Source organism: Pan paniscus, chromosome 6, assembly GCF_029289425.2.
Source record: "Pan paniscus chromosome 6, NHGRI_mPanPan1-v2.0_pri, whole genome shotgun sequence".
Taxonomy (NCBI): domain Eukaryota; kingdom Metazoa; phylum Chordata; class Mammalia; order Primates; family Hominidae; genus Pan; species Pan paniscus.
This window is the reverse complement of record NC_073255.2, coordinates 32,540,104-33,116,819: the sequence shown is the minus strand read 5'-3', so window position 1 is coordinate 33,116,819 and position 576,716 is coordinate 32,540,104. Positions and strand designations below refer to the sequence as shown.

General features: G+C 40.3%; 2 protein-coding genes, 1 non-coding gene and 1 pseudogene across 16 annotated transcripts; 3 read left to right on the top strand and 1 right to left on the bottom strand.

The window, feature by feature from the left end:
* Nucleotides 1-3,668: 3,668 nt before the first annotated feature.
* LOC100969681 (peptidyl-prolyl cis-trans isomerase A-like) lies at nt 3,669-4,579 on the top strand (annotated as a pseudogene).
* Nucleotides 4,580-102,686: 98,107 nt separating this feature from the next.
* JAZF1 (JAZF zinc finger 1) lies at nt 102,687-452,515 on the top strand. Its single transcript, XM_034963845.2, has 5 exons — nt 102,687-103,233; nt 290,295-290,367; nt 386,923-387,119; nt 442,189-442,358; nt 450,110-452,515. Exons 1-5 carry the CDS (start codon nt 103,119-103,121, stop codon nt 450,284-450,286), a joined length of 732 nt encoding a protein of 243 aa, XP_034819736.1. The 5' UTR covers nt 102,687-103,118; the 3' UTR covers nt 450,287-452,515.
* LOC112440648 (U6 spliceosomal RNA) lies at nt 165,557-165,663 on the top strand. Its single transcript, XR_003028657.1, has one exon. It is a non-coding gene; the product is annotated as a U6 spliceosomal RNA (small nuclear RNA).
* On the bottom strand, nt 452,501-550,374 carry TAX1BP1 (Tax1 binding protein 1). 14 transcript variants are annotated; one of them, XM_008960016.5, is made up of 18 exons: nt 550,221-550,374; nt 542,138-542,306; nt 532,693-532,795; nt 517,082-517,269; nt 513,286-513,444; nt 497,814-497,962; nt 497,636-497,726; nt 495,517-495,702; nt 490,901-491,125; nt 489,920-490,066; nt 488,686-488,809; nt 486,917-487,020; nt 483,037-483,162; nt 479,944-480,015; nt 466,581-466,752; nt 466,066-466,214; nt 455,289-455,371; nt 452,501-454,482 (listed from the first exon to the last, which is right to left on the bottom strand). In XM_008960016.5, exons 2-18 carry the CDS (start codon nt 542,297-542,299, stop codon nt 454,281-454,283), a joined length of 2,442 nt encoding a protein of 813 aa, XP_008958264.2. In that variant the 5' UTR covers nt 542,300-542,306; nt 550,221-550,374; the 3' UTR covers nt 452,501-454,280. The 14 variants fall into 14 exon arrangements, with proteins under 14 accessions (XP_008958264.2, XP_008958267.2, XP_008958266.2 ...); XM_008960019.5 differs by having other exon boundaries at nt 466,707-466,752; XM_008960018.5 differs by having other exon boundaries at nt 466,611-466,752; nt 550,221-550,368.
* Nucleotides 550,375-576,716: the final 26,342 nt, after the last annotated feature.

Below are 576,716 nucleotides of genomic sequence, written 5' to 3'. Positions count from 1 at the left end.
TCAACCATTGTGGAAGACAGTGTGGCAATTCCTCAAGGATCTAGAACCAGAAATACCATTTGACCCAGCAATTCCATTCCTGGGTATATACCCAAAGGGTTATAAATCATTCTACTATAAAGATACATGCACACGTATGTTTATTGCAGCACTGTTCACAATAGCAAAGACTTGGAACCAACACAAATGCCCATCAATGATAGACTGGATTAAGAAAATGTGGCACATATACACTATGGAATACTATGCAGCCAAAAAAAGGATGAGTTCATGTCCTTTGCAGGGACATGTATGAAGTTGGAAACCATCATTCTCAGCAAACTAACACAAGAACAGAAAACCAAACACCGTGTGTTCTCACTCATAAGCAGGAGTTGAACAATGAGAACACATGAACACAGGGAGGGGAATATCACACACTGGGGCTTGTCAGGGGGTGGGGGGCTAGGGGAGGGATAGCATTAGGAGAAATACCTAATGTAGATGATGGGTTGATGGGTGCAACAAACCACCATGGCACATATATACCCATGTAACAAGCCTGCACGTTCTGTACATGTATCCCAGAACTTAAAGTATAATTAAAAAAAAAATAGTAAACGGCAATGACAATGATGTCTTAGAAGGAAGCAATGGCAGAAGACGTGGAGAGAAGTGGAATTACTTAAGATATATTTGGAGATCATACCAACAGCTACTGGTGGTTCAAGCCCAGAAGAGGGCCTGGTGGTCCTAAACTCACAACACTGTATTTTTTCCTAATTAAAATAATAAATATAATAAGATAAAAATAGCATTTCAATGTTGTGCTCATTTTGCATTGCTTTGATTACTAGCCCTTGAACATTGTTTATTTATGAGCAATTTGCATTTTTTTGTGCACTACCTATGATTGGGTTTTTTGCCCCCTTTGCTACTAGATCATTCTTTTTCTTGTTGCTTATGTGTCAGTTTCCTATGGCTGCTGTAACAAAATACCACAAACTAGGTGGCTTAAAACAGCAGAAATATATTCTCTCACTGTTCTAGAGACAGCAAGTGCAAAATCAAAGCATTGGCAGTGCCATACTCCTGCTGAGGTCTCTAGGGAGGATCCTTCCTTGCCTCTTCCAGCTTCTGGCAGCCCCAGGTGTTCCACAGCCTGTGGCTGTTATCAGTCGAATCTCTGCTTCCATCCACACACGAGGTTCTCCTTGTATGTCCATGTCTCCTCCTCTTATGACACCAGTCATATTGGATTAAGAGCCCTCCCTACTCCGCAGCTTAACTAATTATTTCTGCAATGACTCTATTTCCAAATAAGGTCCCATTCTGAGGTACTGGGGGTTAGGACTGTAACATATCTTTTGACAGACCCAACTCAAACCATAACAACTCATAAGAGATCTTAATACACTGCAAATATCTTTCTCAGTTTCTCATTTGCCTTTGTATCCTGTTTATGTTGTTTGGTATGGATAAAAGGTTTTAATTTTGTGAATTTAATCTATCAGTTTTTCTTTTATCCAGTATTTGTTGAGTGCCTACTCTGTGTGTGTGTGTATCTGTGCGTGTGTGTGTGTGTGTGTGTGTGTGTGTGTGTGTGTACCAGATGCTGTTCTAGGTGCCCTTGATCCAAAGATGAATGAGAGTTGGCTGTCTTATCCCTACATGCTCAGAGTCTAGGAGGCAGACAAGTAAACAAATAAATATCATTCAGATGATGACTACAACAATAAAACATTTGAACTAGGGAAAGGGGGCAAAAATAAAGAATGCTCAGCGAAGTTTGGGCAGTTGTAGAGAGGAGATCAGTCATGCCAGACCCCTCTCAACTCCAATAGGGAATGCACCAGCTTCAAGAGCCCGAACAAGAGACCCAGAGCCAGCAAAGCAGACATGGGGTTTGTTGAGAGAAACTTACTTACATACAGGGATGGTCCAGTGACAGTGGGCTACACAGAACTGCTCTGCCCAGTGGCAGCAGACAGGGCAGGAGAGCCGCTTGTAAGAAGCATGCAGTCGAAACAGCGTTTTCACTTAGCACCGTCCTCCTAACAACCTCCAACTGGTAACCTTCATTTAACCTAAAACACAGGGCTTTGATCTCCTGTACAGCCTGTGTTCCTTGGGATGGGCGAGGGGCTCAGATATTCCTCATAGATAAGGAATGAATCTCCAGGTTGGCAACTTCTGGATTCCTTAGCTCGGAACTCCAAATACACGTTTGTGTGCATCTGCCATGCAGGGTCATTCTCAGGGTATGCTGAAGTCAGGTTATCACTGTCAGGTGCGTCTACCAAACACAGGTGTGTCTACCATTCAAGGCCCTTGGGCAGTCGTTAAGGAATATGAAGTTTCAGTAATTATGCCTCAAACCGAAAGTTTCCTGGCTGACTGTCCATCAAGTAGGGTCTCCTCAAAGTGCAGTCCAGCGGACCACAGCGTCAGCCTCACCTGAAACCTTGTTAGAATGCAGAATCTCAGGCCCTGCCTCAGACCTAGGGAATTAAAACCTGCATTTACATGACATCCCTGGATGATGTGTATACACATGAAAGTCTGAGAAGCACTGCCCTATGCTTTAGAAGTCATTTTTTCAGATTTACAGTCACAGGCTTTTGTCTGTGATTACAAGGACATAATTAGAAAGTACCCTAGAAGCCTTGCAGTGCAAAAGCAAACTTTAAAACTCTTCCCATGTGTTATGTCAAGATACTGATTAGTACATCAAATGGGCAGCCTTCACCAAATAGCTTCATAATCCATGGGAAAAGAGACCCAGTGTGCACATTTCAGGGTAAGCTCAGTGGAAGCCAAGGGGACAATTTGCTCTAGGGATGACCCTGGCATGACCCTGTGATTCAGACCGAAGATAAGCCTCCAAATCCATTCCCTGGATCAGCTGTTCAAAGGGGATTTGTCTCCTGGGTTATAATTGGTCTCCCGCTTGTATTTTGAGCAGGTGGTTCAGGGGAAAGGGAAACTTTGTTTTATTTATTTAAGCAGTTGAATAAAGGAAGCATCTCTTTGGGAAAAGAGATAGACAGGAATTGTTTCTGGCGTGGTAATTGGGTAGAGTAAGCTGGAAGAGGTGGGGGTACAAGAGAAAGTGATGGAGAGAGAAATGGAAAACAAGACTTGGGTGGAGAAGAAAACTCTCACCAAAGTAGAACAGCTGCTGGATCACTCAAAAACCCGTATTGTTTTACTTCAAAGCCAAGTTCAATTCTGCATGCTGAAAGCAAGGAATGCAAGGTACACACAAGGTAGATAGCTAGGGACAAAAATGTGAGACACCGTAGCCTCTAGATGTAAGATATTCCTTAGGAAACATTGCAACATGGATGAAGCCCTGCAGAGTGTGCACTACAAGCCGGCAGTCTCATCCTTGGTTCACTCAGTTGTGGGTTTTACTAGAACAAGGCTAGGGTCCATTTTAATGTATGCTAAAAGCTATAAGAGAGGCATTCAATGCAAATATTAACCTGGACTAGTGTTTAATGCCTGTCTCCAATGCATTCTTCCCACCAAAAATCTGGCGGTGGTTTTAGAGGGAACTTACTGGAATCATTTTAACTCAGCAAATAAATAAAAAGACTTGCTGCCTGCAGTTTATTGTGACGGTCCGGGCTTCCCCGTACAGTGAGACAGACGTGCACTGTTCAACCCTAGGCACTCTTCAGAGCTGTGTGCTACACAATCCATAAAAGCAAACACGGCTGCCCTGGGGACAGAAAAAAATAAAAACAAAGGGGATTAAGACAAGGTACCTACAGTCAAGAATTTACCACTTAATATAAAAATAAGTAGCTAAAACATACATCTAGCAGAAACTCTCAAATTTCTATGACCGGCTTTGCAGAGGCTACTGCCGCCAGGAGTCCCGGTACTATCAGCCATGGTCAACCACACCATGTTCTTCGACGTTGCTGTCGACAGTGAGCCCTTGGACCACGTCTCCTTTGAGTTGTTTGCAGAAAAGTTTCCAAAGACAGCAGAAAACGTTCGTGCTCTGAGCACTGAAGAGAAAGGATTTGGTTATAAGGGTCCCTGCTTTCACAGAATTATACCAGCATTTATGTGTCAGGGTGGTGACTTCACACACCATAATGGCACTGGTGGCAAGTCCATCTACGGGGAGAAATTTGAAGATGAGAAATTTATCCTAAAGCGTACAGGTCCTGGCATCTTGTCCATGGCAAATTCTGGACCCAACACAAACTGTTCCGTTTTTCATCTGCACTGCCAAGACGGGGTGGTTGGATGGCAAGCATGTAGTCTTTGGCAAGGTGAAAGAAGGCATGAATATTTTGGAGGCCGTAGAGCAATTTGGGTCCAGGAATGGCAAGACCAGCAAGAAGACCACCATTGCTGACTGTGGACAGCTCTGGTAAGTTTGACTTGTGTTTTGTCTTAACCACTGGACCATTCCTTCTGTAGCTCAGGAGAGCACCCCTTTTGCTTGCAGTATCCTAGAATCTTTGTGCTTCCACTGCAATTCCCTTTGGGTTCCATGTTTTCTTCGTTCCCTTCCATGCCTAGCTGGATTGCAGAGTTAAGTTTATGATTATGAAATAAAAACTAAATAACAATTGTCTGTCCTTGTTTGAGTTAGGGCTTTGATGTAGGCCTTACTTGAAGCAGAAACAGGTTACTTCTGAAACATCACTTACATGCTTGCTTAATTCTACACAGTACTCAGTTTTTTTTTTTTTTTACTTTCCAGACCCAGGAAGTCTCAATGTTATTTGTTGAGTGGAATATTGAAAATGTAGGCAGGGGCTGGCCGTGGTGGCTCACTGCCTGTAATCCCAATGCTTTGGGAACCTGAGGCAGAAGATCACTTGAGATCAGGAGTCAACATCAGCCTGGGCAACATAGTGAAACCCTGTCTCTACAAAAAATAATTAGCCCGGCCTGGTGGTGCATGCCTATAGGCCTAGCTAATCAGGAGGCTGACCTGGGAGGATTGCTTGAGCCCAGGAGTTAAGGCTGCAGTGAGCTATGATCATGCCACTGCACTCCAGCCTGGGTGGCAGAGTGAGACTCTGTCTCTTAAAGGTAGGCGGGGGCAGGAAAAGCAAGGAGCCAGAAATTAGAGGTTGGACCAGTGCTCAATGAGTTCATGCATTTAGAGGTGTTCTTCAAGGTGACTAGTGTCACAAACTGAGAAATCTGTTATGGCTCATTTTCTGTAACAAAGCTAAACTTGAACACTGCTGGTATTCCTTGAGGGAAGGCTATTGGGCTTTAGGCTCTATGGGGAAGGGTCTTGGGCCCTTTGAGTAATTCGAGTTGGAGGACGTAGGTCAAGTTTATATATTATATATCTTTTAATTATGGTGGAATTCCTATGTAGAGACTGAAAAGCCAGGTACCTGGTGCTGTAGTCAGTCTCCCTGTAGAGGGTTAAGGCCCAGACCACATGCAGTGACTAGTTACTGCTTCTAGCATATAGAGCCTCTCCCTAGCTTTGATTATGGAAACTTTGAGGTCTTGCCAGCCTGATGAATCTGAGCCATAAGATCTGGTCAAAGTGATTCCCTTCCCTTAATTGAGGACTTGGTTTCTCATGAAATTAAATGTACAGTGCTGGCAATTAGATGTATAGGCTGAAATATACATATCAGAGGACAATCTAAGCTGAGAAAACCCCACCACTGCCCACCTTAACTGACCTCTAAGGTTCTTAACCCAGCAATCAAGTTTGCCTATCCTGAAGATGTGAGAGTTGATCACTTGGTGTGTTCTGCAAATTTTTGTTTTACTGTCTGCCTGGTTCCTTCTGCATGAATTACCGATGCAACCCCCTCTACAACCACCACCACTTGTTCATCTCAGTCTTGTGTGTTGTCTGGTTACATATCCCTGGGTGACATCATTCAATGTCTTAATGTACTTTAGCTCAGGCCTGAGCACAACATGGAAATAAATATCCTTTCATTATCAAAAACTTTTTTAATGTCTATGACCTCTGAAAATGAAAACCAGAAACGTTAAAATCCATTTATCTTCATATAACATGCATAAAAGTTATTTGGGGATTCCTGGACCATTTTCAAATATGATTTTAGTTGGATATTTCACAATCCTGTTATTTTTGAATTGCCTGTTGGCTTAAAATTTATCACCTAGATCTTTATGACTGTTTTAGCTTTCTTGTGAATAAATGAGATTGGCTGTTGGGAGGAGCAAAAAACCACATGCATATACATAGTTAATGGAACAATACACAGGTAGCAGCCATCTGACAATTACATTATTTGATCTTTTTAAAAAGGAAAAAGCTTACTTTGTTTTTGTATATCTTTTTCTAATTCAGTCTAATGATGACCAGTTTAAATTTCTAGGCTACAGGCATACAAATTTTGAAACAACAAATATTAGGACTTTGAAAGCTGTCAGTTCATTATGATCATAAACTTATTTTTAAAACTTTTTATTCTTAAAAACATTTTATTCTGAAATATTTTTTCTTAAATATCTTTATTCTTAAAATATCATATGTCCCTACCTCATACCATATGCAAAGATTAACACAACATGGATCATAGATCTACATATAAGAATTAAAACTATACAACTTTCCTAGAAAAAAACATAGGCATAAATCTTTATAACCCTGGATTAGCAATAGTTTCTTAGATGTGATCCCAAAAGCACAAACAACAAAAGAAAAAAATTAATTAGACTTTATTAAAATTAAAACATTTGTGCTTCAAAAAACATCATCAAGAAAATAAAAAGACAACTCACAGAATGGGAGAAAATATTTTGAATCATATGTTTGATAAGGTACTTGTCTCCAGAATATATTAAGAATTCTTAAAATTCAACAATGAAAGGACAAATAACTCAACTAAAAAACGGGCAAAGAATTTGAATAGACATTCCTCCACAGAAGATACACAATTTGGCCAATAAGCACATGAAAAGATGCTCAACATCATTAGTCATTAGGGAAATGCAAATCAAAACTATGGTGAAATTTCATATACATTAGGATGGCTATAATCAAAAAGGTGGACAATAACAAATCTCAGTAAAGATATGAAAAACTGGAATGCTCATGCATTGCTAGTGAGATTGTGAAATAGTACACTGCTTGGGAAAACAGGCTGGCAGTTTCTCAGAAAAGTTCCTCAAAAGATTAAACGTAGTTCCCAAATGACCCATTCCAGTCCTAGGTATATTCCCAAGAGAATTGAAAACATATTTCCACACAAAAAAACTTGTATGCAAATGTCCACAGCAGCATTATTTATGATGGCTAAGACGTGAAAACAATGTGCATGTCTACCAACTGATGAATGGATAAACAAAATGTAACATACCCATATAAAAGAATATTAATTGAAGTTTTGATACATGCTACAACGTGGATGAAACTTGTAGACATTGTGTTAAACGTAAGAAATCAGACACAAAGAGCTACATATTACATGATTCCATTTCCATAAGATGTCCAGAATAGGCAAATCTATGGAGACGCAAAACAGAATGAGTGACTGCCAGAGACTACAGAGATGTGAGAAGGAAAAATCACTGCTGACAGGTACCTTTTTGAGGTGATGAAAATTTTCTGTAATTAAGTAGTGATGACTAGTCAACGTGTGAACATATTTTTTAAAACCCACTGAATTATGTACTTTAAAAGAATGAATTTTATGTTAGAGGAGTAATATTTTAATAAAGCGGTTATTTTTTAAAACTATGTGTATGTTTCAGAAAAAGAAAAACCAGAATGGGAAAAATTTACTCCAATTCTAACACTACAAAATCCCTGCAAAATTTATTTTCTAAAAGAAATAGTTTTCTTTTATAAAAATGAAACAACTGAAGAGACTGTGTAATTTGTCAATTTATAGTATAAAAATGATCCGATAACTCCACAAACCACTCAAGTGAACTGTACATGGAAATGTTGCATCCAGCAGACCCTGAGGGTCCTTGCCCCAGACTTCAGTACACATTAAAATGAAGCTTCCTAGCCCAGGTGCAGTGGCTCACGCCTGTAATCCAGCACTTTCGGAGGCTGAGGCGGGCGGATCACAAAGTCAAGAGATCGAGACCATCCTGGCCAACATGATGAAACCCCGTCTCTACTAAAAATACAAAAATTAGCTGGGCTTGGTGGCACACACCTGTAGTCCCAGCTACTGGGGAGGCTGAGGCAGGAGAATCGCTTAAACTCGGGAGGTGGAGGCTGCAGTGAGCCGAGATCACGTCACTGCATTCCAGTCTGGTGACAGAGCGAGATTCCATCTCAAAAAAAAAAAAAAAAAGAAGCTTCCCCAAAAATGCACTTACACACTGGAAGATCAAGGAGTAAAGAGTCATGATGTCTACAATTTATTCTCATATTCTTCAGCAATAACAACAATATTAATAAATATCAGTATTTATATAGAGAGAAAATAAATATAGCAGTAGTAACTAGTGAATCTGGGTTGTGGATATACAGCAATTTATTACATTATTCCTGCAGACTTTCTCTAAATTTGAGTTTTGCTTTTAAGATAAGAAGTGCAAAAAGTAATAAGGTGATTATATACAGTGACTTTCATTTGGGGGAGCCTAAAGCAGGGTCTCTCGAATTTACTATATGTATCCACCTGTTACCTGAGAAATTAAGTGGGGAGGTGGCAAGGGGCAGTAAAAGGAGCGTCCACACCAATATCATCTTCCCATTCCTGGTTTCTGATGTGAGTTTCTTGGTGATCAGTGGTATTTGAAGAAGAAAACGTATCCTACCCTAACTAGTAACTTAGAAGGGGCCCAGTCCTCACTCTCCATCAATTAAGGCACCAATCTGGAGTGCTGTCATATGCGCTCACATTCTAGTTTCTGCTCTTGTTCCTTTATTCCAAAATTATGTTTTAAACAGTTAATCTAAGTTATAAAAAATTTATTCCTATATACATAAGAGAATAACTGAAAGGATACCCACTAAACTGGCAGGGGAGGAGGGGTGAAGAGAGGTGAAAAAGGGATTTCTACTTTTTACTTCAAGTATTTACACATTCTGTGTTGTTTTTATGTGCTTCAATACTCATCATGAACATGGACTAGTTTTATAATATTTTTGAATCTGATTCTCTGGCAAATTGTTTTATAATTTTTTTTAAAAAATGACTGCTTCAAGTGGGATGGAATTGTACAATCTCTATTAATTTACTTTCAAATATTTCAACAAAGGGAAATATTAACTAAATGTGGCCAAATCTTGGTAATTATTGAATCTGGATGATGGACATATGGCCATATTGTACTCTCTATGTATATTTTAACTTTTTATAATGAATATTATTTAAAGGACCATTGTAAAAAAAATGTTTAAAAGCAGGAGAATTAAGGGAATAAAAGTTGAATTCATCCACAAAATTATATGAGCAATAATTTTGGGTTTTTTTGTTGAGACAGGGTCTTTCTCTGTTGCCCAGGCTGGAGTGCAGTGGCACAATGACAGCTCACTGCAGGCTCAACTTCCTAGGCTCAAGGGATCCTCCCACTTCAGCCTCCCAAGTAGCTGGGACTATAGGTGTGCACCATCACACCTGGCTAATTTTTAAATTTTTGGTAGAAATGGGGTCTCACTATGTTGCCCAGGCTGGTCTCAAACTCCTGGGCTCAAGCAATCCTCCTGTCTTGGCCTCCCAAAGGGCTGGGATTATGGCATGAGTCACCATGCCCAGCATGGCTGTCTATTTTTGAAAAGCATTTAAGGGTATTAGAAAATGCTTATTCTGTACCAAGGGTTGCCAAACTTTCTGTAAAGGGCCAGACAGTAAATATTTTAGGCTTTATAGTGTTATAGTGATATGGTCTGGCTGTGTCCCCACCCAAATCTCTTCTTCAATTGTAATCCAAATTGTAATCCCCACATGTTGGGGGAGGGACTTCATGGGAGGTGACTGAATCATGGGGGTGGTTCCCCCATGCTGTTCTCCTGATAGTGAGTTCTCACAAGATCTGATGGTTTTGTGAGGGGCTTTGCTCTTTACCCACTTTGCTTCATTCTTCTGTCTCCTGCCACCTTGTGAAGAAGAACATGTTTGCCCCCCCTTCCACCATGATTGTAAGTTTCCTGAAGCCTCCCAGCCCTGTGGAACTGTGAGTCAATTAAACTTCTTTCCTTTATAAATTACTCAGTCTCAGGTATGTCCTTATAGCAGTGTGAGAATGGACTAATACATATAGTCTCTGCCACAACTACTTAATTCTACCACGGTGCTGCAAAAACAGCCACAGAAATATATATAAATGAATATACATGTGTTCCAATAAAACTTTATTGACAGGAACTGAAATTTGAATTTTATGTAATTTTCACATGTCAGGAAATGTTATTCTTTTTTTTCAACCATTTAAAAATGTGAAACCATTCTTAGCTTACAGGCAATACAGGCCCACAGAATGTGGACTGGATTTGGTCCACAAGCCATATTTTGCCAGCCTCTGCTCCCATCTGAAAACATGTATCATATATACAGTGCAAAACTGTATATTTCATTTTTCTCTGTCAAAAAATATGAAGAGGAGTTAAACCCTTAAATAGTAACTATCTCTGGGTGATGGGGTTATAGATGACTTTTATTGTCTACATTATATTTTTCAACATTTTCCAAATATCTTAAAATAAATATATTTCTGATAAATAATGTTTTTTAAAAGAATCCTTTCACTATCTTCAAAAAGAGACAGGAAGACAAAACATGGAGATTAGGAGATTGCCCATCTGTCTTGAATGTCTTCTGGAGTCCAGATTGGATTAAATAACTTCTGAGGATTTCCTTCCTGTTCTGTGATTCTGTCTCCTCACACAATCAAATGCCTGTAACATAATTCTCTTTAATTTGGAAAGCAATCCTCTCTCTCGCTTCTCTCTGAAAGTAAATTTCCGAAATTAAGTCCGTAGGCTGAGGGACCCCCTTTGCCATCTGGGCAAATGTAATTAGCAACCCGTCTGGTGTTCAGGGAACCAGGCAGCCGCGCTCTTCTCAAACCAGCCTGGAAATGCAAAACGCAGTAGCATTAAACACACACTCCCCCAGAGGAAGGAGGAAGGCCACAAGGGGGCAGAGAATCTGCAACCCAAAGGAAAAGCAGGTTTCGCCCCAAATAGAACATACTCTTTTGTAAATTGCCCAATTATCTAAATGTCTTTCAGAAACCAAATTAAGAATGCTATAAAGACTTCAATTTGTTCACATAAAATGGTGATTCACAAAATTGAGCATGCCTTTTTCTTGGAGCCTAGATAACTAGGGTCTTTCAAAAAGGTCAAAGCAAATTGTGTTTTTTGTTTTTTGTTTTTCTCTATGGTAAAGGATCAGGAAAATTTATACATTTTTCTTTTCAGATGGAGTTTTTTTTTTTTCTAGCTCACAAGCAATCATTGCTTTACAAACATAGTCTGTTTTATTTTTTCCTATATAGCAAAACACAACCAAATCAAATTTGAAGGGGGAAATTCCTGTTTATTATAATTCCCTCATAAAAGATCCAGGAATCAAATAGAAAAGTATAAGGGATATGGACAAAGGAATCTCCACTAAATCTGTTTAATCATATAAGTCACTCTAATAAAATAGCTAACATTGTCTCCTAATTCACACATTTAAAAGTAATGTAAAAGATTTAACTTTTGCCTTTTCCAAGTAACAGATAATGAAGAAAAACAAATAATAATTGTACCTACCACTTATTCAGCACTAACTGCTCAAGAAAATACTTTTCATGCACTTTTTAATAATCACCACTACCCCAGGTGTAGATAATATTATTACTCCATTTATTTAAATGCAAAAATTCATCGGCCCATCTCTCACCTGGACATTCCTAACTCAGACCTATTCATATGCACACCCTGCTCTCTTCAATTTTCCCACTAAAAAAGAAGGAATCTATGCAAGCATTCTTAGATTAATAAACATAATTCTTCATAAATACGAACAGACAACCTAGGATCACAAGAACAAAACACTCTTGGCCTTATTTCTACCTCTATTTTTCACCTTTCCTTCACAGAAAAACTCCTCAGAAGATTCTATACTTTCTGTCTCCAGTTTCTGTTTCTCATTTCTTTAACTTTTTAAATTTCGAATTATGATAAATACACATAACATAAAACGTACCATCTTTTTAGTGTACAATTCAGTAGTGTCAAGTATACTCACATTATTTTGCAGCCAATCTCCAGAGCTTTTTCTTCTTGCAAAACTGAAACTCTTACACCCATTAAACAACTCCTCATTCCAACATTCTACTTTCCATCTCTATGAATTTGACTGCTCGAGGTACCTCATATGAGTGGAATCTTACCATATTTATAATTTTGTGACTGGCTTATTTTACTTAGGATAATGTCCTCAAGTTCTATCTATGTTGTAGAATGTGTCAGAATTTCCTTCCTTTTTAAGGCTGAATAGTGTTTCATTGTAGGTATATACCACATTTTGCATAGCCATTCACTCATTGATAGACATTCACATTCTTTCTAGTTTTTGACTATTATGAATAATGCTGCCAGAAACATGGGTGTACCTCATTCTGTCTTGAATCCACTCTGATCAGGTTTTCATCCCCATGACTCCTCTAAGACTACTCTTACCAAGGTCCCAAATATCCTTGATGTCACTAAATCCATTGAATGTTTCTTAGTCTTCATATTGTCACAGAATCTTTAGGGTGTTGCTTTTCTGGCCAGAAACCTCTGTGGCCAGTGACACCTTTGCCCGAGTTTTGCTCAGGCCCGCTGGACTCATTCTGCCCACTCAGCCTGGCAGGTTTCCTTTGACTCATGGTACAAGCCTGGATCCCATGCCTGCCAAGGGAGACTGCGTGGAGTGGTAGGGGGCGTGTAAGCGAGTATGGGGTCTGGCCACCGCACAGTCATACGTGCCAGCTGCTGCAGCGGAGCGGGCAGCTCCAGGTGCCAGCACAGGCACCAGCTCTCTGCAAGGCTGTGGCTGGACCAGGTGCACCGCAAGCAGCTTCCACAGTTGGCACCAGGGAACACGGTGGCACCCTGAAGCTTGGAGATGCCAGGAACCTCAGGGACCCAAATACCACTGCTATCAATATTACTTGGCCTGTCATCAGCATTTGACATTCCTTGATTCACTTGCCTCACTGGGATTGTAGGACACCACAGTTGTCTGGTTTTTTCCCCTACTTTCCTGGTTGGTCTTTCTTGGTCCTTTTTCTGGTTCCTTCTCATTTTCTTGATTTCTAAGCTTTAGAGAGTTCCTGGGCTTAGACTTTAGACCTCTTCTCTTTTATATTTTCTCCTTAGTAATCTCATCCAATCTTATTGCTTTAAGTACCATTTCTATGCCAACACTCCCAAGTTTATATCTCTATTCTAGATCTCTACCAGAACTCCAGACTCATATATGAAACCACCTACTGGCCATCCCCAAACGGGTGACTGATCGCATCAAAAATTAACATGTCTAAAACTGAGCTCTTGACTTCCTCTTTTCATTTCACAAACCTCTCTGCCCATAAGCCTCCTTCATCTCAGTTCCTGGCAATTCCATCCTTCCAGTTGCTCAGGCCCATTTGGGGTTATTCTGAACTTTTCCCTTTCTCTCACACTCCCCATCTAATCCTAAAAATCCTGTTGGTTCCACCTTAAAATTTAAAACTATAGATGTAGAAAAATGTGATAACTTCTCACCATCTCCATTGCCACTACCATGCTTCAAGCCAATTCATGTCCTCTCTGCATTACTGAAATAGGTTCCAAGATGGTGCACTGATTCTACATGTACCTCCTTGTCATCTATTCTCAACACAGAAGCCAAAATGAGTCTGTTAAAACATGAGCTAAAGTGGTCATTCCTCTGGACAAAATACTCCAGTGGCTCCCCAACTCATTCAGAATGAAAGCCAAAGTCCTTATTTTGACCTACAAGACTCTATATAATCTGGTCCTCCATGCTTCTCTGGTCTCATCTCCTAGTCTGTCCCCCATTGCTCACCAATGTAGACACTCTGCCCCTCACTGTCACCTGGAAGTCAAGAGCCCTTAGGGTCTTCTCACCTACTATTTTCTCCATGTAATGTTCTCCCAAATATCTGCCTGTCTAGATTCTTCACTTGAGACGCCTACTCAAAATTCATCTAAATGAAGCCTTCTTGGCCATCCTATCCAACTTTTCAAACAAACAAAAAACCCATAACCTAACACTTCATACTTTATATCCCACTTATTTAATTTATCTTTAAAATTTGTCATCATATAACATATTATATCTTTGACATACTTATCTTGTTTATTCTCTCTCTCTCTCCTTCTCCCTCATGTAAACTCCATGAAGGGGATTTTATCTACTTTGTTTACTTCTGTATGCCCGACATACAAACAAAGGCTAGAGAGAGTATGCATTCAATATCTATTCACTGAATGAATAGAATAATTGACTAGATAAAATATGAATTAATAAACAAAGATCAACAAACATGCGAGAAAGCAAGACACTATGAGTGAGAGTTCACAGAAACCACAAAAAAAGCATATTTAGAACCCCTTCTCCAAAAGACCTCAGATATTGAAGTTATCCGCACAAAATATAACCATATGGAAATGTTTCTTAAATTAAAAAATGAAGTATTTACAAATAAGCAAGGAAAAAATATCAAAATGGCCAGTCAGATTCATAAAATAATCAGATTAGATTTTTAGTAAAAACATAATAATTGTTAAAATGTTAAAACTGTGAATCGGTTAAACAGAAATTAGACATAGCTGAAGAGAATATTAGTGACTTATTTTATACCATATACAAAAATTAACTCAAAATCAATCAAAGACCTAAACATAAGAGCTAAAACTAAAAATTTCTTAGAAGAAAACATAGGAGCAAATCTTTATAACAATGGATTTCACAGTGATTACTTGGATATGATACTGAAAGCATAGTCCACAAAAGAAAAAAGTAGATAAATTGGACTACATAAAAATGTTAAAACTTCTGTGCATCAAAAAACACAGAGAACAGAACAAAAAGGCAGGGAGAAAATATTTGCAATTCATATTTCTGATAAGGGTTAATTATATCCAGGATACATAAAGAACTCCTACAACTCAACAACAAAAACCCTGATTTTGAAAATGGGCAAAGAGGCCGAGCATAATGGCTCATGCCTGTAATCCCAGCACTTTGGGAGGCCGAGGCAGGCAGATCACAAAGTCAAAAGATTGAGACCATCCTGGCCAACATGATGAAACCCTGTCTCTAGCAAAAATACAAAAAGTTAGCTGGGTGTGGTGGCACGCACCTGTAGTCCCAGCTACTTGGGAGGCTGAAGCAGGAGGATCAATCGCTTGAACCCAGGAGGTGGAGGTTGCAGTGAGCCAAGATTGTGCCACTGCACTGCAGCCTGACGACAGAGCGAGACTTGTCTCAAACAATAAATAAATAAAAATAAAATAAAAATGGGCAAAGGACTTGAATAGATATTTCTCCAAAGAAGATCTACAAATGGCCAATAAGCACATGAAAAGATGTTCAACATTACTAATCATCAGAGAAATGCAAATCAAAACCCCATACTCATTAGGACTGCTGCTATCTAAAAAATCAGAAAATAACAAATGTTGGCAAAGATGGGAGAAACTGGACCCTTTGTATACTGTTGGTGAGAATGCAAAATGGTACAGCCATGTGGCAAACAATATGGCAATTTCTCAAAAAATTAAAAACAGAATTACCAAATGATCTGGCAATTCAACTTCTGGTTATATAACCAAAAGAACTGAAAGCAGGGTCTCAAAGAGATATTTCTACACTCATGTTTATAGAAGCATTATTCACAACAGCCAAAACAAGGAGGCAACTCAAGTGTTCATTAATGAATCAATGGATAAACAAAATGTGGTGTATACTATACACACAATGGAATACTATTGACCTTTAAAAAGGAGAGAAATTGGCCAGGCTCAGTGGCTCACGCCTGTAATCCCAGCACTTTGGGAGGCCGAGGTGGGTGGATCACCTGAGGTCAGGAGTTCGAGACCAGCCTGGCCAACATGGTGAAACCCTGTCTCTACTAAAAATAAAAAAATTAGCCAGGTGTGGTGGCAGGCGCCTGTAATCCCAGCTACTCGGGAGGCTGAGGCAGGAGAATCACTTGAACCCGGGAGGCGGAAGTTGCAGTGAGCCGAGATCGCGTCACTGCACTCCAGCCTGGTGACAGAACACGACTCCATCTCAAAAAAAAAAAGAAGAGAAATTTTGGCATGCTGTAACATAATGAACCTGGAGGACATTATGCTCAGTGAAATAAGCCATTCACAATATTACAAATACAATATGATTCTACTCATATGAGATACCTAGAGTAGTCAAATTCATAGAGACAAAGTAGAATGGTGATTCCCAGAAGCTGAGGGGAGGAGGAATGGGAAGTTTTAGTTTAATGAGTATAAAAGTTTTGGTTTTGCAAGATTAAAAAAGCTCCAGAGATTGGTTGCACAATATGAATGTACTTAATACCACTGAACTGTACACTTAAAAATGGTTAAAGTGGTAAATTTTATGTTATGTGTATTTTACCACAATTTAAAAAGAAAAACTCAGTGTGGGAAAATATTGTCTATTGTGGTTTTTCAGTGTCCCTGACTATATAAAATACCTTGCAGAGGTTATTTGTCCCTTGAGGACAGATGATGGTCAAATCAAATGAATTTCTAGTTGGTGAAATTTCGTACAGTAAAGCAGACAGTGAAAAAATTCAGTCAGAAAATACCAGTCAGGTTTCATTTTACATATGCTCATAGCACTTTGTACCTTGTTTTCCTAGTACTTGCTCTAGCTGTTATTTTATTTAATTTGACTGTGTTAAATTAAACTAAATTTGGCCTGAGGCTGTCTCTGCACCGAGTCCCTAAATAACAAATGCAATCCAATTCAGTACCTAAATAAACCAAAAGCCTAATTTAAGAGTATATTTTATAACAAATAGCTGCACTTCAGCCAATCATAGCAGCTGAGCTTCAGCCAATTACAGGCTGCCAACTGATCAGACCACATCCAAATAAGGCAAACGCTGAGCTGTAATCAATCAAGCTGTTTCTGTACCTCATTTCTGTTTTCTGTCTATAAATGCTGCCTGCCTACATTGCAGAGCAGAGTTCTCTGAACTTCTTCTGGTTCTGACAGCTGTCTGATTTGTGAATTGTTCATTGCTCAGATAAACTCTGTTAAGTTTAATTTGTCAAAAGTCTTTCTTTTAACAACTGATTATTTTATCAATATCAAACAGTAAAGTCCATGAGGACAGGGAGCAAGCCTGGCTTTCATTCACTTTTATATTCCTAGTGCCTAGATACATCTCAGTAATACTTCAGTAGATATTGAAAACAGAGGAGCCGCAATGTAACAGTATCAGTAAAAGCTACCATTCATTAGACATCTAAGCGCTTTACATGTAATTCCTTATTTGATCCTCATCACAATTCTAGCAAGTAGTTTCTGTTGTTTTCTGTGTGGTTTCCACAGGTAAATAATAGAATTCATCTATCTTTAACAATTCATTAGTCTCTTTTCCAATATTTTGACCTCAAAGACTCTTTTTCTTTTTCTTTTTCCTTTTTTCCCAAGACGGAGTTTCGCTCTTGTTGCCCAGGCTGGAGTGCAATGGCACTATCTTGGCTCACTACAACCTCCACCTCCCAGGTTCAAGCGATTCTCCTGCCTCAGCCTCCTAAGTAGCTGGGATTATAGGTACCCGCCACCACACCCGGCTAATTTTTGTATTTTTAGTAGAGACAGGGTTTCACCATGTTGGCCAGGCTGGTCTCAAACTCCTGACCTCAGATGATCTGCCCACTTCAGCCTCCTAAAGTGCTGGGATTACAGGCGCAAGCCAGGCTGGCCGACCTCAAAGACTCTTAATCAATGGTTCTTAATATGGGAGCCCTAGATCAGCAGCATCAACATCACCTGGGAACTTGGTAAAAATGCAAATTTTGGGGCCCCACCTGAGACCCACTGAGTCAGAATCTCTGGGGTGGGATTACCAATCTGTGTTTAAACAAGCCCTGAGGGTGATTCTGAGGCAGGCTACACTTTGAGGACTACTGCTCTAAAGTCTCCAGTTGGATTTTTTTTTTTCTTTTTTAGACTTTTCTTCCAAAAATCACTCTCCCGAGTTATTTTATAATACTGGTTATAAAAGTTTGAGGGCTCAGAACAAGGTTAGCTGTTTGGTTTGTAATTCGTAAGTCAGGTGTTTGCAAATTGGTAACTATACACACAATATGAATATTTCAGCTAAAAGCAGAAGAAAAATGCGTTGGGCTTATATTTTGCTACAAGGCCAAAAGTTATTGTTTAATTCATTTTACTGAATATTTATGCTTTGGATTGCCTCTGTAAAAGGTTAGTTCTTATAAGAAATTCTCTCCATAAAAGTTTATATTTCACCAAGTTCTTTTCCTTATGTTCTGCCCCCTACCCAAAATAAATTTAAAAGTTGTTTAGCAACAATACTAATGTCAACAATAATAGCTTCTTTTGTTTTATAATTAAAGGAAGTTTTTGAAGATTTGTTTAGAATTTTAATATATCTACTGCAGAGATCCACTTTTGTAGAGATAACTTTGTTATGTTAATATCTGGTGCTGTGAGAAAGACAAATATGTATGCATGAGAAGAATCAACTTGATATCAGGCAAAAGTGAATCTGAGAATTTCTTCCAAAGAAGCTTAAATTTTTGCAAAAGTGAGTTACCCACTCATGGCAAATTCTGCCAAATTATGTTAAATTGTGATTTTCTGAAATGTGGTTTGGAAAATGTATGCATCAGGGAAATAAATTAATTGAAAAAGAAAGGATTGTATTCACAATGTGAAAGGATGCAAAATGGACTAGCTCCCTCTACTCAGAAGTTATATGTAAAGAGTACTGATAGAGAGAAGAAAAAGACAGCAAAATTCCTCCAACAACATGTTGATAAGCCCCAGCAAAAGTTTTCTGGTCTCTCAAGTTGAAACAAGTCAAAATAATCCAGTAAGTTGGCTTTAACTGATGTGTGATATTATTAAGTGCTGAAGTGAAGTAACTGGTGACTTGGCTTCCATGATCTGATCAAAATTAAAACCCCCCTCACTCCCAACTCCTTTTTGTAAAAAAAATTATATATTTTTCTATTACTTTTCAATTACTTTGCTTTTTAAATCCAGTTCTCAGCTTTGTGTTATGTTTACTGAATACTAATAGCTCACTTGATTGGGCCATTGTTCTGGGCCAAGTATACACTAAGGACTCTCCTTACATTATTTAATTCAACTCCCACAACACCCTTGTGAAATAGAAGTGTTACTAGTGGAGGGTGTCCAGGTTCTTGGCATCTTGAACAAAGAATTGGATAAAACGCACAAACACAGCAAGGAAAGAATGAAGCAACAAAAGCAGAAATTTATTGAACATGAAAGAACACTCCACAGTGTGGGAGCGGCCCTAAGCACAGGGACTCAAAGTCCGCATTACAGAATTGTTGGGGTTTTAAGTGTCCTCTAGAGGTTTCCATTGGTTACTTGGTGTACGCCCAATGTGAATGAAGAGGATAAAGTAAAGTTACAAAGTCATTTACTTGGCGTATGCCCTATGGAGAGGATATTTCCTGTCACAGCTGAAGTGTGAATCCGCCATAAGTTCCCTGCCTCCAGACCCTATATTCCTGCCTCAGAAGATGATACCCTCTTTGGAGATGAGAGAACCAAAGATAGATTAGAAAACTTGCCCAAGATGACACTGTGGTAACTGGTGTAACCACTACCAGGAAGCAAAAAGTGATGTGTCTTATGCAAAGTTAATGTTCCTCACCAAATTAAAAAGCAAAACAAAACACAAGACAAACAAAACACCAATGCTCTAGACCAGAGATGAGCGGTCTGGGAAGTACTTGCAGAGACAAAGTAAAGTAGTAATGGAGATTTTAATTCAATTAAAGAGATCAAGTTGTTTATAAAGAATTCTATAGTTCCCAAGAAACCACAGGAAGGCTGTGTTCCTCACAGAAAAAGAAAAGAGGAGGATTTTTCCTCTATACAATTACCATGACCTCCTCAATCCTGTAAAGCAGTGAGTGGTTCTCAAAGTGTGGTATGAGGGCCAGCAGCATGGGTAGCACCTGATGGCTTGCTGGAAAAGAAAGTTCTAAGTTCCCTTTAGAGCTACAGAAATACAAACTCTGGAGTGAGGCCCAACAGCCTGCGTCTTAAGTCCTACAGATAATTCTGAAGCACATTCAAATTTTAGAATTACTGCGCTAGAGTCTCTTTTGTTGAAGTACTGGGAAAACTGATCAGTACGACATATTACAAACAACATTTGCATGTTTAAGTCTTGGACCTGCTTACAGTGAAATTAATATTAACTCATTAAAGAATATTTATCCAATTCAACTAAATGTTTTACCAAAAATACCTAAGCTAATGCTTTGATCCCCTAGGTTTAAAATCACAATAGCAAACACTTTTCAAACATTGACCATCACCAGAGACTGTTCTAAGAGTTTTACATTGATTAACTCATTTAGTCTTCATGAAAACCTATGAGATATGTACTATTTTTACCCTCTTTTTACAAATAAAACACTGAGGCTGAGACAGATTAAGTAACCTGCCCAGGTCCCAGAGTGGGTAAATGACAGTTGAGATTTCCACCCTGGCCACACGAGTCTAGAGTCCCTGTTCCTAACTGCTAGACTATCTTGGGGCAAAAACTTTGTAAAATAAATCGATTTAAGGGATATTTCTAGGAGAAGGAAGGAAGGGAGGGAGGGAAGGAAGGAAGGAAAGAAGGAGGAGGGAGGGAGGGAAGGAAGGAAGGGAGACAGAGAGAGAAAGAGAGAGAGGGAGGGAAGGAGGGAGGGAGGGCGAGAAAAAAGAAACCTACCTATGAAATTTGAATTTTGAAGAATTTTAACCATACTTGTCAAACCAGTCAACATATTAGAGGCAAAAATTAGAGTCTTTCTAAATATATTTTCATGATGCTGAAAGAGTCTTCTGAAACGTATGTTAGTTCCTCGGGACATTTGGAAGAAATATTAAGCTTAGGTGACTTTGTGGCTCTACTGATTTTAAGATTCTATGAAGGTATTTCAGAAGCAATTTCTTTCTCTTCTTCTGTTTCCAAATTATATGATCATCTTTATACTGTGGCAGTATATTTATACTCAAGTATAACCAAGAACCACTCCAGAAAGCAAATTGCACTGACAGATGAAATATCCACTCAGTTCATCAGGTTTTGACCTAGACGAGGACCATAATAAGTAGAGAGGAAGATTTTACTATGTGTCCCACGACTCCTATTCTCAATGTTTAATTACTGCTTTCTCAGACTCTTTCTGAATATCTGGCTTATTGGTTCTGTACCAATATTAATTTTTGCTGTACTACTATATATTTAGTTAACCAGAAAACTTGAAGTAAGAGTGTTGTGAATTCAAAAAGTTTGAAGAGCTCTGCTCCTGGTCCCTGCCTACTCCATGGAATTTCTGAGGCTCTGTTTACTTTGAGGGTCAAAGCTGGATATCCTCTACCCGCTGAAACTTGGAAAGTTTTCATCACTGCTGCTTTGCAAAAGAAGTCAGTTTCCTGGTGACTGAGGAGGAGAAGAAAGGCTGGTATAGAGGGTGGGTGCCAGGAAAGATGGTGCCCAGGCAATCCCAGGGCAGCAGCCTCTCCACATCACAAAGAATGTACTAGGATTTGGTTCAGTGCTGAAAGGAAAGACATATCAAGAATAAATTTACTTAAAACAGTGACTTTGCTTTTTACATGACAGGAGTATTGCCCTTGCAAAATTCCCACCACCACCATCACTTCATCTGGGACTTCTTGAGACATGGATAACAAAGGTATATGTGGCCACTTGGGAATGAGAGGGATGAGAATGCATGTCATTCTTTGGGACTAGAAAATAAAGAGGCCTCTGAAGTCACATGTCTCATCCTGTTTCCTCTACCTGATCTTCCATCCTGTGTCCTACCTAAGTGGGGAGCTTTCCCAGATCTTTTGTGAGATCTTTGGAATCTTCCTATTTCAAACATAAGATGCTGGTCTCTTCCCACATATTGGTAACTGTCAGTGGTTTGCTCTGGTTCCACCTGAAATATGCTCTGAACATATCATTGTAATACCCAAAGAATTACCCATAAATCCACCTCCCAATGCATAACCAAAGTTGGAGATCTTGCTGAAGAGTTCCAGGAAAAGAAAAAAGAAATTTTATGCCACAACCTTGACTAAGGTAGGTTAATGGAAGATCCCTTTTAAATGATAATATTCTGAGACCTAAACATTGAGAAGGACTCAGGACAATCCAGAGTATGAGCATTCCAGGCAGAAGAAATGGTAAGTGCAAAACCCGGAGACAGAAACCAGCCTGGCATGTTTGAGAAACAGAAAGGTGAGTGTGGCAGGGCAGGGCTGTTCAGAGCGTTGCCTGCAACAGGTTGTCCACAACAAGGGAAGGGAATTGTGCCAGCATATAAATCAAAGTACTGCTCTTTCGGCAAGAAAATCTCGCCAAAAAAAGAAAAAAAAGAAAAAAAAGCTGAACTAAACAGTATACTTAGTGATGTAATTGATTCTTTTAAGGTACTTTTTTTGACATTTTGAAAATACATGAAGAATCAGTTTGGTTTAAGATTACAAATATTTGACAAAATTTCTGTGGTTTTGCAATTTAAAGATACCTTAATATCTTTTACTGTTAAAATAATGATTAAACAATAAGCTGGGCACAGTGGCTGATGCCTGTAATCCCAGCACTTTGGAGACCAAGGAGGTGGATCACTTGAGGTCAGGAGTTCGAGACTAGCCTGGCCAACATGGTGAAACCCCGTCTCTACTAAAAATACAAAAATTAGCCGGGCATGGTGGCAGGTGCCTGAGATCCCAGCTGTTTGGGAGGCTGAGACATGAGAATCCCTTGAACCCCGGAGGCAGAGATTGCAGTTAGCCAAGATCACATCACTGCACCCCAGCCTGGGCAACAGAGCGACACTCTGTCTCAAAAAAAGAAACAGATAAAAAAGAATTTAATATTTCAAAAATCTTCTACAATTTGATCACCACCACACTTTTTAGTAACATTTCGTTCTTTGCTCATATAAATAAATATCCTTATATAGTTTCAATCATATGAGACACACATTTTTGCATGTTCAGTTAATATCAAATCACAGGCATTTTATGTATCTATAAATAGAAATAATAAGAGTCACTTTAAAACTATAATCACCCCTTGCATTTTTAACAATTGATTTAAGCATCTATCTTTCATGAGAAATTTATCTCCTTTCTTTTCTGTTACAAACAGCCTTGCTATGAAAATATAGGTACACACTCCTTTTCCTTCTTTTGGATTATATCCTTTAAAGAATTCCCAGAAGTTGAATTACTGAGTCAAAGAATATGAACCCACATTTGCTATATATTGCCTTGTTGCTTTCTAAAAGTGTTATAGATATTTGATAATTTAGAATTTTATCTGCAGAATTTTTAATGCAATGCAAGACATTTGGTAGCTGTTAAACTGTTTTCTTTAGAGTTCTCAGTTCTGTGACAGCTGGCATCCACAAGTGAACTTATGCAAAAGATTGTATTATTTATATGCATATGTATATTTCTACAATTCAGTTAATAAAATAATTAATAAAATTGCTTATTGCAACAATTTCTGAGAAACATTAGTCATTAACAGCTAAAATTGTAAGCACAGTACTCAAAAAGCAGACATAATCCCTTAATAGCTACTGGCCCTTCTGGAGATTTTCTGTAACCCTGCCATTTAAACCTAACCACACGGGCCAGTAACCAGTGATACAGGAGCTAAAAAAAAAAAACAAAAATTATTTAGGTATTTAGTAAGGGTAAGAGAGTTCTCAGTGGAATTATCTTTTAACAAAAAGCAGCCCCCAAATCATTTCTTTTCTAACAAAGACCAGCTTGTAAAATTGAGCTACAGACATAGATAAGCAAGCTGGAAGCTTGCATAGGTAAATGCCAGCAGCTGTGCCAATAGGAAAAGACTACCTGGGGGCCAGGTGTATTCAACATGGAGGTTCCCTCTTCCCTTTTCTTTGTTGCCACGTGTGTGCAGTAAAAAAGCGGGCAACATGCCGCCAGCCAGGTAGAGACTCCATCTGCATAATAAAAAATTAGGGTGGAATATGTCCAGCTTCTTTGCAGGCTATGTATATGATACACCTGGTCCAACCAATCTTTGGGCCCTATATAAATCAGAGACCACCTCCCTAAGCTCATCTATAAAACACACCGCATCTCACTGAGAACCCAGACACCTGTTCAGGACTCCTTCCTTTGAACAAGAAAGCTCTCTTCTTTCTTTCGCCTATTAAACTTCTGCCCTTAAACCCACTCCTTGGGTGTCCACATCCTCGATTTCCTTGGCACGAGACAACTAACCTCGGGTATTACCCCAGACAAATGAAGCCGCTTCACCAGGATGACTTCGGGTTGTGACTCAAGTTCACTCTGCTACAAAGGAGATAGTCTTGTACCTGCAGAACTGGGAAGAATCTAATTCATTACACACAGAAATCGGGAAATTAGTCAATAGAGGAATTCACCTAGATACACCCAGGAATGAATCAACCAACTAAATTGAGAAAGAGGAAGCATTTAGTTAATCTTATTTAGGTTTTTAAATAGTAACATTTAATTTTGATGTATTAACTAAATTTTACTAATTCACAGAGCTAGGCATGAAGAGTATTCTATTTAGTTTTTCAAGGATATTAAGATCCTAGCCATTCTTGCATTGCTAACAATATCATGGAGTTTCAAAGTACATCTTTTCTTTTCATCCTTTTCATAACTTCCGTGTCCTGAACAGTTGTGGCAGGCTCACACAGGCAGAAGTAAAAGGTATCAATTACCCTGTGTATGGTCCTTGTCTCTGTGACTTTAAAAAGAAGACAGAGTTTAAAGATAGCCAAGCCCAAAGCCAAAGTGGGATTCTATTAGGTTCCCCTCAGTGTCAGCATTCCAGCCCATTTTGGCTTTTATCAGTCCTGAAAAGACTGATAATTTACTGTGTTCAGCAGTTTTTGTAAATATCATGCTGGGCATTCCATAACATCACTCCTTTTGTTCTGTGTATGACTTTGACCTAACCCCTCATTAAATCCATTATGTAGAGGACAGAAAATATCACTTATCTGTTGAAATGTTTACTTGTGGGATTCTGCAGTGTTGGGTGCTGCTTGACACCTGCTAAGGTTGTCATTTCAAACTGTAAGTCACACTGTATTTTGAAGAACCTTCCCCAGAAAGGCTGACTTCGGGCACAGGTTCAGCAGTGCTGAATGGAGTTGCTGTTTGTGGACAAAGTTTTCAGGCCAATAGTGGGAAAAAAAGGTAGCACCATGAACTGCAAAAGGCCTTAGCTAGCTGCCTCTTCCACAGTAGTAACTAATCAAAGGGCTGGCTCCCTACGTGCACAAAGTGAAAGAGCCTTTTCATTTCCATGAGGTCTCTTCAGGCATTCATATGCAGGCACACATGCCCCATAAATCTTAATAACCATCTTCAAAGATGAGGGAAAAATTAAGGTGCACCTGCTATGTCAACTCAACTTGCCATGGGCAAACTGCAGGCAGATAACGCCAGTTGTAGAAGCTTTCTCGGAGCCTATATCAAAATAAATCTTATTACAAAATACCACACTTGAGGGTTTTGTTTTTAAATGCATTCATTGAGTAAACAGGAATTTTAAGAAAAAGGAAATTACTAAAACAATATTCCTATTGAAATTTTAAAAATAAAGCAAGTCTGTCTTAAACATGTTTTGAGATCTATATTTTCAACTCAGTAACATCAAGTGTTTTTATATTTAGAAGCAAAATTTTCTCTGCATTGGAAATATCCTACCTGGTAGTTTTCATGCTACTAAGAAAATTGACTAATGGGTAGATCGATTTATCCTGTGGCATACAGCCTGGTTAAAAAAATAAGAATCAGGCTGGGCGTGGTGGCTCACGCCTGTAATCCCAGCATTTTGGGGGGCCAAGGCAGGCGGATCACGAGGTCAAGAGATCGAGACCATCTTGGCCAACATGGTGAAACCCTGTCTCTACTAAAAATACAAAAATTAGCTGGGCATGGTGCTGTGTGCCTGTAGTCCCAGGTACTTGGGAGGCTGAGGCAGGAGAATCACTTGAACCCGGGAGGCAGAGGTTGCAGTGAGCCGAGATCGCGTCACTGCACTCCAGCCTGGCGACAGAGCAAGACTGCGTCTCAAAAACTAAATAAATAAAGGTCAAAAAATAAGTGAGGGAAAACAGCCACATTCTCTCATTTAAAAAGACAAACACTACATGATCTCATTTATATGTGAAATTGGCAAACTCCTAGAAGCAGAGAGTAGAATGGAAGCTGGGGATTCAGTGGGGAGGTAGCTGGTGAAAGAGATGAGAAAAGGGGAGATGGTCAAAGGATACAAAGTATCAGTTAGGAGGAATAAGTTTTAGAGATGTACTGCATAGCATGGTGAGCACAGTCAATAACAATGCATTGTATATTTCAAAACTGCTGAAAGAGTAGATTTTTTAAATTCTCACCACAAAAAATGGCAAGTAGGTGAGGTGATAAATATGTTAATTAGCTTGATTTAATCTCCTATGATATACACATATATCAAAACAATACATTGTACCCCATAAATGTTTCAATTATTGTTTGTCAATTAAAATTTTTTTAAATAAATAAAATTTTTAAAACCCCAAAACTAAAACAAAAAAAAGTTCAGATGAAGTAGTTGAGATATATCTTATATAACTTTCAATAGAGTATTTTAGAATGGTGATATATTATTGTTAAAAAATAATTTGAGGGGGTGGGGGTGAGAAGAGGGAACTTAGAGGATGGGTCAATAGGTGAAGTGAACCACCATGAAACATGTATACCTATGTAACAAACCTGCACGTTCTGCACATGTATCTTGTTTTTTTAGAAGAAATTTTTTAAAAGTATCATAAAAAATAATTTGCTTGACCTCATACAAATAAAAAATAATTTGCTTGACCTCATACCATATGAAAAGGTTAACTCGTAATGAATCATAGATCTAAAACAAGAGCTAAGACTAAAAAATATCTAGAAGAAAATCTTTATGAACTTGGGTAGGCAAAGAATTCTTAGATATGACACACAAAGCATGATCCTTAAAATAAAAATATTAACAAATTAGATTTTATCAAATTAGAAAACTCTACTCTTTAAATAACATGATTAAGAAAATGAAAAGGCAAATGACAGACTAGGACAAAATATTTGCACACCACTATCTCATGAAGAACTTTTATTTACAACAAATAAAGAATTTTTACAATTCAGTAATTCAATAAGAACACAAAAATCTGATTTTTAAAAAAATGCTTTAAGTTGCCAAGTCAATCCTAAGCCAAAAGAACAAAGCTGGAGGCATCATGCTACCTGACTTCAAACTATACTACAAGGCTACAGTAACCAAAACAGCATGGTACTGGTACCAAAACAGAGATACAGACCAATGGAACAGAACAGAGCCCTCAGAAATAATGCCACGTATCTACAACTATCTGATCTTTGACAAACCTGACAAAAACAAGAAATAGGGAAAGGATTCCCTATTTAATAAATGGTGCTGGGAAAACTGGCTAGCCATATGTAGAAAGCTGAAATTGGATCCCTTCCTTACACCTTATACAAAAATTAATTCAAGATGGATTAAAGACTTAAATGTTAGACCTAAAACCATAAAAACCCTAGAAGAAAACCTAGGCAATACCATTCAGGACATAGGCATGGGCAAGGACTTCATGTCTAAAACACCAAAAGCAATGGCAACAAAGGCCAAAATTGACAAATGACATCTAATTAAACTAAAGAGCTTCTGCACAGCAAAAGAAACTACCATCAGAGTGAATGGGCAACCTACAGAATGGGAGAAAATTTTTGCAATCTACTCATCTGACAAAGGGCTAATATCCAGAATCTACAAAGAACTTAAACAAATATACAAGAAAAAAATCAAACAACCCCATCAAAAAGTTGGCAAAGGATATGAACAGACACTTCTCAAAAGAAGACATTTATGCAGCCAACAGACACATGAAAAAATGCTCATCATCACTGGCCATCAGAGAAATGCAAATCAAAATCACAATGAGATACCATCTCACACCAGTTAGAATAGCAATCATTAAAAAGTCAGAAAACAACAGGTGCTGGAGAGGATGTGGAGAAATAGGAACACTTTTACACCGTTGGTGGGACTGTAAACTAGTTCAACCATTGTGGAAGTCAGTGCAGCAATTCCTCAGGGATCTAGAACTAGAAATACCATTTGACTCAGCCATCCCATTACTGGGTATATACCCAAAGGTTTATAAATCATGCTGCTATAAAGACACATGCACACGTATGTTTATTGCGGCATTATTCACAATAGCAAAGACTTGGAACCAACCCAAATGTCCATCAATGATAGACTGGATTAAGAAAATGTGGCACCTATACACCATGGAATACTATGCAGCCATAAAAAATGATGAGTTCATGTCCTTTGTAGGGACATGGATGAAGCTGGAAACCATCATTCTCAGCAAACTATCGCAAGGACAAAAAACCAAACACCGCATGTTCTCACTCATCGGTGGGACTTGAACAGTGAGAACACATGGACACAGGAAGGGGAACATCACACACCGGGGCCTGTTGTGGGGTGGCGGGAGGGAGGAGGGATAGCATTAGGAGATATACCTAATGTTAAATGATGAGTTAATGGGTGCAGCACACCAACATGGCACATGTATACATATGTAACAAACCTGCACGTTGTGCACATGTACCCTAAAACTTAAAGTATAATTTAAAAAATGCTTTATGAAAGAAGAGATGCAAATGGCAAATAAACACATGAAAAGATGCTCAATGTCATTAATCCTAAGGGAGATACAAATTGAAACCACAATGAGATACCAGCACATACCCATTTGAATGTTTTTTTAAAAAAAAAAACAACGATAATACCAAGTGCCAGTGAATGCAGAGATATGTAAATCTCTTATATTGCCGATGGGAATCACCAAAAACTGAAAACACCCCAAATATCCTTCAGTGAATGATGGATCAAATTGTGCTACAACCATATAATGAAGTACTATTCAGCAATAAAAAAGGAATGAACAGACTACTGATTCATACAATGTGGATGAATCTCAAATGCATTTTACAAAGTGAAAGAAGACTCAAAATGCCATATATGTATGAATCTGACATTTATAAGACCTTATAGAAAAGGTAAAACTATAGAGACAAAAATAGAGCAGTGGTTTCCAGGGATTGAGGCAGGGGAAGAAGTTGATTACAAAGGAGGCTGGGGGACTTTATGAGGTGAGGAAATGGTTCTATATCTTGATGATAGTGGTGGTTACCCACCTGCATTTGTCAAAACTCATAGAACTATAAAAGGTGAATCTTACCAGATGTAAATCACACCTCAATAAGAAAAATTAAATCCGATTCCTATTTCATACCAGATTAAAAATCAGTTTTAGGTACATTAAAGATTAAAACATAAAAGACAAAAAATATTTAATACCCAACACAGGAAAATGTGACTTAAGATCTTAGAGTAAGGAAGAATTCCTTAAATAAGACACAATATAGGAAAAGGTAGATATATTTGATTACTTCTGTTCATCTGTACATCAAAAGAGTCACAAAGAAAGTGAAAAGTCAAGCCCCAAGTGATAAGAAGATATTTCCAACACTTGTAATTATAAAAAAAATCAATATCAAGAATATACAATTAACTACTACAAAAGAATAAAACAAATAATCAAATAGAAAAAACTGGGCAAATATCAAAGTCAATTGACTTTAGTTATGCACTTTAGAGTGCACACATCTAAATGTTGTGTTGATGCCCTGGGATGTTGAGTGAAAAATACAATTAAGTCACAGAAGAATACCTAAAGTATAATCCCATTGGCATAAAGTTCCAAAACAGACAAAATTAACAATGTTTTACTTAATAGTACATATATCAGTGATTAAACAATAACGAAAAGTGAGGGAATAATAGCACAAATTTCAGGACGATGGTTAATTTTGAATTGATGGGGGAAAGGAGGGAGTTACAGGTTATTTTCTATTTCTTAACCCAGGTGGCAGGTTCACACATCTATTTTTTAATTATATAAAGTGTGCATATGTGTTTTATACACTCTTATGTTTATGGAGTTGTGTTTGCTCAGGTCCTCTAAGAAACAGATGCCAAAATGGGGTTAAACATGCAAGAGACTTATTAGGGAAATGCCTGGAAGGGACCACGGTGCAGGTCTGATACCTCTGAAGGAGAAGGAGAAGGAAGCAGGATTAGATAGTCAGAGCTTTGGACTGCAGCACAGTTCTAAGAAAGTTTCAACCAGATCCATAAGGAGTCAAAGTCACCCATCAAGGAGTCCCCATTTTTCAGGGACAGTGTTCTTGTCATACCCAGCCACCAGTTAGGACCAGCCTTGGAAATCATGGTCTTGGTATGAATTCAGAGGTGCTTTCAGAAGGCAGTAGCTGCGATGTCAGTCACATTACCCACAGTGGGAGATTTGAAAAGTGCATTTTTGTGGCTGCCACAATAGTATATTTCAAACTTTTTAAAAACTAAAGGGTAATGAAAATGGGCAAAGGATATCAACAAACTGTTCCAGAAAAGAAAAGCAAATGGCCCTTAAATAAATAAAATAATGTTCAACATCACTCAAACCGGGACCGTTAATTTTCAGATTAAATTGCATTGAGAGGCTCCTTGAGGATCCAGGTGATTCCAAGCCTAGGGCAGGGAAAGTACAAAGGCAAGGCTAGCTTTTTGTTTGTTACAGAACAATGTCATCTAGTACATGTAGAAGCAATACTGGAATTAGAAAAAAAAATCATCCTTTTCTAGTCCCCAAGGTAATAACTGGTTTGGCAAAGATAGCCAATGGATGCTAAAACACGGTGCAAAATCTCACCCCATCAATTACTGACCACATACAAAGACAAACTGTACATTCCCAATGGAGAGATTCAGCGGTCACCAGCCTTAACCAAGTAATCAAACCTGAGGATGGATTCAGTGGGAAAACCTGAGTGTGTGTGTGCCAGCTCACCTCACACTTACCGGGCCTGGAGCTCAAGAACACACAGAAGCCCAATGCTATTGTCGAGACATTTAAAACTTGTGAATTGCACTACCAACCTTTGTAAAGTACATTTCATTCTCATATCTTGACAAATATACCTTTATAATGTGTATTAAATGCATGTAAGATACATGTAAAGCTATGGTTTTCAAACCAGGATTTTTAGATAACTGAAAGCTGGAAAAATATCAAAGACTACTGAATTTTATGATTAATTTTATTTTTATTTATTTATTTTTTGAGATAGCATCTTGTTCTGTCACCCAAGCTGGAGTGGCAGTAACATGATTATGGCTTACTGCAGCCTCAACTTCCTGGGCTCAAGGGATCCTCCAGTCTCAGCCTCCTGGGACTATAGGCATGTGCCACCATGCCTGGCTAATTTCTGTATTTTTTGTAGAGACAGGGTTTCACCATGTTGCCCAGGCTGGTCTCAAACTCCTGAGCTCAAGCAATTCGCCTGCCTTGGCCTCCCAGAGTGCTAGATTACAGGTGTGAGCCATTGTGTTTGGCCTTATTATTGTACACATGTGAATGTTGTATTGCTATGCTGTGATATTGTAATAAAATAGACACACATAGTTTTGTAAGTTATATATTTATTTGGACAAAATTAATATATGTTGCCCTCAGTTTAATCTCTAACTAGGTTGTTATAATTAATAATTTCACATGAATTGTGGCCTGTAGAAAGTAATAATCTAAAAGATTAAAAATATAAAATGTAATGGTATTAAAATATCCAATATTTGAATATTTTATCAAAAAAATAAGTTAAATAAATATAAACATAAAAAATTTAAATTTACTTTTATATATGCTTTCCAAAAATATTTTATTCTAAATATTAAAAATAATCTATTAAAAGGCAAATGCAATTTATTATTAACAAAAATCAAAGTTTTATATAGGGTTAAATGAAAAGTATTTAATAAAGCTGAAAGCATATTTCATTTTTTTTTGAAAACTTAGTAAAAGCTTATTACATACTTTTATAGAAATAAGGGGTTTTTTTGCAATTCAAGTGTTTAATAGTCATCCATTGCCCATATAAATATTAGATATCACACTTCACGCATTTATATGAATTGTTTGATACTAAAACATGCAACTGTTACAAACACCACACAAAGTTATGAGGATTTCTGGAAACTCAATTTCCAAGGTTAAGAAAAGCAAGAAAATGGATGCTTGGTGGTACTGGAGGCAATCCTTCATTATGCAAGATTTTTTTTGCATTCATGCTGAGGATGATTTGGCGAGTTAATTTGTCTTGTCTTCTAAGTACTTCTACCCCTCACCTCCTCCTTGCATGCTGAAGCAGTTTCCCTCCATCATTGGCAGTAGGCACAAATCTAACTTTTCAGGGCACTGAAAATGGATGCTATTAAGGTAGTGATATAAAACGATCTCTATTACAAAGTGAAAAAAAAAAGCAAGGCACTGAAATTATTATAGTATGCTCCTACTTGATTACAAGAGGAGAAATATTTATGCATAAATTCTTTTTTGGCAGGATGCATAGGAAGTTAATCACTATGGTGTCCGAAAAGAGGAGAATTAGGTAGCTGGGATGAGAGGGATACTTTTCCCTGATGACCCTTTCATACTTTTTGAATTTTAAACATGTGAATGAATCACTTACTCAAAGCAATTTAAAAGCTATCCACAAAATGAAAGGGCAGATATCATGAATGTCAGACAAAGGTTTAACGACTATAATATATAAAGAATGTATAGACCATTAAGAAAAGAAAAGAGAGGACTGGGTGGAGTATTTTATCATTGACATTGTTTAGAAAGCTGGTGTAGGTTGACCTTTAACAGGTTTCATTACTGGTTTTAAATTGTCTACAGGCAATATACCCCCATATGGCCTGTACCCAGGGTAGGCTGATGCCATTGTCCTGCCCTTAGTGTGTGTCTGTCCCAACAGAACACTGAGCAAATGTCATGGGCAGGCAATTGACACACAGAAAAAAAATGAAGAGATGGGGGTCGGGGGGTGAGTAGGGGAAGAGAAAAAGAAAAGCCATGTCGAAATACATTCAACTTCATCACTAATCTTTGAAATTCAAATTAAAATATCTACGGAATAGCATTTTTCATGTGAAAAAAAAAGGTTTTTAAGATAGTAACATGCCATAGTGGCAAGTAATTGAAGAAGTGAGAATCCAGATTTTTAAATATTTTTAAATGTTCATAACCACTGACCTCAAAATTCCATTTCTGGAAAATTATCTAAAGAATGTAATCAGAGGTGGGAACAAAAGTGTATTATTTACAATAGAAAAAAATTGAAAAAGTAAATGCCCATAATAAGAAATTAAGTAAATTATATCTACATTATGAGAAACTATATAAGCAATCATTAAAAATAATGCTACAGGCTGGGCGCGGTGGCTCACACCTGTAATCCCAGCACTTTGGGAGGCCAAGGTGGACGCATCACTTGAGGTCGGGAGTTCGAGACCAGCCTGACCAACATGGAGAAACCCCGTCTCTACTAAAAATACAAAATTAGCCGGGCGTGGTGGCGCATGCCTGTAGTCCCAGCTACTCAGGAGGCTGAGGCAGGAGAATCGCTTGAACCCATGAGGCAGAGGTTGCATTGAGCTGAGATTGTGCCATGGCACTCCAGCCTGAGCAACAAGAGCAAAACTCCGCCTCGAAAAAAAATAAAAAATAAAAAATAATTAAATAATTTAAATAATGCTACAAAATAACGTTTATTGACATGGAAATGTTAACAAGGCAATTAAAACCATATGTAGCAAAGGAAACCATTTTTATCATGATAAAATTAACATAAAATGTACCACTTTAACCACTTCTATGTGTACAGTTCAGTGGCACTAGGTACATTCACATTGTTATGCCCCTTTTACCACTACCCATCTCCAGAATTTATCTCATCTTGTAAAACTGAAACTTCGTATCCACTAAACAATAACTTCCCATTTCTCCCTCCCCTCAACCCCTAGGAACCACAGTTCTACTTTCTGTGTCTATGAATTTAACTATTCTAGGTACTTTATATATAAGGGAACTCTTATTTGTCCTTTTGTGACTGGTTTATTTCATTTTGCATGATGTCCTCAAGGTTCATCCATGTTGTAACATGCATCAGAATTTCCTTCTTTTTTAAGGCTGAAAAATATTTCCTTGTTTGGATATACCATATTTTGTTTATCCATTTGTCTGTCAGTGAACACTTGGGTTGCTTCTACCTTTTGGCTATTGTGAATAATGTTGTTATGAACATTAATGTACAAACATCTGTTCAAGTCTTTGCTTTCAGTTCTTCTAGGTGTACACACAGAAGTGGAATCGCCGGATCACATGGTAATTCTAGTTTTAATTTTGTGAGGAACTGCCATACTGTTTTCTGTAGCAACTGCACCCTTTTTCATTCTCACCAATAGTGCACAAGAGTTCCAGTCTCTCCAAATCCTCACCAACACTTGTTGTTTTCTGTTTTTTTGAAAATAGCCATCCTAATGGGTGTGAAGTGGTATTTCATTGTGGTTTTGATTTGTACTTCCCTAATATTAGTGATGTTGAGCATCTTTTCATGTGCTTATTAGAAAGAACCGATTTTCATAACAGAAAAAAGTTTTTATACAAATATTATATGGGGAAAAAAGAAAAGACTAGACATCAAAATCTTTACAGGGTACTGATATACTGTTTAGCAAATACTGGCTCCCTTCCCCCAGTATCACCATGAGAGGAGTATGCTTCCCCGCCCATTCAAGTTGGACTTCTCCATGTGCCTTGTTTTGGACAATGGAGTATGGCAGGTCTGATTGCAGGCCTTAAGAAATATCACATTTCCACTAATCCTCTGAGTAGACATGTTCCAAGTAATTACTGAGTTTAAGAAATAAAGTGACATCTGTGAAACAAACCTAAAATTGGCCTGTAGCATGAAACAGAGCTGCCCAAGCCTACCCATAGAACTATAAGCAAGAAATAATTGCTCATTGTTTTATGCCACTGAGCTCTTTGAGGCCATTTGTTACACTGAAAAAGCTAACTAATACATAGAGATTATCTCTGGATAGTGAAATTAAGTGATTTTTAAAATTATTTGTGCTTCTAAGTATTTTTCCCAATTTTCCACTATAAATATTTATTGTTTCTAATATGATTTAAAAACCTGAAATATTTCATGCCAAAATATAACAGTGGTTTTTTTTCTGCTACAAATCACATATTTTAAAAGTATTTTTCTTTAAATTTTGAACTTGTTTCACAATAAGCATGTCTTACTTTTATAACCAGGAAAAAAGTAATAAAGGTTTTGTTTCCTTTATTTTTTTCCTGGAATGATGGTCATTCATGAATCCCAAAAGGGACTTTGAGGATTTAGTAGTGAAGCCAAGTAGACTAAGGATAAATCATCCTTCTTTATTGGTTGCCTGGGGCTGGGGTGGGACTGGAAAGTGATTAAAATGGCACTGGGTTTCTATTTAGGGTGTTAGAAATGTTCTAAATTTGAATTGTGATCATGGTTATAGAACTCTGTAAATTTGCTAAGAATTATTGAATTACATATTCAAAATGGGCGAATTTTGTGGTATGTGAATTACCTCTCAACAGTTTTTTTTTTTTATTTCCTTTACATGACAATTTAAAGGAATAGACTTCAGTTTCAAGAACTGGAACTACAAATAACTCTTTGTCCTAATGAAAACACAAACAACAATAACAGTAAAAACAAAAAATAACTATACAGACTCTCATTGAAAAGGTAGACTAAGAGTCTTTGTTGGGGGTTTGGGAGGGGGAAGCCACAACCCTGAATTTAACAGGAACACCTTCCTTTCACTGAGAAAATTATGATTTGCAATCACATTCACCCTAACAGTCCCAGGTAGTCCCAGATAGTGTGTAAGAGTCAGGCTTCTGGACAGAGGTTTAGTAATGGGATGGATTCGTGTTTTTGGAAGCCAGTAAAACTTGAGGACGAGTTAGGAGACATGTGAAGCAAAAGCACAACCGCACCCAGCTTGCTAACAACGGCAAGATGCAGACACCGTCCACTGCCCCCACATCTACGGGCTAACTAGTTAGCTGCTAGTTGAAACTTATAGAATATTAATGAATGAATTGAGTAGTTCCTTGTAGGGACTTGGAATGTAACCGAACACTGTATGGTTGGTTCAGAGGTTAGCTTACTTGAACCAAAACAATTTGCAAATTATGTAAACTAATTCAGAGTACAGTAAAAGCCCTGTGTCCCCATCCAAAACTCCTAAATCAGCCCCTCTGTCTGGAAGTCATCTGTTTGTCAAACCTCTGGGCTGACATCTAACTCTTGCAATTTGAAAGTTGCCATAACAACCACGGGGAAAGTTTTGCTCAACAGAATATAATCCAAAAGCAATTAAAAAAAAAAAAAAAAAACCTTTTGAGCAGCTTCTAGAAGCCAAAGGGAATGTGAATGATGCACGCCCAACAAGTAAAATTTCTCACAGGTATAAAATCTGGGGATCACAAGGCAAGAAACAGAAAACTAGAAGGTATTGTCAAATTAACAAAGCTGGAAACATGGCTGGCTCAGCCACCTCTCTTTATCCTGGGCACCTTACACATAAGGTGTCCAAGAAATGTTTGTTGACTTGATCTGATTGGGAGCAGTTCAAATCCTTATTTCATTTCCCAAAGAAGAATGAGCCTATCTCATTTGAGCTGGGACCCAAATGCACTAAATGGATGTGAATTTCGGAAATCCCAGTACTTGAAATGATTGGGCTTTTATCATTGCGCTCCCTCAACCACCCTTGAGTTAGTATTTGATTTGACATCAGTTCAAAAAAAACTGCTTTTGCAAAAATTAAATTCAATTAAGACAAAATAGAAAATAAGACATTTTAAAACAACTTGTTTTTGAAGTGTATCTTAGGGGAAATTCTTTCTCTGTGTGCAATGCGAATTTTCTTATTTTTCTGTGCATCATTTATTCTGTCTTGTCTGATGAGGACCCTTAATTTTTTTTTTTTTTTTCATCTCCTATTTTTAGCTTTGTGTTTCAGGGAACCTCTCCACGTTTCAAGGGAAGGTTGTGACTAGGTCTGGCCAATCAGAAATTTTACACTGCCCTTGCCACAATGATTGGTTCAGGGTTATACACATGACCCAATCAGAACTAGTAGAGTCAATGCTGGCCGATTGGCTGAAGGAACTGAAAGAGTTCACACAATCTCATCAGGTTTATCCCTTGGATTGTGAGGGACTGTGGCATGCTGCAAATAACACTGCACCAACAGATAAAAGGACTTGAGTTTTAAACTTGGCCTTGCTTCCTACAAGCTGTGTGGCCTTGGACAAGTCACTTGACCTCCTGGGATCTCATTCTCCTCATCTGCAAAATTCCTTGGAAGTTTCTGGGAGGATTTTATAAAGGATGCATATGTGAAGCCACTTTATATGTTATAATGCTTTACTGAAACGTCAGGCCTTGCCTTTTGTCTTCACAGCAGCCCAAACTGAAATTAGCAGGTAGGGCTGTTTGGGTTCAGTGCCCTAAAAACCAAAAACACTGCCCAAGAAGAAGAGAATCTGAAGCCACAGAATGTCACAGCCAAAAGGGAGCTTGGAGGATATCTGGTCCAACCCCCTTCATTTCTCAGATGAGGAAACTTGCTCTATCTACACTTGAAAGGGAGGAAATGACATAAGGACAACTATTGCAACCATTCATGCGGGTTCCCCACTTAACTTAAAGCAATCAGATAACAAACTATGGCCTTTTAAGACAAAGACCATGCATGTGTTTCCCTAATGTGCTTATCTTTTTCTGTGGTAAACAGCGTCACCTGCAGATAAGTGACAGCTACAGAAAAAATAAATAAATAAATAAATAAATAAATAAATAAATAAATAAATAAATAAATGGATTTACCGGACAGTTCAATTCCTCCGCACAGCTCAGCCATCTGAGTTCAAAGATGGAAGGAAAAGAGATTTGCAGTTGAAAAAATTGCTGAGCCATGTGTCTGAAATGCGTTAAATAATTGCAATAGAGATTTTATTTGTGTTTTTTCGTTTTCCCTGTTGGTGAGAGCCACTCCTGCCAACAAATTATTTGCCAAATGGTGACTTCACTTATGATGCCGGTAATGTGATGTTTAACAGCTGACATGTGACCAGTACTTCAAAAAAACTGTGTCCCTTAGCTTACACGGCAACTGAAGTGTTGCAAAAATTCAGAGATCCACATGTAAAATTCAAGAATTTAATATGAGTAAGAGTTATTGAAAGTCACATCTGGTCAATTTTTCCTCATTTATTTATGTATTATTTTATTATTATTACTTTTTTAGAGACAAGGTCTTGCTCTGTTGCCCAGGCTGGAGTGCAGTGGTATGATCATAGCTCACTGTATACCTCAAATTCCTAGGCTCAAGAGATCCTCCTGCCTCAGCCTGCTGAGTAACTAGGACTATGGGTCTGCACCACTGTGCCCAGCTAAATTATTTTTAAAGATTATACTAATAAAAACCTCTAGTACTCATTACGTACAAAAAGCAGTTTATGTATATTAAATAATTTAATCCTCCCCTTTCTGGAAAACTGGGACTAACTCTATGAGGTAGGGGCTGTTTTTATCATCCACAGGTTTGAAGTGAGGCCCAGAAAAGTTGAGTAACTTTCCCAAATTCTCATAGCAGGAAAATAGTAGAGCTGGGATTTGAACCTAGGAACTTGGCTCTATGGTCAGACTGCTTAACCACTCTATTATATTGATCTTTTTGTGATAATCTTGCACATAGAATACCTTGTATTTTCTTTAAAAAATAACTTGTATATGAAATTAAAATGAATTAAAATAACTGTTCAAATTTATCTTTCTAGAACACTTTTTTAATGACAGCATCAAGAAAAAGCAGAGTAAGAATGCAAAATTTGGAGCCAGGTCACTTGAGTTGAGGCAACTGACTAGTAGCTGTTATGACCCTGGGATAAGTTCCTGAAACTCCTTATGCCTCAGTTTCTTTGTCTGTAAAATAGGGATAAGAGTGGTACCTAAATCCTAGAGTGTTTGCTGGAGAGTTAGTGAGATAGAAAGGGAAATAGTTTATGTAAAGTGCATAGCCAAGTGTCTGGCACATAAAATATGCTCAATAAATATCACCCAGTGTCAGTATCCCTATTATCAATACCATTATTACCTTGTGTATTAGACACCACTTCAGTTCTGCTTTTGCTCCTCCCAGCTTTACCTGTCTCCCCTCCCCACCTCTCAATCCCTGCAGTCCACTTCCGCATAGGCTCCAATCTGCTTCTCACATCTGCCACCCAGCTGTGCTCCTGTCATCTCCTGCCCTGGGACATCTCTGTTGACCTCAATGCATGAGACTCCAGGGGAAATTTCCTCATACCCAAGCACATGCAACCCAGAGTGCTAGGCAACGAGCCCTCTAAGAGTCAAAACTTGAAGTCTTTCTTTTTCCCTGTCAAAGAACGTATGAGTTGGCTAGAGTTGCTATAACAAAGCACGATAGACTGGTGACTTAAACAACAGAAATTAATTTTATCGTACTTCTGGAGGCTGGGAGTCCAAGATCAAGGTGTCAGCAGGTTGGTTTCTTCTGAGGTCTCTCTTCTTGGCTTGCAGATGACCACCTTCCTGCTATGGCCTCACCTGGCCTTTCCTCTGTGAACATGCATCCTTGATGTCTCTGTGTGTGTACAAATTTTCTGTTCCTAAAAGGACACTAGTCAGATTAAAACAGGGCCCATTCTATCAGGCTCACTTATCTTAATCACTTCTTTACAGGCCCTATCTCCAAATGCTGTCACATTCTCAGATACTGAGGGTTAGGAATTCACCATATGAATCCTGGAGAAACACAATTCAACCCATGACAGAGGGTCCCAGGCTACAATTCATTAGGCTCCTCACAAGGTCCTGATGGGCAGAACAACCAGTTGACTGTAGTGGCCGACTTACCCGTCTTTCCTGGTTTACAACCCTACTCCTCTTTGGGATCATACTCACCAATAAAGACTTCATACATAGGCTTGCTCTTCTTTCTGAGGAATTGGGACTAAGGCATCTAATGGAAATTCTGGATGATGTCCTACTGCAGGGTCAACCAGACCTGTCAAATGTGGCCCCAGCCGTCCTTTCTGCTCTCACTGCCCCATCTGCACAGGGCTTGGCCTGTGCTCACCACACCAGACTCTGCATGTTCCCTTGCCCTCCTGGGACACAGAGTCCTCACCTGTAAATGACAGGGCTGGGTCCCTTCCTCCCTTCCAATTGTATAAGAAAGACATGCTCCACCTTCCTATGAGTGACCTTGTTCACTCTCCTGGAGATGAGTTATGATCTCCATAGAATTCTAAATAAGAAAATATTCCAGGCAAATTGGAAAAGAAAAAAAAAGATGTCCTAGATTTACACAAAAAGGAGGCAGACAAACCACACAGTAGTTCAAAAGCTCTCTAAATTAGTGCTCCAGCACTATATGGGAAAGTTAACAGATATGGAGCTGGCCAATCCCAGATTTTAATTAAAACCCATCTTTTAGGCCAGGTATCGAGGCTCACACCTGTAATCCCAGCACTTTGGGAGGCCAAGGCGGGCAGATCACCTGAGGTCAGGAGTTGGAGATCAGCCTGGCCAATATGGTGAAACTCCATCTCTACTAAAAATACAAAAATCAGTTGGGCATTGTGGTGCATGCCTGTAATCCCAGCTACTCAGGAGGCTGAGGCATGAGAATTGCTTGAACCTAGGAGGCATAGGTTGCAGTGAGCCAAGTTCACTCCACTGCACTCCAGCCTGGGTGACAGAGGGAGGCTCGGTCTCAAAAAAAAAAAAAAAAAAAAAATTAATTTTAAATTTTTTTAAAAAAATCTTTTATTAGTCAAAATATGACTAGTATGGCCACCCAGCCAAAAGAGAGAACTAGCTTAATACAAATGTGCTCTCACACACAAACACACAAACATGTACTTCTTAGCATTCTGTTATTTTATTCTATGTGGAAGCAGCAGTATGTGGATGCAAATGGATTTTTCAAGTATTTCTCTTGGCATTATGGCCATATTTAATGTAACATCCAGTAAAGCAGAAATTTTAATTAAGTTTATGGCCTGACTATCTGTATTTGTTTGGAATTTCTGTCTCTTCAAAGCAAAATGTGAACCTGGCTTTAGACCTGGAAATATCTCAGGCTGCAACCAAAAACATTATCAACAAACGGCAAATGTGTGGTCTGAAATATAAAATAAGTTTAGAAGAAGTTGAAGCCTATTATCCAAATATCACAAAATACCTGGATATTAATTATGTAGTCACTAACTTATTTGGATATGCTTCAGGGAAGATGAAAAGAAAATTTTATATGTTTTCAAGGGGAGAAAAAAACTATCTCAGCATCAATAAACTACCAAAGAGCCATTTAAATGCATTTTATTTGTGTCTCTGGGTTTTGATGTGGTTTTCCTTTTAATCTTAATTTCTTTGCATTTTATAAATGAATAAAGCCTATGTACAATTCATATTTAAATGTTTTAGTTAATCTGGAGGTTTATTTTCTTTAAGAGAGTACAAAGTCACTAATGAGTACCAAATAAGAATAGTGAATGTGACCAATATAAATTAGTAAGAAGCATTTGTGTGAACTTGGAAGCAATGACAAAACACTTAAAATAATCTCTACTGTGTAATATAGGCATAACTTGGACCTGCCATCTCTTGTTTGCCTTTGGGGGGATGAATTGAGCTGCCCATAATTCAACTTTATATTCTCTGTGAAGTATTTGTTACGCGAATTATAGGTGCAAATAGATGTCCAATTTGAAACAGAAAATCTGGATGGAAACCCTGAAACAGCATTGCTAAACTCCCTACTTAAATTCATATGAAGGCAAAAATTCACAATGCTAAAAACAAGTACAGTCAACTCACTGCCAGAATCTGGTAGGCCTTCTCAATTCTTGTCTCCAGAAAAAGAAACTGTCTACCCAGGTAGAAATGCCTTTATCTTTTCACCAACACTGTCTTGCTGCATGAAGTCAAGTTGAAAGACCAGTACAAGTCCTAGACCGGGCAGAAAAATAGAAACTGTCCTCTTATAGTACTGCTGCTTTTTGAGGTAGTCAGGGCCCTGTCTCTCCCACTAAACTCTCCCGTTTCCAAACTAATTATCTTCTCCCAAACTTGTCCATTATATATACTCATAAATTTACTCATGCCACTGAGTGCCATGCCAGGCACTGTTCTAGAAGCTAGGAATACAGCAATAAACAACAACAGCAACAACAATATAGACTGCTCTGGTGAAGCTTATCCTCAGGCAGGGCACAAAGCAGTAGATTTTCCGTTCAGAGACTCACGCTCTGAGAAAATAGCTCTGCACAAGGTAAGAGTGAGATGGGAATAGAATATTGCACGTGGGGAGATGTGGTATCCACAAGAAAGTGCTGTAGTGGGAACAGGAAAATCCCATTTTCGTGTGTTCCACCCATGCTGAGTGATAAAGCCCAGGAACTGGGACTTACTTAATACAGTCCAGCAAAGCAGAACTGGATAAAAGCCTGCTAGACAACAGGGAGATAAACCTGTTCTGTGTCAGGTAGGAAAAACCACAGCAGAGTGAGAGGGACAGGGAATGCAGGGGTAAGGGGTGGGAGTGAGGACAGGGTAGTTGGGGAAGGCCTTCTTGAGGAGGTGACGTGTGAGCAGAGCCCTGAAGTAGGTAAGGAAGTGAGCCACGTGGACATGTGGAGAAGAGCTGCCCAAGCCTGTGCAAGGGCGTCAGCCTTCACCCAGTTGTCTCTGCTCCTGTAGGAACTCTTGGTTTGTTTAGTCAAGGCCAGTTGTTTCTGCCAACAGCACCTCCACAACACATCTTCCTGCTTCTGTACTCCAAAACCTTCTTTAATACAAATGTCCCCAATCCCTGGGCAATAGACTTCACGGCTCACCTTCACGGTAGAAGGGCTGCAAGAGAAAGGGGGAAAAAAAACTGGATTACACAGAAAGTAAGTATAGTTGAGGGGTTTACAAAAGAAGTATCCACAATATATATATTCTAGAAAAATTATTAAACTAAAAATTAAAATACGAAGAACAAAAGTTTCTACAAAAGGATGCAAATCAGGCTTTGCTCAGTCTTGACATCTATAATAGTAAGTTTCAGAAGACAATAAAGACTTTAGGGAAAGGGTCATGACACCAGAATGCATGCATATGTATGTGTGTGTGTGTATGCACACACACACATATATGAAGACAATAGTAAGTCGTTCTCAAGTTTGTGACATCTCAGAAAGTGAATCATCACAGTATCTTGAGGAAATTTCTAGAAAATATATGCAGACGACCAAGACATAGATGACAAGTAAGACCTCCAGAAGAGAAAGTTGTAGCTAACAGGCCAGAGGAATCCTCGTGTACTCAGGCTGGGACCTAGAATCAAGAGCTCCAGCCGAATGTCCACGTCGGGGGCCACGCATGGCCCTGCAGTGCTTCCTTCACCACTGCCTCTTCTGCAGCTCTCTCTCCACTTTCCAGTGCCAGGAAATGGGCTTGTTGCACCATATCCTTCAACTCTCAGTTCGGAGGAAATCTTCTGCATGTTTAGTGCCCACTTAAAGCTGTAATTAATAGTGTGCTCTTCCAGTGCTTGCTAACAATGGCTATGTGGGTCACACTGTTAAGAAACTGAACCAGGAGAATTACTTTCAAAAGGTATTTTCCCTGCACAAAAGTAGAATGACATAGTGCAACATAATCGTCCTTTTTTTTCTGCCATGGAACATGAGTGATGGTTTTCTGCACCTTTAAAAGTCATACTGAGAGTCCTGAGTCATTGAGGTTTAATTGGGAAAGACTACTAAACCACCAATAACAGATATGATCTGCAACTGAGCCTCTTGAAACTCTTTCTTACAAGATCTGTGCACATTAACAAAACTTTAATCCAGCATAAACACAACTATGTGTTTAAAAAAAAAGGAATTATAAGAAAATGCACCCAGATGTTAAAGGAAGGAAGGGATAGTTTCTCTGGGAGGTAGACTTTTTATTTATTTATTTATTTATTTATTTATTTATTTATTTATTTATTTGAGACAGAGTCTCTCTCTGTTGGCCAGGCTGGAGTGCAGTGGCACGATCTTGACTCACTGCAACCTCTGCCTCCCCGGCTCAAGCAATTCTCCTGCCTCAGCCTCCCGAGTAGCTGGGATTATAGGGGTGTGCCACCACGCCTGGCTAATTTTTTTATTTTTAGTAGAGACGGGGTTTCACCATGTTGGCCAGGCTGGTCTTGAACTCCTGACCTCAGGTAATCCACCCACCTCGGCCTCCCAAATTGCTGGGATTATAGGTGTGAGCCACCGTGCCCGGCCTCTGGGAGGTAGACTTCTAAGTGATATTTTTCCTGCTTTATATAGTTAGCAGATATTTTAAAAACAGATTTTTAAGAAACCAGCCTATGCAATTGCACATATACCATGAAATTGCAACTGTTTAAAAATTAATACAGATGCTTCTCAATTTACGATGGGGCTACGTCCCAATAAACTCATTCTTAAGTTGAAAATATCATAAGGTGAAGATGCATTTAATACACCTAACCTCCAGAACATCATAGTTTAAACTTGTCTCCCTTAAACATGTCCAGAATATTTACGTTAGCCTACAGTTGGGCAAAATCATCTAACACAAAGCCTATTTTATAATAAAGTGTAGAATATCTCATGTAATATATTAAATACTGTACTGAGAATTGTTGGGTGGATACTTGGAGTATGGTTTCTACTAAATGCATTTCATTTTTGTACCAATGTACAAAAAGTGAAAAATTGTAGGTCAAACCTTCATAAAGTGGCAACTGTTTGTATGTCAGAAGAAGAAAATAAATCACAATGTATATGTAAGTGAAACTATTGATAATCTTTTTTTCCTTCTCTTCATTTTTATTTTCTAAATTTTCAATAGGAGAATACATTACATCTGTAATTGAAAGAAATTTTTCTTAAAGTAAGATGGTGAGTGATTTGAGCATGCTTCAAGAGAGCAAACAGGCTGCTATTTGGATGCCAAACAAGTGATTGCTAATTACAAACAATTCTCATTTTCATCAAGTCAATCAGGCAGTTTTTACTTATACTTCAAGTAGAAGCCAATGTTTTTAGTTGCAAAGAACTGAATTGCTTCTGTGATAGAGTTCAAACTGCATATGCCCATTCTTTGAAGACATTAGTAAAGCTCTATAAATCTTTAATCCAAATTTAAAAGGATTTTCTATAGGAGAGAAGGATAACAGACCATCAGTGGTAACCTCAAGGTGGATTGAGTAGTCAGATCTGTGTCGTTCCAGGCAAACTCCGCCAGGTCTACAGCAGGAGTGCGGACCCTTTGTGTAGCTCACCTCATACAACCCAGTCCAATTTTGGATGCCAGCTCATTCCTTAATTCCCTTCAGACCTCAGGATCTAAAGTTAGAAAGCCCATAAAGATAGGACACTTGTCTGCCATGCTAACTTCAGTATCCTAGAATATGGGAGGTGCTCTTCAATTTGTGGAACTGAAAAATCTGTTCAAGTGCCCAACTTTACTGAAGGATTGGAAATAACAAAAAAGAATAAAAGATCAAAGAATAACAAAGACCTTCACACTGGATGTGACTGCCAGCAGAATCATAAGAGGGGCCCTTCCAGAGGAAAGTGGCCTACTAGCACTTTCTCCTTCATCCCTGGCCTGCGCCCACCACTTTGCAGTGGCCAGCGCCTTCCCCAGCAAGAGCCCCTAGACCAGTTGTCTTCTCCCAGAGCCCAGGCCCCAACCAATGTTTGAAGGAAAACTTCACTGCTCACAAACTTCTGCCTTCCAGGATGGCCAACCATCCAGGAAGCCCTGACATTCAGGAAGGCCCCACCTCCTATTGCCAAAAGGACAAGGCATCCAAATTCAAGCTGACAGTAGCATCTTTTTCACATTTTGAAACATCCGGTATAAAAAAACACCAAGAGGGAACTGCGCACAGAACTGAAGGTGCTGGGCTCTGGAACTACCAGGCCCACCTCTGTGTTCCGTTCACATCAGCAAAGAGAAACTAGACTCCTTCATCCTTTGTTCATGCCCACCTCAGCTCCAGCTCTCCTGGCGTAATGATTTGGTTCTTTGGGAACCAAAAGAATGTCCAGATTCGTAGTAGCCCAAATCTGTATTAAGAACAAGAAGCATTTCCTTAAAGAAACACATTGCCAAGATTTCACTTCATAATGAAAACGGCCTTTGCTTTACTTTGCCAATCAATTTAGTTGTTCATTGTCTTAAATCCTTCCACTTTGGCAAGGAGTTTTGCTTTCCATTTACATTACCAAATACCACATTAAAGAGACTCTCAAACACTGTGTTCTCAAAGTGGAAATCAAGGCACACTCTCTCCAGCCCTGTTTCTCCAAGTTTGCCCACAGCTGCCCTGCCTCGGAATGACCTATGGAACTTTTTAAAAATGCAGATTCCCAAAGATCTTCTGAATCAGAATTTCATAGGAATGGGCCCCAGAATGTGCATTTAAAAACAAATTTCCTGAGGAAAAAGCTACCTGGCTTACGTGTTTCCTGTTCATTGTGATAAGTAAATGAACATTTAAAGGTGGGGAGGAGTTTCTTGAGTAATTCTAATGCAAACTAAAGACCCCACTGTTTTGCTCTAGAAAAACAAACTGAAGTTTTAAAAAAAGTCTGCTTTTGCCGGCCCGGTGGCTCACATCTATAATCCCAGCACTTTGGGAGGCCGAGGCGGGTGGATCACTTGAGCTCATGAGTTTGAGACCAGCCTGGTCAACATGGTGAAACCCCATCTCTACAAAAAATACAAAAATTAGCCGGGGTGGTGGTGCATTCCTGTAGTCCCAGACACTCGGGAGGCTGAAGCATAAGAATCAGTTGAGCCTGGGAAACGGAGGTTGCAGTGAGCCAAAAGGGCACCACTGCACTCCAGCCTGGGTGACAGAGGGAGATCCTGTCTCAAAAACAAAAACAAAAACAAAAACAAAACAAAGTCTGCTTTTCCCACTCTCCCTTCCATGATTTTCCATCGGTATTCCAAATTATTGGGGTTCAGACTCAGCTGAAAATCCTGTTGTACCTCATTTTACAGATAGGAAAATGCATTCAGGAAGTGCGCATATGCAGAATTTGCAAGCACTTTTGTGGTCTGACTTCATGATGGCATAAGGACAGCTCATGTGGTCCATGTACTTTACATACATTATCATATTTAATCCCATAAATAGAAAAAATCTTATAGATGTCATTGTTCCCACTTTGTAGTTGGAGAAACTGAGGCTCAGGAATAATTTGAACCCAGATATGTTCTTTCATCCAGAGTTTGGCCTTTCCCTACTACACCCAGATGCCTGTCATCCACCCACCAATGTTTAACTAGTTTTCTCTTATTTTTGTTCTAGAGTTATTTTATATCTGGACTTTTCTCCTGCCCAGATATATTCTATATGCTAATTAATACCTTAAATTACATATGTAGGGCTATCCCTTTGATTTAAAGATTTGTTTTCTGCTAAATTCACCCTTTTGACTTTCGCTAAAATTCACGTTTTATTATTCTTTGGATATTAATACTTGATCAGTTCCTGAAAACCTTTTAATAAGGAAAGGATGGCACAAGTATGAGATGCTGGATGCAGAGGGTGGGAAGGAGATATCTCGTCACTCCAGGGAGAGGCAACAATGATCAGCGACCGTTACCTTCACAGTTTTACCCATGACCAGCTTGCCCTGGGAGCCTATATGGATCTTTTAGGATCCATGGTCACTGACAACAGTCCTGTTATGCCCTTAGCTGAGTTTTTCAGAGGATCTTTATGTATAAAATGGCAAGGGAAAATATTAATTGCCTGGAGAGAGACTAAGAATACAATTAACATCCATTAAAGTAAGTATGTTTGTTATTCACACCACATCTTCGTTTTATGCCATAAAAATGAGATGCATTTGGGTTGTGAGTCAATCTGGCAAATCAATTTTATGAGCTTTTCCTTATAAGTTAGGCCAGTAGCAGGCCCTTCATTGTTCAAAAAGGAAATGACACAAAGAGTTTGTTTAACAGCTGAGAAGGCAATGGAAGACCAGAAGAGCAAATAGAGGTCTGGGCATTTGCCTCTTTCTTTCCTTATTTCCATTGGAGTATGGTTTTTAATTGCAAGCTCTATGAGGCTAGGGATGGTGTCTGTCTGGTTCACTGCATTATCTCTGGTGCCTAGCACTACAACTAGACCAGAGAAGGTGATTAGTCAACATTTGTGACAAATGTTGAATTAAAGCCTTTCAGAAATCCCATGTTGGCTTTGTTACACTGATTTTGTATTTTCTAATTTCTCGCGTGCAATAGAATTGAATGCAGTACGAATGTCTTAAGTTACTAAATACCTGAGCACATATGCAAGATTTCAAACATTTTTTTTGTCATTAAAGATATGACTAGGAAAAAAAGTAATCAAATAGAAATATGATAGTTTAGAACAGTGTTGAAGGATCAAATCAATCCAAATTCAAAAATATCACAACGTTTGTTACTATTTTTCTCTTTCCTTTTGTTCTGGAATAATATTGCTTTGCTCCAGAAACAATGAATCATTTGTCATCTGCATTATGCTCTCTTCCAAATAAAATAGCTATGTAGAATGGATTTATAGACAAAAGCCTTCTTGAGTCTGAAGACATGAGGATAATATATTTAAGACTGGTGATTAATAGCAGTTATAGAAATGCCTTAAGTTTTAAAGTCTAAAGAACTCAATTTTTAGAGTGCTGCAAGTTTGTTTTGTTTATATGAATTATAAATATGGAAAAACATTATTTCTTTGGGTAGAGATATTAAAGTAAAGTAGCTTTGTTTTGTTTTCTAAGTATGTACTATTCAGGGCTATTGGATACGGAGTCATAAGCAATCTATTTACTTATTGTGGTTCATGCTAGTCTTACAGGAATCATTGATACTTCTGCATTGGAATGAGAGAATTATAGAATAATAAAGTTAAAGGCCGGGCATGGTGGCTCATGCCTGTAATCCCAGCACTTTAGGAGGCTGAGGTGGGCAGATTGAGCCCAGAAGTTAAAGACCACCTTGGGCAACATTGTGAGATCCCTATCTCTACAAAAAAGACAAGAAATTAGCCAGGCATGGTGGCGTGCACCTGTAGTCCCAGCTACTCATAAGGGCGAGGTGGGAGGATCACTTGAGCCTGGCAGGTGGAGGCTGCAGTGAGCTGTGTTCGCCCCACTGCACTCCAGCCTGAGTGAGAGAATGAGACCTTGTCTGAAAAAAAGGAAAGAAAGGAAGAAAGAGAGAGAGAGAAAGGAAAAGAAAGAAAAGAGGAAGGAAGGAAGGAAGGAAGGAAGGAAGGAAGGAAGGAAGGAAAGAAGGGAGGGAGGGAGGGAAGGAGGGAAGGAGGGAAGGAATGGAGGAAGGAAGAAAGGAAGGAAGGAAGGAAGGCAGGCTAGAAAAGACTTCGAAAGATCATAAGTTATGGGCTTTGTTGATACACATATTCTAGGCTAGGCAATCTGTTCGAAAGTCTTAGAAATAGGCATGCCCTCTGACCCAGTAATTCTACTTCAAGGAATTTATCAGAGGTATAAAGATATATATACAAATATGTACATCATGGCCCTATTTGTAATAGCATGAAATTGAAAACAGACCTAGGTGTGCAACAGTGGAAGATTAGAAAATACTCTATGGTATATCTAATACTTTGCAACCACTAAAGTAGCATTTGTTTACATGGAAAATGTTCACCATTTATTGTTAAGTAAACATAAAAAGCTGAGAAGGAGACAAAGTATAGTTGGTATGATGCCATTTTAGTAAGTTTAAAACTGTGTGTTTTTATATGTGTGCATGCACATGTCCATGAAAACTGCCAAAACATTAATAGTGCTTGGATTAGACATCTCTGGGGCCTTACATCCCCTCAGCCGTCCATTTTACTTCAGTCATTGCTGTGGAAAGCAGCTACACAGGTGTAAACTGACAGCCTATTGCCTCGGCTGGGAGGAGGTCCTCTCCGCCCCGTGGGTTGTCTGCAGAAACCCTCTCAGCCTTCTGATGTCTGTGCAAATTTAGAAGAACAAGGGAGTTCATGCCCTGTGGGGTAACCCTTGACTAAAAGAAGATGGGAGCCAGTGGATCAATATTTCAAGTGATATGCCAATAAACTTTAACAACCAGCTGTCTAACAAAAATAGCCCTGATTTGTGGCTTTCACCAATTTCCACGGTGTAAACACTCCCACTGTGGTCAATTTCAAGCTACCAACCTGATGTCACTGAGCACAAAGTTGGCACGACACATGCACAACAGGCCATGCCAAGCTGGGCAAGCAGGTTCCAACACACCATTGAATATATTCACCTCTTCCATCTCTCTCTTATCTCTCTCTCTCCCTCTCTTTCTCTCTTTCTCTCTCTCTCTCTCTCTTTTTAGAGACAGGATCTCACTCTGTCACCCAGGCTGGAGTGCATGGCATGATCACAGCTCACTGCAGCCTCGACCTTCCATCTCTTCAATGGACAATCTGAAGCTCATTCTACAGTGAGACTAAGCCTTAGTTACCCAGAGTGGTGAACGATTTGATAATACACTTTTGAATGGCCTTTCCCTCCTTCCCTGCTTCCCTTTCTCTAGCCCTCCACTCCCATTCCCTGGGATCACTTCCCAAAAGACAATCTGCACATGAACCCTTGTCCCAGGGTCTTTCTGGGGAAACCGAAGTAAGACAGAGGTTATTTTGGGATATGACAACTCTGGATAATTTAGATTTTTTTTAATGTGTGCTTTTAAAATATTGTCCATTTCTGGTCTGGGCTCAGTGACTCATGCCTGTAATCCCAGCACTTTGGGAGGCCGAGGCAGGCGGATCATGAGGTCAGGAGATCAAGACCATCCTGGCTAACACAGTGAAACCCCATCTCTACTAAAAATACAAAAAAAAAAAAGAAAAAATTAGCCGGGCGTGGTTGTGAGCACCTATAATCCCAGCTACTCAGGAGGCTGAGGCAGGAGAAGGGCGTGAACCCGGGAGGCAGAGCTTGCAGTGAGCGGAGATTGCGCCACTGCACTCCAGCCTGGGTGAGACAGCCAGACTCCGTCTCCAAAAAAAAAAAAAAAATTGTCCATTTCTTCTATCAGGCATGCCACTTATACAGTACTGATATAAAGGAAAAATGCATGTTATTTATAATTGTGGCAGAATTTTATATATCATAACAGGTATCCTGGTAAGTTGGAAAATATTATACAATTTAGAAAGATTTAGCCATCCCTAGAGTACACGTTTGTTGTTCTCCACACATGCTGTTCCTGTTTTCCTAATATTGCAGATATGAGACTGATCCATAGGAGGGGAATAGAAAGAAGGGTGGGACCAGAAAAGCAAGGATTAAAGACAAAGACAGTTTTCCTTATTTTTTTTGTTGGCTTATTTTTCCCTTCATCCCACCAAGGATCCATTAAAGATAATGAAAATAACAGCTACTGATGAAAAAACTGATTCACAAAGTTTAATGAGCAGAAACAGTGTTTTGGCATACTATTCATATGTAGAGATAAATGCTATAGATAACTGAGTCTTAAAAACATGCTCATCAACAAGGAGGAAATAATGTTATTATATTCAAGACATATTTCATTCCAAGGAAACCTTCACAAAGAAAAAAAAATTATTATTAAAAGAGAATTTAGTTAAGCAGCCAGAGGCAAAAAAAAAAAAGGTATAAAAATCTATAGATATTAGAAATGGCCAGAGAAAAATATAGTAGAACAAACATTTTTGTTCACAATATAAAAAATAACACATATAGTAGTATTAAACTCCACAAGAAATAGGTGGTGTTTATATGTGGAAAATTACAAAATTATACTGAGAACTATGAGTCTTAGAGAAACCGAGGGACAGCCACATGAAGGGACTTGGAGTCCTTAATTCCCTTTCCACCCATGGATAAGACCAAAGAGACCCTATTAAACCCCCTGCGGTTACACTGCAGGGCCTCGAAGAATCTTTTCATCTTACCTCTTTTCAATTTGCTTTGTCTGTAGATAGTCTCTTTCTCTTTTTCTTTCTCACTACATATATGGATATAGCTGTATATAAATATAGATAGATATACACACATACATATACACATACACATACTCACACTTATATGTATACACACACACATAAAACCCTAACTATGGAAAGAAATACACCCAAAGCCTTGAAAAATTCTACATACTGTACTTTTTTTTTTTTTTTTTTTTGAGACAGAGTCTCTCTGTCACCCAGGCTGGAGTGCAGCATCGCAATCTTGGCTCACTGCAACCTCCGCCTCCCAGATTCAAATGATTCTCCTGCCTCAGCCTCCCAAGTAGCTGGGATTACAGGTGCCTGCCACCACGCCCAGCCAATTTTTGTATTTTTAGTAGAGACAGGGTTTCACCATGTTGGCCAGGCAGGTCATGAACTTCTGGCCTCAAGTGATCTGCCTACCTCTGCCTCCCAAAGTGCTGGGATTACAGACATGAGCCACAGTGCCTGGCCTTATACACTATAGATTTACAGTGATATTTTTCTTCCTTAAAATTTCCATTTTCTACAAGAAGACTATTATATATTACTTTTTTAATTGAAAAAAATATTTAAAATCAATTGAATTTTATGTGTTTTTCTTAATCACAATAGGAAAAGTTTTTAATCAAGTTCATCTGAGATACACTTTCAGACTCTCAGGTATTTACACATAAATTCTCTCATCAAGGCTGTATTTCTACCCTCCTCATGGCGGTCATCAAAATTCAGCCATCTAGCGTGAAGCACTCGTGGGGCCAGGCGTTATGAAACCAGCCGATGTCAGTGGCAGCACTTGTCACAACAGCGAAGCTTGAAAGCTCCGCAGTAGAGGTCAAAGTGTAACTTAGCAATATCTTGGCATTCAGGGACAGACACGGACTCACTGACAAAGAGTGCTGTTCTTCCCTTAGGTAACTGGTTTTTGTCTTGCATACGCTATGGATCAGGTGCTGTTTTTTATGTCCTGCCTTCCTCTGGCCTTGAGGAAGTTCAGAGTCCAATTGTGTCACATCTTTTCCAACTCCATATGACCCTAGGTACACATTTTGGGGACAACTTTACTTTGTTGTTTATACTTCCTCTTTGACTTGATTTTTTTTGTTTGTTTTAATTTTGATGTTATTCCACTGTATTTGATGTCCTTATATAACCTGCCTAAAATCGTTTTGGAAGAAAAAGAACACAAAAATTAACAAATTAAGCAGAGTCAGGAACACACTGCATTCCCTCAGGGCCTTTGCAAGTTCTGTTGAGCTCCCTGAGAAGCGCAGCTTGTGCAGTGCAAAGAAAATTCAATGGAAAGGGGCAAGATGAGACTTCCAAACACACCCTTCTCACAAGCAGGGCCTGAGTCAAGCTACTGACACTCTTGGACCTTAGTCTCTGAAAGATTTGCTTTCTTCCCTAAGATTCTTTGGAACTTTCTCTTATCCTAGTTTCTCTGACTTGTAAGAGCCGTAAATATTACCTGCCATAAAGTATTAGGTTGATGCAAAAGTAATTGCGGTTTTTGCCATTACTTTTCAATTTAATATATTTGATGAGGTCCATTCATGTAACAAATATTTAATGATGGCCTACTATATATAGGGAAGGGTGTTACATTAAAATTCTCACACTCCTGATGCCCAGAACACAATTTCTCTGAGCTAATTCTACAGAATTTCTTTCAAGACCTGCTATCAAGATATTTACAGCCATTTCATTTATAATGGCAAAAGGATTTGATACAACATAAATATTCCACTATATGGAACCAGGATAAGAAGTTTCTTAATTTGAAAATTATAAATATTAAGATGGTATAGAAACATAGAAAAGAATATAGATAGAAACATAAGTATATTTCTATTTTATTAAGTACAGATATATTTTATTATGTCAAAAGTAGATATAATCATATTAATAATTATTTAATATAAATATATTTTAGTAAATTATGGCTATATCCGTGTATAAAACCAGAAAGGTGTGCACAAGAATTTAAATGGCTGAGTTTGAAGTAGAGTTTTTGTTTTGTTTTGTTTTTGTTTTTGAGACAGAGTTTTGCTCTTGTTTCCCAGGTTGGAGTGCAATGGTGCGATCTTGGCTCATTGCAACCTCCAATTCCTGGGTTCAAGCAATTCTCCTGCCTCACCCTCCCAAGTAGCAGAGATTACAGGCGCTCTCCACCATGCCTGGCTAATTCTTCTGTATTTTTAGTAGAGAAGGGGTTTCACAATGTTGGCCAGGCTGGTCTCGAACTCCTGACTTCAGGTGATCCACCCGCCTCAGCCTCCCAAAGTGCTGGGATTACAGGCATGAGCCACCATGCCCAGCCTGAAGTAGAGTTTTAACTGTACTTTTTGAGTATGTATGACAGGTCAGAAACAATTAAATGATTATTACTAATATCAATCATTAGTTGCTTTGAACCTTTAGGTTCAAAATTTTGGAAGGACTTTAACTTGTAAAGGTATTAGTGCCCATAAATATGTTCAAACCATAAATTCTTCCACAACTGATCTAATAATTATTTGAGAAAAATTCATGATAACTTATTGCCTCATGAAAAACTTTGGACAACTTTGCTTCCAGTTTTAATAGTGTTAGTCTTCTTTTAGTGTCAGCAAGACTGAGTTATTTTCCAAGAGTTCATTGGCTTCTGCTGCTTATTCTTTACTGTAGGTCATAATTCTGTGTTTGTGGCAAAATAATCATTTCCATGGCAACCAACTGGGATGTCTCAAGGAGAGGATTAAGACTTCAGGAAAGGACTAATCAAGAGGAGCAGATGAATAATGAAAATAATCACGATCCTTATTCTCAATCAGAACAGAAGGAATATTAGGATGAGAATGTACGCTATAGGTCTTTCAGAATTTCTTCAGCCTTCAAAACAACTACTTCAGTTCCGTTTTCTAGGAGACCTCACCTACCCTAAGATGCAGCTACTCCTATACTGTAGACGTTGTATAAACAAAAGGGGCAAGGGGAAGCCTAATCAAAGCTCCATAACATTCCAATCAGGTACATGCCAATTGTACGGAAATACTCTCCAATAGCATCTTGGAAAGAGATTTAGAGGTGTATGTGAGTTTTTATGTGTAGCACACTACAGGGCCAGAGTTAAACTATTTTATTGTGTTAATTTACTTTTTTTGTAGCAAAAGGGGTGTATAGGGTGTAGCTTAGAAAAGTGTAAGTTGGCAGGGCGCGGTGGCTCACGCCTGTAATCCCAGCACTTTGGGAGGCCTAGGCGGGCAGATCACCTGAAGTTGGGAGTTTGAGACCAGCCTGACCAATATGGAGAAGCCCCATCTCTACTAAAAATGCAAAATTAGCTGGGCATGGTGGCGCACACCTGTAATCCCAGCTATTCGGGAGGCTGAGGCAGGAGAATCGCTTGAACCCGGGAGGTGGAGGTTGCGGTTAGCCCAGCCACGCCATTGCACTCCAGCCTGGGCAACAAGAGCAAAACTCTGTCTCAAAAAAAAAAAAGAAAGAAAAAAAGAAAGAAGGAAGGAAGGGGAAAGAGAAAGAAGGAAGGAAGGAAGGAAGGAAGGGAGGGAGGGAGGAAGGGAGGCCGGGCGCAGTGGCTCAAGCCTGTAATCCCCGCACTTTGGGAGGCTGAGGCGGGCGGATCACGAGGTCAGGAGATCCAGACCATCCTGGCTAACATGGTGAAACCCCGTCTCTACTAAAAATACAAAAAAATTAGCCAGGCATGGTGGTGGGTGCCTGTAGTCCCAGCTACTCGGGAGGCTGAGGCAGGAGAATGGCGTGAACCCAGGAGGCGGAGCTTGCAGTGAGCTGAGATCGCGCCACTGCACTCCAGCCTGGGCAACAGAGAGAGACTCTGTCTCAAAAAAAAAAAAAAAGAAAGAAAGAAAGGAAGGAAAGGAAAGGAAAAGAAAAGAAGGAAAGAAAAGAAAGAAAGAAAGAAGAAAGAAAGAAGAAAGAAAGAAAGAAAGAAAGAAAGAAAGAAAGAAAGAGGAAAAGAAAAGAAAAGAAAGAGAAAGAGGTAAGCCATTTGAAGAATGGATTTAAATGAAGCACAGATTAAATATGGTCCACACTTTTCCTATTAAAAAAACACTCTGGGCCAGGCGCGATGGCTCACGCCTGTAATCCCAGCACTTTGGGAGGCCGAGGTGGGTGGATCAAGCGATCAGGAGATCGAGACCATCCTGGCTAACACGGTGAAACCCCGTCTCTACTGAAAAAAAAAAAAAAAAAAAACTAGCCGGGAGTGGTGGTGGGCGCCTATAGTCCCAGCTACTCGGGAGGCTCAGGAGAATGGCGTGAACCCGGGAGGTGAAGCTTGCAGTGAACCGAGATCACGCCACTGCACTCCAGCCTGGATGACAGAGTGAGACTCCGTCCAAAAAAAAAAAAAAAACCACACACACACACACACACACACTGAATAAATAAAAAGTTCAAAAGAATATTGATGGAATTTGCTTGTGTTGCCTGTATTTCAGAGCAAGTATTACATAATAAAGTGATTAATAACATCACATGTGGGCAACCCTAAATGTTTAGCTCTTCGACTTAAAGCAATTTGCATGTTACACAATCTGCAGTTTTGGCTTTATGCTAGATATACCTATGCTGTTAGTTACCTCAGACACCAAACCAACATGCAGTCAGCCGAGGAAAGCTAGCTCAAAAAAAGGCCAGGAAATGTTTTTTAAATTGTTTTCATTGTGTTATAATTTACATGGGGCTAAAGGCACATATCTGAAGTGCACAATTCTAGTAGTTTTGACAAACGTGTAGATCCTGTCATCAACACCCAAATCAAGATAGCATTTCTACCTAGCTAAAAGGTCCCCTCATGCTTTAATCTTCTCCTCTTACCCCCACTGAGGCAACCACTATTCAGATTGTTTCTTTGTAGATGAGTTTTGTCCATTTAAGAACATGTGAATGGAGTCATACAGTGTATATTCCTTTGTGTCTGGCTTCTTTTGCTCAACAAGTTTTTAAGATGCATCCACATGGTTGTATAAATCGGTAATTCCTTGTTATTGCTGAGGAGTATCTCATTGTGTGAATAGGCCATTTTAATTCATGCATGCTAATTGATCATCTGTGGCTAGTCTGTATAATACAAATTGTAAATCACAAGCCAGCCTGCCTATATAACCCACACCCTCTCTCTTATCTATCACTATTTTGCACTTCTAAGCATTAAAATGAAGTTACAACCTCATCATTTGGACTGATAGAAAAAGCCAAAATGGGATCATTTTTGTTAAAGCAATGAGTTTCATTACTTTCATATTTATACCCAAACTACTGTCTAGACAACCTAAGTGCAAAGCAGGGATTTTCTCAGGATTGCTTTAATGAATCTACAGGGATTTTAATTAGCACATCAATTACTTCAGGGCTACCACAGGGCAAATGTTGTGGAGCAGATAAACTTTGATTTGGAAGGTCTTCCACTCCTGCCCCTCTCATTGCTCCCTCCCCTTTCCAGGGCCCTCCCCAGGACAGCTATCCTGATGCCAGTCTCACACGGCCTTGATCGCAGCTGGCTATGACAGATGGAAATGGTTCTAATAAGTTAATTCTAGGGGTTAGATAATGAGGGCTTAAGGGTTTTTCCCTGCCAGAGGGAATTTACATTTTAAAAGGGGACTCTTGGAAAGTGATGCCCAGCATGTGGAAGGTAATCAATAAATGCTATCTCCATTCCTTTGAAGAACCAAAGCAAACTTAGAAGGTAAGAAAGATATTTTCAGATCCAGAGGAACATCAAAGCATCCTCTGAACTCGACTGAACTCTACTGATAATGTTGTTGTGGAACTGCCAGTGTCCATCCTGTTGCTAAATAAAGACAAGCAGGAGAGTAGACTAAGACACAAAGAAGGAGCAGCCTGCAGAGTCCTCCAAACCCTGTGTCCAGACAACTCACTCATAGCTACATGCAGTCCTTCGCAAATGGGGAAGAATGGGGATTTGAAATATTGACTTAGGCTTATTCTTTCCCCAGTATTCCAGGCCTACCCTCAACCTTCCTCCAATTCAGGCAGCAGAGATGTCAGGTGTATGTGTGTGTGTGTGTCTGTGTGTGCATGTGGGTGTGCGCCTGCCCTCACAGTAGGGTTGCTATGGCAGAAATGCAGAGATAGAAAAGAGAAATAACTTTGTCTTAGTCCATTTGTGCTGCTATAACAAAATACCACAGACTAAGTAATTTAATTGAAGTTTATTTCTCACTGTTCTGGAGTCTGGAAATTCCAAGATCAAGATGCCATCATTCAGTGTCTGGTTAGGTCCTTCTTGCTGTGTCCTCACATGGCAGAAGGGTAGAAGAGCAGAAAGGGACCTAAGCTAATTTCCTCCTGCCCTTTTATAAGGCACTAATCCTTAATCACTCCCCAAAGGACCACACCTATTCATACCACCACAGTGGGGATCAGGTTTCACAGTGGGGATGAAGGGGAATTTTGAGAGACATTCAGGCCATAGTAGAGTTTTGAAATAGACTTTTAAAACTAGAGACAATAAACTCAAAAAGTTTAACTCAAAAAAGGTTTTTGAATTTCAAAAGCCTGGATTATGAGAATCAAAACCAAGGTACTTAAGGACTAGAGGCATGAAGTTTATACTATTAGCCACAGATTTGGAAACAGTGCTTCCCAAAGGACATACAGACCCTCCATACTGAGGGAGGAGGAGGAGGAAAGCTATTGAAACACTGGTGGGTGTCCCAAAGAAGGAGTCACTCCTGCCCCTGGCCGAGTCTGGCTAGATAGAGCCCCCTAGTAAGTTTGGGAATCTGAGCACGATCAAGGGCTATGTCTCACTCCTTAGTTGGGGTTCACAGAAGAGCCAAATCTTCTTGCCCTCTCCCACAGCAGTGTGGTAGAGCAGCAGCAGTAGATAGTGATGATAGCACAGCCTGTCTGGGCAGAGTCACCCTGAGGCAGTCTCAATCCCATCTACCCCCAGTGTCATGAGGGAAATTACCTTGATGCCATGATAGCCTCTATGCTACCAGTACACTGTTGCACAAGCTACCCCAGAGATGCAGGACTAAAAAGGATCAGAGACCAAATTAAAATACTCAAAGCACACAATTTATTAAATCAATTTATCCACACATCAATAAAAAGGAGAAAAGAAATGGGGTCGGGTAATGTACTTAGGAAAGGGTGCAGGAAAGGTAGAAGGACCACACTACATAAAACCTGGGTTATGAAAGACCCATAGACATTGCTCTCCCCACACCATCAGTCTTCCCTCTTGATGGTGAGGCTATAAGGACCAAAGATGAGCAAAGAGGCCCAAGACACAGAATATGCCTGGGACCAGCACAGACATTGTTTTCTAGGAGAAACACATGTATTTATTATATCTGGCTTCAGCTATTCCTCACCAGTTAGCCTGTTGAGCAGCTGTGGATTTTATTTGGCAGAGGACATTTGGAGTCTGAATGGGTGTCACCAATGGGTTATCAATTTCAGATGTCATAAATATAAAGGGTTTCATATGCCTCTAGTATATTTAGTGTATCATGAAAATTAGATGCCTCTGGTACCCCATGTATATTTAGCACTTCGTGAAAATTAGGTGTCTCTTAGTTCTTCCATCTCTCCCTATCTATGTTCAGTATGCATAAGCCCTACTTATTTTATCTACATTTAACACATCTCACAAGTTACTAACTTCCTTATCTATATTTAACACATCTTAAGAGTATCACCATCCATTTCTATTTTCTATAGCAGAATTGAATATTCTCAAATTTAGAGCAAATGCATATTTATCTAGCACTCACACACACACTCACATACCCCATAAGGTCACAAATAAAAACACCTGTAGTGTACATTCTCATCCTAAAAAAACTTATGGGATGGCCAGCAAACCAGAAGTTACAGTCACCTGAGAGACCAATGACCAGAGACCAATAAGAACTCAGACTGCTCAGCAGATGACAGTTAGAGGATTGAGAACCAGAAACTCTCAAGGAGCCTTGTAAGACTTAGATGCAACCTAGGGATAAAGAGAGGAGGGACGTCCCCTAAAATAACAGAAATCCTTGTTTTGATTGAGTTTACCCTGCACTGATTATGTTTTCCACCACTGGGAGGAATGGGGGCTCTGGATCTGTCCTGTCCAAGAAACTAGATGGCTTCTCTATTTGATACTGCAGACAGCAAATGCTTCCATCATCTCAGAAGTTTCTACAGGACGCACACTGCTCTAGATATAAACTGAATTGTAGAAAAATAAAGTTACATCTTTGGAATATCTATGCTTATAGACTGAGATTATTACTTGCTGTACGTATACACATTCCTCATTAATAGGGTATCATAAATTCTACTCTTCTTTTAACCTTTTGTTTGTTTTTAGCAGATTAAAATACACTGATTCAGCCACTTCCTTTCACTGAATTTTCTGTGTTCAGTGGCCTATATGTTCAAGATGGCTAGCTGCAGGAAAAGGATTTATCAAGAACAGAGTGAAACCAACACTGATTAGGGAAAGAAAACCATGGTATTGTTTGCTAGATAAGGCCACAGCTCCAGGGAATATGTAAGGACTTTAGCTTTTTCTCTGAGTAAGATGGGAGTCATGGGTGACTTAAGCAGGGAAGTGGCAAGATCTGGTGCATATTTTAAGACACTCACTCTGGCTGCTATGTGGAGAATTAATTGAGAAGGTACTAAGGTGGATGTAGGGAGACCATTTATTGCAATACTCTAGGCTGAAATGATGGCTGCTTGACTCAGGGTTGTGACAGTGGAGATGTTGAGAAGTGGTCATCTTCTGAATATACCTGATGGGAGAGCTGCAGTATGACTGATGGATCACACCTAAGGAATGAGAGGAACAGAGGGACAAAGAATGAGTCCATGTTGACCTAGGCAGCTGGAAAAAGGACATTTCCACATATTGAGCTAGGAAAGCTTGCAAAAGAATAAGAGTTTGCAGAGGGAGTGTTTTGGAGCATGCCACATTCGAAATGGGTACTTAAACACCCAAGTGGAGACATGACATAGACAGCTGGAGGTGTAAGTTCAGAGGTAAGGGCTGGAGATAAAATGTTGGTTGTTACCAGCATATAGACAGTATTTAAAGTCGTGAGACTTACATAAGATCATTTGGGGAATGAGTAGGTGAGTGAAGCTAGAGAGGAAAGGAGATCTTCAGACTGATCCCTAAGACTCAGCAAGGTTCAGAGACGCAAGCAACACAGAAGATTAAAAAGAAGCCATCGAGAAAACCTGAAAACCAAGGTAGTAGGGTCCTGGAAGCCAAGTGAAGATATAGTCAATGAATAAATGGTCAGCTGGGGTTGGTAGGTTGAATAAGATGTACACCAAGAAATGAGCTTTGAGACTGGAAGCACAAAGATTATTTGGGCCTTGAAGGGACAGGTTTTGGAGAAATGATGAGGCTGAAGGCCTGAGTGAAATGTGGCCTAGGCTTCCTGGGATGCTCATCTCCATGAAGTATAATAGCACAAAGAATTTAGCACCTGAAGGAACCTGTGGATGCTATTGACTTGGGTGGACCCAGTGAAACAAATCTCTTGAGAGAGATGTTACACACCTGAGACAGGACAAGAGCAACTCAAATTAGACAGAAAAATAACTAGAACATCATGAGTCTTCAGGTACTAACTCACACCGAAAACATACCAGCTATAGGGCTTTAGAAACACCCAAGATTATTTGTGTTACTGTGAGATGACTTTTTTCTCAGATTAAATTTAATTCTCTGGCGTTACCTCTTAAAACTCTTGGTTTTTCAGATTTACTCATAAACTGTAGCTGATGTCTTAAGGGGGATCAGATTAGTGAGACTAATAGTATAATCTATCTAGAGAGTTAAGTGGTTTTTTTTTAAATAAACATTCTATTTTTGCACTTTTTTAAACGTGCAGAAAGGCAGATAATTAAAAGCTCTACCCTGACCACCTCATCAGAGGAAACCTACCCATTTCTGGGTTTAGTTCTTCTTTACATAATAAGTTTATATATTTTTTCAAAAATCTATTTGTCAATTTAAGAGATTACTGTTCAAAAGATTCAAGAATATTCAAGAGATTGCCAGAAAGGCAAAAACATCATTCATTTTCATTATTCTTTTTCTCCCCTCCTCCAAAATGTTAATGACTATCACTCTAGTTCCTTTATAGGTTACTTTCATTATATGCTTACATAGACTTCTAGTTCTTTTTCGTCAGTTTTGGCCATTACCTCCTGATTCATCACTTTAATAGTTAAGTATATTAAGACCCTTTTAGAAGTTTTCCAGCTATAGCTAATAATTCCACATCTGTCTCTTTATCCTTACTTGAAGCCACCAGTGTTCAGTGTCACCAGTGTTCACTGTCATTTCACCGGTGTTCACTGAAGTAACATCCTAAATGCTTTCCTTCAGTCCTTTCATATTTTCTAATCTAGAGACTCAAATTTGAGTGTGCATTAGAATCCCCTGGTAGGCTTGTTCAATCACAGATTGTTGCTCGCACCCCCAGTGTTCCCGACTGAGCAGATGAAGAGTAAGGCCTGAGGAGCTGCATTTCTAACAAGTTCCCAGGTGAGGCGGATGCTGCTGGTCCAGGAACACACTTTGAGAACCACTGCTCTAATCCATTCTCTGCACTGACACGAATCTCCTAAGCATTGGCATACAGACTCCTTTCTACTCTGGCACACATTGTCTTTTTAAAACAGTTTTACTGAGATAGAATACATATCATCCAATTCACCATGTAAGTGTACAATTCAATGATTTGTAGTATATTTATAGAGTTGTATATACATCACCACAATCAATTTTAGAATTCTGAAAGAAACCCTGCATCCCTTAGTCATCACCCTTAATATTTATTTTGATAATATCGAGTTCCTATTGTGTCTTATTGGTCTTTGCATCCCTAGCACTTAACACAATACCTACAGTAGGCATCAATTAGTGTTTGTCGAGTGAATGCAAAAAATGCAATCAATTCAGTTAATAAGCTGTAGCTAAGATTTTACCATATAATTAAAAAGCATAGAATATATTACAACAAAGACTGTTAGTTACCTCCTGGTAACAAGACTCCTCTTCTTAGTAACAGAACCTCAATTCACATTTGGGTACACTGCTCTCCAGCTAAAAGATCACACTTTCCATTCTTCCTTGTAGCTAGGTTGGCCATGTGACTAAGTTCTAACCAAGGAGATGGAAGTTAAAGTATTATGTGAAACATTTGAGAAGTCTTCCAAAGGGAAGGGGCAATGCCCCTTTTCAGCCTTTCCCTTCTCCTGCTGCCTGGAACTAGGATGTGATATCTGGAGCTCTAGCAGCCATATTGGACAATGAGGATAAGGAAACAGAAAGCTGGAAGAGCCTTTGACCCTGAAGACCAAGGAATTACATGCCACCTTTTACAGGAAAATACTTTTAAATCTTAAGCCTCTATTTTTGGAATTTTAACTGATTGGAGACTAATGTGATCCTCACTGATTTATCAAAGCCTATGCTGTTTCTACCACGCTACAGGATTCAAGGCACAAAAATGCCCTCTGTTATTACTGTTGAATTGAACACACTTTTTGTTGTCACCTGTTAGTGCTCCTTTGGGCATCCCTTGAACTTGGGGTCAATATCAAAGTGTTTCAGTTTGTTGGAGTAGCATTGATTCATTGAAAGAGAATGGGTAGACAGTCTTAGAGTCAATCTTGGTTCTGTCTCTTAATAAACCTTGCTGAGCCTCAACTTCTTCCACCAAAGAGTTGTAACAAGACCCTACCTGTAGGCTTGTCAGGAAGATGAAAGAAGAAAGGCATGTGACACATCCAAAGGAGTGGCTGACACATAGCACAGAATGCTTCTTCCTGCTCATGCGGGGTCTGTCTAGGGAGCTCAGGTCAGAAACGAGTTAATTTGAGACATCTTGATCATTTCACAGCATCCACAAGAAACATTAGACAATTCTGATTTAGAGGAATCTGAGCCAGATTATAAACTACACGAGGGCAGGGACTGTCTTGTTTAATGCTATATCCCTATTGTGTAGAAACAGCAGCATTCAAGGAACGTTGGCCGAATTAGTGGATAAAAGCATCTTAAGTTCTGTGACTTCAATGCCTCAGAATCAATATTTCCCTGCATGTAACAGAGACTAAGTATAGACCAGTGTTCCTTGTAAAGTGACCAATCAAACCTCTATCAGAATCTTCTGAGGCCATTGCTAGACCAGGGTCCAAAACACCCCCTACAGCTCTTTCAGGGTCCTTGAACTCTGCACCCAAAAGATGGGACATTATGCGCAACCATCATTTATAAGCATCAGGCAATGGGATGCACGTGAAAGTCACAACATGGCAAAATAGAAGCAACCATATTAAATCAACCTTAATCCCGAGCGCTTGGGAACATTCACATTCCTTTTTTTTTTTTTTTCATTTTTTTCTCCTCTTGGGAAGAGCATTGGCGGGGTGATAAATTCTGTACCCAGACCCTGACTCACCTACTCTGTTAGGAAAAAGAACTCTTCTCACCTCCAGAGCTCTTATGAGCTAACTGCTGAAAACTTTTATGAGCTTTTTTACAAAATGCAATATCCCTACAATGATTCTAGTAGCTGCCTCAGGAGAGAAGCAGCATTTTTTCCTTTTTCTTTTTTTTTTTTTTTTTTTGACACAGAGTCTCGCTCTGTCGCCCAGGCTGGAGTGCAGTGGTGCAATCTCGGCTCACTGCAAGCTCTGCCTGCCGGGTTCACGCCATTCTCCTGCCTCAGCCTCCCGAGTAGCTGGGACTACAGGCATGCGCCACCATGCCTGGCTAATTTTTTGTATTTTCAGTAGAGATGGGGTTTCAAAGGTTTAACTGAAGTGCCGTGCAATCCCCTTGGAAATTCCCTCTTCAAGTCTGTAAAATAAGCAGGAAACAAATACAAGCGTCTCAAACTTCAGATACTCATTTTGAGAAACAGGTGCAAGCCTTGTGGCCCTCATATCCAAGAAAAGCATCAGTGTTGATCCACCAGCAATTTTCAGGAAGCAGATTTTGCAAAGGAGATCAACTCTGTGTGTGTAAAAAGATTTGGAGCCCAAACCATAAGAAGTTATGGAAGAAAGGAAAGAATATGGCATTTCTCTCCCAGGCAGGGCATTTCCTATCCTAGTCAAGCTCAAGGATCCGCAGGGCACCAACTCACCACCCTGCCCTTCTTTACTTTCTTACCTTCCTGGGCTTCTGTCCATCTTTAAAACTTTAAAGGAGTAAAGTACTAATAGATGCTATAACATGAAAGCCTTGAAAACACTACACTGAGTGAAAGAAACCAGGCACAAAGGGCCACATACTGTATGATTCCATTTACATCAAATATCTAGAATAGGCAAATCTATAAAGACAGAAGATGGATTAGTTGCTCCTTAGGAGTGGAGTGGAGGGATAGAGGAATAGGGGATCATAGCTAAAACGAATGAATTTTCTTTTTTGAGGCGATGAGAATGTTCTAAGATTTACCATGGGGATGCTTGCACAACTCTGTGAAGATACGAAAAACCATGCAATTGTACACTTTGAATGGGTGAATTGTATGTTATATGAATTATATCCCAATAAAGCTCTTACCAAGAAAAATCCTTTTATGACTAGTTTTAAAGCACATTATGCTTTATGTAAAATTTTACCTAACTGTTATTGCAAGGCCATTCCAGAAAGGACACTGTGGATGAGCGGGGCAAGTGAATGTATTTAAGTGACGTCATTCAGAGCTTCCCAAGAAGTACTCCAAAGGACAGCATGTTTTCAGCTGTTAATAGGTGAAATAATTGTTTTAAAAGGCTCCACAGTCAAGGAAATTTAAGAACAACAAAGTTAAATTTCAACAGGATCTCTACTGCTGGAGCACTCAGAGATTTAATAGGCAGACATGCATTGTGCATCTCCAAGAAGAGGATTTACCAAACCGGTTTAATCTTGAAGCCTTTTGTCACAGAGCATGGTGCAGAGTCAGTCTTCCATGACATGTATGCTGGTAAATGCATTTACTTTAATCTCAACAGGAACCCCTGGAAACAAACGTTATGCAAAAATTAACATAGGTCCTCATACAATGGTAACATTTTCATTTACATGTCTGCATCTGATTTTAAAAGTTCACTTATAAACATTGTTTTTGCTTTCTAAATTCTTTTCATTCTATATTTAATATATGTAAACATAAGGAGTGTGATTTAGAGTAGAAATTCTCTTTTTTGCTAAGTAATAAGAGATTTTCTGGTATAACTTGGCTTGCTTCTATGAAGTGGAGTTTGCTTTATGTTTGTTTTATTTTTCTCCTGAAATAGAAAGGCATTCTAAGAACATATAAAAATCCTCAGTAATCCTTCTGTCCCTGGCCCACAGATCAAATCATTCTCTCAGAATTCCACTCAACTGCATTTCTCAGCAAAGATGTATTGGCAAGCTAAATGGAGAGGTTTCAAATTACTCTGGCTTTATTAATTTTACAAAATATGCTTTGAAGTATTATAATAAATAATTAAAAGTAAATAGCACATTTGAGATTAGTGAGCAGATGCTTGCAGGCATTACTGTTTCTTTCCTACCCTGTTCTCCACTTGCAGTGTCACAGAAAAGACAATCCATTGCTGCATCTTCTTCCCATCACTGCATCACGGCTTGAGTTCCATTGCCCAGACGTATTGAGAAATAACAATTCAAGAAGGGAGGGAAGGAGACTAACAACTACTGAGCATAAAAACTGGATAGATAGAATGACAAGAAAAAGTACTCTCAGCCGGGGAAGGCGCCAGGTTGAGAAACTTCAGGTACTCATCTAAAGTGTGACAACTATCAGTAACTCTGTTTGGCAACTAATATTAAGAATTGTTTGCAGTGGGCTTTGCACTTTACAAAGCACCATCAGATGCAATATCTTAACCTTCATAACAATTGTGAGAGGTAGCTCCTTTTTCCCTGTTTTACAGATGGAGAAATTGGGGCCCAGAGAAATTAACAAACAGGCCTAAGATTCTCAGATAGAATACTGTGGAACAGCAATTTGACTCTGAGGCTTCTGAATTCAGAATGTACTCTCTTTCCACCTTCACTCAGCTGGGAGAAGTTAGAAAGGCAGGCTGGGAAGAGATTGCAAAGGTCTTTGAATAACAGAGAAATTTATCCTTTACCTTGCAGGCACTATAATTATTATCTAAAGGCATACAGCTACAACATAGATTAGCCATTTCTGATTATCTTAAGAAAATTTCCCAGTGTATTTAACCTGTAAACGAGTTCAAACAATCATTTTTGAAAAGCATCAAATGTTTACTTGCTTGTTGTTGTTTGTTTTGCCATTTTTGTGGGTTTTGTTTGTTTGTTTGTTTTTGGTTTTGTTGTTTTTGAGACAGGATCTCACTCTGTCACCCAGGCTGGAGTGCGTTGGCACAATCTCAGTTCACTGCAGCCTCAACCTCCTGGGCTCAAGTGATCTTCTCGTCTCAGTCCCCCGAGTAGCTGGGACCATAAGTGTGCCACCACGCTGGCTAATTTTTGTAAATATTTTTTGTAGAGACAGGGTTTTGCCATGTTTCTCAGGCTGGTCTCGAACTCCTAAGTTCAAGCCATCTGCCTTCCTCAGCTTCCCAAAATGCTGGGATTACAGGCATGAGCCACTGCACCTAGCCTACTTTCTGCTTTCACTCCATCTTACAAATGTTCATTGTGTACATAGTCCGGGATCCTTTTAAAAGAGGTCCATATCTATCAGTTATTCATTAAGGATCCAAATAAACTAATTTCCTAACCCTATGTCTGTCCTTCCAAGCTTTACACTGGAACAGGAAGCAATATAAAGAAAGTTCTAAGTCCAATATTACGTATTAATTATTCAACGCACATTAATTGAGCATTTACTATGTGTTAGGTAGGCATCTATGTCAGGGACTGTGCATTCAAAAAATGAAGACCACATGTCCCTACCATTATAGAGCTTACAGCTAAATATAGCAAAGCATCCAGGCAAACAGAGCACAGTGTGATAAAGAATAAAACAGAAGGCCGGATGCGGTGGCTCACACCTGTAATCCTAGCACTTTGGGAGGTCAAGCCAGGTGGATTGCCTGAGCTCAGGAGACCAGCCTGGGCAACATGGTAAAACCCTGTCTCTACTAAAATACAAAAAATTAGCAGGGCATGGTGTCATACGCCTGTAGTCCCAGCTACTTGGGAGGCTGAGGCAGGAGAATTGCTTGAACCTGGGAGGCGAAGGTTGCAGTGAGCTGAGATCGTGCTCCTGCACTCCAGCCTGGGCTACAGAGCGAGACTCCATCTCCAAAGAGAATAAGACAGAAAGCACAGAGAGACATAGGAGCACATCACTAGACTTAGGGGTTGGTGAGGTTTCCTTGAGGAAGTGACATGCAGGCTGAAGGACCAGTGGGAGTACAATGGTGTCAGGGCTAGAAGCAGGGATTCCAAGACTGACTTTTGCATTAGATTCACCTGGAGAGTTTTAAAAACTACTGCTGTCTAGACCCCACCCAGGCCAATTCCATCTGAATCTCCAAGAACAAGGTTCATTCAGGCAGTAATTTTTATAAATCTCCACAAGTGATTCTAATGTGCAGCCCTATTCTAGAATCAGTGACTTCAATCTTTACTAAAAAGTGTTTCAGAGTGGAAACGATGTGAACCATCTCTAAATTCAGATTTCAGTTCCATGTAAAGACAAAGTAAATAATTTTCAGATGATTTTCTTGGTATCTATAATGTGACCTTTATCTTAATTATCTTGGGTTTCAAGAATGTTTATGGCAAAGGGGACATGATAAAATTTTTTTACAAAAAAAAAAAAAGATGACTCTGAATAGTCTCAATATTGCTAGCTTTTCCTAACAGTTGGGAGAAAACAGCTTTTGTGGTAACTATCCCTGTGCTTACCAGCATTTTCTGTTCTGCTACTATGGGCAGTGGGAAGACTATTCTTCCTTGCCCCTTTAAAATTATGAGTGGTCACCTGACTCTTTAGCCAATAAATAGTGAGCAGAATTGATGTGTGTCTCTTCCATGAGGAAGTATGTAAGAGCTGGTCACATGTTCTCTTCCCCCACCTCAGTGATCCCTGAAGGCTTGGATGGCAATGGTAACATCTTAAGACAGAGGGATGATGAGGTCAAAGCACACTGGAGCACTGAGCACCCCACAGAGAGCACTTACCTTGCAGAGCCACTCATGACATGCATTGTTTTAAACCACTAAGATTTTAGGGTCTTTATTACCTAAAATGCAGTTTATTACTGCAGCACAACCTAGTCTCACCTAGTAACTACCTTCTCAACCAGGCAGATCCCTAATTTTGTATTTTCTTTCCCTAATTCATGAATTTTCTACTCACATGCTTTTCCATGATCAATATTAACAATTAATATCCATCCTTCCTTCTTTACTTTTATTCTCTCTTCTTTTCCTCCTCCTTTTCTCACTCCTTTTTTCTTTCCTTTCTACTTAATCACTCATTTTAAAAATCACTGGAGATGCCCAAGAAGAAGGAAAGTTAGAAAGTAGTTGAGTGGGTGGTGGCCCAGCAGGCTGGAGGATTTGTTGCATACAGGGGGACTGAACAAATAAATACAGTCGGCCCTCCCTAGCTATAGATTCCACATCTGTGAATTCAACCAACTGTACATCAAAAATATTTTTTAAACGACATCTGCACTGAACATGTGCAGACTTTTTTCCTTGTCATTATTCCCCAAATAATATAGTAAAACAAGTATTTACATAGCATTTACATTGTATTTAGTATTATGAGTAATCTTGAGATGATTTAAAGTATTCAGACAGGCTGGTCATGATGGCTCATGTCTGTAATCCCAGCACTTTGGGAGGCTGAGAGGGGAGGATTGCTTGAGGCCAGGAGTTTGAGACCAGCCTGGGCAACATAGTGAGATGCCATCTCTATAAAAAATTTAGACAATTAACTGTGTATGGTGGCACATGCCTGTAGTCCTAGCTACTCAGCAGGCTGAAGTGGGAGGACTGCTTGAGTTCCAGAGGTTGAGATGGCAGTGAGGCATGCTTGCACCACTGCAATCCAGCCTGAGCAACAGAGAGAGACCGTGTCTCCAAAATAATTTTTTAAGTATTCAGGAGGATATGATTAGGTTATATGCAAATACTATGCCATTTTAGATCAGGGACTTTAGCATCTGCAGATTGTGGTATCCTTGGGACGGCCTAAAACCAATCTCCCCATGGATATGAAGGGATAACTGTATATTGAGGATTATGCAGCCGGGTTCCTTTGCTGCCTGATAAGAGAATTTTAAATATGAAAAGGTGAAAGGATTGTGTTTGAATTGAAGTGGAGGAACTGCTATAAACTTATATATATATATAAAATTAGATAGATATAAAAATGAATCTAGATGTTTCAATGTTCTGTCCTTGTTCTGTCCACTGAGAGATCCTGGAAGCAGCAATAGGCCAATAGCAGTAAGCCTACATAGCTTACAGATTTCTAGAAACCATTTTCCACTAACAGAAGAGATCTTAGAAAAAAAAGAAAGACAGATTTCAGGGCTGGTACAGCAAAAGCACAATTTGCTTCTGCTTTTTTTGAGTCTGAAAAATAACATATTATTATTATTATTATTATTATTATTATTATTGAGACAGGGTCTGGCTCTCTGTTGCCCAGGCTGGAGTGCAGTGGTGCAATCTCAGCTCACTGCAACCTCTGTCTCCCAGGCTCAAGCCATCCTCCCACCTCAGCCTCCCGAGTAGCTGGGACTACAGGCGGGCACCACCACATCCAGTTAATTTTTATATTTTTTGTGTGTGTGTGTGGAGATGGGGTCTCGCCATGTTGCTCAGGCTGGTCTCAAACTCCCGAACTCAAACAATCTGCCCACCTGGGCCTCCCAAAGTGCTAGGATTACCGGCGTGAGCCACTGCGTCCAGTCTAAACAATAACTTTTAATGTCAGGAAGTAATGACGTACTCAAAAATGATGGGGGCATGTCAAAAGGACATAGAAGCCAGTTTGAAGCCAGTTGAACCATTAACACACTGAATAAAGTATCATTGAGTCCAATCATATTTAAACAAACTAATAAATAAATGGAAAAAAGAGAAAGTTCCTCTTTTTAGCAGATGCTAGCTATTAAATGTAGAAGAAATAACAGAAAATCACCATTTGGCAATGATCATAGTAATAACTGATTCAGGCAAGAAACATCAATGAATGCTAACATTTGTGGGCAAGAGTTAGAAGACAAATGAAATATTTACATAGTCTCAAAGTATGTTTCCACAAAAGACATATTCATTATAAAGGAAAAAGAATAACTTTCTAGTAAAGTAACCTGGCAGAAACCACCTTACTCAAGTATAACATCAAATGTAACATCACCAGATTGAAATCATGTGCCAACTGACAGGATGTAAGAACTTGGGATTGCTTTTGTAATATTCCCTCAAAAATGCATGCATAACCTGGCTCTAATAATGAGGAAACATTGAAGTCCCCTAAATTGAGGAACATTCTACTAAAATAACTTGCCCATGATTTTAAAATTTTACAGTCATGAAAGCCAGGGAAGGACTATGGAATTGTTCTGGATTGAAAGAGACTGAAGAGGCATGACAACCAAAGGCCACACATGACACTGTATTAGATCATTTCCCTAAGGACATTATTGAGACAATTAGTGAAATGAATGGGATCTCTGAGTGATGTACATATAGGAGTTCTTTGAACTGTTCCTGCAACTTTTCTGTGATTTTGAAACTATTTCAAAATAAAACATATTGTTTTTGCAATTTGTAATAATTTTATAGACTTCCAATTCAGGTTTATGTTATAATCTGAAAAAATATTGGAAGTTTGAGAGTAATCTCAAATTATTTGGAATTAGCTATGGTGTGTTTTCTTTATTTTTAGTAAAGTTATTGAAGTTTGATAATAATATGGTTTGGTTGTGTCCCCACACAAATATTATCTTGAATTGTGGTTCCTATAATTCCACATGTCATGGGCAGGACCTGGTGGGAGGTAATTGAATCATGAGGGCATTTCCCCCATGCTATTCTCATGATAGTGAGTTCTCATGAGATGTGATGGTTTTATAACGGGCTTTCCCCCGCCTTCACTCTGCACTTCTCTTTGCTGCTGCCATGTGAAGAAGGATGTGTTTGCCTCCCCTTCTGCCATGGTTGTAAGTTTCCTGAAGCCTCCCCAGCTCTGCAGAACTGTGAGTCAGTTAAACCTCTTTTCTTTATAAATTACCCAGTCTTGAGTATATCTTTATTAGCAGCATGAAAACTAATACAAATATCTTAATTTTTTTAAGATTGTTATTATTCAAGTTTGTCTTTTATATTTAAGTTTGTACAATCACTTAATGGTTTCAGAACAGTGATATGCTCTAGGGAAATATGGGTATGACAATTAGGCATGTGTACCAAGAAATTATTTTCACCCAGGTCTTCAGTAATTTGAATGGATATCTATAGTACATGCCAACAGAATATGACTCAGAAAGCCATTAAATTCAAAATATAGAAAGAGAAAGACCCCCAAGCACTGAGCTTTTTCCCCATGCTTAACAAAAGTAAATTCCTTTGGCCAGAAGAATATGAAATGAAGATTTTTAAAAATTGTCTTCAAAAAAAGGCAAAATATTTTCTTAAAAGCAGTCTGTAAAATAAAAGAGAAGTTTATTAAGCAAAGATTTTATTTTTCCATATTCATAAACATATGTCAACAGTTTGCAAATTGTGCCCAAAGGGGCTGCCCTTCAACTCACTAGTAAACAGGTATTCTGTGGACCATCCCAGCATGCACCTCCTGACACTGCCTTCTGGGCCAAATTCCACCCTCATCTACTGAAAGAGACACAGTGAGAAGTTCAAAATCTTAGCTTAACAGGTGTAGGAGCTGGTCGCTAAGTAATCCTTTAGAGAAAGGATTCAGGTCCCAGATCACCTCCCTCAACAGAAGCATGTGTAATCCATCCCACTCAAATGGCCAGTCGTACAGTGTGGGGTTTGTATTGAATGTGTACCTGTGCTAGGGACCAAGGGTCAACCTGGATTCTGCTTTCCATGATGAGGGAGCACAGTGCCCAGAGAAGTATTAAGTCCTGCCCTGTCTATCTTAAAATGATACTCAAAAAGTTCTAGTTGTCATGTGTCCATCATGTCATTTAATATCATACTACTTTCATAAAACGCAAGGATAATGAAATATCACAGTTCTGAAAGTTTCAAAAAAATTTTTTTCATTCATCTCAAAATTATTTGGTTGGTGCAAAAGTAATTGTGGTTTTTGGTTTTGCTTTCAATGTCAAAAACATAATTCTTTTTGCACCAACCTATAAATCACTCTATGGACTCCTTAAGAACTGTATTAAAATAAGTAGAGAAGAGGCAGGCAAGTAAATTATGAAATAAGTTTCTACTCACCATATTTTCTTTAACTCAGAGTTTTAGGCAGTTTAACATCAGATAGGATGAACAATTCCTCAGCCATGCTTAACTGTTTTTGTTTGCCAGGGGTGCCATAACAAATACCCCAGACTGTGGGGGTTAAACAACAGAAATTTATCTGGAGGCTGGAAGTCCAAGATCATGGTAGCAGTAGGGTCGATTTATTGTGAAGCCTCTCCCCTTGGTTTGCAGATGGCTGTCTTCTCCCTGTGTCTTCACATGGTCTTCCCTCTGTGTGTATCTATGTCCTAATCTTCTCTTAGAAGGACAGCAGTCACATTGGATTAGGCCCCATTCCAGAAACCTCATTTAACCTGAATTACCTCTTTAAAGACTATCTCTGAACACAGTCACTTTCTGAGATATTGGGGATTAGGCTCATGCCTGTAATCCCAACACTTTGGTAGGCTGAGGCAGGCAGATCACCTGAGGTCAGGAGATCGAGACCAGCCTGGCCAACATGGCAAAACCCCGTCTCTACTAAAAATATAAAAATTAGCCAGGTGTGGTGGTGGGTGCCTATAATTCCAGCTACTCAGGAGGCTGAGACAGGAGAATTGCTTGAACCTGGGAGGTGGAAGTTGCAGTGAGCCGAGATCTCGCCACTGCATTTCAGCCTGGAGGACAAGAGCAAAATTCTGTCTCAAAATTAAAAAAAAAAAGAAAGAAAGAAAGAAAAAGAATCTGGGGGTGATATAATTCAGCCCCTACAGTAGGTATTGATTAAGAATTGTTCCTTTTGCCTGGATTAGAGCCTTTATCAATAATAATATCCACACATTTTAAAAATAGACAAAGCTTATTCCATGATTAAAATTTCTAGAAAACTTTCAGAGCTATGTGGACAACTTCATTCTTGGAGAAGTAGTTCCCTAGCCCACTAATTCAGAGGCCATTCAGGTCTCTCTGCACTGTATCTTTGAGAGACCAGCATTGGTATTAAATTCCAACTTGGTCAATATCCTTCATGGGCTTACTATTTTTTTTTTAAGTCCAGATACTATGGGGCTTGAGGATATGATTGAGCCCTCAATTAATACTCATCTTATGGTAGGTTTTGAAAGCAGCTGTGGTCCTACCCAGGAAGGTCCCCACCTTGATCACAATCTCATGGCCACAATTTCTAGACAAGCCAAGATGGCATGCATTTGAGAACATAGCTTTAAGAACTATCTGCCTTCCCCCAAATTCCAGGCTGTGGTGAAGCTCTCCTACATTGCTAGTATGTTGGAGTGTAGCTTGTTAATAGCTCTCAAAAGTAAAAAACAAAAGAAAAATGTATAATAAAATCTGATCCTGAAATCTACTTCTCAACACTTACCATACAGAAAGATGTGTGTGTGTCTGTGTGTGTGTGTGTGTGTGTGTAATATATATGTGATGCATACATGGTGGATGAAGAATTTTCGCTGCACTATTATTTATAATACAAAACATAAAAACAACATAAATATCCATCATAGGAGAGTGGTTAAATAACACTGGTATATGCATACCATAGAAAATTATGCAGCTGTTAAAAAATTGTGCTGCTATTTTTGGTAATGGCAAGCTAGATTATTCATACCAACCCTCCCACTGAAAGCAATTTAAAATGCTGGCTAAAATATTTTTAAATTAGCCCTTAAGACAAGGGAGATCCAACAAATAACAAAAGATATCTGAACAAAAGTGAGAACCCAGAGAGATAAGTGATCACAGCAGCCATCTTTATCCTGAGATCATTTGTCAGTCCCAGCAACTTCAAAATTCTACTTGTTGGGGTGAAGGGAAATAAATCAAAGCACTCAAGGTACCCCAAGACCAGAAATATAACCAACACCAACACCATCTCCAGGGGAATGCAAAGGAAGTTGCCTTTATGCTGAGCTGAACAAGAGGGAAATCCCCATCCTGAGATTTTTTTTTTTTTTTTAACTACAAAGTAGCTCTCACAAAAATTTTTACCTAAAATTTACATCATCTGGGTGGTCCAAAAGAACCTCAAGCCATGAATTTAAAGTGATCCCAGGCTAAATAGTACAGTTTTTATGCGGCAACTACAAAAACAAATTCTCTACAGAGGAGGCACCTTTATCCTTGACCTCAAAGAACCCCCACATACAACTTTTCTAAGGTGATGAGAAGCACACAGCCAAAAATAACCAACCACAGGAAATGAGGCATCATGAGCAAGAACAGGAACAATAGAAAGTAGAAACAGACCCACAAATAATTGAAGTATTGGAATTATTAGACACAAGCTTGAAAAAATTTCTGCAGATATAGAAAATATAAAAGGTGATTTAGCATAGTTGAAAAAGAACTAAATGTTTAGAAATTTCTAGAATGTCTAGGAATGAAAACAATAACTCAAATTAAAAACTCAATAGATGGGCTTAACAGTAGCATTAGATACAGAAAAATGTATTCATGGGTTCAGTGTAATCACAGCATTTTGGGAAGCCAAGGCGGGAGAATCACTTGAGCTCAGGGGTTCAAGACCAGCCTAGGCAACATAGCAAGACCTAGTCTGTACTAAAAAAAAAAAATTAGCTTAGTGTGGTGGCACATGCCTATAGTCCAGCTATTTGGGAGGCTGAAGTGGGAGGATTACTGAAGCCAGGAAGATCGAGGTTGCAGTGAGCCGTGATCATGCCAATGCACTCTAGAATGGGCAACAGAGACCCTCTCTGAAAAAAAAATGTATCCAGAATACACTAAGAGGCGAAAAAAAAGATGGGAAAAAATGGAAGACAGCTTAAGATGCCTGGACTGTAAAGTGATAAGGTCTAAAATACATTGAACAGAAATGATATTTTCATTATTCTGAAAGATAATAGCTACCAATGCAGAGTTGTATATATTTCTCAGTGATAATAACTTTCAGTAATGAAGGCAATAAAGACATTTGTAAAGGAAAAACACAACTTAGTACTAGATGTCCCTTATTCAAAGAAATTCTAAAGGTACAGCAGCCAGAATGTAAGTGAACTCAGGTGGAAGGTTTGAGATATGAGAAGGAAGTAAACACAGAAAAAGAGAGAGGATGTAAGAATGGCAAGCAGAGGGGGGTGGGACAATGGCACACGAGGGCAAAGGCAGAGGTTGGACAAAATGTTGGAGTGAACCAGCCCACACCTACAGCATCTTTCCCCCATCCCACATAACTTTTGCGGTAGGAGTTTCAAGTACCTAAAGGTAGAATTAGTCGACAAAACAAAAACCACCAGTTAGAAACTGAGATAAAGGGGACCATGAGGTTAACTTGTAGGCGTAGGGGGAGAGAGGGGTCAAGCATCCTGAATGGGCAATATGACAAAGGAAATAAAAATGAAATGACCACCAACAATTCTATGTAAAAGTGGTTGTGAATCTTGACAATGAATATGTAAAAAACTGCAGTTCTTCTATGGAGGCAAGAGAGTAAAGAGATAAAGGAGACCTCTATGAAGGTAGCCAGTCAGGTAGCTGGGCCTTGATGTAGTCACTGCCTCTTAGGGGCTTGTCTTTAATTCTGTAGGTCCCAATCCTCAATTTGTCGGTGGACTCAGAAGGGGAATAGTCTTTTAGAGCTTGACTCTGGGCTGCATGTTTCTTAAAGCATAGCCTCTGTAGTGATCAGAATGCTTGCAGCCACCTTTAAGGTCTCTAATGCCAGAAACAAGGTAAAAATAAGAATATATATTGGTATTTTCTTGCATGTGGCTAAAGAATTCTTGGAAGGATGTTTCTGTGTGTAGGGAGCTGGCTGGCTAGATGACAGGAGTGGAGGAAGGCTTTTTTGGTGCATGTATTCACATGGTCCAATAATATTTAGGTCATCTGAATTATCTATAAAATTTAATTAAAGCAATTGTTTCCCTTTTTCCCCTCCTCTGAAAACTCTCAAAAACATGAAGTGTTTGAGCAACTTGGTGCACTTATGAAGGTGGGTAGTGATGGATCCTTTCCTCTGTTCTTAGAACGTTGCCATAAATCGAATCATGTATGCCTTACTGCCTTAAGTTGCACACTCCTTGCCTCATGGGGCTCAGACACATCACAACCTGAATGCTTCACTGTCGCCTCTTCTGGGCCTCCAAGGAATTGACCTCTCCTGAGCTAGGAATAAGCCTACAATTAAATTAAGCCTTCAGGAGTTAGAGATGACAGCCACTAGGGCGACCAACTCATCCCAGTTTCCCCAAAACTTTCCCCAGTTTTAGCAATGAAAATCTCATCTCCAGGGAAACCTCTCAGTCCCAGGCTAAAGGGGACAATGGGCCATCCTGGCTGCTACCAGCTTGGCTGATGTCCCATCCTCTTAGAGTCCAAATGACTTCAAATTTATGAAAAAACAAACCTGGTTGAATAGAACCCGAGTAATACTAATAATGATATCAAACAATACATATGAAACAATTACCATGTGCTAGACAGTGTTGCAAGTAGTCTATTCATGCAGACTCATTTAACCAGTCATAATAACTCTAACTCCCTGTCATGGATGAGAAAACTGAGGCCAAGGGAAGTTAAATAACTTGCCCAAGATTACAGAGCTAGTATGTAGTAGAGCTGGGATTGAAAGTCAGGTAGTCTGGCTTCAGAGAGCAACAACTTAACAATTTCACTGTACTGCCTTTTGCTGTATTATGTTCCCCACATAATTTTTATTCTTCAAATGTTGCACCCTCTTCTCCCATTTCTTCTCTCCGTTGTCCCTGCTGCTCATATCTCGGCTCCAATTCCCTTATAAATCTCTTCTTACTTCTATTCTATTCTTCGTTCATTCAACAAACACTGCTGTTGTGCCTACTGTGTGCCAGGCTGCTCTCAGCAGTTCTCAGTCTAGAGGAGGTACCAGACATATAAATAGCCAATAGCATAGTGAAGAAGTACCCAAGTGTTCTCAGTTCATGGTGCCTCTAGCATCTCCATAATATTTCACAGTGCCCCGAGGTCAAAAGAAATACCTAACGGTTTTATTTTTTAGTTTAATTCCAAACAACTGAATAGTAGTAGTAAATGTGGTTCCTGAAAGATGGGTCTGTGTTTCTCTCAAAAGGTAAAAGATCCTGCAGGACTTTCCTCCCTGTGGCCCTCTAGGGCACCCTGGTTTGGGAACTGTGGACATAGCAGTTCAGTGGTCAGCTCCTAGAGTGAGTTGCTTGGGTTCAAATCTTGGCCCACCCTTTACAGTGTGAGTTTAGAGGTGTAATGAGGCCTCCCGTTGTCCCAGCACCATTTGTTGATAAGACTATTATTTCCACCAGTTTTCCTCATGGGTAATGGGTATTATAATAGTAGCGATATCATAACAATGTGGCATGAATTTAAATAAAAAACATGTCACGCTCCTGGAAAAAAGGTTGGCATCAAGCGATTAGAATGTAAGTTCCACAAGGGCAGGAATTTGGCTCTGTTTTGTTTATTGTTGTATTATCCAGTGCCTTGGACAGTGCCTGGCACTGTTCTTTTACCTTCTTTTTTTCTCTATTTAAAACAAACTGCAAAAGAGGGCAGTCCTGATTCTGATGTAATTGGCAAGGGGCAAACCTAAAAGGAAGTAGATTTCTACAATGGGTAAAAACTAGGAGTAAGTTGTGGGTTCGGTTCCTGGACGGAAACCTCATCTTCATTATGGGAATAAGGGAGGCACATAATCCTTGCACCATTGCTCCTGGCGCTTGGTGTATCATACTTTGCAAGCAAGTCTTTTTCTGGGCCTTTCCCTGTGGGTTTTATCAGTGGCTCCCTCCTGTGAGATCTTAAAGTTTCATCAGACTAACTTATAGACCAGACAACATGGGAGGTGTTGGAGAGGGTGGGACCTTCAGCAGTGCCATTTCCTGTGATATACTTGGTGCAGCTGGTATGATAAGGTGAAAAGGCATTTTCACCAACCCTTACTAAGAGGTGCTAGGTTATCATCATCCCCAGCTTCAATTCTCCATAAGACCCTCTCTGATGAAGTTTTTATAGAAATCCTGTTTTTCTGTCAAGGGTTGGCTTTTTTTATTTTTTTGCATTCCAATTGCTCTGTCATTTTTCTAGTTTATTTTTTAAATGTACAATTTAGTGGTTTCTAGTATATTCACAATATTGTGCAACCATCACCACTAACTATTTCCATAACATTTGTATCATTCCGAAAAGAAACCCCATATCCACTAGCAGTCATTCTTCATTACCCCATCACCCCAGTCCCTGACAACCATTAATCTACTTTCTGTCTCTATAGATTTGCCAATTCTGGGCAGTTCATTCAATGAAATTGTACAAAATGTGGTTGTTTGTATGTGACTTATTTCATTTAGCATGTTTCCAAGGTTCATCCTTGATGTGGCATGTATCAGCCCTGCATTCCTTTTTATTGTTGAATAAAATTCCGTTGTATGGGTATACCAGTATAGCACATTGCATTTATCCATTCATCAGCTGATGGACATTTGTGTTGTTTCCACTTGTGTCTATTACGAAGAATGCTACTATGAACATTTGTTTGTAGAAACGTGTTTCAAACTCTCATTCATATTTCTCATATTTCATTCTCATATTTTAATTCAATACCTAGAAATAGGACTGTGGGATCATTATAACTCTATGTTTAACATTTTGGGGAACTGCTAAACTGTTTTCCAAAGTGGCTGCATCATTTTACATCCCCACCAGCAATGTATGAGGACCCCAATTTCTCCACATCCTTGCCAACATTTGTTATTGCCAGATTTTTTGTTTTTGTTTTTGTTTTTTTAATTACGGCCATCCTAGTGGGTGTGAAGTGGTATCTTATTGTGGTTTTGATTTGCATTTTCCTGATAGCTAATGATGTTGAACGTCTTTTCATGTGCTTTTTGGCCATTTGTATACCTTCTTTGGAGAAATATCTATTTAAATTCTTTGTCTCTTTTAAAACTGGATTATCTTTCAATTGTTAAGTTGTAAGTGATCTCTGTGTATTCTGGATACAAGTCCTTTGTCAAATATATGATTTGCAAACATTTTACATCATTTTGTGGATTGTCTTTATTTTCTTGATGGTGTCCTTTGAAGTATAAAATTTTTAATTTAAATGATGTCCAATGTATTTGCTTTTGTTTGTTTTGTTGCTTGTGCTTTTGGGGTCAAATCTAATAAACCATTGCCTAATCCTATATCATGACTATTTACTTCTATGTTATCTTTTACAAGTTTCATACTTTTGGTTCTTACATTTAGGTCTTTAATACATTTTAAGTTAAATTTGTATATGGTGTGAAGTAGGGGTCCAACTTAATTCTTTTGCATGTAGGTATCCCGCTGTTCCAGCAACATTTGTTGATAAGACTATTATTTCCGTCGTTGACTCTCTTGGCACCCTTGTTGAAAAGTCATTTGGCCATAAATACAAGAAGACTCTCAATTCTTCTTCCTTTTTTTTGAGATGAAGTTTCGCTCTTGTTACACAGGCTGGAGTGCAATGATGCGATCTGAGCTCACCACAACCTCCGCCTCCCAGGTTCAAGCGATCCTCCCTCCTCAGCCTCCCAAGTAGCTGGGATTACAGGCATGTGCCATCACGCCCAGCTTATTTTGTATTTTTAATAGAGACAGGGTTTCTCCTGGTTGGTCAGGCTGGTCTTGAACTACCGACCTCAAGTGATCCACCCACCTTGTCCTCCCAAAGTGCTGGGATTATAGGCCTGAGCCACTGCACCCGGCCGAGGACTCTCAATTCTATTCCATTGACTACTGTCTGTCCATTTTTGTACCCGTACCATCCTGGCTTGATTATTGTCAGCTTACATTTTAAAATGGAAAAGTTTAAGTTCTCCAAGTTTGTTCTTCTGTTTCAAGATTTTTTTCAACTATTCTGGGTTCTTTGAATTTCTATATGAATTTTAGGATCAGTTTATCAATTCCTGCCAAAAAAAAAATAGCAGCTGGGATTTCTCTAAGGATTATGCTGTGAAATTTGGGGAGTATTGCCGTACATCAGTTTGGGGAGTTTTACCATTTTACGATATTAAATCTTCTAATGAAATGTCTTTCCATTTAGTTAGGTCTTCTTTAATTTCTTTCAATAATGTTTCACTTTATAGCTTTCCATGTCCAAGTTTTGTACTTCTTTTGTTAAATTTATTCTAAGCATTTTGTTCCCTGTGATGCTATTGTAAATGGCATTGTTTTCTTAATTTTATGTTCAATTATTCATTGGAATTGTTTTCTTAATTTCATGTTCAATTATTCAAATCAATTGTAGAAATACAATTGATTTTTGTTTATTGATCTTGTATCCTGTAATCTTGTTGAACTTGTGTATTAGTTCTAATAATTGTGTGAGTGTGTGTGTGTGTGTGTGTGTGTGTGTGTACTTTGGGATTTTCTACATATAAGATCATGTCATCTGTTAAGAACTAATTGGCTTTTGGATGTTGAATTCACCAGTCAGAAGTCCTGTCTGCACTGGAGTGGCAGTAGTCTTGCCTGTGAGCAGCAAGATGAGCAGATGGGCATCTTGCTATTTAGGAGAAAAGGAGGGTTTTCATCTGAGAGTATTTACTGGAATGTTGGATTAAGCACCAGTTCTTGAATAGAGATTTTGCTCCAGGGGACATGTGGCATTACCTGAAGACAATTTTGGTTGTCACAACTTGGGGGGCAGGAGCAGGGCAATAGCCAGAGATGCTGCTGAATATCCTGTAACACACAGGAAACCCCCCAGAAAAATAATTATCTTGCCCAAAATATCGGTAGCACTGAGGTTGAGAAACCCTGGATTAAAGGAATAGCTTCTAAACATGGCCTCTTCTCTCACTGACTTGAGCCACTCTTCTCAAAGCTGCAGGATTCTAAAGAAGAAATATGGAACGAAGTTTAGGGAATGAGTTCTCAGCCCACAGGGGCTGCCTGATGAAAGTAGAGATGGTGTCCCAGGCCCTGGGTCAGCAACTCCATGAACAATTGGACCAAGTAGGGCACAATCTTCTGCACAGCAGAGATCAACACTTGGCACAGAACACACACCCCCCTGCCCCCACCACCCTGACATTGCAGCTGCCAGTGGCCAAATGTGATAATTACTATGGCACCAACAGAGGATATGAGGTTTTGTGGTGCTTGATGCTAATACGTCTGATGGGGGAACTCTTTAAGAAAAAGAATACAGCATTAGACACAGGGTCTTGTAGGACTTGTGCAAGTGAGGTGCCTGAAAACTGCCTCAGAGCGGAAGTACAGACTGTAGTGGGACCCCCTGTAAATTGATTCATCTTGCCTGTTTTTCTGAAGAACTCTAGCTAATTTGCATTAAGGAAAATATAAGCAGCATGGTGTGTTTTACTTCCTTACTCTTTTTTTTTTCAACATCTTCTCTGTTGAAAACAATCTAAAGTTCTGTAGTTTGGCTTTAAGATCGAAGTTGACAGTTGCAGGGAGATAAACAACAGCCCTAGACACTCAAAAGCAGGTGCTAAGTGGTTAGTCAGTACAACAAATGGCTTTTATAATATATATTTCCAAATGTTGCATGATGAATTTAGTACCTAAGAGGTAGGCTTTGTAGGTACAAATGAGTCAGGTAACCCATATTACAATAAAAGCAACGATATATGCATTTTATAGTGCAAAGCATTATTTCACAGTTATATAGCGCTTTGTATCTGTTAAATGTTTTCTAACTTTTAATTGTTTCTGTTAATGATCTAGTGAGACCAATCCTGGTGGGTACCAGCATCACTTGAAAGGTGAGAGAAAAAGGCAGAGGCTACAAAAAATGATCTAAAGGGCAGAAAGACACAAATGCCATAGGAAGACAGACTCCAAGCAGTGGGAATATTGGAGAAATCCAAAGGCAAATATAACTGAAATGAATGCAATTGTAACCAGCATAGAAACCTGAATTTCTAGGCTGTAGCGAGGGGGTATCTTTCAGAGATTGAGACGTCATAATCAATGAAAGGACATATTACTTATCTCACTTAGAAATAAGCACATGGGGCTGGGCATAGCGGCTCACACCTGTAATCCCAGCACTTTGGGAGGCTGAGGGGGGCAGATCACAAGGTCAGGAGATGGAGACCATCCTGGCCAACATGGTGAAACCCTGTCTCTACTAAAAATACAAAAATTAGCTGGGCATGGTGGTGCGTGCCTGTAATCCCAGCTACTTGGGAGGCTGAGGCAGGAGAATAACTTGAACCAAGGAGTCAGAGGTTGCAGTGAGCTGAGATCACGGCACCGCACTCGAGCCGGGCGACAGAGAGAGACTCTGTCTCAAAAAAAAAAAAAAAAGAAAAAAAGAAAAGAAAAGAAAAGAAAAAAAGAAGCACATAGAACATGAGGAGGTAGTATTTGGCCAAATTTACAAATGACCGGGCCATAACTAACTACTATGAGAGTGCAGAATTCCCTCTCAGTGAATATCAGAGAGGAAACTGGAAACTCAGGCCTTCTGCTTGCAAATTTCTTTAGTGTCACTGTCCCTCAAGGAGTCTAGGGAGGGCAGCTTGGACCTGAGTCAAGACAACCACACATACATCACACCTATCTCACTGACTGCTCAGAGCCTAGAGTACTTCCACAAACTACCAACTCCTCTATGGTCAGTTCAGAACCAGTTGAAACATTTAGACTCACTCTGAGCTGCTCAAATTCCAGCACTGTAGTTATTCATGTTTAGAAAATAATAAGGGCTGGCACTTAGTAATAAGGGCTGGCACTTAGTAATAAGTGCCAGGCCCCATCCTAAGTACTTACAGACATTAACTCTTTTAATCTTCATAACAACTTTGTAAGATAAGAGCCAAGTTGACAGATGAGAAAAGTGAGGCCCAGAAGAGTTAAGTAACATGCCCAGGGTCACATAGCTGGTAAACAGCAGAATCTAGATTTGAACCCTGTGCAGTCCCTTTCCAGAATCTGTGCTGTAATTGCTTCTCTATAATGCCTTATTAAGAGCCTTATTTAAGGCCGGGCGCAGTGGCTCAAGCCTGTAATCCTAGCACTTTGGGAGGCTGAGGCGGGCAGATCACAAGGTCAGGAGTTCAAGACCAGCCTGGCCAACGTAGTGAAACCCCGTCTCTACTAAAAATACAAACAATTAGCTGGGAGGCAGAAGAATCGCTTGAACTCGGGAGGCGGAGGTTGCAGTGAGTGGAGATTGCACCACTGCACTCCAGCCTGGGCAACAGTGAGAGACTGTCTCAAAAAAAAAAAAAGCCTTTAAATCTTATTCATTGTATTATTTACATATCAAATGTCAATGAATATTTCAATATTTCAAAAGCATCAGAACAACGGACAATGACCAAGCTATTTTTAAAGATCAGAAAAGAATTTATATATTCTTGCCTCCAGGATTACTCACACAATATATGTACTTCTTTTGTGCTTCTAAGTTCTTTTGGAACTTATCGTACTTGTTATTTTCTTGGTTATAGTTGGTTGGTGTTCCTGGGGCAAGTCCAGAAAACATTTCTGTTTTCCTCCATTGATATGTGATGTACCTGAGACAGGATCCTTTAAAAAAAAGTCCTTGTATCCCTGGAGTATCTAGGAGATGCAATGCTTCATACAATGTAGGCATTTAATAAATGTTAATTGAATTAGTGGTGTTTTAGTCTATTCAGGCTGCAATAACAGAATATCAAAGACCGAGTAGCTTGTAAACAACCGTTTATATTTATTTCTCACAGTACTAGAGGCTGGGAAGTCCAAGATCAAGACATCAGCAGAATGTGAAGACCCACTTCTTTGTTTGTAGATGGCTCCTTCTCACTGTGCCCTCACATAGAGATAGGAAGGGGTGAGGGTGCTCTCCGGGGTCTCTTTTATAAGGTCAGTAATCCCATTCATGAGGGTCTGCCCTCATAACCTAATCATCTCCCAAAGGCCTTACCTTCTAATACTACTACCTGGGGGATCAAGTTTCAAAACATGAATTTTAGGGGACATAAACATTCACTCTATAGGAATGAGTTAAATGCAGTCCAGGCAACAGATTGGTCCTAATTTGATAGTGGATTAAAAGATCACGTTGTACCAACACTGTACAATGGAATTTTTTTGCAATGAAGGAACTGTTCTATATCTGTATTTTCTAATGTGGCAGTCACTAGCCACATGTAGCTACTGGGCACTTGAAATGTGGCTAGTGTGACTGAGAAACTAAATATTTAATTTTATTTAATTTTGAATTACCTAAATTTAAATTAAAGTAGCCACAGCTTTAGAGTATTGGGTTTTTAACCAAATAAATTATTTCAGTTCCATGAATATAAAACCACTTCCTGAGACTCAGAGTCTTTGTTAAAGTCAAGGATCCAATCCTAGCAATCACAGATAAGAGAGTAAATTATATTACCTTCTAAATGGTTTAGTGATATTGTGCATTCAGAGTTCCTCAAGCAAAATGAAGGATAGTCACTGAAGCACTGCTTGTCATAAAAGATGATCTAAAAGCTCATATGTAGGAAACAGATAAAATAAACCAGGATACTGTGGTAGGCAGAATAGTGTCCCCTGCAAAGATGTCCGCATCCTAATCCCGGGAATCTGTGAATACCTTCCATGGCAAAAGAGACATTTCAGCTGGATCTTGATTAAGCATCTGGACATGGGGAGACTATTATCCTGGTTGATCCAGGAGGGCCCAATGTAATCACAAGGGAGGAGTGTAAGAGCCAGAGAGAATGAGATGTGATGACAGACACAAAAGTCACAACGATAGGATTGGTGAATGGGGGCCATGAGCCAAGGAATGGGGGCAGCCTCTAGACATTGGAAAAGGCAAGAAAATGGATTTTGCCCTAGAGCCTCCAGAAAGAATGCATTCCTGAGGACACCTCGATTTCCACCCAGTGAGACCAATTTTGGACTTCTCACTTCCAGAACCATAAGATAATAAATATGTATTGTTTTAAGCCACAATATTCGCGATGGTTTGTTATGGAAACAATAGGAAACTAACACAAGTACTTCCACATATAATGGAATACAACGCAGCCATTTAACAGAATGAAGAGCACCTACACATTTTCATACGGGAAGATCCCCATGACGTATTATTAAATGAAACACATTAAAGTCTCAGACAATGTGAATATCATGCTACCCCTTGGTTACAAGGGACATACACATGGGCCTGTACGTATCTGGAAGGCAAAACAAAAAGTAAGTAATAGTGACTGCCTCTGGGAAGGGGCACACTGGGGACGGAGTGGTCAGAATTGGAAGCGGGACTTACTTTTCATGATGTACTTTTCAGAACTGTAATACATTTTGAGAACTGTCACTAGATAGAAAATCCGTTTCCACATCAAATTCTTTGGAGAAGAAGATAAAGAAACCATACTAAGCCCTATTGGCATTTTGCAGGCATGTTACTCTAAACTTCAGGGGAGAGTAGATAAATAACATTCTCTGACACGAGCAATTAGCTGCTGGGTGTGAGAACTGCTAATCTCTGGTCCAGAGCAGCCAGACTTGAAGTTCAGATGGAAGCTGAGAGAGAATAAAAAAAAAAACCCAAAGTCATTGTGGAAAAAGTAGGCACTAACTCCACGTTCAGGATCAAACCATTCAGAAAAAGAGATAGTGCTTCTTTCCCAGAAGTATGTGAAGAAGAAATGTTAGAAGGAGATTTTCGTTTTGTGCGCTAGAAACCTAGAACAGGAAATTTAAGAAGGTGGTGAGGTTATAGCTAATTATGAAGTGTGAACTGGAGAAGAAATGAAACAGTCTGCAGCCACTCCTGCAAACTGGAGCAGTTATCACCCAAGGCAGCCAACTGTCCCTGCAGGGCTGCAGGCCTCACTCTCAGCAGGGACTACACCCCTCTCTCTGCAGTGAGGCATCTCCCCCAACCAGGATTTCACCAGGAACCCTGGCTAATGTGGCCCCAGGAGGGAGGAGGCGCCTAATTGTGGGTGAAGGGTAGGAGTTAGCACTGGGACAAGGTGAAGGAACGTATTTTCAGTTTAGGTTTGAGGTATAGGGAAACAACTTGTGAAATCCAATATCAATTTGGGAAGTATGGGTGATGACCCCAGACCCATGAGATCTAGGGCTTCTCAAAGCAAAGGAGAAAAGGAGAAAACCCCCCAGGTGCTCAAAAGCACAGTTGCTTAACATTTGAATCATTTAACCCTTCTAAACCTCAGTTCGTTTATCTGTGAGATGGGAATAAATGGTACCTGCCTCTGTGGGAGGGTAAATAAAGCTTTCTGTGCTTGGCAAACACTCTGGCACTTGCTGGCTTACTTAGTGCTTGCATGGGCTTGGCGTTCACTATCTCTCATGCTGTGGGCTTCTCCAAGTGTTTTAATACCATTAGCTCCCTTTCCCTCCATGACAGCCCTGTAACGTAGGCTCCTTCTTTTCCTCATTTTACAAATGGAGAAACTGAGGCACAGAGCACTCAAACAGCTTGCTGTGGTTATCTCGGAATTCAGTAGCAGAAGTGTGGCTTGACCCTTGGGAATTTGGCATTACAGGTTGTATGTTTAACCACTAAGACATACACGTCTTGTAGTAAATGGGAAAAAAATGGTAGTTGTGGCTGTGGTGATAAAGACTGCAAAGTAAAGGTACCATTATTTATCCCCATCATGCAGATAAATAAAATGAGGTTTAGAAGGATTGATTCAATTGTTAAGTAACTGTGCTTTTGTGACCTAACTTGTGGGGCTCAGGTCCCCATCAGAGGAATCCAGACAAATGTCACTAGGCCTGCTCCAGTGACAGTTCCTGTGTGGCTGGTGGGAGCAAGAAAAAATGGGCCCCCCGAGCACATTTGGAGATGACAGATCTAGGGGCAGCCTGACGTGCCCTGTGCTGCTGGGACTCCTCACTCACATTCCCAGGGTAGAGGAGGCCTCAGTGGGCTTGGTGTGACTCTGGAACAGGGCTCTGAGTGGAGCAGCATTATGATAACACATGCAGGACCCTGCAAGAACCCCTGGATTCTCCAGGTGGGGCTGCCAGGGACAGACATTGACACTTGCAGGAATGGAAGCCATTATAGGGCCCCCAGCAATTCCCTGTCTTGTTTGGACCAGAAGGAGGAGATTTAGCCTGAGCAACATAGTGAGACCCTATGTTTACAAAAAATTAGCTGGGTATGGTGGCTTGTGCCTGTAGTCCCAGCTACTCAGGTGGCTGAGGTGGGAGGATCACTTGATTCGAGGAGATCGAGGTTGCAGTGAGCCATGATTGCCCCTGTCCACTCCAGACAGGGTGACAGAACAAGACCCTGTCTCAAAAAAATAAAAATAAAACAGAAAATGAAGGAGGAGATTGTGGGAGTCAGGACACAGAAAATGAGCTTCATTCCTCATTACCACTTTGAGTATACACCTAGCATGGTGGTCCAGGGAAACACCTGCTCTAGTTTCCATTGATGCCTATAACACACTAAAACAGCGCTTTGAGTTAAATGTAGTTTGAAAAGCTGGCTCCAGCTCAGCTTAAGAAACCACAGGAGAGTGAAAAGTTTATAAGCTATACCATTACTAAAATGACTCTGGTATTAAGGGATATAGCTCAGATAATTAATTTAATAACTGGCAGAGCAAAAAAAAGTTCTTGATTTTGGAAATGGTCTGATTCATTTACCAAGCAGGTAGATCAGACCTGCTTAAGTTTAAACTCATTTCTTCCTTCTTTTTTTTTTTTTTCCCCCTGCTTTAATCTTCAGTTTGCTTTAGTTTTCTGTATCTATAAATTGCTTTTGGGAAATTGTACTCACAAAATGTTTCAGTATGCAGTTGACCTGTTTTAGTTCCTACAAACATTTTCTATTGGTAAATGCTTTTTTTATTAATAAAATGATGAGGCTGGGCGCAGTGGCTCATGCCTGTAATCCCAGCACTTTGGGAGGCCTAGGCGGGTGGATCACCTGAGGTCAGCAGTTCAAGACCAGGCTGGCCAACATGGTGAAACCTGGTCTCTACTAAAAATACAAAAATTAGCCAAGTGTGGTGGCGCACTCCTGTAATCCCAGCTACTCCAGGAGGCTGAGGCATGAGTATCACTTGAACCCAGGAGGTGGAGGCTGCAGTAAGCTGAGATCACACCACTGCACTCCAGCCTGGGCCAGAGCAGGACTCCATCTCAAATAAAATAACATAACATAAAATAATGATTTGGGGAACAAAATTTTAAAAAGGGGAAATGGAGTGGGAGATAGAAAGGGAATGGGAGTGAGAGCTGCCACAGTGAGCATTTTTGCTGCTCCTTTCACAAGTGCAGTGATCTTTCCAATGGTGGTGGTGTTGGGGTGGGGGAAAGAGGGTGGAGAATCATCCTTAGTCTGAGGCCAGGTGGAAAAAGGCAGATGCAGTGAGAAAGTGCCTATGGGCTGATGACAGAATCCTTTACAGCTTCCAAAAGCTCTCGACATTTAGATTCAGGGGGCTTGATTAACTCAACAGGCAGGCCTGCAAGTCTCTAGGGTAAAAGCAGGGGGAAGTTTCGTATTTGTTGCAACACATTGTCATGGATCTCTCCTTCCTGCTATGACAACAGGCAGGGAGCTCTGCTATGATGACCCTCAGACCTCAACTTTTGATTCCACCCTGTGGACTTCCCGACGCTACCTTGGAGTAGAAGGACCTGCCCTGCCACTCAGCCCCTTGTTCTATAGTGGATAATTTGGCTTGGCAGAGCCTTTAAAGCTTAGTCTTTCATGACCCAGGTCAGGGAGCCTGAGTGAGTTGTATGCATTTCTGTTGTATAGACTTCTGTTCCAAGTCAATTGTAAAATGTTGAACAAATCAAATGGGGGATTACATTGAATGAATATCTAGAATACCAGAATTGCATTCGACTATGAGTAATAGAAATCTGAGAAGCAGTGGTTTAAATAAATAGGAATTTATTTTTCTCACACACAATGAGAATTCCAGAAGTAGGCAGTGCTGGGCTGATAGGGCAGTTGCAGTTCATCAATCTAGTATGATCCACATTCTCACATTCATAAGATAGCTACTGTCTGTCCGGCTGTCATGTTGTGCTCTTGGAAACAGAAGGGAAGATGGGCCAAGTGAAAACAATGCCCAGTAGTTGAGTCAGTATGTTTTTTATTCTCATCCTGTTACTAAGGAGCAAGGTGAGAATAGATATTGGATAGGCACCTAGAAGTCTCTGCCACAAGATGTCTATGAATGCACGAAAATGTGAATTCTTGAAAGTGCCAACTGTAACATGGCAGGAACAAGTTCATAGAAAAATTCAGAAACTCCTGAGCTCTGTTCATTAGCTCCCAAAGGCTGGCAGGTAACACTAACTGATAATAATCCCACTAATCTAGCATATATGACAAGCCTACCTATAGACAGTGAAAGACATTGCCACTGGAAACATGGACTCCAATTCATGAGGCTGCCACCCCCTACTCCAAGGATAGAACCCATGAAAGGCAACATAGGAATATGTTAGGTAGTACCTGAGTGAACATGCATAGTTTTGTCAGTTTGCATGTTTTGCTTTTTAGGAGATATACATTTAAATGAAAATATTAAGTCAATTAAATTTATATCAACTCTCTCCTCCATCTTCAAGTAAATCTTTCATGCTTAACAAGCTGGTGCCACTAGTCAACTAAGTCCAATGAAATAAGTTTTTTGGATAACTGAGGCATTATTTTAAGTAAAAATTAATATAAAATTAACCAGCAATAGTATAAATAATACCAAATCTTACTGCTTGCTTCATCAACATATATTGAATAATTTAATATAATGGAATGTTGTTTTCTTTTGAACTGAAACATAATTGTACATATCAATGGGGTACAGTGTGATGTTTTGATACATGTAAATATTGTGTAAAAATCAAATCAAGGTATTTAGCATATCCATCACCTCATGGATTTATCATTTCTTTGTGGTGAGAACATTCAAAATCCTTTCTTCTGGCTATTTTGTGATATACAATATAATATTGTTAGCCAGAATCACTGTGTAACAGAATGCCAGAACTTATTCCTCCTATCTAACTATAATTTTGTACCCATTGACCAATCTCTCCCCATCTCACCCTCCCCTTTTTCCTCCCCAGCCTCTGCAGCTGTGAGATCAACTTCTTTAAGTTGCACCTGAGTGAGAACATGCAATATTTGTCTTTCTGTGCCTGGCTTATTTCACTTAGCATAATGTCTTCTGGGTTCATCCATGTTGCTGCAAATGACAGGATTTCATTCTTTCTTTATAGCTGAATAGTATTCCACTGTTTATGGATAACACATTCTCTCTCTCTCTTCTGCTCTCTTTCTTTCTTTCCTCAGGCTATCGCAGTGAAAATACCATATTTTCTTTATTCCTTCATTCCTCGATGATATTTATGAAAAATGCTCAACATCAGTAATCATCAGGGAAATGCAAATCAGACCACAATGAGATATAACTTTACCCCAACTAGAATGGCTACTAGCAAAAAGGAAAAATAACAAATGGTGGCAGGCAGGTGAAGGGGAACTCTTATCGCTATTGATGGAAATGCAAATTAGTACAGCCATTATGGAAAACAGTGTGGAGGTTCCTCAAAAAATTCAAAATAGAACTACCATATGATCTAGCAATCTCACTACTGGATATATATTCAAAGGAAATGAAATCAGCATGTCAAAGAGATATGAGCACTCTCATGTTTATTGCAGCACTATTTGCAATAGCCAAGACATGGAATCAACCTAAGTGTAATAAAATGTTTTTGACTGGCTGTTATTTGTGCAGAAAACAACCTTCCCTACCATTACCCACCCCTTCATCATTTGCCCCCCACACACTCCTTCCCCTTCTCTCTCCCCACATGACTGCCATATCAGGAAGGAAAATTTTGATGGGGGTGCTGAGATATTCCTATTTCATGGAGAATAGGTTACAGCCAGCAGGTACTCAGGCACTTTTGTTACACTTGCATTTAAAAAAAACTTAAGAGAATTGAAATGTATTTAGCCTATAGACAATGTAAATGTAAAAGGCTCTGGGAACTCTGAACCAGTGATGGTGAGTATGTAAATTGCTAAGCTGGCTCGGAAAATGGTTTGGCAGAATCTATGAAAACTGAACATAGGCGTATTTACGGACTATACTCACGGCCATCAACTTAGTGACACAGCTTTATCCACAGCCTCACCCCAATGCCAGGACCCAGTTCAGCCTTCCTGCCTCTGTGATAGCTCAGGTCTCCCTCCTGCAGTGTTCTCTCCATCAGCTGATCATAGGTGGTCCCACCTTAGCCCATCAGAGGCAGGTTCACTGCTGTGAACCTCATTAAAAAAGATTAAGAGACGGGCAGCTTCCTCCAGTAAGCTCCCTGAACACTATGTAAACTTTCCCACCCCTTCTCCAGAAACCTTCAAACTCTGTATCATTTAGGATAATGACTTCGCCGTCACTATCTAGTACTCTAAAGCCCAACACAAACTGGCTTATACAATAAAGATGAATCATTGGATCATGTAACAGCGTAAGACCAATGTGGGCTTCGGGCACAGTTCTATCAGAATTCCAGTTCAGTTTCTCTGAGATCTCTTAATTCTGCATTCTGCCAAGTTGGCTTTGTCCTCAGGCAGAAGTCCCTCATGGTCTTAAGATGTCTGCCAGCATCAACTGGGCTACGTGCTTCCTTCTCAAATGATGAGAAGAGAGCAGGCAGAGGCTTATCTGGATAGAAATGCAGATAACCGCTGGATAAAAGCACTGAACTTAACTCTGATGGGACTTTCTGGCCACATGCCCACCTCCCGAACCAATCATTTTGGCAGCAAGATTCCAGCTGCCTGCAGAGCTGAAGCCTCAAGCCCTAGTCAAGCAAACCAAAACCAAAACTAAAACAATACCTGTTGCACTCCCCCCAGAATAATAAGTGTCTTACTATGTCTACATCACTCAAAAGGGTCCACTCAAATGGCTCATCTCAAAATAAAGCAGGTATGCTACAAAGTGATTTCACATCTTCATGATGTCTCTGAAATAGCAATGGTTGACAACTTAAAGTTTCCTTCCTATAACTTAAAGCTCTACCTTATAGCTGCACCAGCCTGTAACATCCACACCCTTCTCCAAAAAATCAAAGAAAATTTGGTTAGATGACCACATGCCATAGCATTTGTAGCACTGGATTCAGAGATAATAATGATAATACCTCATCTTTGATTAGCATTTTATAGTTTCCAGGGTGTTTTCACATGCAGCATTTCATTTCATCCCCAGAAGCTGGGTAGGATCTGTACTGTTAAATCCAGTGTGTAGGTAAGAAGTCTCAGAGGAGTGACTTCCCCAAGGTTAATGATCTGTAAGTCAAAAAATAGAGTTGGCATTAGGATCTAGGTCTTTTCAATGTTGAACTTTTGTGAAGACCTTTCCTCTGATCAGTCTTTTGGATCAGGGTATAGAATAAGGAAGATAAGATGCAAATTTGATTGTGGTTCATATGAATAAGAGACCGAGTAGGGATTATCTGAAGAGAGGATTCCTCTGCTGCAGGACTTTGGTGCACAGGAGAGAGAAGACAGAAAAGATCCTCTCAACCTTTGCTTCTGCCCCTTTTTAGTTTTCTTTCCCAATTTCCTTTTTCTTGTTTCTTTCTTGAATTCTCGTCTCTGGTGCAACTTTCTCAAACACAATACCGAACACTCTCCATGCCTAGGCCCCATTCAAGAATCAATCTTGAAAAGGCACCATATTTTCAGGGGGTCGGGGATGGCAGGGAAAGGCAGCAGGGGAGGGATATTGGATTGGGAAGGGGAGAGTGAGAATGGGAATGGCGGAAGAGAGAGAAAGAAATTGGAGTCATGAGTTGGCTCTAACCCTGAAGACCGTTATCTAAAATGTTTGATTACTATACACATTTTTAAAGAGAATACCTTGCAAGTAATGTGACTTTGAGCTGCCGACACAGGAGAGGGAATACTCAAAGACTGGGCAGTCCAAACCTACCAACTGAAGGGTTTTGTTAATTATTTTATAGATGAAGACTGGTCAGGTACTATACAACATTATCTTTTACTGCACTCGCTTTAGATAAATTTGTAGTACTTACATAGTCAGCTTGTTGAAAAATTGCTTATGACTTTGATCTGCACTGGGTAATATAGAAAGATGTTGAGAACCAAGAAGTGTTAGAACCAGGAAGGCAGTCCTTATCAACTATTTATTCCCTCTGATACGACCGTTTACCTGGGCAGCTCAGATATTATCTTCAAGATGTGTTTAAGGTGCAAATGACCCTTCTTGAATTGTTAACAACAAGAATTAGATTACATCTAATCTCACAGTGATGAGAAATAATTAATCCAGATATTTTTGGGCTGTTGTGGCCATAACAGTAATCTAAGTTGGGCACCGTGGCATGGAAGGAAAAACAGAGGGTGCAAACTGGAAGGTTCATGGGCCAACTGTGGGTTGCAGGTGGAATGTGTTTTCTTTCCAGTGTTTTAAAAGAACAGTTCTCTCCAGGTCACCATTGCCCCACCATTCACACAATACAAAGGTGCATTCACACACCTCTTCTCTCATTGCATCCTGTGTCTGACCCTAAGGCTTCTGAGTTTGAGGCCTTATAAATAAGAAAAGGCATTACGTATATAAGGTAATACAGAGAAGAAAGAATCATTTATCTTGGCAAACACATAATGGGATGAAAATTACAGAAAGGCAAATTGAGTTATAAAACCCAGGGGAAAAGTCATTTCCTAGAGAAATGACTGGAATCTGGGTCCATTTTCTGAAAGGCAAAAGTAGCCTCCACATTGATCCAGATCTGGAAAAGAAAGGATTGAGCTGCAGAGCCCATTGAGATGACGTTTAATGGGACTGTTTGTTCTGTGACTCTGGGAACAAAAATTGCAACAGAAAATATAATTATGCCAAACAATTAGCTGAAAGGCAACATGAGTTAAGTCCTTACAAAACAGGAGACAAAGATAAAGAGCATGACAAAAGCAAAAGGGTCACCTTTCCTCATGAGAGGTGATGCCTGTTTTCCCTACTCCACCCCAAAATCACCAGCAGGAAGGCGCAGAGTGGAGGTTGTCAGGAACAGGGTGAAGAGCAACCCAAGGGTATCTTTTAAAAGTCTGACGTCTCTATAAAGTTTAGTTTTAAAATAAGGTATTTAAGACCAGAAACAAGCTTGGTAACAGCAATGAGAGGACCTCCCAATAGAGAAACAGAGGGCAAAAGCCAAGCCAAGCGCTTCAGTTCCTGCTGGAGGCCTCATGACATCTCCATCATCAATTCCCCATCCTGATTCTCAGTATCCTCACCTAAGTGCATTTGGCAAACTAGGATGCTGTTGCCCCTCTAGCCCAGTTTCTGTGATTTATGTGAGCATGGGCCTGCCCCCAGATTCAAGGGGAGAGAACAAAAGTGTTCTATAATCCACAAATTCAAGTACGGGTAGAATGTTAAGTGCCAGGACTCTGGAGTCACACAGAGCTGAGTTCAAATCCTAGTTCCAGCACTTATTAGCTTTAAGGACCTCAGCAAGTTACCTTAATTCCCAGGGTCTTGTTTTTCTCATCCATAGTTTGGGCATAACACCATTTGTCTACCTCATGGGATTTAAGAACTGCTCTGTGTTAAGGCATCAAGTCCAATAGTAGGCACTCAATGAATGTGGTAATAGTTATTTAAAATAATCACCATAATGAATTTGAACATCTGTGTAAAGGGAAAGGTATCGTAGTCAGTCTACGAAAGGAGAGCTAGTGTCAGATCTCATGTCATGGCTGAATGGCTCCCTGCTTATCTCTGTCCAGTTGAATGGCTTTGCATCAGCAGAGACTAGTAAACTAGCACCATCAAAACAAATGAGACAAGCATTTTCTAAGTGCCTGTTATTGGCACAGCACAGTCCCTGTGCTAGACCTTAGAAAGAGGTCTCGTCAAAAGTGTGTCCACAACCACGGGAAGGAATGACTTGTAATCTATCCAAGCTAAGAGATTGAAGACTATCTTTCCTCGATGCTACATAAGAGAGGAACAGTAACAAATTGTTAGAAATTGCTTTAACATTGAAAACTGAAGTCTTAGCACACTGCCTTATCACAGTGCTGAACTATACTCCCATGCAACTTTTATTGAGCAGTGCAGGCCTAAAGATAGTTTCTCTTTGGGAGGCCAAGGTGGACGGATCATGAAGTCAGGAGATTGAGACCATCCTGGCTAACATGGCAAAACCCCGTCTCTACTAAAAATACAAAAAATTAGCCAGGTGTGGTAGTGGGCGCCTGTAGTCTCAGCTACTCGGGAGGCTGAGGCAGAATTGCTTGAACCTAGGAGGCGGAGGTTGCAGTGAGCCGAGATCGTGCCACTGCACTCCAGCCTGGGCGACAGAGCGAGACTCCGGCTAAAAAAAAAATAAATAAAAGTTTCTTTTCTCAAGGAGGCTACCATCAAGTGCAGAGGCCTCCAAGGAGGAATGCATTCACCCCAGGATGTGGGCCAGGCAATACTCTGCGGTATGGTATGAAGATACTAGGCCTTCTATTCCTGTTTTAAAAAGAATTTGATTTATTTCATAACACACATACTACATTTGGTTTTGGTTTAGAGATAGAATCTCACTCTGTAGCCCAGGCTGGAGTGTAGTGGTGTGATCATAGCTCAGTGTAACCTTGAACTTCTGGGTTCAAGTTATTCCCCCCTGCCTCAGCCTCCTGAATAGCCAGGATTACAGGGGTGTACCACCACACCCAGCTAATTTTTTAATTTTTTGCAGACATAGGGTCCTGCTATATTGACCAGGCTAGTCTCGAACCCCTGGCTTCAAATGTCCTCCCACCTCAGCCTCCCAAAGTACTGGGATTACAGGCGTGACTCACTGTGCCCAGCCTATAATATACATACTATATGTGAAAAGTAGCACCTGTATATAATTTATAAATAAATATAAATATTAATGAGATCAAGCTTCAAGTGGATTCTTGAGCAAAAGGTTTGAGAACTACTGGTACACAGGAGATGGAAGACCAGTAAGCCAGCAGTTAGAATCTGATGCAGAGGGAATTTGGCTAGAACACAGATGACAGGCATCCAGCTCAGCAGGGAAGGAAGAGGAGGGAGTTACAGGGAAGGCTTCCTGGAGGAGATGACATGCTGAGTTGCTGCAGTGTATTTGGGGGAGGGAATAGGGAAGAGGGAAAAAAAATGTTCCAGACAGGCTACACAATATTTGCAAAGAAAGGCAAGGTGGTTTTTGTTGAACAAGTGAGCGCATTTTGAAAACTAAATGACAGCATGCAATGGCTCACACCTGTAATCCCAGCACTTTGGGAGGCCAAGGTGGTTGAGCCCAGGACTTCGAGTCCAGCCTGGGCAAGTGGCAAAACTCCATCTCTATAAAAAAATACAAAAAATTAGCTGGGCATGGTGGCGTGCACCTGTAATCCCAGCTACCCAGGAAGCTGAAATGGGAGGATCGCTTGACTCCAGGAGGTCGAGGCTGCAGTGAGCCGTGATCGTGCCACTGTACTCCAGCCTGGGCAACAGAGTGAGATCTTATCTTAAAAAAAAGAAGAAGAAGAAAGAAAACTAAAATGATTTGGTACATCTTGAACTGTCAATACATGTGTGGAAACTGTAGGAGGTAAGGCTGGGATCAATTTTGGTCACTGAAAAGCAGGAAGCCTATTCTGGTAGTGAAAGTTACCACTAAGACATTCTAGCAGGGGAGATGAGATCATGGAATATTCCCAATTTGATCTTCTAGTCCAATCTCCAGTGATACTTGTCTGAGTCCACAGGAAACGGACTGCAATAGTGTGAGCTGGTAAAACCTCAAAAAGCTAGAACAAAAAAGGTGCTAGTAGCCTTTGAAGTTATAGAAATCCTCAAGACTGTGCATTGCTGGGTGAGAATCAGTGACGCCTAAAAACACATCTTTGGGCAAAAAAGGCTGTGCGGTCTTTTACAAGCATTAGTGGCCTTAGTGGCTCCATTACAGTCAACAGCAACTGAAGTTATCATCTGAGTGAGCCAAAGCTGGAAAGAAGGGAAATAATAGATACCAGAGCAGCCAAGAGGGTAGTACACGGAGTCCAACCAAGCCACCCCTAGCAGGCCCTTAGAATAGATTGAGGAGGACTTTGCAAAGCACCTAGTGCTCTCCCATGTGAGGAGAGACTGGGCTTGTCTTATTCAAATTGTATCCCTCATATCTTGCACAGTGGAACAGGACTGCAAGGCTGCACAGATCCCAGGGTCACTGTTCATGCAGTTGCCTATATAAATAGAGCCTTCTGGAGTTGTGTAACAGGAGCTTTGCATAGATGTTCAATCAAGATAGGTTAAAGGCAAAAATGAAACAGTAATTGCTTAGCTGATTCTGTTAACATTATTCTAAATCTCAGGTTGGGGTGGCCTGAGCAGCAGTGGCTCCCATCGGATTTGGGTTTGGAGTTATCATCTGGGTAGTAGTGTGGCACATAACGTAGGGGAATGGACCCAGGATGCTCAATTAGAACTGCAGTGATTGGGTGGGTGTTTTACTACTTTAGTTCTGGAAAAGTCCTTCAAGGAACTGGAAATAAATGCCAAAACTATGTATACAGTCAGTAGGCAGGAGCAGCCAGGTGGAGAGCTAGGGGCTAACACTCATGAGGTCACTGGTGGCAACTAATAAGAATACCCCCATTACTCATTCTAAGGCTATCTCTTAATCCTAGGCAAAATGAGACTGAGGGACAAAATGAGAATTAATCACCAGAGAGCAGATAAAGCTGATTCATTTCTGAGCTGGAATAAAATAAATACAGAAAAATAAATATTAAACAATAAAACCTGGAATAGAAATCATCCTCCTTAGAAGAAGATGGAGCCTAAAAAGAAGGCATCCCTTTGAGGCCAAGGTTGCTGTTGGTGGAAGTGGCAGCCTTAGCATTCAAGAGCCAGGGAACATCAGACATTATAAGCGTCCACAGACTTGCATGAGCTGAAGAAGACCGAGGTTCATGATCTGCTCCTTCGACACAGTGGTGACAATAGAAGAAATATCTAGTAAACCTGAAAAGCACTTCAAGAGGGACCTGGAAAACAATCTAAAAAGCCAGAGAAAGCTACAGTTGAAGGCACTATAGAGTTAGATTCAAGATAGAATCTAATGTTCATATAGATCCTCTTGCATCATTAACAGATGTCCACACAGGACACAGGAAGTGCACGGTTTTGATTATCAGTGTATGCCAAAATAAACCAATTCCTGTATGTGGAGGACAGACAGCTGTATGAAGCAGGATCCTCAGTGTCTTCAGTTGGCTCCATTAGACCAGTGGATTCACACCTTCCGGCAGCTGCCCCATCTCGAGGGCACTGGACATGCTGGATTTGGGGAGACTGTTATGCGATCTCAAACCATTTGTAATGCTAAGTACCATATTATGGGGCCACTGCACATCCATACTTTGTGCCTATACATTGGGAGGCACTGGGCTCTGGGGAGAGACAGATGGTTTTCAAGAAAAGGCTCTTAAACCCAGAGAATGCTTCTTGTCTACAGCCACTGTCATATCATTCTGACTTCTCAGTTCCCTCACTTTCCCTCTCCTTTCAAATATTTTTACTTTCCAAATCAGACAGATGTTTTTTGCCAGTACAGAGGTATATCAGTCATCACCTTCTCTCTCGGATGTAATAAGTTGAATTGTTTGTTTTATATATTTTTGTAGCTTAGATGTTGACTTTATCTAAAGGGATATCCTGGAAACAAACATTTTAAAAATATAAGTACAGAAAGGTAAGCATGCTATTGGCAATTTTTAAAAAACTTTGCCTGTGGTTACTATCTATATATAATTTGTCCTTCTATTGCCTATCAATGCCTTCTAAATGCACCATGAATACAGAGAAAAAAACTGTCTGCGTGCACCTGGGAGAACTTGCTTGATGCCCCTGGCCTCAGTTTACCACATCTCCAAAACCAGTGGTTCTGACAGCCAGAGTATCTTCCAGATCTAAGAAATCATAATCATGTATCTTATATAAAGACCGGAAATGCCTAGAGTGTACAGATTTTTAAAAAGTAGTATGAGCAGAACGTCACATAAACAAAGCTTCAGTCACATATGAAGAAGTAGTAGGGTGGATTATTTTCAGGCAAAATGAACTGATTCCTTACAAAACAGTAATAATTATCCAAGGTAGAGAAAATAATTTTGTCTTAAAAACCAAAATCTTGATTTACTTTGGAAGTTATTTTAGCTCACTTCATTTTTTAAAAAATCTATTTTTTTCAATTTGGTCTAGCAAGGTTTTATTTTAGGAATAGTGAAACTGACAGGAGGTAGTAGAAAGCCATGCATTAGTGAAACCCAGGCCCCTTACTTCCTTCATCTTTCACCTGCACATTTCTGGCACTTCCCATCTCGGAACTCTCTTGCCTGAACCACCTCTCCACACTCTTGGGAGTTAATAACTCCACGTAGACAATTTTTCCTCTGGAGGACAGAACTGCTACTTCTTCGAAGCTTTTGGGGCTCCCAGATGCTGCATAGTGGGGGTGCCTAACACTCATCTCTAAGGGTGGCTGTTTTGGCATCATTTTTGGCTGAAGTTTTGTATTGCATTTCCATGTCATTTGGTGTGGTGTGTGCCTGCCAGATATTCTGCCTGCTCTCAGCTGAAGGCCTTCCCCGATTGGGCAGCTGAATGTACTGCACAGCTGCCAAAATTCTAATTCAAGATCTAGAATTCTAACTTCTGCTCTTTAGACCCTTGTCTGGCCTTGGCCTCAGTCCCCTGCCAACTGGGTCCCTGGCTCATTATCAGGCCCACCAGGGCCCTGCCCCCACCCTCATTGGGCCCACGAAACCATTCTTGGCACCAAACTGAACTTCAAGACACAGCTGCCCCAGCCCCACCCAAGCCGAATCTCATCTCAGCAAGTTTGTCACCTTGTGAGCTGCAAGACAGAAGAGATGAGAAGAGAAAATGCCACCGGTGATGGTCAGATCATAAAACTTCCTGTAGCAACAGACATATTACATGTGCCTTTACTCTAAGCACTTACATGAAAAGCAAACAATCCCATTATTAGAAATAACACTAGATAGAGATGCATAGAGTTTATGGAGGGAGGAATACTATTTCTCCATGCATCTGCACCAGAGGGTAAGTGAAATTTGCCATAAGGAAAAAAGCTAAATTCAGTATGCATATATTAATATTAATAAAAAAATGTACTGTTGGGTCACAAACTGCTGATAATGTGTAATATTTCTTAGACACCTGGAAAAGTGCTACTGGAAAATACACACTTTACAGCAGAAATATGACTGCAACTGGAGGAGGGGGTGGGGACAAGAAAGTAATTGATTCTCAGCAAAATGCTGGTTTTCAGGGAAGCTACTAAATTCAACTTAAGTGGTTACCTGGTCAACATTATGCTTTAAATGCTCACAGGATGAAATCGCTTCCTTTTTAAATGAAGAGTCACTATGTCCCTTGCCGTTGTTTCCGCTCCTTCTAGCCTTAACCAGTGCACTGTCCTTTCTGCAGTGGCTGAAACGAGGATGGGTTAATTACCAGACCTGAGATGGTGGAGTGGGTGCAGTAGGGTGCTGTAATTTCGGGTGATGAAATTATTTTAGTTTTTGTTTTCCTAGAAGGAGCAGGGAGTATAAAAAACGTGGCACATATGTAAAACACAGGCAAATGCACTTGACAACCAAGCACTCTATTTTGAAATTTAAATAAAGCTAAGATTTTCTTCTGGCCTAGAGGGAAAGCTTCATTAAAATCAATTAGTTAGTACAAACCTCCGGAGAATGTGGACTTTTTCTAAAGAAGGTTTAAAGAAGAAGGTGCACACAATTACCTTTCCTGGGTCCCCTGTGAATGTGTCACACCTAGACAGGTGGCTGAGTACAAAAAAATGTCCCCGAGAGGGGCCAGGGTAACTCCCTGAGTTCTCCTCGCAGGGAGGTAGGTGTAATTAATCGATGTGGGTGTATTAAGAACGTCATATACATAACCAAGGAGGCTCCAAACAGATGGCACGGATGGCAAGCCGTAAAGGGCAGGCCTAGCGAGATAAAGTTGGTGGCAGGGCTCGCAGGTGAGGCCTGGGTCCGCGCGCTGAGGTTGGGGCCGCACAGCTGTAGCCGCGCGCCCTGGTCCCTCCTCCCAGCTGCGGCGGCCTCCCCCCGCCCCCGCCCCCGCCCTCCCCCCGCCGCTCCCGACGCCGCCGCCGCAGCCGCCGCCTCCCCTCTGCCTCCCGGTGGCTCCTCGCTCTCCTTCCATCTCTCTCGCCCCCTCTCCCTCCGTCCCGTCCTCGCCGCTCCCCTCACCCCGCCTCTCTCCCCCTCCCCCAGCCCCTCCTCTCCTCACCCCACCCGGCCTCCCTCCCTCCCTCGCCCGCCCGGCGCTCGCAGAGCCGACACCAGGGGGGCTCTCGATGTAGCACCATGACAGGCATCGCCGCCGCCTCCTTCTTCTCCAATACCTGCCGATTCGGGGGCTGCGGACTCCACTTCCCCACCCTGGCCGACCTCATCGAGCACATCGAGGACAACCACATCGGTAAATGGCCCGGGGGTGGGCGGGGGTGCCAGGCGCGCGGAAACTCCTGCCCGGGCGGGGAGCCCCGGAATGGCCAGGGGTGGCCGGCGGGGAGGGAGGCGGCAGGGCGGGGAGGGCGCGTGCGAGCCCCGAGGTGGGGGTGGCGGGATGCGGGGGCGCGAGGTGCCGGGGGGCGGGGAGCGGGCTCGGGTGGGGGAGGGGGCGGGCGCCCCGAGGTGCCGCGGGCGGGCGGGCGGGCGGCTGGGGGACTCTGGGGCGTGCACGCGGGCTGCGAAGTGGTGGGAGCGGGGAGCGCCGCGGCGGGGCGGCGGGGCCGAGTGCCGGCGCGCGGGGCGCGGGGCGGAGGGCGCGGCGGGTGGCGGGCGGCGGGCGCTGAGCGCTGGGCAGGGTCGCGGAGTTAGTTGGCCCGGGTGGTCGGAGTAGCCCGAGGCGCTGAGGGCAGCGGGGGGCGGGCGCTGCACGCCGCCGGGCGCTTCCGCCCCGGCTCGAGCTGTCAGGGCTCGGCGGCGGCTGCAGCCGCGGGGAGGTGGAGCGGGGGGGCGGGGGTGGCTCCACCGCGGCAGCCATTCCGCTTCCTCCTCCCGCCGCCGCCGCCGCCACTGCGTCCTGTCAGCGCCGGTTGCTAGGTGTGGTGCGTCGGGAGGGGGCCGGGGCCGGCGGCCGCGGGCGGGGGCCGGGGAGCTTGCCCTCTCCCTGGGAGGCGGCCGAGCGGCCCGGGCGGGGCCGGGGACGCGGGCCCGGGGGCTCTGGGTGCCCTCCCCTGCCCCGGCCTGGCGCGGACGCCCGGGCGCTGCGGGCTGAGGTCTTGGGTGCGCCCGCGGGCCGCGCCCAGCGCCCCGGGGTCGACGCGCCCTGGAGGCCCCTGCGGCGGCTTCCGCTGGAGAGACACCCCCAGGGCCCATGGCCGGGCATTTAAATGCACCCCGGCTCTGCGATTTGCCTTTCTAATGGTGCTAGGCCCGAGGTGCGCTGGCTGCGCCCTGGGATCGGCGGCGGCCTGCGCAGCGCCCCGGGCCCGGGAGACGCCGGGGAGGGGGCGCCCCGCAGGGTGGCTGCTTTCCCTTCACGCCTGGACCCCTGGACCTTTCAACAAGTCCTCTGATTTGCAGAAGTCATTGCACACATTTTCACACTTCTATTCGGAACCCCTGCTAAGGGAGGTGGGCCGGGTGCATCTGGCTTAGGCGGTCCAACCACCTGCGGAAGGTGTGACCGACGCCAGCGAGTTGTCCTGCGTGGGCTAGAAGGTGAAGGGTCCGAGCGATGTCCCAATGGGGCTGTCTAATCCAGAGAACCTGTAAATTGCCCCCAGGAAGTCCAAATGAATGCCATGGATTCAGCCATGTGGATGCAGCTCACGTTTCTACAAAGTTGAGAGAATAAATCACGACTGCTGTGTATTTATGCAGGAATAAAATGAGGCAGAACCCTATGCTCCTTTGCTTAGTATAGTGCTGTTTCTGCACACAGTGGCTGCTTAATAAGTGTTGAATGCCTGTTTAGAATGTGATTTGATGGGCCATCCGGAATAGGAGATAATCATGGGAAACGTCTACAAAATGTCTTTCAGAGGAAAATGCTGTTGAGTAATTGTCCAGGTTTTGAAACTTTTCAAGTTTTCAGGCGTCCTTGTAATAGCTTCTTCCATTTCCTCTGCTAAAGGTATGACAGAAGAGCTGGGCAAGTTTTGGTAGTCTTAAAAGCAGTTTAATGGAGCAACAAATTTGCTGATTCATATCATGATTGAATAGTCATAACTGAAAGTGCTTGAAAGTATTAAATCAGATTTTTCATGATGGCTAGTTTAAAATAAAGCGAAAACACCGGTACTGTGAAGTTCTGGTAGAAATGTTACTAGTTCAAGTTCTTCCCCTTACTCCCAATAATAAGTAAAAAATAAATATAAATAATGCTATAAATTAATATGTATGATATAAGTAATATAAATAAATAATTTCTCTTGACTTACAGAAGGCTGTCATTGCATATCCCATCCATTCTCGCTAACAGTTATTTCAGAATAAACCATAATTTATATAAGCTGAGTAATAATTTTACCCCATTGCCTACCTACTTAGACAAGCTGGTTAAAAGACAGTATAAATTATATGTATTAAAATGTGTTAAAGACAGTTATCCTTCTTGAGGATTTAGTTTGAGATGGTTTAAAACTTGGTGAATCATGAGGTTTTTTTTTTTAAGTGTAGAAATTGTCTTAATATTTTGCACACATTTTTAAATAAGGTTAAGAGTTTGATACGTTTTCTAAAACTCAGCTTTGAAGTAATGCTACCTCATTCCCAGAAGGCTAGTGTTGTCCTTTTAATAGTGAAAATGTGGAAAAATTCAGTTTACAGCAATAGCAGTGACCTAGGTGAACTGTGTCGCAGGGCTAACACAGTTGAAAACAGTTTGAACCAGCAAACTTTATGAAAAGCAAATGTTAAAATGAACAAACACTTGCAATTCCCAGGATGAAGAGGCTCAAACTATTATACACCTCTGCTGGGGAGAGGCCCTTTACTATCAAAGGCAGCCCTATATGCAGAAAGAAGTAAGAACTGTTCTTAAGAAGAATAAAAATATCCCAATTAGTAGATAGTGTCATATAAATACACTTCTGATGAAAAGACATGGGTGAAAATATAAAGCATTTAGTCAAAGTTCTAGACAGGTATTGTAATGTGGTATTTATCGTTTTTGATTCAATCTATAAGTATTTGGAGACCGTTAATGATTGACTTACTGATTTCATGTCTTTTGGTGAGTGGTTACATTAAAAAGATTCATGAAAAGAATAAGAGGTGTGTTATTTTGCTTTTAATTTGTTCAACAGTCTTGTTATTTAGCAACCGTGAGTATTAGAGATATGCTTAGGCGAGCATTCCATTTTGGGGGCCTATCTGGGTTATTACCTTTAGCCACTAGTAAAAACCCTTAAACAGTGATAAAATGAATATTTATGGGAATATGGTGTGTTTCTTGCTTGGCAGATTTTTCAAGGCCTGTGTTTTTCATTATAAAAGTATTATGTTTAGTTTGGATTAATTAAGTGCATTAAGTTGAGAATCACTCTCTGTTATCTTATACGTGTATGCTTAACTTTTGTTTTTAACTGTTTTCCTCTCCCCATAATGAACAAGGATTTGGGGGCTTTGGAACCAAGGGAAGTGTGATTTTCACCACCCACTGTTTTAGCTCTTTTCCCTCCTGGAAGAGTGCTGTACCGGTGTTCCTGTTTTCTTTCTTGCATTTCACTGCTGGTTCAGTACTGGAGTACCTGTCTCAGTGTATACACTGAATATCCTAGCTAAAACTCTCCCCCATCCCCACTTAAATTTAAATTGCGGAGAAATCCCATAGCCCTGCAACTGTGAAGTGCTTCTCCATCAATTTTGTTATCAATTCATTCGTAGGTCTGAGTCTGTTACATGGAGATGGGAAAAGCAGGTCCAGGTTTGCTTGTTTCTTATTTTGAGTAGATATTTGAGTTTGTAGAAACATTCTTGGTATGAACATCCTAGATAGATGAAGTTAAACTGGTAACTGGGAATCTTAGAAACACCAGGAGCACTAAATTTAGCACTGAAGGTCATGTCCCAGGCTCATGAAATGCCTGCTACAACCCTGCATCCCAGTGCTATGAAATCGTATGGCTTTTTGTCTCAGAAACACAACTGTTGAATCATTCTTATTTGATTATTTGGTGCATTTTTAAAAGTACCTCTGCATTTTGAATTTATTTATGTAATAATATATATTGAGTCCCTAGTTTATGCCAGGCAAAGTTATGAGCACTTGATATTTTTTGGTTAACAAAATGAAAATATCACTCTTTAGGAAGTTTATATTCTAGGATAGGGGGCCAGACAATAAACAATTGAAGTATGTGATACACAGTATGTTGGGATGTGGTTAGTGATACAGAAAAGAGAAAAACTAGATCAGGGTCCGGAGGGTTGGGAGGAGAAAGTATGAGAATTTTAAATAGATTGGTCAGGGTGGGCCTTGCTGAGAGGCTGATATGGGAGACAAAACCTCGAAGGAGGTGTGAGAGTTAGTCATGAGGACATTCTGGGCGCAGGCAGTACACAGGCCCCAAGGCAGGCCTGCACCACTTGAATAGAAACACAGGAATCTGACCCAATTCAGTTATTCATGTGATCGTACCAGACTAGCAGGTCATTTAGAACTTTCCTCAGATGTTAGGATCCTCAGCTTTGCTATTGAAACATTTCCCTGCAAGGGCCCAGTTAAGGGGCAGAGTCTCATTGACCAAGAATGGCTTGCATTAGCTATGACTTGGTTCTTGACCCCGAATATCAACAGGTTTCTTGTTGTGAGTCTCTACTTGTTAGTTTCCTCATCTCCAAAACCCAGGTAATAAACCTATAGTGCTTCATTTCATAGTATAGATTTATAAACCATCTAATTAATAAAGGTCAAAGTTTCTGGAAAAAAAATCAGGGCACTTACTATCAAAACTATAGAATTTAGCTCCTAAGATGATTTAGTAAATATTTGCATTATCTTCTCAAAGGAGCATCACAGTGTACTACATAGATAAGCTGTGCAATATGTCATAGGCCCTTATTACTCCCACTTTTAGGTGAGCAAACTAAGGTACAGTTTATAATTGCCTAAGCTTTCGTGGCTGATGTGTATGATTTGAGATTTGAATTCCAGACAGGTATGCAAAGCTAAGCCTATGCCAGTTGCCAATTAGGTGAAGAACGTGACAGTCCCCTCCTCACCTCCCCTCACACGATTGACTGTGTTTCCTCCTTTAGAAAGTAACTGAACTTGAGATGAAGGTCATCTGAGCAGTGGCATAGCGAATCCAGCCTGCTTGGAGTTGAACACACATGTCTGCCACTTGTCAGCCTTATGACCAGGGGCAAATTAACCGTACTATGCCTCCTCTGTAAAATGAGGATAGTAGCAGCATCCATCTCACGGAGTGGTTAGTGAGGATTAAGCGAGATAATATATGTGAAGTGTTTATCTACAATAATAAGTTGTCCACATCATCTAGTTTCTTGCCATTTGTGTATCTGCTAAATAAATATGTAATCCTACTGTCAGAGTCTACCTTCGAGATTAACATGGGTTGTATCCACCTATTAGTGGTGCTGTTTTGGGCATTTTATAACTATGACATCATCAGGCTCTTCCTGGGAAGGACTGAGAATGGAAAATAGGAGACTCCTCAGCAGTCTAGTGCTGGTGTTGCAGCCTCTGGCCACGTTCTCTTTTGTGTGGCCAGAGGCACTTTACACCCTGGCAGAGGCATTTGCCACAGTGGACTGGGAAAGTGGTGTCAAAGCCAGCGGCTTCCAACATGGCCTTTCCTTGTGGCCTGAATTTATTTGAAAAAATCCAAGACTAGAAAGAGGCACTGTGCCTTGGGCCTGTGGGTGCATTCCATTGAGGACACTTCCTGTGGGGAGAAGGAATGACTGAATGAATAAATGAATGAATGAAAGGCTTGTTGCTGCCTGCCCTGCTCTCTGCCTGTGCCCTGTGGCTTGGCGGCAAGATCTCCCTGTTACTCCCAGGGTTCCCGAGAAGCCCCCAGGTGTAATGCTAGGAGAAGTTTTAAATACATGTGCATACACACACACACACACACACACACCCACACACCCCATAGGCAGGATCAGGGAACCCGAAATCTGAAACTTTACGGCAGTCTCCAAAACTCTCTCTTCACTGGTTTTTCCATTAGCCTCTTCTCACCTGTAAACAGTCAGATCATCCTTTATAAAACATCACTGTTGAACATCCTGTCTCATAAGTTTCACAAGCTTCTAATTGTTTTCATTTAGTGTACACATTTTCTGACATGTGACCGAAATGTACAGACACCAAAACTCTGCCTGTAACTGACTGGGTTGACAAAAACCTACATATTCTTCAGAAAATGGTTTCCTTTAGAGTTCATATATTTCGGAGATATCTCCTACGTTGACAGTTCTAGAAATACAAACTGACAGCTGTTTTGAGAAAACCCAATTCTTCCCGTAGATGACAGTGAGGATACCTTAAGGCTGGCACAGGCTGGTGACACTTGATGAGGGGCTTCCCTGGGACTGTTTGGAAGCCAGAGGCCTGGTGTTGTAGACTGAGTCTGAGAGACAGGAGGCAATGTTCTGAATTCCTTAAAAATCCTCCTTTTCTAGTTTTAGCTTCTAGGGCAACAATCATACATACCCCACATTCCCTTATATTTCTCTACCCGATTCTTACCCCTGCCTTCAGATCTTGACAGTACAGACGTGTCCTGTGTACAAAGAAATACTTGCTGGATTGTAGATACTCATTTTGTTTCATGGTGAGGTAATAGATTTATTCCATGTTGACCTGGCTAACGTATTAAGTTGAAAAATGTTATTTATTTAGAATCTGAAGATAGGAAACCATAGATGTCAGAAATTTATTATGTGTGTATTTTTTAAAAGTGCCTTCCATTTAATATATTTAATTGGTGTAAAGAAAATTGTATTTTCCCCTCGTTGTAAGCACTGGAATGTTGCAGTAGTTTTCACCTACTTTTTTTTTTTTTAAAGCTAGCTGCAAGCAGGGACCAGATTAGTGGATATCCTCTTTAAGGGAGAAGTCTTTCCAATTGCTGTCAACTTTGGCAGGAGTCAGAGGGACTCTTCTTGGGTCACTAACAATAGACTGTCTGCCCAGCACCAGAGAGCACTGATAGTCCCCTGACGGCCATTGTCCCTTGCCCAGCTCACCCACTGGCCTCCCAAGGAAGCACTGTTTATTGTCTGCCAGACTACAATGGTGACTTTCTCCTGAGATAGACCTCCTTGAAGGGACATGATCTGGATACCAGGTTAATAACACTGAAAAATTCACCATTTCTTTGGTATTATAGATATAATTGATATATAGAAATAAATATATATTTTAGGCACAAAGGCATGTAGGATATGTAACACATATATAAATAATACATGTATATGTCTAATACACATACCACATATTTGTGTGTACGTATATCCATATGTGTGTATATATTTATGTGTGTGTATGTATACATTTGTATTACACATTTTTTCCCTCTCTCTCTTTCAAGATCACCATGGATAGTGAGGACAGCCACACATTTTTGAGTATTTCCTATGTTAGTGCTTAAGACAGTACTTCCTATCTCTAAGGATTTGAAATTTATTTGGAGAGACCAGACATGTACAGACTGAGATAAATGATGAATAATAATAGGGACCACAGAGGCAGATTTATTGTGAAGCTAATGAAGCTCCAGCCCCAGGGCCCCTGACTTGTACAACGCATTCCTTGCCGTTTTTGAATATATTGCCAGGGCCCACCCAGCACTTTCCAGGGCCCTGGAGGAGCCCTAGCAGTATACGTAGCTGGGCCTTCATGGGATCATAACTGGTAAAATTGGAAGAAGATTTTAAGCAATCCCTTAATGTTTTTCTTTCTCATTCTGACTTCCCTGCTGTCACATTTCTGTTTGGGTTTGATGACATTGGACTTGAAAGTGCTTTTGAGATATAGCTAGGGGGAAGTCGAATTCACATTTTGTTTGGGTTTAGTGGGATGTATTTATGCAGTTCACAGTCATCTCTGTGTCAAGTTATCCCTAGCCATCCTAGTGTAGAAGTTGCTTCATAGGATCGCCACCCACCGTGCCAGCTTGCCTGGGGTCCTTACGCAAAGGGGAGGGTCAGAGAGAGAATTGCAGTGTTAACGGGTACCATGACATCTGCTGTGGGATGGTTTATGGTGCATGGAGCCAGGTCTGTGGAGAATTCTTTCACTTGTTAGATGTGTAAAATTCTACGTGGAGGATTCAGTTCTTATCTAAGTGTAGTCAGTATGAAAATTCTCTTCTTTTAGGAATATACTCAATAATACAAATATACTATTAGAAATGCACCATTTTTAATGGGAATTCCGTGTTTAAGATTCTTGTTCATTTGACATGAATATGCCTGATACCAAAAATACTGACAACAAACTGGTTAATGAGTATCATTGATAAAAAGAATATTTAAAGTTAGTCATTGCACGAGAAAACTTGAAATGTCCTGGATTTTTATGGCTCATATGTGAAAGAAAATTAAGAGATGTGATTACAGGTTTGACAACAATCCTAAAAATGTATATGTCATTGCCAATAAAGAACTATAAGGCTAAAAGTAACTTTTCTGAATTGTCAATAATTAGGAATAAATTTTGATCACCCATGCTTGAGGGGAGATTGATTCATCTTTCTGCCCTGTGGAAAATGATATGAATATAAGTCATTGTGATATGAGGATTCATCAGAGTATACAGCCCAAAAGAAGTATTTATAGCAGTGTGTCAGGAAGTTAATTAATACACATACTGGGTTCTTTTCCTGGATTCTGATTTTAGGATGTTTTGGTATTGCGGCTTGTAAAATTTTGTGATTTGTTGTGATTTCTTAATCTCAATAGATAATCACTTTTGTAAACATTTTATAACATTCAATTTTTTTTCATAAGAAAAGTCTGAATCTGCAGGCCCACAAAACTTGGGTCTATTCCTTGAGCTCCCAATTCGGGAATCATTACTATATGTGCCACAGACAGTGCTAAATAATTTTTGTATAGTATTTCATTGGCCCTCACAGCAAGCCTGTGAAGTAGACATTACCCCCATCCTGTAAGTACTGCCTTCCACTTTGGAGTTAAATATGCTACCATATTAGTTAAATAACACACTTAGTGAAATATGAACTAGAGTGTTTGTTTATATTGGTATAAAACAGAAATATTTTTCTTCAGGACAGAAAGCCTCTTTTACCTCAATAAATATCATTATTTTAATGAGTCTTCCCCTCTCTGTCCTGTAGCCCCTGCCCACAGCTGCACCAGCGGGGGTGTGCTCTGAACTGTGTGGTCACCTCCTGTGCACTGTTTCCTCCCCCAGAAACTCAGGGTCTTGTCATCATCCTATTCTCCTCCCCAAGACGTGTTTTCAGAAATGGTATGAAAATAAAAATTGAGAAGTACTTTGGGCTGTGAAAAAAATAAATTACAAAGGTAGCTTTGGACAGTGAAAAACATCTTTGAAATTAATTTCTGTAGGTTTGCATCAATGAGGGCTGTATATTTATATGTTTATGTGTTTATGGCATTCACACAAATATCCATTGTGCAATTAGTCCAGTATAGTTTATATTAAGGGAATCTGAAAGAGACTCTTTTTAAAGCTGATTTAAAAAGGAAATTGATTTTCCTTGTTAAATTGCCAGGGGTATTTGGTACACAGGAGAGAGAGGCCTGGGTGGTGAGAAGCATGGACTGTGAAGCTATACAGAATTGCATTTTGAATCCTCCTGATCTCACTAACTTGAGCTTTTCAAACTTGGGCAGCTCTTACAGTCTTATTTGTATGAGATAGTAATACTATTATTTATTATTTGGGGGGATCCCGAGATTGATTTTCCTTTCACAGTACCTACTGGCTAGTTGCTTTAATATGCATTATGCAGTGTTAGTCCCATGTGACGCAGGAGGAAGCCAGGACACAGAGCAAAGAACAGCCAGGAAAATGCCCGGGGTAGCCAGGGCCGGCTTTGCTGCCAGGTGTGCCCATATACTCAGTGCTTGCTCTTTACAGCCTAAGTTGTGATCTTTTACAAGATGTTTGCATTTTCATTGAAGGCTCTTCCGCACCTGAAAGTCTTGCAGAAATAAATACAGAAAGGCTGGATTTCCACCAAGAGCAGTGTGGATGGGAGCAGTATGGATGGTTGATGACATATTTTGATGCCGGTTGTCTGGTTGAGGTAGAAATGTTTCTGAATGTGTCAAGGCTTCTGAAGAAAACACTTAGGTAGGACAGGAGGGTGCATGAGCATCCCATCACAGTAACAACAATGAAAACAATAATTTGGCAGTTCTAAAATGGTTGTAATTACTGAATTGTCCAAAGACGCTAACTGGTTTTCTCTCTCTCACTGATGATCATTTAGGGATAGGTTCTCCTGACAAACACAATACCTAACCCTCTACACACACACACACACACACACACACACACACACACACACACACACACACACATCAACTTCTCTTTTACTTCAGATTTCCAAAATTAAAATCATGTAATTATGTTCAGGTACTTTATTTTATTATTATTTTTCAGACAGGGTCTTGGTATGTTGCCCAGGCTGATCTTGAACTTTTGGGCTCCAGCGATCCTCCTGCCTCAGCCTTCTGGTAGCTGGGATTGCATGCACATGGCCCAGTACTCAGCTCATGTACTTTATTTTAAAGATTTTTTTTTTTGACCAGCGGTACATATGGGGCCCAACTGTAAACACTGTGAATTAAGCACTGAAAACCCTCAGTGCTTGTGGCCTATGTGTAGAGCCCTCACTGCTGGATGCTTCCCTGGTGCCATCCACAGAGAAGGCACACATCAAGTCCTGTCACTCCAGCACCAGACCTTAAATCGCTTCTGCAGGAGCACATCTGGGCTTAAAATTGAAGCACTCGTTTTCTTACCTAATTCATTTAGCGAGAGCCTCTCAAATGCTAATTTAGCTGCCTGATTTTCCATATATGGCATAATTATGAAAGTAATGGCAAAAGCAGGGGAATCTGTAGAGACATACTTGTACAGTTTTCTGTTAAGTAAATTGAACACCATGGTAATAGGCATAAATAAGCAGAAATTATGCCCAGGCTTCCTCAGGTATCAAACATCACATGAAGGAAATGGGGTTTTTGAAGTTTCTTTGTAAACCCACGCTAAGTACTTCTTATGGAAAGCTGTGGCCTCAACAGTTCGCAGTTAACTTTTTCTAGGCCTCTCTTTTCCTCATTGAGCTCATCTCAGTTTACTTGGGAATCTCACCGGCTGGTAGACTGTGGAGTATGACTCATCTTCAGGACTGATAGCAAGTGTCACACAGGTGTTTTGCAGCTCTCGTGTAACTTAGAGATAGTTTAGATTTTAGAGAGATGCCAAGTACATCTTTTAATAAGATCTTTCTGACACTAGACATCTGGAGTTTGGCATCAACTCAAAGTGGTTGATGATGTGTGATTTAAACTAATGTGTCTCAATATTCTGCCCAGATTGGAAACTCCCTTTTATATATTGGCTCCACTTCAGCACTTTCAGGGGCCCACACCAAAATATTTGCTGTTAAAATATGCAAACATCACACAGAAAAATCAAGAGATTAACGTATAACGTTAAGTTATACATGCGCTTCACTTCAGATGTTAGAATAAAGGAATCGTCTTTTGTCAATCCCTGGAACTATCATGGCACCTTCAGTGTAGTATATCTAACATAACTTGTAATGAGAATGATTCTCATCTGTGGCTTGTGGAAAATCAGCCTTATTGATTTATAAGTCACACTGTGTATGTCAGTGTTTACACCAGTACTTTAACACATGGGTTGCCATTCACAATCACTTGGGTGAAGCTGGGGGAAAAAAGGTTTCCCGGGTTCTGAGTCAGAGCCTATGTGTTCTTAGCCCTTCAGAGTTTATTCTAATGTGTTGCCAAGGTTGGGAACTCATTGGGTTACACTAAAGAAATATCGAGCATTGGGAGGATTGTGTTGTTTCAAAAAGGAATCAAACTTTTAAAGGTGTGTGTCCATTTTGGGTTTCAGTTCTGTGGGTGTAGTTTTTAGTTTTACTGGAGGCAGGCCTTTAATATACAGCAAGTTTGATGCTGTGTTACTGTCTCAGCTATGTAGTTAGAGTAGAAATGCTCAAACCAGGGCACCTGTGGTGGTGAAAGGGTCTCAAACTCACATGCCTCAGGACACAGTGTATGAGGGAAGTAACCAAGTTCAATGCAGTGGGGCGTGGTGGAGACTGGCAAACTGAAGAGTCTTTGCTTTGCTTAAAAAGGCAGCCGATACCCAGTGTTGCCATGTTGGAGTACAGGCCCTTTGTTGGCAGATGCTTTTATTTATTATTATTATTTGAGAGAGAGAAGCTAGGAATTAAGATTTTTACGTGAAACTCATCTTTTTTTTTTTTTTTTTGAGACGGAGTCTCGCTCTGTCGCCCAGGCTGGAGTGCAATGGCGCATCTCAGCTCACTGCAAGCTCCACCGCCTGGGTTCACACCATTTTCCTGTCTCAGCCTCCCGAGTAGCTGGGACTACAGGCGCCTGCTGCCACGCCCGGCTAATTTTTTGTATTTTTAGTGGAGATGGAGTTTCACCATGTTAGCCAGGATGGTCTCGATCTCCTGACCTCATGATCCACCCGCCTCGGCCTCCCAAAGTGCTGGGATTACAGGCGTGAGCCACTGCGCCCAGCCGAAACTCATCTTTAAATGCTGGCAACTAATACAGATGGGTTTAAAAACATTGTGCAAGACAACTGCTCCACTCACCCAATCACTGTGTTTAATAAGAGCCATTGATGACAGGCCATGTGCTTTAATGAAGCACATATGAATGGCGGGGTGCAAAGTAAACCTTGTATACCATTGCTTCCTGCAAAGAAGCTATCTGAACTACAGAAAATGAAAAGAATAGTAGCTTATAGTGGTTTTTATTCAAAATTTCCATTGTTCTTTATGAAGCAGTTAACTATTTTTTAACATGAAAACATTGTAATTAAAACTTTTTCTTTTATACCAAATTCTAAAATGATAAGCCTTAATCCTAAAAGTGTATTAAGATTATTATCAGTACCATTTCCTTCCCCTGGGAAAAAAAGCAGGACTACTGAAAAACTCTCTCCAGGGTGTTTTTATTGTGGCAAAAACCCTTTTGCAGGTGAATTGAGCATCCTATCATTTAAAAACGGAAAGGAAACTTACAGATGATCTAGGCCAACTAGCTAATTCTGTCGATGAAAATTTTAAGTCTTGAGTGAGTGCAGGTGCTTGGACGAGAAAAGTTGAGAGAATAGCAGTAAGCTGTGGTTCAGTGTGAGGTTCCTGCAGCTCGCTTGCCTCACTTGTGATCCTGGCTTTGCTCCTGTCAAGTTATAGAACCTCCCTGTGCCTCATTTTCTTCCTCTCTAAGATGGGGTGATAGTATGCACATATCACAGTGTTTTGTGAGACACCACCTATATTCAGTGTGCTAGCTGGTGAATTCTGAAGAAAAGAAAGCTGTCTGGTCATTTCCCTTCCTTGTCTTTTGCAGGAGGCTGGGGTGGAGGTTTTACTGTGAAGCGGTTATGCATGCCACTGGAATCCCACAGGCTACGTGACCTTGGCCAACTTATTTAATTCCTGTAGCCCTCAGCTTCTGTGCAATGAGGATGGGAATAGTATTTATCTCCCAGTGTTGTTTTGAGGATTAAGTAGAAACATGACTATGAAGGGCCTGGAGATCAGGAAGCCCCCACACATTTTATAACACTGATAGGATTTACCTTTTTTTTGCATCCATGGTGATGCTCCCTATGCCACATACTCCTCAAAGTCTCCTGTCCTCTTCATATTTCCATAATATGATGGGAGAAAAACAATCAAAATAACCATATACATTTCTGCTTTTTGTTAAATATTTTAACTTGGAGATATTAGGTGAAATTTGATTTCCCTGGTAGAGTTTTGGTTTGTGTTTGTTTAAGTCATACTGAGTGGTCGTAGGAATTCATGAGCTGTTAAAACATTCCACACACAAATTCTTGCTGTTTGAAAATATAGCAGCCTTAATTTAGTATTGTTTATCCGGATTTAAGTTTTTGAGACATTAGATCATGTGATTAGAAAAATACTTCCATGTTTGATAAATATAATTTTCTATTTTGGAAAGAAGGCATTTCAAGAGTCTAGAGAGGTTTGTTAATCTATATAAGCAGAAAACATAATTATTACATGTTGCAACAACCAAGCAATGGAAAAAACAAGAGATGATTTTATATGTGTGGTTTGTAAAGGTTTGTGGTGAATCATTCGAAAGATTTGTAGGGCTTTTATGAAGAAATCCAAGAACATGACTATAGGACTCACAAAATGCCATGCCTTCCTCTTTAAGGGGCTGTGCATCTCTTTAATAATAGTCCTTGAAATGTTACAGACTTAAACACTGGAAGCTTCTCAGGAAAACCCCAGGCTGGGCCTTGTTTTAGAAGCTTGCACAGCAATAGATGAGTTGTTTACTTATTGCAGAGAATATTTAAAATACTTTATTCCTAAACAGTCTTTGTCAACATCACTTGAAACTATTTTTAGTCTTATAGAATATATTGCCCTGATACAGTTAAGCAGCTGGTCCAGGCTTATTTGACTTAGCAGTAGTTGAGTAAGAAAATGGTTTCCAACTTTTTTTTATATGTATATATGTAACCAAGGGCCTCTTTTGTTAATTTTCCTTCTCCCTTCTCATGGGCTCTATTTCTTGAAAGATTTTGTCTAACAAAACAGGCTGATTTAATAAGTAATTAAATGCTTTTTTTTTATTTTTCATGCAGCAACATCTCAAACACCCAATTTATGTGTTTAGTAACTATTGAGTGCCAACTATGCAGGCACTGTCTAGGAGCTGGGGATATAGTAGTGAACTACACAGTTAAAGCCTCATGCTCATGGAAGAAGCAGACAAAACACAATACATGAGCTAATTTCAAACAGTCATAACCTTGTGAAGAAAAATACAGCGAGTCAGGAGAGAGAGGTTGAAAGGCCTGTTTGAGATAAAGTGGTCTGGGACGGCCTCTTTGAGAGGGAAACATTTCAGAAGGGGTCTGAATGAGGTTCAGTGAAGCTCGATGAAGGGGAGTGAATGAGCCATTGGGGCATCTAGGGGAAGAATGTTCCAGGCAGAGGCTGCAAGGGCCTGAGATCGGAGTATCTGGTGTGTTTGAGGGGGTGGGATAGGAGAGGGAGCTGGGACCTGCATGTGTAGCCATGTGTCAGCCAATGTTACCACACGGAGGGAACCTAATTCCAGCCCCAAAGGATGATGTGGAATGTTGTGTGACTTCGTTATGGTTAGTTTCCATTCTGCTTTTTTATAACATTCAAATAGCTCAAAGCCCCATTACCACCTTCAAAGCCCCTAGGGACCTGAGAAGCCCTAACTGGCACTCTAGTTCTCTTTAAATCTAGTTTGCTTGTTTTTTAATTCTAAAAGCTCTATTTACTTTTTGTGTTCTGTATTGAAATAAAAATTTTTGGCTAATGTAACTCACTTGACTAATGTAATTTATTTAGTGTTTGCTATTTGGAAGTGGGAATGAAAAATAAGGTTGTTGTTTTTGTTTTGTTTTTGTTTTTTTCTTTTGATACAGAGTGTCACTCTGTCACCCAGGCTGGAGTGCAGTGGCACCATCTTGGCTCACTGCAGCCTCCGCCTCTCAGGCTCAAGCAATCCTCCCACCTCAGCCTCCTGAGTATCTGGGACTACAGGTGCGCACCACCACACCTGACTGATTTTTATATTTTTTGTAGAGATGGGGTCTCCCTGTGTTGCCCAGGCTGGTCTCAAACTCCTGGGCTAAAGTGATCCTTCCGCCTAGGCCTCCCAAAGTGCTGGGATTACAGATGTGAGCCACATGCCGGGCCAAGTGTGTTGTATTTAAAATAATGTTTGGTACATTTTTCAAACTGAGAGCCCATAGATTTCTTTTAAAAAATTTCTTCATTAGCTTTGTGAAATCTGCATACATTTTAGTGGTTGTGAGACTGCCAGAAATGGGGGCAGGGGAGGAGAATGGTCTTGAAAGCAGTAACGTAACATGTATTTTATTTGAGAAAAAGTACTGAGGGAGATTGTATAGATTCCACCTCTGAAGATACTATTTCACCATCACAGTGCCATTTCTTTAATTCTGAAAGGTAGTATTTTATGAATTCCATGAACAGTTTTTTTCTTTCACATCTGCATGTTATGGAGAGATGTTAGTGGAAACACTTTACTGTCAGAATAAGCCATTTGTTTTACCGAGGACATCTGGACCTGTTATCTGTATTTTAACCTGTCAGCATCTTTGTTCAAGTAATTGAAAGTAGTGTGCTTTGAGTGACAGGATGCCCATGCAGTCAATGAAGTTCAAGAGAAAAATCAGAGTGTGAGATATGCCAAGATACATATATTCGTACCTGTAATTTAGCCTTTCCTAAATTAAAATGATGATCAGCTGCTGCTACAATAATGCAGCATCACAAACTATCCCAAAACTCAGTAGCTTTAGACAATAAGCATTAATGCTATCTGGTCTGCAGGGGGACTGTGGTTTGGCTGATTGAGGCTGGGTTCAGCTGGGTGGCTCTGTGTTAGGCTGCTGGTCAGCTAATCTGCTGTGGGTTGGGCTCACATCTGGTCACAGATGTTCCTTCTGGGAACCAGGTTGAAGGGGCAGCAGCTAGTAGGGACATGGTTTTCTCATGGTGGACTACTAGAGCTCAAGTGCCAAGCCAAACCACAGAAGCTTATTTAAGGCCTCTATTCACATGATGCACATAACATTCCTTTTGCCAAATTAAGTCATATGGCCAAGGCCAGAATTATTAGGTCAAGGAAGTATGTTTCTTTTGAGGAGGAAGAGCTGTGAGTGAACAGTAATCCAATCTATTATGGATGCATTTTATCAGAAATAGGAAGAGTCCAAAAGGATTTTGATGTTTAGTACAGAGATAAAAATTTTCTCCTAAAGTGACCACGGTACTCTTTAAACGGGAGGTTGCTGTCCCTACGACATCCCAGAGGGCTTGGGACGCATATGTTGTAACTCCCCATGGAGGAGTTAATAAGCATTTCAGGCAGGGAAGTTGGGACTTGAAGGGGAGAAAAAGCAATTAAATGATTTCTCCTTGGCCACAAAGAATAGGGGAACCTGCTTGTTTGGTTAGGGATGACCCCTTTTCATTACAAGGTTCCTTAAGAACCTAAAGGCTTTAATTTGGGTTGCCCAGTCTTCTGTACTTGTATTCTCAATTCCTGAGCTGCTTGGCCAGGTTGAGAAGGTTAAGGGATGCTTCCTGTGATGCCCTCCCCTAGCATAGAGAGCTTTAAGAATTTTGGGGTGCTTTGCCACTTGTTCCTGTGCCCCTTCTCTTCCCCAGTTCCAAGTCGATGTCATGGAGATGGAAAAGGACAGCCCAGCCAGTTGGGAACCTCTTTTTCCCTTTCTCCCACTGTATGTCACACCTTCTTGTGGCTGAGAGAGCTGTCTCTGATGTCAGTTGTCCCAGGTTCTGGTTGGACTGCTGTGTGACCTTGGGCAACTTACTAAGGTATGATTTTTCCATGTGCAAACTGAGGAATAGGATATTTGCCATATAAGGCTGATGTGTGAGGGGCACATGTTAAACATTTAATGACTATGAGCTGATAATGCTTTTGTTATTATCTGGTATAACAAGCACAACAGGCAGCATTCTATTATTGTTATTCCAGTATCTTCCTGTTTCTCCTCACTAAATTGTGGGCCTCCAGAAGACATGATCCATGGCTCTGCATCTCATCTGCAATGGCACTAAGTTTATAACGCAGGAACTTAAACTGATAGCCACTGAATCGTATTCAGATGTTTCCTCTACCGTGAAGTCTTAAGCTCCAAGGACCAGATTAGATTATTCCTAAAAACAGATTTAGTCCTCCTTTTTTCACTTGCATATTTTGCCTGAAATAAAGACTCTTGAAGCCATAGGAATGTAAAGGCTTTGAGTTAGTTTCATGCTTTACCTTTCATCAGACGTTTTATACACCCAAGGAAGCCCCTGGTGTCTTTATGTTATATCAGAAGAGTTGCAAAAAGCATGGAGACTAATTTTCATGGTGTGTCTGCAAGACTTAAAGGGTATTTAAAGAATATATCCTTCTAATATTCTTCTAACACCTGTCCTTTTACTTGTCTGTCAGGTTGTGGCCATGATCTTACCATTTAGCTTGTTGACAGGTATTGTAAATGTTTCAGCTTAAGTCACTGATCCCAAGGAGCGGTCACTCTAGGACAAAAAGTTCAGCTGTTGTAACAAATAGGCCCAACCTTACGTGAACTAAAGGCTCAAGAAGTTTGTCTCTCTTTCACGTAAGGTAGAAGCTGGATTCTCTGGGGCCTGAGGATGAAACTTTGTGTTCCTCTAGAGGGAAAGGAAAAGAGTATGGAGGAGTACACATACAATGTGTATGGCCTAGGCTATTAGTGATAACTTCTTATTTCCACTTTTATTGCATTAGTGAGAACTTAATTGCATGGCTACATGGAACTGCAAAGGCACTGGTGCATGTATCCTCAGCATGGCCTAGCTATAATTCTATTACTGTAGAGGAAAGGAAGGCCTGATTTGGGTAGACAGTTAGCAAGTTCCTGCCTTGGACCAAATAAGTGAGCCTGCTGTTGAGAACTTTGCCTTTCCTTTGAATAGGTAACATATAGCCTAATGGTTTAATGGAGAGAGTAGATGGTTATAATGACAATTAATAGCAATTACAATTTATTGTGCTGCAACTAAGTACTAGGGACTACAAAACACAATTGAATGCATTTTCTCATTTGACCCTCTCGGAAAGGCTGCAAAGGAGGTACTATATATTATTTGGATTTTGTAGGCGAAGACACTGAGCCTTAAGGAGAGTAAGTAACCCCCTCAAGATCACACAGTCAGGCCTGCTTGACTCCAAAGCCTTCACCATACTGCCATGCGAATGGTGAGATTCTTGGGGGATAAAGGATAATCATATACTGCTTCTAAGTCTGGTTTTTATAGCTAGTTAGCAGCAAAGGCTGTCAGGGAAAGCAGTGGGTTCATTGGAAATATTCAAGCAGAGGCTGTATAACCATCTGCCAGGGAAGCCCCAGAGGGACTCACTGCTTTTCACTTTGCCATGGGGACCTCCATGATTCTCTGTGAAGATCACATGCAGTTTCTGAAAGTCACTCCTGACACTCATTCCTGTGACAGCAACAAAGCCCCCATTAGCACATGTTCTGTACTTCCTTAATAACGAGGAGGCATCTGGTAACGTAGAGTGCAAGAGGGCCAGTAGTTGAAACTGGAGTTCTCTGTGACCTTGACTAGTCACTTCAACCTGTAGCCTCCATTTCTTGGGGAATAAAATGTGTGCATTGGGCTTAATCACTGGTTTTCTAGGAGTGTTCTTGGGGCTCTAGGGTTTCTGTAGGACTTCCTAGTAGTTTTCATCCTCTACCTACAGGGCTTTTGAGTAGACTTTTTTTTTTTTTTTTTTTTTTAGATTAAAGGATTTTTCAAGTTAAAAAAAGTAAAAACCAAAAGGCTGGTTATAATGATAATGGCCAATATTTGTTGAATGCCTGAATTGTGCTACATATTATTATTGTTTCGACAGCCTTACATGAATTAATTCATCTATGGGGTGCATCTATTATTATTCCCAATTTACAAACGAGGAAGCTGAGCTACAGAGTGCTTAAATAATCTGTTCATTGTCACTTACTAGAACATAACCAGAGTTCAGACTTAGACGTTGAGATCCACAGCTACATTCTAATGCAGGAATGGATGATTTCTGAGGTTTCTTTCAGATCAAAAAATGCTGTGGTTCTATACCTGATAGCTCAAGAACTTTTCTCTCCAACCAAACCAAAAACAAACTTCCAAATGATTTACTACCTCCTTCTTGACAATTAGAAGCTGAATGCAAGCCATAAAGGTCCATATCTTGCTGATAATTTTAGAAAGCCTGTAATCTTTTCATGATCACCTGATGCAGCATGAGGTACTGTCATGCTGAAGTTTCTGACTATGGAGCTGTTTCGATAAATATATCGTGACCTTCCTAAAACACAGCTGGTGGAGATCATAAGTGGGGCCACCTTCTGATGAGATGGTTTTGGTATGCAAGGAATGGCCTCCTGGGATGGAACTAAAGCGATGTTTTGTGGCTGACAATGCTGCGAGGGCATCTGAGAATCTTAGAGTTTTGCAGCAGAAGGAACCTTTGAGGACATCTCACCCAACAGCCTCCCTTCACAAAACAAGCCTCGCCTACCGTGTGCCAGGCCCTTCTGTAAGTGCTGGGGGTGCAGCCACAAGCAAAGCCCTTGCCCTCATGGAGCCTACATTCTAGATGGGGGACACAGGTAGACAACAAAGAAACAAAAGTATGTCATATTAGGTAGTGGTAAGGGCTGGAAAGAAAGGTAGAACAGGGTGAGGGGAGAGAGTGACAGCGGAGTTCTGCCTGGGTTATGCTATATTTGGGGTGTTTATGCAAATTCACGTTTCTCAACTCTTTTTTCACTATGTACCCCCATATCCTGGAGCCTTTTTTGACATTTTTTTCCTATTCCCATCCCTCCTCATGAGATTTTAATACCACAGATAAACTGTGCATCTGTTGATGTCCTATATGTAATCTGTGCTTTACACTTAGAGTGAGATTCCGTACCCCACCCAGAACCGATTTTCACCACCTGGAGGGCAGTATCACCCCATCATTCTGTTAAGTTCTGCTTTTTTGCTATTATAAGCAAAACCAAACTCATGAAATAGCCATTTTTTAAACTATCACAATCTAACCTAAAACAACTTTTTAATTCAAAGCACTTTATTTCGTAATTATGGTTTCGTTTATAAGGGGTATCAGGGCTTGGGTGAATATTTTAAAAAATTGTTCAGGCACCAGGAGTGAAGTATGAGAATCTAGACTCCCCGTTTTTATGCAGTCTACAGTATAATAGGCTATGTGTACACCAGGAAGAATAAACTTTACTAGGTAAAACTGATTCTTCCTGCAGTTGGTAAGGAGGCTGAAGACTGCGACTGAAGCCCCATCTCCCAGTGCTGCAGCCTCCTCCTGGGCCTCCCTGCCTCTACTTCCTCCACCACCCTAGAGCTTGTCCTCCACAGCGGCAAGAGTGATCCTTCAAAATGTCAATCATGTCAAGCCACTGTGCTGACAAGGCTCTCCATTCCAACAAAAGAAAACCCAGACACCTTCTCAAGGCTTACGGTCTCAACACCTCCTGCCCACGCCCCCTCGAAGGTCCCACCTCCCGCCTTCCTCTCTGCTCCTGTGCTGCACCTACTCACGGTCCTCCTCTCCTGAGTTGGCCAGTGTTGTTCATGTCTCAAGATCTTTGCTCTTGTTTCTTCTGCTTGGGTTTCTCTTTAGATTTTAAAAAATTTGTTATATTAAAAATGAATTTAATTTTTAGAATAATTTTAGACTTACTGAAAAGTTGCAAAAGTAGTACAGGGAGTTCCCATCAACCCCACTCCCAGTTACTTCCCTGGGTTTTCCTATGAATATCCCCTCAGCATCTAAGTCTCATCTATTCGGAGGCTTTCTCTCTCCATGTCAGCTGAGTTAGGAGCCCAACTTCCTGCTTATTTTGCTATTGCATTACCCTGTTATGTCTTTTCATAAAACTTTCCTCTATCGAAATTGTCTTTATGTATTTGTTTGTTCAGCGTCTCTCTCCCCTCATCAGCTTGTGAGCTCCTTAAGGGCAGGGACTCAAAGCCAAGTGCACTGCAGTTCCCAGGGCCCAGGACAGTGGCTGGCACATAGGATGTTCTGACCTACTGACTGGCTTTCAGTCAGGGAAGGCTGGTCCAAGGCCTAAAGCCATGAGTGGAGAGCCAAAATGAGCAGCTCATTTTCTTGACATTCATTCAAATGCTCGACATCATTAAGCCCAGTCTATGTCCATATCAGATTGAATTCTCAATGGCAATCAAAGATAGGACTGCTTCTACAGAGGACCAGTCAGAAGTTATTTGGGTAAACTGATGGTGAGAGGACTTAGGCAAAAAAACTGGCTTTCCCAGAGTCACCCTATGAGACCTGCATCTTAGCCCCATGTATTGTTGCTCCTTTATATCTGAGAATTATCTCCATCTCAGAGCTGTGCATTGCGTTGATGTGGGTGCTACCTTTATTCAGTTGTGGAAATAGGATCTAATTTGGGGCTTATGTGAATTGGAATTGCATTGGCTACTAGTAACAGACACCTGACACAGCAGCTTAAGTCAAGAATTCTGGAATTCACCTGTTGCTGTCTTCAGTGGTCCAGGATGTTTGTGCCAGCTGGAGTCTCTGCCGTTCTCTTCCCCTTTCGTTAGCACTCCTGATTTCTAGGCTTCCAGAAGGAAGGGCAGGAAGGCCAAAAGGGCTAACTGGAAAGCCCCACCAATAACTACTGCCTCCATTACGTTGGCTACCCCTCCTTGCCTTTTTATCTCCTGTCAGTCCCCTATGGACCATGGGTTTTGGGTGAGGCCCAGGCAGCATTAGGAAGTATCTCTCTCTCTCTCTCTCTCTCTCTCTCTCTCTCTCTCTCTCTCTGTCTCTCTGTGTGTGTGTGTGTGTGTGTGTGTGCGCGCTGTTTTCAATGTGGTCTCCTTTCTCCCTAGGCCCAGAGTGCCTGCTCTCAACCAAGTTTTGAGAGGTCGAGAAGTATAATTCCCCCTGCAGGGCACATTGTCCAGGGTTCTGTTATGCAGAGATAAAGAGAGAATAGACATTGGGCAATCCCTGCTGCAGGAACCAACATGAGTGTTTATTCCTATCAGTTCTGCTACTTGAGAAACTTAGGAGGAGACCATGGGGAATTTAAGCTTACATCAGGGATTAAAAAAAAATAAAGGGGACTCTTCCATTCCTTAATTTTTTGTTCATTTTGAACAGTACTAAATTCAAACCGTGTCACACCAAAATGTGATTTTGTGTATGTAGGTGCATGAGTTAGCATTACATGCTAAGCTTCATTAACAGGGACCCTGAAATCAATTGTTTAAAAGAAGATAAAAGCTGTCTCTGTCACGAATGGAAGTAGACTGTGGTTCAGGGTGGGTAGTATGTCTCCTCCACGAAGCTGTCTAAGGATGGGTTCCTTCTGTCTTGTGTCATCTTCCCATCGGGCAGGGGTTGGCAAATTGCTGCCCTTGGGACAGATTTGGCCTGTCTCCTGTTTTTGTACAGCCCGCATACTAAGAATAGCTTTTACATTTTTAAATGGTTGGAAAAAATGTGAAAATTATTTGCAACTCAGATTTCACGTCCATAAATAAAGTTTTATTGGAACACAGTCATACTCCTTATTTTCATACCGTCTGTGACTGCTTTTTTGCTGCAATGGCAGAGTTGAATAATTGTGATAGAGCTGATAGGGCCCATAAAGCCAAAAATATTCACTGTCTGGCTCTTTACAAAAGAACTTTGCCACCTTCTACTCTAGGCTGTGGTCCTGACTCAGTGCTTGAGGCCAGCCTCCTCTCACTTTGTCTGCTTATCAGCCTGTGGGAAGAGGGACTTAGTGGGCACACCTAGCTGTGGGGGTGCTGAGGAGATCAGTCTGCAGCTGGGCAGCCATTTGCCCAGCAGACATTCTGGAGGTTCTGCTATTAAAAGGAAGGAGAGAGTGGAGATTGAGTTACATTGAGCAGACCACCACAGGGGAGGTGTGCATGCACATGTATGTATGCTTTCAGAATCCACTGTGGTTGGTTGAAGGATATCGAAGGTCATCTTAATGGATATTGAAGACTGTCTTTATTTATACGTAGTATGAGGTCCGGTATAAACAAATATGGGAAATGTAGCATATGATGGAAGAGGAGGTATTTATCTGCCCTTTGATTCATGCATTCATTCAATGACTGTCTCATAAGAATGATTTCCCCCCTTGCTTGGTAGTGTTCTAGTTCTAGGATCTGAATTTAAATTTCTTAGTTAGTGACGTACTCTTGCTTATAGAGCAGTGGTCTCCAAGAGTGGTCTCTGGACAAGCAGCAGCAGTATTTTCTGGATTATTGTATTAGATGTGCAGATTCTCAACACTGTGTCCTCTTGCCCCACACCTACGAAATCAGAAACTATAGGGCTGAGACCCAGCAATTTGTGTTTCAACAAATTCCCAGGCAATTTCAATACACTCTTGGGAACCTCTGCTGTAGAAGATGTAGCGTTAATTCATAACTATAATGAGCGAATGGTCTTCTCTCTTCACTGAATGAACATTTTGTGCTTTCTGGGGAATCAACAAACATTTTCTCCACTTACCTAAACTTCTTATCAATAGTCTCTTGTACTCAGAAAATGTACACAAGTCAAAATAGACAAATCATATTTTGGCTCCACATTTATTCTAGCAGACAGTGGCAGACTCTGCCAAAGCCACGAAGTGACTCCCCATGCAATTGGCCAGGTGACCACCACCACCACACAGAGCAATCTCAGTCCTTGACTGATTCCTCTGTGTGAAAAGGGGCCTCTACAGCCTTGACCCAGTGACTTTCAGATTCTGAGGAAAACAGACGCTTGATGCCTGTCCAAAGTAAACAGAGCCAAGAGAACCTTTCACAAGCCTGGTTAAGGATCGATGGTTCCACCCAAATGATTTAGATGATTTGGTGTTTAAGTATGTTGTTGCATAACTCTTGGCAGCCAGAGATACCAGTGTGCTGGAGTGAGTGGCAATTTGGATTGAATGAATAAGGTATCTATCAAGGGTGTATGTATATGTACATACCAGCTACTGTGATTTGGACATTACCTACATTAGCTTATGTAACCTCATAGACACCTTATCAGGTAGGTACCCTTATACCCTTAAGATAATTTTCCAGATCAAAAAGCAGAGGCATTGTGAGGTTAATTTGCACAAGATCATCTTCCCAGGAAGAAGCAGGGTTAGAATTTGGACCCAGGTATTTGGTTCCTATACTTCCCATGTGCGCATGCAAACACACACAGACACACACATACATTCTGTGCTGTCACAGCCTAGATGTGGTTGTTTCTCTTGGTCTCTTCTGCATGGGTCATTTCTTGTATGATAATTCTGAATTTAGGTGGAGGTTGTAGTTGCTGAATGGGCATGGGTGGCCAGGCCCTCCATACTGTGTTCAGTACCTTTGATGATTAACTCTGAAAGGGAAGAAAGGATTACTTAGTGCAGGCCAGAGAGCTGTAAAAGGTTCCTAAATTACTCATTTCCCCTCTGAATTTCTCCTCTTGCCTCGAAAACTAAAACACACTTTATAGGGGAAGAATGAAGACCGTACAATTCTGTGGCAGCACAGTTTGGTAATTAATGGACTTGTGCCTCTATCAGAAGAGTGATGTATTATTCCAGAGCCCTGCAGAATGAGTTAAACTGAGAGTGAATTATTTGGTTTGACTGATGTGTACAGTAACTGAAGATAGTTTATTAGTGGGCCAGGTTTTAATCTTCTCTCAAAATGAGTTCTCCTCATATTCTGCACAACTGCCCAGTCTCTTTCATGCCCTGAAATTGAGTAAAAGGAGAAGGTGCTAAAATGGTTGAAACAAGAAGTGAAACCTTCTGTTTCATCATATGTTCCAGAAAATATACAGTGTATTTTTACTGCAGCCTCCTTTCCATCCCCCCTCCCAATCATTTTCATTAGTGATTGATGTGATTGCAGAGTGGTTTGGTGGGGAAAAGTACTTGCAACCAAATTTAGTAAACCGCAAGCCAATTTTATTTTTAGTTTTAGTGAGCAAGGGCAGATAGCAATTGCAAATATCTTACTGTATCTACTTCTAAGCTTTTACTTTTCTTTTTTTTTAATATTTTGCCTTTTTCTCTCCCTAGTATGTTTTGTCTATTTTGAATATAATTGTTTTTAGGAGAAAAGGCCATTTTTTCCTTCTATCATTGAGACCCCCCTTTTTTTTTCAATATTGTAGGCATCATCTTAGTAGGAAATAGAATATATTTATAATCATTGATGTTACAGAAATTTTGAAACAGAAATTAAGTACCATAATTAATAAAAGGTAGGAATAGGGAATCATAAATAATTATTTAATATTAATTGTCAGCAGCAGCCTAAGGTTGCTCAGTGATAGATTAATAAGATCAAGCAGAAAAATAAAGGATCCCATTGGCCAGAGAATGTGAGTGGAATTCCTTTTTCACCTGTATGGCACAATGGTTGGCATTCAAGAGACATTCAGTAAATGTGGTTTGGTTAGTTGGTTGATTGTTGAATAAATGTTTGAGTCCTGCACTCACTCCAGAACATCAGACTATTGGATATGAGGTTAAGTTTGACCAGAGGATCTTGAAGAGGCTGTATAATGATCATATCTTAAGTACTAGAAGAGTCATTAGTGGTCTCAAACCCATCTGCTCTCCCCATTGGAGACTTCTGTAGGGACCCTGACAGTGGCCCTCTGCCATGCTTGAACATTGTAATTACTAAGGGCTTATTTCACATCAGCTTATTTCAGGTCTATTCTGTTGCTGGACAGCTCAGATTGTGGGATCAACTTGTGGGATTGTAGCAAAAGCTCATCTGTGCTTTGCAGATTCTTTCTTAAATAGTCATATAAGCCAGTTACCCTCATGGGTTGGGATGGGAGGGGGTCAGTCAAGGAGGACAGCAGTCCCCAAAACTTCGGGGAGGCTTTGTTAGGGGCCATCTTCATGTGTACCTCTTCATCCCATTATGAAAGTACCCAGGGACTGAGAATTCTTGGCATTTCCCAGTGTTCTCCCTGGATTTTTCATAGTGAAGTTTTGATAGGGACTTCTCTTAGAGTCTCATGATAATTGTTCCAGGGGGAGGGGGTAGAGGGGCAGGTAGGTGGAGGGCAGGAGAGGATACATGTTTTGCAAACAGTTCTGAGCTGCAGACATCCCAAAGCACCCCTAATAGAGGTATGGATTTCTGGGTATGGTGAGTGGTAACCCCACCATGGTCATTGCCAGACCACATCAATTCTGATTGTCATATTCAATGAAATAAGTCTCTGTAGAAAGCCTATCAAGAAATGAAGGCTCTGGAAGCCATGAATGAGGAAGAGAAGAGGGACTGGTAATGCTTAGCTTGGTGAAGAGAACATAGTTCCAGATATGAGGAGGGCTGTCAAGAAAGAGGGAATAGGTTTGTTCAGTATGGCTGCAGAGAGTGAGACAGTTAGAATGGAGATGGCTGTGGGATAGGTTTGCCTCAGGTAGAATTTCCTGGTATCGTCATCTAGAACTGAACAATCCTTTTTTTGTTTTGTTTTGTTTTGGTCTTTGCCTTTTTATTATAGTTGGGAAAAAGCTGCAATCTGGTTATTAATGAAAATTTCCCCAATAGAAGTTACTCACTTTTTTGAATAATCATATTCTAAATACAGACTTTAGGAAAATAAATTTATAAAATACATTGTTGCTAATTTTTTTTTTTTAGTGGAAATGTGATGCTTTTTATCATTCGCAAAGAGCCAGATGCTTACATTTCATTAGTTTTATTTCAGCAAACATTATCTGAGAGCCCACTTCCTGGTTGACAGTGTTAAGAACTGTATGCTCCAAGATGAGCAAACCAAGTAGTGTACCCTTGGAGAGTACTAGTGGCCCCACACTGCTCATAGGGCCATAGTGGAGGTGCTGATTCGAGGGAGAAATTATAGTGAACTGGACATTGGTCTCTGGAAGTTGGAAATTACCTAGACTGCTCAACAAACCTTTTACATGATTTATAAATTTTAAAAATTCTCCCTAGAAACTAAGAAACTATATAATACGGCTTTGTGAAAATGCAACAACAATTTACACTGTTTTCAAAAACATTTAATCATAATAGTTATGAAAAAGTTGTAAAATTCAAATGTATTTCTGTGTATGTGTATTGGGTTATCTCTGTATCTTTCTTGTACTTTTTCCACTGCCATTTTTCGCAGTGTCCCCTTTTCAAACCTCCTACCTTCTTCCTTTTCCTGTCCTGTATCAATAGACCTAGCTGAATTTCGCCTCTGCATAACTCATTCTTCAGTCACTACTTTCTTATCTGTAATTCTTCATTAACTTGCCGTATTTACTTACTATTCTTGTATTTCCTGAGTCGAATTTTTAATTTTTATCTTTTTCTTTTACAAAGGAATAGTAAGTCAGGATTCATTTGTTATTACTTATATGGCCTTTGATTTTTCTTTTCCCTTTTCTGAGTCAATGGGAGATAGAAAAAACTAATCCAATGCCTGGCATAGATGAAGCATTGAGTATTAGAAGAAATGCAGTAGAGTTTGGGAGAGGAAAAGGTGTGCTCAGTAGCATAGTGGGGTAACTGGGAGATGGAGTGGGTCAGAGGGCCAGCTTACTTATACCCTGGCCAGGGAATTAGATTCAGGGTTTCATGAGTAGTAAGTCAAGCCTTTTGATTTATTCCAAATATAGGACTTTTAGGTATTCAGATGAATATTTGTGAAGTTGTTGAAGAGATGTAGCCAAATATGGGAAAATCGTATAGAGCAAAGTTTTAGCAACCCTGTCATGAAACCATGAAACCCGATTCATTTCCTTTAAAAACCATCTATAGCATTAGCTGACCTGTAGTAGTAGTTGTTGTTGTTGTTTTATATAAGAGAACATCTGATTCATCAACAGACCTAGCTAAATTTCCTCTGCATAGTGACATAATTAAGTCAAATCGAAACTCTCACATCATCATGTGAGGACGAAACTACGTAAAGACATGAAGCTGCTGGTTTGATTTGGGAAATCTATAAATAAAATGCTAATGAGATAGATATACTAAAGTAGAAAGAAAAATAATTATTAAGTATATGTCAACATGAGCCACAATTCTTTTTTATTTTTTCACTAGTAGAGTGAATTGTGGCAATTTATGACAATTGCATAATGCAGGTTTTTAAAAAACATTAGTTTTGACTCAAACTTTTAAAAATTAAAAGATTTTATCCTCTGTGTTTTTTTTTTTTGAGATGGAATTTCACTCTTTTTGTCCAGGCTGGAGTGCAATGGCATGATCTCGGCTCACTGCAACCTCCGCCTCCCGGGTTCAAGCCTCAGCCTCCCAAGTAGCTGGGATTACAGGCATGCGCCACCATGCCCGGCTAACTTTGTATTTTTTTAGTAGAGACAGGGTTTCACCATGTTGGTCAGGCTGGTCTCAAACTCCTGACCTCAAGTGATCCATCTGCCTTGGCCTCCCAAAGTGCTGGGATTACAGGCATGAGCCACCGTGCCTGGCCTCATCCTTTGTTTTTGAAAGTATTGTAGAAAATATAGAAAATAAAGGAAAACATGAAAATAAATTATAGTACATTTATAAGACATAGAAAAGCATTTTTAAAATTCCCCCTCCAAGCCAGGTATGGTGGCTTATGCCTGTAATCCCAGCACTTTGGGAGGCCAAGGCAGGCAGATCACTTGTGGTCAGGAGCTTAAGACCAGCCTGGGCAACATGGTGAAACCTTTTCTGTACTAAAAATACAAAAAATTAGCCGAGTGTGGTGGCATGTGCCTGTAATCCCAGCTACTTGGGAGGCTGGGGCAGGAGAATCACTTGAACCCGGGAGGTGGAGGTTGCAGTGAGCTGAGATCGCACCACTGCACTCCAGCCTGGGCAACAGAATGAAACTCTGTCTCAAAAAAAAAAAAAAAAAAAAAAAAAAAAAAAATATATATATATATATATATATATATATATATATATATATATATATATATATATATATATATCGAAAATCCCCCCTCCCAAGAGCTACTGCTGTTAACATTTGGATGCATTTCCTTTCAGTCTTTATTTACATTATTAATTATTATGTATAATTTGTATTGTGCTTTTCCATTTGCCTTATAACTTAAAACTTTTTCACTTCTAGTTACAAATTCTTCATGCATGAAATTTTTAATGGCTTTACCTATCGAATGAACACATTTTTATCTAAAATACTTGATGACTATACTTCACATGCTGCCTGCAGACACTTAAATGACTGGTGGAGTTTTGGACCTCAAGAGCCAGTCTCCTTCAGTTGTCAGGCCATCAGCATGGGCCTGGAGGCGAAGTGGCCTGTAGCATGAGAAGCAGGTGGACACACAGGCTTCCCTTCAGACCCCACCTGAGTGCTTCCTAATGTCTCCCCCATGTGAGGCTTGGGCAAGTTGTGTGGCCTCTTAGGAGAGGAAAGCCCCTTCCTGTGCCCTGTAGTCATCATGCCCAAATGTGCAGACCAGGGCTGGCCCCATGACAGTGTTCCCACCGGTCCTCATGCAATGAGAAAAAAACATAGACACGCTGTCATGACTGTTTCCTCAAGTTAGATATGGGGGCATTTGTGGCCTTTATTCGAAGGTGATGCCTTTTGATGAATGTGTGCACTAAACTGTTGTTTCTTTTACAAAATGAAGATAATGATAGTCAATATCTTTGTTTTCTGGACTCTTCCATGGGCATTACTTTTCTTTCATGGCCTGCTTTGTGAAATCCAAAAGTCTGGAAGCAACTCTTTTGCAGGCCATCTGTGCCAAATTATTGGCAATTCCCTGAGTCTTCCCAGCACATCTTTGCTCACCCTGTTTGTACTTCCTTGAATGCCCACCTATGACAAGATGACAAATTCTGTCAAAATTCCCTGAAGCAGTACCCTGCCCCCCGAAGCTTTCTGGACCTGCCTCCCCACCGGGCAAGATGATCCTGTCCTCCTTATAGTAACACTCATTTCAGTTACTCAGTCCTCTGACTGCCTCCCCTAGAAAGTTCCTGAAGGAAATGGAATCCTCTTCAGAAAACCTATCTTCAAAGAAGCCAGGTAATGTTTGTCAGGGTGCTCCTGGCAAGGGAATAGAGGAAGGTAAAACCTTCTTGCAGATTACATGGGCGCTGTGTTTGCTCTAGTGGTCACTGCTGGGGCTCCTGCCAGAAGGGACTTTCCAATCAGCATTGTGAGACTTTGTTTTATTTCATCAGTGTGTTTATTTCCTCAGGGGAAGAAAATGTGGGGAAGACAATGGAGTAAGAAAATGGACAATGGGAAGAAAATGAGATGACTGCTAAGTGAATTAATCAGTAATTATTTAGCCCATTGCTATATCCCATGTTTCAGCAGATACATTCGTTTTAGACAACTCTCACATTTAAAGATAAGTGACCTTTCCCCCCACTGATTCAAATTGAAGATCAATGTGTGCTTGTGTGGGAATCTAGTTGAACCTGTGGGTTCAGGCTTTCCCATTGCCTCTTTATTTCTGTGCTTTTACCAACTGGATGCACCTCCCTATTTCTGACACTGAGAAGTTCACTGGTGAGGGAGGCATGCCAAGGAGGACTTGCAATAGCCCAAAAAGACAGGGCCTCATAGAGCAGAGAGACTGGGGGTGGGGTGGGGACCTTTGAGTTTGACCCAGGCCTTTCTGCTTGCCTGCCTTTGCCTGCCTGTTTACATTTTGATCTTCAGAGGGAAAAAAATAGGTGAACTGTTGCCCTTTCTTTCTCCATGGACGTCTTTCTTGACACTGGCGACATACTTCTTTGGCACTTTTTCCAGTCTGATAGGCATTAAGAAAAAAAGAGGCTTTTCATGCATTTGTTGACAGAGCAAGAAAGGGGATATAGTTGTCTGGTTCAATTGCTAAGATATGAGAAATTGGGCTGCTTGAGGAGAGGAGGCTGTTTACAGGCTCTGCAGCCCAGCCTATGTGTGAATGCTCCCTGGTAGCACAGGAAAGGTGGCCCACCATCCTGATTCCTTCACCAAAAATGATGGGGACAGCACGTAATGCCAGGAGACAAAGAGTTATTTTTGCTCTACTTGACTTTGGATTGGGGGAAAGATTTGAGTACCATCTCTTCGTTAATATGAGAGCAGTAAAATAGATAAGTAAAGCCAACGTAAGTAGAAACCTCGCCTATCCTTAAGGACTCCTCAGCTGCCCATTTCTGACTGCGTAAACCGCAAGGAGGTTTTCTTCCTCCAGACCCTGAGTTGCATGTGTCATTCACTCAGCAGTGAATCAGTGAATCCTGCCTCGTTCCTTTGTTGCTGTCTGATTGTTTCAAGTGCAGTGAGTTTGTCTTCACAGCTAGTTCATGAGCTTATTGAGTGCAGCAACCATGCATTTTAATTTATTTCGTTAAAAAAGATCTCTAACCTTAAGAAGGAACTTGGTAAATGTGTTTCAAATAAATGAATAGATGGATGGATAAATGAATGAATGAATGCAACAGTTTCTTAGGCCTCACTCTGATGATAACAAGTCAAGTCAAGAAATACTCAGATATGCCTTCTCAGTAGATTAAAAGTCCAAAGACTAAACCGTATGCTTAAAGATATTCTCTGGAGTCTATTTACAATAGCAAATAATTGGAAATATCCTAAGTGAGTAATGATGAGAGAGGATTGGTTCAATAATGGGTACATTCACTTGCTCTGCTATGCGGCCTCTAAAAAATTATGGTGTGTAGCAATCTAAAGAAACATGTGGGCCAGGCGCGGTGGCTCACGCCTGTAATCCCAGCACTTTGGGAGGCCGAGGTGGATGGATCACCTGAGGTCAGGAGATGGAGACCAGCCTGGCCAACATGGTGAAACCCTGTCTCTACTAAAAATACAAAAATTAACTGGGTGTAGTGGTGCGTGCCTATAATCCCAGCTACTCGGGAAGCTGAGGCTGGAGAATTGTTTGAACTCAGGAGGCGGAGGTTGCAGTGAGCTGAGATCGTGCCACTGCACTCCAGCCTGGGCAACAAGGTGAGACTCTGTCTGAAAAAAAAAAAAAGTAAGAAACGTGATAAAGTGACATACCACATTATATATATAACGCACAAAGATCTGGGAAACCCAGTTGCATGGGGATAAAGGAAAGAAAGAAATTTACCGAAATGTAAAGAGTGGTTGTGCTACGTTAAGAGTGATTTCTTTTTCTTTTCTTTTCCTTTTTTTTGAGACAGGGTCTCACTTTGTCACTCAGGCTGGGGTGTAGTGGTGCAATCAGTGCTCACTGCAGCCTCAATCTCCCGATGTTCAGGTGATCCTTCCACCTCAGCCTCCCTGACCGCCCTCCCCCCAGCCCACTCCCAGGTAGCTGACACTACAGGTATGTGTCAACACACCTGGCTAATTTTTGTGTGTGTGTATATATATATGTATATATACTTTTTTTTTTTTGGTAGAGATGGGGTTTTGCCATGTTGCCCAGGCTGGTCTTGAGCTCCTGGGCTTAAGCTATCCACCCGCCTTGGCCTCCCAAAGTGCTGGGATTACAGGCATGGCCCACTGTACCCAGCCAAGAGTGATTTCTTTTCTCTATTTTCCAGATGTCTTGGAAGGTAGCTAAACTTTCATAATGTAAAAAGAAAAAAAATTGTTTTTACTAGTAGAGGAAAAGTGATCTGAAAGAAGTATGTTAAGTGTGTACAGTTGCTGAATCAGAAGGTGAGTACTTGGATACTTATTCTTTGGGCTTTTCTGTATGAAGGAAATATTTTATAATTTTTTTATATAAAAAGAGAAAATAGTACAGGTTGAGCATCCCAGATTGGAAAATCTGAAATCCAAAATACTCTAAAATTGGATATTTTTGGGTTGCTGATGGGATGCTCAAAGGAAATGCTCATTGGGACATTTTGGATTTTGGGTTTTCAGTTTAGGGATGCTCAACCAGTAAGTATAATGCAAATATCCCAAACGCCAAAAAAAATCAGAATTCTGGGCCAGGTGCACTGGCTCATGCCTGTAATCCCAGCACTTTGGGAGGCCGAGGTATGAGGTCAGGAGTTTGAACCAGCCTGACAAACATGGTGAAACCCCGTCTCTACTAAAAATGCAAAAAATTAGCCAAGCGTAGCGGCGGGCGCCTTTAATCCCAGCTACCTAGGAGGCTGAGGCAGAAGAATTGATTGAACCCAGGAGGCAGAGGTTGCAGTGAGCTGAGATCACGCCATTGCACTCTAGCCTGGGTGACAGAACGAGACTCTGTCTCAAAAAAAAAAAAAAAAAAAACCAAAACGAAACAAAAAAGCAAAAAACCAGAATTCCAAAGTGCTCAGGTTTCAAGCATTTTAGACAAAGGAAACTCAACCTGTAGTAGATTAAAAGCAAGAACATAGCAACAGTATGACTAGTGATAGTTAACATTATAGGAAGAAGATCAGAACTTCTATTTTTAAATGACAATACTCTGGGACCATTTGGAATAGGGAGACAATTGTCTGCCATCCCTGAGGACAACTCTATTTAAGGGCTTATCATGCAGTCGGACCGTTTATAATGATCATTCCGCGTCATCAAGTAAACACTTGATTATATTCAGTAGACTCTGTTTAAGAAGGCATAGAATTAGCACCTTTTAATACTTAATTAGTACTTACAGTACTTAATAAGATAAATTTCAGTTATCTGAAGATTCACTCCTGTGTTACACCAGAACACCCTGAATCTTCAAGTGCCATGGGATAGCTCATGTCACCCTCACAGTGGGACAAGTTACAGATCATCTGGTATATCACTGTTCCCTAAATGGAAATATGTACTGATCAATCGATCAATGGGGAAACGGTTTTCCTTAATTTAATGTTGTTCTAATCTTTTACAGTCAAGAGGTTTCTTCAAGATGGTGGCCTGTCATCTGCTGGCTTCTGCTCCTTAGTATGGCTAGGCATTTCCAACTCTTTGTTTAAATTCTTGTTGGCTTGCCTAGCTTGACCCTCCTGACAGGTGCTATTTTTGTACCTGGCCAAGTGGCCACAGCTGTGTTGACATTTCTGCCAAAGACAAAATCAAGGAAAGTCAATAAATAGTATTTAGAATAGTAGCATGGAGCTTATCTTAAGGCTTCTAGGAAGAGTAGAAAATTGACATGGAGAAATGGAATACTACTCAGCAATAAAAAGGAATAAACTCCTCATCCACATAGCAACATGCATGACTCTCAAACCCATCATAATGAGTGAAAGAAGTCACACACAAAGGCTACGTACAGTTTGATTTTACTTTATGAAATTCTAGAAAAGGCAAGACTATAGGGACAGAAAACAGCAAAGTGGTTGCCAGGGTCCTGGAATGGGGGAAGGAGATTGTACGAAGAAGCACAAGGGAACGTTATGGGAGTGCTGCAAATGTTCTGTTTTTTTTTTTTATTGTGGTGGTGGTTACCCAGGTGTATGCATTTGCCAGAACCCATCAAACTACACACATAAAAATGGATGACTCTGATTTTATATAAATTGTTTCTCAGTAGCTGTTAAGTGATATGAGAAAGCTTCCAGTCACTTTCTGGGCTCTTTGAGGATGAATTGTTACCAAACCCTTCTCCCTCTTGTTATTATTTGTTGGATGCCTACAAGAAACTATGGTGCTAAATATTTAAAAATGCTTCATGTGACGTTACTTAGGGGTAAGATTAAGTGGTTGATGATTAAGCTGCAGAGTCAGCATATAATTTATTCTTATCTTTGGATTTTCCTGGTCTCCATTTCAGTATGTGCTTAGGCGTGTTTTCATATTTACCTCCAGTATTTTGGGAGGCATGACCTCTTAGTATCATACCCTCAGTACCCGGAAAAGCAAAGATTATACATGTGAACCTTGACTCACAGACTTTTTACTGCCGTGGACATTTTAGTTACCTTTTCCTTTGTCCTTCTACTTGCTGGAAATGTGGATCCGGTTTAGAAGGGATCAAGGATGGGAGCTCTCTTGGTTTATTTTTTTAATTTTTCTATCAGCCTAAATCATGCTTTGATCTCTTGGTTTCTTTATTCCTTGTTCAGTGATGCAAACTCACTATGACCTCTATCATTAGATCTAGCAGTATTGAACGTGTTTGGATAGTTCTGTGGAAAATGATTTTTAAAACAGAAGAGGAGAGTGATCTCATCTCCTAACTGTAAGTAAAAAGTAAATTGAAAAAGTCCAACCAAAATTAATTTTAAGTTTCATCAAAATTTACATTTTACTTTCCCTTCTCGGAATATGAGTAATAATACTGGAAGCCAAGTGCCATTTTCCAGCAGATTTACCTTTGATTTAACAAGGCTGAAATCGGAAAATTAGGAGTCTTTATCCATCTGTCCATTTTCCTTTTTTAAAAATTTAATTTGGAGTCTCATGTATAATATAAATGAGCATATTTGCTGCTAGATGATTATACTGTGATTAAACTGTGATTAAATATATTTATTTTTGATGTCAGCCTATTGTGTGTTTGATTTAATTATTTTTAAGTTAGGTTTTATTTCCTTTTCTCTTTCCTCTCCAGCTGCTCTGTAAAGAGCCTGTACAGACCCCTGGCAGTGAGCGAGCCCCAGCCTCCTGGTGACAGAGTGGTGTCACTGCTGATTGGCAGGCAGGGCCTGAGACTCTGGAGCGAGACTGCTGCTCCCATTGTTTCCTGCAAATGTCTGCCTCTCAGGGCCTTGGAAATTGATGACTGAATAATGCAGTGTATACACACTGAGAACTTACAATTCCAGACAGAACTGTCTGTTTCTCTTTCGATGCAGTGTGCTGAGAATATGTGCAAAGCTTTGTGGGTCTCATGCCTTCAACTCTTATTTTCTCTAATATGTCAACCTTTTGGAGATCAGCAGTATCTTTAATCTTATTCCTATTACTGGCTAGGGGCTAAGCATTGAACTTGAAGCTGATTTGCTGTGTGACCTTGGGTTTGAATTCCCTTATCTTAAGATTGGGAGGATAGCACTGCCTGCAATGGAGAGAATGTGGCTTAGAAAAGCTAATTAGTGATTATAAAGCAATTTGTAAACATGCTACAAATGCAGAACCTGTTCCTAGTTCTTTCCCTCCTCTTAACACCCCCACCCAGCAACTTTCATTTTCATGGGCTTATTTGTTCATTTATTCCATCATTCAACAACGTTTTACAGAGCACCTTCTAGGCTCCAGGTACTGTTTTAGGTGGTGAGGATTCAGCACTAAATGAAAATTGACTTTGATCTGCTAGAGCTTACATTTTATGAGGAAAGACAGATAATAAAATAATAAACATGACCTGGCTTACGGTATATAAGGAGGAGCTTATATGTAAGGAGAAAATGATATTATCCATAAAAGGACCCTCTTTAAGACCTGCAGTCTGGATGCATTGATGAAAAGAATATACCATAAATTCCTTTTATGGATAGTATCATTTTCTCTTCTACTTAAAGGATCTGTCTATAGCCCCAAAGACTGGGCGTAGGTCCATCCGTCTCTTTGATCAGAGGGACACTGTAGTAACTGCTAGAGGGTAGAAGAAACAGTTTTCCCATTTATTAATTCCTTCCGTGAATACTGAGCCTTCTAAACCTGGGACTGTATAGTCAATGGAACATCATCTCCAAAGGTTGTGTACCTGCATGGAATGGGAAGACAGGCACACCGGCCAGGAGCTAAAATACAGTGTGATGCTTTGTCTAAGGAGGGTGTATATGTTCAAGGTGTAGTGGTTGGAAGCAGTACTTGAGGGAGTCAGAGAAGGCTTCACCAGAGACAAAGGGCCATAGAAATTACTATTTCTATTCCAGCCTTTTAAAATCAAAGTTAAATTTGCTGGAACTTAAACTTGAAGGACATGGATGAGTTCTGAAGACGCACAAGTATCAGGAAGGGCTTCCTGAGCAGGGAACAGCACTACAAGGCTAGAGGCATCACAGAGAAAGTCTGATGACTTTTGGAAGTAGAAGTGTTTGAGTCAATCTGCAGTATAGAGAAGGAGATGAGAGTTGTGGAAGGTGAGACTAGACCCAGAGGGTTGGACCTAGGCTTAAACAAAACTCTTCATTCTCTCTCTCAGAGACTGCAGAGCAGTGTGGCCCAGTGACGACCTCAGTAGCTGGTTGGAGGCAGGGTAGAGACTGAAAGCTCTCCTGACTCCCAGTACAATGCTCTTTCTGCTCCAACACAATGCCCATACTTTCTATCCCCAGAACACAGAAGAAGCTCTAGGCAGGGTTGACAGTGAATTGGATTGCATCTGGTGTGGTTGTGCACGTTGTCACTGTGCATGAATGCCTTTGTTGGGGAAAGGGTGCTGAAATCCAGCCTGCTCTCTGCTGGCCATACCCTGCATCTCATGCTGGGTTGTTGTCCTACCCAGAAGTAGTGGTACCTCTTTTGACGAAAGGGCCGCATGGGCTAGCAGGGCAGGGCCCTGGGTGGCCTGCTGAGACATACTCTGGCTCCAAGGGAAAGATAAAGTGAGCAACATAAGTTCAACAGCAAGGCCTCCTATACTTGATGTCTTACTGAAGCGTCCTTTGTGCTGGGAGCTAAAAATGGCAGGACAAAGGAAAGGTGCGCACGGTAGAAGGGCCTTGAGTATTTGGGAAGTACTCATGGAGTCACCTCCTCCATTGCCTTTAGAACTTATTTCTGACTCCTGGTGGTCAGTGCTCCCTAAGTCTTTATTTTAAAATGGAGACTCCTCAGTGAGCCTCAGGGAATATGTTACTGCTCACCTGGCTCTGAAAGACTGAGTGTCACTGAGGCTTTAGAAATGGTTCTCGAAGTGTGGTCCTCAGAGTACCTTTGTTGGAATTCTTGCGTGTGCATATGTGTCTGTGGGTGGGGGGTGGTACATACCAAAAATACTGGATTCTGAACATCCCATCAGAGTCTCTGAGGATGAGGTCCAGGAATTTCACTGAGCTCCCCAGATGATGTTTATGGGCAGTAGCATTTACGAAATTCTGTTTTCATGTCCTGTTTACAAAGAAGAGGGAAAAAATGCTTGAACATCATTAAGAAGGTAATCCTAATATTTTAAAATTAATTTTATTTCATTTAATCATATACCTTGAAAATCATTCCATGTGAGTAGAAGTAGAACTGCCTCATTGTTTCTAATGACCGCCACATATTTTGCTCTGCAGATGTAGTATAATTTAGCTAACTGGTATTTTTCTGACTGTAGTCTTTTTTCTGACTGTAAACCCAATAAGAGGTTATATATTAATATTGACCAGTAACAAGTATTATTTTTGTAATGAAAGAAATTAGAAAAGAGTGTTTTGTGAAACTTCTTCATTTTAAACATGTAGGTATACTGATGAAGATACTAGAAATTATTTCTTATTGTCATCTGTGGTCAAAACTCTGGAAGTCATAGGTTAAGAGAACTATACGTAAAGTATCTGTCAAGCACCTAACATCAGAAACTTGCATTTTCTTTCTCAGGGAGCAGTCACAGTAACTGCTGAACTTACTGTATATGAACATTTGTACTAAAAACCAGGATTTCTTTTTCTTTTTTAGTTTAGTCTATGCCTGATACTAATGAAGGCTTCCTGTTCTTAAGGGATGTGTTATTGAAAACATCTAATTTGATCTTAGGGCCATAATACAATCCTGTAAAAGTTGAATTGACAGTCTTATTGGAATTAACTCAACATATTCTAACTGCACCTTTTTAACCAAGAAAACTGGCCTGGCTTGAGTAGCATTGGCCTCTTACCAACACCTTACAGGAATTTTCTGGCATTCCATGACTGTGTACCTAAAGAACTTAGGGCAAGTTCTCGGAATCCACCTCTATAGCTTAAAAAGCCGAGTCTTTGAAAAATCCTTTCCTTAAACCTTCTGTTCTGATTGTCAGGCTTTCCATGTAGGAGGTGCTTGTTCATTTTGTTTGTTAACTTCAACCTTCTAGAAGTCACATGTCTCTGAGTTGTGTCTGTCTCGATTTTCTATTTCACATTTGGCTTGGGATTTCACTGTAACAGGATACAGGGCTGTGGCTGCATCTTTTGAGTCTATGAAATTTTGTTCTACTCCAAATTAAAAGCTGGGATAGCATAACATAACCAAGAGCTTACGAAACTATATGCTGTGAATGAGTTTCACATTGCCACCAGATACTCACAGCTGTAAAGTTCTTTCTGCGTTAAAACATTGAACATTTCCTACAACCATTCAAAACATTATAACAGTTCAAATTATATTTGAGCATCACTTATATGGCTCCTTACGGAACTTATGTAAAGTTCTTGAAGTCAGTGATTTTAAGAAATTGTGCTTGGAATATTTATAAAAATTCTTGCTAAGATCTTTCCTAGTATTTTATTTCTCTTACCGTAACAATGTGATATAAAGAATAAAAATAGATTCTTCTCACCGGTTGCTGCATAAATGTTGTGAGGTTATCTCTACTTTAATTCAATGTGTTGTACACATATTATTATTGACTCTATGTGCTATGATGTGAAAATGTTGGGAAGCACCAACAGAATCCACGGGGGACTGGACAGTAAAATCTCCTGTAGAATTTTTTAAGGGCGTACATGTTCTCTTCCCACCCCGGATCTACTGAGTCAGAATCTCGGTGGGGTTTGGGGTGAGGGGTGGCAGGTGTTATGTTTCCTAGACTGCAGTAAAAATACTGTAGTGAGTATTTCTGTCTGTTAGCCTTCCTCATATTTTGACACCTTGGTCATTTTATTCTCTGCCTGTTTTCTGGGCTACTTAGATTTGTGACTTTTGGCTGGGCATGGTGGCTCATGCCTGTAATCCCAGCACTTTGGGAGGCCAAGGCAGGTGGATTACCTGAGATCGGGACTTCGAGACCAGCCTGGCCAACATGGTAAAACCCCATCTCTACTAAAAATACAAAAATTAGCTGGGTGTGGTAGTGGGCGCCTGTAATCCCAGCTACTCAGGAGGCTGAGGCAGGAGAATTGCTGGAACCGGGGAGCTGAAGGTTGTAGTGATCCAAGATCACGCCACTGCACTCCAGCCTGGGTGACAGAGTGAAACTCCGTCTCAAAAAAAAAAAAAAAAAAAAAGATTTGTGACTTTCAACTTTTATAGGAGCTGGAGACCTTGAAGAACTTACTTTGTCAGAGTAAGTACTTCTTTCTGCAACCTTTTCTAGTCTCCCTCCCCAACCTCCTTCTCTTTCCAGAAAGAACCATGCCTTCTTCCCTGTTCCCCAAATACGTATACTCTAAACATACCTCCACACCACTTTATCATGTTTGTCCATAGGGCTGTTACCTCCTACCCTGCTCTAAGTTCTTTAAGGGCAGGATATAGATGTCTTCTTCAACCTTGTGTCCAAGGCCTAGTCGTTTAGTGGATCCTCAGTAAATATGATTAAATGAACGAATTATTGAGTGTAAGGAAACAGGAAAAGCAAATCCTAAATATATGGTTTCCTGGGACTACAATAACTGTACCATAAACTGAGTGGCTGATACAGTAGGAATTTATTGTCTCCCACTTCTGGGGACTAGAATTGTTGGCATCAAGGTGTTGGCAGGGTTGTGCTCCCTCTAAAGGTGCTAGGGAAGGGTCGATACCAGGTCCTTTTCCCAGCTTCTGGTAGTTTCTTGTCAGCATAACTCCAGTCTTCATAGGAAGTTCTCCTTGTGTGCATGTCTGTCTGTGTGTCCACACGTTTCCTTTTTATAGGGACACCAATCACACTGGATTAGAGGTCCATCCTAATGACTCATCTTAACTAATTATATCTGCAATGACCCTTTTTCCAAATGAAATACATTTTGATGTACCAGGGGTTAGAACTTCAGTGGATCAGCTCTGGGGGACACAGTTCACCTCATGGCACTAACTGTTCCTTGGGCCTCTGGCTGATGCACAGAAGAAGGAATATGCCCTTGCAAAGAGTTTTCTTTGGTGTTTCCATGAAAAACTTGGCAGCTTCATAGATGGAGTGGGTTGATGGCCGTTGAGGTCTTCAGGCACTGACAGGAGGATACAAAATCAGTGTTTTGTGACAAAATCTAAACCAAGGTCACTACAGGCAGCTGGGAAATTTGTCTCTGACGGTGAAGCAAAACAACTAGTACCAGGCCCCTGATCTTCAGTGCTGGGCAGTGGGGCAGTGACTCAGCCCCTCCACTTCAGGTCTACCTTGACCTAATTAATTAGCCAGTTCACCAAGTCATTCACATTTATGTGTTGGTACAGTTTCCAAACAACTGTCATGTATGTTATCTCATTTGAGCCTCCAGCCGCTCTGGGAGGTAGTCTGGGAGGTGCCTCTATTTTATAAATATGTAAACTGAGGGCAAATCCATACTCACAAGTGGTAAGTCTGGGGCCCGAGCCCAGGTCTTTGGACTCCTAATTTAGTGCTCCAGCACTCGACGTCTACAGTTTCCTTCCAGGACTGTCAGTCTTTGCAAGTGTAACACTCAGCATAACAAGGAAATCCAAAACCCTTTGGAGAAGAAGAAGGGTGGCAAATATTCTTCACAGAGCGAGTTAGGATGAGAAGCCTACTAGGATTTAGAAATCAGATTTCCTTTTTCTCTTTGAAAAGTGTCTTTAGTCTAATCTTAAAAGCCTGTCATGCCTGTCAAAAGAAGCTGGCAACAGGTGAACAGCGAAGCATTCTGAGAATGAGAATAAAGGGTTTTTTATTAGGGAAGGAAGGCATAGCAACTTAATAATTACTGTTGAAATAGTCATAGCAATGCTGAAGCTTCTGCATAATTTAATCTAACTTAATACTAACTGCCTCCTCCCTAGTGGCAATACATAAATTAATTAATAGTAGGTTGGATTTGAAGCTATGTCTTTATATTTAGGCCATTATTAACTTGTTCTCTGTGCCTGTCTTACCTGGGTGGGTCTGTTCGTAGCTTGTGGCTCCTGCTTCCACTGTGACTTCTACCAGCATCAGGCTTTTGAAAATATGTGCTTTTTAGATCTGTGTTTATTCCCTTCTGGTAATAAATACATAAGCCCTGCAGAGAGTTTATACCTGCTTGTTTCATAGCAGGTAGTAGGTATGGTTCTGGAACATGGATCTCTTTTCTTTAGTTTTTCTTGTGAGAAGCATTGAACAGAGGATAGTAATTAAGACCAAGGGCTCTGAGTGAGATTATCTGGAATTGAATCCTGGCTCTGCCACTTACTTACCTACTGTGTGACTTGGGGCAAGGCACTTAACCTGCCTGTCCCTCAGTCTCCCCATCAGGAAAATGGGTAATAATTAATTGTATCTACCCATAGGATTGTCATGACAATTGAATGAATACACGGAAAGTTCTTGGAAGAGTGTCAGATACCTTCTAAGTACCACTCACGTTGGTTCACACTAATAATGGAATTCCTCTGGGCTCTCAGTTGCCAGATGGTGTCAAAGGATTGAAGTTGGCCATCCTGAGTTTCTGGCTGCACGGCAGACACCATTCCTGTGGTGACTATTAAGAAACGGCATCTGTGGAGAGGGGGAGGCATCATTCAGAAACCACTGCCATGTATATCCCAGGGATACGTAGAGGAATTATGCACAGTTCATCCAAGAGCGCACCCTGTGGAGGCAGAAAAGGACTTGCAAGGCCTCTTGAGGCCTGTGATAAATGCTGTTAAGGAGACCTGGGTGGGGGACTGGAAAAGGGCATTCTGATTTGCTATGGATTGCTTGTTCCAAATAGATTCCTTCCTTGTTTTGGAATGCCGCAGGGTTGTGAAGGGTGACTAGCAGCAGGAGAGGGAGCTATCAGCATGAGAAGTTTGACCACAAGGAAGATGCTGTTGCTGAGCAGTTGACTGGTCTCCATGCCTCTGGTCCACCCCTGCCCCTTACTTTTCACAGCTGTGAGAGTGATATTCTAAGACACAGATTGAATCGTGTTACTTCTCTACCTAGACCCTTTGTGTGTTGCTCCTTCCTGCCCTCAGATGCTTACTGAGCCTCAGAGGCCAAACAGCACCGCAGTTCTCTGCAGGCTTTGGAGTGAGAGGTTCTGAGTCTCAGTCCCTACCCTACCATGGTAACTGTTGAGCAACTTCACACGAGTCACTGCTTTCCAGTGCCCCAGCTGCCTCGGTAAGGTGGTGTCAGGATGCCTAGCTTGTTGGGCTGTTAGGCAGGAAAGTGCACTTGCACAGGGTCTGGCATGGCATAAGCATTCAGCATTGTCCATTGCTATTTTCTGGCCCTGCAGCCTCCTCCTGCGAGCCTCCCGTGTGAACACTCATCCACCCTGCGGCCTGCAGGCTTGTCCACCCATTGCACTCTGTGGGCTCCCTCAGTCCTTCTCCTTCAGGAAGCCTTCCTGGAAGTCCCTCGTCTTCCTCACCATAGGCTGGGTCTAGACATACCTTTGTCCCTGAACAATTAGTACTTAGGTCAGAATTGGGTCTCTTCATGCAGTATTTTAATTCCTCCTCCTCCTGTCTCTCTCCCTAACTAGACCACAAACTCCGTAAGGACAAAGACTCTGTTATTCATCTCTGAAATTGTGGTGTGTGTAGAAATGGTGAGTGTATAGTGGGTGCTCACTAAAAAATAGATGGGTTTGAGCTGTCTAATCATACCACACATTCAACTCAGTGCCGAAGGCAGCCCTGCACAGACCCTCTTCCACCAATGTGTTATTTCACTCTAGATTCTGAGCACACTGCTGTTTCTAGACTCATCCTTGTTGGAGTGGTGCAGCCCAGATCCCTATATGTGTCCAGGGATTTCTGTCTTTTCCTTCTTGAGGGAGGTTGAATTTTCCATTTATGAAATCAGCAGGGCAGGAACTGGTTCAGTATGGGAGATAAGGGTATTGGGTTAGAGTTAGAAAAACTGGTTTGGAATCCCAGGCCTACCACTCATTCTTAGCTGAACTACCTTAATCAAGTAACTTAAACTCTGTGTCCCAGCTTCTTCACCTGTAAAATAGGGAGAATAGAGTGTGAGGGTTATTTGAGATAATAAATACCCAACATTCAGCAGGGTGCCTGACACAGTGAGCATTCAGTAATTACTCCCTGCTGCGATCATGCTAGTTGTTGTTGTTGTATTTTGGGCTTCCATAGCAGCGTTGTAGATTGGCAGTGCTATCCATACATTTCAGAAGAATGAAATTATTTCCTGAAGTGAAACATGGAGAATGGAAAAAGGTATTTGTACAGTTGGCAATCCTTGCAGCTTGCAGAAACTTCATTACACAGAGTTGCTTAAAATAAGAGTGCCAGTACAATAGTACAAGACTCTAATACAGGAAGAGGACCAGAGATGAATTGGTTGATAATCTCCATCCACCTAGTTACATAGATACAAACAGAATTTTATGTTTATACCACCTACTTAGCCAGAATACCACCAGCTTGTTTATAAGTATTTTCTTCTTGGTGTTGCTGTAAATGTCACTGCACCTCACCCTGAAATGAGTTTTTAAGAGGTATTTTATAGTTCATGCTCTTCACTATTGATCAGACTTAAAAAGTAATTGCCTCTTTTGAAGCTTTCTTTTGCCCTTGAAAACATCTCCTCCGTGTTCTTTCAAAACAGTGTTTCAAAATGCCGTCCCCAGATGTCCATGTGTGGGGGGCAGTTATCAGATAAGATTTTGGCAGAAAGTCCTAAGTAAAGTTATTTTGCTGTAAATCCAGTCCAGTTCTTATTAAAATAGCCAAAGAACATGTGGCTGTGAGCATGTGGCAGGGTGCTGTTTGTTCTTATAAGCAATTAACTGACATAAGAACAATTGTAAAACTCGTAACATGTAGCAACCCTTACATATTAAACAATATATTTAGTGCTACGTGGTGAAAGCTCTGTCTCATATCTGCCTTTTAGTTAATGTTTGTGGTAGCAACACAGCCTGCTTGTTAGGTATCAAGCCGGTTGAGGAGAGAGGGCTCCTTAGTTTTGGGGAACACAAACTTTGGGAATAGAAATGTCCATGTTTACATGTTCACATTTAATTTTCACTCAAACCTGTGTCTGTGTGTATGCAATGTAACCTGTGCATGTTTGTATTTCAAATAGTCTATATTTCTCAATTGTCATTTAGGCTGCTACTGTATAAGGAAAATATAGCTTCCCTACAATCACCCAGTTATCACTTAGGGAAATTGCTACTGCAAACAGGATAGGTCATAGTTTGAGTCATTTTAAGTAATAGTGCAAGTATAATTTGTGCATTCATTTGGGGTCTGTTGAGCACGTGTATATATAAAGCACAATTCTAGGCATTCAGGAGGTAGCAGGAATCAGATGTGGATTCCACTCCTCAAGGAGCTTATAGTCCAAGCGAGAGAATATGTGTATGCATAAAACCTTAATACAAAATAGAAGATTATAAATGATAGTGTAAAACAGTATACTGTAGGAGTCACACACCTATATACACATATTTTTCAATTCTCTCTTCTTATATCATTTGGGTGTAAAAAAAAAAATAAATATATCACTTAGACTGGGTTCTAATTGATGGCCTGCAGGAACCAGGATCCTGTTGTATTTCTTCAGTAAAAGACAAATATTGGCAAATTTAAAGCAATGATAGAGGCTGGGCACAGTGGCTTGCGCCTGTAATCCCAGCACTTTGGGAGGCTGAAGAGGGAGGATCGTTTGAAGCCAAGAATTCAAAACCAACCTGGGCAACAAAATGAGATCCAGTCTCTATGAAAAATTAAAAAAAAAAAAAAAGCTAGGCATGCTGGCGTGCATACCTATAATCCTAGCTACTCTGGAGGCTGAGTTGGGAGGATCACTTGGGCCCTGGAGATGGAGGCTGCAGTGAGCTGTGTTTGTGCCACTGCACTCCAGCCTGGGTGACAGAGCAAGACCCTGTCTCTCTCAATCAGTCATCAAAGAAACAAATATATGTGGAGACCCAACTTGGGCTATTAGAACTATAAATATTTAGTTGGAGATGATTATTGGCTATGCCTTTGAAACTATTCATAATAGAGAAATTCCCAAATTAAAAAAAGAAGTGTCCCATATAGTTACTGAAAATCTTTTTTGAATAGCCAACATGCATGGAGTGCTCAGTACCCACCAGGCGCTGTTCAATGCACAGGGTTGACAGCAGCCATCAAGAGATGACACCCCTGCCTACAGGAAGTTTGGGTTGTAGTATGGAAGACAGATGCTAAGTGAATAAATAAATAAACAAGATAATGTTTCTTATAGGCCTAAGTGCTAAGAAGGAAATAAGCATGTAGTAAGACTGATAGAGACAAGTCGTTATGTATGAGTTTTGTGGAGTGGCAGTGGGACAACATTGGTTAGGGTCAGGGAAGGCCCATCTGGAGAGGTGAAATTTATTGAGACCAGAGTGATGTGAAGGACTCTCTGGAAGAAGACTGTTTCTCAGAGGAAGCAGCAAAGGCCTAAGGCAGGAGCAAGTTGACCTGTTACAGGAACAGAAGGAAAACCTGTATGGCTAGAACACTGAGTAAGGACCGTGGTGAGGTTGGTGGGGGAGCTGGTGTCCTGGGAGGCCATGATAAGGAATTATGACAGTGGACAGGTTCCTAGACTAGTGCACAAAAGACCATTTATCTCAAGTGGAAGCCCGGTTCTAGGTTTTTTTCCTTTTTAGTGAGACTAAGTTGAATTCTGGGGCCTGGAAGCAAGTTGCTGCTAGGGAAAGAAGGAAGAAGAGAAAAGAACATTTGTTTTCTTTCCTGGATTCTCCTGGCAGATCTTAAAAAGCACAATTTATGTCATCATCTCTTTTCATCTAGAGACCTTTATCTAAGCAGCTGATAGGCTTATGATTCTTGGATTTTCTTTCCCTGTTGTGATACTCCTTCCTTGTCATATCCCTGTAGCACTCTGTTTTCTGAATTTAATTTTACCTTTCTTCCTCTTTTAATCATTCTCAGTCAAAACTCTCATTCCTTCAGGGCAGCTGATGGTAGCTGGTAGTAGGAAAGTAAATCTGATTCATAATGTGCATAATGGATGTGGTCTGGTCCACTTATCAAGTCATTTGCATTTTACAAAGGGTGTTTGTTAAGCCGAATGAATCTTCTGTTTTAGTGAACAAGATGGTAAAATAAAGATGAGTAATCCATGTCAGAGGTTTGGAGGGTGAACTTTTTTGGGAAGAGGTGAGCCAGCCTTGTTTGCTTGCCAGAGGTGGTTTGCTTCTGTGCTTAAAGCACATCTGCTTTTATGGCTTCTTCCTTTCTTCCATGCACAAATTCTCTTGAAAGTTCCATTTTTATCCATAAAGGTATTTGTGTTGCTACTGCAGCAGCAGCATGGAGTTCCATAGTCAGGAGTACACAGTGTGAAGGCTCAGAGATGGGTAGGGGTGGGGGGCATTGGTGACAATGTATTTATCAATTGTTTGTAAATTGAATATTTATACATTGAGAGCTAACTGTATTTTGTTTGAAAAGTTTCACCTGCAGTTGGAGGATCTGAAAGATGTGATTATGGTTGACCTTTCTTCCATGTCTATGTTTAATTTCCACTCTATGTGTATGCATGTGGATGCAGGGTAATTCTGAATAATGCTAATGATGAAGGGTCATCATTACACAGAAGATCATTCTATGCTCCTAATTAAAATTATGGCTGGAAATTGCTTCCTTATGTGTAGCTCCAATTGCCGTCGCAATAATTTCACTTTATAACTTCTATTTAATCCTCTCCTTACCACCCTTAAGAATCTTTCCATGTCCTTGAAGTTGACTCCTTTGAAATCTTTGCGGGCAGCCCTGGTTTCCCCTAAGCTATGGGTATCCTGATACTTTGTTCCCACAAGTCTTTAAGCTTCTAAGTAAAACAGTCTTTGCTCCCTTTTCTCCCACTGCATTTTTAATGAGTTCTGGTTCTGGAACATGACTTAATTTCATGTTGTGGTCAATATTATAAATTAGCTGAGCCTTGCTGATCCTCGTTCTCCCTAATGAATTCATTGCTAACTGTCTTTTGGGCCAAGACCGCCATGTACTGCTTACCCTAATTAGTATTCTCTGATGGAAACCAAGTGACCAATAGCTCACATGTTTTCAAAATGAGCACTTATTGCATTCCATGTCATCAGTTATAGTAGGAAAATTACATGTAATGATATTCTCCATGGAATTCCAAGTAGGAAATGTTTTACCCAAGAAGCATCTGATCATGAGGGTAGTAGGATCAAAGAGTATTTTTTTTTCAAATCAATATTTTATGTGGTCAGTCTTTGCCCCATGTATTCCAGAGAGATTGTTTAGTACAATAAATTTGAAGATTTGTGCATTGCATTTTCCATTCCATTAAATTTCAAGAATCACTTCTAAATAATACATCAAGTGAAGTGTTTTGTCAATTTTCCCATAGCAGAAGAAACTTTTGAGAACAAATGCCCATGGCAAAGTAACAGCCCAGTTTTCCAACCTAGAGCTTAGAAAAATTAGGCAATATTTGACTCTCCGAGAATGGTAGCAAAACTCTATGCAAACTGTAGGATACTGCTCTGGGATAAGCCCTGAAGATTTGTGGTTAGTGTTGAGAAGTGCTTATTTTGGTCATTTGTTGGATGAATGAAAGAATGTTGAACAGAGCTTAGTCCATATATTCAAAGGCAGGGTTGTATCGACCATGGACCAAATGTCTGTTCATTTTGTGAAATGCTTATAGGAAAAAGAGATAATACCTACAATTTTAAGGATTTTTTAAAGATTCTAGTCATCCAGTGCATATTGTGGTTTTATTTATGTAAGGAGAGAAGGCTCTGGTGAAATAAAAAGTGCTTTGGAAAGGGATTGAGAATCTTCTGTTATTTTCCCTAACATGGGGCAATAGGGAGAAAGTTTATTGTGTACAGTCAGGTATATTCATTTAGATTTTTTTTTAAGTGATAGAGAACACTGATTTTAAGGGTCATCTGTCTTTGTGAATATATAAATCACTGACATGCAATTCAATCATATTGCATTGAGGGTTCTCAGTCTTACTGAAACAAATGAACAATCTTTTGTCAAGGATAATTTGGCATAGAAACTACTAAGGGAAGTTAGGGCATCTTAAAATTTTGTATGTGATTAAGTTAAAAGCTCTGGAATCTCTGATGTGAGGCCTGAGAATCCTTTGTTTCTGAAAAGCTTACCAGGTAATGGTGATGATAAGCTCAGTTTGGGACCATGCCCGATAATTCTCAGAGAATTATTATTCACAAAGATTTTCCCAGAATATGTAACTTTTCATGATAGTAGTGAGGGATCCATGGGTCTGATTCCATTGTAAAGCAGTCGTCAGGCCAAATATTGAAAGATTAAATTAATCTCTGTTCTTTGGCCCAACACACATGCATTTGGTATTCTATCCAATCTCTTGTGTTCAGGAAGTTGCGGAATATTGTGTTTGGGCAATAGACTAAGGAATGGTGAGTGAGCACCCTTTCGAGAGAGAGAGAAATACCAGTTAGACTCCTGATCACATTGGAGTACCAGTCGACAGTCTACATAGAGCTTCATGTTTTATCCCATGTGGCCTTCAGAAAACCCTGAGTAAATTAGCACAGATGCTGTTTAGTAGCGTCCATGTTTTCCGGATGAGGAAACTGAAACATAGAAGCATTAAGTGGCTTGCCTACATTCATGTGACTACTGTGTTGAAGCTTTTACAAGCTTTCTGATACCAAGCAGGCCTTGCAAGGGAGCGTGAATGTGGGTTGTTACATAAACTCACATTCTTTGTGTCTCATTTATAAACATGCAAGAATTTAGCTCTCAGTTTATGATGAGTGCATTCTGTGAAATATATTTATTTTTCAACCACTCCCTAGTTGAACAGAATTAGTTTATAGACTCTCAGGGCAGGTTAAAAAAACATTTTTGTAGGGGGGGAGGGTCCTCAGTTTTTTGTTTTTTTTTTTTCCAGTAGAGTCTTTTGGCTCCCTTTGGATTTCATGAGAAAAACCTTTGTCTAATACATTTCATTAAAGTGGATACTTGTTGTATGAATATATTGTAGATGTATCCAGAGGCCTCCAGTAATGTGCATGCTTTCACTAAAATGAGCTAATGAGCTAGTAAAGATTACTAATAAACTCTGCCTCAATACAAAATCAGTTTAATAAAAACAGATTTTTAGCATACTTGTACAAGTGACATAAATATTTGTATTTATGTGCTGGTTACATAGAATTTTAATTCCTTGATTTGAAAAAAAATCAATAGTTCATGTTTAGGCATTCTTTCACTTTATATCTTAAAGAATTGAGGAGTGGTGGAAAGATATCGATAGTGTTATTAGATGTAAAAAACACATAACACAGTAACTGCATATACTCTGATCCCACTATTAAAAAAAAATGTATTTGGAAACAGCCAGCACGTTATCTGGGAAAATGTAATGTACCAACTTATCTCTGGATGATGTGATTGTGGGTATTTTATACTTTCTCCCTTTTGTTTTTCTTTCTTTTCTTTTTTAAATTTTTTATAATGAACATGTATAACTTTTATTAAAAGAAAAAATTACTTATTAAAAACTTACTTTAATGAGAGACATACAGACTTTTTCTCAACTGCTTTAGTAAACACCCCAGGGAAAAGGAACTTGTAGTTCTTTTGGTATAGCATTGCTTTGTTTCCCTAAGTTAAAAAGCCCTCTCTCATTATGCCATATTAATACCCCTTGAAAACTGGAAAAGTTACCATGTAGATAAGTTAAACACAAATCCCTGTATGAAAATCACCTGGGCAGATTCTTGGACCCAAAAAAGGCAGATTCTTGGGCCCCAGTTCACACCAAATGAATCAAAAATGTTCGGGCCCCAGAAATCTCCATTCTTATTAGGCATCACAAGTGATTCTGATGTGCAGTTACATTTGAGATTCATCCTTCTGCTTGTAGATTTCTCCATGTGTAGCTGTCTTATAATGTTAAAGTATCTTCTAGGCTCTTTTTTCATCTTCAGAGTTTTTAAGTAACGATACACCTGCATAATATCCATTTTGTTGTCAGGAACACTAAGAGATTATATGATTCTCTCTAAAATATGAGAGGTAGAGGGAGTTTGGGGGGTATTCACACAGGGTCTTCTTGTATGACTAAGACCCTCTGTCCAATGCTAGGGAGCTCCTGCTGTTTAGGATGGAGACCTGACAGCTGGCCATGAAGGGTCAAGGAAAAGAGTCTTGCATAAAAACAGAGAACCCAGTGATTCTCAGAGCTACTCTCAGAAGGCTACCCCAAACTTAAGTTTCCTAAAGAATAACTCACTTTTTTCTTTTTACTTCTCTCCCAGTCAGAACAATGGGTTATCTTAAGAAATCACTAAATCAGCATCTTGTGTTCTGAGTAGTACATTCTTTTGAAGAAGTCATTATGTGAAAGAATTCACACCATGAATGTGCTTATTTTGAATGTGTGCCATCATGCAGGAGGTACAGTGCAGCTATCCTTGGTTTCCTGTTGATTGAAATAATTTGCAGCAAGTCAGTGCTAAGTATAAACTCAGCAAATATAAAGTCAGTGCTAAGTATAAACTCAGCAAGACACACCTTCTTGCTGAATTGGCCTGGAATGTTAGTTCTGAAATATACTGTGCATCAGAAGCTTCTGGAGGGCTTATTAATTAATGCACAGGTTGCTGGGGCCACTGCCAGATTTCTAATTCATTAAGTCTGGGGCCGGGCCTGTGAATATGCATTTCTTTATTTATTATTTATTTTTTTTTTAGACGGACTCTGTTGCCCAGGCTGGAGTGCAGTGGCACGACCTCAGCTCACTGCAACCTCCCAGGTTCATGCGATTCTTTTCCCTCAGCCTCCCAAGTAGCTGGGACTACCTGTGCGTGCCACCACACCTGGCTAATTTTTGTATTTTTAGTAGAGACAGGGTTTCACCATATTGGCCAGGCTGGTCTCAAACTCCTGACCTCGTGATCCACCTGCCTCGGCCTTCCAAAGTGCTGGGATTACAGGCATGAAGCACTGCGCCCAGTCGAATATGCATTTCTAGTAAGTTCTCAGGTGTTGCATCAGCTGCTACTCTAGGGACCCGACTTTGGGAACCACTGACCTAGAAGATACATCTCAGTAACCAGGACTATGATCACATCTACAACCTGATTCTTAACTCACAATTTAATATGGCCTCCTGGAACTCTGAGTAGATGCTACTAAGAGAGGATATCTCTTTTTTGTAATTGAGTGGTAGGCCACTGAAATGGTTTGGCTGCGTCCCCACCCAAATCTCATCTTGAATTATAGTTCCCATAATCCCCATGTGTTGTGGGAAGGGCCCGGTGGGAGGTGATTGAATCATGAGGGCACTTCTCATGAATCATGAGAACACCCACCATACTGCTGTTCTCATGATAGTGAGCAAGTTCTCATGAAATCTGATGGTTTTATAAGAGGCTTTTCCCCCTTTTGCTCGACACTTCTCCTTGCTATTGCCATGTGAAGAAGGATGCATTTGCTTTCCCTTCTGCCATGATTGTAAGTTTCCTGAGGCATCCCCAGCCATGCTGAACTGTGAATCAATTAAACCTCTTTCCTTTATAAATTACCCAGTCTTGGGGATGTCTTTATTAGCAGTGTGAGAATGGACTAATACAGCCACATTTTCCCTTTTTTTGACATTTATCTCTGCTTTTCATGAAATAAAACTTTTTGGCACTTTTTTTTTCTTTTAGACCTCCCTGGTGAAATGAGGTGCCAGTGGTGTTTCTCTCTAAGGGTTAACATGAATTAAGGCAAGACTGGTGAAGGTTTGTGTTTTCCAGTCAGGCATCACAACTCCCCTTGCATACCTTGACATTGTCACCATTCCCAATGCAGGTCCATGCTAGGCCACTTGATAGACGAGGTTCCATCCCACTTCCACAGCTTCCTCTGGCATCTGTATCCCCACCCTGACATGGGTTATACCTAAAGTTACACATGTTTCTCTAAAGGGCATTCACATTTAATAGTAACCCTTAAATACTTCAAAGATTGAAGGCATGACTTCTAAGGCTAGAGTGAGATGCTCTGCAGGAAGGGTCTGTCCATTTTCCCTTGCCCCAGTACTCTTAAGGTTAGCCTTAGGATCCTTCGCCTAGTATGCAGCTGTCAGGAGACTGTCAATTCTAATGAAAAGCAAGCTTCAGAACTTTCTGGAATATATGTCCTGTTGACCACTGCCTGGGATATCCCAGAGCCTTGATTGAGTGTCTGGAACAAACTGTTCATTGAGAGACAGGGGGCTTTGGCCAGAAAAGCCATTCACTGTTTTCTAGAGGAGATCAGTTTAAGAATATACTTTCCACTGGCATGGAAGCTTTTTGGGGGTGGGATAGGGTTGGAAAGGGACTGGGCCTTGACCTGGAAAGGAGATGACCTTTAGGGTTCCGTGGACTCACTCTCTCTTCTCTTCCTCTCTCCTCCCTTCTTGTTTTCACTCCTCCCCTCCCCTTCCTTTCCCTCTCCTCTTCCTCACATGGCAGACTTTTGCTCCTGCTCTGTACCCTGAGGTGGCTCTAGAGACACTTGTGTCCCTGAAACACTGTAAGGTGGGGAATGGGGAGTACAGTCTTGTTGGAAGATGGTTTAGGAGCTTATCTCAAAGTTGCTCCTCTTGCATCATCACCGCTCCCCTTCCTGTTCTGCGTCACACTCAGAGCCTCTGGTCTCTGTGCTGTTCCAAGGTCATTCCTGCCTCTGAGTGAGACCCGCTTCCCTCCACCTTGCCTGGCTTGCTCCTTTTCCTTTAGGTCTGTGCAGAAGGTATCCTCCCTCCAAAAGACCTTATCCAAAGTGGTCCCCCAGCCATGCCCATCCCCCTCTCCTCATTAAGCTACTTTTTTCTTCCTAGCTCTTATCACTACCCGAAATTATTGTTTCTAAGTTTATTTATGTATTTGTCTCTCCCCTGAACTACTAGGGGTGAGAGTAGGAACTTTTTCTAAATCACTTCTGTGTCTCCAGCTCCCTAAGATCATTGCCTGGCAAATAGTAACTGTGCAATAAATATTTGTTGCATGAGAGTGAAAGTGAGGCAAGCACATTGCTTTTGTCTGGAGTAGTGTGTTACTAGGGTAGCTTTGGGGGATGATGGAGATTATGAAGGGGCTACATCCTTCCCACCCCTAACCCCTTCCTGGTGCCTCCATTTACTGGAATATGCTACACTTGAACCATAGGATAAGGCCAGGGTATAGCTGAGGAAGGCTGCCTTATTTGGCAGTCTTGTAGGGAATTTGTTTGCTTGGATCCCATTCCGGTGGAGTCACCCAAAGGTCTTGTTCCATCTGAAAAACTACACTTGAGACCAACCTTGGTCTTGGGTTGGCAAGGCCCTTGCATCAGCTGATGGAATTCTAAGCTGAAAACATCATCTGTCTCTATCATTTAGCACTGATGAGAAACCAGTGTTTGAGAAATCACAAGGCCCAGCAATCTCATTTTTTAGTCATCTGTCATGCTTGCACTGAGTGAGGGTGGTGGTGAGGTGGGACAGGGAGGACAGGTACAGGAAAATGCCAGACAAGATGGGCAACCCTGGCAGCTTGCAGTCCTTCCAAGGGAATATCCTCAACTCTAGTGCTTTGAACACCAGAATGATGTTAATCAGGGGATTTTTTGTATCAGCATTGTCAACATTTACATTCACTTTACACATTGGATTTGCATCTGAAAAGACCAGCTATAATCAACATTTAAGGGATAACACTCAAATTTGCATCTGATTGAACAGACATGTTAAGTAATTTTAGCCCCGCTGTTGCTAGGAAACCAATTAATAATGCTCCACATTTCATTAAAAACCGGTTTCTATCTTTGCTTTCATTTAACTTCACAATTCAGCTGCTTGTGCTGCACTTTTTCCCCCTCGGTAAATTATGACAGATAAATTATCGTTTTACTACATTTATTTCTGTGATTACAATTGTTAGTCATATCTGTCAATACAATTTCAAAGCTTTTAAAAAATGCTTTGGGGGGAAAACTGAATTTTAACTGTTAATCATTTTTTTCCCTTTATAGCTTATTGGGTCTTAGATAATATTTTTGTGAAGGCCTTCCAAATTGTGGGTTAACAAAAAAAAAAAAAGCAATCTTCCCTGTTCCATAATTGCACCTTCTCAGTGTGGTGACTAATAATTAGAATATTAGGCACTATTCAGAAAGTGACAGACAGCTGATTAAGCATTCAGCTGCATTTTATTTTTCTCTGCTTTCCGTGGTTTGTAGGCTAGATCAGGTTCTGTCCTTTATGCAGTGCAATTAAAATTTTTATGACTTTATTTTACATAATAGACCCTGCTTTTATAAAGAGAAAGTACATTTTTTAGCTACTGTAATGCCCCTTTGAGCCAGTCAACTGGGTAGTTGCATTTAAACAGTAATGGCATTGTACAGTTTAGCATTTTGTAGTATTGATCTGATCAAAATGCTCATTAAAAAGCAAAATTAGTTCCTATTCACATCTGTTCCACAGCATTTCAGTCACTTTATTTAAATGAGTCTGGTTCTTCAACTTAGTTAGAATGGTGATCTCCCCCCTTTTCTAAGGGCTAAGAAAAGCAAAATGGAATCTGCTTTCATATTTTATACTTCACTTTGGTCTTTTGAACTGAAGGTAAAGTGCAAAGGACATGGACTTTGGAAGCACATGGCCCTGCAGTCAAGTTCTGGCTCAGCCCCCTCTGTGGCTTTGAGCCTCAGTGTCCTTATTGGTCAAATGAAGATGAAAGGACGGCACTGGGGAGAAGATGACACCCAGGATGGTGAAGAGTGGGTTGGGCAGCAGATACTTGGAACCTCTTCCTTCCCTTTCTCTCGAGAACCGCTTGGGCTGCCACAGCACACAGTATCACAGGCCAGTTGGCGTTAAGGGTAGAAATGTATTTTTTTCACAGCTTTGGACACTATAAGTCCAGGAGCAAGGTGCTGACAGGGTTGGTCTCCTCTGAGGCCTCTCTGCGTGGCTTGCAGATGGCCACCCCCTCGCTGTGTCCTCACAGGGTCTTTCCTCTGTGCATGCACACTCCTGGGGTCTCTCTGTGTGTCCTGCTCTCCTCTTATTAATCAGATTGGATTAGGGCCCACCTTAATGGCCTCATTTTAACTTAATTTCCTTTTTAAAGGCCCTATCTCCAAGTAGTTACTTTCCGAGGCACTGGGGGTTAAGACTTTAATATTTGAATTTTGGAAGGACACAAGTGAGCCCCAAACAGGGACTGACCGAGATGCTGCACGTGGCACGTTGCGTCTCCTGTTCACTCAGTTTTGTTCTTTCTCAGCAGTCAAAACAGCTGAAACATCAACAGAAGAGCCAGGAAATGGGGTTTCTTGGTTGTGACATTTCTGGTTAGGTTAGAATTGATCAGAAACAGTAATATTACCTGCCCCCTTGATTTTTGGTTAGTATTTCTACCTTTTTGGATCTGTTCTATGGCCATTTTTTCCTGACCTTAGTAAGAGTCATCAATCCCAGGATTTTAAGACCCTTATTTCCACCTTCCATCATTGCTATAGATGTGTATGTACAAGGTACAGGTGATAGGGATACATGTCCATTTCTATTTTTAAATGAATTCTGGGAAATTGTTTGCCTCTTGACGTGGCTGGCAGGGGCCAGGCTTTGTGGCCAGCACACAATGGGCGTTTAGAATATAATGACACAGACACTATAGAGAAGGTCATTCGTTCATTCAGCTAATCTTTCCTGAGTGCCTACTATGTGCTACTGTGCTGGTCACTGGGGTTGCAATGATAGACAAAAATAGTCATGGTCCCTACTCTTACGGAGCTTACAGTCTAGTGGGGAAATAGACTTTAATCAGGTCATATCACAGTTCTACCAGTACAGCTCTGATAAGTGCAGGAAAGGAAAGGCATGGGCTGCTGTGAGAGTGAATAATGTTGAGGGGTTAAGGAAGGCTTTGCTGGTTGAACTGAGATCTGAAGAAGATGAGACTTACTTCGATGAAGGGGTGAGTGGTAGGGATTGAGGTGCTGGGGGTGGTCATGATTCGGAGTACAGGGAGGAACATTTCTCAAGAGCAAACTGCATGTGCACAGGCCCTGAGACAGAAAGCAACTTAACATGGAAGCAATGAAGAAAAGGGCAGAGTGGCTAGAGGAGAGAGGGAGGGTGGGGCATGCAGGGTGACGTAGCTGGAAAGTCTCCTGGGAAGGCTGGGGGAGTTGGAAAAAACTTCCCAGGGAGGTGACATCTTTGTCTTTAAGGATAAATAGAACTGATTGCTGCTGGTAGAGAAGAGGGAGAGGCATCTTTAGATAGGATATCAGCATCTTGGTGTGTTCAGGAAATAATGAGAATTTCATCGAGGCTGAAATGTCACTTATGTGAAGGAACCATCATTCCAGTTAATGGAATTTTATACTTCTCTGCGTTCTAGCTAACTAGAGGCTCACTAGATTTTCCAAATTGGGATGTATCTCCCTATAACTATGGAGGGGCTCATTACATAGAGAATGAATGAATGAACACATGAGTGCTGCGTCCCTGCTTGAGTGGTGTTGGTTGGTGTTCCGGGATTGCCCTAACCTTACAAGCAATGATACGTTAATATTTCGTCTGTTCAGGTCTGGTGGATTGATGGAAGGCAGGCCGCATTGACATCTCAGGCCCAGCTGGTTCCTCAGCCACTGTTTTCTCCTCCTTCACAGATCTGGGCCTGGAGAAGCCCTTAAATCCTGCTTGGTGCCCCAGCCTCACCCTAGTTGCTTGAACCAATTTCAACTCAAGCCAGGAGGTGCCCAAAAGAGCTCCAGCCCTGTGGTCTGGGTCAGCAGTTACTGTTAGGCTGACCTGGGTCATGGTGGCTGGGTTCTGGAAAACAAGGTTCAGATGTTCACATAAGCTGAGCTACAGAGCATGTTCCAGACATGGTAGGAGCCTGGACTGGGTGGAAGATGCCCGTCCTATTTGCAGGGGAGGAAGGGGAGGAAAAACTGAAACATGAGTTTGGGAACGCATTAGAGAAGACTCTCTGGCAGCTGTTATCACTGATGGCAGGACTTGTATGTATTTGGTTTTGGCTCAGACATGAATTCTTACTTCTTTCCCCCAAGAAACTAAAATCAGATAGAAGATTTAAAATTGGAGCTTAGAATGGTATGTTTCTCCTGCTTTTAACAGTTCATTTAAACAGAAATAAACAAGGCCACTTGCTGGCTGCTGCTAGGTAGAAAGTCTCTATACTTCAAAGATTTTCATAAATGCAAGGAATATTCTTTGATCTTGAAAACTTTTCTTTTTATGTGAACATTGGCACCAAACTATCCTCTAGGTGTGATGGCAGCTTGGGAGAGAACTTTTGTCAGCTTCCAAGATTATGGGATTCGGCTAAACCAAAAGACTGGGACATTGAAGGATGATTATAAACTGCGGGTGCAGATTTATTGTGAATAATGGGAAAGCTGTGTAAAACAACACCTGAAGGGTGTCTAACTTGGTCAACATGGACTTCATAATCTATGCCCAATTAAGTGCTATCACTTTTTCTAGGCCCCACAGAGAAATGTACAAACATATGAGATATTCTTATCTACATTGGTCACGTGTATGCAACTACGCCTCTGTTAAATTTGACTTTCACTATTAGGGGATCCAGGAAACAGTATTGACCACCAATTGTCATTTCAGTGAGCACAGGGGTGGGATGAAAATAGGATCACACATTTCCCCCTTGAGTGTCATACGAATAGTGGAGAGGAAATCACATGGATACAGAAATGGAGCTCATGTTAAAAATCTTATAGCAGGATATACCATGCTGCATCTCACAGCTTTATAGATGATTCCTGGACTCTACCAGCCTGTTTCAAATTGAATGTCTCATATGATTATTCTTACTTTGCGCTTGTAGATCCTTTTAATTGTAGTCCCATTCTACCTCTAGCTGAGGGTAACAGCTCTCTCCCTTAGAGAGCTCTCTAGCTTCCAGCAGGGGCAGCTCACTGGCCAGAGGGGAGGGTAAAGCATTGATATGGCACAATAAGGGAACCTCCGGATTTTTTTTTCCTTTTCTTTTTCTTTTTTTTTTTTTTTTTTTCGAGACAGTCTCCTTCTGTTGTGCGGTAGTGCGATCTCGGCTCACTGCAATTTCTGCCTCCCAGATTCAAAGGGTTCTTCAGCCTCAGCCTCCTGAGTAGCTGAGATTACAGGCATGTGCCACCATGCTTGGCTAATATTTGTATTTTTAATGGAGATGGGGTTTAGCCATGTTGGCCAGGCTGGTCTTGAACTCCTGACCTCAAGTGATCCACCCGCCTTGGCCTCCCAAAGTGCTGGGATTACAGGTGTGAGCCACCATGCCCAGTGGAACCCCTGGATTTCAAGGCGTGGGGGTAATATCTGGGCCTAGGGTTTAGTTCTGGTAAGTATCTGGGCTTAGGGTTTAGTTTATTAGCATTGTCTAGGTCCCAAGCAAATGCACGGAGTGGAGGATTGAAAAGAGAGTAGCAGGGCAGAGCTGAGCAAATCTCCCACTTGGGGTGGCTTCCCAGCTTAGTTAGGCCTCATCTGGGGAGAAGCTCCAAATAATTCATCAGACAGCTTGAGAGTCCCTGCATGAATTCCAGAGTTAAATGAAAATCCCAGCTACTCGGGAGGCTGAGGCAGGAGAATCACTTGAACCCGGGAGGCGGAGGTTGTGGTGAGCCAAGATCGCGCCATTGCACTCCAGCCTGGCAACAGAGCGAGACTCTGTCTCAAAAAAAAAAAAAAAAAAAAAGAACTGTGTGTGGCTAGTGGTTCAGACATCTTCCTTCCTCTACCCCTAGGGACAAAGGGAAGGATGCTTGCTAGACTTCCTTCATATTTCTATTCACTTCTTTTTAGCATTTGATATTACAATTTAGCTTCTCTGTGTCTCAGATTCCTCAAGCAATAATATGGGTTTGATGAACAAGGGTCAGAAGTTTCCTTTGGCTGTAGTGTTCAGTGATCATGGCGTTCTAGGGAGTGCAAAGAAGAGAATAAGCATCCAATCCTCTAAGACCTTTACTCTAATTAGGGAGTTTCATTAAACCTCTGAAAAGCTTAATAAAAAAAAACCACCAAACAAATGAAAACCATAAGTACTTTTACAAGATAAGATAAGCGCTGTTGCAAGACAGGAATTAATGGCCCCTGATGTGGGCTTGGGTACCTACGAGAGTCTTTGTGGAGGTTGGAGGGGTTGGATTGCATATTTTAGGATGGCAGGGTTAGAGGGAACAGAAAAGACTACATCTGTCTTGCTGACTGCTGGATCTAACACATGGTAGGGGCTTGTTAGGCATCATTGAATGTATCAGTACAGTAGAATATAACTGTTGATACAGATATATGTATAGGTAATGTTTACAGTTCTGTAGGGGACTAGTGGGGTAAGGTGCAGGAGAAAACAGGTTAAGACAAGATTAAGCAAGAGTTTTTATCAGTTAATTGATATGTCCCAAATGCCCAGAATAGCATCTGGCACGTAGTGGGTATTCAGTAAATATCTGTTGAGTTAATGAAATGATTAATGGCATAATTTGGGGCTGTCATGTAAGTAGTAGGGGGAAGCATGGAAGGTTTTTGAGAAAGTACCATTTCGGAAAGGTCCATGGCAGCCATGTGGACAGCCGATTGTAAATGGAGGAATAAAGAAGCAAATTAAGAGATTATGTCATAAAGTGGGCACAGGGTCATGAGGAGGGTCTGAAATAGATGAGTGGCATTGGAAACAAAAAGGACGGGCAGAATGGAGACATCACAAAAACAGACTTCCTGAATGGTTATAGTAGGTGTCAAGGGAAGGTTGAGTCAGAAGATGCCTGCAGTCTGAGGTGCTAAGGAGTCCAGATAAGTTGGAAAATGATCATATGATTGGCATAGAGGAAACAAAGTAGGGTTTTGTTGGAGAGGAGGGGCAGCGGGTATTAATGGTTAGTTTTAGATACTTAGATATGATATAAGGGCAAATCATCTCCATTAGGCACTTACTTGCAAGCTGAAAAAAGGTTGAAATTCAGGAGTGTCCTCTCAGGGCTGGAGATCAGGTTTGTGAGTGATGGTCTGCAGGTTGCCATGGGAAGCAGGAGCTTCTTGAGGGTGGGAGTGGGTAGGGAGACCGGGGGCTGCCTGGGGAGCAGCATGGCCACTGCCTCTTGGTTCACAGAGCTGTTGGCTTCCAGTTCAACTGTTTCTTTTAACAGCACAGAGGTCTTAGGAGCCATACTTTGTTCATGTCTAGGGAGCTTTCATTCCAAGGGATTCTCCCTGCTCTCTTCCCCAGCATTGCCTTTATTTATTATGTAGGGGCATTTTGTTGTCATAGCTATTTATCTGGTAAGATATCTGCTGTATGAAAGTTTTATAATTTGTGTCTAATGAATGAGCATCCTCTGCATAAACAGATCCCTCTGCTGTTTTTGGAGGATATGCTGCTCATGACTCTGTGTGTGTGTGTGTGTGTGTGTTGTGTGTGTGTGTGTGTGTGTGTAAAACTCTCTTAGAAATAGATCTCCAACAACTAATCTTACAACCTCAAATGACAGAGTAATGTGTACATTATGGATTGAATAAAAACTTGAAGAATGTTAATCTGGAAAATTAGAATTAGTAATGAAATACAAAGTCATTTGCCATAGAATACTGTAGCTTTCACATTTTTACTTTAAAAATTCCAGTTTAAGAGAAATTTTCAAATAGAAATAATTGGGAACGTTAGATCCTTGTTAAAAAATACTCTTTTTTTCTTTTGAGACAAGAGTCTCACTTTGTCTTCCTGGTGCAATCTTGGCCCACTGCAACCTCTGCCTCTCGGGTTCAAGTGATTCTCCTGCCTCAGCCTCCTGAGTAGCTGGGACTACAGGCGCCCACCACCACGCCCGGCTAATTTTTGTATTTTTAGTAGAGGCAGGGCTTCACCATATTGGCCAGGCTGGTCTTGAACTCCTGACCTTGTGATCCACCCGCCTCGGCCTCCCAAAGTGCTGGCATTTACAGGTGTGAGCCACCACACCTGGCCAGAAACATTCTTTTTGTGCTCCTCTTGGCAGCACATATGCAAAAATAGGAAAGATACAGAGAAGATTAGCATGGCCCTTATGCAAGGATGACACACACATTTATGAAGCATTTTATATTTTTATCCTTATGAAACACTCAAAGAAACGTCATTTACCACTTTTCCAGCTGCGGTGGACCAGACATTTTCAGATTTGCCTGTTTTCCCTGTGCTATTTTTGTTGTAATTTTTTTTTAATACCACACGTACTGGTGTTCATATAAAATAAACTTGAGTAAACCAGAATTCTGTGAGTTTTGCCAGACTTTAATTGTGTTGTATTGCTTGCTTTTTAAACAAATTAATAGTGAAAAATAATTTAGCAACCTCCCAGTTGTAAACTTCTAAATGGCAGTTTGTGTCTGTATATCTCTTCAAGTCAAGCATCTGCTCAAAAGATATTGTTGATGATGTGATAAATGCATTTTCATGAAACTTGGCAGTTCCCATAAATAATTGAATAACATAGGTTGTATTTACCTCTGTAGTGTCTAGACTAGAGAATTAGAACCATGAGTTTATAAAAATCTAGGTTGCTGTCTACACACAATAGAATAGTATTTAAAATTGTGTTTTCCATGGGATAATGATGAAATTTTTATTGGGCCAAGTGGGTAGCTATCTGGAGAAAGGTGAGGTTGGTTTCATATCTCATACCATTCAGATAAACTCCAGCCTGATCAATTAATTTTATATGATGACCAGTGTCATATTCAACAGAGTTATGACAAAGAAAGAAAGGAAGGAAAAATCAGAAAGGCAATTCAGCAAATGTCTAGTCTACCTCAGTTGGAAAAAAGTGAAAAATGATATTTTTAAGAAGGATTTCAATATACAAATATATATTTGTATCTGCATAAAATGCTGAGAAACTGGAAGACATTCCTTTATAACCTTGAAGTAAGAAGGACTTTTTAACCATGACTCAGAATCCAGCAGCCATTAAAAAAAATGATAACTTTGACTAAATTCAAATAAAGTATTTTTACCTGATTAAAAAAATGCCATAAGCAAATTCAAATGACAATCAGAGAAGAAACTATTTGCAGTGGACAGTTAACCTCCATATAAAGAGTTTCTACAAATGAATAAGAAAATGACTTTCTTATTCATTGAAGGCCAAGGCGGGTGGATCATCTGAGGTCAGGAGTTCAAGACCAGTCTGGACAACATGGTGAAACCCTGTCTCTACTAAAAATGCAAAAATTAGCTGGGTGTGGTGGTGCATGTCTGTAATCCCAGCTACTTGGGAGGCTGAGGCAGGAGAATCGCTTGAACCTGGGAGGCGGAGGTTGCAGTGAGCTGAGATCGCGCCACTGCATTCCAGCTTGGGCAACAGAGCGAGACTCTGTCTCAAAAGAAAAAAGAAAAAGAAAATGACTTGGAATACCAATAGCCTAGGCAAAGGATATGAACAGATTATCCTCAGAATAAGAAAAACATTGTCTTGGCCGGGTGCGGTGTTTCACGCCTGTAATCCCAGCACTTTGGGAGGCTGAGGCAGGTGGATCACGAGGTCAGGAGTTTGAGTTTGAGACCAGCCTGGCCAACATGGTGAAACCCCGTCTCTGCTAAAGATACAAAAAATTAGCCGGGCATAGTGGCACGTGCCTGTATCCCAGCTACTCAGAGGCTGAGGCAGGAGAATTGCTTGAACTGGGGAGGTGGAGGTTGCAGTGAGCCAAGATCGCACCATTGCACTCCAGCCTGGGTGACAGGGCGAGACTCTGTCTCAAAAAAAAAGAGAGAGAGAAAGAAATACATTGTTTTCAAACCTACCAAAAGATCTTCAGCCTTACACATAATAAGAGAATCACAAACTTAAACTGTACTGAAGTAGCACTTTTAACTTTATCAGATTGGCAAAAATTCTACAGTGTGACACTTAGAAATTGTTGACCAGTTGTGGAAACATCAGCAGTGTACTTCTGAGAGTACAGAATGGCATAACCCTCATGAAGGCCAGTTTGGCCAGTTTTCATCTATCGAGATTACAAATACAATTACCCTTTGACCCAGCAGTCTGGCTCTGGCAATTACTCCTGCAGATACATCTGAATACATATGCGGAGACCTATAGAGTAGGTGTCTCATTAGACCATTGTTTATAATAGAAAAGACTGGAAGCAATTCAAGTATCCACTGGTGAAAGACTGGTTAAATAAACTATGATCCATCTTTACAATGGAATATTGTGCAGCATTTTAAAGAGAGCATGGAAACTCTTCATACGTTGATATGGAAAGACCTCCAAGATGTGTTATTAAATGGAAAAAAAAAACCCACCAAAGTATAGAACCATATATAGTATGCTCCCTTTGATGTAGAAAGGAGACAAAATATGAGTCTGTAGTCATATCTGCTTGAATCCACATGAAGAAACATTGAAAGGATAAACAAACGAAAGGAGTTCAATAAAAGTGGTTACTTTTAGTGGGTAGGTGGGGGATAGCATGGATAAGGTTGTGGTGAGCAGGAAGAGGCAGGGGGCAATACTCTTCATTGTGTACTCTGTTGTATTATTTTTATATTTGAAGCCTGTAAAGTATTACCTATTCAAAACAAAAAATAAGTTACATGTCTTTACAGTTGTATTTCAGTGCCAATTCAACATATGTCCAAGGGCCAGAAATACCTTCCCAGAGCTTTTATCATTTCTTGTTGGTACTGTTGACTACAGCCTCCTAAGTGGGTCTTGTATTAGCTGTAGTGGTTTATCTACAGTTGTGCTGTCCGTTATGGTAGTCACTGGCCACATCTGGCTTTTGAGCACTTGAAATGTGGCTAGTCTAAATTGAGATGTGCTGCACTGTGCCTGATTTAGAAGACTTAGTATGAAAAAAAGAATGTAAGCTATCTCATTTATAATTTTAAAACTCTTGATTACATGGTGAAAGATAGTAGTTTGTGTTTGAGGGGTTAAACCATATTATTAAATTAATTTCACTTGTCTTTTCTTACCTTAAATGTGGCTGCTAGGAAATTTAAAATTACATATGTGGCTTGGCCCTGTGGTTGGCATTTTACTTCTTTTGTGCAGCCCTGATGTAGCCTCCTATCCACAGTCAGCATGTCTGCCAGAATTACTTAAAAACAACAACAGAACCTACATGTCTCATTTCACTGCTTTAAAACCTCTTGCCTCCTACATGCCTACAGAGACCCTTTGTAAATAGTCTCTGAGATCCTTCCTTTACCCATTCCCCTTCCCTGCACATACAAACGCTGCTTCTCTTTACTCCCTGGACTGCAGGCCTCTTGATAAATTTGAGTCTCTGAACACACTGTTCTTTCTGTTTGGAATGTCCTTTCACCCCCATTTTGTTGCCCAGAAAATTCCTACTCATCTATAAGCCCCGTTCACGTGGCCCCTTTTTTGATGAGGCATCCCTAGTTCCCCTGTCCCATTTTCTTATAGCATCTAGTAGACCTCTATGTTCTCACACTCATCCTCAGTACCACGGTTGTCCCCTGAAAGGTGTTGTCTCCCTCACCAGACTGGGAGCACCTCAAGGGCAGAACCCATGTCATGTTCCTTTTTGTATTTCCAGACCTGAAACTGCCAGTAAATAAACCCTAAAAGTAGAAAGAAAAAAAAAACCTAAAAAGAAGTTGGTTGTATTTGGTTGAGAGTACACCATGCCCGGTTTGCCTTGATGATGCTTCTGTTTGTCTAATCTATATATTGAGGAAAGCAGGCTCCAACCTGTCAGCCTTCCTTGATTAAGAATAGGCCTCTTTGGAGTGTTCTAGCTTTGAACAAGCCAGCCTCCCTGCAAGCAGAAGATTACAAACTGCAGAGATGTCAGTAGCACCAAACCCGCAGTGAGTTCTAGTTTTCAGGGCTGTGTTCAGACTGGAAGATGGGAATTATCTGTGTTCTGTTCAGAGAGCAGAATTCTCCAGGCTGGCCAGGTGCCTGCGTTTGCAGAAGGTAAAGGTAGCAGGTGGTTGCCAGAAGGTGAAAGCATCAGTGGAGCATGGCCAGCTCCAAGGAGGCGGTGAGCTGGAATAATGAAGTTCTCCACAGTCTGGTCTGTGGGATCTTACTTCGGTTACCAACTCCGTGGAAAGTTATTCTTGCTTGTTAATATTCCCATTGTCCTTCTCTTCTGTTCCATTAAGCTTTTGTTCTAAAGAGAAATGAAGAATAATAAACAATACCCAAAGTATGTGGAGTAAAGATTTTTGGAAGGAAAAATTAGAATTTTGCAAGAAACTTCTCTCTTTAGCAAAGTAAACTGAAAGGGCTTGTGTTTACCCTCCAAGATTTTAGAAGCATTATTGCCATTGTTCAGAATCTACTTATTTCATATATAGAGATCCAGATATTTTCATCAGGTAAAGCTTCCTGTGCAGCTCTCATAATCAGCTGAATGAGGAGCTCTTTCTTTAGTAAAATTTTGAGAGCTAGTAGTGTAGTAGAAAGTACAGTACCTTCAGTGGCTAGAAAAACCAGTCTGAACCTAGGACTGTCACTACCTAGTGGTGTGGACTTCGCAAGCTACTTCACATCTTTAAGCCCTCATTATTGAGTAAAATGAGGCTTAAACACATCCTAAGTTATAGGCATTACAAGAGGTGAATGAATGCAGGGGCCTAGCACTGTGCCTGGTCCATAGTAGGTTTTGGTAAATAGGAGTTATAGGTCCGATATGAATACAGATTTTCTTCTGCAGGTATCTGGTGTTGAATAACCAGGTGAGGACGCCCAAGGTCAGAGAGGAGTATGTCCTTTCATAGTGGGCAGACTGTGGTGAGGGAGTGCTCCTCAGCAGCAGTGTTAGTAACTGTTCTTCAGAGCCTCACCACCAGCCCAGGGAGAGAGGACAGGAGCAGCTGGGTAAAGGAGTCAGGACACGTGGGTTGGAGAACTGGCTTTGCCATTAGTTAGTCCCATGAGGATTCACTCTGCCTCCTTGGTCCTGTTTGTAAAACGAGGCTGGTGATCACTTCCATCTCTAAATACTATAGTCTGTCACCATAAAGCAACAGAATTGGGCCCCCAGAAGTTACACTGCCTTGTTTGTAGGATACCGATTCACCAGGCCGGACTCTGAGAACGAACCTGGATGTTGCACAACAAGGCTGCGTCATCTCCGAATGCCCTGAACTGGAGGCGGGTTCCCATTTCCCCTTCGAGATTATGTCCAGAGGCGCAGGTCATCTTTCCAGGCTCCATTCCCCTTGTTCTGCTTTCATATTCTCCTGAGCTTGACCTGGTTCAGTTTCTCCCTGGAGAGGCTCACAATTTTTTCTGGGGTTGAGATCTGATCCTCGTCATTCTTTTGACAAGAGATACAGAATCATCATTTTTAAGAGGAAGTTTATCAGCAGGCTGTTTTTAAAAGTGAGTTTTGTGCTTGATACAAATTTTTATGACGTTTGCTTTCTCTTAAGCACTCGAGGTCTGTACGGTCAGCCTTCTTTGCCTCATTTGCTCCCCTTCCTCCCCTGCCTCCCATCTTATTTGACTGCTAACCTGGGCAGGCCCACCATTCATTCTTGTTTGAGATAGAGGAACACAGTACTTTGTATGCCTTATGACCAGATAATTCAAGCTGACAGTAATCAAGTTTGGGGCTAATTATCATTAAAAGGTAATTTCATTGCTGCCCGTAATTGATCTTATCTTAAACCAATTGTAGCATTTCTTTTGTCACATGATTTAAAAATTTAAAAAAAAAATGCTTTTGGCAATAAACTTTTGAAAACAGATTTTCTACACTCAGTTCTTTTTAAAACCAACTTTACAAACTTTAAGTGTGCTCTTATTAATGTGGTGATTTGTCTGCATTGTAATATTGCATATTCAAAATAAAAAGAAAATGGAGACAGTTCATCACTGAAATGGATGTTACAAAATCAGCATCTGGTTTGAATAATGAGTCTTCTGGTCCAAGTTTTACTTCAGTGAATGAAACTAATGAAACTGGCCTCCATTGTTATGTCAATGACTTCACCTCCACTAACTTTTGGTTTCTTTCTGTTGCCAATTTGGAGGCCACTAAGGTTTCTTTAGAAAGTTCTTTCCTAGTGGTATTTGTTCTAAGTAACTCTGGGACAGCCAAGTATCTGTCACCAGCAGGGGAGAGGCGAAGACACCTCATGATCATAAAATCATAGGTTTGGGACGTTTCAAGTATCCTTTGCCACCAGTCAAGCTCTGGAAACAAGAGCAAAGTGAAAAAACAGCTCTAGAGTTGGAACGATTAAAAATTAGATGTTGGTATAGCACCATAATACTACACAATTCTAGGTCAGGCATATAGACAGCTGTCCCAAGTCTTGTTTCTTCCTTGAACTCTGATGCTTGCAGAAATACGGTTGTACCTGGGAAATGATCACCCTGGCTGCAAGGCACAGAGCCACCCTACTTCTCCTGCTGGTAACACACACACACATGCACATGCATGCATGCTGCATGCACACACACACCCCTGGGAAGTCTCCTGAAGGTAAATACACCGTTGTTGTTATTAGGTTTTCTGATCCATAGGTATCTATGCTAATAATAAGTAACAATATCCTCTAATACTTACAGAGCACTTTTTGATTCATCATTTGATTTGGCCTTCAGAAAACCACTTTAAGATGAATAGCATAGATTTTATTATCCGCCTTTTACTGAGGAACCTCCTCAAAGAAGCATTGTGACTTATTCAAAGACATAGCTATCATGTGATAGAAAGCGATGATATTGTATAAAGGCCTAGTTTTATATTTTACCATAAAACTGAAGGAAAATCCTTTATTGCATGTTCTTCCTCAATAAAAAGCTCACCAAATGAATTAATAAACAAACACATAAATAAAATGTAACACAACCTTAATAAATAAAACAGAACCCTAAAGAGAAATGTCTTCAGTGGTCAGAAAGTAGAAACATGGAAGCAAATGAATATTTTCTGTTTGTTACTTCTGTGCCTATAACCAGATGTGGCAAGGATGCAGGCAAGCCTACGGTAGATTTGCAATAAGTATTTATTGAACTTAACTGGATTAGCATTACTTTGCTAAGTAGGAAAACAACAGACTATCCCTTTATCTATGAATACTTTGATACTCGGGTTGTATCAAGCATAAAATAGACCAAGATTTTCTATGAATTCCTTACTTTTCTTCAGCCAGATCTAGTTGTCTACTGTAGCAGAGTCCTCAGGAAACTCTAAGCCAGAAAATCAGGGTCGTTTGTCCATCTTGTTGACCAGATTGCAAGCATTTTCCCCCACCCTAGTTTTTAATTTTAAATGTATTACCAGTGGTAGTTTTTACTGCTATCTTTACAAAAATAAGAGGCGAACAAAACTTTTGGATGGAATTAGAAGTCCCTCCCAGGCAAGGCTCCCGGGTTGCAAGTGTGATTTTAGGTGACTGAGATATCATGCTACCCTGTGGCCAGCCATGTGGGCACATCACCACGTCTTAGTCTTCAGGACACTGAGGCAGAAAGCACCGTCCCATTCACACCTTGGTAACTGAACTCTAACATCTCAGCCTGAGAATCCTGGATTTTTTGCTTATTTGTTTTTAAACTAACTTTTCTTTTCTTTTCTTTTCTTTTCTTTTCTTTTCTTTTCTTTTCTTTCTTTCTCTCTCTCTCTTTTTTCTTTTTTTGATGGAGTCTCACTCTGTCGCCCAGGCTGGAGTGCAATGGCGTGATCTCGGCTCACTACAACCTCTGCCTCCCAGGTTCAAGTGATTCTCCTCCCGCAGCCTCCCAAGTAACTGAGATTACAGGCACACACCACCACACCCAGCTAATTTTTGTATTTTTATCAGAAATGGGGTTTCACTGTGTTGGCCAGGCTGGTCTCGAACTCCTGACCTCAGGTGATCTGCCCACCTTGGCCTCCCAAAGTGCTGGGATTACAGGTGTGAGCCATCATGCCCGGCCTAAATTTTCTAATTATAATTCTTTTCAGTTGATTCTTTTCCTCTTGACCAGTCTTTTAAAATTTTAACTCTTCAGGAATCAAATGAATGTTTTCCTTTTTATTGATAAATGTGTGTGATGTGCAACTGTTCCTTAAAAAAATATCTAGTGTAGTTTGTAATGTGACCTTTGCAGCTTCATTCTGAGTTCTTTTCTGACAACTTCTCGTTGGATACTACTACTCTTTTAAATTCACTTAGGCTGTTTAGGATTCAAGTCTTCATATGCCCATCTCTTTTGGCTTGGCTGATTCTCTCTTCAGTTGTTGGCCCTGTTTGGCCTTCAGGAGATGAGGCAAGGTGAGTGCCCTCCATCCCCACAGTCTCTCACGGCTAATACTGAACAGGGGTTGGCAGAGTGGGTGATGGAAGGACCATTATTTAGCAGCCTATTGACAGAGTGAGTCCCAGTTCAGCCATTCACTAGCTCTATTATCTAGGACTAATTAATTTGTACAAACCTTAGTTTCCTTGTGTGTAAAATGAGTTAAGTAATAGCCATTTCACAGTGTTGAGGATGGATTGAGATGGTATAATTGGAAGTGCTTTACAGTATCCAGTGCTATTGTTATTACAGATGTTTTTTTCCTGGGCAGGTGGTTGATATACCTTGAGAGAGCGTTTATGGGTTATCAGATGAAATATGTAGGCATGTGGCGTATCAGTTACCTGAATAAGAAAAAGGATAGGCAGGTTTTTAAATTATTATTTTTTTAAATTTCAATTTTATTTTTCCCCGCTTTATTGAGGTATCACTGATGAATTAAAAGTGAATATATTTACCATATACAATGTGATGTTTTGATATATGTCGACATTGTGGAATGATTACCAGAAACCAGCTAATTAACTGACCCATCACCTCACATAGTTATCTTTGTGTGTGTGGTGAAAACATTGAAGACCAGCCCTCTCACCAGCTTTCAGGTATATAAAACAGTATTGTTAACGATAGTTACTGTGCTATTAATTACATCCCCAGAATTATTCATCTTATAACTGGAAGTTTATATCCTTTAGCTAATGGCTTCCTATTCCTCCTCCAGCCATCCACCCCCAGCCCCTGGCAACCACCATTCTAATTCTACCCTCTCTTTCTATGAGTTCGACTTTCTTAGTTCCCACATATAAGTGAGATCATACAGTACTTGTCTTTCTGTGTCTGACTTTTTCATTTAGAATAATGCCCTCAAGGTTCATTCGTGTTATTGCAAATGGCAAAGTTTCCTTTTTTTATGACTGAATAATTTCCATTGTGTATGAATACCACAATTTAAAAAATCTGTTTATCCATCGATGGACACTTAGGTTGTTTCCATGGCTTAGCTATTGAGAATAATGCGTCAGTGAACACGGGAGTGCAGGTATCTCTTTGAGATACTGATTTTTTGTTCTTTGGGCATCTATCCAGAAGGGGGTTGCTGGATCACACAGTAGTTCTGTTTTTAATATTTTGAGGCACCTTCGTACTGTTTTTCCCATAGTGGCTATACCAGTTGACGTTCCTGCCAACAGTGCACAAGGGTTTCATTTTCTCCACAGAGGACAGGCCCTCCTTGATCAGGCTGCCTCATGGGATGATCAGATCCATAAGAAACTGAGCAAGTGAATGTTAGAGGAGCAGAGAGAACTGGCAGGGAAGAGTAAAGACAACATGAGTTGTTTTGGTTATAGAGAGATGAGCTTGGAAACCAAGGGCAGGGGCTATCCTGCCACCAAAATGTAATAATAGGAGCACCATGATGAGGCTCCTCATTTGAAACTAGGATGCCAGTGACCTTGGGGACTGAATGAATTTGGCATTGCTGGAAAGGTAAGCATGAAGAGAGGTTGGAAGGTTAATCCAATTGGGGCATTAACTGGGCCTGGATATGACTGTCTCGACTAGGAAAAAGTAATGCCAAGTCCAGTGCCTGGCAGAGCAAGGGCTGAGGAAATACTTGTTGAGTGAATCAGTGGGTACAATAAAGATAGTGCAGAGAACCAGTTGCAGAATTGAGGTTGTATTGTCACACTGCCATCTGGAAAAGCCTGTCCTCTGAAGAAGAGAGTTACTGCATCCCACCCCCCAGGTCTGATCAGTGGGCCTCTGGGACCTGGGAGCTCATTGTTTTAGCCCTCATGGAGCAAATGCCTTCTGAGCTCAGGGAAGTGAGGCGTGCCTGGGTGTGGTGCTGGATCCTAAGCCTTTACGCTTATGTCTCTAGTTTCATTTGTAGGCCACCATTTATTTTAGTTTTAATAAGTCATCTCTGTGAAAATGCTTTAGGTCCATCGTAGGGTCTGTAAAGTGGAACTCCGTATGCATTCTCTGGCAGTAAACTACATTAGATATGTGTGTCTAACAACGGAAATGGTGTCTCTGTATTCTTTCCTTTGAACCACTATTGAATGGCATTTTGTTCTGATAATGTTGTAACCTGTGAGGTCCTCATGTCCTCATTTTGTGTATGTGCCTTGGGTTGACTACGTTCACTTAATTTTGCCTTGTTTTTGTTGGTCTGCCATGGTGGCCTCTGGCTTAGATAGCTACAGTGTAATTTTTGGCTTGAGAAGTTGAAGCCCATGGAGACACTAGATTCCTATATTCCTGGCTGTTTCATGCTGTATGTCATGAAACACATCTCCAGTTTAGGTTTCATCAATTTGGAGGGAGAAGCACAGTGAGTACAGGTACTGAGAACATTCTCAGCGCCCCAAAGCACTTTAGTAAAGTACATCTGATACCAAGGTGTTCCTGGTTGTATTCTCCACAGGTGACTTGCCTCAGCTACTATATGGGCTCACATTTCTGTAGTAGGTCATGGTTTTTGAAATACACAAAAGTGCTTCAAGAGACTGGTTGTAAAACTCTGCCCATGATGAGAAATACCTTCAAGATACTTCACTCACTAAGTGCTGGAAACGTACTCTAGTGGGATGTTTGTGGATTGGTTGGTGTTTGAGGGACAAATATAAAGCACACCTGTAAAACTGGGAGAATCAGGTGGCAGATTAATTCGATGTTGGCAGCTTGAGTCATCAAAGTTTAGATGCTTCTCCTGCAATTAGGAATTTGTAGTCACTTTGTTCCCTCTTCCAGAAATAAAGAACCGAGGTATAATTTACATAATTTTCCTGAACTCAAAATCTGTGAGGAACCAAGGCAGTCCTGTAACTAACTCTCAGATTCCTCCAGTTCCAGCCTTGTGCTAGCCCACTAGACCATGGGGCCTGCATGGAAGATGAAAGTGTAAAAGTCTGACCCTGTGTTTCCTAAGTCAGTGGAATGCTGTGTCTCTTGCTTATATATATAGTACAGTATTTCATATCGGGGTGCATGGTGCTCACAGCTGAAAGGAGTATTTATACGCAGCCTTCAGAGGTATGCTTGGTATGAAAACCGTAAGTGATCTGCCTCACTGGTTTGTTTAAAATTCTCAAGCATATTGCTATCCTAACATAGCTTTTATTCACTGCATCTCCTTTGCAGTGGAGGGAAATGACCATATGGTGAATGAAAAATATACTGGACTTGATCCCCATAGCAAGAAAGGCCTATAATGTTTATGTTAGAAGGTGATCCTGTGTTTCTTCTGCTTGGCAGAAGGCTTGGATGTATAATGAGGTATTAACATGTGTCAGATCCTGTGTCTCCCTAGAACTCGGTGTTGTCTTGTAACACTTGAGTTCTATTTATTGAAATGATGACATGTGGTAATTGGGACGTTGCTGCTCAGCAAGCCAGGTGCATGTCTGCGTCAGAGGTTGTTGGGAGAGTGGCTATTGGAACATTAACTCCAGATTTCCTGACTTTTGTGTGATGAAAATATCAACCCCAATGTGGAGTTAAACCAATACCAAAAGCAAGTGAAAAGAAAAACCGTTGCTCTTCGGAAGGAAAAATGCCACATCAACAATACTAGGGGATTTATTTGTAATCCTTTGGTCTGATATGGATTCATTTATTTTCTCTAGTTTTACTATCATAAATAAAGCATTTTAAACGCTGAAATAACCTGTAAGACAGCATTCACAGTGAAGGTTATTCTTGTTACCTACTGAAAACCTCCACATGTGCTTGGATTGGATCCTAGCAGAACCGATCGTGAGCTTGCCAGTGTGTCATCCTTAAAACAGTTTCCCATGCTACCTCATTTTTCTTGGGAATATGTTGTTACTCCAGGAAGAGAGTCCAAATGCAAAATAGCTTTTTGTTTGTTTGGTTTACTTTTAATGAAGAAAGAAGCCACGGTTGATGAGGATGAGATGCTGTGTGCTCATCGAGTCACTTTGATAAAGTGAGAAATGAAAGCTTTTTCTGTAGCCGCTTGTATAATTCTTTCTGGTAGACTCTTCCTCTTGCGTCTGTGGTAACACAGACTCAATGCAATGAGGTGAGAGGAGCAAGTCAAGCTTGGTATGTTGCTGACAGGCAAAATCTTACAATTAAGCTGATTAAGTCTTAAATCGGTCAGTTTCCCACTTTGATATTAGGGTATTTAACAGGATATAATTTTATAAGTTGCTTCTTTCTAAAGGAGCCTTAGGGTGTGACGAAGGAAATCCTTTTGTCAAACTAAAAGGTGAACTCAGTGCAGCTGCCTTCCTATCAACTCTGCGCATTCCTGAAATAGGGCAGGCATTGCTGCTGGGCTCAGGTGTCCCAAGGTGCAGTTTTATCCACTCGAAAACCGTTATGTGTTCAGCTCAATTAGATTAATTACCTTCCTCACCAGGAGTCACAATGCTTTGCAGTTTATCTGCGGTAACTAAATGTTAGTTTTGTAAGTAAAAGGTACTGTTATTGACCTCGAAAGGGCTATAGTTCCTTTGAACTTACAGAGAAGAGTTCCAAACAACTATTTCTAACCAAGATGGAATATGGGTCAGCAAAATTGTCTTCAGATAGAGTTTTCTACTTGCCAAGAGACTTTGGCATTTAGAGGAGAGTTCTTGTTTGTTTTTTTAACTCTGTATCATTTCTGTTTGGTGTCTCTAAAAAAAAATCCGGGCATGTCATAACCTAACATGCAGTTTTCTGTATCTCCTAGAGTTACTAGCATATTTTAAATACTCTTGGTTTCCAGATGAAGATCTCTGAGCTGAACCCAAGCTATTGTCTATTGAGAGGTCACACAGAAATCCACCTCGGGTGAGACGTGGTTGTTTCATGAGGGCTAAGCAAAAGTCAAGGGCAGAGTCTTCTACCCTGAGCTGCCTTAGGTTAAGTGGTATACTATTTCTGATGCACAGTAAAGAAAGAATAGGCACTGTTTGCACTCTTCGGTGATGACGTTTAATCTTTTAATCTCCCCTTATTCTTCCCCATGGGAAGACAAAAATGGGAAGATTCAGATAATTATTTATAGGGTTGGACATTGAGTGGGTCTGCGAACCTAATACGTTCCAGAATCCTAGTGTTGTAGGAATTCTCAGTTACCAACCTTGGTACTGAAATAAATAAAAGTAGGAGGGAGGTGGGGAATCACAGGTCAAGCATGAATAAGGCCACATCTGGCAGAACTGGGACATATCTTCAATACAACAGTGATAAGAGTAACACTATCCACATGTTTATCTAAGTGACAAATTATTAAGTAATTACATTTACATTCCTTATTTTGTGGGCTTCTTATGTAACTCAGACATGTAAGGGCAGGTTGTTAAATCCTATTTGTTTATTCAGTAAACATTTATTAAGTGCCTAGTATTTGCCAGGCCCTGTCCTAGGTACAAAGGATACAATTGGGAACAAAACAATAAAGAAATCCTGTTTTTGTGGAATTTATGTGTTAGCTGTAGGGAGACAGACCACAAATAAATGAAGTGAGTGAAACAAAAGTTATGTTGGGAAATGAAACTGCCATGGAGAAAAGTAAGATAAGGAAAATGGAGAGGGGGAGTGTGGGGTTGTCACAGTACTACCTAGGGTGGCTGGGGAGTAGCCCCAGGGAGAAGACATTTGAGTAATGACCTGCAGGAAGTGGGAAGGTGGCCAGCTGGGAGAACAGCATTCCAAGTAGAGGGAACAGCTCGGACTGGGGCCCTGAGGTGGGAGCCTGCCCGGTGTGCTGGAGGAACTGCAGGGAGGCCAGTGGGGCTGGAGTGAGTGAGAAAGAGGGCAGAGGGAGATAAGGTCGTGGTGGGCACCCACGTAGGCCAGTTTGCGCTTGAGGCATTTACTCTCTGGGAGATGGGGAGCCTATGGCCCTTGAGAAGAGGAGGGCAGGATGGATGAATGGGTACTTTAATAGTGTGACTCTGGCTGCAGTGTCTCGAGTAGACTGGAGGGAACAAGGGTGGAAGCAGGGAGACTGATTAAGAGGGGATTGCAATAGTCCAGTAACAAGATAACCAGTGGTCCTGGTCCAGGTGGTAGTTGTGAAGGTGGTGGGAAGTGGTAGAGTTCTGGGTAGATTTTAGAGATAAGGTCAACAGGTTTGGTTTAGGTATGAGAGAAAGAAAGAAACCAAGGATGACTCCAGAGTGGCTGACCTGAACAACTGGAAGGATTTGGTTGGCATTCGCTAAGATGAGGGTGACTGGCTGGAGGAAGTTTTGGAGGAAGATGGAAATCAGGATCTCTGTTTTGGCCAGGTTAAGTTTGCGATGCCTATTGGATGCCAAATGATAATCTTCAGTGGGCAATTAAACAAATATATTCTAGAGATGGATCTCGCTCTGCTTCCCATGCTGGAGTGCAGTGGCTTTTCAGAGGCGCGATCATAGTACACTACAGCCTCAAACCCCTGGCCTCAAGCGATCCTCCCACCTCAGCCACCTAAGTAGCCGGAGCTATAGGTAAATACCACCATGCCCAGCATCCAGTGGGCAATTTTTGATATTCACTTCTGGAGTTCAGGAGAGAGGTCAGGACTGAAGATAGGCATTTGGGAATGGTGGGCATTAAAACAATAGACTGGATGAGATCCGGGAACCAGTAAAGGAGACCAAGAAGGAGGGACCACTGAGGTGGAAGGAAAAGCCAGGAGGGAGTGACCTGGAAGCCAAGGCAGAGTGTTCCAAGGAGAAGGGACTGGTCATCCCTAGCAAGTGTTGCCACTGGGGCAAAAATGGTTACATCAATCGGTCGTAAGCTGAGGCCCAAGATGAGTGACTCACCGAGGGCTGTGGCTGGGGAAAAGCTGGGTTAGGGCTCAAGGTCAAGTTCACTTTCTCTCTGCCATGAGAGTCCTCTGGCTGTGCTTGACCTTTGAGTGCTGTTTTACGTCATCGTGTACTTTTGCATTGGAGGTGGTATTGTGTTTGTACTAGTTCTGATATTTTAGCAGCAGTATCTTATGATTTTGTTTTTCAGTATGTATGAAAATTTTGATTTCTCATATTTTTATGTAACTATGGAGTGTATGCTCACTATAGAAAAATTAGAAAAACAGAGAAGCAAAAGGAAAGACAAAGCTGTTGATTGTAGTTAAACCACTCAGAACCTACCATGTTTACAAATCAGTATATGTCCTTTCAGACTTTTTTTCAACCACATATGCAGACATTTTTTTTTCAAAAAATGAATTTGTGCTAAATATTATATATCCCTTTTCACCAACTATGTATAATAAGTATACATTGTTGTATTTTTTTCTCAAATAGTGCCTGGATATTTATGATATGGTTTGCAAGGTCATGGTGATAAGAAATAACCTAGGGATTGCCAATGAAAACAAGCCCAGAAATCAGAGAGTGATACTTATGGGAATTGTTTCTATTCACTGAGCTTTAAGCATGCGCTGGGCGCTATCGCCAGGCATTTTATTCACAATATGTCTTTTAATTCTCACAATAGTCCTGTGAGGTGTAGCTGTTACTGTTTCCACTTTTGTAGCAAATGCCCTAAGAGATAAAGACATTTGCTTGTGGTTACCTTGCAGCAAATGTTGGAGCAGGGATGGATTTGGTCCATCTCTTATCTCTTTTCTGTGTTTCAGATTTGAGCCCAGGCTAAGCTGTCCCTCCAGCTGCCTGCCTCTGCATTGTCCCTCGGGGGTGCTGGTCAATCAGGGTGGTGGCACAGGCTGGGAGGGGTTGTTGGTGCCCTGCCTCCCACCCAGGGTGGCACCACTCCCCAGTTCTGCCACTGAGACATGTCTGATGAGGCACCATTTATTCCTCTGTGGTTCATAAGACAACGTGTAGAAAATTAGCATTTTATCCCTCTAGCTGTATTCTGTTAAAAATACATCTAAAAGCATCCCATGCCATATTGATCCCTTTTGAGCTAAGAAAAAAAATGGCATTTCCCTCAAGCAGTTAAATTGTATTTGTTTTTTTGTTTGTTTGTTTTTGTTTTTGTTTTTTTTACAGATTCTCAAGTACACCAAGCACACACTTAAAATGGGCTTACATTTTATTTTATTTTATTTTTGAAACTGAGTTTTGCTCTATCACCCAGACTGGAGTGCAGCGGCAGGATCACAGCTCACTGCAGCCTCAACCTCCTGGGCTCAAGCAATCCTCCCTCCACAGCCTCCCAAGTAGCTGGGACTACAGGCTTGCATTACCATGCCAGGCTTTTTTTTTTTTTTTTTTTTTTAATGTAGAAATGAGTCTCATTATGCTGTCCAGTCTGGTCTCAAACTTCTGGCCTCAAGCAGTCCTCCTACCTCAACCTCTCAAAGTGCTAGAATTACAGGCATGAGCCACCATGACTGGCCAAAACTGTAAATGTGTCAGAATCTTCTGTGATTCCCTTTCAGCCCTTCTTGGGCACCCTAGTCTTCTTAGATATTCTTACAGTAGAATCAATATATAACATAATATATGTAATAATATATAACACATTGTATAACTGTGTGTCTGTGATAGAGGTGCGTTTAATATGTGGTATACAGCAAGAGCTAAAACATTGAAAAGCTGTAGTGGCAGAAATATCAGATTAATTGTGTTTGAAGTCACAGTTGTGGTATTATTTACAAAATTAATGTGGCACGATGAGGATAAAAAAAGGGTTCCACCTGTATTTCCAATGCCTCTATTGTTATCTGGAATGCTGAAGGAATGCTTATGTCATTAAGTCACTAAATATGCTTCAAAGCAATTCTGAAAATGTAAACTTCATAAAAATCACTATGATATTTTTATCTTTTTAGGTGCTTATAAGACATGATCTATAAATAATTCCTATCACCAGCTCACTGTTAGATGGAGAATTTATTCTTTATCCAGAGTGGATGAGTGCTGCCTAAAGTTTTGTTTTGTTTTTTCCAGTTTTTAACCCAATACAAAATACAGTGTAGATGCACAGATGCCTCAAACCTATTTCTTGGTGGCCCCATGACCACCTACCACAGACTTGGTCCAGCTATTCTTTGGATTCTTCTTTTCCAGACACACCTTTGCTTCTCAGAATTTCAGCACATTTTTAAAGCAGTGCATATGGATGGTGGTCTTGTGATTCTGTTTTCTTTTCCTTTCTTATACTTCTTTAAGTTTGAGTCTAGAGTGATCAGAATGTGAAGGCACTTCTGTGATGGGTTAAGTTAAACTAAGCCATTTTGTAGGACACTAATCATGTTGCTCATAGAGCCTTAACTTACAGGACTGTAAATTAAACTTGCAGAATCACGCTTAGCATTGAGAAGTTGTCTGAGATATAATTCCATCCATCTGAAAGTACCTCTTCCTGCTGGTAAATGGAGACCTCCTCATTTAATAGGGATTATATCTTGTTATTATTATATATATATATATGTATATATATATGCTCTACCCGAACAATCAGTAGTTTGAAAAATAAAACTTTTTTGATTTGGATTTGCAGTGATTTACTTTATACAAGTTTTAGGCGAGCTCAGAGAGATGCTAATCTAAAACCCAGAGTTCATGTAAGGATTGTGGTTTATAAAAATGGTCTTATGTATTGGTTTAGTAATCCTGGTTTATAGTTTATTTTGAATTTGATTTATGAACAGAAGTATTACCCTCATTTATTAAGGCTGATGGGTTTCTCTCCCCACCCTCTCTTCAGAACTTTCTGCTTTGTCCTTTCTAATAAATTTGGGAGTGTGGAACACGCTGTCCATGATTCTTCCTTTAGATTTTAGACTAATTAAGAGAAGAAAGCAAGCATCTTTCAAAAACTTGACTTTAAGTACTTGGGTATATATAATCAGGACCATTAAAAAGAACACGATGTTTAGTGCATCTCTCTTCTCTTAGTGAGCACAGAAACTTCTCTTGGCTGTTTCCAGTGTTGAGGCAGGCCAAGTATAGCTCCAAGCACTGAAATCTTGGAGACTAAAAGGCCGTATCTTTTTGTAGGAAAGTGAGGACCCCTTCTTGTTCATCAGTTCTGTTTTTGTCACTGGTTAGCTTTTAAAAATATGTTTAAAAGGCCAGGCGCGGTGGCTCGTGCCTGTAATCCCAGCACTTTGGGAGGCCGAGGCAGGCAGATCACCTGAGGTCGGGAGTTTGAGACCAGCCTGACCAACATGGAGAAACCCCGTCTGTATTAAAAATGTAAAATTAGCGAGGCATGGTGGTGCACGCCTGTAATCCCAGCTACTTGGGAGGCCGAGGCAGGAGAAATGCTTGAACCTGGGAGGTGGAGGTTGCGGTGAGTCGAGATCGCTCCATTGCACTCCAGCCTGGGCAACAAGAGCGAAACTCCATTTCAAAAGAAAAAAAGAGTTAAAAGGCTGTTCCATCTTGCATACTCCTCTCCCCCATGTTGGTGAGATTCCAAAGTGTAGAAGTTTTAACTTTTCTAAGCTGGAATTTATTAGCTGTAAAAAAAAGAGAAAAAAGCTTTTTAGTCTTGCTGGAAGTTGTGAATAGACAATGAAAATTTCATAGAATTTTTTTTAGTCAGACTGAATACATATTTAAGAAATAAGTATCAAATGCTAAAGAGCATTGGAATTTGGGGATGGAGATGTGGCCGACATTCATCATAAGAGACAAGATACTGGACATTTGAACAAAGTACACTATCCTCTTTGAAAAGAAGAGGAAGGTTTCCATTCCATACTACAAATAATCCCCACATTATTCTAAGTCACATTGGCTAACATGCCAGCAATAATAGAAAGTCCCAAGAAAGTGGTGCTGGCATCCCTCAGTCCTAGTGCTAACTTTGCCCTGCTGCTTATTAGGAAAAGGTAGAGTAGCCCATGGATGCCTATCATGGCCCGAGAGAGAGAACATTTAATTCAGAACATTTTGCTTTGTTTTATGAATAATCCCAGACTAGGAGTTGGGCATGACTAGCGGACCTCCCTTTATGGACTTTCTTGTTGCACTGGAGGATGGTCACAGTTCTGTCCTCAGAGTGTTTTCCTGATGGTCAGATGAAGTGTTGTGCATGATATGCTTAGCACAGTGCCAAACATGTTGTCAGTACACAGTCAGTGTTAGCGGTTACCATTACCATCGTAATTACCAATCATTTCTTACCATCAAATGCTTAGTTGTGAGTCTAGCATTCATTTCTCCTCAGTGGGACACATTGTGAGGCATCCCAGAGTTCAAAGGAGCTAGAATCTAGTTGCACTTTAGATAAAGGAGACTCTGAAATAAAAAGTGAATAATGTTCCATTCTGAACCAGAATTTACATTTTACTGGGGAGATTATGATTGAGTGCTATTTGTTTAGTAATGCCTCTTGGTGGTCACTGTATACCTCCTATGTGCCAGGCACTTGGCTAAGTGCTAAAGGCATAAAGATGAAGAAGACGTACTTGGTCTTTGCACTCAGGAAGTGTCTTAGGTTGAGCTGCTACAACAAAATACTGCAGACTGTTTGGCTTACACACAAATATTTATTTCCCACAGTTCTGGAGGCTGGGGAATCTGAGATCAAGGTGCTGGCCGATTCACTTCCTGCTGAGGGCCTGCTACCTGGTTTGTGGATAGCTGTCTTCTCGCTACGTCCACATATGTCAGGGAGAGAGGGAGAGGGAGAGGGAGAAGAAAAACTCTCTGGTTTCTCTTCTTATGAGGGCACTAATCCCATCCAGAGACCCTCATGACCTGATCATCTCCCAAAGGCTTCACTCCAAATATCATCACATTGCGGATTATAGATTCAACATAGGAATTTAAGGGGACACAGACATTCAGTCCATAGTAGCAAGCTTAAGGTTTCTGGGGTCTAGAGACAAAATGTTCCGTTTTGTGTGCTTCAGTTTCATCATGAGATTTAATAATAATAGCTACGTTATGGAATGGTTTGAGAATTTAATGAGTAGCCTGGAGCTGGGCACCCCTGTGCAGAAGTGCGTAGTGTTCTGGGTTTGGTTAAAGCAGATTGCTGTGTGGCTGCTGGGAGTCATGGCATTTCCAAGATTTACCTCTTTCCTGTCACCCTCCCATTTCTACATGCAAAATGACCTCCCAGACTCTAGCAGGCCTGTGGCTGCCACCTTTCTTTTTAGCTCCCCGAACCTTCCCCTTCATTCAGCTACCTGAAATCCCACCTCCTCCCAAAGGACTTGCTGACTGATTCGTAGACAGCTGTGATTTCTTCTTGCCCCACCCTTTATATATCCAGCTCCTTCAACTCTCCCATTTCTTGCTTCAGAACACAATGTAGGTCCATTCACTTAAGTTAATGTACCTGTGTTGTTCTATTGTATCAATGTGTGTGACTTCATCTATTTTAGGAAACAAGCTCTGAGGCAGGAATTTGGCTTAACTAATTTATACAGGGCTTAGTAAAAGGCTCTGTGGAATTAGAGACACCTAATAAATGCTTCAGACTTTTGAATTGATGCTGTAATCATTTTAATGGAGGCTGATGTTGTATGTGTTTAAACAAATGGCATGTTTTCCAGCAACATTCTGGCAAATTAGCAGCATCTAAATTTAAAAAAAAGTCTGTACTTAGAAAATGAATTTTGTAAACTGTGGTAACATGCAGTTATTTATTGCTGAGCTGATTTAAGCAGAGGCCCAAATGCAGTGGTGGGAGCCAAGATTTCATTTTTTGCAATATTTGTTTTCTGAAAAGTTGGTTAGTGTGGCAGAGGTTGGGTGGGAAAGTGGGGGTGGGGGGTGATTTAAAGGCATTATTGTTAACTTAATGCATATTTTAAAGAGTTAGTTAAAAACCCTTTATATTAGGTTAGCAGGTGTGATTTGGCACCATTTCTTTCTACACATGTGCCCTTTTCATTAGGAATGTGTGCCTGATGTGGTGCAGATGGCATTTAAGCCACTTGGTAATATTTTCCACAACCTGTTCTTAGTAATTAGGCTTGAATTTGCTGTTTCAAAATACTGAACGTCTTTTGGCAACTTTGTAAAAACGAAGGAACTTGAAATGTGGTCAGTATACCAGCAGAGGGCAGTGTAAGCCAGTGTTTCATTTGCAGTCAGCTTCCCACGGCCATGGCTGCTTTTCCACACCCCAGAGCTAGAATGTTCCCGTTACTTTATTTGAGATATAGATGCAATTTGAGAATTTAAAAAAAAATTGCAAATGAAAAAGTTAAAAAATAGTCTCTTGTTGGCCATCTTGTAGTAAGAAGATAAATTGTTCAGAACAGATTTGAGCTGCAGTTCTGTTTTATGAATTTTTCCTTGAATCGTCTATCAACATGCATGAATGATTATGTGAAAAGTGTAGTTCTTATGTAAATCATTTTGCTAATGCACTTAAAAGACAAAATATTTAATTTGATTATAGATGTTTTTCCTTGCTCAATAGTGGATAGTAAGATTTTCATTATGTCTGTAAGGGTTTCAGTTATTTTTATGACAAGGGAAATGTCATTTCCGACGTATATGGTCCAGTCAAGTTAACCTTCAGAGAATTAAGAGCAAAGGACTGCTTCTTGTCATAGCTTATTGTGCTTTATAACCAAAAGTGTTGCCTTTTACTCATAGTTTTTTCCTCACCACAGAACTTCTCGGACAACCCTAACCACTGGCCCTCTTGTTCCCTTCATTCTTGTTTTCTCCAACTCCAAGAGCAGACAGAGGCCCTGTCTCCCACTTCTCTCTTCAGTGGCCTCCCTCTCAGTTCTGCTTATCCCTCTCCCTTTTAGTGTCTTCTGTCTCACGCCATCCTTGATGCTATGGAATGTTTGTGCCCCCCCCCCAAATTTCATATGTTGAAGCCCTAACCCCCAGGATATTTGGAGATGGAGCCTTTGAGGGGATGATGAAGGTTACATGAGTCATATGGTTGGGGCCCAATAAAGGCTAGTGCTAGTATAAGAAGAGGAGGAGCACCAGAGCTCCCCGTCTCAGCTGTGTGAGGACACAGCAAGAGGGCCAGCCTATGAGCCAGGAAGCAAGGCCTCAGCAGAACAGTCCTGATGGTGCCTTGATCTGGGACTTCTGCCCTCCAGAATTGCTTCTGTTGTTCAGGCCACTCTGGCTGTGGTATTCTGTTATGGCAGCCTAAGCTGACTGATGCCCTCTTAGGATCTCACAGGGATTTGACGTTCAGCGGAGGGGACCATGATTACCTGTTGGAAGGCAGCAGAGGCTCTGCTAGAAGGACAGGTGGACTAAAGATGAGCAGAAAGCCAGAGAACTCCTTGAGGTAGGGACTTGATATGGTTAGGGTTTGTGTACCCACCCAAATCTCATCTTGAATTATACTCCCCATAATCCCCACGTGTCAAAGGAGAGACCAGCTGTAGGTAATTGAATCATGGGGGTGGTTTCCCCCATGCTGTTCTCATGATAGTGAGTTAGTTCTCACAAGATCTGATGGCTTTGTAAGGGGCTCCTCCCCCTTCACTTGGTACTTCTCCTTCCTCCCTGCTTGTGAAGATCATGTTTTGCTTCCCCTTCACCATCCGCCATGATCGTAAGTTTCCTGAGGCCTCCCCGATAATGCTGAACTGTGAGACAATTAAACCTCTTTCCTTTATAAATAACCCAGTCTTGTGCAGTTCTTCATAGCAGTATAAAAATGGACTAATACAGGGCTTGCCTAGGAGGCCCAACAGAGTGAACAAATATGTAGAATGATTGTGGTGCTCTTGATGGAGAATGAAGAGAGGGACTGGCATGAAACTGAAGACTTGTGGGAATAAGATGGGAGAGGTTGCGTGGAGCCTTGAAAGTGGTTTGGCTTTGGTGCTGTGGGAGCTTCTCAAATTCGGAGATGGCACACCCTTGGGGTACATGTGGGTATCAGGTAAGCCAAAGCACAGAGTAGAGACTGTGCCCTTCTCTGGGGTGCCAGTTTTTCTGGATGGGGCTTCTTTCTTGTTGGGACTCCAGATGTATTTCTGTGTGTTTCCTCCTTGCCGTCTTACTAAGGGAGCTTTGGTAGGACGATTGAGGGCAGTGGAGGAAAGAGGGCATTGTTAAAACATCATGAGCAGGCGCAGCTCGGCCCTTGGTCCCCTCTGGCCACAGGGTGGGGCTGAGCTGGCAAAAAAAATAAAAAATAATAATTTTTAAAAAGCACCATAAGCAAAACATGAATAAGTGGAGGTGAAGCAGGTGTTCTTGCCTGGAAGGAGAAGCTTCGGGTCTGCTTGCCCATGTTCCTTCTGCCAGAAAATTTCAAGTGCTGGGTGCCTACTGGGTTCCTTCTTCCCCCGTGGCATTCCTGCAAGATAAATGGCTGCTTTTCAGCAGATGACAGTTTGGAGACAGAAGTTATTAATGTGTATAGGGTCACAAACAAGTTAGCTGATGTGTCAGAACAGAAACCCAGGCCAGGCCAAGCCTCTCCAGGCTTTTCGTGCTACGGAGCGGATAGGCAGAAGCGAGCAGCCCTGGAGAGACGGTGCTGGGGCTGGAAAGGAGACTGCTGATGTTTGGCGAGTCAGCCCTTTGGTTTCTGTCCTGTTCCTTGCCAGCCGTGGGACCTTCAGGCTGGCAATGTAGCCTCTGTTCTGAGTGAACATTAGGGATCTGTATTGATGGGAAAAGGGAAGAAGGGATATCGGGGAGGCAGACAACGATTTACTTTTAGATCCTCTCTTGATCCGAAAAAGAAATACAAATGTCTGTTGCCTCCGAGCAGATCGAATGTTGACTTCTACTTCAGAGGGTTACATTGCTGATTTATGCATATTACCATGTCTCATAGCCTTACCCTATTTTGAACCTCTGAGTGGTGGGGACATTTATCACTGTCTGAAATAATTTTATTTATGTGCTTTCATAGTTAATGTCTGTCTCTTGCTTTGGCCACACAAGAATCTAAGTTCCAAGATTTGCGAATGAATATATGGAATACTGAAGAGGGAGGGTCAAGTTGTCCTGAGCACTGAATGCATTCTTCCCTCCCTGGCTCCTGCCCACCCACACCCTTACTTTTGTCTGCACCTCATTCTAAAAGGCATTCTTGTTATTGGCTTGTTTGCAGGCATTGCCACAGGGGGGCGCTACAGCATTTGAAAAGAGACAGTGGACAAGCATCCGCAGGCAGGCACCTGTCTTTTGGGTTTGCCCAAAGCTCGGTGAGAAGTGAACTATCACTGTGGCACTCTCTTCATTTCCCCCTGAATGGGCAAAACAACCCAGTGAACGCGCCGCCTGAGAGAGCTGACTGGATTTTAGCAATGTGAAATGGTCATATACCAGGAGAAATTTTTAGTAAATTGAAAGGAACATATGTAAGTGGTAATTGATGAAGAATCAAGTTTTTCAGATAAGTTTGAAGTTATCCAATCAGTAATTTTTTTGTCTGCAACATTGTAGTAGTCTGTTTTCACGCTGCTGATAACGCTGCTGATAAAGACATCCCAAGACTGGGTAATTTATAAAGAAAGAGTTTCAATGGACTCACAGTTCCATGTAGCTGGGGAGGCCTCACAATCATGGTGGAAGGCAGAAGGCATGTCTTACATGGCAGCAGACAAGAGAGAATGCGTCGAGTGAGGGAAACCCCTTATAAAACCATCAGATCTCGCAAGACTTACTGCCACGAGAACAGTATGGGGGAAACCGCCCCCAGGATTCAGTTATCTCCCACCTGGTCCCTCCCACAACATGTGGGAATTACGGAGCTACAATTCAGTATGAGATTTGGGTGGGGATACAGCCAAACCATACCAAACACCAAATTCACAGATGCTAATTAATGGTGGGAAGTAAGGGGTGATAAGTCACACTGAAGTATTAAAACATCAAAATTTTAAAATGCTTTTAAAAAGATTGTGCCCTTCCATGTTCTTCCAGTGCACATGGCAACTAGAACACTTTGTAGAAACCCTTTCAGGGATATGTTTTAGGAAAGATATTTAAGTTACATGCAATAATGTTTTGATTATTTGTCTATGAATGGAAATTTCTAGATAAAAATTTCCTTTTTTTCTTTTCTTTCTTTCTTTTTTTTTTCGAAACGGGGCCTCACTCTACTGCCCAGGCTGGAGTGCAGTTGTGTAATTACGGCTCACTGCAGCCTCGATCTTCCCAGGCCCAGGTGATCCTCCCACCTCAGCCTCCTGAGTGGCTGGGACTGCAGGCACAAGTCACTACACTCAGCTAATTTTTTTGGTTTTTTTCTTTTTGTATTTTTGTAGAGATGGGTTTTTACTATGTTGCCCAGGCTGGACTTGAACTCCTGGGCTCAAGCACTCTGCCTGCCTCAGCCTCCCAAAGTGCTGGGATTATAAGTGTGAGCCACCGCATCCAGCCAGAAATTTCTAAAAGCAGTTCTATGAAGTAGTTTAAGCAGTTTCTTTTCCTTTTCTTCCCTACTTTTAATTTTTTATATACTTTTAATATTGCTTATCCCTTTCTGAACAGGCAATATAACATCAAAGCTCAGTCCAACCGTGTATTTTAACTAAATAGAAGCCAAAATAAGGAGCTGTCATTTCTAAAAATGAGATCTTTTTATTTCCTTCTTCCTCTACTTTGACATTAGTTGTTTTTTGTTTTTTTTTTTTTTTCCTTTTGTCCCTGAAATGGGATGTTAGAGTTTAGATTATTGCTGTCAGGTTAAAAAAAAAATTGTAACTAATTAGAAGTTGATAGTTTAAACATTGACTCCTACCCATTGAGTGCCCTTTATATATGTAATTACAGTGTCTACATATATACACAAATACAACATTGTGTTTACATATATATGTGAAGTCATATGTAATACCCCAAATATACCCTCAATGAGAGGAAAAAGAAAATATTGAAAAGTTTCCCCAAATCTAAACCTTTTCTCACTAGAAGTTGAATGTTGCCATGTACTTGTGTAATTAAGCCATCGTAGCAAATTTTCTGCTACGGTAACATACTTGGACTGCATGAAATGTTATTGCCAAGTTGATTTTACAAGGTTTTGACCTATTGACATGCTAAGGTAGAAGGTGTGAGTCTTTTAAGTTCCATTACACAGGATTCAAGGACCCATCATCATTTAAAACAAGAGAATATTTTCCAGTTGGGCCATACACACACCGACTATTCTAACAGCAATATGAATGTTGAAGTGTATTTCTGAATTTTAAAACCCCAAAGTAATAAAGTTTACATTAAACAGATTTTCCTTTGATCTCTCTCTCTCTCTCTCTGCATGTGCATATATATGTGTGTGTGTGTGTGTGTATATATATATGTTATATATATATAATATATATGTATATTTAACTTACATTGAAATCTTCATTCAGGACTTTGTTTATTCAGGTTAGTATTAAGTTGATTTTAAGAGCATAAAAGAAAGTAAAACTGTATTCTCTTTTCTCCAAAAGTGGATTTAATGGGAAATACCTAAATAAAAAAAAATCTAAACTATTTTAAGCATGTTCTTAGTGGTGAAAATTGTTATGGTAGCATATTGGGAGCAAGGGAAAATGCCTCATAAATACCTAGTTTAACAACTGTGGTTTTAAATAGTCGTGAAAAATAACATGACTGTTAGGAGGAAACATTAAATATTCATGAAAATATGGACTTCTAGTTGAGACATAATAAAAAATTGAAGTTCAGGTTGACAGAAGAAAGTGCATCTCTTAAAAGTATGTAAAAATATGAATAACATTATTTCCCCGATATAATTAGAAAAAATAGTAATAATTTTAATTAACTTTTAAGTTAAAAAACTAAAAAAATGTCTGTGGAATAGAAAAAAAAAATAAGAGCTTGAATAGGAAAAGAGGAAGACAGAGAATGAGGAGGCGTGGTTAAAAGTCGGGTGAGCTGGCTTTGATTCAGGTTCCACTAATTACTAGCCTATGGCCTTGGGTAGATTAAGCAGTGAAGCCGCCTCACTTTTCTTCTCTATTATGTGGTAGTACTAGTACCTGTGTTGGAGGATATTGTGATGCTCAAATGAGATATTTTAAATAAAGAGTGAGTTTTTACTTTTCATGTAGATAGAATAGGATAATGCTAAGAATGCACTGTAACACTAAAATAATTTCCTTTTGGCATGTAGTTGGCCTAGAATTTATACTAGAGTCTTATGCTTTGATTTAATAATGTTTAAAGTTATGAAAAATAAGATGAATGGGCAAGTTAGGCAGTTATTGAAGAAACTGGGGAAACCCAGTATTAAGATTGCAGTTTGACTGGATATTAGCATCTTCGTTAAGCAGAGAGATTTGTTGTTCATGGTGAAGAAGGTGATGATGATGATAATGGCAGTTAATGTTCATTGAGTTCATAAGGTATGTTAGGCACTATAAGAGCTATACAGGCAATCTTATCCAATCTTCACTATAGTCCGATGAGGTAGGTTCAATCATTAAACTGATTTTTAAGTTGAGGAAAGTGTGGTTTAAAGAGGTTGAGTAACTTGTTAGTATCTACAGTGGATATTGGGATTGAAGCCCTGGCAGGCAACCTTGATTCTTGACTGACAATGGCACCATACTGGATTTGATGGTACCTGTGGTTAACTTCTTGGGGACCCAAATCTTACATGGACTTTTGAATCTAAATGATGTAATCTCACCACGGAGTTTCTTGTTTCCCTCACATCTCAATTTCTCTCATCTTGTATTTTACTATATGTAGTCAGGAAGAACCAAGCTCCTCTTTCAACACTTAGAAATTTCCTCAGCTAAATAGCCAATTTTATCACTTGCCAATTCTACCTTCTACAAAATACTAGTACACGAACACAGTTCAATCAAGTTCTTTGCCACTTTATAACAAGAATTTACTTTTCTTAATTATTCAATAACATGTTCCTCATTTGTCTGAGCCTTCATTGGTACCATCCCTATTTCTACGACATTCTGAACAGGATTACTTATGTGTTTTCCCAGAAGATGAAAACTTTCTATGTATCTCTCCTCTTTTCTTTCTGAGCCCTCACCAGAATCACCTTCCAAAGTCCCTTCACAGCAATATCAACATTTTCTAGCATGTACCTTCCAGCCTCTCTATGTGTTAACCAGTTCCAAAGCCACTCCCACATATTTAAGTATTTGTTAAGGCAGCACTCCACTTCCCAGTACCAATTTCTGTTTTAGCTTGGGCTATTATAATAGAATACTGGTATTTATTTCTCATGGTTCTAAATGCTGGGAAGTCCAAGATCAAGGTGCTAGCATAATTGGGTCTGGTAAGGTCCTCTTCCTGGTTTGCAGATGGCTGTGGTTTTGCTGTCTTCAAATAGTGCAGAGAGAGAGGAAGCAAGTTCTCTCAAGTCCCCTCTTATAAGAGCATTAATCCCATCATAGGCAAGGACTCCACTCTTATGATCTAATTACCTCCCAAAGGCCTCATCGCCACAGACCATCACATTGGGGATTAGATTTTTAAGTTTCCTTAAATATTCAATACATTATTGTTTTGCCTTCTGTTTCTGTTTTATTATTTTCCTCCTGTATTGCTCATTGGAATGCACTGTGATGACCAAGTGTATCCAAATGGGAGATTATGTCTTGGGAGCATTTTTATTCTTGTTGGAAATTGGTGATGATTGGAAATATGATGAGTATGTGCAGTGCTGATGATTTGTCCAGTGTCCCCCTAGTTTGGAGATGTTGGTAAAATAAAATTAATTGAAGGGAGGAATTAACATGAGAATCAAGCCCATTATTAGTTTAAGAATGAATTTATCCTGAGAGAGATTATATAAACTCACAGAAACATCCATCCCTGCTTAAAACAATAAAAGAAACACAAGGGACAACAGAATGCAAATAGTGATTTAATGGCATAGTGGTGGTTTGGCAGGTGAAAATAACAGAGTTCTAACAGAGGAGAATCAGAGGACCAGTCCTTGGGAATGGAGACAGGCCCCCTTTTCTTTGGGAGATATCAGGACAAGGGTTGGAAGTAGAAGGAAAAGGAGACACTCCTTAAACAAACCTAGCTACACTTCATCACACACATCTCTGACTTTGATCCCTGTGGCAGGAAGCACTATTATTAAAATTGGGACTTACTGAGGTTTTCTCATGTAATTAGGAAAAGGAAAGGTGTGTTTGACAGTGGAGCCTTTAGATCTAATTACCTGCAACCTAGTTGTGGCTCAGTGGTCAGAAGGGAGCCACCAATAGCACTTATTAATGTATTGCCTAATTTCCTTATAAGGCACAGGGAGCCAGTAAGAAAGCTAGCTCCTAGTAGCAAAATATCTGAGAATCCAGAAAGGATTTAGCAATGCGGAAGAGAGATTTGCAGAAAAATGTAGAAGTTGCAGTTTTAAAAGTGATGAAACTTTCGGAACATGATACCAGTTGAAACTGCTGTCAGCTACCATGTCCCTGCACCACTGTCTCTTGCAGCAGATTGTAGCCCCGTGGTGTTAACCCTGAGTGACTGTTAAGCTCCGTGAAGGGATGTGTTTTCAGACCCCCTGGTTTTCAGGCTGTTTCTGTTAATGTAGGGCATCTAATCTGTATGAGGGGGGCAAGGATGTAGTTCAAAGCTGGCAGGGAGACATCCACTGGGAAGCAGGACTTGTCTTGGTAATTGCTTAAAAGAAATAAAGGCCCTTTGTCAAAGCCTTCTCTTTATCTCCTGTATTCCCACTAGGAAAAAAAAGTGGAGAGGAGAAAGAAAATATACAAGAATACTGATTTTGACTATTTTTTTCCTTTTTAAAATGGACATTTTCATTGATTAAGGAAAACAAAAGGAAGGAAACAAAGATAAATCTAGATTTTGGTGCTCCTTCTTTGATATAGACAAATGGCCTCCTCCTTGCATTCTTCCTGATTAGGAATTTTGAAAAACCTTATGTCGAATGATGACATTCTAAAGCTCACTATCCTAAGAAAATGAGTCCTTGATAAATTTTTCTTTGCTTAGAAGCAAGAGATGATTAACTGTATGCAAAGAGTCTTCATTTTATGTGTCCTTTTTCCCCTCAGAAAATGGAGAGGTTGGTTGTTAATACAGACCAACAGTACATATCTGAATGATGTTATTTTCTGAATTAATGCTGCACTACTCTATTTTTTTTAAATCCTATTTTGGTAAATGTAAACTTTTTATCAAAAATGAAGCAAACAAAAAGGAAAATCCCCCAAACCACCTAGACAAAAATTAGGGATCACTTTTGAGGACTTTTCTCATTCAGAGGCAGTCACGTCTATTTTGCCCTCTGAAATTAAATGGAATATGATTTTTTTTTTTTTACTTCTAAAGGGGCCCTTCCAAGATTAATTCCTAGAATAGCTCTGGCTGATGTATTCTTGAAATCAAGTGAGACCCTGTCTTACTGTCATCAGCATGAATCCACCTTTTAAGGATGGTGTTGGTCCTTGGATTAGCAGCTGCTACATAATTACTTTTGTCTGTCTGATCATTAATGTGTAGAGTATCCATATAACTTGTTGAAAGCTAAACAAAAACCTACTTAGGTCAGTCATTTGATGTCATAAAACTGATTGTTTATAACATTAAAAAATTTTTAACTGAATTAAATTAAATTGATTAGTATGAGTTACAGAGTAAAGAGAAGAAAGACACATAGTAAGTTAAATAAAGGGCTCTGTGTTTTCTGAATGGCAGGAAAATTTCCCAGGGTACATCACCCTTATAATACTACTGTGGGGAAGTTGTTAACTATTTTTAAAATTCTACTTCTAAGGATATTTGTCATCATCAGTGGTAACCTTTTCTCTTGCTTCAGATGTGTTAAGTCTTTACACTTATTAATTCTTTTATGTAGTGTTTGTAGTTTGTAGAAGGAAATTGATTTTCTTGTAATGGGAAAATCATCGCTCCTATTATGACATAAAACTTTAATTTGATGTCTCCTCCACTGACCCAAACTAATTACGGCAAAAACATGTTAACAAAGTGAGTAAAGTTCTTTCTTTCATGCATCAATTTTACTACTCAGGGCTGCCCCAGAAAGTCTTAAATGAAGGTGCTGCTCTGTTACCCTGGGACTGTGTGTGTGCACATGTATGTGTGTGTCTGGAGTAACCACTGTGACAGGCAGTGAAATATAGATGCTTGTGGTGAAACTTGAACTCCTCAGATCATCAGCTTCTAAGGAGCAAAGAAATATTAAAGGGGTTTATCAGTAATGGTAAGAACACACAACAGCTGAAAACATGGGCAGAGCTTCCTCTTTAATTTGGGCAGATTGGAATGCACCTCCCCAAATGAAACGGAAACAGTAAAATTTAAAAACTTTTATGAGTACCCAGCTCAGCTGCACCTGGCTGCTCTAATTGCCTTCAACCTAGTCATTACTGGGGAGGCAAGATGTTTAGCCACCAACATCCCTTATTAATGTATAATAGGAATTTACTTGTAAAACAGAATTATTGGGATGGCATGATGTCATAAAGACAGAGTGCTGACATTTCAGATTGTTTTATATAGGGATGTTGAATTATAATTTAGGAGTGGAATATTCTTTTGGTAATTAATCACAATTTGGTACAACCCCAGTGTGGGTTAGGCGTATGGATACATAGAATTCATGATTGCAGTGCTCTTCTAATAAAGGCTGTGTTTGTGCAAATGCATGTAATTCTCATGAATTATCTATGGGAAAGAAAAATCTTCTCTAGTACTTTGCAGATGTGCAAAAACTGACCACAGCAGGTGTAAATAAATGAAATGTTTCAACAAGTCTGCCTCCGGATTTCTGTAAAAATGTAAAAGCCTCACAATTATAAAGCTGCCTGCAAATTTTCTTCTTGGTATCAATGATATAAGAAATGGGATACATTAATTTTGCTGGACCTCAAACTTAGAATCTGTCAATATGGCTCTGTGATTAATGGCTACAGATTTTACCTGCCTCATAAATATAATGGGCCTTGATTACTGAGCTCAGTTTGCAAAGCAATAGTTAACATGATGTCAACACTTCCATTGTAAACCCCATTTTTGGAGGGGTTTATAACGTGGTCATAAAAAATCACGGGGGGATGACACTTTGAATATGAGGTCTTAGTCTGGGGAAACAAAGATATTTTCAGGAAAAGATTTAAGTGTTCCCTTTACCTATTTGTAGGTTTATGAAGACCTAAGCTGCATATAAAAATTTCAAGTTTTATGTACTTTAAAGAGAAAAATTTTAAATAAATAGAATTTCTTATTGCTCATCTTGTTCAGTTTTTCTAAGGAAATACTGTATAGTTAGAGCATACATTTTAAACTGGAAGGGAACATTTTAAACATGGTATGGTACATATCAGAAGATATTTAAAAAATCATTCTATATTAATGTCTTTGGGATTTTATGCCTGTTAGCCACATAAAAATCATATGTTTCAGATCTTCTCAACAAGAATACTAGGGCAAAGCTTAGTTTTTGCAAGCCTTGGAAAATATAGTATGAACTGAGCCACCTTGGCAAGACAATGTTGCACACAACAGAATACATGATACTGGGTAATTTATAAAGAAAAGAATTTATTTCTTCCAGTTACGGAGGCTGAGAAGTCCAAGGCTGAGGCCTTCCTCCAAGTGGGAACTCTGCAGAGTCCTGAGGTGTGCAAACATGCCAGCCCAGGTCTCTCTGCCTCATCTTCTAAAGCCACCAGCCCCAATCCCATATTAACCTATTAATCCATAAATGTTAATCCATTCACGTCTTAAAGGCCCCACCTCTCAATACTGCCATATTGGGGATTAAATTGCAACACGAACTTTGGAGAGGATAAACATTCAAACCACAGCAGACAACAAACATCGTTTCTGACCTAGAACATAAATTGCCTCTTGTGTGAAGAGAGAGGGAGCCTGCCCAGAGCTGCTCCAAGGCCATCTCCATGTCTCCCTCCTGGGCATGGCGATGGCATGATGCTGCTTGCCCCCTGTGGGGTGGGGTCACCCTTAGAAGCTCAGGATTTGTTTTGTGCCCTTACTGACCATGGCACAGAAAGACTAAAAGAACCCATACACTTTTTAGTAGCCAGTACTTCTACAAGTTTGTGAGAGCAAACTTCCTGACGGGAAGCCAGGATTAACTCTCTTGGAATTTGAGGGAGGTTGGATTGGAGGCCGTGGTCAGAACCCAAACTTTTGAAGTGGGAGTTCAGCTCCCACAATGTACTTGACTTGGTGAATAGCTTAAGAGTTTTCATTTAAAGAGTCATCTCATAGTACTTTGTAATTGGTTCCAAAGCCACTAGTTGGCCTGATGGAAAGGGTTTTTGTTGTTGCTGTTAGTTTGTTTTTGTTTTGGGGATATGGGGAGACTAGATTGTGCCATAAAATCAGTAAAGCAAAATTGTTAAACCCACAATGATACTGGGCAAGTGTTAGGTTTTTCTCTTCTCTTTCTGAGAAACTCCCTCTCTTCCTTCCACCCTCCCTTGCAAGGGGGCTTTTCCACAGTCTTCAGAAGGCAGCAGAAAATGTTGCAGTGTGATGGTTACAAGACTGGCATATATTTCAGTATTGTTTGTAATGCCTGAAATATTTATCAAAATATACCCATGACATCTTCTGCCCTCATTCGATAATCCTGGAAAGAAACAAGCTATTTCACTATTTGCTTTATATTGTTAGACTTGTCATAAAATGTAAAATGTAAAAGCAATACCAATAATTCTTAGGCTGGCAGAAATTATTGGATGTTCCAGCCTGCTTGAGTAATAGCACTGGGCCCTGGCATTGGGTAAGACAATGTTGCAACAATGTTACAATGTTGTAAGCAACATTTCTTACCCAATGTCAGGGCCCAATGTTTTTACTGGCTGGGTCAGCGGACAAGGCTTTTCCTTGAATAATGCTCACATAAAGAACTTTAAAAATGTATCTGATGGCCTGTGGGTTAAGGCAGCAGTAGCATTAATTGATGTAGTGATAAAGAAGTTTGTAGCACTGCATTTTGAAAAATATAAAATAATACAGCACTCTTGGCACTTCATATGCTGTGTGTATTTTAGTCTTCACGGCAACCCTATGAAGTAAGTGGTTGGTCGTGCTCTTACAGCTTTGCAAACAGCCTTAAAAAGTTTCCATACATTTTCTGAGATCACATAGCATGTGAGCTGTGGAGCTGGGATGGGAAACAAGGTCTGTGTTATTCTGCAACCCATGGTACTCCCATTATGTATCAATAACTCATAGGTCAGGTACTAAAATATTCATAATCATGAGTTTATTCAGTAAATATCCGTTGAGTGGCTGTCATGTGGTAGGCCTTGTGCAGATTCTGGGGTTGTGATATGAGTGAGACAGCCTTAGGGTATATGCACGAGTGGGGCAGGGATACTGAGACGTTACAGGAACTTACACTTGAGGCACAAGGGCTAAACTGAGAGATGTGAACCCCAAGAGAGCATGTGGAAGGGGCGCTTGATCTAGGATTGAGGGGGTTCAGGCAAAACTTACCAGAAGCCAAAAAGCTGGAAGGCAATGGCCCCAGCCAGGTAGAGGGGATTTGGATGAGGGAAAACATTTTAATCCACGAGTACAGCAGAAGCAAAGGAGGTGAGAAAATGTGTTTCCAGGAGGGACAGGCCAGAGCACTCAGTGGTGGTCAGCTCTGGAAGGGCTTTGCAATCCCAGTTGGAGGAGTTTTGACTTTCTCACAGACTGAAGGAAGGCACTGGTGGGTTCTGAGCTGGGACTGAGGTGTCCAGGTCAGCATTTGAGAAGCTGGCCCTGGCTACCTTGTGGAGCAGGGAATAGTAATGGTGGCACCGAGGCAAAGGCCCCCTTTGCAGTCACTGGGAGTGGAGTTGGAAGTGGACTTTGGTGATGTTCAGCAGTTGGATGCACAGTCCTTGGGGATTTATGGGATGTGAGGGGTAAGGTTCCAGAGAGGGGCCAAGGATGGCTCATGGGTGGCTGGTGGGACATGTGCCTTTCACCCAGAAGAGGCTGCGAGGAGGGAGACCAGGGCAGGGGAGCTTCAAACATACTGCAGCCTGGGGAGCTACTGGTTATACATGTCCAATAGGCAGCTGGAGCTGGAGGAAGAGATTTGAGAGCCATCAGCATACAGATATTAACTAAAATCACAGGAGAGGAAAGACCGTGTGGCATGAGAAGAGAACCTAAGAAGATCCCCAAGGTCAAAGACTCACCAAGGGTGGACAGAGAAAAGGGAGCCTGCACAGGAGTAGAGTGAACGGGCAGAGGCGGGAGAGCAACGGGAAGCCCAGGAAGGAGAGTTCAATGAGGAACACTTGTCAGCCCAGTGAAATGTTGCAGAGAAAGCCAAATAGACAAGGGCTGCAAGGGTGAGTGACATCCTCGCCTCCCCACGCCCCCATGCATTGTCTTGAAGGAGGTGATGCTTTGGCATGATTTGTCTGAGAAATTCTACCAGGTCTTACTTCATTTTGTCAGAGGGACCTGTCTAAAGGATGCTTTAGCAGGCTAAAGTTTCAAGTCTCCAGATACTTTCTCATAATCATCAAACATACTCTACTCTAAAATAGCCTAAGGACTTTTAAATAATAAACTTATTGTTATCGCAGAATGTAGCATTTTTAGGTTGAAAGTAATTTTAGAGATCAACTTATTTAGCCCCTTAATATTACTGTCAGTCATTGATTTATTCTGTAAATGGTTATTAAACTCTAGTATCATCCAGGTATATAGATTAATAGTTTTACTATAGTGATCTTTTTAAGAAAGCATAAGAGTGCAGCATTTTGTGGTAATGAAAGTGGCATAATATGTGAATTAATAGAAATAGAGAAAATTCAGTCCATGTTAATTTTTTTCTCTCTCTGGAAAGATGGAAACACATACAAATGCAGATTGACCCATCCTCCACAAAGTTTTGAGTATCACAAACTCCCTGGCCTTGATGTTTTATTAAATTCTTCCGTGGGGTCTTGTCCCACTTCGCTCTCTGGTGGTGTCGAGGCTTCTGGACAAGGGGAAAGGGTGGAGCAGAGGCCGCTACAATACCCCAGGCTCACCAGCTTGTCCAAGTGCGTGGACACTGTCTTCTGTAGCCCCAGGTAACTTCAAGTCCCCAAAACCCCAGCTAAGCAGCGTGAAGAAGTAGAATAGCTGGGGGAATGGCGCAGCTTGCTGTTTTTTGGTGCTGGTTATGACCAAACCTTAGAAAAAGCATCTGGTGCCCCGAAGTGCTGGATGCTCTCCCTCTTGCTCCCCTCTGCAGGCACAGCCCCCCAGGCACTCCCGCACTCCTTCCCCCTTGTTGGTGTTGGTTCCTCCGAGCTGGTCGTCCTGTCTTCATTTACTGTTTATCTGCATGTGACTTCCTCATCGTTATGTGATTTCCTTGGGGAGGGGGTGGCTCCATTCCAGGCTTACTGAAGAGTAACAACACTGGGCTTAGCCTTAACCTGACTGGGTTACATCCCAGAGATGTCCCCCGCTGCCCTGAGGTCAAAGAATGCAAGGCCTGCTTTATCTCTGCCAGCTGCCTTTCCTGTGCTGGTCCCCATGAGGTTTTCTTGACTTTTCCTCTAATTTACCAGCTTACTACTCTGTATCTTCTGAGGAACTTTGATGCCCTCCCTTCCCCCCTACAGGCACACCTTGCTTTACCACACTTGGCAGACAGTGCATTTTTTTTTACAAATTGTAGGTTTATGGCCATTTTCCCAATGGCATGTGCTTGCTTTATGTCTCTGTGTCACATTTTGGTAATTCTTGCAATATTTTAAATTTCATTGTTATTGTATCTGTCATTGTGATCTGTGATCGGTCATCTTTGACTTTACTATTGTAATTGGTGGTGCCATGAACTGCACCCATATAAGATGGTGAACTTAATCAATAAATGTTTTATGTGTTGACTGCTCTATCAACAGGTCCTTCCTCTGTCTCTCTTCCTCTCCCTGGGCCTGCCTATTCCTGGAGACATGGCAGTGTTGAAATTAGGCCAATTAATAACCTTATGATGACCTGTAAGTGTTCAAGTGAAAGGAAGAGTAACACGTCTCTCACTTTCAATCAAAAGCTAGCAAGGATTAAGCTTAGTGAGGAAGGCATGTTGAAAGCCAACACAGGCTGAAAACTCGGCTTCTTGCACCAAACAGTTAGCCAAGTTGTGAATGCAAGGAAAAAGTTCTTGAGGGAAATTAAAAGTGTTACTCCAGTGAACACATGAATGATAAGAAAGCAGAACAGCTTTATTGCTGATAGGGAGAAAGTCTGAGTGTTCTGGATGGAAGACCAACACAGCCGTAACATTCCCGTAAGCCAAAGCCTGATCCAGAGCAAGGCCCCAAGTCTCTTCAATTCTATGAAGGCTGGGTGAGGTGAGGAAGCTGCAGAAGAAAAGTTGAAAGCTAGCAGAAGTTGGGTTCATGAAGTTTAGGAAACTAAGCCATCTCCGTAAGGTGAAAGTGCAAAGTGAGGCAGCAAGTGCTGATGGAGAAGCTGCAACAATTTATCCAGAAGATCTAGCTTGGATGACTATAAGCATTTTTACAAAGTATTTTTTAGCAGTAAAATGTTTTAAAATTAAGATATATACTTTTTAAAGACATGTTATTGCACACTTTATAGACTACAGTATAGTGTAAATATAACTTTATGTGCACTGGGAAATCAAAAAATTAGTGTGACTTGCTTTATTGTGATATTTGCTATTGCAATGGTCTGGAACCAGACCAGCAGTATCTCTGAGTTATGCATCTAGATTACTCCCTGATCCATGGTGCTAGCTGAACAATCAGCAGGGTTCGTAAACCGATGCTGCAGTCAATAAAGGTTATTAACAGCATATTGGATGTTGCGATGAGATTAGAAGAAAGCATTTGAAACATGGCCTACTACATAGTGAGTATAATTAAATGTTTCTTAATTAAAAATTTTAGAGAGGCGCCAAGTTCTTAAGTTCCTACTCAGTTCATCAGCAAGCATGTATTGATTTGCTTGTGGTTGTCATCCTTATCATTATTTTAATATTTGCTAACCTATGGGTAAACTCTCAGGTCATTTTTGTTCAGGAGACTTGTCAGTTTTATGATTTCTCATAATGAATTCTCTTAAGTGATATTTATATTTTATTTTGCTCCTCGTGGCTTAGTTTTCCAGTATTTCTTATTCTATATCAGTGTCTGTCAGAGAAAAATGGGATTGAAGATGTATTTTGAGTTAAGAAGTGATAAAAACAGAAGTGGGAGGCAGCTCCAAGTGAAGGTGGTTGCTGTGATGGAATTTGGTGATCAGAGTCCAAGTGAGGTACATCTTTTAAATTATGCGCATGGCCGGGTGTGGTTGGCTCACACCTGTAATCCTAACACTTTGGGAGGCCCAAGCAGGCGGATCACCTGAGGTCAGGAGTTCAAGAGCAGCCTGCCCAACTTGGTGAAACCCTGTCTCTACTAAAAATATTTTAAAAATTAGCCAGGCATGGTGGTGGGCACCTGTAATCCCAGCTACTTGGGAGGCTGAGACGGGAGAATTGCTTGAACCTGAGAAGTGGAGGTTGCAGTGAGCAGAGATCACGCCACTTGCACTCCAGCCTGGGCAACAGAGCAAACTCTGTCTCAAAAAAAAAAGAAGAAAAAAATTATGGGCATTTTAGATTTTCCATCTGTAAAGAAAGGAGGAGGAACAATGTGGCATCTCAGGTCCCTACCAGTTCTAAAAGTCAGTTATTCTAGTTCTAGAGTACAAGCAAAACTATGGATGGCTTTTTGTTCCTGCAATTTTTATGAACATTTTCACTGGCTTTAATATCCATGTCCAAAGTAACAGGGAAGGTGGGACTTTTCACCAATACTCAACTGATCTCCTGCTTCTCTTCTTGTCCAGTGTTTTCCACTTTTCAAAAATTTTTATCATGGACTAGTAGTGCAAGAAAAGGGGCCAGAGTATAGTGTCTGGATTCACTGTTCATAAATGGCATTACAAAAAAAACCCAAGTAGATCCTTTGAATTGTATATTTCATGTCAAGTGGCCCTCTCTCTATTCGCCTGGCAATTAAGAGTTGGTTACATGAAATTAATCTGGTAGTAATACAATCACAAAATAATTTTCTTTGCCTTTGAGTAGCAATGCAGCCTGGCTACCACAAGAGGGCAGTGTAGGTGATTGCATGAAGGAGATGGCTTCTGCAAAAAGAAATGACGTTTATGACACTAGTTTCCAGCTTAGAGAGCATTTTCACATGCACATATGATGGTCTCAGCAGTTCTCTGTGATGGGTGAAGCATGCATAATCGCTCCCATTTTATAGATGGAGAAACTAATGCTAGAAAGGCTTAAAGATAATTTGCATAGAGTTGCACAGCTGATAAATGCCATGCAGTGCTTGAATCCAAGTCTCTTGCCACTATACCATCCTGCCCGTAAGTGGTACATTATCATCATACGAGTGACTTCCTAATGTACAGTTGAGAGGCTGTACAAACCTAGGAAACATCTGTTCTATGGGAAAAATTCTCAATTTTTTTCATCTAACACAGCATCTTGTGAAAACTTTCAAGACTTATGTTTTCTTCTGTTCCATAAAGATGGGAAAGGCCAGGAATTATTTGTCTCATAAGTGCCACCATGCACAGCCATCATTGCAGTCTCAGTTATTTTGAGGTAGATTACATAGTGGGTCTTAAATAGTAGATGGGGAGGAGAAAGAGGTCAAAGTGAAGGAGAAATCAGGACCCGGATGTACATAATCCAAATTACCACTTCCTCAGTTTCCATGGTGAATGTGGAAATTCCCCATGGACTCCCAGAGCTCCAGCTCTTTAAGTAGTTTCAAAGGAGAGAGCAGAATACAGTAAAGGCAGAAGCAAGGCTAAATCAGAACCAAAACAAAGCACCCTGTTTTTGTACACCCAGATGAAGATTTTTCTAAGCTCCCAAATTCTAAGACCTAACACTGGGTGGCCTGCAAGCAGTCAGACAAGTGGTCACTTTGCTGGAGGACTTACATACCAAATTTATTCTACTGGGATTTTGCCACTTTTTTTTTGTAGTTAAGGTGGTTCTATCAGGTAATTAATTTTAAGTGCTTTTATTTATTTGTTGTAGAAAAAAAAAAGGCTCCAGCAGCCTTTTTTTGTGGTTATACCAGTTACCTGATGATTCATGAATTCAGATCTAAAACCCGAGTCAGTATAATCAATATGTGAAAAATAGGTGCTGCCTAATTGCCTTTCTAAATCAGTAAAATAATTAAAGCCTTTATAGTCTGGTGGGTTAATGTATTGCACATCTGTATGGTCAGCTTAATAGGGAAAATGCTTGAGAAAGATAAAATCACAAGACCAAAAGCAACTAATAGCTGAAAAAAATTTCTATGTAGTTGATTAATTGTCCTCCTCTTTTTTTCTTAAGAGACTAAACATTGAGTAAATCCTCCCAGTTTGTATAGTTTCGATTTAGTCAGCATTCCCATTGTAAAGTGCCGGTGTTATAATTTTTCATTCATCATTTTCTTAGATTCCAATGTAAGTGTCGTTGTTGTGTTTAGTGAAAGAATACAAATATTTATTTTAACATTCTTTAAACAGATTCTTAGTGGAGGGTAGAGCTTTCTAATGCTCTGCAGCTGGGTTTCGGGCTTTAAAATTGGTTGTCGTCTACACACTAAGATCTCTGCAAGTACTCAGCCGCAGAGAGCAAAATCCCACTTGACAAGCAGTCTCTAGATATGGATTTATGCAATAGGATGTCATGTTTACTTTGGACCTGCTATGATCTACCTGGAAAAATTTCCCTATTATACATTTATTAAAAAATTCTAAATATATATTTGCACAATGTTTTCTTATGGAAACATCTGTAAGGAATTATTAACTTACTCATTTCCACACGGGATTTTTTTTTTTTTTTTTTTTGAGAGAGAGAAAGACAGCAATTGTGTAAGCAAACCGGAGAAAAACTATGAACATAATACATTTAGCATTCACTCTGAATTCCACTTGGATTTTCTTTCGTTCTCATGTTGGTGCAGATAGATAACATAATTGTTATCCTAACTGGAATTCAGAATTCGCATCTCATTCTGATTTCCTTAAACATTTTTAGAATTTCATCAGTCTTTTTTAGCAAAGCCAGTCATGGGAGGAGTTGAGTATTGACCTTTTTTCTTCTTTTTCTTTCTGGTTAGCCTGCATTGAACCTTTGGCCTTACCCCAAGTGTATGGGTGGTATATGTTTTTAAATTGATATATCAATGTTGAATTTTTATTGTCACAGTTTCTGTTCATGCTCCCTTCAAACCTTTCATTTATTTGTTTCTGAACCTTGGATATCTCATAAAAATGTCACCATTGTGGTTGAACATTAAGCACCTTCCCATTTTGCTCTGGGCCGTTGAAATAAATTTGGACCAGGTGCTCTGCTCATAATGGAGCCCCTTGAAGTGCTCTGATAATGAGCCGGGAGCGGAAGCTGTCAGCCTTCAGCTGGCTTGAAGAATGCAATTAGAGCAGTTTTAATACTGCAGAGGGACCCCATCCAATCAAGGCCATTTGAGTTAAACCAAGTCTAGAATCCTAAACATGTACTTTTAAGCTTGTCAGCTTTGTCTCTGCACTGAGAATGGGGAGAAGGCATTCCTGTACAATGGATTCATTTTATGTCCAAAAGAAAAAAAATGCTCTGAATACCTGTAGAAGTTCTCTATCTCTTGTCTCTCCCATTATGATGTCATTATGACCATATTTATGATCTGATGTCACTGTGGTCAAGATAACCAGTGTCAAATTAAGTTTCAAATGAATCAAGGACTTAGCAAGCCCATTTCTAGAAATCCACCCTAAAAATAGTGCACAGCCTTTTTTTTAATAGCAAAAAATGGGGTTCACCTAAATATCCATTAATATGGGGAGTGCTTAAGTAAAGTATATTCACTATAGGAAACACTATGCAGCCATTAAAAAGAATAATACTGTCTGTTTTATGTTGTTGAGTAAAGTAAGTCACTTATAGAACAGTTTATAGAGCATGATGTGGTTTTTGGGGAAAACCAACCAATTACAATATACATTTATAGGTAGACAGAGAAGGTTTGGAAGAAAGCATACTAAATTGTTTATGGTAAAAATCAGGAAAAGTGGAGATGGAGGGAGGTAAAGTTTTTTTACTCTCTGTATGTGTGTATTTTAAAATTATTTTCTCATATTTACTTAATAAATACTTTTTATATTCTAGGGATAGTTTAGCTCACTATCAGGTAAATGCCCTGTTGTAAGTAAATAAATGAGCTTCTGTGGTCCAGGAGGAGTGGGGAGAAGCTTCTGGTATTAAGGGATGCTGGGGCATAGTAATGATGAGAGGGGTTATCGCTGAGGGAGAACTTTACATTCTTCATTTTGGAAAATGCTGCCAACAGCCCTGTGGGGTAGATGCTGTTACACGTACTTTATACCCGAGGATGCACAGGTTTGGAGAGATGTGTTGATTTGCCGGGTCATAAATTTGCAGTGAGTGTAGTAAGGCTTTGAACCCAGGTCAGCTTGGCTCTAGCGACATGCCCATAACCTCTTCCCTTTTGCCTGCTTGGTTTCTGAGGACAGTTCTTTAAAAGCAGATTTGATTTCCTGGGACGTGTGTCCTTTACCTCTTCATTTCTTTCAAGAAAATGAGGACACAATTCAGGAGTCGTTGTTATTGTCGTTAATGGTTGACATTTTTTATAAATGCTTAGACTAGTCATTAAGAAGTCTCATTCTGTGCTCATGGGATTCACAGTGGATTCTCCAGTGAGTGGAAGTCTTTGTCCTAAAATGAGGCAGTGTATAATAATGTCAGTTAATTTCATTTGAAATACAATTTAAAAATAAATAATTTCACACATCAGACAAGCCAGGGTTGTCTTCATTAATGAGAAATATTATGCAAAATTTAAAGATCAGAATAATTATAAAAGTATTTTTATAAACTCCTTTATAAACTTACTCCTGCTAAGTAGCAGCTTACTCAAATAGCTCATTTCTTCTAACATATTTATTAAGCCACAAATCTTTTTTGATTTCATAAAAATAAGCTTATTTCATCAACAAAAACTAGGACTCTATATGTATGTGTGTATGTACACATAAGTACATACATATGTGTATTTCTGTTTCTGATTTTTAAAAGCTCTCCACAACGTTTTGTTTGTTTCCCATATCTTCTTTAGCTTGGATTTCTGCTTCATATGGGATACTGCTTTCCTGTTGGCTTTTTAAGGTGTTGTGCATAATATTAAAATCTCATTTCAGGTTTCCTCTCTATTCCATGACTCAAACTTTGGAATTATTCCTATGAAAGAAATAATTACTAAATTTAGCCACAAGTTAGCCTCTTCCAGTGACCTCAACGAACATTTCATGGCCCTTCTTCTGACATTGTGACACTGACTTTTTAACTTATTTGGGGCAAATTAATTACTTAGGACAAATAATGTAAACATCCTTGCCCAGAGGCCTGGAAAAGTAGGAACACATAGGTAGACATGAGGCACTTAGAAAATGTTGCAATGACCCTGTACAGTACTGTTAGCTAATTTTATAATAAAGCATAAGAAAGCAATAGAATACGTTGAAGGGAAAAAGCCTCACCTCTGATTTTTTTTTTTTTAACTAAGTAAACTTTTTTTTCAAGCATCTACTCTTAAATAATTGAATTTACTTGGCATTTAGGTTCTTTTTTCTTATGCAATTTCTTTCTAATTACGATTATTTTATTTTATGTTTTGCTTCTTATCAACCCCTTTGACCATGTAATCATGAGACTATCACTGGACCTTCTTTCCCTTTGTTGCAAAGAAAATTCACACATCCAGGGACTTCTGCATGTAGGTGAGTTTCTTTGAAAATGGCCACAACAGAGTGGTTTTTCCTCCTGGGGTTGCCAGCCAGCACTGCCCCGGGCAGGGGCAATAATGCATATGTAACGTAAATAAGCACGTTCCCTGTGATGAGACGTGAGGGCTCCTTATTCTTCCAAAGAGACTGTGCCTCAGTGGTTCTAAGTATACCTTGTGAAATTGTCTCCCGGGAGAATACTTTAGGCCAAATTATTAAGAGACAGCCTAACAAACTACTTTGATTTAAAGTGAAAATAAAGCAAAATGCAAAGATTCGGGTCCAGAGAGTCAGGATGGGAGTCATGTGGTGCTGGCTTTGATTTTCAGTCCTTGGGTGCACCCTTGCCTGAGAGAAAGGGAGGGGAGGCAGCCTGAAGTGATCACACTCCAGGGCAAATCTGAGGACCGACCTTCCCTCTCAGTATAAAAGAGCCCTACAAACAACAGCATGGATGGGTGTGTGGGCTTCATGGCAAGCCCAGAGACCAGGTCTCCAGCCACGCTCCGGCACGACGAGCTCTGCTAACTCAAGTACCCTGTAACCTATCTAGATAGTAGTTGCTTATTTTAAAACATAGGGGATTGGAGAGGGTCATCTCCAACTCGGATGAAGGAAATTTAGAAGACAATAGTGTTGTGTTTTGTGGGAAAGGAAGATTGTGGGTCACACATTGCCCACTGCTAACACCTACCGATAGTGCTATTTTAAAAAGTCATGTATTTTCATACTGAGGCAAGGCTGGAGTTTCCTTTTCTGAGGTTTGGGAGGAGGGGAACAAGGTGAGAGAGGTTGTCTTTGTACTTTTCTTAAATATATAATTTTTTTTTGGTTATTCACATAATGTCATCACCATTTTGGTTTTTAAAAAATATGTATCCAGAGGAAAATCTGAAAGGTGTATGCAAGTTCATATAAACTATTTTCTAAAAATTAAAAATACATGCACATGACTTGAAAAATTTAAATGATACAAAGAAAGGTAAACTCATCCTTCCCTGATCCTCTAACCCCATCCCAACTTTTGAAACAACTGTTAAGTGTTTGTATCTTTCCTTCTAAAATGTTAATTATACATGTTTTGGTGGGGGGGGGGGTGGAAGGGAGCTGAATTATGGATGGTTTCTGTTTTTTTCTTTAGTTTATCTTTTCTAATTTTTATAATTACTTCTAGTCTTTTTAAGTTTTATCCAAGAATTTGTATGTCTGGAGATACTTATCTCAAAAGTGAAGCAATGCCAATTTACATTAAAGACCTGACTTTGGGAATTGTTATATGCTATTTAAGCATAGAGTTGCATATAGCCATATCCATAAGTAAATATGGTAACAATTATTTGAAGTGAACTTTATTCTTCAGCCTGAACAGATTATATTCTATAGTAGGCTCATGCCGTTTTGTTAATTGCATTAATTATTTATTACATACTGCCATTTCACACAGTTCAGTGGGTTGTGGGAAGTTGATTATAGAAGTTTGTTTCAAGTCAGTTTTACACCCTGGTTGACAAAATCATCACACTTTCTCACTGAAATGAAAGAGCTGGAATAATGCTTGGGGCAATTATAACAGATGCAAGGTTAAGGTGCAAACTGTGTGTGAAGCCCAGCCACCATATTTTTAATGAGATCCAATTTATGCAAGCAATATATACAGTGTTTCCTTTATTCGTCTTCTCAGAAGTTCTTCATTTTGATGGATTTTAGAACAGAAGACGTGTTTGATTCAGACACGTCTCCCAGACTTCATACTACGATGTTAAACTTACAACATCATGAATTTCTTCTTTAACATTTTCTGTCTTCTAACAAGAAAACAAAAGTTAAAATCAGCTCTTTTGTATTGTTACTAGTTCCATTACATATTTTTGGAATAAGAAATGCCGAGAACTTGTTAAATATGGAATCACTTGAAACAGCAGGATCTCTCCTGAACCCGAGCAGTAATAATGCAAATCGAAAGCAGCTTCCTCCTCTGCAAATTTGCACTTTTTCTGATCACAGATGTGTCCTTCCATGTTGCCTGTCTTTGTAAACCAAGCATATTTTTGTCATCACCTCCAAACCCTTTAATCAGCTGTAAGTGCCGTCACTGGATAGAAGGTCTGTCCTTGGGTCTGTATGTGGGTGGCAAATGGTAAGTGAAAGGTTTCACTGAAATCTTGGCAGATTAGGAGCTGGTTAAAAATACTTTTATGGGACATACTAACTTTTGTGTATTAATATATTTATTGAAAAACCAAAATCTTTCCAAATGGTTCTATGAGGAAGGAAAGAAACGAGAGTTGAATTATAAAAGTTTGAAAGGAGGATTAAAGATTTTTCAGGGCAGTTGAGGCAGGGTTTTCAGAATTTGCATTTAGCCACTAAACTGTAGACGCCTGCTGGTGTTGGAGTTGACAGAGGTGTATCTGCTGAGGGTATTAGGTCTTTGTCCTGGTACATAAAAGTGGAAGAGTATGCTGTGATGAGCTCTTTTCATAACGTTATGAACGCAGGTCTTGCCTGTGACTTAGAACAGTCTCTTATGGTGTCAAACCTCCCTGTGCACTGGCTTCCGGCTGCACCTAGTTGGATCTTTGTATCACACCGCATTGCTTGCTGACCTGTAGTATTTCGCTACACACAGGGATTCTGGCTCTCCAGAGCCGATTCTGTTTTAGGCAGCTGCCTTCCCCATGTAGGAATACTCTGTTTATCTTGCCTTCACCTGGTAACCAGTTCTAGGTAAGATGCCTGCTGGTCATGGCCCTGTTCCCACGAAGGTATTCACAGTTTTCATTTCAGTCAATCAAATTTATTGAGTGTCTGCTCTGTGTGTGCAGTATGCAAGTGCTGGGGATAGAAAGATGAATAAAACCACAGTCTGTGCCCTCGAGGAGCTCACGCTTTAATAGGGGATTTTGGATGACCTTAATGCTTCAGGACTTAGTAAGAAATAAGCCCGAGTACTTGTGAAATGTTAGGCTTTGTTGATGAATGTCATGAAGAGAATATGTACCTTTCTGTTGCCTTCACACTCTACCTCTGGCCCTCTGTGCTGTTCAAATGCCCATCTTCCTGCTACCTCCTCTACCTTGAAACATTGCAGGGCTTGAAGGGAGCTTGTTCTAAAGTCTAAGAAGAGCTAGATGATTTGTAAAACTTTCTTCAGACCAGCTGCCACTGACAGCCTGCCCGGAGCCGGACATGGGGCAGGATCGTGCCGGGATTGCTGTGACTGGATGGTGGAAAATTTTGCAGAAACATCTGTTCTGTTTGGAGGGTCCAAATAGTTTTAAAAACATGTGCTTAGCCAAAGCTCATATTTCACAAAACCTTTGCAAATATCTAGAAGCTTTTCTTCTTTTCCATGTGGACGTGGAAGCAAAGGAGAGGAAAATGTGGCCACATGTATGTTTTCAACTTCTTATTTCCAAGTATTTGGCTTTTTCAGGGATGAGAACCAATCAGATCACTTTCGTGAGGTATGCAGTGCCTCTAGACTGTTCTCTCTCTTTTGGATAGATACATGAAGTCTTGAAGAAAGAAAAATTTCTCTAAACACAATGGGAGAGATTACAGTAATGCTATCAAGCTGTAGTTTTAATTGCTTGAAAATAAACGAAGAAAAAGGTTCACAGCTGTTTGAGAGTGAGGACCAATCAAGGGCAGAGCAACAAAAAAGCTCCCCTTTCCTGGGATGACTGCCAGGACTCAGCTCTCCACATCTGAAGACGTTTTACAAAGTGCAGTGTGCCGTGAGCAGGGAGAGAAAGGCATCCAGAGAAGGCGCGGGAGGACCTGAGTGAGGAGCCAGGTCCTGGCTTCATCCCAGTCTGTGGGCCTCAAGGTCAGGGGAGTAACGAGCTCATGGCCGACAGACCGGGATGACAGGGACTTCTTAGGGGACAAGTATGAGTTTGTTCAAACTTGGGGGCATGAGTTTTTGAGAACACGGCTCAACGCTCAGCGTGGTGAATGCTGCAGACCTAGCATGGAGCCGTACCTGGCACCTCCAGGAGAAAAAAGCGCCCCAAACTCTAAAGCTGAAGGCCTCTGCACATGATTGCCTGTGAATCAGAGGGTTGGAGATTAGTTTTCTCCCCCCTTAGGTCATTATGTATGTTCCAAGTTGGGCATGGAGAGCAGCTCTTCTGCCCTTTGAACCTGGTACAGACCCAGGAAACCTGGGCCTCTCCCTCGGTACCTCTCATTACAGGTGCATGGCTCAGGCTCATGGAACAAATCAGCTGACTTTTCCTTTGTTTCTTAATGCTAGGGAGCAGGCAGGGAGCTAAAGGCTGAAGGAAGTTGAGGCAGTTGTCCTTAAGACTATCTTTAGTGAAGTGAAAGGTGCAGAATCTGCCATTTGTCATGTCACCTTAGAACAAGGCAAAATCCCCAGGGTACAGACATCCAATTGATGTACCATACTTGATCTCCAGGTTAAAATATAATACAGCTATGATGCATGAGTCTCATTGTGAAAACAGCTGATTGGTGAAGAAGGTCAGTTCTCACTAAATTGGAGAGATGAGGCCGTGAGATCAAGAGGAAGCAGCGCTGAGCTGGGAGTCCAGATAGCTGGCTCTGCTCTCTGCTCTGCCACCAGCTGTGGTGCTGGTTAAGTTACTGGGCTCTTCCATCCCCTCTCTGCCTTGTCAGTAGGCAGATTGGATGATGTGTAAGTTCCTCCTGTGCTGAAGATCCTTGAACTGAGGACCTGATTTCCAGAGCCCAGGGAACATCTTAGAAATGGAGTAAATTACATGAGATTTTCCCAGGGGAGGCCTTGATCACATTTTATACAACATTCAGTCATGTATGGTTGCTATGATACCAGGCAGCATTTTGAAACCATACACAGGGATGAGTCTTTCAGTCAGTGGCCTAAACCATCTCCCTTTGCTGCAGAGCCAGCTTTTCTGCAATTCCAGGGGAAAGTATGGGCAATTGTTAATACCCCAAAGATTTTATATGATTTTAAAGCAAAGTGGCCAACAGTGTCAACATTGTTTACCAGTGACTCGTGTCTTTTTTTTCCCTTTGTCCTCCTCCTTTTTTAAAAAATAACATTTCCTTGGCCTGTTAATTTCTCTGTTCTATGTTGCTTGTATGGAAAAGTATCTCAAAACCTATAATGTAAACCTCTCAATTTGCTTTACTTTTCCTGCTCTTGAGATTTTCATGTGGCCCTGATTAAAATTTTAATTTGTCAGTAGAGTCAAATCTTATTAGTGCCATTCCAGCAATTGGGCACTGGGATCATTTGCAAGGTCTTCAGGGAAGTTTGCCTTTGCACAGTTTAGGAAAGATTCTGTTAATTAGGTGAATGGTATAATTGATACGACAAGAGGATTGTTTAACTTAAGGGAAGCAATTTATTATGCATGCATGAGAAGCTTCTAGGTATTTACTGACCAATTGCATGCCCATTACATATCCTTTTTGTATTTTAGAGATAATAATCATCTTATATTGTTTACCTCCTAGCCCAGTTTTTGGCACACTTGAAAGTACTACAAATTGTCTTTATAAAAAATAAAAAAAAAAAAAAACTAGGCTGAGCACGGTGGCTTACGCCTGTAATCCCAGCACTTTGGGAGGCCGAGGTGGGCAGATCATCTGACGTCAGGAGTTCGAGACCAGCCTGGCTAACATGGTGAAACCCTGTTTCTACTAAAAATACAAAAAATTAGCTGGGCGTGTTGGTGTGCACCTGTAATCCCAGCTACTCCGGAGGCTGAGGCGGGAAAATCACTTGAACCCGGGAGGTGGAGGTTTCAGTGAGCCGAGATCGCACCATTGCACTCCAGCTTGGGCAACAAGAGCGAAACTCTGTCTCAAAAACAAACAAACGAAAAAAACTACTTAGAAGCAGAAGGAGACGGGAAAGGACACTAGGCTGAGAGACTGAGGCTGAAGTCTAGGTTCTGTTCCTCGCCTCAGCACTGATTAGCAAGTGAGCAAAAGTCATTTATCCCATCTGTACAGTTTGAAGATTGGTTTGAGCACCTGCCGAAGTCCCCTTCCAACCTATTTTGACACTGAGATTTAACAAATTCAAACGAAATTGCCCTACTTGGTTCAAATATGTTTTTCTAAGTGGCCCAAATCTACCTTCCTCGTTTTTTCATTTTATTAGACTGGGCAGAAAACAAGAGAAAGTTTGCCCAACACTTGCTCCATCATTGGTTCTCCAGAGCTTTGCAGCAGAAGTCAGATTACCTAAAGCCTGGTGTAGCCTGGGCAGCACTGATGAGGCTCTGGCTGAAGCCTTGGCATGGATTCTCACAGGGCTTTGGCTGTGCTGTGTGGTCACCTCTTTAGTTGCTGGATTGTAGGGGGACCTGAGGTAGCCCCAAGGAGAGGGCAGGAGCAGCAAGGGATTCCTTTGGGGATATGGGCACAACAGCATTTGTCAATGGAGAGATAAAGATTCCACTGGTTTAACAACCAGAACAACAGAACTCATCCCTGTTGATGTCTGAGTCATCTCTGGGATCTTACCCCCTCACAACACTGATGGAGCAAGGAAACATGTTCACTGAGGATAATATTTACCTTAATTCAGGTTTTTCAGACCCAGCCTTTCCTATCTCCATGTGCTGTGGACCTAGTAAATGACAAAGTTTCACTTAGTTATCTGGAGTGGACACAGACTCCAGCATTTTCTCCTAGAGTTTTTGTCCAGGTGGTCTCACAGCCATGGAGGGATGGCAGCAGCTTGTCAAAGATCCTCATTTTCAAGGGTAGGCAGGTACAAAGGAGTTAACTTGTGGAAGCTTAATCTGGAATGGGGACCAGCCCTGTGCCAAGATGCTGGAGGTACCTGCTAGTTCTTGGCTCTGGATGAGCAGAAGCTGTCTTTGGATGCATTTTGTAGGGTTTTTTGGGTAGCTTTTCTTAAAAAGACCATTCATCTTTTCAGGAGTCATAAAATGGAATTACAAACTGATTTTCCAATTAGAGTTTTAAAACAGCGGTAACAATCAAATCAACAGCAGCAGCCACCCTCTGGAAGGTGCCATTAAGTGGTAACCGTGAGCTTGAGGCAAGCACAGACACTTCTTTTCCAAGCAGGGACCTTGCAGTACTCTGGTTGAGGATCATCATCTGGTTTGATGGTTCCCAACTTTTGTTGTTAATGCTTTCTCTTTTTTTTTTTTTTTTGAGATGGAGTCTTGCTCTGTCGCCCAGGCTGGAGTGCAGTGGTGCGATCTCGGCTCACTGCAACCTCTGCCTCCTGGATTCAAGCAATTCTCCTGCCTCAGCCTCCCAAGTAGCTGGGATAACAGGCATGCGCCACCATATCTGGCTAATTTTTTGTATTTTTAGTAGAGATGGGGTTTTACCATGCTGGCACAGGCTGGTCTCGAACACCTGACCTTGTGATCCGCCTGCCTCAGCCTCCCAAAGTGCTGGGATTACAGGTGTGAGCCACCGTGCCCAGCCTTGTTGTTGATGCTTTCTTTGCCACTTCCAGCCCTGACCTGGCCTGTACCGGAGCCTTTCCAGTGTTCTTTTAACAAAGCATCCAGCAGTTCTTAGAAATACCTCTGGTGAAGTTCCGTAACCTTAGAGATTTGTTTCTGTAATTGTTAGAATTCAGTGCATCTAAGGTGTGTGTTAACACTTCTGTAATGAGCTTAGCAAAGACTAAATCTGCCTGGGGGTGATTTCCTTAGCATTCCTAAATTCTTGGTTCTAGGTGGAATGAAAACAAAAAACTATCATAGCACTAGTGAGTTCCTTGCTTACATTAGTAGTCCTCTCGTGAACATTTAACTGTGCTCTTGGCAAGTTTTGCGATCCATCTGGTCCAGTATTTTGGTCACAAGTAAAAATTTTCTTCATGGAGTTCAACATCCCACCCCCTGCTTGGTGTCAGGTCTAAAATGCGCACTGTTTGGGAAAGGAAAAATAGCCCCGGGCTGTAATCGCTAACACACAAATAAAACGTGTTGCAGTTTTGGGAATTTCAGAGTGCCTCTGAAATTGTACCCTGTTTATTCCATCTGCCGGTAAGGTCATTAGCAGAGCAGTTTTTAGAGGAAAACAAAAAACAAAAAAACAAAAACAAAAAAACTTCTTTGGTTCTCAAGTTCCTAATCTGTGAAAGAAGACTGAGTTAGATGATAATAAGATCTCTTTATGCTTTATCCCACATTCCTGATATTTTGTTTGGCAAACATGAAGTATGAGGAAGTTCTGTTTGACTACTTGAGTGTTGTTGAAAGTTTGCTTCCTCAACTGTCATTATATTGATATTAGTTTAAACATTTATAGAATTTTTTTGTAGCTACATTTCAGAATGCATTGCTTAGTTTTTCAATTTAAAAACTAGTTCTTTGTTGAATGGGTGATAAATAGGACCACATTTCTTTTTGTTCTTTTCTATTTAATAATCAGTTTCCAGAAATCTTGCTTTCTGCTCTCATGTTGGAATAAAAATTGAAAAAGCATTTGCTTATATAAGATTTTTACATAGTTTCCTTCTTTTAAATTTTATGTTGGTTTCCTGCTGGCTGGCTAAAGTAGAAAATGATGAGGTTTGAAATATGTTTCTATTTTGGGGGGAAATTAAAATTAAAAGACAAAAATAAGTAAATATATAGCCAGATGTTCTGGTCATTGAGGGGTGTTAATTCCATATCTTTGGTTTCCTTGATTTTGCCTACCTCAGACATATATATATATATTTTTTAAATTATAATTTACAGGATGTCCAATTTTTTTTAACTCTTGGCAGTTACCTATCACTGTTAGACTGGTGTGACCTTTTAGAATATTTTGGGAAGAGAAAAAATGGAGCATTTATTGCAGTCATGTTGAAACTCTGCTTCAATATGATATGCAACTCATTACATTTAAAATTCCATTTTGGTAACTTTCACACTGTGGCATTTCTTGAGCCCTCTCTCACATGTCAAAGAGATGCATATAGATTGGAAACTATTTATTCAGGCAACCTCAAATGGTACTATAAATATGGTTGTAAAATGTCAAGTTATTTGCATGCTGGTGAATTAGATGTCCTAAAAATTTTTGTAATCCCAGATATTTGCTTGTTTCTATTACCAAGGAACACGGGAATATACTACAAATAATACATATCATTCTTTTCTTTCTGTTCTATTTTAGTATAGTTTTGTTTTAGATTTTGATTTAATTTAGCTTTTACAATTAAGAGCCCACGTTCAAATAGATGTGATATGAAACTATTCTTAAAGATATTTGATTCTTTTTTCCACTGAATTATATGGGTTATACACTTAAGAAGTGTTTAATAATGTTGGTCATTATTACAAGAGTGATTTTTTTGGAGGAAATTTTTTGTTATATCTTGCTATGAAGTCTCCCTGCCTTTCCTTCTCTTTTTTCACCTATATTCTGGTTCTATTGCAGTTTGCAGAAGTGAGGATGCCTCATTCATCTTTTTATATCACAGTTCCTAGTCTACAGTCTGTCCAATACTGGGTACTAAAGGAAAGATGAATAAATGATCTATATTTTTAAACGCACTTTTTAATACCTTAGTTTCAAATGTTATTCTGGAAGTAATTAGGATCTGCAAATTCTTGTTAAAATGTTTTAGAATAAGGCATTGGGAAATTATTTGTTATTTTTAAATTATAAACAAAAGTCCAGCCCTTTTCTGTGGAAGAGAGAAAGAACAGAGTGTGAAAAGAGGAAGAAATAATTAATTTGACTTTAAATCCTTGGGTAGGCAAGGTGCTGAGCTTGGAATTTTTTCATATGATATAAGCAAAGAATAAAATAAGCTTAGAAGATGTTTTCTTGCATCATTCAAAGTTTTTCAAAACATGTAGTTGGCCAACATTTCAGCTGACATATACATGAAAAGATGGCGTATTTTTAATGGAGAGAGTAAGTGGTGTATGATGAGGAAAGAGTAGATGACTATATGAATTCAGAAATGAGAATTAAACACTGTGTCAGTCTGGGTCAAACGAGGAGACAAAAACCACAAAGGAATTTAAACAGGAAGTTTAGTGTAAGGAATTACTAAACTAAGATAGGAGAGTAACTATAAAGATGTAAAGAGAACTCAATAAGTGCCCTAAGGCTGAAGAAAAATACGCAAGGAAGGACCCACTCGGAAGCCACTCCCCAAGGCTGGGTTCAGACTGCTTTGGAGAGGATGTGGATGTCGCTCCCTGTGATGTCACAGAAGTTTGCTGGCTTTGGGGCACAGGCAACCTGAGGTTGGTGGGGAGTTGGAGTATCACGGTGGGCACTTGGAGTATCACGGTGGGCACAAGGCCTGCATGCAGCATGCAGGGTCTGTGTGGGAGGCCTGTGGAAAGGTGGTTACTCAGCCTCAGGACAGGGCTGTGTAGTCACTAAGGGACTGCATGCTCTGCACACAAGACTGGAGCAGAGATGTCCCTATATACATGCACCGCTGAAGGACAGTGAAGCAGCAGCAAGAAAACGTCAAAACACAGTACTCTGGAGCCATTACAGTGTCCCTGCAGCGCCCTCTACTGACAAGGCCTAACACTGAGCTCACTCTAACTAACTAATATTGAGCTCACTCAATGTTAGGCTTTGAGTAAGGAAGAAATGCTTCGAGTCCAGTCCATTATCACAGAGCAGCTATTAAGGGGTGTATTTGGAGTTGAGCAGTGATCACCTGACGGTTGGCACAACCCCAAATCCCAGATCCCAGTTTAGCCAGGGGCATTTTGTTTTGTTGTGATAATTTATAAACAAATCAATAGGAGCTCATTTCTCTTGCAGGGTTCACGCTCTACCTTGTAACTGAAGTACTCAGTAAAAAATTGTGTGGTTTGGCTGGGTTTCCCCACTCCGTCCTTCACCGTTAGGCCAGATCCTTTGTGTCCAATCACATTTCTGTATGGCTGTTCATTCATCAAACCTAAATATAAAAATAAAGATTTTCATGGCTGGGCAAAATGTGTTCATGATAATAAGATTGATTTTGATACTTTAAAAATGTTCACATATTAAAATCAAGAAGTACCCACTTGTCTTACTAAAGCCAGCTCTTTCAGATTGTATGCATGGTGTATGTCTTTTCACATTATTTGTAATATACTGGGTTTTCACCATTATAAATACAGCCACTCTGGGCCTGAAAACTCTCCTGGCTCTTATTTGTGTAGCTCTATCTCATAAGGCTTAGTAAGAGCAAGGGATAATCACGTTTAACAAAGCCATTTCTTTTTGCTATTAACATGCTCACCTTTACACTTGATGGCAACAGCTGAATCCCTCCATTAGGCATCATTAAAATTATTCTTTGGGTTATTTTGATTAATGCTTTTTACTTTCATTGTACTCCCTCTTGGTCCTAAATGGTAAGAGCAGTTAAATAGGAGTGTTCAGCGGAGTGTGTCTGCCATTCATTGTTATGCATATATTTATGTGTTTTGTGTACTTTCTTAAACAGAAGTTTCATAAAAATGAGTGCACTGGCAGAAATGTTTATATAAAATTACATTTTGCAGAGCTTGATTTTATAACATGATCATACAAGAGAGAATGTTAAGGAGTAGAAAGCAGCATCTGCATTGTAAGGTCTCATCATGGTACCACAATCTAATAGTAATAGTAATAATAATGCCTTGTTTTCTTTTGAATGCTGACTATGGCCAGCCGTGTTCTAAGTGCTTTACTGCATTAACTCATTTGATCCTTACAAAAACCCATGTATGAGGCAAGTACTATTCTTATTCCCATTTTAGAAGTAGGAATATTAAAGCAGAGTTTAAATAACTTCCCAAGGCTGCCTGGCTAATCAGTGCTGTGCAGAAACTTGAACCCAGGCACTAGTTTCAAAGCTCTCATTCTGAACCATTGTAAATCATACTGCCTGCAGGATCAGTGGAAGAGATTTTTTCAATTGTACTGCCAATCTGACAAGACAGGAAGAAATGCTCAGATGCTAAATACCAAGTGAAATTTGGAAACCCAGAGAGAGCTCTGGAGGCTCTGGACTTTCACCCTGAACTTGCTCTTAGGTTTTTACAACCTCCAGAGCCACAGAAGGAAAACTCTAGGCCCACCCAAGTTGAACTGTATAATTAGCAAAGGCTCCTCCCACCATGGAACTGGTACCTCTAAGCTATATTCTCTTGGTAATGGCAAGCTAGAAAAAAACCTGAGACTCCTCCAAGGAAAATTTTCTGTCTTGAACCTTAGAGCTATGTGGAGGAGCAAAAAGTAAATCTCCTCAGAAAATCTGTAACCACAGAACAGCTTGTGGATTTACAGCTGAAATTCACACTAGCTGAATGGTCAGAAAAACATTCAGCTTAGAATCTAATTAAAATGGTACCAGGTTGGTAGTTGCTCTTGTCAGCTAGCAGAAGCAAATGCAGATTCTTTGTGAAGGAATTCTTTATTTGACCATAAAGAATCCTTACAGAATTCCTAAAATACATTAGCTCCCATTCAAAAATCTCAAAACACACACAAAAAATAAATCATTATGAACAGGAGTCAGCAGAATCAACCTGCAAAGACTTCAGGTACTGAATTTATCAGACATAATACATAAAATAAGTAAGTTTACTATGTTTACAAAAATGGAAGAGAAGATTGAAAATATGTCTAAGGAGCAAGAGTATTGAAATAACAAAGAAAATTTGAAAAGCAGATACAACTTATTAACTAAAATATAGAAATTTAAATTAAAAGCTTGATAGGCAATCAATGACAGATTAGATAGAATCAAATAAAGAATTAATAAGCTAGGAGATAAAATTGAATAAAGTATTTAGAATGTAGTAGACACAAAAGATGAAAAATATAGAAGGGGGCTAAAAGACAAGGAGAAGAGTGAATTTTCCAGAAGTGATTAAAGATACCAACACATTAAACAAGACTAAATGTTTAAAAGAGATCCGTATGCCTAGATATGGCATAGTAAAATAGCAGAGCACCATGACAAAGAGAAAACTCTTAAGCAGTCACAGAGAAAAGACATGTAGCTTTCAAAGGAGCGGTTCAACTAACTATAGTGATGGCAGGGCAGAAAATAGTGGGACAATGTCTTCAGAATACAGAGAGAAAATTAGCCTGTAATTGTTTGCTCAGCCAAATCTGTCTTTCAAAAATGAGGATAAATAAAGCAATTTTCAGACCAGGGAAAGAGGAGCAACATATTTTCATGAAAGGAGGTTCTAAAATATGTGCTTTGAGAAGAAGGTAAGAGATCATGAATAAAAAGATCAGAGTTAAAAGAAGGGACAAAAAATAAAGTGGTAAATATGTGGGTAAATTTGAATCAACAGTGACTTTCTTGTGAGCTTAAAAAACCAAAATATGTGTTGTTTATAGCATGTCAGTCAGGAGGTGATTACATATAACATATTACTTAGGAAGAAGGTAAAGAAATTAGTAATGTTTAGGTTTTGATACATTATATATAATTTCAGTCTTTTCAGAATAACCACTAAATTATATTAAATACAACTGGACAAATTATTCCAGTTAAGAGACAAAGATTATCAATCTGGATTTTAAAAAATGTTGGCAATGTGCTGCTTCCAAGAATCATCTTCACAACACACAAAGAAAAGTTGAAATGAAAAGTATGTAAAATTATATGCCAGGCCGAGTCCTACCAAAAGAAACCTGGTAAATTAATAATGGAATTTAAGGCAAAAATATTATTAATTATAAAGAAGGTCCTAGCAGGTTCCATTTACCAGAAACATCAAACAATTCTAAATGTTTATGTACTTATTATGTTACTACTATCACCCCAAAATATATAAAGTCAAAATTATTGAAATCACAAGGAAAAATAAAACAGTCTTGTTATAATGGGGCAGATTTTAATTTCTTTGTCACTCTGTCTAATTGGTTTATCAAGCAGGCAAAAAAACAGTAACACAGTTAGTGTTAAGCTTGATGTGAAAGACATATAAAGAAGGCTGCATCCAACATTTGAAGTGGCAGAGCATTTTAAGGGCATGTAAAATACTTAAGAAAATTGACTGCAATGAAAATATTTAAGAAAATTGCACTATAAAATCAGTAACAAAAACTAGAAGAAAACGCATATGTTTGGAAATTATGAAGCATGCATGCACGTAAGTCACAGGACAAAGCAGAGATTATGGGAAATGTAAAATATTTAGAAATAAATAGTAATGAAAATACATAGAATCTATGTTAAAACTTATGGGATATAGCTGAATAGTACTTAGAAATGTATTGAAGAAAGGCTGAACATTAATGAGATGAAAGCATCTATGCTATACTGTTCCCTGATCAAGTTGGTTAAACTAGGAACTGTGTTTCCCAGAATCTCCTTCCTTGTACAGGAAGGCCAAAAGATGAACTTGTAGGAGACTGGGGGGTAGAATCAGTGAAGCAGTGGCCTTGGTTCTCCAGAATGCTTCAGGGTGAGATGGGATGATGAACAGAAATAGAGGCAGGTGCAGGCAGGTTCTGGCTTGTCCTCATTTTCATCCTCTCTGCATCTAGCTCTTCTTCCTCTGGCTGGCCACCCCAGGTTCTGTGTTGTGGACTCATAAAAAGTGAGCTTTCCTTAGACCTCTCTGTGCATCCCCCACTTTGTAGGTTCACTTTGGTGTATATGAGCCTGGCTTCTGAGTTCCTTGCATACAAACTCTGACTGGTCCTTCTGCTCCAGGGCTTCAGAAGGAGTGATTGGTGTCCCCACCAGGATCAGTACCACCGCCTTCACTTCCCCAGCCCCTCACACACTGGCAAAGTCTAATTGCTGTAAGCATTCCTCCTGTCACGTCACTGGTAATGGTTCTGCATCCCTGACTGGTACAGCATCCAGCCTCAGTTAGAAAAAATAACCACCTAAAAACCCCTCAGAAAATGGAAGGATATAATGAAACAAGAACTGGAATTAAGTGGAAAAAACTTTTTTACATTAGACAGGATCAAGAAAGCCAAAAGTTTGTTCTTTGAAAAGATGAATAGAGTTGACAAACCTCTGCCAAGATTGATCAAGGAAAACAAAAAGAGAAAAGCCATAAACAAATGATGTTAGTAACTGCAGTTAGGGCAGAGATTTAAATGTAATAAAAGAATATTTTGAACAAAATTTGGGGCCAATACATTTTAAATCTTAGACACAATGGGAAAATTCCTAACTTATTAAAATTGACTCAAAAGCTACAAAGACCTAAGTAGCTTATAACCATTAAAAATAGGAGTAAAAAATCTCTTAAGTTGGGTGATGGGTCATGAAGATTCATTATAACATTCTCTTTACTTTCGTGTATGTTTGAAAAATCTCTGTAATAAAAAGTTAAAAATTAAAATCTTTTCATAGAGTAAACACCAGGCCCAGATGTTTTTATCACATAAGATGATTGAGGATTAAATGAGATAATACATATAAAGTACTTACAGAGTACTCGGCACAATATTAAGTGGTCAGTAGATCTTAGCTATTATCACTCTTAACATTCCTTGGGCTTGTTTGCAGGGTCTCTCTTCAACCTATACTGAGGTACAAAAGTAGAGTTTAAAATAGATAATCTCTGAAAACCTCATACAGGTAGAGGTTAAGGTCATAAAAGCATTTTTTATGTGCTTTTACAATAGTCAGGCTGAAATCTTCCTTATATTACCAATTCATTTATTTAGCAAATTGTTTACTAAGGCGTGGGTTAAAGGTAAGATTCAGCCTAGCCCCTATCAGGTAAACCCTCTTTAATGTGCAGTAATTTCTGAACTTCAGTGATGAGGGTCACAGCATGATGGATAGCTAGGAACTTGCTTTAATCTTACTTTCTATTATGGAGAAATTCAGAAAAATAGCCAAAATTGTGTCATTGTTCAGGTGTTCCAGAATGAATGTATAGAATTAACATTTTAGCATGCTCTAGAATAGCAGCTCAAAATCTTATCCCCTAAAGACACAAAACATTCTGATATATATGTATTCATAAAGGAGAGTACAGGCAGCCCTCAGTTTAAGAGATGCATGGGTTCTGGAATATCGTTGTACCTTACTTAGTTCTTGAGTCATGGAGGTGAGGAGCTACAGACTTAGGAAAGGGTTTCAGGAGCAGGGGACAGGAGTGTGCATCAGGAATTGTTAGGATGAAGAAGACAAAGAGAAGGGTGGTATGCAGCCACACTGGAGATTGTAGAAGCAGCCTGAGCCCCAGCTGAGCATAAAGCCAGATAGCTCTCCTGATTTCATGAGCTGTGTTTGCTTTTAGTTTAATCCACTAGTTTAGCACTTGTGACATGGTGGACATGATTCTTAAGGAGGAAAAGGTTTATAATGATTTCTTCTGTGAAATTTCATGCTCACACTCAGATAATACGTTCAGTCCAGCCTCAAGAATTTCTTTCTTATTTTGTGTGTGTGTGTGTGTGTGTGTGTGTGTGTGTGTGTAGTTGTTGAAATAGTTCAAGGAATGAAGCTGCCACGTGATGTTGCCCTTTGAGTCTTGTAGTTAATTTTTATATGGTAAAGACTTGCGCTCCCAGGAGTCCCATCTGACATGAGGCTGTTCTCTCCTGTCATGTACATGTGGTATGAACTGCCTCCTTTTACTAATTAACTTGCTTCCTTTTATTAATTAGTGCTCATTTATGCTTTAGTTTATTGCATGCTCCAGGTTTTTTTTTTTTAGAGATACTCCCTAAATCATATTCCCCCACCCCTTTATTATCTACTCTTCAGTCACTCACTAGATATTTATGGAGCCCCTGCACTGTGAAGACCTGAGCTGGGTGCTTCAGAGGATACTGTGATGGGTAAGACACTGTCTCTGTTCACAAAGAATGGAAAGCAGAAAGAGAGAACAGGCTACTGTGTAGCTGTAGTATCAGGCAGAAGATAAGCACCATAGTACAATGTTTTCTGAGAATTCAAAGGAAGAGGAGGTTGAATCCTGACTATCCTGAGCTGTGAGGCCTTAAACAAGTTACTTAACATCATCAAGCTTCAATTTCCCCATCTGGAATGTGGGGCTTATATTATACGTATTGCTTTGGTGTTTTCAGGAATAGAAATGATCTGTATTAAAGCACAGTGTGTGGGAAACAGGCTCTCCTTCAGGAAAGCTATTATCATCAAATCAGCAAATAATCGTTGTGCACCTACTATGTGCCAGCCGCTCTTCCAAGCCCAAGAGATACATTGGTGAATATAACAAAGAGCCTTGTCTTCGTGAAGCTTACATTGTATGTAGTAAATGATATTAAAACATTATTAATTATCAAATCCATAATAAACAAAGATCTCTTGCTGTTACTATTAGAGTATTCATTTGGAGGAAGCTGGAAAGGTATACATACATATGTTTAACAGTCCAAGATGGAAATTTGGGGAGGGGTGGAGGTAGAGGAGAGGAAATCACACGCACCAAAGTGTGGGCTGGGAGATCTTCATAGGACGGGCTTAGGGAAGGCTGTTGAGGGGTGTTTTGGGCCAGGGCATGTGGCTAACCCTGGAGTGGGGAATGAGTGCCAGGCCAGGGAGTTTATAGACAGTGATAAACCATGGAGAGCCATCAGGGATTTTTACCCTGGAATATGACTTGATCAGAGTGGAACTTCAGGAATTTTAATGTGTTAGTGATGCAAAAAGGGGATGGGAGGGAGAGAGACTAGACTAGAAGTTGGAGACATCAGGTCATTGCAAAATTTGTTTTTTAAAAAAAAAAAAAAAACACCTGAAAGGAATGAATTGGAGCCATCCTCTGTCATTTAGTAAGTCTATATTGGGAACTTTTAAAATTTAATTTCTCAAAGTCTTATTAACATGTAGTACATGAATTCTAAGTGTACTTGACTGATCTTTAACCATTGCATAGTTCATCTATAGCCCTGGTAAACACCATCCAGATCGAGATAGAGCACATTGCCAGCACCTATATTGAGAACTTTTACCTCAAAATGCAATGTGAGCGCCATGCACTGTAGCTTGTTTTAGGGAGGGATGGTGTGGGTAAGTCTATGAGGTAAATCCTACCTAGCGCCAGCCGTCTTTTCAGCTCTCCGGTCCATCTCCCTCCCCTTCCTTCCTGAGCAGCCAGTTGCTACATTAACCAGACAGCAGGAAGAAAGGCAGACTGTGTCTACCAGCGTCTGCACCTCTTCCTGCGTTAACTTTTTAAGTGGGATACACGAGGCACATTTACCCTAATGGCCTCGAGCATGAGAGAATCACATATTATACCAGGCCCTGGGTTTCCTAAAGGGAAATGGCAGAAATATTTACAAGTAGCTTTAGTGTGGCCAGAACATACCCAAACAGACCGCAAATAGAGATCCTGTCAGCAAGTGTACAAGGGGAGGCTTCACTGGGTCTAGGGGCATGACTAGGGAGCAAGGGCCCTAGGGTCAGTGTTTTTTGCCATTCTCCCTCTCAAAAGTAATTGTACAGTGTTCTCTTCGTATATAGGAAAGGACCCATTTTCGTTCCAGTGCTGGTGACTGCCTTGCCATACACTAGTTGAATATCCATGCATCAGTTGTTATAAAGGACAACTGGGATTGGTTAAATTTAAAAGGGTAGATTCTTTTTAAGTTGTATCTCTTCAACTTCTATAACTACTATGGGGTCAGTTTTATGCTAGAGCAAATAAGAGAGCCATCCTATTAATAGATAAATGGTATTGATTGAGCAAGAATGATGACTGAAAGTAGTGCTTTGTATATTTAAGTAGATATAGGATTATATGCTCTGTGGAAAATAGAATTTGAAGGTTTTGTTCTACTTCACTAATTGGTTCGAGGCACATTTACTTTTCAGAATGAAGATGGGAAGTTTATACTTGGGGAGGTATATATGCAAAGTGAGAAATAGACAAGGATTCCTACCCTAATTGAAGAAATTGAATTTTAATCCTGGAAGGAGCATAAAGACTAATGGCTTTCCTTTTTTCCTTTTCTTTTTGCTTTATTCAACAGTTTTTTAAAAAGATTGATGCAGAGCTGCTCGGGGTGTGAGGTGGGGTGGGAAAGGTGAGGATGGAAGGGTCCTGTGAGGCCCTCTAGCATCTTCTCAGTATGAGTGGATTCAGCCTGTGTCTTCTTAGCCCCCTCCAGTTCTTTCCATACCTTTCCACTCCTTTGCTCAAAAGCCAAGTGCCAGTGTTATGAAATTTAAGAAAAGCTATTTCATTTCAAACTCTTATTGGTTGAAATCTGTCATTGGGATCACAACATATTTTGGTTCTTTGGGATACTTTTTGCCATTAATAGGAGGTATGAAAATACTGTTTTATCTATTGTTTTCTTTTGCTATATAGTAGAATCAATTTCTTCAATTATTTCCTGAATACACTCCTGTAAAAGATTTCTTCCTCCTATCTGTGTAATTGTCATAGAATTGGCAAGGATGCAGAAAAATTGGAAAGCTTATGCATTGTTTATGGGAATTAAAAACAGTACAGCCATTATGGAAAACAGTTCCACAAAACATTATAGAAAACATGTTCCTCAAAAAACTGAAAATAGAATTACTGTGTGATTCACCAAACCCACTTCTGGGTATATATCCAAAATAATTCAAAGCAGGGTCTCAAAGAGATATTTGCACGCCGAAATTATTTACGCTATTATTTACAATAGCCAAGGAGTACAAGCAACCCAAGTATCCATCAGCAGATGAGTGGATTAAGAAAGTGTGGTGTGTAATTACAGTGGAATATCATGCAGATGTAATGAAGGAAATCCTATCACATGTTACAGTATGGCTAACCCTCAAGGACATTATGCTAGGCAAAATAAGTCAGTCTCAAAAGGACATGTACTATGAGTCAAAGCATATGATGTATCTAAAGTGGTCAAAATCATAGCAACAAAGTAGAAAAGCAGTTGTCAAAGGCTGGGGGGGGTGGAAATTAATATTTAATTGTATAGAGTTTCCATTTTGCAAGATGGAAAATTCTAGAGATCTGTTGTACAACAATATGAACATACATAACACTGCTGAACTACATACTTAAAAGTGGTTAAGATGGTAAAATTTAATACTATATTTTTTACCACAATCAGAAAAAAAAAAGCCAGTATCCATACTTGTCGCTGTTTCTTTGGGTGAAAATGATTCCTTATCTTTGTGGATGTCCTATATTCTAAAACTAGGATTCTTAGCTTGATTTTTGCAAGTTTTATTTTTACATCCTAGTTGATCAGCATATCAGGTAATCACAAGTAACACAAAGATACAAGTTGCTTTGCTCTGCTTAAGAAACTGAAGTGATTGGAGGTGTTATTTGTTTCTTTGTTTTAATTTGTTGAATACTTCTGCAATTCCTGTTGTGCCAGATGGCTTCATCTTTTTTATACATTGCTGGAGAAGCCACTTGTAGGTGAGGTCTTGAGTGTAGATTATCTGCTTTGCACTGAAGTAAAATGATGGGGTCAATAGGGATTGCTTTCTTCCAAAAGTTTTTATAGTAGATTTTTACACCTGCATATCAATTATCAAATTAGCAAACTGACTCCAGAAACTCAAATAAAATGCAAGTGAAGGAGAGACAAAAAGCTATGTAATTTCCTTGGTACTATTCAACTTCTTAAGAGCAGAAGCACCCATTTTTTAATATGAGTAGTTTACAGCTACTCGTGGTTAAATGGTTTATAGGATTCTTTGTAACAAAAGGTGGTCTAATTACCAAGGAGGAGAGAATAATATACCCAGGTTATTTACAATGTGTGACTTACTTAAATTATGATCCTGTTAACTATACAAAAATGACAGAAAACAGAAACATCAGAGCAAATTAAACATTTTGGCTTTTCATTAATGATCTTGAGTATAGGAGGTGTGCACAAGGTTAATTTTTTTTTCCTTTAAACATCACATGAGGCCTGCCCTCAGAGTGAACCTGCAGTTTCAGATTTTATGCATTGGCTTCTAAACAGAAAAAAATGACAGTATTTTTTCTTTTCCACTAGGCCACACTAGAATGTTTAGTTTGTCAGTAAATCACTTTGTAAGGTTTCTAAAGCCCGTCTAAATCAATTTTAGGTGTGATTTCTTTCCTTGTGATTTCTGTTCTCTGAGTTACTACTTGATTTTAATTGTTCTTATTTGCAGGCTTTAAATATTGATGGACTGTGTTATTTATAGCACTGTTTGGTGGCACTGACCTTTGTAGGGAGTTTGCATATGAACCCCAGGACATTTTTTTAGTGGGGAAGTGTGATGGGTGAGGCTTGTTGGGGAGACGCCTTGGTTATAAGTGAAACAGATGAGGGGTATGCAGAAGGAGCTGGAAAAATTAGGTTTCAGGAGCCAGTTTGCAGGAGACAATGCAGAACTTTACTAGATTAGAGCTGTTATTTATTGTAAGAATATTATACTCACAGCCGGATGCGGTGGCTCAAGCCTGTAATCTTAGCACTTTGGGAGCCTGAGTGGGCAGGTCAAGAGATTTGAGACCATCCTGGCCAACATGGTGAAACCCCGTCACTACTAAAAATACAAAAAAATTAGCCAGGCGTGGTGGTGTGCACCTGTAATCCCAGCTACTTGGGAGGCTAAGACAGATCATGTGAACCCAGGAGGTGGAGGAAGCAGAGCTGAGATCGCACCACTGCACTCCACCCTGGCAACAGAGCAAGACTCCGTCTCAAAAAATAAAAATAAAAATAAAAAATTATACTCACTTAAAATACAGCAATAGTTTCTTTAAAAAAAACAGTTATAGTAGTAGACTTTTTTTTTTTTTTTTTTTTGAGATGGAGTCTTGCACTATCGCCTGGGCTGGAGTGCAGTGGCGCGATCTTGGCTGACTGCAACCTCCACCTCCCAGGTTCACGCGATTCTCCTGTCTCAGCCTCCCAGGTAGCTGGGATTACAGGTGCACACCACCACGCCTGGCTAATTTTTTGTATTTTTAGTAGTGACAGGATTTCATTATTTGGCCAGGCTGGTCTTGAACTCCTGACCTTGTGATCCGCCCACCTCGGCCTCCCAAAGTGCTGGGATTACAGGCATGAGCCACCACACCCGGCCATTGTAGTAGGCTTTAATATGCCTTTAGCAGAAATTGACCGAATCAGTAACAAAAGAAAGCATATGTAAAATATTAATAACTCGATCAACAAGCATGACTTAATGAGAGTATTTGGAATTCTTGTTTTTAATCCAACAATAAGAGAATGCATATTCTTTTGAAGTACTTAGTGACACTTACAAAAACTGACAGAGACTAAGCCACAAAGAAAATCTCTGTACACTTCAAAAATTGGACACCATGCATAGTCTAAATTCTCCAAACGAGATACAGTGATAGTAGATGTTAGCCTTCCCAAATCTAACAACATGGACGTTTAAAAATACTATTCTTTATAACTGTTGTTGTTGTGGAATACAATTCATATAAGATAAAATAGACCCTACTAAAGTGTACAATTCAGGGGTTTTCTATTCACAGAGTTGTGCAGCCATCAACACTGTCTAAAATCAGGACATTTTCATCACCCCCAAAAGAAACTGTGTGCCCATCAGCAGTCGCTTCCCATTCACTTCTTTCTCCAACCCCTGGTAACCACTAGCCTACTTTCTGTCTCTATGGATTTGCCTTGCGACATAATAAAAATATAAATATATTGGTTTCTGCCCCTGATGCCTGGCACAGAGCTCCTAAAATCCTTGTAATTTTCTGAGCAATAGGGGTGCTAAATATATCTTTAATTCTAATATTTGGTCTTTGACCCCAGTTCCTGACACAGAGCTCCTCCATCTCATGGAATTTCCTGAGTGACAGGACTATCTGTTGTTCTAATGAGGCAACTCTTGGTGGGCTTCTGAATGGGGCTGGCCACCAGAAAGACCAAGCCATGGTTAGAAGGTTGGAGCTTTCAGCCGCACCTGCCAGCCTTAGGGAGGGGAGAGGAGCTGGAGATTAAATTCATAATCAATCATGCCGATGTGATGAAGCCTCCATAAAAATTCCTAAAGCATGGGGCTCTGAGAGCTTCTGGGGTGGTGAACATAGAAAGGTGCTGGGATGGTGGTGTGCTCAGAGAGGGCATGGAAGTTCTGTGCCTCTTTCCCATGGCTCGTCCAATGCCTCGCTTCCATTTGGCTGTTCCTGAGTTGTATCCTTTATAGTAAATGGGTAAATTTAAGTAAAGTGTTTCCCCTAATTCTGTGAACCATCCTAGCAAATAATTGAACCTGAAGAGCGCTTCCTATTTACCAGAACTTCCTGTTTACAGCCAGTTGTTCAGAAGCATAAGCAGCTACCTGGGCTTTCAATTGGCATCTGAAATAGGGACATTCTTGCAGGACTGAGCCCTTTACCTGTGGGAACTGACACTAACTATGATTAGTGTCATAATTGAATTGAATATATTGTAGGACACCAGTTGGTTTTTGCCAAGGATTAGAGAATTGCTTGGTGTAAGGGAAAAAACCCCACACATCTGGTGTCGGAAGTGAAGTATTGGAAGTAGGAGAATAGAAAGAAAGGGTTTCTGGCTGGGTGCAGTGGCTCACGCCTGTAATCCTAGCACTTTGGGAGGCTGAGGCAGATGGATTACCTGAGGTTGGGAGTTCAAGACCAGCCTGGGCAGTATGGTGAAACCCTGTCTCTACTAAAAATACAAAAAATTAGCCAGTCGTGGTGGCGGGCACCTGTAATCCCAGCTACTCTGGAGACTGAGGCAGGAGAATCACTTGAACCCAGGAAGCGGAGGTTGTGGTGAGCCGACATCACACCACTGCACTCCAGCCTGGGCTACAGAGAAAGAATCCGTCAAAGAAAGAAAGAAAGAGAGAGAGAGAGAGGAAGGGAGGGAGGGGAGGGGAGGGGAGGAAGGGAGGGAGGGAGGGAAGGAAGGGAGGGAAGGGGAGGGGAGGGGAAGGGAGGGAGGGAGGGAGGAAGGAAGGGAAGGAAGGAAGGGAAGGAAGGGAAGGGAGAAGGAAAAGGTTTCCTCATGCCTCTTCTGGACATTTCGTATAAATAGAAACATGGAGTATGGGGCCTTTGGTGTCTGGCTTCTTTTCCTTAGCATGTTTTCAGGAGTCATCAATGCTGTAACGTGTCAGTACTGGCTTCCTTTTTATGGCTCAGTAATATTCCATTGTATGGTTATACTACATTTTGTTTATCCATTCATCCATTGATGGACATTTGGGATGATTCTACCTTTTGGCTATTATGAATAATGCTGCTATGAACATTCATTTACAGGGTTTTGTGTGAGCATTTTTTATAACTCTTCAGTGAAAGAAGAAATCATAATGAAAATGACAAACTATTTAGAAGTTAATAAGAATGAGAGTACTTCATATAGGAACCCAGAAGTCTGGCCAAAGCAGTTCTCAGAGAACAAATTATAGTCTTAAAGACATTTATAAGAAAATTGGACAAGCTTTTTGCCAGCATTCCTGGCCTAAAAAATAGAAGAAACTTAGAAGTGCTGAAAATAAATGGACTAAGTATTCAAATCAATATTTGAGAAAAAGAGCAACTATTATAATAAAGCAAAAAGTCAACTAATTAAGTAATAGCTGTAAGTCCAGAAGTTATAGAAAACAAGATTAAAGGCAAAAACCTAATGGATTTGATAAAATAAAACTAATCTCTTTGAAAACGCTGATAAAATAGGAACACCTGGCAAGCTTACTTGAGGTTAAGAGGGAGATAGAACCAAAGGTTTGTAAAATTTTTCTATGTATCCATCTTTTAGAAATGAATTTGAAAATTACCAAAAATGACTCAAAAAGGAACATATGAATAGAAAGGAACCACAGAAGAAAGTTGGTCTTTCATCTGTCTATCCATCCATGCACCGTTCATTCTAACCAACAATCTAATTCTTTCTGAAAAGTAGCCAAATCTCCTTCCTCCTCAACGATACTAGGGACAGATTTTGTTATTTTACTGGTAATTTGTACACCTCCAAAGCATAGAGAAAGAAGACATCGAGGCTTATTCTACAGACTGGTTTAACTCTTGTTATCTAAACCAGACAAGAATATGATCAAGAAAACACGATACCATCTAATTTATCAATATAAGTGTAAACCAAGTACAGCAAAATACCAGAAAAATAATACTCCGTGGTATTGTAAACTTAGCCTGGGAAAGCAAGGATAGTCCAATATTAGGAAATCAGTGTAATTTGCTTAGTTAATGGCATAAAAGGCCAAAATCCATATGAACATCTCCATATATGATAAATATCAGAAGCAATGGATTAGGAGAAATAAAGCTTCAGTAAAGTTGAAGAAAATGAATATTTTTTTCATCTCATATCAGTAACCATATATATAGTGTTATGGGAGGAAAGGGATACCTTTCACAATTGCATCACAATCTATAAAAATGTAAAAGTAAAATTAACAAAAAACGTCTATGAGATAAATGATAGAAATTTACTGAAGTATCTGGAAAGTGATATTGATAAATGGACATACATTTCACTCCTGGCTAGGAGCTCAGTATTATAAATTCTCTTCAAATTAATGTAACATTCCTGTGCAATTTCAATGAAATTCTAATAGAATTTCTTTTTACAACTTTAAAGTTTGTTTCTAAAGTTCATACAGGAGAATAAGTAAGCAAAAATATCAAAGAACTATTTTTAAGAAGAGAAATAATTAGAAGGAATATGCCCCACCAGATTTTAAAATATCCTATGGAGAATCCATAAAGAGATCCATGTGTACATGAGAATTTAATATATGATAAAGGTAACTTTCAACTCAGAATAGATGGGATATTTAATATATAGTGTTGAGTCAACTGGCAATCTCTTTGGGAAAATAGATATTTAGATCCCTAATTCATAACATAACTACATTTCAAATTCTAGAAGAAAATATATTTTTATAGTCATGGAGAAGTCCTTTAAAAGCATGACAAGAAGCCCTGAAGTCTTAAAATGTTTAACAAATTCAGTTTCATGAAATTATGGTGAAAGAGACCATAAACAACATTAAAATATGGAGGGCCAACTGGGAGAAAAATATGTGAAACATATGTAACAGAAAAAGCGTTAATATTCAAAATTTATACAGAGCTCCCACAAATCAGTAAGGAAAAGACAATGAAATAGATCAATGTTGGAAGGATGTGAACAACCACAGAAGAAATATAAATGACTATTTAACATATCAAAATACTTTCAGCTTCAGTTACAATCAGGGAAAACAAATATTGAAATCAGTTTTCATGTATCAGATTGCCAAAAATGAAAATGATTGGCAATGTCCAGCACTTGGGAAGTTGTGTCAAAAAGGACGCTCTTGGAACATTCTTTCTAGAAATGTAGATTTACATAGGCTATTTAGGAGGGTAACACCTATCCAAACTTAAACCATATTATTTTTGACCTAACAGTTCTGCTATACTGCAGACATTCATCATAATAATATTTATAATAGAGGAAAGTTTGGGACAGCCTAAATGTCCCTCAGTAAGGTAACAGATTAAATAAAATTTGGAGTATTCATTATATGTAATGCCATGCAGCCATCTGAAAAGAAGAAGCTAGTTTTCCATGGTTTGACACGGACAGATGCCATATGTCAGCATAAGGGCTAACAAGCCAGGTCTGGAACTAGGTTTGTCATCTACCAGCTGGTTGACCTTGAGCAAGTTGCTTAACTTCTCTGCGCCTCAGTTTGCCCATCAGTAAAAATGGGGCTTTTTGTAGTACTTGGCTCCTAAAGATTTTGTAGAAACTAAAGAAATAATTCCTGTGTCATGCTGGACACAGCTGGAAGCACTGAATAAGAAACAGATACAAATATAACAAAAGCATTTACATATTTGCTCATACATTAAAAACATTAGAGAAGGAAACCTATCACAGTTCTTGTAGTAATTAACCTAGGAAGGTGTATTGGGAGATTAAGGATACTCACTTTTTAACTTTACACTTCTATATGGCTTTCTTAAATTGTTTAATGGTTTTCCACTTTTAAAAAATTTGCAAATGCTATTTTGTAATTTTTAAGGCCAGTAAAATGCTTTTAAACAAGGAATAAAAACATGCCAGGCACAGTGGCTCATTCCTGTAATCCCAGCACTTTGGGAGGCCAAGTTAGGAGGATCACTTGAGGCCAGGAGTTCAAGACCAGCCTGGGCAACACAGTGAGACCGTGTCTCTACAAAAAGTAAAATTAGCGGGACATGGTATAGCATGCCTGTAGTCTTTATTACTTGGGAGTCTGAGGTAGGCAGATCGCTTGAGCCCAGGAGTTCAAGGCTTTAGTGAGCTATGAGCATGTCACTATACTCCAAACTTGGCGACAGAGTGAGACCCTGTCTCTAAAAAACAAAAACAAAATTCTGCTGTGAAGTTCTTCTAATCCACACACTCATTGCGCTTTTAACAATTCTGTCTATCCTCTCTAGCCCACTAAACCAATAGATGTTTCTTACTCTGAATATAATCACTCCCCTTTGCCCTGGGTTTTGAATATAGCAGAAAATAAGCATAGTGGTGGAGAAATAGTTTAATCTCAGTTCAGCAGACCTTTTTCTCAAGTGTCCTTAGAAACTCTTCCCATTCCTGGCAGCTTCCCCTTCTTTTGCTATTCAGGTTGGGTTGAATTGGGTGAAGAAGAAAGTAGCCCAGATACTGTCCGAAGAAAGCATATTTTGGATTTTGGGAAAATGGGCTTCAGGGCACTTAGCCATATTCAGCAGCATTTCTGTAGACATACTCCTACCACTCATCCCCATCCCCACCCCCACCTCCTGCCCATCACCTTCTTTGAAGAAGCAAAGCAAAAGAATTTCTTTTATGCCTCCCTAATTTTCACCTTCCTCCTGGCTTCCTCCCAGCCTTTTTCCTTCCTTCCTGCCTGCCCCTTAGGCTAGGCACTGGTCTCACCTCATTCAGAGTTTAAGAGGATGGTGACCCCTGGTGTCAAAATTTCATCTCTTTTAGGGTTGAACTCCTTCTCATTTGCTTTTCTGGTTGCTGGCAGCATTAAAGGAAAAGCTGAGAATAAAGTCCCAAGAGTACCATATTCCAAATGGGTTGGTGGTTAGTCTTTTGCTCCAGAGTGATTACAATGTCTCTCAATCTGTATCCTCCCCGCATCCCAGCAATTAGGTGGTGTGTAGACACCTAGGAATTCTCTGATGATTATAACCTTTTTCATTGTAACTGTCACACTGTTAGTATCACCAGTAAATGACATCGTTTTTCATTACTATAGCTGCCTCCAGCCATAGAATCAGAAAGGTCATTTTTAATTAAAAACTAAAGAAAAATACATTTTGTGGGATTTTTTATTCCTTACAAGAATAGGTTATTAGCTTTCTTTGTAACTCCCACTGTCTTGCTGAACTTTCAAAGAAGGTGGGCAGACTCTTAAAATTTTTGGCATATCGCCTCATCAGCTAGGACAGTGCAGACAGTTGGGAGGAAGGGGATCACTCATCCCTGTACCTGCTGTCTACTATGGGATGTCCAGTCCATAGGAACTGCAGCATCCCAGCAAATTATCTGTCAGATGCTAGAGCAGAGAAAATTGTATGATCATCGTCTTCATGCAGTTCCCATTTTGCAGGTGAAGACTTTGTTTGCTTGCCTTTGTTCAAGGTTCATAGCAAGCTGGGAATGGAGAAAGGAATGAGGAAGAGAGGAATGTTGAGAGGAAGGAAGGAAGGACAGATGGACACTTACTAGCTAAGAAGAGATGAGATATATTTTATGGTCTTCAGTGAGATGAGATATATTTGATGCATTTTTTTTTAGTAGAGGTGAAGTTCACATAGCGTACTATTCACCATTTAAACATTTTAAAGGGTACAATTTAATGGTTTTTAGTACATTTACAATAATGTACAACCATCAGCACTGTATAACTTCAGAACATTTTCATCACCCCAAAAGAAACCTCAAACCCATTAAGCAGTCTCTTCCTACTCCTCCCTCCCCCTCGCTCCTGGTAACCAGTAACCTGCTTTCTGCCTCTATGGATCTGCTTTTTCTGGATTTTTCCTCTAAGTTGAATCATACTATATCTGGCCTCTTGTGTCTTGTTTCTTTCGCTTAACATAATGTTTTCAAGGTTCATCCATATTGTAGCATGCATCAGTACATCTTTTTTTTTTATGGCTGAATAATATACCACTGTAAGAATATACTACATTTTGTTTACCCATTCATCAGTCAATGGACACTTGGGTTGTTTCCATTCTGGCTACTATGGATAATGCTGCTTTGAACATTTATGTTCAAGTCTTTGAACAATTGTATCCACTCCCTTGGGTATTTACCTAAGAGTGGAATTGCCCGTCATATGGTAATTCTACGTTTAACTTTGTGAGGATCTGCCAGTTTTCTACAACGGCTGTGTAATAATTTTAGAGCAACGTTTAACTCACAGTGTTTCTGAAAACAAACACCAACTCATGTATCCAGCCCTTGTCTAGGCCAGGAGAGCACAAATATGAATAAAAAGTAGCCCCCAAGAAAATGTTGGGGCCGTAAGGTGGGTGGAACATGCCGAGCTTAGGGGAGGGTAGTTCACGCTCTGGCTCTCAGAAGAGGCAACACTTGAGCCGAAAGATGGAGGTGATAGGTCACAGAAAAAAACAGACTCACAACAGTTGGCATTCTTGCAACCAAAGAGCTCATGTTCTTGGAGAAAGAGAGCTAGTGGTCCACCATTAACAAGCAGCCATCTTTTGTATAAGGCCATTGGCTCGCCAGTTTATTGGCTTCCTAGTACTCTACCTTGCCTCCTTATGTCACAGTTCATTGTTACAGACTTAGCTTCACCTGTTAATGTGAATCCTCATTCAGTATTCCCATATACTCCCTAGTGATGCTCAGATCATATGCATCTTTTGCAGCAGTTTCAAATCTATCTTACATTTTTGCAGGATCATAGTACCGCAGGAGACTGTCAGGTAGGCAAAGCACACGTACTTAGTGGAATACAGTCATACATCACTTAACAATGGGAATACTTTCTGAGAAACTATGTTCTGAGAAATGCATTGTTAGGTGATTTCGTCATTACCTGAACATCATAAGAGTGTACTTACAAAAACCTATATGGTAGAGCCTGCTACACACCTAGGCTATATGCTATAGCCTATTGCTTCTAGGCTACAAACCCATATAGTATGTTACTGTACTGAATACTGTAGGTGATTATAACACAATGGTATTTGTGTATCTAAACATAGAAAAGGTACAGTAAAAATACAGCATTACAATCTTATGGGACCACCATCACATAAGTGTTCCATCATTGACCAAAATGTTGTTCTGCAGTACATGTCTATATGTTATAGTGCATAGGAGACAACCAAGACAACAATGTTTTGAAAACAATCCCTCCTGCCAAGCAGTTGGTTAAAGGACAATTGTTACTTTGGTTTTTAACATAAATTAATTTGCTTTCTGCTTTGGCTTTAGTCTTCACATCTCCCCAGCCTTAACCCATCCATTCTTCAGCTGCTGCCATTTCCAGTGATCTTTCTAAAACTTGATCATGTCAGGAACCCAACTCCCCCCAGCTCCCCCTCAGACTCAGAATTCTTCTGTGCTTCTCCATTTCCTTCAGGGCAATTGTCCCACTCTAGCAGGAACTCTAAGGTCTTTCTGAATGGAGCTGGCAGTAGTCTCCCCTTCCCTCCCCACACCCTGCACTGTAATCAGATGGGGCTACTTGTTCCACACATCACACTCCACCTTGCCTCTTTCTGTCACAGTTGACTCCATCTCTTTGAAATATTGTCACCATCTCTCAGCCCTCTTAACGAACTCCTATTGATCCTTCAAAACCTATCCTGTGTGCTTTCAGCACATTCTTCCTCTTGGTTGTCACTGTTTACTTCTGTGCTTCCCCAAGAGGACTGCCTCTTTTAGGCACCCAGGGCTTTATTTTCCTTGGGTGACCCCACCGTCTGTGACTGTACAGAGAATGTGTTTGAGGGCAGCACTTCATAGGGTGATCTAGATCCTTGGTGCCCAGTTCGACTTGATCTCCTCCTACAGGAGTAGAAAGGAGCCATTCTTTGAAAGTCAAGCAGTTGTGGAAATGACTCCCTGCCAGTTTCTTAGAGAATTTAGTCATGAGTAGCATTTGTGGGTATGAGAAATACTGTTTCTGAGATACTCAAGATGAGTATCTCAGACAGCCGCATACAGGGGAATTCTCTGAAGATTTATTAATAAAAAGTAAGGTGGCCCTTTCCCAAATGTAGTCAAGGAGACTTGGAATCAAGATTGTTAACTCTGGTATGTATTATAGTCATAACCCATCAATGCAAATCATCTGAAGTATGTAGGTCTTGCCCTTAGGCTGATGAGGCTCAGACACAAACATGTCTTGGAAAGTAAAGAGGCACAAGAAGCGGTGATATCTCACTGGCTTCTGGAAGGCTGTGTCTTGGGAAGTAGATGTGGCCATGGAATTCTGTGCTGCCTCAGAAATTTGCATAGCAAGATGTCTAGTTTCATTTTTCCCATACCTTTTAAAAAATGTCACCTTTTTAAAAATAGCTTATTCCAAATTATAAACTATTTATCCATCTAAAATCAAGCTCAAAGCATCCCAAGCAAGGAGGTATAATCATTTGGGCAATCTGACTTGGAAAGAGGGTGAACTTCCCTCCCTCCACCGTCAGCAATATCAAATCATACACACTCGTGCACTCACACCCATGCAGACACGCACAGAACTGGGCTCAAACACACATTCTCCAGGTAAACAATAGTTATTTGTGTTGTGAACCACCCCTAGAAAGCCTTTTGCTCTTACGTTCTCCAAATACTCTCTCTGATTACACACATTTTAATTTTAAAAAATATTTGCCACATATATCTAGGGCACCCATTTATATGCATTTCTGAAAGAATTTGTGTCTTTGAGAGCACACTGTGTTATCTATGTAATAGAAATAATCTCTGTGGTTTCTAGATGGGTCTTCTTCCTTTCCTTAATAGAACATTAAGGAACATAGTGTCTACTATGTTGAATATGGGCCATATTAAATTAAATATTAGCCGATTAAATGGAATATCTAAAGTGATTCATGGGATAAAGCTTGTTAGAGAATTGTGGTCTTCTACCTTATGTCGCTGCAGTCACTGGCATCCATCTCTGAATTCCATTCCCAATTCTTCTCTTAACTCTGGGCAATCATGGAATTGCTGTACATTAGTGTTTTATCATACCATTCTTTTAAGTGGGTATCTAAAACTCCATATGTCCAAAATACAACTCTTGATCCCACCAAACACACTTCTACACCCCCACACCCTCATCTGCCGGGTGGCCTAGACTCTATGGCTGCCTTCCTCCTCCTCAAACCTGTCTGGCTCATTCCCACCTCCCCACTGTGGCACCGTGTATCCCTCTCTCTGAGATGTTTACCCCCAGACTTTGTGTAGCCAACTGCTGATCATTTAGGACTTGATATAAGTTCTTCCTCTTCACAGAGGCCTTCCCAGTCACTCTTGATTACATTACTCTTTAATTTTCTTTATTGTACTCATCTCTCTTCGATATTTTCTTACATATTTGTTGTTTGTTATTTTCCCATCTAGACTGTAAACTGCACAAGAACAGGACCTTGCTTGCCCCACTTGGAGCAGTATCTGCCTGGCACATAGTTGGCACTCAACAGATTCTTAAATGAGTGGGTGAATGAATGAATAAAAAAATGAAACTGGCTTTAGATTTTTTTAATGTGTTTAAAGGGCTCAAACATTATGTAAAATTGAAGACTTCTGACAGTTTAATTCATTTTTAATAAAAGTAAGGTTTTTCTTTCATGTGTAAAGAATACCCTTTAATAATACTTTAGGTTTGCATTATCTGGACTCTCAGCATTTTTTAATGTGTAGGAGTCTTCAGTTTGAGGACTTTGTGAAAGGCTAACTTTAATAACATCAGACCTGCCATTTCCACAGGGCTTAGAATAGATTCCAAAATGCCAGAGAAAATTAAATGCAAAAAAGCTCCAGTTAATTAATGTTTCAGAATAAATTAATGCTTTAGGCCTGACTTTAACTGACAAGTATAGTGAATTTCAAAGTTAAAACTGCCACCCTTTCCCCACGTCTGTATTTTGTGCTGTATTCAGTCATTCCAGTTATTTATATCCTTGGGGTGGGGGGAAGGAGACATATACACATTGAACTTTAAATTAAAGTAAGAAACACAATTGCACTGATTATTCTTAGGGGAATAGGTTTTAGCATTCCTCATAACTCTCTTTAGTTATGCGATAATTCCAAAATTTTCAGAGTTGAGAATGGGTCCTAAATATCTTTACTAGTCCCCAAGATGCTGTAACATACTGAAAAGAAAGGAAGCTAACATTTGTGTGTGTAGTGTGTTCCAGGGACTATCTTAGCTTCATATATCTCAGTAAGTCAGTTATAATATTGGTATTTGCATGGGGCAGGGGAGGCACGTTTTCATCTTGTTTGATTAATTTCTTACTTATTCTTGGATCTTAGACCATAGAAAAGAATTGGCAAAAACTTGTTACACTTCTTTCTGACTTTTTCTTCTTCCTTGTCTTCCCTCTGTCACTTCCTGAACCTCAGTTTCCCCGGTTGCAAGATAAATACATCTATCTCATAAGACTGAAATAATAAGGTGTGTGTGTTTGTATGCACGTGCGCATGTGCGTGTGTTCCCAATATGGTAGCTAATACCAAAGCATTTTTTAAAACATTAGAATGTTCTTGGAGGAGCCCTGCACCAAGGAGGGCTAAGTAAGTCTCCAAGGTCTCTTTAAACCTTAAGATGCTATGAGCTTACGTTCCATATGCAGAGCAATCATGAATCTTTTTAAATTTAGCATGCTTTGCCTCTAATTTGCCACTCTTTATTAATTTGTTAACACAAATATTTTAGTATGCAGGTCTAATCAATGTGCTAAGCATTAAAGTTGTAGAGATAAAAGATAATACCTACTTACATTCTGCTTTGTTCCGCAAAAGAATTTGAGGTAGAGATAAAAGGAACAGTTCATACCTCATCATGAGCATGGTTTTTTGTACAATACTTTATACCAAGCGTGGACAGTGAAGCTGAATATGTACTAAACTACCGATATGTTCAGCAAATCTTTTGCTTTAAATAAATTTGTATCTTTTTTGTAGTTTCCTACTTTCTTATAAAAGTCATATGGAAAGGACAAGCTTCAGCTCGTCTGGAATTCTGTTTGGTTGGGTTTTGACTTTCAGTTAATCAAGGATTTGCTGGAGTTATGGGGTGTGTGCATGCTTCTTTTTTTGGAATTTTAGTTATGTGATATTTGCAAGTAATTCTTGGGAACAAGAGTTTCAAACCTGAATGTTCACAAGAAATAACAATATTATAAAAAGCAGATGTTAAACAGTTATGTTTAAATAAAAAGGAAGATTATCTCTAATATTTGTAAATGCTTGAAAGAGAACAACAAATTCCGTAGTAGAATTTTTATCTTGTCTTCCTTTCTTTAGTTCAGTTATGTAAACAAAATTGTATGAATCATGTACTTAACAAGTTCAAGTCTACTTTGGATTTATAGTGTCAGAATCATAAAACCCTAAAAAATGAGCTTATATCTACTAGTTATGCTAATACAAGCACAGTGAGAAGCTATTTGCCACAATCATTCCCCCATCCCAAAGTTTATAGGCTGTATGTTTTCTTTCACCTGAATTACTCTAATATAATATGTTAATGTTTCATTTACCTTGCCAAAAATAGGTTACCCACTTCATGGAAATTCCCATTCTCCTCTGTTCTTTGTATTGTGTTGCATTAGCCCATCGGTTCTGGTATTTTCTTCCTTTGTTTGGTACCATTTATAAGAATTATCAACTGAGTTTCATGCATTCTCTGCTGGAAGGAAAAAAGCTTTTTATTTTTCCTATTTGAAATTGTGATGTTGGCAATGAAAATTCCAAAATCTCTCTGCCCATTTCTAGTAAAGCAATTTATGCATACACGTGACTAGAGTAGAGAAAAGTGAGTTTGACGTAGAAATTATGAGGAGACATATTATCTGGAGACATCTGTGATAATTCATGCTGTCCAAAAATGGCATGAACCAACTCAGCGAAAGATTCCTTGTTGCTGGGGGTGTCCTGGGTGTCTGGAATTCATTAATAAGATTTGAATAAGGAACCTTTCCATCCACACATCTCTGGATATGGAACAATCCTGTGAATTGGCATTTAGAAAGAGGGTTCATTTTGACCAAGTGTGCTCAACCTGAGCCCAGTTTTTAATAAAATGGAGATGAAATAGACACATACAAATAAAACTGTAAAAATTCCTTCCCTTTCTTTCACACGAGGAAAAAGAGGCTCTGAGAAGTGAAGGGACCCGTTCAAAGCCGCACAGCTAGTTACTGATCTGGGGAATAAGAACTCAGATCTCATGACTCACCTCTTCCACTTTTATCTCACTATGTCCCCTCTTTTTCCCTGAGTCATTTTCAGAATGTTTTACATGAGTCATAAAACTCAACCAAGGTTAAAATGGGGCCTGCTAAACTCTTATAATACTACACAGATGAATCATGTCAGCATTGCTTGAGAATTTTATTAAGACAGGTTTAATTGGTCCTGCCTGGAAAACTGAAAAATAAAACAAAGTCACTGATTTCTCTGACTGTGCAGATCTCTTGGATGTGCTCTTTAAATTCCTCTGCTTCTGTATCTCATTGCTGAGGACATTTGCAAGAAAACATAATATTTATTGTGTTTGAGTACATCTAGTCTTGCTGCTTTTTCTTTTCCTACATCATAATTGTCTCTTTTCAGGCAGAGGTGGACAGTTAAGCAAGTTCTGCATGTACCCAAATAAACTCTGAACAGATTGATTCCCTCTGCACCCCAGTAAGGGTGTGCTCCACTGTGTTCCCTTGTCCCCAGGCCCAGATTCTTCCTAAAGTAAACTGCGCCACTGAACTGTGCCCATTAGTGAGCCAAAAGATTGGCATCTGCTGTACCTAGAGGGAGTTTGTTCTGTAGATGCCAATGGGCTGCCGTGAGGGTTGCTGGTTATTCACTTTCTCTGGTCTTGCTATGTGCATTCTTTGCAGATGTTTCTCCCCATCCCTGACCATACTTTCCTACCTTCTCCAGGAGCACAGCCTCACCCCCAACATCCCATACCCCTGAGTGCCCAGGCAGTGTTAGGAACCTCTAGGTGTCTAATAAAGGGAGGTAAAAGCCACTAACCCACGTTAAGAAGGTAGCTTTCCCTCCTTTCCTCTGTTTGGCACAAGGCATCATGGCATTTGGGGCAGGCCCCAGAATAATCTGTGTGCCATGAGGAAGCCCAAATGTCCTCCAGAGATGACCCTACCTCCTCCAGTGCGAGCCTTTTTCAAGATGCTCTGTGTCCAAAGCTGCCTGCAGAGTGAGGTTGCGTTACTCTACCACTTCTATTTGCATCCTCATTGTTCCCCCCAAAAATGAGTGAAGACTATGGCACCAGATGAAGAATAAACAAGGAAAACAACTTCAGGTTACTAATATTTTCAAATAATATGCATGCCCCCAATAACTGTACAAAACATAAGAAAAAAATCACTATAGAAGTCAGATAGGTTTTAGTTTGTTACTATGTCAGTAGTTTGTTAATCAGTGTTTATCAGACTGACTCTAACCTGAAGTTTATTCTAGGCAGGGCTGCTATCCTGGTGGACTTGAATGTATAATGGAATCATAATTATTGCAGAGTGCTGCATGTTAAAATGACTGGTTGGGGGAAGATGTTATTTACTTGTATTTTCCCCCACAGTTGTTACATATTAGTGCATCAAGACAAAGAAATGATTATAATTTACTGAGTAAAGTTGCAAAGGTCCTTGGCAATCATCTCACATACATGTACTTATAGAGAGGCTAGAGCTACTCCATTGGACTTTATGTATGTTACATTGTTAGAAAAAGAGATAAGGTCTTCCTGCTGAATTTTCACAAATATATTTTCTTCCACTTAAAGATATTATTTGACAATTGCATTTAATTTTTCTCCTTTATTTTCATGTATTTATTGTCATACATGTCTATGGTCTGTTCTCAGGGTTTCAGGTTGCTGTTGCTTTAGAATTGAAATTGAGAATTGTTCAGGACAATGGTTGAAAGCTTTGCTGGGTTTTGAAAACCCAGAAGAAAAATTAATCGGGTATATATTTTCTGATTTACATCTTGTCACTCTGTGTACTCACTAATGAGTACATGTTAACAATTTCTATGCATGCCATAATTTCTCTGCACTTTATCCTCCAGCTTACTCCTCTCGTCCAGCCCTTCCCAAAAGTAAAGCAAGGAACCACAATCATCTCTCCTGCAGTCATCCATTAGGAGAAAGGGCTCTACACCGAAATTGAGTGGATTATTTGCTTTTAAGAGTTTGTTAAACATGTTTTGAAAAAATATTTTCTGAAAAATTTATTTTTGATGATACTCTCTATCTCTTTAGATTTCTTAAGTTTCTCATTCTTTTCCTGTTTTTTTACTTACTTGAGATTAATGCCACACTGATGTTTTTCAACACTATAACAGATAAATTGGGCCTGTTTCTTTCTTTCTTTCTTTTTTTTTTTTTTTTTTTTGAGATGGAGTCTCACTCTGTCACCCAGGCTGGAGTGCAGAGGTGCGATTTCAGCTCACCACAACCTCCACCTCCTGGGTTCAAGCAGTTCTGCCTCAGCCTCCCAAGTAGCTGGGATTACAGGCGCCCACCACCACGGCAGGCTAATTTTCGTATTTTTAGTAGAGATGAGGTTTCACCATGTCGGCCAGGCTGGTCTCGAACTCCTGACCTCAGGTGATCCACTTGCCTCGGACTCCCAAAGTGCTGGGATTATAGGCTTGAGCCACTGCACCCAGCCTATTTCTTTTATATATATAAAAGATTGCAATTTGAGGACGGTAACGGCTCAGCCTTCATGTCATAGCTTCACGTTGTAAGTTCTCATCTTGCTGGCTGTGACGATATTTCATTAATATACAGGATAGTAAAAAATCACACTTTGTTTGCAGAGGCCATGGCATGTTTACCTTTTACTCAATAGCAAATTCCTTTCTGAGTGAACAGGGAAGCAGGATTTGTCTTTTGATATTTCATCCAGATCTCTGTTTCTGTTAAGAGGATGATGGTGTCATTTCTGTACTTTCTAGAAGGATTATGGCATTTTAATTCAAAAGACTTGTGTTCAGATTCCAACTTGGCCATACACCTGGGTATGTGAGTATACGGAAGTCACTTACACAGTTTGGCCTCTGTTTTCTCATTTGTGAGTTAAAGACAGAGCTGTCTCTTTTGTAAATGCTTTTGGAATGAAGCAGGATTGGGAAAAATAAGAATATTTTCCATACAAGAATGTGAATATTAAATGCTCCATTATAAAAATTATAAATCAGTGTGTGTGTGTGTGTATTAGTTTTCTTTCATATTTTTATTATAACTGGCCACCCTCAAAGACTGCCTCAAAATAACAAAAGAAACTGAAAGGATTTGTTTGTGCTTCCAATTGTTCTTCTCCCTGTTGTTTGTCTTAAAAGCAGTGGGGCCCCCAGTAGGCAAAGCCTTCTAGGATTTGGCCAAAGGGAACAAAAACCCACCCTAACCTTTCAGATTCTCATGTTCCTTTGACTCAAATTGCTTAAGTAAGGTTCTACTTAAACTTCATGTGTGTGTGTGCATGTGTGTGTTTTGCCTGGGATCAGTAGAACACAGAACAGTTTGAAATTCATATTGTGATGTTTTATTTTAGAAAGTCATAAAAGAGAATTTTTTTTTTTAGAGAGGTATTGGTATTTCTTATGCATCAGGACTAACTGATTTGAGAAAGAATTAAGAGTTCCAGCTGGGTGCGATGATTCATGCCTGTAATCCCAGCAGTTTGGGAGGCCGAGGCAGGTGGATCACCTGAAGTCAGGAGTTCAAGACCAGCTTGGCCAACGTGGTGAAACCCCATCTCTACAAAAAAACACAAAAATTAGCCGGGCATGGTGGCGGTGCCTGTAATCCAGTTACTCAGGAGGCTGAGGCAGGGAGAATTGCTTGAACCTAGGAAGTGGAGATTGTCGTGAGCCGAGATCGTGTCTCTGCGTTCCAGCCTGGGTGACAGAGGGAGACTCCTCCCACTGCCCCCCCAAAAAAGAGTTCCCATAGAGTACCATAATTACAAGTTTAGCAATCAGGGCTGTTTGAAAATCAGGAAGGAAAGAGGTGCATGTCATTTGAAAGAAAGGGGAGTTGCTGTCAAGCACAAAGGATAGTATTTACACAGGTAGCTGGTGAGTTCTTGCTTTCCTCAGCTGGGGTGTGCCCTGTGGTCACATTACAGTAATTCCCCAAATCTGCTCCACACCCTCAATTCTCATTAGCGGTATGTCCTCTCTCTTCCAGGGGTTTTACTCCCCAAATAACTTTGGAGCCTTCACAGGCTTACATGTGCAGCTCGAGCGTACCCTAGGCCTAGCCAGTTTTGGGTCCTGGAGTGTCTCATTTCTAATCAGAGCCACAGTCTGCTGCCATTCCAGCCCTCGTGCCATTGTCCTCTGCCACCTTGCCAGCCTCAAGTCTTTATCCACATTACACACTAGGCTCCAAATCTGTGGTCTTCCTCTTTAACTCCTTGGAAATGTTTTTATTTTTGTGGACTTTTGATCGCATAATCGATGTTCCATCCCAGTGGCCGTGCCGTCTCCTTATTTTCACTTGAGTCAGCATTATGTCAACTAAGTACCAAGCACTTTGCTTTGTTCTAGGGGTAAATATGGAAAAGATAGACTCCCCATCTAGTTTGCTTAAGTAACATAGTCCATACTTACATAGGTCCTTTGTTAAATTCAATTTGCAAGGTGCTGTAGTAATATCTTTAGAGAGTAAAGATGAAGGGGTCAAGGACTGAGAGGAGATGCTTGGGCACACACGTTTGTGTTGGGTTGCTTTCGCCTCCTTGTGGGGAGCTGAGGGGAGGTGCTGGAGCTGCAGTGGGAGGACCAAGAGGTATAAAGGGAGATGGTAGAGCATGTGGATGCGGCACAGGTTAGGGTCAAAGACTGGGCCCATTGTGCTAATGTTACTTCCTTAGGTGGTAATGACACTGGCCTGGTCCTGGGGTCTCTTCCTGGCTAGAATTATCCAAACTCAGGTGTTTAAAGCTTTCAGTCTTTTTGTGTTGATTCTTAGACCTAGCTGGAAATGCATGAAGCACAGAGGCAGTTAGGTTGCTTCAGGGATAACCCTGCCTCATATTCTAAATATATTGGGCAAATTCTCATTAAAGTGAAGATAAGGTTTCACTTCTCACAAACAGAAGAGGCTATCTGATCTAGCAAATGAGGGAGTGGGCTTGACACTCTTAAGCTGTCACTCCTGCTAGCAAAGTGAAACATGCTGTTTACAAACATGCCAGGGCAGAGAAAGCTTTCAGCAAGGCACAGCAGAGCCATTTTTTTTCTCTTTAATTCCAAAACTATAAGATGTATTTATCCTCTGTGAGTCTTACAAAGAAAGCCAGTAACTTTTTCTTATTATTAATTTCCAAATTGCAGATCTATTTATTTAGTTCTGAACTAGTATTTTCAGAGTCCATATTTTCTGTCCTTGGTTTGTATCCAAAATGTGCAGTGCCAGTGTTGATTCTTATGCAGATTTCACAGTTCCCTTTTGCAGGTTAAAGAAGAGAGAAGGAGAAGGTAAACATGAAAGGAAGAAATCATGTTTTATTCATATGATTTGTACATATACAAGATGAACTTCTATAAACATAGATCTTACCACTTTTAGAACTTTCAGATTTGTTGTGAAGCTTAGGAAGAGAACCAGCCCCAGTCTTCACTTAATGGTTGCGTGAGACACTCCAAAGTGTTCTTGGAAAAGCAAAGCCTCCCACACGCAGAAAGAAGAAAATCCTCATGTCTACCATTGCAGGTTCCCATGTGACAAAGTGTAGATCCTGTCTCTTCCCAGAGAGTCTTTATCAGAGAAAAGAAGCCCATTTTCTTTTCTTTGTTTTAAAGTTCTGGGGTACATATGCAGGATATGCAGGTTTGTTACACAGGTAAACATGTCACATGGTGGTTTGCTGCACCTATCAACCCATCATTCAGGTGTTAAGCCCAGCATGCATTAGCTATTTTTCCTGATGCTTTCCCTTCCCCCAACCCCCATGACTGGCCCCAGTGTGTGTTGTTCCCCTCTCTGTATCCATGTGTTCAGCTCCCACTTATAAGTGAGAACATTTGGTGTTTGGTTTTCTGTTCCTGCTTTAGGTTGCTGAGAATAATGGAAGAAGCCCATTTTCTAAGTGAAAAAGTTATGCATACACAAACGTACATGTACAAATGGTACGCTCTGCAGGATGGTGCTAGTAACCAGCATAAGGTCTCACTGCATCGCCAGCTACTTTCCTCCTGCTCTCTGCTTCCTAGTCTCAGAAGCAATCTGGGGCTGAGGGGTGGGATATTGGGAGGGAGGGTCTTCCCACAAACACTTTCTCTTCTCCCCATCGTCCACTCAACATCTGTCATCCCCCACCATCACCATGCCGGTGTTTGTTCTATATGAACGTTCACTGTGTTAGACACACAGGCAGAAATGGCCATCAGAAAGATGATACTTCCTGGCCCCTTCTTCCCCATATCAACTTCTAAAGACTCTTCTCTTTCCTAAGGTCTAGAAAGACCTAAGGGTGACTTCTTTTTAAGGATCTAATGTATGAAGGTGCCATCGATAGAGAAAGGATGCAAAGGAGAGCTGAACCTGAGATATAGATGTCTTTTTAGCTTTAGAGGACTCAACAGCTAGACCATATACTAAGTAGATGTAAATATGCTTCGTGTATAGCAACCAAGCTTTGCCAAGAAAAGGTAGTTAGGTAATTGATGAGATGCCTGGGAACTGTGGTTACTTTTAATGACAACTGTGCCTTTGTTGGTATGAATAATGACACAAGGATGAAAATGATGAATGTATTTATCTGAATATATCATAAGAAGGTTTATCTTTATCATGGGGGCAGTTAGGTAGAGCTTGACAACCTTCTTAGTAAATGTTTATGAAATACTTTTGGGCAAGACCAAAATAGAAATCAAAACTTTCATTTTTCTCTCTCCCTAAACCAAAAGAGAGAGAGACATTATTTAAAGTTTAAGTTTTAAACCAACACAAAGATAAATAAAAACTATTTTAAAGTCAAGATGGTAACTGACGACCTGTACTTCACATTATAAATAGTATAATGGTTCATAGTAACTCATGTACTTTTTTTTAGTGGTACAAGTCTCAATCTGACAAATAGATAAAGCAAAATTTACAAGATCTTTGCAACTGTCTTCCAAAAGGAATGAAGCCAGGCCTTCAAAGGACGAACAGCCCTTACTTATGCAGAGTTATCCATAACAAGTCACATTTACCATGGAGGTTTACCTGGTCAAGGCATCGTTGCTTTTCTCAAGAAGGTAGTGCTGTATCCTGTGTGGTTTCATAAAGCGCTATAATTGGAATAGCCAGACCAAAATTTTCCAAGTCTCCTCTTTTGGCAGTAAACGTGGGCTGCAGAAACATTTTAGTTGTACAAGACATTTAAAACTGTTTATCTCTTACTCCTGTCCGCATTGATTTGTTTGTATTCCATGCCTGCCTTCCACAAGCCTATAAAACTTCCCTAAACTACAGTCAGAACTGAGGCTGTGTTCTGTATCTGTATATTTAAACTGAACACTCCTTTTCAATTCTTTAGAAACATTCTCCATCCTGCGCCAGCCCCTACAGGGCTCTTGCTCCTTCTGGTTTGCTCAGGTCTGCATCTAGAGGGGCACCGCCTGCAGAGTCCTTGTCTTTATTTTCTGAATCTCATCAGCTCACCTGCTCTGACACTCTGATATAATGATGCCAAGTTGTATTATTAACTCTTGCTATTTTTCAGATTTTGAAAGTAAGGATGCTTTAGCCCAGGTATACCTGAGGCCAGTGCTCCATTCACCTCAACCCCTTGACTTTCAAGAAATGTGTAGCACTTTACTGAGTCTGAACTTACCACTAATTCCTATGATTTGTTTTCCACCTAGTGATGCGCTGTAGCCAGCACCTGAGTACTGACTGTATAGTTCTTCACCTTGTCAGCAAACTTGGCTCTGATCATTGCAAAGGTGCCATTGCTTTCTTTTTCAAGCTTTTAAATAATTAGCTTATATGCTGTAAGAAAAGATCTAAACATTTAGGTTAAAAAATTTAATATCTCTGTTGCCTCAATACTTAAAATGGTTCCCATTTTATCGAAAACATTATTTCCTAAGAATTCTATAGATTTTCCCATGTAGCCTTTCATTCTCTACATAGGTATTACCAAGTTCTGTAGCCATTTTTATCTGTGATACATCTGTTTAGGATAAAGAAAGCAGTTGCCTTTGTAGTAACTTCCCATGGTCTGTTCTGTTGCCTGTGCTTGATTGTGGATTATTTGAGAGGGGATTTTTAGAGGACGTTCTTTTCATCTGTTAGCAATTGCTTACAACAAAGTGTGATGTGTCAGATATCTTGATTCCATTGTTTCGTCCTCATTCTTTCTCCTTCATTCTTAAGATATTTCATAAGCTTCTGCCTAAGTTTTCTGACTACAATTTTGCCATATTATTTAGTGATCCAGCATAAAAGTGAATTGTTGGTTTTGTAGGAAGTAAATTTGACTTGGCAGAACATCACAAGAATGAGTCCTGTGCTGGGAATCCTTTTCCTCCCCGGGGCCATCCTCTAAGAAGCATTCGGCGCAGTCCCTTGAATCACTGCAGCCCTTAGAAGTGAAAAACTTCAAGGAAGATGTCAGGAATGTGGATATTAACAAAAGATGTCTGCATGATTTTGCTTTAAGTTAGGTATATTATGTTAAATCATCTGCAAAATAATTTTTTCTCCTAGGATGAAGCAATAAATTTGAGAAACTCATGAGTTTCCATGTACCATGAAAACCATCTAAAAGTGAAATTATTATTTTTAAATTATAACTTTAATGAGTAAAGTTTTTACTGTATAATATCAAGTTTTCTCTCCACTACAGGGAGAAGTCCATAATGGCAAGGATTTTTGTCTTTATACTTAATTCACTTTTGCATCCCCATCATCCTGAGCAATGGCTGGCATTTAATAGACAATTAGTACATATTGGTTGAATGAATAGTTGCGTAATGTTATTCACCAACGCTTAATAGAGTTGTTAAGGCAAAGGAGACATTCCAAATGAGATGCCAAATCCTATCCTTATTCGTGACAATTGACTCTTGCATCTTTATTTGTACATATTAATGAGCAGATGCATTGTTGTTACATTCCTGGGGTGGATGGTTTTGCTTTGTGTCTAAAAGTGGGAATGGAGCAGAATGGAAAGGTGGTAGAGAAGAATGTTGCAACATCTCTACATATTGCCTTCAGCAGATTCAATGGACACAAGAAGTTTGATTTAGTATTTAGTGCTACATGACCCTTAAGAATACAGCCATAGTGTGGTTTGTGCCTTTTTGGAAATAGCAACAGCATGGTTAAGTTAAATCTGCAGGTAATATTCAAGTGAGCTCCTTGGTCTTTGATATTGTTCAAAATCCTCCCCCTTAAACTCTGGTTTTAATGAACAGTTATTCAAGCCTACCTGAACTCTTGGAAATGGCAACAAGCAATGAAATACCCAGAGGTCAAGAAAGGGAGGGTAATGACTGCTTGGGTGCTTCAGATTTGGCTGAAGACTATTGCTTTGCAGAAGATAGGTTGCTTGTTTCATATTGAACTTGGGCTTGTTTTGATTCAGTCATTTCCAGAGCCTTGCAGAGCAGTTCCTGAGACCAAACTTTCAAATAAACCAATTAGAAAATACAGAGAATAAACAAACTTCCATTATAATGTCTTCATGATCCATCTGGGTTTTAGAATGTAATAGGCTCTATTCAGAAATGGGTCCCTTCATAACTCTGATTAATTCAAAAGTTCTGTTTTGCTGTTCAGTGAAGCTGATAGCCCTGTTTCCCCACTGCATACCCCGTGCATCAGGGAAAGAAACAGGCATCGGGGCTGAATCCCAGCCTTCCACAGCTACTTGTTGATGGTAGATAGCTGCACATTTAATTCCTTAGCTATAAAATGGAAAATGTAGTGTCTGTTTTGCAGGGTAATTGTGAGGATTAACTGAGATAATATAAGTACCCAGCCTGGCCTGGACTAGGTGATGAAGGTAGCTTTGTTGCCATCCCCCTTAGTTATTTAATGTTTATGTTGCAGCCAGCAGATTGGAGTTCTGAGATGAGAGTGCTCTCCCCACTCTCCCGACCCACGTTCCCATTTCTCTGCTCTTCAGAAGCCCTGGCATGGAGTCTAAGGAAGTATTTCCCAGATTTTTGCATTTCATGGGGCAGTAAAATTTTATCAAAAAACTTTATCAATATGCCAATGGTAACTCTTTATTTTGCCAATGAAAGACATTTTAAAATGTCACCTACTGTCCCACATTATTTCACAAAAGAAAGGGTATTTTAATAACCAAACAAGAACATAACCCACAAATAAAGGACTGTCCTTATCAGTGTTTCATCCCTTGTGAGAGATCAGAAACAGGCCAGGGCCAGCATTAGGAACCACTTTTTCCTACTCTCCAGGCACAAATCAGGATTTTCTTCTTCACCATGGAAGCAACAACCCTTATCCCCAAGTGAGCCACTTTTGGGGCAGCCCCTGAGACCGGCATGGGGCTGGGGTCAGTACGTCTGTTCATTCAGGCTGTTTTCTCCAGGGACGGGAGAAGGGGCCTCACCCCTCCTGACAAGCCAGCTCAGCTGTTACCATTTAGGGGCCTGAGTCTGTGGTGAGCCCAGAGCTTGGAGACTTTCACCAGCCCTAAATGCCCATAAATTAAAGAGTCTGTTTTTAAACACGGGTAATGGAAAAAGACACACTGGCGAATAGGAGGGAAGGTGTGAAGCCCACTTGGGGCAGCAAATCAAATAAGTTTCTGACCTGATGCAGTGGAAAACTGAGGTAAGGGGTGCACTAAGTTTTGTGGCATAAGCCATTCTGCGGACATCTCCTGACCACTCACCAGTAAGGAGGTGCTGGCTCCCTTCTTCAGTGCTGGTGGCTTCAGGAATACTTAACTAGGTCCTATTCAGTTGAGAGAACATTTAGTAAATGACTACTGGGTATAGAGTTCTGTGTGAGGGGCAAGAAATTGGGTCTATTTTTATAACATGAAAATATAGCCTTTGCATGGTACCTTAGTTACACAAATGATACCTGCACCATTGGTTAGATTCCCCTACACCAAGGAATTCTTATGAGTAGCACATTCTAGGGGGAATGCATTTTCAACATTCATTTTGTACATACGTTAGAAGCATTGCAGTCACCCAGAGGAACCTGAGCCTTGAGGGGGAAAGCAGCTGGAACAGGTTCAAAATCAGGGCTATTACTGGGCCACAAGTGCCAGGGACTGTCAGTTTGGTGCACAAAAGGCTCAGAGCTCTTGTGTCTGCACTACATTCTCTTATTCTTTTAGTCCTCTTTTGAGAAGGATATTGTAGTAAGAAAAACAGACTTCCTCCACGGCAGCCTACCCTGCTCCAAGGTTTAGGGTAGATGGTTTGGGCTAACTTTGGGCTTTAGAGAAGAATACTTTTGTAGCTTTTATTCCTGTGGAGCATTTTTCCTTAGATTCATCTTTAGAAGTCACTTGTTGCTATTAGCAGCAGGATGAGGGTGTGAGCCTGGGCAACCAGACCCAGTGGGGCCTCTAGACTTCCTGTAACCTAGGCCTTAAGCTAGAAAGTAAAGGGGCTCCTTATGACCAGGGTGACCATAAGTGTTGGTTTGCCATGGCCAGACCTGGATTACACATTTGTCCTGTTGTCATTATTAATAACACTCCCTTTCACTGTGTCCCAATGGTTTGGACAATGAATTATATGATCCTCTACTTACAATTAATTGACATATAACCTACCCTGATTTATCAGCACCTTGGCAAAGTTTGGTGCCAAGGCTCTGAATAATAACAGTGTGCATTTGGCTAGAGTAACCCCAGCTCCGCCCTAGCTCTCATGAACCTGTATTCACTATGGAAAGCTGGTCTAGAATTTAGGGTTTCAGAAACCTGGCCAAAAATCTTTCCATCTCACATCAGTCCAACATCTGCTGCTGCAAGGGCCATATTGACAAGACTAAATACACCACTAAACCATAAATGAAGGTTTAAGAGTTGAGGATATAATTTCAAAGTCGGATTTTAAACCCCTGATTGGTTTCTTGACCAATCTTCTGTAGCAAACACGTTAACTGCCAACTTGAGAAAGATAGTATGTTTTTAAATGACGTATTTTACTTCTGAAAAATTAAATAATATAGTAGAATGAGGCTGGCCTTGGAGTCAGAACTGGGTTTGAAGACTGCTTATGCTCTTATTTAGCCATGTGGACCAAAGCAAGTCAATTTACCTTTTCCCGTGTTTTCATGTTTTGTGAGGACAAGCACATCTTTTTCTCATGGTGGTGGTTGTAAGGATTTAGATATGATGTTGCTGTATGGAGAGCGTATTACCTACACTGAAAATTTTAGTTTAATTTCTCTTTCTTACTCATAGCTTTGAAGAAAGTAGAATAAAGGGTTGACTGGGTTGTTGTTAAGTATGAGGACAAATGTTCTTTAACACTATCATTGGTAAGTGGCATTTCTCCAGCAGGGAGGTGACAAAGTAGCTAAACCCCAAGAGGGGAAGAGTGTGACTAAGCCAGGAACAGCCCTGGACACTCAACGGACATTGTTGGTGGGTCACCAGGTTAGGATTGGGGATTATAGAAAGGTGTTAGGGAACAGAACCATTGTCCTGAGTTTGTCAGACCCAGAGAAGAGCTTGGGCTGTAGCTGTGGTCACTGTTTCCCTGTGGTCAGGGCTTTCTCTTCCTGCAAGAAGCTTGGCTGTCTTTCAAAGAAGGAACCTCAGTCTATGATTCTGCTGGTCATGGTGCTTTAGAAAGTAGTTGGTCGGTCTATGGAATCCTTGTCAAGCAATACAGAGAGCACCCAGTGTCCCAATATGCTTGTTGCCCCTGGTAGATTATAAACTCCTTGAAGGAATAGGTTCTGTCTACGTTTCATGATCTCTCAAGTTGCAGGCTCAGGGCATGGCATGTCAGATGACAGAAAGTGAGCCCTTTAATCTCTCTGGGAAGCTTAATAAAGATTTTATCATCACTTCCTATCTTCCAAAGCATTCTCTACACTGCATCATTGGTATTTTGCCAGAGATGCAAAATTCATCATGTCCCTCTTCCATTCAGGGTCCTTTGGCTACTTATTGTTTATCACCAACTAGTGTTCTCATACCTGTTTCCTCATCTTCAAAGTGATGATAATTATGGGAGGATTGTTTTGAGGTCTAAATGAGTATGTGTGTATACACACATGCCCACACCTGGTTATGTATGTGCATACCTCTAGCTCACCAAAATCCTCCTTTCTCCACCCTCGGACCCAGCCATTCTGAATATCTTTTTTCCACTCTTTCACCATGTTTTTTTCTCTCCCTTAGAACTTTTAATATGCTGTTCTCTCTTCTTAAACATCTCTCTCTCTCTCTCTTTTTTTTTCTTTTTGTGACAGAGTCTTGTTCTGTCACCCAAACTGGAATGTGGTGGCGTGATTACATCTCACTGCAGCCTCAACCTCGTGGGCTTAAGCAGTCCTTCTGCCTCAACCTCCTGAGTAGCTGGGACTACAGGTGGTGCCACCATATTCATTTTTAAATTTTTTATTTAAATTTTTTTTTTAGAGATGGGGTCTTGCTATGCTGCCCAGGTTGGTCTTGAAGTCCTGACCTCAAGCAATCCTCCCACCTTGGCCTCCCAAAGTGCTAGCATGTCAGGCATGAGCCACTGTGCCTAGCCCTAGATATTTCTTTTACTGCCGCTCCTGACTTTCTGCTCTTCTTCCTTAAACTTAAATGTTATCTATTCTAAGAAGCTTTCCTAATTTTCCAAGTGTAGGTTAATATAGTGTTTTTTCTAGGTGCTCATTTCTTAATGAAGCATTTATATCTATAGCATCTATAAGTCCTTAAGGTAGCTTAATTTACCAAGCATTTATTACATTGGGTTGTCATTGTCTGTCTACCTGTCAGCCTCTCTCTTACTAAAACTGTCCACTCCATGAGGGCAGGAACCTGTCCATATGGTTCACTTTGCCTTAGCGCCTAGCCCAGTGCTGGACTCATTAACACACATTCTAAAATACTTAACAGTATTTCCTGAATGGATGAGTGGATGAATACAGGTTAAGCAGGAAGGTCTGTCCTAGGAATTAAGCTTGGTTGTTAAGTGGTTCCAAGTTTCAATATCATGTGTGGAGTAGATTCTTGCTAATTCTTGTATTATGTGTTATTTAGACACCAGGAATCTGGAATTTCAGAATTCACTTCTAATTCTTCAGATAACCTTTTTTATTTTCTCTTAAAACCTTAGTTTTCCTCATGAATGCAAACATAATTGGAAAATCGTTTCGAATTACTTACATCCTCATTTATGATATTTGAAAAACAGCTTTTGTGGGAGCTCAGCTTTGTCCATAAGAGCAAAGGCTTAGCAAGGGAAATTACTTCAGTGAATCTGTCCTTCGGTATATTGGAGAAAGGGAGGTAAATTAGTCATTATCACTTCAAAATTTTCTATAGAACTACAATGCTTCACGGCTGGACTCGTTTCTGTCTTCCTTCATGGAGTCCTTGCAAGGCCTTTCTAGGCCATGGTAATCTCATCTAGGTGTGAACCTCACAGACGTTGTTTGTACTACCCCTGTCTTAAGTCATTCTTGTATACCATCATTATTGTATACCATTATTTGTTTTTCCTGTGTGTTTGTCTTGTATCCTCATGAAGCACCGACCTCTAGAGAATAAAGACTTCACCTCACATCTCTTTCAATACTGCCTGACATCCAGCACAGCTTTATGTAATTTGGTAATTTTTTACAAAGTGAAATATGGTGGCACGTGCCTGTAATCCCAGCTACTCAGGAGGCTGAGGCACGAGAATCACTTGAACCTGGGCAGCGGAGGTTGCAGTGAGCCAAGATCATGCTGTTGCACTCCAGCCTGGACAACAGAGACTCCGTCTCAAAACAAACAAACAACAACAAAAACAACAACAACAAAGTGAAATATTAAAGAAAATCTTCAGGTATAATAAGTGAAAAGATAAGACTGACTCCATTTTAAAAATATATATGCAAAGAAGACTAAGAGGTTAGTAAAGGATATAGTAAAATGCACAGCCTGAACTATGTTTGGATAGTTGATTATGGGTAACTTGTTTTTTATAATTTTCTAGATTTTCCACTTTTTCTGTAGTCATCTGTTATTTTTGATCAACAAAAAAAGTATAAATGTTATTATTTTTTAAAGGAAGAGATTTTCTTCCCCTATTTAGTGTCAGAAGCCACAGCTGAACTTTGTTGGCAGATAGGAGCAGATGTTGTCCTAAACTGTCTCATTGCAGCAAAGTTTATCCATTTGTTAGGACGGTCAGGAAAAGGTGGTGCCAACTGCATTCTTTTGGTGGAAATTTGAAAAGATTTTGTCTGGAAAAGCAGTTAAGAGCAGTGCTGCCATGGTGTGTTTTTGAAAGCTATGCTTAAGAAGTGGGAAAGTTACATAATATGGAGAAATTCAGATGAAAACCCAATTTTCTTAACAAATCTCTTAGAAAATATTGTCGTGACGATATTGTTCAACGCTGTCTGATTTATCTGAGCATATCCTTAGGTCTTTGAGACTGGGTTTCATAGAAAACAGTCTTCAGTGCTTTCTGTGAAGTTGGCAGCTAGGACTCTAGCAGGTGCCGCTCTCATAGCAGTTATCTTTTATTGAGCCTTTCCCCAGTCATTTGTCCATTCACTTGCATTTTCTCATTTAATCTTCACAGCAACCAAAAGAGGCAAGTATTGTTTCTTTGTTTGAATTTTACTGAAGAGAAACCTGCCTTCTAACAGAGGTTAGTTAATTTGCTGAAAGTGACCCAGCACAGGCAGGGGCCGGGCCAAATGTTCAGTGAATGTCTGCTCTGCACCTGGGCCTTCTGCTGGACCCATGGTGATGAACTGTGGGCCCTTGTCTCCAGAAAGCCAAAATAACATCCCTGGGGAGAGAGGATATAAACAGGCAAAAAGAAACCAAGTGAAGAGTCAGGTGACGCATTGGGAGAGCAGAGAGGAGCAAGAGCTGGTCAGGAGGCCCTGCCTGGTGTCCAGTGCCTCTGTCCTCCAACCCTGCCCCACCACCATGTCTTTGTTTGTCCTACGTCCACACTGTCTTCACCTGCCCCTGACTTCCACAGGCGGTGGCGGCCTTTCCTGCCCGTCACTGCACTCCTGCTGCTCCTCCAGCTCTTAGCAACTGGTGTGTGTCCTTAGTGTATGCCGAGTTATCAGTTCTACACATTATTTTACTCATTCCTCACAACTCCATCATTAAGTCAGAATTTTCATCCCTGCTTTTCAGAGGAAGAAAACAAGGTTTTGAGAACTCACAGATCATGTTCAGATGGACAGTTAGGAAGTGATGGGCCTGGGCGTAAATCCTGTTTTGTCTGATTCCTAAGGCCTGTGACTTTAACCACCTGCTATAAATGCCTTCATGCACAACTTTATTTGCCCCACACTGCTCATCCTAAAAGAAAAAATGCTGCTCTCCCATGGGAGTCTTTCCTGGTGTCTCCTGCCAGAACTCTCTCGGCCCGTGTCTGCCCCTTGCCACTCTTCCTTTACTTCACCGTGATGGGGTCCTGCCCATCTCTTGTTGGACCGTGGGCCCTCTGAGGTGCACTAGTATCCCCCAGGTGCTTTGAATGCAGCAGGCACTCAGGACCATCTGGGATTCTGCAAGATGGAGGGTTTCTGGCGCACCTCCATTACTGAGTAGCTCTGGGGTATGGTTGTGAAAAGAAATTTCATTTTGAAATTCCAAAGAACCAGGTTACTTTTCTATTTCCTGACTTCCTCCCTTAGACTTCATGAGGGAGTGGTTCGGTTGGTATTTGAAAGCTCTGAGCAGCTGCAGTTTTCATTTCACTTTTAAAACAACCAGTGAGTTTTGGTAATTCTCCTAAAGAAGCCTTGGGTGCTGGAGAAGAGATGCTCAGCCAAGGCTGCAGAGGCTTCAGCCACTAGCATGGATGCAGTTGGGAGAGACAAATGCCAGTGTCACATTCATCAGCAGTTCCTTCGCTCACTTCTACCTCTACTGAGAACAGGGAGCTTGGGGTTGAGAAAACGTTTGATGCTTTTGAAATGCTGTGAAATGAAGACATGGTGGTTGTTCGAATATGCATGTCCATGCCTGCCGTAGGACAACGTAAGTGTCATGACACTTGTAACCACAAGATGTCAGTATGGGATCAGTCCTAGGGGTCATAGGCTTCAACTCCTGCTTCCAGGAGGAGAAGGCACCGTGGAGGTGCTGGCTCTCCTCGTTTGTTTCCTTCTGCAGCAGTGTTACCCCACAGGCTGCATTTCCGATTCATTTTCCCTGTGCCGTTTTCCATGGGCTCACACCTCATCAGAAGGCTTCTCTTCGCTTTTCTCTCTAAGCTTAAATACTTTCCTCACTCCTACTTATGTCCCAAGTCACCTTAGGAATTCCCCCATTTTGGTGTTATCGCAGCACTCTACTTTAAAAATTTGCAAAAGGATATAAGTTACAGCATAGTTTTATCTCTTATCTAAGGAGGGTTTCAGCATGAGGAAAAAATGGTATCTCTGGTAAGAACAGCACTATTAGGATGTTTTTTCTTTTTTGGTAAAAGCTTAACCTATAGGGAAAATAGCTGAGCAGAGCAATCAAAAGAGGGAGAAGTGGTGTTCAGGGCAGAACATGTGTCTGTTGAGGCATTTCTGTGCAACATAGGTAGGCTTTTGTAGCCCTCAGAAAGAGGTAGGTATATTGCACCCATTATTCTGATGAAGAAAGATGAATTATAATACCTTTCCTACAACTAGTTAACTACTAGCTGGTAAACTAGTGGCATAGCCTGGAAACTAGTGGCATAGCCTGGATTTGGAGTCCGGTCTGTTTGTCGCAGAGCCTGTGACCCCCAAAAGCCTGGGAATGTTACTCTTGTCTCTATCATAAAGCAAGGAGGAGTCTTAAGAATCCATTCAGGAGTTTCAGCAAATATCTCCCCAGAGACCTGGCTACATGGAAGATGCCATGTTGTGAATAATACACAGACCTATTAAATATATTATTTGCCCTCAAGAAGCTAAATAAAGTCAAGGAGGGGGGTAGGAAAAGACATGTAAATTCAGCTCAGTATAAATCAATCAGAGGATGGTAACATTTCCATGAAGTGGTTGGAGGGGCAGCAAAGCAGAGGGGAAGGGCCACGGTCCAGGGTGAGTTCTGTCCCATCTATGAGCAATTTGTAGGATCTGCCTTCAATAAATCTACCAAATGAAAAGAGTGTTGCTAAGGTCGCGTTTACCCCAACATTCTGAGATTCTAAGGTGGAATATGAGAAGGGGCATAATCCAAGCCGGCAGAGGTTGCCACCCTACGTGCCTTTGTCCCCCAGACACGGTAAGATTATGCTTAATCCTCTCTTTAGGTGGTCTGGTCCAAGGAGGACAGGTGGAAGCAAGGCAGGAGGTACAGTGTGGCTTGTCAGCGCCGGTTCCAGTGTCCTGGCCCATGGCTTAGATGCAGAGGAGAATGGCTTTGAGGCTTTTGGAAAGTTTTGGTAGGGAAAATAGCAGAGGGCTGCTGGAGTATAACTTTAGAAGTACTGTGTCAGTGTGAAGAACTTGGCAAGGATAAACAGAGGAGCCACAAGGATGACTGAACATTTGAAAAATAAGACCTGAGAGGAGAGGTTAGAGAAACAGGGCTTATGTAACCTGGAGCTGCTCAGAGGTGACTTTGGCAGGCTTCTTCAAGAACAGGACTCTCAGGATCTCTGCACAGACAGCAATGACTGGCCCTTTTTGTCCATATCAAGTGAGGACAGACTCCAACTGAACCACGAAAATTTTAGATTTCATCTGTGGAAAACTTTTCCCCTCGCAGCAGCTGTAAAATGCGGAATACATCATGGAGCGAAGTTTATAGAATTTTCTCTTCCTCCTGTCTTTCAAAAAAACCACCAGAACACAGTAGAACCTTTTTATAATTGCGATGCTGGAGGACAGGCTTAATTTCCCACCATAGAATATGTTGTATTCAGCCTCTGCTGTATTTGGGGGGATGTGACTGGTACAGAGCATATCAGGTTTCTCAGAACAGTGAATCATGTTAGTTGTAATAATGGGTTCTGGGTAGGATGACTGTATAATTTTTCCCTTAATCTGCAACACTTTGGAGAGTGAAATGGGGTGCTGTTAATAATGATGCTAGGACAACAGGTATAAAGTGGCACTGTCCCTGGCAAAGTGTGACATGTAGTCACCCTGATTCTGGGGCCGTCTTTTCAGAGGGATCCTCTTAAAATAGAAATCTTGTGTTCTCTCCTGCTAAGACTGTCCTGTGTCTTTCCATTGCACTAGAATGAAACCCACACTCCCAACGGTGGCCCACAAGGGCCTGTGAAAGCTGGCTCCTGCCTTCCCCAGCCTCATCCCCACACTAACTGGATTCTGTGACCATGCACCCAGCACATTTCCGCCTCCAGGCCTGTGCCCTGGCCAACTCCTCCTCCAGGAGCTGTTTCTCAGTATCCTTGCCCACCCCATCCTGCCCTTGGCCTCGCTGGCTCATTCTACCCCTTCCTGTCTTGGCTGGAACATCATCTCCATGGAAAGCTTTTCCTATCCTCCGTGTTGCTTTTCTCCTTTTCATCTCCCTGCCCGTTTCCTTCATAGAGGTAATTGCTTATCCACTTTGGGAGGCTGAGGCGGGCGGATCACCCGAGATCAGTTCGAGACCAGACTGACCAACATGGTGAAACCCTGTCTCTACTAAAATTACAAAAAATTAGCCAGACGTGGTGGCAGGCACCTGTAATCCCAGCTACCTGGAAGGCTGAGACACAAGAATCGCTTGAACCCCGGAGGTGGAGGTTGCAGTGAACCGAGATCGTGCCACTGCACTCCAGCCTGGGCAACAGAACGAGACTCTGTCTCGAACAAACAAACAAACAAACAACAACAACAAAAACAAAGAAGTAATCACTTATCATTTGCTGGTCTTTTTCACCAAAATGTACACATCACGAGGGCAGGATTTCACTGGTGAGCCCACAAGTATCTGGCCAGTGCTGCACTCATGTGCCTAGGACATGGCTGCTGGAAAATAGGTGTGGAATGGATGACTCACTGCCTGCAGTTCCACATGGATTAATTCATCTCCTGACTTCCCTTTGCACCCAGAAGGTCTGTGTTTCTAAAATATGAATCAGCTGTATAAGTTTTTTTGTTCAACAGAATTGGTTGAACGGCGACAGTATGTACAATCCTATGCTGGAAGAAGCCGAAAACAGCCCTTATTGTTTGAGAACATAGAGGATCTAGCTGAAGAGGAAACGAAACATTAACTAAGTTAAATAATGGCTTTTTTTTTTTTTTTTTTTTTCTGAAACAGAGTCTCACTGTCGCCTAGGCTGGAGTACAGTGGTGTGATCTCAGCTCACTGTGACCTCTGCCTCCCAGGTTCAAGCAATTCTCCTGCCTTAGCCTCCTGAGTAGTTGGGATTACAGGCGCCCAACCACCATGCCCGGCTAATTTTTGTATTTTTAGTAGAGATGGGGTTTCACCATATTGGTCAGGCTGGTCTCAAACTCCTGACCTTGGGTGATCCACCTGCCTCAGCCTCCCAAAGTGCTGGAATTATAGGTGTGAGCCATTGGGCCCGGCCAGATAATGGCATATTTAACCTAAGTGCCAGTGAAGAGAGCAGGATGGCTGTCACTTTCATCCCTTCCCCTGTTCTGTTTCTCTTCCTGGAAGTTACCATCTGACATAGTACACATAACAATGTATATTTAGTGATGTCCTTATTGACCCTTGTCCTTCCCAGAATGTAAATCCTCTTTTTTTGTCATTCACTGCCGTATTTCTAGTGCCTAGAACAGTACCTGGCACATAGTAGGTCTTCGATAAATATTGATTGAATGAAAGAATGAATGATACAAAAGAAAGCAGAGAACGATCCCCTGGGCTGCCTTTTGGACTTCAACAGGCTCTTTAGGGAGGGATTGTGTTTGACTCCACTGAGGAGTGGAGGGAGAGTAGTCAAAAATGACATAATGGCATGGGTAAGGGCAGGGGGAGCCAGCAGGTACATGAGGGTGATGTATTTGGTCTAGAAAACAAACCAGTAAGCTTTCAGTGTTGTTTCTTGAACTCACAAACAATGCCCCCTTGGCCCCTGTCCCCTCATCCTCACTCATTTGGTCTGGGTGAGACCCAAGGCAAAGGTGTCAGGGGAAGGCTGGCTGCCACACACATTCCTTGGTGTTGGCATTAAAACAGCAGAGTGAAAATAGCCAGCCTCAGAAACATGTGGGCAGCCGTGAATGTCCCACTATTCTAGGGATTAAAATTCAGTTTATGGGTTGTTCAGGCCTCTTAGCTCTCTTTCCTCTGAATCCCCATTCTGTTGGTTTCACCACCTGTTTTTAACTCCTTCAGAGGTTGGAAAAGAAAGAGGTAAGTAAGTGACTTTATGCATCATCAAGAGCTCCAGGCTGACCTCAGAGGCATTGCTCCATCAGAAGCCACTGGGGCGAGGGGCATGGGTTTTACCTCTGACCAAGGGCAGTCCAGTCTGCAGCAAAGAAAGGCAGAGGGAAATGGCCAACTGGCTTGGTCTGAAGGCACCGGCAGCTTTCAGCATGCAGTTCACTCCTGCGGGGCTCAGAGGCTCTATAGTGCCCTCATTAAAATGCCGTCACTGTCTGGAGGAGGAGCAGCTACTGTTAGAGGAGGCCTAGCTGAGATGAGGGCCCTGTGGGGTTATAAGCATGATGAGATGCCCAGGCCTGTGGTGGGTGTGAGGGGAGAGGCAGGGACCTGGAGCCTGGGGAGCAGGGGCGACCTAGAGCATCTCCATCGCAGCAGTTATTTTTCAGGGACGATCCTGAGCATGGGCAGGTCCCCTTCGTGGTGCCAGAGCTGACAATACAAAGAGGGCTTGCACAAAAAGGATCCACAGCCTCTGCTGGGACGAGGGTGTGTTTCAGGACTGCTGTAAGCACAGTATCCTTATCTAAACACATGCCAGTCCTTTTCCGGAGAAAAGACAAAACAGTGTCTGAGTATGTATAGTTTTTACAGTTTCAAAGTATTGTATAATTTATTATAAAATATTTCATAAATATTTTAAACATACAGAAAATAATGCCATAGGCACCCATTGTGTATTTAGCATCTTGCTTTAACATGTATCTCAGAGCATCTGTTCCCTAATTGTTTTAAACAAACTTTTTATTTTAGAAAAAATCGCAAAGATAGTACAGTTCTTATATATTCCCATGCCGAGTTTTCCCTATTATTAATGTCTTACATTAGTATAGTCTATTTGTTACAATTAATGAACCAAATTGATGCATTGTCGGCTATTCTTTATTCAGATTTCTTCGTTTTCCCCTAATGTCATTTTTCTGTTCCAGGATCCTGTATTAACATTTAGCCACTATGCCTCCTTAAGCTTATCTTGGTTGTCTCAGTTCAGTTCCCTAATGTTTAAAATGGAATGATACCATCTATCCCACGTGGTTGTTGGACTTGCCCAAGAAAAGCTATGCCGAGGTGCTTTGAGGACTCTGAAGCTCTGTCAGTAGCTCTCAAACTTGAACTGCGTCAGAATTTTTAGCATGGGACTTGTTAAAATGTAGGTTGCACTGCCCCCTATCCCTACACACACACACACACACACATACACACTTTCTGCTTTTGCTGGGTCTGGGGAGTGGCAGGAGCTGAGAATTTGGCAGGATCCTGGGGGCTGCTGCTCCAGGACCGCACTTTAAACCACTGCTCTCTGCAAATGTAAGGGTTGATCCTTGTTGAGTGGGTGAGCCCACCATCTTTATGCCACTCCCTTCCCAATAACAGACTGTGTTTTCAGAGAACATAGTTTCCTGTTTACTTCTGTTCTAGAAACTCCTTGAAGACTGTCTCACAACCCCAGAGTAGAGAGACATTCCGTTGTCTAACACCCAGGTTTATTACTGCTGTCTAGGACCTATATACTAGTCTGTTTCCGTGCTGCTGTTAAAGACATACTGAAGACTGGGCAATTTACCAAAGAAAGAGGTTTAATGAACTTACAGTTTCACGTGACTGGGGAAGTCTCACAATCATGGTGGAAGGCAAGGAGCAGCAAGTCATGTCTTACATGGATGGCAGCAGGCAAAGAGAGAGAGCTTGTGCAGGGAAACTCCCCTTTTTAAAACTATCAGATCTTTTGAGACTTATTCACTGTCACAACAACAGCATGGGAAAGACTTGCCCCCATGATTCAATTACCTCCCACCAGGTCCCTCCCACAACACATGGGAATTCAAGATGAGATTTGGGTGGGGACACAGCCAAACCATATCAACCCATAAGATGGTTCATCAGAAATGGAGAGAGAACCCCTGCTTGTGTTACTGTCACAATGCCATTTGTGTCACTGTTCAATGGCTTGGGTGATGGGAGGGTTACTGGGAACCAGTAGCCAGTGCTGTCTTAGGAAAACCAAATGCAATTGGCATTTTCCTATTCCTTTCCTTTATCTGTTAAGAAAGAAATCTCTTAACTGGCAGTAAAGAGAGCATGCATTCCCCACCCCCACCCCCACCATGTAATTTTAGCATCTATTTGGATGGCTGTTGGAAGCTTGGATTTTAAACCACTGTATTTTTACAGCTGTAGAATCCACTGCCTCAGTTGATTTAACTAGCAGCCATGGGTTTGTTTTCTGGCCTAGTTCTGCCACTGGTTGCTTTTGGAAAATTTTTTCTTGGGCCTATTTCTAAGAAAGTGTTACTGTAATTTTTATTTAGATATTGATGGCAGTCTGTTCTTCTTGCCAGCCACACCCTAATTCTGAATAGTAGTGGACGTGTGCTGGATAATTCATATACTTAAGCCATGAAGATTAAAGGTAGCTGAGTGAATTGGAATCACAGTCTAAAAGGGAGATTTCCTCAGCCCTGGTCTCTGTGTGGCCAGCAATCAGATAGGATTAAAGACCTGTGCAGCCCCTCCTTGTGATGTCCCTCATAGAATTACTATCCTTGACCACCTCATCAGATCCTGCAGCCCGTTACTATGTGTCATCTAATCTAAGATTACTAAACTGCTTTGGTCATTTCAGTGCCGTGGTTCTAGAAGCGTGGTTCTGAGATCAGTCAGCAGCATCATCGTCACCTGGGAGCTTGTAAAAAATGGAAATTCTCAGGGCCCACCCTAGAGCTACTAAATCAGGAACACTGGGGATGCCCACCCTACCCCCCCAACCCCCGCTATCCTGAGCTGTAACAGGCCTCCAGGTGATTCTGATGCACACTCAAGTTTGAGAGGCCATCCTGAATGGCCCTCCTATTTTTTCCTCCCACTGTCTTCTTTAATCACTGAACAACATTCTTTTATGTATTCCATTAGTATTTAGCAAGCAGGCCCTATGCTAGGTCTGGTTCCTATTTAGCAAGCAGGCCCTGCGCTAGGTCTGGTTCAAAGGTGAACAGCCCTGGGGCTTGTCCCCGGGGAGCTTAGCACAGCAGTGGTTATCAGCCCTGACTGCACATGAGAGTCACCTGGGGTGCACTCAGGTGTCTCAGTGGGTGTTTCATGCCAGATCAAATTAAACTGGAAGCACTGGGGCTATAGCAAGGAGCCGCTACTTGATAAACCTACCCAGGTTGAGAAACATGGAGCTAGTGGGAGAGAATGCCCATCAGGAGGTTTCAAACCATGGGGTAAGTGTGAAGATGGGGCAACTAAAAGGAGCAGATGGGAGGGTCACTTTACCCAGGCTTAGGTTGTGGTGGGAAAAAGGAGGGAGAAGTATCTGCAAAACTTTCTTCAAATTGTATTTAAAGGTAAACTAAAAGAAAGATAAAAACGTGGTTTAAATACAGATCCACAAGTGACTTCAAAATGACTCATGGAGGAGAAGAGTCTCAAGAGATGTTGCTTCCTTCTGCAATTCATGTCCATCAACCTCTGTCCACATCTCAACCCTCAGTAGTGGTGGGTTGCAAAGGGCCAGCTGAGGCCACACCCAAAGTGGCTGACATACCCTTTGACCTTGTAGTCCTCCCTCCACTGGAAATGCCAGTTCTGGCTTTGTCTTAAGGACCACCTGGACACCGAGAAACTCCCTCTTCTCTCCTATCTGTCTTTAAGAGGAGGCAGCCCAGGGGTGCAGCCCACACCCTTCAGTGGCCTTTATTGGCTGACCTATCAACAACAAATTTGTATCCCAAGAATTTCAGTCGTTTCTTTTCTATCCTTTAAGAGGGGTTTTTTGGTTTTGTTTTTTAAAGAAAAAAAGAGTGTTTACTTAATTTCTTCTTCATGAGTCCCTCCATTTTTGATTCAGAAGGTCAGGTAGGGAGATTTAATGTGAAATATTAGCTGTCTTTGCCAATTGCTGTGCCCTGTTACCATGCTGTAAGCCAGAAATAGAAGCGACCTGTTTTCAATGACAGATCAAAATTTAGTGCTGTGTTGATGGTTCAGAATGAAGATTTTTTGACATGGTGAATGAAATACATACCAGTGCATTTCTGGTTGTGATTTAGCTGACCAAGTAGTTCAGTTATAATTATATTATTTTTACTCCTGGAGATCATTACTCTAAATGAAAAATGCTTCAGCATCCAGACTGTTAAGATGTGGATGGTGAACATTATTTACAATAAAAAAAATTTTTTTCCCTGGACTGTGAGACAGCTTTACGGGCATGTCGAGCCTGGAATATGGTTGTTAGCATTTAAAGTTAAATGAAAACATGGAAGTTTTTTTGGTTTTAAAAAATAAACTCAACTGTCAGTTATTGTTTGCTGCCTTCTGTGACCCATCTCCCATCCCTTAAGTCCCTTTTAATGGAATGGGGAGACACATCTAGGCAATATATGGTCGACATAAATCTGAGGACATGAATATTATAAAAGGGCATTGAGAAGAAGGGCTGGAGAGAGAGGCCGGAGGGGTTTGTTTATCATTTTTTATGAGGGCCCATGCTGTTTGGGATTGAAGTATCTTTTAATAGTAGGTGTAGGTTTGATTTGATCTCTGGGTCACTATGTTGTTTTTTGGGCAGATATTTCCCTGCGCTCTGATTACCAAGGTGTTAGAAGAATTTAAAATGTCCTCTCACCCTCAGTTAAAAAGCCGTGTGTTTATAAGGGTCAAAGATGACGTAAATGTTTACCAAGCCCAATGGTGTTCTCATCATGACACCTTTCTTCCTCCTCACTTGTAATATAAGAAAACAGAAGCTGACATTTGTCATGTTCAGAAATCCTTGCGTGAAGTGTTTTAAACCAACCAAATATGAGATTAATGTCTCCTTGTTATCGCTACCTTTTTGTGTAGTATAATGATTAAATAACAGTTGTGCAATGCATTCTAAAACTCAAAAGTTTAAACCTAGACTTCATTAGAAGTCATTGGACTAAATCTGAAATGTAAACTTTCAAGAGACTATAATTGAATAGATTTAACCTATACTTATGAAAAGGAGAAATCTCTAGGTGATTATCTTTTTTTCCTTCTCTCTAAGGACCTTTTTCCTAAACGCTGCAGGTCTCTTGTCTGTTGACTTGATTAATGAATATTTTGCCCACTAAAATTGGCCATTAATTATTTTCTTGGGTTGCGGCAATAATTACATCTTTCAAGTAAAATCTCATTAGCATCATAAGCAGAAACACCCTGCCAGGTGATGTGGGATTGTGGGGAGCCCGCTAGTTACCACCAGAGATACTGGGTTCACCACACAGTAAGCAGCAGTTGTCTCTAGCTGGATCCCAGCAGCTACATGTAGAGAAAATTGACTAGATCACCCCAGAATGGGAATTCAGACAAAGCAGCTCTATAGACACTCTTGTTAGAAAATACGACCTACTGGCATGCAGTTGTGATGTCGTTTAATAATTGAGAATCCTCTTACCTTTCATTCATTTATTCTTTCAGTGATCATGATTATTTGCCAGCCCTTGTGCTAAATGCTAGGGACAGGAAAGAAACAAGTTGCTGGCTTTTGGAGAAGCTGAGTCTGTTGGGAACAAAGCACTTTAAAATGTAATCTATCTTTTTAATATACCTGACTATTAAGGCAGATTCTACCATGTAGCTTCATGGAATGTTTTGTAGAGGAGGTGACTTTTATAGTGGACTTTGGATGATGGGTTTGAGGATGACCACAGAAAAGCAGGTGAGGACGAGGTGTTCTGGGTAGCATGTGTTACAAAGGCATATCATTCTAGGCCCCCAAAGAATAGAAGGGAATTAAATATGGGGGCTATTTATAGGGGTGTGGCAGGGTAAGAAATGTTGAGGCACCCGGGACCTAGCAACAGCAGAAGGCTGAAGGGGAAGGGGAGGTGATGCTGTGAACAGAACCTGGAGAGTGGCAGCCTTGCAAGGGGGACGACTGCCCTCCCAGAGCTGTGGCCCTAGGTGGAGCATAGCAGCTGCTTCCAAAACCATGCCTAGCTAGGAGGGAGTAGGAGAACAAATACTGGACCACCCTCTCCTTTCACCCCCTGATTTTCTCTGAACCTAACCAAAGGCAAGAGAGACTGTGTAAAACAGTGCTTGGCACAGGGAACAGGACACAGAAAAGCAAACAGGATAATCAGAACCAAAGGTATAGAGTGTAGATGAGGTATGTGCAGAGGACGGGAAGAAGTTAGGAGTTGCTGGAGTGTAGGGGGCATGTAGAGAACTAGAGATGAGTTTGAATAATTTGATTGATGGAGCCAAATTGCAAATGATCTTCTATGTTTTACCTAAATCTCTTATCATGTAAGCAATAAAGAGCCATGTGTGGGAGTGGACTTAACACATGACATTATTGATTTGTAATTCAGCAAGATTTGAATTTTTTTGAAGTCACCATTTAGGACTCATTAGTCAGTGACAACATCAATTTAATGGGTTGTCATAACATTTTTAAAAAACGCAATGGTGACCGGGTGTGGGTGTGGTGGCTCACGCCTGTGATCCCAGCACTTTGGGAGGCTGAGGCAGGCAGATCACGAGGTCAGGAGATCGAGACCAGCCTGGCTAACACGGTGAAACCCCGTCTCTACTAAAAATACAAAAACTTAGCTGGGCGTGGTGACATGCGCCTGTAGTCCCAGCTACTCGGGAGGCTGAGGCAGGAGAATTGCTTGAACCTGGGAGGCCGAGGTTGCAGTGAGCCGAGATCGTGCCACTGCACTCCAGCCTGGGCGACAGAGCGAGACTCTGTCTCAAAAAAAAAAAAAAAAAAAAAAGCAATGGTATTATCAGGGTACATCACATATGGTGAAGTTTAGTAATGTTTTGTGAAACTTTCATATGTTTGTGTCTGGAGGGGTGTACTGGTTATGATTTAAAATGTATGTCTTACTGTGAGTTGCATCAAAAATACTGTAAAAACACTGAACTGATTGGCTAAAGTAGGAAGGTGTGGGCTGAAGGGAGGAGAGATTGACAGGCAGAGTAGTTGTAGATACTCAGCAACTACCTTTTTTTTTTTTTTAAAGTATGTTATCTCTGCATTCCTTTTAAAACCAAGCCATAGAAATGAAGACGCAGTATCTTTATTATATTGAATCCATGTCTAGAGCATTAAACCTCATCTTAAGTAAGCCTAGAAAATCCATCAGAGTCTCTGCCTTCCATTTGTTGAAACTCAGCTGATAGTAACGTTTACCAAATCCCAGAGGTCTCCAGAGCTTCTCTGAGGAATCTGATGTCTTGTGATTACCTTGATAATGTCTGTTTTACTTAACCATGATAGAAAGTTTTGCATTTGACTTGAATGTGTGATAAAATCATTTAAATGTATCTTGGTTTTATAAATTGAAAGGCTTTCCTTTATAAAACAAGTTAGTTGATCACACAGTTTGTAGTGAATCAGAATGGCTTTTAATAAACTCAGCTTAAAGCTAGCCAAAAGGTTTTCTATCTCTACTGAAAAGTCATATGCCTCTTTGGAAAAACTTTTGAAGAACTTTTCTGATGCAAGTCCCTACTCTTGCAAGAGAAAAATCATAATCTGAGTGCATGTGTGCACTCAAGTTCCAAGGATAGCAAAGTAAAATGAAATCTAAGTTCTTTATACAAATAATTCAGGTTTCTTTTATAGTGTATAGTTTAAGCCTTCTCTTCCCAGAGATTATTTGCCAGAGAGACTAATGAGTTAAGACATGGCTGCACTGGGTTATTCCTGCTGGAGAGACAATGACTCTCAGACCACCTTATCTTGGAACCTGGGGTAGGACCTTAGAATTTATACTGGAATTGCTCAGTTAAAATGTATGATTCACACAGTGGCTCACGCCTATAATCCCAGCACTTTGGGAGGCCAAGGTGGGAGGATTCTTTTTTTAATTCACTGAGCATAGTGGTGCACGCCTGTAGTCCCAGCCACTCAGAAAGCTGAGGTGGGAGGATCTCTTGAGCAGGAGATTGACGTTGCGGTGAGCCATGTTTGTGCCACTGTACTGCAGCCTGGGCAACAGACACTATCTCTAAAAAAAAAAAAAATTAATTTTAAAAATAAATAATTAAAATGTATGGTTCTCACTTAAAGCTTGTGAGGGAGTTGGTGCATATATCATTATCTTTTCACAGGTAAAGAAACTGACTTGATGAAAGCTCTAAGCTAGAAATAGTTAGAACCTGGACTAGAAACTCTGGTGTTTTTTAAGATCAGTCACCCAAAGGAGAAATTTAATAAAAGATGCAGGTGCAGTAACAGTGTTGCAGCTTCTGTCGTGGGTTCTGATTTCCATCAGAATTTGTCTAAATATTTCATCCCAGTGCTTCCAAAGCATTCCAGCATTCTATGAAGCACTTTTTAGCGAGGAAAAAAAAGAACTCTAGTGGGGAATGCTAGTAATGGGAGAGGCCGTGCATGGGGTGGGAGCAGAAGTATATGGGATATCTCTGTACCTTCCTCTCCATTTTGCTGTGAACCTAAAACTGCTCTTTTAAAAAGTCTAATTTTTAAGTCTTTTTAAAAAAGGGAAAGAGGCATGGCTCAGACCTGTATGCTTTCCCATCCAGCCGGTCACCTGGTCAATTTGTATTGATTCCTGCCACCATGGCAATGAGGCCAAAACCAACCACTTAATTCAGAGAGTTGCCTGCCAGCCCCAAGAGCAACCTTAGTGTCCAGAAATAATTTTTTTTTTTTTTTGAGATGGAGTCTCACTCTGTTGCCCAGGCTGGAGTGCAGCGGCATGATCTCGGCTCACTGCAACCTCCGCCTCCTGGGTTCAAGCGATTCTCCTGCCTCAGCCTCCCCAGTAGCTGGGATTACAGGCACGCACCACCACACCCGGCTAATTTTTGTATTTTTAGTAGAGACAGGGTTTCACCATGTTGGTCGGACTGATCTCGAACTTCCTACCTCAGGTGATCCTCCCACCTCACCACACCCGGCTAATTTTTTTTTATTTTCAGTAGAGATGGGGTTTCATCATGTTGGCCAGACTGGTCTCGAACACCTAACCTCAGGTGATCTGCCCACCTCAGCCTCCCAAAGTACTGGACATGAGAAATATTTGGGTCCAGAAATAATTCTATGCCTAGAGTCAGACATGGGCAATCAGAAACATAAACTTTATTGGAAAGATCAGGAATAGCATACTTTTACCTGCTCCTAAGTTATGGGGCTGTTGACATCCCATTGCAGTAGCTGGATAGCACTTAAAGAGTGGGAATTAGGCAAGGTGGGGTGCCTGGAAAGTGTTCCATGTGCTTCTGGGGCCATGTGAGATGATGTTGGGTCATACAAGAACAAAAATGTTTTATGCTAATAGTTACGTAATGCTTATTTTAATTTTGTCATAGAAAATCCATGTTCATTTATGGAAGAGATATAATAAAATCACCTTAAAAGTTAAAATACAAAGGAAAGGCCACCTGGCAATTTAATTAGAGAGCATTGTTACTGAACAGTGTTTCAGGGCTCCATACTATGAAACAAGTTATTTCTACTCAGAGGAAGCAGCAAATGTGGTCAAATAGCACATACTTTGAAGTCAGACAAACCCAGATTTAAGGCTTTATCTCCTGGTCCTGTGATTTGGGCCTTTTCTGAGCTTTATATTTTCCTCTGGGAAGCGGGGTGGGTCAGGAGATATCTCCCTTACAGGATTTTCATGAGGACTGCACACAGAAAGCAATTCATTTTGTATTGACCCACAGTAGACACGCAGTGATAGTAATATCTTTATTATCAGTTATTATTGCTACTTGAGAACTATTGATTGTTCACAAATGTAGTCCCACAACGCAAGCACTAAATGCTTTCAGACCTTACTACCTAAAATAATAATGGTACCTAGTGGGTAAGTTTTTGGTGTTTGGGGTTTTTGTTTTTTGTTTTTTTTGAGACACAGTCTTGCTCTGTTGCCTAGGCTGGAGTGCAGTGGTGCCGTCTTGGCTCACTGTGACCTCCGCTTCCCAGGTTTAACTAATTCTCCTGACTCAGCCTCCTGAGTAGCTGGGACTACAGGAGCACACCACCATGCCTGGCTGATTTTTGTATTTTAGTAGAGATGGGGTTTCACCAAGTTGGGGTGATCCAGCTGCCTCTGCCTCCCAAAGTGCTGGTATTACAGGCATGAGCCACTGAGCCTGGCCCCTAGTGGGTAAGATTTATTAAGTATTTATCGTGTACCAGCCACTGTGCTCTGTGCTGTCTATGGCTTATCTCTTTTAATCCTCTTAATAACCTCTTCATGTGTAGGAGCCATGAGTCACTGTCATCTTTATCTGCTGAGAAACTTGCTCAAGTCACACAGAAAGTAGCAGACTGTCAGTAACTACCATCTTACATTGTCTAAAGAAATTTAAGCCTTTTTTTTTTTTTTAAGCAACAGAAAGTCCAGAGTTAATTCCCAGAAGTCCTTCCACAGAAGCCAAGATTGTCAGGAGCCATCTGCCAAGTGCCAGATAACTGAGAAGGTCCAGGGACTTCCCAGACACCCAAATTCACACCATCAGCGAGATCAATCTGAGTTACAGCTCAGCATGCTCCCCTACTCATTTGCAAGTAGAATGAATACACAACCTGCACAGAATCAGGAGCGATAAATCCCCAGCTAGCACATAACCTCTGTGGCCCACGAACCTGAACACTGTGTTCCTGGCTGCCACCTGGATGTGGAGTCGGCATGCATAATGCTCTAGCCAGCCTGGCAGAGCCTCTTGGACCAGAATTTGACCTGAATAAGCTGTGACCTATGTGCACTTACATTTGATAACTCTTAGGCAGGGCCATCCAGTCAGTCTGTGTCCAGATGTTCAGCTCTTTCTCCTTTGACTTTTTTTTTTTTTTTTTTTTTTTTTTTAAGCAATGATTCGGCTTCCCTGGGAGATAGGAAGTAACGAAGGCAATTCCTTTTGTCAAATCCTTGACAAAACTGGCTTCCGAAATACAAAACTAATATACTTGGATACGGCCTGATTTGTTACCGAGGTGAATAATAACAGCACAGGAAAACCACACTGGTTCTGGCCAATCTGACTTACAGAAAATTCTGAACCACAGAACAACTAAAGTGATGTGGTTTTATTAATTGTAGGCACATACTGTGAAGAAAAATAAATGGTTCCCAGTCAAAGGTCTTGTCAGAACACCCTTACTGAATGGATGAAAACCATATCACAATTCAAAGATTGTGATATGGTTTTCGAAATACATGAAAACACTAACTTGTCTACATAATTACTAAGCTTAATACTTTCTGTATAGAAAGTGAAAGGGGGGGAAATAAACCTGAGTCCCAAGTGAAGTCAAAATTTAATGATTTCAGGTAGGTCTTGTGGTTCACGCCGTAATCCCAGCACTTTGGGAGGCTGAGGTGGGCAAATCACTTGAAGTCAGGAGTTCGAGACCAGCCTGGCCAATATGGCAAAACCCCATCTCTACTAAAAATACAAAAATTAGCTAGGTGTGATGGTGCACACCTGTAATCCCAGCTACTTGGGAGACTGAGGCACGAGAATCACTTGAACCCAAGAGGCGGAGGTTGCAGTAAGCTGACATCATGCCACTGCATTCCAGCCTGAGAGACAGAGCAAGACTTCATCTCAGAAAAGAAAAAAAAAAATTATTTCACTGGATGTCGGACTTATACAACTTTTAAATCACTTCCAGTAGTTTCTTTCCAGTTTCACAATTGCCTTTTTAGTTTTGAAGGGTGGGAGAGATGCAAATTGGTGTAAATAACTTTCCCAACCAGTTCTCTATCCCTTTTCCAGTTTCTGAGCCTTCTCAGAGTCTGTAATAGTAATTGCCAACCCTGATTGCATATTAGAATCTTTGGGGATGGGTCCTTGGCATCAGACTTTTTTTTTTTTTTTTAAGTTTCCCAGGTGATAATAATGGGCAGTTCTGGCTAGAAACCATTGGCCCTCTAGGCTCTTGTTGATTTAGAAATGGCTGAAACCACAGGAGACAAACTCACAGATGGAATCATAGGCGTCAGGTATTAGGCCTGTAGCATGGGTGTTTCTTCTTAGCTTGGGAACACCTACTCCAACTGGCTCATCAGGTACCCCCCTTTTCTGGTTATCCCTGCCATTTCTCTAAAGTCCAGGTACTTAAATCACAAAACATGCAAATAGTGATTCTTACACTTTATTAGAAAAGCTGATACTTCTACACTAGATTATTCTTAGATCAATATAAGTCACATCCTCTATAGTCCAGTCTGCTTGAGAGCTGAGACCTTTTTGTATGTGTGTTGGCAGGCATGGGTAGGGGCAGGCAGGGGGACCTTCAATGCCTAGCACCCAATACTTGACGTATATATTTGGCCATCTGTAAATATCCATTATTGATTATTTTCATCTTATTTTGTGTTTTCCTGATTGGGCTTACTTCTTTATCGACTTCTTTTCCTTCTAGAATCCAAGCTTGTCCTAAATTTATATTTGAGTCAAGGGAAAGGGAGGAAAATTTCTTTCAGTGCAGATAGGAGAGATGTCACGGTGCATGTAGGTTTCAGGTAAATGTGATGCATGATGTCAGAGCTGCCCTTTATAGAAAAAAAATTTTTGGCAGGTGGAGGTGGGATGTGTTATAGGAAAAGGAGAGGAACAAATGGGAACAGATCTGCATTAATAAATATTCAGACTGAGCCCCACTCCTATGTCAGTGTTTGTAGGTGGTGTTATTACATGTAGTATTGGGTGATGGAAGTTGTGCACACTCTCATTTTTCACTTTAATTGCCTGCCTGAAAAGATCCTGACAGCTTCAAAGGTTACTGCTGGTTGTATTGTTCACAACTCAGAAGTAATATGCATGTGCAATTTGCTTCATTATTGACCACTAATAACTAATTCTGGAGAAAGTCTTAAAACGACCAAAAGAGCCATAATTTGACATGATGATTTTTTCCTCCTCTTTCTCCCAGTCTTTAACCATCCCTGTTTAGAGTTAGCTACAGAGGCTGTGGTGATTCAGGTGTGATTTTACTCTGATTTTCTTTCCATGCACTTAGTATGATACATTTTTAAAGAGGTTTTTTTTTCTTTTAAATCCAAGAAAATAAAATGAAACATGAAATATTTCATGTTTCAGATGAGAGTTTTAGGTCCAACAAAATAAACCAGAATTCCGGTTGTTTTGTATTTCAGTCAAGTTTTGGTTTGGCTTCATGTAATTGAAAAACCTTCAAATATATGGCTTAATTGGAAGATAAGTTTATTTCTTTCACTTTAAAGAAGGCTGGAGGTGCTCAGTTCGAGTAGTATGGAGCTTCACCCAATCAGGGATCCAGACTCCTACTGTGTTGCTTCACCATGTATGACTTCCATTCACAAGATTATCTCATACCCAGAATTTCTTTCAGGCAGCCTGAAAGAAATCTACCATATTAAGGAGGCTTCCTGAAGCCTTATCCTGTTGGCCAAGACTTAGTCACATGAATGCACCTGGCTCAAGGAATGCTGGGAAGTGTGGTTTTTATACCAGGAAGCCATGTTTCTAAGCATTATGGAGGGAAAGGGGGGAAAATAGCTCTTGGGCAGCAGCCAGCAGTCCCAGCCACACTTAAGTGAGTGATGAATTCTTAGATTTTCTATGTATCATTATGCCACATAAAATGGAAATAATCCAGAACAATGCAAATTTTAGTTTCAAAACGCCTTATGGACTAAAGAACTGAGCAGTAGTTACACTTAACATGCTTGCTAATTTAATCCACATTTCAACCCTAGGGTGAAAGGACTATCCTTATCAACTTCTTGTGGATGAAAAAAACTGAGGCTTAAAGAAATTAGACAGCTAGGATTGAATCGAGGCAGTTTGACTTGTATGCAACAACAAATGTGCCAATGAGAGGTCGATTGTCATAGTAAGCCTTGGAGACTCAGGTACCAGATCAAAACTGAACTCAGGGCCAGTTTTTATTCTATTCTTTTTTCCCCCCAGTCTTTCATAGTCATCTTTTGGGAAATTTACCATTCAGTTGGTTTCAAATGCAGCACAACCTCTGGCTTTTAAAAAATCCCTGCTGGAATTCCACTGGGCCTAGTAGGTTCTCAGCCAGTATTTGGCCAAGTTATATGATAAGCAAGTTTTTAATCAGGGTAGTTGGGGTTTTATGGAATATGATTGTTTTGTTTTGAGAGACATGCTTTGGTTCAGTTGTCTGTTGGAATGTGTGGTGTTATGATGGGATTCTTCAGCACTTCACTTCCTATCTATACCATGAGTCTTTTATCTCCCCTTTGAGTTCCAGACTTCTTGGTTCTGCAGAATATCTTACCACATGTCAGAAGCAGACCTCATATTCTTGTCTATCAAACTCCTTTTCACCTTCTAGTTACTTCTTTGTTTTTGTAATGAAATACTCAGATCTATAACATAAGAAAAGTCTTCTATTTCCAGTTCTTTTTCACCAAATCTTATATTTCTACATCCCAGTTTCCCGCCCCCGCCCAGTCCTCCCTGCCACCACTGGTTATTTTTCTAAAACATGGGCCATACCAGTTTATACCTTCAGTGCTCTGCATCGTCTGCAGAACTAAGTTTGAACTGTTGGAAAGCATTGCAAGCCTTTTGTGATGTGACCCAATCTGCATTTCAGGTCTCTTGCCAAGTTCCAGCCCCACTGACTTCTTGCCACCCCCTGCTCCTTTCTATTAAATACTTCTGTTTATCTGCTCAAACTGTCTTCTATTCACACTCATCATTTTCTCATCTTTTCTGAATGTAGATTTAGTTCAAGGCTTATGTAAATTTTTCTTTCAAGAAGTTCCTCTCAGTTGCACAGAGAATCATGTTTTGTTTCTAGAGTAGTAAGTATATTCCTCTATATTGACAAACATTGTAGTCTGTCTTAGATTATTGGATTTTTTTGTTTAGGTTTTTTGTTTTGTTTTGTTTTTTTTGAGACAGGGTCTCACTCTGTCACCCAGGCTGGAGTGCAGTGGCGCGTTCTCGGCTAACTGCAACCTCTATCTCCCGTGTTCAAGCGATTCTCATGTCTCAGCCTCACATGTAGCTGGGATTACAGGCACGCCACCATGCCTGGCTAATTTTTGTATTTTTATTAGAAGTAGAGTATTGTCAGGTTGCCCAGGCTGGTCTCGAACTCCTGACTTCAAGTGATTTGCCTGCCTTGGCCTCCCAAAGTGCTGGGATTACAGACATGAGCCATTGCGCCCGGCCAGATTATTGTTAACTGTGAATTCTGTTCATCTTTTTCGCTCAGTTGTGAACCTACTGACTTAAAGTTTCCCCTAAGCAACTAAACATGGCAAGAATTCAATGTCTTTTTTAAATGACTTCAATTTATTTGTCTCCATTAAGAAAATAAGAACTGGCTAGGCGCTGTGGCTCATGCCTGTAATCCCAGCACTTTGGGAGGCCAAGGCCAGTGGATTGCTTGAGCCCAGGAGTTCGAGAACACTCTGGCCAACATGGTGAAACCCCATCTCTACTAAAAACACAAAAATTAGTCGGGTGTGGTGGCGGATGCCTGTAATCCCAGCTACTCAGGAGGCTGAGGCATGAGAATCGATTGAACGTGGGAGGCAGAGGTTGCAGTGAGCTGAGATCCCACTACTCCATCCTGGGTGATAGAGTGAGACTCTGTCTCAAAAAAAAAAAAAAAAAAGAAAGAAAGAAAAAGAAAGTAGGAGCACTTATCTAGGTCCAAACAGCCTCTGTGTTATTCTTCTCTTGTTGTCTCCTCACCAGCCTTCTGGCTTCTTGATTTAGACTGCAGAAAACAACAAATTATCACCTAGAAGCAATCTAGGAGCAATAGCTCTGTTTCTCATAATATTTGTGTAGTTTTAAAGCAGGGTTTCTCAACTTTGACATTATTGACATTTTAGACCAGATGATTCTTTGTTGTAGGCGCTACTCTGCGTGCGTATGTAGGGTGTTCAGCAGCATCCCTGCCGTCTACCCCCTAGATACTATACTGGAACCCTCCCTCCAATTGTTAGCAGACTTTGCCAAATATCCCAGGGCGGGGATGGGGAGTCGGGGGGGTGCTGCAAAATTGCCTGCAGTTCAGAACCACTCTTCTGAAGTATCTCTAAAAAGTGTCTCTATAGATATTCTACAACTAATACTAATACTACAACTAATACTCTTCAACTCCACTGCTTTTCTACAGTATCCACAGACTTCTCCCCTATGCTGTTCTTAGGTTTCCCGCCCTCACCTGTGAATGATTCGCTACGCTCACTCCCTTCAAAACCTGGCTCAGTTCCCATTCATCAGTAAAGCCTTCCCAGATTAGCCCTATCTGCCCTCTGTCCCTTATTATTGTGAATTGTACATCATTTTATAGCCCTCTGAACATCTGTGCTTGGTGGGATGTATTTTGATGGAAGTATATATCCTGGTAAAGTCATTTACCATGGGCCTGTTTTCCCCTCCTGTTTGCCTGACTCTCCAAGGCAGAGCTGTCTGAGCTGAATGCTTTTGTATCCTCTGTGGTACTGCATGTCCAGGGCATTCATTCATGTATTCATCATATATCATCATGGGCACTGATTATTTACAGAACACTGGGCTTAGGATTTGTGGCCTCTAAGATCTGGTTCCTTAAGGAGCTTCCATTTTAATGGGCTGATAAGACATATTTGCAAATATATATGGTACAATGCATGCTGAAAGTACTATATGGGCCAAAGCCTTGGAAGATGGGTAGGATTTCCTTGGGCAAACAATGTTAGGCAGAAGGAGGGAAAGGTTTCCTTTCCATAAACAGGTTTTTGCCTTCCAGCCTTCAGAGATGAATTCGAGAGCCTCATGTTCCTGCCTTTTCTTTTGTCACTAAGCCTCACTCACAAGCAGCTGTCTTCTCTTCCAGATACCTTCTCATAGGCTCTTCTCATGAGCAGGGGAGATATACCAGCTTCTTTATGATCTTTTGCGTTGCATGCTGCTTGGATCTGTCATCAGGTTCATTTCTGGAGAAAGCAGGCATGTGTATTTATTTGTGTGTGCACACAAATTAACTTGGTCCCAGGATTAAATGGGACCAAGTTTTGGCCTTACTCCAGTTTGAAAGAATTTTATTGTTGTTTAATCTCAGCACCCCAGTTTCCAGGGCTGCTGTATACAGATATGCAGGCTGTATACTTCACAAGCATATCTTGCAGCCATTATGGTTTCTGGCAGGCTCTTTTCTCACAAGTAACAAGGCGAGAGCTTGGGTGGACAAAGCACACCCCATCACCACTGAAGAGTGTGAACTGGTAGTGTCATTTTCATAGAATGACTATACATCTTATACTTGGGGAAAAATTCAAGCAGTCATTGATGATTCTACAAGCTGGATAGATTGGTAAAGTTGGGAAGTATCCTAGTCAGAATTATTTTTGATCATTTTAACCCTCTGGTCTGCCAGGAATAGGGAAGGTTGCAGCAGCCGGCTGATCTAGGCTATGGAACATTGTCCAAACAGTTCTTGGTTGAATAATGTTTATTCATTCACTTGTGGCAGGAAAACTCAGGCTACAAATGTGAACATGAATGCTTGTTTTAATAGATGGTGTTATTGTGCTGCAGTGTCCCTGACTTTTAGATATTTAACTCATAAAGTTTACAGCAACACTTAACCGCATCTGGATTTCACATTGAATTTGGGAAACCAAGAATCTCACTGAAATTTGCACTGACTTCCCTGTAATGGAAATTATGGCTTGGGAAAAGTTTCAAATGACATGTCTATAAACTAAGGAAAAGTTGATCCATTCAAAGGCTGGTTATGTGCAATTGTACAATTTTTTTTTTAAAGGGCCATTGCCAACAAGCATTATTTGTTTCAGCAGCTGAAGTAAACTAGCCATGAATTAAAAGTTGGTCTTTGTAAATTGTTGATGCAACAAATTCAGTCTTCAAAGTGGGATAAAAGTTGCAGCCAACAGAACTATGGGGCTTTTAAGAAAGTATAAAAAAGATTATCTATACAGAGTCCAGTGTTAGAACTGGATAGTAGCAAAGTATCTTTAGAGGATAAGCAGCATTTTTAATAGTCCAAATGCTGGCCCAATAAGACTCAGGACGCAGGGCTTCTGGTCCTAGCCCTGCCAGTACTGGGTTTGTGTAAGTAAACATGTCACTTAACTTCCCAGGCCTTGATGTGTTTGTTCCTTTGCTCGTGCCTGCCTGCCTGCCTGCCTGCCTGCCTGCCTTCCTTCCTTCCTTCCTTCCTTCCTTCCTTCCTTCCTTCCTTCCTTCTTCCCCCCATTCCTCTCTTCCTCCCTTCCTTTTTTCTGTCCTGCCCTCCCCATTTGTTTGTTCTGGTTTCTCTCATTCACGTTTAAGACTTTTCCTCCAATGTCTAGAGACAATTTCTTGACTGTTCTTGGTTCATATTTAAAGCTAAGGCAGGCTGAGCTTAGTGGCTCACAACTGTAATCCCAGCACTTTGGGAGGCCGAGGCAAGAGGATTGCTTGAGGCCAGGAGTTCAAGACCAGCCTAGGCAACATAGCAAGACCCCAACTCTAAAAAAAAAAAAGTAGAAATATTTCTCAGCTATGGTGGTGCACACCTGCAGTCCTATCTGCTCAGGAGGATGAGGCAGGAGGATCTCTTGAGCCCAGAGTTTGAGGCTGCAGTGAGCTATGGTCTGATTCCACCATTGCACTCCAGCTGAGCAATAGAGCAAGACTTTGACTCTTAAGAAAATATATCACAGCAATAAAAAGCTGCTAGGAGGCTCTGGATGGAAGCATGGATGGAGCTTGTTGACCATGCACTTAACTGTAGGGAGATTGTTTAATTAGGGAATCACCAGATGTTGGCATTGGCAGTCTTTTCTCCACACCCACTTAACTGAATCAGAGAAGAATCCTCCTGACTGGTTACCATTGTTATTGGGAGCAGTGGAGTTGGCATATTTCCATTTTAACTCCCCTATTTTCTCAGCCCTGCGCTCTCCCCTCTCCTCCCTCCACTATTGTTGGTGTCTTGCTTTAGTGTCCCTGGATAATCAACCTTTTAAACAACCCCCCTATTTTCAGGCCTGAACCTTCCCCCACTTGCCTTTTGCCATACCTGACACCTCTAAGTCTGGGGCCTATCAGGGTTTCTGCAGGGGCTTCAGATCCTGGCTGTGGGTCTCCCCCACTGCAGGTACTTGAGACTGTATCTACTCTAGGTCTTTGTCTACTCCTGTATGGGTTTTCCATTTTCCAAAACACTGGTTCAAATAACTTATTTCCTGATGCCTCTGCTGCCATTCTTCTATCCTTGGTTAGTTTTTTATTCATTCATTTCTATTTTAGTGGGGCTTTGGATGGTGAAGGAAACAAATGCCCTTGATGAAGCTGCTACCTGTAAGCAAAAGCCTTCAATTTTCTCATTATAAAAATAATGGATCAGTGTATTCATTTAGCAATTACTTTGCATCTCTTACATGCAGGGCACTGAGCTGAGTGCCAGAGAAATGAAAGAAGTTGAGACAAGTTCTTCACCTCTGAAAAGTGTGGAAAGAAGAGAGGATATGCCTGGATAACATCCCTCCAGGGGCATAATTGCAGTGCTAGCACTAGGAACACAGTGGTGCAGAGTGAGGAAGAGGAGGATGCAGCAAACTCCACACGGAATGTTGTGGAAGGCTGTGCTGAACAAAGTCTACAACTCTGTGGCTTCACAAGTTCTATAGCTGGGGGAAGGCCAAGAACGGACAGCACCCATTAGTTGTTGCTGATTCCCAAGAAAAGTGTCGTATCCAGCCCAGATCTTCAAAATTACTCATCTGGCTGGGTGGGCATTTGCCTTCCCAGGGTCTTCCAACACTGCAAATCCCCCACTACCTTCCCACCCACATCCTCTCAGGCCTCCCACTGTTGCTGTACACAGTTAAAAAAGAACCTGGTGTTTGGAGGATATCGAATTTGAACAAGTTCTCAAACGGCGTGATATCACATCTTCCCCACACTGCTACCTCCCAGCCTGCGAATAGCACATTGCCCTTAGAGGCCTCCCTAGTTTTGTTGAGACATTGTGTGGCTGGTTTCTGACTTTTTTACATTATAAGTAATCCAGGTTATAAAATGTAGACCAGCCAAAGCCCAAGAGCTCATTAATTAGCCTCACTTGACCAGGCAAATAACCCTGATAGAGTTTTCGTTTAGACTTGACAAGAGCACTGCAAAAGGCTATTCTTCAGAACCGTGGCAATCCTGATGCTTGATGGCCATTGGTTCCAGTGCTGGAGACAACAAAGCCGATCAACGTGGGCTTCACAGAGACAATAAGGTGGTCTGTGGTGTTTGCCTTTCCTTGGTCACGTTGCAGTTCCAGTTCCTACTGAGAAAGGTCTGAATGCTGTCCTTTCCTTATTTCTGCTATCTGCCTTGCTGTTTCCTTGCCACTTGAGAAGCAATGGGAGCTAGTGCTGTGACCCCCAGCCCTTAGCAACGTAATTGAGTCTGTAAAACCATAAGTTACTAGGACCACAGGAGCTACAGAAAGCTTTCAATTTGTACCTGTGTCTAGTGTTACATAGCCAAGTCCTTACAATAGAGCTGTGCATTCAGAATCTCATCCCCTGAAATAAAGATAGACACATTGCCATCTAATGTCAAGAATGCTATGTTTTAGAAACTTTGAAGTAAGCTAGTGTAGGTGTTTATCACTTGGGTATTTTAAAATATATTTTAATATGTGAATTATTTTATCCTCCAGTCAACCTGAAATCTGTGAGTATGCAAGGGACTGCGCAAGGAGTAGTCTAGGGCGGAAAACAGTGTCATAATCTCTGTCGGTGCTGTGTTTGGCCCTACCCTGCCCTGCTAAAAAAAAGTTGAAGTTTTGAGTTTATCTTCCTGTCACTTCTTAGTGATATGAAAGTGGTCGAATGTTGTTATGTGGCTGTTGACAGCAATGTTATAGAAATGCTTACTCTCTTGCCAAATTGCAAGCTTAAGGAGCCTCATGTGGCTATGAAAAAACCAAGTGCTTTTATTCCATAGACCATTTGCTGAGGTGGATTATATCTCTGGGCAATTGTAGCCAATGTTCTAGTTCCAGATTTTTATCGGCACCATAAATGTGTGCCATGGCCATCTCATTTCATATTATATTCCTTAGTGTAGCGATTTATCATGTTCAAAAAATATCTGAACAATGTGGCATGGTATAAGGAAGTTCTTCCTGTTGGATTTAGTAATGTCTAATGAATAGTGTTACTCTTTCCAGTTTGTTCTGATTGTATCCTTTCTGCCCTCATATAATCCTCATGAGGAGTATGTCATTGTGCAGGATGTGGGGATCTGTCCTGCTCTGAAAATCATACTCTCTTGTCTCTCTCCTATCCTGTGGAGAGTTTTTAGCATCAGACAGTTACATTTCTGTCAGGGAGGGAGAAATAGTGAAGGCAGCTATTACACTTTTACTGAATGTGAAGTGCTCAACAGCATAATTAAATCCATAAAATGGTGAGTCATAATCCCCACACACCAGCCAGCCAGGAAGCAAGTGACAGAACCGACATTTATTTGTGACCAGCAGCTGATTTCACTCCTCCGGTAGCACTGGTGCAGGCCTCTCCTGATTTGTGGGCACCAAGTGCCTAATTTCATTTTAAGATTTCAGCGCTTTAATGGATATTCTAAAGGTTGCCCAAGGAAACATTGGTTTGAAAAGGAGATTTGGGGACCTGGTGGATGTCTGTCCAGAAGTTCTGCTGTCTTGTTGGTTACCAGAGTACATTCTAGAAAAAGTAGAATCCTACCTGAGGTGCTTCCAAATGGTTTTGTGTGTGTGTGTGTGTGTGTTTTTGTGTGTGTATGATGGAGAGGGTGGTGTTTGGAAGCTTCCAGAAGTCTGTTTCCCACTTAGAATTTGAGGATATGTGAGCCTAAGTCTAGAATAGGTTATGAAAGATGATGAAGCAAATTAAGAAAACAAAACTTTAAAACCTTGCTTTGCAAATAAAGTGCTAAACATTCTTGATTTTTTGTAAATCAAGATTACAAGATGCAGTTTGTGTGATCAGCAGGAGCTGACGCCATTTATTTGAGCAACAAAATTGTAGACATTTATATAAGATACTTCCTTCCCATTTCCCAAAGAGATTCTAGAGCTTGAAGAAGGAAAAGGATAATATAAATATATCTTTGTACACATACACACGGGAAAAAATAAAAATCAAGGTAGTCTGGAGAGGTAATATTTAGAACATTTTAGAAATTATATAATTTGGGAACAAAGGAAATCTTTAGAAGATGGTTTGTGGGAATATTGTTACGTTGGGGAATGTCAGTTACAGGAATGAAGACAAGCAAATGATTATAAAAATGTTTATGGGCCTCTTTTCCCCTTTATACACAAATTTTAGACTCCTAACGGTGCCCTTTTCTTTCAAAATAATACACCTTATTAAATCATGCACCAGATATCTCTTTGAGTCTCAAAAGCAAAGCCCTTTGATCGTCAGTACCTAAACTTGAGGTGAAACCATTTTGTGAGCACTTGAGAAATTTTCTACATTGCCCTGTTCTTTCTTACCTTCCTCCTTTCTTTTCATTTTCATGATTTTTATCTCTAATTTCTTGTTTCTTACCTCGTTAAGCACCTAGAAAGACCCTGTAGGATTAGCATGTCAGTCACCATTTGCACAAATTGCCCACCCAGCATACCAATGTGCCATTTCTTTGGACAAAACACCTTTCCTTGTTGAACATTGTTCTACTGTCTCCTCCAGCAAGTATCTTCCTGTCAGAAGCATGGATATATGTTGGGATTACAGCAAATTTAAATGAGTGTGAGTAAGAGTTACGTTTGAAAACTGCGTTTCCCTGTGAAGAGTGGTTTTTTTGTTATTTAGAGAACCACTCCTTTTATCCCTAGGCCAGAGATCGAGGAATAGCCTCAGTTGCATGTGTACCGAGGAAGCGCAGAGCTACTGATCTGTTCTCATTTGCAGTGCCAAAACCTTCAGACCCGACTTGATGGAGCCATTCAGAGAATCTTTGTCTCTTGTTTCAGAATTTGGCTTTCAAGGACCTGCAGTGGCAAAGACCCAGGAGGCAGGATTTCTGAATAGTGTGTCCCTGAAATTCTTGGCATAGAAAAAACAATAAAGTGAACATGAGATTCTTAATTTTAACACCACGAATAAAACTGGTACTACTGTCCAGTTTTAGTCTGGGAGTTAAAAGCATTGTAAATTGATTTTTATGCTGTCATTGTTGCCACCCGTGTTCTCTGCCACTGTATCTGCTTCCCTCCCCCCATCACCTGTTAATGCACTTTGGAGTTAGTGGACATAGCTTACATCTACCATGTGCAGTAAACACTTCCTGTGCAAAGGTGCTGGAAACAACATCTGTCTTTACATCAAAGAAGGGGTTACTGCCAAGTGCACCTGGAAGGTTTCTAATAATGAGATAGTTTTAAGTGAGTTTATAATGAAAAGAAATCTGTGTGAAATCTATGAAACTTTTTCTAAGAAAATTAAAATTGTGTGCTCATTTTCTTCCTTGTATGTCCTTATTACATAAACATTGTTTATACATGTATTTATACAGTCATTTCTCTATGTGAGAAGTTTGAGAATACATTTCTGGCTATGAAAAAAGTACCTTTTTGGTGCTGTGTTGGAGAAGCACCATTATAAAGCGTTGCTATGGTGTTGAATTCTGTCTCTTTGAGGGGAAAAGTCCTCTGGTGAATGTAGTGTTTGTTGACTCTGAACCAGTATGAGAATTTCTGATTGAGAGTCTAGAAAAGTTATAATAAACTCATTATACATTTTAAAAAGAGAAGAACTGCCCTTCAAAATATGAATCCAAATGCAGAAAAGTGTTCCGTGAACAAGAACAATACTCAGTAGGTTTTCAAATTGATGGAGCTTTCCAATGGAAACTAATTTGTTCCAGCATTGAAGTGAGCATAATTAACAGAGACTTTCTTTCTTAGGCCAATGAACCACCAAAAACCATGCCAACATTGTAACTGTAAGCAGTGAAAACCAATATTTATAAGGGGGATTGTGCAAGAGTTTGTGTGACAGATGGACATTTTATCACTGTTGATGTTTGGAATTCCCTTGAAAAGTAATGCAATATCTTGTTATTTATGAATGAATGAACAAATGATTGTGCTTTGCCGACTCAGTTTTCTTTAAAAAGTGGTGTACTAAATTAATCTTTTTCTCTGCTTAGCCTCTGTTACTTTGTGTTAGGTAGCCTCATATATTCTGATGCAAAATCTAAAAAAAATCGTAATTGTGTTTTTATTACAGATACAGATCCACGGGTTTTAGAAAAACAAGAATTACAGCAGCCAACCTATGTTGCCCTGAGTTACATAAATAGGTAAGCCATTTCCAGAATTTATTATAACAACCTTATATCTGCTGCTTATTGACTTTTTAAACACATCTGTTTTAACAGAGTGGAAAAATGTTTTCAGTCTTAAAATATTTGCATGAAACTATTTAAAAGCAACCTGTATATGGAATGCTCTTGTTTCTTTGTTAGGGAGAAGTCGAATTGTAATGCTCTGTGCATATGCTGCAAACATGACTGATTTATAAGCTCATTTTGGAAGTACTTTATATGCAGAGTTAGAATATGCTCTTTTGACTTCATAGGGCAGTTTGGGAGATTAATGGATTTATGTTCGAGTGAACCTTTTAAATCCTGAGGTGAAGAAGTACTTTATGAATTCAAAACATTGTTGTAATATCAGAATATAATAAATTGAAATAATTTAATATCAGAAAGTTATTTAGTAGCAGCTCATCTTTTAGTAAAAACATTCTCAACAACTGACCCCAACTGTAGAGTAACTTGAGTTTTTACTTAAACTGAACATGTGAGCCCAACTTCAGAGCACCATTTCAAACTTGATATATCAGGTCTAAAAGAGGACTTAGTGTTTCAGCCAACTCAAATAATTAAGGAGACAGTAATATTTGGAGAGAAACTGAAATCAGCTTAGGTTAAGAAAACACACAGTCCCAAAGCAAAAAAGACAAAGTAAAAGCAAAACTAGTTTTTAATGAGAATGAGAAACTCTCTGCTCATAATTCAGGGAATGAATTTCTACTGATAGGTCTTTTTATAGAAGGTGAGGAGTGTTTTTAGTCTCTTGGTACCAGAGTTGAGGTTCAGGGTCTGAAGTGGAAAGCTGGGAATGAATTATCTGTACTGTTTCATTTGAGTGCCTTTTTAGAAAACTTAATTGATTCTTGCCCAGATAGTGCTGTGAATTAGAGACACCTGTTGTTCAGTTTCAGGTTCTTCTATGAAACATGTTTTTAAAAGGATTTATTGACATAAACATCTATTTCCATACCTCCCTTGGATTTCTTGCTTATCAGCCTTCCCAAGAAGTGAGATGGAATATCTCCAGTTTTTCATTACCAATAATATTTGACATGTGTTAAATAGAACACCTTCAAAATTACATCAAATGAAAATAAAGACATACACTTTTCTGGGTTTCTTACAGAGCCAGTATTGTTTTCTGTAATTAGCAAGGGTTTTGAAATTCTTTAATTATATATTGAAGTTATATGAATTAATATAACTAATAATATTGGCCTACTAATATTGGAGAATAGGATGAACAGGCATATAGATTAATTATGGTATTGAATAGGACTTCTAATAGTGTGGCTGTCACTTTGGGTAAAATATGTCACCTATGTATATACAAATTTGTGTAATACTAAGCCATATTCTAATAAGAATCTATGAAATTTTCACCTTCATTATTTGTATTTATATTGTCAGCCATGTTGGACAGCAGGTACCTACTAATTATATAGGAGTTCTTTTTTTTTTTATACTTTAAGTTCTAGGGTACATGTGCACAACGTGCAGGTTTGTTACATATGTATACATGTGCCATGTTGGTGTGCTGCACCCGTTAACTGGTCATTTACATTAGGTATATCTCCTAATGCTATCCCTCCCACCTCCCTCCACCTCGTGACAGGCCCTGGTGTGTGATGTTCCCCACCCTGTGTCCAAGTGTTCTCATTGTTCAATTCCCACCTATGAGTGAGAATATGCGGTGTTTGGTTTTCTGTCCTTGCAATAGTTTGCTCAGAATGATGGTTTCCAGCTTCATCCATGTCTCTACAAAGGACATGAACTCATCATTTTTTATGGCTGCATAGTATTCCATGGTGTATATGTGCCACATTTTCTTAATCCAGTCTATCACTGATGGACATTTGGGTTGGTTCCAAGTCTTTGCTATTGTGAATCGTGCCACAATAAACATACATGTGCATGTGTCTTTATAGCAGCATGATTTATAAGCCTTTGGGTATATGCCCAGTAATAGGATGGCTGGGTCAAATGGTATTTCTAGTTCTAGATCCTTGAGGAATCGCCACACTGTCTTCCACAATGGTTGAACTAGTTTACAGTCCCACCAACAGTGTAAAAGTGTTCCTATTTCTCCACATCCTCTCCAGCACCTGTTGTTTCCTGACTTTTTGATGATTGCCATTCTAACTGGTGTGAGATGGTACCTCATTGTGGTTTTGATTTGCATTTCTCTGATGGCCAGTGACGATGAGCATTTTTTCATGTGTCTGTTGGCTGCATAAATGTCTTCTTTTGAGAAGCGTCTGTTCATACCCTTTGCCCACTTTTTGATAGGGTTGTTTGATTTTTTTCTTGTAAATTTGTTTAAGTTCTTTGTAGATTCTGGATATTAGCCCTTTGTCAGATGGGTAGATTGTAAAAATTTTCTCCCATTCTGTAGGTTGCCTGTTCACTCTGATGGTAGTTTCTTTTGCTGTGCAGAAGCTCTTTAGTTTAATTAGATCCCATTTTTGTCTTTTGTTGCCATTGCTTTTGGTGTTTTAGTCATGAAGTCCTTGTCCATGCCTATGGCCTGAATGCTATTGCCCAGGTTTCTTTCTAGGGTTTTTATGGTTTTAGGTCTAACATTTAAGTCTTTAATCCATCTTGAATTAATTTTTGTATAAGGTATAAGGAAGGGATCCAATTTCAGCTTTCTACATATGGCTAGCCAGTTTTCCCAGCACCATTTATTAAATAGGGAATCCTTTCCCCATTTCTTGTATTTGTCAGGTTTGTCAAAGATCAGATGGTTGTAGATGTGTGGTATTATTTCTGAGGGCTCTGTTCTGTTCCGTTGGTCTATATCTCTGTTTTGGTACCAGTACCATGCTGTTTTGGTTACTGTAGCCTTGTAGTATAGTTTGAAGTCAGGAAGCATGATGCCTCCAGCTTTGTGGTTTTGGCTTAGGATTGACTTGGCAATGCAGGCTCTTTTTTGGTTCCATATGAACTTTTTTTTTTTTTTTTTTTACAGAGATTCTTTTTAATTTAAAAAATTTACAACATAAAAGAATTATATTACAATCCCATCATACAACTACTGACATTTTTCTATTGTTCTTTCCACACTTGAAACACACGTGTTCCATGCATTTTTAGAAAGTTGTAAAAATAGTATGTATGCAATTTTACATTCTACCAGAAATAAAACAGTATAATGAAAATAACAATAGATTCAAACAATGATATGCTATTTTTTTACCTATGACATTGGCAAGGTCTTTTAAAAAAATCACAATAACCAATGCTGGAGAGATCATGGGGAAATAGCCACTCAAGTGTTACTCATGAGAGTGTACATATGTGTAACTTCACTTGGAGGGCAATTTGGTGATACATTTAAAAGTTTTGGCCAGGTTTGGTGGTGTACACCTGTATCCCCAGCTACACGAGGAGGCTAAAGCGGGAGCATGGTTTGAGCCCAGGAGTTTGAGGCTGCAGTGAGCTACGATCGCACCACTGCACTTCAGCCTGGGTAATGGGGGGAGACACTGTCTCAAAAAAAAAAAAAATTTACAATTTAACCTAAGGGGAAAAAATGTAGAGATGTGGGTACAGATTTGTATAAAGGCTGGTTGTCAAAGCCTTACTTATGCTAAAAAATAGACCTAACCTAAATATCCAACAGGGATTGTTTAAATGAATTATGATTCAACCATCCACAGAGATTAGAATCATGCTCTTTTTTTTTTTTTTTCAGTATTTATTGATCATTCTTGGGTGTTTCTCGGAGAGGGGGATTTGGCAGGGTCATAGGACAATAGTGGAGGGAAGGTCAGCAGATAAACATGTGAACAAGGGTCTCTGGTTTTCCTAGGCAGAGGACCCTGCAGCCTTCTGCAGTGTTTGTGTCCCTGGGTACTTGAGATTAGGGAGTGGTGATGACTCTTAACGAGCATGCTGCCTTCAAGCCTCTGTTTAACAAAGCACATCTTGCACCACCCTTAATCCATTTAACCCTGAGTTGACACAGCACATGTTTCAGAGAGCATGGGGTTGGGGGTAAGGTTATAGATTAACAGCATCCCAAGGCAGAAGAATTTTTCTTAGTATAGAACAAAATAGAGTCTCCTATGTCTACTTCTTTCTACACAGACACAGTAACAATCTGATCTCTCTTTCTTTTCCCATTTCTCCCTTTTCTATTTGACAAAACTGCCATCGTCATCATGGCCCATTCTCAATGAGCTGTTGGGTACACCTCCCAGACGGGGTGGCGGCCGGGCAGAGGGGCTCCTCACTTCCCAGATGGGGCAGCCGGGCAGAGGCGCCCCCCACCTCCCAAATGGGGTGGCTGGCCGGGCGGGGGCTGCCCCCCACCTCCCTCCCGGACGGGGCGGCTGGCCGGGCGGGGGCTGCCCCCCACCTCCCTCCCGGATGGGGCGGCTGGCCGGGTGGGGGCTGCCCCCCACCTCCCCCCCGGACGGGGTGGCTGGCCGGGCGGGGGCTGCCCCCCACCTCCCTCCCGGACGGGGTGGCTGGCCGGGCGGGGGCTGCCCCCCACCTCCCGGACTGGGTGGCTGGCCGGGCGGGGGCTGCCCCCAACCTCCTGGACGGGGCGGCTGCCAGGCGGAGATGCTCCTCACTTCCCAGATGGGGCAGCTGCTGGGCAGAGGCGCTCCTCACTTCCCAGACGGGGTGGCTGCCCAGGCAGAGGGGCTCCTCACTTCTCAGATGGGGCGGCCGGGCAGAGACGCTCCTCACCTCCCAGATGGGGTGGCGGTCAGGCAGAGACACTCCTCAGATCCCAGACGGGGTCGCGGCCGGGCAGAGGCGCTCCTCACATCCCAGACGGGGCGTCGGGGCAGAGGCGCTCCCCACATCTCAGACGATGGGCGGCCGGGCAGAGACGCTCCTCACTTCCTAGATGGGATGGCAGCCGGGAAGAGGTGCTCCTCACTTTCCAGACTGGGCGGCCAGGCAGAGGGGCTCCTCACATCCCAGACGATGGGTGGCCAGGCAGAGACACTCCTCACTTCCCAGATGGGGTGGCGGCTGGGCAGAGGCTGCAATCTCGGCACTTTGGGAGGCCAAGGCAGGCGGCTGGGAGGTGGAGGTTGTAGCGAGCCGAGATCACGCCACTGCACTCCAGCCTGGGCACCATTGAGCACTGAGTGAGCGAGACTCTGTCTGCAATCCTGGCACCTCGGGAGGCCCAGGCGGGCAGATCACTCACAGTCAGGAGCTGGAGACCAGCCCGGCCAACACGGCGAAACCCCGTCTCCACCAAAAAATACAAAAACCAATCAGGCATGGCGGCGCGCACCTGCAATCCCAGGCACTGGGCAGGCTGAGGCAGGAGAATCAGGCAGGGAGGTTGCAGTGAGCCGAGATGGCGGCAGTACAGTCCAGCCTCAGCTCGGCATCAGAGGGAGACTGTGGAAAGTGGGAGATGGAGAGGGAGGGGGAGGGGAAGGGGGAGGGAGAGCGAGAGCCCATATGAACTTTAGTTTTTTCCAATTCTTTGAAGAAAGTCATTGGTAGCTTGATGAGGATGGCATTGAATCTATAAATTACCTTTGGCAGTATGGCCATTTTCACAATATTGATTCTTCCTATCCATGAGCATGGAATGTTCTTCCATTTGTTTGTGTCCTCTTTTATTTCATTGAGCAGTGGTTTGTAGTTCTCCTTGAAGAGGTCCTTCACATCCCTTGTAAGTTGTATTCCTAGGTATTTTATTCTCCTTGAAGCAATTGTGAATGGGAGTTCACTCATGATTTGGCTCTCTGTCTGTCTGTTATTGGTGTATAGGAATGCTTGTGATTTTTGCACATTGATTTTGTATCCTGAGACTTTGCTGAAGTTGCTTATCAGCTTAAGGAGATTTTGGGCTGAGACGATGGGGTTTTCTAAATATACAATCATGTCATCTGCAAACAGGGACAATTTGACATCCTCTTTTCCTAATTGAATACCCTTTATTTCTTTCTCTTGCCTGATTGCCCTGGCCAGAACTTCGAACACTATGTTGAATAGGAGTGGTGAGAGAGAGCATCCCTGTCTTGTGCCAGTTTTCAAAGGGAATGCTTCCAGTTTTTGCCCATTCAGTATGATATTGGCTGTGGGTTTGTCATAAATAGCTCTTATTATTTTGAGATATGTCAGATATGTCCCATCAATACCTAGTTTATTGAGAGTTTTTAGCATGAAGCGTTGTTGAATTTTGTCAAAGGCCTTTTCTGCATCTATTGAGATAATCATGTGGTTTTTGTCTTTGGTTCTGTTTATATGATGGATTACGTTTATTGATTTGCGTATGTTGAACCAGCCTTGCATCCCAGGGATGAAGCCAACTTGATGGTGGTGGATAAGCTTTTTGATGTGCTGCTGGATTTGGTTTGCCAGTATTTTATTGAGGATTTTTGCATCGATGTTCATCAGGGATATTGGTCTAAAATTCTCTTTTTTTGTTGTGTCTCTGCCAGGCTTTGATATCAGGATGATGCTGGCCTCATAAAATGAATTAGGGAGGATTCCCTCTTTTTCTATTGATTGGAATAGTTTCAGAAGGAATGGTACCAGCTCCTCTTTGTACCTCTGGTAGAATTCAGCTGTGAATCTGTCTGGTCCTGGAGTTTTTTTGGTTGGTAGACTATTTATTATTGCCTCAATTTCAGAACCTGTTATTGGTCTATTCACAGATTCAACTTCTTCCTGGTTTAGTCTTGGGAGGGTGTATATGTCCAGGAATTTATCCATTTCTTCTAGGTTTTCTAGTTTATTTGCGTAGAGGTGTTTATAGTATTCTCTGATGGTAGTTTGTATTTCTGTGGGATCGGTGGTGATATTCCCTTTATCATTATTTATTGCATCTATTTGATTCTTCTCTCTTTTCTTCTTTATTAGTCTTGCTAGCAGTCTATCAATTTTGTTGATCTTTTCAAAAAACCAGCTCCTGGATTCATTGATTTTTTTGAAGGGTTTTTGTGTCTCTATCTTCTTCAGTTCTGCTCTGATCTTAGTTATTTCTTGTCTTCTGCTAGCTTTTGAATGTGTTTGCTCTTGCTTCTCTAGTTCTTTTAATTGTGATGTTAGGGTGTCAATTTTAGATCTTTCCTGCTTTCTCTTGTGGGCATTTAGTGCTATAAATTTCCCTCTAAACACTGCTTTAAATGTATCCCAGAGATTCTGGTATGTTGTGTCTTTGTTCTCATTGGTTTCAAAGAACATCTTTATTTCTGCCTTCGTTTTGTTGTGTACCCAGTAGTCATTTAGGAGCAGATTGTTCAGTTTCCATGTAGTTGAGTGGTTTTGAGTGAGTTTCTTAATGCTGAGTTCTAGTTTGATTGCACTGTGGTCTGAGAGACAGTTTGTTATAATTTCTGTTCTTTTACGTTTGCTGAGGATTGCTTTACTTCCAACTATGTGGTCAATTTTGGAATAAGTGCGATGTAATGCTGAGAAGAATGTATATTCTGCTGATTTGGGGTGGAGAGTTCTGTAGATGTCTATTAGGTCCACTTGGTGCAGAGCTGAGTTCAATTCCTGGATATCCTTGTTAACTTTCTGTATAGTTGATCTGTCTAATGTTGACAGTGGGGTGTTAAAGTCTCCCATTATTATTGTGTGGGAGTCTAAGTCTCTTTGTAGGTCTCTAAGGACTTGCTTTATGAATCTGGTGATCCTGTATTGGGTGCATATATATTTAGGATAGTTAGCTCTTCTTGTTGAATTGATCCCTTTACCATTATGTAATGGCCTTCTTTGTCTCTTTTGATCTTTGTTGGTTTAAAGTCTATTTTATCAGAGACTAGGATTGCAACCCCTGCTTTTTTTTTTTCTTTTCCATTTGCTTGGTAGATCTTCCTCCATCCCTTTATTTTGAGCCTATGTGTGTCTCTGCACGTGAGATGGGTCTCCTGAATACAACACACTGATGGGTCTTGACTTTTAATCCAATTTACCAGTCTGTGTCTTTTAATTGGAGCATTTAGCCCATTTACAGTTAAGGTTAATACTGTTATGTGTGAATTTGATCCTGTCGTTATGATGTTAGCTGGTTATTTTGCTTGTTAGTTGATGCAGTTTCTTCCTGGCCTTGATGGTCTTTACAATTTGGCATGTTTTTGCAGTGGCTGGTACTGGTTGTTCCTTTCCATGTTTAGTGCTTCCTTCAGGAGCTCTTGTAAGGCAGGCCTGGTGGTGACAAAATCTCTCAGCATTTGCTTGTCTGTAAAGGATTTTATTTCTCCTTCACTTATGAAGCTTACTTTGGCTGGCTATGAAATTCTGGGTTGAAAATCCTTTTCTTTAAGAATGTTAAATATTGGCCCCCACTCTCTTCTGGCTTGCAGAGTTTCTGCTGAGAGATCAGCTGTTAGTCTGATGGGCTTCCCGTTGTGGGTAACCCGACCTTTCTCTCTGGCTGCCCTTACTATTTTTTCCTTTATTTCAACTTTTGTGAATCTGACAATTATGTGTCTTGGAGTTGCTTTTCTCGAGGAGTATCTTTGTGGCGTTCTCTGTATTTCCTGAATTTGAATGTTGGCCTGCCTTGGTAGTTGGGGAAGTTCTCCTGGATAATATCCTGCAGAGTATTTTCCAATTTGGTTCTATTCTCCCTGTCACTTTCAGGTACACCAATCAGACGTAGATTTGGTCTTTTCACATAGTCCCATATTTTTTGGAGGCTTTGGTTCGTTTCTTTTTACTCTTTTTTCTCTAAACTTCTCTTCTCGCTTCATTTCATTCATTTGATCTTCAATCACTGATACCCTTTCTTCCAGTTGATCGAATCAGCTACTGAAGCTTGTGCATTCATCACGTAGTTCTCGTACCATGGTTTTCAGCTCCATCAGGTCATTTAAGCCTTTCTCTACACTGTTTATTCTAGTTAGCCATTGGTCTAATCTTTTTTTCAAGGGTTTTAGCTTCTTTGCAATGGGTTCGAACATCTTCCTTTAGCTCGGAGAAGTTTGTTATTACGGGTCATCTGAAGCCTTCTTCTCTCAACTCGTCAAAGTCATTCTCCATCCAGCTTTGTTCCATTGCTGGCAAGGAGCTGCGTTCCTTTGAAGGAGAAGAGGAGCTCTGATTTTTAGAATTTTCAGCTTTTCTGCTCTGGTTTCTCCCCATCTTTGTGGTTTTATCTATCTTTGGTCTTTGACGATGGTGACGTACAGATGGGGTTTTGGTGTGGATGTCCTTTCTGTTTGTTAGTTTTCCTTCTAACAGTCAGGACCCTCAGCTGCAGGTCTGTTGGAGTTTGCTGGAGGTCCACTCCAGACCCTGTTTGCCTAGGTATCACCAGCGGACGCTGCAGAACAGCAAATATTGCAGGACGGCAGATGTTGCTGCCTGATCCTTCCTCTGGAAGCTTCATCTCAGAGGTGTATGAGGTGTCACTTGGCCCCTACTGGGAGGTGTCTCCCAGTTAGGATACTCGGGGGTCAGGGACCCATTTGAGGAGGGAGTCTGTCCATTCTCAGATCTTAAACTCCGTGCCGGGAGAACCGCTACTCTCTTCAAAGCTGTCAGACAGGGATGTTTAAGTCTGCAGAAGTTTTTGCTGCCTTTTATTCAGCTGTGCCCTGTCCCCAGAGTTGTAGTCTACAGAGGCAGGCGGGCCTCCTTGAGCTGTGGTGGCCTCCACCGAGTTCGAGCTTCCTAGCCATTTTGTTTACCTACTCAAGCCTCAGCAGTGGTGGACGCCCCTCCCCCAGCCTCGCTGCCGCCTTGCTGTTCGATCTCAGACGGCTGTGCTAGCAGTGAGTGAGGCTCCATGGGTGTGGGACCCTCTGAGCCAGGTGCGGGATATAATCTCCTGGTGTGCTGTGTTGCTAAGGCTGTTGGAAAAGTGCAGTATTAGGATGGGAGTGTCCCAATTTTCCAGGTACCATCTGTCATGGCTTCCCTTTGCTAGGAAAGGGAATTCCCCAACCCCTTGCGCTTCCCGGGTGTGGTGATGCCCCGCCCTGCTCCGTGGGCTGCACCCACTGTCTGGCAAGCCCCAGTAAGATGAACCCAGTACCTCAGTTGGAAATGCAGAAACCACCCATGTTCTGCATCGCTCACACTGGGAGCTGCAGACTGGAGCAGTTCCTATTCGGCCATCTTGGAACCTCCTCTATATAGGAGTTATACTCACTAAAGTAACAAATATTTTGCCAAGCATGGTTTGGGGCTACAAAAGAAGTCAAAGAATAGGGATGGGGCCACATACAAAAACCACCAGAGAACTTGAATCAAGTGCAGTGGTTTGGCATAAACTGTCAGTAGGATGTGCTGGAATTCTAGAGTCAGGGCATGATCAGTGGGTGTGAAATTTCTTGGATAAGTCATCTTGGAGAAAGTGAGTAATTTTTAAAATAACATTTTATTACAGCCGTCTATAGGCATTATAGAAAATTAGAAAATATAGTCTGACAAAAATGTAAAAACAAATTAAAACATCACATTCCCACCACCCAGGTATCACTGCTACTAAAACTTTAACTCATATTTTTCAGATCATTTTATAAAAATACATATATAATTTTTTAATCGAGAGCTGTACATACTACTTCATAATCTACTCTTTAGTCATTCATCTCTACTTTTCCATTTTGCTAAATTTAAATCTTATCTAATACCCAGATTTCTAATCTAATATCAGATTTCTCCAGGTGGTCTAAACATGTTCTTTATAGCTGGTCGGTCTAGTCTAGCATCCCAATTCAGGGAATCACAGTCCCTTTTATTGACAATAACTTGTTGAAGAGATAGGCTTGTTGTCCCACAGAATGTTTCTACCTTCTGGATTTTCTCTTGGTTGTTTCCTCTAGATGTCATTTGATGGGTTCCTCTGTCTTCTGTATTTACTATAAATTAGAAGTTAGATCTGGAGAAGATGGGTCTTGAACTGGGCATCTCATTATAATTACAAACCTGAGAAAATATGGAATTTGACAGATCAAATCCTAGCTGGGAGAGAAGTAGACATGTATAGTGGATCAGTAAGTTTACCAATGATTTTTAAGTGAAGAGAAAGATTGAGTGGAAGGTTGCCTAAGTTACTAATACCTCCACTCATACAGGATTTCTAGTGCCACTTTCAGAGGATAAAGTTACCACACAGTAGGAACTTTGGATATGTATTTGTAGGAACATAGTAAATGAAAGAGAGGGCCAAGCAACAGACAACTACTAGCCTGGCCATAGTGGAAAGATAACTAAAAGGAGTCTTGGGGACCTTTGGTAAGAGAAAGGAAGCATGCAGTATCAAAATTCAGATGAAGCCAGTATGCATTCAAGATGATAGTAATAAGGGTTAAGTCATGTGAAAGAAAATCGGCTTGACAACAGTAGGCTAAATATGACAGAAGATGGTGCTTTTAAAAAAAATGATGTTTATACAAATAAGAGATTTTTATTTCCCCTCAGGGGAAATAAACTCTAATTTTCCTGAGCAGTGAAGACCGGAAAAGAATGACGATTTCTCTGCTCAAATATCTGTTTAAACAACCTTGATAGACATTTGGGCATCTCAAAATTGAAATGAAACTTTCTTTGGCAATAACATTGACTAATCAATCAACAGAGGGTTAGGTTCCTTAAAATGGAGCTAGCTTTTTGGATTATTAAAAAAAAGAAGAAAACACTTAAGTAAAAATTGTTGCCTTTATATACCTATTTAAAATTACTCTACACTCTTGAACATAATATGTTGAACATAATAGATATTTACAGGTAGGACAAAAAACCTATGATTTTCTTAAAAGTGGGCTTTTTAATGACTTAATGGACATCAGCTAGATTTTGGATTTTGCGTCCAATCTGCTGCAATGCTATGTGTCGTACAGCCTCTGGAAAACCCCACAGTATACCTGTGAAAAAATGAGAATGAAAAAGGCAAATGATAGTACACAGTGGGGCATTGGGTTCAAACCTACACAGTTAGGCTCTAGGCTCTAGCCACTGTGTAGCTTGACCTGTTGGGATATCAGAGTTAAAACTTAAGTATTAGAGGATAGAAAAGTAAGAGGAGAATTTGAAAAAGTATCTAATATTGGAAAAATAGGGTAGGACACCTGGGCAGAGGGAACAGACATAAAAATAAGAATAATTGCCATGTCCTAGATAATTAGAGGTTAGCAACCCAATAAGATGAAACAGTAGGAGACTGAAGAAGCTGGAAACTCTATGAGAGAGGTAACCAGTAATTCCTATATGATAGATGGCTACCACTGAATTAGGTTGACTGTGCAAGGCAAACCCTAGCATAACAGGCCTCAGCTGTAATGGATAAGGACACCTTAGCATCTCCAGTCGATAGGAAAGAAAGGGCATAGCACCCAGGAAATTATCCTCCATCGTGACTCACCAATGAGGCAGGGGATAGGGGAGAGGCAGGGGATTGGGGGAGCTGCAGGGCAAAGGCAGGTGAGTCTCCATAAAAAGGTTACTGAGAAGCATGGGACTGTCCCTGGGTGTTTCCTTCAGATTATTGTCAGAGTAGTTCAGATAGCTTAGTAATAACTTGTGGCTTCCCAGAAATGGATAACTGACATAACTTAAAGATACGATCCTAGGCACAGTGGCTCACACCTGTAATCTCAACTATTTGGGAGGCTGAGATGAGAGGATTGCTTGAGCCCAGGAGTTCAAGGCTACAGTTAGCTATGATGGCGCCACTGCACTCCAGCCTGGGTGATAAAACAAGACTCTGTTTCTAAAAAAAAAAAAAAAAAAATGTAGTGTACCTGGCCACGCCTGTTAATTATACTGTATTTTCTGCAAAATATGCTTTTATTAAAATAACATAAATTGGAGTTTCCAAATTAACTTTACCTTAAAAATATATATATAGCATTTAGTATAAGATGTAAAGAATTGTCATGCCTAGGCACAAATTGGCACCTTTTTATACTCGATTCTTTTCATTTACTACTTAACAAAAATATACTATGTTCTTATAACTTAGTTACAGATCTACTCTCATTCTCTTTGTAGGACTCCCTGTACTACTTGGTGCAGTAGTGGTAGGCTTGACCTCTAAAAATGATTTTTATTTAACCTAGTGTTTGCTGTTGACATTAGATAGCAAATTCTAAAATCTGTTTCATAGAACAGTAATTCCAAGGGATATTCACCAGTTTCACATACACTCACTCTCACACTGTCCCTCTCTCTCTCTCTCCCCCTCTCCCCTGCCTTTCTCCCCCCAAAAGACACACACACATACACACCCCCACACACTCATGCCCTCACACACTTACTCACAGTAGGGTACTGTGGTCTTTATGTTTGGGAAATTTTGAGTTAAATAAAATGGTTTTCTTTACCATAAGATTTATCAGATCCTCTGCTATGCTGATATGCATTTTTAGTCTCCAAGAGGAGTAATATAATTCTCATATGTACCTGATTCCAGAGCACTTTTTCTTGAAGCATCTGATGGGAGTAGTGTTGTGTATATAGTTTGAGGTAATTGTAATATCACTAGAGTAATATCACTTCCACCTACTTCCTCAACTTCCCCGAGGAACTCTGAAGCCTTTTATTCAGAATGGCTTTTTGTTCTTTTTCTGATACAAAAGGCAGAATACTCTTTTTACTCATCATCGTCTGGGAAAAACAAGAACAAAATTTTGCCCTAATGGTCTAACTCAATCAAATTCTCCTCTTGTGCCTCTTTTAGTGGTGTTCCCAACTACTCATAACCTGCTCAGACACCAAGCTGTTTTTTGCTCAGAAACTATCACTGTTTTTCCCACATTTCCAATGTATTTCTCCTCTCTTTGAGAAGTAGAACAATGTAGTGGTTAAGAGTATAGGAGCAGGAGTCAGACTGTTTAGGTTTGAATCCTGTCTCTGCCCCCAGAACAGTGTCTGTCATATATAAGACTCTCAATAAGTATTTATTGAATGAATAAATGAATTTGTTTATGAAAGAATAAGAATGAATGATCTAAGAACTCTAGGGACACTTTGATGTGAAACAAGGAGCTGCTACTGCCTATTTGCATTGAGAGAGCTATGTGGAATGTTATTGCAACTTTTATTCAACATTCATATGGCATGCAGCATAAAAATATTTAAATAATTAAATTGCCATCATGATTTCTGTCACCATAAACAACTGGACAAATGTACAACATAATGGTTTTCAGGCTCTAGACAATAAGTAGTGCAAGACCATGATCCCTGAAAGAAAGGAAGCTTAGGAGGCGAGCCCCATGATCACCTACCTGGCCCTCGCTGTCTGAGGACAATGTCCTTACTGCAATGGAGTAAGCTAGAGTCCAGGCAGAGCACAGCAGCTTCGCTGAACTGAGGAGGCAGAGGTCAGAGTCAGCACAACTAAAGTTGCTGAAATCTGCCTGTGTGTGTATGTGTGTGGAGAGAAGTGGGGTGCAAGTGAAGATGAGGGATCTGTGAATACTTTCCAAAAATCTATATCAGGATCCTCCATGAGTCCGTGGCTGAGGGTGGGTTGCTCATGTTCAGGGTAAGACTTTGAGTCTTAATCAAAGAGTGGCTGCCACAAGGGTGAGACTAGAACAGAGAAACCATGTTGCACTCCAGCCCAGCCAGTATAGAAACAATTTGTGGACACCTAGTCATTCAACTGAGATACCAGAAAGACTTCAAATTAGAAATAAGGACTTTGCTCTAGGGTATGACTTGCTCTAAAAGCACCCCAATGATCCCTAAAACCAAACCCACGTAAGATTGTCAGAGGAGACAGAATTTGGAGTTCTGACAAGTTAAAGGGTCTTGGGAAACGTTTTGGGCTTTTAAGAGAAGACCTATACAAGTTCAACATGATCAGCATGAAATGGAACTGCCTGCTAGGACAAAACTCAGTATTTTCATAGGAATGGATCAGATATCACAATGTCTAATATATAATGAAAAATTACTAAACATGAAAGAAGTAGGAAAATCTCCCCTTAGACAAAACAAAGCAGTCAATAGAGATCTTTCCTGAGATAGCCCAGATGTTGGATTTAAGAGACAATGACTTCAGAGTAGCCATTATAAACATGTTCAGGGATTTAAAGTAAAAATGTATGGAATAAGAGGTTGTTTTGAATGAAAATAAAATCAGTCTGGATGCTTTTTTTTCCTCCTTCTACCAGAATGTGAGCTGCTTAATGAAAGCTTTCTTCCTCTTTCCCACATTTCTTCCCACTCCAAAACCTCACCTAATCCTCCCAAACTCTCACTCTTGGTGTTTCAGTTGGACTCATTTTTGCCAGATTTTAGTCAGCCATAGCCTCATAAAAAATGCTATAATTAGCTGAGTGTGTACTGGCCTTCTATTTTTTTAATACAAACAAGCCTGAAGCATTTGATGTTTTTTAAATCTAAAAGCGGTGACTTTTTTTTTTCATGAAACCACCTGTTTATGGTCTTCTGAGAGCAGTCATATTTATTACAGTACAAGGCATGCCTTCCTATTTTCCTCCCTTGTCTACTAGAACTAAGGTTCTGCTGTGTGCCCCAGCTCCAGACTGAAGTTTGTGGCCTAATACATGCCATAATAAACATGTTGCATGCTCTTAGGTCTCAATCACCAGGCATCGTGCTACCGTTTTCTTAGCCTATATTTTTATGGACATCAGTTGAAACAAAGCTGAGATGGCTGCCTGCCAGATTTTCCTTGTAATATCTGTAACTTGATTTGGTGTGCTCATTGTGTTCCAGAAAGACCATATATTCTTTTTTTTTTTTTTTTTTTTTTTTTGAGACGGAGTCTGGCTCTGTTGCCCAGGCTGGAGTGCAGTGGCGCTTCTCGGCTCACTGCAAGCTCCGCCTCCCGGGTTCGCGCCATTCTCCTGCCTCAGCCTCCCGAGTAGCTGGGACTACAGGCGCACACAACCATGCCCGGCTAATTTTTTTTGTATTTTTAGTAGAGACGGGGTTTCACCATGGTAGCCAGGATGGTCTCGATCTCCTGACCTCGTGATCCGCCCGCCTTGGCCTCCCAAAGTGCTGGGATTACAGGCGTGAGCCATCGCAACTAGCCCAGAAAGACCATATATTCTTGAGGGACACTGGGAAGCTGGAAGGACAACCCTTATGTGACATTTTGGCTTGCTCCAACAGAATTAGTTTGCATTGCTCACACAAAACACTTGGTAGGAGAGGTGAGTCTTGTCACAGTTGGGTGATGTGATTCATTTGTTAGGAACTGTGCCTCCAGTAGTCTACAGTTCATTCTTAGGACACTCTGTGTTTTAAACAGGTTGCTTATACAATTGAAATCACATCAGACCATTTTTAAAAATCTTTATGTCTACTCATCAGTATTTATGACTGATCTTTTTATGCATCTTTGAGCCCAATTCAAAGCTGCTTTATAATTTTTCAAAAATTTTAAACTTATCACAGGTCAGTAGAAATTCAGTGATAAAGAAACACCCTAGACATAGACTTGGATTTCCTATTTCTTTTTTATGTAGAAAGCCGTTTCCTGGACTTTGTCATAAGCAAGAGCTGCTGTACTTTCATTATCTCAAACTGTGAAGTTGACCTATTGACCAGAGGCTCCAGTGTTTCCCCTGCTGTGTCCTCTCCTGGGTGTCACATTTGCCTTGAGACCTCTAGGGTCTCAGCCCGTCCTTCCTTGACATGTGATATAGCTTAGTTGTCTACTCCAAATCTCATGTTGAGATGTAATCCCCAGTGTTGGAGGTGGAGCCTGGTGGGAGGTGATTGGATCATAGGGGTGGATTTCTCATGACTGATTTAGCACTATCCCCTTGGTGCTGTCCTTGAGATCATGAGTTCTCACAGGATCTGGTTGTTTAAAAGCATGTGGTACCTCCCCCTCCTCTTGCTCCTGCCCTTAACATGTGACACACCTGCTCCCACTTTGCCTCGACCCTTGAATAAAAGCTCCCTGGCCCGACGCGGTGACTCACGCCTGTAATCCCAGCACTATGGGAGGCCGAGGCAGGTGAATCATGAGGTCAGGAGATCGAGACCATCCTGGCTAACATGGTGAAACCCCATCTCTACTAAAAATACCAAAAACTTAGCCAGGCATGGTGGCACATGCCTGTAGTCCCAGCTACTCAGGAGGCTGAGGCAGGAGAATGGCTTGAACCTGGGAGGCAGAGGTTGCAGAGAGCCCAGATCGTGCCACTGCACTCCAGCCTGGTGACAGAGGCGAGACTCCATCTCAAAAAAAAAAAAACTCCCTAAGGCCTCCCCAGAAGCCAAGCAGATATTGGCACCATACTTACACAGCCTGCAGAACTGTGAGCCAGTTAAACCTCTTTTCTTTTCTTTATAAATTACCCAGTCTCAGGTATTCCTTCATAGCTTCAGAAGAACAGCCAAACACAACTTGCCTTCACTCAATTGCTAAATTCAACTTTGACTTGTCCCCATGACCTTGCCCACTCATCATCTCCAGTCCTCAGCCTCAGATGAACCTAATATGTGCCTCTCTACTTAGTGGACGAGGAGAATTGCTACATAAAAGTATATAGCAGGATGATTCGTCCCACTTCAAATGCAATCTTTCCAACCTCGGCTGGACCGTCAAGACTGACCTGTAACATTCTCAGGTCAAAACCTTGCTAAACTTACTGCAGTTCAGTTTGAAGTGTTCCGCACTGTACTCAAGTTCCTTAAGGAAGTCCCCATCCCCTCGTCAGCAGATGCTCTCAGTGCTGAAATTCTTTCTTCCTTTGTGCCCATTAGTTTGTTCTGTCCTGGTTCTTCTTCTACTTCTTTGCCATAAAAGCGGTGGCTTCTCCCTAAGTTTCGTCCCTAGCATTTTGCTTTTCTATCTGTATTTGTTCCGTGCCTTGACCTTGGCTGTTAACCGATGTGGAGAGGACCCTAGTCCCATGCTTCCTTCAGCCCCCATTTTAAACCACCCCACTATCTGTGGGTTTGGGAATGTTCAGTACAGGCTCAGCTCATCTAGTGCCAGGCCCGTTATTTTATATCCTTCTCCAGAATGCCTCCTCTTTTTTGGATTCATACTATGTTTAATGGCACCTACCCATTCATTAGTCTAGGAAGCTTGGAATTATATTCCAACTATCTCATTTCCTCACCCCTGTTTCCAAATAATCAGGCACCAAATGTATTACCTTTGCATCCTCATTGCCTCTTGAATGCTTCCCCTGCTCTTGTCCTTACTTGAAGCTCTAACTTCCTGTTTGGGATTGTCCCAAGAGTTCACCGGTCTCCCTGCCTGCCTCCATTCTCTCCACTGAAACCCTGTCCACCAGCTGCCATCACAAGAGCTGTGGAAAGCATCAGTCTGTTAGTGCCATGAATGAAAACCTTCCATTGTTTTGCCCTCGGCTTGCAGCATCCTCCTTCTTCTCTCCACTTCTTTCTGGCTGTGATAATCCTGTTCTTCAAGATGGACATTTAACACTATCTATTTTACAAAGATTCCCCAATCACTGAGAATAAATTGTTTAAATATTTGATTAAGTTCCTTTTTCAAAATCATACACCCCCTACCGGGCATGGTGGCTCACACCTGTAATCCCAGCACTTTGGGAAGCCAAGGCAGGAGGATCACTTGAGCACGGGAGTTCGAGGCAAGCCTTGGCAACAAAGCAAGACCCCATCTCTTCAAAAAAATTTTTAAATTAGCTGGGCATGGAGGGATGAGCCTGTAGTCCCAGCTGCTCAAGAGGCTGAGGGAGGAGGATCACCAGAGCCCAGAAGGTCAAGATTGCAATGAGCTATAATTGCACTCTAGCCTGGGTAAAAGAGTGAGACCCTGTCTCAGAAAATAATAAAAATAAATATATATACACACACACACACTCCAGCCTGGGTGACAGAGTGAGACCTCCATCTCCTAAAAAGTTAAAATTTAAAAAATCATAACATTAACACATTTGGCTATGACTATTGAATAATATAAATTTTAAAATTGTGTACAAATATATTTAAGATTAATAGCTTCTCTCCTCTCTCCCTAACACCCCACCCTGCCCCACCCCAAGGTAACAAATGTTAACATTGTGGCGGGTATTCTCCATGTATGGAGATATGTATATATATAGCTCTAATTGGTTGTGACATTTTTTAAATAAAATTGAGAGCGAGCCTAAAATAAACATCATATATTACATGTGTATGTGTGTGTGTGTATATATACACACACATATACATATATATGCATAAAATATATCTATATATTGCATACATATATGTATATAGATATATACGTATATGTATATGTGTATATATATATATATCATTACCCCCACACACTTATCTTTTGTTTTTCATGTAACATCCTTCCAGGTCAATAGAGATAGATCTAAGTCGTTCTTTTTAACAGCAATGCAAAATACCATGATACGGATATATAATGATTTATTTCACTATTAAGTGGTGGATATCCCAGTTGTTTCCAGGCTTGCTTGCATGTGTTTGTTTTTCACCACTAACGATAATCCTGCAATGTGGATTAATCCTTATTTATTCTACAGACCTATATTTCTTTGCTTGTGTTTTTATCTTAGCAGGAGCTAAGTCATATCACCTCCTTCATCTGCCAAAGGCTTCCTGTCACACTTGAAGTAAAAGTGAAACTTCTTATCATGGCCAACATGGCTTCTGCGACCAGGCATCCCCTCACTTCTCCAGCCTCACCTCTTACCCCCATCCTCCTTCCCCTAAAAGAGTTGGGGTTCCTGCCCCTTGAGCACACCCAGCTCAGGCCTGCTCCAAGTCTCTTGTCCTTGTTGGCCCTTCTACTGGGATGCTCTCCCTCCAATCAGAGCTTTACACAGTTCATGTCCTCCCCTTCTTTTAGTCTCTGGTCAGATGTCACTTGCACAGCAGGGCTTCCCTCCTTTAAACAGTATCCTGTTCATCCCTCACTGTGCCCTTACTCTTCTCTTCTGTTCTTCATAGTGCTTATCACTGCTTGAAATCACAGTTTATGTAATTATCTTGTTGAGTACCTGTCTTCCCCTAAGGAATGTGGGCTCCATGGGGGCAGAGACTTTGTCCATCTTGGTCATTACTACATCCTCAGCTTCTAGAACACTGTTACACAGTAGGTAGTACACTGTTACACAGTAGTAGCTCAATAAATACATTTGGGATAAATGCATGAGTAACAAGTTTACAGTTTAACATGTGTGTATATTGCATTGCCCTCCCATCATGTCTTACTAATCTTTCTATTTCCTATCTTTTCACACCTGATTGTATAGCAAGTACTTTGCACATGGTATGAAATTAAATCATAAAGTGGCGAATTAAACACAAGAGATGACCTTGGAGATTTCCCTTCCACCCCCACCATACACATTTACAAAATGACTCAAGGTGCTACACCTCTCTTATTTCATTTGGAAATTCAGATTGCCGGCAGTAATCTACTTGATTTATCGTTTTCCCCTTATGTGCGGCACCTCGGAGTTAATTAAGAAGGCCATGAATCTTCCCTCTGTAGCTCTAGTGCATTCCCATTTGTAGAATACTCTCATATTGCTGAGACTGTTGATTTGGGACTCAAGTTGAAACATTACTTAATTTTCTCACATTGAGGTTCATTATGCTGAGCCTAAAGACTAGTCCTGTCTTTGAAGGCTCTCTCACTGGCAAACTTTAAAATAGCTCTGTGTTCCCAGTTTCTAAATTACTTGTTCTCATTTCCTCCCTTGTGGCCAAGACCTTGCCCGTTGGCTCAAAGCAGTGCAGCTAAGTCAGCGGCATATCCCCTATAAGGCGCCCCCATCCTCAGCCAGCGTGGACTCATCCCCAGAGCTCTCCCGTCTGGCCTGTGCAGAGGTTGTCTCCAGCGATAGCACTTTGAACTTAGAAGGAAAGGACATCCACGTAACCATATCATCACAAATGACACCCAAAGCCATCCAGCAAATGAAGACAGTCAAGTCTTCATTGACTTAAATCCTTGAAATACCAAAAATAAACTGTATTGAAATTAGGAAGAATGAAAGGCATAACATAGAAATTAATTCCCTTCTCTCATTGTTTTCAACGCATACTGGCTTCTTTTGAATGCCTACTATGTGTGGGGCACTAGGTGGTGTGCTTCTCTGTCATCTGGAATCTTCACGGTGACCATGCATCATAGCTCTTGGCTCTCTTTGACACCTAAAGAAATGGATGCCCAGGGAGGTTGTGGGAGCCCTTTGGCGAACTTGTGAAGCCTGTGGACTGCTTCCCAAAATAGTGTTTTGGAATTCACTAAAACTAGTTAAAGTAAACTAAGATTTCATAGACTAAAATATGTAAGATTCCAAAGAAAACCAGTTACATTAAAATGCTGTTGTCAAAATAGTAAAATTACAAACTTGTGATACACTAATGTGTGCTTCTTTAATAAAGCCTTAAATAAGGAAGCTTAGGCACTGGGTTAGTAGCTTCCATAATTTCAGTTAGTAATGAGTACAAATAATATTTTGAGATATCTGCTACAATAGTACTGTGATATCAAAATATCTGACTTCTACAGGTACAAAGTCATACATAGATACTGTAAAAATACTGTGACTCATTCCATATACTCATAATTGAAAGAAATGCTACATTTCAGTTACAGGCTAGTTGAAAGTAATGATGTAAGTTTTTTGGGGTTTTTTTTGTTTTGTTTTGTTTTTTGTCCAGGTTCACAGATCTCTTAAATTCTCCCCATGACCCCTTTGGGTCCACAGACCTCAGGTTAAGAATGCCTGAGTAAGGTGTCATCACAGTTCTAAGTAGTCAAGCTTTTAGAAGTGGGTTCTTACCAAAATTTATGTGATTCCAAAGTTTTGTTTTTTCTTGGATATCATAGAACCTCTCCATACTAATACCTTGCTTTCTGTAAGATCTTTTATATATTGTACACTTCATCACACTGCCCTGTGTGGTAAGTCATAGCAGAAGCAGTAATGAAAACCAAAATGTATATAACCCTCTCTATTTTACAAAGAACTTGCACAGATACTTCCAGGTGTCTAGTTCATTACAAAGTCATTTGCTCATGTGAGCCATGATTCTACTTTCAAAGATTGCTCTTACCACTATTTTTTATAAGGATCAGAGAAATTCAGTGACTTGCCCAAGTTTACACAGCTAATAAATGGCAGACAAGGTTTGAACTCCGAGATCTTTCTATTGTACATCCCTGTTTTTATCATTTTTCTGGATTGCTCAGATACAAAGGTAAAAAGATGCTAGATGATTTCTCGCCATACTGCACGGAATCAAGGCATGGCCAAGGCAAGGCCTGTGCCTCCTAATCTCCAACTCCATTGTCTTGCCTCATACACATTGCCTCTAAAAACCTGCAGCTCAGAATTTACACAGAGTTCTTTAACCAGACATACAGACTGTGTGGAATTACCAGACTTGAATAATTGAAGTGCTAGCTTGTATTTTATGTCATTGTCTCCAGTTGCAGATAAATCCCCTTGCTTGTTGTTTGGTTTTTTCATTCCACCCTAAGCAGGTGGTAATTTAGTCTCTGGTCATTGCACTCGTGTCAGTCTTGTCCCAGGAGCTTTTTTCCCTGGCTTGATATGAGTTAGTGCATTTTCCTTGACAGTCAATTCACTCTGCACCGTTGCTAAGGCCATAAACGTGATGTTCAACAAGCAGAAGGATTCACAGAGAAGCCCTCCAAGCAGCTTCCACCTTCCGTGACCACCGAAATTTCCCTGCAGATTTAGGTGACAACATGGCCCTGTGTAATTTACAGTTGGTAGGGCCGGCATACAATCAGTCCTTGCCAACGTCCTCTCTCCCCTAATGAGATATTTAGCATGCCAAGACCAGAAATGGGATCTGGCTTTTGGAATTATCCCTGCCTTCTTGGTGATGTCTGCGTGCATCTCTTCTTGATGATGCCAGACTTGACTGACTCACTCTTTCATCAATAGTTGTGTCTCTCAGAAATCACAGTATCACCTTGGCAAATTGTGAGTTGTCCAAGTTTGCCTATTGACCAGACTAAGGTTAGCAGAAAAGGATAAATGGCATCACATCCTGATACCCAGAGAAGAGTGCTATGTTACTCTTAGACATTGGGGGCCATCTTGGTACTGTATACTACTAGGAAAAATACTATCTATTATTCGTACAAACTTGATTGATTTTTTTTCATTTTTATTATTGGGATAAATTCATTTGGAGCAGATTAGCTGGGAAGTTGCTTAGACTTGTCTTCCTTGTGCCCATACAAACATCCCTACTTTCTTTTATTGCCCATTTTATCATTATGTTCAACACCAACCAGATTCAGTGATGTACAATTCTCCTGGGCCAAATAAGTATGATGAAAAGCTGGTTTCTATATTGCATTAATCTTTGCTAGACAGCAGGAATATTTTTGAAAACTCAAAGCCAGAATGCTTTTAATAATAAAGGCACATTATGCTCTTAACTTATTTACTGTTTTTGAAAATAGCACTTTCTGGTGTTTGGCATAAATTTGTCTCAAGGGCTAAGGCATCAAGGTCTTATTTTCTACAGTTTTAAAGAGGCATGTGCATATTTGTATATAATAGCAAAGTCAAAGTTATTAATAACTGTGGTAAGCCCTGCAATTTCTGATTTCCTAGGCACAAACACCCTTGTAGCCACTGAAAGATGCTGAATGCAAAAAGACCAGGCTCAGGCTCTGGAATTCTACCTTATATAAGCATTTTTTTTTCCATCTTCAAGACAAGTACTTCACCAGTTGCTACCACCTCTCCCATCTGTTAATAAGTTTATTATGTGACTGTGAGTTATGGGACTAATTATATTATGTATAGAATAATACCTGTTTATGGCAAAGCAAATTAATCTGGAATTTCAGGTGGTCTTCGTTTAACTTTCATTTAATTATGTCTGATTTCTTTTGCTCAGCATGTTTTTGAGTTTCTTCCATATTACTGCATGTGTTAGTACATGTTTTGTTGTTTGTTATATACCATCCAACTATATGAATTACCACAATTGTTTATTCTCTGTTGAAAGTCTTTGACTACTATAAAGAGAGAGATTATGAATATTCTTTTCCCAGTCTTTTTGTGTACATAGCACTCATTTCTAATATATTATTATAAGTGGAATCACTGGCTTGTGGTATAGATGTGTGTTTAGCTAGTAGAAACAGCCAACCAGTTAAACTGTTTAAAAATAAAATGGCGGGACCACAATACTGCCCTGTTGGCAAGGTTTGAGACTTCCTGTTGTTTTGCATGCTTACCAACAATTTGTATTGTCAGTAATTTCAGTTTTAGTCATTCTTGTAGTTGTATAGTGGTATATAGAGCAATTTATTTTTGATCCATCTTATCTCTTTTTCTATTTAAAAATAATAGGAACAAAAATGGAAAGAAATAGCACCAGGAATTGATCAACAAATAAGATGCTTTTGTATTTCCCTTCAAGTGTTTATCCACACGTATGTGTAAAATTGCATTAGAGGAACTTCTTTAAATTTTGCTTTTTCATTTAACCTATGTTTTTGTAGATTGTTATTTAGTAATATATAGTTTTTAATGACCCTGATTGATCTGAGTACACAAATATGGCTGGCAAGAAGACATTACTTCATCTTTTTACAACTAAAAGTATTAGTCTCTCGGGCCCCTCACTTTATCACTATGAGAGGGATCGGACAGTCAGAAAGCTGTAAGATGTCCCTATGTTCTGTTTTCTCTTCCCATGTGCAAGCAGAGGACCCCACAGATCCCTTAGCTATTCCTGTTCATGTCTCAGGGGTAGGGGTATGGCCAGAGCATGGTACGGGGGTCCTGCAGCATCTACTCCAAAGCTCTGTCAGGTGCATCATGGGTCTGCCAGTGGCTTTGACCCGCTGCCCAAAACCATCTTGAGGAGGGTGCAGCTAGTTGAATTTCTTTCCCCCACCTCAAATGAGGACAGCTTTATTTTTAAAAAATAAAACCGATGTGTCTGGGATACATATGTGTATAATAAAAGCATAAAAATGTGCTTTATGAAGAGGAGACTGTAATAAGAAATGGTAGTTGGGCCTTTTCAGATCTCTTGGTTTATCACTGGCATAGACCCTGACTAGTCAGTTCCTTAGACCTGTGCAGTCTGCACCATCTCGCCAAGCAACCTGGATGCCCCCATCAGTTTCTTTTCGTGTCTAAAGTTGAAGCAGCTGGAAAGTTAAACCACTACCCCATCTTTGTTGCTTATACTGCTTCATTGCAAGTTACCAGGTCAGAATCCCACACCTTTAAAGGAATTAAGAAATAAGTAGAAGGAACTTTCTGGACGAAAAAAATTACCCCTTGAGAGTTCCCTAAGAATTTTGTTTATTCAAAGGCTTTAACTAATATAAAAGCATGAAAAAGAAAACCTGCCTTTTCCACCAGAGAAATTTGGCCACCAGTAACGATTGCTGCAAACTTACCCTGCTTCTGCTTCTCCCATGCATTTATGGAGACTCAGAAAAAGGGGAACTGCAGTTTATGGACCTCATCTCCTTTACAGGCTTGGCCACATACACCATCAGTTCCCTTCCCTTCCTGGACTACCCCTGTGAACTTGACTGTGTCCAGCGTCAGCCTTGAATTGTGTTTTTCTCACTTGTGATGGGAGTAGAATTTTGCATCTCACTCTCTACCTCCATCCGTTGCCAAACCACCCCAATTCCCTCATCACCGCTTCAATCTGCACAAACCAAGGTTTCGTTTCTCTATTTGTAATAAAAATGCTATAAATCATGTAAGGCTGGTGTAAGAAAGAGTGGGTAGGGATTAAAGAAAAGCAGCACCCTCTTCCCAAGTAAAACTCAAACCCAGCATCTGTGCAAGGCACCTCCTCAGAAGAACCTGGGGTTGTGTTAGCAAGAGAGTCTTGCCCTCATTGTAGAGTTGTGGAATGTATTGTTTAGTGTTAATGTGTTGGGTGCTTTTTTTAAAATGAATCTTCTGCAGCTAAAAAGGGATGCCAGCATGCTGCTCATAAAGCATTAGCTTTTTCTAATTACGTTACCATATTCTGCAATAGCAGGGGAAGGAGAATTCAGATTCTTCCAGTAGCTTTCAGCTTGAACATTCATGACAAAATACAGAAACACATGTATCCAAGTGACATGTCACTTGACAGTCATCTTGGTTTTGTATATGCAGTGGTTGCATTGCTCATGTGTTTTTATTCATGTAGTCGTATCTCTATACCCTGCAGCCTGACTTGTCCTAGAGATGGAACAAGACAAACTTCAGAAGTTAAATTCAAACAAGATGTGCAGGAATGAATTTCTTCTAGGGATAAGGGAGGAATGCCTTCTGGTCAGGAAGGATTTATGATTTTTGGCTTTGTTTTTCTCTTTCGTTTTTCATTAGTCTTTAGACTACCGAAATCTAATATGCTGAAGATTTATAAAATACAAGGATCTTTCATTTATTGTCACAAGTAAAGATCAAGAAAGGTTAATCAGCATTTTACTGAATATGCTCAAATGTATTCCAAAAAGATGTCTCATATAGAAATATAACATTTTCTTAAAACAGGGAGACATTTGCCAGTCTTCTTCATGCAGTCAAATTTAAGGATGTTGTGATCCACAGCCTTGATTCATCTCAAGCAGTAATTTTGGGATGTCAGAAGACTTAAGTGAAAGACATTTATGTGTGTTAATATTAGCTATAAGGAAAACATATGTGTATCTATGCTTTGTGAGACAACTTGACTATAAAAATAAACATGTTCAGATCTTCTTTTAATACCTGTCACCAGTTTTACTTTCTTAGACTTTGAATATAGAATGGATGCATTTTGATTAGATGCCTGATTTTTTGTTTGCTTATTTGTGTTATAAATATCGGGGAATAAAGTATGTTGGGTGTACAATGACTGGAAAAAGTAAGAGCAACATTTTGGTGCTGTCAAGAGTTAAGATCTTTGCTTAGATTTTATGCTGAAGAACAGTATGTACATATTTTAACCTTTGTGTCTGATATATACTGAAATATGCAGTGTCAGTATCTATAAATGAAACCCTGTAGCTGTCGCAGCTGTCTTGACTTCTGAAAAACGTACAGCTCATTTCTAGTCATTCTCATGCTGATAATGTTAGAAAAAAGAAACACATGCGAACATACACTCTTCTCCGTCACAGATACCGCAATAAATTCCAGACCACAAGATATACTGGGAAAGGCATCTCTCTTGCTCTCTTGCTTTTTAAAATGACTTTTATTGAGATTAGTTTGACCATTTTAGCCAATATTTTAAGGACTAACAGATTCATGAGTTACCATTGTTGGCATCTGAGGTGACCCAACTAGCCTTTGGTAAGATTCATGACTACCAAAATATGTTGGTTCTTTTTTCCTTTGGTTTCCTTGGTCATCTTCTGCTTGACTTCATTTTAAAAACATAATATACTGTGTCAGCCATTAAAAAAAAAAAAACTTTTTCTGATTATTAGGGAAATAGTAAAAAGTAAACTTTGAAAATGGTTTTGGTGGTAGGGGTGGATCATTTATATTGTACCCATTCTTGTATAATATTTTATGTTCAGTGGTTCAATTTTTTGAGTCCCATTCTAATTTTATAAGCATCTGTGGCAAGATTCTAATTGGGTCATACATTTAACTATTGTATCATGAGCATTCTCCATGTTGCTGCATCTTCAAAATTACTGTTTTAATGGCCACATAATATTCCATAAGATAGAGTTCACCGAAACATGCCCTTCATTTCGTCATGATGGCTGCTTACAAGCTTTCATTATTATAAATTACACTGAAGCAAACATTTTTCATTGTTCCAAAAAAGATCCACCTAATGGATCTTTTTTCCATTTAGATCATTTTCATAGAACCTTTTCTCAGAAGTGGTTGGACTGGGGAAAAAGGATATAGATGTTACAATGCTATTTACCAGTGAGTTTCCAATTTTTGTAACAATTTTTGTGTGTTTTGGATGATAATATTCATTAAACATTTCCAAGGGAAAACTTAGTCTTTTTACTAAATCCCAAAACATGTTGGGGGAAGAGGGTATAATGGAAGCACTAGAGAAATTCACAATTGCCATCACTATATTATGGGTATATAGGTATATAAGCAACCAATTCAGATGTTGTCCTCATTCTTCATTGAAGAAATTGTGTTAAAAGAAAGTGCTGCTTACATCCAGCCCTTTAATCTTCAATCTACTTCAGTTTATTAAAAATGGAGCCATTGCCTGGCATGTTGGCTCATGCCTTAATCCCAGCACTTTGGGAGCCCAAGGTAGGAGAATTGCTTGATCCCAGGAATTTGAAATCAGCCTGGGCAATGTAGCAAGACCTTGCCTCTACCAAAACAAAACAAAACCGGTGTGGTGACGTGCACCTACAGTCTCAGCTACTCGGGAGGCTGAGGTAGGAGGATCACTTGAGGCCAGGAGATCAAGGCTGCGGTGAACTGTGATTGCACCACTGCACTCCAGCCTAGATGACAGAGCAAGACCCTGTCTCCAAAAAAAAAAAAAGGGGGGGGGGAATTGCAAACATTGATCCATTTGCTATCATTTGTGCGATTATTTGAATGTTTGTGACACATCACAACAATGTGCAAGACCCCAGGATTGACAGCTACCCCCAATTTACCATTATAACTTAATATGAGTAATCATAGGGAACAAGCATGGCAATTTTGAATTTGGAATGAAATAAAAGAGTAGTTTTTTTTCTCATCCAAAAATTTGCTCTGATCCTCTTAACAGTTGGAAAGAGAGCTCCAAAGCTACGTTGTTTCCAATTTAAAGTTAATTGAAATTTAACTGTGATATAGAGGAACATGATTATTACCATACTCCTAAAATTGTCCTTGACTTAAATAGAAAATGTTTGCAGAATGCTGTATGCCAAATTGTAACATAGTATACATGAGAACATATTCCCCAGAAAATTCTGTATTACTATGTATTCCCCTTCATTCACAGAAAATCCATCCCAAAGAATTAAACTTTACAGCACAATCTGAATTTGGAATTCAGATTCCCTAATAATGAAGGTTTGCCATGTTCAGCTTGCTGAGTTTATTAAACAGGTGAATGCTAACCCCACACAGTGAAGTTTTAAAAGGAGGGATAGTGGGTAGATCATTTCTGTTAAGCTTCAGAGCTTCAGTCTATTCATTTAACAAGGACAAAAAAGATTTGCAGTGTATTTCAGAAAGGCATATGTAGGATTATTCCACAGCAAGGGCCAAAGTTCAAATTCCCTAGAATATCAGGGGAAATTCTCCCCTCAGCATGTTACTGTTTTTAAAACAACTGCTTTTCTTGCTGATTAGACGTGATTTTAATTCCAGGACTAAATACAAAATGAAAGCAGCAGATAGGGAAGCCCTTGCATATCTTCTTGCTTTTACCCTAAGCCTGGCCATTAAAGGTAATTAATTTATGGGCTGGCAAAGCCTACTGCTTTTCCTCTATGGATTTGTTAGTTCTGCATTCAATATGGGATTCCAAATATAACTTGTATCCACCATTTATAAAATACAAGGACTGATCCCTTTGGCTTCTCTTGTCCCTCAGAGATTCCAGGATTAGCACGAAAGCTTTCTGTTTTTAGAAAAGCAAGTCTTGACTCTCTGTGGATTGGGGAAGACTGTGAATCACCCAGCCGTGAGAGCCAGTTGGATAAACTTTTCATAAGTGATGCATATGAACTGTGAGGCTTGGCCTTCCTAACACTTAATGGGTATGGTTGTCAGGGTAATTTCCTGAATATTACTATGATCACTTTTATCCTTTTCTAACATAACATCAACAAAGGCACATCTACAATCAGAAAATGTTGAGGAAAATGATTTATTACTTCTTACCTATGTGTATTTCCTCTTGTGTACAGTTAGTCTTGTTTTTGGTAAATATTCAATAAATTAAGTGAGAATATCCATACTGCAGTGAGTCGTGTTGTTGTACATGAAGACTCTCAAGAATTCACATCAAACAAAAGTTGATATGAAAAAGCAAAGAGTGTTTATGATCACTATTTAAATAATCTATTATTATGGCTGAGATGCCATCTTCATTTTATAGATAAGGTAACAGAGCTCAAAAAGGTTACTCACCACTAGTGGAGCTGGGATTTGAACTCAGGTCTTTCCAGTGCCAAAGTCCTGGACCAGCATATAGCCTTCTGCCTCTAGGTGATGACAGTAAACCTTTGATACCCATGATGGAAAGATCCGGAGAGCACCATGAATCCCTAGATTCTCAAATAGCATGGCATGGGTGTACAGTTTCCTCCTTAAAATGCAGTGTTTCTCTGTCCGGAGCTCCTACCGGAACTGTTTAAATGACAGTGTTTCCTTGTTTTATATTGACTGTCTGGTGGACAAGTCCAACTAGCATCAGAGTCGGCGTTCTATTCTTTATCCAAAAAGGAATTCTTCTGTAATCTGGCAAAACCTGTCCCTTTTTCCTTCTTTCCTGCCACCTCTGGCTCTTGCAGTAAGCTTTCTTTGGGGAGAATATTTTCCTGAAAAATAAACTCTTTAATGTCTTCACCAGAGTTCCTGGGCATATGCGTGGTGACAAATAGAAACCAGCTTCTCCCAGTTATGATGTGGTCTGGGACAATCAGTGGGTCTGAGTCATCGCCTGTGCCACTCACCCACACACCAGCCTTGGGCAGCAGTCAGAATTGAGAATCCTGCCTCAGGCAATTACGTTTCATATACACATCATATATTATAATTACATGTCGTGGGTCCGTGGGAGAGAGTATAGCTTAGTGACCAGGAACACAGACTCTGGAGGTAGACTACTTGAGTTGAAATTTCATCTTTGCTTCTGATAAGCTTGGTGGCCTTTGACAAGTTACTTAACCTCTGTGTGCCTTAGTTTATCCATCTGTAAAATGGAGGTTGTAATAGCTACCCTAACGACTGTTGTAAGTACTAAATAAGTTAATGTTTGTAGAACAGTTAGAACGGTGCCTGGCACATAGTAAGCAATAAAACTGCCAGCTTTTATTGTCCTGGTTTCTCATAGAAGTTCAAACAGTAAGTCCTCAAATGCTGTGTTTCCATTTTGATGAAGAGGTTTGATTGACTCCATTTGCTTCTGCACTGCCTGCTCTCACATGCTCCCTCTATGACACCCCAGGGTTTTCTTTGGCCTGTCATGCTTCTCTTGGACTCCTCATTCTTAGCTGTGTTTGTTGTCTGTTCTGCCCACCTTCAGCATCTCCCCTCTGCTCCTTCCCTTGCCATTCCTTCCTTGTCTGCGTTCCTTCCTGCACTTTTCTCCCAGCAGCCTCCACCAGGTTATGAGTTGGAGCCGCATGGACCTGAGCCTGCTGGGTGGCTTGGGAAACCAGGCTTTGTTCCTCCAGGTTTCACCCTCCTGTGGCTTTACTTTTTGCCAGATTTCTCCAATTCTCATTCTGCTGATGTGCCAACCCCTCAATTGTCAGGGCAACCACAGCAACCTCAGCCCTCTCTGCTGTCCAAAATATGTCAGCAGCCAGGCTGAACTTCCACCTCATGCCACAGCTTAACTCCTACAGAATACCCTGTTGTGCACTGAAGAATATACCAGCAAGACTGTCAGACATTGTTAGAGCCAGTCAATCCTTGTTACATTTTTACACAATGCCTTCTCTTCTAAGTCTGCCTGCTGGGTTCATTTGGCATGAGTTACCCCAAAGTGAGTGTAACCTAAAGAAATTGTGCACACAAGATAAACGTAGTGCCCTTGGCAAGAAAGATATGCAGGTTAAAAATTAGCACTTAGAGGTTTTTTCCCTAAAGGAGTAAATTCTCACTACTGGATTCCCTGGGTCCTTTCAGTCTTGTGATTTAAAGGAGACACATGAATTGATTAAAATTTTCCAGTGAAAATGCCATTCAATTAAATAAGCACAACAAGTCTAACTGGGAAGATTTCATGTTCTGAAGTTTGCGTTTTTCTCTTAGGAGGTGCTCACAGATGTATACCTTTTCCAGAGAGAAGAATTGAGGGATTTAAATGCATTTTTATGCTGAGTAAAGTAGGTGGCAAGGTAGCAGTATTTCACTGTAACCTCATTTTAGACCCCCAGTACGTTGGTACAGTCTGTCCTTATCATCTGTGAAAGGGCATCTGATCTGAGTATCATGCACTTCCACAAGATTAAGAAACTCATCTGCACATTTTTTTTTTTTTTGAGACAGCATCTCACTCTGTTGCCCAGGCTGGAGTGCAATAGCATGATCTCAGCTCACTGCAACCTCTGCCTCCTGGGTTCAAGCGATTCTCCTGCCTCAGCCTCCCAAGTAGTTGGGATTACAGGCACCCACCAACATGCCCAGCTAATTTTTTTATTTTTAGTAGAGACGGTGTTTCGCCATGTTGGTCAGGCTGGTCTCGAACTCCTGACCTCAGGGGATCTGCCTGCCTCGGCCTCCCAAAGTGCTGGGATTACAGGCGTGAGCCACTGTGCCCAGCTGTTAATTCAGTTTTAGAGTGTCTGTAACATATGCTCTGTATGGAGAATGGTTACTGTATACTCATGGGTGCCAGGTACTTTAGAAGAGACAAAGAAATATAACTGGTGGGTCTAGATACTCAAGATGACAAACATGGAAACTTAAATAGCAGTGTAAAGTATGTCACAGGGCCAAAGTATGTCCTTGTGCCAAGCTAATAGCTCAAATGATCAGTGCTATAACTTCATAGGGTTAAAGTAATCAGAGAAGTTTCATGGAGGAAAAAGTGAGATGGACTTTGCAGTATAAAGAGGAGTTGGCTAGCTAGAGAGGGAGAATGACATTTTATGTAAAAGGAATGGTAAAATGACTAGCCTAGAAGTATTTCCTGAGATTTGTTCAGGGAACCCTGATCATAATTAGAAAGCATTGGGACACCTGATGTCAAATCTTTATCTGCTGTTTACTCTGTGTGTGGCCTTGGACAGGTTCCCTTGGCAGGTTACAGCTATAATTTTCTCATCTGCAAAGTAAAGATAATACAGAAAAGTTAATAACATGTCTTTTTATTTTACCACTCAGTAGGCATTTCCTCAAATGATTGCTGCCATTAACATTACTCCTACTACTGTCACTGTTCTGCCACCACCACTGCCATTGCTAATCTTGCCATTACTCTTGCACTTTACTGGTACTGCTAGTAAAACCAGTTACCGCTATTAGTACTACTCTAATTTCTATTAGCAGGTCACATCCCGGCTCCTTCCCTGCTTGTCTCCTTCTGCCCTCCCCATTGTCATCCATTCTTCTTTCCAAAAATTCTTTGTAAGGAGCCCTGACTTGGGGATGCTAGGGTGGATCTGGTACCGTCTGGACTGCAAAATCAAATTTGAAGGCTGAAGTCAAAGCCAGAACATTTCACCTTACTTTACTCCCAAGTTATGGTGAGGAAAGGTAAGTCACACAGAACTGGACCCCTGGCTCGAAACAAGAACGAATCAGAGAGCCTGGGCTGGGCTTTGGGTTTCGCCGGAGCCATGTAGACAGCTCCAAGGATGCTTTGGGTGAGCTGTAAAGTCTAGCCTGCCAGATTGCTTTGGTGGAGCAGCAGCCACGTTCCCTCTGCAGCACACAAACTAGGGGTTGCTGTATTAGACTGCTGTCAAGGTTTCCATGTGATGACTTCATGGAGGTTGAGTCCTGTAGCTCTGTTATCCTTCTTCCTCCTTTCCCCTTAACTTAGAACTGGTTATGTGGCATTTGGAGCTAAAAAATGGTTTCTCTCTACTTGCTTTAGAAGGCATTCCTTTCCTTACAACATTTCACCTACTCTTTAGTAAAAATTTACATCAGCCATCTTAATGAGGCACATTTTGAGCATTTTCTTGTAGAGCCGCCCTGAGCATCAAGTGCATATTTTAAGAACAGGAATGAATGTTAAAATATCCAAAATTGATAAGATCCATGCAGTGTTTCTTACATATGCCTTTATACCATTACAGAGAGATGAATCTGTAACGGAGTAGGGGGAGTAAGAAATGTATGAGTAAATTAATAAAGGTGACCCCATTCCTTGCACCTCCTCTCTGTGTGATAAATAATAATAATTTCCAGTTCTCACTCTTGATCTATTAGACCACTTTCAAGGTTTCTATGTGATGACCTATTCCCTCATTTCTTGTTTCACTTACCAAGGTCTCCTATTGCATAGATATGTAAAACTTGTCTGGTGGGCACGTTAGATATGTGTTTTACTGCTTTATCTCAAGGTCTGGAATATTTTACATGCTATTCTTAGAATTTTCAATTAGCAAATTTTAATTAACTAATTGGGGTTTCTTATTAAGAAGCTTTTATGATTTGTCATAGTCTAGCTATGTGTGCACCCTGTTCTATTAAGAAGTCATTAAATCCTCAGAAACAGCCTGTGAATTCATTAATCTTACTGTGTAATTGCAGTAGTCTGAGTATGGAGCAGGGTCATTTGCAAGATAGTGTCTTAAAACAGGAGGATCTTCTAGATGGTAGGATGTTACATCAATGGAACTGGGCTGGGTAGAAAATACAGTAGTCCAGGGTAACCAAAGTGCTCCGTTTGAATGTACTTTTGAGTTTGTTTTCATTCATCCACTTTCTTATACATCTGTATCTGGTGTTCTTGAAATGTACAATGCTTCACACCAGCTGCATCGTTTGAAATCCTGCAGAAATGTCCCCACTTAGATGAACTACCTCGAGGTATTGCTTCCTCTGAGGCTACCTTGAACATACATCATCCCTTATGTCATCATATCCTATAAAATAAAAGCACAAAATCATGTTATTTATTTTATAAATAATTAAGCACTGAACTACTTCTCAAGTGCCAAGTGGGGCCTCATATCTAGGACACAAAAGCTAGAAATTTCAGGAATAAATGTGGCCAACTGATGTCAGGGTCTAGCTGCTGTTCCTGAAGGTCACAGGAGGAGTGCTTTGAGGATTTAAATTCAGTTCACTTACCCGGAAGAGAACCAAAGATGATTCCTATGTCAGGTCCAAATAGGCCTTTGCCACTGGGGGAAGGGAGGGAAAAATGCAGACTCAGGGCAGAGCAGAACTGAGTCAGCGGCACGAACTTTTCATTGACAAATGGCTTTATGAGGTACCACACTTCATTTTTCTGCTAAAACTCAAGAGCAAGATTTGCCATTATTCATGTGCAGCCTTGCCTCAGCGTGATCTCACATAAATAGACTCTTGCTTTGGCAGTGACACTCAACAGAGTTTACTGCCTCTCTAGCCTCCCAGTCCCCCAGTGGTTGAATTGACAATTTGAAAATATTCTTCTCCGACAGCCATGGAGGCAGATGTCCTCAGCAGCCCGGACTGGCCGTAGCCAGAACTGTGAGGTGAGGTTTGGCATGACCGCATTTTCACCCCATCCTCCTTTTGGGCCATGGTGTGACTTGCCTGGTGTTTTCTGGCCTTGTACTCTGAAGCCCTACCACATAGGGCCCTTTCTTCCAGAAGAGCAGTCCCTGGCACTTTTATGAAGAGAAAATAGACTTTCTCCCCAGTAGTGTTGAGAGGCCTGGTTAGGAGTGGAAAACGGGGAACAATAAATGAAGATTCCAAGTGGAGGGGATATTAGGGAATAATAATGAGCAAGTCATGAGGTTCAAGGGCATTGACTAACCATGGCCTAGCACATTATTCTCCTTGATAGCATTCCCACTTTAAAATCTTCGGAATGCCTGGGTTACACCCCCAAAGAGCATGATCTTAATAGGGGTCTTTGGTCACCTGGCAGAATCAGTGAGGGAAGTAATTGAGTCAAAGGTCCGGACCCTCAGTTTTATAATATATGGCTAGTCGACTGCTCTCATGAGAGTGTGAAGGGGAAATGATAGCTGCACATTCACAGGTGCCACATCAGCCCCTCCACTACGTTCCTCCCTGTGCTTCATGACAGATCTCGGAGCCAAATAAAGGTTCTGATTTTTGTGAAACGCCTTTAAGATCTGCTACACCCTACTCACAGACTTCCTTGACACTCTGTCACTGCTTCATCTCTGCTACCTCATCCCACCCAATCAGAACACAACAAGGTCATCGTCCCTTTCTCCAGCACTTTCTTAATTCAGTGAAGAAAGTCAAGTTGCCCCAGAGTGAGTTCTTGAGAACACTCATCCCATGAGATGCTCTTCCAAAGAAGGAGTCTGTGGTTGAGTTTGGGACCTGCTGTAGGTCGTAGGTACAGATTTAAAAGACTCACAGTGCAGATTCAAGCCTCTGAGAATTTTATTCACTAAAGATAGTCTGGTTAACCTTGTTGAGCTTTGGCACTCCTCCACCACCCTTTAGGGAGTGCTTCATTAAGTAAAGGTCATGCCTAATTGTGGTCTCATATTACCACTCCCAGCTGACATTATTGTGTAAAAACTTGCCTTTTAGTGACACTGTCACAATGAGTTGTAAAATAAAATATAGTCAAATTGCTGAGCAGGTCTGGGGACTGGACTGAGAGGGTGGAGAAAGAAGCCTCTCCATGATTCCCAGTAAGCAGTTGCACCCAATTTCACGAAACAACGATTTGTTATTGACTCACAGAAAGCCCGAAACCCAAAGAATGCCCCTTAACTTCTTGTTCTTTTTTAGAAGCCAGGAAACTTACAAGGCTTTAGGGAGGTGATGTCCATCAGGAAAACACTCTAGAAAGCTAATTAAAAGTCCTTCAGTACGGTAAGTGTTTAAGGGAAACAAATCATTGCAGTTCGATTGGAAAGGCCTCTGTCAAAATCAGCCAAGAGCATTAACTTAGCACTGTTGTAAATGAAATGATATAAATTATACTGCTTTTTCTAAAAACACACTGAATTCAGGGAATGCATGTTGGCATCCTTTTCATATGAGCTACAAAGGATGTGTTTCATTTATGACCACTTTTTTCTATTACTTCACAAATCTGGCAGAAACCAATGTTGAACATGTAAAAGACTAATATACTTTTTAAGAAATTTGTGTAGACCAAACCACAAGAATTTATTGGCCAGGCAACTTAATTGTCATTTAGTTGGAAGACGTCAATTAGAAAGAAGTCCTGGCTGGGCACGGTGGCTCATGCCTGTAATCCCAGCACTTTTGGAGGCCGAGGCAGGTGGATCGCCTGAGGTCGGGAGTACGAGACCAGCTTGACCAACATGGAGAAACTCCATCTCTACTAAAAATACAAAAATTAGCTGAGCATGGTGGTGCATACCTGTAATCCCAGCTACTCAGGAGGCTGAGACAGGAGAATCCCTTGAACCCAAGAGGCAGAGGTTGCAGTGAGCCAAGAACATGCCATTGCACTCCAGCCTGGGCATCAGAAGCAAAACTCCGTCTAAAAAAAAAATAATAAGTCCTGTTCACAGTCTGGAAAATCAAGTGTGATGCTTAGAGAGTGACCTTGTTTACAGATAGGAGTGACATGCTGCCTTGCCCTCCACCCATAGGCCTCAACCTTCACACATTTGATTGTCACAGAAGTAACTGCATTTACACATTACCAGTTGATACCCTAAGCCACCTGCATTTGAGTTGCTGAATTTGACCTTTATATATGGGCTGACTAGTCATAATATTGAAAAGCTGCTGGAGTACAAGACTGGACTTCTTTTTTGAGGGGTGGAGGACAAGATCGATATTGCAGATGGACAAGGATGCCCTGCCAAAGCCACCATCCTAAATTAGTGTTCCCAAACTCAGCAGCCACACCCACTGCCAACCGTACTCTGTTCCACAGAGAATGTTCCTCTGCAGATGACGGCAGGCACTGAGCTTCCAGGGGCCATCTTTACTGACATTGCATGATCAGTGAGACACAGCCCCAGTCAGGCTGGGCAGAGTAGTTAAGCAGGAAATAGTGAAAGGCATCAGGAAGAAGAAGCACCATGGACCCCAGTAACCAAAGTATTTACCCCTAGGAGCTATGATGGATTGGATCCCTGAGCTGGGCTACTACAGAAGGACAAATGATGTCTATCAGAAGCCTCTAGGATGTTTGCAGTTAGATATCTAAAGTCCCATCTTCATTGGTTCCTAGACAGACTAACTGGGAAGGACTGGCTGAGGGATTAATGAGCTCACCGCAGGGTGGGGCATGGCAGGACACCAGGGTGGGAAGAGGTTGGAAGCCCAGTGGGTCATGTCATCTAGCTCAGGATGTATGCCTTCATCTGCCATGCTGAGGCAGTGTGAATACTGTCGCTGTGGCTTCTCTGATGACATCTCCAGTAAGAAGCTGACTGTGTTACAGTTATCCAGGGTAAACATCCATCTTCTCTCCAGATCATTGAAGCTGCACTTCTTATCATCTCACAGACTCAGCCCATAACTTAGGATAAGTATATATTTTACAGATCTTTGATCCATCAAGGGGTTTAAACATACTTTTCAGTCTATTTATTTTCTAGTTGTTCAAGTTAAATTTGTCTTTTTTATCCTTCATAACCCTCCACCCCCAAAGAATATAGGTGTGTGCGTGCCACCTCGTTGGAGTCTCTTTAGAGATTCCTGGGATCCAGACCTTTCTGAGTAGGTGGATTCTGAGGTCAGGCATCCCAGCCAAACCACAGAACCTTTTGAAGCCTACTGCCCTCTCATCCTCTCAAAGCTGAGCTTGCATTAAGCTGCAGGCACTTCAGCTAAGTGTGAAGTCAGAGGGCTAGATTTGTCATTTGTCATGGTAACTAATATGGCACATTTTGGGTTCAGCATTAAGTTTGTAAATCCTTTTTATACACATAAATTTTAGTTTCAAACATGACCTTGCAAATGAATGCCAGAATTGGGTTTGGACTATTTTTACCTCTTGGCTATAGTTGACAAAAAGCCTACCCCTTAAAATGTTGTTCAAGCTTAAAATTTATCCACCTACAGGTAAGATTAGAACAGCTTAAAAAATTACCCATTGGCTGGGAATATTTTTAGTACATGGGGCTATAAAGCCTTATATGACTTAACTTTTCAGCCTGTGGTTTGCCAGCTGGAAAAACTTGAGTTTGGTAAAACTTGAGGCATCATCAAATATTTGTTCCCATGCTTTTAAAATAAAGTAAGCTCAGGATTATGCTAATGCTGTAACTAATATCCTATGTTACTGCCTTTAGAGCAACAAGAGGAAACTGCATGTTTCTTTCTGCTAAAGATGATTTTGCTTAATCTTATGAAGCTCTTTGTTATCAGGATGTGGTTCCACTTGGTAACATTTAAGAGATCAAATAGGTAAGATTTGTTTATTGAATATTGATAGCAGATGACTTCAAATCCCCCCGTGCTTGCACTCATAAGAATAAAAATATCTTAATGTGTTTTTTCCTAAACATGTTTCAAACATGTTTTCAGTGCATTTCTGTGCATAACAAGAAAACAGATGAAATTTGATAACATCTGATTTTAATAGAAAGGAATATGCTTGTTGTTCAACTCCCCCAGCCCTATAGCTGGTTGCAGTTTTCTCCGGCCCTTTTCCCTCAGTGATTCATAGCCCAGAGAACAACTCCACTGCCAACTACAGCTCAGCCACTTTGGGAAGGCCTAAAGGGATTTAACTTCTTGTAGCCAGATCTGTATTTCAGCTGTTGGTTTACTTGTGAGACTTACGAAAGAATGTAAGAGAGAATTGGTGGATTACAATGTAATTTTGTACTCATAGGTTGTGTCTGCATGGGCAAAGCCCCTTGTGGAAAGTGGGGAAAGGTCCCCTATTGACATTGGTGACACAGATGAAGCATGGGAACCATTTCATTGGGTGCTGGGATCGGTCCCCTAATCCCCATTTAGGGCTGATAAACTTCAGATGTTTTCTCACAACCTACCTCCTCCGAAATGTCTTCTCTGACCCCTCCCCACCTCTTAGGGTTCATTACCCCTTCTGTGCTAGGTGCGGCCTCTACCTTGTGCAAAGTAGTTAAGTTTTTCCATTTGTGAACCTGCCTTCCCTACTAGACTATGGGCTCCTTGAAGGCAGGTGCTAATTCTTACTCATTATGTCCCTGGAAGTGAACACAAACTCATTATTATAGTGCCATGAACTGCTGATGACACAGCTGCTCTGAGTGCCCACCCCACCTGCCTAGTCATTAACCAGTTTCTCATCCTACAGGTATATGCAAGGAATATTCTGCGTTGGCTCAGTTCCTCAAAGAGTAGGCTTTTGTAGTTTCTCTATAGGAGGGAATGGAGTGAGCATGAAAGGAGACAGAACCTGTGGCTCAGCTCAGTAATTCAATCTGAGGAAGGACACAGAGGCAGCAAAGGAGAGAGGTTGTAGAATGTCAGCAGTGTGGCTTATGAACCCGCCGTCTTTCTCTTCTTACACCAGATACCTTTTCTGATGTGTTGATTCTAAAACTAGGAGATGGCTGAGCAGTGTTTTTGTCTTGTTCCAATAGTGTGGGACCAATGCTGTGTTCTCCTTCTTAATTGGTTCTCTGCCTTTGGAAGAATTGTTGAGTATAAGCACCAACATCAGGACCTAAATACTGTAATAATTAACTTGTAAAAGGATTCAGGATCCTGAATGTTTGCTGAATGAACTAATTCATTTTACAAAACTGGACACACCTGGATTCTTGAAGCTATAAAAACAAATCTGGTTGCCCAGGAAAGATGACCATTTCAGAAAAGTAACCATAAGGCTTATGCTTTGATGTCTAAAATGCATGCTTTTCCTTTTTATTCATGTACACTGTGGCAGCAAATGCCTTAGAACCTGGCAAAAAAATTGCATTATTAAATAGAGGCCTATACAATTTCTTAAGGTAATAGTACTGTTCTTTTGGCTTAGCAGGGCTAATGCATCAAGCAATGCCAGGGTAAAGACCATTACACATCTAGAGGGGTTCTAGATGTATGTGAGCCAGAGTAGCATTCCTACAGGGAAGTTAGCACACCCAGATGAAAATTGAACAGCATATTTAAATAGGAGTGATAAGCTTAATTATAACAACCTTTTATTGAATCCTTACTATGGGCCAGGCACTGAGCTAAGCCTCTTCAGTAAGATGGGGAATAGAAGTAATTAAAGCTGGGTTACGTGCGTTCACCATCCTAAAAGAATGGGCAAAATTCCATGGAACTCATATCAACATTTATTTAAATATCATTTAAAATGGAAAATGTAGTTGCTTCATTTTGTATTTGCAGAAAATTAGAAGAGAAAGACGAAATTATCTTGTATGCAGGAGTTGTGCCTTTTTTGTCATTGAAATTCAGGTTGTTTGAGCCATCTGTTCATTTCTAACAGAAGCCTATTGCACTGATTTGTAATTATTTTGTGTCCTATGTTTGGCCTTGAGGTAGCCATTAGCTTATGAATGCTGTGACCAACTACTCGATGTAGTCTTATGTAGTACAATGCAGGCAATGTACTTGGCTAAATATCAAGCTCATGGCACATAGTGGACACTCTGTAGGTCCCTTGGACAATACAGAATTGAAGTTTTGTTAACCAAGTTTGGTTCAAAGTTAGAATGGTTTCATAAGTACCAGACCTGTGTTTGACATTTGGTTTTTCAGTTATTATAGGTTGAAGATCATTAGGGCTAGTGTCATAAAAATCCTGGCTTTTGGTAAAGTGTACGCCTACCTAGACCTACTCAAAGGTCCCGTGGGTGTGGGTGTGATCGTGGCTTTTCATTGGTAGTCTTCTGTAGATCTTTTCAACTAGATAGGGCTACTGGATGATCCCAATCCCTCTTGGGAGGGATGGTATTCCAAGGCAATGGATCCAAACGTGCCTACAGGCACTGGGCCACCTGGAACTTGAAGCAGCTTTGCGTATTTAGTCCCTCAAGTGATTCGCTGTCAACTGCTCAGGGTGTCAGCTGAGACTCCTGCTCTGACATCAGACTGTATAGCCTCAACAACTCTGCAGAGAGTCTTAATGCTCTGGTATCTGACTGATCTAACCACTTCTATATTACTTAACAGATTACAAAATATTTTGATATACATAGTCTCATTTGATATGCTCATGATGATACTACAAAGTCTTGAACCTTGAAAATGTTAACCGGTGCAAAGCTCAATGATGCCAATGTTTCACAAAGAGGGGTGGAAGGTGGAATGAGATTGTATCAAAAGTATCGTGAAAAGCAGGTAAGTTATCTCTCTAATTTAGGTCTGAAACTGAGTGTCTAATAAAAGTCAGGAATCCTGGGAAGTTCCTAAGTTGGGGGTTGGGAGACAGTGGAGAGATAATTTTGACCTATGTCTCAGGGGTAAACTTGAGACTCCTGACATACATTCATGAGGCTAGCAGAGCTGTGAGAGGCAGCTTTTTAACGATTGGCATTGTCTGGGAGGCAGACTGTTAATTTTATTTTATTTTATTTATCTATTTAGTTTTTGAGACAGAGTCTTGCTAGTCTTGCTCCGTTGCCTGGGCTAGAGTGCAATGGCACAATTTCGGCTCACTGCAACCTCTCCGTCCTGGGTTCAAGCAATTCTTATGCCTCAGACTCCCGAGTAGCTGGGATTACAGGCATGTGCCACCACGCCTGGCTAATTTTTGTATTTTTAGTAGAGACAGGGTTTCACCATGTTGGCCAGGCTGGTCTCAAACTCCTGACCTCAAATGATCCACCTGGCCGGAGGCAGACTTTTAAATAACCACAAAGCACACTTTGTGGCTCAGACCCACAGGGTGAAAGTCAGCATCATGCATGAGCATGGCAACACTTCCCTGCTTGTAGTTTGGGTCCTGGAACTACACATGCACTCTAAAGGCTGACAGTGTGGGGGCCTCCACTACCAAAATAAAAAGAAAACACTGTGGAATGACAGGAGGGCACAACAATAGAAAGGCTGGTGGAGGTCAAACGGGGAGCCCAAGGAACAGCATGATCAGCCAGAATTGTTGTGTTGACAGTTGCCTTGCCTCGCAAATCCTTCCCTTCTCAGCTCATCCCTTTCTCTCTCCTCAACTCTCCCTGGCCTCCCAAAATCCAGATGTCAGTATTATTGTTCTACAGAATTTATCTGAGTGACTATGGAATTGGAGGAGTCCAGAAAATAACATCTAGACAAGGATGCAAAGGGTGTAACTGATGAGAGCAGCTGTTGTGGGATGAGGGTGTGGCTGACAGCAGGGCCTGCTGAATTTGGCCTCTTATGCAGCCTTGTGAGTTTGTGGGTGCACATTTTAGCATATGTCAGGACTTCCTGGGTGTTCAGAAAATGGATGTCTTCTAAGGGCAGGTAGAAATCCGTGAAGTTAATTGCCCAGTTTTCTAATCACTGACATAGGGTAGAACGCTGCACAAATGTAGAATGAAGCAAGTGAAACAATTCCAAAACTTGACCACTACCTTCAAGTATGGTATTTTACATCCAGGAGCCCCCATTCTCTTTTTAATCACCAAAAACATGATCTAGCAATCTATCTGCAAACCCTTGTAGGTTATCAATATACAGGTGGTCAATATACAGTCAATATAAAGATTGTATATTGTATACAGATTGTATACAATCAATATTCAGATGGTTACTGTGTTTCTGTTCCTGACATCTTGGCTGTAAGTGCTCCCGCATGCCTGAAGTGAATCTTCAGAAGAAGGGACAGAAAATACAGGGGTGTACAAATGATAAGTCATTGCTGTCAGGGTAATTACAGACTCTTACAAGGTTTTGATTTGGTCTCATTTTCCATAGGCATTGTGGCACAGTGGGAAAGGGGATGCAGAAAAAAAATAATGCTTCATTTGGACTTTACAGTCTGTCATCCTTATTGCCAGATTTGTTTGATTAGATGAGCCTCAGGTGAGGCAGGATACAACAGCTGCCCCTCTGTATAAATTTTACCAAATGCCACATGTAGTTTTTATTTGGCTGTTTTTGCAGTGATAAGCTGGAGCACTGTGGCATGAAGCAGTCGGGAAAATGCTTGAAACTGAGCACAGATGTAAACACCCCTGGGTCTTATAAATCTCCCACAGTAAAGCCCCTCAGAGTGTTTCTCTCTGCCCAGCCTGTGATTTTCAGGCTCCCCAGGACCTCTCAGTGGCTGGCTACCCCACATCAGTGACCCGAATATCACCAGCCCAGCAGCACCGTCCAGTGGCCTGGTACGGCACATAGACCATCTGCAGGCCACACCCACCCCTTCGCCCCCACGTCTTGTTTTTGACATCCTTGGCAGCCTCTGCCATGAATTGACCAAAGACCTAAGGGTAAGATAAGAAAAGAGAAGTAGGAAAGCAAGCAGAGTTAGCCCGTGGATGCTGGAGGTAGAGACGGCTTGTCTGAGACACCCAGCTGTTAGTCATCAGAGTGTCCGTCTCCAGCCAGCTCAAGGCAATGCTGGCCAAGGGTGCTGTGAGCAGCCAGGTGGGAATCAGTGGGCAGAGGTCTAATAAATTTTCATCAAGCACTCCAAGGCTTTGATCCACAGTGAGGAGGGGATGGTGATGGCAATTTATTATAGTATGTCACTAGTGATGTAAATAACCAACTAGAAGGAGGAGGGAGGAAAAACAGGAGAAATTCACTATGTTTAGAGTTTTATAGTTTTTTGTTTGGTTGGTTTACACATAGTCATGGATCAAAGGGGAAAAAATTAAGGAGTGTTGACTAAATTATGTGAACTGTCAAGAAGTAAATGCTGTATGAAAGCAGATTCACTTGAAAGGAATAGCAGAGGCTCTCATGAGCCACAAATGCCAAAAACAGAACGACTGTGAGTGCTAGATTCTTAGTACCTATTATATTGTTCTTTATGGATGGCTACTATTGTGTAGTAGTTATAAATCCATCAGAAAAAGAGTATATTCAGAGATGAAATGAAATTGAAGTGTCCACAGAAAGCAAAATAACTCAGCAGTTATTTTAATCTTGGAAGTATTTGAAAGCATTTAAAGCTGTTTTGCAAACATGACATTATGAGCATCCTTTGGCAGAGTAACTAAATAATCTGCTAGAAAGGAACAAAAACGTAGACTCTTGAAGATAATGAAAATGTATAATATCATCTTCTTTTTAGATGTCATGGCATAAGTAACAGGAGGCTTTATATTTTTACCTCAGAGAGGAAAAACAAATTGCTCTGTGATTCCACTATAAAATGATCTAGACTTTAGCCAAGTTTACTTGAAAACAAAAAATTCAGGACCATTTCTGATTGAATGCAGTGGGCATAGCGTAGCTACTCAGAACATTTTGCATTCTTTTTTTTCTTTAGGGCAGTAGCATATATTTACATATTACAGTGATATTCTGTCCTCGGTGGAATAAAAGACCACCGTAGTTTACTAAACATGTAGACACAAGTTCAAGGACTGACATGTAGACGACAAAACCCTTCCTCACCTTTGGATTCAGAACTCTATGTCATCAAAATCTCTGTGTATAAATCTGTGTTTGTGATTGAGGTTACAGCTACAACATAAGACAGAAGCTACCTTTGGAGCCTCTCAGTGGCCTAGAATAATTGCTCCCACTTATGGTCCTTCTGCAGTCACTAGGGAGATTTAAAACCACAAATCCCTAACCCAACATCTGACAGTTCTCTATTAGGGATGACATGCAGCCCAGAAATCTATTTTTGGAAGCCACTCACAACCCTGTGAATACTGAGTACTCCAAAACTTCAAGGAAAATCAGTTGGTCATTGGGGGAATCATGGAGACTCTCGGATGTTTTTTCCAGGAGAATTTCAGTTAAAACAAAAGCTGTTTTATCCCCAGCCTTTGTCAGCTGGTGCTAAATATGAGACACTACAAGATTTCAAAGTGCCTTCAGATTGCATATTAGATAGATCTTCTTTAGGTTAATTCTTCAAAAATTACATATCTTTATTTGTTGTGTGTGGTAACCAGAACATTTAATTTCCCTTTTAAACTAAACAAATTTACTACAGATTTAAACATATCTCCTGGATATCCAAATACAGATGTTCCTGGATTTATAATGAAGTTATGTCCTGATAAACCCATCATAAGTTAAAAATACATTAAGTTAAAAAGGCTTTTAATACACCTAACCTACCAAACAAACATCATAGCTTAGCCTAGCTGGCCTTAAACATCCTCAAAACACTTATATTAGCCTTTATTCTAGTAAAATCAACTCACACAAACCCTATTTTATAGTAGAGGATTAAATAATTTATTGACTACTGTACTGAAAGTGAAAAAATGGTTGTATGTACTCAAAGTACTGTTTCTATTGAATGTGTATTACTTTTGCGCCATCATAAAGTCAAAAAATTGTAAGTCAAATTATCATAAATCAGTCTGTCTGCAGGATGAAGACTTCACCTGTGAGATTTTAGAAGGCAGCCATGGTTGTCAATATTCTGTGAATTGGCCCAGAATTCTAGATCACTCATGAACTCTCAGAAATAAGTTGCTTTCAAGAAAGACCTATCATTTCCAGACCAGTACTTCTTAAACTTAAAGTGCATACACATCCCGTAGGTCTGGGGTGGAGTCTAGGATTCTGCCTTTCTAACAAGTGCCCAGGCAATGCCGATGCAGCTGGTTCTGAGAACTCCCAGCAAGGGCGTGGTGATGAACCACAACCCTTGATATGTGTTGGTTGCTGGTCTGGAGGAAATCAACCGTAAAAAATGGACAGGTGTAACTTGACCTGGGTGTGGGAAGTGGTAGTAACTTTGAGAGAAGGGGAGGAGGAAGAACTGAAAAGATCTGATTTTAGGGACCCACAAGGCCTGGGTTAAGAAGAGGTGCAGAGGACCCTGCTGGCCCACACCAAGGTCAGGAATCGGGAGGTGCTACACAGAAGCTCAGGGGGATGATCAGCAGAGCTTTTCCTAGTCCAGGGAATTGGTGCTGGGCATGGCTTGCCCCGCTGGGCTTCCCTGGACATCTTACAGGCTAGCTGTCATAATGCCACATAAAGCCAACACCCACACTCAATTCTGCTTGAAATCACGGCTTCTGGATTTACTTTCTTTTCTAACAGTGTGCCAACAGCGGTGTGCTTAAACCCCGGCCCTGAAACAAGATTTTTTTTTTTTTTTTTAATTTTTTTACTTCAGTATCCCCAGAGGTACCAAAGTGAGTTCTCGATCACTTTTCCAAAGATCCTAGATAGAAGAACTGTTTTCCTGTGGGTCTTGTGATAGTTTTAAGATGATAATGCATAGTGGGGAGGTGTCAAGGATTATTTCTCGAAATCCGAAATGTATTACCAGTCACACCGTAGCAGATGACAGCGTTCCGGAAAGGGTGTGGCTTAGAGAAATAGAAATTAGGCAAGGGGTTTCCTGCAAAGCCAAATGATCCAATTTTTTTTTTCCGTCCCTTGGAAGGCCAGTGAGTCTCCAAAATAGAAATGAAGCTCCCTAGGGCTGGCTTCAGTCATACTGCTGGATTGCTAACTGCTGACATGTGTTTTTAGGAAGATCGTTGCTAGTGGAAACAGCTTCAGGCAAGTGGCAGCACCCAAGATTCTCATGTGACCCCTGCACAATTTCTGGAGGAACATGACTTTACCAAAAACAATAAATGAAATCTCACATCCGTATGTTTCAGTCAAGTTCAAGGGACTATTTTGTTGGCCTGAGACCCAGACTGAAATAAAATTTTTTTAAAGATTTGGTCAACATTATAAAATGAAAAAAGTAGATAATAGCTGCTCAAATCGGGCACCCACCTACAAAACAAATAATCTACCACTAAAGTCACAGTTTGTATTTCAGGTTACTTGATTTTTCAGTAAAATGTGTCAACAAGCATATTCTTCAAAATAGGAAGCCAAATGGCAAATGGTTGGATAACCGGAAAATTAAGGGATTGGTCTGCAAGCAGGCGAAGGCCATTAAAACCTTATGCGCTGTAGACACAGCCTTTGAGCCACACTTTTTCTTGCACTGGACTCATGCATAGAACAATTTGGAATACAGAGACTACAGATATGCATCTAACAGCACACTGGGCACATGTATTATGTTCCTTGTTGCTAAAGGGTTCGGCAAGATGTAGTTCCTTTTGTAGTAGTGTTCAGAGGGAGGTAAATAATGTCAGACCATGGGGCTCTGCACAGTGGGGCAATAACTTTCATGCTAAACCCATCTGTAGCGGATATGTTTCCATAGTTCCTGTGAAACTTAGGTGGAATTTGAATGGCTGTTGAAGGACACGCCAAGGAGGGAAGTGTGGTACAAAATAATTTCCTATCAACATTGCTTTGTGTCATAGGAATCAAAGAAAGTATGAAAATCTGGAGACAGACTTAAACCCACAAGGCTTTATTCCCAGCTGAAATCTGGGTTTACCTTGACAGAATAAGGTGATGAGAAGCATCAGGATGTTGAAAACTGGGCCCCCAGATATCTCTGTGGAATGCATTAACTTTCAGCTAATGCTCTAGAGAAAGAGCTTTGTAGCTCACCCCAAATGACAATTAGCATCACTCATCAAAGAAAGCACAGGCACGCTCACTTTATGGGAAAGCAGCGAATGCTCATGAGAGGGAGATGACTGACTTGAGTACCCCTGGAAAGAAATTAGCCCACACAGTGTTTATGAAACACTTGATTTACACCCTCGTGGCACTAACTTGGCATCATATCGAGGGGAAGGATTGGCTTCCTAATTTGAGATCATCTGTGGAGGAAGTAATGAAGTGGGCCCGAGGTGTCGGGGAAGAGGGAGCACGTTATTTCAGACGGAAATGATCGCATTCCTTTCTCACATCTCCCCGGATCAGTCTGTGAGAGACCCGCATCTGGGCCTCATTAGCCATCCAGTGCGCGGCCTCCAGCTAGCAGCGGAGGCGTCTACACTACCCTCCTTTCCTCTGCATTGTTTCCCACGACCCTGAGCCTTATCACAACCTGGGTGTGGCCACCAGGGAAATGCTATTTGGCTCCTTTCAGAACAGGATGGATTCCCTGTTCTGTCTGCATAGGCCAGGCAGTCCGGATGTAGGGGATGTGAACATCTGTGTTTTAATAGGGGTTCACTTGAGACAGTCCCCTTCTATTCTGGGAAAATTCAGAACTGTATCTGAGGATGTTGCCTCCAGTTATGCTCAGAACCCTGCTCTATTCCGGGTTCTTGTCAGGTTGGCCTAGGAAGGGCAGGCAGGTGAGGCAGGAACGCGTCGATGTGACAGAATTTGTTTCGTCATGAAAAAGAAGCCTCTCTGGATTAAGCCAGAGGAGGTTTGTGCCCCATAAATTACCACCCAAGGCTGATCACGCTTGAGGTCATGTGACCAAATAGCGCCTCATCTTACTTCACTCCCAGCACCCCTTGCCCCATGCAAAGGCCAAGGCTTATGTTTCAGACCTGCCTCCTGCCCTGCTGCCTTTGCAGTTTCTCACAGCAGAGAGCCAAAAAGGCACTTATTGTTGATTGTTCCTTATAATTAGAGTGCCACATAACGGTGTGGGGAACATTTTCAGGCCGGTATCACCCTGTCCTTTTCTACTAAAAGCATTGTGGAGGTAATTAAAACGTATTGTGGTGTCCCCCCTGTTTTGAGAAGTGGGTGTTTTGGCTCTCAACTCAGGCCTGGGCTCTGAAACTTACAAGTTGTGGATGTTGCACAAGTCGTTTAACCTTTCTTCTCTTCTTTCCTCATCTCCAGAGGGAATATGCTAAGAGTAGCCACCTCATAGGGATGCTGTGTGGATTAAACAAAGTGAAGCACTCCCCATGGTGACTGGCACGTAGTAAATGCTCAGTTAAATAAATGCTACTCCATTTGCTATTACCAAGGCAGGTTGCAAAATGTTTGACTCAGGTAACCCTTTGAGAAGAGAGTCGTCTTTGCTTTTGAATTCTTTAAGACATTTGTACCTACAAAGGGGAGACTGCACTAAATGATCTGGGTAGGGTAGCTTTCAGCTCTGCTGTGTTCTCATCAGTTCTGACCACAGGGGTGAAAGAGGAAGGCTGCACATAAGACATTGTGCAAGGTGCATGCAAGAGCTCCATAAATGGTACTTCTAGCTGTTGTTATCTGTTATCTTGATCATTAGGAAAGGAAAAGGCAAATGGGAAGAAAGTAAACAGATACTCAGCACCTTCTATGTGATAGCACTCTGCTAGGTGTTTCTACATTTGTTACCTTCCATTCCCCTCACTCACCCAGCCCCCAATGAGGTGAAATGGTGTTGCCTCCATTTTTCTGATGAAGTGATTTATTCAACGTCACACAGCAAATAAGTGAGCTGAAATTTGAACTCGGATCTGATTCCAGATTCCCGGAAAAACTGTAGAAATATGCAGTTCCTTGCCTGTCCCCTCCCCGTTACCCCACTTTCCAGCAGCTTCCCTCCTGTGGGCCGTGCTGAAGCTGGCATAAATTTCAAAAACAGCTCATTCTTCCTGCTGGACAGGCCACAAGTAAGATGCATCATAATTAGCTGTGTCTGATTGCCCTCCTGTTGTCCTAAGCTGTAGCCCCTAATTGTATGGTGGTGGGGGTTTTGCTACGGCTAGTTTTATCATTTTGACAGTTTGCTAATAAAAGGTCATCACAGGTACAGAAGCACTCTGATTTACATATGGCAAGTAAAAGGGCTTATGGGAAGTCAGCATCCAAGGTAGGCCTGTGCATTTGTTGCTATTGACACCCATGCTGAGATTCCATAATTGACAAGAAATGCTATTATTAAGCAGGTCTGTTGAGATAATTAGCACTCAGGGTTGCATTTTTAATCGGACTTGAGTCAGATAATTTATCACAGCAGTAGCAAGCTGTCAGGGTCACACAATAAATACTCATTAAGGCTGAATAAAGATTAACTGCAGGCTGAAAGAAAATTAGGCGAAGTAGTAACATTTGATTTTAATATTTACAGTGCTAATTTGCACTGATATTGGCAAAAAGATCAGATCCCCAAATTGAGCTCATTTATGAAGGAAAAAGGGAAGGGATGCTATGTTGAGATGCCTGAGTGGGAATCTTTTTAAAGCTTGAAATCTTATTCCTAATTGATTGCCAAAAATATTAATTTCGAAAGGCTCATTTGGTGCAGCTATTCTAGGAGCTTTGGTATCTCTGCATTAATAAAATGACAACTCCAAACAGAAATTGTGCATCTTGAAGGCGTGCCTAATTTGTTAACATTAGTCAGATACTGCACTTTTAATTTAATGCAACTCACTTGTCTTTGTTCATACATGGGCAGTTTATGGCACTTCAAGTTAATTAAAAACACCTACCATTAAAACATGCAACATCTTTAAAGGAAAAAGGAAGTCATTTCAGGCCACTATATTACCAGGCCAAGACATTTATGTACTTGCTTATAATTTACAGTATACTAAAGATAGGGAACCAAATGAGAACATTAGTATTTATGAATACAGTAAATTTTGTTGACAAAACCAGTGTAAAAGTTCAGATACAGAATCCACAGTAAATGTGCAGTTTGTTTATCGGACTGAGAGGCTTAGATTTTAATGGAAAATTAATTTTAAGGGCTGCTGCGTTGGTGTAAAACCCTTCTGATCGGAGACCCAAGACCCAGGCCGCCTCCACCCAAGTACGCCACCCACCCAAGATGCAGCAGTCAGTCGTTCTCGTGGACTGGTTGGCATCTCAGTGCTGTCATCAGACTTGAGGGATTTCAGCCAAATCAGCAGCATCATCAGAGAGCTTTTGTTCAATGCCTAATTGTGCCTGTGGTCGTTCTCTGTGAAACCATGCGGGCTGACTGCTGAGACGGCATCTGGGCATGTGTGTGTGCTGTGTATTGGAAATGCAGGCTGTAGAATAAGATGCATTACACTGAGGCAGAAGGACTGTGAGGTGAGTCTGGGTCACAGGGTGCATGAAGGAGCTAGAGGTCAGGAGGAGCCAGGGTAAGGCTGATCACGGGGGGTGGCGGGGAGAGCACCCCCACCACCACACCGCCGTGACCTGGCCCTGTGAAAGATAGGAGAGCAGAAAGGTGTCACCTTCTTCACCAGCCTTTCCCAGAAACTTATCTCAAAACTAAACATGAAGAGGCCTTTGTGTTCCAGGCTCACTGAGAATGGTACCGGGGGCATGCTCAGGGCTGGCGCAGCACTCTGTAGGGAGCAGGTGAGAGGAGGGCAGCAGGCAGGAGCTGGGTTTCTTCTTCCCAGAAGACAGGGAGCTGCTCACTGCTGTGCCGGGGCTCCTGGCCAACACCTGCAGTCTGGCCCTGCTGCCTGCCTCAGTCCTCAGAACCCTCCTCACTGGCCACGGCAGCCGTGGAATGGTTTTCAACCACTGTTAGCAAGCGGCAGGGTCACTTACATGCAAAGAGGAAAGCAGAGCCCCAGATTCCAATGTGTTCATCCCAATAAACATCATGTGTAGACCCTGTGATGAGAACCGAGGAGTGAAAACCATCTGAATTCTGAAGGGGTTTCTCATGAAGTGGAGAGACAGACCATGAGTGAGTGTGTTATAAAACCAGTCTCCCTATTGCGAGTGCCCAAGAAAAGCAACACATTAGGGTTGCTGATGGCAAGGTCGCATTTGGCTTGTGGCCTTACACACAGGGTCTTCCCCCTCTAGGAGGCCACAGCCATTTCTTCCCTACACTGGCTCATTGCTGAAGTTGCCATCTGAGGGGCATGGAGAAGGAAAAAAGCCTGAGGCCATGGATAACTGGCAGGTGGGACAGGGCACAGGGGCCATCTCACCCCAGGGACACACAGCTCATCCCCTTCTCTCCAGATCCAGGGGCCTCTAAACCTGGCTTGGGGCCCTCAGAGTACTGGGGGTATGGCAGGACCTGGGAACCACACGCTGCAAAGGAAGCAAGGCCTCCCTCCTGTCCTGTTGCCTCCCCTGCCACAGTGCTGCTTCTCAGCCTGCTACTCAGTCCTTCCCACCCCCAGCTGTGATTTCCACCTATTTTAGCTTAGCTGACTGTCAGTTCATCTTTGCTGAGCTGTGAGATAACTAAAGGTTTTTTCTCCCAGGAGTTTTGATATTTTAAGCAGAGAATTCCTGATAACAAAACCATTCCTAAAGCTCCAAGTAATGAGCCTTTAACCATATCATTTTGAAGCAGGAAGGTTTGCTCTGTGCTCCGTAGACCTCATGGCCAGCTGCTACTTGGCTCTGCAACACAAGGTGTTTTAGAGAAATGGCCCAAGCTTCAGATTTCTTGCTAAACAGTGATGGTGGCAAAAGCGGCATCAGTCATGGAAACAAGTGAGAGCCATTCTCCCTGAGGGGGGCAGAAATCAGTATTTTCAGTTCTTTAAAACAGAATCATTATGGCCAGCCATGGTGGCTCACATTTGTAATTCCAGCACTTTGGGAGACCAAGGTGGGTGGATGGCTTGAACTCAGGAGTTTGAGACCAGCCTGGGCAACATGGCAAAACTCCATTTCTACAAAAAAAAAGCTATTCAGGAGGCTGAGGTGGGACAATTGCTTGAGCCTGGGAGGTGGAGGTTGCAGTGAGCCATGATCATGCCACTGCACTCCAGCCTGGGCAACAGAGCCAGACCCTATCTCAAAAAATCATTAAAAGCAACCAACCAACTATTAACAATAATGGCTGCTACTTACTGAATAGCTGTTACCAGGCACCATTTGAAGCACTTTGCATTGTATTCATTCAGTCCTCACAACTGTATTATTCCCATTTCACACATGAGGTAACTGAGGCACAGAGATAAGTACCTTGCCCAAGGCTGTAGCACCAGTGAGGTGTGAAGCTGAGTTTAATATGCCCTGGACCTCCATGAAATCGCTACAGGACAAAGAGCTAGTCAATAGATGAATGGGCCAGGACAGAGAAACATTTTCAGAGGATTGTAACATAGACACAGATGCTTTGGTGTTTTGTTTTTGTTGTTTTGTTTTTCCCAGGGAAGAGGTAATTTTGGAAAGTTAAGAACAAAACAAACCATGCTCCTGGATACAATATAACCTAAGGATTCTAAAGAGAAGAGGACATAAAATAGCGGGGCTCATTTGAGGATGGATGTTACCATTCATTTCAATAGATAATCATGAAACTTGGAAGAACCTTTCAAACATAGAGATTGGGTCAGGTTGTGAAATTGTTAAGAATTTGACCACGAAAGTGTTTGTGATAGAAAAAGAAAAATGGAAGTAACCAAAATATTCTTCAGTTTGAGATTGGTTCAGTAAATTGAGTGTATCCATCCTGTTTAAAACCATGAGGTAGATCTATATGTACTGACCTGAAAAGATGTCCAAGATCTATTGCTAAGTTTAAGAAGAAAAAAAAGTTGCTAAAGAAAATGCACCAAAAAATGCAATCCGGAGTATTTCCCAATAACTGACAGTGGCTGTTGGGATAGGACTGTAAGAGTTTCCCTTTTTTACAGTATCAGTAATCCTGTGATGTTTGCATTTTTATGGAAAGGTATGTTGCTTTTGAATTCCAAAGAAAGAGATAGAAAACAGGTTTAAATGGATAGTTCTATTGACTCAGGTATAAGATTTCCTAATGGAATATAAAGCTTTTTCATAGCATATTGATTCTGTTGTTATACACCCATCCATAAAACCAAGAGGGAACACTGATTGCTTAATTTTTTTTCTTGTTTATGAGCAATAAACCTATTCTACAGGTTTTTGAATGTTTTTGAGTCAATAATATATTTATTTTTCAATTAGCACATATGCTCTTAAAGGAGAGGATCATATTTTGGTAATCTCTAAGCAAACCAGAATAAGAGGATGTCATGGGAACATCCTAAAGGCAAAAGTTCAACAATACTAATGGCAACCGCCTCTATTGAGTGATTGCTACGTACTTCATTTAATCCTCACAGCAGCCCGATGGAGGAGCTATTCATACTGGTCACCATTTTCCATTAAAGAAAATAGGCAGAGCTAGGGTAAAGAATGTGCACCGAGCTAGTAAGTGGTAGGGGGAGGTTTCAGACCCTGTATATGAGTTAGTCTTGTGGAGTCCTTTTTAAACATTAAGCCTACGTGCTTGCTTGAGGCGTAAATGTTGTGGACATAAGAGCTCTCTTCGTAATGCACAAATCTCTTTGGTTTGTAAGATATATACCAAGAAAGTAAATTTGGCAAGGCTTTGACAACTCTAGTTGACACCAAGCAATAGAAGTGCGTGAGAAAAAACCTAACACTGTTGGCAAAGCCTCACAAGAAAATTTAAGGATGAGTACAATGCTTATTTAGAGAAACGAATAGAGCAAAACTAAACATTAAAACTGTAAAGCCCAAGCATCTATTTAACTTGCTGTGTAATGGGATACTTAAACTTAGAGTCAGCAAGCATGTCCGTGATTTCAAATATTTGGCTATGATTAAAGCAGGAACGGGTATAAAAATATGTTTAGCTGGAGCATGGAGCTCATTCTGGAGGGGATAATAAACAGGGAGTCTTTGACAATGCAAATAAATCAGAACATGTAAATAGAAAGTCTGGCCTTACGAGCCGTTTTATACCATCGACAGGCAGGATAGATAATCAGGATAGACATGGGAGAGCATTTTAATCTTTACTACCACCATCTCATGTCAAAGTAAACAAACGGACAAAATAAAGCTGAAAGCTTATGTACTCTTTCAGGAATACTTTGTCCCTGAGTTTGTGCATTGGGTATAACCATGTAGCATGCAGAGAGTGTGTGCTGAGCTTACCTTAGAGAGACTGCATAGATGTGTAAATAAAAAATAAGAGATTATTGGGTAGCAGTAAGGCCACATTTTTATTGTAGCATTTACACTATGTCCACTGCACTCACAAAGAAACTCACTAATCCAGTTGAAGCATGTTGGTATAGACACGTATGAGGAAGAGAGTTGGCCAATCTGGATTCCACTGGCAGCTGTAGTAGGCATGTTGTGGAAGACCATGCTAGATGAAACTGTTAAAATAAGCGGTGGTGGTACTTCCGGTCACCAGAGAAAGCATGTCCTCTTGGCAAGCATGTATTTTTTCACACTTAGTTTTTCTTCCAGGCTCAGCCTGACTTCTCATTCTTTGTGTCATCTCTCTTTTCCCTAAAGTAAAGGGGAAGAAAAAATCTTTTCTTGTTCTTTAACAACATTTTTAGGAAAAACAAATGAAGAATGATGGTTGTTGCTTTAACAATAGCGTTTCTACTTGCAGCTGTTCTTGTTTTGAACTTCCCAGGGAGGTGGCATGGAAAGCGGAACCAGGGCTGGGACTAGGGCAAGGCGCACGAGGTACTGGGAGTGAGCACCCTCTTCACTGGGGCACTCCAAGTACCTCACTCCTCACCCTAGTCCTGGCCCTGCATGGAACTCTGGGCGACCCAGCTCCTGGTCCCACTTCTGCTGCTGTGTGACCTCACCAACTTGTCATTGTTTCCCCCTTCAAAATTGGGTAGAAGAGATTTGCAAACTACAGGATCACAGAGGCTGTGCTTGGTTTATTTTTGTATATAAACAATACCTTCTATTTTGCTGGGGGCTAGCAATTGAGAACTATTCAACTGAATGTAACAGCTTTGTAGATATAATTCACATACCATACATTTCACATAGTTAAGTATATAATTCATTGGTTTTAGTGTATTCACAGCACTGTGCAGACATCAGTACAACCTAGTTTTAGAATATTTTTGTCATCTCTCAAACCACGTACACATTAGTTGTCACTGCCCATTTCCCCACTTTCTCAGCTCCTGGAAACCACTCATCTACTTTACTCCTTTATAGATTTGCCTATTCTGGATTTCATACACGTGGAATCATATGTGACCTAAAGTGTCTGGCTGCTTTCATTTAGCATGACATTTTCAGGGTTCATCCATGTTATCACATATGTCAGTACTTTGTTTTTATTGCCAAAGAATGTTCTTGTGTATGAATATGGCATATTTTGTTTATTCATTTCTCACTTGAGGTACAGTTCCATTTTGAGGATCCGCCAACTATTTTCCAAAGCAGCTGCACCGTTTAACATTCCCACCAACAATGGGTGACGATTCCAATTTCTCCACATCCTCACCAACACTTATTATTGTCTGTTTGATTATAACCATTCCAGCAGGTGTGAAGTGGAATCTCGTTGCGATTTTGATTTGCATTTCTCAAATGACTAATAATGTTGAGCATCTTTTCAAATGCTTATTGGCATTTGTATATCTTCTTTGGAGAAATAACTATTCAAATCCTTTGCCGTTATTTAATTGGGTTATTTATGTTTTTATTGTTGAGTTGTAAGAGTTCTTTTTATGTTCTGGATACAAGTTCATTATCAGATATAAAATTTGCAAATATGTTCTCCTATTCTGTGGGTTGTCTTCACTTACTTGACGATATCATTTGCAACATTAAGGTTTTAGTTTTAACGAAGTCTAATTATCTAGTTTTTTCTTTTGTCACTTGTGCTTTTGGTGTCATATCTAAAGAACCATTGCCTAACCCAAAGTAAGGAGGATTTATTCCTGTGTTTTCTTCTAAGAGTTTTATATATAGTTTTAGCTCTTACATTTACATTTAGGTCTGTGATCGTCTTGGTGTATGAGTTCATTCAACTGAATTTTGAACCTTGCAAAATGATCCTTTCTGTAAATTGGATTGATTTCCGCCCCCCACCCGATGGGATATGGAGCCAAATATAAGTGCTCCAGAGGCTACCGCCAAGGTGTACCATCTGTCAAACTGCATTTATCATAACAATCTGGTACACTGTAATATATATGTTTTATATATAATATATATGGTGTGTGTGTGTGTGTGTGTGTGTGTGTGTGTGTGTGTGTGTGTGTGTGTATGTATGGTAAAATGAAAAATCCTCACTGGTTTTCAACCTTCATTTAGTTTTTATTGCTATTGAAATGCCCTTTAGGTGGTGCTATTGCATTTCTCTCTTTTTCTTCCTTTTGGCTTTAAAAATCAGAGGGTTTACATCTTGCTTTGGTAAACCACGTCATTTCCTAGAGAAAAGCCTTTCACCAAAGTAGAAAACTAAAATAACTGCATTTAGATCACATTTACCTGATATGGCTTCTTCAGTTGAAATTCTTGAAGACATTACCCAATGAGTATCCTTCTCCAACTGGGTTACTTTGAATGTGCACCCTAACTAACAAATGAGCATACTGGCTTCTGAGAACTGGTTGCTCAACTGTAAGATCTCCATGTGGAATTAATGATCATTTCCAGCTCATACTCTTTCAATTTCCATGTGGCTAATTAAAAAGTAAAACTTTCAAGTGGTTGACTTCCTAAATGGAAATGCATTCTTTATGTTGGCTGTTTGCAAAATGCCTCTTCTGTTAAGAAACCTGTGTACAGTTTTTACATCTCATTTCCTGGATTATCTTTCCTGTGCCAACTCACAGTGTGGGACATTAGGAAATGGTATGCCTTTTTTTTAACCACTTAAAAAATTCCCAGGAAGGTTTTTTTCCACTCCAACCGCCTTCCCATTATGTTCTGCAGTCTGCCAAGCTTGCCAGAACTCAGCAGGTAGCCCACATGGTATGCATGTCTGTGTGAGAAAGCTCCCCTGATGTGGACAAGATGTTAGTTGTAAAATGAAGCCAACATCTTGTCCACAAGTGTGCAAAAATACAGTGTATCCACAAGCAACAAGGCCTTAAAGAATATTTAGCCAAATATGGCTTACTAAAATTATTCTATTGTTGTAAATGTGATTCAAAGATCAAAACTGCTAAATCTAGAGAAGAAAATCTATAGCCAAACAACCTGTTTTGTTGGCACCTTTTCAAAAACACAAAATATAGTAATATTTATGTGTGTTTTTTGTAATAAACTGCAGAGTCCCAAAGGAGGGCCTAGGAAGGATTTTACTGTAGACTATTTCCTACTGCAGAAGCAGCTCTGCTCATTTTCTAGAGCTTATATTTCAGTCAGTTCTTACCCTCTCCGTGCTTGGAGTATTATTTTGGGAAAATCTCTGCTTAGCAGTTATTGGTCACCTAGTGATTGTTTGCTATTTTTGAATTCTCCATCTGTATTCAAAATGCTCATATCACATCATATATCCATTTAGAATATAGATTGAATGTTGTCGTTATTAAACCCTCACCCCTAATTTCAGAGCATTATTTTAAAAATGTTTAATCATCTTTGTCCTGCTTTTACCAGGAACATCTATACATCACTGAGCCCATTTTCCTCCGTTGGAAAATTGAATTAATAATACCCATTCCACAGAGCTGTTTATAATGTCCATCCCAGTAACATTTGTAAAGCATCTCCTGGCCTGCCTTTATGCTCAGGGAATGACAGCCATCATTACCAGATCTTGTATATCATCTTTACACATGTCTGGTGCAGCCCTTTCATATTTATACGCAATATCAAAAACATCCTAAAGAAGCATAAAAAAATTATAAGTATGAAAAAGTATGTAAGCCTTAAAGCTAGAAGAAAAGAATCATTGTTTTTCAGTAGCCTATCCAGTCACCACACACGTAAATAGTTCTAAATCTCTTCAGCTTATAGGTTTGCAGGAGTGTGAGTGAGGAGTCTGTTGAATATCATCACCAAGTTCATTTTCACATCTTGAAAGACTTTGTTTTTTGTCTTCAGTCTCGGTTTACTTCTAGCTGTCGTTATTTAAATAAAAGATTAGTTTGCAGTAAATGGATATACATTAAAATGGTTTGGGATAAACAATGTGTAACTAAAACCTTCATTTAAAGTCTTTCTTTTTAAAAGTCTGTATTTCATGTTGCGAATCATAAATTTATTGTTTCCAGCTGATTGAGAGCACAAGATGTACCCTCTCTTCCACCTGCACCTAGATTATGGATGACTGTGTCTGTGGCTTTACATACCAACAGTCCTCATAAAGTATTACATTATGATGTGGGAGCACCTATCAAACACCAATATTTTTCTCAACTGTGACAGGCTATAGAGCCAAGATTATGCTACTTCAAACAGCATTCTCATTATACATGGATTTACACACAACACATGCCTCCTTTCATCCCCAGTTGGACTTGAGAACAGTTGGGGGAAATGTCTTAGGTAACTTACTGCCTTAGTCCTATCCAACTCCAGATGACCTTCCCAAACCTTGGGTTTCTCTTTCTTTCCTTTCTCACTCTCCATACACATAAAACTCTTCTCTGTTTTTACCCGCTTTTCCTTTGGCTTATTTCTCCAGTCCCCCAAACCTCGTTTTTTAAAAAATTAAAATAGCGCACGCTATTAGTTTATCAAACGAGTTCCTGCTCAGGACTGAGCCCATGATGAACCAGGGAGAATTCTTTCCAAGTACATTCAAGAAGTCACCCAAACCTGATTTTTTAAATTTTTTTATTTTTTATTTATTTATTTTTTCGAGACAGGGTCTCACTTTGTCACTTAGGCTGGAGTGCAGTGGTGCGATCTTGGCTCACTGCAACCTCTACCTCCCAGGTTCAAGCAGTTCTCCCAGGTTCAAGCAATTCTCCCAGGTTCAAGCAATTCTCCCAGGTTCCAGCACTTCTCCCAGGTTCAAGCAATTCTCCCAGGTTCAAGCAGTTCTCCCAGGTTCAAGCAATTCTCCTGCCTCAGCCTCCCGAGTAGCTGGGATTACAGGTGTGCACCAACACGCCCAGCTAATTTTTTTGTATTTTTAGTAGAGACGGGGTTTCACCATATTGGCCAGGCTGGTCTCAAACTCCTGACCCTCAGGTGATCTGCCTGCCTCAGCCTCCCAAAGTGCTGGGATTACAGGCATGAGCCACCACGCCCAGCCTCCAAACCTGATTTTTGCCATCATGTGCAAACACACACATTGCTGTGCCAAGGTATCCCAACTTCCCACATGCAGAGTTTATTCTTGTAATGTAATAGTCCTGTGTGTTTTGTTTTGTTATGTTTTGTTTTTTTAGGATACAGGTTTTAAAGACTGGTTTTATAATTCAACAGTCAGGTTCCTCCACACCAGCAACTGGCAAACTATGACTTGTGAGCCAAATCTGGCCCTCCACCTGTTTTTGTAAATAAAGTTTTATTGAAACACAGCCATATTCATTTATGTATGAATTGTCTATGGTTGCTTTCACACTGTCATAAGAGTGAAGTCATTGCAGCAGAAATACTCTGGCCCACAAAGCCTAAAATATTTCCTGTCTGACCCTTTACAGAAAGTTTGCTAACCCATGCTCTACATGTAATCTCATTGTAGATGGCCTTCTGGAAGGCAAAGATGTAATTACTGCACTGAGAAATTCTCCTTTGCCACAAGTTTACAGAAAGGACTTGGCCAAGTCATTTAATCTACTTAGATTTAGTTTCACATTCAGTAAAGATGTGATTTTTAACACTGGCTTTTTTTCTGAGAGCAAAGTGATGGGAAAACTTCAATTACTGGTCATATAATACCACTGTCCTGCTGATGGCTGTGTTATATTTAGCATATTGTTTTGTCAACTTATCTCTTCCTTTTTTTTTTAAAAAAAATGGCTGTCTATAGGATAAAATTATTTGGAATATTTGGGCTATAGTGATAAGATATAAATATAGTTTCTTAAAAGAATGCAAAATTTAGATTATATGAACATTTCCTTAGTGGTAGAGCAAAAACCTACAATTTTGACTTTTTATGAAAGTGTCTAAAAATAACTGAACAGTTTTTTCATGAAGAAAAGTTTAGTCTTTCCTTTTTAAAAAATATATCACAAAACCAATAAAACTATCAAAAAGTGAACATACTTGTGTTGTATTGCCTTTTCATATGCTATAAATGTGCCTGTTTTCATTAACCTCAGTGTGACCACTTGCAATGTGTTCTTCTTGGGAGAAAAGGACAAGGTTGGAATGTTCCAGAGATACTGTCAGGGAAAACAGTGGTCAGGTTTGCAATAACATTTTCTCATCTTGTTCTTCGTAGCCATTTTCTTTATATTTTCATGTAAGATACATTTTAGTATTGTAATAACTGTGTTCTGATCAAAAAGTAGTATATGTTCATTATAGAAAATGCAGAAAATTGGCCGGGCACGGTGTCTCATGCCTGTAATCCCAGCACTTTGGGAGGCCAAGGCGGGCGGATCACGAGGTCAGGAGATTGAGACCATCCTGGCTAACACAGTGAAACCCTGTCTCTACTAAAAATACAAAAAATTAGCCGAGCGTGGTGGCAGGTGCCTGTAATCCCAGCTACTCGGGGGGCTGAGGCAGGAGAATGGTGTGAACCCGGGAGGCAGAGCTTGCAGTGAGCCGAGATCGCGCCACTGGACTCCAGCCTGGGCGACAGAGCAAGACTCCGTCTCAAAAAGAAAGAGAGAGAGAGAGAGAGAGAGGAGGGAGGGAGGGAGAAGGAGGGAGGGAGGGAGGGAGAGAGAGAGAGAGAGAGAGAATGCAGAAAATATGGAGGAAGGGATAGAGAAAGAAATAAATTCTCCCAAAATTTTGCTCCCCAGAGATAACCACTGTTGATATTTTGGGGTATATCTTTCTAGGCTTTTTTCCCACATATATTACATGCATTTTTAAAAATTGCTATTATACTGTCTTAGGAATAATAATACTGCCATTTATTATTTGGCTTCACTCTGCGCTTTGCAACAGCTTAATCACTTAATCCTGACAGCATCCCTCATGTACAGATGGGATAAACCTCATTTTACCCATGAGAAATTTCACCCAAGAGGTTAAGTCTTTTGCCCAAAGTCACACAGCTCATGCCTAAACTCACATTCTTAGGTACTGTATGTACTCTTCTACCTACAAACTTCTGCTTACAGTCAATAAGCTAAAGTGCTTGTAACTGGCAAACTAAGTAACTTCTTTGTGGTTAAGGTACTATTTAGTAAAAGTGGTTCTTATACCCTGTAGTGAAGGTTTTCATTGAAGATTCCGGGCTGACCCTCACTTCCTTCTGTGAGCCTGGATCTCCTCCACAGGTCTGCTGGACACACTCCCTGGCCTGCTGGCCACCAGATCTTTCAGGGTGGCCGCCACTTCTGCTCCCTCCCCCTGCTGGCCACAGCAACCAATATGCTGTGGGCATGCCACAGGCCACCGGGCAATGCCTGGCTGCCCCGCCACCCTACCCTAAATCACAGGGAAATATTTTAACCACTAAATAAATCAGAAACCAGAATATAGCAGCTCCTCTAAAGGAGCTGGCTCCTAGAAGACTGCTTTATTTATTAGTTTTGAAGAGGAGTCCAGAGGGATAAGTTGCTTAGAATACTTTCAGTTGCAAGAAAAGTGAGTTGCCAGTTTAAATCAAATCTTGAACATGCCCCTCTTGCCCAGGTTAGATTTTGAGCCTGTAGGTGAGCATCGTCCATGCCCTTCCTATCACCAACTGCCATGTGCTCTGTTTTTAACTTTTAAGTCCAGGGGTACATATTTTCATATGTACATATGCAGATTTGCTACATAGGTAAAGTGTCATGGGGGTTTGTTGTACAAATTGTTTCATCGTCCAGGTACTAAGCCTAGCATCCATTAATTATTTTTCCTGATCCTCTCCCTCCTTCCACCCTCCACCCTCTGACAGGCCCCAGTGTGTGTTATTCCCCTGTATGTGTCCATGTGTTCTCATCATTTAGCTCCCACTTATGAGTGAGAACACGCAGTATTTGTTTTTATGTTCATGCGTTACTTTGCTGAAGATAATGGCCTCCAGCTCCATCCATGTGCTTGCTCTGTTAGAAGGCTGTAACTCAAAGATGTTTAAGAAGGGTACTTGCACAATACCTAGGAAGGGCACTAGCAAAGAACAAAGCAAAGAATTAGTGTCCTTTAGAGCATACTATATCAGAACTTAACAAAAGCAAGCTTTTAAGAATTGCGTTTTCTTCTTTGTTAGAAGGCAAATCTAAGATTGACTGCGACATCCCAGTCGTAAAAGGCCTTGCCTGCAATTGGCTTTCCATTGGGAAACCCAATAAAAATTTGTTAATGCAATGTGATTCAAAATTACTATGAAAGTTAAGAATAATAAAGCTGAACCTAAATAAAGTGCTATTAAATGTGTTTATATCTGTATTAGGCTTAAGCTGCACTGGCAATGAAAAGTTTCTACTTTTCATTGTTCAACAGTTTCAAATGTACCAGAAAATGCTGGCCAAAGACTATTGCCTAACTGAAACCAGATAGGCCCAGACTTCCAAAAGCTATGAGAAGAAAATAAATCCCTCTGTTCAAAATAATCTGAGCATTTTAAGTATAGCCATCACATACCATTTGGCACAATTTAGTACAAGTCTCTGTTGCTTTTCAGTAAATATATAATTAAATAAATACAAATGAACTATTCAAATAAAACACAAACATGTTGACGTAGTTATATGACCTCATGTTGCATGTGGGCCTTGTAGATTCAATTATTATTTCATTTTATCAAGTACATGTAAAATGAGACGTTTTCATCATAGGGTTCCTGAAAATTGATTTGGGGAAGAAATTCTTGCCTCTAGAATTTGCTCTGACCTTCTTGTAGGATACTAATTAGCATTTGGGATGATTTAAAGGGTGCTGAGAACTCCTTACCCAAACAGCATTACCATATCTACCATTATGAATTATTTTTTTGATAACTTCTCTTCATAGTTCTTTTTTATATTTTTATATTGCAATATAAAAAACATCTCTTGTGAGATGTTATTCAAATGAGAAATATAGCTTGATGATTCTATGAGGCCCTTGCCCACAAAGGCTTATAGTTTACTTTAAAAAGCAGAGGGAGGCATTAAAATCTCACTACTTGTTAAATACTATATACCAGACACGAGTATAAGTACTTTATAGTTATTATATGATTTAATGCTTACAACAACACTATAAGGAAGATACTATTATCCTCATTTTACAGATGAAGATACTAAGGCACAGAGATGTTGAGAAACTTGTCCATTGTCACAGAGAGTAGATGATCAAGCTGGGATTCAAATCACAGCAGAAAGGTTTCGCAGCCCATCCTCTTAATGTTCCTAAGTGACCTTCCCAATAGTGAGAATTTCTTTGTTCATTTCTTTAGTAAATATTATAAATAGAAGTGCAGGGAAGAAATTGGGATGGGGGCTCCACAGGGGACTCCCAGCTGAGCACGAGAGTGCTGGAGCCACTGCCTCTGGGAATCCTGGGAAACTCTGAAGGGGGAGACAGAGCAGCTCCTGGATCTCCTGTGCATCCTCGGCTACTCAGTTACTCCCTTCTCCCTGTTCCTCAACTTCTAGAAGATAACAGAATCAGTTTGCAGAAAAAAATCACCCCATTCTTTTGCCCCTGGCAACACCATGAAGATGGAAGGGAGGAGTATGTCTGTCCATACAAAATGAAGAACTCCCGGGAAGATGTTCTGTCCCCTGAGAATCCACAGTGATGTGGTCTAATCCCCTAAAGAAGAGGGCCAGGCTGCTGTTGTCATGATATCAATGCTGTCAATACATACCTGCTTCTAGAAACCTTACCTCTTTGTTGCCTCCTGCCACTACATTTGGAGTCTGCCATACCTCCAATCCCCAACATGGAAGGAACTGGGAAAAGCCCCAGCCTGAGAGGATTCTTGAACTCCTCGTTCAAAAGAAGTGCTGTCTGTCAGCCATTCAGTGCCTCCATTCCTCAGTGTCCTTGTCTGTAAAATGAGTCTTGTAGTATTCTTTTTGTCTACATCACTGACTTTGTTGTGAGAATCACGCAACGTTTGTATTGACAAATATTTGTGGAGTGTGTTCATATGTTGAAGGCAATGAATGAGAGATGACAAAATAGGCTAGAGTGCTGATATGGTGACTTTTTCCAATTAGTAGAGCACCTATATGTTCTTAGAAGAAAGTCTGATGTCTTCTTGACATGCACAAATTACCCAAGAACCCAGTGGTTTGCTCAGAGTCAAAAAGGTCAGTCTTGCTTTATAGATGTTAAGGAAAAAGTGCGAGCCAGGACCTGAATGGCTCTTTTTCACCATCTCCCTTGTACAGTGTTGCTGTTGAAGGTATGTCCTGCCAGTTCCAAGGATTAGCTGCTATTTGGGGGGTTTGCAGGTCCATTTATGGCTCACACCATGGTAGATCCTTATGTGGGCCTCTCTTCACAGCTTTGTTTCATAATTGTACTCTCAGCCAAGATTTCCCCAAACCCAAGTACTGTGTCCAGGAAGATGGTTACAAAGGAGTTTCTAACTCATCATATACTCTTCCCAAACCAGCCTTCCTCTCCATCTTGAGCCTGTCCTTAAGATGTCTTGTCTGTCTTGAGCCTGTCCACACTCTGCCTGCCCTAATGATAACATCACTCCCCTTTGGGGACTCCCTTATCACTCGTGCAGAGTGGTTCACTTCCTTCCAAGTATTCAGCTCTGCATACCACAGGGGACTCTCCAGGCTAGCCATGGTGAGGTTTCTAAGGTTTTTAGTACACCTTTCTTTGTAACTACAGAGGTATCATTCAAGTGGCTTCCCAGAAGAAATGTGATCTGCATCCAGGTGACCTCGATAGATTCCTAGTTGTAGGAGGGGCTGCCATGATTTTTAAGAACTCCTCCGATGGGCATTTTGCTTACTCTGCAAAAGACGCATAATACACAACATACCAGAACATATACATCCAAATGAATATTGGCCTTGGGCTGGGCACATGGCTCATGCCTGTAATTCCAGCACTTTGGGAGGCTGAGGCGAGAGGATCCCTTGATGCTGGGAGTTCGAGACCAGGCTGGGCAACATAGCAAGAGCCTGTCTCTAGAAAAAAATTAAAAATAAAATCAGTGAGGCACGGTGACCCATGCCTGTAGTCCCAGCTACTTGTGAGGATGAGGTGGGAGAATCACTTGAGCCCAAGAGTTAGAGGCTGCAATGAGCTATGACTGCCACTGCACTCCAGCCTGGGCAACAGGACGAGACCCTGTCTCTAGAGAAATATAATAAATGAATGTTGTCTTTTAAAAAGGTACCACACTGGGGGATGTTTACCTGACCTGTTTCAATGACTCTACCATTGCTCAAAATATGTTTTCAGCTGCTTTTTTGGAATGGCCTTCAAAGATAATTTCCAATCTCATGAAAGGCTGAGATTCTATTTAGCTTCACCTTATTTGTTTTGGGTAAGTTTTTGCTGTGTGGTTTTTACTTTAAGGGGTTCTGGGAGCTGAATTACCTACTTTATTCTCCAAACTTGACTACAAATGGCCTTTGGCTCCTCAGTGATAGTTACCACCCTTAGTGATCTTCCATAGAAGTCCAGGTATTTTCCAAAGGTGTTTTCAATAGGAAGTCCAAAATATTTTTGAGTAATAAAATGGCAGTGCAGTAGAGTAAGTACATATATCCCCCTAAGATGGCAGCATTAAAGGGAATAACCCTATTTTTAAAAATATATGTCTGGCATTTGTCTTTAGCTTGATTGTAGTCAGTCACTGTGTGTTGGTAAAGCACTGTGTTCACGATGGATGTCATGTTGTGTTCCAAGGGATGCTAGACTTGTGCTTACTTACAGAGAAACTAACTCACCATTGTCTTAGCAGAAAACAAATTAAAGCAGCTTTATGCGGATTTGCCCAGAGAATGCACACTTTACCTTATTGGATTCATAAAAATGAGAAGAAAGTTTTAACGGCATTCATTTTTCTAGGTACCTTCATATGACAGCAAATTGAAATAGCATTAGCTGCCTTCTTGCTGGCTTCAAATTACAGAATGACTCAGTTGTCTAAATAATCATTTTAAAAAATCAGCCCCTTTTCTGACTTTCCCATGAGAAGCAGCTTTAGAAAAATGAAAATATACTTCATGGCTACTAATTCATTTTCTCTTTCACTTAACTTTGTGAGAGATTGTGAAAAGTTTTTATGCTCTTATTATAGTGAACAAAAATTGTATGAAATGTTCAGTTTCTGAAATACCTAATTGTCAGAGCATTTCTGAATTTGGCTGCAGACAAATGGTCAACATTGTCCTTAAGGGCCTATTAAGATTGTGAGCTGGGCGCACTGGCTCACACCTGTAATCGCAGCACTTTAGGAGGCCGAGGCGGGTGGATCATGAGGTAAGGAGTTCAAGACCAGCCTGGCCAAGATGGTGAAACCCCATCTCTACTAAAAATACAAAAATCAGCCGGGCATGGTGGCAGGCGCCTGTAATTCCAGCTGCTCGGGAGGCTGAGGCAGAGAATTGCTTGAACAAGGGAGACAGAGTTTGTAGTGAGCCGAGATGGCGCCACTGCCCTCCAGCCTGGGTGACAGAGCAAGACTCGGTCTCAAAAGATTGTGATACAGCTGCCAGAGGAGAAAATGATCATGAAAACTGTCCCACCATTTTCAGTCCCCATCCCCATCCCACAAGAATACAGTAAAGGTGGCATTTCTTGTGCCCAAGTATAAGGCCCACTCATAATTTGTGAGTGAACGTTAAACAACACTTCATACTCAAACTAATTCATTTCTGTTTCTTCCATTAACCCTGGACAAGCCCATCCCTGCCAGATGCGTTGCATTTTACATCTCCCTCAGTCTCATAGTGCTCAAAAATTGGTTCAGGCCTTTCTCAGGTTTAAGGTTAGCCACTAAATCATGTCACTGTGGTGTTAATTTCCTTCCCTGTGCTGAGGATATGCAAATACGTTTGGCCTAATCCTCATCACCTGTCCTCTCCTAGTGTGCCAAGTCTGCAAGCAGGCGTTGGTGGGACAGGGCTGGGGGGCTGCAGGGGGAATGGAGCAAGAGGAATGACTGTAAATGTTGGCGGCGCCAGCCCAGCCGTGCTCCCATCCGTTGGCAGCCCAGCATCTGCTGGGAAGTGTGCAGTTCCATCCAGTCAGCCACAGCCTCCCAGTAGGAGATAAGCCGGATGAAGGAGGCTGAGTCTGGCAGCGGATTCCAGGCCTGATAGAATAATGTCTGACATTCAACTCTGCAAAGTTGGGATAGAGTGTGTGGAGACGATCCCACAGGAGCCACCAGCTGGCCTATTTTAACTTTGGCTGTTGACAGTTCATGCTGAGAGCACTTGTTTCTGAATTCAACAAATCTGGAAACTCGACGTTTTAATTTCGGGTTTTCATTTGGAAGAGTCATTTTACTGGAACCCAAACCTTTGCAGACATTACCCTAAGGACATGCTGGTCTTGTCTATACCACTGAGTAGAGAAGACTAGAAAAACCTCCAACACCAAATGGCTGTCCTTGGGAAAAGCAGCAGTCAGTTATGCTAAACAACCACAGAAGGCATGGTCTTAGAATGTCACCAGAGTCCCCAGGGAGCTGCTGAGGCTCATCTGGAGACTGCCGCCAACAACCACAGCCTGGGTTCTCGCCTCCAGACCACGGCCTCCTCATAACTCCCTTCGGGTCCTTAAAGAGACCCTGTTCAATGATTAAAATGCTGTGGAAGGAAATTTTAACATATGCAATATCTGATTCTTTTCATCATCATATCACTTCCCATTTTTTCCACTTATCCTGGCTTCTAGGCGAATGTTGATCATAATGTTTTACTGCCAGGGTGAGGAACTTTGAGGAGACGGCTCTGGCACCTCTGTGAGTTGTTAGAAGCATGTATCTCTGGGTGCTCCAGGAGGTTTATGAGTTACCTGGCACAGATTAAACTCAATAAAAGGAAATATTTTGGTCAAATGCTTCCTCTTTTAAATTAATACTCTCTTGACTATTATGCAAAAAAAAACCCATTATTAAAAGCTGTTAGTACTTTTGCTGACTTGAAAATATTAGGAAAAATTTTCCTATTAAAAGTTATTTTGCTGACTTTAAGTTATTTGGTTATTTTGCTGACTTTAAGAATATTTTATAAGGCCTGGCGCGGTGGGTCACGCCTGTAGTCCTAGCACTTTGGGAGGCCAAGGCGGGCGGATTGCCTGAGCTCAGGAGTTCGAGACCAGCCTGGGCAACACGGTGAAACCCCATCTCTACTAAAATACAAAAAATTAGCCAGACATGGTGGTGTGAGCCTGTAGTCCAGTCCAGCTACTCAGGAGGCTGAGGCAGGAGAATTGCTTGAACCTGGGATGCGGAGGTTGCAGTGAGCTGAGATCGTGCCACTGCACTCCAGCCTGGGCGACTGAGTGAGACTCCGTCTCCAACAAAAAAAGAATACTTTATAACCAACATAAAATGTGGTTCGAAAAGTACCATCTAAGTGAAAATCAGACCTTATTTATTTGTTCTGTTTGTCTTCAATGCACTTCCTCATTTTTATCTTTATGTATTTCTTTCTGTAATGATTTATATCCATTTCATCCAAAGTTTAAAACACAATATAAAATGCCCTGTAAAAATTTATACTAAGTTCCCTAAAACACTTAAGAAATTCACTGAATTTTTCTAGGCATACACTTCATTCATTCGAATGAAAACTTGGCTGAGGAAATCATAGAGTTTGTATAACTGACTTCTAATTTCTTCTTCCTTATACCTAGGCTTCTAAAGCCCAGGTGTGATATAAATTCTTTTTTTAAAAAAAATACTTTTCTATTTTTGTAGAGACAGGATCTCACTACGTGGCTGATCTTGAACTCCTGGTCTCGAGCAGTCCTACCACCTCGGACTCCCAAAGCACTGGGATTGCAGGCTTGAGCCACCATGCCTGGCCAGAAATTGCGTTTTTAAGTGAACAGTTCAGAGCCCTGTATTTTTCATGGATTATTTTAAGAATTACGATGATGATGAAGATGATATAATCCCTAACACTGCAACCCATTATGAAGTTACCAGGGGCCCACCAAAATTTTGCTATCAAGGCAACATCCCTTAAACAAATTAACAGAGATATTCTTTTTCAGTGAGTCTTCTGGAAGAATCGATGCCAGTCTGCCCTTATGACAAACGTATTTCTTAATGAGATCTGATTTACGAAGTTTTGACAATTATGCTTTTCCCCTCTCTTACTGCCACTTTAAGAAAAATCATGCTGGTAAGCTACACTACAAAACTTCTGGCCTGCAGAGGGCTCTATAATACCATATTTTCCTAGACAACACTTGTAAAAAGGAAAAAAAAAAAAAAGATACTTGCTGGAAGGGGGAAGGGGAAGCCCAGAGGCTTTATAATGCTTCCAGCAGGCAGTCTGGTTGCAGTCTGGTAAACAGACTAGGAATTGTGGGCAAAGCCCTTTCCTTGAGTTTTCCACCAACCATGAGATCAGATGACTCTGTCCGGACTCATTACTTTAATAGCCTACAGCTAGTTCACATAGCAGCAGGAGTCCACCAAAAAGGCATTTAATTATTGAAACGAAAACTGGTACTTGTAACTGCCGGTTAGTAGTAGTCAGATTTTTTCAGTATTTCAAGTAATTTATAAAGCGCTTACACACATAAATAGAAAGCTTTAAATGCTGGTATTCCATAAAAAGTAAATAAAATATATTTTTGTGCATTAAGACTTAATTAAGTGGCATGATTTCATGTCACAAATTTAAAAAGGGCAGGTGAGACTTGCCAACATTACTACAGCTGTGTTTTACATTAGGAAATTAATTAAAATGGTCGTTTATGCTTTTTTCCACTTACGGGTATTTAGACCTCTCTATTACACCATATATTTTCCCTTCAATCATTATATTATGGTAATTTATCTTAGCAGGTGATATCTTACTCTGTTGTCGGCGGAAGTGGGGAGCATTAGTCAACTGACAAATTTGTGCTGGGCTACTGAGGCAGATCAGACAGCTGGAGGCACTTCCTGCTGGCCAGGAAAGAAGAGGGTCTTATTCACATGCTCCCCTTTTATCCCATCTTAGCAGAATTTATTTTCTATTTCACTAGAACAAAGTTTTTTCTGATGTCAGGAAGGGAAGCAGAGGAAAATGTTTGACACGCCATATGACACATCGTCATATAGACTTAGCTGTTACATGAGACCTTATTTTTGAAGCCAACCTGCTTACACAGTTCAGTTATGGAATGTGCAAAACCTAAAACCAATTAAAACATGCCCAAGTGAATAGTTGATATGCAGTTTGTAATGCAAATAAATAATGTCCTGATTTTATATATCAAAGCTAAATAAAGACTCCCTTGAGATATCAAGAACAAATCGATCACTCTGTACTTATTTACTGTAGTTATTTATGTTAACAATTATAATAAAATTATGACTTGATGAAGTTTTAACGATGTAAGTAATTTTGCTCCCCAAGAGGCATCAGTTGCCAAATGAAGCTGAAGTTTTAAGGAACGCTAAGGACTCACTGTACTAAAACATCACCATAGTGCCTTTAATATTGGATGTACCTTACAATAACGTGGATTAGTTTTGGGTCGGGGCCAGGAGCTTTTGGTTCTTCAAACACCAAAGGCACTTCCCTTAAGGCATTCACTCCTGTAAGAGAGTCCCTTTAGCTTGGATTTTAAGGGTAGCAATGAAGGAGGATTCCAAGGCGCAAGCAGTAATACAACTTGCACACAGAGTAAACTCCACAAGTTGTTTATTGTGAAGTTGTTTGGAAACCAGGATTGAATTTGCCTCTACATACATTGTCATTAGTGATATTTAGATTTAGAGCCAGTTCCCAGCTAGTACTTTTTGAAATGATTACATATTAATTATTTAATAAATGGTGTGGGTAGAATTGGACTGCTGGTCCAATCTTCCTTGGCGTTCCAGAGCACTCCTGTAGTCAAATAGCACAAAACTGAGCTTGCTCCTTCCTTTTGCAACCATAAGTCACCCCTCTTTTGTATGACTTCACCCAAGCAAATTTGGCACTATTTTATTGATTATAAATATGTTATTTCATGTTGCTACCTTATCATCGTAAAATGCATCCTCATGCTTGTTCTGTGTTATCCAGCTCTGATAGTTACATTTTTGACAAGATAAGCAGCTACTGAGCTTTAAGGCATTATAGACATGCTTGCATTTTCCGTTTACCTTTGAAAAATTAAATGACTTTTCTTTAACTCTCATCACAGGTTTTAGCATGAATGACTTATGATCTTTATTCCTTATTGGTTTATTTCTCCAAATTTTCCCATTTTAGTTTCTATTCACAATGAGGGGGCCAGGTTCAAAATATTTTTCTCTCCTAAGAGCTCAAAAATCATAATTCTTCAAAATATTATTTTACATTTCATGCTAATGAGATAGTCTACACACCTATGTTGAGCATTTCCTCTCCTAAGAGCTCAAAAATTGTAATTCTTCAAAATATAATTTTACATTTCATGCTAACAAGATAGTCTACCCACATGTGTTGAGCATTTAAAGTTGCCCATTACTAGGACCTGTGTTTCAGTGCTACCTTCATCACTTAGTAAGCAAGGGACCTTCAGTCAGCCTCTTAACTTTTAAGAACCATGATACTTCGCATGCTTGAAAGCACAAATCTGAAGACAAAGGACTAGGCCAGATAACGTCACAAAGTCCCATGTTTAGGTTATTTGTGTTAATGAAACTTAGGCTGTATTTCTTTTCAACAATCAATGTCATTTCCCATATTTAAGCAGCAATTTAGTATAAGCTCACCAAATTTTGTTTTAAATTTCACTAGCTGATTTTTTTTTCTCTTTTCACCACTGTTTTCTCTTCTCCTTAATTCATTTTGGAAAGAGGGAGTGAACAGGACATGTATAGTCAAATTGTTCAGAGAAATGGAAATTTGCATAGGTGGTAAAAATTGCCACAAGCACAGTTAATGAAGCAAGCACGTGGCTACTTGCAACTCTGCTCTCAAATTTTCTGTATAACTCTGCAGCAATATGTGCTCAATAACTGCCTGATTGTGTGCAAATAACACATGGAAAAGTTCAAATACTAGAAAATATTGACATCCATTCTCCAGCTAGATTTTATCTAAAAACTACTCATTTTCCTCCTTTGCTCAAGATGGCACAAAGATGCCTACAACATGAACTCTGCCCTCCTAAGTCTCTGATATAGTCAGTGAGGTGATACTAATATATATGGGCAATTATAAAATAAGTGCTAAACCTCGTGATTTTTCTTAGAGTTGCAATTGGTGTTCACACAAAGAGATAAATGTTGGCTGGAGTGATGATGAAGATGTAACTCGAGCCAGAGCTTGAAGGGTAATCAGGATTTTTTTTAAAGGGGCATTTGAGCTTAAAGGAAAAAAACGAATAATTAAAGTACAGTATAAAAGTTTTACATCCTTTGTATTAGGATGGGTTTGATTATACTGCAGTAACAAATCCCCAAATTTCAGTGACTTAACACAACAGGAGTTTATTTTTTGCTTACTCTGCATGTCCACCATGGTTCATTAGAGAGGCCCTGCTCCTTCACTCAGGAACCTAGTCTGATAGAAGCTTTATTTCAACCCACATTCTGTAATCACTATAGCAGGAGGTGCCACTGTAGTTCATCATCGCTTGTGCATTCTCTAAATCAAGTCATCTGCTCGTATGTAACCTTAAGGGGAACAAAGAAGTGCAGTACCATCATGTGGCCCAAAAGTGGAGAGTCAGAAATATGTGGGAAACAGCATCAGTGACTGCCACATCTTTCTGTGTAATCTTTAGCCAGAATACAATGCTTAGAGTAAATAAAACGGTCTATGCAAACTTGCCATAGCATGAAAATCTCCAGCTTACCTTCCAGGGATCTTAAAATAGCTTGCTTGGCTTCTGAATACTGGTATACATGTTGCTAGCCTTCTTTGCAGTACTTTTCCCCACTCGCAGGTACCCTGACCAGTGTCTCAGCAAACATCAAAAGTCTGCAAAGACCGTGTAGAAGAGCTCTATTGCCTGTTTCCACCTAAAACTCTCCCTCCTGTTCTCATTTGCTGGAAGGGCCATAAGTGTGTTCAGGTGGTAAATCTTAAATTGTCTAAACTCCGTGGTTCTCAAACCAACAGCATCAGGATCACCTGGGAACTTGTTAGACATGCAGATTCTTAGTTGCCACCCTAGACCAGCTGAGTCAGAACTGTGGTCTAAGCTAATGGAAGCAGTTGGTTCCTCATGCCACTGATTGATGTAAACAATATTGTGATATAGTTCTAGCCAGTGAAACCTGAGGAGAAATACGCCAGAGTTGAGAGTGAGGAGAGGCACTCTGGAACAGGTCCTCATTGCCTTTAGAGAAGACTGTGCCTCCATGGAAAGCAAACTCAGGATGTTACCTAATGCCACTTAATGAAATGAAGCCCTTCTCTGAAATATGCAGATAAATAAGAAAATGTTTGACAAGCACTTGAAATGTCCCCAAATTGTGGATAAGCAAATATAATACATGGGTGAATGCATAGTAAGAGCCTGTAGTTTAAGGTACAATCGGTTATTTCTTTTTTAAGAGGCGAGATCTCACTCTGTTGCCCAGGCTGGTCTCCAGCTCCCGGGCTCAAGGAATCCTCCCACCTCGGCCTCCCAAAGTACTGGAATTTCAGGCATGAGCCATTGTGCCAGGCCTAGTCAGCTGCTATTATCTGTGGATTAGGTGTTTGTAAATTTGCCTTCTTACTAAAATGTATTTGTGTCCCCAAATCACTACTTGTGGTGCTTTCACAGTCACTCACCGACATGGACAGAACGGTGGGATTTTTGAGTTGACCAGTGCACACGTTCCCAGCTGAGGCTGAGCGAAGCAGTGCTCTACTTTCTTGTTTCAGCTCTTATATTATACGCATGTCCTTTTCACACTGTATTTAGTGCCATGTTGTTTGCATTTTGAGATTTTTATTGGTGATCGTGCTGTTTAAAATGGCACCAAGCATAGCGCTGAAGTGCTATCTAGAGTCCCTAAGCACAAGAAGGCTGTGAGGTGACTTAAGGAGAAAATATGTGTCAGGTAAGTTTACACCAGCATGAGTCATAGTACTGTTGGCCCTGAGTTCAAGGAATCAACAATATGTATTTACAGAAGGTATGTTTAAACAGAAACACACCTAAAACAAGGTCATGTATTAATCCGTTGAGGAAAATGTTGTGGCCAGAGGCTTGCAGGAACCTAACCTTGAATTTCCCCTAGGAGCAATGGTTCAGTATACACTAAATCGGTTTCAAAGAAACTTAGTACTATGAATAACAAGTATTCATATTAGTATAAATAATCCTATTTGAAGGAGAAAAAAAATTCCACTGATCCCTTTTACATTTTTTTTTTTCTTTTCCCTGAACCATCACTGGAATGTTGGGTTTGAGACTTAGGCTGCAACTAATCCTTTAGGTGTAACTAATGTCCTTGTGGTATTTTATTATGAACTCCTTTTGGAGAGGGTCTAAGAATGATCAAACCACTACTGACTTCACCAGAGAATTCCAGCTCACTAGGGTTTAGAGTGCATGGTGTAAGGCCCTCTGAGGCCTCCCATACCCACCCCTGTGCACACACACAATTTAAATTCTTTGAAGGAACAAGCAAAGTACAGGGATAAGAGATTTAAGGTCAAATCATTCTAAATATGAACTGAAATTTCAGTTGAATTCTACTTAATTTTTCAGAATCAAATCTTCTCTTGTAAGAACCCCAGTATTTACTGGATAGTATTTCACTGTTATCTTGAATAAGTCAATAAATCAGGTCCATCATGTTTCAAATTTAATAGCTGCCTTATTAACCAAAATTGAGTATTAATAATAAAGTCAATATATTTACTGCCCTTTTCAGTGGGATGATTTTCATTATTCATTACTCAATTACTTTTGCAGTAAAAAGAAATGAGTTATGATTTGTTTTGGATGAGCATGTTGTTAAATTAATGGCTTGTTTCAAATGTTTCAACCTAAATGTTGTAGTTGAAGAACATAGTGAAACTTTGCACTTCACCTTATTCAGGATAATAAACCTGTTCTAATCAAAACATTAAAACTTGCTTCGTTTTTAATTACTCTACAGCAATACCATATTGTTATATGATACCTGGAATATAACACTTTTTAAAAAGTGCTAGCGATCAAATTATGCACCTTGATTAATTAGGCAATAACCCATGAAAGATCTATTGTTACCAGTGAGTAAAGACTAGTTTGCTATTTAATGACCCAAGATGAAGTCAGGCTGAGCTAAGCTGAAAGAAGGCACTCGTTAACCACAGGAAGGATGAATTTTGCAAATTATAATTACCATATTAAATGGAATTTGGTGATTTATTACAGCCCCCTTTTGAAACATAGCATTATAAAGAATTCCTGCCTTCAGCAAGGCAGGAAGCTTGAGCTCCTCCCTGTTTATTTTATAATTACTCAATAAAATCCAGACAAAATTAGTTGTTACCAGTAATTAATGACCAGTTTAATAAAGAAGGGAGTCTAGCAGATGGTGATTATTTTTTTAAAAGGGCCTGCTTGAAGGAATCATCCTCATAGTAAACTCTTAACAGTAATTTGTAGCTAAAATGGCTGGTGGTTGCCATCTTATTGGTTGCTGAGGCTGGGTCTAATCCTCGCCTAAGGGCTGGGGCTCATTTCTTCACCAGCTAAAATCCTTTACATAAAGTAAATGGCGCTCTGGTTACTGCCATGAATAAACTAGGTCCTATGAGCACACTAGAGGGAGGTTCTAGAACAGAGGAGCCCAGTGCATGGCTTGTGAAATCCAGAAGGCTGTTTCCTGTAGGGACACTGGGCATCAGATGGAGTCAAGGCTGAACCGATCAACTGTAGCATCCTGAGAGGCCCCTGTGTGGAAATGAAAGGTAACTGTTGCCCTGTGCTTCTGAAGAAGTGCTATATCTATATGGGAGATCTAGTAACAATTGCAAGGTAAATGTTGGCCACACAGCACTCTTGTCCTTGGCTGGTGAGCAGGAGTTTCCATTGTTAGTAAGGGATGTGAGGGCTACTTCCCTGGCAGTCCTGCTGAAGGCATGAGAAAATCAGAATGCAGTCAGGCAACAAAAGGTTGCCACAATTTATATAAACCTAAACAAAACAGAAGCTGGGGTTGACGAGCACACACAGTAGTTTTTAACATCCGGGACCAAAGTACAGCCCCCGGCCCAACCATACACAGTGGTCTTCTGCTTCGGGCCTCACCCTGTGCATAACATACTCCCCACAGTTGGCTTTAGAATTTTTTGTGCCCTCCCTCAGGTGCCTATTCCAGGCTGTTAGCAGCATTTGAAGAACAGAGACCCTGTCCCCATCTCCATGTCCCCTCAGCCCATGTACAGGTACCTCCATAACTACTTGTGAAATGGAGTTACGGCATCTGAAAATACTAGGAGCGATTCCTTGCATTGTTGACTCAGAACTTTCCAGTTTACAAGTATTCAAGAACTTTCAACCCACATAGCAAACAGATAGCAGGCGGTTCTCTCCACATTTTGTTTCTCCTGCCCCTGTGCTCTGTCCCCAGGTTTGTTCTCTCTCAGTTCTCCCGCCCCCTTATTCATTTGATTTTACTGTGCTTTAAATCTTTATCCTGAAGAGCCACCTTACGTGCTTTCAGAACTTGTGGAAATAAAGAAACACATCAATGAAACCCCCATTTACAGATAAGAAAACTGAAGCTCAGAGAGGTTAAAAGCTTATCACAGGCATGTAACTAGCACGTGGTAAAGCTGGATACAGGGCTTGCCTGCAGGTCCCACCTTTGCTTCTCTGCTAAGAGCCCCTGCTAGGTAACAACTCACTAAGAGTGAAAGAGAGAAATTAGACTTCAATTATAGTAAGAAGAAGGTAGGTCAGAAAGCAAATGGCCAAGGTATCTCACTGCCTGAATGCAAGAGAAATGAGGCATCTGCAAGGGCTCCCACAGGTGGGTTGGATTTTCTTCTTCTGGAGATGTTAATCAGTCAAGGAATAGAGGGTAAGAGCAAGCTTGACCCAGTGTGCTCTGACTCAGTGTGAAAGAGAGCAAGGGGTTTCCACTCCTCCTGCAGCTGTGCTGACCACTTAGCTCCGCAGCGCCCCTCCCACCAAGCTCTGTTCACGTGGGGTCTCCTTGTTCCCCACCCTCCTCCGCCCACAGACAGCGGAGATGAGACAGACCTGGAGAAGACCTCCCTCCTCACTGTCCTACTTGTCCAAAAGGTATGGCCTTCTGGTTCTTCTGTTGTTTTTTCCTTCCTCCCTTTTCTTAACACATTGTATGGTTAGAAAATCTCAATCTGGCTACACACACACACACAAATATATATATATATAATATATATAAATACATATATAATATATAAACATAAATATCTATGTATATACATATATAAAAAATGTATATAATTTTTTTTTAAATGTATGCTGTTCTGTATTGACCTCCCTTTGGTCCCATAAGGCCTAATGAGGAGGCAGATTCTGGAGGCCCTCAGGAGGTGAATTAACTCTTTCAAAGACACTGGGGTAGCGTTCAGTGAATTACCCACTAAGTAGCTCCCAGATATCCTGAAAGATACAATGTCTCCTCACAAATACCTCATGTTCTCCGAGGGAGCGAGGGAGCGATACCGACCCAAAGAATGTGTGGTTAATTGCGTAAATGAGGCCAGAGTCAGCTGTATCATCAGCACCGTGAGTGGAAACAGTACCTGCCACCATCACGAGTGAGGACAGGGGAAAGGGAGCTTTGTGTTGGCCGTCTCCAGTCTTTTCCCAGCTGTCATAGGCAACTCTGGCCTTCTGTTTGTGCACTTTCTGCATTTTAATTCCCAGAATTCCTCTTTTCCAAATTCTGCATTGTAGGGCCACATGCTCTGTAAATAGTCACCCAAGCCCCATTGTAAATTATATAGGGGGGAAAAAGTTGGAAATGTAATTGGCTTTTCAGAACTCTAAATTTCAAGGTTTTTGTTTTAATTTTAACCTTAATCTTAACAGCCCATTCTAATACCTTTCTCACTATTCCCTCTTCCTTCCTCCCTCTCTGCATCACCCACCTCCATTTATAGGGGTGGGTGAAAAATTTTCTTCTGAAGTCAGTGAGAGTTTCGGACTCCTATCGTTCGATAGGATGCAGAGTATGGAGGTAAACTAGCCCCAAGATTTTTCTCACCCTCTCCAAGGGAAAACCCAGTTTGGTCTCAGGTCTTACCCAAGTAAAATTCCTGCATTGTGAGCAGACTTTTCACTTCCAATAAGGAAAAGGAGTCGACTTTTTCTCTAGGTGTTTTTGGTTACACAGTAAGAAATACAAGGTCAGTTAACATCACAAAGAATCCCCCAGGCAACTGAAAGAAGTGTAAGTGAAAATTATTGTAAAGTACCCTTCACAGCAGGTACCAATGTTAGAGTTTTATTTCAGCAAATTGTTGGGATCCCATTATTTAGGAGGGTTTGTGAACAGATTGAAATTGAATTTGAGCTACTTATTGCATAAAAGCCACGTGATGCTTATGTCCTGTATTAACATTTTTCAGCTCCCAGTACACCCCCATTCTGAGCTGGAAGATATAAATGCTATGCCTTTGAGAGGACATCTTTGCATAAAACACTCAAATAAATAAATGTACTTTTTCATTTCAGATCTTCACTCTTAAATAATGTTTGTTCATCTAAAAACATAAAAATATTGTCTGAAAAAAATATATGAGACCCATTACTCAGTCTCTCCTCCTGCCATTTATACTGCAGGTATTCCCCAAGTTTCTCTTCTCAACCTTTGCCTCTTTTTCCCTGCTTGCTCCCTTAGTTTTCTCCTCTGGGTGGATGACTCCCAAATCTAGATCACTGACCTGTTTGTCCACATCCTTGAGTATCCCACCACCATTTCACACCCAGCATATCCAGATGGAGCTCTTATCAGTTGTAACAGCACTGCTCAATAGGACTTTCTGTGATCGTGGAAATTTTATGTTTCTATTCAATATGGTAGACCTTAGCCATATGTGGCTACTTAAATTAAGTAAAATTAAATAAAATTATAAATTTCATTCCTTGGCTGTACTAGCCACATTTCAGGTGTTCATAGCTTCATATGGCTAATGGCTACTGTATTGAACAACACAGACTTTTAGCATTTTGTAACTTTCCTATGGCATGATATTAGCTGTGGGTCCTTGGGCAAACTACCTAATGTCTCGAGGCTCAATTTTGTATCTGTAAATAGGACTGATAACCCCTTGCAAGCTGTTATGAGGATTAAATAAGGTAATAATGATAAAGCACGTAGCATATCACATACTAAAAAGACTTTAAAAGTCATAGATCTTTTGCCCTTATTCCTTCTTTAATATTAACATCCAGATGTCCACCTGAAGCTTGGATAATGTGAACGCTCTCCAGAGCCATTTTAAGAAGGGGTTAGTTTGCACACTGTTGGGAACACCTAAAAACGGTATGGATTAAATCTGGCTTAAAGCTGTAGCTCTTCGGCGTTTGGTTGTTGGAAAAGTTCTGAGCAATTCTCTGCATCATGGTTAATATAAGAGTGCTCGGCAGGGTCTGACAAGATTCTCCTAGTTGGTTGGAATTATTTTAGTTAGGGTATTTGTCTCATTTCCCAGGGCACAATAACAGGAGGAAAATCTCCATGAGGCTAGCATCTGGTGCAGTAATGATTGAGAGGTAACCCCATCTGAAAATGCCCATTGCTTCAGTGGATACTTGGCGTGGGGGGAACAACCGCTTGGTTTGCATACACGAACTTGGTGAAAGAGGCTCCCTGGTCACCAAAAATGGCCTGGGTGTTGGGTGCAGAGGTGTCCAGGACCTTCAGTCACTCAACAAGGAGCCCTCTGCTGTGGACCATTCCTGCATACGCAAGTAATGGGTTTTAAAGAGGGTTTGCCTGGTTTATATCCCGGCTGCAATCCATTAAAGCTTTAATTACACTAATTAGGGATTTGGGATAATCAGGTTGGCTGGCCTGAAATAGGGGCCTGTACTCTCTGAAGAAAAGCTTTGCTAAATAAACCAGCAGGATAAACAGGATTGTGGGACGCATGCATTCCTGGGAGCCAGCTGATGCCCAGGATTAGTGCATGCCTTTGGCATGCAAATGAAGGCTGCTCCTTGTAAATCAGCAGAAGGTCCAGAGGCCCCTCCAAGAAGTACTTCATTAGCAGTTAAGTAGTGACATTCTTGAAAAATTTAAACACACACATACCCCCTGAATTTTTTTCCAGATAACCCATAAATTTGTGCAGGCTTTGCATGGGAGCTGTGCATGGGATGGAGCATGTAGGGGAAAGGTGGCTAGGAGAGCTTATAAAATACACATTGATTTCAAAGCATTACTGAATAGTGGTTTTATGTCATTCTTTTTTCCCTCTAACTTAAAAACTACCAAAATCTCACTATACTGTGCAAGACAGCATACCATTTGACATTATAACAGACTCTCATACCTGAAAGAGTTGGGAACCATTGGCTGATATTTTCAAATTAATAAACATTCAGTGTCATTCAATGGTATAGACTCTATATAACAGTGCTCCTCCTTTGCAAGCATTTGGCAGTGTGTGTTGTGTCCCTGCAGTTATGCTGCTGGCCATCTTAATTGTGAATCTATGTTAGGTATTTCCCAGGAACTATGTTGGAAAAATTTCCTTTTCCCTTTGTTCTCTTCTGTCTTTCCTTTCTTCCATTTTTAAAAATCCCTATATATTTTTAAGTGATTATGTGAACACAAGATGAAAAATATGTGAATTATCAATCATGGCCTAAAAAGGGAGGAAGGGAGAAAGCTTAAATAAGATGGCAAAATATTGACATTGTGGCGGTCGTTGTGGGTTTTTTGTTTTTTTGTTTTGTTTTGTTTTTTGTTTTTGAGATGGAGTTTCACTCTTGTTGCCCAGGCTGGAGGGCAATGGCGGATCTCAGCTCACCGCAACCTCCACCTCCCAGGTTCAAGCGATTCACCTGCCTCAGCCTCCCTAGTAGCTGGGATTACAGGCATGTGCCACCATGCCCGGCTAATTTTGTATTTTTAGTAGAGATGGGGGTTTCTCCATGTTGGTCAGGCTGGTCTCGAACTCCCGACCTCAGGTGATCCGCCCGCCTTGGCCTCCCAAAGTGCTGGGATTACAGGCATGAGCCACCGCGCCCGGCCAGTGGTGGGTTTTTTTTTGAAATTATGCCTAATAAAAAGTTTAAATTATCACCATCATCAACATCTGCGTCCTTTCCATACCCAAGATTTACACACAGTTCACAGTTTACCAAGTATATTTAGCACTCAGACTAATTGGGTTAACCTTCAGTAGGCAGAAGAGGAGGCATGGAAGTTCACATTTCTTCAATTAAAAAAAAAAAAAGTGGTTATTCAAAATTAGCAGGGCCTGGGTGGTTATTCAAAATTAGCAGGGCCTGGTGGTGTGCAACTATAGTCCTAGCTACTCAAGAGGCTGAGGCAGGAAGATTGCTTGAGCCCAGCAGGTCGAGGCTGCAGTTACCTATGATCGCGCCACTGTACTCCATTCTGGACAGCACAGCGAGATTCTGCCTCTGAATGAATGAACGAATGAATGAATGAATATTATTCAAGTGTGTACTTACCTGAATAACCTAATAATACCTGAACACATTCAACAGGTGCCAGCCTCCTGGATAACAGGGAAAACTAAACTTGTCAATAGACAAAATTACAACAAATTTAAATACTTCACTTGATTTTTATTTGTGATTCTAGAATCAGGCAACACCTCATTTTATAAAATAGAATGTGTGTTCCAATGAGCTGAGTAGATGAGTTTGGCCTGATAGGCAGAAAAGGGCTGAGAAAAGCAGAAACAGAACAAAAAGTGCATTGGTTCTTTTAAAGTCATTTGTTGTTCTTATAGGGGACTTCCAGCTTAGGTAAACTGGGCCCCTTCTGATTGGTTGCTGTGACTGTCCTGTTTTTTTGGAAAACTGGCCCATTTCAAAGTTTAGCCTGAGCAACTCCATTCTGGTTTGGTCTGCTCAGTTGGGGCCTAGTGCAGAACCTTAGTCCAAATCAGTGACCGTCCATGAATTTTATTTAATGCTTTTAAGTTCAGAAGTAGTTTAACTGAACTCTTGCAACAAAAGGCAAAAAATCACTTTGAAAAAAAATCTACCCCCAAAACCCATGCGACTTGAGGTCTGTAAGCTTGAGATGCCCACATGCACATGCTTTGTCACAGAACAGCCCATGCTGGAAACTGGCTTTGCCCCCAAAATAGTTTTACTGTCTTATTATTAGTAGTTCATTTAAGAAAAAGTGCTGTAAACTCTGCTCTATCTTTCAACAATGCTAATTTGCTGACTGCTCTTCTGTGTATAAATAAGTGTTATATACACCATAAATTTGAGCAGTTGGCCCATACATAATTATATTTCATGAATAGATGCTGTTATCTGAATATGTCACTAATATTCTTGCTTTAGCTTGGGGACAGCTCTTGTCTTAGACATACTCAACTTTCTCTCTCAGATATTACAGTCTGCCAGCTTTGTTCTCTGATTTTCTGAGAAGGGATAAAGTATGTACCAAATGCCCAGGCCAGGGTATTAGTGGAAATCTCAGTAGATATAGAGGAAAATGTGTAAATCCACGATGGCACAAACTTTCAGCTTACATGTCACCTTCATTGGTTTGTAGTGACTACCTAGGGCACAGTGCTGAAGAAAACTGTAGGCTGAGTCCCAAAGCAGCACAGGCAAGAGTGCTGTAATCGATTAGTGTGGCCGTCTTGGGCAGAGTGCATTTAAGTGGCACGAGAGCCACTGTGTGTGCCATCTCTGGCTTAGAAAAACCTTACCGATTTGAGACCTCCTCTCACATTGAGAATCTTCTACCATCTCATTTGCTTCTCCTCCCCTTTCTCAACCCAGTGTTTAATTAACTGGACACCTCCAGTGTGCCCCACCCCCTGGTGCTAGATTCCCCGGGAGTCACTTGTTCTTAGCTGGATGTTGATGGTCACCCACTCCACCTTGTCAGAAGAATTCACCTAAGGATAAGGCCATGCAACATCAGAGAAGTACTTTTCTTTGGAAATGGAGATGTCCAATCCCAGGCTTAGATACCTATCTTAGCCCAACTGTGGACTGCATAGGTTCCCCCAAGAAATTACCTCTTATGTAAGAATTCTCCTAGATGGCTGTTAAATTTATAAACAATTTCTCCTTCCTGGGAAAGGGTCAGGAGCACAAGGCCAGCACCCATGGAAATACCACAACTCTGAGTGGTCTCCTAACATATATTGAGTATTATGTGGAGCCAAGGGCTTTTCATGCATTTATCCAATGAGATGTTGATAATAACCCCCATGAGGTAAGTGTTAGGATTACCTCTGTTTTATAAGGAGGACCCCAAGATGAGAAGGAGTCATTAATTTGCCTAAGCTTGAACACCAACTAAGTCAGATTAAGAGTTTGCCTTCAGAACCTAGATTTTTTCACCCACCAGGCTGTGCTCCCAGCTGTGTACTGGATTTAAAACTCTAAGAGACCTAAGTGCAACTTTCTCTTCAGTTTTTAAATTTCTTCTAGTTTATGGGGAAAGTTATGCATCATCTCATTAGCAGCTTACAATGAAACCTCAATAACTCATTTAATTTACTTCTAGAGGAGGCAAAACAAGAAAACTGAAAAGCTATTTGTAGTTTTATACCACAAAACCTTGTAAAGTGCAGCTTTGTTTTGTTCATTAGTCTTTACGTGGGTGTCAAATTAGCAATGAAAACCATGTGTAAGAAATAGCCATAGTTATTTGCAATTCAATGAAGGTAGAAAAGGAACGGAAAGGAGGATAGGGAGTTGCCAAGAGAAAGATATTCCATTGGTCTCCAAACCAAAGGCTTGTGGTATAGTAGCTTTCAGAAGTGTTTTTTATTCTTGGCATCAATGACGGAAAAGACCATGGTTTATTTTATTCAGGCTAAAGTAAATCAAAATTAATTGCTTCACTGATAATTTATGCTGACCTGTGGCTTTAAAGAGTGATTGCCAGAACCTGAGCAAGCTTTCATTAAGGTAGATTGACTATATCTTTCCATAGTTGTGAAGAAAATATACAATATTTGTTGGGAACATACAAAGAAATAGTATTCAGGAATGGAATTTTGTTATTTCAGTGGCTTAGCTTTGGTGCCTGGATTTCGTTTGAGTGCCAAAATTTAGGAAAAGATACTACTGGTTTAAAAAAGTGGTTCTTAAGTGCTATCCACACCACAGCTGCTAGTCTGCTGCTGTTCATGAGGACGTTTCCACTGGTCCGCAGTGTCTGAGCTGCCTGGGGCATGTGGGGCCAGGGAACAGGGGGCATCCAGCACCTCACCACCCCTCTGTGTGTCCAGCTGTGAGAGGACACTCAGCTCTTGCTCACCACCTCCCAGCTCTTGGAAAGGAGAAGCTACTGGATTTGAGTGCCCTTGTATTTGCCTTCTTTCGTTTGCTCAGCATATTTCAAGCAATTCCACCTAAATTTAAGAGTTCTGTTTGGTCAGCATTCCTTGCAACTGAATTTTTCGCAATGATAATAATAGAAAACACATTTAGATATTTTTAAAAATTTGCATCTAGAGAATAATTGTAAACAGTGTATTATAAATAATGCTATATATGTGTGATGCAAGTATAAAGTAATGATAACATGAAATTTTATATTGTGGCTTTTCTTCATCAAAACAGTTTAAGTAGATTTTTCCTATGTTCTGTTATCATAATCTCAGAATAAAGAAGAATCTTTCTCAAGAAAGCCTTTCTCAAGAAAGGATTTATTCCAAGATTATGCTCTTCCTATATTTTATGTTAAAGTAGTTTTTCCTTTTTAATTAGAGGCTGGTGATGATAGATGGTAGTTAGATAAGGTATACATGGCAATATAAAAATTGGCAACCCAATGTTATTTAAATACTAAAAAAGGTATAGAATATCCAAACTATAATATACCAAAGAGAATATAAATTTACTGTAGCTGCCTTTAAAAAAGAAAATAAAAATAAGAAAAATAAAAAATAAAAAGAAAAATAAAGAAATAAAATATGATTGTCAAGACAGTAGATGAAGGAAAGATCACCTTTTATCTTTTTTCATCCTTACCCCACCTTTTCTTCTTCCCTCTCCCCCACAAAAAAAAAAAAGAAAGAAATGAACATGTAGAAGCAAAATAAGCTACAAGGTTTGGTGTGAAATTGGCTTGCCCTCATATTTATTTATTTTATGCAAAATTAGATTAGAATTCTCCAAAGACCAGGAACTATATCCTTCCATATATGTCAAATATAAACTTAGAAAACTTAGAAAAACAAGCCAGGCGTGGGTAGCTCATGCCTGTAATCCTAGCACTTTGGGAGGCCAAGGCAACGAGACTGCTTGAGCCCAGGAGATAGAGACAAGCCTGGGCAGCAGAGTGGGATCCTGCCTCTACAAAAATTAGCCTTGGATGTGGTGCTCTACAAAAAATACAAAAATTAGCTGGGTTTGGAAGTGCATCCCTGTAGTCCCAGCTACTTGGGAGGCTGAAGCAAGAGGATCACTTGAGCCCAGGAGGTCGAGGCTGCAATGAGCCGTGATGGCACCACTGCACCCCAGCCTGGTTGACAGAGTGAGACCCTGTCTTAAAAAGAAAAGGAGAGAGAAAATAACGTCTCTCTTAATGCAGTAAGTCTGTCAGTTTTAGTTTGGTACCCAAGAACACAATCTATTTCATTAGCTGTGTACTACTCAGATTATATCCACAACCATTGTAAAGGTCAAGTGAAAAATCACAAAAAATACCTCTTACAAGTTAAGTGCCAAACTGATCTGATCAAATGGAGTGGGTTTTTTTCCTGGTGCTGCTTTTAGTTTTATTATTTTGCATTAGAATTTTAATAGCATGTTAAAAGGGGCTCAGAGTTTCGGTGATACTGCAAAAGTTTTATGAAGCTTCAAAATCCACCCCGTGGGCCTCAGATCGTGAAGTCAAAAATAACTCCGGGATAAGAAGTGAAACATAGGATTATTTGAAGCATTACTAGAAACTTTCTGAAATTAATGTTATTTGGAAATCCAGATTTTCTCTTTTCTACTGAAAAGTACATTTATTAAGTTCCCAGATCACCAAAAAAGGCCATTCTATTAACGAAGGGGTGCTGACAAATGATTACTCCACTTGCTGTTTCTAGGTCGTTTTACTAACTCACTGTTTTAACCAAATACGCCTTTAGCTTCACTATGGAATTAAGTTGCTGCTAAAATAAGAAGATCTGCCACATGAATTTATTAGCAGATGTACGTTCTGAAAGCCATCATTACATTGAGACCTAGAGCAGCCAGATCCTTTGACATGTGGGCCACACATGGTTGCATGCTGAAATGTACCCATTATTTCCATCACCGTTTCCTACAGCCACATTTCAAATGTGCCATGCACTGTTTTGCTTACTTACTGGTTCTCTATCCATCCTTGTCCTGGATTGCATAGTAACAGCCAGAGAAAAGAAAAATCCTTACTCTCCATGTTAGACTATCCTTCAGAAGGTTAGATTGTCATGTCAGAAATACCATCATCTGGAGCAATGAATTACCAGATTTGGGAGTGCTTGGAATCTCAGGGCCTATCTGCCAACTCCCCACAGCTTTTCTCAAAAGCTTGTTTTTGCTGAAAAATGGCAATGCCCAAAGGGCCATTGAAAAGGCAGAACAAAGCTTTTGAACTTCAAATGAAGCATAGTTGGATGTGATGTTCTACAGAGGGTCTGCTAGCAGACGAAGTCAGAGCCTTGTGCAACTTGATGAATCTGCCAAGCAGAGAACAGCCCTTAGCTGGATGGAAGGATGTCAGTCCAGCAGCTCATGGCATGTAGGGTCTCCTGTTGCCTGTCCTGCTGGAAAGACCCTCTATAATTTTGTTCTACTCTAGAAATCAAGGCCAGGAAGTACGAAGAGGTGTATGAGTTTATAGATGGGCCCCAGCGTGTTGTCTAATGAGAGGAACCTTCTTTTTCTGTTCATGAGTAGTTATTGTATCTGTCTTCTTGAATTTGCCTGTGATTGCCATTTAATAGATACCATTGCAATTTAATAGATGCCTGGGCCAGGCACAGTGGCTCACGCCTGTAATCCCAACACTTTGGGAGACCAAAGTGGGCAGATTGCTTGATCCCAGGAGTTCAAAACTAGCCTGGGCAACATGGTAAAACCCCATCTTTACAAAAAGTACAAAAAATTATCCAGATGTGGTGGTGAACGCCTGTAGTCTCAGCTACTCAGGAGGCTGACATGAGAAAATCACACGGCTGCTAGTGAGCCATGATCATGCTACTGCATTCCAGCCTGGGCGACAGAGTGAGCCAAAAAATAAATAAAAATAACATTAATGCCTGCAGAATCAGTAAAGGTGTGGCTCTTTGCTTTCAGAATCAGCAAAACTCATGATGGCAGTATTTAAAATCCTAATATTCCGTGCCCCAAAGTAACCAAATGCTAGTGTAGATGGCAGAAGGTGAAAGGTTTGCGAGTTAAGATTTCCAGTACAAGTGTTAGTCACTTCTTTTTTTTTTTTTTTTTTTAAGACGGAGTCTCGCTCTGTCGCCCAGGCTGGAGTGCAGTGGCCCGATCTCGGCTCACTGCAAGCTCCGCCTCCCAGGTTCACGCCATTCTCCTGCCTCAGCCTCCTGAGTAGCTGGGACTACAGGCGCATGCTGCCACGCCTGGCTAATTTTTTGTATTTTTAGTAGAGATGGGGTTTCACTGTGTTAGCCAAGATGGTCTCGATCTCCTGACCTTGTGATCTGCCCATCTCGGCCTCCCAAAGTGCTGGGATTACAGGCGTGAGCCACCGCACCCAGCATATTAATCACTTCTTTTATGAACCAGGAACCTGACATTTGTTAAGCACGAAGTGTCAGGCCCTGTTCTAAGTGCTTTATGAATATTAACTTACTTAATCCTCACCACAACCCTTGGTCGGACCTGTCATTGTCACCATTTATAGATGAGAAAATGGCAGCACCGAAAGGCTAGGTAGGTAACTTGCCCAATGTCATCACACAGCTAGCGGGGCATGGATCAGGGATTTGAATCTAGACAGTCTACCTCCAAAGCCCACCCTCTTAACTGCTACACTGATATATTCAGACTCCAGACCATGACCTCCCAGGGGGTCAAGAAGTCAATGTGGTGGTCATGACCATCATATTTTGTTAAAATGAAATAGAACAGGAAAATGCCAGAGTATATCACATGTAGTAAAGATTGTTTTGTGAAATTTGTTTCAGATGTTTATATTAAAATGTCTTGTCCTTGAGTCCAGAAATGTTTCATTATTCATAATTTTTTAGATTTCATAAAGATAATATAGTATAAATACTTCATATTACATAATACCCCCAGTAGGGTCTGGGGCAGCCCCATATAATCACGTACATTAATATTTATACAGTGAAACACATGAATATTTTCAGTAAATACAATAAAATCTGTAAGTAGCCTTTCACCCAGTCAGGTTAGTTTGCCTTCCAATGACGGTTTAGTGCCAAATTTATTTTTTAAAAATTTCAGATTTCAGAGCTTTGGAGATCTCAAAATTGCAGGTTGCAGGCCTATTTATACATGTGGGCGCACCAGGTCGCACTGTGAGATACGTTTCTTATAATGGGTTGAAGTCAAAACAAAGTTTGAAAAATACTGCACAGTGCTATTGCTGGAATCATTCACTGTTAGAACTGGGAAGGACCCTAGCAGTGATGTATTCCATATATCCATAAAACCAAATCTCAATTTTAACAGGTAGAAAAACCAGGACCACAAAAGTGAATATAGTGACTCCCGGAGGCCACCAGTTTCTTTGCCCCAGAACAAGCCTCCTGGCGACATGCAGTGCAGACCTCTGGACCATGTGCCCTCTCCAGAGTCTCATAATCACAGCCACACCACACCACACATCTTGGAGTTTTCAGTTTTTTCTGAGACTGCAGTTTCAAGTGGTCACTTCAGTTTCTGAGTTCTCTGATCCAGTGAAAGCCAAGTGATTTTTTTCCCCAGCAGGTCACTTAGACTCAGGTGTTTTGGCCCATGGAGTAAGGTGGCAATGGAGTCTCTGCCCAGGTTCCAGCAAATACTGTACATTTCCTGAGTCTGTGGTTGAAACTAGTCTCCCTGGACCAGCAGTTGACATTTTCCCCCTGTGGAGTTATATTCATGTTTCCACGTTGAACATGTCAGACTGAATGAACATTGTGGTCTGAGGATTTAAAAGATTTATAATGGAGTCTTGAAAATTTACTTAAGGAATATGTACTTCCCCTAGCAATAACAAATATTGCTACAAATGACCATATTAAATTAAAGTAACTTAGACATTTCTGATTTGTAGGGAAGTTGAAATTAATCTTACAGCAGTTTCAGTTTCAAAATGAAAACACTGCTTTGCCTGACCGCAGATTTTCAGGCTGTCAGTCAACAGTGAGTGAAAGAGTCTCCAAGTGACATTTTTTCTTTAAGAAATATTCAGTGTTCTGTATGTGTAGAAAAATGTTAGAAGGAAAAACCCTAAAATATCAACCATAGTTTTATCTGGGTAATACGTCTCTTAGAAAAAAAAAAAAGTTTTTACACAGGAAACATCAAAAATTCTTTTCATAAGCTGAATGGTAGGTACACGGATTTCTATTTTATTAAAATCTTTATGTGTGGAAATGTATATATTGATTTGCATATATATTCCATAATTTTAAAAAATACCTTTATTTCATTTCTTTTCCTAACCTGTGTGTTGGTCAATTAAAAAACTTTTTAAACATAAGTCACAAATCCATAAAAAATGTTCTGTAAATGTTCTTTACTGAGATATATTACTTTTTACAATTTTAAAAAAGAAGACTTTCTTATTCATTCTTCGTTCCTTCCCTGATTAATTCCTTTAGTGAGTAGGCAAGAAGCCCGGTTCAAATGCTTTTTTTTCCCCACATTAAAAAATAATAATCACTAGAAGGTGTACTGGCAAATGTTGAACTGACTTGGGGAGGAAAAAAGTCTCAATTTGTGTTATTGCCAGTTTCTGTGGTGTAAATACTCCTGCCATAGCCAATTTCAAGCTACCCACATGTTACTAAACACAGAGTAGGTTACTTTGCATTATACAGAATATAGTTATAAATAATTCTACCAAATAGATAAAATGTTAATGTAAATAACAAGAATATAGATAATATTAAAATTCAATAAAATAAGTGATGAGCCTTGAGTTAAATATCCTTGTTTTTAACAAAGCACTTGATTTAATTATTTATGTCAATTAGTTTTTAATAACGGCTGTGTTTAACAACAGACTCACCAAATCCCTGAAAATTTAAGTCAGTTTTCACAACCCAGTATGAGCCAGCTCCAGCACACGGCAGCTGCCAGATCAGAGCAGTGTCACCATTGCAAAGCAGAGAGAATTCTGGGAGGTGGGCACAGCCAGCCTTTCCCAGATGGTAGCCCAGTGGGGCTACAATTCCGGAGACCTCCCCCGCCACAACCGGGGAGCCCAGTGGTCCCACACAGCAGGATGGACTGACATTGAGAGGATGAGCCTTTTGTTCTCCCAGCTGCCCACTGCCCCCATGTAAACCGCCAGAGGAGTCCTCACTGCATTTCCCCAGGCCCCATGCTCCAGCTCCCTGAACACTTTCAACTGTGAAAATCATGACAGCGTCCCCAGGCTTGACTGGGCTCTGATGCCAGCTCTGCCACTATCCTAAATGACCTCAAACAGGTCACACCACCTCAGTTCACAGTTACTGTAACAAATGAGGGGGCTGGACCTGATGATCTGACTTAACCAAGGTTCCTTCCTGCTCTAAAACCCAAGTGAGTCAGGCGCAGTGGCTCACACCTATAATCCTAACACTTTGGGTGGGAGGATTGCTTGAGCCCAGGAGTTTGAAACCAGCCTGGGCAACATAGTGAGACCCCATCTCTACAAAAAATCCAAAAATTACCTGGGCGTGGGGGGGCGTGCCTGTAGTCTCAGCTACTTGGGAGGCTGAGGCAAGAAGATTGCTTGAGCCCAGGAGGTTGGGGCTTCGGTCCACTGTAATCACACCACTGCACACCAGCCTGGGTGACAGCGAGACCCTGTCTCCAAAAAAATATCCACATCAGCCGTGATTACTGAGAGCTTCAGAAAGATCACCAGTGGTGTCCAGACTTATTGAGGAAAGCTTAGGCCACTGAGTCACATGACTCGCTTAACCTGAACTCAGCCTTGGCAACACGGTGAATCTTTCCAGACCTGATATTTGGTGAAACGGGGAACATAGTCCTCATTTGTTGGCCAGAATCACAGCCTTTGCTGTGCCTCCTTGGCTTCTCTAGACACTTTTGTCTCCCCAAATGGCTCCTTGCCACTAGGAATCTGCCCACCTTTTGACAGACAGCTGTGCTGATGGAACATTGCTCAAAAACTTGAGAATTTACTTATTAAATTAAGTCTCAGAAAATGGGTTAAGTCATGGTTAATGAAGGGAGGAGGAAGAGGAGCAGCATGCTAGTGCAGGGGAGACACGGGCCCTTTTTAACCAGGGTTCCCACAGCGTTTGTGTGGCATTCCAGTGTGTGTTTGTTGGGGCGGGTGGTGTGGGTGTGTGTGTGTATGGTTGTCACTAGAACAAATTGTGCAGCTGTGTACCTTGGTATGTCAAGGTTACCATGATTTATAGGTTGTATGTCCAAGTTCACAACACCAAGAGAGGAGGGAGAACTGCAGAAGGAAGTCTTAGCGACAGGGCTTTAAGAATGTGTTTCATGTTTAATGCTTTTAACATGGGTGCCTTGTTCTTGCTTCTAGAAAGCACTATAGAAGATATAACCCCAATCCAGATTGCTGTCTGTAGCTGGCCAAACCCATGTGAGGGTGAAGGTGGGGTTTGTGTGTGTGAATGTTGTTATGGTTGTTTATAGTTGTTGTGTTATATCTGAGCTGTAGGAGAGTGTTTTACAACAAGAGGTATGAGTTCTGTAATCCCAGCACTTGGGAGGCCGAGGCAGGTGCAGCACTTGAGGTCAGTAGTTCAAGACCAGCCTGGCCAATGTGGTGAAACCTTGTCTCTACTAAAAATACAAAAATTAGCTGGGCATGGTGGTGGCACTTGTAGTCCCAGTTATTTGGGAGGCTGAGGCGGGAGAATCACTTGAACCAGGAGGCAGAGGTGAGCCGAGATCGTGCCACTGCACTCCAGCCTGGGCAACAGTGCAAGACTCCATCTCAAAAAAAAAACAAAAAACAAAAAACCGAAGTATATATATATATAAGAGTTAGACGTAGAGAAGCCTTTCTCTGCCTCTGGCTGTCTCTCCCTCTGTCTCTTACACTGGATATGCACCCTCTGGGTTTATTCCATTCAGCCGTTCCACAAACGGAATTTCTGCTCTACACGAGGCACGTGTGTGCTCAGTGCTTTCAGAGCCATGGGCATGTGGTGTGTCCTCAAGACACTTGGAGTTGAGTAAGGTGGACAAAATATAGAAACATAACCATATAATAATGCTTTATGTAATTTAATAACAGCTTCTGCATTTTGAGCCACTTGGTACATGACAGGCCAATTACCTCATTTACTCTCACAACAGTCCTCTGAAGTTGAAATGTTATTGCCCCGTCTGCCAACAGGTCACCTTCTTAAGTTGTGAACATTCAGACTCACAGATGACCGTGGGCCACATAGGGCACTGGGTCTGTTCAGAGGATGGAGGACAAGTCGCCTTCTGCAGGCTCCCTTGCAGCAGTGCACGTGGGAGTCTGTTCAGGTGCAGAGAGGTAGGAGTGGAAGCTATCCTGGTAGAAGAGCCTCATGCCCCACAGGAGCCAAAGCTCTTGAAACACGCTCTGGGCATAGCTCCCCATTCTGTGCAAGGGCCATGCCCAGCTACAAGATCACCACGCTCGGGAAGTCCAAATCAGGATTCTTGGCTTCCTATCAGATAGCTACAGGTTCCTAGATCCTCCCAGGCTGTGCAGTTCACCAGTCAGAGGTCATTCTTATGTAGATAGTGTTGCCTAGTAACATAGTTGACATACTGTCTTTTAGCAGGTTACCAAATTTAGCCAAAGATCAGACTCCCATGCAGAAAGGGAAAAGACGTATGTTAATTCCTTACCTACTCTCATTCCCATTTTACAGAGAATAAACCTGAGATTCAGAGAAGTTTATCAACTTGCCTCAAATTACATAATAACCCAGCCAGGATTTGAACCCCGGCCTGGCTCCAAATACCATGCTCTTAACTAAAATGCAAGATGTAAAAATTTTTTTCTACCCCCATAAGCATGTCCGTGTTTATTTTGCTATTTGAAACACTAGTTTGAATTACTTAACCCTCGAGAACAATCGGCCTTCCTGGAAGCAGCAGCCTGTTTATCCTGTGGCTTTGCCACTCCCTGGCGCACTGCATACCCCAGTGTGAGAAGCTCAGCACCATGCTAGTTAGCAGTTCTTCTTAGGATAATAAAAAAAAAGCACTAGTTCTTTGCTTTTCTCTGTGAGTCTGTATTTTTAGTAGAGGTTTATGAGGCGGAGGAAAAGAAGTTTAAGGACAATAGAACCAGTTTTGCATCTGAAGATAAATGAGTACCTACCTGGCTACCAGGTGCAAACAATTCTCTTTTGCCTTGACATTCCTTTCTTCTTTTTAAATCATCACTATCCTATAGCACAAAACCTAAGAGCTCAAGGCAAAGCTTTATTACTAAGCTCAGTTCAGCATATAAAATCCAGTTTATATATCTGGATTATATTGCAAGAACCATTCAAGAAATGTGCCATCCATGTTCCAAGTATAAAAATAGAAATTTTAAGACAGCGTGACAGTATTACTGTTGTTTCATTGGGTGTTTAATTGACTTCAAGCTTTTGCCAGGTATTAGAACTATCTGTTGACTTCCAAAACTTCATCATGTAGTGAGGAAAAATACTAAGGAATTTTGTAGACAAAATGTGAAATAGGTTAGGTAAAATACCATGTTTAAGTGCAATGCAGTGAGCTTATGATAAATTATATTGAAATAGTCAAAATATAATTGATGCAGGAGGTGTTGGAGAGAGGCCTTGAGGGGCATGGAATGTTCTGTTTCTTAGCCTAGGTGGTCGGGACAGCTGTGGTTTTATCATCTGAATGCTATCATACATTTATGGACTATGCTTTCTATGGCAGTTTTCAAAAATGCAGCTGACAAAGTTTGCCTGCCAGTATGAAAAGGTGAATGTTCTTTAGGTAGGAGATACCAATTCATAGATTGTTTTGAATCTCATATTACACGAATTTACAAAATGGTAGATTATACAGTGAGAAAAGAACAAAGTTTGAATATTACCAACATCAGAGAAGCACTGGAAGAATGACTCAAGTTTCCAAAGTGAAACTATCAGGAAAAGTCACCTTTCTCTTTATGAGTAATAAAATTAGAACATAAACAAATCATCAGTGGTGACCTCCCTCCTTGTGCTGCTCTCTTCCCTTCTTCTGGAATCTTCCTGGGCAGATGTATGCAGTTCTGTCCGTGTTTCCTGAGGTGGGCCTGGCCCTGTGCTAGGAACTGGGGACTAGAATCCTTGCCTTCATGACTAGGGAAGCAAGGACTCAATTAGCCAAGAAAAGTTTTTAAACCCAAATAACAATATGAGAATCAAAGGAATGCCAAAAAATAAAAAAAAAAAAAGTTTTCATGAGGCCGTTTATGTTAGATGGCCGTTAAGTGGTACAAAGAAGAAATACTGCCAACCTGCAGATAAAGGAAGCACTGTCTACTTAGGAGTGGTTGGGGAACTTTGAGGATGTGTGGGCTTCCTATGGGTAGAAAAAAAGAGAGCAGACCTTCCAAGAGAGGAAGTCTTGTAACTGAAAGTATTACAGTGGGTGCAGATGTATTCTGTGTGTATAAGCTTCCTGGCAAGGGGGATTTGCTGGGGAAGAAATGGACCTGACTTTGAGAAACCTTAAAAATAACAAGCTAGAAGATAATTCCATTGCATTGGAAAAGGGAAGCTGTTGTGAGTTTTTGAGATTGGGACTGACCTGTGGCCAAGGTCCTTTTCCAGGGTCGTGCATGTCTGAAACTCTAATGAATGTCATCAGTCCTCATGCTCTATACATGGCCCAGGTTCCTTACCTTCCATTATTGTTTCAGATTCATGACAGATGCTGCCCGCCGAGAGCAGGAGTCCCTAAAGAAGAAGATTCAGCCGAAGCTCTCACTGACTCTGTCCAGCTCAGTGTCTCGAGGGAATGTGTCCACTCCCCCACGCCACAGCAGTGGAAGCCTTACTCCCCCCGTGACCCCACCCATCACCCCCTCCTCTTCGTTCCGCAGCAGCACTCCGACAGGTGAGTGGCCTGGCCCTACCGCCTTGAGAAGGAGGAGGGGGGGGAAAGAGAAAGTGTGTGTGATGTGCTGGGGGCAGAAAGGGGCTGGGGACAGATGACGACACAGACCCACCACATCGTTGATCCTTTCACTAATCTCTATATATTGATAAATTCTTTAATTTATTATTGAAGAAATATTTATAGATTATTGTTAATATGCATGTGATAATGGTTTTGTAGATTTTTTGTCAATATATTTCCCATTTTTACTGTGCATACCCATCAACACAACATTTTTAATGGGCTCTGTAATACATATTTCATCACCCGATTTATAACTAAATATATTATGAACATTTTCTCTTCTAAAACAGTTAAAATAATTGTATCCTTTAGAGAAAACATAATTTATTAAGCAGTCTTGGAGAAATTTAGATATAATTTTTCTTCCAAGGAGACTTCATTGTTTTTACAACACCTTGAGAAGAAGGGGGAGTCCTTGTCTTCTCCAGCTTTTTCTATAGATAGTGGAAACTTGCCCTTCAATTTAGCTGTTTCATTTGCTTCTTTATACCCACCTATTCACCAATCAAGTAATCCATTTTATTTTTCCCAGTCCATCTCTCCTATTTGCCTTCTCTTTCCCGTCAGTCTCCCTGACACACATGTGGATGTGCACTACTCCAGCACTCTCATCTGCTCTCCTCCAGGTCCTCGCCTTAAAGAGGCTTCTGTCCTTTTAAGGGTACCATCTTCATTGATTCGGATCAACTCTACTCAAAACTTTATCCTCAGTTCCACATTAGGATTAGCCTATAATAATCTGAAGACAAAGTTCAGTTGTTTAAAAGAAAATATTAGTAAGAAAACCTTGGTAGACTTACATGTCTCAAGAAACTCGAACTTCAGCTGGGTGCTGTGGCTCACATGTATAATCACAGCACTTTGGGAGGCTGAGGCAGGAGGATCACCTGAGGCCAGGATTTCAAGACCAGCCTGGGCGAAATGGCATTTTGAATGCCTCACAAGTGCCAGAAACTGAGCTACTGAGGTGAGCAGAGAGAGGCCCCCTGCCCTGACCTCAGGAGCTTACACCTGTTGGAGGATATTGGCATTCTAGGGGCCAAACAAGATCACTCTTCTCTTCCTCTCCCAAGTGTGGAAATGATTAAAAAGTAAAACAGCAGTCATAGACGAAGAACAAAATATCAACTGTATTATTACATAAAGCTAAACCACAGAATGGAGCTTGGATCTGTAACAATTGGGCTTCCTAGTATGTCTTCCCAGAATTCAATTTATTTCCCAAAGTGCACTTCTCAGCTTACCCCAGGGTGGTAGCTGACCAGAGCGCACTCTGGACCCTGAGCAGAGCGTGCCCAGCCCTTCCTCCCTAGTTCCTGCTTCATTAAGTCACTGTTCCTCCTTGGGCAGGAGTGAATAGAGATGGTGGAAGAGGTCCGCATGTTTGTGCTGTCTGAGAAACAGAGAAATAGCTCTCTTCCCCCAGTGGGAGTATAGACCGTCACTAATCAAATCAATATGCAAATAAATATAACCCTGTAATCATGACAAGTGCTATATAGAATTCTGTGATAGGAGGGCATCCGGAGAGAAGTTTGACCCGGTCAGGAAAGGCTTCCTTTGAAAGATAAATAGGAGTCAACTAAGTAAAGAGGAAAGGGGGAGCAATGTCACAAAGGGAACATTCTGCAAAGGCTCCATGGAGGGGGAAGCCTGGTAGGTCCCCATTACTGAAAGGCCAGGTGGCCCGAGTGTCAGATGAGACTGAGGAGGTAGGCGGGGACTAGGGCATTGGGGGTCTTATTCAAAATTTTGGTTGAATCGAAGAGCAAAGAGAACCCACTTGTAACCACACCATCATCTCCTTAGCCATGATTAAAATTATCTTCTCTGACAGTTTACGTATTTCTCTGTCATCCATTTTCCATTGTGCAAAGTGTGTTTCAGAATACTAACTTCACAAAATACTAGTTGGGGAAAAGGGATTTCCTAGTAAGTTTGGGGAGATGATGAGTTAGACAAAGTTAAATGGATTTCTTTAATTCGGGGCTTTAATATGCACTGTTAGTCTCCAAGGGGAGGATTTAGTAAATTTCCCAAACTTAGTTGCTCTGATTAGGGGACCTCTTTCTTTATGGGGCATCTCAGGGGACTCATGGTTGACAGACACCCTGTGTTCAATCAGGATTGAACATTTTGAAGACAGATTAGGTATGGGAGATAAACCAGAGTTGCTGCCTTAACTTCTTTCTTTACAAATGGTGTCACCTTGGGCAAGTCACTAATACCCATTATATAGATTTTTTTTGTCAAAGTTAAATGTGATAGCACATGTATAACACAGTGCTCAATAAATGTTCATTTCTTTCATCTGGGGTTTTCAACTTTGTATTTTAGGAACAGAATCAAGGTCATGCTTCTAGAGGACAAACCAGTTCATTTGTGTTAGGCATTTGTCCATTTCCTTGAATAGACCACCATGTTTCCCTTGTATTTTATTTTGTGAAGATTGACTTTCCAGGATCTTTGTGTAACATTTATGTTGTAAATCTAAGGAATGAAAGAGAGTGTAGTGTAATTCTGCAATCCTCTTTTCTGGGTATTGCTGTGGTACTTATTCACGTATAATATGAATTATGGGAGCAGTTTCCCATTGGCTGTGTTTTATACCTGAAGTAATATGGACTGACTCATGTCCAACCCCAGATAACTATGACTGCCCCAATTAGTGATGGGTGCCTAGGACCCCATGAAAATAAAGACAGTTTAAAAGTGAGAGTTTATTATTTTTCATGTAAGAATGTTTGGAAGAAATGGAATCATTTCCTTTCCTTCAGACATAAAGAAATCTTTCTGACACCTTGCCTATTTTAGCAATTTCCCATTGAGAGAATTAATTTATGTTGTGGTAAAGATGTATCATTTTCAGTCTGTCAAGATTATTGGTAAGTTATTTGCTGCTGGAAGAACATTCCATGTAAACATCAAAAATTAGCAGGGGAAATGGTTTCTTAAACCCCTACCATGTACAATTTTGATTGTGTACATTTTTCAATGTTTGGAATGTTATTTTACCTGTAGTAAGAGAGATCAGCTTATTTTGCCTGACTAATGTGGTTTCAGTCACTTTCATTGCCAGGTTATAAAATTCCACATTTCTACCCCTTAAATTCACTCTTCCAAGTTCTATATTCATGATGCATTCCCACTTCAGAAGTAATAGTCATCTTGTAGGAACTTCATTTATAAAATGTTCTTTAAGGTATACTTTCTTGACAATACTGAATTAGAGCTCAGCTTTATCCTAAAGTTTCGAGTATTTCTTAGGTATACTTGGAATCAATGTTTGTTTTGCAATTTTTTTCTTTTCTGTTTGAAACAGGGTCTTACTGTATCACGCTGTCACCTAGGCTGGAGTGCAGTGATGCTATCATAGCTCACTGCAGCCTCAAACTCCTGGGCTCAGCCTCCTGTGTAGCTCACCTCAGCCTCCTGTGTAGCTGGGACTACAGGCACATGCCACAATGCCCACTTAATTTTTTGACTGTTTTTGTAGAGATGAGGTCTTGCTATGTTGCCCAGGCTGGTCTTGAACTCTTGGCCTCAAGCAATCCTCCTGCCTCTGCCTCCCAAATCTCTGTGATTACAGGCAGGGGCCACCATATATATGGCCTGTTTTGCCATTTTTACATCCTAGAAGAATCTTTTTCTCTCATTGTTTTCCTTTCCTATCCTTGTCTTTTTTTCTTTTAATATATAGAAAAAGTATTCATTTAAGAAAAGCTTAGAATAGTTTAAATCATAGATCAGCAAACTTTTTTCTATAAAGGTCCATGTAGTAAATATGCTTTGCAGGCCACAGGGTCTCTGTTTCAGCTACTCAACTTTGCCATTGTAATGTGCAAGCAGCTATAGAATCACCTAAATTAATGGGCATGTTGTGTTTTATTAAAAGTTTTTCTAAAACTTTATGTACAAAAACAGGCCAGAGTTGGCCCATAGGCCACAGTTTTCCAACCCCTGGTTTACATAATAGAGAAATGGAATTGAAAAATAAATGTGATTAAATTATCTGAAAATAAAGTGTTAAGATAATTCATACCCTTCTCCTTTTAAAAGTAGTAACATGGGCCAGGCACGGTCGCTCACGCCTGTAATCCCAGCACTTTGGGAGGCAGAGGCAGGCGAATCACTTGAGGTCAGGAGTTCGAGATGAGCCTGGCCAACATGGTGAAACCCCATCTCTACCAAAAATATAAAGATTTGCCAAGTGTGGTGGCTCACGCCTATAATCCCAGCTACTTGGGAGGTTGAGGCAGGAGAATTGCTTGAACCTGGGAGGTGGAGGTTGTGGTGAGCTGAGATTGCACCACTGCACTACAGCCTGGGTGACAGAGCAAGACTTCATCTCAAAAAAAAAAAAAAAAAAGTAGTAACATCTAAAGTACAATTACTTAGAGGGAAAGGCAAGTAGCACTTGTGGAGTGTTTGCTATGTGTGCTTACTGTATTCTTTATGTATGACGTTGTATTTAATCTTAACACCAGCCTCACTGAGACATTATTATTCCCATGTACAGATAAGAAATAGAGGCTTACTAAGGTTAACTTAACACATCCATGTCTGTCTATTCAAAGAATAAGCTCTTTCCAGTATACCCACACTTTCTATCCACATTCATTATTATTACATTAATACTTTTTTAAAACTTTATTACACCATCCACACTGTGTGTGAACTTGACACCTCCAAACTCAAAATATGTTAAGTTACTGAAACCTTGATTTGACTTCATTCACCGTAACTTTCATTTTCACACAGCTCTACCATTCAAACAGCATGTCATAACAGAAGGACTTAACAGTTTCATTCAGCCAGGGTTTCTCTAAGGGTCAGCTGACTCCAGATAGCCGGTTGTTAAATAATCAGGTTTGCAAGCTGTTTACTAAACTGTTACCTTGAAATCAGCCATGGTGGGAGTATTTACACCAGTGAAATTGGCAAATGCTATATATCAGGACCTTCCCTGCCCCACCTTACCATTATACCACTGTTTTTTCCTTTCAGTATTTACCAGATTAATCTTACTTAGTTTGTAGGTCAAGGAATCGTGGATCCATGTGTCTGCAAATAAACCTAAAGTCAATCACCAATAAATAAATAATGACCATTTCAAGCAATGGACTGCTTTGTAGGCACTAACCACAATTACCTTGTTACACGAGAAAATCCAGTTTCAAAACTGCATAAGCAATATGATCTCAATTTTTTTTTTTTTTTTTTTTTTTGAGACAAAGTCTCACTCTATCACCCAGGCTGGAGTGCAGTGGTGTGATCTCAGCTCACTGCAACCTCCACCTCTCAGGTTCAAGAGATTCTCTGACCTCTGCCTCCCAAGTAGCTGGGAATACAGATGCGCATCAACACCACCCAGCTAATTTTTGTATTTTTAGTAGAGGCGGGTTTTCGCCATATTGGCCAGGCTGGTCTTGAACTCCTGACCTCAAGTGATCCTCCTGCCTCGGCCTCCCAAGGTGCTGGGATTACAGGCGTGAGCCTCCGCACCTGGCCAATGATCTCAGTTTTATCTTTTATTTAAGAGAAGTTAACCATGGTTAACTACCTTAATATGATAGGAAGATGAATGTTATTTTCTTCTTTTTCTTTTCCCATATTTTCTACAATGAGTTTGTCTTTCTTTTTATAATTAAAACAACTTAGGACATATGATTGGAAGATATAGAATTACTGGCCCTAAAAAGAGTTGAATGGATCTCTTTCCATCAAATTAATTGACCTTTGACATGGGGTCATCCTATAGCAAAGGCCTTTTTGCTTTTGCATCCATCATTAGAGAGCAGATTGTCTTGGTTATTATTGCCTACAGCTTAGTTAAGAAAGTAATTTCTCCCCCCTCCCCCCATATTTCCCCATTGAACCTCTGAAAACAGTGATTTTCGATCAGGATGAACGTTGAAATCACCTGGAAAAAATTTTAATCTACCTCTGCCTGGGCTCCACCCACAGCCACTCTGATTCAGCTGGTGGGTGGGGCTTGGGCATTGGGAGTTTTTAAAAGCTCTTTTGGGTGGGTAATTCTACAACCAGAGTTAAGAAACCACTGTTTTAAAACATGGCCCATCTCATTGTAGTATCTATGTGCCTTCTAGCTTGAATTTTGAACATATTCCACGTTGTCTGGAGAAAGATTACTGTAATCCGTTTCCTTGACCTCCAGGATGAATCCAGTGGGACTGACAGATGCTCACTCATGTCTTAATGGAGAAGCCATGGAAAGAGCTGGCTGGGTTTCTGGTTCTAATAGCATCGCATAGTTACTCCTGGAAAATATTTGTATATATATTTTGGCGCACTCTGGGGGGAAAAATTCAAGTATTAAACCAGAGAAGGGCACCCAAGGAAATTAAACCAATTTTTAGGTTTTCTTGTTTAGATTCTTAATATAAAATTTAAGCTTCTGCATTGTTTTATTTTACTTCATATTCCTGTGTATCTTGGTATGGCCTTTTAAGAAACATTTCTTTATGGCTTTTACAATAAATTGTTCAGATTATAAAGATATTGAAAATTTCAGGAGTTATTAATACACAGCAAATTATTTTAAATAATATAGTATTTTTCCCTCGGGGTGGACATTTCTCTGCAATACAGACTTACAGGACTGATAGAATTTTGCTTGGCATTTAGAAGCTCTATCTGAATGGAGTTGAGGTGAGCTCTTCCCTCATGCCTTTATTGTTAGAAAGCAAAATAAACTTAAATAGGCTTAGTAAGGACAAAAAATCCCAGACAGAAAAAAGATAACCAAAATAAAGTATAAACTAACATACATCTCCCACCTACGCAAAAGAAAAGAACAAAATGGAAGGAAAAATCTGAGAGAGAGAAATAGTATTCTGTTTAATAGTGGAAAATGAGGGGAGAAAGGTGAAATTCTTCAGCCTGACTGAATTTTGTGATATGAATTCCTGAGGCTGTGATTTGGTTTTTCTAACAAATTCTCCCTAAAGAGTTGGATGTCTGCATGATACCTAAGCAACGTTCCCTAAAATCTTCGTATTGATCTGATTTACATTTCCCTTTTCACATAAATACCCGCTCTTGTAGCTGGAGAATGAAAAGATGTTGCTATATTCTCTGCCTGCGTTCTCTGTAGGTCACTGAAAGACCCTTTCCTGGCCTACAGTTTATTTGCTTGTTTATATACTACTCTGTTCTAATCCTTGTCTCTTCCTCTTCCTCTTTTTGATTGACTAGTAAAAACCTTTATTCCTCTGCCTGAGTGTCATGGTCGAGTCTTATGGCTAATTCTGCTTCCCCAGCATCTTCTGCAGCCACTTATTTTTAATCTCTTCTTGCTACTGAAAATGTTGGAGTGAGAATGGCAACAAGGAAATAGGATTTTATTTGTTTTTCCACAGCTATACCACTTAGAAAAAAACCTTCCCAAACAAAACATTTTTTTGACTTGAAGAAAACAATCAAATTGGCCAGGCACAGTGGTTCACGCCTGTAATCCCAGCACTTTGGGAGTCCAAGACGGACAGATCCCCTGAGGTCAGGAGTTCGAGACCAGCCTGGCCAACGTGGCAAAACCCCATCTCTACTAAAAATACAAAAATTAGCCAGGCATGTTGGTGCGCGCCTGTAATCCCAGCTACTTGGGAGGCTGATGCATGAGAATCAGTTGGACCTGGGAGGCAGAGGTTGTAGTGAGCCAAGATTGCTCCACTGCACTCCAGGCTGGGTGACAGAGTGATACTTCATCTCAAATAAATAAATAAATAAATAAATAAATAAATAAATACAAATCAGTGGTGATCTGTAATCATAATAGATCTTTTTCTATCCTTATAGTGCACAACAGCATTCACATTCACCATCTAATTTGATCCTCGTTAATACTTGATGGGACACAAGGCAAGTATTATTAACTTTTATTTTAAGTCCAGGGTACAAATGCAGGTTTCTTATATAGGTAAACTTGTGTCATGGGGGTTTATTGTCCAGATTATTTCATCGCCCAGGTATTAACCCTAGTACCCATTAATTATTTTTCCTGATCCTCTCCCTCCTCCCACCCTTTACCCTCCACCCTCCGAAAGGCCCCAGTATGTATAATTTCCCTGTATGTGTCCATGTATTCTCATCATTTAGCTCTTTCTCATCATTTGGCTCCCACTTATAAGTAAGAACATGCAGTATTTGGTTTTCTGTTCCTCTGTTAGCTTCCTAAGGATGATGGCCTCCAGCTCCATTCAAGTCCCTGCAAAGGACATGATCTCATTCTTTTTTATGGCTGCATAGTATGCCATGGTGTATACGTACCACATTTTCTTTATCCAGTCTATCATTGATGGGCATCTGGGTTGATTCCATGTCTTTGCTATCGTGAATAGTGCTGCAATGAACATTTATCTGAGCATCTATCTTGTTATAAGGCACTGTGCCAAGTATTGGGGATACAGAAAAGCATAAGGCATAGCCTTTGTGGTTTAGAACTTACATCCCTTAATAGAAGCAGGCTACATATGCTTGTGAAACAGACAACTAATGAACATGATGTATACACACATGGGCTAAATTAGCAGCACAGATGATTAATAAGACAATATAGAGATACACATGGGGTCATTCTATGCTGTTTCAATGCAATTAAAAGATGTATATTCACACCCATAAAATGTCATAGATAATTGCAAGGCAAATGTAAGTTCCAAAGGAGTTGGAATAAGGTGAGATCATAGGGAAAGTGATTTGGGCAAACAATTTTATAGTCCATGATTATGGAATGTGTCAGGTTAGGGAATTAGTGAGCAGACCTGGATGTGTTGACTAAAGGTGGTATGCAAATCTAGAGTTTTCTGGGAGATCCTCCAGAACTCTGGGAGCACAGAAGTAAAGTGCTAAGAGTCCTTGACACCAAAGGGGTCTCGATCCAAATCTTGGTTCTGCTGCTTGAGAGACAGATGGACTTAAACCTTTTCAAGCCTCAGTTTCCTCATCTGTGTAATGGAGGCAGTGTTTACCTTACTGTGAGGATTAATAAAATAAGGATAGGGCCAGGAACAACTGCTGCGTTTACACTGATTCTACTTAAACCACCAGTTCAGAAAATAAATCAGCATAGGAATATCCCTGCTCTGCTTTCAAGATACCCTGCATTAGTAAATAAGCCCCATGTGTTCAGGAACTGTTGACTGTCAATGGTGGAAATGGCTTATGTTGTCAGGTTAGTTAGGGCTTCTAGAAATAGCTATATAGCACGTGTAAATCAAAACATTTTTTGCTCTAAGCTGAATCCAGCCTTTTTGGGCAGACAGTATTTCACCAGCCCTGGCCAGGGCTGCTTGTGCATGTTTATTTTTGGTCTGCACTAACCTTAGAGAAGGCTGATTCCAGGAATGTGCATTACAGGTGGTATTTGCTAATGACTGCTCTGGACATGGATAAATTTTCAGGAAGGAGATGGGGTCATTTTCTTGTCAGAATGGATACAAACACTATATCTAAAGTGTCTGTGGGACCAAAGGAAAAAAAAAATATGGAAGTTGGACTTCGGCAACACTAAAGAAGTGTGTGCTTTAAAGGACACTATCAAGAAATTGCGACGACAATCAGAATAGGTGAAAATATTTGCAAGCCATGTGTCTGATAAAGGCCTCATATCTAGAATACATACAGAACTCCTACAATTCAACAATGAAAGGACAACCCAATTTAGAAATGAGGGGAAATGACACTTGTTATTAACACAGAAGCATTTAAGATTATCATTTTATAGCCAGGGGTGGCAGAAGTGAAGATGGAGCAAGTTGACCAATTTTTATATCCTGGGTGTTATTTTAGTAAAGGTAGCAATAATCCTTTTAAATGTGGAGACTCAGAGTACTAAGAAACAGAGCACTGGATGTTTCCAGCAGGTGAACACACTGGTGAAGGAGCTCTGTCCCCTTTCTTGTTGAAGGATGCGCCCACATAGGCCCAGCCATCATCACAGTTGGGAATGGGGGGACACCCCTTTGTGCTACCCAATTTGGGGTACTTTTACATTTCAGATTCCCTTTAAGGTGTGTAGAATTGAACATCCCACTGGTAAGATTTAAATCAAGGTCAGGGGGCCATGTAAAGGGCATCTCAAAGTCTTTAGAACCGGGGGAGTTTTGACTGTAGTGTCTCTGAAACTCCCTCCCCTCCTTCCTGTGCAGAGCAGAGAATGTCCTCAAACCTGCTCTGAGGGGAGAGGGGAGCAGATCTCATTATCCCTCCGCCCGGCAGAGAGAGTGAAACTGACAGAGGTGTGATATAGGTTCCTCGGGGCCACAGAGCTGAGTGATGTTGACCCAGCACTTCCACTCTAGGTATTTACCAAAGAGGAGTGAAAACATGTATCCGCAAAAGACGGATACAAGGATGTACATAGCACCTTTATTCACAGTAGCCCCAAAATGATAACTAGTTCATCCACAGATAAATGGGTAAACTTTGATATATCCAGACAGTGGAGTATAATTTAGCAATAAAAAGAAAGTACTGATACACACACAAAAAATGGATGAATCTCAAAAACATTATGCTGAGCAAGTTAAGCCTGACACAAAGGGTACTCCTGAAGTTCAAGTACAGGCAAACCAACCTGCAGTGACAGAAATCAGAACCATAGTTAACTTGAGTATGTGAGGAGGAAGGTGTGGACAAGGGAACTGTCTTGAGTGATGGATATATTCTGTGTCTTGATTGGGATGTTGGTTTCACAAATGTATACATTTATCAAGCTCATCCAATTATATACCTGCCCGATGCAGTGGCCCACACCTGTTATCCCAGCACGGGAGGCTGAGGTGGGAGAATTAGTCGAGCCCAGGAGTTTGAGACCAACCTGGTCATCATAGTGAGACCTGGTCTCTACAAAAATCAAAAAATTAGCTGGGCATGGTGGCACATGCCTGTAGTCCCTGCTACTCGGGGCTGAGGCAGGGAGGATGGCTGGAGTCCAGGAGGTCGCAGCTGCAGTGAGCTGTGACTGTGCCACTGCACTCTAGCTTGGGTGACAGAGTGAGACCCTGTCTCAGAAAAAAACAAGCATGCACTTAAGATTTGTGCATTTCAGTGTGTGTAAATCTTACCTTAATTGAAACAAAAGAGTGGTTGCTCAGGCAGGAATGAAGAACAGGAGTCCACAACTTCCAGTCACTCTTTGAACTAGCAAATAGCATTTCCTCTGTTATAAACAATTCATTTAGGAACAATGAAGTAAATACATGCAGTAGTTTGAGTTTGAAAATCTCTGGAATTTCCTGTTCATTGAAGAAAGACAGTAGGCGGAATTCTTTATCCTTAGCATGGGAACACTAAGGAAGCAGTAACATGGACAAATAAACCAGTTACGGGACATATTAAGTAGAGAGAAGGAGCAGAGAAGAAAAGATAAAGAAGGGCTGTTGCCAAACTCTCAGTCCGGTGACACAGTTGAGAATTGGTTAATGACTGAAAGTGTTTCTGATAGAACTTATAGCACCTACGTCTTCCAATACCCAAAATGTTTTGTTTCCCATGAGATAAAGAGTGCTTCCTTACATTGAGAATATTACCAGAAAGAAAATTAAAGCGGCCCAGGTTCAGTCCATGTTGAGCACATCCTCAGAAACTCTAAGTAATCCAGTTTCTCTGATGGGCAGGCACTTAAATCCTCAGATTTAATATCTGTACTAACAGAAAGCCAATAATTCAGTGTTTCTGTGTTATTTTTTATAATGTTCATGCAAAGTGATCCTATACCACACTTGACCATTTACATTTAGTTAAAAACCTGAATTTCATCTCTACTATTAACTGTGTTGTTTAATCAAACTCAATAAAAATAGTATGTCCACTGTTAAGAATTCCTGTAAGAAATCTCAAAGGTCTTTACAGCCATATTTCACTTCGTGCTGGAAACACGGTTAGTGGTGAGGCATTGGTCCTAGGTCCTAGCTGCTTTTTCTTTGTCCCAGCAGGGGTCTCTGCATTGGCCAAAAAAATATCAAAAAAGATCACAAGGTAAAGTTGTTTTAAAGAGCACACATTAAGACTGTGCTGCTCACACCCTGTCTCCCCGAGAAAGAATGCCATCTTTTTAAGCCAACGTCCAGAGCTCACTCATATGCCAACATCCATCAGTGCACACTTCTCAGTAATTTTCCTTTAGAAGCACAAACCAGAACTGAAATATGAGTGCTAAAGAGAGCAACATATTGTAAGCCTGGAAAATGGTGTGGATTCTACTGAAAATATGAATAAACAAACAGACGCCCGAGACTGCCATACACCTCCCTTGTGAAGGTGATGTAGATTTAGCACCTGAAGAATTCACAGCCCAGACAAACTCATATATTTCCAAAGACACCTTTTCTCCACACCCCCGTCCCTGCTACCACCAGTCTAAAACACGGCATATTAAAATCAGAGAAGCCCTTTCATCTTCATGAGTATCACGGCGGCAAACTTGTTTTAATGTCTTTTCCATGTGACTCAAGTTTTAACAATAAAATGATCCCCAGGCACACCCAGCTGCACAGCATTAAAGAACCTGCAGAAAACTGAGAATGCTTTAAGCTAATTTGTTTTTGCTAAAAAGACAAGGGACAGAATCTCACTGCTCCTGTCCCAGGACTTGTGTCAGATGTTGGAAATGCACTCAGAACAAGTGGTATTTGACAGGCAGGAAGAAACTGAAGTTGCTAGAACCTTTCTGGGACCATGGACGAAGAGATTGTGCATGTCTGGCACCTTGCAACCAAAATTACATAGTTCCTCCTTGGAAAATTGGACTGGTGTTAATTCATAGTTAGCTGTAACAAGTTGGGTTGATCTTATCAGATCAAAGATTTATTTCATATTCCACTAGGCTGAATAAGTTTTTGTTTTTTGTTTTTTTTTGTTTAAAAAAAAAAAACAAGCCAATTAGGCTCTGCTTGGTATGGAACACATAGGTAAAATCAACCATAAGAAACTAAAGTTGGTTGGGGGACAACTGTATATGAATTTGACATCTACTGATCTCATGATGTACTGTGTTTTCTATCTCAGTACCCCAATTCTTCAGTTTTATTTTAAGGCAGCCAGAGTATTCTAAGTAGTTACAGGCCCCAGGACAAATCATTCTCAGGGAGCCTGAATAATTTTGAATGAATTAGTCGGTCCCTGACATTGTCTACCAACTAAGATGTTTCCTTGCAGCCTGAGACTGGATGCATTTTTTATTTTTCACATAGATTCCTATTTCAAAATTACCAAAATTTTTAAATAATAAAAGTCAAGCAGACTTCTTTCTGGCAAATGAAGTGGTGCTTTTCATGTGATCTGTTTTCATGTGAGCTCTCTAAGATAAGCTGTGTCACTGTATAGTTAAAAGTCTCATCAGAATGTTTGACTTGAAAATGGCTGCCTAGAGTCTTAAATTCAGGGGTGGAAAGGCCCTCGATATGCATTTCTGTTGGTGCATCCTCAGCTCTCCTCCTCTAGACAGAACTGTCTGGGGTTATCCAGGCTGAACTAACAGTGTGCTAACAGTTACGGGGACTGATGCTGGGCCATCAATGTAGGATGGTGTTTTTGAGACATGATCGTGACTCCCATATCTTGAGCAGGCCCCCACCCTTTTAAATGGTTACTTTCTAATATTCCACCAAGTTCTGGACCATTATTGTGTTGAAAGTCTCCCTGAAATTCACCATGATGAAGTTAGTTTTGGCAGAGCACTTAGATGCTATGAATGGTATTTCACTGCCATTAAAAGGAAGCATTCTTTGAAAAAAGTGTTTAATTAAAGCCACTTGGTTTCTGTAATACCAGTATATATAATTTATGCTATGTTGTGTGTAAAGGAAAATTAAGACTAACAAAACTTGACAAATGGTTAATATTTAAAAGCATGCAATTAAAATGTCACAACTTAGTTGTGAGTGAGCTACCAAGGGGATCTTGACTGAAGTTGGTTCTGAAGGGCTAGATGGGCTACTGCCACCACCTGTGGGCCATGCACCTTAACCTGGAAGGGTTCCCCATGCCCCCTCCCCGGGAGATGAATAGGCCCCTTTTGGAAACTAAAACCATAAAATTATGAAGTAACTGCAAATATAAAAATTGGCTTTTTCTTTAAATCAAAGAAAAATGAAACCATTTCTGGAATAACTGTATAATAAATATGCATTACAGAAACATAAATAAACCTTTGGTAACTAATATGCAGTACTTGCCAAGTAAATAGTAAATTAAAAGTTCAGGCCAGGCACAGTGGCTCACGCCTATAATCCCAACAATTTGGGAGGCCAAGGCAGGTGAGGCCTGAGGCACTTGAGCCCAGGAGTTCAGGACCAGCCACGGTAACACAGGGGGACCCTGTCTCTGCAAATAACTGTTTTTAAATTAGCCAGGTGCAGTGGCATGTGCCTGTGGTCCTAGCTACTCAGGAGGCTGAGGCAGGAGGATCACCTGAGCCTGGGAGATTGAGGCTGCAGTGAGCCTAGATTGCACCACTGCACTTCAGCCTGGGCAACAGAGCAAGACCGTGTCTCAAAACAAAACAAAGTTTAGTAAAATCTAGTTAACCTTTCCCCACCATCTCCCGAGATGGAGTCTTGCTGTTACCCAGGCTGGAGTGCAGTGGCATGATCTCGGCTCACTGCAACCTCTGCCTCTCGGGTTCAAGCAATTCTCCTGCCTCAGCCTCCCGAGTAGCTGGGATTACAGGCACCCGCCACCGCGCCTGACTAATTTTTGTGTTTTTAGTAGAGACAGGGTTTCACCATGTTGGCCAGACTGGTCTCAAACTCCTGACCTCGTGATCCGCCCACCTCAGCCTCCCAAAGTGCTGGGATTACAGGCATGAGCCACTGTGCCCAGCTAGTTAACACATTTGTAAGTAATCTATAGGGCTCTGTTTTCTAAAATGAATAAGTAATAAATATTCCAAAAATGATTTTTTTTCCTTCCCTTTTTTGCTTTCCAACAAATATGTGTTTCTTGGCATCATCAAAAATGGAAGTTTTGCCAGGACTAGAAAGCTTGTCCTTTGCCATGTGGGAGACCTTTAGCTAAAGCTATAAATGTGGCACACTGATGAACATTGTCATTTTAATTCTGTCAAGCAAGGAGGATAAACTGGAAAATGAATTATGCTATATATAAACTTGAAAGTAGCTCCATCTTCGTGGTAGCTGTGCCTCTTAAAAATAGCATCTAACAGCCTCCTAGAATTTCTATTTACTGTGTGTTTTCTATTATATAATAGTATATTTTGGAAAGATGGCAGGACTGAAAAGTGAATGGATGTGTTCTCAGTACATTTTGCCTCTTTTGTTATCTTCCAGAAGATGGCAATTTGTGGCTCCTTCAGAGTGTTTGCAGGTTCTTGTCTGTGGTGTTCTGAGTGGTCTGAATTTATTAACCTAATAAACCATATTGTTACTTAGATGCCAAATTAATATTTTTCATTGGTTCCTCTCATTCAAGTATATTTTCTAAGATATTAAATAAATGTACTTTTAGTATCTTTTCTAAGATACTAAATGTAGGATGGTGTTTTTGAGGCGTGATCATGAGCCTATATCTTCAGCAGGCCCTACCCTTTTAAATGGTTACTTTCTTATATTCCACCAAGTTTTAGACCATTATTGTGTTGAAAGTCTCCCTAAAATTCACCATGATGAAGTTAGATACTAAATGATACTAACTCATTAAGTATCTTAGAGAAGATACTAAAGCGCATCAGTTCTGCATACCTGTTCATTGTTGTCTTATAAGAAGTCATTTCCCTCTCTGTTCATGATGCTTGCAAACTGGAGCTCAGGTGATAGGAGCATGGTGTTAATAAGTCTGAGGTCATGGGTTTAATTCTCATGTGGGCCAGTTAACTTAGCTTCATCCCGGCGCCATGAACCATGCCCTTGAAGCTAGCTAAATGTCAAACAACAGGTAGTGTGGTCCCTTGACTCTCAGAAAAGAGAGGATGCTTGATATGAAGAAATGGAACATACACATAGGACAAATCACATTCTCAAAGATTGGCCTTACCCTCAAGGTCAGTGTGAAAATACCATGGTTATGAGAAAACAACTAAAATGCGTGTCTTACTGCATATGTTTTGGAAATAAAAGAATTACAGATTTCAGAGACTCCTGAGAGCTCTGTGTTAAGATCTCTGGCCTCCATTTATGCATTGACAGAGTAGCAGCATTGCTGTAACATGTTGTTGATCTTCCTGTTCATCTTTTGTGTTCGGTACAAATGTCCTCAGAATATTCAAAAGAATGGAAAACAGATCAACAAAAATAATAATGTATGTCTTAAAAATGGGGAAGCTGCAAACCATTTCAGTAGTTGTTGCCTGGTAAGAACAGGGATTCTAGTGACATGGATGGAAGGGGGCTGTTTCCACCTACTGCTCTCTTTTAAAATGATGGTCAAAGAGGCCAGAGAGTGACTCCATTCCCTATTCCACCACTTAGATGAGAATTCTTGGGAGAATGGCAGGTGAGGCAATGGCTTCATTATGGAAGTTGTCGTTCCTTAACACTCCTAAATTTACAAAATGCGTTACTGCCCCGAACTCCTCCCAATTAAAGAAAACAAAGAAGGAAAAACACTATGGCATGAAATAGCATCAGATCTTTACATATATGGAATTTGGGAACCAGAAATTTATGCAGAGATCATCTTGGCTACTTTTTTCAAACTCAAGTCACATCTCATTGATGGGTCATGAAATTAATTGATAAGATATAACCAGCATTTTAGAAAGACAAGAAAAAAACAGAAAATAGAGTGTTTCACACTCCATAAGGATAAGTATTACCTGGGGAAATGGGGTGTGTGTTGGGGGTGTGTGTGTGTGTTAGATGTTTTCTGAGTTGTAATGTAAAATATATTTTTCAATGGATCATGGTCAAAAAATTTGGAAGGCTACAACTGATCTAGGCTCATCTCTTCATAAGTGTAGAGTCGAGGACATGTAGCTAAATTGCATAAAACAGTACCACAGTCCAAGCTTCTTGATTCCCACTGTAGTGCTTATTCCTCTCAGTCACATTCCAGCCACTACAAAACAGCAAGTGTGTTTCCATAATCACACTGCATCATGTTCGTAGTTCACTCCTGAGACCCCATCGAGCCATAGCTATATAATTCCCTCTGGGCTTGCAGACCCTGGAACACTTGCAGACTCGGCATCAACAGAATGCATACAGAGTCCATGTCTGGAGCGTAACCACAGAGAGGAAGAAAAATGCTTTATTAAAATATGGCTTCTTTTGTAGATGGTCCCCCTTTGCATACTTAAGTTATTCCATCTTAGGTGTGAAGCACTTAGTGTGCAAGACAATCATAGGGCCATCAGGGTGAAATGCAGATGGAGAAGGTGCCACACCCTGATGAACTCAACAGGAAGAAGAAACTGCATCCCCACAAATAACGTAGACGTGAAAAAACCACGTCTGTGTAAGTGTGAGATCATCTGAGAGCACGTACGGCAAGGAAAGCCGCCGTGCAGGGCCGGTCTCCAAGGGCTTCTTGGAGAAGATGCTGACTTGCCAGAATGGGTTTTGCATTTGGATATGAGACTCGGGAGCACAGGCTGACATCCCTGCACAGAGGCCACTTGTCAGCTGACCAGAACCCAAGGCTTTCTAGACAGGTGTTTTCTCTTGGCTCAGTCCTAGAGTAGGTGAAAGTTATTTCTTCCCCATATTGAAGGAACACATACAACCACCTACCTCTGTTGGCCCTGTAAAACCTGAGGTGAAAATAGTTGTGAGTTCCTCTGGGTTTTAAAACTATGACTTGCTGACATTTGGGGGAGCATTTTACCCCATACCCCGTTCAGACCGTTATACCTTTCCATGTTCGCTTCCAAAGATCTGAAGCTGCTGAGAAAGCTGAAAATGTTTTATGTAGAAAATATACAACAAAAAAAAGTTTGGTATTTCCATATTTCTCGGAGAAGGCTTGACCTCTCATTCAGAGCCATGGGCAGGCTTCATTTTTTGTTCTCCACCATTACCTCGAGTTGTGTTTTTCGCTAGCTCTCTCGTTCCCCTTTCCTGTCCTTGCTTTGACAGGGAAGAAAATAAACGTGGTCGGTGATAAAGCTGGGGATGCTGGCTTTCCAGCAGCGGCCTCTGCCAAAGTCTAGCGCCCTCTCGGTAGCCTGCCCTTCTGAATGCTAATTAGTTGTATGGGAATTTTTCACAGTAACCTCCCCAAGGAGCAATTTCACCAAAGAGTAACCCTCTTGTCTAGACCATACAACCCCATAAAGTCATCACTAGCTGGGATTTCCAAGCTACAAAGCAGCAATAGAAAAGACTGCCTCTAGTCTTTAAGGGCATTCAAGTATAGAGCGCTCATTGTGGAAACCCACCAGTGCACAGACCTCTCTCCAGGGAGAGTAATGGAAACTCTCCCGCCCAGTTCCATCCTCTGAGGAAGGACACTCAGCTCATGATTTCTGCTTTATTTGAATCCAAATGATCTTGCCATCACCTTGCGTTTTATACCTAGTCTGCTATCCGGGATCTTATTTTTGAGAAAGATCCAGCCATGCCTTTTACTTTCTTGCTTGCCAAAGCTAATTATTAATTAGTGAGATAAAAGCAGTTTAATACTTGACATTTTAAGAAACTAGGCTGGCAAAACTTACCTAGAGAGAGATTAAAAGGATTCAGAATTCTAATCCAGGCCTCTTTCTGCTTTAAGTACTTAGCAAAATCCTAGCAGTTGTGATAACGGTGGTGTTAATGGGACTGGAAAATGGAAACGAGCACTCTGGAGGGAGAAGGGCAGAAAGGGACGGTGTGCCCCTCGAGGTCCTATCAGATGCTCTCCCAAGAGTCAAGGTGGAAACAGATGACCAAAGCTATTCTAGAGTCCAGTAGAGTTGACTTTTCAGAAATACTAAAAATCAAGATTACCTAAAGAGGAAAACAAATCAGGAGTTATGCTTTATTAGATAAAACAGTTCTGGAAGCAGGTTGAAGAGAGACCCTCTGTCCCTTCCACCCCACCTTGGCCAGAGGCATTAGAGGGTTAGCCCCCTAAAGGAGTAAGAACAACGCTGTGAGTTACCATGCGGGGACACCCAGGATGTACTGGGCACTTGGCTAACCAGGTCATTCACATACCCATTTTCTATGCAAATGTAGACCAGAAGGTAAGAGACATTAGGTAACATGCCCCAGGCCACACTGCTAGGAAGTTTTGGTGCCTGGATCTTAACCCAGGGCTGCCTTGCTGCAAAGCAGACTCCTGAGTGCTCTCCTCTGCTGCCTCTGAGGACTTAGGAATGACTGGAAATATAGGAAATGTGATTCCTTTGTGTGTCCTTCCATAACATTCATTTTAGCTCCTAGGATAATTACTAGTTTTCCAGGTATAACTAGGATAGGTCTTGTTAATATACTGAACAAACATCTGAGTGCTTACTGTGTACCTAATGAATGTACAGAGATAAAAGACATAACCCCAGTATCCCAGAGACTAGTGGGAGACAGATGTTAAGATTCACATGGGGTGGACAGTTCTCTGATAGGGACGAGCTCAGAGCCCATGCAGGGCAGGCACCTGCCTAGCCCAGACTTGGATGAAGAGTCAGGAGACCTCTTGGAAGCAATGATGCCCAGTCTGAGCTTTAAGGATGAGTACCTCTTAGATGAAGAGAAAAAACAGGAGTGTGAGGCTAGCTAGGTCTGGTGGGTGGGGTGGGGGAAACATGCCCAGATGACAGGAGTTGGCACTTTTTGCTACGTTGAGGGGAAGTTAAGGGAGGGCTTTAAACAGGGGAATGTCATGGTTTGCTTCACATTTTTAAAAGGTTATTCTGACTGACCAATGACTGCTGGGATTGGGGCTGTAAAAATGGCTAAAAGAGGGACTCTATTCCAGCTGTGCAGAGGAAAGAGGAAAGTGATGTAAGGCTGGGACGAGGATCACAGAGCAGGGAGGTGCGGATGAACTCGGAATGTTTTGGAGTAGAGCCGATGGGAGTTGGATGAGGCTGGAAGAGAAAGCGAGAGAGAAAGACTCCCAGGCAGCCGAGTGGAGGCTGGGCCATTTCTTGCGCGGATGGGAGACAAGCAGGTTTTCAGGGGCAGCCTACAGTCAAGGACTCTCTTTTAGAATCAAGACATGGTCTTAAATCACTGACCGCCTCTGTCACAATATATGGTATTTCAATAGTTCCCAAGCTTTTCCCAGTGACCTTCAAAATACGGCTCTCTGGGACCCACCCCAAATCTAACAAGTCACATTCCAGGGGATAGAGCCTGGACCTCGGGTCTTTTCTGCAGCTCCCGGCGCTCCAGCACTGCCGGTCCAACATCATCTGTAGGTAGTGTTTGCAAGCCACTGCTTTGTTTTCTGTTTTCTGGGGCCAGGCTTGATGATCCCAAAGGCTATTGACCAGCCTTCCCACCCAGGGCCCAAGGCAGTGCCACGCCAAGCCAGCCCTCATTGATCATTGTCCAGCAGGCTGCTAGCGATTTCCCCAGATAAGTCATTCCGAGATTAAAGGTTCAGTGGTTGGCCTGATTCAGGCCATGCTGCTTTGCTCTTTTCTCCTAGATGTTAGATGTGTTCTATGGGAGGAACTTTGAAAGAATAATGTTTTCCTAAGTGACAGGAATGTCCTGTATGTTAATGTTTTTTCATAAGGATCTAAGGTTCGGATGTGTGTCTGAATGATCTGATTCTCATAAATCGACAGATTGGTTCTGGAAATCCCATGAGCCTAGGCTGTCTTGAGAGATTTATGGCACTTCCTGCTCTCGTTGGGCCAGGAATAACATGACAGCTCCCTCTGCACTTCTGGTTTTTGTTCCTGAGGGGGTGGCAAAGGAGGGCAGAGGTGTGCTGAACCATACCACTTTGAAAGAAAACTGTCCAGACTTATTTTCCAGAACCTCAGAAAAAGCCTCATGTTCTGCTAAGGACGTAACAGTCTTCTGCCCCCTCCCTGGGGATTTTCCCAGCCTCAGCTCCTTCAGCCACATGGGTTCTGTGGTGTGGGATCAGGGCCAGGGCTGGCACGAGCCCATGGACACATTCCAAGGCTGAGCCAGCCTTCCTGAGCAGTGACCTTGGACCTTCAGCAGCAAGGCCCTGCGCCCAGCTGGAGATGAACTCATTCCCACCATGGTTTAAGATTCCTCCAAATAAATGTTAATGAGTTACAAATTAATTCCTTCTTGGCCTGACCAAGGAGAAGGACTGCTTATGATTGCCATTCCAATTAGAACCCACGCCTGGCAAATCTGTTTGACTGAATTATACATGATCCTGGTGGAAGTCTGATGTTTTTAGTCCATATAATAATTGCATCAGAGTGTCTCAGTCTACCTTCTCAGCAGCATATCAGAGTGGAGTCAGGAAATGTTCCACCAACTCTCTAGAAGAGAGACAAGCAACTGGCTCTAATGGCTGTTCCTCGAAGACCCAGCACTGAGTGCTGGAGGGGATGCAAAGATGAGCCACGCTCAGAGAGATGGCAGTGAAGTCACAGAGGAAGACAAGGTGTAAATAAAGCTCGTAGGAGACTCAACCTCAGTGCCTTCAGTGAACCGCTATCATGGTTAAAAGGGGTAGTAGGCACATCTACTGGCAACAATTCAGTTAACAATGACCGGGGGAAAGTAGCATTTGAGAGGTTTTCAAGAATGAGTGCAGGAAAGGGTAGAGGGTGGGCTGAGTGTTGTGTATTTCAAGCCAGAAAAACCTAGACAGCCAGCCAGGGGATGGTTGGGGACCCATTCCACACCAGTGAACTGGTGTGTTGGGTTCGGGAAGCATATGCATAGATATAAGGACCTTAAATGCCACGCTAAGGAATTTGTGTTTAATAGAGTTGGCAGTGGAGCCATTTTTAATAAGCAAAGTAACTAATGCAATCAAAGAAGAGCGATATGGATTGCAGCTATTTGGAGGAAGGTTGAATGTGGCAGCCAGAAAGAGGATGGATTGGAGGGCCAAGAGACTAGATCCTGGCATATCAGTTAGGAGGTTATTTCATTAGCCTGGGTGGAAGTATAAAGACCTTGTCGGAAATAGATTTGATTTTCTTGATGAAATTTCTGCATGTTGGACGGGAAATGACTTGATGTGGAAGCTTTTCAGTGCTGTCATGCATAACACACAAATCCCTCCCAGTTGATAGAAACCTACCCCATCGCTTAATATAAGTAAACTTTGTAGACGCTGGAATGTTTATGTTTGGCCCAAAATGGCTCTGGTTTTTTACACAGCTGTAAAGTGTATTTAACTCCCAAATATAAAACACTTATTGACTACTGGTTCATAGCTTCATAAAACAAGGCTCCGTTGCGTAGGTACTTTTTGTTGTCATCCCCTATCTTTTTATGCAGACCTGTTTCCTGATATTGTTATTCCAATGGGAAAAAAAAAATCGACCCCAAGTAAACTACCTTTTTTACAAGCAGCCTGAAGAAGAAAGCCCCAAAGACAATAAGGAGCCTCCGCATTTATATTTTTAACCCAAGATTACAGCTATAACTAGCAGGGAAGCAAAATCGCTTTAATTGTGAATGTTTTTCATTGTGGTTGTGAGTGTAAGTAAGTAACAGATGTTCATTTTCCCCAGTTCAACTGTTTTTAATTCTTTCTTGAACATGTGGAGAGAGAAATCTTTAAACACTTGCCAAAGTTGAGTTAACATCCCCTGGCTGAAGGTAGAAAATGCCCTACTGTGTTTTTTCTCAGCCGTATACCCGCGTGGGCTGCCCTTGCCACAGAGCACAGGGGAAAGATTCCAGCTGGCACAGGTTTTATTACTGCTAAGTTAATTTGCAGAAAAAGCCTTTGGCGGGAGGGGTCTGTTCGATGTTTTATATATTTACTTATTTACTCTTTTTCAGTTATAAATAAAATTGCACCGTAAAACATTGCAGCTTAATTGCAGGAAACCCAATGCATTTTTTGTTGTTGTTCTGCAAGTGGTTAATAGCTTGTTTTTTTGTTTATATGGAGTTGGAGAAATCTTGTGTAAGAATATGTTTACAGCCAAGGCTGTGTGACTTGGTTTATCATGTTTTTCCTGTGCTCTGTGGAACAGACGGCTGTTCATTATTGAAAGGCCTTTTTCTGTGGAGAATGGAGCTTGCTGGCGGGGAAGAGTTTATGTGAGAATGCAGAATGACTTCCAGAGACTATGGGCGCTCTGTGGCTATAAAGCCTCAACAGCACCATAGGCAGTGACATTATAACAATTTGCTTTAGCACCTCAGAAGTGTTTCAGCTGCATTTTCTGAAGTGAGCCCCGCTGAACGGAGCACATGCCACAGATAGTACCACCACTTTCTCCCAACCTTCCATCCTTGACATGTGTGTCTCCCCACCTTCCATCCTTGACAGTTCTCGTGTGACAGTCGGCTGAGGCAGAAAAAGTTCTGCCCACTTGAACCATATACCCTTCACACGCTTCTAATTCTAGAACCCACCCCAAAAGATTGGGATCATCATATAATTAACATTGGAAGCATGTTTTTCTAAACCTTCACTTTTTAGAGAAATATAGACATAGAAAACATTTCTCTTGGATGCACAAACTTGAAAATTTTGCCCCTGAAGCAGTTTGAAATGGCCATTTACAAATGCATACTGTGCAGGCTTCTTGGACATTGATGACACTACCCATTGCAGAGGTTGTCTGTGTCTCCCCCGAAGGTTTGCTGAGTATCTGTTCATTAATCCTTATTTAGCTAACTGGAAAGTACTTTCCTTATTGTCTGTGACACATGGATTATCCCATTAGGACATCTGTGGATGACATATCGTTGGTTTGTTCTGAGATGAAAAGGGGTATTCTCCTTATAGAGCAAAACAAAGCAAGGGAAGAAACATTTAATAGACTTGAGCTGACAAATGGGAGGTTGGCTAAAGATTGTGATCATCTCCTTACAGATGTCACAACCCCGTTGGCACACAGCACTGACCTTGCTTTCCCAAGGTTGACCTGTATGTCTCTAGATCAAGATTGATTTGAAAAATGAGCCATTTGTATTTAGTGCTGGTCTCAAATCAAACTCCAAACCAGTTGAGGAGGAGCAGCGAAGTTATTCAGTGGTTTGAGAACTTAGAATTGGAAAATCTCTCCTTTTTATTTCCCTCAGGACCCAACTTGTAACTTCTCGTTACAATGACAGTTTAAGAGACACATTTAAACCTGGTATTCTTCCTCTATTCATGAAACCGCATCTACATATACGTACCGTGGCTGGGGGTACATGAACCCAGTCAAAATCATCCAGGAAGCATTGCTAACTACTCTGGAGTTTTCAAAAGCACTCCCTATTCGAACCTCATGTTCAGAAAAGTAGATAAGCAGCTTGTTTGGGTGGACACAATCACAGAGTACTGGATGCGTGCGCTGGTGTATGCCTGAGAATGAGTTTTAAGCAGCCTCCCGAGCAGCATCTGTGACTCAGGAGGGCTCTGTCACCTGGCTTGCAAATGCTGGTTTCCCATTTATTTGACCTGGGCAGCCACTAGCAGGACCTTGGAGGGGTTGCCAGTGACCTGGGGGCCGGACTTCCACCCTTGCTTGGACCTTTGCTGAGTATGTGACCTGGGACAGGTCACCCCCTCCCCAGGCCCTTGGTCTTGTCCTCTGTAAGAGGGGAGGTTGGCACAGGAAATCTGAGGTTCTTTCCAGCCTTGAAATATTATTATTCTATGACATAGTGATAACATTGTATATAGGTCAAGCTTGAGTGTTTTAAAATCTATCAGAAAGTATGTACTGATGGCATACTTGGGACTTGTGTAGGAGAGACTCATCAAACAGGGTCCCAGCCCACTTGGAACTTAAAGCAGATGTGGAATTCATACATGAAAGGGATGGGATGTGGCCAGAACACAGGTAGCAGAGCCGGAGCCAGGGGCAGTGAGCAAGTTGGGGCTGGACGGAGAGGCACAGCAGGACCAGTACCTCCTCCAAGACCCCAGGAAATTAGCTTATGGGGGCTTTCTAAATGCAGTTAGGGGCCAGGCATGGTGGCTCACACCTGTAATCCCAGCACTTTGGGAGGCTGAGGTGGGTGGATCATGAGGTCAGGAGTTCGAGACCAGCCTGACCAACATGGTGAAACCCAGTCTCTACTAAAAATACAAAAAAAAAAAAAAAAAATTAACCGGGTGTGGCAGTGTGTGCCTGTAATACCAGCCACTCAGGAGGCTGAGGCAGGAGATTCACTTGAACCCAGGACGCAGAGGTTGCAGTGAGCCAGTATCGTGCCACTGCACTCTAGCCTGGGCGACAGAGCGACAGAGCGAGATTCCATCTCAAAATAAAATAAATGTAGTTAGGGAGGCAGGGCCTGATGGTGGAGGGGCTAGGAAAATACGACACAGAAATTCAAACCAGCCTCCCTTTACTTTGCACAGAAAGTCAGCCCTTGGTAGAAATACCATTTCCTAACCCTAGAAGGGAAGAAATGGCAGAAGGACAGAGAGATCGTGTCTTTTGTTGCCGTGTTTCTATTTTTGTTTTACAAAAAGCCTACTTCCTACTGCACATTACGAGTGGCAGGTGGGACATCTTCCTGGCCTGCCCCGTCCTGGATGTGATTCTGGAAAACAGGCCAGAAGCAACCCCTTGGTTCCTGCATGGGATCACCACACTAGGAAGGGACCCAAATAGAAGCCTGTGTCCATTTAATCATCTGTCTCGGAAGCATGGGGAGGAGAAGGGGGATGGCACAGCTGATGCTACAGATGTTTGTACCTCCATGTTGGTGCCGTCGAGCTACCGCTGTCTAGAGTCCCAAAAATACCTAGTCTGTCCGCATTTATTACAATGGAAACTACTATCCAAACTGGCCACCCGCAGTTCAGGCAGAACCTAATGGAAGCACCTGATGGTTTTGGAGTCCTACTGGTAAATACGTCATTCATTGCATTTCCATTCACAGCAGGGTGCGGGGTCCTCCCTTATTTCTGTTGCCGCTTGTTTGGGAACTGATAGGTGTGATTTATTAGGCCATGACTGTTCCTGTTTTTCAGCCCTGAATAGAGGTCTAATAACACTTAGTCTTATTACCAAACCACGTAAAAACCTCTTGCTTATCACTATGTGGTGTTTATGTGGCATCGTTCTGTTCCACAAGACATTTTATGAACACACAGAGAAGTTTGCAACTTGTGAATGCAGGATTTCCAGTGTAGCAATACATAACAATACATGTATCCAGAGAGGCCCTGAAGTTGAATGAACAAAGGACAAGAGTGGAGGAAAGAGCCCACACACCTCTATTCTGGGGAAGAAAGATATCGTCCCTTTCCTTCTTGGTGTGACCAATCTGCCCAGGGTCTGGACTGAGCTACTGCTCTCTGCCAGGCACCGTGAAAAGCCTTCTCCATGTATTAGTTGTATCCTTGCCACAGTGAGCTACTGTTGTGGTTGTCATTTTTCAAGTGGGGTAACTGGAGCTTGAAGGAGTAAGTCCCCAAGATCCCACAAACAGGGTTTAAATGTTGGCAGTTTGACTTGGGTACCATGCTCTCTCTTTCCAGGAGGCAACCTCTTACTGCCAGAGTTAATGCTTATAAGTCACAGCAACAGGGAAATCTGAGTGCCACTTTTGAAGTCCACTGTGTCCAAATTAAAGAAGAATCCAGTCTTCAGAGGAAGTGACATCATGCCTTTGTCACCTAGATAGGCTGGGGCAGGGCAGCTGGGGAGCCGACCAGCCAGGCTGGAGCAAGCAACTCCACGCCTTGTTCAGAGTGGATGGTGAGAAACCCCCGTGAGGCGGCCCATGCAGGGGCGGAGGAATCTGGAGAAGGGGGATGGGAGCGGGAGAAGCAAGCGGCAGTCAACCCCACAGGGAGCTGCGGTGAGGACCGGGGAACCGCGTCTGCGGGAGCAGGCATGGGCCATGTGAGTGACAGTGGGCAGGGGAAATTGGTCACCCGTGTTAACCCCGCTGCTCCTGGAGTTCTGTCACTGATCCTAGGCCTTAAAGTTGTTGAGCAAGCAACATGACTCATCCCGATAGATGGTGTCATGTGTGAACTCACGTGTCTGTTCAACCAGTGAAAATAGTAACGGCTAGTGCTGACAGTATGGCAGGCACTGATCTAAGCACCGTTGTCGTATTCACTCATTGAATCCTCTGAAGTGGGCTCTGTAGCAAGAGAAGAAAATGGCAAATGGAATTGAATGTCTTGCCTGAGTCACCAAGCGAGTCCATGAAGAAACCAACATGGAACCCAGGCTAGTCGGTCACAAAGTGTCCTCTCATGACCAGGCGAGATCCTGCGAAAGAAATAGAAATGACAGGAAAAGCATTGCCAGGGTCACTGGGCACTCCCACTGAGACCTTGGCCCTCTGAAACTGGCCACAATGCCCATGTCTAAGAGAAGCTTAGTAGATAAGCATGTAGGACATGAATGGCACTGGGAGCAGGGACAGCCACGCTGTCTACCTCTCCCTCGGTCTTTGTTGTCATGCCTGGAGTGTAAAATTCTGACTGATTTTTAGATCTCATGCTTAAAACGATCTCTTTGAGTGGGAAATTCTTGCCCTTGCAGTTTCTCCCAATCGCTTTTGTCAAAGTTTGTCACCCGCATAACGTTTTACCAGATTTAAATGCAGCCCTGATGGTTATGAGGCCTGCCTGGTACATGCAATATGTAAAAGCGACATTGCTGGTGCTCTTAGGAAGCTGCCCTGTTAGGAAGCCAAATAGCCTTCTTAAAAATCAGAAGTACTCTCATAAAACTCGTTTTTCATGCGGCACAGGCTGTAGTTTCCACATGGGACGAAGTGTGAAACTAAGCTTTTATGGGCAATCTCTGAGATTTGCGTGAACTTTCAGTGACTCTCACGACATTATTCTCAAGAGAAGCAGCTTATTTTCTGTTGGTGCATTTTCATGTCATATGCTATGTCTGGGAAGAGACAATTCCTCTGATGTAGTAGAAACTGGTTTTGGCTGGCAGACCCTAATTATTTCTCATCTTGATCATTGCAACATTTTTCTCTATATCAATCATCCTCCCTTTCCCAACCCTCCTTTTGAGCTTTCTCTTGGCATAAAAATATCCACCCTGTCTGTAGGTGTACCCTCTATAAATATAGCACATTTTATTTCACAGTTAAGAAGGAAATCATCATACCAAAACAAGCTCCGGCGAGGGCTGCCGCAGTGCAGACACAAGCAGCAGTTGGTCCAACAAAGACAGTACTCACTCTCACTGCCTTCAGAAGTCATGTCGTTAAGAGTGAGGCACTCCCTTAGTGTCTGGGCCATCTCCAACCTTGCATTCCTCCACGGTGTGATGCAGTCTGCCCGCCCAAGTTCTGCATCGTGCACCTCGAGGCCAGAGAGACAGCGTGTCTTCTTTATCCCCAGGTCTCCACTAATGTGAATGGATTAATGAAAATAAATTCAGCAATACAATCCTAAATCAGCACATTATGTTTCTCCAACACCATTAGGAAGCAGTGTGGTAATCGAGTGTGTTCGAAATGTAAACTACATTTTAGACATTTTAGTCCACTAATTATAGGCAGATAATTCGAATTAGATTATTGTTAGGCCTTTGTGGTTCCTTGGTCGTCGTTCAAATCCAGACATTTAATTTAAAAATACTGATTAACAGGACTATAGCAACCAACACTAATATAGTGTTAACTGTGTGCTGGAAGTCAACCTAAATATGCTTATGAAACCACAGAATCTTCACCACAGCCCTGTGAGGTTAGCTCTAATATTACTTCCATTTTACAGATGAGGAAATGGAGGTGTGGAGAGGTGAGATAACTGTCAGAACAGAGCAGAATGAAGCACAAGATGCCTGCTCCCAAGTGCCTCTCTTAGCCACCTCACCATGTGGGCTCTGGACAGTTGGGTTGAGTTTGTGTCTTTGTGCTCATCAGGGTTAATGGAAGGATGAAGCTGTTCTCTGTGCACCTTTGCACATTGCAATCTGGCCTATCATCATTGTGGCTCCTTTCATTTTATCATATAGAAATTGTAGTGTCTGTTAAGTAAGCAAAATTACTAAGTACAAAATATCCATACTACATACAAATGCCTACGTGCACTGTGTCACAGAGCACCATCCTTTCAGTGCCGGCAGTGCTGCCCTCACTCCATGAAGACGAGCTGAGGTTGTGCTGCAAGACTTGAACCTGTCTGCGAACCCATTCTAGATAGCAGCCTGATGACACCTGAGTAAGGAGTTCAAAGTGCCGCATACATGATCATTCTTAGTCCAGCAGAACAGCCCCAAGTGACTTGTGGCTGTTCCCTAGAACAAAGTCACCTGCTCAGAAAGCAAGGGTGGACTGCCCTTGAGAATATTCACAAAGAATGTGCCCCGTGTCCTAAAGGATACTGAATCAGCTGGGAATCTTCTGCATACTGTCCATCAATCTGTGTATCTGTCACTTTCATGTCTGTGGCTGTCAGCTCCCTTCTACTTGGGCCCTTCTGAAGCTACGGAAGTCGGATTGGCAACAGCTCTGCTCCCTGGTTAAACTTTAGGTTCCTGGTGGGGAGGGCTGGTGGGTGGCACTCACTGTACTCCTAGCTAACACAACATCTTGTCGATGGTCGCCAAAAACTCCCTTTCTCTTTCTCTGTTAGCCTGTTTTATATCCTATTTAAATGTTGGATACCATTTTTCAGTAGCATGTTTTTTCTGGGTTAAATGTTGGTTCTTTTATAAAGAAATCCTATAAACTAGATGCTGATGGTTAAATATGGCTTTAAAGATTTTTACTGTTTGAAGTAGTAAGAACTACATTTTCTGTGAGAGAGCACATACACCCCTGAAACAAAAGCTTCATGAACACATCTCTTTTGTCATTGTTTTCTGTTTGGAGACAGGGTCTCACTCTGTCACCTAGGCTGCAGTGCAGTGGCACGATCATGGCTCACTGCAGCCTCAACCTCCCCAGGCTCAAGCAATCCTCCTACCTCAGCCTCCTGAGTAGCTGGCATCACAAGCGTGTGCTACTGCACCTGGCTAATTTCTGTATTTTTTGTAGAGACAGGATTTCACCATGTTGCCCAGGCTGGTCTTGAACTCCTGGGCTCAAGCGATCTGCTTGCCTCAACCTCCCAAAGTGTTAGGATTAACATCTGTGAGCCACTGTGCCCAGCCCATGAACACACCTTATACTCTGATACTCTCTATTCCATTCTGTCCCTTTTCAAATGCTCGTCATGCCCCATTAAATTGATCTCACAACCTACTCCTGGGTCACGGTCTGCAGTTTGGGAGCACTATTCGAGATTCTGGGGGAAGCAGGTCCTGTGAGGGAGCCCATTGCCACAGGAAAACTTTATAGTAAATTTCCCCAAGTCTGTAGCAACATTGAGAAATGTTGTTAAGGGAAAATAAGTCATTTTGATCTCCCCAAGAGGGAAGTAGTGGGACTTCTGACTTGGTTAAGACATGGGGAAAGGTGTCTCTCTGAGCTCCCTGCTGTCCTGAAGAGACGTTGGCATTTTTCGTTGCTCAGTTTTTCCTAAAAATGTAGGATTTTTTTAAAGAAATGAGACCTGAAACAACATATGGGAACAATAAAGGAGACTATATTTTCTTGGTGCTACTCAGGTGGTTTCTTTCTCTTCTAACCAAGCTGGGAGAGCAGGGAACTCAGGTCCCAGGAGAAGTCAGCTTGACCGGAGCCCTCAGCAGGGAGAGGACTCCTGCTAGGGGGGCAGTAGGCTCTGAGCCGGGCAAACCCATGGGTTTTGACTCCAAACTGAGTAGGTGAGCAGAGGGCTGCTTTGAAGTCTCAAAATGAAAAGAAGAAAAGGATGAAGGGGCCTGGCACTCTAGGGTTAATGAGAAAGGGACTGTTTTTTCCTAGGGTGTGCATTTTTTTCATCTTTTTCTGAGAATGTGCTTATTTAAATACATGCAGAATTTCTTGTTATGGCTTTGTGGAATTGTCTTAAAATCTGAATTTCCAGTTTTTAGAAGATGTTGGTTTGAATAGCTTTGATCTTGACCTCAAATTAAATCGCGGGCCATGGAATTAGGGTGACATTCTTCCTTCTTCCCTGATGCAGAGTGAGGGAGCCAGGGGTGAGTCACAGCCTCTTCTGTGCATCATTAGCCCTTAGGATGACGACGGTCTCGTCACAGCGGCCAGGCAGCAGTCAGGGCCCTACGCTCCTGGTGAATCCAGGCTCTGTTCACAAAGCTGGCGTCTTGGAGGAGGCAGCCCCTGCATTCTCCTGTGCTCCTCTCTGGCACTTGACCTAGCGGGAAGTGCCACTGCCCACAAGCATTCCATCAACTTGTGAGTTTCACTTCTTTGCCAAAAACTGGCAAAGAGAAATGTGACAGGGAATTGAACTTAGGCGTTTCATTTGCTGGAAGGTGAATCTCAGGTAGGTGACGTTTTTGTGCGTCTTCGCTATGCCTTCCTCCCTTGAGCCTTGTACTTGGATTTCTGTTCCCCAAGGAACCACATCGCGTAGTCACAAGACAGTGGCCTGGGGGTCAGGAGGCCCTGTGTTTGCACATTGTCTGCCTCTGATTTGTTTCTTCAACAAATATATATTGTGTGCCAATTGTGTGCCAGTCACTTTTAAGGATACCAGGAATTCAGTTTTGCAGAGCTTGGATTCCAGTGGGGGGGGGAGGAAGGATGGCAAAGACGAAAACAGCATCATTTAGAAAGTTAGCTGCACTATGAGGGAGATACCCAGGTACGGAGGTCGTGCCTGGGCAAGGACGGGCTCCCTCGGCAGGGAGGTGATCAGGGCAGGCCTCCTGGGGGAAGTGACATTTGAGCTGACATGACCTGAATGCTGAGCAGCCACCCATGAGAAAAACTGGAAGAAGAAAGTCCAAGGAGAGGGCACCATGAGAAGAAGGCCCTGTGGCGGGGACAGGCTCAGCATTTTATAGCCACCGGTCTCTAATTCAAGAGCAGGGAGAACAGGGTCATCAAAGGGACCCCAGCCAGATGGACATGGAGACATACAAGTGTCATAAAAGAGAGGGAAGGATAATGATGGGCAGGGAAGGAATAGACAACGAAGTAGCCATAGGCAGAGAAAATAAATCTGCATGTTCACCTGAAATAACATTTTGAAGCACATGTTGATGTTAGCATTAAATTGGAAATGTCAGTAGTGAATTCATGATCCTAAAGAGAAGCCCAGACAGCCCTGTCCCCAAGGCAGGCCGGAATGGTGGCCCTACCCAGAAGCAGCCCTCACATGGGACCATCGGGCCCCACAAGCAGCACCTAGATTTTGGTCTCAGTGCTGTCCTCTATTGAAAGGAAAGGAGCTGACACCATGTCTTAGGGCAGGAGTAATCCAAGACAGGCCTGGAACTTTTGTTCTTGCTAGAAAAAAGAATGATTTCAAAGCAGCCAGGGAACTTCCAGTTTAAAAAGGTGGTGTGAACACGCACATGCACCCAAAATACAGAAAGCGGGGTTTCAAAATCATAATCCACAAAGATAAAGATAGAGGTGAGGCAGCAGCAACAGAAGCGTGGAAGCTGGACAGCAAGTGGAAAAGAGGTCACTGACTTAGCAGACTAGAAAAAGCTGGAACTTAAGCTGAAAAGGGTGAGCTCAGAGGTGGGCTGATTCACATTCAATAATCCCAGAAAGCCTCCAGATCTGGAGCAACCTAATAGGTACGTGGTCTCTCTTTGGAGAGATGAAAATGGTCTGAAATTGTTTGGGATGATGGCTGCACTACTCTGTGAATATATGGAAAACCTTGAGCAGTACGCTTGAAATAAGTGGATTGTATAGTATGTGAATTATACCTCAGTAAAGCTTTATGTTCATTGGGTACTCATGGACATAAAGACGGCAGCAGTAGACACTGGGGCCCTCTGGGGCGGGGGAGGCGGGAGGGGACAAGGGTTGAAAAGCTAACTATTGATTACTATGCCCAGGACCTGGGTGATGGGATCAATTGTACCCCAAACCTCAGCATCACACAATATACAAACCTGCATGTGTACCCCCTAGATCTAAAATAATAGTTGAAAATATTTTTTAAAAAGTAAAAATAAATCTGTTCTATTTTTAAAATGGAGCTACAGATACCTCTGAATGTGGGAGTGTAGATAAGGCTGAAGTCAGGAGAACTGGCTGAGAGTCTCCACGGGATGTCCCTTCCTTTCCCCCTCTGTATCCTCCCTAACTCTGCGAGGCCAGGCAGCTGCCATCCCTCCTGTGACAGAGCATGGCTCTGGAGATGCTGAACCAGAGCTGCCAGGCAGATCCCAGGGTGAGGGCACAGTTCTTAGGGAGGCTGAGGAAGAGACTCCATCCTGAGTGGTAGAAGTCCAGTGCCCTTTCCCTACCCACAGACACTCACACCACCCAGGATGGTCAGCCCAAGGGGAAAGGACCTGTGAGGTGGTCCCCCTCCAGGTTCACTGTGTGGACCTTCACCATCTGATAGACCCACCCATGCACCAGAGCATCCAATCTGCTTTTTATGCCTCACTTTTAAATATGAGCAGACAGACAAGGATCCTCAAGGTTTGGGAATGGCTTCCAGGACAGACAGTGTCAGAGACCAGATTAAAGAGGAAAAAAGGCATACCGGAGAAACAGTGACAGTGCATGGGGCAGGAGAAAATAAAAACAAACAACAACCTTCTCCTTACAGAGAGAAGAAAGCTTTGTGCATGAAAAAAAAAGAATAAAAAAGTAGTCTTTGGAAATTAAAACAGATGATGGCAGAAATGAAAACATTTATAGAAAGGACAGAGAGCTATTTTAGAAACATCTCCCAGAAAGTAAAAAGGAAAAAAAACAATCAGAGATTTAGAAAACAGAAGTGATAAGAATATGAGAGGATTAGTCCAGGAGGTGTAACATTAGAATAAAAAGAATTCCCAGAAAGACAGCTAAGAGAGGAAATCATTAAAAAAAATTTTTTTTCAAAGAAATTTCCCAGAACTGAAGGGCGTGAGTTTCCAGGTGGATGAGTCCCCCGCACAGTAGTAAAAGGATGGCAGGTGGAAGGACAGAGAGCAGCGAGAAGCTGAGTCTCCCAGGAGGAGGACACATCTGAGAATGGGAGTTAGTGCAGCTCAGGACTCGTGGGCATCGACCTGAGAGTAGAATGAAGACGTCCTCAGACATTCAGGGACTCCAGATTTTACCTCCCATGACCCAAGCAAGTGGTGAACGAAGAAAGAGGAAGACACAGAACCTTGGAACAGGCATCGGCCCCATGTGGGGAGAGGAAAAGGGAACTGCTGGGACAGTGCAGAAGGGGAATCCCAGGATGGCAGCCGTGCAGGGTGGTTCTGGAGTAGAAGGACAGAGGGCACCAGGTGCCCAAAGACTGTCTCTTAGGAAAAAGGAGGGACAAGGAGAGGCAGAGAGGAAAGTGGGGATGGGGGGAACCAGAATACCTGGGGGCTTAAACACACTGAGAGGAGGCTTACAGTCCATCCGAGGGTCAGGCTGGATTCAAGTATGCAGTGCAGTACGCTGGCTGGGAACACAGACCCTGGCCAGCTGGGAACCCTTGCACCCCACGGAGGAGCTTTGTGACCTCTGACAAGATACTCTGCCTCTCTGGGCTTCCATTTTATGTAAAATGAAGATAATCTTAGTACTCACCTAAAAGGGTGGTTGTGACATTTAAATGAGCTAATAGATGTACAGCGCTTAGAGCTGTGCCTGGCCTGTAGTGAGCCCCAGATACACATCAGCTGCTCATGCAGTGAGGAGGATGAGGAGGAGGATGAAGATGAGAAAGATCACAACAGAGGTTGTGGAGATGGTGTTGAACTCCAAGGAAGATAAAGATGTGAGCTTGGTTCATCCCATGGCTCAGTGTCATCATAGTGCAACATTGAATACTAATGAAGCCAAATACAGGAAGGCCTCACTTAATGTTGTCAAGAGGTTCTTGGAAATTTTCACTTTAAGTGAAATGACATATAACAGAACCAATTTTCCCAAAGGCTAATTTATACAAAGAGAAGTTAAGTTCCTACAGCATATTTCTGATCACAAAAACAGCAAACTTCTAAATAAAGACCCAAAACACTTCTAGTATTAAACATTAAAATAAATGTGAGCTATCATACATTGAAGAAAATTAATTAAACAGGATAATTATTTACCCAAGTTCTGATGCATCAGTGAGTAACAGTGGTCCTCTTGGTAGTGGGTTAAATTAAGAAATAAATGTGTGACTATTGTAAGGAGCACCTCCTCCCACCACAGTTCAAAAACCAGCAATAACAGATGTGGCAGGCTCGCTGAGCACTTCTGCACATCATCATTTACTGCCGTGCACTTGTACAATTATCGTAGACTTTACAGACTTTTATTTGATAATTTGTATTCATTTTCTTTTTTTATTATACTTTAAGTTCTGTATACATGTGCAGAACGTGCAGGTTTGTTACATAGGTATACACATGCCATGGTGGTTTGCTGCACCCATCAACCCGTCATCTACATTAGGTATTTCTCTAATGCTATCCCTCCCCTAGCCCCCCATGCCCCAACAGGCCCCGGTGTGTGATGTTCCCCTCCCTGTGTCCAAGTGTTCTCATTGTTCAACTCCCACTTATGAGTGAGAACATGTGGGGTTTGGTTTTCTGTTCCTGTGTTAGTTTGCTGAGAATGATAGTTTCTGGCTTTATCCATGTCCCTGCAAAGGATATGACCTCATCCTATTTCATGGCTGCATAGTATTCCATGGTGTATATGTGCCACATTATCTATCATTGATGGACTTTTGGGTTGGTTCCAAGTCTTTGCTATTGTAAACAGTGCTGCAGTAAACATACGTGTGCATGTGTCTTTATAGTACAATGATTTATAATCCTTTGGGTATATACCCAGTAATGGGATTGCTGGGTCAAATGATATTTCTGGTTCTAGATCCTTGAGGAATCGCCACACTGTCTTCCACAATGGTTGAAATAATTTACACTCCCACCAACAGTGTAAAAGCCTTCCTGTTTCTCCACATCCTCTCCAGCATCTGTTGTTTCCTGACTTTTTAATGGTTGCCATTTTAACTGGAGTGAGATGGTATCTCATTGTGGTTTTGATTTACATTTCTCTAATGATCAGTGATGATGAGCTTTTTTTCATATGTTTGCTGGCCGCATAAATGTCTTCTTTTGAGAAGTGTATTCATATCCTTTGCCCACTTTTTGATGGGGTTGTTTTTTTCTTGTAAATTTAAGTTCTTTGCAGATTCTGGATATTAGCCCTTTGTCAGATGGATAGATTGCAAAAATTTTCTCCCATTCTGTAGGTTTCCTGTTCACTCTGATGATAGTTTCTTTTGCTGTGCAGAAGCTCTTTAGTTTAATTAGATCCCATTTGTCTATTTTGGCTTTTGTTGCCATTGCTTTTGGTGTTTTAGTCATGAAGTCTTTTCCCATGCCTATGTCCTGAATGGTATTGCCTAGGTTTTCCTCTAGGGTTTTTATGGTTTTATGTTTTATGTTTAAGTCTTTAATCCATCTTCAGTTAATTTTTGTATAAGGTGTAAGAAGGGGTCCAGTTTCAGTTTTCTGCATATGGCTAGCCAGTTTTCCCAGCACCATTTATTAAATAGGGAATCCTTTCCCCATTGCTTATTTTTATCAGGTTTGTCAAAGATCAGATGGTTGTAGATGTGTGGCATTATTTCTGAGGCCTCTGTTCTTTCCAGTGGTCTGTATATCTGTTTTGGCATCCGTACCATGCTGTTTTGGTTACTGTAGCCTTGTAGTATAGTTTGAAGTCAGGTAGGATGATGCCTCCAGCTTTGTTCTTTTTGCTTAGGATTGTCTTGGCTATATGGGCCCTTTTTTGGTTCCATATGAAATTTAAAGTAGTTTTTTCTAATTATGTGAAGAAAGTCAGTGGTAGCTTGATGAGGATAGCATTGAATCTATAAATTAGTTTGTGCAATATGGCCATTTTCACGATATTGATTCTTCCTATCCATGAGCATGGAATGTTTTTCCATTTGTTTGTGTCCTCTCCTATTTCCTTGACCAGTGGTTTATAGTTGTCCTTGAAGAGGTCTTTCACATCCCTTGTAAGTTTTATTCCTAGGTATTTTATTATCTTAGTAGCAATTGTGAGTGGGATTTGGCTGTCTATTATTGGTGTATAGGAATGCTTGTGATTTTTGCACATTTATTTTGTATCCTGAGACTTTGCTGAAGTTGCTTATCAGCTTAAGGAGATTTTGGGCCGAGACAATGGTGTTTTCTAAATATACAATCATGTCATCTTCAAACAGAGACAATTTGACTTCCTCTCTTCCTACTTGAATACGCTTTACTTGTTTCTCTTGCCTGATTGCCCTGGCCAGAACTTCCAATTGTATGTTGAATAGGAGTGGTGAGACCTTGAGGGCATCCTTGTTTTGTGCCTGTTTTCAAAGGGAATTCTTCCAGCTTTTGCCCATTCAGTATGATATTGGCTGTGGGTTTGTCATAAATAGCTCTTATTATTTTGAGAGATGATCCATCAATACCTAGTTTATTGAGAGTTTTTAGCATGAACGGATGTTGAATTTTGTCAAAGTCCTTTTCTGCATCTATTGAGATAGTCATGTGGTTTTTGTCATTGGTTCTGTTTATGTGATGGATTACGTTTATTGATTTGCATATGTTGAACCAGCCTTGTGAGAGGTGACAGCGTGCTGGCAGCCCTCGCTCGCTCTCGGTGCCTCCTCAGCCTTGGCGCCCACTCTGGCCGCGCTTGAGCCCTTCAGCCTGCCGCTGCACTGTTCGAGCCCCTTTCTGGGCTGGCCAAGGCCGGAGACAGCTTCCTCAGCTTGTGGGGAGGCGTGGAGGGAGAGGCACGGGTGGGAACCGGGGCTGTGGGCGGCGCTTGCAGGCCAGCACGAGTTCCGGGTGGGCATGGGCTCGGCGGGCCCCGCACTTGGAGCGGCCAGCCGGCCCACAAGCCCCAGGCAGTGAGGGGCTTGGCACCTGGGCCGGCAGCTGCTGTGCTTGACTTCTCGCCGGGCCTTAGCTACCTCCCTGCAGAGCAGGGCTCGGGACCTGCAGCCCACCATGCCTGAGCCTGCCCCCGCCCCCATGGGCTCCTGCGCGGCCCAAGCCCCCCAGACGAGCGCCGCCCCCTGCTCCATGGCGCCCAGTTCCATCGACCACCCAAGGGCTGAGGAGTGCAGGCACACGGCGCGGGACTGGCAGGCAGCTCCACCTGCGGCCCTGGTGCAGGATCCACTGGGTGAAGCCAGCTGGGCTCCTGAGTCTGGTGGAGATTTGGAGAATCTTTATGTCTAGCTAAGGAGATTGTAAATACACCAATCAGCACTTTGTCTCTAGCTCAAGGTTTGTAAACACAATCAGCACCTGTGTCTAGCTCAGGGTTTGTGAATGCACCAATCAGCACTCTCTATCTAGTTACTCTGGTGGGGACTTGGAGAACCTTTATGTCTAGCTAAGGGATTGTGAATGCACCAATTGGCACTCTGTATCTAGCTGAAGGTTTGTAAATGCACCAATCAGCACTCTGTGTCTAGCTCAGGGTTTGTAAATACACCAATCGACACTGTGTATCTAGCTAATCTAGTGGGGACGTGGAGAACTTTTGTGTCTAGCTAAGGGATTGTAAACGCACCAATCAGCACCCTGTCAAAACGGACCAATCAGCTCTCTGTAAAACAGACCAATCAGCTCTCTGTAAAATGGACCAATCAGCAGGATGTGGGTGGGGCCAGATAAGAGAATAAAAGCAGGCTGCCTGAATCAGAGGTGGCAACCCGCTCAGGTCCCTTTCCACAGTGTGGAAACTTTGTTCTTTTGCTCTTTGCAATAACTCTTGCTGCTGCTCACTCTTTGGGTCCACACTGCCTTTATGAGCTGTAACACTCACTGCGAAAGCCTGCAGCTTCACTCCTGAAGCCAGCAAGACAACGAACCCACCAGGAGGAGCAAACAATTCCAGATGTGCCGCCTTAAGATCTGTAACGCTCACCACGAAGGTCTGCAGCTTCACTCCTGAGCCAGCGAGACCACGAACCCACCAGAAGGAAGAAACTCTGAACACATCCGAACATCAGAAGGAACAAACTCCGGACACACCACGTTTAAGAACTGTAACACACACCATGAGGGTCCGCAGCTTCATTCTTGAAGTCAGTGAGACCAAGAACCCACCAATTCCGGACACACTTGCATCCCAGGGATGAAGCCAACTTGATGGTGGTGGATAAGCTTTTTGATGTGCTGCTGGATTTGGTTTGCCAGTATTTTATTGAGGATTTTCGCATCGATGTTCAACAGGGACGTTGGCCTGAAATTTTCTTTTTTTGTTGTGTCTCTGCTGGTTTTTGGTATCAGGATGATGCTGGCCTCATAAAATTAGTTAGGGAGGAGTCCCTCTTTTTTTTTGTTTGGAATCATTTCAGAAGGAATGGTACCAGATCCTCTTTGTATCTGTGGTAGAATTCAGCTGTGAATCCATCTGGTCCTGGGCGTTTTTTGGTTGGTAGGCTATTAATTACTCTCTCAATTTCAGAACTTGTTATTGGTCTGTTCAGGGATTCGACTTCTTCCTGGTTTAGTCTTGGAAGGGTGTATGTGTCCAAGAATTTATCCATTTCTTCTAGATTTTCTAGTTTATTTACATAGAAGTGTTTGTAGTATAATCTGATGGTAGTTTGTATTTCTGTGGAATCAGTGGTGATATCCTCTTTATCATTTTTTATTGTGTCTATTTGATTCTTCTCTCTTTTCTTATTAGTTTGGCTAGCGATCTATTTTTTAATTTTTTCAAAAAACCAGCTCCTGGATTCATTGATTTTTTTGAAGGGTTTTTTGTGTCTCTATCTCCTTCAGTTCTGCTCTGATCTTAGTTATGTCTTCTGCTAGCTTTTGAATGTGTTTGCTCTTGCTTCTGTAGTTCTTTTAATTGTGATGTTAGGGTGTCAATTTCAGATCTTTCCTGCTTTCTCTTGTGGGCATTTAGTGTTATAAATTTCCCTCTACACACTGCTTTAGCTGTGTGCCAGAGATTCTGATACATTGTGTGTCTTTGTTCTCATTGACACAAGTATCAATAGCTGAATTGATCAAGCAGAAGAAAGGATGTCAGGGATTGAAGATCAACTTAATGAAATAAAGCATGAAGACAAAATTAGAGAAAAAAGAATGAAAAGGAACAAACAAAGCCTCCCAGAAATATGGGACTATGTGAAATGACCGAACCTATGTTTGATTGGTGTACCTGAAAGTGAAGTGGGGAATGGAACCAAGTTGTAAAACAGTCTTCAGGATATTATCAAGGAGGACTTCCCCAACCTAGCAAGACAGGCCAACTTCAAATTCAGGAAATACAGAGAATACTACAAAGATACTCCTTGAGAAAAGCAACCCCAAGACACATAATCGTCAGATTCACCAAGGTTGAAAGAAATGTTAAAGGCAGACAGAGAGAAAGGTCAGGTTACCCACAAAGGGAAGCCCATCAGACTAACAGCAGATCTCTCTGCAGAAACCATACAAGTCAGAAGAGAGTGGGGGCCAATATTCAACATTCTTAAAGAAAGGAATTTTCAGCCCAGAATTTCATATCCAGCCAAACTAAGCTTCATAAGCAAAGGAGAAATAACATCCTTTACAGAGAAGCAAATGCTGAGAGATTTTGTCACCACCAGGCCTGCCTTACAAGAGCTCTTGAAGGAAGCACTAAATATAGGAAGGAAAAACTATTACCAGCCACTGCAAAAAAATACCAAATTGTAAAGACTATAGATACTATGAAGAAGCTGCATCAACTAACAAGCAAAATAACCAGCTATCATCATAATGACAGGATCAAATTCATACATAACAATATTAACCTTAAATGTAAACAGGATGAATGCCCCAATTAAAAGACACAGACTAGCAAATTGGATAAAGAGTCAAGACTCATTGGTGTACTGTATTCGGGAGACCCATCTCATGCAAAAACACACATAGGCTCAAAATAAAGGGATGGAGGAATATTTACCAAACAAATGGAAAGTAAAGAAAAGCAGAGGTTGGAATCCTAGTCTCTGGTAAAACAGACTTTAAACCAGCAAAGATCAAAAAAGACGAAGGGCATTACATAATGGTAAAGGGATCCATGCAACAAGAAGAGCTAACTATCCTAAATATATACGCGCCCAAAACAGGAGCACGCAGATTCATAAAGCAAGTTCTTAGAGACCTACAAAGAGTCTTAGACTCCCACACAACAATAGTGGGAGACTTTAACACCCCACTGTCAATATTAGATCAACAAGACAGAAAATTAACAAGGATATTCAGGACTTGAACTCAGCTCTGGACCAAGTGGACCTAATAGACATCTACAGAACTCTTCACCCCAAATCAACAGAATATACATTCTTCTCAGCACCTCATCAAACTTATTCTAAAATTGACCACATAATTAGTAGTAAAATACTGCTCAGCAAATGCAAACGAACAGAAATCACAACAAACTGTCTCTCACACCACAGTGCAATCAAATTAGAACTCAGGTTAAGAAACTCACTCAAAACTGTACAACTACATGGAAACTGAACAACCTGCTCCTGAATGACTACTGGGTAAATAATGAAATGAAGGCAGAAATAAATAATTTCTTTGAAACCAATGAGTATCCACTCATTTTCTAACCTGCTTATTTCAGTTCAGGGTCTCGGGTAGCAAGAGCCTGTCGTGGCAGCTCAGGGCACAAGGCAAGAACCAACTCTGGACAGGACACCCTCCCGTCGCAGGGCCACCCACACGCTCACTCAGATGGGATCATGCAGACACACCAGTGAACCTCACATGCACAGCCCTGGATGTGGGAAGAAACCAGAGGACCCTGAGAAAATCCACACAGATGAGGGGAGAACCAGCAGACTCCACATACACAATGGCCCCTACTGGGAATCAGTTTTTCTCATCAATGTTCCAACAAAACAACATTGAACAAAAACCTGCTGTAATATAATGAAATTCTTCTGGGAGGAGGGAAAGTGCAGAAAGAGGGTTGGGAGGATGTAAAAGATCAAAACTCTTCCATAGTAGGAAATCAGTAGATACCCCAAAACTGACACCAAAAACCAGCAGAAGCACATTATTTAGAAATGGGGAGGTAAATGCCAGGTCAAAGACTGGGAAGGCATCACCGCAGGGAGGGGCAGGACAGGGCACTCCTGTGGTTCATGGCAAGCCTCATAGCCCTATCTGACTTTTTACTGCATGCAATTATAACTTTGATTAAAGAGAAGAAAATTTAAATTAAAAAATAGTAATGGGGATTACCAAAAGAGCCAGGAGGCCACCTAATGGGGCTTCCATCAACCAACGTGTGGTAATTTGAGCATCACAGAGTAGGATAATGACTGGTAATTAATTGAATCTTTGAAAATAAGTGAGTCCAAAATGGGGAAGGTAGTATAAAGTGTGCCCAAACAGTAGCTATAATATCAGAACAGGTGAAATGTGTTCTGTAAAGTAGATTGCTGTTTATAAAATATAGATATTTTCTCCATCTCCTTTAGCAGATAGGCAGGGACTTGTGAGTGACCCCACAGTTCTAGAAAAAGTAGGGCCTGGGGCAAGAGTAGGAAAGACTGGCCAACACTGTGTTGGTCACAAACAGGTAGAAAGAGGACCTGAGAGAGGGTTGCAAGATGGGAGAATGGCCGTGTGCCCCGAGAAAAGGGCTGGCCACACTGAGGGAGGTGCAACCTCAAATGACCCTAGTAATTAGACTGAAGGCATCAAAGTGGCAAAAATGGCCAGGTGCAGTGGCTCATGCCTGTAATTCCAGCACTTTCGGAGGCCGAGGTGAGCAGATCACCTGAGGTCAAGAGTTCATGACCAGCCTGGCCAATGTGGTAAAACCCCATCTCTACTAAAAATACAAAAAAATTAGCCAGGTGTCGGGGCGCACGTCTGTAATCCCAGCTACTCAGGAGGCTGAGGCAGGAGAATCAGTTGAACCTGGGAGGTGGAGGTTGCAGTGAGCTCAGATCGCTCCACTTCACTCCAGCCTGGACGACAGAGTGAGATTCCATCTCAAAGAAAGAAAAAAAAAAAAGTCCTGTTTATTGAGCAAGCAAACGTTGGTCAAAAAACCTAGGAGTCTAGGCAAGGAAACACAGGCTCACTTTTGAATCATCTTGTCCTGACTGCATACTGACTGAGCATCAGTGTGGGTCCATAACTCAGAACCCCCAGGCATCAGTGTGGGTCCATAACTCAGAACCCCCAAGCATCAGTGTGGGTCCATAACTCAGAACCCCCAGGCATCAGTGTGGGTCCATAACTCAGAACCCCCAGGCATCAGTTGGGTCCATAACTCAGAACCCCCAGGCATCAGTGTGGGTCCATAACTCAGAACCCCCAAGCATCAGTGTGGGTCCATAACTCAGAACTCCCAGGCATCAGTGTGGGTCCATAACTCAGAACCCCCAGGCATCAGTGTGGGTCCATAACTCAGAACCCCCAGGCGTCAGTGTGGGTCCATAACTCAGAACTCCCAGGCACCAGTGTGGGTCCATAACTCAGAACCCCCAGGCATCAGTGTGGGTCCATAACTCAGAACCCCCAGGCATCAGTGTGGGTCCATAACTCAGAACCCCCAGGCATCAGTGTGGGTCCATAACTCAGAACCCCCAAGCATCAGTGTGGGTCCATAACTCAGAACTCCCAGGCATCAGTGTGGGTCCATAACTCAGAACCCCCAGGCAGCAGTGTGGGTCCATAACTCAGAACCCCCAGGCGTCAGTGTGGGTCCATAACTCAGAACTCCCAGGCACCAGTGTGGGTCCATAACTCAGAACCCCCAGGCATCAGTGTGGGTCCATAACTCAGAACCCCCAGGCATCAGTGTGGGTCCATAACTCAGAACCCCCAGGCATCAGTGTGGGTCCATAACTCAGAACCCCCAGGCATCAGTGTGGGTCCATAACTCAGAACTCCCAGGCATCAGTGTGGGTCCATAACTCAGAACCCCCAGGCATCAGTTGGGTCCATAACTCAGAACACACACCCTCCACTGGCCCGAGGTCAGTTCCTCTGTCTTTTAGGTCTCACCAGATTCTTGTGACCCAGGAAGGTCAAAGCTAAGTATGGAAATTATGAAAAAATAATTCAGCTCTTTAGAACCAACTGTGTAATAGGCTAAATTTAGTCTTCGTAGTCATTGTGATCATTGTTGTGATTCGTTTTTTGGTTTGCATTTTTTTTATTTTTTAGGAGACAAGGTCTTGCCTTGTCGGAGTACAGTGGTGCCATCACCACTCACTGCAGCCTCGACCTCCTGGGCTCAAGTGATCTTCCCGAACTTATCACAGGGTTCTATCCTGGTTTTGCTCATTTCCCGCCTCAGCCTCCTGAGTAGCTGGGACAACAGGTGTATACCACCACACCCAGCTAATTTTTTAATTTTTATTTGATAGAGATGGGGTGCCACTACATTGCCCAGGCTGGTTTCAAACTTCTGCCTTCAAATGATCCTCCCACCTCAGCCTCCCAAAGTGTGTGTGAACAGGTGTGAACCACCATGCCCAGACTTGATGTGTGTATTTTTAAGATCTTTTAAAACTTACATAGTAAAGTTGGCATGATTTTGTTGAAATATGTCAAATTTGAGTGTGTTTGTAATCAATATTTAAATGTATTAGAACATTTTATTTTAGGCTGGGCTTGGTGGCTCATGCCTGTAATCCCAACACTTTGGGAGGCCGAGGCGGGTGGATCACCTAAGGTTAGGGGTTCAAGACCAGCCTGACCAACATGGTGAAACCCTGTCTCTACTAAAAATACAAAAACTAGCCAGGCGTGGTGGCGGGTGCCTGTAATCCCAGCTACTTAGGAGGCTGAGGCAGGAGAATCATTTGAACCCGGGAGGCGGAAGTTGCAGTGAGCCGAGATCGCGCCATTGCACTCCAGCCTGGGCAACAAGAGTGAAACTCCATCTCAAAAAAAAATTTATTTTAAAAATTCATTCCGATGTATTATTATTTAATACTATCTAAAGATTTAGAAGTGTTTGTTAGATTTATAGTTGTAAAAGTTTATCATTAAACCAAGTACAAATGGTTCTTAAGTAAAAAAAAAAAAATGGTCCTTCAGAGCTGAAAGATGGCTTGATAAAGAAACCTTGATAAAGAAAAAGGTCATGATGAGGCCCAGGGCTGCTCTTTGCTGTGAGAAGCCACTGGAGGGTTTAAGCAGGCAAGTGAAATAATGTAATTTTTTAAAAAAGATTAGAGGGAGTCAAGAGTTGAAGCTGTGTTATCTTGGGTCCTCCTTCCCGTCTGAACTCGATTCACTCATTCGTTCATTCAACAAACATGTCCAGTGGCTCCTTGTGGTTCCAGCAGTGTCCTGGGAACTGTCAGGTAATCACAGATAATGACCAAGAACTCCAAATACCAGAGATGAATCCAACACTGGGCTGGCAATTCGTTAGAAAGTGTGTAAAGTCCTATGGAAGTATTACTTCTGGCTTGGAGAACCAGAACCAATTCCATAGTTAAGGAGGAGACAGGGGAGAATGACGTTCCAGTAATGAGCTAAGGCCCAGGAACAAAGAGGTCAAGAATTTTCCAGGCATGGCCCATGGTCCCAGAGCCATTAATGTGTCTTTCATTGTAATCACTCGTTGCCAATTCATTTAGACTTGTTGCTTCAGCTCCTATAAAGTGGGTCAGTACCAATTAAAGCTAATTTATAATGATAAATCTATAAGACAGAAAGGCAACTCTTTGCTAATGTATTTGCCAGAATTTGATACCCCAGGAAAGTTTTAATTTGCTGTCACTGCAGTTATCACTTTTACATGAATATTAATGATATACATTATAAGAAAAATGTGGCATATTGGGTTTCTGGAAAAGGTTGACTTTTATCTGTATGTCACTGTTTTATGTTTATGACTATGAAGAATGAGAACTCTTTAGGCAGTAAAACAGAATTGGGCCATCTCCACGGGTAAGGGGTCAGCAAAGGGAACTGCGGGCAGAGGTTCGAGGAGAGTGGACAAGATTGGAAATCTTCTTGTGGCCAGTGAGAGAGCAAACGTGGCAGAAGCACCCGGTGGGGCCCCTGGATGGCGATGTGGGCTCCGTGTAGGTGGGCGGCCGGGAAGAGGTGTAGGGGTATGTGTGTGTGTGCGTGTGTGTGTGTGTGTGTGTGTGTGTGTGTAAGGGTTCCAATATTGATTCATGAAACTGACACTGATTTTTACCTCCTTTGCCAACAACCAGTAGAAGCTCCCCAGCCATCCTGTGGAATATATTTGTTTTTTATCACAGGGTCCTACCTTGGTTTTGCTCATTTCCCCAACTGAAATGCTGAAATGAGCTCTCGAGGCTCCTCTCGGCTGCTGTCCTGCCTGCCCCAGGCTCCCACCACAGTGGTTATGAAACCATGGAGTATGAAAATAGAAAACTCAACCCAAGAAAGATGAGTGGCAGCCAATTTTTATATGTGACAGTGTCAGGTTAAATTACATTTTCTTGCAGAAACTCTAACATTAGCGAACACCATTTTAAAATTGATTAATCATATCTGAGACTACAGAGAGCCTTACAAAGACAGCTCTTGTCCCTTGCCTTTGGAAGACTGGACCACAGCCACCTGGGTGGCAGGGTCCCATCACTGGCTGTCACGAGGCTTAGCCTGCTGTTCCCACCTGCTCACACACTGCACGTCACATGTGGTTTTGAGCGACTCCATGCGTTGTGTTCGTTTTCCTCTCCCTGCAGCCCGTCTCCAGGGCCTTGCTTTGTCGCGTCTCTGTTCTCCCCGTCACACAGGGGATATTCAATTTAAAAATAAATCAAAGGAACACAAATTTTGAAACCAAAGACCTGATGGGCCTGTTGCTAGCCAGGTGACCTGTGGCACATCCCTTACCCTCCCACACCCCAGCTTTCCCCTCTGATCAGTTGGGGATACAAAGGCTGGTGATGTGGAAAGCACCTCTCCTAGGGCCAGGTTCATAGGTGGCACCTCCAGCCTAAATGGCAAAGATGTTTCTCTGGTTAAATGCACATGTAAAACAAAATTTGCCCATTCTTAGGCAGCTAGAATTTTTACTAAAATAAAAAATCAAGTAAGCACAGGTAGGTTTGGGTATAAAGGCAAGTGCCAGAATTTAAGGAGCTAATAGCTTAGAGCAAAAGGAGGCCAAATCAAAAAACAGGCATTTTGGCTGCCATGACATGTACACATTCCTACAATCTGCCCATTTGTTCATTAAAAAATAATAGGGCCTCAAAACCGTGGCACTTCAATCAGAGCATCAGCAGAAACAATTAACCATCCCAATAAAAGGGATTGCTGGGCTGACTCTCCACCCTACTGTCGCACTCACCCAGTGTCACAGCCGGTGGATCCTTTGTGTCCTTAAACCTTGTGTCCTTTTGAAAGGTAGATCTCTGAGCGCATTCTCCTCTGATAGAGAATGGTTTCATCAAAGTTACAAATCTGATCCAACTGATTTTTGTTTTTAAGTACAGAGGAAGATGAATTCAGTAAGGTTGCAGGATACATTATCAATATACAAAAATCAGTACCATGTCCATACACAAATAACAACCTAGCTGAAAAAGAAATCAAGACAACAATCCCATTTATGATCACATCAAAAAAAGGAATAAATTTAATGAGGAGGTGAAAGATTTGTACACTGAAAACTAAAACATTGATGAAGGAAATTGAAGAAGACACAAATAAATGAAAAATATCCCTTGCTCATGGATCAGAAGAATGAATGTTCTTAAAATGTCCACACTACCCAAAGTGACATATGGAATCAGTGCAATCCCTATCAGAATCCTAATGGCATCCTTCACGGAAACAGTAAAAACAATCCTAAAACTGATGTAGAACCACAAAGACCCTAAATAACCAAAGTGATCCTAAGAAAGAAAAAGTAAAGTTGGAGGCATCACAGTTCCTGCTTTAAAATTATATTATAGGCTGGGCACGGTGGCTCATGCTGTAATCCCAGGACTTTGGGAGGCTGAGACGGGCGGATCACCTGAGGTCAGGAGTTTGAGACCACCCTGGCCAACATAGCAAAACCCTGTCTCCACAAAAAATACAAAAATTAGCTGGGCATGGTGGCTGGTGCCTGTAATCCCAGCTACTCAAGAGGTTGAGGCAGGAGAGTCACTCGAACCTAGGAGGCGGAGGTTGCAGTGAACTGAGATTACACCACTGCATTCCAGCCTGGGCGACAGTGCAAGACTCCATCTCAAAATAAAAATTATAAAGCAAAGATAATCAAAACAGTATGGTACTGTGATGAAATCAGCCACATAGACCAGTGGAACAGAAGAGAGAGCCCACATGTATTCAACTACTTTTTGACGAGGGCACAAAGGGAACACAATGGGAAAAGGATAATCTCTTCAGTAATTGGTGCTAGGACAACTGGGTTTCTACATAGACTTGAATGAAATTGGTCCCTTATCTTATACCATACACACAAATCAACTCCAAATGGATATAAGATCTGAAGCCGTAAAACTCTTAGAGAACAGGAGAATGTGGGGGAGAAAGCAACTTGACATTAGCCTTGTCAATGAATTTTTTGGATATCACACCTGAAGTTCAGTCTACAAAAACAAAAATAAATAAACGAGACTGCATAGCTGGGCATGGTGGTTCATGCCTGTAATCCCAGCACTGTGGGATGCTGAGGCGGGTGGATCACCTGAGGTCGGGAGTTCGAGACCAGCCTGACCAACATGGAGAAACCCCGTCTCTACTAAAAAAAAAAAAAGAAAAAAAGCCAGGCGTGGTAGTGCATGCCTGGGGTGGTACATGCCTATAATCCCAGCTACTTGGGAGGCAGGAAAATCGCTTGAACCCAGGAGGTGGAGGTTGTGGTGAGCCGAGATCGTGCCATTGCACTCCAGCCTGGGCAACAAGAGTGAAACTCCATCTCAAAAAAAATAAAAATAAAAAACAAATGAGGCTACATCAAACTAAAAAGCTTCTGCTCAGCAAAGGAAACAATAAGATGAAATAGCAACCTATGGATTAGGGAAAATATTTGCAAACCATATATCTGATAAGGGGTTAACAGCCAAAATTTACAAAGTACTCATACAACTCAATAGCTGAAAAACAAATAACTTGATTAAAAAATGGGCAAAGGACCTGGATAGACATTTTTCCAAAGAAACCATAAAAATGGCCAACAGGATATGAAAAGGTGTGCATCACTAAGCATCAGAGAAATGCAATCAAAACCACCATGAGCTAGCACTTAAAAGAGCACACCCATTCAGACAGCTCTGATCAAAAAGACAAGTAATAACAAGTGTTAGCAAAATAGAGCTAACCATATGACCCAACAATCTCTCTTCTGGATATATACCCACAGAAAATGAGATCATCACCTCAGGAAGATGTCTGCACTCTCATGTTCTCCCAGCATTACAGCAGACAAGAATTGGAAACAACCAACTTGTCCATCGGTGGATGAATGCACCAAGAATCTGTGTGTATATATGTGTATATATACATGTATATGTATATATACATGTACACGTATATGTACGTGTACATATGTATACACACACACACACACACACACAATGGAATACTATTCAGCCTTACAAAAAGGCGATCCTACTATTTGCCACAACATGGATGAGCCTGAAGGCCATTATGCTAAGTGAAATAAGCCAGACACAGAAAAATAGTACATGATCTCACTTATATGTGGAAAATGTCAAATATACAGAGATAGGGAATAAAACAGTGGTTGTGGGGTGGAGGGAAGAAATGGGGAGATGTAGCTTAGAAGTTATGAAGTAGTAGATACGTAGGATGAACAAAGCTAGAGAGCTTTGTGGTAGTGGTGAGAAAGCTTTCCTCTGGACCCCCAAGCAGGAACGTATGGGGAGGGGTGGTTGGCACATAACGGGTTTTTTCTGTTTTGTTTTTTAGCACCTTGTCCCTTTCCCTTGAAGCATCCTGCGATTTAGGGCTGGAAAGGGTGGGGTAGAGGAGAGAGGGAGAAGAGAGGGAATGTGAATGGGTGCAGGCCACGGTGTGATCTTTTCCTGCTTAGAATCCTGCATGAGGTAGACCTGGAGAAGGGAAGCCCCCATGAAAAGGCTGCAGACCGCTGTGTGACTGTGGGCCAGTCACTTAACATTTTTTTTTAATTTCTTTTTCTTTTTCTTTTTCTTTTTTTTGAGACAGAGTCTCGCCCTATTGCCCAGGCTGGAGTGCAATGGCGCCATCTTGGCTCACTGCAACCTCTGCCTCCCGGGTTCAAGCGATTCTCCTGCCTCAGCCTCCTGAGTAGCTGGGATTACAGGCTCGTGCCTCCACGTTCAGCTAATTTTTGTATTTTTAGTAGAGACGGGGTTTCACCATGTTGGCCAGGCTGGTCTCAAACTCCTGACCTCGTGATCCACCCGCCTCGGCCTCCCAAAGTGCTGGGATTACAGGCGTGAGCCACTGCGCCCAGCCCTAGTCACTAACTTCTGAGACACCAAGATGAGCATGGGATTCAGTGGTCTGCATTGTTCATTCTGAAGTGAGTTGCAACATTCTGACCCCCCAGTCCAGAGTTCCCCAGCAGAGCTTGCTAAGAGGGTGGCGTTGAGGACACCTGCCAGTGTCTCCACAGATGCCCACTCTGGGCCCCAAAGGGGTAGATTCTTTCTGTGACTCTCACACTGCAAAGACCTGTCCTGCCCCAACTGCTTATAACTATATATACACATAGTTGTTTTTTCCCCTCTCTTTTACACAGAGGAAATACTTTATATATTTTGTTGTTTCAAAAATTGTATGGAAATTAACATTTCTTGTCTCGGGATGGTGCGAGGCACAGAACAAGAACATCATTTCATTTCCTTATGATCTTCTGTCTCCTGGCGGGGCACCTGGCACCTCTCCTTTGGCTTATAGGGTGGAGTTTAGACAGGACGTAACGACCACCAACTCTACTTAATGACAGGTGTTGGGTAAAAGTTTGCCACGTGAATAAATGAATGTATTCATCCTTAAGGTCCCCTCATTTTCCCCGAGAGTAGCCCAGAGCCTCATTTCAACCTGATAGCCTCAGTGCAGACTGTGATGTGCCCCGTTGGAGCCCCAGCTGGCATGCAGGGCAGTGGGCTCAAAGTGAGGTGCGAGAAGGGGGTATTAATTCTTTGTACCTACTTATAAAAAATTTATTAAAACTATTCCTGTATTAAGATATTTATTCTTATTTTATCCCTACCCTTTTTGCTTCTTTGCATATGTGGTTTCTGCAATGATATATTAGTACATATATGGCATTTATAATAAAAATATTCACACACATTCATAGTCGGGGCAGTGCTCGTGATTTTTTATTAGTTGAAGTGCAGGAGTAAAAGCTTGGGAGGGTGTTGCTAGGAGAAGCAGCTTTGCTACCTCCTGCTTTCCAGGAATGGGGAAGGAGTTCCCTAGCAAAGGTGTGGAGACTGCTGGGGATTTGTTCATTCTGCAGTGAGTGTTCAGAGATAGCAGCTGAAGCAGCAATTGAAGATGAATGAACGAGCTTGGGATTTATTTTCCTCTTGTGGGAAAACATGAGGAAATGGATAAAGCAGAGGACAGAGGCTGGCCCAGGGGCTTTGGTGACTTAGTTTTAGGGTATTTCTTTCTAGAGTTCCAAAATGTTTGAAAGGAGACTAACAGCGGTTGTGTTTTGGCCTCAAAAGTTTTCTGCAGGACACCCCACGCCCTGTCAGGGACGCGAATGGGTGCCAGCATCTGAGCGCCTGTGACTCGAGTCCCGCAGCCCGTACGCTGCCCGCCGCAGGCCCTACGCTGCCCGCCGCAGGCCCTCTGGCTGCCGCCTGGTGCTGTGGACACCTGGTTAATAAAAGGGGAGCATTTGGGGTACAGTAAGAAAAGCTGTAGTAGAACCCCAGCATGTTCTCCTGGTTTAAAAAGGGGACTGTTCTCAAGAGAGAGCAAGGCAACAGTAGATGAGATAAACAGCTCACATCGCATTTTGTTTATTTTCTTACCATGTGCTACTCTAAGGCCTACCATGGGCCAGGCATTTTGTCCAGAGTCCTAAAAACAGGAACTCAGTTATTCTTCACAACAGCCTTAGTGCGCACAGGCGTTCGCCCATTTTACAGATGAGCAATTTGAAGCTCAGAGAGGTGGCGTCACTTGCCTGGGCTCACAGTGCTCTGAGCCCCAGCTGCGCTCCCTCCTGGCCTCTGTAGCCTCGTGGAGGTGGGGGCTGCAGTGTGCTTTGCTCCTTCTCTGAGCTTAAAGCAGATGGGGCCTGTCTGGTCCTGGAGTCTCTCTTGTGTTTTTTCTAGTAGGAATTCCCAACCCTTTTGGAATTATTTTGTTTGGTTTCACAACAGGCCTTTCTAAAGCTCATCTTATTTTATATGGAATATGTAATATGATTACAAAGATGGCATTGCTTACACTGCCTTCCGTGTTTTCAGTGCATACTCTGTGGAGGTCCTCCTACCCCAGGTATTCTATACACACTCATTCTGATCCTTAAATTCAACCTGCAAGGAAGAGACTTGTGCCTGTTTCATGAAAGAGAAAATAAAAGTCAAGTGGCTTGTCCTTCAGCTAATGAAAGCAAAGGCATGAACCCAGGTCTGTGTTGATGTTCTCTGTTAGAGGACAAAATTAAGTATATAAACAAAAGTCCATCTTGTCGCAACCGAGGGAGATGACTAGTTTCACCCAAGGACTTGGTGGTAAGCTGCTGCCGAGTGGTGTGTGTCCCACCTTGCCTGGGATAGTTCCAACTTACCACCTGTCGGCCCACACTACCTTTCCCTCTCAGAAGTGTTCCAACTTGCAGGGTAAGCTGTGTGGCCCCTTCCTGCCCTGCCTGGGGCTGGATACCACGTGCCTTCCCCCTGAGACGCAGACGGTGTAGGCTGCTTCAACCCCTCGGGCTGATCGCTTTTGATCCAGTGGAGTTTTGAAGTTTTCTCTTCTGTTGGGCTTCATTAATCCCCCAGTTGGTCTGAGGTGCCCCACCCTCCCCCATTCTAAATGTGTCATGGCTCTTGGTATTCAGGTTAACAAATTAGCCCAATTAGATGGATAAATTAGTCATTCTAACTTTCTGAAGTCCCGCTGGAGGAGCTTTGCGAAATAGCATTTATAGTTTTCTAACAAGCAAGTTAAAGGACGCCAGCATGTGGCATTTGTTTAAGAGTAAAATGTCTTAAACAATGCCCTACTTAAAAACAGATTTCAAGATTTGCTCCAGGACAGACCCCAAGCAACGTGGCCGAGTGGTACCACTGTGTCACTTGGTACAAGGGTTTCCAAACCGGCTCTCTTTATTTAGGGAGCTATGGCCAAGTACAGCAGAATTTATTGAAACCCACATTTAACTCCAAAGCTTCATGTTTGCCAGATTGTTTTTCTGCACCACCCGAGAATTTCTAACAGACTTCAAAACAGACTGCTTTGAATTCCATCTCAGTATTAAATGGTGAAGAGCCAGCAACTCAAAGGAGATTAAAAGGGAACCCCTCAGAAGAGCCTGGCACTGGGGGCTGGGAAGCAATGAGGGAAAAAGCACACTGTCCCTTAATGGCGAATTCAGAACGCATGCGCGTTTTAACCTCTCGAGGGCTCAGTTGCTCGTGTGTATAACAGTGACAGTAATCCCCACCTCCTAGGGTTACTGGAGGATTAAATGAGATAATGCACAGAATGTGCCTGAAACATCGTAGGCACTGAGTAAACTTCAGGTCCCTTCCTTCCTTCCTGGCTCCTTTCAACTTTTAGCCTCAGATGCCGGCGTCCCTGTTCCTGGCTCAACTGGCTCTTCAAACAATCTTATTAATGCCTATTAAAATGAAACCCAATAAAAGTGCCAATATTTGGTGTTGAAATAATTGATGTAGCAGAGTAAGCCCCTGAAGCACCCAGGCAGGCCCCTGGTGCAATTTAGCCTCACACCTGGGGGATGAATTTCACAACTGTAATTGCTACCATATAATTCTTATTAATGTTGTGCTATAATTCCTATTTATTCCACGGGGCTTGTAAATGCATTAGGACTTGTCAACATATTATTTTACACTGTTTATGATCGGTAGAATTATGTCCTTCAGGGTTGTATTGTGCAAAAGCTCCAAATAAATGGCTTTGGGCCTCATTAAAAAAGAGCAAAAGAGGCTGCCTGTTGAAGTGGTTCTCCATCCCTGCCGTCTTGCAAAGAAGTCAGTAGAGTCTATTTCAATTCGATTCTCAGCAGAGCTCTTAGCCCTTAGAAATAAAAGAGAATCCCTGCTTCCTGTCTGAGCTGCGTAACTGCGATGGGTCAGCCCTAGCAGGAAGTGTCGCATGAGCTGAAGGGCAGATGCAGTGCCTAGGACTGCGTGTGGAGGGGATCGCTTCGTCTTCCAGGAGCTACCCCACATTCTGCCGCTGGCGATTTATCCTTAGACCTCCTGGCCTTCTGTGCCTCTTGCTCCCTAGCGTGAGGGTAACCCTCTTTTAGTTCCAAATTTCCCAGCTCAAATCTATAAAGAAAAAGACCTGAAATTCATTCCACTGAAGTAGAAATGCCTTAGAAGTCCAAAACGTAACCCCCGACCTTGGAGACTTTTGCATTTACTAGGCCAGTAAAGCATAAAACTAAGGGGACAGGGTTCTGCTCATTTGGGAGTGTCAGGCACTAGCAGGGGGAGTGTGAGGAGCCTGTCATCGTTGCTTATTTTTGGTTTTGGCCCCAGAGCAAGTCTTCCCTGTGCCTTTGCAGCCACAGGCTGGGTTGCCATAGAACCGAGTTAATGTTCTTGCTCCGCCAACTCCTAGCTGTGAATTGTTGGGAAGCCCTTGCCCTGGTCTCTTAGGTGGGAACGCAGGGCTCCTGCTTCCAGGGTTGTAAGGGAATAGCCGTGTTTGCAGTCCCCTGGTGCCGGGAGTGCCCTCTCCCTGGGCCGTCAGCGCTGCTCTGCCACGGCCACATCTCCTGTCCTGGAAGTGGCCGGGTGAACCTGTGGGGAGATGAGCGCTCCTGACAGTCCTTGCACTTCTCTTGTCCTGCAGGCAGCGAGTATGACGAGGAGGAGGTGGACTATGAGGAGTCGGACAGCGATGAGTCCTGGACCACAGAGAGTGCCATCAGCTCCGAAGCCATCCTCAGCTCCATGTGCATGAATGGAGGGGAAGAGAAGCCTTTTGCCTGCCCAGTTCCTGGATGTAAAAAGAGATACAAGGTAACAGAGGTGCTGCATGCTTGGCATAACCACATGGAAACAAGGCAAGCTTCATGGAAGGCAGCAGCCCTTTCTTGATTTTAAAGCGAGCGTATGGGCTGGGGTCAGACACTCCCCTCTCCTGCATTAGAGTGTGTGGGCCTCACCCCTGTGTGCACACAGGTGCCCTCAAGGAAGTGCTCACCCGCCACCGCTGCTGCCGGGGCTTTCCCCTCTGCTCACCTACGTGGGAGCCTGGCAATCAAGAGAGAGCTTTTGTAGGAGGATCATGTCTTTGATAATCTTCAAATTCATGTCATATTGGGGGACCCATCAGAACAGAATATCAAATATGTCAACCTACTTTATTTGCCAAGCACCTTCCCCAATGGATGGCCCTGCAGATGGCTCACGGGAGACCACTTTGAAGTTGTAAAAGCCCCAGATGGCTCCCAGAGCCATTTGGTGAGTGTGGAGGGTATTTAGCTTCCAGCTGAGGAAGTTCTTGCTTCCTTCCACCCACTGGCATGAAAGGGGATCAGGAGAAAAAAGGCCTTTGATATTTTTCTCACCAAACCACCCACTTCAGCTTCAGCTGCCTGTCTGCTGACCCAGGTCTCTGAGGGCCTGGGTGTCATGGGCAGCTGGGGGTGCTAACTTTTCTAATAAGGAACAGGGACAAAACAACGAGAAACAGCACAATAGTCAAGTATGGGTCTAGAGGGCATTTTAAAAAACAAAATTGCAAACTTCCCCATGAGGTGTTAGCAGCTCTTTCACATCCAACTGTGAGCTGGGAGTATAAAAATCAGAAACATACCTGGTATGCCTGATGATATGCTAATTCACTCATAGGATAGCAGATTGACTATTTTTTAAAGCTTAAAAAAAAAGATAGCATAAGCACTTATATTGCCCCTTCTTAAATATGTGTCTCTGAACACTAATCTATTTCAGTACTTTTCATAGCAGCTATTGATATAAAAGCATGGCACACAAATGTATCACAAAGTTAGCATTTCTAGGTTTCACCTTCCCTAGGTACTATTACAATTCCATCATGCAAAGTCCAGATGCTCATTGTTTAAACTGAAATGAACTCCCCAGGATGCAGATGTGAGAAGCCTCTGAGGGCTGGCAGAGGAGCGCTGCATTTGGGTCAGAGCAGGTCTCAGGACGCATCTGTACATTCTGTGTCAGAGGCGTGGAGTTGGGAGAGGAGGGAAGGGCCGCTCAGGGGTTACCTTGGGATACAAAACATCCACAGGATTGTTGGACAAGCCCATTTTTCCAGAGGGCAGCGCTTCATTGCAGAAAGAGACTTTTTCCTTCTTTCTTGATTTGTACAGATAAGGCTGTGACTGGCCACTGCCTGGGCTGGGGCTGGTTCCCACCACGTCTCACCCCAGCCGTTCCTCCCCACCACTGCGGTCCTGCTGCCTGCTCTCCAGGGCCGAGCACCAGGCCGGGGGTGTCTTGCACATCGGCCATGTTAAAAGCAGGAGCCAAGTAATGACCTGTACTCGGGCTGACCCGCCAAAAAACAAAGGAAATACAAGCTACGCCCTGGGTTCTGGGCACAGGGTGTAGGGAAGGCATCCCCTCTCTCCCACCTCCAGCTCCATCCCCTTTTCTTATTTGCATCCTTTCCTCCTTGTCATTTCTGTTTTGTCTTTTACTTTTCCTTTGCTTGGGTTTCTGGCAGTTTCCCCCTTCCGTTGTCTGTGTCTGGGTTGGTGGGGGCTTTTCTGAGTGTTCTCTCTCCACCCAAGGCCACTGAGAATTCAATGAGCCTTGGGCTGAAGGGGCTGCTGGCTCCAGCCCCATTAACTGGCAGGTGATATGGGTGGCAGTTGGTGGTCCTGATCCCACGAGGGAAGCGTGAGTTTCCTTTTCTGGCCAGAATGCCAGGTCATGATACACAGGGCCATAGCAGGCTTGTGACCACACCTCTGACCAGGCGCTGGAGATGAGCTGCTCCTACATCCCAAAGCTGGCAGCTGACTCTTTCTGCCCCGAAGTTGCTGGCTGGAAGGCAAGGCTGTGCTCCAGTGCGATTAGTATTTCATCTTATTCACAGCATCATTGCTGGCTTGGGTACTGGAGAGAAGAGGGTGGGATAAGCTGGGTACTGTGGACTCGGGCAGAATCCAGAAGTGCTACCACCTCATTTGTTCTCAAGGCAAGTCAGACTTTTCTTATTCCCTGCTTGCTGCTGGCAGCAGTCTCTGCCAGCCAAGTCTCCTGGGCACTGACCAGCATCCACAGTCCTCACCATTTCACTGGCATTTACGGATCAGACAGAAGATGAGGTACCGAACTCCCAGACCTCATGCAGAGCAGGGAATGGGAGAAGGATCCCACTGTAAGGCCAAGTCTCCACATTTCCTTCCCATGTTAACTCCTTAGCCTAGGATGCTCCCTGCCCTTTGTAGAGGAAAAAATAATGTTTTCCTCAGTCATCATAAGTTCTAGTTGCAACAGATTCCCTCTAACAAAAGAGAGATTAACAAGAGAAAAACAGTTTATCAACATGTGTATTTCATATACACACAGGAGACAAGACACCCAGGGAATGGGCAGTTCTGATAGCTTATACAGCATCTTCAACAAAGAACAGTTAAGTACATTTTTAGAGAAGTAACAAAGGAAAAGGGCTTTGAGTCTCTGGAAGCAGCAACTTGTGGAAGGAAAAAAGAAAAAAAAAAAAAAAAGCAGACAAAGTCCTGTTAGTGTATTAGCTTGTTAATGTAGATTCCTCCAGTACCATCTCCAGGCCAGTAAGAGTCTAAAGTCCTCTTCATTGGTTAACCTTTGATCTCCCCGGAAGAAGTGGGAGTGGGCTTTCTTTTGTCTTTGTAAATTTGTGTCCTGTTTTGAGGCACACAGAGGGAGAGCAGGGAGCCTCCTTCCTGCATCTGCTGCTGCTGAACTGCCCTCGGCTAAAGAGTCCTTAGGGCAAAGAGGCATTTTTGGGTTGCATATTCGGGTCCCCCGTCCCTTCCTCTCTCCCTCAGTATCTCTCATTTTAATTCCACTCCTTTCTCCAGCACAGCTCCAGTGCCTCCACCTCTGGGACCCCTCACCAACCTCCCAGACTGACTCCCCTCTCCGCCCCTCATAGGTCAAGTTCTCATCCTCCCCACATGCTCTTTTTACATTGAGGCGCCATTTCCCTTACTGCTCCCATAACCCGCAGAGCTCACTGTCCCACAGCACCCAGCACATGTCTCAGATGTGACAGATGCTCTGAGGGCAAAGGAATCAAGGTGTAGCCCATGGGAACGGGGAAATGTGGGCTCCCCACTGAGCCCCAAAGCCATGGGAGGATTCTTTTCCTTTGTATCCTTCCCAGAGGCGTTCCAGGCCACAACCACTGAGCCCACCACCCTTGCCCTGCTCATGCTCGCCTGAATTCAGGGAACAGAGAGGACTTCCCTTCCTTATAATGCAGATAGGTTTAAAAGATGGGTTGAAGTGCTTAACCTTTGATAATTTTTATGTTAGAATGGCGAGGATTAAAGGCATTTTTAAAGTTTTTTTGTTTTGTTTTGTTTTGTTTTGTTTTGTTTTAAGAAATGTAAAACAGAACAATACCCCGCCCCCCAAAGTTCCTCTGGAGTCCTCTGCTGCGGAGAGTACATTGATTGTTTCAGCAACAGAGACAGATCCAGATACAGTGTCCCATTTTCAAACACCGAGAAACATTTAATGATGAGGGAGTGCTCACAAAGTAACATTGAGTGGAAAAAAGGTATTGAGAGAGAGAGAGAGTGTGTGTGTGTGTGTGTATGAAAAAATAGTGAAAAGAAATACCTCAAATATTAAGTGATAGTATCTGTTCTTTTTTATCCTCTTCTGTGTTTTCTGAATTTCTGCAATTGTCTAACTGAACATGTTATTTAAATGACTGAGGGAAGAGGCAATTCTTTTTTTCCTGAAGACCCCACCCAACTTGCTGGACACAGTGTGTGCTGCTGTGCAGTGGCCAGTGGGGAACTGCGTGCGCCTCGGCCTCCTGCTTTCTGGGGCTGGTGAGGTGTCCACACTGCTGCAAGTGGTTTCACTTTTAACCCCCACCATTACCGCTACTACCATCCCCAATTTGTTTTCTTACTCTTCTTCCTCATCAAATCCCCAAGCAACTTCATCTTCTCCGCTGTGTACAACATCCAGGCCCTGGGAAATTGACCACTGGGCTTATCTAGGGCAAGTGTCACATGTTGTACACATGAAGGCCTGAGTACTGACAACAAAGATCCCAACAAAGTTAAGGACAGGACAGGATGGCCCAGCTCAGCATCTGGACTTTAGGCCTCATGATTTGATTTGGAGTAGACTTTTTAGAAAAGCCTCTAAATCGCCTGCTGTCTATTGACTGGCCTAATTCCATCAGAGGGGACAGGTAGTTCCTAATGGTGGAACCCCCCACCTAAGTTCTCCTTTCTACCTCCTACCTTCCCACTTTCTTCCCTTACTAGCTTGATGTCAGAGCATCACTTTGAGAAAACTCGAAGACAGTTTTCTCCAGACTATTATCCCAATCCTTCTTCCCAACTGGTAAGATTTTTCAAAGACCACTAGCTGGTTGTTCTAATTAACAAGTACCTAGCACATTAGGAGACTAAATGAGGAAATATGGACTATGGAATCGGACATCCCTGGGTTCCTATTCCAGTTCTGTAATTTACCAGCCATGTGATCTTGGCCAAGTCACTCACCTTCTCTAGGAGTCAATTCTCTCATCCAGAACATGAGTATTAAATAAGGCAATTGACATCAAGTACCCAGTATGGTAAGCTCTTAATAAATGTTAGCAACTTTCCTTGCCCTTTTGAAGCTTGATTCCATTTTTTTCAAAGACCAAAGAATTTCAGCAATTTCAGCATTTCAGGTTTCCGGCCATTATTTATTTATTTTTACTAATGTTTCTGAAAGATCAAATTTGTTTCAGGACTGATGAAATAAACTTTGGTGAATCTTTTCAGAGCTCCTCTGGTCTTGTAAAGAGGACGTTCCCGCGGCCTATAACTGAATGGCTGGATGGAGGAAATGTCTTAATAGAGTCTCACTTGACCTTGTACTAACATTTGTGATAAGGGCAACCCACTGACACTTGTCAACATTTTTTAATCACAGCAGCAAAGACAAAGGAGTGATGGCACAGCAGGTTCTTTGACCAACCCTGGAAATACTTTATGTTTCTAAATGTGCTTCCTGATTTTTCCACAGTCATAAAGCTGATGTGTGTGTGGTGTTGGCTGTTTTCCTCACAGTCTCATGCCAGACACACAACATAATGTTTACATTCAAGCTGTGAACGGGCCACAGCGCCTGCCGGAATCCCCTCAGCCCTGGCTTGTCCTTCTCTTGGTGAACGACAGATATGGCTTCACATTGGACTGGCTTCTGTGGCTTTAGCAATTTCTGGTCTTAAATCTTTTTTTTAGCCTAATTAGTTATAAAAACCTCAGCCCTCAATGGAATGGCTAAGCCCTGATACTGTTAAGAGTTGCTGTGCCTTTTTGTTTCTTGGTTAATGCTTTTCTATTTTTGGTTTCCTCTATTTTCTGACAAGGGGTTTGAATGGTTTTGGGGCACAGAGGTAGCTGGATTATTAATCAGCTGTCCTGCATCAAGTTCCCCATGAAAACAAGGACATGAAATATTTTAGTAGCCCTTCATCCATGGAAAAGGACCCTGCTAGGTGCTCAATATTCGTTGAGCTATACATGGGATATTACTAAGCAGGCAGGTGCACATTTCTAGCATTTGTAACCCAGGATACTTTCCACCATATTAAAGTTGAAAGTCTTTATCTAATGGTCATAAAACTAACATTCACTCTCTTTCTGTCTCTCTCACACACACAATACATGGCTTAAAACAATTATCTTTTACAGTTCTCTGGGCTGCCTGGTTCAACAAGGTGGTTCTCGCCTGGGGTCTCATGCAGTTGCTCTAAGATACCAGCTGGGGCTAGAATCATCTGAAGGCTCACTTGGGCTGGATACACACGGCCTCTTCACTCATGTGCCTGGGCCTCAGAGGGGATGGAACCGCCAGGGACTGGCAGGGCATATCTACCCATCTAACATTTCAGTGGGTCTGATTCTGCCACTGCCACTACCCTCCCCTTTCCTGCCCCAGCAGGCTCTGAAACCCCCAACATGCCTCTTAACAAGACTGAAGTACCTTATGTTTGAAAGGATTGATGCTGGAAGGACAAGGCGGAGGTGCAGAAGGCCTGGAGCCAGGTGTTCAGGGGAGAGTGTTTGTCCTTCTGCTTCAAATCACTGGACAACCTTCAGACTCTGAGCATAGCCAGCTGCTACTTGGCACCCCTGGGTTCAACAAAGTCCAGCAGAGTTCTCTTCCAAGGACTTTTAAAAAAACATTCATGTGTACTGCACATCTCTAATGTAGTAGTAATAACCACCACATGTTTATATTTAGTAGCAACCCTTCTTCCAGACTAGTGAGGCATGAACTTGGGAAGTGCTGTTGTAACTTCATTCACTCACAAAGACTTAGCATCTACAATGTGCCAGGCACTGTGCTAGATACTCGTGAGACAACAGCAGGGAGCTGTTTTCTGGGAGCTCTTTGAAGGCATCCCATGAAGAGTGGGAACAATATTGTGTTGGAATCCTTCAGTTGGGCAAGGGACTGGGTCTAGCAGGACTGGATTTAGGTAATATTTTAGGAAACAGCTCACTCTCCTAAAATCTGTGCTTTTTGTTTCAGGCTGTCTCTTCTGTGTTCCCTTACTCTCTGATCTGGCAATTGCTGACTTGGAAATTAAGACCTATCTCAAATACCACACGTCCGCCATCCCTTCTTAGATCTTCCACCAGTTATTTACTACCCTTGAGCCCATTTCCTCACCATTTAATTGGGATGAGGATTACTGGTGGTTAAAACTGTAGAGAGTGACTCTTACATAGAATACGGAATCTTACCTAGAATATGCTGGTGAACTAGCAAAACTGACAAACAGAAATTTAGAAAGCATTTTGATAACTTTAGTATCCAGATGCTAAGAAGTCCAATCTTAGTGACTAACATTATGTAACCTTAAATTTTTAAAGTTCATTGTATGTTTGGAATGTAATACTTAAGGTAAGGACTAGTCTGACTACAGGTGCTTATTAAACATGTACAACTGTACGGGGGGACAAGATTTGGGCAACAAGTAGCTCCCACAGTGGCATCAGAGATAGTGGCTTAGTGCAGAGCAGAAAACTGACAAAAACTCTGGTTAAGGCATGGTAGGGAACTGTTAACACAGTTGTCTAGAAGCAAGCTGTAAATTGAGTTTCCAAATGAAAAATTTCTATATGTTAAACTTTTGGGATATGCCCTGATGTTTTTCTTTAGAAAGATATTTTGTTGGTCATGCTGAGGATATTTGTGTAGGATTGTTCACTGTTAACTTTCTTTAGAGTAGAAAAGATTCAGAGGATTGTCTTCATACAGTCTGTAAGTCCTAAATATATATTTTATATAAAATTGGAAGAAATCAGTACTTTCATTTTCAGAGTAATTGAGGCACATCTGAAATTTTGAGTCAGCTGTGTGTGTGACCATCCGTACAGCCCATGACCGACACACCAGACTGTCCTTGAAGGGTCCCAACTGGAGTCCTTGCAAAATACTACACTCTAAACAGCTGCCATCCAGGAACTGCAATCCAGACCCAAATTGAGGTTTCCGAAGTTTGACAGGTATCCTGTGAATCCATGTAATAAATATTTTTGTCTTCTCCACAGAATGTGAATGGCATAAAGTATCACGCTAAGAATGGTCACAGAACACAGATTCGTGTCCGCAAACCATTCAAATGTCGCTGTGGGAAGAGTTACAAGACAGCTCAGGGCCTGCGGCACCACACAATCAATTTCCATCCCCCGGTGTCGGCTGAGATTATCAGGAAGATGCAGCAATAACATGCTGGTCATAACTGTGCCAAGAAATCCTCACCAGCAGTTGCTGATTTTGAAAACAGCCACCTTTTTTCAGGGGAAGCATTCAGCAACCCTTTAAAGAAAAAGAATTAAATGCATGCTTTAAATTTTTTCTGTAATTTTGGAATGATGTATCTTTGTAGAGTTAATGATTTTGTACATTTGCACATGTAATCATCATACCCATTTTCATTACTTTGATATAAGGTGCTAAACAAAAAAAGCTCTAGGTTCTTCAGCACATTTCCCCCAAAACAAAATAAAATTGAGGGCATGTTGCATATTGTTGAATTGTATTGCAGTGGTATCAACCTGGGGGGAGGAGGGGCTGGCACTGAGATTTTTTTTCAAGATTGTAATGTGATTGAAGTTTTCAACACATCAACTCACATATGTTCAAAACCAAAATAATACCTTCATTATCAAACTGGTTACCATGCCTTACATAATGGAGTTAGTATTTGTGAGTAGAAAGACTTTAGGTAATGGAAATATAAATAAGAATGTTTAACATAATATGCTAAAAATATTTTCATATTTAAATAACATACATAAAGGTGTGCTTTCTGTGTTTTATATTATCTTGCAAATCCTTTTGCCCTTTAAAAAGCTGAAAATCTTGCCATCTGACTTACTAGTCATTTTAGTGTTATAAATGGCATTTTGTACAAAATAGTCTATTCAGTTCATTCATTCATTTAACACACATTGATTGAGTGCCTGCTGGGTACAAGGGATTCAATTTATGCCTGTTGATATCTGCGGACCAAGATACCCATTTAGTGAAATACTTTTTTCCCTGAAATCTGTTAGAAAAGACTTTGAAATACTTAAGTGCAAAGTGTGTGTGTGTGAAGTTTAGTTATATCTTCATCTTCAGATGAAGTTTTAAAGCACTTTGTAGTTCTCTATTGCCAACAATTTAATGTTTATGTGTTGCCAATTCTTGCAACCACTGCCCTACCAAACCTGTGGGTTGCAAATCAGAACTAAAATTCTAAGCACGTTTCAAAGAGGAACACTTTTGTTAAGACCCCTATTGCCTCTTCTTCATGCTCATTTTTTACTTTTTTTAAAAGGCACTTTTCTCATCACATTGTAGAGAGGTCTGCATTCTCATTGGAAATGTCTGTTTAGCTTTATAAAACAAACACTTTGCTGAAATAGGAAAATGAGCCTTATTGACAATTAACTGCTTCTTGCAGCAGGTGGTCAAAGAAAAGCGTGACTAATACGACCTATTAGAGTAACCTACATCTGGACCATTCCTTAAGTTTTTCCTCACCGACAGTACCATCATGCCTTGAGTGTTCTTTTCTCCCAAGTGCTATTCCTTAAACACGAGAGTTTACCAGTTGCCTAATTATGCAATAAAAAATGCTTTGAGATAGCTAACTGCCCATAAAACAAACTCAAATTGCTTATAAAAAAGTTTCTTCCCATGTTCCCATTTGATGAAAAGTCTTACATCACATATAACTGGGAAGCAGGGGTCCCTCCTCAATTTTCAGACATTTTGAAAGGATGACAGTTCTGTTTGCTAGATGAGTAAACCTCTATATTCATAAGTTCTAAAATCCTTCATTATGAGGGATTCAAAGTATTTATAAAAACAAACACTGCCCTCTAAAAATTTCCTCAGATCTGAAGTATGGTCTTGGTCCTGAATATACAGTGTTATCCTATGTTTAAAAGGGTGATCCAGACATGAGACGCAACTAGTTGGTGCATAAGAAGGCCCCACTTGGCTATTTCATATCTACCTACAATTGACCAAAAAAAATTTTTTAGGCCAGCAATTATTATTTAGCTTCGCTCTTTCTAGTGCAAGAAACTGCAGGCTGGATCAGTAGTTCAACAGCTAAACAGTCATAAAATAGTCATTGTGCATGTTAAATTTCTTTCAATGCTTTCAAAGATAAATTCCAATTTCTATTTACTTATTCATTGTGACAGTATTACTAAACAGGTAAGGATGGGAATATTTTGTTATACTGTGTATAGTGAATGTATTGTACTGTGTCTGTGAAAACTGTGCTTTAAATTATATTTTCATATGTTTTGTTGGGGACAGAGCACATTAAGTCTGAAAGCAACAGAGGTTTGTTTTAGAACTGAAGGCAATTTAATCAAAATTCCTGTCAAGAAAAGCTGCTTATAAATGTAAATGAAATCACATTTAAAATAAACTGCCTCTGACCCAAAAATAAATATGGCTCTTTATTTTCCTTAGTGTCCATTATGAAAACCAGTATCAAGTTTACCATGGAAATTAATATATCCATTCAGTTCCTCATTCTAAGGCTGCTCAGTTGATGCATGTAGACTTTATTCCCTTACATTTTTGCTTAGATTAGATTAGGCTGTATTACTTTTCTATCAATAACAAATTAAGCTTGGACTTACTTAAACTATTTTAAAGTAAGTTCTAGGCTAGTAAGATGAACAGCGTCTACTACTATAATAAATATTCCAAGGATACTTTTGGATTAACATGGTCCATAATTATTAACTCCAACAAAAATGCTCCCATTGTTGAACATATTTTACCTAAGTATATTCTGCTTGTCATATAACCTATCTATCTGGAAGCTGAAACTTGGAGTCTCCAAAGCTATTGCTTCCTAGGACTGCTGTGTCCTAACAGCGGGCATATGAATGCCTCATACTGGTTTGCCCTAGACTCAAAAAACTTTTTAAAGGATTCTAACAATATACAAACTCTGCTTCCACAAACAAATACAAGTGACGACATGATATGCTGCAGTTCACATATAGCAACTCAAAATGCCACCAAGTCTAAATATTAGGTTAACATCTTCAATAGCTAGTTTGCTCAGAACAAATGTAAACTATTTTGATGATAACTACAAAAGCGGCAAAATCAAAAGTTGGTACTTTAAATTATTCACACGCACATTATAAAAGGGAAAGGGAATACAATTCAGAAGTATTTTAAAGGCCTAAACCAAAAAAAGATGTTCAAGATGCTAGATTAATGAAAAACTTTCACAAATAAATTTGACAACAGTGAAATTACAGATCTTGAAAAATGTGTCCTCTCTCTTTAATGTTAGCGAGAGTTCTATACAGCACAGACATAACTGAAGAAACACATTACTTTGATTTGGGTTTATGTATTGTACTTTTAATCACTTAGAATATTTCAAATTTATATTCTCATCAGGAAAATGTAAAAAAGATACTGATATATATTCTGTGATTTTATGCCACAAACACCCCTGTTATGAGATCATTTAATAGGAAAACAATTATACTGACATCTCTTGTTCCATTTTCCCATTAGATATATACATACAACTTCAAGATAGTTTAAAAATAATCATTCAGGTTATTCTAAAATTTTGCCATAAAATTAGCAAAGTATGCCTTCTGTTAATTGCTAAAACCAATATTTCACATATAAAAGCATGTGATCTCATTCTACATGCAGCTCCATTTCTGAAAATTAAAAACCTATCATTTCATGGGCTAAATTATAGAACTTTCTATATTCGAAGAACTACTTCATAAGACTGTTATGATAAATGCTTTTTATTACGTAATATTTAGTAGTCATGCTCAATGAACAAGGTCAACAGAAACTTGTGAATATTCTGCTAAATAATCTAGCACACTAATACATACACGTTTTTCAGTGCAGTAACATTGAAACAATCCTTGTATCCTTTATTCAGACAGTTCTGCAAACTAGGGAATAAATAAAGATATGAACACACAAGAACTTTTTTTTAAAGCAGGTAAGATTAACAGAGATTAAAATTTAATGATAAGCCAAAGACTGACCCTGATCCTAGTAACACCAAACTCAAAGTAGCTCCTGGTCAGAAAGTGCAGTAGAGGGTGCATGAAAGCATCCGCTCTATGGTCTCCTCAGTGGTCTATTTTAGGTGTGTGTGTTTTTTTTTTTTTTTTTTTTTACTGCTAAACTATATTAACTCATAATAAAAAGTAACTAGTCAAAATTTAGAACATTCTGATCAAAATGGGTCTGCACATGCCTTTCAAACACCTGCTGGTCATAGTCAGGAGGGAACTGCTCGCTGCACATCGGGCACACCTTCCAGTGACTTTCAACATGTTCTTCAAATTTGCTCTGATCATAGTTAGGAGGAAACATTAACTCACAGAGGGGACACTTCTTGTGAACATCAAAGCTTAAAGAGAAAAATGAAAGAATTACATATTTCTAATAAATGTAGAACAACTTGTCCATATATGACAAGGTTCCATTTATCTAGTTAGCTGATATTCATACTAAACAACCTACCTTAAAAGTCTTTACTCCAGAAACCTTTCTCTGCTTCTAAATGCTTGCTGTAGACAATTGTGTAACCCATTTATAGAGCCTCTAAATTCAGTTTTACAATTAGATTAACAAAACCTTTTTTCCCCCTTAAAACCTCCCAAATCCAATCACAATTACGTGCAATTAGTACCAAGAATTCTTCCACGTTTAACAGAAAATGCCTTTTGTAAGACTGTAAGGATAAATACAACTCATAACTTCCCACCAGTGCATTTGGTTTAATAGCAAAAAGTTTTTATGGCACTGGTTCTCAAATGATTGTATGCATCAGAATCAGTCGGAGGACATGTTTTTGTTTTTGGCCAAAAATACTGTATTTTTAACCAGCAAGATCATTGGTGCATTATTATACAACATTAGGTGTTTTTTGCAAAACTAGTTCCCATCCCCAAACAACAGACAATACATGCATTTGAATGACATTTTAGGAACAGTAAATATTCTTTTAAATACTGCAAGTTAAAAATGTTTTCTGACAAAACTCCCTAAATCGGAGGACATGTTAAAACACATATTGCTGGGCCTACGCCTGGTGTTTCTGGTTCAGCTAGGCCAGGCCCTACACATGTGCATTTCTAATGAGTTCCCAAGGACCACCTTTGAGAACCACTGGCCGATATAACCCAAATTCTACAAAGGAAAGAAAAAAACTACCTGGAATCAAAGCAAAAGCCTGTCCCATGCCCACGTAAATGTTGACTTGGATGATCAGGAGCAGTAGGCACATTCTCATCTTCCTAGGGGAAAAATAATTTTGGAACTTTTAAGAAAAGTAAAACCAAATATAAATTCCTTAATTCAATCAAGCACATACTGACAGTATAAAAGAAGATTACACTTCAGGAAATTTTCTCTCTGCTATCATTTAATTAGACTTTCAAATAAACATGTTTGAAACTTTGCAGAGTATTTCACCATAAACTAACACTGTGGTGTTCTTGAAATAAAAAGCAGTATTCAGAGGAATAGAGACATACCATTTACACATACCATTTACCATACCTGTATGTGTAAATGAAGCTGAGAACAGTAGACCTTTTCAAACCTATATACGTAGGTAACTTTTACTGACTTTATCATTCCGCAGACTGGGTGGCCAGTTTTTTGCTTTTTTTTTTGAGATGGAGTCGTCACTCTGTCACCCAGGCTGGAGTGCAGTGGCGCGATCTCGGCTGACTGCAACCCCTGCCTCCTGGGTTCAAGCAATTCTCATGCCTCAGCCTCCTGAGTAGCTGGGATTATAGGTGTGCACCACCATGCCCAGCTAATTTTTGTATTTTTTAGTAGAGACAGGGTTTCACCATGTTAGCCAAGCTGATCTCAAACTCCTGGCCTCAAGTGATCCGTCCTCCTTGGTCTCTCAAAGTGCCGGGATTTCAGGCGTGAGCCGCTGTGCCTGGCCCTACTTTCAATACTGTCAGACTGCATTATTGTCCCAAATGTTCTCATTTAATAACTGTAAGCTTAATTACAAGAAAGACAGTCTCTCTGACAAGATACCTCCATTGCATGATATACAGAAATCATAATGAAAAACTAATAAAGTATGTGTGAGTTTGTATATGCATATTCTTGGGGGAAGCAAGTCCAACTGGATTAACACATGTTAAAGCAAAGCAATGCACTGAACTACAAGCCTCAAAACTCTGCTATAGAGGAACAAAATCCAAAGTTAAATATTTCAGAGGTTGTCAAGTGAGACTTCTAAAAATTTGTGCATCTAGTTTTAATCAGAAAGAAAACACTGATTTGGATTCCCATGGCTGCATCCCAGCAGTCAGTTTTTAGAGATCTGTACGTGCTACATCAACAGCCAAACACACAGGCTCATTTAACACTGAAACCAGGCACATTATCTAAATTGCCTATTTCCTTTTTATCTCTCAGCAGCCATTAGCTGCTCTCATGTCATGAACTAACAGCATATCCCCAAGCGCAGCCGGCACTGAGGAAGCCTTTATGTTACTGGGTAGGCATGCTTGCCCCAGAGCTGCTATTAATGGGTCAGTTAAGTCTGTCATGGGAAGGAGCACCAAAAAAAGTATATATGGTGTGAAGTGCAACGTGAACAAACAAAAGACAAAATGAGTATTTCTAGTACTTGACTATCCTTCTGACAATTTTCCCCTCTTGAAAAGTAAAAAAAGGGGTAAAATACTTTTGTTTATCTGTGAGTCCCATAGGATATAACTGAGCAAAAGGAAAACGGGACAGATAACCTAATGGGGGATTAAATTGGGAGATAAAACACGAATACTTTATATACTTCAAAAATTCAATCAAGTAACTAAAATCCAGACAGCTTTTAAGTCTGTAGATACAAAGAAGGAAGATGAGAAAGTAGTTGAATCTGCTGAGCTTAGTATGTAGGACAGTGAATTCTGATTCTGTGCCAGGTTACTCTAGCTCCCAGATTTAGGCCTCCCAGCAACAATCTTTGAAACACTGAGTATACTTAAATAACTACAAAACAGTGATAAGGAACAAAATTTTCTCACTCATCTTTGAAAAAAAAATCCAAAATATTGAAATGCTGAAGAAAATAATTGGAAAAGATAAAATGGGGCAGGTCTTGATATTATATTTTTTAGAATTTTAAACGACAAATATTTAAAATAGAATACAATTTTCTAGGGGCCAAAAATGTAATGGAACCAAAAGTCTCATAACCTCCTTTTCCTGTTTTATAATAGCTAACAGCCTACACCAATTTACTGCTTCCATGAATCAGCTAACAGTAGAGTTTGTAGCTAAGGTTCCAGACTCAGACAAACTGTCAGACATGTTAACCCTGCTCGTTAAATACCTGGAGGGGAAAAAAGGTAAAAGTAATTTATACTTTCTAAGTCATATATAATTTGGCAATGATAACCCGATTATTCTGTTATCTTCTACCACCTATTACCTAATAAAAGGGGAGAGGGGCTCAAGAGTATAATTCTACATGTTATAATGAGAAACAATAAGTTCTCATGAAATAAAACATGAACCATCTACCCAGAGCATAGGTTGAAATCAGAGAGTATGCAGTAAGCACTCTAAGGAGCCAATACATATAATAAAGTCTCTCATGATATTGACAGGCAAAATGATGAGTGAAATCTTCACTCGAGAATACATTTATTCTATTTTACTCAACAAGCCTGGTTAATTAGTTTCAAAGCCACAGTAGATTAAAAATACTTTAATTTGGAAATGAAGCTTTTAAAGCAGGCCGACTGACAGTTAAAAAAAAAAAAAAGCTACTGGGAAAAAGAAAAGCAAGACAAGAACTTGAAACATCCAATGTTAGGCATTTCACTATTAGTAATAGATCACACAGCCTTACTATACATCTTAAAAGAATATGACACCATGTAACATTGATTTTTTAAATAAACCTTAATCAAGGTTATATTAAATGAAAGCATGGAAAGCCAGAGAATCATGCATTCTGTTTTAGAAATATTTCTACCCCAAATTATTAAATTATCAGTTTCAGCACTGAAACTTACAAACCCAAAGGGTTTAACAGCACATTTTAAAATATCACCACCTAGTATTTTAGCTAAACTACTAAAATAATCTTGTAAGCAAATTTTATTGAGAATACTGTACTGAAATATATTTATGAACAGTTCCAAATTTTAAGAAATACCTTTTCAGAAAACTTTTATTAATATTACTTTAATCCATTTAAAGATCTAAACGCCCTATTGTTTTCATCTATGTTTACATCCATCAGCACAATACTCTTTCCATTACAAACTGGTTTTTAAGCAAAGGAAACAAGCTACGATAAACTGACATTCAATTTGAAACTCAAAAACTTCTCATTATCTGCTCAGGATATACTCTGTACAAAAACATTCTTGTTTTCTTATTAAAAGCATATGGCCACCTTGGACATTTGAATAGTAATTTTTTTTTTTTTTTTTTTTTTTTGAGACAAGGTCTTGCTCTGTCACCCAGGAGTGCAGTGGCACGATCATGGATCACTGCAGCCACGACCTCCTGGACTCCAGCAATCCTCCCATCTCAGCCTCCCAGGTAGCTAGGACTACCGGCGTGTACCACCACACTCGGTATTTTTTTTAAGAGACAGGATCTCACTATGTTACCCAGGCTGGTCTCAAACTCCTGGGCTCAAGCAGTCCTCCCACCTTGGCCTCCCCAAAAGTGATGAGATTACAGACATGAGTCACCTGCCTGGCCTGATGGTAAAGGGGGTTATAACCTGTTGGAAAATAAATTAGGGTTAGATCACACTAACTTCAAAATGCAATCATGATCATACATGGTAGTTCCTCAAAAAATTAAAAATAAAATTACCATATTATCCAGCAATTCTACTTCAGGGTATATGCCCAATAGAACTAAAAGCAAGGACTTGAACAGATATGTTCAATCACGAACCCATGTTCATAGCAGCATTATTCACAATAGTCAAAAGGTAGAAACAACCCAAATGTCTATTGATATATGCACGGATAAACAAAATGTGGCATATATCCATAGGGTGGAATATCATTTACCCTTATTCAAAAGGAATGAAATTCTGATACATGTTTACAACATGGATGAACCTTGAAGTCATTATGCTAAGTGAAATAAGCCACTCGCAAAAAGACAAATACTATATGATTCCACTTACATAAGGTACCCAGAGTAGTCAAACTCAAATTACTGGTGGTTTTCAGGGACTGGAGGAAGAGGGAATGGGAGCTGTTGTTTAATGGGTAAGGAGTTCAGTTTTACAAGATGAAGAGTTTCCAGAGATTGGCTGCACAGCAGTAAAGTTAACATTACAGAACTATATGCTTAAAAATGGCTAAGATGGCAAATTTTATATTTATTCTACCACAATAAAAAAAATGCCATCTATCATGATCAAGTTATGGCAATACATACTCAGGGGTAAATGACTGAGTTACATAATCTGTATCATCAGTATCCAGACTGTGGGACTCTATCTACTAAGCATTTCCCAAACTGTGTTGTAATTCTACCTTTGCTAGGAACTATTAATTGAAATATTTAGTTATCATTCAGGAATTAGTAATTAATATTGAGGAAGAAAAGTTTCACCACTTAACAAAACTCTTACTAAGTTGATAATTATTACTTTAGTTCAAGAGCATTCACACTTTAAGAAATTTACATATTTGCTAAGGCCAAAATCAATGCATAAGAGAAAAGAGAGTATCCAATGACTCTGGGTAACTTTTATTTAAAACAAGAGAATATCTCTTTGCCCCTCAAAACTTTGTATTACTATACAGTATTAGTATTCCTCCTCTTCTTATGAGATGTTATTGCTTATGCTTTGCCAGACATTCATTTCTAGTAATATATCAATGAAGAAATAACACTGAACTATATAATTTATCTAATTTAAAGGCATTTAAAATCAGAAAGAAAATAATTTTGCAAATCTCTATTAGTTTTCAAAAGTTTTACTTTGCTCCATATTCAAAAATTAAAAATAATTTTGCAAATCTGTTAGTTTTCAAAAGCTTTACTTTGCTCCATATTCAAAAATTAACTCAAAATAGACCAAAAACCAAATATAAGAGCTAAAACTATAAAGCCCTTATAAGAAAACATATGAGTAAATTAAAAACCTTGGAGAGACCATGGTTTCTTAGGTATAACAAAAGTATAAGCAACAAAATAAACATAAATTCAGCTTCACTAAAACTAAAAAGTTTTGTGCTGCAAAGAGCACCATTGTAAAAGTGAAGACAACCCACAGAATGGGAGACATATATGCAAACCCTATTATCTGATAAGGGGCCCAATTTGAAAACAGCAGAAGGATTTGAACAGATATTCTTCCAAAGAGGATATACAAATGGCCAGCAAGCACATGAAAGATGCTTAACATCATTAACCACCAGGAAAATGCAAATCAAAATCACAACGATGAACCATTTCACAAAGACAGTAACAAGTGTGGCTGAGGATGTGGAGTAAGTGGAACCCTCATACACTACTGATGGGAATGTAGAGTCATGCAGCCACTGGGGAAAACAATCGGGCAGTTTTTCAAAAGGTTTAGGTAAACATAAGAGTTACCACATGACCCAGCAGTTCCACTCCTAGGATTTCCACTACAGCAGTTGCTAGTGGAACTGACCTAGTAATTCCACTTTCCCCAAAGAAGTAAAAAGGTATGAAAACAAAAGCACGTATGCCATAGCCAAAAGGTGAAATAACCCAAATGTCTAACACATGAATGGGTAAACAAAATGTGGGACAGGTTGAGTCCCCCTTATCCAAAATGCTTGGGAACAGAAGTGTTTCAGATTTCAGACTTTCTCAGATTTTGTAATACTTCATTACGCTTGCCAGCTGAACATCCCAAATTTGAAAATCCAAAATGCTCCAGTAAGCATTTCCTTTGAGTATCATGTCAGCACTCAGTTTCGGATTTTGGATGCTCAATCTAAACATCCAAACAAACAAGAATAAAACCCATTCTTCATGTTAAACATGGATGCATGCTAAAACATGGATAACTTTGAAAACATGCTAAGTGAAAGAAACCAGTCACAAAAGATAACAATTTTATGATTTGACTTATATTACTATGCAGAACAGACAAATCTATAGAGAAACAAAGTGGACTGAGGGTTTCCTGGGCTGGTGGGAATAAATGGGAAGAGGTTAACTGCTACAGGCTGCAGGGTTTCTTTTGCTGGTGAGGAAAATGTTCTAAAATTGAATGCAGTGATGGTTGCACAGCTCTGTGAATACATTAAAAACCACTAAATTGTATACTTTAAATGGCAAATTGTATAATATGTGAATTATATCTCAAGTTATCACAAAAAATTAACTACTTTTTTTTTTTTTTTGAGACCGAGTCTTGCTCTGTTGTCCAGGCTGGAGTACAGTGGCACAATCTTGGCTCACTCCAACCTCTGTCTCTCAGGTTCAAACAATTCTCATGCCTCAGCCTCCCAAGTAGCTGAGATTACTGGCATGCACCACCATGCCCAGATAAATTTTTTTTTGTATTTTTAGTAGAGATGGGGTTTTGCCATGTTGGCCAGGCTGGTCTCGAACTCCTGACCTCAAGTGATCTGCCTGCCTAGACCTCCCAAAGTGCTGGGATTACAGGTTTGAGCCACCATGCCCAGCCCAACAATTACTTTTCTAAGATGGCCTGAATTTTAAATAGTTTAATAGGCAAAAATGGAACAAACACATTTCTTTAAACTCATTAATAACATTTTAAAAGCCTCTACTATATGAAAGGTATTATACTAATATGGTATAGAAAAGTGAATATTCAGAATTAAGAGATGCCAACCAGCTATATATTATCTGTTGGAAATAACTGTGTATAAAAAATTTTAAATGGAACAGCAAAGATTCATTTAATCCTTTTGATGACATATTCAATTACAGGCTATCTTTAATCCAACAATCTGAAGAGCAAAATGCTCCAAAATCCAAAACTTTTTAAGCCCTGAGATGACACTTAAAGGAAATGCTCACTGAAGCACTGTGGACTTTGGATTTTCAGATTAGAGGTGCTCAACTGATAAGTATAATGCAAATATTCCAAAATCTGAAAAAATCTGAAATCTGAAATACTTCTGGTCCCAAGCATTTTGGATAAGGGATAGTCAACCTATATCTATTTTTTCCTTTGTTGCTTATGCTGTTGGTGTCATATCTAAGAAACTACTGCCTAATCTAAGTCATAAAGATTTATCTGTATGTTTTGAGTTTTGTAGTTTAGCTCTTAACATTTAAAATCAAATTTTGAGTTAATTTCTGCACAGGCTATGAATCAAGAGTCTAATTTCATTCTTTCATCGAACTGCATATACAGTTTTTCCAGTACCACTTGTTGCAAAGACTATTCTTTTCCTCTTGAATTGTCTTGGCTCTCTTGATAAAAATGAATTGACTGTAATCACACACTATTTTTGTGAACAGAAAACACATTAAAATTAAATTTAAAACGTAAGATAATATATGAAAAATGGCAAGTTTGAGAAAGGCAAAAACTCAAACAGTGCAACATGATAAATGGGAAACAGCCCTCGACTCTCTCAAGCACTGGTTCTCAATCATTTTGGAGTAACAGACGCTTCTGAGAATAAAAGCTAGAACTCACCAGAAAAAAGAAAAAATTGTCTATCAACAAAAAATGTCTGCAGTTCAGGGGTTCACAGTGAAGGGCTCATGTGAAAAGTTTCAAATAAGCCACATATTAATAGAATGTGTGGGCTTTCGTCTTTGATAGAGGAGAAAGGAATGAAGGTAGAAGAGACACACTAAGAAATGCAAGAACGCAACTAGAAAGTAAGATATGAATTAAGGGAAGAGATAATAATCTGGCCTTGAATGACTGGGGTTAGGCAGTTTTAAAATAGCGTATCCCAAATGTTAAAAATCATATGATCACCTAAAGATTTTGTTAAATGCAGTCTGATTCTCAGTAAGGCTGGAGTGGGGCAGGAGATTCTGCATTTCCAACATACTCCTAGGAGATACCACTACTGCTGGTCTACAAACCACTTTTTTGAGGAGCAAGGATTTAGACCCATAGTTCGCAGAACTAGGTATGAAAGTACCTAGGGCACCACAGTAAATTCCGAGGGTTACTGTGGGATAATTTTAATTTTCTAAGGATATTATATATGCAGAAGTACACAGAAATATTCATTAGAGTTGGTCTCCAACATACAATGGTTAGACTTACAATTTTTGAACTTTAAGATGGTACAAAAGCAATACACATTCAGTACATTCCTCAACTTATGATGGGGTTACGTTCCAATGAACCCACTGTAAGCTGAAAACATCCTTCAAGTCGAAAACACATATTTAACTTATGATGGGTTTATCAGGATGTAACCCCATCATAAGTTGAGGAGCATCTGCATTTGTCATATACCACGTGAACAACTACAATCATTGGAGATGGCTCACAGATTCAACTTTAAATGTGCTACACATTCCTTTCAATGCCATCTTATCTTCGAGATGCTGGTTTTGGCAGTTGCTGTGATATAAAGCAAGTGCCACATTGTGAAAATCAGTGAGAAACAGGAAATGAAGGTGGCTTGTCCAATCTGATTCTAAGGCTTGAGGAGTTGTACAGTGGCCAACAGTCACACACATCCCATTAGTAACTACTTATTTAGGAATGAAATAAACACATTAATTTTCTTTCAATTTATGTGTAGTTTTTTCTTTTTTTTTTTAATGGTCACTAAATTTGTTAGAAGACAAATACTTAACGGTCAGCAAGTCCTTACTTAACATCATAGAACAGTTCTTAGAAACTGCAACTTTAAGTGAAAGGACTTACAGCAGGTTGAAAGAAATAACATCATTCTTTCGTCGGTTCATTACAACGTTGATGAGGGAAAAAACTGGTTTTGTTACACATCATTTCATTTAAAGTCACAATTTCCAGTAACTTATTATATATGACATTAAGTGAGGACTTACTGTATTTCTTTTGGCCTAGGGGTTACTAGAACTAAGAAAGTATGAAAACCTCTGGTTTAGTCCATTTGACAGGTGGCTAAGACCACAGCTTCTATAGCCAATCTCATGAGATTCAATCCTGTCTCTACCCACAGCAGCTAAGTGATTTGGGGCATGCTATTTAATCTGTCTCTTGGTTTCCTCCACTATAAAGTTGTAACAGTAACAATTCCTACCTCATAGGACTGCTATGAAGAACAAATAAGTGACTCTATCTAAAGAGTTCAGCATTAATGGCAAAGAGGGGTATAGAAATGTTTGCTGCTGTCATAATTATGATGTTAAAGTTATTACAATCATTAGGTAAACGGGAGTCACAAAAGGTTTTTGATCTGACAATTGACCACAGTTTCTGGTGCAGAAGAGAGGAGATATGGCAGGTGTAGGCACTAGGGTAGGCTGAAAGAGTAGGTAGGTCACCTCAACCCTGACTCAAAAGTGATGGGGCCTGTGGCTATTAATCACTCCCAGGGCAGAGAAACAGAAAGAAAGAACAGGTCAACTCAAATTTGCTTTCCATATTCTTACTAAAATTACTTACTAAAACACTTCATTTGCAAGTGATTTTTGTTGTTGTAACAACAAGAATTTTTTTTAATTCTGAATATACATAAGAATTACTTTCTAATGTGAAAAATCTTCTGACTGCAAAATAAAGTTACTCGAGGTGTGCATATTAAGAGTCCTCCATCTCATTACCAAATCTAAGCATGTCAGCAAATGAGCACAAGACTCTAACACTGCTTCTCCTGGGTTTGCAGGAGGGCAAAGCACACAGATCAGAAAGAACATTCTGCTAATTAAACTGAAGCAGATGACTACGGAAGAGAAGGGCTTGTCACATGTAACATCTGTGCCAAGAATGATCAGATTAAATATGCAAAATGTGAAGTAAAGGTGTGAAAAAGCAGTAAGATGATACTCTAGACCTTAAATAGGCTACAAAAGTTCTGACAGTTTTCCTAATTATTCCCAGTAATGGACACAGGAGGCCAAAAGGCAGGAGGGAGAAATACATTTTTCTCCATTATGGGTGTTGAGCACTAGGGCTAAAATCATGCCTGTCTGAACACTGATCAGTTTCTGCAAAGGTTAATAGCAATTAAATGCAGCAAACTAGATTAAATAAGAAACAGGTCATGATACCACTGTACTTGCAAAGAGCACGATAAAGCATTTCTTTCAAATTCATCTTAATGCACAGGAAATCCAAAAAGAGCTACTATGAAGAAAAGAACATATTATCTATCCAAAAAGAGCTGCTGTAAGGAAACAAACCTATTCATTAAATGTTGAAGGAATCTCTTAAATAAAATTTACAAAAATAATGACATGCTATACAAACTAATTCAATTATCATCAGTATTGTGTTGCTGCCAGAGAATAAGATATCCTACCTAAATACTAAAGACATCTCAAATAGTATTTCTCCGAAAAAGAAAACCACTATATGATACATACACTTTTCTCTTTTTCTGGCTGAAGATAATAAAGAGTCCACACTAAAATCTAAAGTCGGATATAAATGCTATAAAGAAAAGATGTACACTGAAGCATAACACTGCCATTAACACTTTGCTGCTTCAAGCCTAACATCTATAATCAAAAGAATATAGTAAGTTACTTAGTGATGTTTAAGATTAAACTATCTGATAACTACAATATTCTGAGATTATTCTCTAAACTTAATCTTTTACTTTAGTATACAAATCCTAAAGTATAAGTCTGAAGCATACTGGTAGATTTTTCAAATTTAAATACAGGCACATTTTTCAAAAAATCAAGTAGGCAATTGTGTGCAGGCACAAGCACACACTCTCCTTCCACACACACGCATGCACGCACAAAGATACACATATGCACACATACCCTTAACTCTCTACATAAGCTAAAAAATAAAAAAGGGACAGGCTCACACAATGAAAATTCAATTTACTTTGCTATCCTCAGAGTCCTCTAAGCCATCAGGCCGACTAAGGTTTCGAGCAGGTTGGCTGCAGACAACATTGTCTTCCAGTCCCCAAGAGGGGACTCTGACAGGTGGCCTTTGTATTTCATCTGGGTAAAAAGCACCATCTGCTCCATCTGTAATAAAATTTTTGGAAAGGTAGAGTGAAACTGGTTACTACAACATCTGTATATACAGATATGATGAACAGGATATAAAGAACCACTTTGGTATGTGAAAAAAATAGATGTTTTTATTTTTAACCCAGGTGATTTTTTAAATTGTGAACTATATGCAATAAGTAAATAAAGTACTCATCTCATGGTGCATCACTTCTAGATGAAGCCAGTTACAGTGTTAAATATTAAAACTGCTAATTATACAAATAAAATAATGTTTGTATTAGGGTTGATTATACCAGCAGTTTGCTAATCCATGAAAATATAAACCATAAAAAAAATCTCCAGATGCAGCTAATCCCAAACCAAAATTACTGTAATAACCTCTTGTTTCCTGAGATGCATAAGGATTACCATATTGCAGAACTGGTTGTGCATTTGACAGTGTGAGAACATAACCATTTTGCTCTGAGCATGTTTTGAAACATTGAGGACTCTGGGAATTCTGACCTTCCATTTTCCTTTCTGCTGGATTTTCTAGACTCCTTTTAAGTTCCTAAAATTAACAAAAACAAAGATGAATAAGCAAAGCAATAAAATATTTCATAAATACAGCAGTATTAAACATTTAGTCAAAATATAACAATAAAATTATTTCCTATTATGAAGTTGGAATGCAACTGGAAACACAGTTAGAAAAGCTGGCTCTCAACTTCTCATAAATGTATCCTCCACATATAACAAAATCAGAAAGCAGGATAAAGCCGATGTATTTTCAAATTTATTTGTGCCAAGAAAGTACATCATTCTCACTGAGTTAATGTAGGGTAAACTGTGAATCTCTTACAACTTAGGTATGAATAAAAAGTCCTTTTTTTTTTGAGACAGAGTTTCACCCAGGCTGGGGTGCAATGGCACGATCTTGGCTCACTGCAACCTCCACCTCCCGGGTTCAAGCAATTCTCCTGCCTCAGCTTCCTGAGTAGCTGGGATTACAGATGCGCACCACTACACCTGGCTAATTTTTGTATTTTTAGTAGAGACAGGGTTTCACCATGTTGGTCAGGCTGGTCTTGAACTCCTGACCTCTTGATCCACCCACTTCAGCCTCCCAAAGTGCTGGGATTACAGGCATGAGCCACCGCACCCGGCCAAAAAGTCTCCTTAAAAAAAGAAAAACGTGAATTCTATCACTTAAGATTTTTTTATAAAAATGTGTCCTGTACAAACTCTTTCAAAACACAAAGAAACACTTCCTAACTTGTTTTACAAAGCCAGTATTATTCTGATACCAAAAACAAGGATTTCACAAAAAAACTAGAGACCTTATCCCTCATAAATATTGATGCAAAAGCCTTAACTTATAGCACGTCAAACCCAATATTAAAAAATAAAACATGATCAAATGGACTTTATCACAAAAAAAGTCATTTTAACATCCAAAAACCAAATGCAGTTCAACATCCAAAAATCAATAAATGTAATTTACCTTTTAATAAAGGGGAAAAAGAAACATGATCATTTCAATTGATGCAGAAGAAATATTTTACAAAATTCAAGTCATTCATGATTTTTTTTTAAATCTCAGAAACTAAAGAATAAAAAGGAACTCTCTTAACCTCATAAAAGGCAGCTATAAAAACCTACTGTGACCCTTAATGGTGAAAAACTAAATGATTCTACTGAAGATCAAAATGAGATCAATAATAATAAGACAATGATGTCTGCTCTCAACACTTCCATTCAAAATAGCCAGTGGATCAAGGCAAAATTAAGGTAGACTGGAAAGGAAGAAGTAAAACAATCTTTATTCACAATGGTATGAGGATAAATGTAAAAAATCCCAAAAAATCTATAAAAACTAGGAAAATGGCCAGGCACAGTGGCTCACGCCTGTAATCCCAGCACTTTGGGAGCCCGAGGCAGATGGATCACAAGGTCAGGAGATCAAGACCATCCTGGCTAACACGGTGGAATCCCGTCTCTATTAAAAATACAAAAAAATTAGTCAACCGTGGTGGCACACGCCTGTAGTCCCAGCTACTCAGGAGGCTGAGGCAGAAAGAATTGCTTGAACCTGGGAGATGGAGGTTACAGTGAGCCGAGATCGCGCCACTGCACTCCAGCATGGGTGACAGAATGAGACTCCGTCTCAAAAAAAAAAACTAGAAAAATGAGTGTAAATAATTTAGTCAGGTTGCAGTATACAAGATCAATATATAAAATCAATTGTATTTCTACATACAGCAACAAATAATTGGAAAATGATATGTTTAATAATTCTACTTAGAGTAAAATCAATAGATAAAATGTTTAGGAATAAATATATGAAAGATGTGCAAAGCCTATACGCTAAACAAAATAATGCATTAAGAAGAGCACAAACAAAGGGAGACATACAACATGTTCATGGACTAGAAAACTTAGTACTTTTATGCTACTAATTCCCCCCCACCCCAAATTAACTATAGATACAATACAATACCTACAAAATCCCAGTAGGCTTTTGTACAAATTAACAAAATAATTCTAAAATGTACACAGAAACACAAAGGTCCTGTAATTGCCCATATGTAAAAAGCAGAACAGGCTGGACATGATGGCTTATGCCTGTAACTCCAGGGCTACTGAGAAATAGGAGATATATTTAGAACAAGAAAGGCATTCAAAAGATATCCTTCATCTCTTGCCAAGACTGAAAACCCCAGAGATGCTACTGTAGTAATTCAAGACTGGCACGTGACTACAGAAAAAAAAGAAAGGTTAAATCCAAGAAACATTTCAAACACGATTCAAAACAAAGGAAAAAAAAAAAAAAGGCCAAGTGCAGTGGCTCACACCTGTAATCCCAGCACTTTGGGAGGCCGAGGCAGGCGGATCATGAGGAGTTATTTCTTTCAACCTGCTGTAAGTCCTTTCGCTTAAAGTTGCAGTTTCTAAGAACTGCTCTATGATGTTAAGTGAGGACTTACTGACCATTAAGTATTTGTCTTCTAACAAATTTAGCGACCGTTAAAAAAAAAAACTACACATAAATTGAAAGAAAATTAATGTGTTTATTTCATTCCTAAATAAGTAGTTACTAATGGGATGTGTGTGACTATTGGCCACTGTACAACTCCTCAAGCCTTTGAATCAGATTGGACAAGCCACCTTCATTTCCTGTTTCTCACTGATTTTCACAATGTGGCACTTGGGAGGCCGAAGCAGGAGGATTGCCTGTTTGAGACAAGCCTGGACAACATAGTGAGACCCTATCTCAATAAAAAATTTTAAAATGGCCAGGCACCGTGGCTCATACCTGTAATCCCAGCACTTGTGAGGCTGTGGGTGGATCACTTGAGCCCAGCCTGGGCAACATGGCAAAACCCTTTCTCTACATGAAATACAAAAATTAGCTGGGTGTGATGGCATGTGCCTATAGTCCCAACTGCTCAGAAACCTGAGGTGGGAGGATCACCTGAGTCTGGGAGGTCAAGGCTACAGTAAGCCATGATGGCACCACTGCACTCCAGCCTGGGTGACAGAGTAAGACCCTGTCTCAGAAAAAAAAAGAAAACAAGACAAAATTTAGCCAGGTACAGTGGCACATGCCTGTAGTCAGCTATTTCAGAGGCTGAGGCAGGAGGATCACTTCAGCCCAAGAGGTCGAGGTCAAGGCTGCAGTGAACTACGATCAAGCCACTCACTCCAGCCTGGAAGATGGCAGGGAGATGCCGTCTTTAAGAAAAAAAAAAAAAAAAAAGCAGAACAAAGTTGGAGGACTTATGAAACCTGATTTCAAGACGTATTATAAAGCTACAGTAAACAAGACGGTATAGTATTGGCATAAGAATATAGATGAGGAGCTGGCAATCTTTTTCTGCAAAGGGTCAAACAGTATATATTTTCACCTTTGTAGGCCACACAGTCTCTGTTGCAACTACTGAAATCTGTCTCTGCAATTGCAGTCATAGATGATACCTACATGAATGGGCATGGCCATGTGCTAATAAAGTTTTATTTATATAAAGCCAGATTTAGCATATAGGCCTTAGTTTGCTGACCCTTGATAAAAATCAATAAAATAGAATATAGATTCTAAAAGTAGACCCATACTTATAGAGTATTTTCAACATTTAAAATACCTCAAGATGTAAAGGAAATTCTATGGAGGAAAAGGATGGTCTTTTCAACATGATCTTTAAAAACTGGGTACTTACATACAAAATAAACTTTGACTACATATCATACCATATAAAAAACAAATAGATCATAAATCTCAAGTAAGAGAGCTAAAACTACAAACCTTTTGGAAGAAAAAAATAGGAGAATATCTTCATAACCTTGATTTAGGCAAAAATTTAAGATAGGACAAACAGCATGAAGCATTAAGACAAATACTGATAAACTGGACTACCTCAAAATTCAAGGCTTTTGCTTTTCAAAAGAGAATGTTGTAAAAAAAGAAAAAACAAATCACAGACTGGAAGAAAATAACACCAAAATATCTGACAAAGGAATTATATCTGGGATATATAAAGAACTGTCGCAACCAAAGATGACAGACAGCTCAATAAAAAAAAAATAGATTTGAACAGAAACTTCACAAAGGAATATGTACAAATGGCCTGCAAGCACATGAAAAGATGCTCAGCATCACTAGTTATCAGGGAAATTAAAACTAAAATCCACAATGAGATAACACTAATACACCCACTAGGATGACTAAAATTAAAGACTGACAAAAATACCAAGTGCTGGTGAGGATATGGAGCAGTTGGAATGCTCATACACTGCCAGTGGGAATACAAAAATGGTACAGCCACTTTGTAAAACAATTCGGCCGTTTCATTAAAAACATACACTTACCATATAAGCCCGCAATTCCACTCCTAGGTATCTACTCAAGAAAAATGAAAACATATGTCCACAAAAAGACTTACGTAAGAATGTTCATAGCAGCATTATTTGTAATAGCAAAATATCAGAAATAATTTAAATGTCCATCAGCTGGTAGATTAATGTCTATCAACTAATGAATGGATAAATTCTGCTTTATTCCAATTACATGAAATGCTAGAAGCCATAAAACGACAGGGACAGAAAGCAGACCAGAGGTTTTCTAGGACGGGGGGTAGCAAGAGGGGATGAATGCAAATGAGCAAGAGGGAACTTTGTGCAGTAATGGAAACGTTACACTGCTTGAATGAAACGGTAGTTACAGAACTACATGCATTTGCCAAAAGTCATCAAACTCTATTTAAATGAACAGATTCTATTACATGTAAACTGCACCTTAACAGAGCTGTTAAAAAAAAAAAAATCAACCAGAGGCCTTATTAACAAAGGATATAAGAATGAAAAATTTAGTCTGGAAAGTTGAGCTGGTTTTGCTGCTTGTCATTTCTTGGGGGTAGAGATGAGACTGTATCTAAGTTAACACATTTTTACCTATATAAATGATCCAATAAATGGACTAAGTAACCTTAAAATGAAAGTCATCATCAAGAGCAAAACTTGCAAACATTAAGAAAAATGCAAGTCAACTTAGGTTTGATAAGAGATGCAGGAATTAAAAGTTCTTTCTAAGCAAGTCCATACATAACATACACGTCCACATATCAACTATGCCAGGTACTGTGTAAAACTGTGAGGTTAAGATGGCATTCCTGCCTTTCAATCACTCATTATTTAACTGCAAAAATAAGACTTGTGAAATTTTAAGCAAAAAAGGAAAATACTCTTTCAAGATACCTAGCACACCATCTATTACGTAACAGGTGCCGTACTAGGAACTAGAGATACAAAGATTAACTTGAAATGGATTTTGCCTGCAAAGAATTCAGTCTAATAAAAGGTACAACTCTAGATAAATAATTAGCAATTAATTGTGGTAAGTGGTCTCGTATAGAGATGAAGGTAAAATGCAATGTATCAAAATGGAAACACTGTATACTAGGAAGAGACTATAGAGAAGAGCCATTTGAGATGGATCCTAAGGAATTTTCACCAAGCAGATGAAGAGCATTCTGACATAAAGTAAATAAAAAGATACAGAACATATGAGAAATAATAACGTATTTCAGGCTTGGTAAAATATGACTAGAGCAAAGGATGCATATTAAGAGCAGCAGGAGCTGGGAATGGTGGCTCACGCCTATAATCCCAGCACTTTGGGAGGGAAGATCACCTGAGCCCAGGAGTTAGAGAGCAACATAGCAAGGCAAGACCCTGTCTCAGGCAGGAGATATAGCTGAAAAGACAAGTTGGAGGTCAGATGTGTCAAATCTGTCATACAATTTACAATGGGCCTTCAGGTTTTTTAACAATAACAACACGGTAAAAATGGTCCTTGGTAAGGTTAATCTAGCAAAACAATAATGGGCATACTCAAAACCAGAAGCAAATTAGTAGGAAGGCAGCACAGCATGGTAGATTGGAATCAGGCTGACCTAGATTTGATTATCAGATCAGCACTAATAACCCTAAGGAATTTACCTTTTCTAAGCCTTACAGGGCTATTGAGAAATAGGAGATACATTTAGAACAAGAAAGGCATTCAAAAGATATCCTTCATCTCTTGCCATGACTGAAAACCCCAGAGATGCTACTGTAGTCATTCAAGACTGGCATGTGACTACAGAAAAAAAAGAAAGGTTAAATCCAAGAAACATTTCAAACACGATTCAAGAAAAAAAAAAAGGGCTGTGTGTGGTGGCTCGCGCCTGTAATCCCAGCACTTCGGGAGGCTGAGGCAGGTGGATCATGAGGTCAGGAGATCAAGGCCATCCTGGCTAACACAGTGAAACCTTGTCTCTACTAAAAATACAAAAAATTAGCCAGGCGTGGTGGCACACACCTGTAGTCCCAGCTACCCAGGAGGCTGCAGCAGGAGAATCGCTTGAACCCAGGAGGCAGAGGTTGCAGTGAGCCAAGATCGCGCCACTGCACTCCAGCCTGGGTGACAGAGCAAGATTCTCCGTCTCCAAAAAAAAAAAAAAACGGCACAAAAGAAGTTAGAGATAATAAAATACTTATTCAAAAGTTTATGCAAATTAAAGAAGTACAGTTTAAATTCTTCTGTAAGCAAATAATACACTACTGAAATAGAGTCAAGGGTTTCATGAAAAGATTTAGGCTGCATTGGTACAGTCAAGCAACTTTATAGAGAGTTCCAACCTAATAGGGAGTTTAATCTAATATGCCTACTCTACCATCAAAGATACAATAAATTATTTGCAAACAGGATTCAGGGTAAGAATAGGATTGGTGACAAGCAGCTTTGATTCCTCATGGGGGAAAGAGAATGCATGCACATGGACAAGATAGTTAAGGTTAGATTCTTTTGCAAATCAGAAGACTGAACTCTCCCCTCCAAAACATAATACCTGGACTTAGAGAAGGTTCTTAAACTTGCATTCACAAAGCCCCTCAAGGGGTCCATGTTTAGATTTCAGGAGGTCCATGAACTTACATGGGCAAAAAAATTGTATCTATTCACTAACTTCTAACTAAAATTTAGGATTTTCTTCCATTAGGAATGTAGGCCAAAAAACACAGTAATGGTTGTAGTACCTGTAACTTGGCCACCTACAGAAATCAAACAGATTTGTCTCATATTACATTTGTTGTAGCCATCTCAAAATAGCCTTTATATTCATCACTTCAAAATTATGGTCATTATCAGACATGCTGCTAAATCTTACATTTGTTTCGAATTACATTTGTTGTAGCCATCTCAAAATAGCCTTTCTATTGATCACCACTTCAAAATTACAGTCATTATTAGACATGCTATTAAATCTTATTTAACATTTAAAAGAATAAGCACATACTCTACTATCATATATATCACAAATTTGTCTTAATATTTTGATAACTACAATAATGTGTTTCCTTGGTGATTCTACACATTTTGCTCTATTCATTTTAAATCATTTTCTGAAAATAGACTTTGTCAAAATATCAAAGGGTTCTAGAAACAAAAATGGTCAAGAATCCCTGGGGGACCTCTCCTACTTACAAAGGCATGGATAACATAAGTGTAGCTATCTTAACTGAGCAAAACAATATTAACTGCTGACTCATAATTTTCCTAAAATAGCCACCACAATTTAAGAAAGAGATTTTGTCAGAAGTAGTCATCTCTTACTGTTCCAGCTCCCAGGAACAAGTCTGTTTAGCTGGTTGCCTTTGCCAGGGTGCCTAAATACTTTTTTTCTTCGGTACCCAAAATGGCTCACAGTGACCCCGGTTTTAGAAATTATTTGACAAGTTAAGGATGTCTCTGATACTCCAACTGGTAAATAGGAGAAATAATATATTCCTCTTCTCTGCCATCATGGGAATGTTCTGAGAGTAAAGGAGCACGGAGAGTACACCATAGGACAACTAAATATGTAAATTTTACACCCTCCACCCCACCCATCAAAAAAATGAAACAAATGTTGAACTCTAGTTAGATGTGCTTTTCACAGTGCTATGGGTTAGCAATTCTGAAATTATTTTCTGTGTATTCAACACTTGAGTAAATATATCAAGGAAACTCAGACCAGGTTCCTAGTCTAATTAGAAAAGGAAGTTATATTATGGAAAGAGAGAAGACTAGAATTTATGCTATAGTTTTAGACTACAATTGGAAGTAGAATTTATGCTGTAGTTTTAGACTACAATTGGAGGTGTAAGTATTTACTCATGGTTTTTTTTGTGTGTTGCTATTTTTTAATATACAGAGAGGGGGAGAAACGTATTTTCTAGCTCTGTCTGCTAAGGACTTTGAATCAATGAGGGTACACACCTACAGCCCAGATCTTGGTTTCTAAACTACATTCACCAGTAAATGGAACAGGGTTCCTTGGAGAAAAGACTGATTCCAGGCTGGGGCAGGAAAATAACAAGATGAGCCTGGAACATCCTTCTGCACCAGAAAGTAATAAGTGCTCAAAGAATAATGAAAGACATATTAAGCCACAAGAGCTAGTATGCAGGGGCTCTTATTAGTTAAATCTGATACAATCTGAGTATCAAAATGATTATAAAAATAGACTGTAATCCATTGACTAAAACGGGAATCCATGAGTCTACAATGATAAAAATCAATGAATAAATAAACAAATTGGGGAGAAAGAAAAGACAGCTCTTACAGAAAAATTCTAATCAATATAGAAGGAATTATGGAGTTAGAAGATCATTAATAGACACTAAAATACCAGGTGAAAGTCTGATAAAGAACAAGATATTTACATGGTCTCAAAGTATCTCCCTACAAATTACTTATTAATTACAAAGGGAAAATATTAATTTTACATCAGTAAAACCTGGTGGACAATACCTTAACCAAATAATGAAAGATCACCAGTATTGAGAAGGATATTTAAATTCTATAGTATTCCTGGCAAAATTCATAACCTAAGTTTCATCATGACGAAATATTAAACCAAAATTAGTATTATATTAAATAACTGGCCCATATTTTTCAAAAATGTCAAGGTTAAGAAAGGCTATAAAGTTGTTCCAGATAAAGGGAAACTAAACACATGACAACTAAATGCAATGTATGATCATGGATTGGATCCTAGATCAGGGAGGAAAAGACTATAAACAATAAACAAAGTACTAAGGGTACAATTTCAATATGTATTGTAGGTTAGATGATAATACTGTGTCAGTGTTAAACTTCCTAAATCTGTTAACTTTAACATGGCTGAAAGAACATCCTTGTACTGAGGATACAATATGCAGGGACTGTTATGTCTTCACCTCCAGTTACTGTCAAATGTCGGGGAAAGAATATAAATGAGAGTTCACTATACTATTTTTTCAACTTGAGTTTGAAATTACATAAAAATTTAAAACTACAAAAAGTTCAAGAGCCCCATATTCAAAAACAATAACCAGTTACAACATACAATGAAAGAGAAAATCCCATTTTCAAGAGGAAAAACAAAAATACTTAGGAATAAACTTTAAAAAGAATTCTTCCACACCCATAGGAAGAAAATTATTTAAAATTCCTGAAAGACACAAAACAGATTTGAACAAAACATCCCATATTGCCTGTTCTTTATTAAAAGGTAGAAATATCACCAAGATGTTAGTTATCCCTAAGTTAATGTATATACTTAATGCAATATCAATAAAAACACCAACAATCATTTCTAGAGCTAGAAAAGTTGGTACTAAAATTGCTATGGAAAACTAACCCTTCAAGAGAAAAGCCAGAAAAACACTGAAAACAAAGAGTTATGAGAAAGGACTAACCCAACCAAATATTAAAATAGACTACAAAGTTCTTACAATTAAAACACCATGTTACTACCATATGAGTAGACAGATCAATGGAACAGTACTCAAAGTACAGAAAGAGACCCAACTGCATATGGAAATCTATTATACAATAAATGTAGTATCTCAAATCACTGACATAAAACTGGCATTTTGATGAATGGATTGAGATAACTAGATAGCAATTTAGAACGAGATAAACTTAGATGCATTCCTTCTGTGATATCCAAGAATAAATTCTAAATGGATGAGAAATTTTAATGTAAAAAAAAAAAAACTGATGGTGGCTCACACCTGTAATCCCAGCACTTTGGAAGGCTGAGGCGGGTGGATCACCTGAGGTCAGGAGTTTGAGACCAGCCTAGCCTACATGGCGAAACCCTGTCTCTACTAAAAATATACAAATTAGCCAGGCGTGGTGGCGGGAGCCTGTAATCCCAGCTACTCAGGAGGCTGAAGCAGGAGAATTGCTTGAACCTGAGAGGCAAAGGTTGTAGCGAGTCGAGCTCATGCCACTGCACTGTTGCCTGGGCAACAGAGCAAGACACTACCTCAAAAAAAAAAAAAAAAAAAACTGAAACTCTATCAGTATTAGAACAAAACACAAGTGAACTCCTCTATAACCTGGGTGTAGGGAATGCTTTCTGTGGAAAACTAAAAATTCAAATGCAACACATCAGTAGTTTTCAAAGCTGAGCATAAATCTGAAACACTTGGAGGGTTTTTGTCAAACACACATTTTGGGGCATCACTTCCAGAGCTGCTGATTCAGCAGGACCAGAACAGGGCCCAAGAATATGCATTTTGTTGTTGTTGTTGTTGTTGATACAGAGTCTCACTCTGTTGCCCAGGCTGGAGTGTAGTGGCACAATCTCGGCTCACTGCAGCCTCTGCCTCCTGGGTTCAAGCAATTCTCTCACCTCAGCCTCCCAAGTAGCTGGGCTCATGGCATGAGCCACCATGCCTGGCTGATTTTTGCATTTTTAATAGAGACGTGGTTTCACCATGTTGGCCAAGCTGGTCTCGAGTTCCTGACCTCAGGTGATCCACAAGCCTCAGCCTCCCAAAGTGCTAGGATTACAGGCATAAGCCACAGTACCCGGCAAAGCATATGCATTTCTAACAAGTTTCCAGATGGTGCTAACACTGCTGGTCAAGGCAGTACCACACTTTAGACTACACAAAAATAAAGAACATTTACAAGGTAAAAGTAAGTATAGTGAGCATAGTCAAAAGTCAAATAAACTGAGAGAAAATCCTTACCACATATGTATTACAAATAAAGGGGTAATATCTCTAACAGGGGAAAAATATATATATGACAAGATAAGTAAAACAAACCAAAAATCAGAGAAAAATGAGCCAAAGAACTCACAAAAAAGATAAGATGTTTAACCTTGCTCATAATAGAGATGCAAATTAAAACTACACTAAGGTACTATTCCTAATCTCTCCCATATGCAAAAATTAGAAAGCCTGATTACAATTTATATGGGAAACAGGTCCACTTCTCATACATTGCTGGTGGAAACGAAAAATAATACAAATTCTATGAAAGGGCATCTGGCAATCTCTAACAAAACTACACATGCATTTACCCTTCAAACCAGCAATCACGCTTCTAGGAATTTACCTTGAAGGTACCACCCCAACACCAGAAAACTACATGTGCATAGAATCATTCATTGCAGTATTATTTGTAAAATATTAGCAACTACCTAAATGGCCAAATACAGGAAGTTGGTTGAATAAATTATGGTATGTATAATGAAGTACTACACAGCTGTTTAAAAAAAGATGGAGGATTTCTATGAGCTTCATATATGGAATGATTTTCAGAATATAGTAGTGCTGAGAAAAAGCATACACAGGTTGAGCATTCCCTGATAAAAAATCCAAAATATGAAATGTTCCAAACTGAAACTTTTTGAGCACTGACATGATGCCACAAGTAGACAATTCCCCATCTGCCACATTATTTTTTCACTGTTATTAATGGTACATAATAGTTTTTGCTATTAAGTACTTATGTGTGAATTACGTGTGAATAAGTGTGAGAAAATGACTGCTATCAGTAGCCTGAGGACCTCACTTGTAACTGGCCTCTAAAGTGGGAGCAGCCCTGTGGGACTGAGCCTTAACCTGAGGGGTCTACGCTAACTCATGGTAGTTAGTATCAGAATTGAACTGAATTGTAGAATACCAGTTTTGGCATCAGAAAATCGTTGCTGGAACAATACCACACAGACATACATAAACAAGGACAAAGGAAGGTTCATCCTTATAGTAGAATGCCAAAGGACAAATGTGGAAAAAGTGATGAGTTGAAAAATCAGAATTTCACAACTATCACAGTAACCTCATACAACCTTGAAATCTAACTTGCACTTAGAATGGCTCTTTTATGATACATGATTTTGTAACATCGCTGGTCATTTGGAAAACTACTGGTTCACTGAGTTATGTGGATCTTCTAAATGCTGACAAATTTTGCTATACAATTTAAAAAAATACAGTCTAAATATTACAACCATCTCATTAGAAAAGTTTGTAAACATTGGAAAGCATCAAGCTTACACTGGAAGATAACAAGTTTTTCAAAATTCCAGTTTTTGCTTAAAAGCTCAAATATTATCAATGGCAAAAAAAATTATCAATTGTTTTTCCCTGAAATAACAGGCTCATTTCATTTCACTTTGAGAAAATATCTGTCAAATACCCAAGTCTGAATATAGAAATTGTTCTTTAAAGTAAAAATGGTTTCCATGAAAAAAGAGACTAGTTCAACTCACAACTCAAACAAACAAGCACTTTTCCTTTACTAACCATCATACTTCATTAGGCAACAAAAGAACTTTAGGGGTACTTTCCGTTTAATCACACAGAATACTAAAAAGACATGTACCCAAGGATCAAGCGTCAATAAAATTAACACATTTTATTGTTTTAACATCTTCGGTGCAACTGGCTTTTTTTTTCTCTACTGTGAGCACATGGTGGTGATGAATACAATAACTACTAATGCAGTTTGGTGCCACTGCCTTAATTCATAATAATACACAAGCAGTTTTCCACACTGCTTTCACACAGTGCGAATGTCACAGTGGGGAGAAAATCAAATAATGTTGTAGTATTATTATGAAAATTGTTTCTTTGCAGGCCCCTGAAAGGGGATTGGGAACCACCAAAAGGACCACAGACCACACTTTCAGAAATGCTGCACTATAGTATCTTTTACATTACAAATGTATTGCTCTATGTGAATGTGAGGTTTTGCTGTAAGTCATTAAACAACTTCAAAAATGTTTCCTATTACAAAAGAAAACCAGATAAACATTTCATGTAATTTTTAGAAATTTCACTGTTTTCCTAAATTTGAACATTGTACTGTCACATGAACTTCAAAATGTGTCTCTTCATAAAGCTCTATTATTATTCAGTTTCATGTGATACACATTTGTTTAACTACATTGCTCAATACCTTCTCCCTGGAGAGGTTTTCCAAATGTGAAGTCAGACCACTTATTTCCTTGTCTTTCTCTGCCAATTGAAGCTGAATAAAGAAAGACATTTCATTATTTTTTTTTCATTTACCTACTCCCTCCTTGCAACTTTGAGATCTGGTTTATACTGTTTTACGAAAATAATTCCTATTACTAAATCCACATATTTTCCTCAGCTAATTCTTTGACTTCTCTGAATTACTTGTCATTTATTGACCAACTTGCCTTATTCTTAAAACTATTCCTTTGGTTTATGTGAAACTGCATGAATATTTTCATCATCCCATGCCCTTTTTTGTGTGTTTTTTCTTCCCAGTCCAAATATGAGTATTCTCCAAAGTTTCTTCTTTGGCCTCTTCTCTCAATATTCTCTCTGAAAACTCACCTTCTTCCATACCTTCAAATATCACGCCCCCGGGAATAAATCACAAATATTAACTCGTGTACCACTTTCTCTTTCCCAAGTTCCAAATCTGCCTTTTAAATTGATGGTTAATGTCCCAAGCCTACTTTCGTACTTCTGTTAACAGAATTCAATCTCAGACTACACTGTGACTAAAGCTTAGAAACTATATTGGAATACTTTTTCCTTTTCCTCTTTCTCCACTCCCCAACACTTTCAGTCTCTAAATCATTCATTCATTCAGCAATCACCCACTGGTCACCTATTACCGTTTAAGCATTAATAGATACAAATACAAATAAAATCATTCTTCAATGGTTCTTCCCTAAAGATGTCTTTCACAGCTTTCTCTTGTAGACACAGAACCCATTCAATGGCAGGTGATCAGGGAAGGTACCCAAAAGGAGGTGGTCTTTATCAATTCATTCTAAGAATATTCCTACCTGATTTCCTCACCTTCAAACCCTTCCCACCTCTAAATCCTCTTCAATGCTGCCAAATTATTTTCAAAAAGACTCGCTGTGATTGGGTCTCTTTTCTCCTAGAACATTCTTAACAGAACTAGCACCGAAATTCCATTTTAGGCCTTCTAAAACCTGGCTTCAAGCTATCATTCAAGCCTAAGCTACTCCATTATAGATACTCAAGTCCTAATGATCAAGACTGCTCACAGTTCGCAGACTACGGGCTCCACTTCTGAACTCCAAACGTGTCTTAATGCTCTTCCATCTACTTAGAATGCTGCTGCTTCCTTTCCCTAGCTCTGCTTCTCCTCCCCTCCAGTTTGTTCTTTCAAAGGTCTAGTTACTCCATAATGTCTTCCCCCTAAATATTTGATTGGACACAACTCTAAGGCAATTAAACTTATCATTCATGTGGAGCTTTATCACATTTTGCCTTGTCTGGTCAGTGTTAGTCTGTGTCAAAACAGTACAAAATAGGGCAAAAGAAACTAAATAAAAAGCCAAACACATTTACCAACTACGTAATTTTAGATATGTTGTTTGATCTCAATGCTTACTTTTAACATTAATGAAATAAAATTACCTGTTTAGCTTCCCATGGCTTATAGATGATTACCTAGGGTGATGTGAAAATTTTGTGCATACTACCATTACACTTCTAGCACTCTACTAGATTATAAACTCCTTAAGCATAGCACAGTGCCTTATGTGATCGCCCACATAATATCTAACATAGCACTTTATGTAAAATAGGCTTCAATAGACATTTACTAAACCATTTTCCTAGTCAATATGCAAAAAATTCTTTTCATATGAATTAATGATTCACACTTATTAAATAATTAAGGAAGGTTCCAGTTATTGAAAAGAATATCCACAAGGATCACAGAAATAATAAGCTAATGTAACTTAGCCTGTAATGTGCTATATCTCCAGCCCCTAAAAGGGAAAACTAAAGTAATTCTAACTTTAAAATTAGATCATAGGTACAATTAGCTATGATATTTAAACCATTTAGAATTCCTGGTCTTCAGTAAAAAAAAAAAAAATGTAAATTATATCTACATACATTTCTTAAAATATATTAAATTATACTTTATTCCTTAGAAGAAATACATATTTCTACTTATTAAGTAGCTGGACAGCCTGTTTTTTTTTTTTTTCTCTAACATTCTTTTTGAGACGGAGTCTCACACTGTCACCCGGGCTGGAGTGCAATGGCATGATCTTGGCTCACTGCAACCTTGGCTCACTTGAACCTCCAGGGTTCAAGCGATTCTCCTGCCTCAGCCTCCCGAGTAGCTGGGATTACAGGTGCCCACCACCACGCCTGGCTAATTTTTTGTATTTTTAGTAGAGACAGGGTTTCACTATGTTGGCCAGGCTGGTCTCAAACTCCTGACCTCGTGATCCGCCCGCCTCGGCCTCCCAAAGTGCTGGGATTACCAGCGTGAGCCATCATGCCTGACCTTCTCTAACATTCTTACAGTATCATTTATCATTTGGGCTTGTCTGTTGCCTAAGATTATATTGGCAAAAATAATTTTCATCAGTTAAGATTACATCACTTGCTTTTACAGTATTTCATTTAGGATCACAGTCACATACTTTAGTGATAAATGTTAAAACTCTAGCCAAATTTTTAAAATTACTGATGACATATTATTGTACTCCAAAAAAAGTCAAGGCCCTAAAATAATTATTTTTATTTATTAATTTTTATTTTTTAGAGACTGGTAGGGGGGTGGGTATCTCCCTATGTTGCCCAGGCTGATCTCAAACTACTGGACTCAAGCAATCCTCCCAGACTGGCATCCCAAAGTGCTGGGATTACAGGAGTGGGTCACCATGCCCAGCCATCCTAAAATAATTTTACATATGCATTCATGTTTGTTTCAAAATGAACAGCAGGATAATGATCACTTTTCATCTTTAAAAATAAACACAATTAAAAGATGTAATTTTAATAGCCATCTGAACCCACAGAATTAAAAAGCCACAATAGCAATGCAAATGGTATCCATTTTCTCAATTCAAAGTTAATGAACAGTATTTATGTAACTAAATATATAGTACATTTTTATTTGTAGAAAAAACTATCAATTATCCATATTTAAAATGTACATTAGATTGAATAAAATTATACATAACTAATTTTCAGAAGTTTATGCCTTAAGTTTACATACAAGGAGTACCAAACTTACTTTATAATTGTCCTGTACTTCAGCTAGTTCAAGTTTTACATTTTCAGAAATTTTCACTTGTTCTTTCCATTTCAGCTCCATTTTTGCAAGTTCATCAGCATATTTATTGCATTTTGCTTTCTCATCCTAAATGAAATTAGTATAATTACCAAAAGATTTTAAATTCATGTAGAGTGAAAATCTATACTAATGTACTTAGATATGGGCTGAACATTTATTATAACACTGTTGTAACAGCATAAAAATTGGAATAATCAAATGTCTATTAATAGACAATTGGATAAATCATTTTCTATCCACACAATGAAATAGTATATATATTTTTAAATAAGGCAGATGTACAAATTGACAAGAAAAAATGTTAAGATACATTAATTGAAAATAGCAAGTTGCTAAAATAGAATATATAATATAATCCATTTTTGTTTATAAGTTGTTTTACACAGTTATAATACAATATCTATATGTTTGTGTTGTATACAAAAATATAAACCAAAATATTAATAGTTCTTATCTCAGGGGATCAGAATGATAGAGGTAATTTTTGCCATCTCTACTCTTCATTTCTGGAACACTACAACATTTCACAATAAGTATATATTACTTTTGCAAAGGGAGGAAATAAAGTCATATTTATAATGCTGTTGTTTCCATGCAGTGATAAACTCTAGGATTTGCTGACCAAGATAATTTTTAGGTTGACTTCTTATACATTGCTCTTCTCTACAACCCAGATTATCTTAAAGGAGGAGTTACAAATCATGACAAAAAGGTAATTAGGCCAATTCCATTTGGAACATTTTGTTCTATGTGAACACTTAAAAATATACTTTGAGCAATTCAATGGAGAGGAAAATCTTTTAAACAAATAACGCTAGGTCAGTTTAATATCCATACCATACATTCCATATTATACACAAAAATTAACTCAAAATGATTCACAGACCTAAATAGAAAAGCTGATTATAAAACTTCTAGAAGACAACACAGGAGAAAATCTTTATCTCCTTGGATTAGGCAAACATTCCTTAGAAGGTAAAAAGCATAAAACATAAATGAACTGATAAACTGTACTTTATCAAAATTAAAATTTTGCTTTTCTAAAAACATCATTAAGGAAATGAAAAGGCAAGCTACAGACTTGGAGAAAATATTCACCTTACATATATCAGACAAAAGACATATACAGAAAAAAAAAAACACAACTCAAGGTGAACAACCCTATGTTTAAACTACCAAAAAGATTCGACCACTCACACAAAGAGATAAAGAGCAAATAAGCATAAGAAAAGATGCTCAACAACAAGTCATTATAGAAATGCACATTAAAACCACAATGAGCTATCAGTACACACCCATTAGGCTGGCTATGTAAGATGGTACAAACACCTTACAAAACAGTTTGGTAATTTCTTTTTTTTTTGAGACAGAGTCTCACTCTGTCACCCAGGCTGGAGTGCAGTGGTGCAGTCTTGGCTCACTGCGACCTCCACCTCCCGGGTTCAAGCGATTCTCCTGCCCCAGCCTCCCATGTAGCTGGTATTACAGGAGTGTACCACCATGCCCAGCTAATTTTTGTATTTTTAGTAGAGAAAGGGTTTCACCATACTAGCCAGGCTGGTCACAAACTCCTGACCTCAAGTGATGCTCCCACCTCGGCCTCCCAAAGTGCTGGGATTACAGACATGAGCCACTGCACCCAGGAGGTAATTTCTTACTGAGTTATTCAACTACAATATCACCCAGGCAATTCACCCCTAGATATTTACCCAAAAGAAACAAACAAAAAAATATGTCCATAAACAACTTCTAAACAAATGTTCATAAGCAGCTTTATTTGTACCAGCCGAAAAACAACCCCAACTACCCATCAAGTGGTGAATGGATAAACAAATGATAAAATAAAAAAGGAACAAATATATGCAATAATATGAATAAATCTCACATAATCATGCTGAAAGTGGGTAGAAAAAAGTACATATTACATGACTCCATTTTATAAAATTGTCTAAAAGGTAGGCTAATTGATAGTGACAGAAAGCAGGCCAATAATTTCCTGGAGATAAGGATAACGAAAGGGATGTGTTGCAAACAGGTACCAAAAAAACTGGGAGAGTGATGGCACTGTGGTGATAGTTTCACAACTGTGTATGTCAAAACTGATCCAACTGTATACTCTAGGTATGTGCAATTCATTGGATTTCAATTATACCTCAATATGGTTGTTTAAAAAAAAAAAAAAAAGCACCCTGAGGAAGGTTTTTGCTTGAACATTATTCTATCTTCCTTTCAATACTATTTCTATAGAAAAATCTTGAAATATTCATCCAGAATTGTTTCATCTTTAACGAAAATGTAGTTCACTCTTACAAAAAACTACCCTGAACTCAAGAGTAAAACTGTTCTAATCAACCCTTCCACAGGATTCTCTCAAGCAAAAAAAAAAAAAAAAAATCATTTTAACTTTGGTTAAAAGATTTTGCTATTTATAAGCAACAAAATATTTTAAATAATTACTGTAAATTAAATTACAGTAACATGAAGCTAATGTGTAAATTTTATTCTATAGCTCTAAAAAATGCCCCTCCCCTCCCCAATGCACACAAAAACACACACACAAAGCACATTTAAAAAAACAAACAAAAATCACTTGCATAAACAACACTTTTTCCTCTCTATGCCAAATTGATATAAATGAGAAGCATTTTCCCTTTTCCTTTAAATATTCCAGTACTGAATACTACACCAAGGCGGCTGCAAACCAGAAAAGTCTGAATGAAGCTGTTTAAAATAATCAAAATAGGCCGGGCGCGGTGGCTCATGCCTGTAATCCCAGCACTTTTGAGAGGCCGAGGCGAGTGGATCACGAGGTCAGGAGATAGAGACCATCCTAGCTAACATGGTGAAACCCCGCCTCTACTAAAAATACAAAAAATTAGCTGGGCGTGGTGGCAGGCGCCTGTAGTCTCAGCTACTTGGGAGGCTGAGGCAGGAGAATGGCATGAACCCAGGAGGCGGAGATTGCAGTGAGCTGAGATCACACCACTGCACTCCAGCCTGAGCAACAGAGTGAGACTCTGTATCAAAAATAAAATAAAATAAAATAATAATAATCAAAATAAACACCGTAAGAGACAATTCATTTGGTTAACATTCCCTTTTCCACTATGCAAGTCTAGTCACTTTAAGATGTAAAAATCTTTGCTATTATAATAGTAATTTATTTTATTTATTATTTTTTTTTTAGAGACTCGCTCTGTTGCCTAGGCTGGAGTGCAGTGTGCAAACTCGGCTCACTGCAACCTCCGCCTCCCGGGTTCAAGTGATTCTCCTGCCTCAGGAGACTGTAGCTGGGACTACAGGCATGCTCCACCACAGCCTGCCTAATTTTTGTATTTTTAGTACAGACAGGGTTTCACCATGTTGGCCAGACTGGTCTCGAGCTCCTGGCCTCAAGCGATCCACCCGCGTCGACCTCCCAAGGTGCTGGGATTACAGGCGTGAGCCACCGCACCTGGCCGATAATAGTAAATTTAAAAACAGCACTTCCCTTTTATGAAGTTCAAATATTTTTCATGCATCTTTATACGATGACAGATAATTTCTAACCTCAATTAACTATTTGCCCATTACCCAAACAAGAACATTTTATTAGGTGAAAAGAAAATAGTAACTTTAGGTCTCATGATGCTACACACACGCCTATGTGAACAGGTACACAAAACGCCCACCTCATCATCCCAAAAGCCAAAGTGAAACTAAGTAACACTATATGGAGATGGAAAAGAAACTCAAAGATACCAATCAGTCGAAACAATAAAGGTAAGCTAAGTCATTAACATTTTATAAATCTCTTTCACTTACAAGGTAGTTAACTTACCTGCAAGAGTTGTTTACATTTATTATACTTTTCTGTTTTGTCAGCAATTTCTTTGGTCATTTCACAGATTTGCCCCTTTGTTACTATGTCAAAATCTGCCTCTGCTGTAGAAAGGCAGAATATAAGACTGTTAAAAAGTATTTTGCCCCTTATATTATCTTCCTGTTCAGAATAACTTAAAGGTCAGTATACTGTAAAATATAGTAAATGGAATGCTGAAGGACAGAAATATCTATTCATATCCTAGATATACAAAGAAGGATATATAAACTCTAGTTGAAAATTGTTAAATGTGTGTTTGGCCAGAACCAAGTTCACATTCAATAATAAAGGATTATTCTTTGATTTTTTAAAAATTTGCTAAAAAGCGGCCGGGCACGGTGGCTCATGCCTGTAATCCCAGCACTTTGGGAGGCCAAGGCGGGTCGAGGCCGAGGCAGGAGATCGAGACCATCCTGGCTAACACGGTGAAACCCTGTCTCTACTAAAAATACAAAAAATTAGCCAGGCGTGGTGACACACACCTGTAGTCCCAGCTACTCAGGAGGCTGAGGCAGGAGAATTGCTTGAACCCAGAAGGCGGAGGCTGCAGGGAGCTGAGATCGCGCCACTGCACTCCAGCCTGGGGGACAGAGTGAGACTCTGTCTCAAAAACAAAACAAAACAAAATTTGCTAAAAAGAGTTCCAAAACAGCACAAAAATTGTTCTCCTTATATAACTGAATAGACAGGGTAAGTAGGAAAACCATACTCTGAGAATTCTCTTCCCCCTCTCTGAAAGCCAGGGTCTCACTATGTTGCCCAGGCTAGCCTCAAACTCTTGGGCTCAAGTGATCCTCTTGCCACAGCTTCCAGAGTAGCTAGGAGTACAAGCACATGCCACCATACCCCACCAAGAACACATTTTAAATCATTCTTCTAGCCCTTCATTACCACTAAGTCTTTATTAAGTAAATACCCTATAACACCATTTTAGGTACTACAGAGGATACATGGAAACAGAAGGCTCAATTCTGTCCTACAGGGGATAAACCTAATATTTAATAGTCTAAGATGTTTACATTTAAAAAGACTTAAAAGATCAATTACTACACACACTAAACAAGAAAATATACTTTCTCTAGTATTTAACGTCATTACTGTCAAATTTACATAAAAGTGAAAAAATCAGGACAGATGAAAACCTAGTTAATCCAAATTTTCATGTTATGAATGTTTTCACTATGTCTCTCTATTCTGTTCTATAAGTTAATAAACTAATAAAAACTTAACTCATCAGCCAACAGGTACATTGACAAGGGAAGAAGTACCCCCATTGATCCAAAGCAGCCAAAAATAAATGAATAAATAGAAAAATATGAGAATAGGGGATTTTTTCCCCTGCAGAATTTAAAAATTAAAATTCACAAATAAAATGCTTCAAAATTCCATAGATTTAATGGAACATAAAGTAAAAATTCAATTCGTGGCTTTTGTCCTATGTAGCCCAAATGAGTACTCACAAGCACCAGCTCATTTTTAACATGTGTGAATAGTCTCAAGAAGATAACTACTAGTTTACATCCACATTTTATATATTCATGTTGTGTATATTCACCACATGCATGACTCTATTTTACATTTATACCCTTATTTTCTTGTTGCCTCAATTCCTTCACTTATCACATGAAAATTTTTATGAACATCCTGAAATTCTTACACATGGAAGAGGCAGTATAAGTACTTTTCAATGTAGGACACCCTACACAAAAAGTCTAAAAGATTTTTACCTGCAGAAGGTGATGGCTTTACATCTACAATAGAGGCAGAAGTGGCTGGGTCTGTGTTTACTGAAGCATCATTCACTTTCTGCTGATTCCCCGTTTTCTTTGTGAAGACATTATTATTATTAGCCTATTCAAAATGTTAATAAGTTGTTAAATGAGTCAATGAATTAGTTATATTTCCTCCTTGCAGTAACTAAGTAAATAATATTTTTACATATTACTTTAGGAAATCCTAAGAAGTCCACAAAGCTGCTCTTGTTTTAAAAGCCAACAAAGACTAAAGTTATACACATCATTTTGCTAACCGACCTAAATGTTGCAAAAGAAATATACTATATTTTGCTTTTTCTTATAAACTCATCAAAAGACCACCAAAATAAGTCATTCACAGAAATCTACTACAAAGTTATAATGTACTCAAAAGGCCCCAGGCCAAATTCATACATGTGAGTGAGTCATACTTAAAGTATCTTATTTTTTCACAAAAGCCTTCCTACTTTACTACATGCATTCCTTGCTTGTCTCCTCTGATTTAAAAAAGTAGGACCAGGAAAGTATCATATGCATCACATAGTAAAAGAGAGCTATAGTACCACTTTCAATTTCAGGTTTTAAATATGTTTCTTCTACATTTCCAGGAGTTCCTCAGATAGTAAGCCTTGTATTTAAGCACAGTTTAAGGACCCACATTGAAACGTACATACCTCAGAACAAAAACATCTTCTTTGGTATATTACAAATCTACCTACCTATTCTCAAATGGAATAAAAAAGAATTAGCTAACACTCTTTAACTGTTCCTAATCTAATAGGAATAGGAATCTTCATAATATGAGTATGAAGAACTTGCCAATTACAACTGAGACACCATCTAAGACCTAGGGATGATTAATGGTGAACTCCAATGAGAATAGATGTCATGGTCACAAGAGTCAATAATAAGTATTGAGTTTTGAGTGACAGATATTTATCAAGAACTTAAGAGGGAAATTATCTAGAAAAGAAGACTTTTTTCTGTTTTTTCCTTGCTACTGCCCTTGCTTCCTTTGTTGGCTGTCCAGTAAATTAGAATTCCAGACTTTTTTAAAGAAGAGTTATTACAATATTTGGCCAATGACTTGAAATCAAGCAGAGATAAATAATATTTAAAAGGTTGATATTTGGAATATTACAAATTTGATTTTCGAACAAAAATACTAACAACACATTTTATTATGTGTAAATTTAATGATACTTACTGATTGATCTGAAAGTTTGTTTATTTGTTTTTGGAGCCTTTGGCATTCCTTAAATTTTTCTTTATAATGGTCTGCAGCCATCTGAAGACGGAGTTTCAGATCTTCAACTTCTCTTCTTAGTTCGTGTTCCAGTGTATCAGTCTTGTCCTAGAAAGAAACAAACATTCTAAGAAAAAAATAAAAATCTGATACCTCCTAATGTTAATAGTAACCCCAACTTCAATCTTACCTTTTTTCTTTTTTTGTTTTTGAGACAGAGTCTTGCTCTGTCACCCAGGCTGAAACACAGTGGCCCAATTATGGCTCACTGCAGCCTTGACCTCCTGGCTCAAGCAATCCTCTTGTCTCAGCCTTTGGACTAGCTGGGACTACAGCTGCACACCACCACACCTGGGTAATTTTTGAAAATTTTTGTAGAGATGAGGTCTCACTATGTTGCCCGGGCTGGTCTTGAATTCCTGGGCTCAAGCGATCTTCCCACCTCAGCCCCCCAAAGTGCTGAGGTTATAGGTGTGAGCAACTGTCCCCGGCCACTTTTTTATTTTGGGATTTTGGCTACAGAGCAACATAGGGTCTCTTGTTAAGTCCAGTTTTACATTCTTAGGACTAAGGTTCATTTAAAAAACCAGAGAAAAATAATCCACCTCCTGAAGAGCAATTATTACTCCCTTAAACAACCATAATACTGTTTTATACAGCTAGTAAGAAATTCCAAACAAAACAATACATATCTGACATCAATATATTTAATCAATGGGGCAGCTTTCACCAACCATTAAGAATTCTGCTTACAGAAGTTTTCCTTACAGCACACATTAACTGTAAGCCAAGAAGTCACAATGACTAAACAAAAGGAATGAAAATTTTAAATTTAAAATAAGGCAGAAATCTGACCTGTCTTATCTTAACACAATTTACTACTTTGTGAGATTATAGTGGTTTTTTAAATCAAAATGCAAATTCAAAATTAACTTGCTTTACCTGATCTTTTTTCATAGCATTTAGTTTAAGTTCTGCCACTGCATCAGCTAACTGCTTTTTCACTTTCTCGTTTTCCAAGCGTGCAGTATGCAGGTCTGCCATCGTTCTGTCTCGTACGTTGACAGCATCACTAAGTTCTTTAGCCAGAAAGACAACTTCTTGCCGAGTTGCCTGAACCTGTTCCTCTGCTTTACGAAGTTGCTCCTTTAAAAAAAAAGTATCTTCCTGAAGAAAGCAGATAAATATATTTGTAATTCAACCACTCAAGTAAAAAACAGAAGCAGAAACAATTTTCGCACATATTTCAACAGGGCCAAAATTTTAGATATTGGTTTTTCTACTCATGACTTACAGAGTATATGCCTACAAAAAACTTAAGAAGTAACTTTGTTTTAGGTTCCCTCTATAACAACCCTATGTACTTGGTTTCACTGCTACTACTTTATACACAAGGAAGCTAAAGTACAGCGAGTCAGGCAACATACCCAGTGCTTAAGGACCTGCCCAAACTGAGGCTCAAACAAAAGATCCCATCCCCCAGAATCTCTCCAGCTAGAAATACTGACCCTCATTTTGTATGACTACCAGTAAAAATCATTCCGAAAGCTTCTTTGTAACACCAAAAATTTTGGTTAAAAGATGTTTCCTACTTTCTACCCTAAGAGACATCCAATATAATATAAATCTATTTCATATCATTATAAAAACACAGAACAGATTTAGGCCTTAGTTCTAAAAACAAAATATTGATATACAAATAGTAAAGACGAGGCACTGGGAAAATGAAAAGTAATTCATACTGCTTGACAAACCTAAAAGTATCTTTGAAAAGCTAAAATTGCCATGGTGAAATTATTTCCTTTAATATTAATGTTTAAACATTATAACATTTAAACATTATAAACACAATAAATTTAGTTTATTCAACTTCCTGTTTTTAATCTCTGTACTAAAAATAATGTAAAATCAGGAAAAAAATGCAACCCAATATTGGTTTCTAAACTGTTAGCCCCTTAGAAGGAAATGTAAATGATGATTTTACGCAGTGTTGGCATGGACAAAATCTTCGGAGGCATCACACTAATAGATCTACCCATAAAAAGATCGCCAACTTCTATATGTCAAAGGAGAAGAAAAAGAACTAGAAGAAAATTATATGTAATATACGAGAAAGGTATAATAATACTTGATATAAATAACTTTTCTAGTCAATAAAGAGAAACAAAACAAAAGTCAAAAGTCATGAACATACAAAATTTTCTAAAGAAATAAATGCGATTATGCAGTAAAAAAATTCAACTCACCAACAATCAAACAAATAAGTTAAAACAAATGCCATTCACCTTTCAAACTAACAAAGATCAAAAAAACAGTAACATTCCAATATTTGCATGGGTTTAGGGCAACTGGCACATTCACAAACAGGTGGGCTTATATAAACTGTAACTGGCATCTTTTCTCATCAGATGTTTACAACATTCATCAGCACCTTAAAAATTCTCACAGCTTTTGATCTAGCAATTTTATTTCCATAAGTTTCCAAGAAAATTATCAAAGGGTATAGACATAGGTTTAGCTTTACAAGGATTCAATAAAATACCAAAATAATGAAAAATCATTAAGAACCTAAAATGTCTACCAACATGAGAATTTATGATAAACTATGATATACTACCTCTATATAATCAAAGTCTGTGCAGACATTACAAACAATACGTATCTCATATACTCTTGGTGGGAATAAAAAAAATCAATAGAACATTTTTTTGAAAGGTAATTTGAAAATAACTATCAAAATTTAAACACTCATTGACCCAGTAATTCCACTTGAAAGAACTTATTCTACGGATTATAAATGTGCCTACATATTGCTATAAGGATGTTTACTGCAGGATGCTTATAAAAGCTGAAGACTATAAACAATCAAAAACAATCAAAAAACATATACTACACAGTTGTTAAATGAAGAGAAGAAATACTAGGCAGTTGTTATGATGAATGAAAAAGATCCACATGTGTATCATAGTGCAAGATATCCATTTATAAATTTTTTTAAAAGGAAAAAATGTATAAATTCTAATTTGTGTTATAAATATACGTATATTCATAAATTCAATAATAACTTACTTATCTGAGAAGGGATGAGGATTACATTTTACTTTGTATCCTCATGTACTGTTTAAATTTTTTTATAACCATCACCTCAAACTACTTTCACAATCTTTTAAAAGCTTTAGCAACTAGTAGTCATTTTTCTCAGGTACTTCCATAACTATGCTTTTCCTCACAGAAGTCTTGCTTAAATAGGAAAAAGATGCTTAGAGAAATTTTTAGCATCTTATTAAATAACAAATAATCAAATACACTTCTCATGTTTGCACTGGCAATCTGTTACATTAAAAAGTAACAAGGATTAACCATTAATTCTAAATGTCATGCGCTTCTGACATTTTAGGTATTACATTAACTATGTCTGAGTATTTTTAATAGCAAATTACTAAAAATAACATCATAAGAAATAATGAATCAATCAAGGTAAATCTATATAATGGAATATTATGTGGCCATTTTTTTCAAATGAGGAAGATCTCTACAAACTGATATGGAGTAACTAGCAACTTATTTTGTTCAGTGAGAAAAAGGTGCAAAATGGTATGTATAGTAGCGCTACCTTTTTTAAGAACGAAGAGGATAAAGAAGTATGTATGTACATGTACACATGCATATATAAGCTTATTTTTACAAAAAGAAACATAAGAATAAACTAGAAACTTATGAAAATGTTTATCTATGGGCATAGGTAAGAAAAGGGTTTAAAAAAACAAGGAAGAGATTGAGACCTCAGAGTAAAATTTTTCTATCATTTTGACTTCTGAACAAAGCAACTGTTTTACATATTCAAACAATAAAATTAAATCAAACAGAAGAATAAAAGCAAATATTAAAATTAAATACAAGCAAATGAAATTATAGTACAAATTTATAACATAGGTATGCAAAAAAATAGTTCAAGTAACTTTTGAACATGGCGTTTCTATACATCCTTAGTGAAACATATTCTAAGAAAAAAGAGATGTAAAAATACCTTAGCTTTATTTAGTACATTTATTGTTGGAAGTGGCATTGATGTAATAATTGTGAAAACACTGGTGTGTACGGCTGGATGGAAACACATGAGTAATAATGATGTTTGGGAAACAAGAGTTCTCACATTGCGAGAAGAGAGATATAAATATGGAATGGAGCAAAGGAAGGAAGAATCCTAAGGTACTAAATCTGAATTGGAGCTATCAATATAAATTAAAGATGCAAAATACCCACTGAATGTGCAAAGCAGCAGCCCCATAGTAGCAATAGGATCCAGTTCTTGGTTTCAAAATACCATTACCTACTAAAAAAAACAGAGTTTCTTGGAGAAATGGTAATATCAGGTCTGGGGGAACAACCTGAAGTTAGAACATACAGTTGTGCCATAAAGCAAGAAAGTATTCAAAGCATTATAGGAACATATCAGGACAAAAAAGCAGGCTTGAAAAGGTTCCCCTGGTTAAATTCAGAACAATTTGGGTATGAAAAAGAATAATGATGATTATGCATAATATGCAGCAAAAAATCAGTAAGTCCAAAGTTATATTTAAAAAAGAGGGAGGGGTGACAGGAATGTCCTCATGATAAAAGATTACCTACAAATAAATGTAGAAGGCATAACAGAATTTTTTAAATCACCATTTTTCTATCATTAATTATTACCAACATAATAGCTGATGCAGGTGAGGAGCATCAAAGGACAATAAAAACATTGGGGAAAGGCTGTTGGAGAACAGGGTGTTTATACAGATTGCTTAATAATCACAAACAGGGAAAGAAAAGAAAGGCACCTATATAGAGACAGGTAGGTATAACTTTAAACAAATTATTAAACCTAACATTATCAAGAACGGAACAAATTGACATTATATAACTTTTGATATGACTCCAACAGGATGGACAAAACATCATCTATGTCTTTTCTTGCAAAAATGTCTCACCTGAATCTAGTCATGAGAAACAACAGACAAATCCAGATTATAGAACATTTTCTCAGACTAGCCTGTCTTCTCCAAAAATATCAATGTCATAAAAAGTGTAGGGACACTATTCTAGACTGAAACCGACTCAAAATACAACAATCAAAATAATATGTAGTCTTTGACTAACTGTGAATCACAAAATTTTAAAGATTATATAAGAATACATTTGGGGCAATTTGAATGTGAACTAACTATGAGAATGACTATTATTCAATCAATGCTAAATTCTTAGGTGTGATAATGGTGTTATGGCTATGAAGAAGAATGCACTTGTTCGTAAGGGAGACATGCTAAAGTATTTAGAGTAAATTATCATAATACTTGCAACTCACATCGCTCAGAAAAAAAGGCATATAAATGAGGGAGAGAAAGAATGGCAAAATATTTTAGGGTACATTAGTATTCATTGTTCTGTTCTTCCAACTGTTTTGTAAGTTTGAACTTTTTTAAAACAAAAGCTTGGGGGAATTAAAAATGAAAATCATATTGCATACATTTCATAGGTATGTTTTACAATCTTCAAATACATATAGCAAAAGTACTTACTTTACTTGAGGTTGTAAGCAGGAAAGTCCTTTGCAGATTTTCCTTTTCAGCCAAACATAACTGCAGCCTGCCAATCTCTTCTTTGAAATGAGTAATCACGCTTTCTTTGTTCCCATCTAAATTTTTTAAAGTCTGGACCTCTGACATAAGCTTGGTATTTTCTATTTCTGTATTCTTCAAATGTACCTGTAATGGTGTTTGAAAATGTCAAGAATATTCTAACTCCATGACCTAAGTTAGTTAAAGTTTAAAATACCATTATATTTCTAACCCAAAGACAACGAAAGGAAGGAAAGACATACTAGACTAGGATTTAGGAGACCCAGGTTCTGCCAAATGACTAGTTAAGCATGCAGGAGCAGAACACAGCTTTTCTAAGCTTTTTTATTTTCCAGAGAGATTATTCTAAGCCCTAACAACATTACCTGATCTCTAAAGTCTTTTCCTTTGATTTAATGGTTTCAGGTTCTCTTTAAAAATGCAAATAGATTTGGTTGTTCTTTTGGGGAAACAAATTATGTTATTTGGCATATTCAAATCTGGCACGACAAGACTCTGGAAAACTAGAAGGGGTACATTCAAAAACAACATCTCAAACAATTCCATTTTCTGCAGGCGAAAAGTACGATATCATTTAGTTTCAATGTGCTGAAAAATGTATTTGTTGACTAACCCAATTATATTGATTTTCCCATGACTTTCGCTATTGCTGATTTGCTCCTAACAGACATACAAATCAAATTCAATAACTGGAATTATAAATACAGACCTGTAGTGTACACTATCAAGTATATCCTGCTTTAGTTAAGAGTACTGAGGAGAAATGAATTAACTTACTTCTTGCACTTTACTCTTTAAATATACAGAATGCTGAAGGACTAATTCCTGTTCACAAGGATAGAATATTAACTCCTGATTCTCTGAAGACATCAGCAACCAACACCCTTGCAGCATCACTTTAAAACACTACCTGATGTTCATAATCATCAGCTCATTAAATTGACTTAACAAGAAACGGACTTAACTCAGAATGTTCTTGAAATTCCTCATCTGGAATTGCCTTCAGGAAATGCTTATGAGCCACTTAAAAAAATAAGTCTCAATTTGCACCCACAGCATTACTGACAATTAAGCTAACTACCCTATATTTCAGGGTTGCTTAAAAAAATAAATAAATAAAAACTGCCGGGCACGGCGGCTCACGCCTGTAATCCCAGCACTTTGGGAGGCTGAGGCGGGTCAGGAGATCGAGACCATCCTGGCTAACATGGTGAAACCTCGTCTCTACTAAAAAAATACAAAAAATTAGCCGGACATGGTCGCGGGCACCTGTAGTCCCAGGTCCTCGGGAGGCTGAGGCAGGAGAATGGCGTGAACCCGAGAGGCAGAGCTTGCAGTGGGCCGAGATCGCACCACTGCACTTCAGCCTGGGCGACAGAGCGAGACTCCATCTCAAAAAAAAAAAAAAAAAATTCAAAACTTCAAGCGGTCAAGATTTGTTAGCAGTGAGGATATTTTTACAAAATGACATCTCTGAAGATATTCTAAAAGTCAAACTCTAAAATGGGATTATTACTAAATTAATGTTCTCCCCAATGTGTATATATATATATGTATGTTCTTAAAAAGGAAAAATAGTTACATGAATTGTGATAAACAAGTATCTTAATGCCATTAAACCTCTTCAACTTATTACACACTACCTGTTAAGTATCTAAAACAGCAGCAAATTAATTCCCTGAAAACTAACTTTTAGGGGTGATATACAACATGACTGTGACTTCCTCCTTGCTCTCTCCTGGATCACTCACTCTGAGAGAAGCTAGCTGCCATGCTGTGAGGATATTCAAGCAGCCTATGAAAAGACCACTTCAAGAGGAGCTGAAGGTTCTCCTGCCAAAAGCCACTGGAGTAAGCCACCTTGAAAGCAAACCCTCCAGTCCCAATCAAGCCCTTAGCTGACTGCAGCCCTTGCCAACATCCTGACTGCAACTACACAAGAGGCTAGAGCCAGAACCACTCAGCTAAGCTGCTCCTAAATTGCTGACCTACAGCCCCTAAGTTCTGGGGTCATTTCTTTTGAAGCAACAGGCAATAGATATGGTAAAAAATAAATTACCTTATAAAGGTCCTTCTCATCCTTCTCTGTCTTCAACTGACATTCAAGTTCTTCTCTTTCATGTTGTGCCTTCTCGAGTTTGTCCTTTAAACTGAGATAGGTATAATAAAGTAACATTATAATGTTTTAAAGTTTTAAAATTTTTATTGAATTTATTTTTTAAAAGCATGAGAAATACCTGTCTAATTCGGTTTCTTTTTCAATTGCTTTATGTGTTACTGACACAATATCTTCCTCAAGCTGATGGGCTTTGGATGTAGCATCACTGAACCTCTTCTTAAACTCTTCATTTTCCATTTTTAAGCTTTGTGTTACTTCAGTAAGACCCTGAGAAGTGACAACAAGGTATTTTGAGAAAACACAGAAACATAATCAGTAAAGCAAATTTGCATATCTTTAAGAAAACTATGTAGTCTTAGAATTTTAATCCCACATTTGTTCCCTCCAAATTTGAGAAGCTAAGACTATAAAACCTGAAATGATAACATATATTTAAATTTTCATATACTAAATTAATCGATAATTTGTTTTTTGTTTGGGGTCTCACTTTGTCACTCAGGCTGCAGTATGGTGGCACAATCACAGCTCAGGTGATCCTCCCACCTCAGCCTCCCAGGTAGTTGGGACTACAGGCACCCACCACCACGCCTGGCTAATTTTTTTTTTTTAATAGAGACAGGGTTTTGCCATGTCACCCAGGCTGAAACTCCTGGGCTCAAACAATCCTCCTGCCTCGGCCTCCAAAAGTGCTGGGACTACAGGCATGAGCAACGATTAGTTTTTTTATATACATTTTCCCCCCACCTTCAGACTTTTCATGTACCCTGTATGTTGATTTTACTAACTTTTCTCCACCAGGGGGCAGGCAAGAAAAATGAGAAAAAAATTTTAAAAATTAGTCACGACATATCAAGTCTTACACGACACCATCAAGGTTAACACCCACTTTTTCTAGCACAGGTCACTAACTGCCATCAAAGCACTAACATATGCCTAAAGCCATGTTCCTAATCTTCTTGCCAGTGTGACTCAGAGGCCTAAACAAATATTCGAAGACACTAAGACAAATATAAAAGAGGTAGTAAGTGCAACAAATTGAATGTTGAATTGAATTTCTACTTGGAATATTCTACTTTAAATGGACAATTCATAAGACTCAAATATAACAGTGTATATAGGGAGGTGCTTTGTTATAGAAAACTATACTATAAAAGAATTGGTAAATTAAGATAAAATTATTTTTATTAAAGAACAATTTTAAAATTTCTCCCCAAAACAGACTTACCTACCCAGCAACAAAAACTAAAAAAATCACCGTTCTGCCAAGTTATAAGTATGAAAGATTATATAGTATTTATAATTCACTTTAATTCACATAAAAGAACTCACCCAAGTATTTTATTGATAGAATATCATTTTAAATATCTTGCTAGAGTATGAACATTGCTACATTATTTTCTAAAAGTCAGATACACCCTATTGATTTATTTTTGGTCAAAGCAAATGTTTGTCTGACTGAATTTGTAACACTAACCAAAAACTGTTGTACAAAATGCTTTTTTGGTTCCAATGCCATAATACCAGAGAAAAAACAAATAATATTTATTTCCTCTGCAATCATAATGATTGCTGTGAAATTGGGCACATTTTCAGGATTTGTCTTGTTGATTTATAAAGATGGCCAGAGAGGTTTCTAAATAATGTTCACATTTTTTTTATTTTTAGTTTTACCAGTGCTCTCTTGGCACTGCAAATACACTACAGATTTAACCCAAGTATTTCTCCCTAGGACAAAATTACTTTCCAATCCTGTAAGTAATGAAGCCCTATAACGGGTATACAGCATTCTACAAAATGCATAGGAAAAGAGAAAAAAATCACTAGCAACTGAATGTAAATCATGAACTAATTGCTTTGAGTCAGTTAACTTTACGGTGAATTATAAATTAACTCTGACTACAACAAGCGTCTTAGACTCTTTCTCTGGTGCCCATAAAGGCACCTGATGGCTTCCCAGCATCCAAGCCTCCTTTCAAAACACATGAAAACGATAAAGTAAGGATTATTCTTCAGGCCTGTAGTTTTCATGTCTGAGTTAAGCATAAGCATCTTCAATGTGGCTCAGTCATTCTTAACATGAAAAAGCTAAGAGCTTTGCCATTTCAAACAACTAGGAATCATGCTTTCAAAAATTAACTTTAAAAGATAAAATCTAAAAGACAATTTTTCTAAAACACTTTTGGTCATTTGTAAATCATGCCAAAAGGACATCATAATTCTAATATTAAAACAAAGAAAACCTCCATCAGATAATTAAGCCTGCTACATTGTACGCCGATATGAAAACAATCATAAAAATTGGGGCAAAGGGAGATAAAGAGATTTGAGTACTTCAGATTCATGCAGGGACTTTCCTCCCACTCCTAAACTAAAAAAATCACTGTTTCCATGAGCCACTATTACCAATTCCCACAAGTCATAACTCTCACATATGAATAACCAGATAAAAAGATTATGAATCATTCATCTAGGTGGCTAAACACATTTTAAAAGTATTTAAAATAACAGAGCACATTTATTCTCATGTTAAAAAATAAAATTCTGATTATAAACAAAAGCATATGAAGAAACCAGATACAGTATCACTAACAATTATCTAGAAAAAAGGTATGGTATTCTAGATTCACACATACACAGAGTAAAATTTAGTAAACTAGCACCTGAACACTTTAAATAACAAATTATTGACAAAACAATTATTTATGAAAATTGCTAGTCAGATTTTAAATCAAATATCACTCATTTTACTTAATCTGGCTTTTCTCAAACACCTAATTTTGAAATCAACTATAATACCAAGTTATGATGACAGCTACACAGACTATAAAGACATCTTCTCTGGTTTCTACAAATCCACCAGACAAAAATATAATATTTGGCCGGTGTGGCAGCTCACATCTGTAATCCCAGCACTTTGGGGGGCCTAGGTGGGTGGGTCACCTGAGGTCAGTAGTTCAAGACCTGCCTGGCCAACATGGTGAAATCCCATCTCTACTAAAAATACCAAAGAAAAAAAAAATTAGCTGGGCGTGGTGGTGTGTGCCTGTAGTTCCAGCTACTTGAGAGGCTACTCAAGCAGGAGAATTGCTTGAACACACGACGTGGAGGTTGCAATGAGCCTAGATTATGCCACTGCACTCCAGCCTGGGCGACAGAGCAAGACTCCATCTCAAAAAAATAAAATAAAATAAAACAAGAAAAGAAAACAAAAAGTTTTTAAAATGGAAAAAAGCTTATGGAATTTGGATACAAAGAAAGAATATTTTTGCACAGCTGTACATGTTTGTGTTTTGAGCTAAATGTTAACTTCAAAAGAATCAAAAAGTTTTTAAAAAGAGAGTGAAAATGTTACAGTGAGCTAAGGTTAATTTATTTTTGGAGAAAAAAATATTTTATACATTTAGTGTAGTCTGGCCAGGTGCGGTGGCTCATGTCTGTAATCCCAGCATTTTGGGAGGCCGAGGCGGGCAGATCACCTGAGGTCAGGTGTACGAGAGCCTGGCCAACATGGTGAAACCCTGTCTCTACTAAAAACATAAAAATCAGCCAGGTGTGGTGGCGCGCACCTGTAATCCCAGTTACTCCGGAGGCTGAGGCACAAGAATCACCTGAACCCAGGAGCTGGAGGTTGCAGTGAGCCGAGATCACGCCACTGCACTGTACTCCAGCCTGGGCAACAGAGTAAGACTCCGTCTCAAAAAAAAAATTAATTAATTACTTAATTTAGTGTAGTCTAAGTATACAATATTTATAAAATCTACAGTAGTGTACAGCAATGCCCTGGGCCTTCACATTCACTCACTACTCACTCCCTGAATAACCTAGAGCACTGTCAGTCCTGCAAGCTCCATTTGTGGTAAATGCCCTATACAGGTATAACAAATTTTACATTTTATACAATATTTTTACTGTACCTTTCCTTTTCTAAGATGTCTAGATATGTTTAGATACACAAATATTTACCATGTGTTACAACTACCTACAGTATTCAGTACACTAACATGCTGTACAGGTTTGTAGCCTAGGAGCAACAGGTTATACCATACAGCCTAGGTGCGCAGTAGGCTATACTATCTAGGTTTGTGTAAGTACACTCTATGATGTTTGCACAAAGAGGAAATCATCTAACAACACATTTCTAAGAACATATCCCCATTGTTAAGTGGTGCATGACTATAGTAAAAAATGTGATGAGGGCTACCTTCAATTCACTGAAAAATCTGCTATGAACAAATGTACTTAAATTCAACTTTTATAGAAAATAACAGATCCAAGCACTATTTTTGTGGTTGGAGTGGAGAGGAGGGGGAAGAGAGACAGGCTACAAATATATTAGTGTCTAAATTATTTCCTGAATATGAATTTATTCCACAGACTAGTGATTTTTTTTTAACATTAGGTTTCATATACATTTTTAAAGAGTTAGGGAATAAGTACAAAAATTTAGGGTAGTATAACTTTACTTAAAATTGCCTTTTAATTAAATTGAATGGGAACTACTCAATGATGTAGTCTTATGAAATAAACTATGAAAATGCTTCATTGTACAGTTCTGTACTTATCAATACAAAAATTATGGGTTTAAAAGTATATAAATATATTGTAGAAATAATATATTATGAGTTTCTTAAAACTATTACTTTGTAAAGCAGGTACAAAATTAAAGTAATTGGCTTGAAAGAAATATATTGCTATGTATACATAAGTCATAATCATCACCCCATGTATTAAAATTAAGCCTTTTGTATCTTTTCTTGATGACAATTGGCAAAAACAAACAAAAACAAATTCAATGAGATCATAAATTCAAAACTGGTTTTTGGCAATTCCATGTATTAGATACTAAATGCCTTAAACTGCCTCTGTCCAAAACCAGGTACCTAATGCTATGATAACAATAACAGCTATCTTGAGAGCCACTGTGTAGGAAATGCTATGTGCTTTATGTATAATACATTCTCATTTGATGAGCACATGGCCTAAGAATTAGGAACGACTATAAGGCTTGTTCACATGAGAAAAGTGAGCCACAGAGAAGTTAAGTAGTTTATCAAAGGTTACACAGCTAGTAAATGGAAGAACTGAGAATGATTTCAACTTTCCAATATCTTTAAACACAAGTTTTCTAAAATAATAACTGAAAATTTTAATAATTGAGGTACTGAAATTTTGGTAATTTGATTTTTATCTACTCTTGATATGACCTTTCTTAACAGTGGTACTAATAAATAGATTAAGTTATAAGATACTCTCCAAAGATAATTTCCAGATCTCATTCACAAACTGCTAAATTCAAAGACTACTATATTGGTGTTGTGTGTTGTGGCAGAGACTGCTGGTTGTCTGCCAAATTATGACCTCCTTTCAACCATAGTAACTACATATCACTGCCCAACTACACTGTATTCCCAGCTTCTCTTGCAATGCATTATAGTCATCTAAATTATCATCAGTTAAATATAAATGAAATGATATATATTACTTCCACCTCTATAACTTACACTATTGATCATGCCTTGTCTAAGATCTCTTTCCCCTTTCATCCAGCTGAAACCAGGATATGTCAGTGACCAAGTTTCTATCACGAAGACATAAATTCTCTAGGAATCTAAGGGTGGGCAGTGGAATGATATAAAAGGTAACAAGGCCCCTGAATAATCATGCAAAGCAAATCTGCGATCCCCTCCCCAGACTTCAATGACTTATGACATAGACTGTTATATTAAGAACAACAAAAATTTTACACTGTTGGGTTTCTTTGTCTTCACTCTAATTCATTATTTATCCCTGACTAGTATTCAAATCAAGTAACTCATCTGATACACTGCCATTAAGACAAAAAATTAAATTGGCTATGTAATAAAGTATAAGATATGCATCACTGATCATACCCAAATTCAACTACTATTGTAAATTACTTTAAATATCTGAATCTTGAAGAGAAAATGTAGCAACTAAAAGCCAAAAATAGGGAAATTACAAAGCTAGTTCAAACACTGCTATGATACTGAGTACACTTAATCCAAAAACAGCCAATTTGAAGGGCAACAAATACATATGGTAGAGGATCTCAAAACAGTAAAGCACTTGTCAGAAAGTGCCTCAAGATATTTGCCTCAAAAATCAAAAATCTAGATATGAGCCAAGCACAGTGGTGCACACCTGTAGTCCCAGTTACTTGAGAGGCTGGGGTGAGAGGATGGCTGGAGTCCAGGAGTCTGAGGCCAGCTGGGAAACATAGTGAGGCCTTGTCTCTATATTTTAAAAAGAAAATTTTACATCAAGATATAGAATATTATTAAGCAATAAAAAGAAACAAAGTACTGATCTATGGATGAACCTCAAAATCATTACACAAATATAAACAAAAAGGCAAATATAGAGATAGAGAAAGTAGACTCATGGTTACCTAGGGCTGGAGACAGGGGTATGTAAGGAGTGACTGTTAATGGACTCAAGGTTTCTTTGCAGGGTGATAAAAAACATCCTAAAATTAAATTGTGGTGATGGTGGCATGACTCTATAAATATACAAAAAACCATCCAAATTGTATACTTTTTTTTTTTTTTTTGAAACGGAGTCTCACTCTGTTGCCAGGCTGAAGTGCAGTGGCATGATCTTGGCTCACTGCAACCTCCACCTCGCAGGTTCAAGCAATTCTCCTACCTCAGCCTCCCGAGTAGCAGGACTACAGGTGCGCGCCACCACACCCAGCTAATTTTTGTATTTTTAGTAGAGATGAGGTTTCACCATGTTGGCCAGGATGGTCTTGATCTCTTGACCTTGTGATCCACCCACCTCAGCCTCCCAAAGTGCTGGGATTACAGGCGTGAGCCACCGCACCTGGCCAATTGTATAAGTTTTTTAAAAATCAAGGTAACTGAAGTTAATATAGGTTGGCTTTTGGATGCTTGCTTTCTTTTATATCTGCAACTGAATAATCCTGGATACAACCTTACAGAACCTATCTATATTCTTGAGTACAATAAAAAGCATATTAAATAAAAGTCCACGTTTGTTAAACTACGTAATATAAAGTACAAGCAGCTACTCAAGAGTGTGACTAGGCGAACAGTACTAGACCACCGACAGTTACCAGGCTATATCAAGACAAGACACTTGTACAAAATATAAATCAACTACATCACTAACCACACTGTTGGGTTCACCTAACAGCTTTTCATAGCAATACATTCCCAGTGAAGAAAGTAATGCATTTACATACATTGCAGTGTACATTTTTCATTCCAACACAGACCAGTAACAAAGTTTCTGAACCAGCTACTTTGAGTACCATGGAATAGAAAACTAAGAACAGAATGCCAAATACGTGCAGAAAAACCATACAGGCTTTTAAACCTGGGTACCTAGAATACCAGATAATTCAAATCACTTGAGAAAGAATATCTTGGCTCCTCTAAATAAACATTTCTCCTGATAGCAACTCTAAAACACACAATTAGATGCAACTAAAATAGTGCCAAGATAAAGTAACAAGAACCGAATGAACTCTACCACCTGAAAACTAAAAAACTGAATGAAGAACAGCTCTCAAGCCACTGGACATCAGGATAAAAGGTCAGTGATCCCTGAAAGAAAAGAAACAACAGAGGTCACCTCTATAACTGCTCCAGCTTATTACTGTCTAGAGAGACTTTTAAGGCCACAGGGCAAAGAGGCAAACTCAGGCAGAATCCAGTGGTCTCCCTGAGTTATGGAGAGAAACTGAGAGTCTAGGAAAGCTAAGGAGAATAGTTTCAGGAGAGAGTACCAGAGAAGAATCATGTAGAAAAAGAACTCGAGAGATCTGCAAGGAGTCCCCCTCAAGTCTTGAGCTGATTAGTGATCAGCATATGCATGTGAGGAAATTAACCCAGGCTGGAGAAAGAATCACCCAAAAAGGACTATAGGGAACAGTGCCTGGAACTCAAAAAGGGCCAGGAATAGTGGTTATTCCTACCAGCCAGAGTGGAAAAACTCATAATTCATGGGAGAACAATTACAGTATTCTCTAATTGAAAGAAGGGTCTTTCCTCAGTAGTGGGGAGAGAGTAACCCCAGTCTAAATGCTGCTCTGGTACCACCAAACACAGCTTGAAAACAAGGCTCAAAAAGATCAAACTGTTGCCAAGTAATTAAACCACATCCCAGAACAAAGCTCAAGAATATTTTTAGGAATATAAAAAATATCCCAACACCCAGCAAGGTATAATTCACAATATATGACATCCAATCAAAAATTACTAGGCATGCAGAGAGGCAGAAAAATATAACCCATAATGAGTAGAAAAGCCAATCAATCAAAACTGATACAGAAATGAGCCAGATGATCAAGTTAATGAACGGACATTTAAACATGTGTATTCCATATGTTCAAGAAGCTAGAAGAAAATTGAACACAGTAAACACACAGAAACATGAAAGACATGAAAAAGACTCAAATCAAACTTCTAGGAATGAAAACAACAATGTCTGAGATAAAAAATATATATATACTGGATGGGACTAATGGCAGATTAAATATTGCAAAGAAAAGATTAGTGAACTTGGAGACAAATAAAATTTAACTATTTAAAATGAAACAGAGAGAAAAGGGACTTAAAAAAAAAAGCACGAGTGGAAAAAAAAAAGCACAAGTGAACTGTGAAACAACTTTAAGCAACAAAACATATGTGTACTCGAGTCCCTGAAGAAGAGGAAAGACAGAAAAAACAGCTGAAGAAATAATGGCCTAAAATTTTCAAAATTTAATGAAAACTGTAAGTATACAGATATAAAAAGGTCACTGAACCCCAAGCATAAAAAATAAAGAAAATAAAGAGGACACAACATAATCAACCACTTAAATTCAATGATAAAGAGTAAATCTTAATAATAGTAAGAGGAAAAAAACACATTAAATATAAAGGAAGAAAAATACCAATGACACTGAATTTCTCATCAAAAACAATAAACGTGAGAAGAACCACATTTCTAAAATACTCAAATACAAAAACTATCTATCTAGAATTCTATACACAACAAAAATCTCTTTTAAAACTAAAGGTAAAATAAGACTTTTCCTAACATACAAAAGTTGAACAAATTCATCAACAGAAGACCTGCACTACAAAAATGTTAAAGAAAGTCCTTTCAGGTAGAAGGAAAATTATACCAGACAGAAACCTTTATCTATGCATTTTACCAGGTTGGTTCTTTATAAGAATCCTTAAAATTACTTACAATACACTGAAGAATACTTAAGTACTCCAAAAGGTACCACTACCATTTTGAAGGGAAAATGGTTAATTCAATTTCCTAAATGTTAATTTACATTACTAGAATTTCAAATTTGAAATTGCATAAAATCTCCCTAAGAATTATGTACCATGGTAAATTTATCAGTCAGTGCTTGACCAGATAAGCAAACAGCTGGGGAGAGAGAGAAAGACAGACAGACGAACAGACAGACTGAGAGAGACACTAAGAGATTTGATCTTGTGTAACTGTAGAAGCTGGAACTAGTTTGTGTAAGGCAGGCAATCAAGAAAGACATTATAAAGTGGGAAAAGCAAGAAGAAAATAGGATCCACAATCACCAGATGAAGCCCACCAGAACGGACTGAAAACTGAAGTCCATGTTGGTTTTTATTCTGACCCTGATAGTCTCAAGATGTCTTGAGCATGCTGGGGTCCTTCCTGACAGACCTAACCCAAGAGATGGAGAAACTGAAAGAGGATTCCACAGAAGGTAGGGCAATTGCAGCCTGGCTACTACTACCTCATACCAACAAGGTGAGCCAGGAGAGAAGCCACAACTTGTATAAGCTACAAAAATGGCTGCTGCTTCACTTCTGCCTTCAAATCTCATGCAAGAATCTCTCTTGTGTCTCATCCTAAACAAATTATAGAGAAGAGAACTCTGGAAAATAAGTTCAGCCTAGCAAGGTGACATATTACAAAGCTACCACCACAAAATTCCATTTATCAAAAAGAACTCCATTTGACTTAAGTTCCCGCAACTCAAAATTCTAAACTTTAAACTTTTAATACATATGATCCTTCAATTGTATTATCAATGTTTCATCTAACCATACCATTATGTGTCCTAGTATATCCTGATAAGAAAAATTTCTTCTATAAATGAGAAAACCATTTCAATGACTAATATCCACAAAGACATTACATTACTGTACTAAAACTATATGCTGATTTTTTCCCACAATTTCTCCTTTCTGAAATGGAGATGCATCTTACAATCAACGGTATGTCTTAGTTTACTTGGATTATTTTTTTCCTGGCGGTAATGATGTATCACCATGGCTTCTCAGGCTCAATGAAGCAAGATATTAAAGGCTTCCCAAAATCTTTGCAGGAACTACTGATTTTCTATTAAAATTATAATCAGGACAATCTTAAATAAATGTAAACCAAATTCCATAAAATGTGCAACATAATTTAAAAGGTATTAAACTTCTTTTTTCTGGTTTTCAATCAAAACATGGTAAGTAAATGGGCAATGTGGCACAGTTATGTGATCGCTAGAGGGAGACAAATGACTGCTGAGTTTTAGTAATACAAAATCTTTCAATTCATTTGTTAGCTGTTAAAAACTGGTATTTTCATCCCTTTAAATAGCAGAATACCCACAATATTTATAAAATGATAAAGTACAAAATAGTGCTTTTTTAAAACTTCTTAAAAGAACTGGAAGGCCACAGAAAAACACTAAAGATGCATAAAAATAAAACATTGTAAATAGCTCACATATAGTAAACCAGGACTGTCCAAGAATGATAGTTTTTAAATATATGTTTTTTTAAATCCTTTTTCAAGACCATAAAATCCCATATTCCAAATAAAACGTCACCTTCAGACCCTTCTTTTGACTACAATTAAAGCTGGTCAGAATGCCACAAGCCCCAAAACTCATTGTTATCTATTTATTCCACAAATACTTGATGAATAAAGAGACATACTATACTTGTATCTGTTATTATAAGCCATTGTAATATAGTAACAAAAACACCTAGCTTGGGTTTTCAGGTTCTCAACTTTGCCACTTGTTAACTAGACGACTTATCCATGAGGAAGCCTGAACTCAGAAAAACTAAGTGACCACCTTATTTCAATGAGAATAAAAAGGAAAACTCTATCTGATGACAAGTTATTCTTTGCAGTATATGCTGTCACTCTACAACAACACAAAATATCTTTACGTTTTAGAGAAGAAACAGCCAAAAAGATAAAGATAGCTTAAGAGGTCCACACTAACCAGAGAAGAGATCTTGCACATTCTCTCACTCCCATACCTATGATACTTCCCAAATACCTGGTGATGTCTCCTACCCAGTTTGTGAAACTTAAGAATCAAAACAGTATGAATACATTTAACAGTTTGTAACATCCTCCATTACATTGTTTTGGCAATATTACTTTAATATTCTAAAATATAGTTCAAAAATGCCTTGAAGTACATCATATCCATCTTATTATTCAAGTTGAAAATACAATTATATGAAAAAAACTCAATTCATAGTTTAGGCTCCAAAAAAATTATAAGCTAAATTAACTGAAAAACTTAACAGAGGCACAGCTCTTTTTACTCCTATTTGAAAAACAAGATTCAAAATCACTGGTTCTCTGAGCCTCAGTTTTAACTCTTTCAATTTCCAATATGTATCTAGCACTCCAAAATACAAACAAGAACACAATGAAACACACAAACTGCTAATTTTCACAGAAGTCTTTGATAAATGTAAAGATGGGGTTTCAAAAAATACTCATCAGTACAATAGATTATTTGGCAATAAAAGGAGTGAATTAACAATATATATTACAACATGGATGAACCTTGAAAACATTATGCTAAGTGAAATAAGCCAGTCACAAAGGCCACATATTATATGATTCCATTCATGCGAAATGTCCAAAATACACAAATCCATAGATACAGAAATTTCAATTAGTGGCTGTCTGGGACTGGGGGAAGCAATCAGAAGGTAAACGGTAGAGTAACCACAAGTAAGTAAAAGCTTTCTTTTGGGGATGAATTTGTTCCTAAATTAGACTATGGTAATGGTTGCATGATTTTGTAAATACATTAAAATCCATTGAATTGTATAAACTGGTGAACTTTATGATACACAAATGACATCTCAATAAAGCTGTTTTGAAAAATAATCAATTAGATCAGCTCACATCTTTGGCCCTCAGAAGTATAGAGCAGTGGTTAAAAGCACGGACTGGAGCCATACTGCTAGCTTCTATCACTTACTAACTAACTGTGCAATCACGGACAAGTAAGTAGCCTCTCTGTGCTACCTCTGAAAAATGCAGACGATACTGCTTACTTCACAGGACGAAGTTAGCTAACATATGTAAAGCACTCAAATCACCATCTGGCTTTTATTAAGTGTTATATGAGTTATTTTTATTAATGAGCCTTTTTCAAGAGAGGAGGGGAGAAATCTTCCCTTACAGTTGAACCAGAAAGGAATGGAAAATTATCCTTAATAATAGAGTTACTTTTTAAATCTAGGATGTACATGAATAATGAAGTAGATACCACAAAAATCTAGGGGAAATACAATATGTAATTTATTGTTTCTCAATTTATAAACATTATCTTGTTTTAGTTTTAATCTACTTTGTAATCCTAGTTTATTCCTTCAAGCAGCCAATTTCATAAAATAACATTAAAAACAAACACATAATTTAAACCAATCTGTTGTAATAATCCCAACATATCCAATTCTTTTAATTTACCAAGTTGAAGAATTGTAATTATCAGAATTTCCTTTAGTTTTAATTATTAGAGCACTTTAGAGTGATAAAAGTCAATGTGATAAAAGATGAAAAATTTTATTAATAAACAATTACAGAATTTAATTCACTTTTATTTTTTGTCAAGTATGGAATAGGTAATAAGCTAGTCATATTATTTTATAAAAGAATGGAAATGCAATAAATTTCTCCTATTATGAAGAAAATGAAGGTCTCTGCTTATTACATGGAGAATCCATTACAAAACTTTAAATGAAATTATAGATGATACATCAGAACAATCTTTCAGATATTCAACAGTTTATATACTCAGTACCTCAAATAGAAGACCTCTAGAACTACTATAGGATTCACACCATGGAACAGATTTAAAACAAGTGCCAAGAAATGTCACAGATTTTATAAGCCATCCAACCAGACCAGTTTGAAAGTCTGGAGTTGTAGCTGCCCAGCAGGCATGCTTGATTAAAATGGAGACTAATTTTGGAATACTAAGCAAATTCATAAAAAAAAACAACTAAAAGTCCATTGACTAGTAACAAAGAGGAACTCTCTCTCCTGGCAAACACGTTTTATCCCCAGAAATAAACAATTGTCACCACATATGTCTTATAACTTAGAGGGTTTTTTTGGTTACATTATGTATCCATTATACTTTTAGAATCTGAGGGAAATGCTATGAATTTCCAGTCCTGTTGGATGATACTTTATATTGTAGTCCTTCCTTGATGATTCTCTGGTTCCTATTATGAAAAACAGTAAAATAATAATAGCTACTTACATTTAGAGAGAACTTCCCATGCATCAAGTACCATTCCAGGTCCTTTGTCAATTTTTTTCTATAATATGGAGTATCATTTAAAAAATCACTTTCAAGTGCTTCCCAGAGAATATGCCCCAATGCAAGAATGGCAGCAGAGAAGTAGTCTCCTCCAAGATTCGTGACTGTCATCAAGATTTAAGAGTTGGCATAAAAACTTCTGCTGAAGACCTCTTCTGAGCACCAAGGCCACAATGTCCTACAAGTTTTGCTTCATTAATCCCCTGACCTCAGTCTACCACTTTAGTCTTGTCTGTAGTCCTTAACCCCTTTATCACCTGGAGAGCACAGAGAATCTGAGACTGTTTAAATCTCAGCTACTACTCAAATGGACCAGAGAAATGGCCCGATGTGTGTGTGTGTATATATATATGTAATTTCACACAAATGAAGGCCTATCATTCCGCCATTCCTATTCTCACAATCATCCATTCCTTCCTTGGATTTCAAAGTAATCAGAGTCAAAACCTCAAAGGCCACATTTCAGGATATTCTTGATCTCATGGGCTTAGGACATGGTGAAATGGGCCTTTTTCATGAGTCATCTATCTCACCTTGATCCCTCTGGCTTGTAATACAGTGAAAAAAAAAAAAAAAGATTGACATTAAACTTTGGAAAACTGCCAAATCCAGGTATAAATCATGAGAAAAATATGTGAAGAATGGAGAAAAAGAGAGTAATAACTACACAAAGCAGCAAGAGAATTACAACAAATGAGTAAAAAAAAAAAAAAAAAAAATAGCTGAATGTCCTAATAGTCATCGAGGGCACATATTATGAGATTTTACTATATTTTAATACTTGGTATACCTGCTTCAAAGGTTCAAATGAAAAAAGTAGTTCCTTAACCAAATGGAAAATCCTACTCCTATAGTCTGCTGCAGGACACTAAGTGTTCCCCAGGAGTAAAACTGGGAAATACTTGCATATTTTTAACTAAAAAGGCTAATGACAGAAAAGACAGAATTGAAGACTTCACATTTATAAGGAGATTTGTAAATGTACATAGTACTTGACATTATGTTTACCCTCTAACTCAAAAGAGCAATCCTCAAACAAATAGAACAAAGCAAGGAAAATCTTTTCAGAATTTAAGACTTACTTGTATAACATCTCTGCCCAGGTGTGCAATATATAACCACTCCACTGGAGTATACAAATGTTTGAGAATCACTGCACTAGCGGTTCATTTAGCAATTATTAAGCAATTGCTGGAGGCCTTGTTGGACAAAAGGATAACAGAACAGACCCCACCCTCAGGAAACAATAGCTCAATACTGTAAATGGGCATAAATATGCCCAACCGGCTCTACTGTACATGAGACTGTAATATATATGATCACAGTCTAAGTTTCATCAGAACAAACTGCTTTTCTTGTGAAAATATTAAATAAACAAGTCAATGACTAGATAACTGTTTTTTCACTGTTTCTGGCTTCTTACAAGTCTATTTCTATCACTAATGAAGCCACAATGTTTTCTGCTTCATTGTACCTGTCTCTCTTTTTCTTAGCTCAAGAAATTCTGCCAATTTTAACTAGTTTGTTTCTTAGGATAACATAGCATTTCACCCATTAAAAATTTCAAAATTTTGTCTAATACTACATCTTATTTCACCAAATTATGCTTTTTTGAAAAGTAATTTTAATTTATGTATCCCATTTTTCCTTTATTCAGCGTTTATCATTTCTAATTGTATTTCTAAACAACAAAAAAAATCAAGTATTCTACAATTAGATGTAAAACATCTGGAAATAGTTGTCAGGGACTACCTCAACAAGCCTGGTACCAAAAGTCTAAAAGTATTTTAACCATCTTACAAACATAAAAGCAGCTGTGGCAGAAGGTTAATAGGAACTGACCTGTTCTTGTATAAACGTCTATCTAAAAGGCTACTTTTCTCAGTACCTGGTTTTCACTTACTTAATTGGTTCAGCTCTTTAAAAAGGTGGGTTTCAGGCAATATACTATCAACTTCAATCAGTTACATAAGACATAACTAACCTTTTGTTCTGCTTGCAGTTGGTCACATCTTTCTTTCTCATGGTTAAGTTCTCTTTCCATTCTCCCAACTTGTTCTCGAAGTTGTGCTGTTTCTTTTTCCAGAACGGCAATTAACTTTAACAGTTCTTCTTTTTCTTTCATGGTTTTCTCAATTTTCAACTATAAAGCAAAAAACTCAGATTAATTAGTTTTTTGCTTAATCCTAAAATGTTATTACAAATTTAGTTTTCCATTTCCAAAAAAATAGTGAAGACATTCACAGAAAGAACTCTTACATTCTACCTACTTTATATCAATCAGCCTTTTTTTAGCCTTCAGTTAGAAAAATTCATCAATCATAAATTTAAACCTTCTTTTGGTTGAGCAAAGAAGAAAATATTACAAAATGAGAGAACTGTATTATGAAGTTGGCTGCTAATCATTTTTGAGATCAGAACCAAAAATAAGGCATATTAATGTTCCCGTTAATTACGGGGCTTTCTTATCCACAGTAATAATCAGATACTCCAAGAGGAAAAGTTGTACCTCTTCTTGAATGCAAACCTATAGGAAATCTTTGAATCTATCACAAACTTACTATATGGTATATAAGGCCTTCATCTATGGAATTACTACTAAAAGTGCTGATTCCTTAAGACACCAAGAAATGTATAGTTTCTATATATAAAATGGCCTCTACTTGGCTAAATTAAAACACTCTTCATAAGTAAAAATACAAATTTTAGGACAAACATGCAGACTGTAACAATATATTAACAACATACCTGATTCTTATGGGAACAGCTAATAGTTCAGGAAAATATAAACTTCAATATTCTAAAAGATTACTAAATAAATGGTCATAAGACAGTAAAACAAAGTTAATATTTCTCTTACAGGAAGAATGAAGACTCAGAGGGAAGACTTAACAAAGGTGGTATTATACATTTAATTGGTAAAATGTTTTTCCTCCATACACCCCAAATTGGTTTTCCAGGGTCATGGGATTATGAAATCAAACTGATTAAATTCTAAAATGGCTCTTATCAAAGTTGAATAGCTGCAAACTTTCTGACTGACTCTTCTACCTGTTCCAACAAATCAAATCAAAATGCCAGGAAAAGTTTATTTATTCAATCATTGAATTTTTTTATATCTTATCTATTTTTAAAAAATGATTTGAAATAGTTTGCAATAAATGGCATTCAATAAAGTCAACAGAAAATTAGAACCAGGCAAGTATATCACCCATAAAGGTTAATGTCATTATTAATTTGGCATTAAATCTGGCTCAAAACTCTGGCAACTTAAAAATAAAGATATATCTTGACATAGCACAACATAGACTTTATAAAAGAATCACCTTTTCCAGTGATTTATTTAATTCACATATACTTTCTCAAGAGTTCACTAAAGCTTAAGTAGACATTTTTAGAAGAATTCAAATTAGATAAGAATGTATATGTCTCATTTCTTGCTTCAATTTTGCATTTTGGAATATGTTAAGCATACAAAATAGTTAAAATTTTACAATGATCATCCAAACATCCATCACCTAAATTCACTGATTATTAATATCTTGCATGTTTATCTCTTTATATACCTAAGTTTATGTATCCTTTTTTCTTCTAAGCCATTTAATGTGAAATTGCAGACACTTCACTCCTAAATACTTCAGAGCAAGCATCACCTAATAAGGACAGTTGGCTTTAAACCACCACTATTATTATAGCTAAGAATATTAAGAATAATTTTATATCCTCCAATAGGCCATAGTCAAATATCCCTCACTATCCCCCCAGTTTTTTTTTAAATCTAGGATACAATCAAGGTCCACAGATTGCAAAATTATGTCTCACTAATCACTTTTAATGTCAACAGGGCCCCAGATAATGTCTCACATTTGTAATAATTTTGTGCAGTTTTAGATAAAGATTTTAATGAATGTGAGAATTTTAAAGACTCATCAAAATATTTGTTAAAAAAACATTTAATCTCAGAAATATTTGCTTAAGAAACAGCAATTTTCATTTTCTTTATAAAGTACCCTTTGTGGAGTAGGAAGGAGTGAAACAGAATGAGGTATGTCTCAATCTACTTGAAGAAAAAGTACAAGATAAATGTGAATGCCAAAATGCCCATCACTTTTCTGTTGGAGGCCCTGAAATGAGGGTGGTCTAATAAGTATTCAAAAAGCTACAATATAAATACTGACTGCATTCTTAAGATCTGGGTTTGTTTCAGCATCTTTGACTGGCATTCAAATACAAAGCTAAAAACCTTGATCATCAGGCAGTTGCACCACAAAATGTTTTAGTCACCCTATAAAAGTTACATTTCTTTAAGATAAGAGAGGAATTTCTGTAAAGGGGAAGGAAAGATATGAAAGAATTCACAATAAAAAATCATTAGTTCCTCCTAACCTAGTTTGACTGTCTAATAAAAGTATTCTATCTGTAACCTCTTGTCTTTTTACTCCAGTCTCAGTTCTTTGAGGTAAATAAAAGTAAAATCAAAGGTATTAAATATTTACATGTTAAAAAAATCTATCCAACTATAAAGAAAAAGCAATAGCTGCAATAGAAGAAATATGAATATAAATTAGCCAAAAATGTATACTGAACCAATTTGAGAAGCTATTTTTCTTATTATTATAATAGAGGGCACTATATACAATTAATCACAATAACTCAAATATAACACTGTAGTTTTTTAGGTATAGGATAAAGATATTGAAAAATGTGATCTTAAAATGAGAAAAGAATGTCACTCTTTTTTCTGTCAATGACTACTAAAAATTAATACACAAGACATTATTAGACCATCTACATAGTAAATTTATATTAAAGCCATAATCATGACTCCACAATATTCTATTTACAAAAACAGTAAGGAGTAAATAGCTTTTTAAATTTTCTTTTTAAATTATGGTTAATCTAGGCTTATTCATTTCATCAGAAGTACAACAGGAATCATTCTAAAAATGTCCAATCTAAATTAAGAGACTGGGAAGCTCCCCTGACTCACTGCCACACTTTAGAAAGAGAATGCTCATGGTAGTGAAACAAAGTTCACATCCAATTACAGTTAGATTTATTGATTTACACCATTATCCCAAGCAGCTTCATCCCCAAATCGGTAACATTCTACAATGAACTGATTATGCCACCACAAAAAGTTAGGCAAAGGAACATAAGGAAAGCTTTAGACCTAAACTCTCCCAATTGGTACTTACTGCATTATCCACTATGCGCAAAATAAGGATAGGCCCTAGGGAAAGTCTCTGCCACAGTGGAACCAACAGCATAATTGTGGCCAAAAGATTTTTTAAGCATTTCAAAAAAGACACTCTAAATTTATTATTTTAGTTAAAAAGCATTCGATTTTTTTTTTTTTTTTTTTTTTTTTTTTTTTTTTTTGATACAGAGTCTCGCTCTGTCGTCCAGGCTAGAGTGCAGTGGCGCAATCTCGGCTCACTGCAAGCTCTGCCTCCCGGGTTCATGCCATTCTCCTGCTTCAGCCTCCCGAGTAGCTGGGACTACAGGTGCCTGCCACCACGCCCGTCTAATTTTTTGTATTCTTAGTAGAGACAGAGTTACACCGTGTTAGCCAGGATGGTCTCGATATCCTGACATCGTGATCTGCCTGCCTCGGCCTCCCAGAGTGCTGGGATTACAGGCGTGAGCCACTGCGCCCAGCCAAAGCATTCGATTTTTGTGGCAACTCTCACATAACCTTAAAATTCTTAAAATGCCAACCAACATGAGCTCTGTTCTTAAAATTATCAATGAATCACTATCTCACTGTGAACACCAACCTCAAGAAGGCCTGCTTTTGTGGTCACCACTAACATGTCAGAATTTCCTTCATCTTCCATAGTAAGCAGCTCTTCAACTGGAGAAGAAGCTCGAAACTGGAAAGGTGTACTTGCTCCACGAATTTCACCCTTATGGGTAACGTAACAGAACTGATAAAATTCTCCATCATCATTTGGAAGGTAATATCCTAAGAGGAAGTTAACAAACAAAATTATTAAACTTCCTATTATAAAATTCATGTTATTTCAATTTAAATTTAACAATACTTGCCATGTCTCATTCCCCACACTGTTCTTGACAAGAATCTGGGATATGTCCTTCCTCCTTTCGCAAATTATCAAAACTAGATTCTTCCTTCCTACTCAAAGTTAAATTTTTTCTTCTCTTAGGTTTAAGCTTATATTCCCAGAATATCCTTTCCCCTTGTATCTTCACTAGGGCAAAACCCACTCATTTAGGACAGGCAAGTATATACTTTACAATGGGAAAGAGGCTGGAGGAGGAGCAAGGGAAGAACCAATATAAAAGTCTACTGAGGACTGGGAGTGGGGGTGGGAATATGTCATTTAGAGAAATCTTCCCTCCAATTTGACATTCATTACATGTAAATAAGAGATATTAACTAAAGTAATATGCTGCACATGTGAACTATATGAAGGCAGAAAAGATGAGGTCTGCTAGTGCAGTATGGTAAAAATAAGCTTTAGGACCCAGTGCGGTGGCTCATGCCTGTAATCCCAGCACTTTGGGAGGCCAAGGTGGGCAGATTCGCTTGAGCCCACCTGGAGTTAGAGACCAGCCTGGCCAACATGGTGAAACCCTGTCACTACAAAAAATACAAAAATTTGCCAGGTGTGATGGCATGTACCTGCAGTCCCAGCTACTAGGGAGGCTGAAGCGGGAGGATTGCTTGAGCCCAGGAGGTCAAGACTGCAATGAACCATGATGGTGCCACTGAACTCAAGCCTGGGCGACAAAGTGAGACCCTGTCTCCAAAAAAAAAAGCTTTCGAACCACACAGATCTATTCAGAAATCCAGCTCTACCACTATTATTTACTTAACCTCCCTGAGCCGCAGGCTCTTTTTTTTTTTTTTGAGACGGAGTCTCGCTCTGTTGTCCTGGCTAGAGTGCAGTGGCGCAGTCTCGGCTCACTGCAACCTCCACCTCCCGGGTTCACGCCATTCTCCTGCCTCAGCCGCCTAAGTAGCTGGGACTACAGGCGCCCGCCACCACACCTGGCTAATTTTTTGTATTTTTAGTAGAGACGGGGTTTTACCGTGTTAGCCCGGATGGTATCAATCTCCTGACCTCGTGATCTCCCCGCCTCGGCCTTCCAAAGTTCTGGGATTACAGGCATGAGCCACTGCGCCCGGCCGCCGCAGGCTCTTAATCTGTTTTTTTTGTTTTTTTTTTTTAAAAAAAGGCCAGGGGCGGTGGCTCACGCCTGTAATCCCAGCACTTTGGGAGGCTGAGGCAGGTGGATCACCTGAAGTTGGGAGTTTGAGACTAGCTTGACCAACATGGAGAAACCCCGTCTCTACTAAAAATACAAAATTAGCCAGGTGCCGTGGCGCATGCCTGTAATTTCAGCTATTCGGGAGACTGAGGCAGGAGAATCGCTTGAACCTGGGAGGTGGAGGTTGCAATGAGCCGAGATCATGCCACTGCACTCTAACCTGGGCAACAAGAGCAAAACTACATCTCAAAAAAAATTTAAAAAAAAAGAAAAAAGGGGCCATCTGTCTCAGAGATCCAAAATATTAACAAATAGATAATATATTTATAGTATCTAGAATAATGTGTTCAATATTTGCCCCCTTGTTTCTTCAATTTAATTGTTATCCCATTTTAAATTCTGCTGGATTATTATAACTTAAAATTAATCTTTGCCTCCTCACCAAAGCTCACATAGTACTTTTTACATTAAAAAATAAATATCTCCTTTTGCTTCTCAGCCTTTTTGGCTAAGATCAAATGTAAAAACTACATACCTCCACGGCAAACCTAACATTACTAGTTACTATGTACATGCCTTACAACTACATCAGACCTCAAAAACGCCATAGATACCACACACACACACACACACACACACACACAGAGGGCACATATATATGTACATATTTGTGCACATACATATTAAAAAAATTCAGAATTCCCCAGAATGACTTGTAAAAAGGAAACATTCAATAATTGTGAAATGAATAAACAAAGATGAATATATTTACCTTATTAATATCTACCCCAAAAGCTATAATCACTACACCTGCTGTTCTTTCATGTCTTGAAATTTTCAGCCTCAGTTATTATACCTACTTCACCTGATTTCACCCTTTAAAAAACAGCTGGCTTTTCTCCTTAGAAACAGAGAGGGGAGGCTGGGCGCAGTGGCTCACGCCTGTAATCCCAACACTTCGGTAGGCCGAGGCAGGCAGATCACGAGGTCAGGAGATCGAGACCATCTGGGCTAACACGGTGAAATCCTGTCTCTACTAAAAATACAAAAAATTAGCCAGGCGTGGTGGTGGGCGCCTGTAGTTCCAGCTGGTCAGGAGGCTGAGGCAGGAGAATGGCGTGAACCCGGGAGGCGGAGGTTGCAGTCAGCCGAGATTGCACCACTGCACTCCAGCCTGAGCGACACAGTGAGACTCCGCCTCAAAAAAAAAAAAAAAAGAAAGAAACAGAGAGGAGAGGCAGACAATCTATAAGATAAGAGAAATTCTTGGGAGCCAAGATGGCCGAATAGGAACAGCACCGGTCTACAGCTCCCAGTGTGAGCGACGCAGAAGACGGGTGATTTCTGCATTTCCATCTGAGGTACCGGGTTCATCTCACTAGGGAGTGCCAGACAGTGGGCGCAGGCCAGTGGGTGCGCGTACCGTGCGCGAGCCGAAGCAGGGCGAGGCATTGCCTCACCTGGGAAGCGCAACGGGTCAGGGAGTTCCCTTTCCGAGTCAAAGAAAGGGGTGACGGACGCACCTGGAAAACTCGGGTCACTCCCACCCGAATATTGCGCGTTTCAGACCGGCTTAAAAAACGGCGCACCACGAGACTATATCCCACACCTGGCTCGGAGGGTCCTACGCCCTCGGAATCTCGCTGATTGCTAGCACAGCAGTCTGAGATCAAACTGCAAGGCGGCAGCGAGGCTGGGGGAGGGGCGCCCGCCATTGCCCAGACTTGCTTAGGTAAACAAAGCAGCCAGGAAGCTCGAACTGGGTGGAGCCCACCACAGCTCAAGGAGGCCTGCCTGCCTCTGTAGGCTCCACCTCTAGGGGCAGGGCACAGACAAACAAAAAGACAGCAGTAACCTCTGCAGACTTAAATGTCCCTGTCTGACAGCTTTGAAGAGAGCAGTGGTTCTCCCAGCACGCAGCTGGAGATCTGAGAACGGGCAGACTGCCTCCTCAAGTGGGTCCCTAACCCCTGACCCCCGAGCAGCCTCACTGGGAGGCACCCCCCAGCAGGGGCACACTGACACCTCACACGGCAGGGTATTCCAACAGACCTGCAGCTGAGGGTCCTGTCTGTTAGAAGGAAAACTAACAAACAGAAAGGACATCCACACCAAAAACCCATCTGTACATCACCATCATCGAAGACCAAAAGTAGATAAAACCACAAAGATGGGGAGAAAACAGAACAGAAAAACAGGAAACTCTAAAATGCAGAGCACCTCTCCTCCTCCAAAGGAACGCAGTTCCTCACCAGCAACGGAACAAAGCTGGATGGAGAATGATTTTGACGAGCTGAGAGAAGAAGGCTTCAGACGATCAAATTACTCTGAGCTACGGGAGGACATTCAAACCAAAGGCAAAGAAGTTGAAAACTATGAAAAAAATTTAGAAGAATGTATAACTAGAATAACCAATACAGAGAAGTGCTTAAAGGAGCTGATGGAGCTGAAAACCAAGGCTCGAGAACTACGTGAAGAATGCAGAAGCCTCAGGAGCCGATGCGATCAACTGGAAGAAAGGGTATCAGCAATGGAAGATGAAATGAATGAAACGAAGCGAGAAGGGAAGTCTAGAGAAAAAAGAATAAAAAGAAATGAGCAAAGCCTCCAAGAAATATGGGACTATGTGAAAAGACCAAATCTACATCTGATTGGTGTACCTGAAAGTGATGCGGAGAATGAATCCAAGTTGGAAAACACTCTGCAGGATATTATCCAGGAGAACTTCCCCAATCTAGCAAGGCAGGCCAACGTTCAGATTCAGGAAATACAGAGAATGCCACAAAGATACTCCTCGAGAAGAGCAACTCCAAGACACATAATTGTCAGATTCACCAAAGTTGAAATGAAGGAAAAAATGTTAAGGGCAGCCAGACAGAAAGGTCGGGTTACCCTCAAAGGGAAGCCCATCAGACTAACAGTGGATCTCTCAGCAGAAACCCTACAAGCCAGAAGAGAGTGGGGGCCAATATTCAACATTCTTAAAGAAAAGAATTTTCAACCCAGAATTTCATATCCAGCCAAACTAAGCTTCATAAGTGAAGGAGAAATAAAATACTTTACAGACAAGCAAATGCTGACTGATTTTGTCACCACCAGGCCTGCCCTAAAAGAGCTCCTGAAGGAAGCGCTAAACATGGAAAGGAACAACCGGTACCAGCCGCTGCAAAATCATGCCAAAATGTAAAGACCATCAAGACTAGGAAGAAACTGCATCAACTAACGAGCAAAATCACCAGCTAACATCATAATGACAGGATCAAATTCACACATAACAATATTAACTTTAAATGTAAATGGACTAAATTCTCCAATTAAAAGACACAGACTGGCAAGTTGGATAAAGAGTCAAGACCCATCAGTGTGCTGTATTCAGGAAACCCATCTCACGTGCAGAGACACACATAGGCTCAAAATAAAAGGATGGAGGAAGATCTACCAAGCAAATGGAAAACAAAAAAAGGCAGGGGTTGCAATCCTAGTCTCTGATAAAACAGACTTTAAACCAACAAAGATCAAAAGAGACAAAGAAGGCCATTACATAATGGTAAAGGGATCAATTCAACAAGAGGAGCTAACTATCCTAAATATTTATGCACCCAATACAGGAGCACCCAGATTCATAAAGCAAGTCCTGAGTGACCTACAAAGAGACTTAGACTCCCACACATTAATAATGGGAGACTTTAACACCCCACTGTCAACATTAGACAGATCAATGAGACAGAAAGTCAACAAGGATACCCAGGAATTGAACTCAGCTCTGCACCAAGCGGACCTAATAGACATCTACAGAACTCTCCACCCCAAATCAACAGAATATACACTTTTTTCAGCACCACACCACACCTATTCCAAAATTGACCACATAGTTGGAAGTAAAGCTCTCCTCAGCAAATGTAAAAGAACAGAAATTATAACAAACTATCTCTCAGACCACAGTGCAATCAAACTAGAACTCAGGATTAAGAATCTCACTCAAAGCCGCTCAACTACATGGAAACTGAACAACCTGCTCCTGAATGACTGCTGGGTACATAACGAAATGAAGGCAGAAATAAAGATGTTCTTTGAAACCAACGAGAACAAAGACACAACATACCAGAATCTCTGGGACGCATTCAAAGCAGTGTGCAGAGGGAAATTTATAGCACTAAATGCCCACAAGAGAAAGCAGGAAAGATCCAAAATTGACACCCTAACATCACAATTAAAAGAACTAGAAAAGCAAGAGCAAACACATTCAAAAGCTAGCAGAAGGCAAGAAATAACTAAAATCAGAGCAGAACTGAAGGAAATAGAGACACAAAAAACCCTTCAAAAAATTAATGAATCCAGGAGCTGGTTTTTTGAAAGGATCAACAAAATTGATAGACCGCTAGCAAGACTAATAAAGAAAAAAAGAGAGAAGAATCAAATAGACGCAATAAAAAATGATAAAGGGGATATCACCACCGATCCCACAGAAATACAAACTACCATCAGAGAATACTACAAACACCTCTACGCAAATAAACTAGAAAATCTAGAAGAAATGGATAAATTCCTCGACACATACACTCTCCCAAGACTAAACCAGGAAGAAGTTGAATCTCTGAATAGACCAATAACAGGAGCTGAAATTGTGGCAATAATCAATAGTTTACCAACCAAAAAGAGTCCAGGACCAGATGGATTCACAGCCGAATTCTACCAGAGGTACAAGGAGGAACTGGTACCATTCCTTCTGAAACTATTCCAATCAATAGAAAAAGAGAGAATCCTCCCTAACTCATTTTATGAGGCCAGCATCATTCTGATACCAAAGCCTGGCAGAGACACAACCAAAAAAGAGAATTTTAGACCAATATCCTTGATGAACATTGATGCAAAAATCCTCAATAAAATACTGGCAAACCGAATCCAGCAGCACATCAAAAAGCTTATCCACCATGATCAAGTGGGCTTCATCCCTGGGATGCAAGGCTGGTTCAACATACGCAAATCAATAAATGTAATCCAGCATATAAACAGAGCCAAAGACAAAAACCACATGATTATCTCAATAGATGCAGAAAAAGCCTTTGACAAAATTCAACAACCCTTCATGCTAAAAACTCTCAATAAATTAGGTATTGATGGGACATATTTCAAAATAATAAGAGCTATCTATGACAAACCCACAGCCAATATCATACTGAATGGGCAAAAACTGGAAGCATTCCCTTTGAAAACTGGCACAAGACAGGGATGCCCTCTCTCACCGCTCCTATTCAACATAGTGTTGGAAGTTCTGGCCAGGGCAATCAGGCAGGAGAAGGAAATAAAGGGTATTCAATTAGGAAAAGAGGAAGTCAAATTGTCCCTGTTTGCAGACGACATGATTGTTTATCTAGAAAACCCCATCGTCTCAGCCCAAAATCTCCTTAAGCTGATAAGCAACTTCAGCAAAGTCTCAGGATACAAAATCAATGTACAAAAATCACAAGCATTCTTATACACCAACAACAGACAAACAGAGAGCCAAATCATGAGTGAACTCCCATTCACAATTGCTTCAAAGAGAATAAAATACCTAGGAATCCAACTTACAAGGGATGTGAAGCACCTCTTCAAGGAGAACTACAAACCACTGCTCAAGGAAATAAAAGAGGACACAAACAAATGGAAGAACATTCCTTGCTCATGGGTAGGAAGAATCAATATTGTGAAAATGGCCATACTGCCCAAGGTAATTTACAGATTCAATGCCATCCCCATCAAGCTACCAATGACTTTCTTCACAGAATTGGAAAAAACTACTTTAAAGTTCATATGGAACCAAAAGAGAGCCCGCATCACCAAGTCAATCCTAAGCCAAAAGAACAAAGCTGGAGGCATCACACTACCTGACTTCAAACTATACTACAAGGCTACAGTAACCAAAACAGCATGGTACTGGTACCAAAACAGAAATATAGATCAATGGAACAGAACAGAGCCCTCAGAAATAACGCCGCTTACCTACAACTATCTGATCTTTGACAAACCTGAGAAAAACAAGCAATGGGGAAAGGATTCCCTATTTAATAAATGGTGCTGGGAAAACTGGCTAGCCATATGTAGAAAGCTGAAACTGGATCCCTTCCTTACACCTTATACAAAAATCAATTCAAGATGGATTAAAGATTTAAACGTTAGACCTAAAACCATAAAAACCCTAGAAGAAAACCTAGGCATTACCATTCAGGACATAGGCGTGGGCAAGGACTTCATGTCCAAAACACCAAAAGCAATGGCAACAAAAGACAAAATTGACAAATGGGATCTAATTAAACTAAAGAGCTTCTGCACAGCAAAAGAAACTACCATCAGAGTGAATAGGCAACCTACAACATGGGAGAAAATTTTCGCAACCTACTCATCTGACAAAGGGCTAATATCCAGAATCTACAGTGAACTCAAACAAATTTACAAGAAAAAAACAAACAACCCCATCAAAAAGTGGGCGAAGGACATGAACAGGCACTTCTCAAAAGAAGACATTTATGCAGCCAAAAAACACATGAAAAAATGCTCACCATCACTGGCCATCAGAGAAATGCAAATCAAAACCACTATGAGATATCATCTCACCCCAGTTAGAATGGCAATCATTCAAAAGTCAGGAAACAACAGGTGCTGGAGAGGATGTGGAGAAATAGGAACACTTTTACACTGTTGGTGGGACTGTAAACTAGTTCAACCATTGTGGAAGTCAGTGTGGCGATTCCTCAGGGATCTAGAACTAGAAATACCATTTGACCCAGCCATCCCATTACTGGGTATATACCCAAATGACTATAAATCATGCTGCTATAAAGACACATGCACACGTATGTTTATTGCGGCATTATTCACAATAGCAAAGACTTGGAACCAACCCAAATGTCCAACAATGATAGACTGGATTAAGAAAATGTGGCACATATACACCATGGAATACTATGCAGCCATAAAAAATGATGAGTTCATATCCTTTGTAGGGACATGGATGAAATTGGAAACCATCATTCTCAGTAAACTATCGCAAGAACAAAAAACCAAACACCGCATATTCTCACTCATAGGTGGGAATTGAACAATGAGATCACATGGACACAGGAAGGGGAATATCATACTCTGGGGACTGTGGTGGGGAGGGGGGAGGGGGGAGGGATAGCATTGGGAGATATACCTAATGCTAGATGACGAGTTAGTGGGTGCAGCGCACCAGCATGGCACATGTATACATATGTAACTAACCTGCACAATGTGCACATGTACCCTAAAACTTAAAGTATAATAAAAAATAAAAAATAAAAATAAAAAAAAAAAAAGAGAAATTCTTGTGGCGCTTTAAAGCAAAGTAGCAGTCCACAAAAAGGAATTAAGAGAGGGGTGGAGCATGTCAAAAAAAAATACAGGAGCCCACTTGAAAAGCTCCAAATGGCTAAAGCTGAAACAATTTAAGTAACAAAAAAAAATGGTATTAGACTTTATTTCACAGAAGAAATTAATGATTCCATGGAGAAGAAGAAAATTCTAACGTAATGATCAACTAATAAATATACAAGTAATGAACTTCATTAGGCAAACACCACAATAATCGTAGGCAAGATGCACAGAGGGATACTAAAATTAGTGGCTGAAAATATGAGGAGAAACAAGATATTTCCACAGTCTCAAAGTAGCTCCCTCATAATATTCATTAATTACAAGGGAAAAAAATAATAACTTTATTTACAGTGGAGAAATCCAGAAGACACAATCTTAAACAAGCAATCAAGATTATTATAACCAGTAATAAGATGTATGGACATCACATACTCCCCAATAAAATGTACTGAGAAAGGTACAGTACTGTTTCTATGGCATTCTTCCCAAAAATGCATAACTTCAATCTAATCATGAGAAAACATCGAGCAAAACCAAGATGGGAGACAAGCTACCAAAACAAACAACACCACAAAATGCTAACAGTACTTCACAAGAAAGTAAAGGTTATGAAAGATAAGGAAGAAACCAAGGAGACTAAGACAACATGACAATTAAATACAAAGAGGGATTAAAGACTGGATCTAAGAACAGAAAAAGAACAGTAATGGAAACACTGGTGAAATCTGAGTAAGGTTTGTACTTTAGTCAATAGTACTGTACCACTGTTAAACTATTGGTTTCTTAAATAAATGTACCATGGTCATGTAAGATGCTCACATGACACGAAGATGGGCAAAGGGCATACAGAAATTCTGTGTACTACTTTTGCAAGTTTTCTTTACATCTAAAATTACTTCAAAATACAAAGTTTAAATAAATATCATAGACATGTATCTGGCAACATACATTTTTAAAGTTTTTAAAAATCCACCCTCCTAATATCTACTAAAAACTTACTAATTCATACCAACTTCCAAATAGCCACTAGGCTTATTTAAAAGCTTTACTAGAAAACAAATAAATAGCATAATTAATCAGCTCTGGCATCAAGACATTAGAAACTGTACAAACTAGGTATTCAAGGTCTGATTCTTTTTTTTTTTTTTTTGAGACGGAGTCTCGCTCTGTCACCCAGGCTGGAGTGCAGTGGCCTGATCTCAGCTCACTGCAACCTCCACCTCCCTGCTTCAAGCAATTCCCCTGCGTCAGCCTCCCGAGTAGCTGGAATATAGGCACACGCCATCACGCCCAGCGAATTCTTTTGTATTTTAGTGGAGACGGGGTTTCACCATGTTGGCAAGACTGGTCTTGAATTCCTATCCTCAGGTAATCCACCCGCCCCGGCCTCCCAAAGTGCTGGGATTACAGGTGTGAGCCACTGTGCCCGGCCTCAAGGTCTGATTCTTTAAAAAAAAAAAAACTTCACTAAAATAAACTGCTAAAAAATATGGTTCAAAACCATTTGAGATAGACATAATTATTCAGAGCTGCAATTTAAAGCTGCCTGGAAAAACTTGTCAGATGGATACTGAAAATAAAATGGGAAAAAGTGAAAACTAAATTTTCGAGTCAAATTTTACAGACTGTGCCTTTAGTATTCAACAAGATTATAATAAATAAATAAGGGTTCATTTAGGAAAACAATCACGTTTAGGTATTGTTAGATGTTTTGGGTTTTGCATTTCAGGATTCTCATGACTCATCCACAAAATGAGCAAAGTGATTTGCATTATGCTTGAAAGCCCTTCTATAACTCTAATATTCAATGACTAAGCTTTCCCTGACTTCCTTATATAACAAAAAAGTTCTAGGCAGGGAGATGCTTTTATTTCTGAATTTCAAAATTCAAAATAAAAATGAACTGTTGAATTTTCAGAAACTTGTAAAACATATTGCATTTAGGCTTAGTGCCCATGAATTTTTGAGACAGGGTCTCGCTCTGTCGCCAAGTCTGGAGTGAAGTGGTACAATCTCGGGTCACCGCAACCCCAGCCTCCTGGGCTCAAGTGATCCTCCCCACCTCAGCCTCTCAAGTAGCTGGGACTTTAGGTGTACACCACCATGCCTGGCTAATTTTGGGGGTATTTTTTGTAGAGATGAAGTTTTGCCAAATTGCTCAGGCTGGTCTCAAATTCCTGGGCTCATGCAATCCATCCTCCTTGGCCTCACAAAATGTTAACATTACAAGTGTGAGCCCCCATGTCTGGCCCAAAAATGTTTTTAAAGTATTAACAGAAATAAACTGGGTGCTTTTCTCTACTTTTTAACCACTTTTAAACTTACTCCTAAGTCCCTAATAAACAAAAGCAATAGTCACTGTAACAAATTGAATAACTTTTTTTTCAACAGATGGAGTCTCACTATGTTGCCCACACTGGTCTCTAACTCCTGGTCACAAGCCATCCACCTGCCTCAACCTCCCAAACAGCTGAGATTACAGGTGTGAGTCACCACTTAAAAAATAAGTTAACCTGGCAGTTAACTTATTTTTTAAGGGGAAACCAATCACAATAAAAATGATTAAAAATAAACCAACAGCTTTCAGGAAAGAAGTTTTAAATGTAACAAAACTGGTTCCAATACACACCTAAATTTTATTATCTAAAAAAGGCTATTAAAAGATAAACTACATATATAACTTACAACATTTCCTTATCCAAAAAACATCTATGAGTACCTAAATCATTGCCCATATTTCACCACAAGTTTTATCCTCTGCATACTGGTTTCCTGGCACAGAACAGAAGGAAATTTCTTTATATATGCAAGTTCCATGAACTCACATTGCCAATTAATGTTTAGACCAAACATATGCAAAATTCAGAATAAGGTGAAAAAAAGTTTTTAAACAAACAGACCACCAAAATCCAAAACAATGACACCATCAAATGCTGCTGAAAATGTGGAGCAACAGGAACTCTCATCATTCATTGCAGGTAGGAATATAAAATGGTACAAGCCACTTTGGAAGACAGTTTCGCAGTTTCCTACAAAACTGAACATGCTCTTATACAATTAATTAATTACATTCCCTGGTATTTACTCACATGAAATGAAAACTTACATCCACACAAAAACTTGCACAAGAGTGTTTATTGCAGCATTATTTGTAAGTGCCAAAACGTGGAAGCAACCAAGATCTCCTTCAATAGATTCATAAACTATGATACATCCATTCAATAGAATATTAATCAGTAATAAAAGAAATGAGCTATTCAAACCACTAAAAGACATGAGGGAATTTTAACCACATGTTGCTAAGTAAAAGAAGCCAATCTGAAAAGACTACATATCGTTATGATTCCAACTCTATGACATTTTACGGCAAAACTGTGGGGACAGTAAAACATCACTGGTTGCCACGGTTTTACCAGGAGGGAAGGAGAGATGAGTTGGTGGGACACAGGAGACTTTTAGGGGAGTGAAGTTATTGTTCTTTATGATACTGCAACAGTAGGTATATGCCTTCATACATTCATCAAAATCAACAGAATTTACATCACACAGTGAACCCTGATGTAAACTATGAACTCAGACAATAATAGTGTATTAATATTGGTCCATCAATTATAACAAATGGAGCACACAAGATGTTAAAATAAAGGAAAGCAGGGAATGGTGGTGTAAGGGATTGCAAGAGAACTCTACTTTTCATTCAATTTTTTCTGTAAACCTAAAACTGCTCCAAAGAAGTATGTTAATTTTTTAAAATTAAACCATCTGAAGCTGATTAATCTGAGCCTAGTTATTTTAGAAGGCTGCTCTGCACATGTCACCAAAATCCAAGTCAGATATTGCCTGATAAAAAAACAGGACATTTTAACTTAGATAAGACCATATCAATTAGATAATGTTAACAATTATTTGCTGAAAACTGTCTGCCATGCCACTGGTTCCCAAACTTCTACATAACAGAATCACCTGTTGATCTTTTCAAAATTCTAAAACCCAGGCCATACCACAGACCAATTAAATCACAACATCTGGAGGTGGGACATAAATTTCTGTGTGTCTTAAAGCACGCAGGATTCCAAATTAAAGTTAAGTTTGGAAATCACTATACCAAAGCTATGTGCATAGGCTCCAAGTTATGCTGCCCTTAAAACAGGCTGATGCTCTCTTAGCGACTATAACAAAAACTGACTGAAACTCAAGGGAGGGATCACTGTAAAAATTTTTCAGCCAGGTGCGGCGGCTCATGCCTGTAATCCCAACACTTTGGGAGGCCGAGGCAGGCGGATCACAAGGTCAGGAGATCGAGACCACCCTGGCTAACACGGTGAAACCCCATCTCTACTAAAAATACAAAAAAAATTAGCCAGGCATGGTGGCGGGCGCCTCTGGTCCCAGCTACTTGGGAGGCTGAGGCAGGAGAATGGCGTAAACTAAGGAGGCGGAGCTTGCAATGAGCCGAGATCACGCCACTGCACTCCAGCCTGGGAGACAGAGCAAGAAGCCGTCTCAAAAAAAAAAAAAAATTCTAAAATAAATAATACTAGAAATGTTTATTCCAAATTCAAACTGTTTTTTGGTTCCCTTCTGAAGTAAGTATTTGCATGCTAACAAAGTATTTTCATTAAATAAATATTTTAGTATAGTTTGGTTTTTTAAAGGTTTTTCTTTTAGTTTGTTAAAACAAATTTAATTTTTAACATTCTGAATATGGTAAACCAGATCAGATAAGGGAGAAATGATTTGGGGTTTCACTTTAAAGATTTAGGGCCAGGCATGGTGGCTCACACCTGTAATCCCAGCACTTTGGGAGGCCGAGGCAGGTGGATCACCTGAGGTCAGGAATTTGAGACCAGCCTGGCCAACATGGCAAAACCCCGTCTCCATTAAAAATACAAAAATCAGCCAAGCGTGGTGGTGAGCACCTGTAGTTCCAGCTACTCAGGAGGCTGAGGCACAAGAATCGCTTGAACCCAGCAGGCAGAGATTGCAGTGAACTGAGATCACACCATTGCACTCCAGCCTGGGTAACACAGTGTGACTCCGGCTCAAAAAAAAAAAAAAAAATTTACAAAATTTTAAAATTGCATTAAAATATGTGAAAATGTGTGAGACAATAAACTTTATTTTAAATCATTCATCTCATAATCCCGAGCACATTTTTTTTAAAGTAGTGATTCATACAATGTAAACTTCTTTCTGCTAACATAAGAACATTCTTAACAGAGCCCATTGCTTAAAGATATGAGAAACCCAGAGGAAAAAGTCTTAATTATTAATAGCCAGCCCCAGGGGAAAGCAATAAAGTCCTAGAATTTTTTTTTTTTTAAACATAAAGGCAAATAAAGTTCTCAATAGCAAAGAGGCAGTTTTAGGGAATATTCAACCTGGGGTTAAAGGATAAAGAAAATTCAGGTCATCCATCAACTTTAATGGAGAAAAACATTATATTTTTATTTTTACTAACATCTAACTAAAATTTTAGCATGTACTTTGATTACTATCAGTATTTGTGATTTTTGTCACTAACAGGAATTACTTATATGTTAATACCACATTACAATTGTTACAGGTATCTCCATGTTGTCTTACTTGGAAATCATGGCAGTGATTAAATCTGCCAATAAAATACATCTTGTTAACACACAGATTTTGAAGCACATGTATTAATATATCAAAAATTTGTTACTGTGATATTTTAATTATTTCAATATAATTGGTTTTCTTTGCAATTTTATGTCTTATTTTATATACATTAAAATATTATTCTGAGACAGAGTCCATAAACTTCACCAGACCAAAAGAAATCTATGACATATACAAGGGTAAGAATTCACTTTAATACAATCCTAAAGTCAGTACAATTATAATACAAAATTACTCTGTAGCAAATTCTGTGATAGATCTCTGAATAAGTGTTATTTTTTTTCAAGTTAAGTTGTGCTAAAAAACACATAAAATTTACTATCTCAAGCATTTTAAAGTGTATAGTTCAATGTTACGCACATTCATATTGTTGTGCAACCACCACCACCATTATCTCCAAAATTGTTCTCATCTTTTAAAACTGAAACTCTCTACCCTCATTAAACAATAACTCCCCATTCCTCCCTTGAGGGAACCTGAATGCCCTGCAGACCACCATTCTACTTTCTGTGTCTATCCCTACTCTAAGTACCTCATATAGTGGAATTATACAGTATTTTTCTTTTTGTGATTGGCTTATTTAACTTATCATAACATCCTCAGTGTTCACCCATATTGTAGCGTATGTCAGAATTACCTGAATAAGAGTATTTTTTAAATTTTGTAAATAATGCCAAGCTAACACAAAAATGAATTTTATATTACTTTATCATTTTATAATAAAGGAACTTACACATGACAGAATTCAAATAACTATAAGTTCTGTTAATCATGTTTGTGGTTTTCATCTGGACTATTTTCCTCACCTCTTTTTTGTTACATTATTCTAATATCTGTTATTACTATTGTATTGTTTTCTCACTTGAAAAAAAAAATCTCCAAAAATTAGTACCTAAAAAGAAACCCACTCTTCAGTGAAAGTTAAGACAACAACCAATAACTTTTAAATGTCTACATAAAATATCATGTGGCCTACACCAGACAGTTACATTCTTAGGGCTTTTGCTAAGTAAAGACACTAATTAATTCAACTTTGGTACCCTGGAGATACCTGAACAAATCATTACAATGGAGTACAACATCTTTAATGGCAATAAGACATCTAGTTTCATTGAGTTCTGCAGTTTTCAGTCCTTACCTTGGAATGCTAGTACACAATTGACTGTTGATCCTTCCACATAATGTTCAGGCATAGGGGACCATAAAAACGTGTAATAATCACGAGCAGTACTCCATCCAACCTAAAGGGAAATAACAAAAAAGGCGGATTTATAAGCAAATAGTTTAATATTAGGCTCATACAGCATACTGTTTATTGTATTTTACAGTTAAAATATACATTTAATATTTTTACAAATCATGAGTATTTTAACAAGCATGTCAAATTATTTCTAAATTAAACTACAGCCTAATGCTATAAAAATCTACATAAATTGAATAGTAGAGTTTCTACTATATTAAAATGCAATTTGCTATCCAATTTCTCAAGGATAATCTAACTATCCATATGATCAAATATAAAAATGTGTTTTGATTAAAATTTAATTTCACTAAACACAGTGAGTTTTTAAATACTTGTTATTTATTTTTTATTGACCACAGAGTATTATTTTCAAAGGTGGCACATACTGAATGTCTAGCAGATCCAACAACTGAGGGAGTTATAGACTAAAGAAAATTAATATTTAAAACATTAGACATGCATTACAAATTCACCTCTGAAGAATTTTCAGATATATCAAAATTCAAAAAACTTAATTTATACCTCCAATTTCAGTGTTTTATTTGTTTTACTTAGACATCTGCCTCCCCCTAAATCCACTAAATTCACTAATCTCTCATCTTCGGCAAGTCTTGCCTGCAGCCAATTGGCAAATTTTGTAAAAAGACCTTTAGCACCAAGATGTTTATATATGCACAAACAGACCACTCATGTCTCACCTAATGCTAACACATTTTCTACTTACAACATGAATATATACATATCTCAATCTGTATTTTCCAGATGGACTAAATACCATGTTAAATATTGAAAATTGGAGATGTTTAAAACAGGTACTAGATATCCATTTGCTAGTAATATTACAAAAATCTATGCATCAGCCACAAGGTTAGATTATACATGTTCTATGATTCTGATTGGCCTGATTGTAGACAACAGAATACTGAAGCTGGACGAACCTTAGTCACCTTTAGCCTCCAAAGGAATGGTTGAAACTACAGGTTACAAACCCAGTAAGAAGTGATAAAACCAATTTAGTGGTTCATGACTGGCATTTATTTTGTAATTATATAGAAGAGAAAGTACTGGAGTATATTAAGGGTAAGTGTTTCATGAAATTTAGTTTCTGGTGTATCTGCATGCTGGGACAAATCTTACAATTTACTTTGTTCTGTGTCAAGGTAAAAAACATTTGACACTATTCATCTCTTTACAGATATGAAACCTGAGGAATCAGTGAACAAGTCATTTACCTCACCTGTTTGAGCCCATTTTTTCCTTTCACAGTTGTTGGAAGAATTAAATTAGATAATGAACCTAAAAGCAGCATCTGAAGTGCCTAATCCATGGCAAACACTCCATGAATGGTAGTTATTATAGGTGTAGTATTTTGTAATAACTAAGAGCATAGGGTGTGAGGTCAGAATACCAGAAAAGATAATTTGCTAGCTGTATGGTTTTGGAAAAGTTATTCATTTCTATTTTCTCCTCTGATAACAAAAACAGTCTCAAAAGGTTGTGTCTGTATTAAGTGAGTTCATCCCTGTATTTAGCACAGTGCCTATCACATAAGTCCTTGTTAGCAGCCTGAGAACTGAGCCTACCAAGAAGTTGGGGGCAAGATACAATCCTGAGTAAAAAGTCAGAAATATAGAACTACACTTCAAATTGCTTTTGAGTAAGGAAAACTAAAACTAAACAATAGTTCTTAAGTTACTTAGAGAGGGGCATGTTGGGCATACATAAAAAATAAATGTAGAAGTCTCTCAACCTGGAAAGATACAGAGAATGGGCTCCTTTGGGATGTAACTGTCTTATATCTAAGCTCCCACATGAAAGTATGCTAGAGTGGACAATACTGGAAGGAACACAAAAGATGAACATCAGGAAATTATGTAGGAGTCCACTGCAATAATAATAAATCTAATTAGAAGGGTCAATAAACCATTATTTGTCCAAACCAAAGGTTGATTCTCTGTTTTATTTTCCTGGTCACCGGGCTAGAACTTGCTGCTCAATGCTACAGGACACACTGAAATGCAAGAAATCTTGTCTTTTAGTCCACCATTACCAAGTGTAAAGAAAATTATTACACTTAAAGTTAATAACAGCAATTTTCAAACATTGAAAAATGGCAGGGAGAACATGGCAACACTTCGGACAATGGGACAAAATACCAGTTATATAAAACTGCCAAAATACATTGCTTCTAGGAGATATACCTGAATCTAGTTAACCAGTTAATTGTAGTCACAGATACCACTGGAGGCTGTATGTATGTTAAGAGAGAAATAAAGCAATGAATATGTCACATACTTTAGTTTGAAGAATTACAACAGCAGTGGGCATCATTCTTGTTACTACTGCAACAGCAAAATAAATGAGAAAATGGAAATTAAACAAGGGTGACAGAGAAGGGAGAAAGCCACAAAGTGTTCCTTTTAAATAGGATTAACATTTCAGAAAAACATGTTGGATAAGTTTTGATCATAAAGGAAATTCTGAGAAAGAACATACAGAAGACCAGAATAACATCAAAGTTACCTAGAAAAACATCAAGATAATAAATCCTGGAGAAACACTGAGAAAAAGACAGAAACATTAGGGTGAGGAAAGCATATGAGACACCACTTGGAAAGAAAGAAATAGAGAAGAGGGGACTGATGTTTGGAGATGAATAAAGGGAGACAAGCCTTGGAGCAGGAAAGGCACTGAAAATAAATGAGCTGATTACATATGGATATAGGAGGATTCCCAAGAAATATAATTAAGTGAGGAAAAACGCCCACAAAAAAGTATCAAATGAGCCTATGAATTTTTCTAATCCAGAAACATACAACAACAGACATCACTGGGGAAGGCAGGAGTACAATGGGTAGAAGCATTCATTTTCCTTCTTCTGTATACAATGTAGCTTCTAATCATGTTACTAGAAAAGTTCCTTTAGGAAAAAAATGACTGCAAAAATGCCCAGATATACACAGGGAGTATGCAACATTGATTCAAAAGAGAAATATCATAAACAGCATAAATTCCTCAATGAGATAAAATGGTACAGAACTAATTGTAAGTGATTAAGTGAAAAAATCACGGCATTAAAAAAGGCATGAGATATGCCAGCAACATTCAAAATATATGCATTAGAAAAAAGACAGGCCAGGTGGGGTGGTTCACACCTGTAATCCCAGCACTTTGGGAGACTGAGGTGGGGGGATCACGAGGTCAGGAGATGGAGACCATCCTGGCTAACACGGTGAAACCCCATCTCTACTAAAAATAAAAAAAATTAAAAAAAATTAGCCGGGCGTGGTGGCGGGTGCCTGTAGTCCCAGCTACTCAGGAGGCTGAGGCAGGAGAATGGCGTGAACCCAGGAGGCGGAGGTTGCAGTGAGCCAAGATCGCACCACTGCACTCCAGCCTCGGCGATAGAGCGAGACTCTGTATCAAAAAACAAAAACGAAAACAAAAAACAAAAAAGACTGAAAGTCTCCTTCTATTAATAAAACAAGGCTGGAAGGAAATACTTAAAACATTAACAGTGCTAACCATTGATATTAATTAGGTAGGGATATACTTGGGTAGTGGGACTGTAGGACATTTTAATTTTATAATTATAAATAAGTATAATTATAAATATTTATATATTATATATATTATAATTGTAATTTTTTTTTACAACCAGAGGACTTTTTTAAAAAACAGAAAATGAGTGGAATGAGACAGGACTGAAGGGGAGACCAAGGCAGGAAAAGAGAAGAAGGAGGAAAAAAATTTGAAAAGGAAAAACAAGGAACAAAGAAACAAAAGCTTGAAACAGGATATTCAAGCATAAAATCACTGTTTGGATCCACCTTCTAATCAGGCAACTTAGTTTTTGATGTGCTTGACAGCAGGATGCAGTGAAAACAGTACCTTACAGGGAGGTTTTGTTTGTCTAGTATAGGACATGTTATGCATTAGCAATGTGACTTTGAATATATCACATGACCACTTTGCACTTCCAGTTTCCTCAACTAGAAAAGTATCTCGGAGATGTGAGAATTCCAATTAGAACAGTATCTCAGAGATGTGAGAATTCTAAGACTCTAAAGTTTAAAAAACAAAAACTCATGGACCTTTAACATTACTACAGTAGTCATACTTTATCTAAGGTTTCACTTTGTGTGGTTTTAGTTACCTAAGGTCAACCAAGACCCCAAAATAAGTGAGTATAGTACAATAAGATATTTTAATATTTTGAGAGTGAGAGAAACCACATTCACATAACTTTTACTCCGGCTGTTTGGTTAAGTGAAAGATCTGATTATTCAAAATTAGCAACAGAGTTGCTAATGATGCAGGCTGGGTATCAGGTAATATAACAATTTCATGTTACAATTGTTCTATTTTTAGTTATTGTTGTTAACTCTTACTGTGCCTAATTTATAAATTAAACTTTATCATAGGTATGACTGTATCAGAAAAGTACAGTGTAAATAGAGTTCAGTACTACCTGTAATTTCAGGCATCCACTGGGGGTCTTTAACTGTAAGGTAACTTAATTTGTACTAAGCATAAATCTAAACATACACCAATTCCTCATGCTTATGTACTTATACAACTAAGACCAAATCAAATTCATAAACACAAAACGGAACAAAACTCAAATATAATGTAACATATAATATTTTACTGCAATTAATGTTGGTTTAATAATAAAGATATGGCATCAGGTGCAGTTCTTTTTATTTTTTTATTTGAGATGGAGTCTCGCTCTGTCGCCCAGGCTGGAGTGCAGTGGTACAATCTCTGCTCACTGCAACCTCCACCTCCTGGGTTCAAGCGATACTCATGTCTCAGCCTCCTGAGTAGCTGGGACTACCAGCATGCACCACCACACCCGGCTAATTTTTATATTTTTAGTAGAGACAGGGTTTCGCCATTTTGGCCAGACTGGTCTCAAACTCCTGACCTGAAGTGATCCGCCCACTTCAGCCTCCCAAAGTGCTGGGATTACAGGCGTGAGCCACTGTGCCCAGCCTGCATCAGGTGCAGTTCTAAATCTTTCCCTGTAATTTTACTTCAATTCTGTCACTAAAGAAAATCCATGCTGAACTTATTAGCAACTCTGTTGTTAATTTTGAATAATCAGATCTCTCACTTAACCAAACAACCAGAGAATAATTATTGAATGCCAATTTACATAAGGTTCAAATCTCAGCTCCAATGTATAATGGATAACTTTGAACAAGTCACTTTATTCTCTGGACCTCAGTTCCCTCATCTGTAAAACAGGGAGTATAATGCTCAGATGAGAGGTGAATGTATAAAATTCCCAACATATTAAATGTTTATTTTCATTATAATTAAAACTAATCAATCAATACTTCAGAGGGAGTAAAAAAACTAAAAGGAACAAAAACCTCCAACCCGGTCTATATCCCTTGTTTGGCTTCACTCATTTCCCTACCCAACCTGGACTTCACTATCAGTCAATCATTTCAATAATGTACTCAAAACCACCATAGTATCCTTTGTCCTCTTAACTTCCCTTCCCATTCCCACCCTTTTCCAACACCCAATTTGAATGACAGCCACTTCTGGCACTCTTGACACAACTCCAGATGCTGAATCTCTCTGGAAAAAGTCATAAAATTGCTGCTTAGTAATCTTCTGGTTAAGCCACTCCGATTCCCTATGACATTCTTCCACAGTAGCAAGGCCAATTATCTATACTCAAGCCCTCCCCAACTTTTAACATATGACCTTGCTCCTCCTTACTGAGATGCCATAGAATGAGTGCCAGTTCTAATTCAATTGACTGTTGACATATCCTATGAATTCTACTTATGGATTATTACACACAACTTACTTCCTTCTCCACTTTAGGCTTTCATTATCTCACATAGAAAATTAGGATAGTCTAAACGTTCTCTTTACCTCCATTCCTTTCGAATTCCAATTTATCTTACTCAGCACTATAAGATTAAGCTTCACTTCTAAACTTTATTACTCCTTACTTAAAAACTATCCCTCAAATATTAAAACAATCTACAACATGATCCAAACTAACTTTTCCCATTCATCTTCCAAAACTGGTATCTGTAGCTGGGCATGGTGGTTCACGCCTGCAATCCCAGCACATATTTAGGCTGAGGCGGGTGGATCGCTTGAGCCCAGGAGTTCGAGACCAGCCCGGGCAACATGGCAAAACCCAGTCTCTAAAAAAATAATAATAATAAATTTTTAATTGATAGCTGTCCCAGGCAAATCAAATTCCTTAACACTTTCTCAAGCATACTACTTTCCCATCTTCATTCCTCCTCCCTTACAATTGCTACCCAGGCACTCTCTTCCTGCCTGCTTGTCAATATGGTGTCTATCAAAATCACTCTAGAGGGCAATTTGCAGTACACATAAAGTGCTTAAAAACATACAATGCCATAAACATGGTGATTCTACTTCCAAGAACTTACCTTATGAAATAAGTAGACAAAATAAAGATAGGTAGAGATCTTTATTAAGTATTAATGATAAGCATTTAGCAACAATGTAAATTCCAATAGTAAGAAACTGGTTCAATGAATATATACACACACTATGATGCATTAGTAGTATGTGTGTATATATTTATTATACACACATTATGCATGTGTATAATTATTTGTAATTTTATTACATGTAGCTATATACCAATATGTTAACAATAGTTAACAGTAGGTAAAAGTGTTAAGCATGATTATTTTCTTCCTTGAGCCTTCCTGTATTACCTGAAATTTTTACTACATGCCTGAACTTCCTATTGAGTTTTAAAGTTTTATGCTGGCAAAAAGGATGGAAAGGGTATTAAACAGAAGATTTTTTTTTTCTTTTTTGCTGAGAGAAAACTTACAATCCTTAAAGTGCACAATGAAAGAAGTATAGTTTAGCATTACCAAAGCAAAAAGGCAGCAGCAGGAATGACCAAAACTGAAGCTGGAAATAAAATCTTATACAGGAGCCCTGTATGGCTCTAGGTTATTTGGTCTTGGCATTATTCTACAGATGATGAAGAACCAATGAAGAGTTTCAAACAACAGAAAGACATGTTCAGGTTTCCATTTTACAGCTTATATAGAGCAGTTAAAAAACAAAGGTTAGAGGACAAGAATGAAAGTGGGTAAAACAGCTGACCTATTGCAATAGTCTTGGTAAAAAATATGGAAGGCATGAACTAGTGATATTAAGGATTTAGAAATATGTAAGCAGTAAAATGGTTAGAACTGATTGTTTGGATTTGAAGGGAAAGTCACAGGCTTTTGGCTTTAAAAAAAATGAAAAAATATAAGAAATAAACAAGTAGTCTGCAGGAAAAAGGTAATAATTCATCTTCCTGAAACATACTTTTTCAAACAACCTATACATATACAAAGACTTCCCACTGCCCTTCAGAAAAAAGTCCATAAACTCTCTAACACTGAAGGTCGTCCATAGACAGAATGAAACTTATCTCCAATCTCATCTCCCACAACTTCCCTAACTGAAGCTTATGCTCTAGTTAAACTGACTTACTCATTCTCATGAACATTCCTACCTCTAAGCCTCTGCTTATACAGATTCAGATAAGATCCCTTATCCGAAATGCTTGAGACCAGAAGTGCTTTGGATTTCTAAATCTGTCAGATTTTGGAGTATTTGCATTACACCTACTGGTTGGGCATCCCAAATCCAAAACATAAAATGTTCCAATAAGCATTTCCTTTGCACATCATGTCAGCATTCAAAAAGTTCTGGATTTTAAAGCATTTCAGATTTTAGATTTTTCAGATTTAGGATGTTCAACCTGTACCATTTTCCTGCTGGAAATGCCCTTCTTTTTCCTCAGTCACATTTCTGTTTTCTTCCTCTCTGCTCTGTTACTACAGAAAACATCAGTTCTCAATCAGTATCTTTAACTTGATACCAGTATCTCCCATAAAATCGAAACTACTACTGAGGCCAGGTGCGGTGGGTCACACCTGTAATCCCAGCACTTTGGGAGGCTGGGACAGGAGGATCACTTAAGCCTAGGAAGTTAAAACCAGCCTAGGCAACATAGTGAGACCCTGTCTCTACAAAAAATTTAAAAATTAGCCAGGTGTGGTGTTGTGTCTATAATCCCAGCTATTTGGAAGACTGCGGGGAAAGGATCACTTGAGCCCAGGAGGTCAGGTTGCAGTAAGCCACTATCCCACCACTGCACTCCAGCCTGAGTGATAGAATAAGACCCTGTCTCAAAAAATAAGAAATAAAATTTTAAAACTACTCCTGATTTCATAAAATTGTTACAATGAATGTTTCTCCATTTTGGGATTTGACAAGCCTAAAAAACTGACACAAAAAGTAAACAGTAAATAACTATTGTGTTGTATTCAGAAACATCAAGAAATGAGGAATTCAAAGAAAGGAACTAAGTCATTAAATGCCAAAACTTTGTTTTGTCCAAATGTTTTCTGCCTTCCCGTCAGGCTGGACTTTTACTTCTAGACACTTTCAATGTGCCTAATTTCTAGCAGCTATTCATTTCTTTCTTCCTTGTTGTTTAACTTTATACAGATTAGACAATCAAAATTTCAAGCCCATAAAAGTCTTAACTAAAATAAAACAAACTGATTCTGAGGAAGACTACAGAATAACACAGGAGAAAAGTGAATGTGTTTTACTGTTTGGACATTCGTGACATTATTTTGACTGCTCAGAGGACATTCTTATGTTTTGGTTTTCCACTACATTTTGAAGAGTTAAAATTGCCAGAAAAAGTCCTGCACAGTGAGGTGTACCACTGTAATGATGACCTTTATTTTCAAAAAAGTATTATACAAAATCACTGGTAAAATATAAGAACTGGAACTCCTGCCATCAAAGAGTTTACTATTCAGTCATGTTAAACAGAATACTTTAAAACTGTGTAATACAAACAGAATACTCTTAAAACCGTGTAATACAATCTGAGCAATATTTAAGCCACGCAGCACAGTAGAAGGGATAACATGGCTGTCAAGCTGTATAAAATTAATTTCAAATGACTGGAAAAAATGGTAAATAATATAAGAACCCAAAAAAAAAGATCTTTTTTTTTTTGCAGGTAATGAATGGAGAAAATAGGAAAAGAAGATTCTGAAAAAATTTTCACAAGTCCTTAAGTGAAGGTAAACTTTCTGATCAGGGAGAGGAAAATCTGGTGAAATGGAGTTCCCAACATCCATTTTATCTACTCCCCACTGTTAAATATTTCATGGTGATGTTTAAAAAAATGAGTCTTAATGCAGAGTTAAGACAAGGCAAGTAAAAGCTACTTACCAATCTGTTTTAAAAGAAAATTTTAAGTGTTTACACGGAGAACATATTCAGAAAGCTTTCTTACCTTGAATATACCAACCCAATCTTTTGGATGTGGATGAATATATGGAGTTAAGGTGTAATGACATTCCAGGTGTGCATTAGGAAGGTAACTCTTGGCCACATTTTGAAAGATGACATGGGCAAAGTTGGAAGTCTGCAATGGGACTTCTTGAAAGGATGTCATTGTGAATCTGAAACAAGTAATTCATACAAGTTAAATTATACCAACTAAGAATAAACTTATGCCTTCAGAAAATACATAATATTTAATATAAGTTTCATGAATATTTGCATGTCATAATTAAGAAAATATATACTTTGTAAATACTGGAACTTCTTAAAAATATGATTAAATATAAAAATACAGACAAACTGGAAAAATAACTAAAACCCATTTGGCTCAGAAAGTTATATGGGCATTTAAAAGTTAAAAAACCAAAACCAAAAATTAACTCTCCTGGAAAGCCTAGCCCTCTGCTTCTATTTAAATCAAAAGCAAATGAACCAGAGGTGTTTTCGTGCACACGCTGCCAATATAAACCTGCTGGCTCCTAGTAACAAACACTAAGAAACAGAAACAAGAACAGTTAAAAGTCAGTATTTTACTGGCTATGGGTCAATTAACTTTTCCTTCCTATGTAGAACCCTTGAGCTTCGTCATTCTCCTCCCTAACCTAACCCATCCCATTCATCTCTTCCCCTCTCCCTAGGTTTTGGGGTCCTATAACTAAACCTGACGCTAACATCTCTGTGCCTACATTCCTGCCCTTCTAATCCCCTGGACCAGCATTTCTCAACCCTGGTTACACATTAGAATCATTAGGGGCCTTTAAAAAAAAAAAATAGATGACAACAACTTTCTGGGATTGGGGCCTGGGAGTGTGTGCATGTGTGTCTGTGGGTGTGTATACGAATATACATAGCCCTGCCCCTACATCGCCCCAAGTAATCTCAATCCTGTATGCAACCAGAAAAGAGAACCACTATCCAACAACTTCTACCTCTCACTCATTTCCACAGATCCCAGACCCAGCCTGTCTTCTTGGGCTTCTGATACAAGCTTGTTCAAATCTCTCAAACCATGTAAAACCTTAGCTGGTCTACTTGAAATGGCTCAGCCTATTTGTTCTTCTCCACCTATAACAAACCTATCATTTCATCATAGGTCCAATCAATGATCCTACCTCAACTTCTAGTATTCACGTACCCTTTCCACATGTTTACTGATTAAAATAAACTTATATTTAAAAATAAAAATAAAAGTGTAGTGTTAATAAAATACACACTGTTGAAAATCTCTTAGAGATTCATGAACGCTCACTGGCTTAGTAAACACCAAGCACTGGATAGCAGATGAATGGTGAAAGCAGATTATGAAAACTGCAAGATCCAAATGTTTTCCCTATTTTGTGCTCTACTTTTGAGAAAACAGAAACAAATGAGGATTTACCCAAAAAAGCAATCTGTAGAGTTTGTCACAGGCTCCGTACAATCACTAATTCTACAATACACATAAGAAACTATGACTGTCCTGACTGCACTTGCTTGAGTCATTAAAACAGGCATCTCTGTAATAATGGGGAAAACTGGGGCAAGGTTTTTGCTAACCAAATTAATCTAATTTACTTCACAAATCAATGAAGTTTCTACAGAGCAAGCACAGCAGTAAGGCTCTACTCATATTTTAGCCATTAGTAAGAAGGCTTATTGCTAAGATCTAAAACAGTGTGCTTTTACAACTGTTTCTTTTGCTGACCTGTTTGAAATGCTAAGGCAAATTTTTAAAGTTTTGTAATAATAAGCACTTTAAAAAATATCAACTTTCTTCTTGTGTCCCCTCTGCTTCTGTTATGGCCAAAGTCCTGCTTTACTGAATATAATGGATATCCCAAAAAGAGACTGTCAATCATGAACCTGGAAACCACTGTAGAGTATCAGGCTAGCTGTCAGCCTCTCCCTACCTGAGGTTTGCAAGCATTCCAAGATAAAGAGTATATTCAGTAGCAATCCTCCTTTACCTCTGCACTAATAAAGGGACTTTGCTACCAGCAACCATATTTCATGGAAAGACTTAAGTATGAACACTCTCTACCTGGTAACCTAAAGCCATCAGAAAAATGAACAGGTAGCATTTACAAACACTGGAGAACTCTGCCTAAAATAACTGAAGAGTTTTATTATTTTGTTTCCTTGAGTTGTCTGAGCTAATTTGGGCTCCCAGGGAGGTCATGATACTAATGAAGTCATTAATGATTATCTCTTTTCAAGTCACTGGCTTCACAAAGGAAAAAAAAAAAACACCAATTCCAGTTCTTTAAAAAAAAAGAAAAAAAAAAACTCACTACTGGTTATAAGACACCAACAAAAGAAACTATAGCTAAATCAACAGAACCAACATCTATTAGATACAACTACCAAAACTGAATTAAGAGAATAATATTTTTCTATGAAGCGAGTGAATAGTCACGCTTCCTTTAAGAAAGATATTCAGTAAGAAGGAAATAAACTAGCTTAGAATAAACGTCCCATGTTTTTAATCAAAAGCTGATTAAGGATAATACTTTTTTCTTAAAATTTAACATATCATTTCCTAAAATAAATTAAACCAACAAAGCTGTAACTATTTTTTTAATAAAACAAGGCAAAAGTGTTTCAACTTCTGTTAACCTCAATTATAACAGTTTTTTAAAAATCCACAATCCAACCTTATACTTTTAGTTCACTGAAGTTTTTGAGGTACAAAATAGCACATAGGTATACATATATGTATTTGTATATGTTTACAAATGCATCAAAAGGAACTCAAGAAGTATACACTATAGAGTTAATAGTCTTATAAGGGATGTGTGTAAAAAGAAGACTTACGGACCTTAAATTTTACATCAATTTATTGTTTGAATTTTTACAAGTATATATAAATGTATTATTTCTATTGTTTTAAATAGCCCTATTAACAAGAAATTCCATTTTTAAACCCTCCCCTGAATTTCACATTTTCTAATAGAAAACACTAGTATTTCACTTTAAAATATAGTATTCACAATGTTTACAAGTCTGAAAAGTAAAATAATTTGTGATTATCCTATTAATGGCCTTCATTAATCTCTCTCCAACACTCCAATCTTTTTAAAATTTCATTGCTATAATTATAGAAATATTTTACAAAAGTCATTCCAGTACCTTGTCATTTTTTACTCTTATTAAATTACAATATAGCTACTAATCATTTAAAAAGTTTACATGGATGAATGCAATCAAATATAATTATGTCATTAATCAACCCATTTTAAATAATAAAATTTCTAATTCCCACATAGTTCCTCTGGTTCACTCCTCCTACAGATAACAGACTTAGGCAAGCTTATAAAAATGTTGGAATTCACTGAGAATGTCAAGGTCGCACGGGAGTGGAGAAATAATATGCAAAGTCACTGCATCACCTTGTGGTAATGCCTGGGAAGTGTAGCTTCACTAACATCCTGAGAAAAAGTACAAACCTCCCCTCAGTTGGAGAGAAGTACACTCCCTACACAAAAAGGAAAGTAGAAGCAAGCAGCTTTACCATGTCAAATTCTGATTCCCCTTCTCTAAAGTGCACCTCTACAAACAGGAGTATAGTAAGTAGGCAAGCCAAGGATAAGTACGAAACGTCCAGTCAACAATTAAGGGGCCAGACACATTTGGCTGGGAAACAAAATCAGAAATGCTTATACATGCTGGCTACAGTGCCCTCTTCCAGGTTTCCTACTACACTTCCCCAAGTTCCAATGCCTCTAGAATTTCTTTATGTGTGTTATGCTGTAAACTGTATATTATAAAGTCTTTGGTCTAAATTCCAATTTTATTATTTTGCAAATGCATTAATGTCTATAAAAAAGATAAATAATACATAGTGGGCACTCAGTTATGTATACAGCTAAAATAAACATGGGGTGGGGGCGGGGAAGCATTTCAATGTTATCTTTACTTACTCCTCTTGTAACTTTTTCAAGCCCAAAGCAGATTTGACTTTTGTGGTAGTATTTTTCCAGTGGTTCCCAATACTTGTTTTACTTTAGCCCAAAAATGTAAGCCTTAGTGAACTTACTGAAAAATAGACCATAGTAAGAACTTCTGTACATTAAACATATGAAGCCAAATTAAGCTTTTTAATTTAGATAAATACTAAATATAATTTGCCAGTCCTAACAATTAGAATTCAAAAATAAGGTAATTTTGTTATGTGTGATAATATAATTATGGTGATTCTGTGTTTTTCTAAAGTCTTCATCAGTTAAAGATACTAAACTAGGCCGGGTGCGGTGGCTCACGCCTGTAATCCCAGCACTTTGGGAGGCCGAGGCGGGCGGATCACGAGGTCAGGAGATCGAGACCATCCTGGCTAACACGGTGAAAACCCATCTCTACTAAAAATACAAAAAATTAGCCGGGCGAGGTGGCAGGCGCCTGTAGTCCCAGCTACTCGGGAGGCTGAGGCAGGAGAATGGCGTGAACCCTGGGGGGCGGAGCCTGCAGTGAGCTGAGATCGCGCCATTGCACTCCAGCCTGAGTGACAGCGAGACTCCGTCTCAAAAATAAAAAATAAATAAAAATAAAAAATAAAGATACTAAACTAACTGTAAGTGAAATGTCTTGATGTCTAAGATTTGCTTTAAAAACTCCAGGGGAAAAAATTAATGTTAGAGGGGGTAATAAAACAAGATTAGTAAAGTGTCGGTTCATTTTACTGTTCATTCTCCTTTGTGTATGTTTGAAAATTTCTGTAATAGTAAAACCAAAGCAAATAAAGAAATGAAACAGATTAGTAACACTCCACATATGACCCACTGTAGCAGAAACACTGCATTTTAGAATATGAACGCTTTGTACCCTTAGAAGTGTTGTAATTCAGGTAATGGTTGATAGAGTTACTGAAAGTTTTTCACATCTTCAGCTAAAAAACCTTTAGAATTATCTCCAAACTTTAATCCGATAGGACACACAAACATATGAAAGGAAAAAATGTCCAGCATTCAAATAGTTTCCAATTATTCACACTGTGGCTCAAAAAAAGAAAGACTAACAACTCTTAACAGACCTCTGCTCCCAAAAAATGTAATCAGCAATTTTTCTAGGAGGCAACAGCAAAAGCCCCAGTCTATTAATTTGCACTCTTGCAGACATCCCTATTTCCAGAATCCTTTACACCTGAGTGCCAAGACATTCCGCCCAGGTGTCACCCGCACCACTTTTATTTACTTTTTAGATTTTTATAAGTTGGTTTCTAAAATGCTATGATATTGGCCCACACATATTAGGGGAGAGGACATTTTTATCTTCTTCTAAAGGTTTATTTGGGACAAAATAAGCTTTAAAAAGACAGAAATGCATAAAGCCCAGATTTAACATATCCATTCCAAAAGAATACAACGAAGTCCCCAAAAGAAGTATACAAGGAGCATCATTAGGATCTTTCATGATTATTTTAACATTATTAAAAAGGTTGAAACTTTGAATTCCAAAATTTTACTTTTGTTATGGAAAAGGTATTTGCTGGTTAATTCTACAAACATGGCTGCAGTGAGAACTATAAACAGCGGTCTACAATTTAAGAACGTGATGGGCTGGGCGCAGTGGCTCACACCTGTAATCCCAGCACTTTGGAAGGCCGAGGCGGGCGGATCAAGAGGTCAGGAGTTCGACACTAGCCTGACCAACATGGAGAAACCTCGTCTCTACTAAAAATACAAAAATTTGCCGGGTGTGTGTGGGGAAAAGCAAGAGAGATCAGATTGTTATTGTGTCTGTGTATAAAGAAGTAGACATAGGAGACTCCATTTTGTTCTGTACTAAGAAAAATTATTCTGCCTTGAGATTCTGTTAATCTATGACCTTACCACCAACCCCCTGCTCTCTGAAACATGTGCTGTGTCAAACTCAAGGTTAAATGGATTAAGCGTTGTGCAAGATGTGCTTTGTTAAACAGATGCTTGAAGGCAGCATGCTCCTTAAGAGTCATCACCACTCCCTAATCTCAAGTACCCAGGGACACAAAAACTGCGGAAGGCCGCAGGGACCTCTGCCTAGGAAAGCCAGGTATTGTCCAAGGTTTCTCCCCATGTGATAGTCTGAAATATGGCCTCGTGGGAAGGGAAAGACCTGACCGTCCCCCAGCCCGACACCCGTAAAGGGTCTGTGCTGAGGAGGATTAGCATAAGAGGAAGGCATGCCTCTTGCAGTTGAGACAAGAGGAAGGCATCTGTCTCCTGCCCGTCCCTGGGCAATGGAATGTCTCGGTATAAAACCCGATTGTATGCTCCATCTACTGAGATAGGGAAAAACCGCCTTAGGGCTGGAGGAGGGAACTGCGGGCAGCAATACTGCTTTGTAAAGCATTGAGATGTTTACGTGTATGCATATCTAAAAGCACAGCACTTGATTCTTTACCTTGTCTACGATGCAAAGACCTTTGTTCACGTGTTTGTCTGCTGACCCTCTCCCCACTATTGTCTTGTGACCCTGACACAGCCCCGTCTCGGAGAAACACCCACAAATGATCAATAAATACTAAGGGAACTCAGAGGCTGGCGGGATCCTCCATATGCTGAACGCTGGTTCCCCGGATCCCCTTATTTCTTTCTCTGTACTTTGTCTCTGTGTATTTTTCTTTTCCAAGTCTCTCATTCCACCTAACGAGAAACACCCACAGGTGTGGAGGGGCAACCCACCCCTTCAGTGTGGTGGCGCACGCCTGTAATCCCAGGTACTCAGGAGGCTGAGGCAGGAGAATCACTTGAACCTGGGAGGCGGAGGTTGCAATGAGCCGCAATCGCGCCACTGCACTCCAGCCTGGGAGACAGAGCAAGACTCCATCTCAAGGAAAAAAAAAAAAAAAAAGAACGTGATGACTAGAAAACAAAAACTACAATGTTCTTTGAAGTTGAACAATCAGTTTGAAAAATAAATAAATAAAACCTTATTAGAAGTCGGCATCATCAAACAATCCTTCAAGTTTACCCTTGAACAGAACGAAAGAGAAAGGCTGTCCTAAGCTCCTTCCCTAAACCCGAAAAGCACTTTGAGGACGATCGACCCACTTTTAGTTTCTATTCAAATGATCTCTTTAAATCCTTTAGGAATTGAGCACCAAACTTGTAACTATTAATTGTTCGTGCACAGCTCGTAGAAATTTTAACATTAGCAGAATGCAGACAGCTGAAAAATCAAGATTTATTTTCCCATCTAAAGCCTAACATAATAGCAATTCATAACCACTGTGTGAAACCGGAAATCTAACACTGTGTATGTCTAAAGTCAAATGCCAGTGTTTTCTAACAAAACTTTTACCAATAAGGTGTGTACACACACCCACACAGACGCACGCTAAGCTCAGTTTTTTACTAATAAGGTGTACGCGCGCGCGCGCACGCTAAACTCTAGCCACAGATTCCCTAGGCCAGGAGTGCAAGTCGGTCGGGACTAGTCCACACCTTGCGAACGGGGTGGGGTGGGGAATGGATTTCTGGTGAAGCAGGCCATCAGCCAGAACCGCCAACTCCGCCCGTGGCCCTCAAAAGTAGGCGGCGCAGGGAGTCTCCGCCCCCTTCGCCACCGGCGACTCAAACCAAAACAGCTGAGTTTCTCTCCGCAAAGGCAAACCCGAGCGTCCTTCTCGGACGCGACCTACGTGTTTTCTCAGCTTACTGCGCCGGTAAAACCCACACTGCCCTCAAAACAGTCACCCCAGAGTTTAGCCTTGGACACCAGAAGCTTTTCCTTCGGGGGTCGCCAGCGTCACTCGTCCCCAGCCAAAGGGCCCCCGTCCCACACGCCTCCCCCAAATCGCGAAGGCCTGTCCCGCGGGCCTCCCACCGCGTGGGGCGGCCACCCGTTGCTATTCCAAAACTCCACAGCTGATCCGAGTCGCCCACACCCCCATCACAATCGCAGTCTGGAAAGGAAGGTTTGTCTTCGGGAAGGAAAGCCTCGTCACCACAGAGACCTCTCCCGAGACCGGCCAGGCCCCTACGGTACAGGGGCTGAAGGGTGTAGCACGAGCCCTAAAAGAGATGCAGCTGGAGGCCGCCCCGCACAAGGCGCTGGGGTGGACCGGAGAGGCGCCTTACCCAGTGGAAAGACTCCCGGATCAAGGGAGAAAGTTACGCAGGCTTCCGATCCTGATCCGCCATCAGCCGCCGAACCTCTTCCGCCACTACCGCCTACCCCCAAAGACCGGCTACACCTCCCCTCCCAGCCGACAGTAGGCCTTGCGTCACTTCCGCCCACGGGGCGGTCTCTTCCGCCTCCTGGCTGGTTCGCGGCTCCCCTCCGCGACGACACGCCCCCAGCCCCCTCCGCCGCGGGACGCCTCATCCCGCGGGTAGGCTGGCTCTCTCCTTACTTCGTCCTTGCTATTTTCGTTCAACTTAATCGCAGCAAAACAATGCGTCTGGATTTACATTCTGATTTTATGTTATTGACATACGAAAGGGGGAAACACACAGGAGGTTTAAGTAACTCACCAGCGATGTGGAAAGGGCAGCTCAGAGGTCCATGGACAGTACCGTATCCCTGTCTGCGTCTCAGTCGGCCTAAACTAGCCCACTCATTTTATAGATAAGGAAATAGCCAGAGAAGCAAGGGAGTGACCACACGGCTAGGGCTGCAAACCCCTGAGCACCAAGACTGTCTCTGAACTCCTGGCCCAGTCCTGTGCTTTTTTGGCTATGAAGTTTTGTTCACTGAAAGCTCCTAGGAGCTTTTCAGTTCTAATGCCCTCTGATTCTATTTGCTCTCGCTCCAGCAGAGGCCTCTTTTCTAGCCGCATTTCTGTGAGTTACCTGCTTTTGTTATCCGTATCACTTTCCGTGTGTGAATTTTCTCCCGCGTTCTGTTATTTCTAAAATCACTTTTGCTTGTTGTATATGTTGCCTTGCTATGTTGGACATTCAGTTTGAATCGTAACTCCACAGAAGCAAATGTGTCCCATTCGAATTCATCATAGTCTTCTGTTGCCATAAAACCCTGATAAACCTTGCAATGGCACCAGAAAGGATATGTAAATTAGATCGCATTAAATGTTGAAGCACATTCTAAATACAGAACATTCAAAATTATCTTTCATATACTTTCATCTTTACTTCCAGTTATTTCAGAAGACATTAGCTTTGATAACATAGGTTCTCAATATTTACAGACTGATTTGTTTCCTGTGTATTGACATTTTTGAACTTGGTCTTGTGCTGGGTATTATACTTGATCATAGAATTTCAGAAGAACCTTAATAGGTCATTTAGTCCCAGTCTCCTTATTTTATGGATGAAGAAAACGGTGTGAATAATCAACATAAGTTATCACTTGCGTTACTGGTAGCAACCTTCTGGTAGTAGAAATAACTGTGTCCCTTAAGAAATGTAAACATAGCAGTGAATTTTATAAGCACAATTTGTCAGAGATGTCACTCTTTGTATGTTTAAATCACATTCCTATTTATATGTAATACATTTTTAATTACCACTAATTTTCAGTTAATGAAATCAGAAAAACAGTATGCTTAATAAAAACCATAATTGAAAGACTTTTTTTTTGCCCTGAGAGGGACGGAGTTTCGCTCTTGTTGCTCAGGCTGCAGTACAGTGGCGCGATCTCGGCTCACTGCAACCTCCGCCTCCCGGGTTCAAGCAATTCTCCTGCCTCAGCCTCCCAAGTAGCTGGGATTACAGGAGCCAGCCACCACGCCTGGCTAATTTTTGTATTTTTAGTAGAGAGGAGGTTTCGCCGTGTTGGTCAGGCTGGTCTCAAAGGACATTTTCACAGGTATTTTTACTTTGTTATTTTTAATTATTTCTTGAATTTTTAGACCTTATTTTCCCCAGGAAGGTATTTGTTCTGGAATTTTAGCTTGCTTCATTAATTTTAATAATGATCCTTTAATTTTTAGACCAAGTTTTTCCCACCAAGATAAATAGATACCCTCTTAGTATTTAATTGAATTTCTGGGTTTTGGGGGAGTAGGGTTTGGGTTTTTTGTTTGTTTGTTTGTTTTTTGAGACAGAGTCTCGCTCTGTCACCTAGGGTGTAGTGCAGTGGCATGATCTCGGGTCACTGCAACCTCCACCTCCCAGATTCAAGCAATTCTCCTGCCTCAGCCTCCCCAGTGGCTAGGATTACAGGCGCACACCACCACACTGGGCTAATTTTTATATCTTTAGTAGAGACGGGGTTTCTCCATGTTGGCCAGGCTGGTCTCCAACTCCTGACCTCAGGTGATCTGCCTGCCTCAGCCTCCCAAAGTGCTCGGATTACAAGCATGAGAGACCGCACCCGGCTTTAATTGAATTTCTTAAAGTTAGCCTCTTATTTGTGTGGCAGTGGACTATGGCTAGAAGAGATATGGATTCACTTCCTTTAAGTGAAATCTTTCTGCCAGATGGATTTCAGAATTCAGAATTTTTCAGACTTTAGAGAGGTGTGCTTTATGTGACATTCCTCACTATCTGGGGCAGCACCCACAGTCAACTTTTTTTTCCAGAACAATTATGAATATCACACTAAGATAAATGAAATGTATAGTCTCACTCAAGTCAAGTTTTTCAGGTCAGGTTCTGCCACTTTGCCCTTGGGTTCAGGTCAAGTTTTAATGACAAATGAGTCAGGTCAAACAGGTTTTGCCACCAAATGTTGAGAAAACATTTGATTTTCAGAGCTTTTTTTTTTTTTTTTTTTTTGAGACGGGGTCTCTGCCCTCTTCCCTGTCACCCAGGCTGGAGAGCAGTGGCAAGATTTCGGCTCACTGCAACCTCTGCCTCCCAGGTTCGAGTGATTCTCCTTCTGGGATTACAGGCGTGAGCCACCGCACCTGGCCAATTTTCAGAGCTTTTTAGATTTCGAAGTGGTGAATATTGAGAGAATTATTGGAAAGTAAATCAGTGAGTAACCCATGATTTTTCTGGAGCAACTACAGTGTCAAGTAGTTTCTAGGCAGTTGTCCTGCGTTTGATTGGGAAAATATGCTGACTATATTTAAAAGGCACTGTTCTTTCATTAGAGGAACTTATGATAGCAAAGGGAAGAAAAGAAATGAGCCCATGAAAATGTAGGTAACTAAAGTGTAAATGAATAGGAAGACAGATATTCAGAGATGGGAGAAAGTACAGGCTTATGTTAGCAGTACACTTTTCATGGGGGAGGCAGGCCTGGACTGTCAAAGTGAGGTATGATTTCGATGAGGAGATGGAGGAGGAGGACTTTCCAGTCAGGATTTAAGAGCTTGGGCAAGGGAATCAGGTAAGAAGAAAATTGTTAACCAAAAATAATAATTTCCTCCAAAGTTCATTCATTCACCATTGTGTCATGTCACTTCTTAATAAGAGCATTTTGTTCATTTACTATGTGCTCTGGGAAAAACAAGGAATCAAGCATGGTTTCTTCCCTGAAACTGCTTAAAATCAGGTCAAGATGTTACCGGATGGTATAGATAACTGTCAAATTTGAAGGAAATGGACTATGAGAAATAAAGTAGAAAGATATACAGAATAATTAATTTTGAAATTAGCTAGACTTTGTAAAAGAGATTGGTCTCCAAACTTCAAAAGACTGATAAGATTTGAAAAGATGAAAAAAAGGCTTACATAGTGAGAATAATATAATTTAAAAGGCACAGATGGGACAACTAGATAGCAAAACATGGATTGAAAATTTTTGAAAAAGTTCAAGCAGACATGTTTTATTAGAAACATTACAGGTTTTAAAAGCCAGGCAAATGAGTTGTTCTCCTTTCTTAGAACAATGGTTTACATTAGAATTTGTATTAAAGATTCCTTTTGTTATAAATGATTCTTAATTAAAAAGAAAAAAACACCTTTGTAAACCTTTGTTTTAAAAAGAGAGCTTTTTTTTTTTTTTAGGCAGAGTCTCACTCTTTCACCCAAGCTGGAGTGCAGTGGCGCAATCTTGGCTCACTGCAACCTCTGCCTCCCGGGTTCAAGTGATTCTCCTGCCTCAGCCTCCCAAGTAGCTGGGACTACAGGTGCGTGCCACCACACCCAGATAATTTTTTTTTGTATTTTTAGTTGAGACGAGGTTTCACTATGTTGGCCAGGATGGTCTCAATCTAAAAAGAGAGCCTTTAAAAATGAGATTTGAATAATTGTAGGCTTTGGATAGGCAGAGAAAGAGAGGATTCCAAACACTCTAAAATAGGCTTATTTTCTCTTTCCCTGTCTGTTAGATTTTATTGATGTATTCATTGCTCCTTGTTTCCCAATCATTACCTACCTAGGTGCTTGTAACACACCTTTGCTCCTTTGAGATATACACTGTTGTGTTATGCTCCGTCTTCCCTCCCTGTGGCTGTCGTCTTCTGATCTCCAAGTCACTGTTCCTCATTCAGTGAAGAGTGTCACCTAGTGCACAGTCTCCTCCATTCTAAGCCATTCATTGTCTACTTGGATGAGATTAAAATGAAAAGGCCAACATCCCAGCATTTTAATTTCCTGAATCCCTCATCTCAAATACTCCACTCCAGGTACCTATTTCTGTGGTCACACCTTGGCCCTTGCCATCATCTTGAAAAGCAAGCCTCCTACTCTTTGACCACAATCTCCTATTCTTCTAACTTGCTCATTCAAATATGCCCAGCAGAACTATTTTTCAAACTCATCAGCATCTCAATCCATTTCTTTTTTTAATACTTCCCTCAGTATCCAACTTAGAGTCCATAGGCTATAATTTCATTAACACGACTTCCAACACCTTAAACTCCCTTGGCTTCCTATCTTGCACATTAAGGAAAATTTCCTATAACAAATGCATTACAGACTTTGTAGTCATCACATGCTTTACACTAAAGTTTACGTCTGGAAATACTAAGCAGAAACTTTGAAGTTAAAATTGAGTGTTTTGGGAAGTTTCTTGCACTATCAAAAAGAGAAACTATAATTTATGATACTAAGAAACAGAGCCTACAGAGGTTTATATAAGACCTTTGCCCCATTGGCTCCTAACAGTGTTCTTTGTTCCTTGTGCAACTGAAAGGTCACTAGAATGTAAATATTTTCTAACCTCTCTTCCTCATCTTACTGAGAAGAGTAATAGCCAGCAAAGTACTTTGAATTTTTAAGGTACTTATGTCAACAAGATTCTTCCTTCCCAGTGTTTCTTATTAAATACCTGTATTTTGTGAGTCACTGTGTATCAATGATAATTAAAGTTAATAAAAATTATTTTAAGGAAATGTTAAGATAATCTTCAAATGTTTAATTTTAACCAAGGCTAAATCAAAGTTTTAGGCTCAAATATGTTTTTATTTCACAGATCCCAACACCTCCCACCTTCTCAGGAACTCTGCATTATCTCATTTTTATATTCAAGCCCCCTATCTCCACGAGATCTTTTCCATTGTCTTTTTAAACATATTGAAGTCTCTTCAATTTTTAAAAACTTTCCCAGCTCCCTGTTTCCTTCCAGCTCCTATTGTCTTTTGTCTTTACAAGCAACCTTCTCGCTTCTAGGAAGAATTGTCTATATTATACTCTCTCATCTTCCATCTATTTCCAGCAAGTTCCAGAAGGCATATTTCTAGCAAGATGCAGAGGGCAGATTTCTAGCAAGTTCCAGATAGTGGATGTCCAGCAAGTTCCAGATGGTAGATTTCTGGCAAGTTCCAGAAGGTGAATTTCCAGCAAGTTTCACCAGCTCAGCAACACAAGGACTTCTCTGTGAGACTTCTCTGTGGGACTTTATTCAGGGACCCACAGACGTGCCCTCTCCAGGGCCTAGATGTCAGCCCTGAGAGGTGATCTTGCTTGGACACTCTATCTCAGATCTAGGGGTGGTGCCTCTCCTTACATCAGCCATTCTTATATTTTTTAGAGTTCCTTTTACTCCTGTTAGCCTTGTTACTTCAATCTCCTGTTATAGTTAATAATTCTTTATATTAAACTTTCCTTGTTCATATTACCTATATGGTTTTTCTCTACTAATTGGACCCAGACTGACACAACCATTCTACTGCTTTGTTTAGCTTCATAGGTAAAGCCTGTCTTATTTTTCTTTCTTCCCCTGAAGTAATTGCTCAGAGTTCATTCCGTTCCGACCAAGTAGGGTTACTGCCAAAATGTAGGTCTTTGTTGTACTGTAATTTTCTACTGCTACTTGATGTTAATTATGATGCATAGGGGCTAGAATTTCTTCAGTGAGGTATAGTTTAGGTTGCAGAATTCAATGAATGATGATTTATTGCCATTTAGCATTGGGTTTAATAGATGAAAGAAATGCCTTTATTCTCACAAGAGACCGTGGCTAGGCTGATCCTGCCATGAGGACAAAAGGAAAAATGAAATTATTACCAAGTACTTATGCTGAGCATCTTTAGAAAGTAATTTGTAATACATTTTATTAGTTAATTGTGAAAATTGACTTCTGACGTTACATAGTGCGATATAGCAAGTTCTAAGACAAGCTGTGAGTAGACAAAATTCCCCTTCCTGAATCTTTCCTTTTCTACACTTTTTCCTCTTTTTCAGGTACCCTTCACAGGTTTAACAGCCTCCACCCCTCGGGCACCAAGCAGTCTTATCCAGGAAAAAAAAAAAAAAGAGACTGATTCTCAGTAGTAATCTCTGTGCCTGTGAGGAACTTAATGCAAGTCTCAGGATCTCAAAATAAGACCTACGAGCATAAAGTAATGAGTCTGTCAAGCTGGATTTCCATGCATGGGGGAGGATCTCTTTAAGTAAGGAAACTTCCTTGTGCTTCTTTAAGCACAGTTGCTATCATTCCGGGAGAAGCTCCTTTTAACCCATATCTTCTTCCAACTAGCATCCTATTTTTTTTCTTTCCTTCCCAGCTGAACTTCTTAAGGACCAACCTATATGATGTGATATTTTAGATATTAACCTATTTTTCTTGGTATTCCTTGTATAGCTTGCCACTTTCCCAACCCTCACCCATAGGTTTGTTGCCTTGAAGAAAGGATGTAGAAGGAAAATCTTTCTGGCTTTTGTTTCTAGACTCTCAAACCCCACAAATGGGGAGAGGATTCAGGCCACAGAGAAATGGCTTCAGGAGAAGCCAAGGGCAGGGGTATATAGGTGGAGGGAGAACAGGCAGCATCTTCCTTCCCCTCAACTCTAGAAACAGATTTCTCTGGGTCTGAGAGGGTGGGAGGGTGCTTCTAGGTGGACAAAACCACACAGCCCGTTTAACCTTCCTGGGTCTCCAAAATATCCCGTACCCTATCTTAGTACAGAGCAATATTTCAAAATCCTGACAAAACCAGAATGGAGACTCAAAACAGAAATTGAATTGGTGGAATATATTAAAACATATTTCTTTACAAGCTTGAGTTGTGGGCTAAAATTCATACTGCTACATGTTCATTAATCTTGCATTCCTCACCCCATAAAATGTGCTCAGGCTGGGCATGGTGGCTCATGCCTGTAATCCCAGCACTTTGGGAGGCCGAGGCAGACAGATCACCAGAGGTCAGGAGTTCGAGACCAGCCTGGCCAACATGGTGAAACCCTGTCTCTACTAAAAATACAAAAATTAGCTGGGCGTGGTGGCAGGTGCCCATAGTCCCAGCTACTTAGGAGGCCGAGGCAAGAGAATCACTTGAACCCGGGAGGCGGAGGTTGCAGTGAGCCAAGATCGTGCCACTGCATTCCAGCCTGGGTTACAAAAGCAGACTCCATCTCAAAAAAAAAAAAAAAGTGTGCTCAACCCCCACCAGTCCACTGAAAGTTTCCATGGTAAGGTCATCAATGACCCTCATTTCCCAACCTACTTTTCAGTTCTCAGACCTTATTCCACAAACTTTTCAACCAAGAAGTTCTAATGATAGAATTGTTCACTCCTTCCTGCTTAAAACTTTTTCCTTATCCCCTTTGGGATACAATTGCATCCTAGTCTTCCTTTTATTTCTCTGAATATGCCTTCTCAATTTCATTTGTGGGCTTCTCATTTTGCAGTTGCTCCCATAAGTACTAATCTTCCTCAGAGTCCAGCCATCAGTCCCTTCAGGTTTAAATTATTTCTGATTATGATTGCATATTTTCAATTGCCAAATATACTAATACATTTATTAATAACTACCAGATCTACCAGATCTATATCTCCAGCCCAGGCTTTCCTCCTGACATCAACCCTATATATAATAGATATCCACTTACATGTCACACAAACATCCTAAACCCAGGTTTTTTTGTTTTTTTGTTTTTTTTTTTTTAGACAGGGTCTCACTCTGTCACCAGGCTGGAGTGCAGTGGCACAATCTCGGCTCACTGCAACCTCCGCCTCCCAGGTTCAAGTGATTCTCCTGCCTCAGCCTCCCGAGTAGCTGGGACTACAGGTGCACACCACCATGCCCAGCTAATTTTTGTATTCTTAATAGAGACAGGGTTTCACCATGTTGACCAGGATAGTCTTGATCTCTTGACCTTGTGATCCACTGGCCTTGGCATCCCAAAGTGCTGGGATTAACAGGCATGAGCCAATGCGAACTGGCCTTCTTTTTTTTTTTTTTTTTTTTTTTAAGAGACAGAGTCTTGCTTTGTCACCCAGGCTGGAAGGCAGTGGCACAATCACGGCTCACTGCAGCCTTGACCTCCTGGACTCAAGCAATCCTCCCACCTCAGCCTCCTGAATAGCTGGGATGATAGGCATGTACCACTACACCTGACTAATTTTTCATTTTTTGTAGAGACAGTGTCTTGCTATGTTGCCCAGGCTGGTCTTGAACTCCTAGCCTCAAACGATCCCCTCGCCTTGGCCTCCCAAAGTGCTGGTATTGCAGGCATGAGCCACCATGTCCAGCCCCGCATTTCTAAAAGTGAATTTGCCATCTTTCTCTCACTTCACTCCCCTTCACCTGCATTCCTTTTCTATACCAGTCAAGGTCCAAGCAGGAAATGGATGACACACTCTGTAAGTCATTGATGAGAGTTTAATGATAGGACCCTTTAAGAATCCAGTAAAGTTTCTCTCTAGCAGCAGAAGGAGCAGAAACAGAGAGGAAGCTGTTATCCCCCAACTGGGTCAGGGAAGCATTTGAGACCTGGATGTGGAGGAAGGGCTCTCTGTCAGAAGATGTGGCCTCTCTCTGATCTCTTGCTAATACCACTCATTGGCCAAACCCAACCTGAAACCAGGGATAAAAGGAGCCCAGGGATTCGGTCTCTTGAGGTCAGCTTCTTGGGCAGAAAGTAGTGAGGTAAAGGGTGGAGAATAGTTCTATTGGGGCAAATGGACAAAAACCAGCCTATCTCAATGAATGGCAACACCAAGGACCCAGTCTTGCTTGCCAGGAACCTGGGAATTTGTCTCAACTCTCGCTCTTACTTACTCCATTATATGCAATCAGTCACCAAATCCTGTCTATGTTGTATTCTGAATGTTTCTCACATTTACCTCCTCCTTGCCGTTCCCTACCAGTGCTCCTAGCTCAGGTCCTTATCTCTTTTCACCTTGATAAGTGCACACATTTCTTATCTAGTCTCTCAGCTTCTAGCATCAAACCATCCCTTTACCATCCCTTCACACTGCTACTAAAGTTTTCTTTCCAAAAGGCTAAGATCTAAGTGCTTTAATGACAAGACCATTCTTTTCTCCCAAATTTCTATTTTTTTTTTGTTTTAGTTTTTAAATGACAAAAGTCATATACCATAACTCCCAAGGAAAGCCAAGCTGGACTGAAGTGTATTAAATAAAATGTAAAATTTTCTAAAGAGGTAACCGTTGTTAATAATTTTGTTATGTTTTTCCAGATAGATTTTTTTTTAATGTTTTTATTTTGAAATAATTAGGCTTACAGGTAGTGGCAAAAAAAAAAAAAAAAAAGTAAAGGGAGTCCGCTGTACCCTTCACCCAGTATCTGAGTTGAATTGCATGTGCCAAAAACATATGCTCGAGTCCTAATCCCAGGAACCTATGAATGTCACCTTATCATTTCAGGTATAATCAAGTTGAAATGAGGTCATACTGGATTAGGGTGGGCATCAATCCAGTGGCTCGTGTTCTTGTAAGAAGAGGGATATTTGGACATAGGTACACAGAGAACACCACATGACAACAGAGGCCGACATTGAAGTACTGTATGTACAAGCACAGGAACACCAGCATACAAGGATTTGATAGAAACCACTAGAAACTGGGGAAGAAGCCAGAAACGATCCTCCTCTAGACACTTCAGAGAGCATGGATCTGCCAATACCTTGATTTCAGACTTCTAGCCTGCAGAACTAAGAGAGAACAAATTCCTATTATTTTGAGCTATCCGGTTTGTGATAATTTATTACAGCAGCCCTAGGAAACTAATACACTCGGCTTGCCCCAATGGTAATATTTAGTATAACTATAGTACAATATCAAAGCAAGGAAATTGACATTAGTACCATACTGTTAACTAGACCACAGGCCCTGTGTAGATTTCACCGCTGATAGATTTTTTAACCACACAAGTGCATACACAGACACACACATGTCTCTTGCTTTTTAAATTATTTGTTCTCAGTTTAGATAAAGTTTAACCATTAGTAACATGATAAAGGATTTTTTTTATAAAGCTTCAAATTAAAAAAAAAGACTAACCAATGGAAAAATGGATTAAAATACATAAATAAGCAATTCATAGAAGGAAAATTATGAACAGTCAATGAACACATGAAAAGATGCTGAGCTACACTAATGATCAGGGAAACATAAAATCACAATGAAATGCTTTTCACCATTAAATTGATACAAACGTAGAGATTGATAACAGAAAGAGACCCTCATACTCAGAGAGGTGGGATGTAAATTGGTACAAAATTTTTTAGAGGACAATTTAGCAATATACATAAAATTTAAGGTGTTTGTACTATTTGACCAGCAACTGCACTTCCAGGACTCTTGGAAATACTTACACATATGCAGAAAAATATTTAATAGGACATATTACTTTGAATAGGGAAAAATTAGACAAACTAAATGTTGACTAATGGGGGAATGGTTAGATTAATTGTGATATGCCCATAATATGTAGCCATTAAAAGAATGAAGTAGACAATCACATATTGTAAGTGAATAAGGAAAATAATAAACAATAGGTATTAGAGAGGCTGTGTTTAAAGAGTGTATGCTCTATCTGAATTCATAATCCTGGCTCCACCACTTACTAGTTCCGGAAACCTGGATAGTTTAAATATTTACTTAGCCTTCGGTTTTCTTATAGGAAAATTAGAGTAGTAATGTTAGTACCCATCTCAGAGGATTGTGTTGTCAGCAGAAATGTGTTAGTTTACATAAGCAATATTTCAAAATGGTATCCGGTACATAGCTATTACTCAGTAAATGTTAGCTACTACCATTATTATTGTTTATATAAAATATATATATTTTTACCAGTATCTTATATATCTATATGTATTTATATCTATCTGTATATATGGAAGGATACATATAAAATTGTGATGCCTTCTGGAAAGGGGTATAACTCTTTTTTTTCATATGTCTCCTATCTTTCTGAGAAGGAGTATAACTTTCATCTTCAATAATACATACTTCTGGGCCGGGTGCGGTGGATCACGCCAGCACTTTGGGAGGCCGTGGCGGGTGGATCACAAGGTCAGGAGATCGAGACCATCCTGGCTGACATGGTGAAACCCTGTCTCTACTAAAAATACAAAAAATTAGCCGGGCGTGGTGGCGGGCACCTGTAGTCCCAGCTACTCAGGAGGCTGAGGCAGGAGAATGGCATGAACCCGGGAGGCGGAGCTTGCAGTAAGCAGAGATTGCACTACTGCACTCCAGCCTGGGTGACAGAGCGAGACTCCGTCTCAAAAAAAAAAAAAAAATAGATAATACATACATACATACTTCTGTAGTTGACCTTTGTTATTGTTCTTGACCAATCAACTTCTGAACCACCTTGCTTTGGGGAATCCCCCACCTTATGAAGCAGATTTTGTATTCAATTATAAATATTGAAAATGGAAGAAATGTGTTTTTTCATACTCCCTTGTTATCGGGTCCTGGGCTCCACCAGTTAGCTGCATATAGAATTCATTCTGGCCCAGGAGAGGCAGCAGCTCAGTGGAAACTATGGGGTCTCCAGAGGGAGACATGACAGTAATTGTAGCATCAGTGTTAGCAGAACCAGCTGTGTGGACGGTGGGGGAAAGGTGAGTAGTTCTTCGAAGGACTGGTCCCTCATATTATGATTTTCAAGCCTTCCCAGAGGATCTGTGAGCTGTCCACTCCCTGTTCAGTAAAAACTGTTTTCCTAGATAAGCCAGAGTTTGTTTCTTTACTAGACACTAAAAACACTGATTTTTGAAATGAAAAGCCTCCCTAACTTATTATTATGAATAATTTCAAACATATAGAAAAGTTAAGGCCAGGCACGGTGTCTCACGCCTGTAATCCCAGCACTTTGGGAGGCTGAGGCAGGCGTATCACCTGAAGTCAGGAGTTCGAGACCAGCCTGGCCAACATAGTGAAACCTTGTCTCTACTAAAAATACAAAAATTAGCCAGGCGTGGCGACATGTGCCTGTAGTCCCAGATACTCGGGAGGCTGAGTCAGGAGAATCTCTTGAACCCAGGAGGTAGAGTGCAGTGAGCAGAGATAGTGCCACTGCACTCCAGCCTGGGCAACAGAGCAAGACTCCACCTCAAAAAAAAAAAAAAAGTTAAAAGAGTAGTAAAATGAATAACTGCATATCATCCATCCAGATTCAACAATTAGTAATATTCTTATATATTTGCCTTATATGTATGTTTGTGTGCTTTCTGAACATTTGAGAAAGTTGCAAACACCTAGGAAAATGAATAATAATTTCATATCTTCCTATAAATGAGCCATATTCAGAGTTCACCAAATGTCCCAAGAATGCCTTTTTTATCTATTTTTTTCAAGCCAAGGTCCAATAAAATACATTGTATTTGGTTATGTCTGCTCAGTGTCTTGTAATAAAAAATGTAATTGAAAAAAGGGCAATATATGGGTTTTGATCTTTTATTGTCTTCTACTTAGTGACTGAGTAGATTAATATGGGAGCTAACAGTTACTTATTACTAATCAAATGCCAGGCTTATGTGAGGCGATGGGCATATCAATATGAATAGGACAAGGTCCCTAACCTCAAGGAGGCGATGGGCATATCAATATGAATAGGGCAAGGTCCCTAACCTCAAGGATATAGTCCCTCTGTGTTCCTCCAAATGCACACAATTTATCTGCCTCACTTTTGCCCAGCTTAAGGAACAGAAACGGACGGGGATATTAGCGTTAATCATTTTCTTGACCTAGTGCCACAGTATGGAGTAGGAGAGCTGAGCAGGGCTGGATGCACACGTCTAAGGAGTTACCTATCATCCACTTCTTTACACATCTAAGGAGTTATCTATCCTCTGTCTTTCTTCTCTCTCTCTCTCTCTCTCTCTCTACCTCCTTCCCCTCCCTCCTCCCTCCCTGCCTCCCTCTCTTTTTTTGGCTGGAGGGCAGTGGCACGATCTCGATCTCGGCTCACTGCAACCTCCACCTCCCGGGTTCAAGTGATTCTCCTGCCTCAGCCTTCCAAGTAGCTGGGATTATAGGCGTGAGCCACCACACCTGGCTAATTTTTGTATTTTTAGTAGAGACGGGGTGCCATCATGTTGAGCAGCCTGGTCTGGAACTCCTGGCCTCAAGTGATTCGCCCACCTCCGCCTCCCAAAGTGCTGGGATTACAGGTGTGAGCCACTGAGGCTGGCTCATCTACTACTTTGAAAAGCCCATACAAACTCATGGCCATCAGGGACTGTCACAGGCTGATTCCAGTCTAACTGTCCAGCCGCAACTCTCACCACTTCCTGTTACAGAACTCAAACTAGACCCACAATTTCTAGAATATGTTTCATGTTTTCCCATCCCTACGTCGTACTGAATTACTTTCCCCCATCTGTATCTTCAAACTCCTATCAATACTGCAAGGCCCAAGATATATGCCACAAGCTTAGTGAAAATGCTCTAGAATCTACTTCTAACTAGAAGAAAGCTTTCCTTCTTTTGTGCTCTAGCTTACATATCTCTTATTTTGCTTGTAAGTTTTATTTTGTATTATCACATTGTGCTTTTTCCCTAAGTAACTCATTGAAGGGAAGGACTTTATTTTAGTACTTATACTACTCATCACATAGTAAGTATTCAGTCGGTTTTTGTGAATTTGATTATAACTAATCATACAACTTTGAAAGTAATTAGAGAGTAACTGGCAAAACACCAGGCATTAAAAAGAATTCTAAAGAAAATGAGATTCACATGGCTGATTCTGTATACCAGGCCCTCTTCGCCTTAAACATGGCTTTCTCAGGAAAGCCTTCTGAGATGTTCCCAAACTAAGGCATATTTCCATTATAATCTTTCAGCACCACATACTTTTCTTTATTCACATTTCATAATTATATACCTTTTTGGGGCCGGGCACGGTGGCTCACACCTGTAATCCCAGCACTTTGGGAGGCCGAGGCAGGTGGATCACAAGGTCAGGAGTTCAAGAACAGCCTGGCCAATGTGGTGAAAGCCTGACTCTACTAAAAATAAAAAAATCAGCCAGGCATGGTGGTGGGTGCCTGTATTTCCCAGCTACTTGGGAGACTACGGCAGGAGAATCAATCGCTTGAACCCAGGAGGTAGAGGTTGCAGTGAGCCAAGATCACGCCACTGCACTCCAGCCTGGACAACAGAGCAAGACTCCATCTCAAAATTTAAAAAAATTTTAAAAAAAACTTTTTTGGTGATTATTTTATTAATATATTTAGCATTAGACAGAAGATTCTGTGAGGTAAGAGTCATATTTGATTTTGTCCATCATTATGGCCCCAGCATCAAAGTGAGTAGCATCTCACAGTATTATTTTCAAATATTTTATAAATATTTGTTGAATAAATTAATCAATAAATGAATGGATATTGTATAATCATGGTGCCCAAGAACCAAAAGCTTGTAAAGGAAAATACTAATAACTATGTAAGAAATAGTCCCAGCAACGTGACCAGACCCTTAAGCTACGAAAGGACACTTGTACATCATGTTGTGTATAGTGTCATTCTTTATTGATGATTGTAAGTTTTTTTTTTTAATTTATTTATTTTTATTGATCATTCTTGGGTGTTTCTCACAGAGGGGGATTTGGCAGGGTCATAGGACAATAGTGGAGGGAGGGTCAGCAGATAAACAAGTGAACAAAGGTCTCTGGTTTTCCTATGCAGAGGACCCTGCGGCCTTCCGTAGTGTTTGTGTCCCTGGGTACTTGAGATTAGGGAGTGGTGATGACTCTTAACGAGCATGCTGCCTTCAAGCATCTGTTTAACAAAGCACATCTTGCACCACCCTTAATCCATTTAACCCTGAGTGGACACAGCACATGTTTCAGAGAGCACAGAGTTGGGGGTAAGGTCACCGATCAACAGGATCACAAGGCAGAAGAATTTTTCCTAGTACAGAACAAAATGAAAAGTCTCCCGTGTCTACCTCCCTCTACACAGACATGGCAACCATCCGATCTCTCAATCCCTTCCCCGCCTTTCCCGCCTTTCTATTCCACAAAACCGCCATTGTCATCATGGCCCATTCCCAATGAGCTGCCGGGTACACCTCCCAGACGGGGCGGTGGCCGGGCAGAGGGGCTCCTCACTTCCCAGTAGGGGCGGCCGGGCAGAGGCGCCCCTCACCTCCCGGACGGGGCGGCCGGCCGGACGGGGCGGCCGGCCGGACGGGGCGGCCGGCCGGGCGGGGGGCTGACCCCCCCCACCTCCCTCCCGGACAGGGCAGCGGGCCAGGCAGGGGGCTGACCCCCCACCTCCCTCCCGGATGGGGCGGCTGGCCGGGCGGGGGGCTGACCCCCCCACCTCCTTCCCGGACGGGGCGGCTGGCCGGGCAGAGGGGCTCCTCACTTCCCAGTAGGGGCAGCCGGGCAGAGGCGCCCCTCACCTCCCGGACGGGGCGGCTGGCCGGGCAGGGGGCTGACCCCCCCACCTCCCTCCCGGATGGGGCAGCTGGCCGGGCAGAGGGGCTCCTCACTTCCCAGTAGGGGTGGCTGGGCAGAGGCGCCCCTCACCTCCCGGACGGGGCGGCTGGCCTGGCGGGGGGCTGACCCCCCCACCTCCCTCCCGGACGGGGCGACTGGCCAGGTGGGGGGCTGACTCCCCCACCTCCCTCCCGGATGGGGCGGCTGGCCAGGCGGGGGGCTGACCCCCCCACCTCCCTCCCGGACGGGGTGGCTGGCCGGGTGGGGGGCTGACCCCCCCCCACCTCCTTCCCGGATGGGGCGGCTGGCTGGGCAGAGGGGCTCCTCACTTCCCAGTAGGGGCGGCCGGGCAGAGGCGCCCCTCACCTCCCAGACGGGGCGGCTGGCCGGGCAGGGGGCTGACCCCCCTACCTCCCTCCCTGACGGGGCGGCTGGCCTGGTGGGGGCTGACCCCCACCTCCCTCCTGGATGGGGTGGCTGCCGGGCAGAGACGCTCCTCACTTCCCAGACGGGGTGGCTGCCGGGCGGAGGGGCTCCTCACTTCTCATATGGGGTGGTTGCCAGGTGGAGGGTCTCCTCACTTCTCAGACGGGGCGGCTGGGCAGAGACGCTCCTTACCTCCCAGACGGAGTCGCGGCCGGGCAGAGGCGCTCCTCACTTCCCAGACGGGGCGGCGGGGCAGAGGCGCTCCCCACATCTCAGACGATGGGCGGCTGGGCAGAGACGCTCCTCACCTCCTAGATGGGATGGTGGCCGGGAAGAGGCGCTCCTCACTTCCTAGATGGGATGGCGGCCGGGCAGAGACGCTCCTCACTTTCCAGACTGGGTAGCCAGGCGGAGGGGCTCCTCATGTCCCAGATGATGGGCGGCCAGGCAGAGACGCTCCTCACTTCCCAGACGGGGTGGCGGCCGGGCAGAGGCTGCAATCTCAGCACTTTGGGAGGCCAAGGCAGGCGGCATGCTTCGCCGGGTGGTCAGAGCTATTCGCCCATAGTCCGTAGCCCGGAGCCGGGGCTGCTCGGGTCTCTGTCCCAGGGGGCCAGGGCCGGGCTGGAGGCGTGCGAGCCTCTCACCGCCGCCTCCCAGCGCAGCCACCCGAGCCGCCGCCGCCGCCGCCGCCTCCCTCCATGGCTGCGGCCTAGATTGTTCATTAACATTTGAACGGGTAAGTATATAGTGATAATATGGTTTGGTTCTATCCCCACCTGAATCTCATCTTCTGATGATTGTAAGTTTTAAAAATTACATGTGGGCTGGGCACAGTGGCTCACGCCTGTAATCCCAGCACTCTGGGAGGCCAAGGTGGGCGGACTGCCTGACCTCAGGAGTTCAAGACCATCCCAGGCAACATGGTGAAACCCCATGTCTACTAAACTGCAAAAAATTAGTCGGGCATGGTGGTGTGTGCCTATAATCCCAGCTACTCGGGAGGCTGAGGCAGGAGAATCACTTGAGCCCGGGAGGCAGAGGTTGCAGTGAGCCAAGATCACACCACTGCAGTCTAGCCTGGGAGACAGAGTGAGATGCCGTCTCAAAAAAATAAATAAATAAAAAGTTTCATGTGAATTAATCTAATGGAATATCATTTTAATACAAGTATTTTTATAAACCCACTGCTACATAGTCTAAGAATAGTAGGCAGTTTTTTAAAAATGCTTTTCCTGGCCAGATGCTGTGGCTCAGGCCTGTAATCCCTACACTTTAAGAGGCCAAAGCAGGAGGATTGTTTTGAGCCCAGGAGTTTGAAACTAGCCTTGGCAACAAGGCTAGTTTGTGTAGAGACCCTGTCTCTACACAAAAATTAAAAATTAGCTGGGCAGGCCGGGCACAGTAGCTCATGCCTATAATCCCAGCACTTTGGGAAGCTGAGACGGGCAGATCACCTGAGGTCAGGAGTTTCGCGACCAGCCTGGACAACATGGTGAAACCTTATCTCTACTAATAATACAAAAATTAGCCGGGCATGGTAACGGGTGCCTGTAATCCCAGCTACTCAGGAGGCTGAGGCAGGAGAATCGCTTGAACCCGGGAGGTGGAGGCTGCAGTGAGCTAATTCGCACCACTGAACTCCAGCCTGGGCAACAGAGTGAGACTCTGTCTAAAAAAAAAAAAAAAAAATTAGCTGGGCATGGTGCACATGCCTGTAGTCCCAGCTATTCAGGAGGCTGAGGTGGGAGGATCACTTGAGTCCAGGAGTTCCAGGCTTCAGTGAGCTACGATCATGCCACTGCACTCCAGTCGGGGCAACAGTGCAAGACTTTGTCTCTAAAGAAAAAAAAAAAGTTTTTCCATATATATGTAGTTAAGTATGTGTGTACTATTACTATATACATATATAATATGTATGTATTATACACACATATGTTTATATATTATATATATGCACATGGCTTCTTCAATTGGTTTATTCAAAGTTTTTTTTTAATTTGCAAGAAAATGATCTTGTAGGCCAGAGTAATTATTAACACTGTGTCTAATTTGAAGAAAGTAAAATGGAGATATAGCAATTGTCTGATTCATGGGATAAAGACTTTCAGTTGACAATATAAGCCTAAAACTAAAGGTATCTAGATTACCAGTTTATTTACATTGGTCATATTTTCTGGATGATTTATAAATCTTCATTTTCGTTGTGGGGAGAGCAAGCATAGATTTTTATTCTCTAAAACTTATCATTAAAAAGAATGAATAAATTCCTTTTCAATACTTTTAAAACTCTTCAAAACAGTCTGACACCTTAGACTCCAGTACAACTACTGTCTTTGGGACAAGCTGAGATCACATGGTGTTAAGATTTCTTATTAAGGAAAAAGTCCCTCTGTATGTTTTCTATTTTCATTTCTGACACTTAATTAGAATTAATAAAGTTACCCCATTTATAGATTGCAAGAGCTGCCAGGAGTCCTGAAACTGTACTAGAAAGATGGATGAAATTTGTGACTTTTCTCACATGAGACCAAGTGAGATCAGACATATTAATTCTATACATGTAGCTGAGAATGTGTGTGCCTCCGTGTCTGTGGCAAAGAAGCTCAGTGAACTTAAGGCGTGATCTTTGGCAGCTTTATGCAGCGTGATGGGCATGAAGAAAAATGTTTATAAAAGAACACATTTGAATCCTTGGTACCTCTCGGTGTGATCACTACATTGTCAAACAGTAAAGGAATGTCTAAGCACAAATAAATTATGCATTCCCTGAATGAAGTCTGCTCCCTGGTGTGTAATTACTGGATGTGTACTTGGGAGTTCCAAGTTTGAGCAAGTGTTTCATTTCTCACTTAAGGGATTCAGCACACCTCCTGGCACCCGCCATACAGTAAACAACAGCTTCCAGATGCCAAAAGCACACTCCTGCCAGCAGCCAGCAGATGGCTGTGTGGATGGCAGACAGGATGCCCTCACACACTGCTCCATCCTGCTGACTGGCTTGTTTTATTTATTTATTTATTTGATACCTACAAAACAAGTCACATAGTTAATTTCTGAGCTTGGAAGTGTTAGAATAAAATAAGTAGCCATTAACACACCACCCAAACTTAAGAAGAATGACAACATTATCTATTTTTTTCACCTACCTATATATGTTTCTCTCCTTTACCTCACAGAATCTTCTCATTTTTCTGCCGCCTTTTCAGAGGTAACTGAAATCTTGATTTGTTTGCATTTGTTTTTCCTGTTTTAAAAAAATGGTTTTAGTAGATAGATATAATATATAGATATTTAAACTTTGCACTGTTTCACCTTCCTTGTTTTGTGCTTTATAAAAACAACATATTTAAAATAGTCTTCTGCAACTTGATTTTGTTCACCCAAGGGTATGTTTTCAAGATTCATCTATATTGTTGCTTGTAGCTGTAGCTCACACATTCATTTTCACTGCTGTATAAAATTCTGTTGTGTGAATTAGCCGGGCGTGGTGGCAGAAGCCTGTAATACCAGCTACTCGGGAGGCTGAGGCAGGAGAATCGCTTGAACCCAGGAGGCGGAGGCTGCAGTGAGCCGAGATCACGCCATTGCACTCCAGCCTGGGAGACAAGAGTGAGACTTCCTCTCAAAACAACAACAACAAAATTCTGTTGTGTGACAATAGCATGATTTATGAACTCATTCTACTGTGAATAGAACTACAAGTATTGTTGTTGTTTGCTGTTATGAATGAGGCTGCCATGAAAGTCTCCTGTAAAGAGGTACAAGAGTTCTCCAGGAATAAGGTCTAGGAGTGGAATTGTTGAGTCTTAGAATATGCAGAAGTTCAATTTTACAAGACAGTGCCAAGCTTTTCCAAAGTGATTTTATCAACTCACGTTCTCACCAGTGATATGTAAGAGTTCCTGTTAGTCCACATCCTCACCAACACTTGATATAGTCAGGCTTTACTTTTTACTAATCTAGTAAGTATAAAATAGTATCTCAGTTGGGGTCATTCCTGAGCTGTTTTCATCTTTCCCAACTCTGACCATATTCCAAGCCATCCAAGACCTGTGGATCTAGAAAAAATTAAAGGAAATAGAGAGAGGTAGAAAGCATCATGTTGAGCCATGGAGACACAGAAATTGATCTGAAATTGAGTTGATCCCTGCAAAAGCATTTTCAGTGAGACCCAAGGTTATGTAACATGTACATTCATACCTTAAATTAATATATATGTATATTTTTGTTTCTTCCAAGTGCCAGTTAGTTTTCTAGGTCCAAGGATATCACAGTGCATGAAACAGACAAGTCCTTGCCCTCGTGATGGGGACAATAAAGAAATAGATTTAGGATATAATATCAGAAAGTGAAGGCCAGTTTTGGGGCCAGATAGGCCAGTGCTCAAATTCATTCTCCACACCACACCAGACACTTGACTTCTCTGAGCCTCTTTCATCTTTTATAAACAACAGTTATCATTTTGCAGGGCTACTGTGAGAATTAGGAGCTGGTATATAAAGATTAGTATTCTCTCCTGTCTGGGGCAAGAGGATCCAAGGATCTCAAGGATGGGGCAATAGCATCTTCTAGATTGCCCCTCCTGGAGCTGGACCCACAGGACAACACTTCTCATAAATGTTGACAGAAGCCTGTGCACCTCTGCCAACCAGCACTAGCCTGTTCATTGCATCCTCATAACTACTGATCACCTTCTCCCACTTCCTTTAACGGACATCTTGATTCCAATCCTGCTTTTTTTCCCTCTCTGTGAAGCTGTAATCTTTGGTATCAAGCTGTGTTCTTTCCAGCCACACCATCCTCTTTGCTATTTTTCAGATGTTGTAGATAATCTTATTTACACACTGATTTTTAACAAACCGACTAGTAAAAATATATATGAGTCAATCTGGGAAAGTTGAATGCTAGTTAATATTCAATGATATTAAGGAATTATTGACAATTTTTGAAGTGTGACAGTGATGTGGCATGTCAAAGGAAAGTGCTCCTATCTTTAGGAATACATACTGAATTTTTTTTTTGGATGATATTATATGATGTCTTGATTTGCTTTAAAATAATCCAGTGGGGGTGTTGATTAATTGGTTGGCAGTATAGCAGCAGATTAATGGATACATGGGGTTCCTTATACAATTCTGTCTACTTTTGTATAGTTTAAATCTTTCCATAATAAAAAGTAAGAAAAAATGATGCAAATATGCTTCTGCCTTAGGGCCTATGCACATGCTGTCACCTCTGCCAGGAATATTGTTCTTCCAGGTCGCCACATAGTGTGCTTCCTTAATTTATTCTGGCCTCTGCTCAAATGTCACCTCTTAAGAGGGGCCTTCTCTGACTACCTTATGCAAAACAGCATCCCTCTTATCCTGTTTACTTTTCTAGTCCTTTATCCTACTTACTTACTCTTTTTTCTAGTCCTTTATCCTGCTTTTTTTAAATAATACTCTTCATTAACTGATATTTGTCATCTTTGCGATTGTAAAAATTATAGGCCCCATTCGGAGAGGGACTTAATTTGTTTCTTGCACTGCAATGTCTCCATGCCTTGAACAGTGTGCTGCATGTAAGAAAAACTCAAAAAATGTTATTTAAATAAATAGGCCGGGCGCAATGGCTCATGCCTGTAATCCCGACACTTTGGGAGGCCAAGGCGGGCAGATCACCTGAGGCCAGGAGTTCCAGACCAGCCTGGCCAACATGGCGAAACCCCATCTCTACTAAAAATACAAAAATTAGCCGGGTGTGGTGGTGCATGCCTGTAATGCCAGCTGCTCAGCAGCTGAGGTACAAGAATCACTCGAACCCAGGAGGCAGAGGTTGCAGTGAGCCAGGATTGTGCCACTGCACTCCTGCCTGGGTGACAGTGAGATTCCATCTCAAAAAAAAAAAAAAAAAAAAAATATATATATATATATGTATAATTTAAATGAATGAATGTACATGTTATACAGCTCAGAGTCCTCATCAAAGCCAAATCAGTAAACCTGCTATATTGAGTTACTCTATCTGCCACCAATTGATTGTCTGTCCAGAGTCTGTCTGACTCATGCGTTTAGGGATGGGAGAAAGCACTTTGCAAATGCTAAGGCCCTATATAGTTTAGTTTTCATTATTTCCAGTCCAGTTTGGAGGGACTAAAAGAATTGTCAGATTACTACACTGAGGTCAGCAGTGTAGTAATGTCTTAGAAAAGCTTCCATTTTAGAATAGGCTCTTCTCGAGGTCACTGCCTAGAAACAAATGTACTGTGGCTAACTTAACCCTTAGAAACATAGAACATTGGCCAGGGGCGGTGGCTCACGCCTATAATCCCAGCACTTTGGGAGGCCGAGGAAGGCAGATCACTTAAGGTCAGGGGTTCGAGACCAGCCTGGCCAACATGGTGAAACCCCGTCTCTACAAAAATACAAAAATTAGCTGGGCATGGCAGCAGGCGCCTGTAGTCACAGCTACTCAAGAGGCTGAGGCAGAAGAATTGCTTGAACCCGAAGGCAGAGGTTGCAGTGAGCCGAGATCGTACCACTGCACTCTAGCCTCGGTGACAGAGCAAGACTCCATCTCAAAAAAAAGAAAGAAAAGAAACATAGACCATCATGTTATTCCACAAATGAACACTGGCTTCTCCTTTTCCTGGACATAATATAACTGCCCTATCCTTTGAAAAACGTAATTTTGGATTGCATTTCCAATAGTACTGAATTTACTCTGAGCTCCTTCCAGCTGCAGACTGATCCTTTTCTGTACCATTGTGCACATTAACACAAGACTGACCTGGCCTTTGCCCATGGAACCAAGGAAATCAGCATCCCATCTTCACTCAGCAAACCAAAGGGACTTGAAGGACATATGCCTCTCATTCTCCCTCCTTACCTTCCCTGCTCTGTTTAATGTGATATCAGTCATTTCTGGACACTTGCCAGATCTTGACTTCTGGGACTTTGGTTCTGCTCCCCACACCTGTTTCAAGGAGTTAATAGTAAAGACAGCTACTGATTTAGAAGGCTTTAGAGCTGCCCATTCCACAAAGACTTGCCCACAGGCAGAAGGTAAACAACTCCAACAAAACTTCAGTGTTTTTTTATGAAGCAACAAATTTTGAAAATCATGAGTTTATTTAAGGATTTCAAATTTAGTGTATTTTACTTCAGACAAATAAACATACTTCTCCAAGATTCTATGAACAATCATATTGCAGGCATTACACATAACATATATGTAGCATATGTATATGATATCAAAGACCTTTCTTATCTAAACTATACTCATAATGGAGTGTTACATAATTACTATAATGATGCATAAAAGGAGAATATGATTTTAATATGAGAAATTCTTAAACTTACTAAAGTTTGTGTAAATAGTGCTAAATGAGCATTTTCAAAATGTTTGCTTTATATCTGCCTTTAAGGAGATTTTTCTGCTTAGAAAAGACCAAGTAGGCCCAGTATTAGGTTCGCACATTTTGTAAATCTGACTAATGTGGACTGTGGCTCTTTTCACAAATAAATTTTTATGGAAAAGAGCCTGGAATTCTGGGAAGGGCCACTCCCATGCAGTAATGATGCCTTATTTTCAATAGTTTCCATGAGAAAGGAAGCATAGAACAAAAAATACACATAGCATGACCGACTTCTGCCTCATGCAAAGGTGAGGCCAGGAGGAGACAATGCAAGAACTGAGCAAGAAAGCAAAAATGTTCACCACAGTGGGCCTTAGGGGAGGCCAGGAGTGCTTTCAATCTCCTTCTAAGAATAAAATGTCACACCTCACATTAAAATGAAATCATTTTTCACAGACTTTGTATGGAGAGGCCTTTCCCTTTGTCTAATGACTAGTTCCTAAAATGAATTCTGAGCTTGGGGGACAGCCAGTGATGAAGAAACATTGATCACTGGAGGACGGGAGAAGCAAACTCATGGAAGGATGGCTGTAGTAAATAGTTCATCATTATCAAGATGTATGATATAGAAGTCTATTTTGTGCTTCACTACCCTAGCCTAGATGAATTCATGAAATTGTATGTATATTATATTTAATTTATCATGAAATATTTCAGACTTTCAAAAAAGCATAAAGAATAATAAATGCCAGGCATAGTGGCTCACACCTGTAGTTCCAGCACTTTGAGAGGTTGAGGCAGGCAGATCACTGGAGCCCAGGAGTTTGAGACTGGCCTCGGCAACATGACAAAACCCTATCTCTACAAAAAATACAAAAATTAGCCAGATGTGGTGGCATGTGCCTGTAGTCCCAGCTACTCAGGAGGCTGAGGTGGGAGGATCACCTGAGCTAGGGAGGTTGAGGCTGCAATGAGCCATGATCATGCCACTGCATTCCAGCCTGGGTGCAAGAGTGAGACCCTGTGAAAGAAAGAAAGAGAGAAAGGGAGAAAGGGAAAAAGGGAGGAAGGGAGGGAAGGAAAAGGGGAAGGGAAGGGAAGGGCAGGGAAAGGAAGGGAAGGGAGAAAAGAAAGAGTAATAAATTCTCATGAACCCTTAATCCATCTTAAAAATAAAACCTTATCAAAACTTTATCAATATTGACTTTATCAATCAATCTCTCAGAGTATTGACTTATTGATAAAGAAGGGCTCTGTGTACTCCCAGAGATTGCATTCCCCTCCATACAGGGATAACTAATATTCTGAATTGAGTGTTTATCATCCCATGTGTTTCTTGAAAATTATATTTCATGCCAACTCTGTGGAAGTTATTAACATACTCTTTCAATTTAAAGCTCTAGGGCACTTTTTAAATTGTGCTAAAAATATCTCTCATTGCTATAATAAGTTTATATTAAAAATATTTTTAGCATAAAATGAAGCTTTCCACCATACATTATTTTAAATGAGTCAACTAATTGGTAGTAAATATCCCAAGTCAAATAATAGTTGCAAGTGATCTGGGGACTCTGAGGATTAAATTTATGGTTTTCATTCTACCATATTTTAAACTGAAAAAAAAATCAGCCATTCAAAAGTAGAAGGAACCCTTGATTACCTGGAGCTTGGCCAATGCTCATGGCATATCTAATCAATGGACAGTAGCCAGAACCAAACACTTTAAAGGGGCTAATGACTAAACAGTGTATTCTATACTCTTTAAGGGGAGCAAAATTCCCAATGAACTCAGCCTTGTGTTTGACCATCCCTACTTATAACTTAGGCATGTTTCAGAGTTGTGTGAATGCTTGTTAACCAGCAGGGCACCCTTTAATAAATCTCTGTACTGTTATAGTCACCCAAGAGGCTTTGCCTACTAGAAGCCAACTGCTCTTGCCAGAGTGGGAGAAAAATTGATACACTTAGAAAGGGTATTGTTTTAGGCTGGGTAAGGAAAATATGAATGGGTCACACAAAGCACAGTTTATTTTGTGAAGGGCCGGGTCAATGACACAATGACGGAAACTGTCAGCAAGGAAAGCTACAGTCTAGCACTTGGTTTGTTGGGCTTTAGTTCCTAGGACAAAGACCTTGTATTCTTAATACAAGTCCACAATGTTTTATCTGAAATTTTGAAATCCAAAGAACTCTTGAAATTGACAATTTGTCATATCTCAAAATGCCAAAACCTTGGACTAGTCTGAACTCATTTAGTGGCAAATTATCACCTGAACTGATGTCAGGCTATTTAAAACCTATTTAAACCATTTACTGTTACTATTTATACATTTCACTGCAGAAATATGAATGTATTTGATTAGAAGACTTTGCTCCAGACTCCCTGGAGGTGCTATAATATATAGAATTACTATTCTAAAGTCCAAAAACTTCTGAATCTTAGAATATGGTTGGCCCTACAGGTTTCAAATAAGGGATCGTGGAACTAGAATCGCTATCACTAATTTAAGAGATACCGTAGGCTGGAGCTATTAGCCTTTTGACTATCTCATTTGATTCTCACATCAACCCTATGATTGAGATAAACATATTTCTGCACCTTTGCTGTTCAGTATATATTTCTGCACCTATATGTTCAGTATACACATATAACCGAAAGTTAAATAAGATTTTTCCTGTCACCTCTTGATTGCTGGGAAAACCCCAAAGCTGAGAATATTGGATCCTAAAACTGAGGAAAATAGGTGCTTGTACTTCCCATTCATAATTTTCAAGAAATCCTTTAGCTATGTGGTGAGTTCCCTCTCTTCACCACGCTTCTTTTGTGCTTCTTCCTTCTCCATTCCCAACCCAAGCCACATGAGGAGG

What these genes read in the sequence shown, in the direction of transcription:
- JAZF1 (XM_034963845.2), top strand. Translation starts at nt 103,119, where the DNA reads ATGACAGGCATCGCCGCCGCCTCCTTCTTCTCCAATACCTGCCGATTC. An exon ending in GCCCTGAGTTACATAAATAG is followed by an intron (nt 290,368 to 386,922) that starts GTAAGCCATTTC and finishes TTATTGTTTCAG; the next exon opens with ATTCATGACAGATGCTGCCC. An exon ending in CCGCAGCAGCACTCCGACAG is followed by an intron (nt 387,120 to 442,188) that starts GTGAGTGGCCTG and finishes CTTGTCCTGCAG; the next exon opens with GCAGCGAGTATGACGAGGAG.
- TAX1BP1 (XM_008960016.5), bottom strand. Translation starts at nt 542,299, where the DNA reads ATGACATCCTTTCAAGAAGTCCCATTGCAGACTTCCAACTTTGCCCAT. An exon ending in AAAGAAACCGAATTAGACAG is followed by an intron (nt 497,727 to 497,813) that starts GTATTTCTCATG and finishes TACCTATCTCAG; the next exon opens with TTTAAAGGACAAACTCGAGA. An exon ending in TGCATCTCAGGAAACAAGAG is followed by an intron (nt 466,215 to 466,580) that starts GTTATTACAGTA and finishes ATTTTATTACAG; the next exon opens with ATGGAGCAGATGGTGCTTTT.